Source organism: Athene noctua, chromosome 2 (assembly GCF_965140245.1).
Source record: "Athene noctua chromosome 2, bAthNoc1.hap1.1, whole genome shotgun sequence".
NCBI classification, from domain to species: Eukaryota; Metazoa; Chordata; class Aves; order Strigiformes; family Strigidae; genus Athene; species Athene noctua.
In genome coordinates, this window is record NC_134038.1 from 35,777,812 (window position 1) to 36,354,527 (window position 576,716).

At 39.1% G+C, this 576,716-nt stretch overlaps 6 protein-coding genes across 7 annotated transcripts; 3 read left to right on the top strand and 3 right to left on the bottom strand.

Moving 5' to 3' along the window:
* Positions 1 to 363: 363 nt before the first annotated feature.
* Positions 364 to 26,480, bottom strand: RDH10 (retinol dehydrogenase 10). 2 transcript variants are annotated; one of them, XM_074897674.1, is made up of 6 exons: positions 25,830 to 26,480; positions 25,062 to 25,297; positions 5,531 to 5,629; positions 4,013 to 4,158; positions 3,562 to 3,693; positions 364 to 1,753 (listed from the first exon to the last, which is right to left on the bottom strand). In XM_074897674.1, the coding sequence occupies exons 1-6, from the start codon at positions 26,119 to 26,121 to the stop codon at positions 1,630 to 1,632; spliced, it is 1,029 nt and encodes a 342-aa protein (XP_074753775.1). In that variant the 5' UTR covers positions 26,122 to 26,480; the 3' UTR covers positions 364 to 1,629. The 2 variants fall into 2 exon arrangements, with proteins under 2 accessions (XP_074753775.1, XP_074753774.1); XM_074897673.1 differs by having other exon boundaries at positions 25,062 to 25,300.
* Positions 26,481 to 28,734: 2,254 nt separating this feature from the next.
* RPL7 (ribosomal protein L7) lies at positions 28,735 to 36,051 on the top strand. Its single transcript, XM_074898840.1, has 7 exons — positions 28,735 to 28,845; positions 29,777 to 29,879; positions 30,361 to 30,527; positions 31,167 to 31,304; positions 31,668 to 31,777; positions 32,899 to 33,109; positions 35,989 to 36,051. The coding sequence occupies exons 1-6, from the start codon at positions 28,832 to 28,834 to the stop codon at positions 33,105 to 33,107; spliced, it is 741 nt and encodes a 246-aa protein (XP_074754941.1). The 5' UTR covers positions 28,735 to 28,831; the 3' UTR covers positions 33,108 to 33,109; positions 35,989 to 36,051.
* Positions 36,052 to 113,120: 77,069 nt separating this feature from the next.
* Positions 113,121 to 124,736, top strand: SBSPON (somatomedin B and thrombospondin type 1 domain containing). The gene is made up of 5 exons (XM_074898843.1): positions 113,121 to 113,452; positions 122,085 to 122,279; positions 122,839 to 122,929; positions 123,757 to 123,933; positions 124,619 to 124,736. Exons 1-5 carry the CDS (start codon positions 113,236 to 113,238, stop codon positions 124,734 to 124,736), a joined length of 798 nt encoding a protein of 265 aa, XP_074754944.1. The 5' UTR covers positions 113,121 to 113,235.
* A 2,453-nt stretch (positions 124,737 to 127,189) lies between these two features.
* TERF1 (telomeric repeat binding factor 1) lies at positions 127,190 to 147,586 on the bottom strand. Its single transcript, XM_074898841.1, has 9 exons — positions 147,358 to 147,586; positions 143,804 to 143,899; positions 141,586 to 141,716; positions 140,838 to 140,924; positions 139,357 to 139,506; positions 135,971 to 136,071; positions 134,729 to 134,772; positions 133,588 to 133,652; positions 127,190 to 127,342 (listed from the first exon to the last, which is right to left on the bottom strand). Exons 1-9 carry the CDS (start codon positions 147,542 to 147,544, stop codon positions 127,190 to 127,192), a joined length of 1,014 nt encoding a protein of 337 aa, XP_074754942.1. The 5' UTR covers positions 147,545 to 147,586.
* Positions 147,587 to 159,140: 11,554 nt separating this feature from the next.
* Positions 159,141 to 361,117, bottom strand: KCNB2 (potassium voltage-gated channel subfamily B member 2). Its single transcript, XM_074898844.1, has 3 exons — positions 360,797 to 361,117; positions 345,023 to 345,707; positions 159,141 to 169,878 (listed from the first exon to the last, which is right to left on the bottom strand). Exons 2-3 carry the CDS (start codon positions 345,599 to 345,601, stop codon positions 167,719 to 167,721), a joined length of 2,739 nt encoding a protein of 912 aa, XP_074754945.1. The 5' UTR covers positions 345,602 to 345,707; positions 360,797 to 361,117; the 3' UTR covers positions 159,141 to 167,718.
* Positions 361,118 to 461,102: 99,985 nt separating this feature from the next.
* On the top strand, positions 461,103 to 498,422 carry TRPA1 (transient receptor potential cation channel subfamily A member 1). Its single transcript, XM_074897675.1, has 27 exons — positions 461,103 to 461,249; positions 463,869 to 464,031; positions 465,297 to 465,472; positions 467,196 to 467,303; positions 467,742 to 467,850; positions 468,185 to 468,330; positions 469,818 to 469,954; positions 472,175 to 472,223; positions 476,076 to 476,175; positions 477,087 to 477,187; positions 478,501 to 478,670; positions 478,759 to 478,923; positions 480,260 to 480,374; positions 481,633 to 481,799; positions 482,585 to 482,678; positions 483,324 to 483,383; positions 484,752 to 484,850; positions 485,675 to 485,745; positions 486,227 to 486,374; positions 489,108 to 489,197; positions 489,407 to 489,576; positions 491,235 to 491,364; positions 491,493 to 491,675; positions 492,617 to 492,685; positions 494,683 to 494,793; positions 495,314 to 495,411; positions 497,335 to 498,422. Exons 1-27 carry the CDS (start codon positions 461,130 to 461,132, stop codon positions 497,564 to 497,566), a joined length of 3,381 nt encoding a protein of 1,126 aa, XP_074753776.1. The 5' UTR covers positions 461,103 to 461,129; the 3' UTR covers positions 497,567 to 498,422.
* The last annotated feature ends 78,294 nt before the right edge of the window (positions 498,423 to 576,716 follow it).

The following is a 576,716-nucleotide window of genomic DNA, read 5'->3' on the forward strand; positions in this document are numbered from 1 at the left end:
CTACAGCTGTACTGAAACTACACTTACTTTTTAATTCACTAAAACTGCATCCATACCAGGCTGGTTTTATGTAGATCTAAATAAAGCTCCATAGAAAACCAAAATTAGTGTTCTTCAAAAGATCTTTGACCTGTTACTTCATCGATTAGTTTAGAAACCAGAGAAAACTGTCAGCTCCTAAAGCCTAATTTCACAGTACTTGCTGATAGATTTAAGAGATTACACTGTAAACCATGTAGCTGACAAAGTGGATACATGATTCGAGCAATAAATATTTGAACTGTGTTGATACTAAAGAGCTATGGAACAGGCACAAAAGTAGTGTGCATTAATTTAGTCTTTAAAGAAGCATTCCAATCACCATTTTAAGGAAAAGGTGGCTCACTTTAATAACCACAGGCATTGGTCACTATTTAACAAGACATTCTAAAAAAGTAATCACAATTTGTCCAATAGTAGTTTACAAGTGGATGGTATACATTAAGATACAGAGGTAGAAGTTCACTTTTACAATGCTTCACTAATACAGATTACCAAATTCAAGGCACAAAATTGTTCGCTTTACAAAAAATACTGTAAAAGTGTCATTTGCTGTTCTACAATGTGAGTACAACTCAAAAAATCTTTACACCCTTCCATATTCTGTATGTAGAGTTGCATCAGGCATTATTCTGTTTTTCCTTCGCTAATAATTGGCATATGACCAGCACTTACATAAACAGTTTGTATCTCAGCTGAGTTGCTTTGTCTTTTAGGCACAAGTCCAGTTACAGAAATTTAATACAACAGCTTCCTTGGGGGGTGGGAGAACTCTTTCAGAAGTAAGAATGAGGAGGAAGAAAAGAAACATATAGTCCATAACAGCAGATTGGACTCTGACATATAGAGGGAAACAGAACAGAGCATATTTCAAATCAAGTAACTTGAAAAAAGTCAGTTTAAATCATTGACCACATTCCTAGAAAACCAGATGCCCAGTACAAGTTTGCTCTGAGAGTATTTGAGACATTCACTTGCCTTTGAATCGGCAGAGATTTACATATTTTTAATCTTTGTTTAAATAGAACACACACAGTTGCTACAAAAGAGAATTACACCACAATTTGGCCATGTGTCCTTTAGAGAGCTTGGGTGAACAAGTGAAGAGATGCATTCAGAAACTGTCCTTGAATTTGCTAAAAGGTCATGAGCAGTAGCTTAAATCTCAAGACTTCCATTCCTCTCCCTTCTGAAATAACATAGGGAAAGACAATTTCTGAAACATTGCATCTTCTAGTTGGAGACAGCTCTTACAAGCCTTGGCAGGCTGAGAAAGAGATATCACACAGTGCATCCCTACAAGTAGTATGACTAGTTTACTGTACATACAGTGATATTCTAAAGGACAATGGTGGCAGCTACATTGTAAATTCACTTTGCTTACCTATCACATTTTCCAAGTACTCTAGTCAGTTTTATTTACAGTATATAAAAAACCATTGATTTTTAGAGTTCAATACACAGGTTTAGGACCCAAGAGAATGCCACAGTAAGATGTTGACATTTGCATCTGTTAGATGCAAGTGCACTTTGCAATTCAGTCATATAACATCATATTCACCTATAAATGTTAGTCCATCCAAAACAGTGTTAAATTCCATTTTTTGCTTCATTGTTGTTTGTAGCCTGTTTCCTTTGAGCAATGAAAGGGTACATGCACTTGTCTGCTCCCAAAAATCGGTACATGCACACAACTGCTTCAAAGGGCAGAATACTGTGAAAAAGAGGTTATAAAATTGTTAGAAAACAGCATAAAATAAAACCTCTGCTTACAGTATGCACATGATCTCCTTGAAAGCAACATAAGAGCTATTGGAGAGGCTTCTTAAGAGACTTAAAGGATTTTTTTTCCACAGAGATACTTAGAAAATTGAAATTCTACAGTCCCAACCACACAGGCAAGCTGAAAGCAGGAAGAAGCTACTTATTCACATGCCTCCTACTTAAACCAGATTTTCTGCTGCTTCTTCACAAGCAGAATGATAGCTTGTTTTAAAGAGGTGAGAGGGGGCAAGGACATCACAGAAGGCCTACTAAGAGCAAAGCATCTGCTCAAAGCCACATCAGCAGAGGTCATCAGACATTTAAGATATTCTTTAACTAACACTAATCCCACATTAATGCCATTCTTTGATCACCAGATGTCTAACAACCTTAATTTATATTCTAAACTCAAACATTCATCCTCAAAAAGAGAGGTCCAAAGTAAAGAGAGCAATTTCCTTTTTCTCTTCTTCTGAAAAAATTCCAAGAGGTGACTATGTGATGGATACCTGGCTACAGACCCTCTCCTCCTTCCCACATCCACAAAATATTACTTTTCAAGAGCAGTCCTCAGGGGCTCCAGTGAAAGACCAAGATGGGATTTCCTCAGCCTCTTGGAGAGTGGCATCATTCAGTGGAAAGCAGTGCACAGAATCTAGCCATTAGGCGTAATGACCACTGACAAACTGAGTAGATACCACTGGTACAGGTGTTCTCACTGCCTAAGTAGTACTACTTGTGCCATAGCAACTAGAGGGCCTATATAAGGCTGTGACTGTAGCTGCATAAGGCACTGCCTGTGCAGAGAGCACTGAAGCACCCTCTGAGCTTCTGGTTGAAGAAGACAGTTCTTAAAGATGCTGACAGAGTCCTTGATTTGTTGGCAGAAGAGACACATACATACTCTCTTCCAGGAAAGAGGTGAGCAGTGAAGGCTCCTCTAGTCTTTTGTGAGCCTGTCTGCCATGAAAGACCTGAAGCAGAGGAGAATCACTGCCTTGCAAACGGAATAAAAATCAACAAGGGTCTCAGTTTCAACCATCCCTTGAAGAAGGAAAATAAGTCAATGCTGTATTTTAAAGGTTCCTCCTACACACTACAGATTTAAAACAAAAACACAGACAGCTGTGAAGCTGTTCTCTATAAACTAGAATGTAAGTGATGTTGCATCGGTGGAATTGAGCCAACTTCTGTACTACCCTGCATCATTGAAATGTCAGCCTGGTTACTGATTAAATGGAGTTCAGATCCAAAAACTATAGTGTGTTAGAACAAAGGAGGTAATTTCTTCAAAATAGCCCCTCCTCCAAACTTTGACTCTGAAAATTGGTATACATGTGTAGATTTTCATTTTATCTACCATTTCTGTGCAAGTTCTAGAGAATCTGCAGGTAGGGCCTCCTAACACATTGGTTCTAGAGACAAACAGCTAGAGCTTCCTTTGATAGAAGCTGCCTCATGCCCCATTCCTGAGGAACTCAAACAACGGAAATAAAAGTCTGTTGAAAAGAAAACAGGTATCTAAGGAGGATGAAAGATACTAAAATGGTAAAACGAGATCTCAGTTTTACAGAGCTTCCCAGGCAAGCAACCTACATTCACACAAGCCAAGAAAGAATGCACTCATACGTTCTAACAGAACAGCACCTAGGGCCTGTGTGAGTGGGAAGGTGTTTATATCCAGAAAGTGGTCGTGCTCATGCATTTTACTACTATTCTGTAGATTGTATGGCAACAAACTGGCTCTTCAGCTCTTACCTTTTCATGAAGGTGACCATATACATGAGGCGAGGTGTGCAGATCATTGGCTGGTCTGTAAGGATAGCTCTCATAGCCTGCTTCACACAGTATTCTGGTTTCAAGGGTGGAAGGAAAGGCTCAATTTCTTTTCTGAAATATTTTAAGACAGATTAATAATATACATAAAGACCTCAGTGAACAGTTCATTAACTCTCTTTGGAAGGCCTCAGCAGGGACAAAGACTTCAATTTTTTTATATTCATGGCTCAGTTACAAAGACTATAGTTCAAAACTTGTGCTGCCTAAGTACAAAAGGACAGAAGACACTCAATGGATTCAGAAAGTCTGAGTAACACTAACATACATCAAAGCAGATAGAATACTTACTTTAGTATTTTTATAGTAGCAGTTTAGTTACCTTCTCGTACTTTTATGACACTACACAGAGCAGAAGGAAAATTTTACTCACCTGATCCTACACCCTCTAAACATTCCTGTATCTACAAGATAAGGGCAGACTAAAGTTGTTTTGATTCCATCCTTTTCAGCAGCCTTCAATTCATGGCTCAAAGACTCGTGGAAACCTACAGCTCCAAATTTGCTGGCGCAATAATCCTGTGTTGGCAATGAAGCAAAAAAAAGGCAACTTAAAAAGGACAGATATGAATCATGTTCAAAGCCAAAGCATATCTGAAGCAATTCTGCACAGATTTTCAAAGCAACAACAAAAGACACCCACTGAATAGAGCATCACATCAACTCATTTATCATTTTACTTTTGAAGCAATTAGCACAGAATCATGAAAGCACGAAAGCTGAATGTAGGAGGATATTACCTTGGATTCAAGTCTTTGAATCAGGCAGGCTCACATGGCAAGTTACTCCAGTTACCAGCTAGCTTAATATTAAGTATTACAACAAAGGACCGAGATACCTAATACTACCTTGGGTCAGATTTGAAAAAACTTGGAAAGTTGGCAGGGCATAGGTGTAAAAATTTTAAATACTTTATTTTTAAGGTTAGTTTCAACAGAAGATATAATGGAGATCTAAGTGTATTTAGTTTTCAGAAGAGGATATAGCTCATCTCAAAAACCTAAGTTCAGCGACATAAAAAAATGTGCATAGACAGCAGTAGCATTTGAGTTTTCTGCTGGAAGTGTCCACTTTTGCTGGTGGTCACACCCACAGTCCAGGAAATTCTTTGTAGTTTTCTCAAGACAGTAAATACTATACAAAGCTTTAAGTTACACCAGCTTCATGCATTTCTGTTATGAAGCACTGCAGTTTAAGGTCCTGAATTGAGGCTTTCCTATATGCAAAGAAGCCTGTGTTCATGAGGATAATATGACCATTACTCTGTTAGACACATTAATTCATTTGCACTAACTAAAGGCTTTTTGTTCACACTTCTGTTTGTGCTAACGACCCAAAAAGCAAGATAATAGGCTCTAATCCTAACCTGGTTTTATGTACCAAACAAGTCTCTCAAACTGGTGTTTTCAAACAGCTGCTAGCAACTAAACAACCTAATCCTTATGAAGTGGGAGCCTAGTAAAGCAGGTGAGCCATATATTCTGGAAGAAAGGCTGACAGCCATTTCCTCACAGAATCAGGAAACTAAACATTACTTGTGAAAACCCTTGCCTTTGCCTTCAAGCTTAGCCCTGAAGATCTTGACCAGAGTAGGTAGGTGGGCACCTTTCAGGTTCCTAAATTTATTGGGTAATTAGCATTTATCATTTAGCATTCCGAGATCATTAGCCATCCTAGGCTTTCACTCTAGTGGCAAATCCACCTGCAAAGTAGAATATGGTGGCTGCCTGAGTCCTGTGGATCCCATTAGCTATGTGTTGATAAGGTACTCGGCACCATAGCTTTCAAGTATCTTTGAAGATTTGACTTCATTTTCTCTAGCTGATAATACAAAAAAAGCTTATCCTAAGCAAGAAGTGCAAAATTTATTGTTAATTATAAGCTAACAAACCTCCACTCCAGCAGTACTGAACAAGCCCAAGGAACTTGCAACTGTGACAATGTGTCCATGATTCATTTCCAGCATCTTGGGAAGGAATGCTTTAGTGGTCTACAAAGTAAAACAAAACAACAAAAAACAAAATAAAAAACCATACCACAAACATACTACATTAGTGGTAAGTGTTCAAAGCCTCTATTTCAGTTTATTATCAAGAATTTAGAAGTACGATCACTGTACAGGTTTTGAGCTTCTGAGTTTGTCAAAAATGCCAACAGAAAAATCTACAGCTTGTTTGTGAATTCAGATAGCGAGGCCGCAAGGATTATATCTCCAGAAATCCTAAGGTTAAAAGATCAATTGAGCTCAGACATGTTTATTTTTCTGCAAGAGACTAGTTATCAGAAAGAGATAATTTGACCCTAAAATGGAAGTCACATTTTTAAGACAGAAAAAGGAATGCAAAGTGTTTAATTACACCATCTAGTGCATCTGTGTTGAGACCAATGCCAATTATCAGTTATCATTATTGACAGTGCATTTTGTAAGTTAGATATGTCTAGTTTTACCCAATTAACTTACCATTTCGGGCATTTTACAATAAAGGAAATACTACAGGCAGAACTGTTGCTGATGTTACTTTTTACATAATACACTAAACATCTGCTAGTTCAAGTTACTTTCCACCTTTATTAGTATCCATAAGCATTGCTTATACATAAGCATTGACGATATACATTTCTATTATCAGTTACTTATTTTAAGTTTCAAAATAAAACAAGTCTCAAGATGAAAGCGATTAACCTCCGATTTGTATGCTCTGATTATAAAAACGTTTGTTTCTGTTTAAAAACCCAAGTCAGAGTTAACACCTCTAAAAAATTAAATTTTAAGCAATAAATTGAAGGCATTTGCTAGATCATCCCTGCTAGAATACTTACCTTTGTCATTGTCATGGTTTAACCCTAGCCAGAAGACTCATCTGTTTTCTGAAGCTGACTCAACACTTTCCTTTTTAAATAATTATTAAGTAGAGCATCATATATGCTAAAAAGGATCAATGAAGTAGTACAATACGTGTAATTATGACTGACTTCAGCTTCTAGGTTGTCAATATACAACATCACTTGTAAAATGCCGAAGAAATTCAGACAGTGCTTTTTAATCACAAACATGCCTAGTTAATACATAAGTCTATTAATGACAGAGCTATTATTCTATTCTTATTCACTCAGTACCACAACTGATTAATCCTCCCAGAAACCTGGTCTTCCCATGTAATTTGGATCCAGATTCAGAGCATGCAAATGCCCCTTAAATATTTGCTACTTGCTTAATTGTTGGTCTCAGTTGTGTCAGCTGCATTCTTAAAAAGACATGCAAGCTACAGCTGAATCCATCTAATTCCATTCTTATGCTGTCTGCATTTTCCAATCACAGACGTCAGGACAGTTTTGCTCTAATGATTTTCACATGTTCTTGTACAACATTTTTTGCCTGCAGGTGTTAAATGACTAATCCAGACCTCCTAACACCACACAAAAGAGTGTTTTCACTGGACAGCTGGCAGATGATAGAAGATTAACAGACCTCCTGACTCCTTGCCTTTTCTACTGTTGATTCATACAACTAGATTCTGTCATAACTGCATAACAGAGCTAATTATAAAAAATAATCTGAGAGCAAGCTGCCTTACATTTGTTTCTTTCCTCATGGCAGGGATCTCTAAACCTCTTATATAGAGCCTCAGACAAGTATTTAGTTTGCTGCTGAACTAATCTGTGCCAGGCACACAGTTTCAGCCCCTTTTACCATGTTGCATGGCAACAAAGCCCAGTCATCACAGGGCAGCAGAGTCTGGAAAGGTAGGAGGCTTCGCTTGGACAGCACTGAAGTTTTACAATGTGTCATTTATCTGCAGCCTGCCTCACACCCCAACACGGATGGTGTGTATGCTATCCATGTAACAGATCCATGCTCCCAACTCAGTCCTGCTAACAATTTGCTCCCCTTCCGAGCATGAGCCAACTCCATCAGCAGTTTCCATTTACACCTCAGTTATTTGTCCACACCACATTGGAACGACTGATTGCCACCTTACATTGCCAGAAAGTTTAATAATACAAACTGAAGCTCCGGCTGCAAACCACCACAACTACAGAAATGAAGGGGCACTCACCTTGGAGTTTGTCTTGGGGGAGAGAAAGAAGGGAAAGTTTTTTTCTACTGCTTTAAATGCACAAACCAATGCTTTCTTCCAAGAGGCAAGTGCACCAAGCTTTGCTGAACTGCGTTTTCTATTATCTTTAGTATGGCACAGATTTTTTTAAATATGAACTAAAACTAGGTGTTCACAAATGTCTGTATCTGTGGCTGGAGAAGAGAATTTTCACAGGCATATATATAGATATGGGAAATAACCAGAAAAAACTGCAGAGCAGTAAATTTCAGAAAGCCCGCTCAACTGTGCTAAACTCCTTCAAAGCATAAAGAATACAAAGACTGAGTTTTCAAAGACTCTGGCTAATGTAACCTATTTTCAACCAAGAGAAAATTGGCACATGATGCATAAACACTCTTGAGGACACTTTTGGGTGATGTCTTCAGCAATTCAAGTGCAGACGGAACAACTCCCAGCAGCAGAACTACAGTCACTTCATGTAAGTCATCTCTTAAAAGGGCATTTATGGCCACATAGGAAAAAACACTGCTCCTCTCCTCTGAAGACAACTAGCATTTCATGGAAATCTTTGCGTGAGACCTCAGTGTTCTGAAACAGCCTTTTCAGAGCAGGCCCCTGTACTTTGCCATGGGACATTATCCCACAAATCCATTTAAAACCTGAAGCTAAGGCAGTCTATGAAGATCACACAACTATCATACATAGAAAACTTAGCAGTCAACTATCAACATCTCAGCTAAATGGATGTCAGAGAGTCATCTCAGTTGCTGCCATCCTCCAGCCATCTGCAACAGCTGGGAGTCAGTACTTGAAAACAAGCACTGTCAGAGGCAGACACACCCTATGGGGGGACACATTTCCAGTCTCAGAGTAAAGGCTTGCCCACTGCTCCTCCCAGCCTCCTCTTGCTGGGAAAAACAATCCCAAAGTGAAGTTATTCTCTTTCTTGGTATAAGCAATCCCCAAATAAATCAGTGCTCTTACTGAGCTTCTGGCACAGCCCACTTCCTTGATCAAAGCAGCTTCCTCCATACTCTGGTCCCCAGTTTTTCCTGCCTGTTACATAAACCAGATCAACCTAGTTTCTTGTTTCTAGTTTCTTTCAGCTTCAGCTACATCTGTCTACCAGACCTGAAGTCTTCTGTGTACTTGTACTGCTGAGAAACTAGTTAAGAGCTTCACTGGTTCAGGGCAAGATGCCTCCTGGGTGGCCTTCCCATCTGGAGTTTGTCTGAACAGGTAGCACGGCCCACATTAGTCTTCTGAGGTGATGCATGGACATGCTAATCCTCCATAAAAAAGTATTAGAAGATACCAAGAAAGAAGTGTGTTTTGTCCATGGCATTAGAGGTCATGAACCAGGCCCCCAAAATAATTCAAATCAACTCAAGTGGTTTAATCAAACTATTTGCTTTCTGGTTTGATCCTTTAGATTTCAGTTTTACCTGTCACAGCTGCAGAGGAAGACATATAACCAAAACATTTAAGTACTTAAAGTCAGAGCTGGGTCTTTTATTAATGACAAACACACCACACTTTTCAACACCGAGGAGTAACCAGTAAGTGGAATATAGTGGATAACAGGAATTGTTTTGTGATACATCAGGGAAGTTAGGCAGTGTTCAACCTTAAGAAACTGAAGTTAAGCATCCTCTTCAGTCAGAATTAGCTTTTTATTTCTTTTTACTTTTTAGGAAAAATGAAAAACCCCCAAAGCATAGTGCATTTTCTAACTTGCAGTATAGTTCAGATACAGCAACTAGGTAGGATAGATAGAACAGATGATGCTATTCTAAACAGAGTAGAGCTAGGTTTTTTGAGCTAGTTTAACCTTTAAGTTTTTTGGAGCCTAGAGATCAGTTCCTAATCTTCTAAGCATTTTCCTCTATGCTTCTGAATATACCAGTAAGAACAAACTATTCTCAGTAGCTGTAACCAAACATCTATTTCATGTGCACACAGCTTTAATGACTTATTTCTCACAAGTGTGAAACTGAACAAGCATTTACATGTCACTTCATAGCTTTCGTAATCTGTTCTCAACATTTTGGTTTACGGCAAATTAACTTCTAACAGTCTAGCACTTCTTCCCTCCCCTTCCCCAAATTCTTTAGTTCCATTCTTAATGAAACAAAACTCAAAAGATTGTGCAACACAAAGAACAGCACAGCTGCAATGTCAAGACAAATTAGTCTAAATACAGCAAATGAGAATATGAAGAAATACTGTGTTTGGGAAAGTGATTTTTTAAATTAAATTTTGGATTAATTATTCTTAAAGAAGAAAGCAAGCATCCACAGAAAACAATGTTAGCTGCATGCAGCTCAAGACGATGGATACTCACTGCAGAAAGCACACCAAAGTAGAAAAGTACATGCTACCTCATGTTTAGAGAGTTGTAAGAAAGAAATAAAGTAGGTACCACCACACAGGTCCTTTAAGTTTCTATTTTTCAATACAGTAAATTTTTTTCATACTTTCTGCCTTTTGTCAATGTTTAACAGCCCTTTTAAACTATTTTGATGGCATAAACAAGCTGCTTTACTGTAAGGCAGAAATTCCTTTATGCTAAAGGAATAGCTCATTTTCCATACAGCCCCTTCAGGTAAGGGGGATGAAGCACACATTTCTCTGGGTCTGATCAAAACAGGTGAGTTTTTACATCACTATAGTTATCTAAAACAGTGGTGTACTGGTATAACAGATAAGAGATTTTTTCCCAAACCACAGCTATTCCTGACTGTCAGGACAGCTGCATAACAGTGCAAACGAGTGCAACATTTGGGTAAATGTATTGTTTCATCTTCATGTTAAACACTATTAGGCCAGACCCAAGAAGTAAAATTAGTGTGATTAGTCAAGGACTCATCCAGACAACTCTGGGAACCAAGGCACCAGAGGTCATAACAGCCTGCTGCCATGTGTGTTAGCTAATATTGTTACTATCATGAAGCGACAGAGATGGTGACAAGAAAATGTTGTTCCACATTTTTGTCTAAAATACATGCTATATCCTCTCTCCCCCTCAGCATGGACATTCAGACTTCTTTTCTTCCCATTCTTCACAGACCACAGCAGGACACACTGCAGGTTCTCCTACTCCCATACAGAACAGCATGGGGCCACTCACTCCACCATGGAATGAAATACAGAGATTTCCACACATACCCCAATTTCTCTTTCCATTCCAGTAACTGAGAAGGAATGCATGAAGGTCTGACAAAAGAGCACCTCTAACTCTTCAGCAGACAGGCTGTGGCAGCCTTGCCTCAAAGTAGGTTTGTCCAAAGTGGGCAGTATAGTACTAATGCACTACTCTACATTAAAAGGGAAAGAGAGGTGCCTGGAAGGAAGAAAAACCCCATGACAAGCTTATCAGTAAATATACTTAAGTTATTTCCAGGTACAATCATACAGCCCAGCTTATTTCAGAAGATAACCACTTTAGATTCATTTTATAAACACAAGGTAAAACTTCACTGACAGGATTACAGTGAAAGCCACTGCCAAATAGTTTGAGAAGAGGCCTTGAAAGTACACCCTAGAACTGTGTAACTCTCAAAGGAAAATTTATTCAAGTTAGAGGCTATAGCCAAAATGCCTTCTCACACACCAAACCATGCAGTTACAAGCCTGGATTTAACAATTTCTTTTCCTTCTAGCATTTTTAGTTGGCTCCATTGAGAACTGAGAATAATTACTTAACATTTGCACTATCATCTCAATTACTTTTCCCATAGTATCTCCACATCCTTCTTAAATTTCATAATGCAAGCATCTCTGAAATATTAGGTTAAGGTGAGACTAATAACTATGCTAAGACTACATGAAAAAAACAAGTATGAGTTGAAGATTAGCAAGACCACACAGCACAAAGGACATGGCTCTGCCAGTAACAGGCTGAATACAGAAGGTAGACAGAAGTCTACAACTACTGTTGACCTTGCTAACATAAGGGACCAAAGCTGTACTTTAAAGGACCTCAGAAGTCTCTGCTGACTGTTTTCAAGAAGTGCTGGGCCCCTCCTGGATAATTAGCCACTGTCTAAGTAAATATTTGAATAGCTGTGGAAATTAGCACTAAGTTTGATCTTAAGTTTCTATTCCCAAGAAACAATAATGAAGAATAGGCCAGAATTACCCAGCCTTTCTTTAATTCATTACTTCAGAAAGTCACACATTTCCCTGGATTTTTGATAGGTCTACCCAGATCCTTTTGGAGCAAAAAAGATCAGGAGATAAACATGACATCCTCAAGCCAAGATTCCATAGACAGCTGTATTAAAAGCATGAAAGGAAACTATTCAAGGATTGCCCTCAAGTGTGCCTTGAACAGGCCTTGCGTTCAAAACAAAAAAGTTAGACCTTCCAATATTTCCTCTCAAAAGGAGTCCCCTAGTTATTTAGCTCCTGGCAGGCAACACAACCTTCAATTTCTCACTAAAGCTTTATTTGTCCTTCACATAAAAACCCACTGTTTTGGGGCCATGGGGATTCCTTTAATATTGAACTGCAACAGCAGTTAATGCTTAACATACATGCACAGTAATAATGTTACAGTTGCCTTGCAACCAGAAGCTCATGAAAGAATGAGATAGACTTAAAACAGAAGTCTACAATGATGACTAGTAACAAGGAAGCAAAGCCACACACACACCCCCCAATACTTTGGATATCCTGCATTTGCAGACTGAAACTACAGATAAGATCTACCCAGGTTAAGAGGTGAAGGTAACAAAATAAATGAATAATTAAGTCAGTGAAAAGCAACATCAGTTAATTTAAAACTGTATTTGATTTAGAGAAATAAGCATCTTTTTTCCTCTCTCCAACTCTGCATAAAATACTGCTTTGAAGTACATGAAGTCTTAGCTTAGTAAAAACATAAGCTATTACTTGAATCATTTTTTTTAATTCATTGTTAATTCATGTTAGTAATTAACATTCCTGTTTTCTCCGCTCTCATGACCAATCCATACACAAAATCCCCTGCTTCTCTATAAACACATTTAATCAGCTGAGAAGTACCAGAGTTGTACAAAACTAGATTAAATCTTATTTACTGAAGTTTGTAAGTGGGTTTGTTAGTAACAAACATCTGTCATACCAGTTGCTAAAGAACAAGTATGCTACAGTCCATATTTCCATTACTACCTCATTTAGCATTTGTAGTATTTAGGGTCCAGTTCCAAAATTTCTTCAATTTTCAAAACCAATAGTTACCACTGTTTCCTGTGAATGGTTGAGTTATTGTATTGGTTCCTCTTACACAGAGTCAACTCATGTTGAGTATATCAGAAGAAAGCTGAAACTGAATGAAGTAGTTTCCTTAATCAGAACTTAGTGCCACAAAGCTGTTTACAATGGGTAGACAGTAAAGATAAGTAATGCTATTCAAAAAAACCCACACAGGAAACTAATACCACTAGTTATCTCTCAAACATTAATCATTGATTTCCACTCTTTACTACTAGAACTAATTATGCCATGCCTAGGGCAACTGAACATTGACTGGCTAATTGCCTTTTGTATAGTTTGTTAGCAAGGCTTAGTTGAAAAAGGGTTGTGTCTACAGAGTGGGGTACGAAAGTGCTTAGAGGACATTGCAACAGAAACTTTTGTTACTGTTACCTTATCAGGTCACTATACCAACTACACTGTCTCCCCCCCCCCCCCCCCCCCCCCTTTCAAGGCTTCATTTCCTGTGATCTTACCTCAAACTGGTTAACTAAGACCAGAATAGAAAATAGCTTTGTTCCCTCCTGTCTGATCTGAAGTGTAGGTTAAGTACTCAAGACCACTACCTAAATACAATTCTCGCTTCAGAACTTTCTTCTTGAGAGTCAAGGTGGAAAAGGTATCATCACCTAAAGTGGTCTGCTACTATTCAAACTCCCAGCTCCCTTATATAAAGCTTTCCTGCACCCCTCACCATTGCATCACTCTAGATTGAGTGCACCTTTACCTAGCATAGGGGTTTAGATACACATAGCAGAGTCAAAGGTTGCCCTGAATTCTCCATAAGAACATTTCACTTCCTTTCAGAGAGGCCACTACTTTATAAGCTTTCTGGGCATGTAGAAGGTCAGGTATTCAAACTGAACTACCCTTGTTATTTCTATACCAGCAAGCAGAAATTAGAGCCTTTATATTACTGGTATGCAGTGTCCCCATATTTCTGCTCCTGAGAACTTTTATATTCTTTCTTCCTAAGAGGAAACAGATTTTAGCTTTATATGCTTTTTATATCATTTCCACCCTCAGATGCCAAGCCTGTAAAGTGTCTAATCTTTCTAGTGACTAGATGCCACCAGTCATTTTTGTGGAAGTCTAGCTGACTTTAATAGACATGCTTTTATAAACATACTACCATAAAGGCACATGAACTTGTCTACTTTCATCTGTGCCTGCAGATATCTCTTTGTTGATGTACAACTACTTCATGTACATGCAGGAGTATACATTATTGTTTAAATCACTGATATTTAGACCTCTTCCCTCCAGAGTTTGCAGATCTTTGATGTGAGAACCACATTCTCACATGTTGCCCAGAGAGGCTGTGGAGATATCCATCCTTGGAAGATGCTCAAAAGCAATCAGGTGGCCCCAATTACCTCCAGAGGTCCCTTCAAACCTCAACCATTCTGTGATTACTCACTTAAGTATACTAACTCCATTCTCAACAGCCCATTCCTCTTCATCTCACAGAGGAAGAGGTTCACAAGCCAGCAGAGACCTTGCACTCTTTGTCCTATGTTAACGGCAAGTTTATCAACACAGAATCTTAACTAACCAGAAAGGATGCTGATTTCTCTGCCATATCTCTCCTTACAGGAGCTCTTGCCTGTAATAAATTACCCTACTCTGTCAAACAGTGTCTGTTCTACTTTTCCTTTGGTCTCAAGTCCTTTCAGCTGGAGAGAGGGTCCAATGAAGCAGTACAGAGCACCTAGATAAATTTCTTGTGGACTTAAAATTTCAGTTGATTCCAGAACATTCACATACTGTACTGTTTTCAAAAACTAATGATATGCCTCCAGCTGTTAGGTGCCCTCCAGTAACTACACTCCCTTGCAATTTAAGGGTATTTTAAGCCCCCACAGACAATTCTGCCCACTTTAAATTTTAATGGCTTTTAAAGCTTGGACAGGTCAATCATACTGGATTCTTGACAGCTAGCAATGAACAGGGAGAAAGACAGTATCTCAAGCAGTGCAAAAGTGTAGAACGTAAGTTGCCAATTATGTTTGTTTTGGATTTCAAATGCCAAACTAACCTAAAAGCTGAGAAAGATCAGTAGTAAAGATGGCATGGTAAGAGGGCTGCTGGAGGCTCAGCTATGTGTTTAGTCTGCCTTACACTGCAAAACAAGCAAGGTACGAGTCTAGACTGAAGTGGAACTTGGAAACAAATATACATGCATAGACTTCTCCAGCCAGCACAAGTTTAAGGCATAACCAAGCACTAGAACTGAAGCTTACAAAGTAATCATGGTCAAAAGCTGACCTCTTCTGCCCAAAGGCATCTTATTAGACAAGTTGATATTTACTCTCCACAAATATGAATCTTGTTCTACTCTAAGACTATCATAGCTACCAAACTACAATTATTATTCAATTGAAAGCAACTATTACACAGTTGGCAGCAGCCACTGAAAAGTAATATGCAGTGTAGAGAAAGTGAATCCTTGTGCTCAGATCTACCATGTCAGCATTTGAGCTTTCCATATACACAAGACTAACACAGAGCTCCAACATGGTTGTGACAGCTCAGTTACATTTCTGTAAGTTTAGGAACTTAAGTTACAATCCCAATAGGTAGTAGTACCAACCTTGTATTCTTCCACAGGTGGATCTATCAGTAAAGACAAATTAACTTGCATTTACTCAAATGTAAAATTTGAAATTACTTTAGCTTGTTGGTCAAGTGATACAAGAAGTTAACACTTGGCTACTTCTTTTCACAAAAGCTGGTTTAAGCCCTGTTGAAGTCAAGCAACTAGAAAACCTACTTTGTTTATACACTGACAAATGGCTGTGTCAAAGGATTTGTAGCATTTCAGAGTTGTGTTGACATTAGTGTAACAAACACATTAGTCCCTCACCTTCATTAGCACAAGTTTGCAGCAAATGTCCAACCATTTGGAGAGCAGTTATTTATTGCCAGCTATTTGATAATCTTGACAAAAATGAAAACATGCCCCTATGAGTCAGTGAAAAATCCACATAAATTCATTTTAGAACAACTATTAGATAAGACCTCAGAATATTCTGTTCAGTGACCAAGAACACAATCCAACTTTTAAATACACATTTTTCTCCAGCTTGCCATAAGCTTAGTCATCCTCTGGAATATTTAGTAAGATTTGGTATTTTAGTGTGCACGTTTCCAAAGAGTTACTAGACAACAGTACTGTCAAACTACTTATGGAAAATATTAAGTCATCATGTTTTACCATTTACAACTTTTCAAGAAATGGCTAAACAGAGAAAGACTGTCTCTCAGTTTCTAGATACCTTAAGACCAGTACCTCCATAGCACTGCAACTGCTATAGTACTTGCATGCAGATGAAGGCTGAGTCACTTTACTCATCCTCCTAATCTCAGTCCCTAAGACATTGTTTTGAATCGATTACTTTATAAAAAGGAAAGTGATTATGCCGTAACTATCTCACAAGAGGAACAAGATTAGAAGGAAATCTTCCCTTTTCATGTAACAGTTCTACTTACTGGAAGCAGAAAAATAAAGATATAACAGTTGAATTGGAATTTGGCTTCAAAGTTTGTTTAGGAAACAGCAAGATCCTAGAAGGCTCCAACTTCTTATGAAGTAACTCACTGAATGAGAAGTAACATTTTAAAAATGCATGGGGCTTAGAGGTTTTTAAAAACAAAGGTGTTTCATACTTCTCCCCAACCTCCAAAAAATGATGTGCAGAAAAAACAGTCTTAGCAGGTAAACTTTAATTTCATAAGCCAACAAAGGCTAAAATGACAAAAAAAAAATCTCAAAACAGCAACTAGTACAGTTTTCAAAGATTCTACTTGCACAGGCATTATAACCTAACACCAGCAAACTGCTTACTTTTTAGGGGATGAGTTTTCAAAGACAGAGATATTTCCTTCCTCTGCCTGCCTGTGGAAACTATGCTTGTTTCCCACAGGCTGAAACACAGCTCTGGCCTGTTTTTTCCACATTCAAACAGCATTAGTACAACTAATTTCCAGAGAAGCCATGCAGTAGGCACAGAGATCATTGCTCTTGATGGTACACAACAGCAATCATAGTATCAGTGCAAGGCAAATAAGCTAAAGCTTATTAACACAACATTGTTTGATGTGTTCAGAAAACTAACTTACCTTTATCTTAGGGTTTTTAATAGTGTGTAATTAAAATACTGCAATCTCTTTAGAAGTTGAATTGTTATATTCAGGCTGTTATGCCAGTGGCAAATTTGCTATAGCTTGGAACCGTTTATGACTACATGACTACTTCGAGCCTGTAAAACCTATTCCAGAAAATCTCTCCAAGACTGAGGTTTCATTAGACAGCCACAGAGGTCCTGTTCACAGCTACATAGTTTTATTCTATTCCTTCCCCCCCAACCCCACCCCACCAGCTAGTCCAAGTCTGAAATGTTGATGAGGTGATTCTAGCTTCTAAATAAAAATAATCAATTTGGCCAAGAGAATTAACAGCTTTCCTCCCTGCCCTCCGGACAAGTTAGAGCTGAACTGGCTCATCCAAGGATCAGATGAATACTAAAACTAGCACAAGGTAAGATGCAGATTCAAGGGGTGGTCCCATGCAACAGCTTGCCACCACTAAGCTGCCTTGTAGTTTCATCCTAAGTGAACAAAAATTTTGGACAAGTTAGTTTTAAGCATATGCTGAAGTGCTTTTCCAAACCATTGCTGAAAGGGGAGTGCTCGAGAAGCTGTCACACAAGTTCAAACAGATGGCAGAAGTGACCAGCACCAGGGCACATTTAGGTGCAGAATTCAACAGCCAAACAAACTTGAATTTCAAAAGGCTCACACCAAGTCAGCCACCTCAGCTGCACAGCTGTTCCAGCATTCCTTGGCCTACCATGCCCTCCCATCCCAGTTGTGATAACTCACTCATGTCAAGTGTTAATTTGACTGGCATATAAATCATTACACTAATATAATTATTTACAAGAATAGAGTGTTCATTCAGAAGTGTAAGCACAGATGTAAATCTCTCCCCTGTTTGTGACATATCTTCTTTCAAACTAAACCCTGAGAAAACCAATCTCAAATTCTATGCCTACTCACCTACATTGTAACTGCATTTTGAAAGACTTTTTTTTTTAAACAGACTAAGAAGCCTAAAACCACAGGTAAAATAATGTAGCATCACACATAAATCAGCTTCAGTTTGCCTTTGCAGAAAGGCCTCTACTATTTTTCACAGAAGACAGACAGGTATCAGTAACTGAGCTTTACCATTGGTGTGAATAGCCAGAAAACCTCAAAGGTCAAGGGAGCAAGGTTTATCAAGAGAGTGATGCTCTGGCTTTTACACACAGAGGACTGTGGAAAGGTTTAGTACTAGAGATACATAACAAAAACCTTCCCTCCCCCAGAAAAAAAAACAGAAGTGAAATCAAAGCATGAGAAGCATTGGGAAAGAATAATACTTCACAGCTGATAAAGATAAAAGTAGAAAAGATTTTAAAAGTGCAGTGCTAAAATAGCAGGGATGGTGCTAGAAAACATAACATTCATCTTTCCTCAACCTGTCTAGTCAGAGTAATTGATGACACTAAAAGCTACAGAAAAGGATTGCTCACCCACACAGATCAGTTAAGACAGGTCTTAGACGGTGATGCAAACACTAGGTTAGCAGGACACTTAGCCACATCGTAATTAGGACTGCTTTTCTCCACAGTTGAATACATGAATACGCCTGTCTTCTAGAAGTCTGCTATAGTCATTTGGTTATTACAGAAAGTTAATAACATAATAAGATCTCATTAACTTAGCTTCTTTTCATAAATTAAAGCAGATGTTACTTGTAGATAGAAGAAACTTCAAACTTCATTGCTCTCCTAACCTCCACAGGACAAGGAAGGCATACACATCATACTTTAGACAGAGTATTTCACTGAAACTGGGAAGAGCAACTCTCTCCACTTCTATTGAGGTTAGGCACCATGCTGGCAAAGACTATCATTCCATTCAAGGTTCTCCTGTCTCCCCAGATCCATCCAGCATAAAAGTCAGACCAAAGTCAGTGCAGAAGTTTCTGCTTATTCAGCCAACCTACCTCATTCCATAAGCAGCAGGAATTTAATCATTGCGCTGATCGTTCATCCAGGACCATTTATTCAGAGTAGGTTAGCAATCCTGAGAGCATTCATAGGGTTTGCTGACAAGCCTCCGACCCTCAGGAAAAGTCACAGGAGACTGAAGAATGAGACTATGCCACATGCCTTACCTCTGCAAGCTATACTGCAACTCCAGCTTTATTTTAGCTAGCCATAGAATTGCAAGCAGCTAATAACTGATTAATACTTCAAATATATTTCAAATAGCTTGAGAAGTCTTGGCATAGTCTCTTCAGAACAACTTTCCCTTTTCTTAATGGAACTTTCACATTGCTTTTCTGGGAGATATATTACTGTTTCCACCTAAACTCTACAAGTTTAGTTTAGTGCATGAAAGTAACTGGCTGATAACACCATATGCTACCATCTTGGACACCAATCTACAGGCAACGAACAATCCACAGGTCACAACCTGAGAATCTCTATTTTCTCTTGTTTGAGAGTCTAAGTAAGATCCACACACCTTTCAAATGGCACAGCAAATTAATTGCCAAAGTAAGCCTGAGAGAAGCTGTTGCAGGTGTAACTGAAGCAGTTTAAGGAAAACATTCTGAACAGTCATTTCAGATTTGTTAACTGACTGGAATGAAAATCAAATACTTCACATCATTAAAGAGAAGAAAAGGAAATGCATGAATTCAGTTGCTGTTTGAAGAAAGGAGGTCCACATTCTCCACCACGCAAAGGCGGCTGGTGTTGTAAATAACATGTTCAAAGAATCTTTGATACAATTTTCCCACTGCTCTGATGGAAGTGTTGCTAATTAAACAAATAAAGAATGCTATAAGCTGTTTTGTTCAGACTCCTTGATATGTGACTACTCATTTATCATCAAGATAGAGCAGACAATGGAGAGTCATGACTGAACAGCTTCAACAGACCTCAGGGACTAGAGCTGAGCAACTTGTGGAACAACTACAGTTTGGTGGGCAGCACTCCAAAGTCCCCATTATAGGTGTTTGTATGATTCCTACATAAGGCAAATGAAGGGGCATTTTTCATAAGACCCACCTACCACCCCATTGCAATGTGCTTAATTATGCTTGCTGACTCTTCAGATGAGTGAGTACATTATCTGACAAGTCATTTTTAACCTTATTCTCATCTACTCTGAAACTGGTAAGATCACTTCTACAGTCACAGCTTAGACATCTGGCTACCTAACTAAATGGTCTGGGCTGGTGGTCCCCCCAAAAAGGAACAGAAAACTGAAAAACTTTCAATGTTTTTTGTGAAAATGATTGCTACCACTAAAATGTGACTACAAGGCTAGGCTGCAGATACATACAGACTGCAAGATACAGGTTACAAAATTAACAATTGCGTGTTGATGACAACTGTCCTTGACAGTGCTAGACAAACTCCTGGTAGACCATAAAACAAATCTGAGGAAAGCTCTGAACCAGTAGTCTTATGCCTACTCAAGCTCCAGAAAAACATATCCACCCATTTATATTATAAAACCTGTGTTAAGTACTTTCCTTTAGAAAATGGAAAAGTGCAGTTTTCTAGAGCATGCATCTGGAAGATACTATTTTTCTCAGTTGACAGATTCTCTCTATTTTGAGAAATGAACCCAAGAACATATGAACTGCAAAACCATACCAAAGCACTTAGAAGTTTTAAGTACAACTAGTATGACTATTTTCATAGCTAAGAGTATAACTGATTTTTCCTTCATATTCACTACTCAGCATGCTACCACAGTATATGAAACACATGTGCTGTCCAGGGTAATTTACTGGTGGCATGTAGTTGGAATCATTTTGCAAGGGAAGAGTTAGTTTTGATGACACTTTTTGGATCACATGCACATGTTTTGCTTGAACATGATCCAACTCATTTTTCAAAGAAAAAAGTCAAGAACTTGTAGATTAAACTTTGTAAGTAAAATTATGCATCTTGGGATAAGTTATTATGAAATTAAAATAATTTAAAGCTGCTAATTCCACTCATCCAAAATGCTAAATAGAGCTAGCTGGTCTATCAGTGGAATATTGTGTCTATATTTGATTATAGATACTAAGAGTCCCAGCAATAAAGACAAAAATCAAACTGCTATGCTAACAGGCCACAAGACTCAGCATGGTGTAGTTTCAAGTAACATAGTTTAAGCTGTTTTCTCTTCTGTAGAATATTCATATGTACACTAAGTGCAATACTCCCATATTTACACTAAAACTATAGGCAGAAGTAAGTTTATTTAACACCAGGGAGCCTGAAGAGACTAGAATAACAGTAAGTATTGATACATTACAGACAATTATAAGCCACTGAATTTTCCAAGGCTTTAGCAATCCTGCCAGCCTAATTCAACTGACAACTACAGCGGCTGCATAAAGAGGTATTTGATTTAGTAACTGCATTACATTTAAGGTTTAGACTATTTATGAATGTCCTAATTACTTGAGTAGTATTTCCCTCTTTACTCAGTATTTATCTCTTCCTGTATCAATGTCAGGCCACCTAGAAGATTTGTTCAACTCCTACAAAGATAAGTATACCTGCATAACTCCAAAAATCAAGTCATTCATAAGTGAATGAAGACAACTACTCTGGTTAAGACAGCAGTACACAAGTCTTCAAATTCTGGGCCCTAGTCTCTCACTATGTGGATTTTTTTTTTACAATTATGACAGAGCTGGAGCTGAATGCTTTTGCTTCCCCCTTTTGGTAAGTTGAAGAGAACTCCTCTAGGAGGAGAGCTTTAAGCTGAAAGTTTGGGGGATCCACACGACAGGGATATGCAGATCACTGCTCTCCGAGCTAAATACTGAAGATCTGCTCTACAGAAGGACCTTAGTGTCACAGAACTTCAGACTCTGATCATCACCTTGCCCCTGCCCCTCCACAAGTCTCACTCAGCGATCAGGGTACTATGCTGATGTTACTTATCCAGCAACAGCATTATTCTTTCAGAAAAAGAGTGTCACAGTGGGTATAAGAATCTCAAATTGTCCCAAAATAAGGGTCTGTACAGTAGTTTTATTAAATACAGTTCCAAGATCTAAACCAGATTTTGATACTTAACCTTTATTCTAAAACCACAAGAAAGAAGACCAGTTATTCCTATATTTGCTTAAAACTGATTAAGCAACAGCTTTATCTTATACTGTGATTTAACATTTTCCAAATTTGAATCCTGACATATCACAGAAAGAAAATTTCCTAGTCTGCACAAGTTCAGCTCCAGTAATTGACAAGTGCAACCAAGTCAGTCATTCCTGCAACAGGAAAGATAGTGTTACACTTCTGCTACAGTTTTATGCATCTGCAAATTATAGTAAGCCAGAGCTGGCTTGTTTCAAACCAGGAATGGATTTTGTCCCTGTGTTTTCAATATCAGAAGCATTCAAGTTATCACAGCATGAAATAACAGGTTTTTAATACTGCAGTGGATTTTACGCTGTGGAAATTGCTACATGATGCAGTGGTGACATGTTTATATAGAACACTCACAGGAAGGATTATACAAATCATGAATGTCAGCAAAATGAAAAGCATCTGTTTAGGCTATGGCACACTGCTAAGGCTCTCTTGACTGCCAGGTTGTGATATGGTACACAGCCCAGTTGGAGTCACAACAGCAAACCAGTGACAGACTTTCATGTCACTGCCTACTGCAGAAGTTGAATACTTCAGATTGTGGATGCTATTGTAAAGCAAGCTCAGATCACCTGCATACCACACAAAGAGCAGGCAGTCAATCTTATTTCTGATGTTTCAAGGGGACAGTACTAGAATCTCATTTCAGATTTTTATATAGAAGTACAATGAGGCTTGATTAAGTCAAGGGATGAGGAATAATTTCCCACCACATATTAAAAACCCAGGAAGTACAGACACTTAACTACTGAAGCAATGTTACATGTAAGATCCGTGTCTTTAAAATCCATTTACAGTTTTTTGGACAAAACACCCTCCAAGAATAGTTAAAAGTCTACATAATGCTCCAGAGTATTAGCTTTGCTTTTGGACCACCAGTTTAGCTGACATGGAAAAGACTAGCTGTATAAGACTTCACACATCTAGACACATTGTTCTATTTAAGTCAGCACTGACTTGCATCAAAAAAGTTGGCTTCAAATCAGCTGATTCAGATGATATCTTATGAATTAAGTACTATTACTTTTAACAGAAGTCCACCCACTGTTGGTCAAGCCAACCTTTCCTGGGATCATGAAGGGGAAGACAAGGAAAAAAAGCTTTGCCAACAGCAAAAGCTAAAAGGAAAAGCAAAGCAGGACACTATCTGCAGGATGTGTACATATGAACAGATCCTCAATTAAATATAAAGGGTGTTGACTGCTGCTTAGAAGCTTAAGCCAAGATCTCGAGTTCCACGGTTCAGATCTAACTATACCTTCCTGGAGTAATTAGGTTTTTTTAAAGTCACTTCACACTAACATTTAGAGATGAGCGAAACTGTTATGGAAACCCTATCATAGCAGTACTAGACTAAGTTTAGTTTTCTATTACTGTAAGAGACTCAGAACACACAGAGGGTGCTTTAAAAAGGTCTCTGAAACAATGTTATAAATAAGTGTGTGACTTAGGCCTGAAGGAAGAACAGCTGGAGAATTTAGGATCCTCCCATATTTTAATTCATGGTGATGTCATAATTTAGAGTTCTTGGAAACTTTGTCAATTCGGCATTTAAACCACATCAATAACAGTCATTAAATCTAGTGCACATCTCTGTTTGCTTAAGCATCAATTTAACTTTTATGAAGGGGAACACGCAGAGCTCTTAGTCGTAAGAAGTCATATGAGCTTTCCCAGAACTTTTCAAATTGTCTTAAAATATACTTTCAGAGTTTAAAAGAGTTTCTAAATACATTATCCCGTGTGCACTGAAGTTTAAGCACTCTCTCTGCAAGCTTTACAATACACTGGAAAAAGACTGCTCTGCCATTAAGTGTTTCACAGCACAGACTTTAAGGGGCTCCTTTAGGGTTATGAAACAGCATTTCACTTCCATGTTTAAAAAGTTATATCTGGGAGGGCCTTCTAAGTTTTGAAGATGAGGCATTTCACAAAATTTTATTATGAAAAGGTAAGAGCAGCCAAAGAAGGCTTAAGTTGAAGTATATTTCAGATTGCTTAATCCTTTGATTGTTATGCAAGTGTATTTCATAACCTTATTTGAAGGACCAAAGAGCAGTTTTAGTACTAACAATGGGCTCAGTCTGACAGCTAATGCTAACCCGAGTGTGCATCATGCTCTCCTTCAACACTCCAATTTATGTAACTCCACACTATTGTGGGTTTAAAAATAAACCACACGGGAAAACAAGGTTTAGACAGACAAAAAAAGTAGTATCACATAGCTTGTTCTCCTTGATTAGCATCTGCTAGTTATGGCGACGTTATCACCCCAGAAACCATATTAAAGACTTTCTTACTTCTACTGGCAGCTCCCAGAGAAAGCTATGAGGACAAATATGCAGGATTCCTGAAAAAGTGTTCTTGGCTTGATTTCTTGAGAAATCCTTTTTGCCTTTCCTCCCAGCCTTCAAAAGGAACAATTTGCCTCCAAGGCAATTCAAACAACGTTTCCAGCAGGGGTTTTAAGTATTTTTTCCAGAAATGTGCAAGTTTGCTATTGTAACCATCATTAAAACAGCATCTTAAAACTGCTAACATTCTGGCAGAAGACTATTGGAGGAAGGCTGAGAAGCCATGCATTAACTGTAGCAACCTTTAAGCAGACTCAGAGGTTATGCTTGCAAAAGATTTCATATTCTAGACTATAGAGAAGGGCACAAGGCTTAGAACTCTGGATTCCAAGAGAACATAGTTGACTTAAAACTATTTGTTAATAATTTTAATACTCACCCTTCCTGTTAAACAGAACAGTAAGTTAAGAAAAAGAACCCCCAACATGGTGATCTTACTAATGAAAGGAAGCAAGTGCAAAACTCCAGGCAAGAGGCATTAAGCAACAGCAGTTAATTTCCCCAAAATTAACTGACAAGAAAGGCAGGAGAAAGAAGTTTGTAGTTACCCAGAAGTGTGCGTGACAGTTGACCATCATGGTCCTCTCAATGAGCTCATCAGGACACTCCAGAAGATGGTGTCCAGAGACCACACCAGCATTGTTAACCAGGACAGACACCTCGCCAACCTCCTTGCGGACCCTCTCAGCTGTTGAGTAGACATTTTCTCTTTTGCCCACATCACAGGTGTACGTGTAAACCTGCAAGTTGCAATGGGGCAGCGCATCTTTTTCTCCATCTCCAGCTACTAAGGAATAGAGACAAGAAAACAGAGGGGGAGGGGGGAATAAAATTCTTGTATTTTGACATTCAAACAAGTAGTCGAGTGGAAACAGCGAACGCATTTCCCTTGCGGTAAAAGTTCTATTTACTTTGGTGTCACCACGGCACACAAGGACTCGTCTATTTACTACTGCTGCCAAAGCGTTTTAAGCAAAGCGGGAGGTTTTGACGCCGCTGTCGGAGCAGGGCTCGGCTCCCCGCTCCCCACCGCGGCGCCCGGGCCCGAGGCCGGCCCCGGCTGGCCCAGGCACCGACGGGGCGTTTGACGCCCCCGCGCCCGGCGGGCTCCAGCCCGAAGCCGCGCTCACCTGAGGCGGGTCGCAGGTGAGCGCGGCTCCGGGCTGGAGCCCGCCGGGCGCGCAGCCTCGTCTAACCCTCCCCCGGGCTGGGGCAGGGCCGGCGGCCGGGCAGGTGAGAGGCGAGGGGCAGCGCCCAGGCCCGGGCCGGGCAGCGGGGCCAGCCCGGGGAGCCAGCTCCGGCAGGCCGCCGCTTACCTCTGGGGGCGGCGGCGGCGGCCGCCTCGGCCATCTCCCGGTAGATGTGGCGCACCATGCCCGCCGTCTCCTCGTTGCTCTGCGTATTGATGTCCCACAGCACCAGCAGCGCCCGGCGCCGGGCAAACTCCAGGGCGAAGAGGCGGCCCAGGCCGCTGCCCGCCCCGGTGATCAGGCACACCTGCCCCGCCACGCTCTTCTCCTTGGGCCGCACCAGCCACTTGGCTGCGGCCAGCACGAAAGCCCAGAGCACTCTGAAAGTCACCACGAAGAGCTCCAGCAGGATGTTCATGCTGTCGGGACCCGCGCGTCCCGGCACGGCCGCCCGCGGAGCCGGAGGGGACGGACGCCGGCGGCGCGGAGCCTCTCGGCGGCAGAGGCAGCGGCTCCTCCTCGCCGCCCGGATCCCCCTCACCTGGGGCCGCCCCCGCCCGGGACCTCCCGCTGCGGGCAAGCGGGGAGGGAGGGAGACCGCGCTCCCGCTGCTGAGGGTCCCGCCGCGCCGCCCGGGGCCGGGCTCCTCCTCTCCGCGCCGCTCGCACTCGGAGCCGGGCGCCGCCGCAGCCCCGCGCCCTGCCTCAGCCACACACGTCGGGAAAAGAGCCCGGACACGGCGCGACCCACCCGCCCGCCGCCTCCCCGGCCCCGCACGCCCGCGGCCCCGCTACTGGCAGTGAGCATCTTGCTCGCTCGGCCCCCTATATAGGGCGGGTCGGGCGGCCGGGCCCCTCCCCCGGGCTCCCCAGCCCTCCCCCGGGCCGGCCCAGCCCGCCCCGCACTCCCGGGACCCCCCGCCCCCGCCGCGGCCCCTCCTCGCCCCGCCCCGCCCCGCCGCCGGGGGAGGGTCCCGGCGGCCGGGGCCCGGCCGAAACCCGCCTCCCGGCGCGGGGGGCGCGGACTACATGTCCCGGGGTGCGCAGCGCCTGCCCCCGCAGCGCCACCTCGAGGCAGCGGCGGCCGTAGCGGGGGGCGGGCGGCTCGCCGGGGCCGGTGCCCGCCGGCTGTGGTGGCCGGAGACGAGCGGCCCGCCCGGGCAGGCCTGCAGCGGCCCGCCCGGGGCCGGAGCGTGGCTTACAAGAGCACGGACGAGCGCGAAAGGCTCGTGCTCACAGGTAGAGACGCACGGAAGCGGCCGGCGCGCAGGAGCCGCCGGGGTCTCCCCAGGTTCCCCGAGGCCTGCCGGCCTCGCGGATCTCTGCTGAGCTGCGAGGAACTGCTGAACGAAACCCGACGTGTGGGGATTTTTCTTTTGGTCTGTCAGACATATATAGAGGCTATTAATATCTAACCAGCCACCGGTTGAAACGGGAAGTACCAGCACACGGGAAGTATTTTCTTCCGTGAGTTAACAGCTGGGCACCCTGCGGCCACCGCCACCGGTGCAGCCCGCTCCCGGGCATCTGCCGGCTCCAGCGGACGAGGAGCAGAGCGTGCCCCTGCGATTTCCCACACGCCGGTGGGCAGGGCTCATCCTGCTGCCCGTCCACAGCCACAGGCCAAAGGGCAGCCACCTGTTTTCAGAAAAGTTGTTGGAACTTTGTGAACGCTGCCTCACGGACTCAAGCAGAAATTTGAGTTCAAAAGTTTTGGGAGGAAGCATAGACAACCTCTTCCTTTGGCAGATATTGTAGGTGATATATGGCACGTTTGCGTGCTGATTCTAATTGCCTCCATCTGTAATAGTTTTAATGAGATCAAGGGATACAAGCTTCTATATTAGCATAAAGTAATGCTCTTTTACAAAAATTAACGTTGATATAGCTGCAACTCAAGACCAAAGCATTCTCAGTAATGCTCTTCAGTGCCACCAAGCACCTCTGCATGCTGTCAACAGGCAACAAATAAAACCAGCAAACGCAGAGCTCAGCATTTGTTATCCCCGGCACAGCCACCTACACTTCTTTTACACCGGGTAACTCCTGTTCCAAGTTCTACTAATTTCCCTTCTTCCTGTGCATATGTAACGATGTGTCAGGGCTGGTGCCTCCTTGGGTGATTTTAAGAGAACAGGTAGGGGTTCACAGGATCAGGCCACAGAGCCGCTGTCAGCAGCCTTGAGCAGCCTTCCCGATCAAAAGCCACTGTCCTGGGATAGGTGGCTCTGCTGCCAGCACAGCTTCCCGAACCCTTCGTTCCTTCTCTAGCTATGCAATTGTTCTTTGTGTATGGTGAGCTGAAATGAAAGCCAACCCAATACAAACAGAGCCCACCGTTCCCATTTCCCCACACATCCTGGAGAAGGATCCCATAGGTGCAACTGATGGGGCGACCCAGGCCTGGGCGCGGGTGAGCAGAGCAGCAGCGCTCGAAGTCAGACGAGCGCCGTGCTTCTCCAGCGGGGCTCCATCCCGCTGCTGAGATGGAAACGCTCCCGGGAGCCCGGGCCTCTCCAGATGGCAGCGGTTCGGTCCCCGGGGACGCACCGGAGGAGCACGGTTGGGAACCACTAACGAGGCTCGGCCTTTGCCTCGGTCTTCCTCCGGCTGCCCTCACCCTCCAGGCTGCCAGGTTGTCAGTGTGAAAGTAGCTGAGGAGGGCGGCGGCAGGAGCGGCGATTCCCCGCTCTCAGCCTCCATCCCCGCCTCGGTGCTGAAAGCGCCGGGCGGGGGGTGGCGTCCCGCAGGCTTTCTGTACAGATTTTAAGGAAAAAATAAATGGAATTGGGGAAATCCCGCGTTACGGGAGATGCCTGGCAGCCCCACGGCCGCAGGGCACTTTTTCAGCCTCCTGCGAGGAAGGCCGGGTTTAACGGAGGAGCGGCTCCCGCCCAGACCGGGATACAGCCGGTCCCGGTCCCGCCAGGCGGAGGGCGGCTCCCGGGTGCTCTTACCTCGCTCTTACCTCAGGCACTCGCCGGCCACCCCGGCGCCCCCCCTACAGTCAGGCACCGCCGCGGAAGCCCAAAGCCGGGGTCCTGCTGGCGCCCAGGGCCCTGCCTGCGCAGGCAAATGGGTTAAGTCTGTCCTGCGCATGCGCCTGCCCTTTCTCTTCCGGCGCTGATCATGGCGGAGAAGGAGTAAGTGGTTGTTGCACCTCGGGATAATCCGCTGCCATCGGTGGCTGTGGTGGTGTTTCCTCCATATCCCCGCTGCCGCCGTGCTCCCTTCTGCCCCTCCCCAGTCACCAGGTCTCCACCGGTGACGCGGGAGAGGTGACAGGCGGCCTAGGGCTGGGAGCGGCGGGAGGGTAGGGCCCAGCGCGGCGGGGATGCGGCTACCGCCGGTCCTGTCGCTTCCGCAGGTGGCGGTTGCTGTTCCGCCGGCTCTCGGTGAGGAAGGGGCGGGGGGGGGGGGGGGAGAGCTGGCCCCCAAGCGCCGCTTTTGTGGGTGAGGGACCTGGGGCGGCAGAGTTCCTGCTGGCCTGGCGGGCGGGCCGTCAGTACCGCGCGGGAGTGCGCGGAGCCGTGCACGGCTTGAGGAGGGAGTCGTAGCCAGGTACGCGTAAGGTAGGAGTTCGCCTGGATAATTATGGGTCTGTAAACACTCGTCTTGCAAGTTTTGTCACCTCGAAGAGTTTAAAATCTGAGTGAGTTTAAAGTCATGTGAAATAAACTTCAGAATACTGCTAAACTAGTCATTCTCTTAAAGTACCTGTTGAAAGATATATTAATCGGAAAGTCATGTGCTTGAAACAGACTTTGTTTTACTATAAATTGGACTGTAGCAAAGTGGGGCAAAACCCTCTTGCTATTCAAGTGGTCTTAGTCTTTGTGGTTGTGTGCAGCTCAGCAGCTGTTCTGTTGGATTTTCTTGTCAAGTATATTTGTTCGAGCTTCGTTGAGGCCTGTTAAGAGGGGGAATGTGAAGGATGCCTTAATGAACTGGTTTGAGGCAGCGAGGCCTCACATATGCATTAAGAGTTTGCATTGATGTTTGTCATGTGTCACTTTTAAAGCCCAATTTTTTCATATCGGCTAAAAGAGTTTTTTTTTTTCTGTTTTCATTTAGAGCAAAGAAGGTGCCATCTGTACCGGAAAGCCTGCTGAAAAAGCGGCAGGCTTATGCAGCTATCAAAGCCAAACGTCAGAAGAAGATGTTGGCTATAAAAAAGGTGACTATTTTATCACTCCTTAAGTTGAACTGGTTATCTGTTGCAGTATGAGCCACTACTGCTGATGTAGCGCAGTACAGAAGTTTACAGGATTTAGGTCTAGCATGTCAATACTTTTTAAAATGTTTTTGACTGAAATATGCTTTTTTGGTCAGTAACCAGTTCTAGGCACAGTAAGGGCAAAGTATATAGTTGTCTATAAGATTAAAGTTAGACTTCTACAAGGTAAGAGGTTATATTCTTTGTGTGCGTAAGCTTGATGCATGAGAACGTTGTTCAAAGCTAAGCAGCACAGCTGTGTAAGAGTCTTCCAGATTCTCTAGAATATCAGAGAGAATGATTTTGAATTTCGTGACATGAGCAGATGGTCCTTTAATCCGTTTTATTTGTGAGAAGTTCTAGATATGCTACGTTATCTGTAGGTGATTTTCATGTGTTAAAAGGCATAATGTAATCTTAAGGAATTTTCAACTGATTTCAGTACCGTAAGGCACAAAGAAAACTCATCTATGCAAGAGCCCAAGCTTACCACAAGGAGTACAGGCACATGTATAGGCAGGAGATTCGTATGGCCAGGATGGCTCGAAAAGCTGGCAATTACTACGTCCCAGCGGAACCGAAACTGGCATTTGTGATCAGGATAAGAGGGTAAGATAGAATACAGATGTAAACAATTTTGTGTTCAAATGTTACTTGTCTGTTTCGAGGGCTTAAATATGCAGATCAAGCCTTCCACTGATGGATTGGAAAGCTGTTGGCACTGTGTTGTACATGTGCCAGAGGCTTATTTAATCAAGTGCAAAATCATTATGCTGGCTATGTCTACTGTATTTAGGAAGCCCTGATTTCTAAGAAGAAGGCAAGACAAAAAATATGTGCAGACAGTTGTTCTGTTTCACCATAATCTTGATAAAATTACATGCCATTATTCCCTAACATTCTGTTAAGCTTTGTTTGAAGGGTTTTTTTAACTCTCCCTTGGTAAAGTGTTACAGAAAACTACAAAAAAGCATGACTGGAAATTACGTTCAGGAGAGCACAAAGTTAGTTCTAAACTGTTTTCAGTAATAAGCGTTAGCTTAATTATTTTAATGGAAATAGATCTGTTTTAATTTACTACCTCAATATATTTCAGTATTAAATAATTGACTAAGCTTGCTTTGTGTAATTGGTAAAATAGTGATATGTCTCATCTTGGAACAATACTGTTGTGTTGGGTTTTTTTTTAACTTACTTAAGAGTTTTCTGGGATGTAGTTAACGGAGGCTTTTTTCCTGTGTTCTCTAGTACCAATGGTGTCAGTCCTAAGGTCCGCAAGGTGTTGCAGCTTCTTCGCTTGCGGCAGATTTTTAATGGCACATTTGTAAAACTCAACAAAGCTTCCATCAACATGTTGCGGATTGTTGAACCCTATATTGCATGGGGGTGAGTGAAATGGCCGATTTTGTCAAATTGGGGTGCAAATGTAGTGCACCCTTTGCGTTTTGCTACACTAGACTTGCATGTTTCCCTTATGTTCAAAATGGTTTTTTATTTTGTGTGCCTTTCCTGCTTTGAATTGAAAACATGATTAAGGTAGTGCTTTAAAAGGTGATGCTAGAGATGATTACGCTCTCATTTTAGTGTTCTTGGGAACTTGTGTAAATTTTGCTTCTCTATTGCTCTTGTATTTACATTTGGGACGTGCTGAAAAGATCTTAAGCTGTTAGAGAAATTTCTTTTGGGGGTGTTAACTGGAATGTGGTTTGGAAAGACTTAAAATTATTTTTCTTTACATGACTGTTTCAGTTATCCCAATCTGAAGTCTGTGCATGAATTGATCTACAAGCGTGGTTATGGCAAGATCAACAAGCAGCGCATTGCTCTTACTGATAATTCCCTGATCCAGAAGCGCCTTGGTAAATACCACCTCATTTAACAAAGAATAAACTAGCTTATTGCATTTGGATGACTAATGCGAAGCTGGATAACCATCCTTATTTGTCTCTGGTGGATAGAATAGTAGTGCTTGGTTAATAATCTCTACTTCTGTCTGAATAGCTTAATACAGAGCAGGCTGGAAATAACTTTGCTATAAAGTATTGAAAACCAGTGTAAAGAATCAAATTGTAGCATTTTAAATTCATAGCTTTAAATGTAAACTCCTTGACCTTTAATAGGTCAGATCTTTCAGTAATGAAAAGGTGCTGCAGATCTACTGAACAGCAAAGAAGGTTATCATGCATAGATTTGAAGTTTCAAACTTAATATTAGACATTGTATGTGTCTTAGACCTTCGTGATCTGGTAAACAGACTTTGTAAACTATCTGTCAGAAGAACTAGCTAGTAAAAGTGATATTTAGGAAAAACAAAGTGTAGGGATCAGTTGTCTGGAAATAGACTGCTCTGGGAGGCTTCTTTTCCAGCCGTGCCATGAATGAAAGCAAACGCTGATGTCTCACTTCTGGTGCTTGATTGGTGTATCACTTCAGATTAGACTGTTTCATGTTTGTTCCTTTTACAGTGTGATAGATAATGAGATTCTGAAGGTACAAGTATTATGCTGTAATCGCTCTCCTTTTTAGCGTTGTATTTTACAAGCAGTTATAACGTCACTGAAGACTCTGAAAAGGCATTAAGGAAACATGCTATTGCATTATTCAACAGCATAAGTATTTCAGTGAATTTCCTTGACCTCACATAACTACTGTTTAAGTGTATGTAATCTAGCTTTTCTTCAAAGAACACAACCTGTTTTCCTAAGATTTACTAAGTGGGATTTGTTTTTCTGTTGTTCTTCATTGCTGGCTGCAAATATTCAACAGTTGAAGCTGCTGCCTCTTGTAACAAACAATGTTGAATTGGCTGCAGCTAATCCATTTTAATTGGAAAAGTCAGTCATTGGGTGTTGTGACAGAGTGGGTGCTTTCTGACTTCCTGAAGCTTATCAAAATAAGTAGGTATGACAATAATAACTCAATAATTCTCAGCTACCAGTGGCTCGGTAGCCTTTCTAAAAACAGTGTTTCTGAATTTTAGGAAAGCTTGGCATCATCTGCATGGAAGATGTGATCCATGAAATTTACACTGTTGGCAAGAACTTCAAAGTTGTGAACAACTTCCTTTGGCCCTTCAAGTTATCCTCTCCTCGGGGTGGAATGAAGAAGAAAACTATCCACTTCGTAGAAGGTGGAGATGCTGGTAACAGAGAAGATCAGATCAACAGACTCATAAGGAGAATGAACTAATGGTGAGATATTACCAAGGTTTAATACTATCCACTGTTCCATCTCTGCTGTGTAGGCTGCTGTCATTTTTGGTTGAATGTTAGGTTTAATACATATTCACTCATATTTCGGTGGTACCTACAGTATAAAGCTACTTGGACAATAATACAGTATTTTGATTTTATTTTTTAAGTCTTACTAAAGCTTAAACATTGGTGAAGAAACTGAATCTTCAGTAATGGCTGATACGTTTAGGAAGTATAAACATTACCAATAACGTCTTAAAAATCTTGTTTAGCTTTTATATTGGGAAGCTAAAATTTTCTTGGCTAAAATTTTCAGCCCTTGTTAATGAATTCTTAGTATGATCCAAGTATTGTGATTGCAAGTACAGTGTGTTTTCAGTTTGTCTAATTTCTGCTATAAAAGCCTGTTTAGAACTGGGGGAAATACCAATTTAGACCATTTTAATGGTCTGAATTTTCAGCTTGATCAAGCTTCAAAGGATTCAATTCAAGTTTTCATATTTAACATGGCCAAGATGCTAATTTTGAAAGACTAATTTGCTTATTTGAATACTCTATCCTTCAGAAATGGGAAGGTTTATTAACACTGAAAGCAGTTTGACAATGACAGCTGTATCCTGGAGTTACTATCTAGTTCAAACAATTAGTCTTTATCTATTGTTTTCACTGTGCTCTTCTTGCTTTTATGAGAAATCTGCTATTCAAAGCTAAAACTGCTTTTTCAGAGTTCTTGTATTTCCCATTGCCTTTTCCACCTTTCTTTATACACTAAATTAGCTCTGGTGTTGCCCATATTTTATTTTCAGTTAAGGATAAATGCCTTTTTGTTGTGACAGCTGGAATTTAAGAAAACTTCATTGTGTTAGGATGCGTGGAAATAATAACAGACAGAGACCTATTTAATCCCCAAACCAATTTCTCCAAAGCAAGAATGTTGGTTGGTTGGTTGGGGTTTGGGTGGATTTTTGTTTGTTTAGTTGTTCTTAGAAATCAGATGTGCAGTTTTCTTAAGAATTCTAACTTCCAGACAGTTGGTTAATAAATAGTGTGTAATGTGACTTTACAATTTAAAACAGGTGCAGTTGCTGTTTGGATGAGTTCTCAGAAAGTATTCTGAAGAGAGGGAATTCTCTTTTTTTTAAGCCTTTAAAAAATGTTTTTACAGCCAACAAGGTGTAGCAAGTTGAGCTCATTGAGATCTGCTGTCTGTCCAGGGAGCTAAAGGAGACCTATGAAATACATTGCTATTTGACCCACAGCTTTTCTTCTTGAAGCTTTTTTTGTAGGCTGTTCTCCCTCAGTTTCCAGTCCCCCAGGCTCCTCAAATGTTGCTTTGTTGTCTCCATCTGCGAAGCAGCAGAGTTTTAAAGCACTGGTTACATGGCACATGGAAATTTGCACTTTAGGAAAACAGTTGGTTACTGGGGGACTGGTCCTTGTAGAGCTTTTTAGCTCAACTGTGGGAGAAGTGGGTAACTTGAGGAGAGAACTGCTGTAATGTAATGTTTGGAGCCTGGGGTGGTGCTGTGTTACTCATACTAGCATTCTTGTAGAATTTTTGCTGTTGGTGGCACAAACTGTTACAAGTTCAGTACTGGCAGATGTTTCTCTTAAGTTAGTGGCATGAGGCTTCATAACCAAGACTGAGCAAAACTGTTTTCACTTTATGCTCCTATCTGGTTTCTTTTTCATCATAAGATGAAAATTGCTATTTTTAATTGAAACCCTGCAGCTTTTCTGTCAGCGTAGATCCTTTTTCCTCCACCTTTACTGACACATGAAGTATACTGATGTTTTGAAGAGTTTTCAGGAGCGTTTCTACAGGAGGGAAACTTCTAGTTCACTATTACCTGTGAGGAGTAGTATATTGGCAGAGAAACTAGGGATATTCAGCTGGTTGCTTGTGTTTTTCATTGGATTTCTAGCTCAGCATCCCATGTAAGTAGCAGATGTCAGGGCTTATACTCCAGCTTTCAATTCAGAAAGTGACCTTCCAGTTTCTTATTTTATGCTTATAAGTAGTTAGTTGTTCTGCTTGGATTGCAAACAAACATACCTCTGGTGGAAAGCTAAGATAACTGATTGGTTGCTTCTATTCCTGCTATTTTCTTACTGTTCTGAATAGAGTGCATATTTGAAATACAAATAACCTACATGTGGAAAACAGAAGAATGTTGCCGTTTCTGAGGTAATGGGCAACTAGAGCACTAGGTTCAGAGGAGGTATTGTCGGTACTCATAAGTACTGCCGTTCTAAATGGCCATTTTTTCTGAAGATGAATACTTATTTCTCTTCCCTTATTTGTAGATGGTTTTCTGCTCTTTGGCTTATTTCTTTGAGTGCCTGTACTGATTCCTTCATACAGATTAGAAAAAAAGAGCATAGTACTTTGATACCAAATTTTGACAATTCAGTTTTGGCAAGATACTGAATTTCCTTAGCTTGCAAACAAACTTTACAACTGATCTCAAGTCTGCTTTTTGCTTTTGTTTTTGTATGTAAAGAGTCCTTGAAATGTGCTGAAAATAGTTACTGCAGCAAAAGTTAAGAGTTTGCCTAGTGCCTCAGTATGTCTTTAAATACCAAGTTTCCCCCCAGCTATCCTTTTAGACAAATAGGAAAATAGGTACCACTAGTTCAAGGTAGAAATGTTTATCCTGTTAGTTCTGGCACTTGAAATCTGTGTTTCAAGTGAAGAGATGTCAATATAGAGGTTAGTGTGTGCAACACTATTGAACTCATAAATCCAGTGGAATAAAATTAGTATTTTCAACCCAAATTATATACTGTAGAAATGTGTTATTTTTTTGGGTGGCCAAAGTAGTTTCAGACCTACACATGTCTAATGATAGTTTTTTCTTTTTCCTCCCTTTTAGATTCGGATGCCCAGCTGCAATCTTTCAAAATCTGGTCTGTTAATAAAACCATTGTGCACAAAACAGTGTGTTGTCTTGAGCGGTCTCTTTTTGTGATCCTTTTCTCTAGTGGTGATAATTGCCAAGTTAATTTTGGAGTCACCTGTTTCAGAGAACTGTGTATAGTTTCAATTAGCAGTATATAGATAATACTGTTTCACCTTCATTTGAAGGAGAAAAATTTGAAAGGATTCATACAGGCAACAGATTAGTTTTTGAGTGGCAACAACTGTCATTTACTGTACTTTTAATCACAACAAAAATAAAGTGACCTGTATGGTGTTGAGTGGACAGGATTCCTACTTAGTTGTAGTGCACCAGAAATCTGTGTGGGGAAGGTTTTTCTACATGAAGAAGATGCAAGGGTAGATAGGTTCTTAATGTGTTACGGTCCTGATTTTAAGATCTTCATAATTACTTTCAGCTCTGAACATCTTCAGGTATTTTTTACTAAAGGAAACATGAAATACTTTACAAAATGGCACATTATTTTCCACATTCTAGATAATTGCTTGGCTTTACATAATTTTTATTTCAGATACTCTAGAAGTGGGGACTGCAGGATTCACGAGGGTATGAACAGTTGTTGCTAATGTGTAGGTCCAGCAGAGTACGGATTAGAAACCCAGGGATTTGTAAAATGCGTAACTGCTTGCATTCAAACATTCTCATCTTGTGAGCACTTCACTGAAGGAGCCTTAGCCTGCGGAGGTGTTTGGTACAACAGATCAGTAAGTTGCGTCTGCTATGACGGAAATGCTTTTTTTGGTTACAGGCAATACAGCTTGTATTTACGTACTTCATGACTGAAGGATGTCCATTTAAAATCACTGGCATTGATTCTTTTTTCCAGTTTGTGCAGAAATGTCTTTCTGCACTTTAACTAAAACGTCTTAACAGCAATGCTAGTCTATTGAAGCTTGTCAAAAGCTGGTTTTGTTTTTAAGTAACTTGGGAAATTATGATAGTGGCTTAACCTTAACACGGTCTCCTATTCCTCTATTGTGAGTTGAGCTCCAAAGTCTAGTAACGCAGCTGCTTGCATCTTAAATGTGAAAATACCAACACCTTTGTCCATTTAAGGTAATAACTTAGAGCTATTAAGTGCAAGTAATTAAGACTACCGATAACATGCTTGAAAAGGTTTTAATAAGTGAATGAGATGGAAACCATACAAGTACCTCATTTGTTAGGCATCTTGATAAAGTGGTAAGCAGTATGATTTACAAGGAGAAAAAAAATCAATAAATTGCTGAATGAAGGGGAAAAATTTTGCCGTGAAAATTTATTATAATCACTTTGCACTGTTAATGGGAAACCTCAGTTCTCATCTTGATTTTCTAAGAGTATAGTATGAGTCCTTTCAGCTTAAAACTGCACTAGTGGTTCTTCCATTACTTTGCTATAGGGTATGAGAGACTGAAATGTTTGACCTGTACACACGTTCTAGTATATTCTTAACAGAAAAGAATTACATGGATATAATAAAGCCAGACAAATGGATAGCAGAATTTGTATAATAGCTATGGAGAATGAAAGACTTAACTCTTGAAGTTCATCAGTGCTGGTAGGACCTTTGTCTGGTAAGAATGCCTTGTAGGTTCCAAATTTTGTTCAAAGAAATACATACGCTAAAGTGTTGGTGAGGAGAAAGTTAATTTGGTTTTCATGGTACTTGAGCAACTCATTTTTTCTTACCTGCCTCTGAAATGCACTGTCAGGTAACAGCTGCAAAATGTTAATACGTAGTGTGGGAACTAATATTAAAGTGTAGCTGTGTTTAAGCCAGTAATCCTTCATAGTTGGTCACCTTTCATACTAGCACAGCTTTCAGGGTTTAGTACTGCTCTTTGGGCATGTCCCATAGTAGGCAATTAGAGAAACTGCTCATGATCTAATGGTAAGGTCAGAATTTACACTGGAAATTCATGAATAGTAAATTTTGGAGCATTTATGAGGTAATTTGAGTTAAAAATGTAGCTGATGAAGACAATCACTTGGTCCCTAAGCGGTAAGTACTGCAGATCTGCTGTCAACATTATGATAAAGTTCAGGTTCTTGCAAACTTATTTTCTGACTGTCCGTAGTTGCCAGCAGCTGACACATTCTGGAATAAATTTTTTATGATCTCTTATCCTCTTTCAGAATGACTGACATCTTCCTCTTTTTCCTCAGAACTGAAGCCAGAAGCTTTACCTAATAGCCATTGGAGAAGCAACAGGAGACTGTTTGAAAGGCTAACAACTCACAAATTTTTCAGGCATGCTAACGTTTATAGGCTTTACAGCTAATTAGTATTCCTTTCTTTGCTGGTGTCCAGCTCATACAGCCTCTTTCACTATCACCAAGTGTAAAGTCATACATCTGGAAACAGAATGGGAGCCCATCCCAAGAATCAGTGTTTTGAGCGAAAGTTAGGAGGCGTGATGGATAGTCAGCTGAACATAAGCTCCCACTTGGCCAAATGCAATTCTTGGATGCATTAAAAAGGGAATATCAAATGGTATGGGGGAGGTAATACTACTTTTGTTCCAGTAGTGCTTACACTAGTGCCAAATGCAGTATCCAGTTCTTGTGCCAGAAATCAAGCACATGCCTTATAATACTCTGAGAGCTTACTTTAAAGGCAGACATGGTTACAAAATCAGTATCTACCTATAATTACCTCCATGGAGAAAAGTAGTTTGATAATAGAGAATTCTTTGATCTAACAAAGCTATAATAGGATGAAATGTCTGTTGAAGCCAGATTATTTTTGGCTTTAAGCGAACAGTTTTAATGGAACATAATTAGACACTGGAACACTTAACCAGTGCTGTGCCAGATTCTTTGTCAGTGGTCATTTCTAAATTGAGGTTTGGGGTTTCTTTAAAGCATATGCTATGCTTCTAAGAGATTTGAGGGCAGTCCTGGTTCCACAGCAGAAGTTACTAAATGCAGGCCATTCAGGTACTCAAGGGACACAAGTTAGAGCCTTGTCTTAAGATGTCTGGCTACCCAGAGTCAAATTCAGAATGGGGATGGTGGGTATTACGTGCTTCACAAGGGCAGCTGGACTAACGCAGTGCACACAGTGGCAAGTCATCTAAACCTCAGCGTAACCAGTGCTCAGGAGAGGGATGGTACACATACCGTTGGCAGGCTTTGCTGCTCCACTCATTTGGAATCCAGATCTCGGCTTTCTCCTGAGGACTGGGACCCCTGTGTTTCTGAAGAGAATTAATCAGGTCTTACTGTCAATTTTGAGTACCCAGCAAGCAAAGTGGTGTCCCTGATTCATACAACTGGTTTGCTCACACTTAGGAAACCAGCTGCATGGGTTTTGTTCAAACCTTTACTTCCAGTTTCCAGAAGATACTCCACCCAGCCGTAGGTGAGAAAATCTCTGCACGTTGCCCCTTACTGAAGCTGTGTCAAAGTCTAAGGTGGGGGGAAGACCTGAAGATTAGGAAACTGCAGAGCAGACATACAAATCTGAAAACAGTTAAGTTTAGAAGGAACAAAATTTTAGCCTTTCCAAATCTCAGGCAAAACAATCTGTTCAACTAGTTTCATTAGGTGTAAATTGTAGTGGGAATTTCTTTGTCTTCAGAGATCTTTAATGTGATTGTGCCAGTTCTTTTTTGTGAAGTTCCCATTCCTAGCATACTTGCTTTTTCTGAAAGCTTTTGTACCATACCAAAGTACTCCAGGCATCTAAGATCCCAAAAGTATCTTTGCCCTGCCTAAATACAGGTTTAGTTGTAAGTAGGCCCTTACATGGTGCAGTTTTTCATGTCCAGAAAGTCTGAAAAATCAAGTACTGAGCTCATGAATTGCAAGTGCTAAGAACAAGGACGTTCAGAAACAATTTTCTACACAAAGTTTCCATAATTTTTCAGTCTGTCTGTAGGTGATCACATCAGCTATTTCTAGCCTGATCTGTTAACAAGAAGTACTTGTGACCTTGGTCATACTGTAAATTAAGAGCGAGTTTTCAAAGTTCAGAGCTGTAAGCAATTTTCCCTAAATTATTTTCTAAAGATAAAGAACTTCAGAAAAGCAGGTTATTTCTTCGAATAAACTAATCGTACCAAGTGTCTTTCATTATGAAATAAGCAGGTACTTGGTTGGAGGAAAACAATGGGAAATAAGGGAGCGTGCGGTTACAGGGCCATGGAGTGTATATGGGGAAGAAGCCACACGCAAAGTAAAATCTAGGGTAGAGGAAGAAAAGGGAGCAGAGGGACATATAAGCAGCAGTATTATTCTTCGCTTGCTTAGTGCTGTTTTGGCATTGCAGAGAGACTGTAAATCCAGTTTAACCAGCCAGCATGCCACATGCTTTACATGCTTCCCATTCTGAGTTGCTCTGGCAGTCAGAGGTGTTATGTACAACTTAACTAGTCTTTGGAGTCTGGCTGGAGCACTGGCCATCTGGTGTGAGTGTGTGCTGCCCAGGCTCTGCGGCTGTGTCCTCAAGCTCTACCCATGGCACGTTTCCACTCCTGCTGCACTTTGTTAGGAGCTATGCAAGTATTACCGTACTCTGCCATATCTGATGGCATCTGTTATCCACAACGCTATGCTCTTTTTTTTTTACTGCACAATAAAATTCAGCTGAAGGTTTCAAGTCCTGATCACTCTGAGTATCTCGTGTATAGAATACCACAGTAGTACCTAATAATTTCAGCACAATGCGTGTTTAAATTTTTGATACTAATACTATATGTCACACATCATTATAACAAGGCCTCCAAGATAGAAAGAAATAAGATATAGTGAGCCAAGACAAGTAGGAAAATGAGATTCATGGAAGGCTCTAAGCATCTCTAGTTTTAGTTTGAAAAACAGATACATGCCGCCTTTTTTTTTTTTCCTCTTTAACTTCTTTTGCCGGTATTTAACACAACTGAACTGTAAGAGAACAAGTTTAACTAGTAGGTTGTAATACTGGCACTTTTTTGTGCTAATCCTAATTTTATAATTTTGACTGTAACCTGATTTTTTTTTTTTTTTTTCTTTCACTATTCCCTCCTACTGAACTATATTTTTGTAAGAGAATGAAGAAAAATTGGATGAGGCTTCTCTTTATACAAATGGTCTGCTAATATACACATACACCCCCTTTGTGGGAGAAGCCATCAGTATTTAAAGCAGTATAAATAGTGGGTGACAGTTCAGTTGGTTTTAATTAGCCATAGGAAGTGTTAATTATGTTAGGAAGAAATTAAACTGGTTATATAGAAATGTCTGGCTCTATAGAGCCAGAATGTAAATGTTACATTTATTTATAACCCAAAGTGTTGAGGGTGAAGGGGGTTTACCTCTGATTTGAGTTCAGTGTTAACTGGAGATGATGTTACTTTTATTATTATTATTATAATTATGGTTTAATTTTAATGACTGCTTTGTCAGTTTAGAGCATGCTGGTTCTTTGAAGCTTCTGCATGATCTTTGCTGGTTTTACTTTTCATGACTACCTCTGAAACTATTGCTCTCAAGTAAGTGTTTTGAGGACGTAAAACTTGGTAGATAGAAGTCTTAGGACAAAACCCCATGACACTCCTTTAATTCTTTTATTCACTTTTTTTTACTGTATGCAACTAAAAATTATCTGGCCCAATGTAGAATGAAGTGAATGAGTCCAGAGAATATGTATTTTGAACAGTACTTCCAGGTTAGCTTGTTTCCATACTTTCTGAAGAACTGAGTTAACTGCCTTCTAGCCTCTCTGTCCTAGCATCTGGCTGTCTGCCATCATGGTGTTCATTTCTAATCCATCAGATTGCACTCCCTGGTTTTCTCAATGAAGGGTAAACATTTCTAACTGCTGTTCTACAGTTTCCATTTCTAAAACCTTTGTGTAGCAGTGTTCTTAGAAGTCTTTGAAGTACTTTGAACCACTGACATCAGTACTATGCTGTTCTTTCTGCTGGGAGAAGAGACCTACACAGACATGACTTGCCAAGGTTTACCTGGCAGGTTTACCTAGCCGAGCCAAGACTCAGCCCACAGGAACAGGAGGGGAATCTACAGCCTAGAAGGAAGCCTCTGAGCGGTGCTGGGGAGCCAGCGGCTGTGGCTGGGAATGGGATTTGTGCCAGTCGGTGTACTGTGACCAGGGAGGGCTCTGAAGCCAGGCTGCTACAATCACAAGTGGGGGGAGATGTACCTGAGAAACCACCATTGTAAAACTGTGATTGCTCTCTCCCTCTCCAAAAGTCCCCAGCTGAGCTATCTTTGAAGGCAGGGTTGGGACTCACTGTCCAAAATCCTGTCCTCAATTTAGTCTCCTCAAACATGAATTCCTGACTCGGGTTTTCAGAGGTACCTGGAAAGGTGGTAATAGTCTGTGCTCTTTTTAGCAGAGTAGTCTAGCACGCTTACCTGGAAAGAGATTGTCTGTGTGCACTTAATAATTTTCTGTGACTGAGATGGGTTCAAATTCACGTGTATAAGTGCAGCAAAAATGACCTACACTTCTTTGAAATTGAGTTTTTCTGAGTAATGGCTATGCTTTCTTTTGAACTCAGTGCTACATATGGCCTGAATTATCCTACTGGCTCGAGTATCTTCTGGTCTATAGCTATCTATTGTGGATGTTAAATAAATTTAGACTTGATATAAATACAGAGATTCTTTGCCCTGCCAAAATGTTAATTACTCTGCACAGTAGGAGAATTTTAGGAGACAATTTTGTCTCCTGTAGTCCTGCAGGACTAAGTTTGTAGGTACGCTTTAAATACCAGTTTGGGTACTTGTCTGAGAAGAGAACTGGGTCCAGAGCCAGGTCTGAGCCAGCACAGCTTTCAGCTGGACCAGCAGAGGGGCAATATCCTTGGACTACTCCTTAGGTCTGCTCTTTTTCATATATTCAAACAAGCAAGGCCCTCTTTTGAAAGTCAGTCACTACTTGCTTCTTTTTATTTAAATTTGATTATTTCCTTACAGTTTTTACCCCCCGGTTCTGTGAAAAAAACGGGGAATGCAATAACACTTTTAATTTCTATCCCTTCACTTAACATGCTTCTTTTCACCAAGCCTATTGATTCTCCGCTATACAAGTAATCTATATTAGTAATCAGTTCTGTTGGAGTAGCAAGCCAAGAGCAGAGATGATAGATAAATTTGCAGAGTTTTTGTTCTGGATGCTATACTAGGACTTTCTGGAAGACTATTGTTGTACTGAGGAACTATAAACTTAAATGAATGGAGCTTGTAAATCAAGTGATGGCACATACATGTGACCTTTAAACTATAATATTAGTGAATTATGTTACATTAAAAACATTGATACATAGTTAGATTTAACTGCACTTTTTGTTAAATGCCTAGATTATTATTGGTTTTGTTTGTTCCCTTGTTGCTTTCTTTTCTTCTTTCACAAAATGTGTGTGCTGGAGGAAAAGGGGCTATTTCTGCCTGAATTATGCTTTTCAGAATGCAAATCTTGGTTCTGGTATTTAGTTTCTTACTGTGTTTTCAGTCTCAGTGTTCCTGAACCAAGATTTTTCAATGGGAATAAACTTCTAACTTTTGCTCAGAAGCTGAGCTTTTGAAGTGAATATAATTTTTTTTATTCAGTGATAAGCTGTCACTTCTGAAAAAACAGTAAAGATATTCAATTTTTCTTCTGATTTTTTATGACGTGTTTTAACAGTATAGATAAATATGTGTGGCTAACAGTTGTTCTACATGGGAAATGGAAGGAAATCTGTAGTTTCCTGTGTATCCCTGAAGAAAAGCAGGACTTCTCCAGCTGGGAATCAGGATGATGAAGTTCTCCCTCCACAGATTATTTTTCCCAAGGATTTCTGTTACTTAACCATTTGCAATGCCTCTTCTTGAAGTGCTGAACCTGTGTATTTGTAGTGCAGAATTAGTATGAGTAGCTTCTGGGTCTTTAAGACCTTCAGGATCCTACTGAGACACTAGTTAGTGGTGCTGACAGCTCTGTCAGACAGAAAGGCTCCTTCTGCAGTAACATGCTGTGGAAGTATTCCTCTTGGTAACTCCCCTGTACAAAACTACACATAGCTGAAGGCTACAAAGAGGCTCTAGTGTGTTGAAAAAATTTTATTTCAAGCAATTGTGCTTAGACCAGGATCAAACAATACTACTATTAGTTACACTTAATTCATTAAAATTGTGTCCAGAGCAGGCATTGGTTGGGAAGATAAAATAGCCCCCAGTCCAAAAGCTGACCACTATCCAGCTGGAGCCTTCACAAGTGAAATACGGTTCTGGAATCAATTTATGGTTTTGGATGCTGCTGTATACCTATGAAGTAGAATGTATCAGAGCACATGTCAAGCTATAACCTCTGCAGAAAGTATTGGTCACTCTCTGAAAGTTCACTTAGACTAAAAGAGGCCCTTTTAAGCATGCATGTTTTGTCGGGTCCACATTCTAGGAAGGGCTAGGAAAGTTGGGGCATGTGATTTAGAACCAGTAGTAATATAAGCATTAAAAATAGTTGTAGGTATTCAACTCCATGTACCTTTTGGTACACACACAGGGACGTGGCAGGTGTCTATACCAAAGTCAATTTGTAAATGAATCTGTAGATGGAGCCAAACCAGATCTAATGTGTGAGTTTTGCAGACAAAGAAATGACTTAAGATTTTCTGCTGGAGGCCTACAGCTATGAGAAAACATCTGAATCCATAACAAATCTTTAAATCCACCTGAAAATTACTGAGGTTCCTTACTGATTTTTGGGGGGTCTGAAGCCTAAAGAATTGCAGTGCTCATAATCTAAACAATTTCGTGTCAGGACATTTTACTACCCATTAATGGCTAGTGTAATGCCAGAATTCCTAATTTCGCAGTACATCTGCACCTGTGCATCCATTACATATACAAAATCAGTATGACAATCTCATGACTCGTCATCCAATATCTGCCTGCACATTAATGATTTTCTGATTTGTCAGCACTGGTAAGTGCCAGTCACACATGTTCCTTCTTGGTGCTGTATTTATGGTGTGATGTCTGGTTTGCCAGTCATTTACTTGCCCACTTGTTTTAGAAAAGTGTTTACCAGGTATGTTATATGTACAGGCTTAAGAATCATAACACTGTTGTTGCCTGAAGTGCCTATTGGTGCTTTAGGATAGACCAGTGCTTAAAACCCTTCTTTTCCTTGAGAAAATAAATTGCAGAGTGCAAATATAATACCGAGTAAAAATCAACCTGAATCAGTTTTATATGCTATTCTTAATTATTTCCATAATGTAGACCATATAATAATAAAGATACTGTTTGAAGTTGCTTTTGCTTTCATTTTTCCTTCATACAACTTTGTAGAAATGTGTGATTTCACACACTCACAATGGTAACTGCTGTATCTGGAAAAGTAAAAAAAAATGTATTAAAATGGACCAAATGAAAACCAACTTTATGAGCTATCAAGGTTCTTTTTGGCACAGAGCCTCCTCTATCCTGCTGTCTCACTGGAGCTGAAGATAGCTGCACTATGGGAAAGCACCTTTCCAGCCGATCCCATAACAAAATGTAGTGGGTTTGTGTCATATTGTTTTAAGACTAAGAGAAAATGACAGCTCTGAAAAGTACAGCTTTCTGCACTGAAGAACTGCTTAGACTGCATCATCTCAGGTTGATGTCCCCAGCCTCACAATTGCTTTCTACCTTGGCAAAAAGATCCCAGCAGTGACTGTGCTCACAGATACTACAGAATAACCAGTGGAGCGAGTTGAAAACCATGAACATTGTCTTGCATGGACCCAGCTGGCACTAATTCATGGTAACTGCCCCTGTGATGTTGCAACTGATGCTCAGCAAAGGCTCTTGCAGAGACTACAAGTAACCCTTATTTGCTCAGTCAAAAGTCCCACATCACCTCATTTTATTTCTGACTTCATTGCATGAGATAATTCCTCTTTTCAGACAGCAATACTCACCTGCTGAGTGACCCAAAACCTTTTTGGCCCTATTAGATCCTTACTCATAATGTGACTGACGGAAGTGTGTCCATCTCTCTGCGGACTCAGTTGCAGGGCAGTGACTGTCTTTCCTCAGCCTGTTGCTGATGAAAGGTGTCCGTTAGACGAAAAATGTGAAAACAATTATGGGAACTTTGTCAAGGTAATAAAACCATGCTCGTTTCAGTGATTTATTCCTATCGTAGTGAACTGCAAAGAGAGAATGAGGTAGATCTGGTTAAAATATGCAGAGAATGTCTTTGCCATTATCTGCAGTTGAATGTGGATAACTGCACTAGGTGATATGCCAGCTCTGGTTCTACCAGGGCATTCCTCTATCATCCCTGGAAAAGCACCAAGAGCCAGATAAACATTCATAGTGAAACATCAAATAGTAGAACTTTATCTCTAGCCTCAGAGCAACAATGAAATGTGATTTATGTGAACAGAAAAGTGTGCTCTGTAGTGACGAGGAGCTAACTTTAAAGCAAATGAGAACTTGGATAACTAATAGAGATGAATCATGAAGAAAAACTGATTGGAAGGAAGCTCTTGAAGTCAATTACCTCCTCAAAGTACAGTAAATTCAAACTTAGCTCAGGTTGCTCAGAGCCTTATCCCTTGAGTTTTGAAATTCTCCAGGGATGGAAATGCTACAGTCTTTCTCCATGATACCAAATTACTCTCATGTAACTAATTTTCCCTCTTGCGGTTTATGGCAGTTGCCTCTTGTTCCTTTTGCTGTGTGCCCCCATGATGATGGAGTTTGTTTCCATTCTATCTAACCTCCATTTAGGTACCTCAAGATTGCAATTAGAGTCCCCTCTCTCCTCTCCTTTAGCCTTCTTTTCTCAAGACTCTTCTTCAGTCTCTCATCATGTATATGCCATCTCCCTTAATACCTTAGTAGTCCTCTAGATTTTCTGTTTTGTTGACAAATCTCTTGGGAGACCCAAAACTGGATGCAGTACTCCATATGTAGCTTCCCCAGTGCTAGGTAGAGGGAGATAATCCCTTTCAACAGTCTACTTGCTATGCTCTAGCTAGCACAGGTCAGTATACAGTTAGCATTCACAATTGCAAGGATACATTGGTGGGCTCATGTCCACCAGGACCCTCACATCTTTTTCTGAAGAAATGCTTCTAAAATCTTGTTTAAAGCCCTCCTCACTAGGTTAGCAGGTCTATTGGCAAATATGCCCTTGCCCTACTTTTTCAGATGGATTCTGTCTTTCTTTGGCATTTCTCATTCCTCAGACTCCCATGGTCATAAAGGCCAAAACCCTTCTCATTGACCAAACAGACAGATGCTGAGCTGCATTTCCACTCATACCTGAACTGTTACCCTTGATCGGCAGGGTTGAGAGGAATGCCGTCTGGAGCTCCATACCCTTCACCCTTGTCCCCAGAGGACTGCAGTAGTCTCCTCAAGGTCTGCAATAGTATAGTACCATAGAGCCCATGTGGAAGAACAGCAAAGCATAATATTCCAAAATCCAGATTACAGCAATTTATCTGCAGTGTCCCAAGTCCAGGCCCTTGGCAAGCAGCAACCGTCTTGAGATAACATCTCCATGAAAAAGACAGGTGCTTTTGTCTCCCACAGAAGGCAACCTGTAAACACTATCATCCATTGCTTCCCTTTTTAGCCCTGGTTCCCTTCTGTCAGTCAGGCATGGCTGGCCCAGATGCCTCTTCTAACAGAGATTGCTCATCCTCTTGTCAGGGCCCTGTCATTGCTCTCCAACTGAACAGCTGCAGTTGGAAAAAGAGCTCTGTCTTGCTGTGGAAGTCAGCAGTATCCATCCCATCTTCTGCCAGAAGCATAGCTTGTCACAGAATCATAGAAATGTTTAGGCCGGAAAAGACCTTTAAGATCATAAAATCCAGCCATTAACCTAACACTGCCAAGTCAAGTCCACCAATAAACCGTGTCCCTAAGCACCACATCCACACGTCTTTTAAATACCTCCAGGCATAGTGATTCAATCACTTCCGTTGCCAGCTTCCAATGCTTGATAACCCTTTCAGTGAAAATTTTTTTCCTAATATCCAATCTAAACCTCCCCTGGCACAACTTGAGGCCCTTTCCTCTTGTCCTATCGCTTGTTACTTGGGAAGACACCAACATCCACCTCGCTACAGCCTCCTTTCGCGTAATTGTAGACAGAGATAAGCCTCCTTTTCTCCAGACTAAACAATCCTGGTTCTCTCAGTGGCTTCTCACAGGACTTGTGCTCTAGATCCTTCACCAGCTTCATTGCTTTTCTCTGGACACACTCCAGCACCTCAATGTCTTTCTTCTAGTAAGGGCCCCAAAACTGAACACAGTGTTTATTTAAGGTGCAGCCTCACCAGGGCTGAGTACAGGGGTAAGATCCCTTCCCTGTCCCTGCTGGCCATGCTATTTCTGACACAAGCCAGGATGCCATTGGCCTTCTTGGCCACCTGGGCACACTGCTGGCTCCTGTTCAGCTGGCTGTCAATCAAAACCCACAAGTCCTTTTCCACTGGGCAGCTTCCCAGACACTCTTCCCCAAGACTGTAGCATTGCATGGGACTGTTGTGACCCAAGTGCAGCACCTGGCACTCAGCCATGTTGACCCAGTGATCCAGCCTGTCCAGATCCCTCTGTAGAGTCTCCCTACCCTCAAGCAGATCAATACTCCCACCCAACTTGGTGTCATCTGCAGACTTGCTGGGGGTGCACTTGATCCTCTCATCCAGATCACTGATGAATATGTTAAAAAGAACTGGCCCGAGTACTGAGTCCTGGGGAACACCATTTGTGACTGGCCACCAGCTGGATTTAATGCCATTCACCACAACTCTTTGGACTTGGCCATCCAGCCAGTTTTTACCCAGTGAAGTGTGTGCCCATCCAAGCCACAAGCAGCCAGTTTCACCAGGAGAATCCTGTGGGAAATGGTGTCAAAGTCCTTGCTAAAATCAAGGTAAATAACATCCACAGCCTTTCCCTCATCCAATAAGTGGTTCACCTTGTCATAGAAGGAGATCAGGTTAGTCAAGCAGGACCTGCCTTTCATCAATCTATGCTGCCTGATCACTGGTTCACCTGCTTGTCCTGTACGTGCTGTATGATGGCACTCAAGGTGTTTTGCTCTATAGCCTTCCCTGGCACCAAGGTCAGACTGACAGGCCTGTAGTTGCCTGGATCCTCCTTCCAGCTCTTCTTGTAGATGAGTGTCACATTTGCTAACCTCCAGTCAACAGGGACCTCCCTGGTTAGTCAGGACTGCTGATAAATGATGGAAAGTGTCTTGGTAAGCACTTCCATCAACACCCTTGGGTGGATCCCATCTGGTCCCATAGACTTTTGTGTCTAAGTGGTGTAGCAGGGTGCTGACCATTTCCTCTTTATTTTAAGGGGGCTTCATTCTGCTCCTCATCCCTATCTTCCAGCTATGGGAAGCTGGGTACCCAGAGAACAACCAGTCTTGCTAGTCCTCCTTCTGCACAGTGTGAGGCTTGGGCTCTTGTCTCTCCTTGCAGAGGTCCTATCTTCTGTTCCTTCTCTCTGATGCTACTATATGCTCAGCTCCTCTGTTGTTCCTTCAACTGGTTGCTCACCTGGTGATTTGACCAGGGCCCACTTCCAGCAGGTGACACTACTGTAACCCCAGCTTTTTCTCAGGGAGGAGCACCCAGCACTCTTTGTAGCCAAGGACCTGTATGGCTGCATTTTCTTTCCAAGATCTGTTTGGAGGTGGGCCTCTCAGAAATGCATCTTGTAGCTTCAACTTCCCATACTAGGGAGATAGATCACATTTTATGCACATGGCTGTAGAGAGTGACCTCACAAATATAGCTTGATTGCAACCCCTTTTGAATTGTGTTGGTCTTCATTACATGACCACATGCAGTGGCTTGCCATCATGTGTCAAAGGGATCTCAAATTTCTGCTCTTTGGCTGCCTGCCTCTTTTCTGTGTGTCTCCTCATGCCTCTAGTTCATTCATAGCCCTTGCCTCTAGGAATGAACTGAGTTTATGTAGGCAAGAACACTTTTGTTTTCAGAATCATTATGTGTTTTACTACTGAAGTTTAATGACAGTGAGTAAGGTACAGTGATGCTGGGAGAGTTCATACTACCATGAAGAAATGAATTCCACTGCATTTAAATGGTTGCAACTGTATGTCTCCTACTTTTCTATGTACCTGGCCAGAGATCTCAGGATATTACTTGCAAGAGCCTTGAGAACTCAAAATAAGAGCAATGGGATCTGCATTTTTGCCTATGAAGGGCTATTCATTGCAAGTACTTTGAACAAACCAGATCCAGAGTGTCTCAGATCAGGCAACCAAAATCAGCATGTATTTTGAAATGTATTCTCCATGTGGAGCAGCTCCTCATCTACAACAACAGTAAAATAATTTGCTTTCTGAGACACATGCGTGCACTGTAGTGAGGAAAACTCCTAAACTCCTAAGAGGATTCATAGCTCTGTCTTCAGAACAATATGTAATAAATCAGTTTGAGGGCCACACACTGAGTAACAAAGGAAAAAGGGTACTGAATTGTTGTTCATTAAGTGAGCATCATTCATCTGATGCACCAAGGGAGGCAGGCAGGAGTGCTGCTGAATAAAAAGTCTGTGACTGTATAATGATGCTACAACTTATTCTAAGGGTCAGTGAAGGAAGAACATGATTCCCTGATATTAACTCTAGTATTAATACATTAGGGAGACCTTTAGCAAGACATAAACTTCCCACCACAGTTATCATCAGGAAAGTTTTTGCCTTTTTGCTGAATGCAGACCAACCCCAGAATGTCTTATACCACTTCCTCAATATACAGCACAGCAACACTCTGCACTGTTGCTTTTTAGGCTGTCATTTCACAGTTACATTATTAATAGTTTAACAGCCTTCCCTGCTCACCACCATTTCGCCGTTCAGTTTTCCATCCTTCATGCTTTAATGACCTTAATTAATCTGAGGAAGATAATGACAGTGATGAAAGCATAACTATTCAAAAGGAGGCAGCAAGATCATGAGGCTTGTCAGCTGGAGGAGATGCTGGCTTTTTGGGGGCTAGCATTTGTGGCTTTGTGTCTGTTGAACTTTGTGACTTTTATGAGGCCGAAAACCTGACCTTAATCTTTTCTGCCTTCTTGCTGCCTATTTCTGAATGGTTACATTTTCATCATTGTCATCATCTTTCTTTAACTTGAGTGAATTTCAGTTATCTATCAAGGATGAAGGATGAAGAAAGGAGGTGACAGATCATACTGAAACATCTCAGCTGCCAAAAAGCCAGCATCTCCTCCAGTTGATGATCTGGCTTCTGACTCTTCACCTTCCACACCATATACACTGTCCTCATGTCTTTAAATTGTACTTAAGTCTCTGTATGCATCTCCCTTCCATTACATTCATTCTTATGGGAAAAATTGCTTTGTTGTCTGCTGACTTGCTAACCACTGCACTTTTTAGGAGCACAGCCTTCATGGATGGAGGGGTAAGGTTGTATCAAAGTACCCAGAAAGATAATTGTTTTGTGACATTGCAGCAGATGAAAATAGTGTTACACTAGTATTTGTCACCAACCTCCTAAGTCTACTGATACAAGGAAATAAGCAATTCTTTATCATTTCAGGCAAAGTGGACTGGTTCAGTTTAATCCATCAGTGAAGGTGGTTTCAGCTAACCTACCTGGCTTTGCCAGGGGAGTAGGGAGCACTCTTACACAAACCTTTGCAGGAGTCTGTAAAGGTAGTAACCTCCAGATGGAGGGCAGTGATAACCAACTAAGGGCAGTACCACTAGAGCTGGAAAACTTCCTAAGGATTTATAGCAATGATCCTTTGAAGTCAGCCTTTTCTACTGGTAGGAAGCAGAATAAACTATGGAGGGAATAGAAACCCAGATTGTGTGCTTTTTCTTAAAGGATCTGTAATGGTCCAAGAAGAGGAAATGAATGCATTTACCTGCTAAAGTCAAGTATCCAGCTACTGTAATGAGTCTTACAAACACTCATGAATCCAGGTTTCCTTTAGCACTTGAGATCACAGTGCTGTGGGGTCTCCGCTGGCTCCCTGTCCTATGGGATAAAAGAATAATAGACATTGTAAATGTCTCTTTCCAAAACAGAGGAATACTTTATTTTGGGACACACAAGTACAAGTAGGAGAAGCCACTTCCCATCATCTTCACACCACATGTTCCTGGAGAACTCAGTATTTATAAACATTTTTTTTCACATCCATATTTATACAGGAGAACTGTAATTAGAGGTTAGGATAAAGAAGGCTTTAAGCAAGCAAAACAATCCAGCAAAGCATTAGAGCTAGCTTTAGTAATTCTTGCTGTATTTTTTGTTCCAAGTAATAAACAACTGATTCTTTACTGATGTTGCACCACAGGAAGGGTGCAAGAGCAACAACAGAGATCTTGGTCTGATGTAAGTGTTTTCCATGACAATAGTTTGCTTGAGGTAGTCTTTCTAGAAGTCAGGTTTTATTGCAAGATTTAATCTATTACTGGTGAGAAAGAAAAGAGAACACCCACAGACAATCTCTTCTGGGAAGTGGGCAAAATGATGGTCTGGTTTTCTTCCAGCAAATAAACTAACAACAGCTAGATTTCAGTCTGCTGTAGAGATTTCTCATAGGCAGATTCTCCCTCAGTGGAATCAGGTTAACTCCTTTTGCTTGTTCACTGCTTTCTTTTAAAAACTTCATTACTTTACATAGTAAATGTTCTGTATTTATAAAATGCTCCTAAAAATTGACAAATTTGGCATTTCTGTACTGAGACATACAATGACTTTCTGAGTACCATCATACAACACCTGCAGGACAACCATATGCTCAGGCCCAGTCAGCATGGGTTTATGAAAGGCAGGTCCTGTTTGACAAACCTGATCTACGACAAGGTGAACCACTTATTGGATGAGGGAAAGGCTGTGAATGTTGTCTACCTTGACTTTAGTAAGGCCTTTGACATCGTTTCCCACAGCATTCTTCTGGCAAAACTGGCTACTCATGGCTTGGATGGGCACACGCTTTGCTGGGTAAAAAACTGTCTGGATGGCCGGGCCCAAAGAGTTGTGGTGAACGGAGTTAAATCCAGTTGGCGGCCGGTCACGAGTGGTGTCTCCCAGGGCTCGGTTTTGGGTCCACTCCTGTTTAACATCTTTATTGATGGTCTAGACGAGGGGATCGAGTGCACCCTCAGTCAGTTTGCAGATGACACCAAGTTGGGTGGGAGTGTTGATCTGCTCGAGGGTAGGGAGGCTCTGCAGAGAGATCTGGACAGGCTGGAGCCATGGGCTGAGGCCAACTGGAGGAGTTTAACTAAAGGCAAATGCCGGGGGCTGCCCTTGGGCCACAACAACCCCCAGCAGCGCTACAGGCTTGGGGAGGAGTGGCTGGAGAGCTGCCAGTCAGAGAGGGACCTGGGGGTGTTGATTGGCAGCTGGCTGAACAGGAGCCAGCAGTGTGCCCAGGTGGCCAAGAAGGCCAATGGCATCCTGGCTTGTGTCAGCAATAGCGTGGCCAGCAGGGACAGGGAAGGGATCTTACCCCTGTACTTGGCACTGGTGAGGCTGCAGCTTGATTCCTGTGTTCAGTTTTGGGCCCCTCACTACAAAAAGGACATTGAATGACTCGAGCGTGTCCAGAGAAGGGCAACGAAGCTGGTGCAGGGTCTGGAGCACAGGTCGTACGGGGAGCGGCTGAGGGAACTGGGGGTGTTTAGTCTGGAGAAGAGGAGGCTGAGGGGAGACCTCATCGCCCTCTACAACTACCTGAAAGGAGGTTGCAGAGACCTGGGGATGAGTCTCTTTAACCAAGTAGTAAGTGATAGGACAAGAGAAAATGGCTTCAAGTTGTGTCAGGGAAGGTTTAGACTGGATATTAGGAAGGATTTCTTTACAGAACAGGTTGTTAGGCGTTGGAATGGACTCCCCAGGGAGGTGGTGGAGTCCCCATCCCTGGAGGTGTTTAAGAGTTGGGTCGACATAGCGCTGAGGGATAGGGTGTAGTTGGGAACTGTCAGTGTTAGGTTAGTGGTTGGACTGGATGATCTTCAAGGTCTTTTCCAACCTAGACCATTCTGTGATTCTGTCATTCTGTGACTTCTGAGTATCTAGACTAATAAGAGCCCCATCACTTCAAATTATGAACAGAAAAACTTTGAAAACACGATCTCCAAGAGAGAGGTTATGAATAGCGTGACGCAGATACCTCTGAGTAGCTCTGCATGGAGGGGGTTCAAGCTGAGCTGATCTTCTTAGTATTAACTCTGGCTTAACACTGTTACATGGAAGATGTTGTGCAGAAGCCCTGCTGGCTCTTCCTTGTGATCCCCAGTACTCCAGGAAAGATTTGTTAGCTTATGCAGAATACCAGACTATGGATGGCTCAGAAATTCATACAGCAAAGGTCACAAGTAATAAGTCTTCTGATAACCTAAAGACCAAGAGAGATGAGCACAGTGGTATCTCGCAGAATGAGTCTCACTTGAAAGTCCAGAAGGGTTGATGCTGAGACTGACTTGTTAGAGCCCAATGCAACCAAAATGGACTAATGCAGAACCCTTCTGCACTGATAAATCCTACCTCTGCAGTATCCTCCTCCAGCTGTGTACGGAACCAGCTCAAGGGACAGCTAGGCTAAATCTGTAATCACAATGGTGCTGAAAGCCAAACAACTGTGTTAGCTCATGTGAGTGCTGCACCACTAAGCATAGCCAGAAAGGAGTTGGCTCTTAATGACACCAGCTCTTCATCTGGGACATGGTTAACCTCAGCAACTGAAGGCTGAATTCAGTGAGAATTGCATATTTTTATGATGAATTTTAAAATGTTACTGATGCTTCACTGAAGGTCATGCATGTAAAAGCTACAAAGCCAAAAGAACTCAAGACTCGCATGTTCTATGAGAGACAATCAAGTGTCATGTGCAAAAGCAAGATACAGTGAGGTCAGCTTTATACAGATATGGCAGGAAAGAATGAATACATATGTCAAGTCACCTCTTCCTTATCTTTGAGTAGTCTCTCTGGTTTGTAGACTAACTATACCATAGACAAGTATCAGACTGGTTGGATTTATTAACTAAGGACAGAACTGTACTAGGATGGCTACACTGCTGCTAGGGCAGGCTTTCAACAGGTTAATCCTTGGAGCTCCAAAGACCCACAAACAATATCCTGCCTTTGCCTCATACTGTTCTTTGCAAGAAGGTTCTTTTAACAAGAGCTTATAAAGACAGACTTTACCTAGCTACTGTATATGAACAATACATATCAGTAGATGGAGAGGAAAAAAATTACCCTGAAAGAAAACAGTTCTGATGGAAAAAAAGAGAAACACAGGCAACAAGGGATAATCAAGTAGAGGTGTGTTGTTTTGCTTTTTTTTTCTTTTTTTTTTTTTTTTAAAAAAAAGGGTAGGAGGGCAGAAACTAGAAGCAATGAGAAGGAAACTTCAAATAATTTTCAAGGCTTTTCCCCTATAGGATTAAAAAATATTTCAGGTAATGTTTGATTCAAATGGAAGACAAACAGTTCTTTAAAAAAAAAAAAGTAAAAATTAAAGCTTTTTTTTCCAATTAAATTATTTTTGTTTAAAGCAAACTGAACTTCTCTAATCTTTAACAGAAAACCCTTATTAGAGACACACAAGCTGATGTCCTTCCCCACACACATGAAGACCAAACTAAAACATTTCAGGATGGTTTGTCATGAGATCATCATCTAAATACACTTCCCCCAAAGATCCTCCGTCTCGGGTATTCCCTCCCTCACATTCTAAACTTGGGAGTGAAAAATTCCAAGTTTCTTTTTTTGGCACCTTTTCCTACCTTTACTCCTTTCACACATGCTGCTCTCTCTTATGTGAGATAAAACACAAGTCTTAAACAGAGCTTTGGAGAGTGTAGTATTGGTGTCTTTCTAAAGCACTTTCACGGTTTTGTTTATCCAACTAAATCTAAATGCTGTTGCCAGTTATTTATTTGGGAATAACTCAAAACAGAATGATTCTGCTCATGCAGCTTGCATAGATTCAGGAGATAGGCTGAACATGATCAGATTTTTATTAGACAAAATGTATTAAGCTTTTTAAAACATTAAAAAAAAAAAAGTGCCTAATATAGGTCAATGCAAAAGCCCATGTAATGACAAGGAAAAGTTATTTTTGGATATTAATGTATTGTCTATCATTTCTAGATTGTCCTTGTTTAGCAAAAAACAGAAGAGACATGCCACAGCACTTATGCATGAAGCTAGAGCTAGTGGTCTTTAAACAAAAGAATCAGCATGAGAGCTCTGAGCATATTCTAAAACTAAAATCATTAAAAATGCTGTTGGAGTCTTAAATATTTATTTTAAGTCTGAATCTAATTCTAGCTTTCAGAGACTCAAGACTGTTTACCAAATAAGGCATCAGAGTGCTTACTTTCTTTGAGATAAGTAATTTATTTCAATATTATTTAACAGTAGTTCAATCAACCAAAACTTGACATATTCATAACCAGCTGTTCAGAATTATACCCCACAATTTTCCAGATTCCAGCAAGAAAGGTAGGAATAGAATTATCTTTTTTTCCCCTTATTGTCTATGATTACAGAATAGTATTTGAGTACAAGTATTTAAATAAAAAAGCAAGTATTTAAATAAAAATGCCAACAGATTTTAATCATGTCAAACCACTCAATCAGCAGCATTAAAATCACCATTTTATGGATCAAATTCAATTTTCTATAAATTGAAACCAAACTCTGCTAAGACTAATCCAAATAATTACAGAAAAGACTTTTATGTTAAAACTTAATTAGTTCATCTGAAATGACCAAGAAAAGTTCTAGGTGTTCAGACCTTGGTGAAAGCTTTGGAGCTTTTAGCTATGGGACCAACAAGAAGAGCTTTCCAGCTTATCTCAGCTAATGAAACAAAGAGTTCCTGGGTATTCAGGATTTTAAAGATAGTTTGGCGATAGTTATATAATAGTACCTGGATAGTTGTATCCTAGAAATCCTAGGAAGGATTCCTAGAAGAAAGTTCTTCTCTGTCACAGGGAAATTCCATGAAGTGCAGCCAGCTGCATTCCCTGGTTCAGGGAGCTCTGCCACAGACGTCAGAACTGCTGGACTGATATTGTCAAACAACGTGAAGATATGCAAATCCAGAAAACAGTCTAATGGGCTGAAGAGAGTGCAGAAGAGGGGAAGCATTGACATCCTGGCTGATTGTCTTAATTCATATTTAGACTTATGCACTGGGGATCAGGAGTAGCCTTACGGATAAATGATTTCTGCTTCTCCATTTGATAAAGCTGGCCATGTCAAATGGCCAGAAAGTTTTTCAGGAAGGAGGCTGTTCTCAGTATCCATAAGATGAGCCGATCATGGTTCAAATTCCTGAGAAGACTGTAGGATGTTGGAGTTGAACATCATGATAAGGGTGAGGATGATGGATAAATACCTGAAATTTGGAAAAGCCAGAGTGAAATGATAAATAATTCAACTACAGGAAGGAAGAGTTCTACCTCTTTGAATGAAATATATGAGGAGCATCCTTTTATTGCTGCAACAAAATGATATCATGGGCCATATGTTCAAAGATTGGTTACATATTCAAGAGTTTTCTGAACCTGTGAAGGTTCGTTCTGTGAAGCTCTGTGAAGTCATACATTCAAATCCCAAAGAAACATTAGTGGAAAACATTAAACAATATATTTGTCTTGTACTGGACCATAGCCTAATGCAACTGTCTCTCTTTCAGCTGGTGTTTTGGATTATAGCTGACAGAGAGAGTTAGTTAAACTCAGTTAAATGCAAGAAAGAGTTCCCTATAAAAACAAGAAAGAGAGAAGAATATGTCTTTCAATGTTAAGATCCTTTGAGCACCAGTTCAGCAACTCTGTTCAAGTCCTTGTGTTCAGACAGATATTTTCATCAATTACAATTGTACAAGCTAACAAAACTTTTGGTAAAGCCTCTGAAAACAGAGCCCTGATGAGATAAAGTTACGATGAACTGTCACAAAACAAGTGATTTTCTCATTTTAACTTAACCAGACAGAACAATTAGTTATTGAGGAAATACTCTGTGAAAACATAATAGAGTTCATTATGTGTACAACACATTGGCAAGACATCAAAATTAAAATGTCATGAAAACTTATAGCCATCTAAACAAGTAGAAAAAAAAATCTTGTCAAAGACTGATACAGGTAAAATTCAACATGTTAGAGAATGACCATATCCACTTGGAAGATTCACCCTCTGAAACAAAACTAGCTGAAAGTACATGAAAACCTTGAGATACATGAGACAGTTGATAAAAAAATAAACCAAAACAATACAGGTTTTTCAAATTATAAAACTCAGGCCTGGTTAGCCACTCAATTCCCCTTACTGGCAAAGCTTTCGTAAGGCTAATTTTGAAAATAATCCGTAAGTATTCCATTTAGCTACATTGCAAGAGGAAAGGAAAATCCATAAAAAGAAAAAACCCCATAACTTTGACAGCTGAGTCATGAAGATACTCTCTCAGAGAAGGATAGAAGGTTCATAGCCTGATTCCTGAGTATGTTTAATTGTAATAATGAGATACAAAGAACAGATTGTATGGACATTTATATAACAGTTGGCAAGGTATCACAGCATCATTTATGTATGATCAGCTTAATTTACATAGTTTTACCTGTTCCATTCACTTCCATGATCCACAGATGATGACTCGAAATGGAATAAACATTTATGTTCTGACTTTACAATAGAACAACTATTTAGCAAGCAAAATGTAACTTCCGTGCTGGGCAAGACCTAATGATTTATTCACTGCAATTTCTTCTTTTCATAGTAGCTGACATATAGGACTTCAGGGATAAACAGAACTTCATCTCCCCAACATTAAATTACGTAGCTACAGACCTTTTTAGTCAACACATTATCCAATCACTTTAAAAATTCAGCCTGTGCCTAAATTTGGGAAATTCTTCAGATCTCCAATCCACAAATTAAGCATTTCATTTTACACTAGTGTGTTAAAAAAAATCTAGATATTTTTGGAAGCAATCCCTTCTTCTAACCTTTTGTCACTGTGATATTATATTGAAAATTAGACTAATTTACTATGCTTTTCATATTTTTTATGTATCACATTAATATTCCTTCCCGGGTTCTATGATACAATAATTGTTTACTGTCCTCAGAAATACCACCACATTTCTAACTCATTCATTCAATAACAACACTTAGCAAACATTTTTATTATCCACTGATTTGTTACATAGACTTGTCTAAATTTTAAAAATGCCAAGCACCTGCAGCTCTTACCGACTTCTTCAGAAATCAGAAGCAAGCTTCACTTTTTTTTCTTCAAAGGCTTACATACACAGAGTAAAATTTGGCATATTTGTTTCCCCACAATTTGGCACTGCATGTTAAAGGAGATGAAAGCATTATGTTCTTAAACCTAAACTTTAGGGTGAAATCTTTGACAGTTCTTGAAAGGTCTGAATGGTTTTCAAGGCAGCTATCACATTTTGTCAGGTTTCAGAGTTGGTTTTCATATTGCGGCATTTTTCTGAAAATCCTGCAGCATCTTCTGCTTAATTGTAGGAGATAATTAAGAAGTTAATCACTAAATAGAATGTTTCTTATGAAGTTTTAAGATAACAGATGCAACCCAATTATTTGGCAGTAAAATGGTTATTTGACATCATCAGTGTACAACACTTAATTTACTTTCCAAGCAGCTATCCACAGATACTGAACATTTGACAAAGGTATTAGTTCATTGTTTTTCTACCCATCTCATCTAAAACACCATCTTGAGCCATAAACAGCTACAGTCTAAAGGGTGTATCAGTTGGGAAGTATGTATCAAATTAAAACTCAGTTACACCTGATTTTCAGGCTGAATGGTGCTATACATAATAAAAACTCACAAGAGGTTTTGTTTGTTTGATTGTTTTTTTACATTGTATGAATATTTACATCTCTTTGTTTGGAGAACTAGACTGTTGCCCTTACTATAGATTTGGCTAAACCACGGGAAACACAGCAGAGGAAGAAGGGGAGTGAGGACAGAGCATGCCATTACTAACCTGAAAATATGGAGAAATAAAGTATCATTAATAGTTAGAAATGAGATGATGGATGCCACTCAAAAACTAAATGCCAGGAATTGCCTTCTTGTGTGTTAGTGTTTGACAAGTGAGACATCTAAAGACCTGGAAACAAAGCAGGAAATAGCAGATCCCTAGTTGTGCACAATGTCAAGAATCACTTCAGTAGTTTTCACTGATGAATTCAGAGGAACATCTGACACTCAAGTAACTTTTAGACAATTGTTGGCTTTTGAAGAGAGGTAGAACAGTACATGTCCCATGACAGACAGCATGCTACACTGGCAGATGTTAACAGGGGACTTAAAAATTTCAGTTCCTTCTCACCAACATTTTGGTGCCTGAGCAGGTACTTTCTATCAAAAAGATTGCCTAGTTACTTTGTAGAAAGTTAAGCATATAATTAGGATCAGTTCTTAATACTCAGGTTAAGAATATTCACAAAAGCTAGATTTAGGCACAGACAGTCGCTGGCTCTAATTAATGAAGAGACAGATATATTTGCAGAATTTAGTTTCAAGTCCTACATACAATTCAAGGCAAAAACCCTTGCTACCCCCTTATTTTATTTTTTTGTGAATGTTCTTTTTTTGTGATGATTAAAGTCTTTACTTCTTATTTGAGATTCTAAGAATTCTTCCAGCATGGTTGAAAGGCTTTTTTATTGCATTCTGCAACAGCTGTGATCTGTGATTCTATTAGAAAGAGCGTCAAATGTCTATTGTCTGGTTCTTGTACAGTACATTTCTTACATTTTTTCCCCCAAGATTTCTTTGTTTCCATTTTCACTAATACTGTCATCTCCAGAGAAAGCTTCATAAATACAATCTGTCTTACACAGATAAAGTTATGTTGAATTGTGCTGGTTTCCTCAGATATCTGGGATATAAAAAGAAAAAACATAAGAAACCTACCTAGCAATTATTCTTCTCAGCACAGTCTTGAAAAACTCAAGGCACAGACAATCTGCAGACTGCCATAAATAGAAGGAACATACTACAGAGGGAGCCTTCTCTTACCATTTCTGCCATCAGTTCGATAACCACAGTTGTGCAAGAGGTAGGGAAGCTCAAAGCTCCAAGTTTACTGTAGAATCACATGTACTGGAATTTATATGGGAGAAACTATGCCACCCAGTGGAAGTTTAAGAATAAAGAAGAAAAAGTGCTGGGGAAGAAGAGGGGGAAGATGATTTCACTGATAGTTCAAATTCAGAAATGAAACTCATGAAAAAAATATTTAGCTAAACAATTACCATAAAAAAATTTAAAAAAAATATATGAGGAAACTGCTATGATACTCAACTGATTTTCATTGACACCAGACAAAAAAAATCTTCATGTTAATTAACACTTCCTAAAGACATCTAACTGGAACTTTGACTAAAATTCAATCTGCCATGAGCAGACCTGCTGGAATATGGTGCAGCACCTATTGGCCTCGGGTTTCCCTTCCAAGGAAATTACTGGGGGGTAGAAAGAGGACTAAGTGAGCCCGGTTCATTACACAACACAGAATCAAGGTACAGGTTTAGGGCAAGTCCAGCACAGTGGGACACAGGCACATCTAGAGCCACCAGATATATTCAATATGATTTGCTAAAAAGAACAGTCTCTGTAAATATAAAACTTTGCTATAAAATATAAAATATTGCCATAAAATATATTTTACAACAATATAAATATTGATATAAAAATGCACAGTCTAAATATAAACATATTTAATACCAAATTATGGTATTTCTGAGTTACACTGGTAGAGTTTAAAGGAAAAAATCATTGAGTATCATACTGCATAGGAAGGTAATTTGTGGATTTTAATGACAAGAAACTCTTAGTTCCTGAAGTAACATTCTGAAGAACTTGTTTCTTTCCTGTCAGCTTACCCACATTTCTCTCTTCTTTTTTTTTTTTTTTTTTTTTTTTTTTTGGTAATTGTTTTTCTTTTTTCCTCAGACACAGTTCCACATTCTAATGAAGCCATTTCATACAGCCTTCACAGGTATTCAGGCAGGGCTTCAGTTAAAGGATCTGTGTAATGGTATTTATCTGAAAGGGAAAGCCTCAAACCAGCCACTATCTATTACATCATACAAAATCAAGTACTTTGCAAAATAGTTATTTCTTATTAGTATGACCTGGAACTTTCTTTTGTTCATTTAATGGATGACTAATCTAATGCTGAAGTTTGGTATTATGGTTTCAGATTAAACCTTAACATTGAAAAATGAAGTTATAGAAAAGCTGTCAGAGATAATTGTTTTTCATGAGCAAGGCAGTCTACTGAAGTTATCATCCCAAAAGTAATTCTCTAGAACGTTGAGGTAAAATGAGAGGACAAGCAAATGCTTTGAAATAAAATGTGTTTCTCTGAAAATGTGATTAAAATATTTTCTGCAGGCAAAATAGAGTTGTTTGAAGCGTCTGTATTTCATTTTCTCCTATCTCTATTGCTTTGCAGTCACCTATGATCACATTGAAAAAGCTTATTTTGCCAAAGCACTTAAAAACCCCAAAGTTTACATTTTATTGGGAGATAGTCTTCATTCACATGTCTCGCTGCATTGGTTCTGGCTGAGATGGAGTTAATTTTCCACATAGCAGCCCTTACAGCGCTGTGCTTTGTATTGGTAGCTAGAAAGGTGTTGATAACACACTGGTATTTTGGCAGCTGCTGAGCAGCGCTCCCACAGCATCAAGGCTGTCTCTCCAACATCCCCCTCACCAGTCGGCTTGGGGTGGGCAAGATCTTGGGAGGGGACATAGCCAAGACAGCTAACCCAAACTGACCAAAGGAATATTCCATAGCATATGATGTCTGCTTCATAATAAAAGCTAAGAGAAAGTAGGAGATGGGGGGGGAGGGGGCATTCATTGTGACATTTGTCTTCTGGAGGAACCACTATGCATACTAAAGCCCTACTTCCTGGGAAGTGGCTGGACATCACCTGCTGATGGGAAGTAGAGAATAAATCTTTTTGTTTTCCATTGCTTCTGCATGCGACCTTTGCTTTTACTTTATTAAACCGCCTTTATCTTCACCCACAAATGTTTTTCCATCTTATTTTCTCCCCTCTCCCTGTCCTGCTGAGGAGGGGAGCGATAGATTGGCTTGGTGGGCACCTGGTCTCCAGCCAAGGTCAAACCACCACAGTCACATTCACTACCAGCCTATAAGACACTACTGTCAGTGCCACATTTTACCCATACAGTTAGCAGAACTGCTATTTAGACATCATGCAACATCCAGAGAGTACCATTTCAGGCTCTTGCTAGCATTTATTTTCTTGTTATTATTCAGAAATACATGTATTCCTCTAATCCTGTCATACCACACATAGAGTAGTGGTGTACTTATAAAAACATCGCAGTGAATAACCAATAATGTTGCATTTTAATAGAAATGCCTATGTGCTCTCCCAAATGTTGCTTACCTCACATGCAAAATGTAGAAGATGAAGTGATGTACATAACTAGAAGGCGCACTGAGTGCTAAATATCCTACATTACAATGATCATATCTTGCATTTAGTTTCTCTCCATCATAATCACAAAACCCCATGATTTTTTTCTACATAATTTTTAATGCAATCATTTTGATTACTCATATACTCGATCTTATGAAAAGTTCAATGATAATATAAAAAAACTTTTAAGAAGCATTTGTGTCTTCTCTTTTACACATTAAATTACATTCAAAGTGAATTTCACAGTATTGACTCTCTAACTTTTTTACACTTACATAAAAAAAATGTTTGTTCACAGTATATTTAAAATATCATCCCTTAAATGAATACACATAATTATTAGAATCAGGGGAAGTATTGTAAGAAAAGAAGAAACAACGTCAAAAAGCTTATACCACAAACCAATGGTCATTGTGGTGGTTATAGAATTCTGTTTTAAATAGGGAGCTGATTAAAGTAAGAGAGGCTCTTGAAAACATAAATATTATACATACCTTTCTTATCAAGTTTGTGGCAGGATTCTTCTGGAAGTGAGTAGAGTCTAGAAGTTTGGTTGTTTTGGTTTTTTTTGTTTTTTTTCCTTGGACCTATAGTTGCATTAAAACAAGAAGTCTTAGAATTAACATACTGTGTAATATCATCGTACTTAAAATACAGAGATGCCTGCCTCTTTGGATGTAGCTGCACTGTTTCCTCCAGTGCCCATGGCAAAGTAAGAAGTTCCTGTTTTCCTTCCTGTTTAGTTAAGGGATTTTACTCCTGTACTCCTATGTCTCCCAGGTATGTGCTGAATCTGTAAGCCAGTCTTAAGACTGCTGCCAATTAAATTACCATATTTAAAAAACATCCCCAGCATTTCCAGACAATTGCTTCATTAATCTACATCTATGCCATATATGAGAAATAGTTGATTCAACATTCTCAGGATAAACTTCACTTCCTTTATTTTTCTGGTGGAGTTCTTGGAAGATGAAGGATTTTGCATGGTGGTCACTATGGCTTCTTACTTATATAAAATTGCAACCCATATCCTAGTCAAATTCCAAGCTGGAAAATTACACTTCAGCAAACTGTGGTGATTTCTGTATTGCTAAACAGAATGTTAAAGCCAAACCAGAGATGACAGAATTTTCTATGGTATGTTTTGTATTAACAAACAATGCACCACCACGGCAATAACAAAACTATTTTTGTAGAAAATCATCTTTCCTCACAACAGTTCTATTGTATTTTATACAGATTCTTTTCTCACCTTACCCTTTCCAAAGTTTTCCCGACTCTTAGAATACAGATATACAGCACAGTAAGAGGGAGATTGACTGGCACTCCTCTGACACCAGTGAACATGTCTAGAGAATTAAGCTATTTGGTATTTCTCTCTGGCAGCTGGTCCACACCTTCCTGCAGTGGCCTGATACCTATTATTCCCTTCCTATATAATAAAATGCTTATTCCCCCATATGTCATACTACAAATTACTTACCTGCAGTTTTCCATCTCTCCCCTCCACCATGCATGACTGCAGTCCTCCCAGTGCCCAACTTCAACTATTTATTCACCCCACCTGCAGATCTATCACAGACATGGTATGAGAGGACAAGATTTTAATTTTAATTGCTATTGTGAAGAAAACATGTGGTCATTCTCTTTTATACCATTATTCCCTTTCCACCAAAATCAGAATGGATGACTGTACAGGCACACACTTGTCAGTTATTCCACAGTTTATGTTCTTACAAAGAACAGCTCTGAAGTTTAAAATATTCTATTGTTTCAGTGGGTGGAAACTGAGACACAGAAGATGTCAACAAAAGTCAACATTAGATTATGTAATGTGTAAAACAAGCACATAAAAAGATGAGGTTTTATGAAGACCATAAGAAAGCCTAACATATGCACAGGACCTGAAACACACCTGGGGGAAGGAATGTATGAAGGAATAGCAAGCCACTGTGTCCTGTTTCAAAGGAATGGGTAACAGTGAACTTGACCTTGAAAGAAATCTAATGAATAGACAACTGAACTGTTGTTTGCCTGTAAATTATCTAAACCCTGAACACTCTTGGTAGGAGCAGTACAAAGGGTGAGAAGGGCTGAGATCAACTATTCGGATTTTGTTGGGTAAATGTTATAAACACAACAGTGGTTTCTTGTTATTTTGAGAATGCAAAGGAAGGAACTGAATCTCTTTGTATAGTGAAGTTGGTATAAATGGTACTGGGGAAGGTATTTCACATGAAACACATGAGGTTGCACAAATGTACCTGATCTGTTTTTAAAAATCTATGAATATTTCTGCCAAGTGGCAGAAAGGACCACAAATTAAAAAATAAACCCCCTCTTTTTAGTAGCATCCAAGCTAGGCAAAGGAACATTCTAAGAAATAGCAAAAATAAAGGAAACTCTAGTCTGCTGATAAGAACACTAGATTTCAAGCCAGAACTCAGTTTTGGATGGATATTAAGACTATGGGAAAGTTTTGTACAAGAAAGCAAGCTACTTACATACTTCACATGAACCTAACTGACATTTGAATGAACCGAGTGATGCTTGCATAAATAATTTAATGTATAGTAAGGTTAAAATAAGAAAGGAGCAAAACTGACTAAAAAATCTTCTGCTCTCCAACACTCACCCTTGCTGTTTGCCCCCTCTCCTCCACTCTGATTTGACAGAAGAGAGTACAGTGAATTGGGTCGGGGAACTGATCTGGAAGAAAAATGAGAAAACACTCTAAAATTGAAAGGCGAAAATGCATCAGAAAAGATAACTGTCCTGAGAACAGGTAGATCTACATGTTCACAGATACAGATGTTCTGTTCTCATCACAGCAGAAACTTTAATTTTTACACAAATCAGTCATTCAGCATAATGCAAACCCATTACTACTGTTCATAGTTATATACAACTTATTAAGAGAAGACCCTTGTTCCCTAAGGTTCTGAAGAAAGAAAGAACTGCCGAGTGTGCTCTGTCACTTATTCCAAGGCCAGGTCTATCTTTTACTCTTTTGTCAGGATGGCTCTACAAGGATATACTATGTAGGCTATGCTATTCCAAGAAAACACCTTCTTAGGTAAATGGCCTGTAATAATAATTTTAAAAATCCTGTTATACTAGCAAACCACACATACAGCAAGCAGTGCAGTTTTGGCACTATATCTGCAGCTCTACCAGTGGCTTCTGTTGATGTAACAGTGCTGTTCAGCAACATGAAGAGACAATCTCATGAAAAGACTGGACCATATGACGCTGAATATTAATTTACACTATAAACTGGTGCATCGAACATGCTGTAGAATTTGTTCTGATTTGGAAGGCAAAGGTAATATTTTTTGATCTCTTCACTAACTCAATAGAAACATATTTTCAGAATTATGTATACACTGTAAGTCTTATTCTTCTGTAAACATCACTCAAGTAATATGATAATATAACCTACACATTTAGCTTGCTCTCCTCTGTACATAAAACTGAGAATGCAGGATTAAACACCTATAAAGAGTTGTGACCAATATCAAACTAATAACATTCATGCTGCAGTTTATCTGTAAAAAACTGCTGTGTGTATATATATATATATATATATATAGTATATAGTATAGTATGTTGGAATACTAGTATACTAGTATACATAGTATAGTATGTTGGAAATGGTTGCAGAACACCAATTCTTTTTTTTCATCTGAAGTACAAGAGATGGGATGACTTGACAGCTTTGGAGTCTCTGAGTAAAATTAGGTATTGTGACATTCTCCTCGTTCTGTCTTGTGAAAGACTGACGTATATTCTGCTTAAAATGAATATTTGTGGACACATATAGAACATTAGTATCTGATCATAGCTAAGACTTGATATATTAAAGAGCATTAACCTCTTAAATTCCTTTTATAAATTTAAAATCAGAGGCATTATTCAGAGAAAAAAACACATTAATGTAATGGTCTTACAATGTTAACAGGGTTATGTGAAACCTTTAAAAATAGCAGGAAATGCAAGGTTTATTAGTAATTTAAAATAGCACTGCTCTGAATTCAGCTGCTGAAGAATGTGCAGGAGACTGCAGTACCTTTTGCCATTAATTTAATTCAAAGCACACTGCTCTTCTGACCAGAGTTCCTGTGTGATCACTTCCTACCTTATTTTCAACAAAAAATGAGCCAAGTTTATATAAAGTGGTAGGTTTCTGCTAAACTGGCTTGTTTTGATCACTCAGGGAGTGATCAGGGAGTGATCAAATGAGCAATGAGGTGGCAGAGTGTGGCAACCTTCAGCAAAGGAGACTGTGACACTGCAATTCGAGGTAGGTAATTAGCCAGCCAACACAGAGCCTAATTACTTTTTAAGGAGAAATAACTTAATGTGCAGAAATACACTCAGAAAAACACAAAACTTGGTTCTCATCACCAAATTCTCAGGAGGAATCACAGAATCATAGAATATGTCAAGTTGGAAGGGACCCATAAGGATCGTCAAGTCCAACTCCCTTCTCCTTGCAGGACTACCTAAAACTAAACCATATGACTAAGAGCACGGTCCAGACACTCCTTAAACTCTGACAGGCTTGGTGCCGTGGCCACTTGTCTGGGGAGCCTGTTACAGTGACTGACCACACTCTCAGTGAAGAACCTTTGCTTAATCTCCAATCTGAACTATCTCTGCAACAGCTTCATTCCATTTCCTCATGTCCTATTGCTGGTCACCAGAGAGAGGAGATCAGCACCTCCCCTTCTGCTGCCCCCCTTGAGGAAGTTGCAGACTGTGATGAGGTAAGTTTCTTTAAAAGTAAACCACACTCCAGTTCATAAAATGACAAGTTTAGCTATTTACCTTGTTTCATCCTTTGTGTCTTTAACAAAGCACTCCTCCAGCTACTCTCAAAGGAAAAGCACACAAATTATCCTCCTGATTCAGTCAGATATCCATGGCCAAAAATAGGACTTGATGGTGCTTTTTGTTCTTCAGATGCCGAAGGTGAAAATGATCTGTTTCAAATATGAAATAAAAAAACCCCAAAACCAACAACCAGAGTTGACATGCATAAATACTTAAATTTATTGACTTCTTTTTTTTTCAAAGGAACATATCATATTGCCCATATGTGCAGACATGTTGGGTTAGGGCTTCTCAAAATCCAGTTCTTCTCAGATTAATTTTAAGTGTGCTGAATTTTTATCCAAAATAATGTATGTCAGTAAAATCTAAAAGGAAGGAAAAGGTGTGGGAAGTATGCGAAGAATAAATTGTTCTTCCCCAAATCGACCCCCAGAAAATCTTTGTTTGCTTGCTTCCTAACCTCTTGAAATAAGAGTGGATATGTGTGTCTACTCCAAACATGATATATGATAGTACCAACAAATGCAGTAGACAGACAGAAACTGTTTCACAATATGCCATAGTAAGTATGTCAACTCGTAACAGGTACCCAAACAGGTTCTCCAAACTGTCCATGTTTGTTTGTTCTGCTAGCCATCCAGATAATTTTTTTTCCAATAGCTAATGTTAGACATTTTCTCAAGAAGTCAAATGATTTGTGGATCACAATTACACAAGACTGACATTGATGGGTAACTTGATTTTATATTTTTAAACATAAAAATTGATTTGATAATGTGTGTTGACTGCTCAAGGAGGGGTTATTTGACATGTTTTAAATGAGAAGAAAAACTGAATTTATCAATAAAGTTTTCCTCCTCCAACTCACTGCTTTTCTATACACCTCTGTACGCTCTGGATAAATCATTTATATGCCACAAATCCAAATGAAGCATGGTTGAGTATATGATTGCTATGAATACACTGTGAATATGAATGATGTGCATTGATCCAGAACCACGACAACCCGTCCCATGAAAACTTTCTGTAATGATGAAGTGTTGTCTCCTGTCAGTACAAATTGTCATTATAAACACTGAAGAAAAGATTCAGAATGGTGGGACACTGGTGTAATAATCAAGGATAAAATGAGAGTTTGCAAAGAACGGTCTTTGTGGTTTTAGCAGAGAATGATAAAAAACTTTCAAAGCTAGCTAAAATAATATATGAATGCAGTTTTTCTTCAAAAACAGCTTCTTATACTGTCACACATACTGAAATCTTCTGAGTATCAGTTTTGTATTCTTTATGAGTAAGAACTTCTCTGAGGCTGACTGTGCTTTATATTGTTTTTACTGTAATGACAACATACTGTTCCAGCAAGAACACAGGATGCTTAAAGACAGGGTTTCTCCAGTTACGTATTGAGGAAAGAAGAGACCAGTACAGAAAATGGTCATATAGCAGCCATTAAGGTGATTTTACATCACCCTCAGACATTAAACAAATAGTTAGAACACTGGCATGTTAATGGAAAATTGTTTAAGTTAATAAAAAGAAAAGCTATTAAAAAACTCATAATGTCAAGGAATTCTTTAAGCTCTTAGTGATGGGAAACAGAATCATCCAGTGGAATGCAAACAAATGTTTCTGTCAGCTATAAAGAGATCTGGTCTCTATTACCAAGGCTGTCATGACATCTTGTATTTGTGAGGTGGACTTTTGAAGAAGTCAGGTGTCTTTGTCAACAACATGTGCCTGCAGGTATCACCTGGATCAGCTCTATCCCTCTGCAGTGTCCATGCTACTTTCGATAGAAATGAGTCTTGTATTTTTAATCATATTGCCTGTATTACAGAAACTTTTGCCTCTGACCCATATACATAATAACACAGAGCCCTTGCAGCCAGAGATGAGTCAGATCAGTCAGGGCTGACCTCTCGTTCTAAATTCCATGTCTGCCTGGACTGATTGCAACACCAAAGCAAAGGAAAGCAACAAGAGTGCAGATTTCTGAGGTATACAAAAATCAGTGAGAGTTCTCAATTATTTTAATGAGACGTGTATTTCATCACAGTCTTTGAAAAGTTCTTTCTTTATTTTCTTGAGGCTTAAAAAATTATAGAGGATACCAGAGTGGTGACAGCAACACAGGCAGCATCTCCCTCAAGGTTTTCATATGCATCGTGCTCCCTACTTGTTTAATTTTGAAAAATGCCTCAACAGAACAAACATCATTTGTGATTTACGTTAACAAAACACTCAACCAGATGGTACTGTGTTTTATATCTAGCAAAAGTGCAGCCATGGATGAACTGATCCAAGAGAAACCCTTGCTTGGGAGAGAAGAAACAGTTAGTTTCCTGTGTCATGGGCCACATAAACAGACTGATCCTGAAAGTACATGGTCGCTACACTGTATGAAAATTAAATAGGGAGACCTGGCCGCTATGGCCAGAGCAAGAATCTGCAGATGGAGAGAAAATAGTGGGCCAGCTCCTTTTGGCAACAGCTCACTGTCACATTGTTTTGCTGTAACATGAAACCACAACCTCGGCCTGAAGGACATAGTGCAAAAAAATACAATGGTGCAATAAAAGCCTCTTTAAATCTCTAGAATTATATCACTGCTTTTTGAAAAGGAGATTGCAGGAAGAAGAGAGAACCTGGAAAGAGTAAGAAGGAAATAATCCACTTCGGTACTCTGCTGAACTAGAGACAACAGGCAGCATGAGACTTTGACAATCCTCCTGTCCACACATTAGGTGGGATGCTGCAGTAGCACTAAATCACAACATAAACCAAAAACAGTGCTGATCCTGCCCTCCCCTGATTTGCAATACAGAGTTGCCTCTCTCACTTATGGTGGTGTGTAGCAGAGCAAGTAGCCTGATGAACTCAGAAAACCGCAGTATCTGGCTGTAGCACACCAGAGCCTTCATGCTCGTATGCACTTAAACCAGCTCTACTACTAATATGGCCAGTCTGGCACGTGTAGAAATTAATTAAAAAGGAAGATGCTCTTTGGATTATTTAAAAATCCACTTATTTTGTGGGGAAGTACCATGCTGTTTACACTACACACCACAATAAAAGACTTACCTTTCAGGAAGGAATTAAGCACCCTGGGTGCTTAATTTGTTTGGCATATGATTATGAAATGCAAAAGGCAATGAAGACAAAATTTAGAAAACTGCCTTTAATATAAAACCAAAATGCTAGCCTTAATAATATTTAAAATAATTTAAATATTAGTTAATTTTAAATGTGAACTCACCGCCAGCTTTTCCTATGCTCAGTCACCAGGCTTTAGGGTTTGTTTTCCTGAAGATCCTTCTCCCAGTGACTGCGCACCAATTTAGAAGGGCCGGAGCACCTGCCTAATGAGACCAGGATGAGCCAGTTGGGATTGTTTAGCTTAGAGAAGAGAAGGCTCCAGGGAGACCTTATAGCTTCCTTTCTGTACTTAAAGAGGGCCTGCAGGAAAGATGGGGAGGGACTCTATCGGGGAGTGTAGTTGAAAGGTTGAGGGGTAACGTTTTTAAACTGAGAGAGGGCAGATTTGTCTTAGATATAAGGAAGAAATTCTTTACTGTGAGAGTGGTAAGGCATTGGAACAGGTTGCCCAGAGAGGTTAAGGATGCCCCCTTCCTGGAATTGTTCAAGGCCTGGTTGGATGGAGCTTTGAACAACCTAGTCTAGTGAAAGGTGTCCCTGCCCATGGCAGGGGGGTTTGGAACCAGATGATCTTTAAGTTGCCTTCCAACCCAAACCATTCTATGATTGTATGGTTCTTTGTCAAATCCCCATGGTTCCCGGTTGTGCAGATGATATTCCTGGCTTTACATGGCTTTCCAGGTTGTTGTGTGGTGTACTGTACACGGCAGCCGTGTCTCACACTCCTGCCGTGAGCTGTATTTCCATTTACTCTTATTTCACATTCACATTAAGATGTTCTGGGTTTTCATGTATTTAGCATGTATTGCATGTATTTAGCTGACACCTTCTATGCCAACCACTTTTTCGCCTACTCTTGGTATGCAAGAGGGGAATGAAGTGACACAACCAAGCTTTGAGCGGCTGCTTGGGCTGCCACTTGCCAAGGCAGGGCTCAGTGGCAGGTGGCCTGGAGTCATCCAAGCCTCCTCCTCAGCAGCCTCCTCCTGCTGATGCTGCTATCTTCCTGCCACTGCACGCCACCTTGCTCACCACTGCAGATGCTACACCTCATGGATGCTCACACCTGGGGGGTGGAGCAGCCTGGGTGAGGAGCAGGAGCTGTGAGGATGGCTGTGGTGATGGCCATGGGCACAAGATGTACATGCTGGTGTCAGCAGCATGTTACTAATAAATTCCCTCACATAACAAGCCACATCCTGAGAGACCCCTGTACGAGCTGAGCATATTAGGACATGACTGGTTTTGGTCTGTGTGGAAGAGTGTCTTACCTTTGCAGTCCCTTGTTTTCACAGGTCTGACTTCTGTAGTCCTCCTTGTTCTAGTTGAAAGATGCTGCCAGGGAACTCCAGTACCTCTCACATTAAGACCATCACTGAATTTCCTAAACCTTTTTTGGTTTGTTTGTTTGTTTGTTTTGTGCTATCTGCCTAGCCTTCAAGCTTAACCCAGCAGTCCTTTCTATATCTAGAATCGTCTCCCATGCCACCCCGAAGCTTAATCTTCTATTACCCATAACCCTACCCTGGTGATCCTCATGGATTCCCACTTTGGGCTTGAGTTTGTCTTGAGGACAGTCCATGAAGGGTTTGATCCTGGTGGTGCTTTCTTACTCTCCTTTACAGAAATTGCAAGCCAAGATCAAAAACTGTTGTGGGATGCTGGGATGAAACTGGGTCTGGAATAATGGTGTTTGAGTGAAGGGTACCTGGGGGTGATAAGAGCTGTGGCTCTGATAAATATTATTAGAAGACAGTTTGTACAATTTTAACAGCTCCTGTAATCTGCTTTTTTTCATTGTTTTCCCCATTTTCAGATATTTAAGAGATCTGTAACATCTTACATATAGACAAAATTATGTTCCCACTGTCACAAAATATTCCATAGTGCGATCTGAACATCCAAATGCTATCTCTTAATTCACAAGCTAGTGAAACACATTGCGATTTGAGTATGATTACCTGTTCTTGTCTTAGTTTCTAACTTGCTGTGCATGCTGTAGCAGTGGCATTGCTTGCAGTTGGGATATGGAGAAAAGATTAAGAGAAGGAATAGACAGCAGGTTCTCATTATAATATGTAATTACATCATTTCCTCAGATTATATTTCATCTAAATACTGTAAATTCCTTATTTTCACATAAAAATATTTGTATGATATCAGTGTTGTGCCTCTGACCCATAAAAATTATTTTTATGTTAAAAGGATATTAGTTTTCCTTGGCATCAGCAATTCCTATGGACCTTTGCAAGAGATACCAAGCTCTGCGTGTCCCTTTCTTGGGTCCTGTCCTCAGAAGTCATCTCTTGCAAGATCTTGTCCATGTAAAAAAACTCTTACATGACTCCATTAGCAGCTAGGATTGCAAGAAAACAATATATACCTATATAGTATATTACTGCATTTGGTTGCTTCTAGCAACACCACGGAAAAAGTAATTGCTTAAAAATTATTTTTAACAGTATTGTACGCTCATCTTGTTTCTTCAAAACTGAGTCAGTAAAAAAACCTTGGCACTCTGGTATGCTTTTGTGCTACCCTTGGCAGACACACTTTGTTGACTTAAGGTGGACACTTGCTGAGACAATTTCTGCCACACAATTTTGCGTTTGCCTGGGAAGCTGTTAATTCTGTTGATAGCACACTGGCCAAGGATGAGTTATTCAAGCACTCAGTAACTTCCCTGGTAATCTCCTTGAAGACGAAAAAGCATTACAAAAGTATGAGTGTGAGAACAAGTGGAAGTTATACTGGTGCTCCTTATAACATTGAGCTGTAAGTATGTCTGATTTGTGGAAGCCACGGAGACTGCATGGGGAACATAAATTTGGTACCTACAGTTAAACAGGGTGAACACTTTTCCTCCATGTAAAGGTAACACTAACATAATGTGACTGTGATAAGGTCCCACATGCTGTATTGCTCTTTTTTTTCTTTAACTGGAGAGCTCAGGAAGCATCCTGCAGGAAGCACGGGTACCAGAAAGCACAGAGAGGGCAGAAAGGCCCCGCTGCAATAGGAGGACTTATTCTTGCAACAGTTTTTCTCTGCACCCCCAGTACATTGCCTTGCACACCCACTCTCTCTTGACATTTTCAGGCTCAAGGGGGTCTGATGACGTGAGAGTGCATCTTGGGGGCAGTGCAGAAGGATGGATGTAGCTGTGAGGTTAGGCTGAGTAAAACGTGGTCATGGTATAGAATAGATAACACAGGAGAGTTTCTGGGGGTACTGGGCAAGATGGGAAATGAGATCAAGAAGCAGGAAAATGGAAGGCAAAGATTGTATATGTAAGAGAAGAGATAAAATCATTAAATCTGTAGTAAGTTTTAGGCTCTCCCCTCCTCCCCCGTTTAGTTATCAGATACAGTTGCAAACCAAAATTAACCATCCGAGTTAAAGTGCCACATGACCAGGAAATCCTACTGAAGTGGTACCATTCCTTAGCACATTTTTACAGAAACATAATCTTGTAATTCTCTGCTTTATTCATTTGATACCACAGGCCGATGCTGCACCTCCTGAAACCTGAAACCAGTAAACACTATAAATCTTGCTAGAAATTTCTGTAACTATGATGCTTGGAAAAACATCCAAACTCAAGCAAGCAAAACTCTTGAAAAGTTTATAAATGGAGTTCTGGAGTACTGAACAACTGCAGAGTTGAAATTACAGCCTGTAAAGCACAGTCCCTATGTGTTGCCTCATTGTGGCAAGCAGGTAACGCTTTATTTGGAAATTATTAGGAAGGCATGCCTTCCCAGTAAACGATCCTTACAAGTTCCTTTTGAACAATAATATGTTTAGCGTAAGAATTTAGACTCTGGAGTTACTGAACTTTATGAGGTTGGCTTGGTTTCACTATGGAACTCTTAGCTTAGAGCATTTCAGAGTTCTGGCTTTGTAAACACATATGTGAACAAACTTGCCAAAAATAGAAGCGAGATGCCACTCCATTTTTTTTTTTTTTTTTTAAATTATTTTCTATCATTAAGTGTTTCAAGAATCTTTCTGCCATAGCAACAAAAGAAAAAGACTTGCTTATTAGATTTTATATGTCACAGTGGGGATATAAACCCAAACAAATATTATGCTGCACATCAAACCATGCACATAACCCACACATTAAATAGGGAAAAAAAAATCTAATAAAGCTGGATTCTCTCTCATGAAACAGAGAAGAAAAATTGTTGGAGATACTGCCCAGATATTCAGATTCAGCCATGCAAAGCTATCCCTGGGAGGCCTATGCATTCAAACTGGACAGCTATCCAGAGTACTAGTGTAGAAGATAAATTCCTAATACATGGACAAAATGGGCATTATATAAAATTCTGAAATAAAGGTGTTTTTATTCTCATTAATATAAGTATCCAAAGATTTTTTCTCTGTAAATAAGAAGTCTATTCAGCTACCTTTATGCCATTATTCTCACCAATTACAGTCTCACTGTACAAACAGTACTACATAAGCAGTATCAGTTACATTATACACTTAAACAAATGTGAATGGATCCCCCATGGTTTCATCAGTCAGGCTTTTCATCAAGGCTGGAAAAAGCACTAGGCACAAAAATTTATCTCTTTCCAAAGATACTCTAAAAATTGCTTAGAAAATGTATTTAAAGGCAAGAAAATAACAGGTTTAGAGTATTTTAATGTCAGTTTACAGTTTTCATTGTGCCTTAAACCTGCAAGCTTCTTAGATTTAGTTCTCCCACTGTAATTGTTGAGATTAATTTTCACTAATTACTAGCTTCTCTAGCCAGTTCCAGTAGTTTTCCCACCAACATCACTGTAATCTTCTCCCTACTGCGTCTTCATCTAGCAACTAATTTCAGTTAGAAAGAACTAGTTCCAGTTTTAAGAGGAACCTTATATAGTCATCAGTAGGAAGAATGAGATTTCATGGAAAGATTTATAAGAGGAAGGAGGAACCTTTTCCCATTTGCCCACAGGTCACAAGCTTTCTTTTATTAAAACTGGGGATAATAATACCTATCATCTACATTTCAGGTGAAGAGCTAATAACTAGTAGCTGACTGCTGAAATAAAGAATGTCTTCAAAAGCTGTATGTTATTAGTATTGAGCTGAAGGAAAAAAGAGTCTTCAGTGCAAGACGTTAAAGGGTATAGAAACCTCATGGAAAGAAAACACAGGTCTGTGTTACCAAGTGAGTGAAGTAGGGGACTAATGAGTGAGGACCTGATGTACTGAGAACTCAGAGTTCCCCATGCAGTCATCATGAGCCTTAGTTGCTTAATACATTTTAAAATAAGTTTAATAGTTTGTATTTATAAGAAACAGAGGCAACAGCATATGGGAGGTGAAGAACAACATCTCCATTAGTAAAGAAAGATGTTTTTGTTACCAAACCTGTAACAAACAAGAGTTAAAGCTTTATTCATCTGAAATATAACACACTGACAACTTGCTATCTCTCTTTAAGGGAAACTTTAAGGGAGGAGGTAGTATGCCTTTCTTCAACTTTTAAAAATGTGTTGAACAGCTTTCCACAAAAGACAAATGTTCAGTACTTGACAGAATAAGGCACATTTCTAGATGCTTGAAAAGTCTGAAATTTCTAGCAAATGTTGAAGAGTTCTGTGCCACCAGGGTTCTAAGACTAATGCCACACTAAGAATATGATTCGTGTATTATGTCCTGTGCTTGTCCATCATCCATTTAAATGCTAATATATCATCTGTGCCTGAGTTCACAACTTGTGCATGTTAATCTGTCAACACACAGCAGCTAAAATTAAGGTTTCAGTACCTCCTTTTTACTGAGATCAACAGGGAAACACAGGGCACACATGGTAAAAATGGGGATAGTTACATCCATAAGAAAGTTAAACACTAAGTTCTAGAAATAACAATAATTTTTCAGGTTGAAGAGTGCTGAAAAGGTAACCATGTGGCTACTTTGGTGTTTCTGTTCCAGTGTGTATTTTATTCTCAGTTTTTTCCAAAGGCATATATCACATGCAAGGCTCAATCTAGTCACAGCCAATGCCAGAGTTTTCTTACAGTGCTATCGTTTCCACAATAGCATTGAGAGCTGGGCAGGTTGTGGGGAATCCGTTATGGGCGAAAGACATTCACACCCACGGACTATGCAAGGTAAAACCAAATTCAAAGAAATTTGTAAGAATAGGGTGCAAACAGAGCAAATGCCATAGGCCAACCTCTCTTCTCGTTGCAAGTCTGGTAAGAGGGAGAGCAATCACAGTGTCTCTCTTCCTGTGGCTCACACATTCTTTTTCAGTTTTCTTTTAGCTTTCATTAGTTCAGTTAATGCAAATTGTCAAGTGAAGGGCCAGACATATGAAGTGAAGCAAGCTGACTGTGGAAGAAATTCAACCTCTTATGGTAACTAAGGATGTAGCCAACATTATTCAGTGTCAGGATATGTAAATTGTAACACATTAGGTCAGATTTCTGGCACAATTTTTGTGCACGGGTGGCTTGAGACATCAAAGGGAGTTGCAGTAGATTTATTTCCACAGAAAACAGGGCAGTTTACCCTGCCATTTACAAGCTTCCTACTCCAAACCTAAGGAAAAAAGTTGCAGATTCTTCCTAAAAACCTGCAGGATGCCAAAAAAAAAAAAAAAAAAAAAAAAAAAGAGACAAGTTTTTGAAGTAGCAGCTATATAATGGATCTAGTCTATCCTGAATAAATGACAGCAAGATTTGACTCAAGATTTGGTAGAGTACACAAAGTATTGAAGACTTGCAGACTCATTTTCAGGTTTGTCAGCAGTTACACACCTTTCATTATCTACACTGAAAATGCTTTGATAAGTAGCAGCCTGCCAGTGGGAGTAAAAGGTTTGAAATCTTATGCACTTTAATTATTAATTACAAATTGAGACTTAGCTTGCAATCTATGGCTGTCTGTCATGATGATATACTCCCATTCCCTTAATATGTTTAGATCTACATAGTTTTCGATAAACAGTAGGTAGATGCTGTTATGTGGAAAGATAAGATGTTCATGAATGCCAAGCACTTAATGTACTTCAGGTGTTTTACAAACAATGTCTACAAATCACAGTTCAGGAATCAGAAGGAGCATAAAACCAGATGTATTTGAACTTCTCCTTGGAAGACTACAGTGGAATTATCCACATGAACATTTAACTGAGAACCAAATAAGTGTAGCAGTCATGCTTCAGAGAGCATAAAGCATCAGTAATAACCCCACCAGTTTCAACATGCCAGTCTGTCAGTCTAATGATAGTTTTTAAACTCTAGTATATCTTTCAAGGGAAGGGCAAACCTCAAAGGAAGATAAAATATTTCACTTTGGTCTGACACACAGAATAACTTGGTCTTAATTTTAGTTTTTGTTTACTAAGATACACAAGAACATTTTTCAAGTTACTTAGTGATGTCTGATGAACATGGAAAAAAATATTACAGATCTCAGTCCAAGACCTACTTGACTTAATGATTTCTGTAACCACACTGAACACAGAAAAGATGAGAGTTTTGTTGCTTAGTATTTACATTTGGTTCAGATCAGCCCTCTAGAATTCTTAGGAAAATTTTTCAGTCTGATAATGTGCCCATCTTTCAACATGCTGGCAGAAAACAATGAAAAAACTCGTGATTATTCTGCTCCTTTCTTGGGGAAAAAAAGCAAAGCAAAAATAAAAGTTACTCATTCCCTCCTAACCAACTTTTTCCTAGGGCCAAGTGAGAAAATAGAACCATATGAAGATGCCAAATTTCCAAGGACTGAGCAGTTTAAATGTGCAGAAAATAAGCACACAGGTTGGTCATTGGCTTACCCATGACTATCTGTGAACTGCTGAACTCAATGCCCCTCTGTTACTGCCATTAAGTGGTGGTGACTATTGGTTTTGTACAGGCCTGAAATTTCTACATGTACCCTCTTCATTGCAGTTCCTGCAGGAATTATCTCTGAATCCTATTTATACTGTGAGACTTTCTCACACTGGATGTGCATAGCCCATACATCCATGCTGTGAGGTTCATTTAAGTTTACTCACTGCACAGATGATACTGTTGCAGCTCCCTCACATTTTTGACACTCCTCTGGACTGATGCAGTGAATTCAGCTGCATTTTAAGGGTAAAATTGCACTTCATCAATACCTATTTTTATGTTTGCTCATTTTGTATACCACATGCAAAACCAACGTGGTCCAACTGCCAGCACACAAGTCAGATCTGGGTAATTGGAATCTTCTCTCTGGTCCACTGCCTTTTCTGAAGAGCAAGCAGAGAAGACCTTTTTGGTTGTCCCTCTCAAGCTGCCTCATATTGGGCTTGTGAGTGGCATGTATATGCTGAGCCACTTGTGCTGCATGAATGAAGAAGGGCATGGGCTTTAAAATATGTTTCCTGCTGCGTATGAATGCAGGTCTGGTTTCAGAGCCAGGAGCTATTAATGCTACACCAGAATGACTCACAAAGATGTCCTCACACCCAGGAGGGTGTACAGTACTTGGTGAGAGGAACCATTCAGAATTCAGATCTCTCAATTTAGAAATGCTCTGCCAGCTCAGGCACTGACTCAGGAAGTTGTGTTTTCTTTTTCTGAAACAGAAATGCTCCCCAGTCACTGATATAGAGACAGGTAATCCTCTAAAATTTGACAAATCTCAGTTGATAGTTGCTGGTGTGATGGCAGCTCTCTGGCAAAAAAGCATTTAACAAACTTGAGTCTCCATTTCAATCAATCAATCAATCAATCAATCAATCAGTTATTTTCTATCAAATGTACTATTAACAGTTATATATTGTACTGATCTCACAACCGGGATGGCTTGAGCTTTTACAGATCAGGTCATGAGTTCTGCCTAATCCCTAAAGAGTGAGATATTTTAACCCTTAATTTATCAAAAGAAGCCTTTTATTCAGTCCTATATTCTAAAGTTTTCTGGTTCCGTGTTTTTTTAAAATTTAATTTTCACTAGGCCTATTTCACAGATTTGGAAGTTGGTAGGTTCTTAATTTTCCAGTTAGATTCTTCATGCATTTATTTTGCTTGTATTTCCTAAAGCAAACACATATGATTTTGTGAATGTGATTTTAGGTAAGGTAAGCTTCTTAACTTTTCCCCTATGGGCAATTTTCTCTTTAGTTTCTTTCAGTAATTGCCTTTTCTTTCCCCCTTCATGACTTCCTTCCACGAGGTCCTTTCTGATAGTTTTTTAATTAAATGCTGTCTTTTGAAGTCCAGGTTCCACAGTGGATTTCAGTGTCCGGGGCCATTTCCAGCAATTTACCTCAAACTTTTAATTTCTTCTTCTTATCCCAAATCTGCTCACCATCTAATATCTTTCACTTTACAAATGTGGTTTGTCTCTGCTAGTGACCTACTCTATTGCCTGCCCCAGAAGCATGCAGCTAAATGCACTTTCTTTCCTGGGTGGAAGTAGATCCAGTGCAACTTACCCATTCAGGTGTTTTACAAACAATGTCTACAAATCACAGTTCAGGAATGGGTAACATGTACCGTTACAGGAGCTGACCTCCACTCTTGCCCTCCCTGTCTGTTCTAAGACAGAAGAATTAGAAGTCTCTCCTTCTCCTTGCTTACAACCCTTCATTATCACTGCAGTTTTTCTTTTTCCCCCTTCATCTTCACAAAAGACAATCAGTGGAGTCTGCTTCTTCCTTCTCCTTTAACTTCAGCATAAGGAAAATTCAGAGAGTCAGTATGTACAGTTTGTCCATACGATAGGTATCTGACTACCTTTTGTCACCCTTTTCTTCCTGATCCTGCTTTATCCTTCTGTACCAGCCCTGTGTCTGGTGCTGGTCTTTGTCAGAGACAGCATGGCAGACTAGATTAATCACAGCTGATCCCTAGCTGAGGCAATTCTGTGTTTCTTTTGAATATATATTTTTTTATTTGGGACCCTACATTTTTTTCTGGTGGAGGTGCTCCTGTATAGTGAATTTGGATTTACTGATAGCAGTTTTGTTATTCATAGCTATAGTTGGCTTAGAAACAGCTCCAGAATGAAAGAAGTTTGCAGAAAAGTTGAAAACCAAAGGCACAAAAAATATTTGTGTTTGGGCCCAATCCTAGATAAAACTCCCATTAAGCTCACCTGCACAAGGAATGGAAGATTACCCCCAATCAAGTTTTATAGGAAGTCTAACCCCACCCAGAAAAAGAAAGTGTTTCCAGTCTTTGTTTCATATAATTATTTCTATCTGTCCTCCAGAACATGTGTGTTTCTTATGACTACAGAATATTCAGTCTTAGTTTAAACAGTGATAAGTATATTTATAGATCTGTGTAAAACAAAATATTACTAGCATGTCAGCATTTGGTTGATCTTCACATTCTTGGCTTCAGAACGGTTTAAAATAAAACATACACACAAAGCAGGGTTGTTTTTTTGGCTCTGGTTTCCTCATTTTTGCCCACAACAGACCTGGCAGATGTGGGATAGCTGGAATGTGCATATCTAACAATTCTCTTCTGTGCCATCATTTGAAGCTGTAGGAGTGCAGCTATTTGGCTGTAGCACGGAACAGAGTGATGAATGTGATGAAATACAGATTTCGTTTATGACCAGGGGATAAATGCTGTTCAGGTCACGAAAACAGATTAGTGCATGGGGACAAAAAGTTCATGAAGAATTCCTTTTTGGAGGTGGAGGGAAGGGTACTAAAGAACTGCAGTGATTAAACTGAAATTACTAGGTAGTTACTGAGAGTATATAAAAATAAATACAAAACAGGAACCACAAAAGGATGCGGGTTTCTTAATTGCTCTGGCCTTAGGATGGCCTTGCTGGAGAATCACAATCTGATTAATCATGATAAGAGAGAAACGGGATTGCTTCACAGAAGATTTTATATTCATAGTTTTGTGGAGAAGTTTAATATTGTTTTAGGGGCCTCATACCCAAGATAAACCCCAAACAAATGAAAACAAATCAGATAGCTGTAAAAATGAATTATGAACCAAGACTTTCTCAGATGACTGCTAAGCCTTGATCAATTTATAACAGATCAAAGAAAGTCCTTCCCAGAATAGGCAGGACTGTTACAGCAGAAACTGTACTCTTATCAGAGCCAAACCCTTATCCTGAATTCAGATGTAGATGTAAACTTGATAAATTAATCTTTTTAAAGTTGATTGTTCACAAATATAAATATAAGCAAAGGTGTTTTAAAGAAGGATTCATGGCATATAATGCTTGTATCTGTGTGCTGGATCAGCTTAAAAATTAAGGCTAAAAAGATACAGGTCTATATAAGGTTCAAAAAACCAGAAAAACTCCCTCCTATTTTAGGAATAGTGGGGTATTCTGCATTTTTCACAAAAGTGAGTTCATGGGAGTTTTTCTTAAGTAAGAATATCAGTACTGAATAGAGATCTATCTGATAGATCAGAAAAAAACACCCATTACCACTGAGGTCTTTATTTAAAAACAAACCTGTTTTCCAGTCCATGTCTTGAGTTTGGGTGTTTTTTTGTTTTTTTTTTTTTTTTTTTTTTTTTTTCTGTAACAGCTCAATTATTTTTTCCAGCAGGCTATATCCATACAGCATTTTCCATAGAATGCATCTTACTGGCTGGCAAGTCAACAGAATTATAACTATCCAAGTCAGAAGCAGGAAAAGAGGAAATACTTTCCGAAAAACCTTTACTGTATCCCATGTAGTTCAAAAAGGGTGTGTCTGACCAGAAAATATTTTATATGAGAGAGCAACCTGATTGTGTGAGGTCCTTCTCACAGATATCCAGGTGGGGAATAGGCTTGGCAGTTAATACCCGAATGGTATGACCCAGCAAAACTGGAGGATAGAGCTTTTACTTCCACACTGGAAAGTTTAAATATTGTTTTGCCTCTAGTCAAAAATGTAGTTGATCTGGGAGGGAAAGAGAGCAAGCCTCCACTTACTTCAGACATGTAGATGTGGGTATGGAGGAGAGAGCAGAAGACAATGAGAAGTGGAGGACTTTCAGCGTGTTCTGAACTTTTTTGCAGCTTTGGGCTGTCTGGGGTGTATTCTTTATTCCCACCATAGTCGGAGTAGTCTAACAGATTCACTAGTCTCACTGGTCCCTTTCCCTGAGGCAGATCTTGTATTAGGGACCCTAGCCATAGGCCACCATTCTGAGAGCTGTGGCCTTTGCACAGGGAATATTCTCCAAGGACAGGTCCCACTGGTATTATGGCCCATTTTCACATCTCCAGAGACCACTGAGTGTGCAGAAATGCCTCGAGTCATACAAAGAAAGTTTTCCAAAGCATTCAGACATGGTATCTTGCTATTTCAGTATAACATAAAGTATAAGAAGGACACAGCTCTGGGCTGAAGAAACTCTGTTAGCTCCTAACTTGTCCAATGGCTTTGGTGGAGTGAGCTCAGGCTTTAACTAAGCAGCATTCAGCATCTGGCGGGGTTTGCAGAACTTGCCTAATCAGATCCACTCGGATTTGCTGTTTTCAGCACTTGAGACCTTAAACCATTTCACCGCAATCACCAGCTCCGGGATTCATAAGCAGGGAGTGAAGACATCACTCATTCTATAATGTCACGCATTCCCATGGGGAAATATATGTCTTCCTGTTTTTTTCCTCAGTTCCTTAAGCTATACTATGACCTGCACTCTATATTCGAATAGTTCGACATGCGTTTGTTGCAGCACTTCTGAGCCTAGGATTTTTTAATCATCTAATGATGATGGCTGTCCTCCTCCAGAAACACTTAAATACAATCTGATCTAATTGGTCAGCTTTATTGGAGTGCTGAGCCAGCACGTTGTTTGCGTGCCAAGAGTCAATGAAGCCAAAAATCGGGGTCAAAAGTTGTTATTAGTTGGCACATACCTCTGGCAGGCTTTATAGAATACCCTGATTAAAGCACTTGTTAAGCCTTGACTGAATTCTTTTTCATCTTATAAATACAGTTTTGTCAGATTTCATTTTTTACTCCCCACATGCTTTTGTGAAAAGGCCTGTGATCAGGATGATGGAGTAGCAACCTGAAGCAAAAAGCAGGATTTCTGCCATACCAGAGGGATTTGTGTCATTCTAGATTATTAGCTACCCTGGTGACAGGTGCTATCTTCTGCATTATCCCAAGATCATTTGCAAGGTAGGCTGTGAGCTGCTGCCACCATCGCTGCAACACTGAGTGAAGCAGTTTGGGGAACTGCTGTTGCACTTAGGCTAAATAACCACCAGATGGTGCAAAGAAATAAATCTCCAGCAGACGGGGACTTTTCAGCTGACCCCTTCCAGCCTGGGGCAGGCCTCAGGCACCGCTCAGTGAAGCTTCGCCTCAATTTCGATGGAGTTAGAAGTGAGTTCCGACTGAAAGAAACCAGATGAAATTTTGTGTGCTTTTATATCGGCCCAGGAAGATTGGTAGCTGTTTAGTTTTGTTTTCAGGGTTTTAGATGCAAAATTCAGATACAGGCACAAAGAAGCTCAAAGTTTTGGCTCAAAGTTTTGCAGATTGAAATAGAGTTCACTGCATGTTTAAATGTGGAAAGCAGGGAAACAAATGCACAATCCAGCTGCGTTTGGTTATCTCTCAAAGTTCAAATCCATGGTGAATCCAGGATTAGTTGATGGATGAACTTTCTGCACCCACATGGTGAAAATCCTGCTGGTTACTCACATCTTGCACAGTTTCTACTTCCGCGGGCTGGATCTGGAAAAAAAATCTGGCAAATTCATTTTTTCGAGTTTGTGCTTGGCCCAGACTCAAAAGTTCGAAGTTTCAGTCCTTAGGTGTGAATATAACCTCTCATCTAGGCATTTGGCATTTGGCTTTTAGGTGTTATTTGGACCCATAGTTGATCCAAATATGATACAGTGCAGCTGAGCATGTGCTGTTCTGTCACAAGAGAAGGGAATCCAATGGTATGTGCCTTCAGAGCCTTCCCAGTGAACCAGAACACCATTTAAAGTATCATTGATAATGTCTGTCTCTTCGCAATGAATCTTAAATTCCTTATTATTTTGCCTCATGTGTTTTACATTTGGATTTTTCACCTGTGTGACGAACTAGGGCTGAGGTTCATTATACATACACCCTTGGCTTGGGAATGTTTTCCTTGCACACAGAGACTCTGAAGTACAGTATTATGAATGCTTATTATCACAGGAGAGGGAAATAACTGGAATCAACTCATTGTCTATGATCAAATTCAAGCTTTATAAACTTGTTGAACATAATTTTAATTCTCACACTATTTGGAATTTGTAACATCCTACCACAGTGCACAACCCTTATGTATATATAAAGAAGACCAATCCCTGTACAGATTATGGTCATTACCTTACACAATTTATGTAATATTTGGCATGTTGTGGATGCTCCTTTAGAGTGGATTTCAGTATAGTTATAGTTATTGAAATGGGAGCAGCATTAGTAGTAATAATATTATGTTTCTGTCACGGGATGCAGAAAATAGAGGTGTATCCTGACAAATCTGCCCAGGATCACGCTTGTCCACCCCACCAAAACTGATATCCCTGGAATGGAACAGGAAAACGAAGTGTGGTGAGGATTAAGCTATGGAAATCTTGTGTTACCGTAATACAGACTTTTATAGGCCAAGGTCCACTTCAGAAAAATCCCCATCACTCTGGAATGAACGAGGAGCCTAGGGAGCATACACCTATTGATATTTAGGCAGGTAATTTCATTACATTCTTTCTTTACCCAATGGAGAAAGACAGGACCTGCAGGGATTTGGACTGTTTAAGCCAGACCCTTGTGCAGGACAGATCCCCACAGGGTCTGTACCTCTTCCTGACTCTACTGGAACTCAAAGATTCACCTCTTAATTTAGGTACTCTGGTAAGGTCCCCTGGCTGGCTAGCATGAACACCTCCTATGATGCACATTTCTTCCAATGGTTTGAACTGTTCCGTATTCAGTGTGATGTAGTAAAAGGGAATACAAGCTGCTTTCTTTTGTGAAGAGTCTTCCTTAGTAACTGCTTTAGAAAGAAGAAATGTTAAAATACATTTGATTAGGACTTTTTCCCCCTATGAATTTGGAGGGCAAATGTTCATGCAGTAGCCAACTAACAAGTATGGCTCCCTCTTTTAGGAGAGTTCTCCCTGGATAAGAACAATTTTTGTTTCCCATCTTTCTTCTGATGGTTTGTTCAGATACAGATTTGCCTGCCGTCTCTGGAAGAACTGCAGTGTAATTAGAGGTCATTACAGCACTGCCTGACCTCTTCCTGTACCGGTAGCATTTTACTGGTTTATAGTCCCCCAGAAATTAAACCCACTTTCCTTGACTGCAGTAGTCTTAAAAACTCACAAATTGAGAAGGCTGAGCAGTACCTGGGCATTTATCTGACTAGTGATATCTAAAGGGCACATTCAAATATCAACATTTCTATAGCAAATGACAGATATAAAAGCGCCTGTGTAATTAAAAGAATAAGAAAACAAGCCAGCTGCCCATGCAAATTCCACATTTCAAAAGAAGAGATGAAATTTGTGGAATAAGTTATTCCCCTCTAAATAATCTCTTTAGCCCTAGTCTTTAGAAAGTTTCTGTTCGCTTAGATCTTTGAATAGGCTAAACCCTGGGTAGAAACTCCAGAAATCCTGGATGTAAAACTTCTCTTTGCATTATTTTTTTGAAAGAATTAATTCAGAACTGCATTCTAAATGCCAAGAAGAAATTAGAAAATATTTACTGATCAACATTTCAGTTCTCTCTAAATACATTTATTAAATTAGTTTTATTGTAGCAGGGAAAAGAGTAAGTAAACACTTCGAATCAAGTACATCTTTGAATGTTATTGAACCTGATTCTAAAAACTGGAACAGTACTAATGCTTACAAATGAGAATATGAAACATGTCTGATGACAGGTGATGTCACTTTTGGCATAACTGCATAATACAAAATACAAATAGGTAATGTTTTCTGAAATGTGACCCAAACAAAGGACAGGAGAGGAAGAGCAGATAACCAAATTGCATATGATGTTACCGTGGAGCAGTTAGTCTCATAAATAATGAGACTGTGGTTCTGTCATGGATGTGAAGAAAGTTAATTCCTCAGCAGAAGACAATTACAAGTTGACATTGAATTCAACTAGTACTTAGACCTCAGCCTGCAAATTACTTGTGCATGAAAGCAGTATCAGGTAATGAAACTATTTCAGGAGTCTATTATTTGTCAAAGGAAAATGAAGAAAGGAAAATACGTGATGGAGTCACTCAAGTTTTGTTACTACGTTACAGAAAAATTTTCCCAAGGGCTCTTCATTCTCCATGGACCAGCCAGTTAAAGACTTGAAGAGACCTAGTGTCTGGCCTATGTTCCACCTGACAAAAATCTCAGAAAGGAAGACTTAGTTTTTGCACCAGAACTATATTCAAAAGGGTGAAATGAAAGGCCCTTGAAAAATTATTTTTAACTGCAATATTTACTGGAGACTTTAAGGAGAACCAGAAAGACAGAATCATAGGCTGTGATCCAAAGGTCCTTACTAAATTAACAACAAACAGGTGTTTTATCATGAACACCCTTGTTTTCTTCTCTGGAAGACAAGTTTCCAGGGAGTGTCTTGGATCAAGATTAATTTCATAAAAAAATGAAGTTTCTGCAGCCATATAGCCATGCTGGATTTAAGAACTGGCTCAAGCTAAGTAAATTCTCAAACCTTAAGGTGCTGGGGGTTGGGGGTAGTATTTTATACTGTCTGTCCCTGAATCTGTACAGAGGCAGAAGAACTGAGTCACACAAGGAGTTCCTTTTCTCTACTTTCCAGTGAGGTCCTGCCTAAGTTTCTCAGCCTTACTTGCCAGGTGACTTCAAAGTATGATGGGTGAGTATATCCATCTGGTGCCTGCCACAAAACTCTAGATGTCAGAAGTATCACATTTTTTTCTAAACACAGACTGTATATCTGAACAGAAGGAGCACTCTGATGGATTGGAATATATATTAGGCTCTTGAATGCTTTCTTGAATGGATATTAGTTTCACTGTATGAAATGCTGAGTCCAAACAAAGGATTAACCACTCTAAACTGCCAATGACATTATTTATTTTTCACATCAAAGTGCAAATGCTCCCCCTGTAAAAGAAAGGCTGAGAGACCTCCATTACCATAAGGTAATCACTTGCTCAGGGACGAGAGCCCTTCAGCTGGAATTCATGCCTCCCAGTGCTCAAGGGCTGTGATGATCTCATAGATTCTGTACTTTCATGTTTACTGCTTCTTCTGCATTGTTTAGTAAGTGGCAGAGATGCATTCTAAGACTTTTTATATACCACATGAACAGCACTTAAATACTACAAGCAGGTTCTCAGCTGGTATATTACCCTACTTCTGCGGTACCCTGTTGATTCATATTTCCTGAGAATCCAGTTTGCTTACTGGAAATACTTTGCAGAAGGAAGGCTTGTTTCCCTAAGCTTTTCAGTTTAAATTACTCAACCAGAAGAATTCTTTGACTGTAGTGTATTATCTTATAAAAAGGTATACTCTTATAAAAAATGTTATGTAATCTTATTAAAAGTCATCCTCTGTAGCTTCACACAACTGGGATATACATCCTCAGAGGTACTGAGGAGCCACTGTCAGTATCCAACCAAAACCAGAAACGATGTAACTAAACAAAAAGAACGAGTGCAAAACATGCAAAGAATTGACTTCAACTGGCCAGGGAGAAGTATTCAAAACTACAGATGACTTAGGTCTTAGGGCCCAGGTCACATCCTACTGGTGAATTCAGCAGAACTCCTACAAAGAATCCTATCAGGATTCTGTTCATGTATTTTTGGCTTTTAAAGAAGCTATTCCCTCTTCTCAGTGTATATAACATACTTCCAGATACTTCATATGGTATAACATGATTTATTGAAGTTGTGACTACTTGTGGTTATAAAGGAAAAATTCTCAACAGATTCTCAGAGAAATATTATGTTGCAACTACAGTATAATGTCACACAGATGCAATATTGTGGCTCCCTGTAAATTGTTTGGGATGTTAGAACCACCATAAAGTTAATAAGAATGTATGTGCATTGTGCTTGCAGAATGCAGGGAGAATGTGTGTTGTATTAAAGACCTACAATCTGTGGGATCTGGCTGAAGAACAATGGCCTTGTGAAGGTCCAGCTGGTCCAACCCTCAGCATAAGGTAAAAGGAAGAGCTGCAGGAGACAGCTGGTCTTACACAGTACTGATATTAATAGGGTTAATAAAAAGTGATGCCGTTGATAAGACCAGGAAAGAGCAATGCCACTAAAGATGGGTTGGGATTTGTAATTCCTCAAAGGCCAGAGACTGCAATCTGGAAGATAAAGGACACCTGTGGGTATTCTCCATGTGAAAATGGGAGCATTCAAGTGCTCAGGACAGCAATCTGGCTTCACTCCCCAGTGACTTGGTTAGCCACCAGACAGCATGGTGGGCAGCTGAGACTGGTGAATTGTAGGGACTAAGTGAGCATATGTTTGTTCCTGCATCACTTTAGTTAAAAAGATGCTCTTCCCCTTGTAATGATCTTGCTTATTTAGGATACAATGACTACTAATGTTAAGAACTGTTGGCACCCATTATATTCAAACTTAAGTGTGTAACTTAACACTGTGCATGCCTCTCTCCTCTTCATGGTCAAACTCCTTCTATTCCAGTTACTTTCATACCTTTTGTCAATGGAACTGCAAAAATTACAACCTGATCTGAGTGTTTTATTTTTGCTAAATGATAACTACAACCATTTCACAAACAGAAAATGTGCAACATTTGATGCATTTGCATTTTATGATCTGACTGGAAAATTATTAAACACATATTAGGTGATATTCATGGAAGTGTAGTCTGGAGAAAGGACGCCAAAAAGAGTTTGTGTCTCTTACTGTGACAATAGCTACCTACAGCTACCAGTTTCTACAAAGTATTTTGCAATTAAGTAAGAGCTCTTTCCCCATGTCTTGTCACTGGCCATAAATCTCATGCCTATGTTATTGTGGCATTGAACTCCAGCTAACGGACAGGGTATTTTAGTGTTGGTTTAGGAATGCATTTAGCATAGCCACATAATTCTTGGTCAGTAAGCAGTGTGAGCTCATGCCTGTCCTCAAATGATTGTGCAGACATTCTTTCTGTTACATTTCCGTAAGACCGAGAAAAAAGTTGAATGATGACCATCATTTACCACACAAAGCAAACTTTGAGATCTTAGGGGCTAATCTTAACCCTCCTGGTACCTCCAGTTCTGAAGGCAACATCTGTTTACAAAGCATGCTATTCTCATAGCTTGTTCAGTTTATGTGATTTTGTCAAATCACATGTTTCCTCTCCATCCTTTATCTGCATTCTTCATGTAATGTGAACCAAATGGCTGTACGTTTGGACAGCAAGGAACTCCTATTTAATTACAAATGAGATACAATGAAATGAAGGCACTCCAGTTCAGCAGCATTTATCCTCCTCTCAACACACCACTGTGGCCTTCTACTCCTTCCTGCAGCTCTGATCTTTCATTGCTCGCAGTGTTCCACACATGGAGATGTAAATCCGTTGGTGAACCAAACCAACTCTTGCTCTACACAGAGTCAATAGGAGTTTTGCTTAATTGTAAGCAATTTTGAATACAAGACATAAATATATGTTTGAATGCATTCAAAAAGGTTTATTTGAGTAATAACAACATAATTAAAAATCCAAACAGGTTTCATTACCTTCTGTATCTAATTGTTTTTGTCCTCTTCTCTCTCAATTCAGGCTGCTTTGCCTCAGCCATCTCTCAGTAATTCTCTTTTTGGCCTATCAGTTAGTTGCCTACTCTTCTTGAACATTAAATAAACTTTGATTTCAGGATAACTTCAAGCACCCTTTTAGTGGATAGCTAAACCTTTACCTTTGCGGACCCATACTCTACCTGAAGACAGCTGTGAGGTCCTTTTCAAATAAACATTTTGGCAGTTACTTTTGTATTGTAGTATTTTTATTAGCACTGAATGAATCCCTCAGAACACTTCAACAAGTAAATGAGAAAGAACCCATTAAAAATATCCATGCAATTAATTACGTTAATATACTGTGAACAAAAAATATTTTATGAGTAGCTGAACAAATGTAGTTTCCTATGGATTTGTGTGTTACAAGCCTTCATTTACTCAGTCCCCTCTCCTCACTGCAGTATAATCAGCTCCTTTGCTATCCATCTGCTTTCTGATTGACTGAAAAAGAAGTAGCAGGGTGCATTGGTCAAAAGGATGCTGCACCATGAACCAGAAACAGAGCTATGTTAAAATTGTCTTCCCTCGCTAGGGGAACTACTTTGGTCTTTCTATATGCCTTCTGATTTTCCTAAAGTTTACAGGGGCTCAATGTATTGAAGGTTTCTCTCTCTCTGTCAAGCATACTTAAGGTCTCTATTCTTTTTTTTCCAAATATATGTAAAATCTCCATCCCTTTGTCAAACCAATGAAAGAAAAAAAAAAAAAAAAAAGAGAGAGACAGAGAGGCAGAGTGTGAGGGTGTGTAAGTCTTGCTTCCTTGCAAAGCCTGGCAAAAAATACCTACTCTTACAGGAAACTGCATAAATATTTTTCCTAAGTTCTCATGACGCATATTTAAACTGTCTTACCAAAATACACCTTGAAGTTGTCTCAAATGTTCTCCTCAGTTGTTCGTGTTACTGTTAATGCTGGACAACTCATTTCAACATTTAACACCTCTGTCTGAAACATTTGGGAGGCTTTTGCCCAGTTTTTATTTCCAGATCAAAACTGGCAGAGATATATTCCTACTGTTCAATGTAAAAAGGGTAATTAAAATTAAATTCAGTGTCAATGCACGATCTTCAAGAATTTATGACAACATGTCTTGTGATTTTTTTGGCTTCAGCCTGGCCAAAATCCTGCAGGACTGCCCCATAAAAGTTAGTCCAGAACCGCAGCCGGAAAACCCTCAGTGATTCCTTGTCATTTTTAAACATTAAATTAAGGAGGTTGTTCTGCCATTTTTCTAGTAAACTTTCCAAACAGATTTTCCAGATATTAGGGGGAGCATTCGGCTGCTGGCAGAGCAATACAGAAGTGGACATATTTTGAGCGAAAGAAGACATAGGTCCCCTATGCTGCTCTGGGAAGGAGTAGGGCTATGGAAAACTGCCAGGAACCTGCTGAGCAGAGAGTGGGCTATTGTGAAGTCCACTCTTAGCTGGACTGAGCACTTCTTTCCAAAGGTCTGCTGCACCACTAGAATCAAACGCAGTGGGAATGTTTTGCCCATTTCTAATCCTTGCAGGAACTGTTCACTGTTGCTGGAAGGTACTTGCTTCTGGGCTAGGAGCATTCATGCATATGAACTAGGTCCAGGACACTTTGGCACAAAAAATATGCCAGAATAAGGTTGAAGAAAAGATGTTAATTGCTCTCCAGCAGAGAAAAAGCAACATTATTGGCACAGGAAAACATATTTCAAGAGGTGGTCTGGAATCTCATTTGCAGTCTATTTGAATGCCATTTCTTTCTTTGTAAGCAGGGATCATGCTGGATTTTGTCTTCATATGAAGGGCATATGTTAAATACAACATGAACTCTCAGCTCCAAATTCCTTTACACTAATGGAAGTCTAGAGTTAACTCCACAGCCTTCTGAATCTGGTTTATAGAGCTTAATCAAAAGAGCTGCATAGCTCTTCTCATGTATTTAAGAGGATTGCAATATAAATGAAGTGAAGGAAAAAGCGGGTCAGAACTTTGGCAACCCTTTTTCCTTCCCTCTATTTTTGGTCTCAGAGTTAAAGCCTTCAACATTTCCTTCTACGGACAAAACAATTAAGAAAAAAACAAACCTTACAGTGGAGGCAACCACACAACTAAAATGGCTTTACTTTACCAGTGAGGAAAATACATAAAAGTGGGCAATAGCCTGTAAAAGCCCCAATATCATACCACATATGGTGTGAACTGATAAAATTAGTGTAGGTGATCTGTAGATAATGTCTGGGAAATGTTAACAGTAAAACTGTATATGCTGAAGGCCTCTGAAGTTTAAATAAATATTCCAAGTAAATGTTATGAAAACCGCTACTCCTTTCATGAGAACCTGTTCCAAGAAGGCTAAATGAGATATATTTTATTTACATGAATGCCATTTTGATCTTCAATGAAACTAAAGTACATGTTGTATTAGACGGGATGGTATTACACACCCAGCAGGACAGGGCACAAATCCCATTCATCTCAGAGATATCCCCAGCCTGTGGAAACAGGAGCTATTGTCCTCCTAGAAAAGCATTTTGTCCCATGTACTCTCCAGTTTTGCAGTCTCCAGAGTGCTTAAAAAATGCAGCTTTGGTTGATCCTCCTGCAGGAGGGAATCCAATTCAGTTTATTCCCTTTAGGAAAGCTATAAAAATCCAAAGGGAGGGAGATGTTCTGAAATGCTATGTCCACAGACAAGGCCAAAAAAGGCTCACTGGTCAGTAGGGAGAGTTCCCCTGATCCTGGCCCAGCAGGACACTGCTCTCTCTTTTCAGTCCAAATTCTTGGTTTGGGTTTAGCACAGCCTGGCTTAGAAGCAAGAGCAGAGGAGGTTTAGTGAGATGAGGGAAAGGCGGAGCTGGGATGCTGAAGCAGGTCCATGATGTTTCTGGGGCTGGTGGACCTAACAAAGGTTTAGGTGTGTATGGGGAGAAGAAGAGGTTTCAGGTGCTGCAAATGGGAAAATATTTATTGAGAAACTACAGGAATAAAGTTGCTTTCTTCATGTCCCATCTTTCCAAGAAAGATCTTGGAATCTTTCACACAAAATACCCAGGCACTCTCCTGTACCTCCCCACTTGTGTGGCATGTGTGGCCAAAGGAAGAGGACAGAGGAAGGAAAATGGTAGGGTCGAGGGCCATTTTGCCTCATCAAGGGAGGGACAGAAATACAGCTGGGCTAGAGAGCCAGCAGAAGAGCCCCAGGGAGGTGTGCTCACTGCTCTCCCTGGGCTGGTGGACCTCTACAGAGGGCAAGACCAGCTTGGGGAGGGAGAGGCAGAGGAGGAGGCTTGTTGCCAGCTTGAAGTGTGCTGGCTGGGGGTTGGGGTGGCAGTGCCTCTGCAAGAAGGAGGTCATGGTCAGCCTCACTAGTCCCTCCAGGACTTCAGCTCAGGTCCAGAAGCCCAGTGGGATGAATGCAAAGGCTTGCCGAAGCCAGCTTTCCTATCCTTGCTCCCCTCCACCCCTACTGCTCTGGGCTTCATTTACGGTTGACTGGAAGTCCTACTGTGTTTTATTTACAAATGAACAAATTCCTTCCTTGTTGGTTCTGGACCAAAGTTGCTTTCAATGGGAAATAATCCTTTCAGTATGGTGGATCACCAGTGCACATTGTGGATTGTTATCGATGGGCTTGAGCAGTGAGATCAGGCCTTGATACTGTAATTTCAAGACATTTTGAGATGGCATAGAAGTGGGGACAATGCAGAAAAGGAAAGCACATGCTGGGGCCATAGAAAAAGCAGAACTGCCTCCCTAAGGGATGGCTTATGTCATTTTCTCTCTGAGAGAACTAGACCATTTTATTCACCTGAAAAATTGCTTTTTTACAGGTTCAAACCATGGCATGGCAAAGCAGGTACGATCAAACTTGAATGACCCACATTTTCAATTCTTGATTTTTAATGGCTAAAAATCTGAAATCCTAACACAATCATGTTTGTCAGGTTTTATTTTAATGTCTTTTTTTTCATAAACCAGTTTGCTTTTCGACTGATGGTACAGTTCATATTTATGACTGAATTACAGACCTTGAATTAAATGAAGAATACAGAACCATGAATGTGTTCTACTTTTGTAGCAATTTTTACTTTGTAGAAATATAACGATAAATATTTGCATTTGATTAATAAATTTTATCTTGGTTGCACAACTGTATCATTCACTTTTCTTTGTGTTCATTTAGTATAAATTAAATGTCAGAGGAAAAGTATGTCTCATGATAGCCATGTAAAATACTCCAAAACCAGCTTCTCCGTCTACTGGATAAGCAAATTACTCCTTGGATTTTTGTGCTGCATAATTTACGGGGAATACTTAAAGAAAGCTAATAAGTAAACTTTTATTTGTTGCTAGGTTTTGGGTCAAACTGATGGGGGAAAGACAGTGGAGAATGTTTGAAATACCAGTACTTCACTTCTGGCTTGCGCTCATGCCTGTTCTGTGCATGATCCAGTTTTTAAAAACTGAATACTAAAGAAAGTGTGAACTACACTCTGTCTCTTCTAATGTCATAGTATGGTAAAATAATTTCTGAGGATTTTTTTTTTTCCCATATTAACATTTCAATGACTATATTTTCCACAGGTACGGTAGGATTTTCTTTTATTTATCTACATCATTACACATCATATTCCCAGATGATTCACTGAATATGGAAATTTTGCTATCAGATGATGTATCTTTGACAGAACAAACCGCAACATTTAACTTTTGTAAAGCTGGTAGTTTCAAAAAGCCTCTTTGTAGTACTTCCAGATTAACAACCTCGATGACCGAGGGTTAAAAAACCCATTAAGCCGAAATAAACTAAAAATATCAACAACTTGGGTATTACTTAAACATCATGCTTCCCTTGACACAAAAACAATTTCATTCATCTGAACCATTTCCTTTCATTTTGCTTAGCTTTCCAAATCTTGGAGACAGCTCTGCAAATCCCAGTCCTACTTTTTTCAATTTGATAGGTAAAACTGAAAGCTGATAAAAGATGCTTATGGTTTTTTTCCTGCTACATTTGCAGTGCTGCCAACCACAGACTTAAAGAAAACAAGAATACAATCCCCATAGTATTGAAATGGTGTGAAAGTCATGAAGAAGAAAAAGAAAGGTGAGTTATTCATATCTGACTTAGGACTTTTCAGTTATGAAACTATAACTGTCTCACATTCTTTATGCTTCATGTGCAAATAAAAAAGACAGAAAATTTGTTTTTAATGCAAGGGGAAATTCTTATGGAATAGAAAAGTTTTAGCTTTCAGTCAGAATCTTGAGGCTTTAAGAAAAAACATAAGTAGTGAGTCTTGTGATGAAATTGTGAGAGCTGGCAACACCTCAATCAAGCTTGTTCCTCATTTCCACTGAAGTTGAAAGGAAAAATGCCAAAACCATACTTCTGGTTCAAAAACTGATAAACCAGCAGGAAACAGTCTTGCCCAGTCAGCTTTTCCCCTGAAATGAAAGACAAGCATCTTGTAAAAGGTCTGCTCACAGTTCCAATGAAGACAAATTGCAAAATTGGCTCTCAGTGACTCCAGTGTTAAAACAGTGTGCTCACTTAAGGGGTTTTTTAGGGGATGAGGAGGTACTCCAGTATCAGATTGGAATTTGGATATTCTTGGACTTGAAAAGTTTGTAGCTCTTTAAAAGACAGCTGACATAGCCAAATCATTTTCTTATTGCCTCCTTACCAAGACAAAGTTTTGCTACTGGCTTTGCTGTGAAATATTAAAGAGTTATACTGAATACAGTGTTTCTGTTTATGTGTAAGAGAAGCTGAATTTATCAAGCTAAATTAAATGTTTAATAAAACTTGAAGTTAGCAAGCTAAATTAAATCTTTGCAATTTATTCAAGAAAGTGAGTTTATTGGGTAAGGGGTACAGTCTTAATAGTATAAGAGAAGTTAAAATAGTGGAGGTTTAAAGGTAAATACGGCACCATGATGAATAGCATATAAAGCCAAATATTCATTATCTTTAAAACAAGATGGCAATGCTAGTGCCAATTCCTATTCAGCATCACAACGTGCTTTCTACAGGTGGTACCTTAATCCAATGCAAGGTCATGTTGCCATGTTGCCATCAAAAATGCCTGTGCAATCATCTGTGCTCCAGTTGTGTGTGCCCACCACATCTTTCTCATTAGAACTGGCAATTATATAATCTCAGAGCTGTTGGATCTGCTTGCACAGCTGCCTGAAAATCAGACCATTAACAAAAAAAAAAAAAAAAGGAAAAAAGTTAACATTTAGCTGAATCAGTAAAATGACCTGGCTTTCTGTTCATCCCAAATATCAGACGTGTGGTAGCAGAAATATGCGTGAAGTGGCAGTGGAAAGGCAGGACTACCCTTTCCACAGAAGCACAGTCTTAAAAAAACTTAAGCTATTCATTAAACTGTAGTTTGACAGTACAAGCTCTGGGGTAACAAGGTCTGTCTGGTTCTAACTGTGTTGCCTTTCCACCACCTGCACTTTAGGAAACCCTTCCAACCTGTACAAATTGGGCTTAAAAAACAGAGCAGATGAACTGACAGTTCTCCGTTGGCAGTACTGTCTAGCTGCTTCCTACAGGTGTAAATCACTCCACCAGGTGCTAAGAAGAAAGCCCAAGGGCTGAATTAATTTTTCTTCCTTAAGATTATTTTGTACTACTGTAGTAAATATTAAAGCAATCATAGTAAAAAAGTGTTTGCAAGTCATGGCAACAGCTAGCTCAACGTTAGCTTCTTGATGCTACCAGAGTGGAGAGCTTTAAATCTTCACAGAATCACAGAATCATCAAGGTTGGAAAAGACCTTGAAGATCATCTAGTCCAACCATCAACCTAGCACTGATCATTCTCAATTACACCATATTCTTCAGTGCTATGTAAACCCAACTCTTAAACACCTCCAGGGATGGGGACTCCACCACCTCCCTGGGCAGCCCATTCAAACACCTAACAACCTGTTCTGTAAAGAAATACTTCCTAATATCCAGTCTAAACCTTCCCTGCCAGAACTTGAGGCCATTCCCTCTTGTCCTATGGCTTGTTACGTGGTTAAAGAGACTCATCCCCAGCTCTCTGTAACCTCCTTTCAGGTAGCTGTAGAGGGTGATAATTTTCTTTTATCTCTACAGATATCTAAGGTGTTCATTTAGTCTTTGCTTTGTTTTATTTCCACTTGCAAATTAATTTCATATTAAAGACAAGGTTTTCAATAGGAATCAAGTTAACAGGCTGAAATAGCCACCAGCACAAGGTTTTGCTACTTAGTGTAGCAGAGTTGCATACACTTCACTGAAATCTTAAGCCATTGCTTTAAGAGTTTCTATGTCACACAGCAAATTTCCCACTGCCTTACCTGACAGTAAGCAAAAAATCATGGCTTGAAACATAAGGGGAGATGAAAATTAATATTTTCTACAATATAACATGAAACTCTGTGGAACAGAAAGGGCATTGATCTATTAGTGTGGACAAATGCCTAATGAGCAGTGCTGTGTGTTTTATTTGCCACTGTACAGGAACAAAGTGGGGGCAGTGAAGTCAAAATTAACTGTTTACTGTAAGTAAAGTCCAGATACACAACTAGCTGTTTGATGTGAGCAGATGAATACACGGTAGTTCAGAATTATTAGATTCACTGTTGTTGAGAAAATAGCTTTTTTTTCTCATCAGAGAGAAATCATATGCTTGATAACTAATTGAGCAATTAAAATCCCTTTGCTGAGCTAATATTTAGACCATATTTCCTTTCCATGTTCACTAGACATCTGCAGTTTCTGTCCTTTTTCACCTGTTTCTCTTCGTACAGTGTGCATTCCAAAGGAACAACGTGGATGAGGCACGAGTATCTCCATTTACCCTCTGTAAATACTCAGTGTGTAATGTGCAAGGCCAAGCAACATATAAACACTGTTACTTTGGCTGAGTTTTGGTGGCTCTGAAACAGAGGATACAGTCAATGTCACTAGACATTTCACAAGTTGTGAAAGGAATACTCCTCAATTCCTATCACTGCAGACATCAGGTTGCCTGAGATCTTGTTCAGTCCAGTCTTGAGTATCTCAAAAACTGTGGTGATACCACAGCATCTTTGGGCAACCACTCTCATGGTGAAGAATGTGTTTGTTCTCTCCTAGAGATTCAGTTCAGGAAAAGAGGGGATTACACCAATCATTAGAGCCAAAGAAGAGGGGCAGCACGTGTGCTAGGCAGACGCTGGAGGGGCAGGTGGCACCAGAGGCATGGAGAAGATGGCTCCCAATTCTGTGAGATCATTTAGGTCACATGTTGGTGTGGCAGGTGCACCTGACCAGTGAAAACAGGGGTTCTTGGCTGCCGAGGTGTAGCAGCTCAGGGCTGCCTTTGATCTCGGGCCTTCATGGCCACTGGGGCCTTTGGCCAGCGGGAGCCGCTATTGACTCCAGGTCAGATTGGGCCTGGGTACAAATGGAGTCCCCTGGGGGAGCCATTGGGAGCTCGTCCCCTGGAGCAGCACAGTGAGGTCGAGGACTCTCCCCTTGGGTCAGGACGCTGCCCAAGGAAACAACTCGAGGTGCCTTGGGTCGGGACGCTGCCCTGAGCAGGTCCTCAAGGTCGAGAGCCCTCACTTGTCAGGTGAGTGATAAAGCGGTTTGGGTTGCCGTTAAACCCTAGGTAGTTGTTCTGTTCTCCTCTCACAAACATTCAAACCTGTAATTCGTGGAGAGCTAGTTAATTGTGTTGACAATAAATTTTTAATTTTTCATTCGTTGTTCATTTGAGACCCTCCATAACAGTTGGGTGGTAGCAGTGAGAATGCTAGTGTTGTGCAGGGATGGAGGATGATGTCCGAATCCATGAGCAATAGAGAAATGCTGGTAGATTTTGCTTCTATTCTTCTGAAGGTGAAGATCTGTTTAAAGGTCACTTCATGTTGAGATCAAGATAGTACTCAAGCACTTCTGTAGCTCACATTGTGGGGAGAGTTGTGTAAAGAGCTTGCACAGCCAGTTGCACCCTTTATAAAAGTCCTTGTAAATTTGGGTTGACTGACAGAAAAAGGCTGTTTACAGTATCTTCCTTAGCCTGGGAGAGATCACTGGCAATTAGGGATCCTGCAGAGCAATCAGAAGTGTGATGCGTCTTGCCAAATTGCTGTAGGGAGCTGTATCACTTGCTTATGATCAGACCAGGCTCTCCAAGACAGCATCAGTTTTTGCTGAGATTCATTCCTGACACTGTGTTGCAGCAGCAGTGTTATAGTCCTGAGGCTTGCTGCTTGTTGGATGTTTGGTTTTTGCTGCCAATAATAATTCAGTCTTATTAACAAAGGCTATCTGTACTACATTGTTGCCTTAGGGCACAACCAGAAGTTAGTACTGCCTTGTGCTACGTTTTCTCTGTGTGCACCACAGAGCCATATGCTACTCATTGAGGGGATCAGTTTTAGTCCCACAGCTTTAACTGAGCTATGCAGGGCAGTACTGATCTTATACTTTTAAATCTGATGATATATAAAGTAATAGAACCCCATTTTTGTCTTTTTTTGGGGATCTAATTTCTATTGAGAGAGCCTGTTGATATCTGAGTGGAGTCATACAAGTGATTAATCTGGTTTTTGTGTACAGTAAGTCCTATTCTGTAGACAAGTGAAAACCCATTTAAGGGAATGGTACACCACTTGTTTTATCAAGACACTTCCAGAGAAGATGGGAGTTGGTTTGTAAGAAGGTCAAGAAATCAAGTAACATAACAAAGAAACATTTCTTTTTTCCCTTTAATGTTTTCAGAAAAGAGGATAGAGTCTCTTTTATGCATCCCAGGCTGAAAATCTCAATCTTAAGAAACGTTTTTTTTCTCTAGAAAAACTGTAGTAAAATCTGCTTGAATTTTTGTGTTTTGCAGCACAATCATCTGCCCCCTGTGACATCACTTCCAAACTGGTTTTCATTTCCCCATAAACAATCAATTTTTGTTACATCCTGTGCTAAGGTGCTGGTCTCATGCACACACTTAAATATTCACATACAGTAATATGCTGGGAGATTTTTTTTTCTCCAAGGCCAAGACAAGGAAATGGTGGAGAGCAAGTCTGAAGTCTCTCGCTGTCAGTGATGGAGATTCAAAGGTTACTGGATAAGCTCTGAGCCTCTGTGTGAACATCTTAGAGCAACTGAGAATATGTCAGGGTCTATAATGTTACCTAGAAACTTTAAAACCTCTTTGGATTAGGAAAACCATTCCCATGACTTACTTTGCCCTTTGGGCAAACATTGTCATCTCAAAATCGGATAACTTGTGGGACATTACAAGTCTAGAGGCTCTAGGCTATTTCCTTCTGACAGTGTAGTTTAGTTCTCACAGGGTATTAGATGATTATTTTGATTTCATTCCTAGCTTCACCTTCATCATCAGTCTTTGCAAAATAGGAAAATTAGATCAGTTTTGTTGTACTTATCAGTTGGTGCCCCCGTAATTTTAGAAGATAGAGTTAATTTTGGTAGAAGACATACTCTTTTCCAGCAATTGCACTCCAGTGATGAAACGTGGATTTCTGTTAAGCCTGAGCAGAAATAAGTAAAAGAGAAAAAAAGATGTAATCTGCTAACAGTTTTGATGTTTTTTTCCCAGTAGTTAGCATGAGAGAAATAGAAATGGAATTGGCAATCCTGATACAATAATAATGGCAAATATAGCTCAGCACTGAACTTCAGGTCAAGTAGGATTGCAGAAATGAAGGAAAAAACAAGTAGCCTAAGAAACATAGAGCAAAATATACCAACTAAAATTGTACCTAAATTGGAAAAAGCCTTTGTGTATGAGCTTGTTTGTAAAACTGATGCACCACCCATCTCAGGCAGACTGCTGATTATTTCTTTCCAGTTCCAAATTCTCTGATCACTTACCCTGGGAGACAATGTTTGTTGGAACTTGCTACCAGACTTTTAATTATCCTACTGGGATGCTATTTGCAGCCAGCATTTTAGGGAGAGTCTTGGAGGTGCAGTTCTCATTAACATTAATGATGTGTGCATGCTGTGAAGATAACTATAATCCCTTTTCAGATTAAACACTTGGTGCTGTCAAACCTTTTCCTAATGCTGTAAATCTGAAGGCATTCAAAATGGATGTAGGGTGCTTTTTTTTTTTTTTTTTTTTTTTTTTTCCATATTAGTGATTGCAGTATTCTTGATTGTTTGGATGAACAAAAAGATCTCTCCAAGACTGATGTCTACCAGAAAGCATGGTTATGAGTGGATGGCCTGGTTAGTGTAGGTGTTCAGGATCTTTGAAAGTCACACCCAAAATCTCTATAGTATATTGTTGTTGGAGCCAATGTAGTGTGTAAAAACTTTAAAAAAATAATTTAGTGTATAAAAACTTAAAAAATTTAGTTCTTAAGTTTAATTTAAATCCACTGTCAGATTGCTGGAGGCCCATTCTGCATTGATATGCATTTACTGCAGCAGGAGGACGGTTCTGTGAATTTCACGAGTTGTGGATAAAACCAGAATGTGATCCCATGAGGAAAGGAATTGCTCTCTTTTCTGAAATGTAAGCTTCTCCATGCACAAAGTACAGTATATATAGATATGTTATATCTCTAGCTGAACATAAAACTGATGTAAAGAATTTCAACATTAAACTTGTAGACATGCTGTGCCCGGTCTACAGTCAAATTAATGTGCAGATAATTGCATGAGGAATTGATAAACATACTTCAGACAAAGAGGCCTAGCTGTGGGTATTCTCTGCCCTGGAGACCTCTGCTTATAACTAAGCCAATATGGGAATCCAGAAAGAGACAGAAATACAGCTGAAGTACTCACATCTTCAAGCTAGATAGCAAAACAAGGCATTTAAGAGAAAGATATAAACAAATCAAGACACAATGTAGCCCTAAAATTCTTTCTGTAATATTTTGCTGTTACACATTTAAATGCAGAGATATTGACGTAAATTCAGGCCCATGGATAAGTGAGTTTCCTGAATGGGAAAAGACCTTGCCCTTGGTGGCTGATGAGTTTGCTGTTCTGCTTCATCTGCTACAGGTAAAGCTGGCTCCTGTTGAGTTGGGGGCTGTATCTGCCTTTGCCATCCCTCCACTCCAACAGAATGTAAAGGCTAGTCGCATTTATCACCTCTTTCTTCTTCCAACCATGCACTGGTAGTAAATTTTTAATTAATTCTTAAAGGTAATTTAAAGGTTTAGCTCATTAAAATGGCCCCTAAATATCTTGTAGCTAATCAGGGAGATTATCTGGCCTACCCAAAGCATCATGGAAACCTGGATGGGAATGGAAGGCAAATATACTGGGAGAGACTAGGAGTTTGTTACTACCACCTTAGAACTCATCTGAAGTACCCTTGAAAGAAATGAAGTGTCACTCATTTCCATCCAAATTACAATCTGCAGTTGTGTGATACTAAGAACAAAATTTTTAAAATGGCACAACAGTAAATTTGTGATGGGGAGAAATTGTCTCAGGCTGCACAAATGATTTGTGCTCTTTAGTGCTATTCAATACTTTATAAACCTTCTGTACACTCTGGATAATCTCCATTTTAGGCACATCTCCACACAAAGATGTGCCCACGATGCATGTACACCAGGCCAGGCTTGATACTGCTACTACTGAGGTAGCAATAAAAAGAGATGCACCCATCCTGTGTCCAGAGTTTGAACCGGAGGCAAACTCAACACCTCAGCAAAAAAGATTATTTCTCACTGCTTGTCCCCAGCTGTCATTCTCACTGCTTTACTGCTTGCAGCTGCTCTCTGGAAAGAGGGCTCCTCTAAACCTCTTCAGTAATATCTGAAAATGCCTTTTGAAAAAAAGAGGATTTGAAGGTATTACACATCAGGAAGAATACCAGGAAGAAACCCAGATTAACTCAGGGCCATTTCATGAATTGCAGAGCACTCTGAAATTTTCTGAGTACACGAACTAGGTGAAACATGGAAGGGCAGATCTCTGTGTAAAATAGCGTATTTCCACATAAGTCACATGGAGTGATGCCAGCTGAGACTGGGCATTGACCTTTTCTTTAAACTTTATATTATTTATCTTTAAAACAATACTCAGATGTTGTAAGTGGAACTGCAAAGCACTCAAGAATATTTACGTTGCAGCAGGAGGGCTTTGTGATTCTGTGATCACCACTCCTGCCTGCACTTCTGGTTAGTGTTTCTATAAATAAGGAAATATCCATTTCTGGTAGCCCAAAAAAGGAAGCTCATAATAGTCCTCCCAGCAGGGTAAGTGCTAAGAAAACATCAATGCGCTCCCAGGCCCTTCACGTGCACTCCTCTGCGAGTACCTTGGCAAGGAAAACCTTCAAAGCTGGAGATGCATGTAAACCAGGTGATAAGTCATTCAGGGTTTCTTGCAGAAAACTTCTCCCAATTCAGCTGGCTCACTCCACCCACACACCACAAACACGTCACATGCTGCACGTGCAGTGAGTGCAAAGGGCTCTTGGGTAGCACCTGGCCGTGCCGCAGGCAGAAGCAGCAACGTGGTGGTAGCAGGGAGAAGCAAATCATGTTTGGTGGGTGATGCATACCTGAGGACCCCTGAAGAGAATCTCCTGAGAGAAGCCTTGGAGGTCATGCTGGTAACAGAGGGATCTTCCTACACTCAACCCTCCACTTGATGTAAGCCTGCAAGGTTAATTGGTGTCTCGGCTTTATATGATGAGGCTCATTTTCTACCACATGCATTGTGGTTCTGTGGTAGGTTAGTCAAAGGATATTGCTATCAAGATGAATTTGAACACAAGAAGGAAGTGGTAACAACTGGACTAACTGTGTACTTCTGAGCTCCCCTCCGCTGCAGAGGTACCTACACACACCCTGAGGCCCTTCAGGTCCTGACCCTGGTACTTGTAGATAGAAGAATATACTCAAATCCTGTGGTGTTGAAAGACCAGAGTGGTCCGTGGTGGGCCTAAAGAAGACCCTCCAACCAAGCCAAGCACTGGGGCTCCCCCCTGCTTCTCTTTTCCATCCAGCCCTGTCCCACTCCAGCTGAAGGTCACTAATGGATTACAGCAGGTTTGGTAGTTATGCTGCAGGCAGGATCCAGGGGTGGAAGGCTGAAAACATGGCTAAATACATATGAAAACATGGCTATTTGGATTACTGTAGGATCCAGTGATGTCTCTGTTATTGCCAGTCTCTAAGCCAATGCCCAATTTATTTCTCAAAGTGATTCTCTGATTCAGTGGTTATCATCTTATGACCTGTGTGGCTCTTCTATGGGCTGCTTCTAAGATGATCACAGAATCATAGAATCATTCAGGTTGGAAAAGACCCTTGGGATCATTGAGTCCAACCATCAGCCCTACTCTACAAAGTTCTCACCTATACCATAAACCCCAACATCTCATCTAAATGGCCCTTAAAAGTAAATTTTTGTATGCTAGATATTGCAAGTTTTTTGCAGAGGTCTGTGCATCTATTGCAATATTTAGGGACCCATAACCTGAACAAGTTGAAAATGCCTGCTGCTTTAAAGTAGAGCTACTTTAACTGCAAGTCATCTATCTTTTGTTACAGATTCTCTCAAATAAACAACCAACCACAAAAAATAAAATAAATATTATTAACAGTTAACTAGCTCTCCATAAATTACAGGTTAGAATGTCTGTGAGAGGAGAACAGAACAGCTTTCTAGTGTTTAATGGCAACCCAGAACGCATAACAAAGCCCCACTCCCTGGGTTTTAACCACCACTCCCTGGGGTTTAATGGCAACCCAAAACGCTTTACAAAGCCCTGCTACCTAGGGTTTAAGGACAACCCAAACCGCTTTATCACTCACCTGACAAGTGAGGGCTCTCGACCTTGAGGACCTGCTCAGGTCCCGATCCAAGGCACCTCGAGTTGTTTCCTTGGGCAGCGTCCTGACCCAAGGGGAGAGTCCTCGACCTCACTGTGCTGCTCCAGGGCACGAGCTCCCAGTGACTCCCCCAGGGGACTCCATTTGTACCCAGGCCCAATCTGACCTGGAGTCAATAGCGGCTCCCGCTGGCCAAAGGCCCCGACTACCACGAGGCCCCGAGAGCAAAGGCAGCCCCGAGCTGCTGCACCTCGGCAGCCAAGAAGCTCTGCTCTCGTTGGGCGGATGCACCTGACACACCTTTGCATGGGAATTATCTGGTGAACTGTTAAAAGCCTGCATTGCACAGATGACAGATGACTGGAGATAATATTTTTTCCTCTCTTTCTGAAGTATTTGGTTTCTTTCTCTGAAAATAGTATCAGAACCCATGTCATATATGCAGCTAGGACTGATCCTCAACTTGACATGTCATGCTTTTCTGGTCACTATAGTATTGGATAAACTTCCACAGGTGTGTTTAACAACATGAGTAATATATATATATATATATATTTAAAACAGGAAAAGTGTGCACTTAGAGTGACTTACCCACATGGGTAGAACTCAGGGTAGTGTACAGTCTGCCTACAATACAGGGACTTGAAGATCTCTTGGAGTTGGTCAGATGAGTTACAAAGAGATGCCTTATCAAAAGCCACATTTGCCTAAGTTCATCATCTGACTGAAAAGCTTTGTTTGTTGTTCTGCTCTTAGACAGCAAGATATGCATGGAATTTGGATGGACAAAATAATTCAGAATATTCTAGATGCTGCAGATTCTAGCTGTGTGAGGTTCAGAATATTTCTTTGCAGCCTGAGAGCCAAAATCTGCCCTGTACACTGACACAATTACACTCAGTTACGTGAAGTGACATGGCTGTAACTAATTGGACTAAGCATGCAAAATTTCACTGCACATAGCCAAAGACAAACTCTGGCTCCAGATGTTTTTCCCTGAATACATTTTCATGGTACCTGGCCTCTTTTTAGCCTGAACAATACATTTTTGTCTACAGACACTAAAAATAGTTCATGTACTAATTAAAAAAACCCCAAGCTGTGACAGAAAACAATAAAGGCGAGGAAATGGGAAAGCATTTTTACATAGCCAGCAGCTTCCCTGGCACCATTTCTAGCTATGAAGAGGGTTATTAGCAAACCCAGAATTATATAAACAGTTTCCTCTGCCAGCTAGCATACACCAGAATCATCATTTATTTTCAAATCATTCAAGTCAGCAAAATCCACCTTTTCATCAGACCAGTAGAAAGATTGGCAGAGGTTTTTAAAAGTGGGATTATGATCAGAAAAATTACTGTCTTTCTCAACAGTTCAGTGCCCTAATTTCATAAACTCATTGTTATTCCTGCTTGCTTCATTGACAGAAAAAGTATGTTTATTCCTGCTAGCTGAGCACTCTCATCAGCTGCAGGAGGGGGAGCTGCATTCTCCTCTGCAAATGCACCATCATCAAAATCATCCGTTAACTCCAAGATGCTGTATCTTTGCTACTGGATGTGATAACTGAGAAAGAAATAAACAGATTGAGGTTTGGACTATGCTAATACTGATTATAGTTTAAAAGAGCAGGGCAAATCTGCTCTGGAGTTAATGTGAAATAAACAGTCTTAGCCACTTTTTTCATTAATTGAAAAGATTTGAGGATAAGCTATTCATCTCTTTAGCTTTATAACCTGATGAAAAAGGAGCTGACTGGGCCTAAATCAGGGCTAATGTTTGCTCTAGATCTGACAGAATAGTATGGATACTCTGAGAATGTGCAAGGAGAGGCTGGTGACTGCAGTGTGTAGCTGAGAGTGAGGGAGCTGCATCTCAGGGAGCCCTTGGGCACACCAGGAGGCCCTGGTTCAGTAAATCCTCCAAGGTTGCATAACCTGGAACACGTGAACAGGCCTACAGTGGGGTTATTATGTGCCTCGGGTTATGCAAGTGCTTAAGTGTTTTGCTGGATAGGGGCCCTAATCTCTCAGTACCATTTTCTCCTATCTTTAAAATGATGATAACAATACCTCCATCAGGAAGGTAGGTAATTGATTTAGTCATGATTACAGAAAAGAAGGGGTCTGTAACTAGGGAAAAAAAAAAAAAAACAAACAAAAAACAAGAGCAGGAGAAACAGGAAAACATGTGGAATAATACTCTGGGATGCTTATTTTACAAGAGGCAATAGTGGTTTGGAAAGTGCTTGTGTTTAACTGCCCCCTTCTCTTACTCTGGCTGACTGTCAGCATTTAAAAAGTAAAATTGCCTGGTAAACCCTGCTGGAGCATTGCTAACAAACAGGAGTCAAGTGGATTGTGTTCCTCACACATCATGAATAGATGCCTTCACATCTGAGCAAAGCTTTTGAAAGCACAAGTGTCCTATTTGGCCTGAGGAATGAGGACAGACTGACTTTCCAGGACCAGGAGTTAGAAAACTCAGCAAATTACGCATCAGTGGTTGGTTATGCTGCAAATGCTCTTCTTCAAACACAGCCAGGTATTCAGCATTCTCCCTTGTGAGTGATCCCTGGGCAATATTGTTCTCAACATCACTAAGACAAATGAAAATTTGAATGACATCATGATGACACTTCTGGATTATAGCAGCATTTAGAATTAAGATAAAATAAGAACTAACATGAGAAAATGTGCTTATGACTGCGATACTATTATTCCATTAGCCATAGGCTGTTTATTCAGACAGAAGATGTAGTTATAGCCTGACAGAGTAAGGGGAATGTTCTACCACATGCACTAGCTGAGCCAGGCTTATTATTAATTGCTGCTGGTGGAGGCAGACCTGCTGCTGCCCTGCCCTGGGCTACTTCCCCTGTCTCATGTGCTTCATCTCAGTTTAGCTCTCTGAACCTGTAAAAAGAGAAACTTGGGGAAAAAAACAGGAAAGGGATGATTTCCAGCCCGGATCCCCATAGGTTGGACATACAGATTTGCCTGACTTTTTCTGCATGGAAGCTTGACAGAAGCTCTATGCTCATCTCAGTACTTGAACATTTTTTCAGTAATGTCCAGGGTGGGTGAAAGCCTTGATAAATCATCTAAAAATATCTTGATAGATAGCTCTGCTATATTCCCACTAACTTCTAGAATTCAAGCAATTTCATGCATCATTACCAACCCCGGCCAAAATCAATGGTTATAATTGAGATTTTTGTAATTGAAACTGCAGCAAGCCAGTGTGTCTCCCACGGTGAGTTTGCACCTGACAGGACTGCCAGGCAACGCCGGGTAGAAGGGGAAGGCTGGTTGCACAGCTAATATAGCCAGGTATTCAGCATGCTCACTTACGAGCAATTTGATGTAGAACAGCTCAAGCTAGACATTGAAACAACACTATACTTTCTGTATAACAGCACGGGTTATGAAACTGTAGAAACCGTCTTTTATGTATCATCTACTGTGTTCTTATACAGGCTGATCGCTGGTGAAGACAAATTACTCATCATTTTTCTTACATACAAAATGTTGTTATTTCTTTAAGCTGTCAGCTATGCTAGCAAACATCATGATTTGGTTATTCACCTTAATAGGGACTATTTCTTGCCGGGAGAAAGTCAACTTCTTCAGAACAAGGGCCTCTTATGACAAACTCTAGTTGTAGCAGACTGTGGTGCTCCCCGGAAGCTTGATCCTGCATAGCAGGATGAAGACAGTCTGTACTCTTTGTAGTCACATCAGTCACTGTGTCTCAATATAAAATGTCTCCATAAAATGTAAGCAGGTTGCTTTCAGAAGGGTATTTTTGTAAAATAAATAGAGCTGTGTGCAAACATGTGTCTAAAAGAAAACAAAATACCCTGGAGGATCTTTGAAGTCTTCTCATTTTGTTGCCATCGGATTAACCTCCTAGCAGCAAAGAAAAACGAGCTCTATTTGTGCAAGTTAGGACCTTCCAGAGAGTTTGCTTGTGGGGAGGTGTGGGCATGTGGAATGCTGCGGGATGACAGATAATGTATTTGAAAAAGTCTTTGAAGTTGAACTGAATAGTCCTTATATCAGGTCCTCAAAGCCACTGCAGCTGTAAGTTAAACTTCAGATATAAAAGAGAGGTATTTTACTATCAAACATACATTTTGTTCCCAGACTGAAGGTTTTCCCAGTTGCAGGTGTTTTCAGTCTTCTGCCTAATATGATGTGTAGACGCGCACCATAGGAATGGACAGAGAGCAGGAGTTGGGCTCTGTTTTACAAGCTTTATAGAGAGAGAGCATAAATAACCATGGTAAATAATAGAGTTGGTAAACATGGTAAAGAATAGAGAAAAGTTCTCTTTCTAATATACTGTTGGAGCTCATTTGGCTCAGTTTTGGCTTTGTGGTATTATAAACCAAGGAAAACTCCGTGTAAGGCAATGGGGACACTTTGGTTCAAAATAAGAAAACAATGAAACAAGACTCATTGGAACTATTCACATGTTGGAGAAATTAGTTGAAAAACATGTTTCACAGTCTTGGTTTCTTTTTCCCTTTCACCATATGATACTGCAGTTATGTCTTAGTTTGGAAATTTGAATTTTGAGTACCCAAAGTTAAATTAGGGCAGAAATGGCAGAAAAGTACAAAAATATCTGGCAAGTTGAGCTAGACTATGGTTTTCGAAATGTCAGAGCCAACAGCAACACCTGCTTTTGAGACTACAATACAGTCCTGAGATTTCTCCTCAGGGATTAAGAAAAAGTATTTTAGCACCGAGGGCACATGTGGAACAGATGACTGATGACCTCTGTTCCATGCAGTGCTCTTCCATGGCTTACAAGGAAGACAGAGCAAGGCCTCTGTCCATTCCCTAAGCTTACTTACACACACCTTTCATACCAGCCTTGTCCGAAACTGATTTTCCTCATAAAATTATCTGCATGACAAAAGTATAACCAACGGCAGGGCATAAGCAACACATGCTTTCTATGGACTATCTCATGTCAAACTAGAAAAAAATCTCTGTCTATTTTGCTGGGATTGCCTGTAAGGGTTTGAATGCTGCTTCATTGCCTGAGAACATATTGCTGTGTTTCTTTGTCACTATTACTGACAAGTTACCTGGTGCTACTCCTAAAAGGTACTGAAGTAAAAGGGAAAAATCAAAGTATTTGCTGGAACAAACTGAGTGAACTTATTCTCTCCTTTAAGATTCTTTTTTCTCATTACTCTAAAGAATCTGCTTTACTGCATCTAGTAGAAATGTTAACATTTTTCATTTGTATTCTGTTTTATTTTATTAGACCATTGCAGACATAGTTTCTTGTTTTTCTGTAAACACGTGCACTGAGAGAAAGCCACTCTTTTAACCTGTTCCAAACTCATCCAAGTTTTACTGACATCCCTTTGTGTAAATCATCCACACATGATCTACCTACTTATAAAGGTAGTTTCTACATGGATTTGCTAATATTTTGCCTTTCAGGTGAGCCACAGGAATCCAATAAAGGAAAGGAGAACATAAAGAGGCATTTCTGCTGCTCTCACTCCACCTTTTACCAAGGCAGGCTGCATGTCTTGCTCTCCTCTCGCCCACTACAGGAACTCCCCCAACGTTTGCTCTTCAGCGGTTCAAGTTTTAGGCTGGCAATATGCCAGTGAGTTCATTAGTGGTACACTGGGTAACAGTGCAGACCCAATCCTCTGGGATTTAAACATTTTAACAACAACGTTGTGATGGCTAGAAGAAATTAAACTCTGGCTGCCCTGAGCTGTCTCAGGGGGTCCAAGTACCCACATGTATCAGATAATATAACAGGCTGTTACCTTGCATCTGTAAGCAGCTTTGGGAGACCAGATGTCTCTTGCCTTAGTAGCTAACTATCTGCAAATTGAAGTGTGCAAAGCTAACATATTTTTGCAATCACCTCACTACTTTTGGGATTTGATTTTTTTGCTGAAATGATCAGGTCCCATTAATCCTTAAAACCTCTTAAGACTGGAGATAACAAAACCAGAATCCAAATCTTGGTGTTTTAGGAAGTGAGTCAGGGATCCATTCTGCTTTCCTTGTGCACTTGCAAGTACGCTTTCTTTTGTTTGTTCTGAAAACAGAGCTTCAGAAAAACGAAAAAAGAAAAAAGAAAGAAAATGGAAAACATAACAGAAGCAAATGCTCTTGGCTTTGAAGGATGTGCCTTGAAATGAGAAAGCACCTGTACCAATAAACCTTGTCCGGTGGCCCCAGGCCATCCCCACCCACTGGGCTGTGTGGAGGTGGATGGGGACGCTCTGGGACAGCTCTGTGGGTCACTGTTGCGCAGGGCACTGCTGGGTGGGACATTGCCGTGCAGATTAGTCCTGTGAGGGCCACTGCTGTGCAGGATGTGGCTGTGTGACGCTGCTGTGCAGGACATGCTTGTGTGGGAGGGACATCACTGTGTGGGACATTGCTGTGAGGGTCATCACCACGTGGGAGGTTGCTGTGAGGGACATCACTGTGGGAAGCACTGCTGTGGGGGACATGGCAGGTCACCCCTGTGTGGGACACTGCTCTGGGGGACATGGCTGTGTGGGTCACTGCTGTGCGGGACATCATCGCATGGGGCATGGCTGTGTGGATCGTGGCAGTGCAGGACATCCCCGTACGGGACATCAATCACTGCGAGGGTCATCGCTGTGTGGGACATGGCTGTGTGGGACATCCATCCCCGTGTGGGATGCGGCTGTGTAGGTCACCGCTGTGCAGGACACCTTTATACAAAACATCACCGTGTGGGACGTCACTGGGTGGGTCCCTGGCCCGCGGATCCTGTGGGGGACGCCGCCTTGCAGGACTCCCCCGGGGACACGCACCCTCCCCACCTCCCGCTCCCGCCGCGCCCCGAGGCTTTGCGGCGGCAGCTTTGCCGCTGCCCGGGGCCGCTCGGGGCCGGGAGCGGGGGCGGCCGGGCCGGGCCGGGAGGGCGAACAGGCAGGGCCGGGCCGGGCCGGGAGGGCGAACAGGCAGGGCCGGGCCGGGCCGGGAGGGCCGGGCAGGCAGGGCCGGGCCGGGCAGGCAGGGCCGGGCAGGACCGCGCCGGCCGCCCCCCGCCCGCCCCGCCCGCCCCGCTCCCTGCCCGCCGCCGAGCCCGCCCCGCTCCGCCGGGTGCCGGTGGCGGCCGGAGCGCGTCGCGGTGGCGGGATCCTCCCGTCGGGGCGGCACGGTGATGGGCGGCGCGGCGCTGTCGGGAGCGCTGTGGCTGGGGCTGCTGTGGGCCGGGAGCGGGGCCGGCGGGAGCTGCTCGGGAAAGTGCTGCGAGGGCCGGGACGCCGCCTGTGTCGGCGAGGGATGGAGGGAGGGAGGGGGCTACGGGACCTGCTACTGCGACGGAGGATGCCGGCGAGCCGGGGACTGCTGCCACGACCACGGCCAGGCGTGCCCGGGTAGGTGCGTCCGGCGCCCCCCTCCCCGGGCCGGGGGGCCGGGCCGCAGCCCGGGGCGAGCCCACAGGGAGGGGCGTGTGTGTGGGGCAGGCTGAGCGGGGTCCCCCGGGCACCCCGACCCGTTCTCCAGGTGGAGTTGGCTGGTTGCCTGCCGGGGCTTTGCGGGCTGGAGAGTTTCCTGGGCTTTGGAGAAGGGGCGTGCGGTAAGGGCTCAGCTGGGGGGGGGGCTCTGCAAGGCCAAATGCCTCCCCGGTACCCGCAGCCTCGGGGCGAGGGCATGAGCAGGGACCAGGCAGGGCGGTGTGAGTGTAGCAGCAGGCACAGAAGTGGGAAGAGACACTGGATGTTTGCAGGATTTCTGGATCAGCTGTAGAACAGTGCCTGGGGTCTGCCAGCCTGAAGATATCTTCCCCCTCAATTGTTACGTTACTTACTTTTCACTCACGCTCGTCCCAAATGCACAGCGATTACAGTGGGGATGTCGGATTACAGAGACAACAGGGAGATTCATTTAGCACCATCTGTGTCTCTGAGCTGATTCCTCAGGTCTTGCCAAACAAATATCAATTAAATAACTGGGGAGATCCCCATGTTGAGGTTTTGCCCTCATTTGTATGGGCAGGAATCAGCAAGGATCCACCGTGATGGCAAGGACTTGGAAATGAGCATAGGGGAATGAGTGAGAGGGTCCTCTGCCAGGCTGTGGGGGAAGGCCTGCCTCCCAGGGCAGCAGTGGCAAGGAGGGGAAAGTGGCCCGGTTCTATCAAACTGGATCTAGCAGCCTTGTAGGTATTTACATGCCTGCTTTCCATGATATTTCTACCCTTCGCAGTCTTGACGATTTGTCCTCCCGCCCTCTGCCTGCGATAAGGGACAAAACCCCCCTTGCTGTGCAGGTGCAGCACTGGTGCTCAGACAGCCTACCGTCTCTTCCCGGCTGTCTGGACGCACGCCAGTCATGAGTCTCCGCTGCACAGTCCTGCTAATTAGGGTGCATTTAGCAGGCTCAGCGCCGTGCTGACATAGCCACATAGCTTTGGGACCCAAGTTAGCTTGCGCTTGCCTGGCTGGGGAAGGGCGAGTAAAACTGTCGGGTGCTGTAGACCTGTCCTAGGTGATGTAAAGCTGCACAGAAAGACTCAGCAGAGCAGAACCCTGACTCCAGGTATCCAGAGGAAACACAGTCAGTTCTCTGATCACTAAATAATCTGTCCAGAGTAACATAAGGAAAAAAAAAACCAAACATGCACCATGAGGTCTGACAGAAGGTGGCATTTTTAAAATTCACTTTTTTTTATATGTTGATCTTTTGTTCAGGAAAATGAGTAGGGGTAGAACTGACAAGATGCTTGCTTGTCATATAGTCACAGTGTATTGTGTTTTTTCAGTACATGAAATGATTTTTAATATTCAAGTATAACAGGAGAGAGCTGATAAAGGTGCGTAGTGTTAACATTAAAATGGAGCTGTAATCTGATAAAATTTCTATACTCTTCAAAGAGAAGCTGAAACTTGTGCTTGAAAAGTTCTAGCTTAGATACTTTTCTTACCATGACTTCTGGCACCTGATGATGCCTTCCTTATTGTTATTGGTATTTTTTGTCTCAAGTTCAGTGGTGGTTGCCTCAAAAGGCATGATATGTTTGTGCTGTCTCTGCTCTGTACCCTGCATGGACAGTGGGTGCTCTAGATCCAGGCAGGAAGATGGAGTCTCAGCAAAGGGTCTCTCTCTCCCCTGTACCAGAGCTGGAATTTGACAGTCTCTGGTGGCCCAGTTCAGGGAGCTAAACCCTATTTCAGTTTTCTGTATTGCCTGTTTCTGTCTGGTTTGACTCCCCACACTGCCTTGCTGACTGGATGTCTGAGCACCAATGCTAGTGCAAGCAAAGGGACCAAGACATTTTGCATGGGTGTAGCATGGGAGGACAGGATTTGGGCAGCCTGGTGAGGTGGCCCTAGAACTCATACATCCAAAAGCTACAAAACTGATCACAAGAAGTTATTCTTTTGGAGGCAAATGGTCATACCTACTTTCTGTTGCAAGGAGCCAGTAAGTTATGTTTTGCACAAGCAGAAATTCCAAGTAGTTCCAGTGGGAGTTTGTATCAACTTAGACAAGTATGGCCAGAAATTTTAAAGTAATTTTCGTTCCTGTTGGATGTTGAGGTCTCACCATTGAGTGTTTCTAAATTCTGTCCATGTGTTTCGTGACACTGAGGGTGTTTATTGTCATAGTTCACTCTGAAATACTGTTTTCTATGTAGAGTTCAAAAATTTAAATCAGAAATGAACAGAAGGGTGACCAATGGTTCTTGTGCTGCAGCTTGTTTGTCGGCCTGTTCACCACTCATGATTTCAGCACCTGCTGAAATGACATTTCATCCTTTTGCAAATATTTAACAGAGCAAAGTATTTGGGGGAAGTTTAAAGTGCCTCAAGTATATGTAATCAAGAAATGCGTTAGGAATAATACAAAAACAGTGCTCCAGAATAATAGAAACCACCAAAAGGAGGGGCATCCTAAAGCTGCCAACACCACGGTTAAATTCTGTCCTGCCTAAAAATCATAGTAGGTCTGGTACTTTATCAATAGATGGCTCAGCAGAAGTCCATGGGCTGCTGAACTTAGGTCTAAGGGTTTTAAAATAAACTTCCTTACAGGTCTTTCAAAATAAGTTTCCTTATACTTCTAACAATGAAGAAAGAGTGTTTTTGTACATGGAGAGCATTTTAAATAGAAACTACAGTACAATGAGAAAGCCTGAAAAAGGAATGACCTCGTCATTTGAATGGAAGTGGTTGCTCTGAGAAAATCTGCAGATCCTTATACATTATGACATATGTTGTGCAGTGATTCAGTGAAGATACTGTAATCCTTTTTTTTCCAGAGATGGGAAAAAATAGTGTGACTCAGGAAAAAATGTATGATTCACTGTGCTGTAAACGGGAAAAAAAAACAAGTCCTGACCACTCATGCTGTGTTTCATAGGATAAGCAATGTAATTTTTCTGTATATTTTTGAACTTCCAAGTGTCTCATTAGCTTCCACATTTAGTAGGCCCCTGAGCACAAATCCTGTTCTTCAGGCTCCTTCAACTTGCATCCTTCTCATTGTTTCAGTGAATCATCATCTACCATTGTTGTGTTAACTAATATGGACCAGTAGCAACAGAGAGAGAGCATACATATATAGCTATGGGTCCCTGATACTTCTTTTTGTATTTCAAGAGATGGCACCATTCCTTTTATGTCAGCTCTGGGACACATTCTCTGTCATGCTGGGGCATTTGACATCTTTCCAATGAGGCAAAAAACTGATGTATTGTCCCTTAATAGTTGCTGGGTACTGACTGCAAGAGCAACCTTATTATCCCACTGGCTAAATTCCATTCTAGCAACCCAATATTCTTATTATTCCACATGACTGAGGCAATTCATACTTCTTGTTCTAAATCTTGATGACCATAAAATTGCCATGTATTGATGCAGACAACCAATATTTAACTGTCAGATTGGTTTAATTCCAGTAAGAAGTGAAGTCATCGCTTGATTTGTTATGCAGCTACGTAGTCCCTTGGGGAGTTTTCTGTGTGGAAGATGTGGTGTTAGACTTGATGTTATCTTCATATCAGGGTGGTGACAGGGGATTTAAATTCTGTGGAAATTCATACTTCTGCAGGTCGTGCATACAGCCAGCTTGTAAGAGTCTCAACAGGTAAGGAAACTGTGCTAGATGACGCTTACTGTCCTTAGTGCTCCAGGTATCACTAAGATGTGTGACCAGGCATTGAAGTCTATGCTTGTATTATTTAATAAAGTGGGCCAAGGATTGCTTTCTGGCCCTGCAGCTGGGTAACAAAGACTGTGCTGTCCATACTATGTTTAGCACTTGTCCTGGCTATCCCATGGCGAGGTCTAAGACATTTTTACTATCACTGGTTTTCCTTTTTTCTAGTTCAAAATGCTTGAAACGAATGTCTAAGGGTTGTGCTGCAACATGTTAGAGTAGTGGCTTCACAGTCACAGAGACCGTTTCATGTGCCTTGGGGTACCTAGATGTGTCTGAGGGCAGTGCTTGGTGGTGCAGTGTCAGATATCTGCATGTGGCAAAGGGAGACATGCTTTTTCCATATTGTTTTCCAGTGCTGTTCTACAAATCATACCCAGGAGCTGTCTGGGAAGGTGTTTATCAGTGAGTAGAACAAACTGACAGAGTATGCTGATGGTTAAGCAGGATGGAAAAATGGTGGCCCAGTGCCCAGGGCTCCTCTGTGGTTCTGTTTCAGTGGAGTTCCTTAGGGTGTGGGATGCAGCATCCTCCACCACTGTACGCCTGGCGCTGTCGGGCCACTCAGAAGTGGACAAGTTTGGTCAGAACAGGTGCACAGTCAGAGGAAAGAAGGGGAATTTTAATAGTGCAGTAAGGACATCTGCTGGGTAGCCTCTGTCAGGGGTTTTATCTGCTTTATGATGTCTGTAGTGCTCCAAGAAATTAGAGATGTAGTGACAGAGCAAACCCAGCAATTTCTGTGTCTTATGAAAAGAGTCACAAACACCAAAGAGGTTATCATAGGTTACTACTCCTTTCCAATGTCTTCTACTGGCAGAATCCCAGAGGGCATAAAATGTTTTTCTGAAACACTAGTTTGGTCCCATCACTTTCCTGCAACCATGATACAAATACGTAACTAGTGGTTAAGCTGTAAAGCTTCTTGGGGATTTAAATTGTAATCAGGAAATATATAGATTAAAAAAAAAAGATCAAAACCATGCAATATGTTCCATTACAAGCTAATGGGAAACAGCGTACATGGGAAAGGAAAATGATTCATTTAACTAGATCATGAGAGGCATGACCCAAAACAATTCAGAACCAATTTAAGATAGCCCAGCCATTGATTACAATGTATGTTTTGTAGCATTCTCTAAGTATCATGTTGAAGACCTGCCTTTATAAATGAGTGGAAAAGCAAAGTAAAATGTGATTCACACTACATGGAAAATAATTTTAAGCCTATTTACAGTGTGCATTGAAAACAAGTCTTTGAAGAACTGGGGAATTTCCATATCAATAAGAAACTCTAATATTAACATAGGCACCTTCAGTTTTTTATAAGACATTATGTACTAGTATTTCAACTGCATGACATTAGTTATAACTTTATTGAAAAAGCAAGCTCATCAGAGGACAAAAAGCAGCTAATGATACTAGGGAAAGCAGCATGGACTAGTACACAGTACCGCAGTGTTTTGATTGCTTGTCTCATTTAATCGTTAAGGAAAGCTGCAGACATGTCCGTGCCCTGCTTTCCCAGCAGCACACCGTGCACACATGGGAAAGTTGGTGCTGCTGCTGGTGTCCAGGCAGAGGACATTCCCTCTGGACTCACTGATGAGAGAAGCAGCCCTGGGGAATGTGGCTGCCTGACCTGGAGCACCTACCAGGTGGCATCCAGGAAAAGAGGCTACTGGCAATGGACCACTGGTCAGATTAAATGTCCTCATAGGCCACGGGTTGAGGACTACTCGTGTAAGGAAATGACTGCTTATCCTCAGAGGATTCTTTCTGTTGATGGATGCCCATGTGTGAGACATTTTTCTTACTTGTTCTTTCACTGCTGTGCCTGCTGAGGCTGTGTAGACTTGAAGTTCCTTGTTGGAAGGAGCTTCCAACTTTGTTCCATCAGTAAGCACACAGAGATCATCCTCATCCAGCCCCTCAGGAGTCAGTGCTCAATACAGTTTTGAAAAGCTGATAGTATTCATTTTGACTGCTACAAATGAAATTGTAAGGTCACACAGTTTTCAAAACCTGAGATTTGTTGTTCCTGGAGATGAGGCTAAGCAAAATTCAGTTTCATGGAAACACGTGAAGTGGTTGCATGGTTTTTACTGATGTGTACTGTGTTAATGGACAAATGAAATGAAGACTTGTGTGTTACATAGCTTCTTACTCAGGAATAATGTGCCCATCACCTGTTTCTGTATTCTGAGAATCAGACTGCAAAACCTTTTCTTCAAGAGTAGATTATTTGTATCCACCTGGAAGATATCTGACATACTGTCCATGCTTACAGTAGCAAGATTGACACAGAGCTACTGTCTTGCCAGAATATGAGTGAGAAATGCAAGAGAAGGGAGAATTATAGATTGGAAAAATTCATATCATGCTTAATATTATATAAATGAGAACTACAAGGAGCATGCATGACATCATTATTAGATGCACTGCAGAGAATAAAATAAGGAAGGAAATAGCTAGTGGATAACAAATGACAGGTCTGAGCATTTCTGAGTTTCAAGACAGTACCGAAACTAATTTATGCTTAGTCTATCAATCATTTACATCTCTCCTGGAAAGGTTACAAAAAGTGACAAATACGAAATAAAGACTCATTCTTTACATAATATGATGATTTAGTTTTTTTCTAAGGAACCTGCATGTTATTTAAGCAAAAAGGTGTCAAAGGCCATAAACTGGGCTAAAGGTTTCAACAATTGCCAGAAAAGTACCACAGAATACAAAACAAAGCATTTTTCTTTATCGGAGTCCTTCACCTAATATATGTTTATATTTAGTATAGTTATACTAATATAATATGCTAATATAATTAGTATATATTTAACAGATGAAGAGAGAAGTTCTTTCTACCTCTGACTGTTAGGCTGGGTTAGGAGAGATGAAAGGTACAAGTGTCTGGTACCTGTACTATACTGATGCTCTGCCTGAGGAAAACGCAGTCTCTTATGATTCAAAGTTTACTTTCAATGTAATGACACTTTCCCCATAATGTTTTGGTCAAGTTCAGAGGAAGTTTGTGATTCGTGAGAACTAAAATTAAAATATCCAGTGGACTATTCTATAGTTGGGAATGAGCAAAAGAGGGCCTTAAAATCACATTTTTACATGTTTTATTTAGTACGTTTCAACATCCGCATTGTTGTACAGCTCTATCGATATCAGCAGCTATACATACACAGAAACAGAACTCCATACACATCCCTGCATTGTTCTGAAAATTACCAAAATTATACCGAAACCAAAATTATCACCAAAAATTGTCTTTGCAGAGAGGGCTGTGGAGCAGGACACCTTGTGTTAAAACAGAGCAACAAAGCTGTGGGAGCAAAACTTATTTCAGTGTCGAGGAAAAGGGATTAGAAATCAGAGAGGAAACGAGAGGTGTGCTGGGTTTGTGTGTGTGATGGGGGTTTTTGGCAGTGGGAGAGGGGCTACAGCGATGGCCTTCTGTGAGAAGCTTCTCGAAGCTCCCCCGTCTCCAAGTCAGACCCGCTCTGTGCCAAGGCTGAGCCAATTAGTGATGGTGGCTGTGCCTCTGCGATAGCATATTTCAGAAGGGGAACCTGAGAGAATGAGTTGGAATTGTGAGGAGGAGCTGTGAGAACTCCTATGCAAACACCGAGGTCAGTAGAAGAAAGGAGGAGGAAGCAGGGGAGGTGCACTGAAGCAGAGCCCCCACCCACCCTGCAGCCTGTGGTGAGAAAGCAGGGCTGCCCCCCTGCCAGCTGTGGAGGTCTACGGTGGAGCAGATGCTGACCGGCAGCCTGTGGAGGACTCCACACTGGAGCAGGTGACTGTGCCCGAAGAAGGCTGGGACACTGCGGGAAGAAGAAATCCCCACTGTTGTAGTTCAGCACTAGGAGGATTGCAACGTGTGGGGGTGACTGACGCCGGAGCAGCATGGGAAACACTGCAACCCACAGGAGGGACTCATGTCGGAAAGAGTTTCTGGAGGACTGTGTCCTGTGAGAGGGGAACCACACTGGTCCAGGGAAAGAATGCGAATTCCACCCCCCAAGGAGAAAGCAGCGGCAGGACTGACAGTAACCTCCATTCCCTGCGTCCTGCACTGCTGGGGGTAGCGGTATCAGGAGCAAAGCTGAGCCCAGAAAGAAAGGAGGGGTGGGAGTAAGGTGTTTTTAAGATGTGGTAATGCTTCTCATGGTCCTACTCTGTCTGTTAAGTGCTGTTGTTGTTAATGTCTGTATTAAATTTATGTTCTTTTTTCTTCCCCTAATGAGTCTGTATTTTGCCCATAACTGTAGCGGGCGAATCATCCCTCCCTGCCCTTATCTTGATTCCCAAACCTTTTGCTTTATTTTCTTCTTCCCAGCGCTGGGGTGGAAGGGGGGAGTGAATGGCTGCATGATGCTCAGTTGCCCTTTGAGCTCAAACCACAACAAGAGGGTTGACAGGCTTCCTGGATTCTGATACTTTATGTTCCAGCCTTTAAACAATATCTGGTGGTGTAGGAATTACCAAGGTAGGTCAGATCTCTCACTGGTCTAGATTATCCATGAGCTGGTCTCCTGTGGGACTAAAACTGTATGCTTCAGAAGAGGTGACAGAAGAACCCCACAGCTGTAGTGAAGGGTTTCCATGGGGAGCAGTTTCTTTCCGGTCAAGGGAGGGAATAGGAAGCCAAGCACTGCAGGCAGGTTTGAATGTTAAATTTGAAGATGCAAACCCCTAGAAGAGCATTTAAAACCTTATACATAAAAGTACATAAGAAAGAAAAAACCTAGACACTGTCTCATTACTCAAGCTTTTGAGAGCAATTAGGATAAAACAACTCTTGACTACTAGTAGTGTTTTAATACTGCTTTGCAGCTCTTCCATGCGTTGTGGGGGAGTGGAGCCATTGGAGTGGCTGTGCAGAACAATGTCAACCCGATCTGCGGATACGTAGGCGCTATGTACAACAGGAGCCTAAAAATGGTGGGGAAGCTTGCCCTGCTCTAGAGGAGAAGGCTGGCTGCCTGGAATACCTGACTTACCAGGGAGAGGACTGCGGCCACGAACATGGTATTCTCTCTTTGATTTGTCTGTACATTGTGCCCATCAGGGCCTTCATAAATTTTACTGATGTCAGTGAACAGAAAAAAAGCATCTATCTGCAGCTAGCTAGTTAAAAATACAATTTAAAACCTTACTTTCTACTATCATATTGCTCTTTATTCTGTTCTTATGGGATTTTTTTCCTACTCAGGCTTTTCTTAATTTCTGTTAAGTAACAAAGCTGCATGCATTTCTTCAGTTTCTTGATTTAAGCCCCTCAGTAATTATCAAATGATTTCTGGGCAAAGTTACAACACAAATTCAGTATGACCAGGAAACAGAACTCCTTGCAGGATTCCAGTACATCCTATTTCCTCACAGACTAGATGGCAGGCATTTCTGTATGTATTTCTTTTGAATAAGGAGAGAGCTTAGCTATAGGGTTGAGGTCTGATGTTGCCACTTTTCCAGTAGTCAGCCAGCATCACCATCCACAAGCTCCTGATTCATTCACCCACTGTTACAGTAATCGGAATACTAAACAATTGTGTCTTGCTGCCTTACTGCAACTGCTTTTTTTCCTCAGTCCCTGCTTTCATAACTACCTCTGAATACAGTAAAGAAAGAAAACGACGAGCAGCATCTTCTCTCCAGCCTTCAGACAAAGAGGCAGCTGGGTAATCTATTTATCCTATGTATGTGCGTCATCTTGTTCTATAGAAAACAGCTGGCTACAGAGAAAAACGTAATTAAACTTGCAATAATTAAACTATAAGCTATAGCTTGTACTGTTTTTCTCCTGCAGCTCATCTGCGTGTTCTAGATATTTTTTATTACTTGCTAATTGTCCTAAATTAGACATTAGGATTATGGCAAATATGAAGATAGCTGCTTTTGAAAGCAAACAGCAAATAATGTTAAACCAAAGCTGAATGTATCTGTAAGTCTGAGAAATCAGACAGAGATCTCTGAACAAGCAAAATCGGCTGAATGTGATCAGTCTCAAGAGACTTTAAAATTGACACAAGCAGTAAAAAAATTTTGTTTGGTTACCAGTAGAGATGGTTATGAAATTTAAATTAGGCTATTACTGGGTCTGTAATGCTCATAATGCTTTGTTCCATACTGCTCTCCCCAGAACAATAAATAAAGCCCATCAGTATCCTTAAAGCCTCTTTTCCATTTTCTCTTTTAGCAGCATAGATGAAAAAAATATGGGTTACTAAGATCTGTTTTTCAACGTAACTTAAGAATACAGAACACAACCAGAAAGTGAGATTATACATAAAGCACCAGACCGGGGCATGGAATGAAAAATAGTTTGCTTGATGTTTTTAAGAATCCATTAACTGGGTTAGGGTCAGAAACAGACTGCTTAGCAATGATGATGCCTAACTTGCACTTTACAAATAACTACCTGTATGATATGTAAGCACATCTGAAGTGTGTACCTAGCTTGTGCTTCATCTATCATAACTAATTCAGTACTTTTCCTTCTGAGCAGATACTGTGTGGAATTTAAAACAGAATCACTTTCACACCACTGTGCTTTGGAGAATCGGCCGTACGCTCGATGGATGCAGTACCTGCGAGAAGGACATACTGTCTGTGTAGCTTGCCAGCCTCCAGCTATGAATACTGACACACATCGGTGTTCTGGAGATGGTCATAATGCAGACGGGTAAAGAAAGCCATTTTTCTGCTGTCTCTTCTGTAGCAAAACCCAGTACGAAGTTATGACTTCTCAAAGTCTCATTAAAAGCTGCATTTATTATACCTAAAAAATGAAACAGCTCATATCACTTGTAGAGCTCAGATTTACCCTTTCAGGTCTCACAGAAATTGCTTTTAAAACCTAGATAAAATTGGAAGATAATTTTAATATGTCAGTGCTTTGAATACTTTACTTACTATTGTGAAGGCATGATGCAACTTCTACAGTCCAAGAGGTCTTTTTACAGCTATGGGCACTTTCACTTAAAAATGGTATTTCCTGCCATAAACCAAATCTGATTTCAGGTTTAACAGTCGTGGATCAGTACTCTTCTCTAACCTATACACCTGGTTTCTAGAATAGTAATTTTGAAAATAGACAATTAATACTCAGAACAGAATTTTATTTGATCTATTTACATAATTTATTAATACACATACTACTTAATTCTGGTACAACCAGCTACTCAGTCCACCATCATGTATACTCAGGAATATAGTGCCTGCTCCAGAAAGCATTTTAACAGCTAGATGAGCTAATTAACGTCTTGCATTACTAAGCAAATGTAGTCTTCTGACATGTTATACAACACAACCTCGTAACATGAAATAGTTTTCAGTGTTTTAATTCCTCATTTGCTGTCACATTTCAGAAGTAAAATCTTACACTGGGAAGCAGTTGGCAACTCTCAGTGCCAAGGAACCTGGAAGAAGATTCGGCAACTGGAGCACTGTTCATGTCCCCTAGTGCATAGCTTTATTTTTACATAAAAGTTTAAAAATATTAAGAAAAATAACACCAATGCCAAGAAAACTACATCTTTCTGCTGCATTTTCTGGAGCCTAAACAAACTTTAAAGGAGTCAGAACTTTGGAAGAATCATTTTGGGAAACTCTCTCTGCACTAAGACAGTATTAGAGCACTAGAAGCATGTTTCCATGTTTCTATTTTGTAATTAAAGAGCTAATGTTTCCAACTGTAGTAGCTGCTTTTCCTGAAATTCTTTACTGGCCACAGTCCTGTCTACAGGCACTGCTCCTACTCAGTAGTGAGCCAGCCAAACATTCTCAAGTCTGAGAATAGTTACTTACTGTCATCACTGAATTAGCAAGCATGAATAAAAATGAAAGTTTGAGAGCTAAAATCAGATTTGTTTAGATCCTTTGTTCTTTCCCAATATCATCTAGACAGTTGTTTATACTACAAGTGGATAAGCACTCTTCCTCTATATTGCAGCTTTCATGTTCAGCCACCCTCATAAAGACATGACAGGTCAGCACTGTTAAAGAAGCAGACTTGCTCAGAATTTCATGTCGCTAATACACAGTGTTAACTTTATGGAAGACAAACCTAAACAAGACTTCATGACTAAAGCGTTGCCTAACATAAGATTACTTATTAGTAGTTAAAACTGCTCATATACAATGATTAACATAGAAACCTGCAGTATTAGAGCACTGGCAAGACTGCTATGCAGGTAGCTCAAATCCTTGTTTTGTTACCTGTTACTTACCTTGAAATATTGTCACAGCATTAAAGAGGTTGCATACTGCATTTCCTCACTTGTCAGATAGCTGCTATGACTTTCTGAATTGTTAGCTTATAGCTGCTCTAGCATTCCTTGCTGAAGGACAAAGTCTGTATTTTATCAAGATCCTGAAATTCACAATGTTTGCTAAAAAAGAAATTATGCCTTAAGGTTGAGTAAATTTACTGTTAAGACATGCAGCATCTCTGTTTCTAGCAGCTGCAAGAAGAAACCATAGCGTCTGGTGGCAAGAATGAAGAGGGTGATCTGCCTGAGGTCCTGTCCACAATAAGAAACAAACCTTTGTAACTGTACTTTTACCATTTTACCTTAATGCAAGTAGGCCCCCAAAACAGAAAACAGAGAGATTATCTTAATACTTCCTGAACATTTCAGTCTTCAAGAATATATTTCTTCCTTTGTAGCCAGGAAAAACACGTCCAAGACATTTATTTTATTATAACCAGTTTGTACAGATACTTTTCCTTGTAAGGTTCTTGTAAAATAAAAACCTTAACCAAGGACAAAGGTACAGAAAACATCTGAAGAGATTTCACTTTTAAGTGCTGCGATACGTTAGTTCAAGTCACTAGCTTCACACCAGTATGAAAGTGGAAAGTATGGGTTTTCTGAGGTTGTGGAACTCTCCTCCACACGATCTGAATCAAGAGAGACAGCGTAGTACCACAATCCATCTGCTGCAGTCTCTGGTAAGCAGGACATTTACAGTGACCAACAGACACCTTGATAGTTACCCCCATCAGAGTGTATCTTTGCTCGCTGTCACTGCAGACAGAGGCAGCAGAGAGCCTAGATGAGACATGTCTCGTGAGCTGTGCTAACAGTGTTGGCACAGACTCGCTACAGAGACCACTCTGGCCATTCATTTTTGAGCTCTCCCTTTCCTGCTGGTTTAGAACAAGTCACTTTTCAAGACAAGGTAGGTGGCACAAGATAATCAAGAGATGTTAAGAGCTAGTATCATACTGTTACTTTCCATATGTTTTCCATCTCTTCTGCGAGTTCAGTTATGCTGATACACACAAGTTCAAAATAATCTTCCACCTAGAGCTTAAGCTTAATTCTTTAAAAAAAAACCCCACATCACCTTTACTACTTATAAATATAAAATTACAGAGACTATTACATTTTTAACTACCAAAAAAAGGAGTAATTTTGTAATACCAATACATACATATTTTTTGGTATAACTTACTGACAGAGATGACAAGTTTGACCAAAATTTCATAGTGAAGGAAATCAAATTTGCATGTATTACATGGCAAGAAGTAAAATTATAAAAAGTTCTATGTGACTAGAGATACAACCCTTTAAAAATACAAAGCACTTTACTCTGTATTAGCCTCTATCAAGCTAAACATGTTGCCAGGCATTTAATACCCCTATGTACATAATTGAACCTTTCTTAAATCACTGCAAGCATTTTCACATTTTAGAAATTAGGTCATCTATTGCATGAGGATAAAAGGTCAGGCTTTACATTTAAGTCATCATTACCCAAGCAAGTGAGCTTACATGAACATTTTATACCTATTGCTATTCTGTTTCATGTTTTAGGACAGCAACACTGCCGGACACTTTGAGACTAAAACAAATTATTATTCTGAAAAGCTAGACTAGGTCCTTATGTAGGGAAAGGTCAAGAAGAGTCAATTTCTGTAATCCAAATCAGTCTTATTTGATCCTGCACAGTGTCCTCCACCGGTCTTTTAACATGACACTAGTTCGGTTGTTGAAGTCGCCATGGACCAAAATTTTAGCCCAGTTACCCACTCCAAACTTCCTTATTCCTGATTTCAGTTCCAAGTCTTCTTTGTAAGTCCATCGCTAGGGGAAGAACAGAGAAAAATACTGGATATAGGAACAGAAAGATATTAAAAGAGCTAAGCTTATAGCAAATATAAAAGCAAGTTTTTATACGGGTGTCTAAAGCTCTCTTATATAGCTCTTTAGACAGAGTAAAGATATCTGAGGGTCAGTAGGTCATTTTCTTTTGAGCACCATAACTTGACACCAAATACAACAACAAAGGTTACCAAGTCAAGTGGTACAATACAGTAGCAGACATCACCTGGAACAAGAACCACATGCTTCAATGTTCACAAGTTACAGGAGAAAGAGAGAAGAAAAAAAACAGTGGGCGAAGTTTTGCTTCATTCAGAACAGGCTTTCCAAAATTGTACTTTATTAGTCAAGACAAAACTTAACTGGTCCTAGTATGCATCAGAAAAGAAAGCATTTTGTAACACATTAATCTAGGGACTAAGAATCAAGACACCACTTACCAAGAACAAAGGAATTTCAGTACGCTTAGAAAAAACACGCTAATATTTAAAACGCTGATAGAAACAAAATGATACATACCGCATTTGAAAGTGAAGCTACGCATTTGGTTTTGGCCATTTGTTGAGCTCACTACTTAAATCTCAGTCATGACCTATGAGCTTTTTAGTATTTAGGTGATGACATTTCTCTCATAAAGAGACAAAATACTTGCAGTTATATGTCTGTAAGCATTTACAGCTAATGGTCTTGCCAGTCAGAAGGATTTAATTGATAAAGGAGTGAGGATATACCATCTAGAGCTTGTCTGGTGAATTCCATTTGCTGCTGTTATGTACCATATGCTGCTTATCTAACACAGTTTTGGCAAAAACCAGCATGTAAAAGTTATAAGAACTCTGTAGCTGCCCCAGCAGAGGCCATCACTGTGCTGCTCCCTGTCCTCTCCTATAGCCACAGCAATAAACCATTCTGCTCTGACCTGATCTAAACTGCTATTCATATTATTTCCATGAAAGCATCTAGTGCTATGAATGCTTCACTTGAGCAGACCACAGGCTGCTCCCTGCTACTGCTTAGAAAGGTAAAGGATGTTTTGAAATCTTTCCTGGGTCTTCAGCCAAGGGCCATCTCTAGGCTCCTGCAGCATGCAGGGTCTGCTGAATCCCAGCTTTTAATACAGGTCAGTCCAACACCCCACTCCCAGCTGAAAGAGGTAAAAGTAATTTTGTAACTCTGGTCGGGTCAAGGTACTTCTGGTATTTGGTTGGGAAAGTCTGGGTTGGTTTCAGCTTATTAACATGGTATGAACATGGAACAAACAAGGCAAGTTCAGGACAGGGCTGAAGCCACATGCAGCTGCCCAGGCAGGGATTGGTCTTAACTTGGCTGGAAGGGCAAGGTGTGGAGGTTTGGTCCTGGACTGCCAGTTATACCCTCCCCTGGCTCCAGTTCCAGTATGAGCTTCCTTGGGACCTGATGTTAACAGTCCCAGAGAGCACAGTGGGCTCAGGATAGATGTTGTGACCAGGAGAAAGTGTTGTGCATCCTGTAGCTTTTCCTTTGAGTCTCTAGTTATCACCAGGCTGGATGGTCAGCCTGGCAGCAGTGACAGCGAGCTGACACCCAGGCAGCACAGGCCCCCTTTGCCTTTCCTTTGTGTCCTCAAATGAGTGAAAATTTCACCTTTGCTTTTTTTTTTTTTAAAAAAAAGAGACATCTTGCAAGTGTACACTGGAGTACAACCAGAACATGAAGTGCCCATGGAACAAGTGTGTCAGCACTAGTGTTTGGTGCATCCAGCTGCACCAGTTTGCAAGTAAAGGACTTGTGAAGCAGGTAGGAAGGCCAGGATACAGGCAGGGGTAGGGGGCAGGCAGAGGGGCTGTGCCCATACCGGGGCATCTGCAAGCATTTGCCTGCCTGTGAACCTAGAGAGGCATGTGTGTGCTTCCACCAGTGAACTTACACCTCTACCTGACAGAAGAGGAAGGGCTTGGCTGCCTGTGTTTATATCTTACATGGGTACTGAGTGGGGGTGCTGCTGGGGGCAGCACCTCATCCATGGCAGTCTGAGACTGGCTGTATCTGTGTTCTGAGATTTGCGCTCAGCTTTGCTACTCCTAATGTCCCTTAACATCTTTGTAGCCAGCAGAATTTGGTTAAGTATTCCTGAGGTTAAATGTATGTAATAGTTATGTACTAAGGGAACAACTCTTTGCTGATGTGTCTACAATGGTAAGTTTATAACCAAACCTGTGGAGCCTTATGCAGACTCCCAAAAGGGACCTGTGCTAATAAATCTTCAAGATAATTGGAACAACTGGATTACAGGGGGAAGGATGTTTTTATAGAACAGTAGAAAAACAATAGGAGATGTAAAGGGCTGAAGGCCTAGAATGTGTAGTTTGGTGGATGAGAAGTTTATTAGAGCATGTACAAGACCTCCTCCTATAAGTAACAGATCACTTCCAACTATCAAATGGGTAAATGGCATTGGCTATAAAGCAGGAGGGAACCTAGAAGAATCAGGCTACAGCTGACCTTTACAACTGGAAATTCCAAAATTGTGAAGAATTGGGTAGAAAAGGAAGTGCTTCAACTTACGGAAATTTAAACTTGATAAAGCCAACTAGTAGAACTGTGTAATACAGACAAAAATCTGTGAGTTACAGGGGAACAAACATCACTTAACTTTGCAAATAACATATCCAGTGGAAATGTAAACCACATGGCCACTACCATTAGACAAATGCATACCATCCTGCTCATGCACAAAGGGTGCCTGGGCAGGACAATCCAGGGCCTGCCATTATGATTGACAGTGGCACAGAAGGCCCATGTACCCAAGGATGAATCAGATTAAATACCTCATCCATGGAAATAAAAAATTTTTTTTTTTTTAAACTTTCTCTTAATGACCTGAAAACCTTTTTTGGGCTCCTTAAAAGCAACAACAATTTCACTAGGGATGGACCAGGTGATAATTTTGAGTGTCACTCTGCATGGCTCCCCCCTTCCCTTGAATTTAAGCTGCTAAAAGTGGCAGCAGCACTCAGAGGTGAAAGGTGGAGGAAGGAACTTAGATAACATTCAGCCAGATCAAAATCTTATTGTGGTTATTCTACAACCAACAAAAATTTGGCATCTACACAAAGTACAAGCTGAGGTACATGAAGACCAAACTTCACATCTGAAAGCTGGACTTATTCCAGCTTAATACAACTATCAGTGCCTCTTCAAGAAACTATGATCACTGATAAACCTCACTAAGCAGTGAAAGAATTGGAGTGGTAGTAGTTCAGCTGTGTTTCTAAACAGTTAGAAACCTAAAATTTCTCTAGTCTACCCTTTATCAAAAATACTTCCTTTCTCCAATACTTCTGTTCCACAGAGCTTTTGCTCTTTAGCAGTGAATGGTGGGGTTTTTTACTGTTATTAAAAGGCCAAAGATTCAATTGGAACCATCTAGTTTTTCCTCATTTTGGAGCATGCCTGAAAACCTTCCTAAACAAAATCTTTATTCAAGAAACACAGTTATGCTTGACCTACAGCACTAGATAATTCAAATACTTCCAGCAGAGACAAACACAACCCTTGTTACTTGTTCTAATGATTAATTACATTGCAGTTAAAAGGGTTGGGTTTTGCTTGGTTTGCTTTTAAATTGAGCTTTCTTTTCAAAAGATATTTCTTCAGTATAACATGTAAATGAGGAGCCTGCCTTACAGGTAAACCAGATACTAATTTTCTTTTCACTGAGGAACTGCATAGAGCAGTAACTTGAACCACCTCCTCACCCAAACTGCCTGTGCCTCCTGGGATGGCAGATACATAGATGCATTGTACTGTTAAGAGCTACCAAGACTGGTTGGGAGACTGGACGTAATGCAGCACTATGCTTGAGCTAACATAATTACAGCACCTAGTCCAGAGCAATGTGACATTTAGCGCTCTCAGAATGTTGGCAGAGCAAGCTTGAGTTTGCCAGAGAGACTGTGTAGACATAGCTTCACATATCTAAAGATCTTGTTATTCCTTACGTTACTAGAGCAGAACTGATTGTTTTGATTGTGCATTCTGGGACTCTGCTCTGATTTTTTTTCTCCAAGTTTAAATATATGGATTTTTTTAGTCACACTTTTATGGGGGAAAATTTTCAAAACCCAGATTTTCAGACACAAAGCAAACTGTCAGTCAGATTTCAGACAACTCACAGGACTTGCCATACACATACAGGATATAAAGTTGAGTACAAACAGTTCTCTAAATTCTGCGACACTTGTATCCCCTAATTTAGCAATGAGAAAATAAAGTACACTCTTTTAATAGCACTGCAGATTGTTGTATGCAGCTAACTGAAAACACAGTAATGAAAGGCTGAAAACAGGCACTGAACCATTGCAGTGAAGTGCCATTTACAAAACAAGAACAAACAATGCCAACATTGAAAGAGGGACTACATAGAAAAGGAAGTTCTAGAAGTCAACAGCTCTGACATTCACTGCATTCTTTCATGCATGCAGACAATTTTATAACCCAGATTATTAAGCAGAGGATCAGATTTATTGCTTAAAAGGCCAGTTATCACTGCTTTCTATACAATATTTATGAGAGGTCTCACTGGCAAGAGTATGGAATAAATACCACTGACAGCAAATGCCTACTTTGAATTTGAAGTGTTTAAAGAAACATAATTCTGAACCTTAACATCTTTCAAGTTTTCATAAAATTTTTAGTGAGTTCTTCACTGCTATCAGATGTAATTTTCTATAAATTTAGTCTTTATATTTCAATTAAGGTTGAACTATGGCAACAGAATTAACCACACGACATCTATTTTTTTTCTAGCAATTTGTGTGCAGAAGGCCTAGACCTGGATACAGTGCTTGTAGCTCACCCTGTAACAGACTACCTCAACATAAAAACAGGTGAATATAAAGCTGTCATTAGCTCTGTGTCAGCTGTGGTCCAATTAGTTTCAATCTTGGTGTTGAAAACAAGATTGGTGAAAGTGTGCATGCTTAACAGCAACTGACTGACAAGGCACCTATCCAAGTATAAGTATTTTGAAGGCAACAAGCAAATCCAGCAACTGCTGATTTTTTCTGGTTGTATTTGCAGCTTTTAAGGACACTCTCAGTGATTTAACTATTCCTGAGATTTGTGAGAAAGTGAAAACCTGTTTATGAGTAGCAGGGGGCTTAACCTCCAAGGATAGATGAGCTCCCATTAGAAGCTCAACCAATTCAAGGACAGCATATAACTAAAGATTTAACCAGTACTTCAGTAAAAATGCTTAAAGAACTAGTAGTACAACTCGCAAGGGCAGTCAAAAAAAAAAGCACATCTGTCCTTCCCTGTTATATGAAAAATGAAATGTCAAAATGAACACTGGAAAAATGAAACACCAAAATGGACACATGTTGGGAATGTGCACTGTTATCTAAACAGAAAGACTCCATATTACTTCCTAAGAGATATTCTTAAGAGGAATTCACAGTGGGAATAGATTTATTTAATATTAATTCCATTCAGAAGTGTTTATCATTTTATTATAAGTCAAGAAAATTGGCAATGTGCAAAAATCAGTTTGCACCAGTTCACCTCAGCATCAAATCAACTTTGAATTGCCTTCTGTTGAGGCACAAACTTCTGTACTTCCCACTAATAGGGAATTCTAGCATTAGTGAATATAGTAGAATTGTTTTAAAGTAGTTCAATGAAGTAGGCTTACCCATGAAGAGAATGCAAAGGACTATTTGAAGTGTAACATTATAAAAAGACTCTATTTGGTTTATAAAAACTAGAATGGTTGCTCAAGTAAATATATGTTTTCACCTCATATGAGCAAAGTATTGAATTATAAAACTGCTGAATTTTAACCTTCTAATGGGGAAAACAAAGTCTTTGATGTTTGCCTCAAACTCTCATGGGCAAATGACATGCCAATTTCTTTAATCTTTGGATTAAAGAATTTTTGCTTTTTTTTTTCCCCATTTAAAAAAAGACTCAGACTAAACTTTAGTAACAGTGTCTTTCAACAAATTAAAGGCTCATAAGCATTAGCAACAATATATGAGTCTGCATTAAAAAGTATTTTTTTTTTTTTTTAAGGACATGAATTAGAACTTAAACAGTTTCAAGAGCTATAGCACAACTTGAGTAAGGGAGAATCCTAAACCCAGGCATTTTGGAGAGTCAAATGAAGTTGGAAAAACACTTAACCTCCAACACTATGTAATACAGATTAATTTTATCTCCATTTAGACTAGAGAATGGGTACAAACCTGTCTTCTTCGTCCAGAAGCCAAAGCATCTCCATGTGCTTCCACATTTTGCAAGCTGTTCAGACCTAGAAGACAGTTAATATATATCCATTATATACATTAAGGCAGTTTTGCATTCTACCATTTACATGAGACAAGAACATACACTATTTTGATATGCTTTGACAGACTAGGCAAATTTCAGTGTCTGTTTATATACATATATAAAAGTATATGAATATACACAGGAATGTCACCTTAGTCCAAGGACTCAAAAATAGTCTGTTCAAAAAAGTCACTATATTTTTTACACAACAGAGTTAACACAAAATTATATTTACACAATTAGGTAAAATTTGGTACATAATAATGAAACATTGTTATTTCATTTTGGTAAAAACATTTTTACTATATACACTGCTCTCATTTCACACAGAGAGAATGCAAACTAACCACCAGAGCTGTGATACTTTGTAGGCAGGTTCCATCCTTTCTACAGAACATGTGTCAGGTTCTAACTACAGCAAGCATCCAAGGCATCTTAAGAGTTTGTCATTCCAAGTACAACATAGCCACATGCAGAAGCTATAGTGTCACCCCTCTGTCGTAAGACCGTGCTAACGGTCTTCAGAACCTACTTATAACATGGATTATATAATACTTGTAAGTTCTTAAAAAGTAATACCAGGAAGATGCACAAACCACCTAAATTTTTGTATTTTATACTACAATCTGTTTTTCCAATTGTCCAACCTCTTTACTTCTTTCACCCCAAAGTTATTTGGGTCAGAAGTCAGAAAGAGACAAGTTTGAGTATTCTTCTGGCAGCTTTCTTTTGCACTGGATACTGTAAATTGCAGTAAAGTAAACAAGAAAACAAAAACCCAAGCAAACCAGAAAATAGTGAATGATTTTGCAAAATGAGTTGCCAGAAAACCTTAAGCCATTTTGTAGCTTCCTGAACATTGTAACCACCAAATCTGCATTTGTGCAGAAACCACACACAACAATTGGGAAATTTTTTTCCACCACAACTGTTTTTATATTATCCGATCACATTAGACAGCAGTTATCAAGCCACCAACCCATTTAATGTGGGGATGTAATGAAGAAAGCATTTGACATGACTACTTTGAAAATGTAAAAATAAGCTAATACTCACTCTGAAGAACACTTCTCTCTCTGTGTTTCTGTCCTAAATGAGGCCTGCAGGGAATATAAAGCTGAAGTAACGATACACAAAACTTTATAAAATGTCTATGACTAAGAGCAAGAACAACAGTCATTTTTACCTTACTGTGGGGTTTTTTTATGGATCCAGGTTACCAATTTGTAATACTCTGTTGTTCTTTCATTGATATTTAAAAAAGCCAAAAATAAATTTCCTAGGCAGCAACTTGCCATTTATGTGATTCCACAATATTTAAATGAAAGAAAATCCTAAGATCTCTCTACAGAAACAATGACACACAAACACTAACTGCTTCAATCCATTAACCCTCTTAACCTTGCCTCCCTATAACTGGAGAAGAAATACACAAGCTATTACACATTTAATTTGAAGACAAGGCATTTTGCACATCTATTTTTTCATATCTTCTTCGCAATCTAGGAATTGTTTCCATAGGTTTTTTCATCAAGTCTTTCATCATACCTCTCAGATGTAATTGTGTCAAGAGATGCCATTCTAACAAAAAAAAAAAAAATCATCTTACAACTTGTCTTCCTGTATACTCTGTCTGTATCAGTCAAATTTCCTTAGTTATATGATGCCAAGTATTCAAAGTATAAAACAGCAGAAATACAAGCTCTATCCCAACTACAGGCTACAGTTTACTCCCAATGAAAAAGATGATGTGGTATTTTTCACAATAAAGTCAAAGGATGGGGGAAGGAACTGGGCTTCAAGCTCTCCCAGCATTTCTTAAAAAAAGCATGTAACTGTTTTGAGGGTTCACACTGCCAGAATCATGAAGCAATGTAACTATTTCCCATCACACTAGTACCAGTAAGAGAATCTTATGTTTAGCTGCAAGGAAAAAGTTAAAGACTGATTCCCTTTCTTATTCTCTTTATTCTCTAGAAGATGTATACCCTGAAATTAAGAGGGCAGGAGTAAAAGGAGCTCAGTCAGGCATAAAGAAAAAACAACATGAAGTATTTTTTATTGTCATATGAGACTGACAGCTGTTTAAACTGAAAAATGTGCATCTCTAACAACTTAATGCCAGAAGTAACAACCATAGCAAAGCCAAAATTTAAAAACGGAGAATGTGCTTGTAGTTATTTTTCTATTGGATGGCAGTTTGGAATTTAACATCCTTCCTTCTACCTACTCGTAGTTCTGCAAGCTTCAAGTTACTGTCTGACCACGACCCTCAGCAGTATAACACTTAATACAAACCTTTGTTTTGTTTCCAAATTACTTTTGTCTTCAACATTCACAGTTTTGTTTTGCAATGCTGTTGCTCCCAATCCGTTAGACTCTACCTGTTTTGTGGCTGCCTATGAGAAATGGAATTGATACTTTAATTTTAAAGCCAGTCAGCATACGTAGATAGTAGTTTATACTAAGATTAATATGTGTACTCTCTATTAGGACTAACAGACTCTTCAGAGGTATTACCATTAAAAACACACTACAGTTTTGAAACTACTTGTAAGTTGAAATTCATCTAGATCTTTTTCAGCTAACTCAGAGAAATTTTAGTGATAGCCATAAGTAAGTGAATACTTGCATAATAAATGAACATACAGATGGGTGAAATAGATTGTGGAAATTAACTAAGACTGCAAATACTATGAAAGCACTCCAAAGTCTGTTTTTATAACTAGATTAGAAACTGAAAACTGTCAGGCCTCATGGGTTCCTCTAGTTCTGTAGCACATGGCAGGATCAAACACTTTCAAGACACATGTCTGATCAGACTTTAGACCTGTACTAGCAAAAGAATTTTGTAACCTGCTGCCTAAACCTTTAGCCATAAACTAAGATTATTTCTCCTCAATTCCCAATAAGAGGAAGGAATAGTTCATTACTCTTCATAGAATGTCCAAAGGATTGTAAGATTTCTGCTTTTTCCTAGATTTCTCCCACTTACTTGCTGTAACAAACACCACCTTCAAAAAATTATATCAGTCTCCATTAGGTCATTCTCACCACTTTGCTTTCAACTTTCTTACATCTTCCAATCCAACACTGCCTGTACAAGCCAAGAAGTGACCCTTTTTGCAACACTCAAATATCAAAATGATCCGAAGTTGACAGATTCACTACAGGCGCAGTATTAATTCTTTTTCTACTTAGCCAGTTGCTCCCACTTTTTCTTCCTTCAGGGCTTGGTTTTGCCTCCTGTTAAATTTTCTGCCACCCATCCAGTCTTCTTGAAATCTTAACCCGTCCTTCACAGTAGCTTGTAGAATCTCTCAACATTTATGAGTCAGATAATATACAAACATACTATATTTCAATCATTTATTCATGAAAATCCTGGAGGGTTTTCTGGTCACAGATTCCTTCCAATCACAGAAAAAAAGTTTCACTCCTAAATTTCATAGCTACCCAAACTACCACATCTTTCAGCTGTAAGTTTTCAAAATACTGGCTCTTTTACCGTGGTTGATGGCAGCACAACACATGTGAAAGTGAGGACATGTTTCCATACAGATAAATGGGTAGAAAGGGTTTAGTTTAAAAAAGTTTAAATCCACTATATTGTATTTTAAAAGTTAACAGTAGCTTTCAAATTATAATTGTCCCTAAAAATAAGAGTTTTTGAAAGAAATTAAAGTTATAAACAAAAATTATGAAGAATTCAGATCAATGCCTTCTTGCTATAGATCATTTTTCCTTGTAATGCATTGTCTGCAGACTATTCAAGAAACTCCTACAGGTTAGCTGCTCTATGAAGTACAAAAGCTTCATGAACAGTAGGATCTGCAATCCTGTAGATTCCAAGCTTGACAATAACCTAGAAAAAACAGCCTACAAAACAGTATAGCAATGCAGACCACATTACGGTGGACAAAAAGCTGGACATGAGCCAGCAATGTGACTCACAACCCAGAAAGCCAACCTGGGCTGCATCAAGAGAAGTGTGGCCAGCAGGTCAAGGGAGGGGATCCTCCCCCTCTAGTCCACTCTTTTGAGACCCCATCCAGAGCTCTGAGAACCCCAACATAAAGACATGAAACTGCTCAAGCAGGTCCAGAAGAGGGCCACAGAGAAGATCATAGGGCTGAGGCACCTCCCTTATGAGGACAGGCTGAGAGAGTTGGGGTTGTTTAGTCTGGAGAAGGCTCTGGGGACACCTTATTGCAGCCTTCCAGTACCTAAGGGGGGCCCCATGAGAAAGATGGGGGACAAACATTTTAGCAGGGCCTGTTGCAATAGGACAAGTGGTAATGGTTTTAAACTAAAAGAGAATAGATTTAGACTAGATATAAAGAAGACATTTTTTAATATGAGGGTGGTGAGACACTGGAACAGTTTGTCCAGAGACGTGGTAGATGCTCCATCCCTGAAAACATTCAAGGTCAGGTTGGATGGGACTCTGAGCAACCTGAGTTGAAGATGTCCCTGGTCACTGCAGGGGGATTGGACTAGATGACTTTTAAAGGCCCCTTCCTACTCAAACTGTTCTATGATTCTATAGTTATACTTCTACATATGGCACCAGAAGAAAGAAGAGAGATTAACAGTTAAAGCTAGAGAGTTTTTCTGTAGACAACTCAGGCTACACTTCTGGGAAACAGTTGGGTATTGCATAGCAGAAGGGGGAACTCTTCACAAAAGTTGTCTCCCCATGTCCCAGAGTAACTCAGTCCAAAGTAAAGATTTCAGACGTAAGATTTGCAACCTTGGTGCAGATAGTAGGACAGATGTGCAGGCAGTGGAGGTGCAGCCACAGAGGACCTATAGTGTTCCAGACCTTCAAACCCCCATCTCCTCTTAGACTCAAAGAAATAGCCTTGAAAAATTAAGTTGAAAACTGACAGCTGAATAAAACCATTAAAAGATATTCCTTGCATTATACTTCAAATGCATTTAATAAGTTCTCTAGTTGCTCTTTCTGGTAAGAAAATGAAAACCCCAGAGGAACTTCAAGTTTGTTTATTTAAAATTTGCTTCTTATTACCTTTAGATGTTTGTGCTTTTGTAATCGAGTAATTCAATATTCTTTTGTAGGAAGTAAACATAAAAGAAATTCTTTACAATCCTCCTGAAGATGAACTGCAGGAGGAATGTTGCTCTTACCTATTTTAAATCACTTTGAGCAAGATGGTTTGCAAGGAACTTTTTTATTTACAGGAAAACCACAATAATAGTTTTCCATCTCCAAACTCCTCTGACATTCCTAAAGCTTTCAGCCAAATTAACATGTCAATTTTTTAGTTTTAGTATAAGAAGTCATATAGACTTAAACAAAATAAACATTAAATATAGTTACATTATCTTTTAAGGAATCTCAGATCAGAACTGCTTCTCTTAAAGATACACTAATGACAGAGCTCTTCAATTATGCTTTTTTCTAACTATTTTTATAATCAAAACAGTTGTGAATGTTTTTTCCACAGAAGTTATTTTAGACGAGTCTTACTCCTGCTTATTTTTCTCCTAAACATATATTAAACCTTTTTTTATTTAATAAGGCAAACCAAAGGAAAATAAAGCTTCCTCTTCATCTAATATAATAACAGAATATTGTCTTAACAACACCCTTGAAAGTATAAACTGTTTAATCTTATCAGGTACTTTTGAATTAAGTTTTGAAAATAGTTTTAACATACCTGTATTAAGTAGTTAGTTTCATTCTCTTTCATGAAAAGTTCAATGTAAGACTTGACTTTACTTATCAAAAGATCGTAACTGAAGCTTTGGAGAAGGGGAACATATGGATCCTTGCTTCTAATTACAGCTGCCAGCTTCATCCTTAAAGGCTAAGAAAAGCACAGCTTTATACAATACAAAACTGTATCTTGCAGTAACCTTGACATCTATGCTAAACAGGACATACACAAACATAACTAAACATGACGTTTAGTTTTCTGAATATGCCTATATAACTTCATGCTACAGTTTGAAGGGTTCTAAAGTTAACTAGGCATAATACCAGGAGGTTACTTTATGTGCTCAGTAAATAGTTAAGTGTAGCTTTCCAGAGATCCTCATTTTCATTCCCTTTATAAATAACACTGAAAGCAGGGTTGTCAGCAGAGCAAAAACACCCAGAAAAGGCCACTTATTACTGGGTTCTCTTTTCTCATTTGCTGCCTCAAAACCACTTCCATCAAAGGGGGTTTATAGTGTTAGTAGAGGAAAAGGACTATTTAGTACAGTAGCATTAAGGACACACTGATAATTGCAACTCCACATTTTGTCTACCAACCACTCAATCTCAGAGACCAACATAGCCAAGAATTAACCTCTGTGTACAGGTTGCATTTTTACTTATGAATTTGAATACTATTACCACAGCCTACACTTTCTGAACATCTGAATCCTCTGAATGAAGAGCATATCTAAAGAATGTTATGCATGTACTACTATTCACACAGAACATGTGTCCTAATATAGCAGAAGATAGAGGCAGCATTTTTGCCTTTTTTTCTTTTCGCCTGCAGTCCCACTTTTTTCTCCACTTCCAGCAAATTCAGGTGTGTGTACCACTAGCTATTATATTTAAAGAGATATGCACTCAAACTTGCATCTTTCTGAATGATGCAGTCCACAGCAAACCCAGAGGTGGCCTGACCCACATGTGTTATCTTTTCCAGCTAAAGGCATAATAACATCCACTCTACACTAGGGATGCTAATAAGCTTTCCTTCCCTGTAATGCTTCAGTGTGTAGAACAATAAACAGAGATGACAAATAGAGGGCACTGCACAGTAGGGAGCTACTATGTCTCTACCAGCATGTTTATACTGTCTTTACATTAAGAAAACAGATTCTGGGAGTTTTATATTGCTATAGTGATACCTCATTCCTCACATGAAATGGGAAAGGGGGATGAAGTTTACATTGATGCTGCCCACAGTGAAGAACAACAGCTGCTAGAAGCATTTTACTCCCCCAAATCACCTGTTATTTCTATCAATCCCCTAGACATAAGTTTCCTTTTGTATTTACAAGTGCCATGGGTGTGTAAAGTGCCTGCATAGGTAGTAATTAGGAGGAGCTATGCAGACAGCATTTGCTAGCTTTGGAAACCCCATTCTGCTCTTCTCAGAAAATGAGAGCATTTAATGCAAGTTAAACAAGTTACTACCTTATTGGAGTCCGAGTCTGTATATATCCTTTCAAGAACTTCAGCAGCCTCCTTGAAATATCCATTTTCCATATAGACTGCTACAATCTACAAATATAGTTACAAGATATGCTTGTAATACATTTCACCTGAGATCTAGAAAAAACAAGGTAAGTCACACTTTTACAGTTTTGTAAGACTTCCAAAATCCAGAGTTCAGATATCTAAGTTACCAACAATTATCTAGTTATAACAATTAGTTCTGAAGTAATATTACACCTTATACATAAAGGCCTAAAATCTCTCCACTAGGAATTTAAAAGGATCCTCACTGATGCAAAGTGTCCCATACTTACACTATCGCTTTCATCTTTCCACGAGACTTTCACAGTCCCGATAGTTGTCAACATGTTTTTACATGTTTCTCTTTGAAGTCAAAAATCTTCTAATACAGATAATTACTTTTAAGAAAAAAAAGCTATAATATATTTTAAAGCTCAAGATACTAGTATTTTGAAATTGTTATCAAATGATACTTAATTTTTTTCAGATTGGCAGCTTTTGAAACAATTTTGAACTGGGACAAACAGGAAGCAATCTAGATAGGAAAAGGTTCCCTATACAGATCTATTTATTCTGTGCTGGAAAATACAACATACTAAGAAAATTCAGTTCAGCCTGCTAATAGCTCAAGTTTTTGTAAAAGAAGACTTGTTTTAGCAGAACAAATAGGTAGCATGCTGAAGGATTTTGATTAAGTCACACAGACCTGAATTTGAATCAAGACACGAATATCTTCATGAAGCTTTTCCAGTTTATTTTCTTCCCTTTCAAGTAAAGTCCAGAAAAGCAGAGCAGATTCCAAAGGTGAAATTCTTTTATCATTTTCAAAATGGCATTCTTAGGGGGGGAAAAAAAAAAAGTGTTTAAAAACTTAAAGAAGAAAGCTAAATACATTACATTACTTATATACAATAATGTTATACATATAATCTCAGTTTCTTTCTCCTCAAATAATTTTTAGTCTCTCTTCAGGTGTGTTTAAGAGACCTGAAGTAAGTGCCTTCTTTACAGTGAGACTGGTTCTTCCTACCCTTGCTAATAGCATTACTGTTACATTTTTAAGGGAGATTGTGTGCCTGCTAATTATTGTTCACTTAAAATGCCACTTGCAATAGTGCTAAGTTTAGCATCATGTACTTGGGCTGGCATTAATACTCTTAAACAAAGCTTGGCATCAGATATCAAAACATTTGGTATTGATACTGCTAATTTTGCAATATAACCACAATCTTAAGGTGTCATGTGTGTGTGTCCCGTCCCCCCCCCAAGTCTATGTTTCTATGTCTTACATTTTAAGGGGTTAAACTAAGAGGGAAATTCAAACAGCTTAACACAGGAGTGTCACTGCAAAAGCAGACGCAACCTCCCATGTCATTGTACCCCTGTGCCAACACCAAGGTTTGTGCAAACTCCCAGCAAGCAGAATCAGTGACCAGTTCTGGAAGAAATCTAGCCCAGCAAAATAACCATCCCCTCACCACTCTAGAAAGTTTCCCAGCCTGGTCATTGCAGATCTGCCCAAATGAATGTGCCAACATCACAGATGCAGTAGGAGCTGGCAGGTGCCCAAGACTTTTTTCCCCCCATGGCACTGTCAGTTTAGCTCAAGATGTTCACACTGAATTACAGTCTCACTTATTCCTCCATTTTATGTGACATCATAGCAGAATCTCTCTCAATATCTTCTTATTCCTTACAGTAAGTATTTTTCAGACAGAACATAAACAATTTAACACTGAAATAATAAAACATATTTGATATCTGCTACAGTAAAAGACTAACACTGAATATTTAAATAGTACTATATAGATACACATTTTAAAAATAACACTTCTGTGTTTCTCTATTGTTTCAATCAAGTAATATGACACAATATTAAACTTAATATGAAGTACACCCAAAGTGTTTAGCTCAAAGAGCTGGCATCTGAAACAGCCTACTCTGTTAAAGCTCAGATTAAATATTTTAATAATTGGAAAAGGATTAGGAAAGCTACCATAAAATATATTAGCTTTCCATGTACACTGTGCAACTACATCTGATACAATACCTATGAAGCACATGCAATTTTCCTCACCACACAGGTCATTCTCTACACTGATAAAAACAGGCACTGAAGTAATTCCCAAGTGTTATATATAATAATATAGTTTTAAAGCATTATCAGAAAAATTTCATAATTTGTAATAATTATTGTAAATATGAGAATTTTATTCCCAAGTTGAACTAAATCAAGAAGAGTGTTACTACCTGACAAGCAACTTCAAGAAATTTCATTTTATAAAAACAAGATAGGCTAAAATACACTTTTTCCTTCTATGCTCATGCATATTCCTTCTATGCTCATGCTGATTTTGAAGCCCTTAAATTCCAATGAGTTTTACCAAACAGTGAAAACTTGTAGCAAAAAAGTTGTCTTCCAGAAACTTGAGCATGGAAGCAGAATTAGCTTGGCTAAACCACTAATTTGTAAATACAGCCAAATAAGAGGCATGGTAGTGAGCAAGAGTCCCAAGGACCTGCTGCCAGCTGAAAGTCTTACAGCCTTCTGTAAGAAACAAGGGCAGTCATCCTCTTCATCAATATTCTTATTCCTACTGACTGTCCTGCTTTAACCTCGAATTACATGTGCAGAAAGAAATGCACATTCTGTGCTTTAAACTTACAAATATTACTAAGAGCTAGTCAATCTTTTTCCGGTATATGTCTTTTGTTGATACTACTCTAACAAAAAGAACCCTATAATTTTAAGAAGCATATAGTTATTCAAACTCTGAGCACCTAAATCAGTCAGCGCAGAATAACAGTAGTCCTGCATACAGCTAAGTCACATGTAGAATACAGCCAGTCCAAAACCTAATACACCTCTGTGCAAGTTCACACAAATCTGTTTAAACAAGTGAGAAATAATCAAGAGTATTTACCAAGGTTTTTTCCCTTTGCAATTCTTATCAAAAGTTGACAAAGATACACCACTTTTTTCGTATGTGTAGGTATTATGGAGACACCGTTAATAAGAGCTGGAAAAGAAGAGAAAAGTTAAGTCAGTCTTGCTCCAGCACTGCCACAGTGTGGCTAGAAATATACTAGACACTGTGTTATCAGACTAATAATCAACTAAATTTCTAATCATTAGGAAACTGATGATGCACATTTAGTTAATATTCTTCCCTGTTAAAAGAACCTGAATCTTATTTAAGAATTTATTCAGAAAAACCTATCCCTCTTGCAGTTCATAACAGTAACCTAGAAGTAGTAAGATGCATCCACAGGCTTATATTCATCAAATTAGAAGACCACAGTATCTTACATAAAGTTTATTTTTGCTCAGTAGCTTACTATGAAAGACAACCGTCTGCTTCAGAGACCTTTTCTGTGGAATGCCCATAAAACACATGCCACATGCACACTGGTAACACTTGCATGTTCCTATAGCAACTTACAGACCAAAAGCAGCAAAAGCTGCAAGGAAAGCTTAAGTCAGAAATGTAAGTCTACAAAGGAAATCCTCCTTACAAGCTTGGGAGGTCACAAAGATTCTTATATATTTTAGAATGGGACCTATCATGAGATGATTTCCACCATGCTGGTTACTGTGAACTTCATATTTTAATGTGCTGAATATAGCGATTCATCTTCACAGCATAACACAGAAACATTCGAAATGAAAAGTGAAGAATGTGTCAAGTGACTTGTCTAAGCAGCAGACTGAACACCCTAGTTCAGAAAGCATTTATGTACACATTTCAGTGTCAGCCTAGCAAAAGCCAGGATTCTGGAGCAAGGGACCCCACATTTTGCAATGACACGACTAAAGCACGTAACACATTGTTTTAATTGGAAGTACTCGGCCTACTTGCTTATTAGTGTATGATCATCTCCTGTGAACAATGGGTAAGCATGAAATTACAGTCATTAAATAGCCCCAAATGATTACCTAAGCTAACATCAAGCAGGATATTCCCGTTTGGGCTCAGAAGAACACACTTATAACTGCTTCAGCGAGGACAGGTGATACAAGAGCTTTTAATTCCTATAGCTAAAACTGGAAGTAGAAAAAGACCACTGCTGAAGTGCCGCTTGTTATAATCACAAATTCATGCATCTTCCATAACAGACAATAGAGTTGAATTTCGGAGAGCTTGTATGAGTTGAACAATAGAGATATGCACCATCATCGTGCCCTGAATGTAGAGCCAGAGCTTGGAATTTTTGGAAGTAGGGCAGAATACTGCAACTGAATGATTTCACAGAATGAAAGGGGTCATCCTGGCAAGTAGCTTGAGATCCTTCAGCTTCCTCTGTTCTTTTAAGGTGCACCTACAATCGTGCTAAAGCAAACATCCTGTGCTTGGTTTGTATAATGGAGCAGTCTTGAGTGCACAAGTTTAATTTTTCAGATTTATTCCAGTGAACAAGAAACATTGCTTACTGCATAGACACCAGGTCCTTAGCAGCAATTACTCACAAGTAATGCAGACAAACAGAAAAAGACATAGCCTCAGTAATCTTTTCTAGACTGTTCTCCTTCCCTGCCCCCAGAGCAGTTTCTCCACTTCATTTGTTAACAGCACCCTCAATCATAAAATGCTTTCCTGCCCATGTCCACTGAAATGTATTTCTCACCTTAGCCTTTCGTTAGAAATTCTAAATATCCAGTTCCTTGCCATGTAGATACCTACAGAAGCTATTTCAGGTATACAGACCATAACATCCTGTCAAGGCAAGGCATGCAACCTTGTCATGCTCTCTTTAAATCCTTAATCCCAGGTAACCTCGCTATTCCTGCAGGTCAGTGTACTGAGCTATACAGAAATATTAAGTATCTTCTAACAAAATATCTTATTCCCTTAGCCTTCCTACCTTTCTGCACTTGCTTCAGTTTGAGTTGACCTTCTTGCTGACAATCATTATTTCAACAGGGTCTCACTCTGACACATGCAAGAGTAATAGTTTTGTATTTCTATGAAAAAAATCACACCTGCTTTTCTAATGCAGTCTTATTACTGGGCTTAGCCTTTTACATAACTTTTACACTTCTGACTTTGTAACCTTACAGTACCAATACATCCCAACTCTTTGTTGCTGAAGAGGAACAAATTCCAAATTTGCTATTAGTTCTCAGTTCCACGTAGTCTTGTATTCTGTATAACTTAATTGTTTCTACTAATACAGTCCTCCAAAGTCTTCCTGTTCTTCTTGGGATATTCCAGTCTGCTTCTGTGTTGACAGTATCTCTGCCTCCCACCTACACCTTCATGAAATTTCAGTACACTTCTCCCACTGAGTCACAGTCCCAAGGCTAAACACAGAAGCACCATTAATAATTTAATCTAGCTGCCCCCCATTCAACGTACTTTATTATGTTATCTTTAGATTTCCTATCTCTTACAATTTTTCATATCAATCTTTTTACTCATCATTCTGCCTGTCGTTGTATGCTGTTCTTTGCAAAAGTTTAAACAAGCCATGCTATCACATTTGTCAAGAACACACACACAATAAAAATAATCCCCAAAAAGCTCTAACCTGGTATCTTCAGGAAAATGATTTCTAACAGGAAAAGCATCACAAATCCATCAAATTTATCTGAGACCTATACATTTGCTTGCAGCTGTTAAGTACCCTCACTCTTAAGTATTTCTCATTTTAAACATGTATTTTTCCATTCTCCAGTTCATTCCACCTTTGTGTGCTATAGTTCCTTGAAATACTTCCAGTCTTCTACCATAACCCTGAATATAAACTCAGAGAACTCAGTGTATTTAAGTAATTATACTGTTTTTTACCACATTTGCATCTCTTCCCTAAACCCTCTTCAACTCTTCAGCAGCCTTGAACTCTCAGCATCTGAGGGCTCAGCTTCATAACTGCTGATGGTGCATGGGCAACCACATACCACATTCAAGCTTCAAAGAATCACAAGTAACAGATTAACACCAATGCTTGTCTTCACCTAATCATGTAAAAGCCCTCACCCCCAAACCTTCAGTAACCACTGTTTTCTTGGCACAGTTCAGTTTGCTTCTCTCCCTGGTCTCAATCAAAACATTAAAATTCCCCAGAACTACGATTACCTTAAAATACTCCAGCAGAGCTGCCATTGCATATTAAACTCAAATACCACTGGAACAATACCCCTGCAAACAAAAGTTCCGCCTGCGTTGTTTTACTTCCACCATGTGCAAGTGTTGCTGATACCGTCAAATCATCTCAGACTACCCTGAAAGTCTCAGAATCTTCTGAAGCCCTCAAAAGAGCTGAAAACTTCCTCAACGATAGCGACCGCAATAGTTAGAAGGCTTCGCGGATCTGCAAAACGTAGTTACAAGAACTAAAAATAAGTGCAGGAGCAGTGCTAGCGCTTTAGCACACTCCTCGGTGTGCTGCCCACAGCTGCCCCTCACACCCCGCGGGGTCACGCTGCCCACAGAGCGCCCGCACCCTCGGAGCCCCAACAACGGCCGCCGCCCCTCACCCTGCGCCACGCTCCCCCACCGCCGGAACTCCGCCGCGCAGCCCTCCCCGAAGTGCCGGCACAGGCAGTAGCAGGCGAACTCCAGCATCCAGCCCGCGGCCACAACTTCCACCTCAGCCGGCGGCGGTGAGCAGCGGCCGGGGCCGCCCCCCGCCCCTCCCGAGGAGGTCTCGGCCGCCTCGGCCATCTTTAATCCGCGCGCCAACGGCTGCGGGCCCCGCTCCGCCAACAGCCCGCCTCGGCGCTGCCCCGGCCCCGCCCCTGCCGCGCGGCAGCCAGTCAGCGCGGCCGCCTCCCTCCGGCCCCACTGACGTCACCTCCGCCTGTGGGCGGGGCCCACGCCCATCAGTCGGGGGGGCGGAGCCCGGGCAGGGTGCGGCGCTGGTGTCACGCACGGGAGGGCGGCGGGGGCTGATGACGGTCCCGGGGTAGCGTTTCCTGCGCCGCTATCGGGCGCTGCCTCGCCGGCCTCCAGGAGCCCCTCGGCAGGGCATCCCCTTTACTTCAACAGAATAAGCGACGTGACGCCGCCCACGACGCCCTGTCCCCTGACAGGAATGTTGGGGAAGGTCTGGGCTGTGCCCCCGCTGGCCACTGGCGATCTGAGAGCTTTCCTCTGCAGCTGCTGCCTCCTAGGAAACTTTGGTGTAGCCGTGTCTTTTGGTGTCAGAGGATGAAAAATTAAGGAGTGTCCTGCCTGGAGCAGTCGGCCGTGAGGTCTGCCAAGTCCGGCGGTTCGTGGCGACTGAAGGGCAAAACACAGGTGTCTTGTGCACGTGTTGATACAAAGGGCTTCACTGAAACGTGTCTTCACGTGGGCTCTGAGAGAAGGCTGCCGGAGGAAGGACACGTCAGTGTCACAGAGCCTGGAAACTGAAAAGTGGAAGCCTTGGCTTGGCAATAAAGCCCAGGATGGAATGGGAAGAGGGACTGAATTAGTTGGAGTGTGGAGTGCCTCTGTCTGAGAAGGCAATGCTTTGTGTGTGTTAAAATGTAAAACCTAACAAGGAAGAAGATAGTCTATGAAGAGGTGAATTTAAGGCAAATGCTGAAGGGCAGAACAGTTTTCCTGCCTGAGACTTGATGGAGGGTGGACTAGTCCTTTGGTAGATCAGGTGAAGGGCTTTAATTTGAGTTTTACTTTACTCCTGGGATTAACAGCGTGGTATCAGCAGAATGAATGAACTAGTAGGCCTTTGCTGCCTTTGACTTCTGTGATCATATGAAATGTACCTGCAGAAGTCTTGCTGTGGCATAAATAAATTGAGGTCAAACAGAGAAGAAAATACATAATTTAAAATTAAAAAGATCCTCTATTTGGACATCTTTGTTAATAGAATATAGAATTTAAATTTGCACTTTGAAAGAGACTTAACGTTTGGCAATAGTTGTAATCTTATGTTGTAGTAAGCTTACAGATGCATGTTTGCACATGTATCTACAATAACGTCTTCAAGGACATGAATTCTTTGGACTGGGCAAATTTGCTGTTATTTGCCATAGTGGTTGATAGTACTTCATGGTAACAGCAAGCCTGAAACTGTGACAAGCTTTATCAGGCTACTGACAAGAATTCTTAAAATGTTAGAGTTAGTATAGGTGATGACATGAATCAGTTAGACATAAAAAATGAGATCATTATGCATTAATCTTTAATTGAGCATGCATTTGGGGGGTTTTGTAATAGAAATTGGCAGAAAGATATATCAAAGCTCAAAATTACTGTGATCAAACAACAGCAGGAACAAACCTCCAAACATAATTTTTTTTTTTTGGCATTAATCCTGTTCTGGTCCTCTTTGCCTCCAAAGACTGTAGTGGCTCAAATGAAGAGAGACTTGATAGTTTCTTGAAAATGTACTTTGGGAAATCATAGTAGTCTTTGACGTGTTAAGCATCAGCAAATATCCCAAAACCAGTGCAGTGTCTGTACACTATGTTCTGTGACAGACACTTGAGTCTTGTCTGACTTTTCCTTTAGTTATCATCTTTCTTTATGGGTGAATATTTGTGATGATACAATGGAAAATTGTTCATCATTGTATTTAAATTACCTCCACCCCTAAGACCTGGAAGGTCTAAGATACCTGTGCACCTTACAACAGTACATTTCTGCCTGTGAGCAGCATCACAGGACAGTATTTTAAAACACGGTCTCTTCAAATTGAAAAAAATGTATGAAGGTGCTTCTAATGCAATTAAGTTTTCATTTCGGAAAGTACAAATTCAATGTAATTTTCAAACTCCTTGCAGCCTGTGCCCTTCTATTGCTTTAAGGTACTTTGTATTAAGTTATGTGTAATAGCTTCTCTGCACGCCCACAAAGGAACACTGATAGGCAGCGATGGGGCAGGGAGAACCCAAATATTGCCCTGCCTTGGATTCTTCCAGGCCCATCTCCACAAGCCCAGAGGAGCACAGGACACCATGACAGGCAGGAAACCAAACTGTAGACACCTGGGAATGAAGACCGTATCCAGGCCCCTCCCAGGGCTGCCCCAGGACAGCTCCAGCTCCCCCACTCTAAGTCCGGGTGTGAAACCCATCACCACCAGTCATCCTGAGCAGCTTTTTGGATCACCTTTCTGGTGCTGCTGTGGGGTGGGACACATGGTGGGATACAGGGGAAGAGCGTTTTGGGGTTGTACATGGCTTATTGTTGGAGGAACCAAAGGCGGGAAAAAGGGAGAGATTTAGATGATACTGAGGAAGGACAGGTGTGGAAAAATAAATGGTAAAGGGGATAAAAAGGCTGCATGAAAATAGTTGGCTGGTTGGTATCTCATCTGTGCTGGATCAGTGCAGTCTGTCCTAACTGCTTATTAAATTAGTTTCTAACACCTTTCTGGGTGAGGGGTCTCGTGTGTGTTTGTGTCTGAGCCCAGTGGACCTCTGTCCTGCTCAGCCAGAGAGGGGAGCAGGATGACACCATCTGTGTTGTCAGTTTGTGTTGAGTTTTCTGAGTTGTCTCTCTGTGGTCTGTGTGGCTGACCATGTGTATGTATATATGTGTCATATATATCTGCTCTGTGTGCATGTGCCTAATGGGAATACATCTTATGCATGGTTTAAACTGAGCATTAGCGTCTCATAAATGCATTTTCTACAATTACTGTCTGGATTTTATAAGGAAGCAAGTGTAGGGAAAGAAGGGATATGGATATAGGACATGGGTAGCATGAACTTGAACTTTATTTTAAACAGGCCTGACAGAATTCTCTGCTGGAATGCAGAGGTTCTTGAGCTGGTGAGATAGGTTGGTCAAAGTTTATAAAGTGCAACAGCGTTATATTAAGTACCTTTTATAAAAAAAAGAAATTATTGGAAAATATGCTGAGAACCAGTGGCATTTCATACTACTATTTGCCTCACTAATCGATGTTTTGCACTGTTGCCCCAAATGCAGTGTTTTGGAATACATTCTAACACTAAAGCAGTTTTAGAGTCTTCCCAGAACATTCTCCATTGTTTTTTCTGCAAATAATACCAAAGTGCAGTGGTTTCCTTGTACCAAAGGCCTTCCTTTTAAATCCCTGTGTGAATTGGTCTTACATATTGTCACCTATAGTCTCAACCAGAATCAAGAGTCCTATTACAAATACTTATCAGAGAAGCTAGTGATGTGGAAAAAAGAAGACGTGCATGGAAATTCCAAGGTCCCTTTCAGAAAATTCTAAGATCCCTTTCACTTATTTAAGTTTTTGTGGTGTTAGTCCAGTTTATCCCTTTAGCTGTCTTTTCCGCCTAAAAGGCACACCTGCAAAGCTGCTGAACTTTTTCAGGCCTGTTGTACTACAGTCTGTTGTTGCATGACAAAGCTGTTTCTTGGCTCGCAAACTGTAATTGCTTCTGAGTGTTATAGCATAGGTTCTATTTTTTTATCTTACCAGCAGTGCTGAGCCATGAGACCAATTGAAGCAGTAGACTTTAGAATGAGATATATTAAAATCCTCACAACCATGAAACATACAGTGAGTTATAATAGCAGTTATATAGTAGTATATGCAGTTACTTTGGAACAAAGGTGAAGGAGATGGTTTAATACTCTTGATACACATTTAATCAGCCAAACTGCTGCTCTACTATAATATACCTTATTAAATTAGTTTTATGGTAATAGCTAGGCAATATAGAATGATGGAAAAATCAAAATAACAGAGCCTTGAAAGTTCTGTTAAAAGAATTACTGAAGTTATTCATCATATAAATAAAGGATCAGACCAGACTTCTGATAGAATACTGTCAAAAATAACAGATCTTGGAAAATCACATCTGTCTAAATTTCTGGCAGTAACTTTCCATTTGGTGAAGGATTTTATTTCTGAGCATGCCAAGTTTATGCAAGCATAATTTCATAGAGACGTTTCACAGATTTATGGGTATTGTTTCTAGCCAATCATACAGAAGCAATTAGATACATTACATTTCTGAGAGGAGAAGAATACAATGGGTGAGGTTGGTCTGCAGTAGGACATAGTTACAGCTCTGCAACCATGTTTGTCTTTCCTTGATCCTCTGGGCATGCATCTGCTGTGGTTTCAAATGGTTTAGGCTTTGCAGGCAAAAGCAGCAAGGCTGAACCCTTGTCTACAGTCACAGGAGTGCTGGGGATTTCCCATTGTGAGGTCCAAACCCAACATTTCTATATGAGAGCCTGTTTGGAAGGTCTGCAGGTTGCTGCAAAACTACATGGCCCCTTTGTGGATGGGTATTTTACTTCCAAGGGGACAGATTCCTTCTGGAACTCTGATCAGTGGGAAAGGAAGAACTTTCTGATTAACTAGAGACAGTGTAAGAGAAAATGAGTGGCATTTCCTGGGACCGGATCAGGGTCTTACCCAACATATATGTTCCCATTTTGCCATTCCTGACTTAGATTACTTGATTCAGTATTACAGATTTCTCCAGTTTTCTTTGTAAATAAATGCATTTTGTGGAATAGAATGAAAGGGGAATTTAAAAATAAATAAAAGGCAAGATTTCTTCTGTTGTGAGTGCTGTTAGCACTTGCAACATATTTGGATGATTTCTGAAGCTTAAACTATAGATCTCCTCACTGTATGCTTTAAATGATAGACATTTTAATGGCTCATTAAGATACTATATGTGTGAAAGAATAAAGTTTGCATTATTCTCAGTTAATGTAATGCAATTTTAGAGACTGAGGTATTATAGTATTCAATATAATGAACTCAGTAAGGTCTCCTCCCCTTCGCTGAGGTTAATTCACACACAGAAAAGGAATTGATAGGTTTTTTATTCTGCCCCAGCTGAAGAGCTACATTAGAAACTCAAATAGAGTTAAAAACAATGTAGCTGACTAGATTATCACCAGCCATGGCCACTGGCACATTTGCATCACTGAGTGTCAAAGCAGTGTTTTACCACAGTGCATGAGACTTACCCTTAGCAAGAAAAATGACAACTTGGCATGCTGTATAGCACTGACCATCGTCCATCTTGCTACCAGAAGCAAATCCCTCTCACATTTTGACTTTACTGATGCAGTTCTATGGAATTCTCCTTGGCTAACATCAAGTCATTTAGATCAATTAAATCTACAGTCTTTACATGATGAGTAAATTAATGAATTTAATGAATTTAAATGATCTTTATGGATTACATTTTATGTAAATGAAGATTGCTTGATAAAAGATATGCAGAATGAGTCCCTGAGTTACTGGCCACATACTGATCTCTCTGATATACTGAGTACTGACTGACATTTTGTACCATTTTGTGTGAAATTATCCCTGAGATACACAGTTTCAGTTTAGGTAACTATATTTCTATGAAATGATTGTTAGAGACCTCTCAGAAACTTTTCTTGTTTAGAAGTCATAATTTATTTATGTGTTTATTTATTTTGCTTAATGTGCCAGGCACTAGGAACTAACAGCTTTGAAACTGTTCCCAGTGTCAAACTAAGGTCTTGGAAATATGATTCTCTGGATCTACTGATTAGCTGAACATTGTATGTGTTTAACAGATGGAGAGAAAGGACTTGTAACAACTTTAATATTGTGAAAGTACTAAAAAGAGGCATACTTACCTGTGTATCTGTAAAAGTGACAGAGAAGATGAGTTACAGTTAATACCAGAAAGCTGGAAAATTTGAGACTCGGTTGAGTGGGTGAAATTGAATTTGGTGCTATTATCAACTGAAGCTTCCAAATGAAAGGGGAATCATTTACTGTTTTTTAAAATTTTGAAGTGGGAGGTTGGTAGACTTTATGAGATTTCTAACACTCTGTTTTAAATAGCTATTGTGACAGGCAATGCCTCTGAACATAGGCACGTTAACAAAGTAGTTTGCCCTCATCAGACATATTGCAATGAATGTCAAATTAATTTGCAACATTAATACACTCCTGGAATTACAGTTTTATTCATTCAGAGCTCTGGATACACTGCTGAAAATCCCAGGGATTTAAGTCATGATTAGAAATTTCAAGGAGAACAAGACATGATAATTATCCCCAAATCACTTTCAGTGTTAACTGTGGGGAAATACGGAAGTCAAACTTCTCTCAGAAAGCAAAGGTAGCTGCATATTTATGCAGTGGTACCTCTTTAAATTTATTTTTTTCTCTGTTAATTTTCCTAGGCAAGAATGAGGGCTTAGACATGAAAAACAGTAACTACTCTTTTCAGTTAGTATTTAACACTACAAAATTGATTTTTTGGTATGTACTAAGATCTTTATTTTGTTTGATTACTGGGAATCTTATTTTGTCCTCCCCAAGAAATGGGGGTAACTTTCAACTTAGTTTTGAAATATTTCATAGAAAAATTAGAGCTTTTCTTCAGTCCTTACAAGGTAAACATATCTAGTTGTGGAACTTGCTTGAAGTGTTTTAACAGGGCTTACTTATACGGTCCTGACAAGAAGAGAGGTCAGGCAAGCAAGAGTGGGAAATAATTAAAGCAGTAGTTCTACTGTTGCTGCCATAAGAAACTTCATGTTTTGGATATGTAACATTTCATTCCAGAATGAAATTATTCTGTTCTACATATGCTTTAATTTACTACCGGGTATGTAAGCCTCATGACATGCAGGTGTTATCACCTCCATTTTTCTGTGTTAATGGAAAATGATGTCCTGGTATGCAACTTCCTTTGGCTCAGCTGTGAATTAGAGCTGAGAAAACTGTGAGATGCTCCTTTCTGCTGTGCTTTAGTGAACCGAAAAATTTATTTAGATTGCAGTTATATTGTAGCGCATTTGTGAGGTGTTGTAGGGTTTTGGTTTGCAGACTACTGTGCTAAAATAGTGCCAGATTCCATATATGTTCTCTGTGTGTATGGGTGTTTATATGTGTATATATACGGCTCAGCTGGTCATCAGGCTTGCTGTTGGAAGATGAGTTACAAATATAAGATGTTTCTGTCATGTAGCATCCTATTGAGGGACCGGAGAACTGAAGACACAGTTCCTTTCTGAGAATGGTACAATTATGCTTACTTCTTTATATATTTTAATGAAATCATTAAACCGACAACATTAAAAGATTAAAATTGGAAAGGTGGTAAATACAAGCAGTTCCTTGAGTGGCTGAGCTAATGAATTCTTTCTTTATGGATCTGTGTTTTGTGCTTGGATGCCTTAGTGTTTAGTAAAGTAGAAACATTTCCTGCAGTCGAGTCATTCATAATGGCTCTATTAACTGTGGATTATCCAAAGTCTAATCAGAATGAAGTTCACTTTGAACCCTTTTCCTTAATGAATGTACTAAATTGTAATAATCTCTTAAGAAGCTTTTTTGACTTTAATAGCATGGATATGGGTACTGTACTGATACTTCACAGTCGACAGCTCATCTCTTGCCATCTCATAGAAACAACTGACATGCGAAGACATTATGAAGAAAAACTTCAAATTGTCTGCCATTTGAAAACTGTAACATAAGAGAACAAATAATAAAAATAGATTTATTTTGTGAAGTAAAACAATAGTTTCATTAATAGTTTACATAACAGTGAGTGATAACATAACTCAATCTGATTTTTTTGCAGTACCTAAATGATAATACCTAACTGATAATTTAGGTGAGATTAGCAATAAATGTTGCTGTGCTGATTTCCAGTGTGGGAGGGATTATAATCTGTAGAAAACATGAGGATGAAGAGTGAGAAATAACAAAACAAATCATGCTTTTTTACTTAATTTAAAAATTTATTCCTTTTTGTGCTGTTCATGTTTGGCTTGTCTTTCTGCAAATGTGTTTCATAGTTATAGTAGTTCAACATGATTAAATGCTTTTTAAGATACAGATTAATGCATTTGAAGGCACATTGGTGATTAACAAATATTTTTGTCTCTCTGTGTGTTTAACTGTTTCTTAACTCACCTGTAGAAACTAATACCAGATAAAATCCTCATTAAGACAAAGTCAATTTGTAGTTTTAAGCCAAGTTAGCATCTTTGAGTAAACTCGTGCTCCTTCTGGGCCCTCTGATGTTGTTGGCTAACAAAACTGCAGACTGTTTTTCTCGTCATCTGATTAATAGTGTCTATTTTTCAATCTATCAAGCATCAGTAACTTTGTGTGTCTAAAAGTGAAAGTCCTCTGATAAATTAATTACCACGACACAATAATGCAATTATTTTATATTTTCAGGGAGAGCATGTAGTCTTGTTTGTGCAGCACTTTTTCCCAAAAAGCTGAAAAGAAAGAATTTTGTGAATGTAGAGTTCAATTTTGAATTATTTAGATAGTCAAAACTTCTATTAAAGCCAGTTCTCAATCTTCATTGGCTTGTAGTGCCTTGTTCAGTATTAGGATTTTATTAACACATAATGACAAAATAGAAAAAGTCCTGATGTGGGTAAGGTAGCTATAGTTTTAATCGATATTGAGTCACTATGACCGGATTTCAGGTCAATCAGAGCTTCTTGTATAATGTTGGTTATCTATAGATAATGGCTTTGGGAGGATGGAGTAGAATTCAGTCTGGTTTTAAAAGCAAGCATTGGAAAATGCCCAGATGCCAGGTCTGTGCTGGCGGTCAGGCTATGCTTCCCTCTGGTTGAGGTCCCACACTGCAGATTTCTAGTTACAGGACCCAAGTGAGGGCCATGTCCCCTGAGGTAGTCCATGAGGACAAAGGAATAGGCTCAGTCCTTTCCAACCCCAGCTAACAGCCAGGTTAGCTCCTCGAGGACGGGCATTAATCAAGGATAATCTTTGATGCCTGATCTATAGGCTTTCAGTGACAGTGTCAAAGTTCCCATTTTTTGTTCTAGTGCAGAACAAAAAAAATGAGTCAAAACCTCTGTATTGCTTGCAAGATGCAGTTACAGCTTTGATTAGCATTTTCATCATGAACTGATGAAGAAAAAATAACTGTTTTGCAGTCGTGGTATCATTTCAGTATATGACTGAGAAGAAAATAGTGGTGAAATAGTGAAAGGTGGCTGCTTACTTGAATGAAACTACCTTCATAAATAGGCATAAAAATTTCAAATGAATTTCAGTTGTGGATTCTGTGGTGCCCATAGATAAAAGTCTGCTGCTATTTGCTTGGATGAAAATCTGTAAGTACTAAAAGTGCTGTTTGAGAGGTAATTCGAGTTATTTTAACTGGGGGAAAGTTTATTGGCTCACAGTCTAAAAATGAATCAGCTCTATTAACAACTGCTCTTGAATTTATCCATTAAAAGTTGATATTTTGTTTGGAGAAAGCCCCAGTTTAGACGGTAAAGTATGCAAACTCTTTTAAGAAGGTGAGGACCTGGAAACTGGTTTGCTGTCATCACAGGTAAGTAATTTTTTTTGTAGACACTTTCACCATTTGCTTATGGGGGCAACTGAGACCTGTGGTCTGTGAGGTACTCTGAAACTTTTTAAAAACACCCAGCCTACTACATAATACAATATAGTTTAATTTTTCCCTCCCCATTTCTATCTTTCTTTAAGGTGGAAAAATGGACGTGAGTTTCTAGAAGCCAAAAAAAGGTTGGAACAAATTTTGCTCAACTTCTGATTTAGTTTTTTCAATGTAAATGTGCACTCAGAGTCAGCAGGAACATGGTTTAAGCCTGTACAGTAAATTAAAGTTTAACATAATGATATTCTGACTATTTAGGTTTTCTTTCCTAATATTTCTATTAGAATTGCATTAAGTTTGCTTACTGAATAGGTTAGAGAGGGGTACTCTTACACTAACCTACTGGCATCTCAGTATTTTATCTGTATGATGTGACCTGCTCTATTCCTGGTCTGCCAGGAATATTTATTTATTTATTTATAACTTAATTCCTTGCACATATCACACTTGCAGCTTTGCATAAAATAGTTTCCTGCTTTCTAGATGGATTTGTGTTCAGCTGCAGGTCAGACTGCACCAAAAAAGGTAGTGGAGGAGATTTTCTGTATTTTCTTGGTACCAACAATCTGTTCCTTTCTTAGGCTGACATGGAGTTGGGATGAAAAATTTTTGAAATGAGCTCCACAAGAAAGAATAGAGGGAGAGAAGGAGATGGAAGACAATTGAATAGCTAGACCAGAAAGATCTAATCTCATAACATGATCAAAGAAAAAATTTTAGGTGTGTCTGAACTGTGGTGGTGTATCCTGTCTCTTGATTGTCCAGACTCAGTGATTATAGAAAAATGCTCCCACTCTGTTTCTCCTGTGTCACTTAGTTTCCTTTCTGTGCAGTGAAAATCTGGAGGGTCAGAGGACTTAGACAAGCCTCAGGTCTTGCTGCATCACAGAATCATGGGGCAGCTGGAATGTGCACCTAGAACTGCAGTTTTGGAGATATTTTTGGTTACCACAGACAGATGTGTGGGCTGCAGACTGCTTGGTTATTGAATAATATATAAAACTTAATATCCTTTCTTTCAAATGGAATTATTCAAGTCAATGCCAAGAAGAAGAGACCGGGAGAAGCAATAACAAAGGTGTGGGGTTTGTTTTTAAGGAAAGATATTGGGAATATGTTTGACGGAGAACAGGAAGATGGAACAAATTTAGATTGATGTACAGTATTAGTGCATTCAGAGAAGGAATCCTTAGATTAAAAGCTTAAAGGGGAAAAGTTCTGCAGCGCAAAGAACTGTGTCTTGAGGTATGTGTAGCACAATGTGGCTGTGAGGTTAAAGTGTGCCTCTAAGCTCTCTCATAATAACTACAATTAGCATGCTCACCAAAGGGCACAATTTGGTCCTGTATTTTTATTTCATTGTAATGCAGTTCAGATGTAGAAATTAAAAAATAGCTTTCTATTTTTAAGATAAAGAAACCATACTGCTTATTTTCTGAATGCTAGAGATGCTCTATTATAATTGCATTTGCAGCAAAACTTTGCCTGTAAAAAACAAAATTAGTTATTTCCATGACTCATCTTGAAGGAAAAAAATAATTCTCAGTGCAACTTATATTTTCTTTCAGGTTTTGGGCTATTAAAAAATTGATCCACATTAGACAGAAAATTGCTGGGGTCCAAGCTAGATTGTTGCTTATAGTAAGCTGAACAAGAGATTGGTTTATCCACCACCTCTGAATATTAGGCTGAGGTACCTAGGCTTGACTATCCAAAAAAAGGCTGCTATATCTTTCCATCCTTCAGGCAATAATGTTTACTCACCCTTGTAAAGTCATCTGAGATCTTGTATCTATGACAGTGCGAATAGTAATGAGCAGCAATGCTGAACAGGGAGGGGAAAAAAAGGCTTAGAAGCGCTGTATTTAATTTTTTTAAAAGTAATGGATTCTGACTTTATTTGCATAGCTAAATGATTTATTTCCATACACACTGGCTGCCAGAGATCCCTATATAATATTGTCAAGTAATGAAATCTAAAGACACTATGGATTATTGTTTTGGTATATATGCAATGTTCAATGTAAAGTGGTTTCATGCAGAGAACTGAAATGAGACACAGATGATTCATTTACACATTTATTTACTATCCTGCTTACTCTATCAGACTGGAATGGAGAACAATGCATTTATTTTACAGACATTTGACATAAATTAAACAGGTATTTTGATGTTGAACAATTGTACAGACTACAACATGCATATTAATATGTAGATTGGTGCAGAAATATTTAGTTGATCAGCAAAATCTAGTATGACAAAAATAATAATCACATTTCCTTTTTTATGAAGTTAAAATGCAGCTGATATGGAGACATTGATACGGATAGCACTAAATGTGAGAAGTTATTAGTCTAATGGAATCAGATGGTTAGCTGAAAAGATAAAGCTATTGTCAAACAGTCTGATCTACAAAAAGAAATTAAATCAAAATGTTTCTAACATACAATAATAATAATAATAATGAAAAAAAGCATGTTGGATGCAATTACCATTGCAAAATGCCCTATTATTCCCCTTCCCCACCCCCAAATACAAACAATGCATGAAGCAAAAGCAGCATATTCTCCCACAAAATATCTGGGGCATTTTGTAAAGGCAGATGAATGAGATTAGACAAGACTTATCACATATGCTTTTACCTCCTAGTGACAGTTCTTTAAAGAAAGGTATGTTGTTAATATAGCATTGTATGATGAAATGTTGCTAATTTTGTAAAATTGAATAATAGTGAAGACACTGCTATCGCGCCAAGAGAACTTGAAAAAATACTGTTGTGCTTTTTTTGTTTGCAGCATTCAGAGCATTCACAGAGGAATACAAAGTAAAATTCATTAAACTCAATAAAACTCATAATAGTCATGCTACCATATCTAAGAAACTAACACAGTAATAACTTATAAACATGAATTAGTACATATTTTTAGTTGATATTTACAGTGATCTTAAAGCAATAGGCTATGTATTCAACTCTCAGGTTCTTTGTACACTAATCCCTCCATGTTTCAGCTTATCAGCATGGCTCCTTTGACTTTTGGAAGAGTTACATAGGTAAAACTCTGCATAACTCTTTGAAAATTTAGAGGTATAAATCCAGAACTCTGCATCCTAGCAGAAGAACCCATGATTGTCCCCAACAGTTTTTTTCTTTTTTTCATTTTGTAATATGTGTTAGAAACTGTTCCTTTTGCCTAAAGCTATAATATATTGCTCCATCCTTCAGTTTTATACAGGCAGAATTCCCATTGGCTTTCTGCTTAAGGACTTCAAGAACAGGCATAAATGTTTTGTATTCTGAACTTCCACTGAGAGATGCTATCTGAGCAGAACCTAGAGCAAAAATATCAGTATAAGACATGCGTCCTTCACCTTGAAATTGTTAAAAAATTAAGGTAAGTAATAGGCTTTTTGTTTCTTGCATTACCTTTTACAAGGTATGTCCTAGATGTCAGAGCAACTAAGCACATGATCAAAACCCTACTAGGCCTCCAATTTAAATAAATTTCAACTGATGATCCAAATGGAAAGATATCTAGACATGGTAGATTGGCACAAAATACTCAAGCTGGGTTTCTGATCCTCCATCACTGCTTAGCCATTTGCACAGCCATTTTTTTTTAATTCATACAGGTATAAACTAAGAGTTACTGTTAAGTGAAATAGGGCTACTTGCAGTCAGTTTAATCATTCCACTGATTTAACAGTTTTGGAGTAAGAGTCAATGTAGGGCTGTCTGTACTGTCTTAAATGTAACACCAAATTCAGGTAAATTGACTATAGAAATACACAGTATTTAAGGGGTGTGGTCCAAACTACAAACCACAACTCTTCCAAGGGTTATCAGGAATGTATTGTTTAGATGATTCCACCTGGGTTAAGTTACACTGGGGCCAATTTAATCTTTGGCTTTATATTGTTCTTTTTATGCAATACCACTGATGACAATGCCAAAACTTGCTTGAGTAAGGGATTTAGCCAAGACTACATGGACTGGAGGTAATAACCATGGTAGAGATAGTCTATGGCTACAATAGCAAGTAGTACAACACAACAGAAGCAGATTCGCTGAGGAAAACAATCTGTGCTGACAATTCACACTGTGTATGAGGGCTACTATTTTGGACTAGTCTGGCACCAAGGCCTGAGCACTTCGTAGTGGCTGCAGCACTGGAGGTGCCCTCATGGAACAAGTTTTCTGGTTCACCTTCATGTAAAAGTAATCCAGTTTGCATGGTCCAGCATGACTCTGTGATATGAATCAAGCAGAGTAGCGGGGATAGCTGAGAGATTCATGTCAAGAGAGCTCTCCTGATTTCCACTAAGATGTCAGTGTAAACACAGATGTAGACTTCCAGATTTAGAAATGTGCATTACTTCTGCTGAGATTAAATATATATTTAGACGCTTACTTGAGGTAAAAAATTAACCTAATTATATTAATTACACAGACTGCTCTTAGATCCAGGGTTTACATTAACCACAGGACTACCGTCAATGTCTAAAGTAATGACATGTCACAGTTCTGTTTGGTTCATAGGTATAGTTAGGATAATCTTTTTGAATGAAATGTTAGCTAATAGCATGTTCTTTATCTACTTTTAATTACAAAGAGCAGTAAGTATTTGTGTGCTACTTCCTTGTTCTACCTGAATCTGTGTCAGATGTCATAAAAGAAAATTAAATAGGTATCAATAATATAGTACTATAAGGTATCACTGCTGTTTTGGAAGAAATCCCCATTGCACTAAAAGGTAATACTTCTCAAATATCATAACACAACATTTTCAAAAAATATTTAAACCTGCAACAGAAAAAACACAGAAGTATGTTACTCCACCTTCAGATGTCACAGGCTGTATAATTACTGAACAAGAAACCGTCACAGACGATGCAAACAATTTTGCTCTTCATGCCAGTCACCTAACATTTCTTCATTAAGGAAACTGATAGAGTAGCTGCAAAGGATTTGGGTCCCAGAACACCTGATCTGTTTCAGAATATGAAAGTATTTCAGCTGGAGTTTAAACTGAGTACAACTATGTAATAAAAACGGAGAAGAGACAAACAGTAACACTTACACTGGTGGCTCTCTTAATAGCATTTAGCAGTCAACTGCTTTTACAAAGCTCTTTCAAAAGCATTGAACAAATGCACTGAAACATCTTGCACGTTGAGGGAGACACTGGAGGAGTTAGAGCATTTTAAAACTAGAAAACGTTAAGTTGTGAGATGGTATGGCGGCAACAGTAACAGAAAGAAACGACACTCAGTTCTTCTTGCTCCTTGGTTCAAATGCAATAGAGTCCATCTGGCCATTTGCACCAGACAACCAAAATGCTTTCCTGATAAACAAGACACACCTAGCATTTTGTTTGGTGGGTTGTCTTCTAAATGCTCCCAAGAAGAAAAGGTTGGTGTTTGGAGGGCAATGGGAAGAGATCTAAATATCAACAAAGATAAGAACACAGCATCTTATTTTTCAGGAAAGTCTCTGAAAAATGATTACAGATCAGATATTCATGTAGCAGGCAAGTGGGTAATAACATCACTGAAAGCCTCAGTAGAGACCTCTTGGTTCTAGGATAAAAATTAAGATTGGGTAGGACTGGAATTAAATCTTTTACTACTGGCATTTTTACCTCATTAAGTGTGAACAAGGACTATTTTATATGTTTTATTATATCTCTTGTTTATATAGTATATTAAAATATGCCTTGTTTACTTACAATTTTCTGCCTTTATTTCCTCTTTGCTGTATTTGCATCTCTTCCTTGATCTGTGCTGGTTATTTTGAAAAAACATATTTCTTGCATATTTTTTTTGCTTTTAAAATATGTTTTGCATGATCAAAATGTTACACTTTATCTTCTATCCAAATTATTCAAAAATGATATTAATTTAGAAAAACAGTCAGGTAGGCCCTGGACATTTTTACGAGGCTGACTGTATATGCAGTAGGGCTCAAAAAGGACAACTGGCTTTCGTACTGGACTGTGGTTTAGAGCTGAAGTTGAAGCAATTACTTAAATAATTTGAAGGTAAACCTTGTTTAAACAGATCTAAGGAAACAGAAGCTCAGTCTACATGTAGGCGAAGAGACATACTTTTAAAAGAACTAACTGTTTTTCAAAGAATAAAAATATGTTGCCCACTGTTACCTGTTAGAAAAAGACTCAAGAAGCCAATTGTCATTTTGATTTATGTACGTTACAGGCAAAAATACAATTTTTCTTTACAGACTTTTGGTTATGTAATATTGTGCTAAAAAGCTCTTCCAAGTCAGTTGCTCTAGTGGTAGATCAGATATCACCTCTCTAACATCACCAATGTTTGAATTTTGAGACCAATTTTGAAGTGAGGACACAGTGCATTAGATTGCTGCATTAGCACAGAGGCTGCTATGTTCTATACAATGAAGCATTAAAAGGCCTTTTGTGTTTTTACTTAAAAAAGTGTATTTTATATAAATTCTGTAGTGCAATAACTTCCTACACCATTTTACATTCTTTACGTTGTATGCTTCCCCTGTAAACAGCTTTCCTGTATGAACTTACTCTGCAGTTTGTGCGATATATTATTCCCCCCACCCTAGATTTGGATTAAGGTGACTATTTGCTCAAAAATTGTTCTGATTACTCTGTGAACATCTTTTAAATGTGTACATTTGGTTTCATCATTGAAAAGGAATGAAAACTTTGATTCAGGATTCTGCAGTTAGTATAAAATATAAAAAAATAGATTGATTGCAAAGCTATCTCCCTGAACAATCTTCATTTTCCAGTGATATGAAGAGTCAGACCCCTTTCAGGTGCACAGGGGAGTGACTTCATCCTAAGACTCCTTACGTTGTTTTGAAATTCCACAACTGTTGGAGACTGACTCCAGAACTCAAAAACAACCCTCCCCTTACTGTAGTGAATGGGTAAGACTGAAATGGCTTCAGAGTTTTAGAAAAACAGAAAAATATGCTCACGTAATTTTGCATAATTTGCTACATAGCAATTCATGATGAATGAAGTGATCCTGGACTGCACTTGCTACACCTGCTGTAGTGGAATGAAAGCTAGGTTCAGTCCTGCAGATGCTCAACTGAATGTTTTAATCAGGAATTATACATGAGCTAGGTATTCAGGATTGGATCCCATGTATGCAGTCAAGACTGGAAAAACCAAATGTCTAAACCTGTGCTTCTGGAAATAATGCTCAGCATAGTCAAAAGTATATAATTAAATTATACCAAAAGCACTACTAAAGCTTAATCCTTTTGCTTCCAAGATTTCAAAAAAATACATCTGTTAATAAAGAGAGTTGCATTTCTTTTGCTTGTACAATTTCAAAATAAATGTGCTTCTCTGAAAACCTCTAAAATATGGCAGTCAGTAATGGCCTGGTCTTCTCATCTGATTTATATAGCTAAAGATCCTGTTGGTTTTCATCGAGAGAGAGAGGCTCTTGCCATCCTCATTTATATTTCAGTCAGTCCCTTTTTCCGTCAGATTCCCATTGGTTTCAGGGGAAGTTCATCAACTGAGGCTTTGATTTTACTGCTATTGATTGTTTAAGTGATTTTAATAGGGCAGAATCAGGTTTGCATAAAGTTTAGCTCAGGAGAGCTTAAGGAATCAAATCTCTGCTCCTGCAATATGTTCCCTATGGCTGGACTCCTTCCTTTCCACCAAGTGGCACAGATCTAAGGGAACTTTTCCAAAGAGTAGGAGTCACCTGGGAGAAAAAGCACACAGAAGGAACATGACACAGACCTCAGTCTTGCCAGAACAACATCATTATCTTGAATGGGATTTTTCTGTGGAACCAGAGCATGGGATCAGGTCCCATTTGGACTTAATTTTGTCTTCATTAGTTCACTGGGATGTAAAGGCAGATCGAACAGGCCCATGTGATTTCATAAAACTGCACACAGAAAATACAGACCAATACTTTAGGCATATAAAAATTGACTGGCATTTAGTTTTAGTTACTGAAAATATCTAGGAACTAAAAAATAAAAATAAATGTAGAAGATTAATGACTATAAAATACTCAAGAGCTAATTTTTGGAAAGTGAGACACAAGGTGATTGAAAAATGTTAAGCAGAATGCCATATAAATAGGTAAAACTGAATGCAACAAGTTGCAATGAACTGCAACTAAGAAAAAAGAGGTTCATTTTTATTTTGAGAATTAATGACCAGACGTTGTTTTGGAAAAATATTTGAAATGACTGAAGAGACTCTTCAACGTTATCTTGTTATGGAAATCAGAAAACTTATGGCAATATATATGAAACTTTTTTTTTTTTTAACTCAAAGGATTGTGCTGTGCTCGTCGTTTAGCCCAGCCACCAGAATCCATGTTTTGGGGCTTTTTGAATGCTTCTTTTCCATGGGCCAGACTTGAGTGAGGTCTGTGGCATCAGCACAGCCATTTCAAGCAGGGGGCAACGTTGCAATAAAAATGCTTGCTCTTTTACATTAAATGCGTTAGGTGCCTGATTTTTACTCATTTAAGTGACAGAAAATGACACATAAGTAAAAATTAACCGAGGTCCACTATGGGAAGTAGAAGCCTGCTGTTACAAACCATGAGTTGGTTGGTCTAAAGTGCTTTTAGGGCTTCTATTCCTGTTGTCTCAGTGTCTTTGCAATGCTTGCTGTTACAGCACTGACCTGGAAGAAGCATTCCCTCCCTTCTGTGTGTGTGGAAGCGAGAAGCTCAGTTGCTGACAACAATCCCATGGAGCCATGGGGAACTGATGCTAGAATTTCTAAACCTCCTCAGACTTTTAACTGCTGGACCCTCTGGCTATTAGCTTTGAGGCTGGACTGCTGCCCTTATAAAACTGTTGTAAGGGATTATCCAATTTCAGCAGAAATCAGAGGATAGTGTAAAAATACCTGTATTCTGCTTTACTAAAAAAACCCCAACAATTTGTAGGCCATGCCTGTGTAGCTGCATACTTTTGCTTATGGTTAGGATCAATGAATTGAATAAACTTTTTATGATTTAGGGAATTAAAGTGATCTATAGGCCTTTTTAAATATTATATCATAGGAAGCTATTGGTGCTGGATAAAAAATAAAGCTTTTTTCAGACAGTGGTTAGATCGGTACTTTGTAATGAAGCTTTGGTTCAGCATCTTTCTTTTACAAAGCTGGAGAGTATCAGAGAAACCAAAGGTGCTTTGGCAGTTGTCAATGGAATGATTGATATTTCCCTTTATTTGAGTGCAAGGGAAAGCCTATACTCCATTTTGGAACAGCCATGCGAGGATGGCTTGAGGCAAAGTTGGTGAGTCAGCTGATACCTTTGGTCAGTCCAGATGATTGAACTGAAAAACACAGACAAGCTTTGGGCCATGGAAGACCTGGGGCAAGTTACATATACTTGAAACCCCTTTTTTTCCAGCTATATGATTTGTGATAATAGAAGGTACTACTTTCCCCTACAAAGTTTGTCTCTTATGTCCTTACACCATAACAGATTCAACAACATTGCCATTATTGAAGTATGGGAGAGAGCTCAAAGATCATGTAGGAGCAAACATTGTTAAATCAAAGGAAAACCAGAATGTGGGTAGTTGAGGTTTTTTTAATACCAAGCTAAAAGAAATATTCTAAGAGATTGAGAAATTTTGGATATGTCTATAGCCATTTGGCACTATTTATTGCCACAGAAATAACTATGTTTTTGTATTTTAAAATGGAATGGCTTTTTCTTAGTTATGAAATGTTGGCGGTTTTCTATAAAAATATCAAATGCTTCAAGTTCTGGTCATTAAATCTTTGCTTTTCCTCATAGGATCATTAATTAAACTGACAAATGCAATAAGTAAAGTTATGCAAATAAAAAAAAAATCAAGATTTACAGCACAGATAAACTAAAATACTGTAGTCCTTAATTAACAGATATATTAATGAGCTTTTTAACAGAAAGCAAGATACGTGAGATGCTTTAAGTAGAAGTTGCAATTTTGCAACATAAGTCTGTACAAAACCTCCAGTCAGCGCGCTGTGAAGGAAGTACCTGTGTCCCAGGAAATGCTTTTTCCGTAAATCCTTGTTAACAGTAGCTTTCCCCCCAACCCCAAACTATTTACAAATATATGCATTTTGCAAGCTCAAAGCACCTTGTTTCACATCTTTATGAATGCATGCATTGACATTTCATCCTTTCTTGTGCAAATTCTAAAATTCATTGTAACCAAGAAAAAAATGTTAAAAGAGTTCAAAATCTGTCTACAATCATAAGTGAAAGGATCAAAAATGTCAGATGTTGCAGAACACTGGCTCCTAACAGAGCTCTCTTTATTTTATTCACTGTTCTTGAGTCATTTTTTTTTCCCCATTTTTTTTTGTTTGTTACAAAAAGCAGTCTTTTTGTTTTTAAATTAAACAGTATTTAAACTAAACAACTCTTCATGCCATGCAAAAATAACATTTTATGCACTTTTTTGAGGCTTTTCATGTTTTAGTTCATAGGCATTACTAACTGTGTTTTAAGAAAAGGTATTTTTATTGCTTTTGTAACTAGTCACATGCTAGTTTCACGTGTGGGACAGTAACCAGTTTCTCCCGGACTTGAATGAATTTCTGGGGCAAATAAATGATTTTCCATTTTGTGACCTTCTTGGTTACTGTCTTGCTTTACCTCACCCACAGCATGGTAAATGTCTTGAGTACAGTTGTGGCTCATGCTTTTGGGTGAAGAGCTGACCTGTGGCTCCTCTGTTAAATGGTTGCCATCACTGTGTTTATCCCCACAGCAATTTGTCTTGATATCCTGCTGTTTCTCATGTTTTATACCACGTAACTCCATAAACTCTTCTTCTTCTCCAGTGTCTATTTCAGTGAAGCTCTTCCTCTCTTTTGAAGGGAAAATGAAAATCTTTTGTTTGGGAAAGAGAGGGGATGATTTTTTAGCAGGTCCCTGACAAAGTGGTGTGTCAGCACCAAGTAACGGTCGTTCACCTTGGGGTGAATTTTCTTCTAGGAGAATAGTGCTGATGTGCTGAGGGGTGGCCTGTGTGAAGTCTGTTCCTGCCGTTACTGGCAGTGGCCTTGCAGTGCTTGGTGGAGTTTGTGGAGCACCACCTCTGTTGTCTTTAAAATTAACCTTAAGGGATCTGGATTTTAATGGGTTGCTACCTTTCAGGGAACTTTTGGGGCTTTCCATGGCAGTGTCAAAATGCAAATGACCATGCAAAACAGTTTGGGACCCACTGCCATCACTGATAACAGCTCTGTCAATTGGATTATAGTCGAAGGTGACATCAGTTGGAGAAAATACTCTGTCTTTTGTGAATGGTATGAGCTGAGAACTCCTTACTCTTTGGTTGTCTTCCACATTAACAGCATCAGCTGGAAATCTCATCTGCAAGTGAGAGCCAGGAAACAGAGAAAGGGGTGACCTCTCTGTTTCTGTGAAGTCGGTTGCACAACTGGCAAAACTATCAATACTGGATGTGCTTCTCATGTCCGTTATGATGTCCGTAGGTCCAGCTGACAATGGATCTCTCTGTCCAGTAACTTCTTCCATTTCTATTTCTTCTTCATACACAGGTGGCTTTGCTGACTGGTCTTGGTAACCAGCATTAAGATTAGGCTGAGACTGAGTTTTAGTAATTTCATTATACAACATCTCCAGTTTTTGGGCACTGAGGTGCTGTGGGCTGGAGGATGCTGCAGCATTGTTTAATTGTTCATGGGAGTCTTGTTGACTGACTTCTTGGTATTTGTTCTCATAAGACTTGTTTGAGCTTGTTTCAGACATTGTCCTTCTGGCCCATTTCCACCGGCTTGGGGACAGGTGGTTGTCATCAGCTGTCTCCTTTGGATTGGCTGCTTCTCCAGGCTTACCTGAATCTACTGCTACATCTATCATTTCCATACTGCGAGCAAAGGCATCTTTCAGGTTCATAGAGACAATACTGCCATTTCTTTTAGCTCGCTCAAGTGCTTCTCTCCTCTTAATTGCCTTCTCCTGTCTTTTCTGCTCCTTATAAAACTCTGAAAAATTGTTCACAATAATTGGTATAGGCAGGGCTATGACCAGCACTCCAGCGATACAGCAAAGTCCTCCAACTATTTTACCTAATAACGTCTTAGGATAAATGTCACCATATCCTACAGTAGTCATAGTGATCGTTGCCCACCAGAATGATGCAGGTATACTGGTAAATTTTGTAGCATCCTCATCCTTTTCAGCAAAGAATACAAGACTTGAAAATATCATTATTCCCATGGCTAAAAATAATATCAACAAGCCCAATTCATTGTAACTGCGCCTGAGCGTAAAACCTAAAGACTGAAGGCCTGTTGAATGTCTGGCGAGCTTAAGAATCCTTAGGATCCTCATAATACGAAATATCTGAACCACACGTCTGACGTTTTGGAACTGCAGGACACTTTTATTGGACTCCGTGAGGAAAATGGTGACATAGTATGGCAAGATAGCCAATAAGTCAATGACGTTTAATGGGCCTTTGAAGAACTTCCATTTATTTGGTGAGGACAGAAAACGCAAAAGGTACTCCATGGTAAACCAAGCAATACACACAGCTTCAACGTGTGCTAGCTGAGGGTTGTCATTTGGCTGCCCAAATTCATCTATTTCTTGAAGCTCTGGCAGTGTGTTAAGAGACAAAGCAATAGTGGACAGTACGATGAACAGAATGGACACAATGGCCAAAATCTGTAAAACAAAATAAACAATGTTTTGGTTAGACTGATATAAGTGTATTAGTCAGGGCTTGCTTAAATCCTTTCAAGTGTGCATGTGTCAAATAAACTCAGAATGATGGAAGCTGCTTTGGCTGCTTCATTCATTATTTTGTTTTAATGTTTTGATTTTTGCACAGAGAGAAAACAATAGAATCATCTTAGACATTGTCAAAACCTGATGGTTTTACTGCCTGCAGTAAGCCAGTACATTTCAGAAATCAAGCCATGATTCGTCTTAACATTTTTTTAAATTAAAGTGGAAGGTGGTATTTATTCTTGCAAGTTACAAAGTGAAGGATATAAAGTTCCTGAAAATGTGCAGAACATTATTAATTTTCTGCATTAAATATAATTATGTAAAACTTTACACAGTGCAGAGAAGTGACTGGGAAATACCACGTGTAAAGCTGTCAGTTTAGTACTACATAGTGCACACCTTCTTAGCTGTGTGTAAATTTATGAGCCAGAAGTCAAAGTTAAGAAAAATAAACAAGAAACATTGTTCAAGAGACTAGTCCTGCCAAATTGTCATGTCTAGACAAATTTCAGGTGCTAAAAGAATTGAAGGTATTTACCCTGAATTAGGTTGAGAGCAAAATGTTAAAAAGTAAGCAGTAGTATGAAGGTGAACCCAGTTTCTCATCATGATTAAAATGTGTAAGTAGATGAATGCTTCCTAGAAATTATATTGCAATTTCTGTCTTGGGAGATAGGTTTTCTGAAATATTTTGTCATTCATTTTGATAAAATTCAAGCACCTCTGTACCTCACAGCCTTCCATTTTGCCTGGAATAGCTGGTCATTCTCATCTACAGAATCAATATTATGAGAAAAGAAATTAATCTATCAGAGAACCTAATGGTTTCACTACGAAATAAAGTTATTTATACTCAAAGGAATATGGGCAGCTTTGAGATAGTGTGCAAAGTGTTAAAGTGATGCAAAAATTATTATAACACTTTACTTGGAAAAATATATTGTTTTCATTAGAAGTCCTAAGTAAATACAGGTTTCTATTAGAAATACCGAAACAAATTGTTTTCTGATTTAAAGCTCAGTTTAAGCTCATTCACAAAAGCATTTGCTCTAGTTTCTCAGAAATGGTACTGTTAAATCCATTTGGTGATGTCTGGTGTACTTCCAAGGCCACACTAAGTCTGAAAAAATTGCTGTAATACCCAAGAAGAGTGAAATGCAGCTATGCAGAACGCAGGTGTGGTGAGTATATGGTGAGAGACTGGTCACAGTGGTGATAACGGCTCCAGAGATGGAAAGGGCACCTCACTCTAACTTGGAGAAAAATAGCAGTAAGCCTGTTTCAGCTATGGCTTACTAAGCACAAATTCAGCTCTCTAAGCACAAACTGAAATTGCTTATGGTGTGAGGGTGCATATTTGGCATCATCTTGTACTTTTGTGCTATCTGTAGCCTTTTTCAGCTAATAATAGTATAGAACAGGTAGCACCTTTCATTTTGAAGTATTCCAAACAGAATTGTATTTCTTCCTACCAATGCTGCTTCTGTCTTTTTTTTTTTTTTTTTTTTAGCCATATTTATTGGAGGAAAAAGATCCATTCATTTCTCCTGCTAAGTGAGTTGTGGGCCACCTGTCTTCATCCTTCATAGATCCCATTCAGAAAACATACTCTGGTTAATCTATCCCATTTAGGAGGGCTATATATCCCTTTAAAACTTCCGTTACCCACAATTGCAAAAGAAGCCAATTTAAGTAAAGAATGAAGGCCATAACACTGCATACCTAGGCAGAGTTAATGACATTTGTGATGTCCTGTAGCTAGGACAGAGGCAGACAAAAGGCAACACTACTGGAGTGCAGTAACTACCTTTCAAACTGTGTAAGTTGCCTTTATCAGATTTCACTGTGAAAAGGTTTGAAGATTAAATAAGGTATACTAGGTTCTCCACTTCACCGAAATCACTGTGAAATAACTTATGCATGCTTGAGTTCTGTAACATACTCAGTAACATAACTGTACTTTCAGAATTCAAAGAACAAATAAACACGGCACAGGTCTGAGTTGTTGAGCTTGCAGTTTCTGTCAAACTGATGGCTTCCTCATTGGGGCTGGAATCAGAATGTAAATAACAGCATAGGAAAAAGTTGTATAATACAAGGATCCAATTACTTGACATGTGTTGTTCCTAAGAAAGAAAATAATGAGAACATATCTGCCCAATTGCCATCAAACTGTTTTTAATTAGGAAACACTGCTATTTCAGTCTGTCATGGGGAATTTATTTTATGCCTAAATGGTCAGCAGCATACAAAATACCCTAGAAAAGAGGTGAGTCAATGTGTAGCACCCCTTCTTACACTGTGTGACAATACTAAAACTCCATGCATTTTATAGATCCTGAACACAAAACTTTGCTGTTCAGAGTTGCCACCCAGGGTGTTTTATTGACAACAGCCATCTATCTGTTCCAGCTATTCATTCATATGTTTGTAACACGCAAGCCTGAACTCTGCCAGCTATTTTAATAAAATATACAGAATAGCAGGACTGGAATTTTTAGTGTTTTATACGTATCATCTATAAGCATGAGTCTGTTCTTGGGGAAAAAAAAATACAGCAAAGGAAAGTATTTTGGCTTCTTCTAATATAAGAATCTCAAGCTTTTATTTGTCTGGGACTTCACCGTGTAATTAAAGTTGTGCATCATTCCACACACAGTATGTTTTAATTATTGCAATTGATTAGATTTTACAACTCATTAGGCAAAAAATGGCAAGGGATCACTAGGAAGAACAAGAGCAACTATGAGAAAAAGAATAAGAAAAAAAGGGACTCCCTGTTCTGAGTCTACATAATGAACATTTTGCAGATAGTATTACGCTGGTAAATCCTCATAGAACAGATGTAGTTTATAGTAACAGAAGAAGCAAGTTTATAGGAAAGTCCTGTAGCAATCTGCTACAGCTATGAGAAACAGAAGAGTAAAAAAACCCACCGCTGACTGAATCTTTCCCAGCTAAACCTCTTGTGTTCTGGACATGTTTTTGGAACTGTATTCTGGACTGAAATGCCTGGAAAAATTTGCATACTCCAGGTAATCAGTTTATGACCACAGTTTGGCTCTATAATTCTTGACATACTATTTTTAATCTACATTTTGGAATATAGACAATACTCTCTTTAAATGACAGATTCTGGCAGCTTATGCCATTTAGCTATGCTTCTACAAAAACACATAAAAATCTGACTCTTATTAAACTTTAAAAATAATTCCTTATAAATTGCAAAATGTTTCTAGAAGAATGGAAATATTTAAATTTATTTCTCATGGGCTGGATATGAGACATTTGAATCTGCTGATGATGCAATGAATAGTAAAACATTCCATGACTTAACGATGCAGTCTTAACAGACTGCTCCAGATATTGTTGCTTTTGATTTTTGGGAGGGCAAGGACTGGTAACAATCTCCTGAAAATGTAGTAGTTTCCCAGTATTAAACTGCCACTAAAACCTGTCTTTTTTTCCTGTGTACCTATCTCATCACTCATTATTGCCAGCACTGTGAGGACTTCTGCATAAAATGAGCATACAACTGAGGCAGAAAATAAAGGTGTAATGGAATAGGCTTCAAATTGCTCCTTGAAGTTCTGCAACAACTGATATTGTGATAAGGCTTCTGACATAACTGACATGCCAGTAGTATTGTTATATGAAGCAGATAAAAAGTATGCATTAGGTTCACACTAAGGTATAGCTGCTCAGCAAAAGTTCAGTTGAGCCATGTCTAACAGCCAGTGCAGTATATTTGTTTAATGTAGGTTTCAAACTGTAATCAGATAAAACTGGATTAGCAATGTTGCTTCCTTAATTTTTATTCCAGGGTAGGATCTAGACCATTTAAATAACAGACAGCGATATAGTCTCATTACTTTTCAAATCTCAAGCCTCTATAGGCACTGAAATTTATCAGACCATTACATATTCTCCTCTTTCTACATTTAAATGTATTTTATTATCTTCAAATAAAGTGCTCTGACAGTATCTTTACTTCTGGCTTTAGAAAAAAACGTAGAAAAAATAGTTATTGTTCAGCTTTTGAAAGACTTTCGATATACAGCTTCTGGAGAACTGTATCAAGTTTCTTGGGCACTTAGCTCTATATTCTCAGAAGCATCTGCTCTTGGGAAAGAGGTGTCTAGATCTAGATTTGCGCAGATAGATAGCTGCAGTTGGTCTAGGTCCTTCAGAGAAACCTAAGAGCTACCAAGCACTGTAGCCAGCAGGCCATGTTGTACCTTGAATAAAAGTGTCCTTAGCCTGTAGCACAGAGCTCCCAGATTGCACCCGGAGTTCACCGATTCACAGCCACCCTGGCAGAAGCGGAAGGGCAGATCATGGAGGTTTTAATTTCTCTGAGGGATTAAGTCCATGAAAGTGAAAGACATATTTGTAGGCTTGATGGGAAGTTTATGGAAATCAGATTAAATCAGCAGCATTCGTTACTGTCAACAGTATTCAGACTGTGATACCGAGTTTGCAACTGAATGGAACAAGATGTTTTGCTCAGCAGGAGCGCTGTCTTGTACATCTGCCTAAACCTGTGAGTGTCCTGTTCTGGACACCCAGGACTATCCAAATGAGACGCTCATTGGAGCAGCAAAGACAACACTACAAATTGAGCTGCCTTCCAGCTATAAACTGGATTATCACATGCTGTGAGAGATGAGAAACCAGGCCTGGGAGAAACTAAGAAAAACAGCCTGAGAAAGCAAAAGTTGAGGCTGATCGAAGAAATGCCTCAAACTCTCGCAAGACAAAACTATGAGTCACAAAGTGGATAGTGTGGAGGTTGAAGCTGATAAGGCTGCCCGAATAACACAAGATGCAGCTGGAGGAAGGAATCCTGTGGAGACAGGACGGTTCTGCTCTGGGGCATCTGGCCAAATTTCAAGGGCCATCTGTTTGGTAAATAATCTTTGCTTCATTATCCATGAAATGCGTATTAAAGATAACACCCCTCAATATGCTAATGAAGGCTAACATGATCATGCTAATTACATCATCTCATGAAACACCTTACCCCTCCCCGTACATGGGATACGTAAGTATGTGGGTTGACCTAGGGGATGGACCCAAGGAAAATGTGTATAAATCAAGGGGGAGGAAAGAAAGAGGGGGGCCTTGGAGAGTACAGTGAAGCAAAGTGAAGAAGACAGACACAAGCAAAAAAGACGGCTGCCTCCCGGAACCCTCACTGGCGGCATCAATGCAGAAACCCAGACTGGTGATCTGTATGTCCCCATTGCCTCTATCTCCCTCTTTTCCCTTTTCCATTAAGAAATGCAAGGCATATTGTATTGCTTGCCACAACTTGCTATATACTTAGCCAATTATCATCATGTGTTCAATTAGTACATTGTGGGTAGCTGATAAATGTTTGGACTTTGAGACTTGTTGTCCGCTCCGTTGGGGATTTGCGAATCCGAGTCACTTGTCTCCCTCATCTGAGCGGGATGTCGTGACACATGCTTATAGGAGGAATTTCAAGAACAGTCAGGACATCAGTCTGTAGATATTTAGGGGAAGGGGCCATTACACTTTCCTTCAGCAATGCAAAGGAGAAGCACATTTTTACATTGGTACAAACTGGATAAGTACAAGGATACTTTACCAGCTAATAATAGCACTTACCAGTACAGCACCATGGCACTGCCTTCAGCAGCTACCACCGCTGTTCCTTGCTAGACACTGCAAAACAAGGTCATGAGACAGCATCTCTGTCTCTGGTCTCTTCATCATCTCCCTTCACTGTGTCCCTGGGACTTCCCAGTTACAAGCATTATCTCTTGCTTCTGGCCCACAATTCTACATTGTGCTGCTCTGCAGAGAGGACTATATTCAGCTGACACCTGCCTGCTGGAAATTCTGCACTCAGAATGTGTACCTGTGTGTCACAGCTCACATCATGAACAGTCTGGCAGACTTAGAAGTCTGTTATATTGAATATGAGGTTTCAAAAGACCCCACTGGAAAAGTTCAACAGTAAGGAAAGACATTTTGCTACTGATAACAGGGTATGGCCCTTACTGGATGATGGTCCTCATTAACGTAAGGTATTTGGTCAGGAGACATGAAAAAGGAGACAGACAGGGACAAACCCTGCTTGGATTTTGTCCAAACTGAAACGCAGATGGAGATATGGCAAGCTTTAAGCATGCCAATTCTAGACAATCTTAAGTTTCATCAGCACTGAAAATTATGTAAGAATAGATGTATTGTATAAGTTTTCAAATACTCCTTGTCTTAAATCATGGAAAAATTCACTGCCAGTTACTAAAATTAGACCTAGGTACCAATTTAAAATTATCCTAAAACTATTACTGAGAAATAAATAAGACATCAGCCTCCAGTTGGGTCAGGTACTCTGACCTCAGCCTCCACTTTGTCATTATTAGAGCTGAATTCACACTTGCAAGAGTGAAGACAGAACTTCATGACAGAGTAAGAAAAAAGTTTGTATCATTTTGTCATAAAGTCTCAAAACAGACATCCTTTGTAGTTGTCTTACAGGACCTGCAAACCATCATTACAAGTGGAAAATTGCCACTGCTTATGTACATCCGCCCTTTCAGAGTACACTTCTCATGTCTTTTGAACTCTCTAGAATAACCTCTGATTGCAGATTCCTGGCACAGGTCTAACAGCCCCACATCGAATACAGTGTTTAATTTTTGAAAAATAAGATGGAGGAGAGGAGAATAATTTAACAGAATAACATAAATTTAGTTCAGCTCACAGCTCTATCACAGTTGCCCTTTCAGGAACACATCTGAAAATGGCTCTGACAGCATGTGTAATCACTGAACAGCTTCCCTCTGCTACTCTTGATCTCCTTTCTTGATGACATTATTTAGAATTCTGACCTTTTGTTTCCACTTTTTTTGTAGATCATTATTAATATTTTTAAGGACTCAATTTGAATGTTCTTCATTGATCTTTCAGGGATATTCATTAAGCCTGACATTAACCTCCATATATGAAGGTTAAGCTCTTAGTGTTGTACTTATCTGCTGCCTAAGTGATGCACAGTCTTTTCTTTTTGTCTCTTTGCACTGGGATGACTGTCACCTTAAAAACTTAGTCTAGAAATGCCCATTTAGGAGATTTTCACTAAAGATTTAATTACTAGCTCCACAGACATGCCCTATGATATCTTTAGATATGAGAAGTGGCTACTAGTTCATGAGTAGATGAGCAGCCATTACTCTTGTCTTCAATTCAGCTTGACAGATCCAAGTTCCCATTAAGATAGTGAATTCAAATACTTTAGATGTTTATTCATGGTTCCATGAAGTTCAGTGATGGCTCTGCCTGAGTAGTCATTTTGTAAGTGGCATATGTCCAGGGATGTGCTGTCCTACCAAGATCACCCAGACTGGGAGCCAATGTGTAGTAGTGAAGCTGAGGGCAGGTAGTCAAAGGGATGCCTTTGCTTCTGTAATGTGGTATCCTTCAGGTCTGTGTCTGAGGATGCTCAAGGGATGTAGTAGTTTTCTGCAAACCAATTCCATTATGTATGGGAGACTAATGATGGTAACAGCGATGATAACAGCAGCATGACCATAATGATGGTAAGTGTAAGATGAGGGGTAATAACAGGTAATTGAGATTTTACCACTAGATTACTCAAACTTCTTCAAGCACAGCTATATCTAAGCAAGGTATCTTGAAACTGGCTCCAGAAAGTTTACCTAACCTGAGAAATTACTACTGTCTTGGCACATCCTTCACTTCAGAAGTTCAGTCATGAAACCTTTCTGTACAGCTGATAATCCTTCCTGCTTGAGACCATTGTGTGAACTCCATTTTTTTCACAAAGCCTTTCCATATCTATCCCTGTTCCACTTTGTGCTGATCTTCCCATTCCATAGACTAGTATTTGACTTAGAAGACCTAGACTCTCTGAGGGGATAAATCTGCTTAGGAAAGGATCCTGTGTTCTTTGAGATCAGCCTGGTATACTTCTGGTTTAATTTAGATGTAATATAATACATTTCTCCTGAATTCTGTTATAGGTAGATTACTGGGTTTTGTATTTATGCTATTAGGATAACAGTAATATAATACATCCCTCCTGCACTCTGTGATGGAAAACCTGCATTTACTCAATGACTTGATTATTGCTTTACCTTGGGATGACCTTGGGGTTTGCACCACCTAGAATTTCAGCATCGGGATTTAGTAATATGTGGGTTTGGGCATTTGATTATGGCTGAATATGGAGGTGGCTTGGTATAAGGTGATCTTCCAATGGGTAATATGAGAAAATGAGAACCCTGAGAATGTGGACTGAATCTCTGTGAATCTGAACACAGGGGTCATTAAAGTCTATCAGAAGACTAGTGGCACATAGTAGAAAAATAAGTACAACCTCGCTAAAATTTGCAGGATGTATTTACTAAATAGTGGCCAAAAAGTGGTGAGAGAGATCTTGGAGACCAGAGAAACTGCACTAGGTACAAGTAATAGGCAATGGATTGCAAATGTGACTATTAGCTGGATCTTCAGCACAGCCCTGAAGAAACCTGCTGTAATTATGAACAAAAGTTGAAGATAATACTGGGGGTATCTGTTAGACTGGCAAAGACGGGAGATCTTAAGCAGTCACAGATGAAGGCAGTCTTCATAGTTTGGGAAGAGGCATATGTATTCAGTTCAGCATCAATGGAGACAACCCTGAATACTGTTTATTTAGCACAAAGCTAATGAGCATTGCTTTGGGCTTGTTAACAGATTAAAATCCATATCAAGTCAGTTCCAATTTTTTTTTTTTTTTTTTTTTTTTTTTGTGAAACAGCAAAAGGCTATCTCAGCTGGAGACATGAAGCCAATTATTTCATGATAAATAGGAACTGCCCACTAGGACTTAATATAGAAGAAATGACAGATTGAGAGTCAGTGTAAGTGAACTGATTTTTTTTTTTTCTCTAGAAATTGGATAAAGCCATGAATTCGTCCGTTATATTATTGACAGAAATGAAGCTAGTACCTGTTTGAAATGATACTGTAACTAGTTTAATCAATTAAATCATTTAATGTACTGTAGGTTACAGTGAAAAGAAAAGGTATATCTATCTGAAGCTTTCTTGGCTGTATAAGAACGGGAGAGATTTAACTCCCCATTACAGATAACCGCACAAAATTAATTTCAAGAATCATGTTAAAAGCTTTATTTATAAAATAGTTTTGTGTCCACATTTGACCTGCATAAATATTATCTTTAGATGAAATAATTTGCTCATGTGGGTAAGAAGAGTCAGCTAAATTTATCAAAAAATGAATGCAATGTCTTTAATAAAGTCCCTGCCTGTCCTCATTCAGAAGTTTTCTGAATCTTTTGATGATCACAGCTGGCATGTTTCTTATGTCTAAGTTGTGTTTTTTACTAACTGTCTAATTTTCGAGTAGAGAAAGCCGATTGTTATTACTTAGGTGAATGTACTAGAACCTTCAAAACTTCCACCTGAGTCATGACAAAGAGCTTTAAGTTTCCAACTCTTTTGCGTAGCAGACTGTATGCAAGACCTGTTTTGCACTCCTTGCTGGCTCAAAACATGGGCTTCATTGCCAGGAACTCCATTTTCAAAAAAAACCCCCAAAGCGGCCCCGCTGGGGGCTGGGGGCGGGGCGCGGCGGGAGCTGTCCCCGGGCCCGGTGCTGAACTGGGCCCGAGGCAGCGGTGCGCTGGCTTGGTGCACCCACGCTGACTGTAGAACCCCTTTATCCTATCACCTGAAATACATGAAGGTATGGAAAGTATACCGTTTATAAAGATGATACTGGCAAAATAAAGATAATGCTGACACAACAGTTGTTTCTCAGACAAAATACCACTGAAGTAGGCTGGAATCTCACCCAAGGTGAGGGATTTCTTTTTACTGCTTGCCATTTAAAAACACCAGAAAATCATGGTGGAGCTAACCAAGCAGGAGTAATGAAAAATCAAAACCCTTCTGTTTAGCTCTGAGAAGTTTTAGTATAGGTTATTGAATGGATATAATGGGGGAAATCAACACACCTGATACACAGATTTATTCTGATGCTACTAATTTTGATATTAACATTCAACTTAAAATAGGAATCTGAATGTAACTGATTTTGAAAAGAAGTGCTGGAAATTACATTTCTTGCTTCTCACTGTTTGCACTTGCCATTTAGTTTTAATGGCATTTATTTACAGCTGAGACTTCACATTATTAACCAGGACTGCACACTTGAGTCTAACTTGCTGACAACCGTATTAAGATCTTTGTTTAAACCATTAAACCATTCTCATTCTATCATCTTTTTACCACTGGCTGTCTTTCAGTGATATAATACAGTGAGTAAGGATGACCTCCCACCTGAAGACTGCTGTTATCTATCACAGAGATTTGCTACTCAGCCTTATTTGAAATTATGATAGGCACAAAATTCAGTCATAATCTTTACTCACACTTTTAAAATATTTTTTCTATCTTGGCTTCAAGTCGATTTCAATATATATTTCAGAACTGCAGCTCTATAAAAAGCATCTACATCAATCTAAAGGTTTATATAAAGCTTATGCCAATATTTCCCACAGTTGTGGAATCAGAGAAATTGTTAGGGAAATTAATGCAGTCTGTTGTTTTTTCTTTTACCTCTTTAACTACACAGTCATGTGTAGTTAAAGGCCTGCATATCTTAACTGTCTTAATTTTTAACTGTAATGTGACTTTCCTTTCTTTGTCCTTTTTCTCTCATAACCAATTTAGACTTCCACTGGAAATATACACAATGTGATACTTATTTCTCATTATTACATAGACTTGCAGTTATGATGGATAAAATATTAACTATAACTTAAACAGAAATATATTAACCTTTCATATCATATCATATCATATCATATCATGTGTTTTAGGATGCTTTCAAATTCTAGTAGACATTGATTTATTAGTTACACTCATTTCATGCTTCAAAGACCATGCCCATAACCATGGGGACTATGGACTTAATATAATTCAAGGGTGGGGGGAGAAAAAAAAAAGAAAAAAAGAATAGAGAGATCAAATTGAAGAAAATACATAGGTCTGTTTATCAGCCTTTAAGTTTTTGGCATTTATTGGAGGGAATTAATCCCATCCCATTGAGAGAAATTGCCATCTATACATTTTCCATTCGCAGAGTAAAGGACTTAATTCTCTGTGGGGTTTTCAGCTCTTTGAATTAACAAAATTTGTAATAAATATGTCTAAAAAAGAACACTGAAGGCCTGTTATATAATATTTTAATTTTATGCTTATCTTGTTATAAATAATTAAACAATATTCAGTGCCCCATAATTAATATTTTCTCTTTTCAGTACGTTTTGTTAAGAAGATATTTAATACGCTTTAATTTCTTTTACAGTAAGTTTAATTATTCTAAATATAAAAAAATCCTACAAAAACATACTGAGAGCACAGTCATCAAATAATACACTGATCACTTGATAATCCATTCATAACTTCCCTGTGAAGGAAGGAACTGCTTGATTGTTCAATCACCTGCTGCTATTTTAAAATAATTTTTCTGTCCATGGTTCACTGCATATTGCTTTTGATTAACTTTTAAATTTTAGAATCTCTTTTTTTAAATAAAACCCTAAAAGTTAAATACAGTGTTAGGAAAAGTTAGTTCTAGGAGATGAAAAAAATGTTCAGCAGTTTAAATAAAATTCTAGTCTTAACCCAATCAATAAAGAAAGATAATTGATTGGGTTAGATTTAGATGTGTTATAAAAATTTCCCACCAGTTTCAGCACCATGTAGAGATGTTACTAAGAAGCAAAACTGACAACTTGAGAAACTGGAGGAGAAGAAACGAAATACTTAGTAAAGCCAAAGTATTATGTAAAGGAAAAGGTACCATTCATAGGTCACTGCAGACTGGGGTGGAGTACAGCCCTGTTTAGACTAGTTCTAACTAAACCATTAAAGACAGAAAAAACAATGTAGTTGTTGCAGCAGGAAAATTGTGATTCTTATATAAATAAAATATTTAAGCAGCTTAAGTATAATCATCATCATCATAAATCAGATGGAGAATTCCAGTGAGGACTGTTTTGGAGTAACACTATAGCAGAAAACAGTCTGCTGAATAAACTCATGTAACTCAACCTCTGATTTTCTCTACCATGATCCAAAGCAGCTGAAGTGTTGATTAAATTAGTTTGGTGAGAGTTAACCTAACACAAATCATTTGGATGATGGATCTTTTATAACATTTTTGCCTTAATTTTGTTTCTTTTAGAAAGCATGTAGTTCAGGTAGAATGGGTTTTGCCACTGATAGCTAAAATGGCACTCCAGAGCATTAGACAGCTTGGTGGAAAACAGGATACTTTAAGATCCCTAAACTAGACACAGATTCAGAAAGCCTCTGAAAGTGCGATAAATATTCATCAAGCACATCCTGACCCTATCAGATAATGGAAGCAGGTAATATAATCAGAGCTTATCGCTATTACTCGTAGTGAACTAAGTGATTATTAATTTCTTTCAACTTCAGTAGCTCCTGGAATTCCAAACATTCACAAAAAGATGGAGTCAGATTCTTGAAAACTGATGCAGAGGATGGTGAACCTGTATCAGAGGGCTCCCGTTTTGGACTATTTTTAACCCATGGGAACACACTGCTGGTAGAGCTACCATGACAAGAGTAGTGGGATGGATCTGGGAACAGAGCTACATATTTTGAATAGAATATTATAAATAAATACCCTTCTTTTCAAGTTTGTCTCTCAGGTGGTAAGAATGTTTTCTCCAGTGACTCTGAAAGCTGCGCTGCTGGGAGTTTTACCTCCTGCTGTGGCTACATAGCCAAAATTTACAAAGGTAAGCATTAGATTAAGAACAGTTCTTTGGCCAGGTTGGATGCTGAGCAATAGAGTTCAGATCCAGAATTTGAGTTAGAAACTCTCCCTTATGTTAGATGTCCCTCCAGAATTACTTTTGAAATTTCATCTGTAATACTCTAGTTTCAAGCCTTTATTAAGGTGTGGTGTATTCTGTTACGCATCCACAGAGTACCAGTGCTCTTCAAACAAATATATAAATCACATCATATTTAGAAAGGTCAAATTGTAATTGAATAAAGATCTGATGCACAAAATATCTATTATTAAAATATTATTAAAAGGTACTGCTCGTGCTGCTGTGAGCTGAGATATACAGCATACTAGATAGGAAATTGCCTGTAAATTATGTGAACCTTCCAATTCAGGGCTGTAATGTAGACGCTGCTTTTAGCAAAAATAACTTGGGCAGGTGCTGAATAGGGTGTTCAAGTAGTGTCTGTTTTCTCCTAAATTGTGGATTGGCCAGAAGAAGGGCTGAATATCCACTGCTCTACAGAAAAGACTGCTTTTTTTCCCATCACATATAAATGTCTATTAGGCTTCACTCATGGTCTACATGCATCACAGGGCCTAGTTTTGTTCTCAGGAAATCAAAGAGAAATTTGCTGTTGCCTTTAACCAGACTGCACAAGTGGAATTTGAGTATTTTGGTAAGCTTTATTGGGAATTTGCTGATCACCAAGGGAAGAAGGATGTCTGTGTAAAGAAGCGCAGGTTTTGGACCTCAGCAGTGGAGTGAGGAAGCAAAAGAAAGAAGTCTGGCAAGCCTTAAATTAACATTCCACAAAAGATATTGTGATACGCTTCCTATTTCGTTTTCTAACCAGTAGATGTCTCTGTTTTACCATGCAGTGTTGACAAGGACACTATTCCTGTTGTCACAAGACATATTTAGTAAAAAACCATTTTTTTTTCCCCCATGGAATGAATATACACAAATGTAAAAAAGCCGACTTAATGCTCTTGGCATACCCTGCTGATTTCTGACCAACCTAAGCCCCTGGAAGCTTTAGTGAAAGCGCTGGCTACTAAGCAACTTTGAAAATCATCCTTATGGAAATGTTCTATAGGATTTTAAGAGGACAAAGAGGAATTGGTGAGATTCTATGGACATTCATCTAAAATTGTAATAAATTTAGTACATCTTTCTTTATCACATGGGCAGACTTTCGGAAACAGCTTACAGAACAGTATGGAGTATTTGATTTCTAAACAATGCCTTAGGAAATTCCAAGTTGTGATAGATGAATTATCTTCTCTTCTTCATGAATGTATAAGATAATATTATGTCTGTATCTATACCTATCAAGAGTAATAATGTAGATGATCTGAAACATTCACACCTGATTGAAAATATCAATGTGATGCAATTCTATTCTTTTTCCTCATCATTTGAGAAACGTATAGGATATATATAGTTATTCTAAAATCCTTATGGAAGAGATCAGTACTTTAAAGATTATATTCAATTTCTATTATTTTAAATATATATAAAATGAAGATATATAATTTCAGAAATTATAACTTCTTGATTTTAGTACTTCCTAAGAATGTTTCTAGGTTTCTATTAGTAGTTTTTTGGCTTTACCCTTGTTGCTCTATGGCAGTAGTCCATACATTCTGTTTTCCTGGGTATCATTATATTTGAGATCCTGGATTAGCTCATTAGAGGCAAAAAACTTCTAGACTGGTTCTGCACTGAGTCCTGAACTTCTTGTTTGTAGGTTGTTCCATCCTGGTCAGGTGCTCCCTTGGTAGAAATCCCTACAGAAATTGTCAGGATTTGTGGTTGTGCCTCATACTAGTTAAAATGCATAAGCATATTATGTTGGAAAATGTTGCCTAGTTTAGATGATAACTGTGCCCACACAAACCAAAGTGGTATGCTGGGGCTTTTTTTTGCATTGAGACGCAAATCTATGCTGGAAACTACTTCTCCAGCTGGAGGGAGTACTGCATCAAAGACAAAAATGTGTTAGAGAGTTTCCCTGTATGTTCACACTTCCACACACTGTGGCCGTTTCTCCTACTGTTAAGTGGAGTCATAGGTAAACTACTTTTCAGTCCACGTTTATGCTCCACATGCACTGTGATGAGTGGTGCGGATGGCCTGTCTCTAAGAGTCATCAGTCCCGTGTCACTGGTTCCATCTCTGCAGAGGGTGGCCATTTCTAGAAGCCAAGCAAAAGATGAAGTAGTGAAAGGAAATACCAGGCCTTTCCCTGAAATGACTCATTATTTGACACAGCCATTCCCCAAATGTATGGACAATGAGGAGTTGATTGTAGAAGGGGAAATCAGTGTTGAATAGTTGCAAAAGAAGGACGAAATTGTCTGTCAGATCTTTCTGATTGTCAAACTGATGGCCAGGCCACAGAAACCCCAGAGGTTTCCATGACTGCAGCTATGCAGCAGAGTTTCTACAGCTCAATCAAGCTTAAGACAAGAAATAAACCTGAAAATAAATTTGTCAGGTACGAACAGCTGTAACACAGCTATTTGCAGCAAGGTTATGGACAACAAAATTAATCTTCAAAGAACCCTTGAACACGGAGCAAATACATTATACTCTGGCTATGCCTCAGGAAGTATCTTTCATAGCTGACAATTTCATAATACATGTTTTATTATTTGCCAGCATCTGGCAATTTACAATAAAGACCTGGAATGGAGGCTTTGGGGTATTTAAAACTGCTTCTGTCTACACACTGATTATATCTACTTCTACATCCTGAAAGCCCACCACCACCAGAAAAGCAAAAATTTGCTCTAAGGGCAATGCGATTCTTTATTTTGCATGATCTTTATGATAAGGGATAGTGCTGCATAAGAAAGTAATGAAGACAAAAATTTGTGTTATTCAGTCAGAAGTGCAAATCAAAACAAAGTAAACCTTTTTGTAAAATCTTTTACTGTGGAATACATATGACAAAACCATGTGAATTCTAGTAGTTTCCAGAGAATCATGGCAATACCAAAGAGGACAGTGTAATTCAAACACCAGTCAGTTACACCTGGAATGAACTGGAACCTCTGTGTATAAGGAATATATATAACATTACTATATACTGTTATGTATGTTTTCTCTGAGATGTAAACATACACCTATGTTCTTTCAAAAGAAAACATCTCTTTCAAAAGAGAACATTTATTATTGATCTTACAGACTATAATTGTTTCTGCTTTATTGTGGGTTCTTCATGACGAATCATTTTTCTGTAAATAATATGAGAAACACATTTTTATGAGAAAATACCTGTTTTACTACACTTATGAGCTAACTGACACTGACGTATTTCACTGCTAATAATAGAAACACAGCAATGGCACCATGGCTGTGGTTTGTTTTTTGCAAAATGATACCATCCTAGTACTCATGGAAGAGCATGCCCTCATGATTATCCCATGCTTCTTTGAAGGATAAGGAGTGGGAGGGAAGAGATTTGTTGCCTTCAGTACAATACATTTGATATTGTGACAGAAAAGTTAATGTTTTTAACTGAAAGTAATTAAGTGACAATACTGCTTTTGCTGCCATACAAGACACAGAAATGTATGTGATGTGAAGATTAAAGAGTCAAAGCATAGGAATATTTGAGCTGCTGTGCAAAATTTGGGATCTTGAGTTGTGAACTGAATTTTTCAACATCTAAGAAAACACTTCTCATTTTTGAGCTCCTGTTTATATTTGCCTCTAACAGAATCCATAATATCTCATCTTCTGTCTTAATGGTAATATTTCAAAAGGAGTCTGGTTTGAAATGAAACTGGGATTACTTAGAAATACAGGACTATATTAGCTCACAGTGACTGAGGGAAATATACCATCCTCCATCAGCCCTAACATCATCGTTTGTGGATTTATGCTCAAACGATTATCTCCCTGCTTCATTTCCAAATCCTGGTTCACTTCCAGGCTCCAGCTAATCACCTCCCTCTGAAATGAGACCAATATTCTTGATAATATACTCCAGGAGAGCAATATGGACAAAATTTGAAGTCTAAAAGCAGGAACAAGGATGTTTAGTCCAGATTTGCCCGTGACCTTCATTTATGCACAGGGCCCTTTTGCTGTAGGTGCCCATGCTGACACTTCCAAAATGAGAGGGACTGCTGAGTGACCCGCCTATGTGCTTGGTCTGAGCCAGGACAGACATTTTCATCACTGTCACAAACATGTTTTCAAATGTACATATTATAGCTACAATCTGACACTGAATCTGATTTATGAGAGAAGACACTCATATAGCAACTGCGTGGTGTTACTGTGCATATTTGATGCATCTGTTGGGGGAAGCATGCTACATGTAACTCAAGAAGATAAAAAAGCAATTTCTATGGATTTTTATCAGCAGGAGGCTTGTTTCAGAGCAGCATGATTTGGGTAAGAAATTCCCCTAAAGGCATGTGAAACTGTAAAAGAGGAATACGGTTTCCAAATCTCTCTCAGTGGAAATCAGATATCCAAACAGCAAAATGGTGCCAGTAAAGAAAGTGAGTAACAGATTCACTTTCACTGTCTGATCCTTCCACTTACAGTTAGTCTTTCAATATGATGAACATCATTACTAACATGAAAACGTGCAAATAAAATCGCACTGAAAGTGTCAAACATCAGCAATGTTAGTAGGGTCACTAGCTGCACATCAAATCTGGAAGCTGGGATGAAAGAGATTAGTTTTTTTTTTCTTTGCATCAAAGGAAAACATGTCTTCTCTGAAATAGCCTGTTAAACAGAAATAGTTGCAGTCCCCTCTCCATTACAAAGCATTGTTCTTTTATGAAAATTCATTTAGTTTCTAACTCTGTAGCCGAAAAGAAAAGCAGTATTTATTTTGGAGTTCCCAATTGCTTTTGAATTTGACAAATGACTTAAATTATTTGCCTATCAGATTTAGTTTAGGAATGAATTGTATATATTTTCCAGAGGGTGTTACAAATACTAAAGAGTTTCATCAATTTTCCATTAATGTGTAAGTCAGTCTTAGTGATAATTACTAAAACAGAGGCATCATATTAACCTCTTGGTACCAGAAGTTGGGATTAGCATATTAGCACATAAGCAACGTAAGCCTTGGCCCATTGGTGACAAGAGATTAAACTGCAGCATGCTGTGCCTGCTGTGAATGAAGTCACTATACCTGGTCTAATGTATTTTCTGCAGTGCTCAAATCCTTATCCAGATCCACATAATTCAGTTGGAATATCCTCACTAACTTCATGGCCAAAGGGGCATTTAAAGCAGGTGTCAGGGATCAAAATCCTGCCTCAATTAGATGTATCTTAAACTCGCTCAAAAGCGTAAGCCTTTCTGCACTCTATACAGCAATTACTTTTTTTTGCAGGAGGTGGTAAATTCAAAATTATTTAGATGCACTGAAGCATAGAAGTTAAAGGTAGATAAGACCTATTAAGGCATGAGGAATACTGCTCGATAATGTCACATAAATTAATATGCCTTTTGCTGGCTGGCAATGCTGGAATTAACCAAGTAGCTAAAACAAGAATATATTTGTGTTGCTGTAACATGACCAGCATAATATATGCTTTTTTGATCAATAATTTATACATCAAGAGATCCTTCAAAATCTGATAACTTATACATCAAGATAGGCTTCAAAGTCTGTTCACCACGATAATCCTAGCTGTAAGAGCCCCACTGCTTTAAACTGAAGTCTTCAAAAAAACCCTTTAAAAACTGACTTGGTAGAATTATGGTAGCAGCAGTACAATTTGAAATGCAGTGACCGAACAAACTTTTTTTCAGTGAGATATCTAGTTAAACAGTTATCTTTCTTTTTTTTCTTTAAATAATATTTAGAGATGGCAAGTTAGAAAAGAAGCAACAAATATATAGGCATAGATACCTTACAGAAAATGTCAGCATTTTTTATTATTTATTAAACGTGTCAGAAGTTTCATGGAATTAAAGTTATGAAAGGAAATTTTTGTCTGCATTACTATTGCCTTGAGCTTTGATGACCTGTGAGTTATCAAAACAGAGAATTAGGTCCTGAAATTGAAAACTGGGTGGTATTTCGAGATATGAGCTGTTTAATTTTCAAGAGAATCAAATGCAAAGAGCTCCTGGGGAAGGCTGTGGAATATCATGTCTACGGCCTCACTTTTCTAGCTCTAAATTTCCTATTGTGTAAAAACTTCTACATAAAAACTAGTATATAGTAGCCGCCAACTTTACATTGGTCATATGAGGGTCAATTAATTATGTTTGGCATTCAATAAACTTTCAGAGATCAATTCCCACTTCAACCACAGCGTCCTGCTGGCTCTCTTTCTTAGGCAGGAACGAAAGACAGGGTTATTGTTACTGTTTATGTTTTGCCACACCGGCACTCAGGGTTGTGCTGCCCATAGTCTAAGGACCTGCACTGATATTCTATCTATTTTAAAGTGGTTCTGGAAATGATACCACACTGGACCAACTGTTAGCATTAACCACAACCATGCTACCTCTCCAAAGTGCTGTTTTGCATGATATGATTTTGTGGCATTAGATAGCTTGGGGGTTTTATAATTCATTATTTACTCCTATTTACATTGCACTGCTGGAAGAATGCAGTTCACTTTGAAGTGGGCTCTTTACAAATAATTGTCAGACTCTTGTCTGGATCTAGATTAAACTTGATACTGAATGAACACAATAAATAGCACAGGAAGATGGGGACACTCTTTACTGGTCGAAGCTTAGTACCGCATATTTTCTACTTTATATGGGTTTTATACAAGTGCCTTTAGAGGGAATGAGGGCCTTTATCAATTCTGTGCACTGTGTAGCAGTAAGTGCCCATTACATGGTTAAAAAACGCAATTTATTATTTTCAGTGATCATCAGTTTTACGTAAAATTTATATATGTAAGACCTTTTTGCAACAGTAAGAAAGGTAAAAATTGCCCTTAGAGGAAATGAGAATTGGGTTATCACATTAATAATACTTTTAATTTCCTCACAGTGAAATAAATACAGTCCTCAAAGATAAGGGCAAAGCTTGAGATGGGTAAACTGGTCTAGCGGTCCAGAGTTTGTGTAGTTCAATTGGTTGGAGTGGCTTATATTAATTCTGTTCACTTTCTCTCACATCTCTAATAAATATCAGATAATAGTTCCAACACATCATTGGCTTTTTCTTCTCTTCCCCCCTGAAAGGCACTTGTTTGCAGAAGTTCTGCCAAAACCATGAAACATGAATAATGTATTTATTTTATACATATTCCATGACAGAAAGAATCTGTATGTATCCCATTTGAAGAAAAGTCTAAAAACAAACTGGAAATGTAAAAAAAACAACATAATTTTCCTCTGCTCTCCACTAGCCTGCCAAACTGGAAGACTGACATTGTTAGTTATTCTCACTGGACCACCTTTTCACTACATTTTGTTAGTTCATTAAAATTCCTGTTTACCAATTTATAAGCTTCCCTTCAGAAATTTATATGAAGACATAATCTATATGTGCATGTATTTGTGTGTGGTTATCTATCTTAACTACAGCATCTGCAAAAGCAGAAACCTTAATGACCTTAATGCAATCAGGAAAGGAACTTCTGAAGCCTTTCAATACAAATGCCTTATTAATGGCTTTTACAGCTCATCTGCAGAATGCTGAGTTGAAACATATGAGAACAGCTGATATTATGCTGATAGACAAGAGGTCAAATCTCTACAGGGTCACGTATGTTAACGCTGAAAGCTTAAGCAATTGCTTGCACGCATGGTTATTTATAGTGTTGAAGAGTGAACCAAGAGTATTGGTATCTGATCCATATCGCAGATACATAAAGCAAACTGAATGCCAACTGAGGGAACAACAGATGCCCATGAAGCTCGTCTGGTTGACAGATGTCATTTGAATAAAGTTTATTAAATATTAATGGCCACTTAAGCGGATTTCCTCTGCTAGTTTCTCTCTGGAACCGTCACCAAATCCCAAATGATCTGGGCTGCATTATGTCCATGAAATATGCCTATTCTATTTCAAGGTCTAGGGAAGGTTGCATCTCAGACCCTTTGATGAAGAACCTTCTTTCTAAATCTCTACAAGTGTGGAAGTTAAATTTCGAAGCAGGAAGGGCTCCCAAGAAGCTGCGGAACAGGGATTGCTCGCTGTAAGAATCAAAACTTCATGGGAAGAATAAAACAAGCTCCAGACCATCAGAGTTTAGAAGTCAAGTTCATGCGTTACTTGTACCATCTTCCCTTTACAACATCTTAAGGTTTGATTATCCTACTCTAAAACTGGTTCTTGGATGCAAACATATGCTGCCTGGTTATGAATAAAAACCAATAAAAATATTATGCTTAGTTTATGAATAGAAGTAAAATTACTTTCTTGGGCCAGAGGTTCCTAAACTGTATAACACTTAACTGCCATGAAAGATGCATAAATAATGCCTAGGAAGCCAAGAGCTTCCTTCTAAGCAGAAATTTGACTGGGAACTGCTGCTGTTGTTCCCAGCATTACCATAGTGATAGTACATGAGAAGAATAAATTTGGGGACTTCTGTAAGCCTTTGTATTTTGTAACAGATAAAACTATGCAGTTCAAACAATGGGCAGCGTCTCTCCAGGACACATGCAGGAGGCTATGCAGTACAGAAGCAGGAACTTTATATATAATGAGCCACTTCCCATAGCAGATTTTGTGGTAGCCTCTTGTAACAGAGTAAAATAATTCCCCCAGTGTGAGCTTAATTTTAAAAGACATCTGCTTACAACTGTAAGTGATAACATTTTGCGGTGATAGGGAACATTTGAATCACAAGCAAGAGACTGGAGTATTGGCTGTGACTACCTGCAATTACCATTTCAACTCTCTCTTACAAAGATTTCATTCCAGATCTCCACAGCTGTTCACATATTCATGTACTGTACAGATGAGAAGGACAAAGATATCCGCTCAGACTACTCACCTCTCACAGTCTTTTAAATACTTAATCTAAAATGTGCAAAATGTACATCTGAAACAGCAGAACATTGTCTTAAGATTACAGACCCTGCAAAAGTCACCAAATCTCAGAGCTACTCTTACACAAAACTGCCGTTTACAAATCCCTAGATTTCATTTGAGCAGCAGATGGTGAAAATACACTTCTAACTCATTTATGTTCTAGGCAGTGGGATGAATTCTTTTTGCTTTACTCATAAGTATCCTTCCAATACGATTCTAACATTATTTCCAAAAGCTGAAATTGGTTATGAAGTTGGTTTTTTTAATCCATTTCATTTTGTATTGTTTTTGAAGTGAAGAACAAGTAAAGCTTATCATCACTTACATTTCAAATGCAGCACCTGTCAGCAATCATATATATAATCTTCATATACACACATACGCACATATATACACATACACACACACACATATATATGTATGTATATATACTTATACTGAGAGAGATCTCTGTTGAACATCTTCAAATCTGAAAGACAAAAGCTTAATTTAGGAGCATTTAGAGTTGTCGGCTACACTGCTGGCATGGTGCTAAATGCAATTTACTAAGCCCTTTATGCAATGTTTTATTATACAAAAAATTGCAGATGTGCCAAAAGTAACAAAGCGGATTGGTTGGGAAGATTTAATGAATTTATGTCAGCTCTGAGAGCCTGAGTCAAACATCATATTCCTGGAACTCAATTTGGATTGCTAGTGCTTTTTAAAGTAATTAAGAGCATACAGTTAGGAGACATTTGAAGTGGGCTGGAAATACTCTACTGGAAAATACAGTTTTGTTATGTATCTTTTCTGCATTGTGTCATGTTGGGTTCCTTTCTTTTTTTTTACTGCATACTGCTTTGCCCAAGATTTGCACTTCCTGTTATGTCAGTATTCTTAGTCCCCACTGATTTCTGCAAGAATCCCACCTATGGGAGAACGTCAAGAAAGAAAAACTCAAAAAACCCAATGAAAATGTGTATGTTCCAAGTTAAAAGGGCTCTGAGGATTTTGGGTAAATACTTGTATCATAAATGCATACTAGGTTATTCTTTGTTCATTCAATATGGCGAAATACCTGGATACCCCATCCCCTCCCTGCCTGCCTAGGGTTCTACTGTGTTTTTCCAAAAAAATCAATTCACTGTATTTCCTGATTTGCTTCACCAACATGATCTCATTTCAACAATTCTCTTTGTGAGGAAGATGGAATAGAGATCTTCTAACACAGTCAGTTCAGCTCCGAATTCAGTTATGCAGAAATGTTTTTAATGTAATATTGTACCGTGATTTATACCCCTTTAGCAAGGCCAAGCATTAATAGAACCAAGAGAAAGAGGAAAAGAATAGAATTATTACTAGACCTTACACTAGACCTTTTTTTTTTCAGAAAAAGCAAAATAAAAGGGTCTTGAGACTGGCTTGTATATTAGAACAGTTACCCACGTAACATTGATATGTCAAAATTAGGAGTATGAAGAATATTAGATGAAGCCTGGAGGTCCTTCACCAGTGCTTTAATGTTCATTATATATCAAAAATATTGATCACTAGAACAGATGGGTAAGCATTTACTGAGGAAAATTCTGAGTGAAATGAAAATCAAATAAATATTTTCTGCATGCCTTTTCCTCTGTTTTAATGGTAAAAACTAATTATTTTTGAAACCAAATCTTTTCTAAACAAATTTCAAACAGTAATTTCTGACTCTCTCCATTGGAAACTAAGAATTGAGCCTTAAGTACCTGTACAAAACACTAGTATACTTGTGGGGCTACTGCATCACTCTGTTGACTTGTGTGATCTGAGTCACCTATTGGAATGGTCAAGTTCTATAATACCTTCCCAGTTTAACTACCACTTTGCCTCAGGTGGATGAATCTCAGCACAAATGTTTAACAAATCCATCACAATGGTAATGTGTTTCAATGAACAGCAACGTAATACCCAAATGCTTGAAAACAAGGCCAGATCAGTAGGTCCAGCACATCACCTTCTGGGGCGCTTGCACATGCTCAGGCTTGGAGATACCACTGCAGGCACAAAAGGAAGAGTGTCCATCTTCCCTCTACACTGAATTTAGGCTGATGCCATCATGACAGCACTTTTAAATAAGTTAATCAAAATTAACGTTGTAAAGTTTAGGTGGAATGAATCTGAATTCTGATGTTCATGACATTTCCTGATACTTCATATAATCACTAATTTTCATATGATCTATAAAAAATTAAGATTAAATAATAAGCACAACATATTAGCTGTATATATCTCTCTTAGGTTTTATATAATCTGTATGGGACGAGTACAATTAATTTTTCTAATTGCAAGGGAATTTCATATTATCCAGTGGGGCATCCTCAGGCTGGATATGTGCAATGGGTTCTACTATTGCATCCTTCCCAAAGTAAAGTTGAAACTAAAATTCACCAAACTATGCCAGAATCAGGTTTTTACAGAATCAGAGAATCGCTAAGGTTGGAAAGGACCTCTGGATATCTTCTAGTCCACCACCACTCACCATCCCCGCCTCAAAGCAGGTCATGGTTAACTAGGGCAGGCTGCTCAAGGTTATGTCCAGTCAGGTTTTGACTGTCACCAAGGATACAGACTCCACAATCTCCCTGGGCAACCTGTTTTAGTGTTTGACCACTCTCAACAGAAAAGTTTTTTCTTATATTTAAAGGGAATGTCCTGTTTTTTAACTAGGGCTAATTGCCTCTTGTCTTGTCACTGGCCACCACTGAGAAGAGTCTTTATCCACTCCCGCAATCAGGTATTTGTACACATTGCTAAGATTCCCCCTGAACCTTCTCTTATCCAAGCTGAAAAGCCCCAGTTCTCAGTCTCTCCTTTCATTACAAATGCTCGAATCCCTCAGTCATCTTTGTGGCCCTTTGAAGGGCTCACTCTGATCTATCTGTGTTTCTCTTGCACTGGGGCATAAAGAATTGGGTACATGACTCCAGGTGTGGCCTCACCAGTGCTGAGTAGAAGGGAAGAATCACCTCCCTTGATCTGCTGGCAACACTCATCCTAATGCAGTCCAGATGCTGTTGGCCTTCTTTGCTGCAAGGGTACATTGCTCTCTCATGTTCAACTTCGCGTCCACCAGGACCCCAAGTTCCTTTTTGGCAAAGCTGCTTTCCAGAGAGTCAGCCTCCAGCATGTACTGGTGCCTGGGGTTGTTCCTGCCTGGGTGAAGGTATTTGTATTTTTCTCTTGTCAAACTTCATAAAAATTCTGTTGGTTCATTTCTCCAGCCTGTCAAGGTGTCTCTGAATGGCAGCACAACCCTCTGGTGTATAAACCTCTCCTCCAAATTTTTTATTATCCACAAACCTGCTGAGGGTGTGCTCCTTCCCATCATCCAGGTCATTAATGAAGATGTCAAACATTACTGGTCCCAGTATTGACCCCTAGGATACACCACTTGTGACTGTCCTCCAGCTGGATTTTGTGCTGCTGTTTACAACCCCTTGAGCCTGGTAGTTCAGCCAGTTTTCAGTCTGCTTCACTGCCCACTTATCTAGCTTGTATTTTATCAGTTTGTCAGCAAGGATGTGATGGCAGACAGTGTCAAAAGCCTTATTAACATCCACTAATCTCCTCACATCCACCAAGATAGTCATGTCATTGTAGAAAGCCATCAGGTTAGTTAATCATGATTTCCCCTTTGTAAATCCATCTGTCAGTCACCTGCATGTCCTTAATATAGTTGGAAACAGCCTCCAGGATGATTTGCTCCATGACCTTCCTAGGGATTGAGGTGAGGCTGAGCAGTCTGTATTTTCTCCTTTTCACCCTTCTCAAAGATATGAGTGACATTTGCTCTCTTCCAGCCCACAGGAACCTTTCCTGATCACCACAACTTTACAAAGACAATTGAGAGTGGCCTCATGGTGACATCATCTGGGTCCCTCAGCACTTGTGGGTTCAGCCCATCAGGTCCCATCAACTTGTGCATGTCCAGTTTGTTCAAATGTTCCTTAATCTGACTGTCCTCCAGTAAGGGTAAGTATTTCTTGTTCCAGACTTTCCCAGGGTTCTCAGAGATCTCGGGTTGTTGATGGTTGATCTTATCAGTGAAGACCCTCTGTGATGGCTCAGGCTGCAGCTTCAATCCTGTTAATGTGAATTGCACAATCTTTCCCTAGTAGTGGATAGGTCAGAAATAATTTTTCTTGACATTTAAGTTCTAGGGTCATTTTTTATAGCCATTAGTTAGAAAAGCCTTATTTTTCCCTGCCAGCAGTAATTTGCATGTAGAACTCTAAAGCACTGTGATGAAGACGTGGGGCTAGCAATCTCAGGATAAACAGTAACTTTGAAGGATGAGTTCTTTGGTAAACCTAATCCCATGCTACCACATCTTCAATGCTATTAGTTCTGAACTAACTCGATTAAACCCAACAATTTCTAAACATGTGACAGTGACTTCTGTAACTTTTCAGAATTCCTCCAATAAACAGATAAAAGGAGGAGAGTGTTTCATAAATAAATAATGATATAAGACATGGAAAGCAGTTACCATAATTTTGATTTTATTTTACTATTGAAAAATTTCCACTCTGAAGACCAGTTTTATGTTCCATGTAGAAGAACATCTTGTTACCACAAAGTACTGAAAGTCACACCTTCTGACTTGCTAGATATGGCAGAAATTGATTTTAGCACAGAAAGTAAAAAGCCGTAGCAAAATTATCATAACTATAAATTGTATCTGAAGACCACCATTTATTTTTTTGTGTGTCAATTGGTAATACAGATAATAAATTCAAACACACTTCGGAATGAAACAGTTTAGCGGATAAGATGAATAACTATTGAAAGGATTTCCTGGAACTGAGAATGGCCAGAGTGAAAATAAGAATTAAAAATATAATAAAAAAGACTACTCAGGAAATATCTACTGTTTGACATTTCCTGAGACTTTTTATAGCTTTTTCCATGCTGTACTAGGCTGATTGTAACAAAATGTTTCTTCTTCTTAGAGACACTTTTCTCTCACTGTTGTTACCTGAAAACTGATAAGGAAAATATATCAGCCAACGAAAAGTCTTTTTACCAAAAAAATATTTCCCAAACATTTGTTTTGAGCTTTTCTAAGTTTAAACAAGAGAATTAAGTTCTACCATAACAAAATAAAATTTTGTATGCTCATTTTTCCTAAGTTTTATTGATATGATGGAAACAAACCACTGATAGGCAAGCCTCAAAGAGACTGAGAGGCCATATCCGAAAGGATATTTTGAAAGTCACAAGGAAATCAACTGAATGCAGATTTCCCAGTATGCAGACCTGTGCCAGGGATCTGGGGGAAATGTGCTCACAGTGCTTGCACAGCGGGGTTGTCTGAATGGGTAGGCACGAGAGGAAGGAATTGGGTGCTAGGCTTCTGTATAGACACAGAAAGCTTTTTCCTTTCAGCCCTGCTGTCCAGCAACAGGGGTTAATGCCAGCAGATAGCAGCTATTAATGCAGCCAGGGATGAGCAGAGGGATTGACTGTGTTTGCTGAAGGGCAGAGACAAGTATGAGCTGGCAACAGATGAGGCTCAAATGACAAAAAATAGGAAGAGATATGCTGGTGCAGAGAGATGGGGTCTTTTAGAACAATATGCTGGTTTTTTTACAGACAGAGAGGACTTGTTAGAAGAATTGGGGTCTTGATTAAAGTACCCTGTGTTTGAATCAGGGCTAATAGCTACTTGCTTACTACTGTATTCACTGAACAACTCCTTTTAACAACTTCTGGTTGGAAAAATAAATAACTGACATTTCTCACCTGTCATTGGTGCAGTATGATATTTTCCCATGGCATATGGACTTAGAAATGAGTCTTGTTTGCCATTGGCTGGCGCATATAATTAATTTTCTGAGCCTTTGAATGTATTTACATTGTTGGACTGCCACTCTACAGAACACACCTAAAGCCCCAAGGTCATTAATCATGAGATATGAAAGATATAAAGTTACTGGAATAGAACATTGTCACCAGACAAATTGCAGCATATATCTGACCTTGTGTCTTAAATATTTATCATTGCTGTAAGTAGATTTGTGGGGCTCCTCTTTGAGAATAGGAAGAAAGATGCAATGAAGGGAAGCTTGTTCTATGAATAAATACAGCACTTCAAGATCAATCAATTTGATACCTTCCTAAAGTGATAAATTCAGCTTCAAAAGGACAAACCCTTCCACCTCCAGGTGCAGATTTAATTTGTCAGCATTGTACACATATGCTTGGTTTGATGGTTTAAAAGCATATTCTTAGTGACACAATTTGGCAGTCGAAAACATTAAAAAATTATCTTTACAAAATAATATGCTATGCTTCGCTTTGAAATCTACATCATTATGCTCACATCTATTTCCACACTTTATTAGGGCATGTGGTAGAGAAACCCCATCAAATCGATCAGAACTTTAGAAGATAGGTTTGTCACAGTTGTCATTCCTTCTGCCTGGTTCTGACTCTGTTTCATATACCCCAGAGAAAAAGCACCTTCACCCTTCTCCTCCTAGTTGCTTCTTTCAAGAACAGGAGGTATCTCATACTTTTATGCCCCACAGTACATCTCAGATATGAAAGACAACTATGTCACGAGACAATACACTGCAGAGACCAGTCGCCATGGGAAGGGAGTGGTAAAATAGAAAAGATGCAGGGGTTTTTGCAAGGGATTGTCTGCAAGAAAGCCAAGTGTAAGTTGAGGAAAGGGTCACATGAAACCTATGAGATTTTGTCCTCTCTCTGAATGGAATGACAAAATCTCTAATTAAACAGAAAGCCTCCTCATAGGCTTGATAGCTATTTGAACTGCTATCTGAAGCACATAATTAACATTTACCAAAAGACACATGCTTAGAAAACTTTCTTGCTAACATTAAAAGTTTGAATATGGCTGGGTAAGACTGTTACAGGTTCTGCTCTCAGTCATGCTGGAGACTGAGCACAGAGACTGTGGATGTTGACAGAAGCAAAACTTGGTCCCTCAAAATAATTTGTAGTTTTAGTTAGAGAGCTCACATGGCTCAACACCTCTGAAAAATACAGGTCCATAGTATGTCACATTAAGGCATTATAAAAGAAAGCAGATATAAAAAGAGGGAGGGAAGGGGGAGAAAGGGATGTTGGGCAACCAGTGAACAGGGTGCAAGGGACAATCTGTGTGTGCGTGCGTGCGTGTGTGTGTGTGTGTGTGTGAGAGAGAGAGAGAGAGAGAGAGAGAGAGAGAGAGAGACTTGGTGAGACTGCTGATGACATCAGGAGCAAGAGCAGACCATAAAGATTTGAATATTTTTATTTTTATTTTTTTAAATTCTACTGTCAGTTGTGATTACAAGCCAAGATGAGCAGTCCTGAATGGGAACATATGGCTTTGCCTGATGATCAGGCCTCTCTATGTATTTCAGTGCACATACACAGCTTGCACTCCTGCAACAGCAGCTACCTGTTCTGCAAGAAGACCTATGCAGAGTGGCAGGTGGTGTTTAATGCAACCCCATGGTCCTGTGAAGGTCTGGAACTAAAGCTGGACTGTCTATAAACAGGACAAGATGGGAGAGAGAAATTGGAATGGGGAATTGCTACTCACCAGAGGCATTTTGTGTGATTTACATCTAACTGATAGAAGGATATTCTATTTTGACAGCCCATGCAAATCAAACAGGTCTCCCTATGTCACACAGTTTGCTATTCAAAAGCACAAATAAATAATGTAATATTAACAATCCTGCAATAGTGTCATGGAAAGGATAGATATGCACAGTCAATGTAAGACACAGCTTCACAGAGTCTCTTTGCCATTCAATAGCATGTACATTTGCTGGGATCAAACTTTGTTTCCCCCAGGCTTGTACTAAGCACACCTGCAGTAAGCAGTTTGTTGCCAAACTGATAAGCTATGTTTTTAATGCCTTACAGGATCAGAAACATAATTCTCTATAATATAATACAATGATAAATTCCCACCCCTCATGTCTTTGGAGCACTCCCTTTGATGGTTCCCTCCAATGCTGAGTAGTATTCACAAGCACATTAGCCGACACATTTTTCCATGTCTTTGTGTAAAAAAGTAGTCAGTAAGTGATATGTAGTGTGCGCTGACAGCAGTGGAGCTCTTGTCCTCCTGTGCTCTGTTGTCCTGTGCTTTAGCATGGCTTTAAGGTGCTATGCCTCATTACAATTTTAGCCTCTTCAGATCAGCAGTTGACCTTTTCCTTTGTCATGGAAAACTCCATGCATATTCCTGGAGCTATACAAATGATAAATAAAATCACCTAGTCCCTAGCTGGTGCACAGCAGGAACTCTCCATGCTAAATTTTCGAAAATCATAATCTGTCTCTAGGTATTCATTACTCTTAACAGCCAATGATCAGGCTATAACCTGGATAAGCATTGTGGAAGGATATATTTTAAGCAGTTGAGAATAAATACTAAATAACTTAATTTCCAGGTTTGGGTAACAGAAAAAACAATCTGCACAGAAATTCTGATTTACCTCTCTACCTCTACCTCTACCTCTAATCTTTTAAGATCTGTTACTTGAACTTTTAAAATTCCGCCTCATATCCAAGATCTGTGTTTGTTTTAATGGCATAGTATCTAATGTATGACATTTAATAAACTAATAATCTAATAAAGCTTAAAAATGGTTCTGTTCTAAAATGCTGTTGAAGAAACATCAGACGGTTTGTCATCCTGTACCAGGAAAGAATGAGTAAGTGCTAGAAGTGGCTTCACATCCTTACTATATATAGAAATCCTATTACAATTACCCTTAACTGTCCTTTGTCTTCCTGTAGTAGTTTCCTCTGCGTCCGCTGTACCTCTACAGGTAAATACAGTAAGATGCCAGGGTTTGTCTGTGTATGTAGAAAGCAGATGCAATCCCAATACACTTTTATAGTTCATTTCCAAGCAAATGTGTAGTATCCTTATCCTTGTCTCCACCTCTGTTTCAGAGTGCCTGTGTAGTAACAGTTCTTTATGTCGTACCTATTTTTACATTTTGTCAACTGAACTGTTGCTTAGAGTATCCTTCACTGACACATCTTGTATTTGGAGTACAAAGTATTCTGAAAAGAGTCAGGCATCATTAATACCTTCAGAAAGCAAATCTCTGCAGAATTCATGGCCTGCATAACAAATGATGGTGGATTTTGGTGAAGGAATGTTAGCACATGCCACAGATGGATAATGGTTATAATAATCATCAGTGCATCTAATCACATTTTTAGCTGTTCTTTAAAAGCCTTCTTTGTTGCCAAAATTTTTTCTTCTCCTTGCTGTAAGTGCAGAGCCTGTCCCTTTCCTTCTGAAGATTAATGGTCAGTTAACTGCTTATGGCTGAGCAAGCCTCATTAAAGCAATATTCTCTAATCATCCACAGCGTTGCCAGGCTCTCCTTATTCTAAGCATATAATTTTGTGGAAACAGGATCAGAGATTAATTGAGTCAATTAGCAGATAGATTTGCAGACAGTTTGGGAGACCCGAGATTTCCCACTTACTGTATTGATTTGTGTGCAAAATGGCATCTAATTTTCCACACTTCTAGGACTGGCAGGCATCCAGTCTGTTCTTTTTCCATCCTAATGGCTAAGAAAATGCCATGTGATCTTTGTCAATAAATCGCATTTTTAAAATCTTCCTTCTGAATCCAGTCATTCTATTTAAGTACTTGGAGGTTTATTTAATCTATTTTTCAAAAATCAAGCTCCGTTGTTAAAATACATGCCTGGCCAACTTTACATTAGCTGTAAATCAGCAAATTACATTGGTTTTCCAACTGAAAATGGGCCAACATTTGTACTATTTGATAACCTGTACATTTCTGGTGAATCATTGCTTTTTCCAGAAGAGGATTAACTAACATAAAATTCCTCAGTATGTACATATATATTTTAAAAGTTTTGGCTTGGACAAGATAGGCTGGGTTTTTTCCAAGCTTCCCTCTGCTCTCTCTCCCCAGATTTGGTCCCTGTTATTCTTTATCTCAAGGCAGAGCTACCACAACTGATGGATAGCTTTCGGCCATTGACAGAGATCAGGATCCGGGACCTGGTTTCGAGCATCCAGAAAAGCACTGCTATCATCTTCCTGGTGTGCTTAGATGTATGTAAGAACAATTTCATGAAGCTAAACACTGCTGCTTTACGGGTGAAAACTGCAGCAGAGAAAGTCGTTTCTATTTAATCTTTTGTCTTCCGTCCTAATAGTGCTTAAGTACTTCCCAACCATTAATGGTAAAAAGCTCTTATTATGTCTTTACAGGATGCATCAGAAATCAACCATTTAATCTGCAGGCCTGTTTGTGAAAATAAATGATGGGGAGCTTTCACATGGCACAGTAAGTAGTTCTGTGGCTAGCTCTGAAAGCAGTAAGATTGCAGGTTCTTCTCTTACAGGGTTGATCTTCCTGGGCTGTGTGGGGCCTTCATCTACCTGTACCTCTTCCTCCTGCTGGCCAGTGCCAAGTGAGGCAGTTGCTGCAGTAGAAGGTCCACAAGCACAGCTTATCCTTGGTTCAAAGTAGAAACCAGTCCCTGAAAGTACTAGTGAGCTGGCACAGCACCCTGTTAAACTGCTCCTGCTGAACTATGCAGCTTCCCATAATGCTTCTTCCCTTCTTCAGCCATACATCTAGGATGCTCTGCCTTGCACTGCCCATCATGTCAGGCAAGTCCTTCTATTTGCTTTCATTCTCTACTGGGAATTAGTTGCTCTTTTTCTCCTCCTCTGTGGTTCTGTTGTCTTTTCCTGACAGAATTCAGGGGCTCCCCTCAGCTCTACTTCTACCTCCACCTGACATATAAGGGAGAGTTGCTACTTCCCTCCTTCTTGCCTTTGCTCTCCACACTTTCCCCTTTGCTCCACTCTCCCATGCACTTTATGAATTCTCACTTTGCTGTGTCACATAACCAGCCACTGCAGGATTGCTGAAGGATCCTTTCCCAGCTCTCCATAATCCAGCCCCATGCTATCTCAGGGACCCTGTTAATGATGTTGTGCATAACCTAACAGGCAAGGTGAGACCTCCTCACTGCTAAGGAAGACCATCCCAGCCAAACCATATCCTCCTCTTGCACAGGCACAAGATGTACACTTACTGCTGACTCTCTGCATTTCTGTAGACTTGTCTTACCTGAAGTCTCGGAAAAAATAGTTTTGGACACTAATTTTCCTGTAGGCAGCATAATATTGTGAAGACCAGCTTGTTGTGTTAATGGGTAAAGCAGTAGACATTCATGCGTTTCTATGAAGGACTGTCACACTACTCCATTTATTTCTGTCTTAAAATAGAAGCTAGTGAAACAGAAACTAAGGAAGGAGGAGAACAAACTTCAGAGTCTGACCCAGATAGCACTGAAGTAATTGAGAAGTGACTGACTGATTTGAATGGGCTTTCACAGGGATGAAGGAACCTCAACTACAGAACTGAAACACCTCCAAAGTCATCGAGCATGATCACCTGCTACACCTACAAACGGGACTCTGACTCATGAGGCGATCAGGCTCCACCTACACCAGGTCATATTCTTTGTTCCCACTGTTCCTGCTGGGAGAGTATTTCTGAGCATTACAGCACTGATAGAAATGCTTTTCTAGTTTTCAGTTTAAATTCATTGTTAACAAGTATATAGCAATTCATTCTTCTGCCAATATGGTTAAAGTAGCTGTCTTCCTCCCTGATATTTACTTCTGTTGTTTGCTTGTCTTCAATTTGGAAAGCTAAGCAAGCCTTTTTGAAGCTAGGCAAGCTCTTTAGCCTCTTGAATAGAATAGGCTCTCTATTGCTCGGATTATAATAGTAACCCTTCCTTGCCCTTACTCCTTAGTAAGGATCCTTACAGATCCTTAGTGTCCAACATTTTCATCTAGAAGATTTTTGCTGTTCACGTACCTAAAAAGAAATTGAGAGGTTTAATCTGCTTGTTTAGTAAGGTTCCTTAACAGCCTTATTATCCACCTCCTCAGTTTTCCATTGGCAGGTACTACTATTTAGCGGAGTGGAGCTAATTGCTTGAAAGACAAAAATACAAATAATGCAAGATTGCATGAGTTGTTCATTAGTGAGTTTCTTCTGCCCTTCCAAAGTGCAGTTCAAAGCTCTGGGCCTGTTATACACATAAGTTTTTGATTCCTGGGGATTATTTAGTGAAGGTGGTGGGAAATATGCTATTGTAAGAAAGCATAGCTTTCATTTACTTAGTGGGTATAACAGATTCTCAGCTGCTTTGTATAATCAGATTTGCTTCTTTAGCTAAATCATGGTATCACGTTAGCTTTAAAAAATATTTGAAACCTTGTTTCTAACCCCAGCAGTTATCCGCCTTTTCCTCATCTGTTAGAAAAGATTACATGCTTGCCATTTTCCTTTCAGGTCTGCAATAGGAAAGCATCTTCTGTGCTGGTTTCTTTGAAAGAAGTGTTCGTAACTGACTTTTCCTTTGTGTCCTCTTACTGGCCCCTGTTATCAACTGCCTTGTTGCTTCATGGTAGGCAGGTATTCTTCAAGGTGAGAAAGCACTGTAAGAGAAGCGCTAGGGAAATGGGAAACTTCTGGTAGAATGACTGAACCTGAGTCAGGTGCAGCAGAAGTTCTGGTGAAAGCTGACCCCACAGTTGCCATAGGACAGACAGCTGAATAGCCACTTCTTAAAACCAGCATGATTAGCCTCTGTCTTTCTCAAAAGAGAATCATCAATTGTATGAAGAAGGTCTCAGAAGTCTTGACACTACTGAAGAACAGCAAAAAAGAAACTTTGAAAAATTATGCACCTTGTAATGGAAATAAGTTTCTACTCATTGTAACCTCCCATGTCCATGTTGTATTTTTCAGTACACAACAAAGTTAAAATTTTTCTGTTCAGTGAAGCTGACGATTTTACACAAGACTAAGGGTTCTAAGGATCAGGAATACTAAATTCAATTTTGTATAATATTAGTATCACAGTAGACATTCAATATTACAAATAGAGAAGATTATTTAGGTAAGAAGACCCTAGTGTATTAATAAAGGTTCCAAGTAAAGTGAAAATTCACCTTTAGCCTCTTTAAGCTACTCACACCCTCCAAAGTTGTAGCAAAAACCATAAGTCTCAGCTTTGCAGCTATCTCTTGTGCTATTTGTCTTTTATTTCTATGATAATCTTTGCTATTGTGCTTCACCGCTAATGAGGTACCAATTCAGTAATACACTTGAGCCCATCAGTGGGATGTAAGGATTTTTCTGAAGTGAAATGAGTTCATGAGTTCTACCCAGTTGTACTCTGTGTACAAGAGTGGATATTAGTGGTGAATTATTCTTTATTCTAACAAGAGGCACCTCCTCTGCTATACAAACCCTATAAAGTAGCAAATGTACGTCCCTTGTTGTGATCTCTCTGTTTAAGGGCCTCCTGTTTAGAAGCTTATGAAATGGTTTGGGGTTGCTTGTTATAGCTCTGATTTTCTAAACTGAATTGACCTCAGCAACACAAGAAATTAAAAATTCAGTTACACTTATTTGTCCATCTTAAGAAGTATGATGCTAAACACACTGTAATGTAAATGAGAGGATAAATTAGCATAGCTGACCACAGTCATTCTCCAAATACTGGAGTGTTTAGACACAAATGATTACTCAGTAATGAAATAGCAGCAGTAGTGATGAACCTATTTCCTCAGTTCTAATTGCACAGGCTCCAAAAAGGTGCAAGCTATGTTCCCTGAAAAGCTAATTATTCTAGCAAGAGCACTTTCTGCATTACAAATAACTTAATCCCTACAGCAATAACTGAGCTGAAGCAAATGTGACCATGTTTTTCCCATAGGGAAAGGCATTCGCTCCAGAATTTTTAACCATTCAAATAGTGAAAAAGCTCATCTTGCCCCCTTGAAAATAAATACATTTTGATGAACAGTTCAAATTTTGCAAGGTTCTTGACCTCCCTCTGTTTAGTTACTCATTACAACGACCATTTTAATGTCTTTCAGATTTTTCAGAAGACATCACTTCTGATTTCCTATCTAAAGATAGTTACTCATTACCTTTGAAGTACCTTAATAAATGCTTTAATATGACTTATAAAAGGATTTTTTTAAAAAGTCCTAAAACTGCAACGGATACTGGACTGAACAGTTCTTCATATAACCTTAATGTAGTAATAAAAATTAATAAAGTAAAAATGATCCTAAGTACATTGCTGTGTTATAGCCTATTGCCTAGAAGTAAAGGAAATGCTTACTGAGGGCTCAAAGGCTCCACAAAGTCATGAGGTACAAAGGGGAATCTGGCACTTGTGTTCTCAGCCCTCTGTTTAGAGATACTGCACAAGACTGGACAAAGTTTTAAGACTGCTGCTTTCCAAATGCTGCTAAAAGGCAGGATGCTGAAGCCAGGAGACATGTCTGGGTTTATATGGAAGACATTGACAAACCAAAGCCTACAGAAACCGAAGAAGGTTTTTTGTCCAGCTTGCTTCACTCTTGAACGCTAAAATAAGATGTAATTGATTTTATTTATAATGATATCCTCTCTCTTTCAGCTCATATGCTCTAGTCCAGACACTCAAGTGACTGCACAAAGTGCCATTACGTGAAGAGCCCGAGTTCCCTTGTGGTGCACACTGTGAAACAGCCTGGCAGCCTCTTCCAAACGGCAAGATCGGTTATATATAACCCATCACCACATCCAAATTCTTAGAAGACATGTCCGCCAGCCTAATGAGTGAAGCTAACAGTTACCACTGAGGGGAAGAGAAGTATTTTCTATGAGAGCTCAGCATAATAAACTATGCTCATCTCATACAGTAGCTGCCACCAACCAAAGTCTCTATTATTCTGTTCCTCCATGGCATTAGCTCTCTGGTTTCAGCAAGCCACCTAAACTCTGTTTCCCACTTTACAGAGCACAGACAGACACTCTTTTATCTATATTGCAGAGATGCTGAAACGACTAATTAATAATACTATTTACCAATCAAATTTTTGAAGGTGAGGAGCACAAGAGGCCCTTATTCACCCTCTCAGCTATACATGTTCTTAAGTTGTCTGATTAGTTTATATTGTAAATAATGACTAGACACCATTTTAAAATGAGAAAACTAGCTTGTCTGCAGCTTTTCTTCCTGGGGTACTTACTATGTACCTTTTCTCCTCCTCATGTCTTCCAGAGATTAGCAGCAACACAGGTGGAAATGAAGGGAATGGGCAAAGTCCTTGAGGCTTGCAGTACCTCAAATTTTCACCTCATGTCCTACTGTTAGGAAGATAAATGTACTTTGTCCCCATGTGTCTAAATGGAGAGGCCAACACATCCTAGCAGGGTCAAAGAGAGTCATCACACTCAGTTCTAGTAACATCTTGATAGCCCTTCCCCTTTCTAATTCCTGTTTCTTTTGTTTCTCAGCTTTGTGTATGGAAGCAACCCACCAACTCTGGATTTAAGTATGACAGTCACAGATACTATCTTCTTGTATCTAAAGGGCTAGCTTATCTTAAGATAAACTTAAGAAATTTATTGAGATAAATACTCACTGACCCACCATGCAGATAAGAGGGAGTGAGCAAGATGCTGTTTTGGCTTGTTAAAGAATACATTCCCATGGAAAAGTAGAGTTATTTAGAGTAACACTGTACTGCACTAGTTACCCACTAAAAAGTTGCGATAATATATTTTAACTGGGTGATTTATAATATGATCAGAGTGGTAACGGGATTCAAATATTTAAATTTCAACTGGCAGATTGAGGAAGAGGGCTTATATTCACTGAATGTGAAGGTTTTGTAGCACATAGTTTTCATATTTAGTGTTATAAAGAGGATTGACAGAACTAATCCAAACTCTTCACATGCAATTAAACAACATGAAAATGAGAGGACATATGATTTACAAATTATGCAGTTATGAATAAGGTTAGAGCTTTATGCCTAGAAATACTTAATTTCAAACAAAAGAGCCCAAAGAGACCAAAGATAAGGAAAATAGCTGGGGAAAGAGTTTGGTTCCTCTCACATATAGCTCTTATGGATCTGTATGGGTTATTTGCTGTAACTGCCCATGATAAAGAAAAGAAACAGCAGTTTGTTGAGAGGTTATAGCTTTTTCATAACCTTGACATGCTGCATTTTGGTTTTAGTATGGCAATTAGACCAATCTAAAACTTGAACTGAGATGAATGAGACTTTCGTTTAGTTTTCTCTTTTACAATCTAGTCCCTGTTTCTTAACTGAAAAACAGTAAAAATAAAGAAAAACAGTACAATGTAATTGTTTTGCAATCCATTAGATGAAGAAATATGTATGTCCTTGGCTAGGCAATAGCTTTCTGGGAACTAATGCATACTCAAGATTCAGTCTGGTGGTCATGCAGCATAGGAATACGGCAAGGAAAGAAAATACTAAATGCAATGTGGAAATCAAAGACTTGAGGTGAAAGCAGAGGGAATTTTAAAAACAATGAATATGTTAGTGGGATGGCAGATGCAGCCTCCTGTAAAAACAAACTTTCACTGGTTAAATTTAAGAGTGTATTTTAAAATCACTTTACTTAAAACTGAAAACTTGTGAGGAAAAACATACTTTCATGTGCTTCAGGCTTAATCCAACAAGCTGCTTACTCAAATCAGTACAAGTTTTTGAGCAGACCTAAGTGCCATGCCTATGATTTAAAGTCCACCTTCAGCTTTCAAGCCTTCGTTCCCCACAGGCCCTGACTACTGAAATGCCTCATATCTTCATAGCAAGTTATAGCACTGAAGGATGCCAGCTAAATCAGGGTGCAGAGGCATGTTTTCCTCACCATCACAGCCACTGCAAACATGTCAAGCCTGACCACTATGCTTGACACTGTTCCCTGTACAACACAGAACCAAGTGAAGGTCACAGTCTTAATTTTCAAGGCATCTCCTCACTGAAACTGAGCACTCAAAAGGAGGAGGCCACAGCTGACAACTCTTCTCCTCAGGTGCAAAGGAATAATATGGCCAAAGATCATCTCTACAGAGCATAGGGTTGGCACATTCAGACTTTTAAATAAAAGTATCAGACAGCTCCCACCTGAAATAGAAAGCACATTTCTTTTACCTTATCTTCTTACATGGGTACTAACGATGTCTCTTAGTTAATGTACATGAGTTTTCAAAACAAAACTCTCAAGTAGTCACTTCTATCTCTGGGGAAAGGGTAGGAGAACAAACACTGCCTGTCAGGTATTGGATACAGTGCTTAATGCAAGATGATAAGGTATTTCAATACAATGATAAACATAGTCTGAACACCTGTAGAGAGGCAACACAGAAGAGGTTAAGATGTAAAACTCTTGGAAGAAACTAACATGCAAAGTTATTGGGATGGAGGAGGAGGAGAGCAGGGATGGAAGTAAAAGAGTGAAGGCAGGGATTGAGACAATCATTTTTAAATAGCTTCCCTATTTATGGGAAAATGTATTTCTCCAATTTTCTGCTTTGTCCATTCATCAGTCTTTCTTTTAATTGACGCAAAAAACATTTGGCTGTGCAGAACATGGAATGGGAGCAATGAAGAGAAGTACCCATGGAATGGGAGCAATGAAGAGAAGTACCCTTGAACTATACTCAGCTGCAGAAATCACCTGTCTGCTGTTTTTCAGTATCGGTTACCAGGAAAAAGTAAGTAGTTTTCTCCCATCTCTGGTTAGACAGTTCTATTAAAAATGGCTTGTTCTTTTCATAATGCATAGTCCATGTTCTATAAGAAGGGGCTGGATGGCTCTGGACAGTGAGCAATTCCATTTTAACCTTGAATGTGTTATGTTACTAGGGCAAGGCAGATTGCTAGTCTAGCATTACAGGCAAACAAAAATATTGACAGAAGAAGTTACCTCTTTTCCATGGTACTTAAAAAGGGGACCAGACTTGATAATTAAGGAGACAGCAACTATATCCCCCCCGAGCTACTGATAGAATTCCTCCTAAACACCAGCTTCTGCATGGCCATCCAACAGTGTGCCCAGGAGCTGGAATCTGCTCATCTGTGAGACTGAGGTTTTAGCAGAAGATCATAACCTTGTGCTCTGGCCTCTTTGGTATGAGGGCATGTGAGGTGATCTTTGGCTTTAGCCAGTGTAGACTTAGAAACTGATTCTATTATTACCTATAGAGAAGTGACAGTGAATGCATGTAAGATTTATTGAAGATCATTAATTCACTTATATATGACTGTGTAGAAAGGTACTCAACATTTTTTAGGAAAAGACTAGTATCTCACCATTTGGGAAGATCTATGGCATTGCACTGCATCTCTGAAGACTGGACAGATGAAATCTAAAGTGATGAATATTTCCCAACAAGAATTTATCACCTCAGAGCAATAGTTAGTGAATAATGAATGAGGTAAGAGAGAAAATTATGCTGATCCATGAAACAAGTGCTTTGGAGGATCTTGTAATTCTTCAGAGGTTAAATCAGTCAAATGACAGGCATCCTGTAAAACCTTTATTTCAAGTGCTTGCTGCCATCAAACTGTGATGAAAATCTGACAGTTAAAAGTTTACAGGGTGGCTTTAGTGGAAGAACAGCTTCTCTTCTGATGATTTCACATTTTAAATTCAAGTTCAGCAGTATATAAGACAGAAAGTAGTTTTTCCTTGGATTTCAATATGCTTACTTTCAGGATGCACAAGATCAGAGTCTAGTTGTGACAGGTAAGACTGTGGCTGTTTTAAATCAATTCAGGCTAACTTTAACCAGGCCTACAAAACTTTTAAGTTCAAAGCTTTCCAAAATGTAGCAGCAGAACTGAGGGTAAATTAAAGCAGTAGAAATACTTCATGAGCATCAGTTTTGAGCATTTTGGTTTCTTGCCTAAGATGCTGGAAGAACATGGAAACCAGTTGTGTGAGGCTAAAGAATAAACTATGGAGTTGGTATTACTTCTGATGATAAAATATCTTATATTGCCCCCCCTGCAATTTTAGCACATATGTACTTCCTACTGTAGTATCCACTTATTTTCTTTCATTAATGTCAGCAAAACTGAGCTGAGAAGAACTTTGCCTCAGATAACTGGACTTAGCATTTCAGAGTGGCATTCATCTGGGCGTGTTCTGCTCTTTAGCTTTTTTTGCAGCGGGCCAGTAGGGCCAATGAGCCTCAGAAACACAAGGGAGCAGCTGCAGACGTGCTGCCTGGGCACGTTTCTGCCCAGCTCAGCCTGCTCTGGGAGCTCTGCTGGCTCCATCTCTGCTCATTCTTGGTCCCCTCACCCACCACTGGAGTCTCCCCAAGAAATTCCTCAAGCATCCCCACTAGCAGCAGCTGCTGGCAAACCAAACATATTCAGGCAATCTGTTCTATTACCAGAGATGATGATTCATTTAAAAGCACAGGGGTGAAAGACAATTAGTATTAGTGGTGATATTAAAGTGAAATTCTTCTGGTGAGGGAACACTAGGAGAGAGAGACACAGATTTTTGCCTGATGTTTTTCATCTACCAAGACTATTTCTAGATAAAAATAAAAAATAAGTGATTCATCCTAAGCACTTTTTGTCACATTATTTAAGGGAAATTATTGTGGCTTGGCATTAGTTCTGAGGTGTAATTCACAATGTTTAACATAATAATAAATATGTATGATCCTCTTGGAAAACCATAGAAAGGGCAGGCAGATGGAGATCCACATGCTGTTTTGTTATATGTCCAGTGTTACTTACATTTGGTAACTACTGAAACCCTTAAGCTTTAAATCATCTGCTCTTTCTCTTATAAAATACTGTGAGATTAGGAGTGCTGCATCTGCACTAATCAAGTATCAACATTAAAAACCAACACCCATTGTGAAGCAGCCCAATAAGGGTCAAGTGAAGGATGAAGGAATTGCTCCAAATTCTCAAAGATAGACCTTAAGTATATTTTTCTCTGGTTAATATGATTTCTAAAATATCAAGATAAAGCAGTTTCTCTGTACCTCAACATCTGCTCCACAAGAGAATAATGCATTAGTTAACGTGAACAAAAAGACCTTGTCATAGTCTGCGGGAGTCATACTCAGGTTATCTCTAATACATTGTGAAAACAAATATTTGTTTTATTTTTTTAAACCTTCTTCATCTCACCGTTGGGGTAGATTATGTGACTTTAGTGTAGATGTACAAAGAAGGAGAAAACAGCAGATGAATCTCTGATTTTCAAATGTATCTATCTATTAACAGTACAATTGTGAGTTGGAGATATAACTTGTTCACACACTTTTTAAACATCACAAAGCATTTATCTACACCCTTCTGTGCCTAAATACATTTGCCAATTTTTTTATTTGCCAAGAAATACAGCAACAGGGCTCTTGAAATATTCAGAGTTACACTGGTTTTGTAAAAAATTAAGTTTTCATTTCCTGAAAAACTTTCTGTCTGACATTTTCTAAGGAAATGTTTTAATTTGGTATTTGGAAGTTACAGTTTAAAATAAAAAATATACAACGAGATGCATCTTTTTAAGCTAAACAAAACATCTCCTTTATTCAAGATGACTTTTTTCACTTTAATATTTTCAAACATGAAATTAAAAAATCTACAGCTACTAAATTTATATATATATATATATTCACAATGCCCCAATGGCTATATTGATATTTATGTTTCTAAGTTGCTTGGCTTAATAGAAAATTGATATCCTATTTCTAAGTTCTCCAGAGATAAAAGTGAATTATTGCTTAGAGAGTGCTAATGTTAGTTAATTAGAGTCTTGTGACTGAGGGCCTTAAGCTGAATACGTGGTACATTTTACCCTTAAAAAGATTACCCCCATATCAATAGAATTTCCTAAACATCTTTTAAGGAATATTACTTCTATCACTATTATCTTACCTCTTTATCGAAGGCAAAGCCCAAGAGTGTTTAAAATGAGGCCAATTTTGCTACATTAAGAATAATGATTATCAGCTATATTGAGGATAAGATTATGCCACCTTATATTAGCTACTTGAGAAGGAATAACAGAATTAACAAGGCTTCCTCTTCTCTGGGCCTATTTATGTCAATATAATATAACTTGATTTAAAATTACCGTTTTTTAAAATTTATGAGCCAGAGGCTGGCTGGGTGTCTGGAATTTGGAAGAAATTTTAGTGGGATATATATGTGCTGAATGGGATGCACTGAAGCCAACAGAAGCTCTGTAACAGACTCAAGAGAAGTATGCTCCAACTGTGACTGAATTTCAACATTGTTTACCGGCCTCTTGGCTAGTAAACATGAGCTGGATTCTGCCATGTAGCAGGGCATAATATTCAGAATATTGCAGAAAACATCAAGGAAAAGAAGTACAGCACAGAACTGGTCACTGACTAAACATTCATTTCAGTTTTGGTTTAAGCATGAGCACAATTAAGATGTAATTATCAGAACAAACCACTAGAAATGGAAAATCTTGAACTGCCCTCACCATTATCCTGTGCTCCCCTCACTACGAAGTGTTCTGGGACTGGAAGTCAAGCAAAAGTTACAAAGCAAGCACTGTTTGGGGGGTTTTTTTCCCACATGAATGATCATCAAGACTTAATTGAGAAATGCCCAGAATATCTCCACCCCCGGCATGCTGAATTCAACAGAATGACAGAGGGCTAGTGGAAGATGGAGATCAATGAGTCTGTAAACCCACTGAGGATTTTCTTGTGTCTTTTACAAAGATTGAAACAATTTAATGGAAACTGCAAATGCCAAGAGTCATCTGAAAGGATGACATTCTGAAGGCAGGAGTATCCATAGAGTATAGTATTATAGAACTTGCAAGTATAAAAGCATATTATCAGTCCTTCATAAAAACAACTAATTTTCAGAGGTACAAGCACTTTCATCTTGCCCTTGCAGATAAAAGACCTTGGCAGTTTTGAAATTCAGAAGAAGGGATTTTGTCTTGGGCATGAAATATACAAAAAATGAACATTTAAAATACAGACTCAGAAAAAGATCTCAGCAGGGCTTGATTTGAAACCCATTTACAATAATTCCCAGTTCAGAAACACATCTGTAAGACTGTTCTCTCATTAAAAACCAAGGATTTAGAAGCAAGGGTGTGATGGATATACCACAGGAATAGTTACAGAAAGCTTTCCAGAGAGGTCAGGCTTTGGGCCTAGGAGTCTTGAAACTGTTGCTTTGAGCTGCAGGGATTATCAAACATCTAAAGATATTCAGTGTAAAGATGCAGCTTTTGATGCCAGTCAAATCACTGGCTTTTAACCGTCACAATTATAGTGAAGAGTTTGGAAATGTGACAGTCAGAGCATGATTCAGTGACCTAAACCAAAAGCATCTAGTGTCATTTTGGATGCCCTACAGGACCCTGACTGGCCTCCAGCTACAGCTCTAGAAGGGCACAGGTCTCCTGTTGCTCCAATGTCACATCTGCGAGATTCATGCAGATGCCTTGGATATCCCCCCAGGGCATCTCAAATGATACAAGGTATCTATATTTAGGCAGCTGAATGGAGTTCTCTGTGTGAAAAGAATGCAAGCAGAAGAATGCAAACCAGATTCCTCAGATCCATAATTATTTTTAAATTGTCATAATTATGGGAAACTCACCAGTGATTTCAGAATGCTTCATCTAGCAACACTGGAGTATGCAAAGTGATTTTTCAGATGTCTGCAATTAATTAGGCACTGGAAGTATTCAGCAAAGTCTTCCCTCTGATGAGCATTTACAAAGAGGATAGCATTTTGATGCAATTCTTCCACTAACAGGCTGCTTGGGAAACTGCAGTGTTTTGTGAAAATTTTGGACTGACTGCATCAAAACCTTGACAATATGTTTAGTCTGCATAAATGAGGGAAAACATATTTTGTTTTGTTCAGCATGCTTTGAACTTTCACAGTTACATAATTATCCGCTCAGATGGTCCCACAGTCTTATTTTGACTGAAAGGGAAATTGGAAATGTTGATAAAATAAACCCAGGCTGGAAGCTTGGCAGCTCTGCCATTTGTTAGAGAGAAAACGACCCAGGTTCAGGACTTCCTTTAGCGTGGGATATTTTTCACTGCAAACCGTTCTCTGACACAGTGACAGTTAGCTGGTATAAGGATATAAGAAATGGCTGGATTATGCTTTTCTGGTCTTCTCTTGAAGAGAGATATTATGAGAGGGTTGAGTTGCATCCTATGGGGCATGCTGAGATGCTGGCATTCCATACTGCCCAGAATCTGAATCAAAGTGCTTGTTCTGACTTTTGAATGAAACATCCCCAGGGTTTTGTTTCTAAAATTTAAACTCTCAGAAAGTTTAATTTTCTCTTTCCCAGTACCGTGTATATAAAACTATGGTGACAGAGCACTTAGGTGATACTAATGTTTAAAAAAGAATTTTAAAAATGTTTAAAAGAGAGGTATGATGAGTCAAAAGGGACAGGTATGATTTGAGTCAAAACAAAACAATAAAAATAAAATTGACTGAAAAATTTCAGATGCTTTCCTGTCAAATATTTTGATAAACCCAGTCCATGATCATAAAACCTAAATATTTTGATAAACTGAGTCCATGATCATTTCAGAGTTGCCCTGTGGGAAGCCTTTTGCTAGGAATTCTCTGAAAATTACTGTCATTCATTTGTTCTGCACAAGCCGATACATTAAGGTGTAGTTGTATAGGAAATGAAAGCTTTTCCTCTCTGTCTCTTTGCCTCAAGACTGGATTACAGCAGAGGTGTCTAGTTTAATATCAGACAAAACAAATATGGTCTGAAAGTATAACTGCCCTGCATCTGTACCCTAGCAAAGACTAAAATCTGCTTCTGAAACTTCAGTTGCAAAAGCATTATCTTACACCCCTTATCCCTAGGTGTGAATGCCATCTTGGCACCCAAGCAGCTGAAGATTGCATCATTAATTTTCTATGTGTGCACAAACAAGTCTAATCTTGCTGCTTACAATTTTATCAATGGACTCTTGACAGACAATTTATTCACAGAAAAATCCAAACCGTCTCCTACTGAGGCAGCAATACAGAGATAGGCTTTAGGCAAATCTAGAAGGGAATGCAAACACTGTATTTTCCCTTGCACACATACAGCATTGTGACTGCTCAGTATTCATGGGTGTGGAAAGGTGCGATGTGATACAGACTTCATTTCTAGGACTGCTAAAGAAATGCATTGCTTTTGGCTCTGTGCGTCTTAAGTTTCATAGTGAAACTTCTCTGCTTACTTCAGATTCTGACGGTTTCATACTTTCTTCATTATTGGAGAGGCTGAATAAAACTGTCAAAGCCATGAGGCACCACCAGCTGCCTGCCCCTGCTCAGCCTCCCCAAGACCCCCACCCTTCCCAGGACCCAGGATCCCACGTCAGCCTGCTGGTGCCACAGCCCCTGCCCCAGTGACACCGCAGCACGGATGGTCTCCAGCTCCCCGCAACCCTGCCATGGGCTCCACTGAGCTAGGCCCACCCATGGGCCCATGGCCCAGCATGGCCTTGGCCTGTCACCATCCCCAGGGAGGTGCCCGATGTCTGGGGCTGCCCTTGTGCCTCCTCAGCTGCCCTGCTCCTGGCTGGGGTGTGGTTGGACGAGCTGCCAGGCCCTGCCCTGCCACCTTTGAGGTGCCCTGACAAGAACCTGTAAACTATTATTAATGACTGAAACCATGACAGAGTGAATCAATACCTTTGTATGTCATTTATTTGGGAACTCCTCATTCTGGAAATGGTTTAACATGTAATGTTCCCAGTGGATAATGACTTCAGTCATGTTACTGGAATAACAAGCTTTTGTACCATTACTCCATGCCATTTAAGTGAGGCCAGGAAAAATGTTCACTTTCTCATAAAATCCCCTGTGCATTCATGGTCTCAGGAGAACACTAAAACTTTGGTTAAAACTACATAATGTTCCTGTATAGAGAAAATTAAAATTGAAGGAAAAGTAGAAGAGTGGAGTCGGGGGCCCTCTCGATGTGAATTGAACATGAATTTTCAGAGGCTGGCAGGTACATATGGTGTATCTCTCAGTGGCTTTCTCTGGTGTATTGATTCTTCATCATTCTTAGATTAAGCTTGGGCCAAGAGGCTGTACCCACTGTGCTGCATGGGGTCAGCCTGTGATAGGCAGACCCCCTGCATCTGCTTGTTGGAGACCCTGCCCTTCAGGACACAGCTAGGCACAGGCTGTCTTAGACTGTGCTGACCACCCAATGGAACCTGCCAGTTAGCTTTCCACCCTTCCACAGCCCTTCTGTGTGGCCTTCTTATATTTTTATAGACCCATGTGTTTAACATTAATAGAAAGCTTTAAGAACTTGAAGATCTTGAAAGCTTTTCAGAAATCAAAGTTTGAATATTTTCCAAGGCATATATCTCAAACTGTACCGTGTCCTTTCTGATGATCAAAAGAGTTAACCTTGAAGACTAGAACGGAGGAAGGTTTTTTATTAACGAAGACCTCTGTGCTGAGAGCACTGACAGCTTCATGCTGCTCAGGACCTGTACTGCTCTTCCTGTATCCCAGACAGAAGAAGGCAGCTGGGCTATACTTTCTCACAGATAAGCAGTGCTAAAAGGATCATAATTTTGGTGGACTAGGGAACCCTAAGAAACGTTTCTCTGTCCCAGTGCAGCCTGCAAACTGACCTCAGTGGCTGTTTAATGCCAGATATCCTGAAGATCCAGAGGTAGTGTTTCTGGATTAAAGACACTTTTTTTCTTACATGGGCTTAGATTTAAGGAATAAAAGCTTTAAACTTCCTTGACTAGAAGTTTTTCTGTTAGTGGGACACAAACATCAGGGCTGCAGGAACACATCAGGACACGCTTTCACAGGACACTGCTCTCTCCTCAGAGCAGTATAAAGTTAACTTTAAAAATACAATCTGTTTTCATATTGCATAATGCTTGTGATTAAACATGAATTGCTCATAGCTGTTAGAGCCTGCGGCAGTCACCAAGCCTCAGCTGATAAATGCTGCTTAAATGAAAAGACATTTTTTTGTTATGCTTCTGGCAATTAAATAATGATGTGGACAAATCTCTGGCAGAGTTACTGCCAGACCCTACAGACTTTCAAACAGCATTTTTTTTAATGGCAAGAAAACAATAGGTCAAATCACAATTTTTTGGCCCAGAATCATATCCCACAAGGATAAAGCTCATTTCCTTATAACTCTTACATGACAGTGAAAAAATTTGATTTTGAAAGCATACCAGGAACACACAGAGCTGAAATAAGAAACAGATATATAGACCCTGATATATGGCATGACTGATGAGCCATTTTGTTTTGTGAAAATGCCTCAGGGCATCTGATGAGACCGGGTCCTGTGGTGCTAGCTGCTATGAGCATGTAGCAATATAATTGCATCTGCTCGAAGATTTTGCAGTCGGAAAAGGAGTTTGCAATACAAAGTGCAGTATAATCCCTGTTCTACATCCTGATGAGTTAGGCCTAAAATGTGCCTGGGGTAAGAGTGAGAGGGAAATAACTTACTTTGCTTTTGTGGAGGCTCTAGTATTATAATTATGTTATAAATGCCATGTCATGACACAGGATGTTATGTAGGCAAGTTTGCTCATATATCCAGTTGCTGGAGCTGGGAAAACTCTTCTTGATGAGTAAGTTAAATTCTTTAGCAGTTTTAACTTTTAGTATTAATCATAATGTTAATGATAATAAAGTACATGCTAAGAGCAGCATTCTATAATTTAGGGATCTAAATATAGGAATTTCCTGAGGCTCTGACAGTGTGAGGTATTAGTCTTTCCTGACTGGTGTACTGAATGGGACTTTCTGCTGGGAGCAGTATGAATCATGGATTTAATATATGTAAATTCTTTAGTGTAAAATCTATCCATGGTTTACAACCTGGCTGCTTAGACTCACAATCCACATTTGATGCAGCTATAATAAGGAGTTATGCAATTTTTTTTATGGTGGCATACATAAAGGGAAAGGATTGTTACATGTTACAAGGGAAAGGTAGAAGTTACGTGTTCCTCTTTGTAATACGATATTAATGAAAATGAAAACCAAATGCAATCCCTACAGCGCTATCATTTAAATTTCTGAGTCATTAGCTTTCTAGTACAATAAGCAATAAACTTCATTTAATAGTCAAAGCATAACAAAGGCATCCTGCCGATACATGTTTAAGTTATTAAACAAGAGTGATCAGCAGGTTTCAAAATGAGAAATCATTTAAAATAATAATTTAAACAGAATTGCTTCACTTATTAGCTTAAGATTTCCATTGCCAAGAAATTGTGTCTCACTTTCCAAAAAAGATATATTTAGAGAAGACCTACATGTTGTTTCTGCTACAGTGAAAACTGAGAAGATGCCCAAACCTCTGCCTTATATAAAGGCTACTGCCTAGCCAAAAAAAAGATCACACTGCTTTTGTTACAGCTGTAATGTGCTGTTCCCAAAGAGGTGACAGGAACATGTTTGCAGAACACACAGCATACCTGTAGAAAACAATAATCCCCTTTACTTCTTAATCCTAGAGAGAAAGTCTAGAGCTAAGATGGTAGACCTAAATTTAACCAGACTCGAGAATTTAATAAATTTTGGGGAAGTTTAGATCTCCCTCCATGTAATCTGGTGGCAGAGTGATGAGACAACAGTCTTATAAAAGGACATGGACTACTGAAGTAATGAGTTGGTGACCACAACCTGACCTCATGTTGCTTCTGCATAAGCAACATTCTCTCCTGGATGCTGTTTTCTATAACAGAGAAATTAATCCAACAAATCTCACCTTCAACCTGCTGTTCACTGTTCCTAATCAAGGGTAGCACAGGGCTTCTCACCCTTCGGTCCCAGGGAGGGATGCAGGCACCATCAGGGCATGTACCCCTCACTGCTACCCAGAAGCCTCCCAGAAGCACCTCAGAGCTCCTCCGTGTGGAGTGAACATTGAATGGTTCCAGGGTCCTGCTAAAAACAAACTTATGGACATCAGCTCTGGAACTGTATAGCCTCTTTCTCCTTTCTTACATGCAAAGGACAATTTCTTAATTCCACTCTATACTCTTTTCAAGGATCTGATCCATCTTCACAAAGTATTTATGGTAGTAATAACAGCAGGCATTAGAAGCTTTGCCTGGATGCTCTCTGGATAACAGACAATGTCTGGGAATGCTGCTGGCAGGCTTTTACTCCTTAATCAAGCAGAGTTTGTTCACAGTAGTCTAGAGAGAGCAAAGGCATGATTCCCCAGCAAGTAGCATGAATGCTAGCTGAGATACCTGCAAAGCTGAGATACCTTACAGGTTGGTCAATTAGTTGTATTTTGTTACTCCCTCCATGAAGCATTAGGACAGAGAAGTACAGGGAAAGCAAATGTTACTCTGGTGAACATATGGATGAAATCTAGAAAACAGTCTCTTATTTGCTGGGGAAGGAATATGTTTATTACAGGATGTGTATACAAGAGTGCATCCTGCTATGCTGGCTGCTTTCCAAGACTCCCAAGGTCTGTGGGTGATTACAGTACACACAGACGTGTGGACCTAACTCCAGGTCCCATAAATTATCCCGTTGCATGGTTTGACTAATATTTTCTTTATGTTTTATATATGTATATACTACATGTAAAATTATAGAAAATATATTTATTTTATACCAGCGTTTTACTAGTAGAAAGAGCAGAAAAAAAAAAATGAAAAAATCAAGAACATTTTTTTTTTTATGATTACTTTTCCAATATTTACCTCCTGCCCTATTTAAACTTTAAACTATTATCTTTCCTAGATAAGTCTGTACCCTGCACAGATGTACCTGTTTGTTTCTTTAGTCCTCTGTAAGATAAACTAAACAATGAAGTTCAAAAGCATTTTTACTTCTGAATATGGGTGGGTCAAGTGAAAAGATGAATCATTATCTTAGAGTGATCAAGAACCAAATGTGGAAAAGGACTTTTGAAAATTATAATTCAAGAAATATGTACTATCCAAAATTCTGGTCTAGAACTGAATTTTGAGTTATGAGCCAATTAATAGAAATTTCTACTTCTCATCACCATAAGTAAATTACAAATTCCTCTTTCTTTTAAAAAGGTCTTTTTTTGAGAGAGGGAAAGTAGAAAAAGTGACACAAAGTGCTTTTTTTTCTCCTTTTCTAAAAATTCACCAGAAGTTACAGAGAACAGTTTAGGTGGAACTACATTAGCATGCAAAAGCTTTTTTTATCACCATCATTATCCTCCCCATAAAACACAGTGGTTTGTATCCTTCTGATTAATATTATGTGAAGTTTGCAGGACATAACAGTGCTACATCAGTCATAATCTCAACACAAATGTAGGAACTCAGTTTGGTCTAAATTGTCTACCCTGATAACAAAGCCAGTGGCATTTTGCCCAAGCTACGCTAGGAATTTTGTTCTTTATTATTCAATGACAAACTGTTTTTTTCTCTGCTTTTGTCAGTGATGGTATAAAGTGCTTGATAAATAGAATAGAAAGCAGTCTCTGAAGTACTTCTGTGATGGGGCTTGACAGATATAGCTGTGAAAGGAAGTCAAGATCTAGTGAAGAGTCTATAAATCCAGTAGATTTCCAACTTCATGTTAAAACCTGTCTGTTCACAAATGAGGGCTAGCACACCTTTAGGAACAGGGAAGCTTTGTCTGTAGGCAGAAAATGTGTGGGAAGCAAGTGCCTGAGAGAATGTGTTCTGGAGAAATAAGGCAAGGTGGAGAAAGTAGGAGGTTTGGGACAATGAAACAGCTGACTACCTAATTCAGGAATGAAGCTCAAAGTACAAACATTCAGCTTGAAGTCAGAGTCCAGCTACCACTTTGTGAATGGTTTGAGCTTTACCATATCCATTGCTCTGTTTTATGTGAATCCCTCTCAAAATCTTCTCAGCAGCTGTAGGGATCTAAAGTGATCAAAAGGAGCCCAACCACATGAAAAAAACCCTCTCTGTTCCACAAAGAATACATGCTTTTGCCCTGTGATCTAACGCATTGTTGAACACGTCATCCTTCACTTTTCTAAGGATGGTTTTAAGTTTTAATTTAAATATAATTAATTTTTTAATGTAATTTACTTTGAATATTCTTAGTAGCAATAGCAGCAAAATGATGTATAGAAATAATGATAGCAACATGCATTTTGAACTGATAATGACAGGGTCCTGTTATATCAGTCTATGCAACAACAAGAGAATAGTAAACAATCCTTACTAGACTTTGGATCTGTGCCATCTCTATCACGTTAATCACTTGTCTTAAGCCAATAAAAAGGTTGGTTTTACTTCTTCCACTGTAAAAAATAACAATTCTTACAGTGTGTTTTATTCTTGTAACTAATTTTTTAGTATGTCTTTATACCACAGCCATCTGAACTGCTCTGTGGGTGCCATTAGCCAATGCTGGTAAGAAACAATAATCAGTCTCCTCTATTTCAAGTCATATGGATGATTAAGAATGGGTCCTCATGATCTTAGGCCCAGTAAAGGATCAAAATTACAGGTAGTTTCCTTTAGTTTGTCTCATAGAGACCTGTGGCAGGACAAGAGTAAGTTCAGTCCACAGGGTTGCTATGAAAGTTATGCTTCCACACACTATACAATTGAAAATACAGCAAAACCTACACATCCTGGTGGTAGGAATTTGTTCTAGCATTATTCTCTGAAAAAATTTTGTGGGAACAGATTCAGCATCAAAGGGATTTTGCTTCTTCTAAACTATGACAAGCATTTTGGTGATGCCGTTCAAACATTTGTTAATACACCTGCTCAAAAGCCAGGTATTCTTCATTTTCTAGAACTTTTTAGAAAGCACTCTGGTACCAATGCAGCACACCTGTGTGGATGGAAATGCATAGGAAACCTGGCTGAATGAGTTTTAGCTGGATCAGCGTATCTCTGTGATATCTTCAGAGAAGACATCTTATACCTACACAGCCTCAAGTGCCCTCACTCCAACAAATGAGCTGACAAATCAATGCACTACATACAAAGCAAAAGGCAAGCCTGGAAACCAGGCTGTCTTTGGGCAGGGTAGCAGTGTACGCTATGAGTGTCCCTGCACTCGTAGATGTTACAAGGGTTTTTTTAGGCTTTAATTACAAAATTAACATCTGCTTCCTCCAAAGATGACATGGGCTTTGCACAATTTCATCCAAAGCCAACCTCCCCCCAGTCCAGCTTCCCCTTTGGTTCCAGCAACAGTAACTTTCTCACATTTTCTTTTAGGCAGACAAAATGGCAGCATCAGACAATCAGCTTTGGAGGGAAGCAGTACTGTTGCCAAAAAGAAAAAAAACAGGGTGTAGTGGTGCCTTCATCTATTGAGCCCAGATAGTCTCCAACCCAGCAAATGCTCTACATTCCTAGCAAAAAAGGACCACCACCACCCCCAATTCCATACCATTAAATCACTTTTTGTCTTGGGACAGTTTATTCAGGCATGAAATCATTAACACATTACATGACAAAGCAGTGGTGCTACTGCAGCTGTGACAGATACATGGCACAGGGTTTGCAGGGAGAGGTGGTATCTTCTACTACATCAACCAACACAGTTTGAAAAAAAGGATAAGCTACTGAGTGAAAACAATGCTTTTTCTGATTACTTGACATAACCTTCTTTTCAGCCTCTAAGAACTGCTATAACTGAAAAGTATTTGCCTAAAGATGATCACCATTTCTTGATATTTGATTATCCTGTGGCCTTACAATAGTTACTTCTACAGATCATTTAGTAATACGTTATGTTTTAATGACAAGGATAAGAACAAACATGTAATGAAACGTTAAAAATCAAAGGGGGTGTTGACATTTATCCTGGTATTGCCAAGATCTGATCCAGTTTTCCATTGTTCTTACTAGTTCCAAAGGATTTGTTCAATGCTTCATTATTTTCTTATCTCAGACTGTGGTTCATGACCACAGGATCATGAAAAGAGTAAAAGAACAAAAGGGGAAAGGTAATCTTTTTTGAAACAGGGGTCAATTATTCATTTGGGTCAGCTGTTGTAATGAATGATGTCATGTATATCTCTCCTAGCAACATAATACAAATAGCAAATATTGTTCCACTGAGTGCAAAATACTGTAAATTGGGTAGATAATGAGTTTTTAATGACTAAGTTCACTTGGTGCAGAGTCTTAGAAATGTTCCAGTAAATGTTGTTTACATCATGAAAAGTGCATATTAAGTACAGTACAGTTTACCACTCTGTACTCACTCCCTGCACTTACAGGAATACCATTAGAGAAGAGATTTGAAGAGACTGGATACTGTTGTAATTACCTCACATGAAAGAGAAGATTCATATCAACATGCAGTGAGAAGGGGTATTTTAGTAACAATGTAAAGTTAAAGTGCTACAAATGAGCCTAGAGTTTCTTAAGCATTTTGCCCTGTGCTTGAACATCATAGGCTACAATTTAATTCCAGTTAAAACTGGAATTGCAGCTACATAAACCCAGAAATGTTTCATTTTGCTTGACCTTCGATTTTCTATTATACAACTAATCATGAACATCTAGTGCATTTTTTTTTTTCAGAAGGGAAAAAAAGAACATATATATGGAAATATGCATTTTGCTAAGAGTGAGACAGAAACATGGAGAATAAAAATCAAATTTTGAGTTGCCTCACTATGACAGTAACTTTTAACTAGTTCAGTCAATTTTACACACATTGTGACACCCTGGATATGATGGTACGGTATCCACATCTGCTTCCTTTGGAAATCAGGAGTGGTTTATTGTGATTTCAAGCCGATTCCTACATCTTCCATTCTGAAAATGCTCTGTGCATTCTGAATACAAAGTGCTTCGTATAACTTAAATTCCTTGTTTCCAGAGAGTATTTGCTGATGAAGTAAATTGTAAAAATCTACCAATTTCAACAACAGCAGGGTCAAAGTATTAATTATACCGCTGACCACTGTATAGTGACTTTATAATTGCATGCTGATCAATACAGCAGTATCATGTGAAATGTTTTATTTCACATTATAATGTTTTACTTCTTTATAATTTTAACTTTTAACTTTCTCGACTTCTTAACTTTATAATTTATTGTGTAAAGTTTAAAAAACATAATAAGTAGTTTTTGAAACTGAAAATTTTTCCATTTTACAAAGGTTAAAAAATTAATTTGGGTTCTTTTTTTTTTTTTTTTTTTGTGTGTGTGTTTTGTGTGGGTTTTTTGTTTGTTTGTTTGTTTTTGGTTAAATCTGCATTTTTTAATGGAAAAATGTTACAACTGAAATTTCCTAATTAGCTCCAGTGGTAGATACAGCGCATAAAAATTGCATGGTAATTAGTACTCTCTTTCTACGGAAATTTTGCATGGCATGCCTATTTTATATTTCCTACTGAAGAAAATCAGAGAAAACATTTAATCCTAGTTATACTCCTCCCAGTAAATTATCTTAAAGTTTAAAAATGTCTTGGTTCATTATCACAACCTCCATCCTGTATTAAATGGTTAAAATTCTTCCCAGTGTCTTGGCTTTCCTGATCTGGGTTTCCAAAAGTTGCTGTTAGTCTATTTTCACATAGCCTTGTTATCCAGTGATCACAAGTTGCTTTTGCTGTGGTTTTCCTCCACTTCCCGCCAAGCATGTTTATCCTTAGACAACACCTCACCAGTGTTCATTGCCACTTTGTCAGTAATTTGCAAATGCCCATTCAAGCACTAAAAAGAAATCCAGAAAGTCTAAAATTTTGAATGAAATCTCAAGTAGCTTAAAATGAGCGGTAGGGTGCCTACACTGGCTAAATAAAAGAAATTGAGAATTAACTCTTTATTGATTGTCAACACATTGATTAAATGTTTGCTAGCTGTCCTTTCACCTCCACTTCATCCCTCTGGCCATGGCTGATTGCTTACTCATCAACCTTTTGAACCCAGTCAGCCACCATGGTAATTATCAGCAGTCCTCATAAACCCCACTAACTTTAAAACAATACACTAGGGCCATTATTATGGACCTTGCAGTGATGAGCAATACGCACAGCAGTTTTACCCCACATTTGAAATGTTTCTTTTTGAATGCAGACAATCTGAGCCACAAAAGCTATTTTGCATGCAAAATGCCAGTATCACCTAACTTGTGTGGAGAGCCAGGGCTGCAGCGAGGATGTCATCTCTGTTCTTCTGGGTGACTTGGAAATCACCACATTCCTGCAACAGCAAACTCAAATGTTGATCTATTTTATACTGGATGCTGTGAAGTCCAGTCGGTTGAGAAATTACAACTTTGTATTGATTTTTTTAATTCCTTTTAAAAGGCTCTACCAGGAATATTAGTGTTATACCATCTTTAAATTAATGACGTACTAGTTTTTATAGCATGTTTCTATCCCCAACACACACACAAAAAAAAAGCCCACAGGAAGAGAAAGCTAGCTTGTTCTACACTGCAGAAAAGACTTTAGTCAATATTTTGACTGGGCCTCTGGAGAATAACACAAATAAGATTATACAAAAGCAAAGATGCCACTTGACAAGAAGGTGGTTTTGTAAAACAATACACAATGGGTCAAATCCGTTAGGAAGAAAAGGAAGTCACAAGAATTGGCTGGGGTAAAGGCTTAACAGCATTCTTAAATTAGCTGATGCTTAAAAATGTTATTCATTATGCTCTATTTACCAGCTTGCAAAGGCTCTCATTTTAATTTATAATAATGCTCCTCTTCAGTCATCAACTTTCTGCCTCCTTCCATTAGATTAGAAAATTCAGTTTTGTATACCCTCTTCTCCCACAGAGAAGTAGAAATTTATTTTCCTCCTCACCTTTTGACTACAATATGTATTCTTGTCTAGGTCCTCCTGACTCCTAGTAGTGTAATAATTTACTGGAGAACTCCCCACCATCTCAAGGATGTGCCCACAAACAGCTTACTGCATCTTGATTTTTCTTCATGACAGTAGAATATTGAAATCAATTTCAAAGATAAAAATGCCATCCAGTTTGATTCATCAAGTGGAATAAAGCTCTCTTGCTAAGAAAGCCCTTTGAATGCGGGTTAACTGTGACCTGTGCTCCTCCACAGTCCTTGGAACATCTGGCCATATGGGCTGTAAGCAGATTAATCCAGTGCTTTGCACTCTCCTCCTTTAAACAGCTTAAAGGTTGCTGTTTAAATAGCACAGCATGCAATTTTTTAAAAAAAGATCAGCAAATATCTAAAATAACTGGGACCAGATGAATAACCCCAATCCACAGGAAATTTTCAGAGGACCTGAAGAAGCAAAATATTTGAAAATTACTTGTTTTTGTTGTGGTTTTGTGTTTTAACTTGATATATCTAAATTTAATCTTTCCCAAAGTTGTCAAATCCTATCTAGTTTACATGATTGATCCAGACATACAACTTCCACTATTCTTGTTTCTGACAATTGTAATAGGCACATTTAAAGCCTGGTTAACCAGGGAGCTGTGGGTAAGAGGGACCTGCAGCATCACCAGCTTGTCTGGATGAAGCCTTTATGCCTGGATGAAGCATCCCTCCCACAGTGCTGGTAGCAATGTATGTGAAACTTCAGCTGTAGCTCCAAAGCAGCTCCAAACCCTCACAGCACTGACCACCCAGCTGGTGCCTGTTGGTGCCCAGAGCTATGTAAGCATCTCACTTGACATGTGTTCTGTGGAACAAGCAGGGAGACTAGGCTCTGGCTACCTTCCTCACACTTGCTGATGCTTTTGGCTGCAGGAGCATTTGCAGCCGGATTGTACTGATGTGCTAGAGGTCATGTGTAGGACACTGATGCAGAGATTTTTTTACTACTTTTTTTCACAGCGTAATAAATACTGTGGTTGCTCAAATAACTTGCATTTTAATTCAACTTTCTTAAAATTTGTCTTTTCTTCTTTTTCCACTGAAGATGGCAAGCACCCCACAGGTGGAATTCTGATTGTTTTGAAAACAGGAAAAGAAAATCCATTTTATTTCTTTTAAAATCTAAGGTTTTTCTACAGAAGTAATTATTTTAAAAACAAGTCAGGTTGAGGGCATGTTCCAAAAAATGTGAAGTCAATACCAGACACCTTTTGTCCCCATCTCTGTGTCTAGGATTTTATTTGGTAAAAGCAGAAGACAAACCTCCCCAGCACTAAACCTTTGATTTCTTTGACACTGTACTATCAGGTTTTGCATAGCATCTGAATTCATGTTTGTCGGTTGATTTGCAAGCATTTAATCTCTCAGCTGTTGTACTTCATAGTTACTGCACTAGTGATTTAGCCTCAGATGACTATGCTTTGTGTGTAGCAGGATGAGTCCTGGCCAGAATAGCTGTTTCTTTATGTGAGTTTGAAGAAGTTGTCCTCTTCACAGGTGCTGGTGATCACTGCTGCTCAGCAGACAAGCTGAAGTCTTATTATCTTCATTCTGCATAGATATTAATTTTAATGTTCTCCATCAAGATTAGTTCTGGGACTAAATCCTGTCAGTTACCAACCATGGTGAGTTCAAGAGTGTCTCTCTCAACCTTTAAGTGAGGAACATACTTGTATAATGGTAGCTACTGTGAGGAAACTCTGCTGATACACTTTGAAACAGTACTAGAAAACAGCTTGTAAAGTTGGAAATTGTATTAACATGCAGAGCAGCACATTGCCTATTACTCTGCATTCCTAGTTAATGGGGAAATTATTAGCAGACAGCACTAAATTAAGAAAAGAAATGATATTTTGATTTAGTTCTTGAACTGGCTCTATTAAAGAAGACTCCATCACTGAGGTGACAATCCCTGCTCCTCATTCTGTTGTGCATCTTCTAGGAGGGGACCTGAATGAGAGCTGAGTGCCAAAGCATCCACCTGAAGCAGACTACAGGAGCATTACCAAAGCTAAGGCAGTGTTTTAAGGACTAGATCTCACCTCTTGCTTAAGTTGTCTGCATTGTGTACACCAAAAGGCCTTGAAACAGAAAAGTGGCAGCAATTCACAAACTTTTGGCTTGATCCTGCCACTGGTGATACTCCACCAGCCAGTTCAGGTCAGATGAGTATGTGATGCATGATCTTTGTTGATAATTAACAGCTGACTTTGTGAAACACTGAAACAGCGAGCAATTCTTTCAAATAAAACATAAGCAGCAATGACATATGAGTTCTCTCTTTCCTTACAATTTGATTACGATTATTCTCAGAGCATTGTGGAAAATAATCTTCCAGTCCTTTAAAACTTTCTGATTTTACATTTTTCCTATTCCATCTAGGTTGAAACTAAGACCTTTCCAGTGAAAGTCCAAATCTCAGGATATCATAAGAGGTTAGTATTCTCTTCTAAAATGGGAGGTAACCCACCTGAACTTCCTTCACCTGCCAGTATCTGCCAGATATTTCTGTTACCAGTTCAGTTGGGATTCTTGACTACTAGATTACAGACTTGGCATCTCTTGCCATGCCCTAGTAACTACTCAATTATTTAAACATGGAATAGGTCCAACAGATACTATTGCAAGAAAAACACTCTATAATGGCACAGTCAGGTCATTCATCTGGGATACTGGAAACCAAGGGTCAAGTCCTTGTACCACAGAGTTTTAAAATCTTGATACAAAGAATTAAATTTATGCTAGGCAAACACTATCACTGGGTCAGGGGACTGTAAGTTCAAATGCCTGTTCTGGTCTATATTCTATTCTATCCTCGAATTAACTCCATCTCTGGTTTAATAATTTATCTGTTGAATTTTGGCAGAAATGAGCTCTTACATCTTGTATGGTGGTATCCTCAAAAGCAACAGAGATATTCTCAACTCAGTGATGCAAAAGTCTTACTGATAGTGTAACAGACACTCTGATAACTATGGGGTATGAAAAACAGCAATTTTTGTGGAAGTACAGAAGTGCTATTGAAATGATAAGGTATTAAAGCGAAGTTCAGAGTTGTTGGTGCTGGTTCACTTTCTCGGCTACTCAGAGAGAGGGTTTGCAGTGCAAGCTACAGAGAAAGCTGCCTTGGAGCTGGGTATTAATGTTCCTGTTGGGGAAGGGGCTCCTTAACGTATGTAAGTCCAGCAGCAGTTTGTGTAGGTCGGTGGAGCTCTGGGGCTTGACACCTGTTAGAACCCAGCATATAATCCCCTGGCAACCAAAAATCAACACCCTAGAAATTTAGCTATAGTCAAAGCATCTTTGATTGGTGTGCCACTGGGGGAAAGGCATTCACTTTCAGCACATGATGTGATTGCCACCATATTTCCCAGGCTGCTAGGAGGTTTTGTGGTTTATCTCCCCTCACTTTGGTAGACTTTCACCACGCTGATGTAAATCTTCAGGCCATAGGCTTTGTATGGCTCTCAGGGTTGTAGCACTGGACGTAGCTGTGGCAGCATTCAGGAGCTGCTGACCATCAGTGCAGCCACTGCCTGCCCTGGCACAATGGGGCTGCACCCATCCGGCCACACCTGGGACTCCTGAAATCTCTATGAGTTTAGCAGAGCAGGGGGATGAGAAGCACAAGATTATCCCATATGAAAAGCACTGATTCACAACAATTGGTTGTGATTTCTTCTTTCTGAAACTCAGTGAGTTTGTGGTATGAATAATTCTCTGACTACTGCTAAGATAATGTCTTTGTTCAAAGTGATATCCTGCAATAATTTATATAAGCACTGTAAATTACATATTTGCACTGTGTATCAATTTTATGTCTGTGCCCACTGATTTCTCTCATAAAACAGAGAAATAAAAACACACTTTTCAGATACATCACCAGCTGCCTGCCTGATTTCTTAGAAGTGAACAAAAACAGTGTAGGTGACAGTCAAGACAAGCAAACTCAGGGACTCCCATCACTGCCTTTTATTTTCTGATTCATCTATAATGAATATCTTCCTCTCTTCATTAGATTCAGTTACTGTTTCTTTGTCTATAGTAACATAATCTTCATGGTTTGAAAACACAGTTCATCTCCATATCTCTACTCCTTTCCCTTTACCATTAGTATAATTGGGATGAAACTTTGCCCGTGAGACCTACAGATAGAGTTCCCCAGTAATAAGGTGTCAGTGGAAGTTAAAAGTGAGAGACCTTTAAGGCAGAAAGAAACATACCACATCAGCTGTTCAGCAAACAAGCCTGGGTTTTGTGAGGCTCTGAGTGCCTGCTGCTGCCGTGTTACACACGAATAACTAAATGTGATGCCCAAAGGCAGAGTAAGTGCATTTGATAAGATAGGATGCTTTTGCCCCCCCGCCTCTTGCTGGGTGCTTCCAGACAGAGCAGGAGCACTGGAACAACAGCTCCTGAAGGCCACGGTGCAGCAGCTTCTCAGCCATAGCTGTGCTGCCACTGGTTTTAGGGAGAGGACGACAGCACTCAGCAAGCTCCTCATGGTTCTCAGACAAATCGCTGAAAGATATCTGGGTGCAGCAAGAAAGACCGAAAAAGATTTGTGCAAGAGGCAAATTGTACGACTTCTGCACTCTTTAAATCTTGCACCCTGTGCAGTGAATTATCTTTTCTGGGATTATTTTTGCAGCCATGGATGTCCATCACTTCTTCCCTAAGTGAATATCCGAAGTAAGAAATCCTAAAACATAAAGAAATCAAGCAAATCAAGATTCATATAAGCTAGTGTCTTGTGGTTAACCTGTGATATATGGAGAGCAACTTAATCCTCAAATTTTGGAGTGCATCCAGTCTATAAACATGTGTGGACTGGGAGGAGCAGACTGGGAGACAGGCTGAGCTGCAACAGACATTAGGAGCTGCCACTGCTCAGCAGTGCCCTCAAAGAGCAAAAACCCTGCAGATCTGCGGAGTGCACCCCCCTTGGGTGCTGCCTTTGTCCGGTTTGGCTTGTAACAGAGAAAGCCTTACAACAAAAAGAGCAACTCTGTGTGCTGTGAGATTAGGAACTGCCACAGCCTATTGAACTGGTTTAATGGTAAAGTGCAACATTTAGATCTCATCTCCGATGCTGAGGGTTAGAGATGTCAGAATAGCACTACAGCATGTGTTCTGGTATTTGTTTCTATCAGAAGTTTTCTATTTTGTATTTGGGGGAAAAAAAGAGCAAGTTATTAAATAGAGTTTATTTCGGTTCCCTTGCCTTTCTGTAACAGAATCCAATAGTAACAAGGAGCATAATTTGAAAACTATTTAATAGTAACATATCACAGTAAAGTAATTAAGTGATCCCTTCTCAGTATAATACTGCCTGATGTTTGTCAGTATTTTACAAAGTAGTAGCTGCCCCCCCTCTGCTGCAATGTATGTGCCTGTATCCTATCCTGCTTGTTGTGGACAGAGGGGACAACACTGCATCAATCTGTTTTGACCACTGACTCTGCCAGAATGAACCAAAATGCTGCTGTGAGCATCAGAGAAGATGCCTGAGATTAGCCAAAGAAATCCTTTGTAAAATGGCAGTACAGAAGTCCTCTGAATCCATCTTCAGCAGCACTGGGTGGGTCGGCCATGTGAGCTGATTGCACTGGCACCATAAGGGAGATTTGCTCTTTAAGCTGCACAGCTTGTCAGAGGGTTTCTTCCAGCCCATGGGCCATCAGGCACAGAAACCAGAGCCAGGTGCAAACGCAACATGAGCCAGAGCTGGCAGTCGAAGACTCTGAGGGATGCACTGGTTCAGAGTCCAGAAAGGCAGGAGGAGGCAAGGAGGCTGTCCTGTCCCCAGGAGGAGCCAGGGCAAGGATCAAGGAGCAGAAATGGATGGCGTGGGGGAAGGATGAGGAACAAGGGCTCAGTAGCAAGAGGGGTACACAGCTACTGCCAAGAGACACTGCAAGCAAACAAGGCCAGTCAAGGTGATTGTGTCCTCTACCAAATGAGCAGGGCACACATTTAGGTAGTTGGATTTAGCAGTCATTTTAGCTGAAGAACTGGGCTGCTGGACTACTAGCTTGGACAAAGCCTGTTACCTGACCCAGAGCCCATGCTGCATTAGCAGAGAGCTGATGATGTAGTGAGGGAGGAGGAATACAGCTTGAACAACTCAGTTCTCGGCTAAACCTACCTTTGCTTACTGAGAGCCAGAACTTGCAGTTTTCTGGCAGAAAATTACTAGGAATTTTTTTTTTTTTTTTTTTTAATGCTAAAACATGTTTCCACAACGAGGGATCACCACAGGATTTTAGGAACATGATCAGGAAGCTGGACTGTGGCCGTGGGTGAGGAAGCCAGTCTGCATCACCACCACATCCAGCTCCTGCCCACCTCGCTCCGCAGCACAGCGACCATGACCCATCATAAATGAGGCAGTGGTACAACGGGGTGTGGACCAGTAGCATAAAAACATTAGGACCAGTCTTTCAAAAAACTCTCACTTGAACTCACCTACATTTGTTGCCTCTTGATACCTAACAAAACTCTCAGACTCCTTTAAACCTTCATTCCTGGCCTCATAAGTAATAATCTCTCACAGGAGGAGCACAGGAAGGAAAACGTTCCTTCATTACAGAAATCCTGCATAAAGCACTACACTTTAAATAGTTTTTAGGTAAGATATTAATGTAGCTGAAAATGGCTGAATTATATAAGCTGTAGTATAAGATTTTTCATGGAAATACAAGTACAAAACAGCACATTTGTTATTCATGACATGAATCTCCATAAAACCCCAGTCTTGTAAAATGTAATGTCAGGAAAAATCTGATTAAATGGCGCTGTCCTCCCTCAGGGAAAACCTACTTCAATTAGAAGAAATTGTGTTAAAGTCTGCATTTCCTGCTCCATTTCATCTTATTTATCATTTCAATAACTTTCTTTATGCTAGGCTAAAAAAATGCAAAAATCAGTGACTGGCAGGTGAACATTAAAAAATATATGCATTTATTATACTTACCCATTTAGACTTAATGCTATTCGGTTGTCTAGTTTCAAAGCTAAAGTACTTTTGGCTTAGTTTTGTCAGCCTGACATTTTTAATAATCTGAATATTTAGCTACCTCACTCAGCCTCTGGCATAACTGGAGCTAACAGCTTTAACTGGGAGCAATAGTTTTGGTCAAGAATAGCCCTTGAACTGGATAGCCAAAGGTATTTTGAAATTACATTTTTCTCAGGTATTAAGTAAGGGATCTGGCTCTTGATTAATAAAAATCTTCGGTGACTCTTCACATTAATTCCATCAGTATTCATTCAACTTTGATTTAGGAAGACAGTTGTATTGTGAGTGATTAGATGATTACTAAGAAGATATCTGAAGATTATCAACTATAACAGATACTTTGTCTATTCAGGCCTCTGATGTGTGTCAATTATGCAGCTGTGAATTCTAGTGACTATGTTCTTATTATTCAAGTGAATATAGTTGTTACTCTGTCAACATACACCCAGCTTTAAAAACACTAGCTAAATTCATACCTTAGACCACTGACACATATGGAAGAGTATTGTGAAATGAAGTATGATGCTTGGCCCCTTAAAATACTGATGTTCACTGCATATTTTCTATTGCATATGCTAGACTGCAAGGGAATATGTTGCTCCATATGAAGTGCATGACATCTGTTATGGCTAACAGATATTAATGAGCTTGCACATCTGTTCTTTGATTCACTGGGCTCACAGCAAAACTGTGAAGGCTGATGCAAAGGCAGATTTCATTGACTACTTCATTTCCTACATACTGGAGGCAACTCAGGACGGATACTAGAGCCGCTCAGGGAAAACTTGGGTGAATTGTCTTCTGACAGGGTAGGGGACACTGTGCAGCCAGATGTCAGTCATATCAGTGTAGCAGTCCCACTCAGTCTCACCTTCCCAATTACACAGTCCCCTCTAGTTCAAACTTTGTTCATGTTTTATTGATGATGTTTTTAGTTGCCTTCTATAGTGACAAACTAGCTGTAGAGAGTGACAAGGCCAAGCAATACTCCTGTCGACACAAGTAAGACCTATTTTGCAGCTTTAAGTGATAGCAAGAATACACACTTCAAGGCAGTAATTTCTGTTAGATTTTCAGGTTTTTTTCTACATTTTTGAACAGCAGATAAGGACCATCTGAAAAAGGACATTTTTGTAAAAGGCTGAGATGTGGTTTACTCAATTCTCTTTCCAAATGATTTTTTAACAACAAAAACCTACAAAAAGAAAAATGACACATCCACTTTTTCTGTGCACTGATTTGTAAGTATAGGAATTCAATAGAAAAGCAAGAAAAAGTATCATTCCTTGCTTCTGACATCAGAAATTAGCTTGTATCATGTACAAAGAACATAGTGTTTAGCAGAATATCACGATGCAATGTGCAAAGTATTAATCCTTATACTTTCAATTAAATTGTTTGATGATGCACTAGATTGTATGTAATAAGAACTAGATGTTGAGCACTGGGGACTGGACTTAACCTAAAGGAAACCTTAAGGTCTAGAAAAACACAATTTTGGCTGAAAGCACACCCAAATTCAGTGTCAAAATGAAGGTAACATTTGAAATAGAACTTTCAAAAATAATAAACCTGGCAGAAAGGAAAAAACCGATCAGTATACAACAAATAACAGGAGGCTGAATGAAGAGGTTATAATATATGGAAAAAATCTACAGAATACTGAAGAAAAATAAAGAAGAGGAATAGAAGAAATTTAGGACTGGCAGATCCATTTCTACATAGATAGTGTATAATACTGTGGCACAGACAGAAGTGTTTAACACATTTTGTTCTGTGGTCACAAGAATGAAGTATTGTAAGAGCATGATGAAGTACTTCCTATAACTTTCAGGATGGATATCAAACAGCATGTACAGGGGATAAATATTTTTCAGGCCGCAGCCCTGAAAAACTTGCACCTATTAATAGAAGACCTTGTAGAGTTGCCTGAGATATGTAAGCCTAACTGTTTCAATTTTAGAGACAAAGACTGGAAAAGAGTTAATGTTGTGCTAATATTCATTCTAAAATGGCAGTGGATGACATGAGCAACTATACAGATAAACTCTGGAAAAATTAATATGGGCATCAACCGATAGGGAATTAAATGACAAGGGCATCATTACAGTTAGTCATTGTGGCTGTATATCAGACAAATCCAGCACAGCACTGGATGAGCACTGTGGAAGTATGGTTACACTTAACGAACAGCAGAGAAAATGGTGGAGGAAAAAAAATCTTTTTCAGTGGAGGAAGAGTTAATTCACTTCAAACATAGGAGATGGGAAAGACATTGTTCAGCTGTGGGAAAACAGCACAATCAGAAGGATAATAAGGAACACCTATGAAACTTTGTAATAGGCATCACTGAACACTGCAACCAAGTCATGAAACATTTTTCTTAGGACAAGTTTGTGATAAAAGATCCTACTTCTTCTGGAATTCAGACAAGCTTTTGAACAGGAAGGAGTTCATCTGCCTTTGATCAAAACTTTTTATTCAGCTAGTACTTAGTGACCTAACAGTTTGCTTAAAAAGCAGATTTATATCTAGTCAATGCCTCAACTCCAAATAAACACAGTGTTTGTATCTCATTAGCAAATAATTTGGCATGACAGGAGCAGATCAGTAGATCAAAAGACTTGGTGCTGAGGTTCTTACGTCCTTGTCAGATGTAGTTGAAGGAATATACTTTGAAGCAAAGTTTGTCTGGTTCCTGAGACTGAAAGTCTCCACCATGCTGGGGCTCAAAGCTGTTCAAGGCCAGTGTTTTGGCCTCTCCCCTCAGAGCTGGCATGTATTGACGGCACTTGAAGGGGATTTTTCAATTTAGCTTTCTCTGAAAGAAATTTCAAATCCAAAATTGTTTTCCTAACTAAATCAGAACATACTAAATGGAGCTGATACAAGGATTTGCTTCAAACCAGCCAAAACTCCACTACAAATGTAAAGCATTCATCTAAAGTAACAGAGAGTTTCTTACTGTGCCACCATCCATGTCTCATATCCACTGATTCTGCCTAAACACTCCCCTGTATTTAAGATGGATAATTCATAACACAACCAAAGTGTTGCAAGAAAAAATAAAACCAAGTTACACCATTGTATGTCTCCCCTGAAGTTCTCCAGAGGATTAACTCTCATTTTGGCAGTGTTAGTTCCACTTAGCACCCTGTCAGTTGGTAGGTTGAATAAGCAGTTGTGAAGGTATGCGGCATGTCTTCTTCTGCAGCTAGTCTAGCTGAAGGGAAGAGTAAAGTCTATGAATCATTTTGTAAGGCTATAGTAACAGAGTTATGGCCACTGTTGGAAAGCTTTACTGCCTGAGAAAAAAGCGGCATGGCATGAAAGAATGCAAAGTAGGAACTTCAGGGCTAAAATGGTATCTCGTATTTAGGAGGCTCTTGGCATCAAGTATCCTTAGTTACCCATGGAAACTAGGCCTGTGTTAGTCAAAAATGCACATCTGAACAAAATTAAACACAACTGAAAATTTTCATTTGAGTTGATGCAATCATTTTTCAGTATGTTTTGTTTGGTAAATTGAGAAGAATATTTGAGAATTGTAATAATACTGGGGAACTTGTGATAAAAGTAAAGAAAATAAAGAAATTATTGACTACTTTCATAGCAAGATTCAATTGCCTTTCACATATCAAGGAAGATGAAGATATGAAAACTCAGCATGGTATCACTGTACTCTGTAACTCAAGCTCTCCAACAATGAGCAGGTCATTTCCCAGGCAGATGGGAGCCTCCAGCTCAAATCTTGTCTGACTGACTCAGTGCAGTAATTGGAATTTATATCTCTCTCATCTGAAGACAGGACTCTAACCATCAGACTGTATGTGTAGTATAGGCAATGAGGAGTCTTCCTCAGTCTTTCCTCTTGAAGCTGCCTAATTTTGGCTAAATTATCGCAAGTCAAGATAAACTGAGTGTCAGTTATCATGGAGAGAGAGAATGATAAGGAGCTTGTAGCTCATGTGCTATTAAAGAGCGGCCACCACATTTCCAGTTAAATCTAAAAGGTTTTAATTAATTTTCTTATCAGCTTTTAAGGAAAACAAGTTTCCAGTGATGAGAAAGTAAGACTTTTTTTTCTAGAAAATATTCATCCTTTCTTCCACATCTTCCAACTAGTCCATAGGGGACATGGATGTCAACTTCCACACTTACATCTGCATAACAAAATCAGGATCAAGGCCCGTCTGTGAATGGTTATTAGATAGATGCATGCAAAATGGAATACGTAAATTACAAATAGAACACCTCTAAGGTAATCATCTGGTGAAGATCAGTAAGCCTCCTCAGGAAAATACAAGAGTTTTGGTTTGGGTATTCTGAGCTGCAGTAATTTATACAGAAACGGGGTCTTGGGTGTCCATGTATTTGTGTACATATAAATAGACACACACATCACAATCCCAGTTCTAGCAAGGTGAATATGCAGATGTTGTCTCATTACTCAGTGTTATGTTAATAAAAGCAAGAAAAAAAAAAAAAAAGTCACATTCCATTTTCTACCTTGCCTATATTTAATCACATCCTAGCATGGAGTATCTTTGAATCCTGGTTTGGAAGGAATACCCACCTTTCTAAACTCAAGGTTTACCTTTTTCAGGGGAATATCTCTCAATTCCCCTTCACGTAAGGACTACAGTCTAAGAAACAATGGGCAAAAAGCTCTTATACAAAGAAATCTTCCACAGGTCTGTTCTGTAGTATGAAGGCAACTCTTTGGATTAGCACTGCAGACTTCTTCTGCATGCAACATTAATGGCTTGACTTGCTAACACCTTCCATTTTAGAGACTGTGAATCATGATATATTCACTGTTGGTAAGAAGTAAGTATTAGGGTGTTTTTAGACACTTCACCCTGTGTATACCATATGTAAAGAAAACAACCTTAGCCTTCATATTTCACATTTAGTCCCATATTCTTTCAGTATAGGATTGTCTGGCATATTATTCTTCAACTATATGAAATTTCATGTTGTGACTTGCCAAGTTATTTTAAAGAGATTTATAAAGACAGCTCATAGCATCTTCAGAGGCTAAAAACCCGTTATGTCTGTAGGAGGGAAGGAAAGAGAATCTGAAACCCATTTCCTGGAAGGGGCTAATGGCTGAGAGCATGAGGAGAACCTGAGAACAATTTCAACGATATTTACAAGAATGCATTTTTCATTTAGCTCTTGGAAGAGGCTCTCACATGGGTCAAATGTGTCTTGGCAATTTGTCAGTAAAATGCAATTTGAGTTTGAAGCACTCTGAATTAAGGTTTCCAGAGCCTCAGTTTTGGTCTGATGAGGAAGGTTTCATTTCAGTAACTATAGACCTGATTTCTACTCCCTTTCTTAAACCGCTAATATCACTGACTCACTGACTACACTCCCAAAGTGATATAAAAATCAGTTCCTGAACATCAATACTAGGGCAGCAGTCGCCAGGACAACAGGCTGCAGAATAATGCGGGAAAACAGTGGCTGGACTTCTGTCATGTCTGCATATGGTTAAGGACAGAGGAGCAAAGCACAGATGAGACAGACCATCACACCTTAGACACAGACTTTTACTGTGTGAACCCCCACTGTGGCCTAGGGCATTTTTCTCAGTTCCAGATTAGTCTCCAAAGGCAGTTGAAGTCTGTGGCTGAATAATCTATGCCAGCTGGTCAGAAGAGTTCCCCACTGAACAGGCTGTACTAAATAATGACCAGAAACAACAACTAATGAAGCTGGTAGGTACATTGGGTTGGAGGAAATCCAGATGCATTTAAATGCTGACAGAAAGGAAAACCTTAAAAAAAATCCTGCTCACAAAGACGATAAATCTCTTTACAAAGTGCATGACAGTTGGTGGTACATCCACTACTCGTTTACACACTCTCTTGTGAAACAGAAGCTTTACAGTCATAGAGAGGATGTTGTCCATAACACACTGCACTTCACTTTTTGAGGAGTCCATATGGCAATTTTCATGTCTGAGCCCCATTTCTGGTCAAATATAACTTCTGTTGAGTTCTAATGCTCAGATCCTAAGAAAGGACATTGCTCCCTGTTCATAGCAATTTTTGGGAACTCTTCTGAAAAACACAGCCTGTTTATGTACATTGATGACAGTAGAAGTTTTCTGCATAAACTCATGGCTGTGTTTTACGTATGTCCATGAAAAATAAAGTGCCATTGCTTTTTTTCCTAAGTAGAAAAAAAATAAAATTAAACCTGGTTCAACGAAAGAGCACCTAATAAATTATAGTTTCTACTCAGAGAGAATGACATTTAAATTACATTCCTTTTTGGTTCCAACAACAAGAAGGAACAATGACAAAGACTCTATGAAAGGCATGGTATGCTTTAATTTCCATATAACAATCCTTATAAAACTGGAAATTATTTTGCACTATCATGGAAAATGTTAGCAGGCTGCCTGAACTTCAGGCACTTAAGAAAAAAAAACAACTATGCAGTGGGAAGGACATAGAGGTAAAAATGCTATATTGGATAACATGTTTAAAATGCTGTTGTTTAGCATAAAGACAGTCTTTGTTAAAAAAAAAAAGAAGAAAAACTGCCTCTGAATGTTACTATGTTACTATATAGATGTTTGGTGAAGAAAAGTACTATTACTCTAACCTCAGTCAAGCACTGCTAGTAAATACTTCATTACATGGAATATTGCAATTACACAGAACAGTGGCTTCCACAAAACTCATTTTATACTGGTCAATTCTAAAAATTTATGCTTACCATCACCATAAGCAAATGAGATGAAGAACTCATTTTGTGATTGCTAGCTGAAAGAAGATACAAGAATATAGGAAGTAATTGCCTGGATCAATATTTTATTTATTTTTTTCTTCATTTATAAAATGGGTCTGGTAGCATCTGTAAAAACATAAAAATGGAATAACACAGTGCACTACCCAATGTTGGCAAATGCTACGTTATGAAAGAACTCTATAAATGTTTACATATCTCAAACTGGTTAACTGATAAAATGCTAAGAATAAGTAGTTGATTTTCTGGGTTTTATAAAATCAATAAAACTCCTGATTGCATACTGCAAATGGGTTCTTCTTTGCAGTCCTGGACCTGGAACTGTTCTCATGTTCTGTATAGAAATGAATGGTTTGTCCAAGCTCACCCACAGATCACACCTAGTAAAGGAAGGCCTTCTATGGGATCTGGAAAGGTCAACAGCTCAATTTCTAATCAATGCATTGCTTAAAGTCAGGAAGTTTTTAAAGCTTGTTGAGCTAGTGAGATGAAAGGAGTTACAGAAATAGCAAAGAATTAATGTGTAATTAAGATTGCTCATAGAATAAAGGAGGATAAAGGCAAGAAAATTTTACTTGATAGGACTCCCATACAAGTATTACTTTCCCTGGGACTGAAATCTTTCCAGGACTAATGTAGACAAGCATACCTATTTTGAACAACATGACCAACACTGCAGAGCTGGTTAAAGAAGAAGGAAAGAAAAATATTACATCTTTCAGATAAAACTCCAGAGGGAATTTCATAGATGGGATGAGGAAAAGTCAGTTGATTAGTATCAGATAACCTTTTTCACTAATTCTACAATACTTTGAAAACTTCTTGCCATTATATGCCCAGTTTAGAGACCTAGATGAATCACTCACAAATATATTTCTGAATATGTTCTTCAGTGTTTCATGACATTTTAAGTAAAATTTATAATGAAAACATTTGTCCAGTTCTCAGATAATTCACATAATTAAACAAAATTGGGATTTGGCCAGGATATGGGGACTAACAAAATTACTTTTAAAAAAATGTCATGGGATTTTTTTAATGACCCAAAAATTATAATACAGCTTTCACTCTGCTTTCTGGACTCATGGGGGAAGCTTAATTGGGTGCAGGCAGAGAGAACATGGTCTAGTGAATGAGCAGAAGTTCTGTCTGTGGTTAATTACTGGTAACCTCCATTCAAGCTGCAATACAACTACCTTAAAGTAGGAGTGCTGGTGGGATCTCAGTGTGACATATCAGCAAGGAATATGGGGCAGGACAGACAATATGAAATGTGGGAAGTAGGCATGCCTGCATGCTCTTGCTCCCTGATTCACTGAAAAAAATACATAAATTTAAAGATATCAAATACTGAGAGCTTAGGAAATACTCAAATTAGTGGTTTCTATTCAACATTTGTCCTTATTTACCCTTCCCCCTTGAACATTAGAATAGTTTTTAATGACTTGAGCACATATGATTTTTTCCATATGCCTCCTATCTCATTCAGTGCCTGCATTAAATAGCAGTTGATGTTATGTCTTCTCCTTGTTCATTATATTGTGTACACTTCAGCAGAGAAACTCTCTCCTGAATATAACAGATACACTCCTGGGTTGTTCTGTGGTACACATGGAACCATCAGGTGATTTACAAATTTTATTTATATATTGACTTGCCATGTAAGGTGAGGGGATAAGTATCAGCACCATTTTACAGGTATGGTACTAAGGCAAACAGAGATTAAAGTTAAGAGTACTTACTAGTTTTAAGCTCTTATTTTGAGATGCCCTAGAACTGACTCTTCAGCACAGGCAAAGTTTGTACAGTGGTAAATGTATTCTGAGAACAGTTCTCCTAAGTTCAGTTGTGCCTGGCATTGCCCATACTTCTCCAAACTAGAACCGTGCTGCTCTCAGACTAAGCACTAATGTACTGAGAAGCCCACAGTTAAAGACTGTGCAAAGTATAGTTTGAGTGACTTGCTCACTAAAGCACAGGAAGCAGTAAGAACTAAGGAAAGAATCCTATTTCCTTGGACCACAGTCATCTTAACTATAAGAGCATCCAATCTCCTCTAGCAGTCCCCTGCCCCATGCACTGCACATCTCAGCTTTCGCAGTGACGGAAGTAGCGGTATACGAACAGCAGCCTTCTTAATGATACTTAATACTCCATTTGAGTAAATAGCAACACAAAATAACACTCTTTTGTGACATTCCAAGAGGATCCCCTTCCAGAGATCATGAATTTAGCAGGACTAGTTTGACAAAAGCTGCAATTAATTAATTGCTCAGTTAATTTTCTTTAAAAATAAATACAGAAAGAGTTTGGACAAAGTATTCTAAATCTTGTAATAAATACAATTTATATAGGACCTGATTATCTTACATAGTTTATGATGTGTAGAGGAGGGGAACAAAGTGGCAGCCATCTGCACTAAACAACGGATGTGTGGTTCATACATCTATTTTGACATGTATCTTTAGCTTCCAAGTATGATTTCCAGTATATGTGGAAGCAAGTATTACCTAGGTGGATTCATTAGTCAGAGCATCTGAACTGGCATATTCAACCCCAAATTTATGATGATGTCAAGCAGTTGCAGTTTACCACTCACTTCCAGAAATTTCACTATTTAAAAAGCAAAATATATATTTTTTTAACTTTCTGATATAAACTCAGTATAACATAAAAGTTATCCTTTTCTATTTCAAATAACTTTGAGCAGCTGAAGACTGCTGCCAGCCTGGGTCCCTGTGTCTCACAAAGCATTAATAGAACTATTTCCTGAGCCTCACACTTCCCTAGTCTTAACAGCATAAATCAAATTACAAGCTCACGAATCACAATCACAGCCTTGGTACTGCAGTCTAGCTAATCTTCTGAGAACATTGTGTTTCTCCTAAATACACTGGTAGCTTATTAGACTTATCGGGTAAATGAGCTTCTTTTTACCCTATGAGATGAATATTATTCTGGAAGTAAATCAATACCAAGCCTTGTATAGTCAACAGCAAAGATACCAGAGTATTGCTCTTTTTCTGCTGCAGCATTTTATTCTGAAATCAGCTCAACAACTTTCACAGCTAATGAACTGTGATGGTGAGCACTGCTCTGCCACTGTAAAGATCTGTGCATAAGGCACTGCAAATAGGGCTGATGAGAGCAGGTGAGGTTTGTCAAAAGCAACTCTTGTTTCAATTGACATTGTATTCTGGTGCTGACAGCTGAAGGCTAAAGTTCTGATTAAATCACTTTCCTTTCACTATAAACATTTTATTTTTTCCCTGAAGGTCCATTCAATCTAGAAAACTGATGGCCCTTGGCAGCACTGGTTACTCCTGTGTGCTCACTAAATACGCAAGAGGGCTTTGGTAACTTCTCCCTGAATTTTCAGATCTGTCTGGACTCTGCTCAATGAGTAAGCAAAACCACACAGTTTCAGCAAGCCAGTAACCAACATATTTATGGCGATGGACAATTCTGTTCTCTGATCTGTTTTCTGGTCCCTGCAGAGGCAAACAAATAACTTAGGTAGGAGTTTTGCCTGTGTAATGAATTTAGGAAGCCTTCCAAAATAGGAATAGGATGTGTGGGTAGCAACAGCGCAATAAATAGTCAACTTATTTTTCCCCCCAACTATCGGCAGAGAAAGAACAGAGATGGGACTGAGCAACAGAATCTGGATACAGATTCAAGTTTCAAATGACCAGTAGAATGAAGATTTTCTAACATTGTTACTTCTGACCTTTCAATCCTAAAAAGCCAGATACAGACATTACACAGAGAGACTGAGAGAAACGACCACTATTTCCTCTGAGTCCTAGAAGCATTTAAAAAACTATTTCATATGAATTTTAATTATTCACAGAAGGACATATGAAGATAGATCCCTTTTCTGCAAATGACAGGCATGTATAAAATTTGTAAAGAAAAATTCCAGATGTGCAGATAAACCTTTTCTGAGTTGCAATCATATTTTGTCAGTATCCACCATTTCCCTGGTTGCTTTTTGCTGGGTTTTGTTCTTTTTGTTTTGCCACTGAAAAAAATACTACAGAGTGAAACTTTGTTAATCCTGAAAACGTGTTCTTGAGGAGAATAAATTAAGGAAAATGCTGCTTACTAGATGGACAATCAGAAGTGACATAAATTGGGTTTGAGGGACAGTATAGGACAGAACTGTAGTCTCCTTCATCCTAAGCAAGGACGATAATTATGGGCTCTTGGGTAAAATCAGTACTTTTTTCTCTAGGACTTTCGTTGCTCCACCTTGTTTCCCCATAGGCTTTTATGGCAAGCACAAGAAAGCACATGCTCCATTTTTGGTTGAAATATGTGTTTCCTTCAGCTGGAAATGAAAGGAACCAAGAACTCTGTCTGGGTGAAAAGATCGGAAATGTCTATCTGTCATATTGATTTGCCTGATGTTTGGTTTTGATCTGGACACTGAACAAGAAAAAAAAAATCCATTGTTATGTTGCCTTAGTGAACAAGAATTAGATCTAACTGAGGGATTTTTTTCTTTGTTTAATGCCACAGTATCCACGGTGGTGCCAGTGATTTAAGGTAAGGATCTCGTCTACCCTAACCATGTCAAGCCAGTACTTCCATGCTAATGAATTATGTTAAGAGGCAGAAGTAAAGAGCTCTGTTAATGTAGGTATCTGATCCTGGCCCCAGGTGAAGCTGTCAGTGCTGTGTCACACAGAGAAGCCCCCCAGGCTGGCTTTGGACACTCATATGCACATCCTCTTCAGCTAGTACCTTCCTTTTCTCATGATAAACTTCATAAGGTATTCCACAGTACATGAAAAGCATGTGCACAATAGCCATTAATGGGATGGCTGCTTAAAGCAAGAACTTGGTTGTTTGGAACTAAAGCTTTTGTCCCAAACTGCACGACTCTGTCCATTTACATCATGAAATGCTCTTCAATCTAAGAACACATTATCTTACCCATCAAGCAGTCTTCTGCTGAGTATACTATGAACTAGTCAGTAATATATTTGAAATAACGATGCTGTTAATAGAGTAGGCCTTATTTTTACACAGTCCAGAGGGACATCTGAAATCTCTCTTTGGTCAGTATTCTGAACAAATACTGATTTCAGTGTGACTTACGGAAATATAACCTTATATGAGCTCTGTTTAACAGACAGATTGGAATATTTGGGACTTGCACGCTTGGGGTTTATCTGCCAAAATACAAATGACAGTGGAGAGTGTGGCGAGTGCTAACAAAGGGTTTAGGAAGCAGGGATCCTTTCATCTTTCCCAGTTACATATTCTTGGGCCAGCTGGGCAAAGCACTAACATGCTGTCTAGACATTTATATAGAAGCTGATTTGGTTTGTATGATGGTGAGTTATATAAACGACTAATTACCCTGTATATTACATGAGCCATCTTTGACTGCCATATATTTTATTGAGATGGGCATATTGAGGCATAAACTCTATATGATAAATCCTGAAAAGTCCTATGTAACTTATTTTTCATAGATAAGAGATTTCTTCCAGTGTACCATGACTTTCTTCAGGAAGTAAATCCATTAGAAAAAGAAAGCTTTCTAATGTAATGACAGGGAGCATAGACTAGTCATCTGCATATGGGACTGGAACTCACCAATTATTGATCCAGCTGCCACCGGGCAGCTCTCTTTATCAGATCTATTTTACTCATCTTTTATCAAGCCATGTGAGAGGCATCTTAATCATGAAGGGAGGGATTTCTACCTAATGTCAGCTGTCTGAAGTTAGGCAGAGGTACTATCCTCAAGGTGATGCTACAGTCAGAGGAGAGGGCCACCTCTTTTGAGGTACTTGTTATGGGGCTGGGTCCATGATGCTCTGAAGCCTCCCATCTTTCGCTGCTGACTAACAAGAGACCACAGACATCTGGCTTAGATCTTAGTTTTAACTTTCTGAAGAGGGATGGTCTGCATCCCATATTTCTTTCACAGAATACTAATGACAGAGGTGAACCGAGGGTTTAAAATTTGGATCATGGAGTTTTTCCCCATGGCTATGTGATGCCTTTGATTTTGTTCAATCCATTACAGAGAGAGAATCTCACAGGTGTTTAGACTGGTACTAAGTTCAGCCAGGACAAAATGAAGAAAATGTCCCTGTGAGATATAAAACACCCAGCCGACATGACTGACTGATCCTGAAGACAGCTGAAAACGTGGGACACCAACACAAGGTGTGTGACTTTGCTGTTGTAATAGCTGGTAAGCACAAAAGCTGACATGAAAACAATGCTAGCAATCTGCAAGCAACAGATTTTCCTTATTGTCAGCAGGACATTATTCAAGACTGGATACTTCATATTTATCTGACGTTTCGTAACACAATTTTGAGTCCAAATAGACTGAAATAATAATAATATGAAGGCCTTCAGATAGTTGCCTAGATCATGCTGGATAGCTCTGAGTCAGGAGAGTTAATGAGGAAATGATTGGGTTACAACATGAAAAAAAGTTTAAACATGAGATATGATTTTCAACAAGAAGTTGTTGAAATCACATTCTCATCTGGCCTTCCTTAAACAGCCTCCTACTTGAATTTTGTTGTGTCTTTGAAACCAAACAGGTTGAAAGCTTCTTTAAAACGCAAAGAATCAATAGCACTCAGAGATGCTGCGGCTAAGATGGAAAGCAGTGCAGGGTAGATAATGTTACATCACCAGCCTGAATTGTTAAATCCTCATTAATACATATATAAAAAACATAAGGTTACATTCTCTATTATTGGTTATGCTAAATATATTGAGATTGGGTTTTATTATTCCCAAATAGAAAGCTCTGTGTATTAAAAGAAAAGTAGATGCGTGCATTTTACTAATATATATTTGGGAGTATACTGTCCAGCTCCAGCTTTAGCAATATTACAGGGATTAACCTTGATCTGAGTCAAGTCATCGCCACAAAATGTTCTTTTCTTAAATTTTCCATTTTCCTTTCCTGTAAATCAAGTTAATCCAAATACAAATAGTGTAAATTATAATGAATAACTGTTGTGCGGTCAGAAGAGGGTCAAAGATGGATAAATAACTAATCTGAAGAACAAAGGCCATTGTATTTCAGACACACAAGTTTAAAGGTGGAGAAACTCTATAAATTGTAAACAAAATCCGGCAGGCTGAGGTTGGTGTGACAGACATCCTTTTCTGGCATTCAGTTTGCTGCTACGTGTGTCCACCTGTGTGAGAAACACTACTGAAGTGAAAACACAACATTCTATATGAGAATTGATTTATTGTCATCATCCACAAGAAATGCATTAACTCACCCAATTTAATTAATTAGTTTGATTCAGGTTCATTGATTTTCCTTAGTTTTCTAGGCTAGGTAGTAGCCTCACTTTATTATAATATGCCAGAAAAATACATCCAAATATCACACGCCTATGTAAGGATTGGTGTTATTGAATATTCTCTAGTTCCAAGTATTTGGGACACCTATTTTAATACAGTGACAAGACATACAATTGCTTTTACAGATACCATTATCAGGAATACCTAATATGATTCATGTACAAGGGGTAGTTCTAAATAGCTGCTGATGAAATATTGAAAACTTAGAAATTTGATTAAACCTCATCAGTGGCCACAGTCCTTCTTTTTTACAAAGTTATCAGAGCCTAGTATTGGCTGCCTTGCTAAATGTGATAGATCTTCCTCTCAGTTTGTTGTCTGAATTTTCTTCCCACTTAGATATTTGGTCTTAGGACAGTAATAGCAAATACAGTGAATGTACAATAGTGCTGGAACACTGCTTACAGGATCTGTGCAGGGGACAAGCTGCAGCATGGTATTTTACTCTAAGCCAATTGCTGCAGATTGACCCTAAGAAAGAACATAAAGGGAGAACTGGTAAAGGGCTAAAAATCCAATCTGATGCTCCAGTCCATGTCCAAATATCTGTACTTTAATGACTTCAATTATGGAGGAAATGAGTGCATTAGAGATAATGCTGCCCTGGCTAATACAGCCTCTTCTTCCTCAAAAAGGCATTCAATTGACTTTCAGGACTCAGATTTTTTTACAGGAGTTGATGTCCTGTGCTTTACCTCACAAATCATTGTAGTGGGTGAGATCTACATCCTCTAATAAGCAGATACTTTAAGTTTTGTGACTATCACAAGAAAATTTCACGAACATCTACTTTTCAACCTTCCTTTGCTGTGTAGCAGGCTGAAATGCAGTCACATTTAAGGCCATATCCGGAGAAAGCTATTTCTTTCGCTTGATTTTAAACCCCCTGGGTTTAGAGGCTTAGCCATCTGTCTACATTTATTGGTAATGGATGATGATAATTGGCCCTGAAAATGAAGCCCCAGATGAATGGACTTCAGCACACAAGTACTGGAACTTCATGTGACAGAAGGACTACTTCAGAGCTTTGGCCTGATGTTATTCCTTGTCTGGGGCAGTGCTGTCAGGCATCTCCACAATCATCCATCCATCAAGAACACTCTTCCTTTTTGCAGCTGAGGTGATCCTGTCCATTTGGAAGGTCCTTCAAGCACTGAAAGAGAGTAGCCATGGGTAAAGCACAGGGTGACACTGATTGTCCAGAAGATGAAGACCTGGTGTTTTAGTGGCAGAATATGTCCAACAGGGAAGGTGCCTGACAGACCCTTCCCAGGAACGTTTATTAGCTTTTTAGTAAAGTACTATCAGGCACAACACAGCTGTAAACTGGCTTCAGTTCTACTGACAGCTTCTTTCTAGCAAGTGTGGAGGATGGAGGATGAGCAAGAATATTCTGGTTCACCCACTCCAATGTGAACAGCCAGACCAGTCTCTGAGGGACTGAGATTCCTCCGTCCCAGCTGTGAGAAGGAACCAGGATTTTGTCAGCAATTTGATACGCTTCAGATTACTGGACTGGGTCCTCAGCTGGTAAAAATCAACATTAACCAAGCTGGTATTTTTTGGTCAATGTATACCACTTGAGTATATGATTCATTCTATTTTCCAGTGTTGAAATGTCTAAAGTAAAAGGATTAACATATTTGTCATCTTGGTATCTCAGTTCAATTTGTTGCAGAGTTCTGAAAAAGTTCTAGAGAAACTTCTCTTTGATCATTAAGTGATAGACATAAGAGCAAGTCTCATTTTGAAAGTGAAGATGAAAATATAAAATATACAAACAGTTCTGAGAATTTATATGGTGCCACAGAACATTTATCCTGAATTCCTATTTAGGAATTAGGGTTTGCTACGGTGAGTGAGCCCAGGTGCACTGGCTGACATCCATTTGAGTAATTACATTCAGCTCAGTATGAAGTTCTCTTTTCAGAGGAGCAATGTATTCTCTCTTCATCGTGACACATTGTACAGTGATGGTGCCTATTATTTCAAAGCCGCACCCAGCCTCAGAGACAGCTGCACTTTACTGATAGCTGAAACAATCCTTGTACCCATAGTTCATATTCTCTTTCAGACTCTGCTCTGCCTCACAGAACAGACTTGCATATTGCATGTCTTCTGTAGAAGTGCTTACCCTCTCTTGCAAACAGCTTTGAGAGGCACAGAGGAGCAAGTGTGTCAGCTCACTGATAGCTAGTCCTTCCACAGCTATAAGGAATAAGAAAGCATAAAGGGGGAGAAACAGAGCTCAGGATAAGAACAGCCAGCTCCTGTGTCCAGAGACACCACTATAACATCCCTTTGTAAGCTTGCCTGAAAAAGTAGAAATAGCTCACATCTGTGCCAGCCATCAGTCAGTGAGATGGGCATAGAACTTTAAAATACATTATTGTTCCTGAAGAAAATAAATTTCCCTCAGCCTTTTTTCATGTCTAATATCCCACCTGGAGTAGGTACAATGCAGCATCTTTATTACACAGCCTACCCTTGCATTAGGCAAAGTATGTTGCCACTAAGTACTGGCTAGTACCCCTAACCAACATGTGAGTACATGCAGGGACTGGACCTGAGGAAAGTCAAAGTGTAAGACAAGAATATGGTACAAGTATGATCTTACCATTCATCACAATTCTCTTTTTTTTTAAGTCCTCCACTTTGAATTGTCGTCCTCTTTCCTTTTTTTCTTCAACAGCTAGAGCTTTCTATCTCAATGCTACAATTTATTAACTTGGTTTCATTACCAAGAGAGACTTGCTTCTAAATCCATTGTCTTAAGATGTTCAGAGAATCACAGAATCATTCAGGTTGGAAAAGACCCTTGGGATCATCAAGTCCAACCATCAGCCTTACTCTACAAAGTTCTCCCCTACACCATATCCCCCAGCATCTCATCTAAACGACCCTTAAACACATCCAGGGACGGTGACTCCACCACCTCCCTGGGCAGCCTATTCCACTGTCTGACCACTCTTTCTGTGAAAATTTTTTTCTTAATGTCCAGTTTGAACCTCCCCTGTTGAAGTTTAAAGCCGTTCCCTTTTGTTCTATCACTAAATACCTGTGAGCAGAGACCAGCTCCAACCTCTCTACAATGTCTTTTCAGGCAGCTGTAGAGAGTGATGAGGTCTGCCCTCAGCCTTCTCTTCCTCAAACAACAGTCTCATCTCCTTCAATCACTCCTCATAGGATTTAATCTCCAGGCCCTTCACCAACTTCTTTGCCTTCCTCTGCACTCTCTCCAGCACCTCGATATCTCTCTCGTATTGAGGTGCCCAAAACTGGACACAACACTCCAGGTGTGGCCTCACCAGTGCAGAGTACAGGGGGACTGTCACCTCCCTGCTTCTGCTGGTCACACTATTTCTAATACAAGCCAGGATGCCATTGGCTTTCTTGGCCACCTGGGCACACTGCTGGCTCCTGTTCAGCCACAAGGTTTTGCCACGGAAGTAGTAGCACTGTGCACCAGTGTCTGATGCCATGCCATTTAAAACAATGGACATGCCCCCATCCTCTTCTTTAAATCAGTGCCTTTCACTTTTTAGTGTTTTTTCTTTTTTCTTTTATCTTAATTCATGTCTGAATCTGATTCAACATCTTTAAAGTGATATCAAGAAAGAGCCAAATTCTATTCTGGTACATGACTGGCTGCTAGTAAATTGTGACATACTTAATTTTTATTTCATTAGACGTTTACTAGACAAGCTGTTATTACCCACAATGCCATCATGGGGCAACAAAAGCTTTTTATGAGAATAGCATACAGGAAAAGTTGTTCCTACACAAAAAATACAAACAGATATATTTGTTTTATTACCACTCAACATATGGGAGGGGAAAAAAAACCCAACGGTGTTTTTGCCAAATGGAAATGGACCAAGTTGGTTAAAGAGGAAAAATTATTTTCAAACTTCTCACAAGATTTTACAATCCACAAACAATTGTGAAATTAAATTAAATAAAACATGAAGATACATAGTTGTGCTCTTTTTACCATCATTGTTTATTCCTCCTAATAGTCCTGTTTACTCCTTTTCTGCCTCTTTTGATCTGACTTGATTGAGTTGCCATCCCATTCTCTGGTTTTCGTTGTAATCTCACACTTGGCCAAAGAACAGAGGAACTGAACAAAGCTGTTGATATGTAAATAACAGCTTTGAAGATAGAAGTACCAGATTGTTCCTAAAAAGAAAAAATGCAATTGCCTTTTTTTTTTTTTTTTTTTTACCAGTTAAAAAAACCCCAAACAATCCTGATGTATGATTCAAATGGTGCCTGAAATCAAAGATTCCATTATCTCTGAAAAATAATCATTTAGGTCAAAACAGGTATTTCCAGAGAGCTGTGGAAATTGTATTAAGAGTGCAAAATGTTGCATTCTAAATGTTGTTGACAAAATTGCTTATTGCAACTCTATTTCAGTTTCCATGTATTTCATTACAAGTACCTTTTGACAGGACATTCTAAGAGATGGGATGATTTTCCCCTACATAAAAACAACTGCAGGTCAGATTCTAATGCCTCAGCTCCTGCTTAGTGGTATCTGAATCACAGAGTTGCAAGAGCTGGAAGGGACCTCTGGAGGTCGTTGGGTTCAAACCCCTGCTCAAGCAGGGTCACCTACAGCTGGTTGCCCAGGACTGTGTCCAGACAACTTTTGAATATCTCCAGGGATGGAGACTCCATTACCACCCTGAGCAACCTGCGCCAGTGCTTGGTCACCCTCATAGTAAAAAAGTGTTTCCTGATGTACAGACAGAACCTTCCATGTTTCAGTCTGTGCCCACACAGGGTCCCCTGATCTGAAAGAGAATCTCCCCTGGATCACAGATTTTATGATAGGTAGGCTCCAAAACTCACTGAAGTCAATAACCAGTAACTTCTACACTTCTGGGCTTTGAATAGGACCCTGTATAACTAAAGGGATTAAATTATGTCCATTCTCCTGCAACTGCTAGTCTAGTGTGAAGGATTAAGGCCATCTCTCTGTATGAAATCTGTCCATGGAATGACTTAGAGGGATGTCTGCTTTTGCTTTTCAGTGAGATACCCTAATGCTTTAGTTCAAACATGCAGTTTGTGCTGTGCAGAAAATACACAGATTATGAGTTGCACTTGCACAAATGTCATAGAATGAGCCTTAATAATGAAAGAGGCTTAATACAAAGCAGCCTCAAAAGGGAGTAAGTTTTGCTGATGCATGCTGGCTCCAGATCTTGCCCCAGAACACCCAGTTTGCCCATGAAAGCTATCACCTCTGATGGAGGAATACATTTACAGGGAAGAAGGGACCATCTGCAATTATCTCATCCACACTGAACAAAGAGCATGTTCATGTCATTTCAGCATGATACTGTGAGTTGGGGAGTATTCATGATGCCTAGCCACAGGGATATAAATATGGTCCAAAGCCACAGCTGCCAATCCTTCCACTCCAAAGGGGAGGGCACCGCTTCTGGTAATATTTACAGTTTTCTAGATATTAAGGCAGGCCAGATTGCTGAACATGACAGGCAACTAGCTGATGCAGATGTATGGATCAACTGAGGTAAGACTAGAGAGTCTTGGATGTATCAAAGTTGGTTTCAACACACAGTACACAGCAGTTACCACTTGTAGACCAGTTTGTGTTGATCAGTCTTCTTGCATAGACAAGGGATAATGGCAGGCGTCTCAAGAAGGCCACAGAGAGCAGGACTGTTCCTCTTCCATTGATGAACAGTGAGCCTTGGATATCAAACCTAGCTGGGAACCTACTTGTGTTAGATTCCTTTTCTTCTGAGACTGTGAATATTCCCATGCTCCTGTGTCTGTTGCTCCAAGGATAACAATGGGCTTCCGCTTGTTTTTCTTAACTTGTCAGGTTCAACCTGGCAGTGAGATACTCCCACACTACCCTGTGCCCCTATTTTACCATAACCATTTTTTTTTCTTTCTTGCCATCTCTCATTCAGTCTTTCTTGCTTATGAGTCTTTCACCACATCTTTTTGTGAAAAACTGCACTCCTTTCTGACCCTGTATCTTCTTCATCTACTTGTACTGGAAGACAAAAAAGATACCTTACTTTCCTATTAAAAAAAGCACTGTGAAAAAATGTTGCTTACTGTACAATGCTAGTCTCATGTTGCTGATAGTCACTAAGAATAAGAAAAATCAGACTTTAAGCAATGTAGAACTTGTCTTTTCTACATCTTTATCTTAGAAACAAATCTAGTTAAGCAGTCTATGTGCCAGATAAGAGAAGGTAGTCTTATGTCCCTATTAATTTTGAATTGGTGCCAACTTCATCAGGCAATATGAGCTACTTATTTTTATTTACCTTTTTTATCTATCAGGCACTTTGACTGTTTACTACCAAAAATGCTCACACATTGTTTATCATGATGCAGAACTGAACTCTTTGGAAAGTAGAAGTCTGCATCTCTTCACCAGTTCTCAGAATATGGACAGAATCAGTAATAGATCAAACTATCTCCACCTAAGTGTCTTGAAGAAGAGGCTAACAGGGCTGTTTAGCAGAGGCCAGTACATAATTTGTGAACTATCTGAACTTTGCATGAGATCCTTCTGAGCTTCCCCACAGTTTTCTCTAAAAGATGAAAATGTAACTGTTTCTGAACACTGGGAAGGAGTCTCTGACATGCACTTTCACACACTAAGACAACTTATGTAGCTCAGACAACAGGTGGCTGCAATAGTTACTCCCTTCCATTCATTCAGTACCGGGTAACAAGATTTAAAAACAGGACACTTAATTCAGTTTGGGAAGTTCAAATAAATAATTTCTGAATCATGTACATTTTTATTATCAGGAGAATCAATAGTGCTCTCCCAGAAGCCACCAAGTTTTTTCTTCCTTCTTCTACAGGGACTCACGTTTTTTCCTTCTGGCATATCTACAGCAGGTCTTGTACTAGCACTGGCGCCCAGGACAGCTGTGCTTCTTCCAGGAAGTGTGGAGGTTTGTATTTCACTGTGGACTTCTTTGGCCCTCTGTGTTCATCCACTGAAGCAGCTCAGAAGGACACTCCATCCCAATGCAGGGGACAATTGCAAGGTGGAAACTACCATATGCATATTCTGTAGGAGACTGTTTAGACCAGAGCATCAGATTACACTTTTGTCTGAAGCTGCTGCAAACCTACGTGCTCAAGCGCCAGGCTGAATCAGTGCCTGAAATGAATTCTCCATCTGAAGCAATTCAGCAACTCTCCAGTGAGGTGCTGGGTATTCTCATCTTGTCCTTGTGCTATAAAAATGCCCTTGGCTACCACTAAGCAGTTTAGAAAGAGGCAAACCACTTCTCACAGTGTTCATTTGACTGAAACCAAAATGAAACACTATTCTCATCTCATCTCCCACCCCATTGTGTGCAAGTCCAGGATAAGAATAAAAAGTCTGAAGCCTATGGTCTTCAGGGTAGATCATAGTTAAAAAATTGGAGGTTTGAGAAATTCCAACTTGCACACTTCCTTCCAGCGTCAGTTGAGTTAAAAAAGGCTTAAATCTCTGGACTTTAAACTCATCCACTCCTAGAATATATACATATATTTAATGGTGTATAATAGCAATAATCTTGTTTACTTCTGAGTAGACTGGAAGATTAAAGCTTCTGCCAATCTACTAAGCAAACAGTCAGGCTGCAGCATCATACATGCCCTCTGTATATTCCAAGGCAAAGAGAGCTTGCTTTTAATTAAAGCACAACTTGGACAAATAACTTATGGAGCCAGTTATTAGTCACACATTCGGTTGCCCCCAGAAACTACACAAATTAACCTGAAAAAACAGTGGGTTAATTAAACAGAAACTATACAACCTTAGGCACAGACTGTATTTTTTCTGTCTGTGGATGCATAACACAAAAGAATCTCAGTCCTGATGTGGCCCTTCATGCTACCGTGAATATAATTTTCTACTTATTTATTTTGATTCATGCCAAATCTACCTCTGCTATGGAGGCTGGGGTCTGGATGACCAACTGTTAGCACCATTACGATGTTATCATGCAGAGTATACAGTAATTTGCATTGAAGGATCTCAAAATACTTTTAATGTATTCATCAGAAACCTTTAAATGTTTTTAACTGTTTATCTGCAACTGCACATCTGTGAGATTTTTATCCTTGATTAGATGGATTTTCTAGCATATCTATCAATCTTTAATTGAGAGAAAAATGTGAGTGATTCTAAATGTCATACTTGTTCTTTGAACTTAATCTTTCACAAGAAATCCTTGCAAGGATTAAAAATGTGACTTATTTATTTAATCTGATTCTAATAAGTGCAAAAAAAAATGGGTGCAAGCCCACTAGTGCCACTTAACATCTGAAGAGGGTCTTTTGTGAACCTTGCTATTAAAATGGCCATGGTAGTAGGAAGCAACTATAATTTGGCTATGAATCATAGAGCTATTCACAGGAAGGTTCTTAGCAAAGACAAAGGCCCTGCTGTCCATTATAAACTCATGAATTGCCTTCAGATAAATGCAGCTTGTCCTTCGACGTAAAGCTACTCATTGCAATCCACCCAGCAGCCTCCATTGTTCACCCTAATGAAAATGCACTCTGTAATGGAGAAGCTGTCTAATTTATTACAGCAGAGACTATTTTTTCAAGCAACTGCTTTGTTCTGAAAACCGTAAAAATCCTCAAAGCAAGCAGAAACGGATTTTTTTCTACAGAAAATTTAACTTTGAGCTGCAAATAGCAAAAACTCCTTTTTCCTTAAAAATAAGTAAACAACAATCGTGTTTATTTTGTGTGTATTTATCAGAAAGGTAAATCTCAAAGGGTCTCCTCTATACTATCTTTAAAAAGAATCTTTTCTTTCTGGGTTTTATGTATCTACAGAGGCTTTGAACAAGAGGAGGCAATTTCTTTGGCTGCATTTATCTTCCTCCTGGCTCCTTTCAGTTAATATTTATGTAATATTTGTTAATTGCTACTAACGATGCTGTATCAGGTAATGCATTTAATTTACCTACTGAGCCTGAAACCACAGGATGGAAAGTATATCTATGGATATGCCACTGTTGAGTAGCAACAGTAGCTTTGGGCTACAGCTGCTAAAAATAACTTGCTCTGTGCTGCAACTCAGGTATGAGACATTCAGACCATTCATAAGAACTGCAATTAAAAGCATCAGATGGGATGGAAATACCCTGCTCCATCACTCTGGCAATTTGTTTTTGATGACTACGTGCAGTGGTGGAGTTTTTCTCTTGTTTTGCTTGTTCTGTTTTTCATGAAAGACACAATATCTCTTTTGATTTCTTTGCTGAGAACTAGTATTTTTAAACAGAAGTGGGCATCATTTTCATTCCAGACAGACAGCAAGGAAGAAAAAAAGACAATTTTTCAAGGCCAAACAATGTTTGACCACTGGCATTATTTTAACAAGGCAATCAAAACAGTAGCCCTCATAGTAAATAAAATTACTTTAGCATTTATACAAAATGTGGCCTCCTGCATATATTTAATTAGCATATTTTCCTTTGCAAAGTCTCTAGGGGCAAGGTTGATCTACTCTTACTCTTACTAAAGCATACATGCTTGATAAGTAGTTCCGCTGAAGCTGAAAGGATTGATCATGCAAGTAAACCTCTCATCAATTTGGCCTCATAATAAATGCTGCAAAGTGACAGGCAAATGAAGAGCCGAAAGGCTGCCTGGTGATCTTTCCATAAAAGTGGCCTTTAGGAAATCAAGAGAAGTCAAACCCAGTAACTGTGTTGTATCACACACATGTACGGTCCTGGAGCTGGGGACAGCGTCTCGGACAAGCTGAATGGTTGTACTTCGGCAGCCAAGGGTGTTCCTCATCTTCCCTCCTTCTGAAAGCGCCATCCCGAAAGGCACACAGTTAACATGGCTGGAGCAGCCGCTGACTTGCAGCAGCTTTGGCTACTGACTTCCCAAGGAGAGCTCAACAGAGCCTGGTGGTTTCCCTGCATTCCAACAAGCACAGGCACCCACGTGTGAGAGCAGGTTGTTCCCGTCACAAACGGGCAGGAGCACACCAGGGAAGCTGCCAGCCGGGGACTGTGCTGGGGCTGGCAGGGAGCTGGGCCCAGGCCAGCCGGCCGCCAACCTCTTGCAGCCCAGGCTATGGTCTGCTGCGCCGCGCTGGAAGGAGGCAGCTTAGATCAGCTCCAGCCTTGCACAAGTTATTTGCCCCAGTGCTCAGTCTCCTCTTTACCTCTCTTACTTGTGCTTTGGCCTTTCCCTGCCTCTCATGAGAAGTGACAGAGCACCTGGATGGTGGTGGCGGCTGTCGCTTTGTTTTCTTTTTCAGGGTATTCACTCTGTAAAGGGGGAAGGGATCTTCTCTGCGCCGTGTTAAGCAGCAGCAGCACAGACACGGGCTCAGCTGTCCCATTAATACCAATGAACTACGTAAGGACTGAAAGTGACAATAAAAAAACAATTGTTTTTTCTTTCTTCTAATTAGAACAACATCTTCCCCCACTCCCCCACCCCCATTTTGTTCTGCCAAAGTAAAACAATTTCCTTATCAAACTGTTTTTGCATCAGAACATCTCTTTAATCTGAAACAAAATGTTTCATCTTGTAGCAGACATACAAGAAACACAAGGGAATGAAGGACCACTGCTTCCTTCTTCCAGAATTGCCAGTGATGGGGACACTTCTGGGACCTGAACTTCAGGCTCCAGTCTCAGCTCTGCCTGAAGCGGTTTCAGTTTGCATCTCCTGTGAAATGAGCCAGTCATTGTGCCATGTTAGTCTCTCACTCTTGACAGCTGATGTTTTAGTATTTATAAAAATGTGGTTTAGAGCTGTAAATATCGAGGAAACACATATTGGGATTTTCTTTACCCTGATGGTTACGGCACTCTGTTGAGGTGAGAGAATTATAGTTCAAACCAATGCAGGCAGCACTGAACATATCTCTCCCATGTTTTGCTTGACAATATTAATCACTGGACACTGAAAAAGCAGAAGGGACATTATCTGTCCCTCTGTCAAGATCTGTCTCCTCTTCAACAGCCTAAACATGTTTCCAGTCGAAAGTCTTGGCAAATTTGATCCAATCCATGGAGATTTTGAGCTGTATGAAACTGTGCTTTGGCAAATTTTCTATTTGTACTACTTGTAAATTTAAATCGTGTTTTGCTATACTGTTGTGCAAGAACAATATTTTACAAGGAGTCATTCAAAAATAAGCAGTATATTTATTCATATTTTTGTCAAAACTGAACACATTTTACATGTGAAATATTTCCTATGTTAAATTCTTTCTCAAAGTGCTGTTTTCTATCTAAGTTTCTTCATACTAATCAGTACCCAGTGTATTCATCATATTAAGACTGATATATCCAGGATGATAGTGGTTTAGTACAACTACTGAATTATTCATGTGAAAACATATGTTGCACTAACACTGCCAAAGTGTTTATAAGCAATATGTCTGTAAAAATAAAATAAGAGAGGAGAGAGAAGAATGATCCACAAATTAAAAACATGATATTTTGCAAAATTATCATTAATAAATTTGGCACAAGATGTAGTAGTGTGCTAATGAAAACTGCTCATTACACCAAAATAGGAGGCAATGTCCATTAGATAAGAATCAAAATATCATGTTGGAAGAAAGAACTGAGTGCTGTTAAAAAAACAGGGACTGGCAAAAGGGAATATAGCAAAGCTGAAGGTTTTGTTCAGAGGTTGTTTATCTGGCCAAATAAAACAAGGGGCAGTTAGAAGAGCCTGTGATATATACAGGCAAGAAAAAGACAGCTGGCAGAAGCAGTGATGCTAAGCAGTGAAATGACACATCCAAGCTTGCACCCGAAGCCAGGGGAAGCACCAAGAACACAGCCTTATGCAGCATCAAGCCAGTGATGTAGGATCTCAACACTGCGCCTTTTCTTGTGATCACACTGCTGTTACAGGACAAACAGACTCGCTTGTAGATGGCACCATGCAGTCACGAGTTTCCTGCTCAGGAACTGTTCTTAACAGGCATATCTTACATTAATTTCAGGAGCAAAAACACTGCCAGGGTCACCTGTTCTTCACAGCTATCATACAGTCAGGGATCACTGCTAAGCATATTTTGTGTCATTTCTAAACTCTTCTCGGATCCATCTTTTTCAAGAACTTTTTAAAGTCAGCAGAGCAACACGTGCAGCACACAGATTTATTGGGCAGATTAGTTTAATGACCTCAGAAAGGGAACAAAGTGTGCTGCTCTTTCAATCAGCATCTTTTTAAATCTCTGTTAACCAACATTGAAATATTTGCTTTGACATGAGAGTTTGCTGCAAGAGTTTCCATGGTAATTCTTGGCCTCTCGACTCTGGGGACAATTTCAGCTAGCTCCAGCGGGCAGGATGGGTTTAAGGATATCTTCCCAGATAGCCTCCAGACTATTTGCTGCACAGACCCTGGGAAGAGCTGTGGTACAGAGGTAGATGGGAAAGAGGGTGCTCAGCACCCTCGGCAGGCTGTGAGCCACAAGGTGCCCTGTGCTGCAAAGGGCAAGGGGTGCAAATGTTCCTTCTCACTGGAAAATATACCCCCAGATTGGATGCTGCTGAGATTAAAGATGGGAAATGCAGGACGGTGTTTCTCCCAGACTGTCACAAGTGCTGTCTGTAGCTGGAGTGCAGCTCTCACTCTATGCAGCAGCTGGCTGTGGGCTTAAAGCCCGTTCTCCACAGGCCTCCCAGGACCTGGCACAACCACTGCTCTGGGACAGCCTTCTGCTACAGACAGCAGGAAGGTATCAGGCCATGTGAGCAAAATTCTTTTTTCCAATCACTGACTGCCAGTTGCTCCTACAATGAATACTCTTGTCCACCTTCCTAATCAGATGACTGCATTTACTAGCATTGTTCCTTGAAATACCTCTACAGTACAGCTATATACAAATAATATGTGGTCACTGGTTTGTGCAACCGATGTGATTATATTTGATACACATTTTTAACATTGAAGGCTTTTGCTTTCCTGCATTGGGAAGAATTAGAAATACATAAACAACATGTGTATAAATATTATGCACATAATATTACCACAGTGTAAACATCGCATCTATATTGCAAAGTATATATATACACACATCTATACATGTATACATCTATATACACGTATAAACATGTACAAACCTGTGTATAAGAAGATTATGGAACGGGCTATGAATGCAAAACTTTTTGTTTGCTTTAATACCAAAGTAAGCAAACATTCCCCTTAATAACATCCATGATGCAGAGTGGCACAGGAATAAGGTTCCTCCTTAATAAGTCTGTAAATGTTAATGATATGAGTCGTCTCTGCTGCACCATTGAGTGGTTTTATAGCAGCATGTCATCATGACATACACCACCTCCAGATTTCTATCAGCGTATTTCATACTGAACTTGCTTATATGTCCATTGGTTTCTGGCGTGTAGTACTTGCTCTTTCTTTTTCATTCTATTGTTTTGAATAGAGTGAAAGAAACTCAGAACAAAAGGCCAGGGTCAAGCTCATGAAAATATTGAGTGTGTGCTGCAGAGAGCATTTCCATTTTGCTGTCATCAAGGCTGCTGTCAGTTAACACAAAAGCACACTGCAGGATACTTATAACACCCAGCTGAAGCAGGCTTTACTCATGCGACCTTACAGTTCTGACAGGTTCAAACTGCAATTCTGTGTGAGGGGATGTTCCTCTTTGTGGGATTATTCACACCCTCCACCTTTGGGCAGAATACTGAGAAGTGCCACGCAGTAGGGGAAGAGGCAGGAATTCACACCAGACCTCCCCCGAAGCACAATCTGTCCTGACGCATTTACCAACCTGAGCAGAACCACAGTGTCATCAGACAGGAGATGGTAATTGCTATGAGGCTAATGAACCATGCCATGTGGCTACAACTGCAAGAAGAACGAGCTATCCCTGCTTGGCTCCTCCGTTATCCCATGGGACTACCCGATGCTGGTCCCCAGGGGCATGTGCCGCTCACCCTGCCAGTCCCTGGGGAAAACACCTGGGATCCCCGGGGCTGTGTGCAGGGGAGCACCCATGGACTGCAGAGATGTTTGGGGCTCTTGGGGAAAGGCAATGTAGGGCAGGACAAAACTTCCCCTCACATACCTGTGACTGATGAAACCAAAGGGGGTGGTTTCCAAAATCTTACCTTTCTCTGAGATTCTTCTTTCTGATCTCTTTAATTCTACTGGGAGTGGATGAGTTGTGATTTGCTTGTGACTTTCATAGAGCGTCTTGAATATTGTATTTATCTGAGATATAATCAAATATGACAGCCAACAGAATTCCCTGACTCTCTCACAACTTGCTTTTTTTTTTTTTTTTTTTTTTTTTCATTTGTTAGATAAATAGTTTATTTGGGTTCTTTTCTTGAAACAAATACACTTTTTTCTGATATTCATCTTCAGACATGAGCTACCACATATTAAATAAATATTGAATCTTAAACTCTTCTCTGAGACAAATCTGTTTTAGTCTTCAGTGTGAGTTTTGTATAACTCCTGCAGAATGATTAATGTACTTGGAGACTGAGTTTCATCTGTTTCTAGCCTTCCTATTTAATTTAACTACTTACATAAAATTAAAATGAAACTTGCAATGATCTTCAACTGAAAGTTTGAAACCTTACCATCATGCCAATATAGCTATCATACAAAGCTGAAGGAAGAGGAGGAAACAGGAAAATAAACAAGTCCAACACACACTTGAAAGATTATTATACCTAGAGAAAGGGATATGAGGAAAAGCAGCATCATTTTTCAGGAAGTTATGCACTAATAAGAGCTATTACAGACAAAATGAGTTGCTCCTGTTGGTTTTTTTATTCTTGGTTGGAAAGAAATAAGAATACTTCTAGTTTTGACATGTACCATAATTTCCTACACAGACTGTTTTTACTAATATCTTAGAAATACAAATAATTCTTGTTTCTTGTTTGCAATTTATTTTAGTTTTGCTTTGCTCTCCTTTGTGGTTTCAAGAAAATAAAGAAATGGGACGATGAATTTAGTTAATTATCATGTATGATGCTCTCCATTAATAAAAGACAGACACCAGCAATAACCACACCAAATTCCAATCATATTTCTTTTAATCCTTTTATCTTAACATTTATTTATTGTCCTCTTAGATTTTGCAGTTTACAGCAGAAATACAGTTTTCCTTCTACCTGCTAATTTCAGGCTGACAGGCTCACTAACAACAGTTGTGTTAATTAGAACATGCTTGTCAGCTGGGAAAGATGGGAGAAAAATTATTGGGTGAAGTTTTCATATAACATCTCCCTGGTGGAGGCAAGTGCTAAAAACAATGAGAACCTCAATTCCCTGCTCTAATCCCCTCTTCCTGTGGTTGTTACCACTGAGAAGAAACTCAAAAAAACAACACAACCGGTTGTCTGGGAAAACACCAGGAGAACGTCGATTTGAGGATGTGCCAAAGGAAGAAGAGGGTCTGGACTCTTTTCTACCTACTCCTCTGGGAGGAGTAGCTATGTTACAGTGTCAGCTGGGATGCAGAGAACTGTGTATTCCTGAAGATGCTGTGTCTTTTGTGGTTACAAATCAAAACCTGGCCCACATCTCTCTATACTACATTCAATTACATTAACCTTTTTTTGCTGCATTGTATTACATTCCAAAACTATATATTGTTACTGTTACCAGATCACATCTGGCATTGTATTGGAAAATCATTGAACTTGTCCTACTCACAGCTTTATGAAGATTGAAATTGATTTAGCATACACACATGTGTAGCTGTGTGTATATAGGCAGGTTTATATATAAAAGTAATCTTGAACCATTCTGTTTAAAGAGATAAAAAAGTATATATGTGACTATGTATGTCCTTTAAGGTATTTATGTGTTGGTATATAACAGTATATAATGTCTTCACAAATACAAATGAAATATAACTATTTCAAAAAATCAGTACTTGCACCATATTTTGCCTTTCACTGATGATTTCTATTTTTTTTTGTAACTGAGGAGTGAAGAATGGTCACAGCACTGGGTGAAAAAATCACATCTACTTTCAAGTTATTTTAATCAGAGGAAGTATCTACTACTGCTTTGGAGAGATGGGAAGACTGAGGGGAGGACCAATATGAATAGTATGGTTAGAATATCAATAACAAAGAAGACCAAAAGAAGACCGAAGGGAGGATAATATGAACAGAAAAACCCCTCTCCCTTCTCAGGAGCTCTAGTATCACTCTGTAAGATGCATGGTTCACTGAATCCATGGGACAGACAGAGCCAGAAATAACTCCCTGAAAATGGAGAGAAAAGACAATATGATGAAAAAAACTTTGACCAAAAAAAAAAAAAAAAAGTCCCGCAAAATATCACAAGCCTAAACAGTTCCATGTGTAAATATCACATGTGTACTATTTGTGCAAGATTATTTGAGTCTTCATGAGGATTTCATCCTCAGGCTTTTCTGTTCAGATCCCTGAAAGCTCAGTCAATATGTGTTATTAGACAGAACTTGGTTTAGATTCAGGAATGTCTTCCTGGTGATATAAACACCTTATGTAAACTTTTCAAGTAAGGGAGAAAAAGGCACCCTTACTTAAGATGAAAGCATGCCTTATTTAGTTGTGGATGTATTTCTAATATAAAATAGCATGAGATTTAATGAATGAACACAGGATACATTTTTTCCCAAACCTGTAATTTTGGGGCTCTGTTTTGTCTTTGAACACAACACATGATTAATCTCAGTGTAGGATTTACAAAATCCGCTTTTAGCCATAGGTTATACTCAAAAAAAGAGGAAGTAAAATGTGGCTTGTGCTAAACTTAGCAGTTTTGACAATTAATCAACTTTATTCGTTGATTTAGTCAAGTGAAATAGTTTGCTAGATAAGTACAGGAAATGTAACTGCAGTTTTGAATACTAATACGTATCCAGACAAATGGGCTTTAGAATAAAGAGGCCAGTGTGATTTATTTGTAATCCCTTTAGTTGCTTTTTTATTTGTTCTTTCAGATTGCAGAGACTAAAGAATATGATACTTACCCAAACCCTTGGATTATTTCAATGCAGAAGATTTGACCTTAATGCTCTGTCTACGTGTGTAATAAAATCAGATGGGTTTGAATGATCCTGGTACAGTGACGCATTCTTGATACCATCTACTTATTTGAAGCATGCAAGTGTGGTAATTTATGCCCACTCTTTCTCTGCCTGCACATGATCAGGCTCATGTTAGCCTTTAATAAAGGACAACATTATCGTAAAGTCATGTTTATCCTGGGAGCATGATCAGCAAGGGAGCGAGTTGGTCAAGCTCCCTTTTACTGCTCTCAGAGTATTTTAGCTACGCTTTTATTTCAGTATCTGCCTCCAGATGTATTTCAATTAAAATTAAATTAGGAAGGGACCTTAGAATCCCACATCACATATTCTTCACCAAGGAGGAACCCAAATTTCAATATCCCACTGGGAACCGTCTCCAGCCCAATGCAATCCCTAAATGAGCCTTTGTCTGCTCAGATCCCAACCTCACTGGCCTCTCCTTTCTCATGCCATCATTTTGACATTTAAGAGCCCTGAGCCATAAAGCTCAGAAGAAGACCTCTGATGAGACCACACTAAGGAAATATGCACTCCCAATTGCTACTGACATTCCTCTCATCTATTTGGTGTGTGTAAGGACCAGTTGAGTACCAAGGGCTCTAAAATGAATTTGATGCAGAACAGAATCCAAGCTTTTAAAGGAGGAGAGGGAACAGAAAGTAGATGGTTGGAAATAATGTTGAAGGAAAGCCACTTTTTGTGTAATGTTAAGGATGAGCATGTGAATGAAAATATTTTATGAATGTGAATGGGAGACCTAATATGATACTTGACTTTAAAACCTGGTGTTAGCAGAAGCAAGCAAAGACCCTCAAGTCTGAAGCAATTTGAATCCTAGGAAAGACAGGTATAATCTCCCCATGTCTTCTCCAGCATCATATACTGAAAATGCTATTATACGTTTTAGAGTACATTTTTCATCAGTGGCTTTTAAAGTATTTTACAAAGCATGTCAGCATCATTGCTCATGTTTCACTGAGAATATGTAGGACCACAAAGCTGTTTGCTTAAAGTCACTTCAGATGGGCAGTGGTCCAGATTTTATGCAAGTGTTTCACCATGTCTCCCCTGTTTGTGAGATTCTGATAATATTGACTATCTTTATCTCCTGCTACATTCTGCTGATCTTGTCATCGTAAAACTTAATGTGCAAAGATATACTGAAAAATAAATTAAATGCTTAGGATCACGTGGCCACAGCAAGTACTTCTGCATAAGAACGAAATGAATGGCTGTCGTGCAGTACCCACAGACTGATTTAGCAGATTAACAGTTACTCAAACTTCTGACATCAAAATACTCAGAACAAGTTCAGATGCAAGACCTCGTCAAGGGCATCACTAATATCAGCTGCAAGATGAAGACTGTCAGCACATTTTTAAACACTGGAATAAAAATATCTGTCAGGAAAATTAGAAATAATAGCTAACTTTGGGTCAGGTCTTACAGTCACAATGTACCTGAGCAACTCCACCCTGATCTTTGCAGAAACATATGAACCTGAGGTCTTTTGTTTAAACTTGAATCCCTAATCCTTTTGTTTTCTCCTTCCAAATTAAAAGGAGCTTTCAAGAGTAGCAATTTGGTAGAACCAAGAAACACTGCACTTCGAACTCCACTGTTAAACATTCTAAGTCAGCTCTGAACATTTTTATTCTCACTCTTTTCACTTCCTTACATTGAGGCCCATGATTTTCTAAATTATGTAATTATATGTAGCAGTCCTTCACATAGCATGATTCTCTTCTTCCCATCTCTTAGGCTAACATTTCTATATGCTTGTAAATTGTTACTAATTAGGCACATGGATCCTGACTATGCATACTAAGGCCATAAGGTTTCTTTTTCATTTCTATGCCTCAGATTCGTATTCTTTTTATACTATATAAAACAAACTCTTTCCAAGGTTATCCACTAAAAAGGAAAAAAAAAATATTGTGAAAAACCGAAATTAGTAAGCTATTACAAGCAGGAAGTACAGCATCAGCCAGAAAAATATCATTGTTTATTATGAGACAAAAACATTCAATGACCTGTAAGCCACACTTGTTTAGGTAGACAGGATGAAAGTCAAATTTCCTAAGAACACAGAAATCGGCAAAATTAAGCAGTTTATTCAATACTTTTGCCACTCTGAAAGCTACTGTTCTTCCATGTGATTAAAGACTGAACAGCTGCAGTCTAGGTCACTATAAACAAAATTGGCAGAGGTCATTTAAAATAATCTGTATAACTATTATGAGGAATTGCTATTTCAGCAGTACATGGTACTTGCCATTGCTTTAAAGGAATACCCTGTTATATTATATTGGGCTTAATGTGTTTCTAGTCAAGCTCCAGGCATCTCCTACAGTTGCTCATTTCTCACGAAGCTCACTAGAAAATGCACCATTTTAAATAATTCAGAAGTGATCATTTCACTTCCTCCATTGCAGTGGTTTGGTTGTTGTGTTTTTTTAAAAAAATATTACCTAATGTTATTGGACAAGGCCACAGGGATCAAAAATAGCCTTAGTAATTTCCCTCAGAAATTGTCCTGTGTGTCCAAAAGAACTACAAGACAAATAGATGCAGCTCCCTTCTGTACAAGTAGATAACCCTGAGGAGATGTTGCCTTACTCTTTTCTGACTGAGAGCAACATATACCGATCTGTTTAAGTGCTGCATGGAGGCAGAATAACGTTTGGGGAGGGTATCTTGCTCAGGCTCTTTCTGGGGTTGTCTGAAGATATGATATACGCTGTTGGAAGGTGATGGCCATGCGAGTCCTCTAACCATCTTTCATCGTGACGTTCTGGGTGCCTGTAGGTTGGGCAGCAAGGGCCAGCGGGGCTACCAGGCGGGACACACCGCGCATGCGGCTGCTGGCCATTGAGGTCAGCCAGCACAGCCATCCCCACCTGCCTGCCCTCTCACTCCTGGGGCTCAGCCCTTTGTGGCCACAAGGAGACCAGAAACCAGCTTCCAGCTTTGCCACAGCGTATTTAAGTCTCCTCTGGCCAGTGCTTGTGATAGTCTGCTCTAGGAGCTGGTGTTTCCCTAAACAAATCTAAGCTAGATAACTGATCAAAGTATTTAGCTCATATAATTAAACAAGTTACTAAATACTACCCAAGCCCCAGGCCGAGCAAAAGGAGGCAGCTACTTCTGAATTGAGCGGAGAAAATATTTTGCTATCTGAAGAGAGATCAGAGAGTCTCATGAAAGCAAAAAATAAGATGGTTCCTGGATATTGTGAAACAACTTATCAAAACAAATCAGAGCACTGTTAGGAGCTTTAGAAATCCACCCAAAACATGAATAATAAATAAATACATTTATTAAAACTTTAAATCCGTGTTGCATTTAACATATGTGATTAGTGAAAATGACAGAGACTTATAAAATCTCTTTTACTTCAGGCTACTTTCAGGATCCATAGATACTGCCATCTGGAGAAATGCAGTTATCTAGTATATACTGCTAATGTTATTTATAACATTATTTTTCCAAAGAAACAAGGTAATCACAGATATTCCAGCATGTTAGTATACAAACATCCTAAATCAATTTAACCTGTTCTAGAACTTCTCTGACTTCTCAGGATTGCATCAGAGAATAAAATGGTCCACTGTAGCATGTGAAATCTGCTATAATTCAAGGATAACCATCCTTCTTAAAAACTCTCCTAAAACATCTACATCAAATTCAAGAGGTGAAATTGTCCTAGAACAGAACTTCAGGCTGTAAAAATAAATCTACAACATAATTATTTTGGGGAACAACTGGCAATTAGGAAATATTAAATTCAAGGACACAGTCAGGCACTTTATGACTTTGCTAAAAGTCAGAGATATGATTTACTTTTTCTGTTTGATTAGGTCATCGGATAGATAGCATAATTAGGAATAATAATAAAAACCTTGAAGTTCAGTAGAAACACCAGCCAATTTTCTCTCACAAAGAGGAAACATATGTGCCTTTGAGCAATCCATAACATTAAATATGTTTCAGTTGCCATATGCTATCTTTCCTCTTTGGATTCCATAGAACACATAACCCCTAAAACCATTTTTTTTCACCAGTTGCTTCTTTGCATCAGTCATATTCACATTTTTAAGTTGTAAATTTGCATTTTGGACATCATTATTTTTGTCAGACATGACAGGGTCATAAAATCAATTCCAATGAGCTGTGCAAAATTAACAGATAAAATGGTGTGTTAGGTTTGTTTTCACCACGATGATCATTAAGTACAAGGCTGGCTCATTACAAGGAGACAATGTTTAATTATCCTCCAAATTTTGCAGATGGATTTACGTCTGTGCATATCGTCTTCTGTGATGCTCAATAGCCAGGCACAGTCTGTTCCAACTGTCTGTAAACAGGACCCAGTTCAGCAGGCTACTCTGATTTAGCAAAGCATTTCAACATGTGTTTGTGTCTCGTTGGTTTCAGAGGAGTTTAAGCTCACACTTAAAGCTAATAAACCCACACTAAGGCCACATGGTAATGGAGACTGGCCTTGTGCATGCGCACTGATGCTTTTGTGAGCCGGAGTTCACCATGAGCTATGAGGGCTATACTGAGATGCAGCAATCCTGGCAACTGCATCTTAATTAGATAGGGCTGCTACTGCAAATGAAAGGGTGGGAAGAACAAAAAATGGAAGGATCCCCAGAATATCAAAAAGCAGGAACAAACAGTGAATAGCCATTTTCTTCACAAGTTTAGAAGACATTCTAAGAAGAATTAAAAATATATATAAGCCTATGCTTACCATTTCCTTGTCACATTCCTGGTAACAATCTGGGGTTAGGTTATGCTTAAGGGAATCTTACTTTGGTCTAATTTCTCATCTTAATTATTTCCCTCCCAAAGGGATGACACATGGGGGAGGCACTGCAGCACTCTGAGGTTCCTTTCCTCAAATGAGACAAACAAGCAATGACATCCAGGATTTTGCCAGTGGAACTCCATTCCAGCCTTGCCATTAAATTTCTTGGATGAAGAAATCATGAAAAGTAGAACCTGGTTTATCACAAAGGGAAGGCTCAGTGATGCTAAGTGTAATACTGAAGATAGTTTTCTAAATTTTCACTTACTGCTAGCAGATATAATGGTGACTTTAGGAAAACATACACAACTTAGTGGAAAAATTTGTTGGCTAGTATAATTCTACTATTGCTATTTGAGGTATACAGAGCATGGGGTTAGTTTTCTTTATGTGACTATATGATTTATTTAAAATAATTTTTTTTCTTTAAATAATCCAGAAAGAGTATGAAGATTAAGAAGCCTATTCTCTCTCTATCGTTGTGTGCTTGACATTGATCAGATCTATTGCATGGCTATGAAGAGCACAGCAGCTGCTTAATGTCATGGCAAAAAGAGAACATCTGGTATATGGTTACCACTGGCTAGAAAGAAGCAACCAGAAAACCCAAGCTGTCCGAGAATAGGAAGCAAACCACAACAACGAGGCAAGAGATTCAGGTTCCGTTTCAGTCCTCAATGGGCCTGTTGCTTTTCAGATCAGTGAGGTTTAGGCAGTTCTCATATGACATTTGGGCCACGCACCATACAACTGATTACTCAAATACTTTATATTGGCAAAGCTATTTACTGAATATTAATTATTTCTTAAAAAAACCCCAAACATATTAATATAAGATACTCTGTAGGTTCAGAAAGAAGAGAGGATAAAAGGTGATATAATAACAGTGCATGATGACAAGGAAAAAAAATAATCAAACAGGGAAATGAAGTGACTAAAGGTAGATGTCCTCTTTCTGAGAGCTCACACACACCTGATCCAGGACTCGGCGTCAAGAACAGTGACTCAGATGAAGTACTGCAAGACGCTTTTACTGGGTATTAACCAAGAAACAAAGACGGATCCATTTTTTACCCTAAAACAACGGTTGTTTCAGAAACCAGGGTACAGTGTTGTTGGAGCTCACGGGAAACCAGGGACGGAGAACACACTGCCACTGGTGGCAGTAAATGAAGCAAATATGGGCAGGTATAGATCAAAGATTAAAATTTTTTTCTAAATGAAAAATGTAGGAAAACCATTCAACACAGGAGAGCAGATAAATGAGATGCTATTATTTGTATCCCCTGAGTATGGCAGATATGGAACATCCCAATGTAAACACAGAAATCCTAGACAAATGACAGTAAGGTGATCCAGGCGACCCCGAAACTGTTACTGTTAATGAAACTTCTTGCTCTCTAACCTTGCATAAACTTAGTGACAGAGATATGAGGCAAAGCACCTTTTGCCTCAAATTAGTATTATAAAGAAAACAAATTGTTAAGTCTTCATTTTCTCAGACTTTTTAAATATAATCTAGTGTGTATTAAAAAAAGGAAACTTCAACAGGATTATTTTTTAACACTCCCAAGTAACATGTTTTGGGGGCTTTTTCTACAAGGATAAAATTAAAAGAAATTATTCAGACTTTCTCCAGTTGAGCAATCTTCTAACAGCTTGCTGTCTCATCTCTTTCCCTGTATTCTTTAGGAAGGGACTAGATACATTTAATTCAGGTTATAAAACTTAGCAGGGCCTGCACCTTTTCTTATTCTCCATTTAAGAGACTTGCAGATTCATAGTCATGCTCTAAATACAAATCAGCCAATACATAAATAATGATGCATTATTATTTTATTATCATTAATAAATAATAGCTACAAGAAATTTTGCCTGAGTCAGAACTCTACAGTTTGACTCCAAGACTGGAGTTTATTCTCTGATGGAAAGAGAAGTAGTAATGATGGAATGGCATGGACCAGAGTATGAGAGGCACCCATTTCATATTGATAAGACCATTTATCCCAGGAGAGTGTTGCAGTACAAGAAGTGATTTGATGCAGGAAAGCCATAGGCTTATGTAAGTACACCTGTGCTGTAGGTTCACTCTTGTGGATATGAAGAAACAGCATGACTGCAAGTTATATGGAAATAAAGACACTCTTCTACTCCCCCTCCCTCTCTTCCCAGAGAAAAGATTGGTCTTTTAAATAGACTTGAAAGCAGGGCTTTTTGATGCCGAGGACAAATTCACAACAGTCAGAGACTAGTTAACAACGTGGGCATCTGAGAGAAAGACCTTGTTATTCAGGTACAAATAACAGTAGGGGATGGGTGACTTCGTTTGGCTGTGAGTAAATAACAAGAAAGATTACTGGCCACAACACAGGACAGGAGCTGAAAAGAGGATTAATGTGATGTTTTCCAGCAAGACGGCTTTTTTCCCCAAGCTCTGGAAAAGCTACATTAAGGGTAATCTAAGCTTTTATTTCTGACAATGCCAGGAGAAGGTTTCACAGCCAAGAGTCCATTTCTCCCATCGCAGAGTGTGCCGAAGGAACCCACATCGCTTCCCCACACAGCACTGTCTACTGCTTTACAAAGTAAGTACTAGGTTTTCAGATAGAGACAATAACCAGAGTTATTTCTGAACAACCACCATATCTAATCATGGGATTCAGAGATGTACCTACTGCTGTATCAGGGCAGGAGAGTGCTGCCAACTCTATGACTACTCCAGCTGTCAGAGGCACTGTTCAGGGGCTGCGCAGGTAGAACTTACTGTACTTCATGCACTGAGGTGCTGCCAAGTTTTCCATACAAACCCAAAGTGTCAGGTGCTGCTTAGGACTTAGAGGGTGATGGTCAGAGGTCAGATACAGCTGCATGAGTGTGTGCCAAGACCAAGCACCAGGTGTTTCAAGACAAAAGCCTCTCAGTCAACTGCCACGCAATTTTGCTTTGTAAAAAGCTATCCTTGCAGGCTTTGTCTGTGGAGCTCAGATTTCACATAGAGTGCTTCTTTATCACTAATGTTAACAGCAAAATGGCACGTATGGGATAGTCAGTGAGACCACCAGTGAAAGTCAGGCTTACAACTCAGACGTCCCTCATCATTGAACGGTTCACCTGGAGAGCATCCAATGTGAAATAACCATTCAGAAAAAGAATCTGGTTTCCACTGGACAGATGTCTCCTCCCCCAAATCCACTCAGGTTTGGTCCAATTCATAGATACAGTGAACTCTTAAGACCACTGTTTCTTACCCCAAAAATCCACTGCATGATGCTGAGGCTGTTGATAGGGCCACTAGCCCTGATGAAGAAGTGCCACGTACACAGGACTTCATGTCAGAAGACTGTGAATCAGGCATGTTTCCAGGCATGTGCATAGTGAAGAGCTTAAAAATGAACAAAAAGGACTTAAAATAACATGATCGGGTAAGTCTGAGCTCTGAGAGTTTTGAACCAAATCCCAAATTCTCTGAGTCGGGATACGTTGGTGCAGGACCATAGTTTGCAGACAAGTACAGACAATGTATTTGCACAGAATGAATTTGTTTCCTGCATTTGGGGAACTATTTTTAACAAAGAAAGAAAACTGAACACACTGGGGAGCTTAGGGGAAGCTTAGAGGAGTTTCAGACATCATGGGTGCACTATCATCTTTGCATGAGTTCATAGGAAAACATGAAAATGGGTACAACCCATCAGAGTAATAGAGAAAAAGTATATATGAAGGAAAAGGGGAGGCAAAGGGATTCCTATAAAGTTATGTTGATTCTAAAACTGTACACTAATTTTGGAGATTATCCCCATAATAAGCGCAGGTTGAATACAATGACCTCTGCTGCAGAAATCTCGTGCTGTCCACAAAGACCAGCATGAAAGGCATGGATCCAAGAGAATGATCATATCACTAGGGACAAAAAGCATAAGTAATAACTTTGTCTATTTTAGAGGACATGATTTAGCAACACTATGCATGAAAGCCAAATGCCAAACAGTCCTAAAATGTTGAAAACTCATGTAGAATCTCTTAATCAGATGTTTTATCAGGTTACCGTGAACTGTCAAGACAAAAGCAACTGCCCTGCCTGATTGTAACAGAAACCAGGTGATCACTACTGCACTGCTGTCCAATTTATACAAGCAAATGCCACACTCAAGTCTCAGAGAGGCTTATTTCACAGTGACAACTCTCTTCAGACAGCTTGTTCAATGCCTCCTTGGAGAAAATGGCAGGTCAAGTTTGAAGCTGTTCTAAATTTAACAGTGCAGAAAAAAGAAATAAAAACATGCATTAGAATGGTCTGCTTTCTATTACTTTTTTCTTTTTTTTTTTTTTTTTTTTTTCCAGGGCTATTACCAGTGTTAGATCTCCAATGGCATCCAATGATATATCTCAGAAGAAACCCTTCTGCACTTTGTGGCTCCAGTACTGTCATGACAACCTGTCACCAAAATGCTGAGGGATGTGTAAAGGAAGGTTTTCTTTCAACCAGCCTTCATGGTACAACCTTCCTACGCTGTTCTGTATTGTCACCAGAGATGCTGGGATCTGAATCCCTGCACTCATCCAATTTGAAACAGGCACTGATAATTAATTTTCACCAAAGGTTACAAATCCTTTCATACCTATATTTAGCCTCTTCATTATGATGTTTTGATAGACTATATGATCTTTAGGCAGCTGAAATAGCCATGATTCTTCCAACTCGTCTGAAGAACACTCATTTGCCCCGATGAGCAATGCGGCAGGGCAGCTTCCTCCGCGTGCCTTTTGCTGCCTCATGTGTGACTGATGCTGTCAGGCAGAGGAATGTTCCTCATGTACTTCAAGTAAAATTAAGGGGCTTTTACAGAGGATTTCAGCTAACCTCCCACACTAAGCTGCAAATTCTGAAATAAGCTCAACTTCTACAAATGAAGAGGAATCCATATGGGGAACTCGTTAAATAAGCACAGTCTGAATCTGAGGTGGGTTTATGGTTTGGGGGCGCTTTTTTTTTTGTAAACAATTTCTATCACCTATTGCAAATCAACTGTCACAGTAACAGATCGGGTTCTTCTGCAAGGAGATAGCTAGACGTTTTAGGAGTACACTGATTATTTGTGCATACTGCATTTTGAAATTCTTTATGTTTATGAGTTATTAGCCTAGTACTCTGAGAGATTTGTCATCCTCTCTTAGAAAAACATTAGAAGATGTTACATGTAATAACACATTATGCTAAAAATCCCAGGCTGACTACTTTTTGAGAACAATTTTCTTCTCCAAAACATGAACTGAATTTTATAAATGTGGCCATTTTCTTCTTTAAAATGCAAAGATCCTGCTGTTTTCCAAGAATACATACTCTCTTTCAAAGCTTAATGCCAGAATTATTCCACCAGGGTCCTGTAATGACTTAACATTATTTAATCATTTCCTGTCAGTTCTGACTTGACTTCAGTGCAGTAAAAAAATTGCTTCTGTTCAGGAAGTCTCCTTCATTTGTTTTGATGTGATTGATTTAAAAATTATTAAAAAGGGAGGATTAAAAGTGCAGGAATAAGATACTCAGGGCCACAGAAATGGGTTCATGGACATGAAAGTAATAACTAATGTGGGCAAAGCAGATGTTAGAGCAGGACTCCAGTGTTCATCAGAAATCCTGGGAGAGCATCCAGCACTCCCTGTCTCCACTGGAGCTTCTTCAAATCACGCCTTCCAATTTATCTATGAGGTAGTTTTGGCCTACTGAGTCTGAAGGTCTATAAATGTAAATAATAAAGAAATCTAATTTAACACATCTGAAATGCTTATTTGTAAAAGAGTTCCAACTACTGAGTCTTCAACTGATGATGTGTATTCTTCCTTCTCCATTTGAGCCCTAATAGTGTCTAACAGGACTTCAAACTTTCTGAGACCTTCATACCTAGAAATCTCTCTGTCTCAAGGTCTGTGTGAAATGTCTTACTCTAGATCCTTTGGCTCAGACACTACTGCTTTTTGCTCTCATGACCTGGAGCTTGTGTTAGGTCCAACACAGGTCCGACAGAATGTTGTTCAGTGGATGTCAATACAGGCAAAACATTAATAAGTAGTCAGGAAACAGGCTCTTTTAAATACAGAATATAGCTCAAGAACTGGCTTGCATCCAGTCTACCTCTTACTTCTTCCAAACTGATCTTCCCAGTCCTAGTATGAAGCCTTTCTGTTCAGAGCTCCCAAGGGTTTTGATGACACGACCCTTTCCTGTAAAATCAGAAATGCAATTCTGAGTCCAACAGGCAGACTTGCTCACCCTGTTTAGACTCCCCTCATACATAATATATACACATATATATGGGTATGGGTGCACCATCTTCTTAGAGAAGCAGGAGATCATTTTGAGGCTTCTTTTAAAAGAGGACTGCCAACACTCTCCCATGTTTACTGAAATCTTTGGAGGCTTTCCAGTGTGGGTGGCAGCACAATTGTGCTAACTAGCAAGTCTTTTAGAGAACTTGGCACCACTGCTACTAACATGCAGTGGTATGGAAGAAACATCAGTTAAATGTAATTCAGAAGCACTGTAAATACTGTACCACGTTGTTTGTAAACAAGCCTCAGCAGGTAGAAAGTTTGGACTGGAGAAGTCTTTTGGGGAAATTGGTCAGCAGTTAGAAGACCTGGGGAGAAATAATGTGAGATTCTGAGGGTCTCTTCTCTGTGAATGGGCCCTTTTACAGCCTGCAACTCCTCTCCAGTTAACCAGAACTAAACAGTTTTCCTTCAGCTGTCTTTGTGCTCTTTTCGCTTTCCCTGGCTGCTTTTATTCTCTGCCTTCCTCCAGTTCCACCTTTTTTGTTCCCATTTCCCACCACAAGGCCCTCTGGCCACCTTACCACCATCTTCTCCCTCTGTTCTTGTTCCCTTGCCATGCCTCTTGTGGGAGTCCAAGCTGGACTTTGTCTAACCTGGCCTCTGCTTAAAGATACGGGTCTGACCCTAACTAGTCATCTATGCATCATTAACAAGCAATGGTAAGACAGGCATTCCTGGAGCATGGGACTATCCATCCCGAGAGATGGATCTATCCAAACTCTCATATTAAAGGCAAATCCCATCTGCAGCAGTTATGGTTCTACCACCTCCCACTCCACCACCTTCTAGCCTGCTGCTACAAAACAACAAAAACTGGCATTGAGGGATACTCCCCTGGGGCCAGTCTCTTGGGCCTCCGTATCTAGCCACTGATTTTCATAAATTCCCAGGGACTCTTCTTTCCTTGGCAAATTTGTTCAGAATTTCTTTGCAGTGATAGTGAAGATAATGGGACTGATGGAGAGAAGAATGCAGAAAAAGACAAGCAATGTGACTGCCTTTAGGCAACCCAGACAAGAAGTATTTGATTAAATTTGCCTAAGGTACTCCTTACTTTACTGCTACATTCATTGATACTTCATCCACAAATATAAACCTATACTTTATGTCTTCATCATATCTCAGTATTGCATGTATTTTTTTTTGCCTTTTTGACCTCGCAAGTCTCTCCTTCACAAGCTCTACTGCAAAAAAAATGGTTTTCTTAACACTTCGAGTATGATTAATCTGCTCTTAACAGCCATTCTCTCACTCCCCCTTCTCCAACACATGAAACATAACCTGCTTGAAGTCTCATAGCCCTTCCCAATCCACTACTAATCCTTTCACATATATGCTTCAAATGCTGATGCATGTAGAGCCAATGACACCTAACACATTTAGTCTGCTTTTAAACGGGCAGTTTCATCCTGCATCTTTGCACTAAACTCTTCAAAACCTTTCCATTACACCCAGTTCTGTGGAGGTTGTAATTTTCCATGCCCTCGCTCAATGCTCTTACTGTGTCCAGTTTTGGGTGCCAGGAGGGAGCAAAGCAAATGATTAGATGTCTAAAAAACATGACCTATGAGGAAATATGTATTAGTTGCTTAGTCTGAGAGAAGGTTCAGGGAGGACAGGATGCAATTTACATCAGATTAGTGAAAAGGGACTGCTGCAATCAGCTCTCCACATCTACTGTGGAGATGACAAGATGTAACAGTCTTCAATTTCAGCAAGGAGCACGTAGGAAAATCAGAACAGATTGCCTGGGAGGGCTGTGAAGACACCATCACTGAAGGTGCCTAAGGAAAGATCAGAAGTTTGTCAGAAGCAAAGCAGGTGTATTTGATTCTGTGCCCAGAAGATTCGCTAAGCGCTCTCTTCATGTCTCTTCCACTTTATTACTCCATAACTCAAAGATAAACACCTGTTAAGTAACTTCATTGTGCTTCTTCAAAGTTCTCTACACAGACCTCATTCATCATAATCCAGGAGAAAAAAGGACCAGTGCTAATCATAAACTGTTCTCTCTTCTTCTACCTATTCAGGCATTTTAACACACACTGCTTGGATCACCTTTCTCTTAGCTCACTGACTGTAGTGACCACATTAATAAAAATAAAATCCCCAGCCCTACACTGTACAGTACAAATGCATTCAAGAAAGAGAGCCATGAGTTGGCTGGTAGTTCACCTTGAAGATAGTCACATACTCTTCCCAAAACAAGACACAGAGTATGTGGAAGCAGCAAGTCAGATTCCAAACCACTCTCCAAATGCACTCAGAAGTGCTTGTTGCCCTGCAGGTAAGCCTGGTTTATGACAGCAAAGGTGTTCTTTATATTTTTCTTTTTCATAGCCTCTTAACTATTCATTAGAGAAAAGAAAATGTAACTGCCTAACATGATGCCTGAGTTCATATTTTGTTGCTGGGCTATTTGATCTATGAGACATTTGGGGGAAATTTAGGGAAAAATAATTACTTTTTTTTCCTAATTTTAGCGTTTTCCTTGAAAAAGCAGTAGTAATAGCATTGCCATAGCAGTGCCATAGCAGTGAAGGACTTCTGTGCCCTCAAGCATGTCCATTTTTTCCAGCTACTATCATCTGGTCCAATGCAAGATATTACATCTCCCTAGAACTTCTGCCTGTTCTTATTTTTCAAGCATATGACCAAAATGCTGCATCAAAAATGGAGCTGAGAAGAAAAACACTGTAATTCACTGAAAGCTTTTTGCCATGGAGAATAGGACACAGGCTTTTTGGGACATCTTTCATATTTAGACAAAACAAACTGAACCACTCACAAATAATGATCTTAATGGACATGTCTTACAACACTAAAAGCTCCAGGACTTCTACCTTGGGTTTTGGGAACAACTGCATCTCTTTTGCTTGGCAAAGGTCTGCTGGAGGCTGTCTAGTAGGATACAGTAAATTAAAACATCCCTCAATTGCCTTGTATGTCAGAAGATGCCACTCACCTTTAGCACTTCAGTGGACTCCTATAGATAGCAAGCTGCTTGCCGGTGGTGGGGAGGTGGTCAGGAGTCTCCAGCACTGCTTCTCTATCCAGCAGCAGCTCTCTGATCAGAGCCTCAGTATGGGTTTTATCCTGATCTTCCTTCGTGGCTGAGCTTGGTCCACTTGTTTAATCTACTCTGCTTCATCTACAGATAATATCCATCCTTCTGGTGTTACTACTGCTTCTTCTACCCCATCCCTCCTTTTGTAATAATGAGATGATCTGGAAGAAGGGTGTCTTAGTCTGTCAACCAGCAATGCTTACTGGGATGAAATATGATTTATCTCCTCACCATAATAGTCCACATATATTTACCAGAGAGCACTTTCCCTCAGATGTCTTCGTTTTCTTTTCATGTCTGTCCATCACCTGACACAGCACCTTGGATGAAGACTGGTAAAGTGTAAATGGTAAAGTGACATTTTTACAGGACAGATAAAATCATCAGTTCAGATTCATCTTTGTGAAATCTAGATAGAACAGGAAGATAGTTGTTCTGGCACTAAGGCACCTGACACTATTGGGCTACATGAAACGAAGTTTGTGCAAACACTGGTAATACCATCCCTAGTGGCCCTTAGAAGTGGATTACCTTCTATACTTCTTTTGTTATGGTTTATGACACATTACATATATTTATGCTTAAGCGAAGGGTTTTGGTCACATTTTGCTTCTTAAATGCTTATGTTTAAGTATGTCATTAATGTGGGCTACTTTGACATTAAAAAAAGGGAGATGGTCACCTGAAGGAAAGCTGCAATAGAGTAATTTTGGTCCTGAACTGCAGCATCCTGGGCAGTTACACACTTGGTCACATATGGGTACCGCCTCTCTGCCTGAGACCCCAGCTAGCCAGGGGGACCCAGCCAGAACTGGCTGCACAGTACCAATCTGCTCCATGGAAATTATCCTCCCCCACAGCAACAGACCCACAGGAGTCATCATGGAAGATTAAGACTTTCTGCTAAAGCACCAACATCAGAAGACTGAGCTGCATGGAATAACCTCTCATTTGCCTTATCTGTTAACTACTTCATTAAAATGTTCAATGTTCAGCTCTGAGATGGGGATACAAATTGGAAGAAAATGGCTTTAAGCTTGCTGTGATTATGCCCAGTCTAGGAAATAAATGGACTGGATTAATGTTATCCATAGAAAAACTGTCAAAGGACTTTCTGAGAAAATGCCAAGAAAGCAAAGATGAAAAGGCAGAAATCTCAATAGGAATGAAAAGAGTGGAGGACATTGATAAGACATTGATAGTGCTGCTTTGGATGCATAACCACGGGGAACGAATGAGTTGATAAGCAAATCAAGACGTATGAAAACAGCAGATGCAGCATATAAAAAGATTAATAATTTGAAACAGCCGAACACCAAACCTCAGCATGAAGGGAAGGCTGAGGAAAGTTATTGTTTATTTTTGCCAGCCAAAGACAGGTGTGAGAGACTGAAAGCTTTTGTGGTTTCTACATATTTTTTCACAAAAAAAAATGTTTGTGCAGTGACAGATTCAGTTAAGTTCAACTGGAATTTGAATTCCAGGTTTGATTTTGTACCATTCAATTTTCCACACGGTTTACTTTATACAGTCAATGCCAGCAAGAGCAGCATGAAATAAACAAAAATGAGACTACGGTGACATTCCCAGAGACCATACTACCAGATATCAGTGTTAACAGACACTTACTGGAAAATAAATATGTCCTAGTTTTCTCACAAAATAAGGGAAATACATTCTTGTGTGTATTAAGAAGTGATACTTAAGACAGCAAGGACTGAATACGCTGTGTGAACAAGACGAATCTAGGTCTTGACTAATCCCAACCTGAATCTCATTTAAAGCCTCCTCAGTTTTTTCTTACCATGTTCTTACGAGTTAAAAAAACGCTACTATATTGCACAGGGGGTTCTCTATGAAGATTAGAGCCTTTTATGTTTGCCTTAGGAATGTTTCCTAAATTTCAGTTGAAAAGGTATTTTGTTTCTTAGAACCACTGAGGTTGATAGGGACCTCCTGAGATCATCTTATCCAACACCATCCTGCTCAAAGCACGGTCAGCTGAAGAAGTCTGTGCTTGCTATGACCAGCTGGGGTTTGAGTATCTTCAGTACATACTATCTATTTTACTATTCTTTTTAGCTCCCCTTACCTATCATTCTCTAGATTTACGGTTTTTAAATTTGCATTATACTTTTTTTAAAAATTACATCCAGCAACAGACATGTATCAGCTACCCAAGTGACAGATTTTGTTAGGGAACACAGTCCATAACACAACCAGTAACACAAGTCAGTATAGGACTGCTCCACTTCAAGAGAGTCCTGTGAATACTGAGTGGCTGGAAGTCCAACCAGTCTCTGACCAGTTGTTTCAGTGAGAGAGCTAGTGGCATGTCAAGTGTAAATATTCACCTGTCTCTAAACTATGGGTTTGGTAGTCTGAATTGTTATATAAGAGCTTTTTTTTTTTCTTTTACACCTAACTTGCAGAGCTCTATCATCCATCCCACAACCTACCCTAAGGAAATGTGTCCTTCTTAAACTCCTCTTATTTAATGACAGTCTTGAGTATATCATCATATACTTTACCGCTTAGACACAACTTTTCTACATTAAAGATAAGATTTCAAATTAATAATATATTGGAAGCACCCTTCTCAGTGGATCAAAATAGCAAAGGGCCAAGGGCCAACTTAACGTTTATTGCTTCTGTTCAGGTGCCAGATAACCTTACTTATCTCTTATTTGGGAAGAAATACTTCAGCTGCGTATGGGATGCCCACAAACAGCTTCATTTTATATAAAAAAAAAAAAAAAAGAGGAATTGCATCTAGTCTGCACTGACATTAAAACATGTATATTGATCTGACCAGAAGGCCCCAGAAGTCCTCAGACATCTGTTATTTGGATTCTGTTGATTTGGGAACCAGACCTCAATGAACAAAGAGGGGGTTTTGTCATTTGTTATACTGGTTTCCATCTCTGAACATGCGTTCTCTGCACCAATTCGTTACTCCAGCTAAATTAGAGAATAGATTCCAGTTAAATTAGAGACTGTATCTAACAACAACTGTAAGGCAAAGGCAGGCATATAGTGTCCCTTTAAGGCCTTGACATAATTATTGTGGATTTCAATTACGAAACAATTAAAAAACCTGTAGATATTGTTTTATAAAGGCAAATTTAAGAGTAAATAGGGCTAGCTTGGTCAAATATAGACTAAGTTATTTGTCTTTCAACCCCTTTCACAGGAGAAAAATATTTAATGAGTCTGCTCTCAGGACTAAAATGAAGTGTGTGGTCATGTGCTTGCAGGCTTGGATCTCAGGATTTAATCCTGCAATTTTTTATACAAATATTCTCAATAGAATCTGCAAAATATCTCCTGCTACGTGAGTCCTCAGAAATGTATTACCTAGGAAAAAAAAAATGGTAGCAGCAAACAAATACTGATGGCTTTGGGAATAACTACATGGAAGATGATTTTTAAGAGCTCATTGCTAACAATTGTAAATAATATTTGATGCACAACAGAACAAACAAGTAAACATTTAAGTGGGGATGAAGTTCCATTAAAATGGGGGGAGCTGTGCAATCATTCCCCTGACATCATTCTAAATTATATGGCATTTCAATTCTACCAACAGTTGTCAGATTTTCTTCTGCTGTTGGTGCATTTAGAAGAAATGTAACAACCCAGTGTTAAGTCAATAAGTAAGACTGGAGTTTAATGGCAATGTAAAAATAAAAATGATGATGTTTTATAAATTACATGAAGTACAAACCAGCACAAATTTATGAAAATGAATGAGAATTATTAACAATTTCTTTTAGTTTGTGTAATCTGAGGTTTAATAGTGAAGAACTGCTTAAAATATCTATGGCATCTGATTGATGCTATGTGAATGTCTGTGTTCAGAGACCGACATACCAGAATTCTATCATGGACAATCCCTTTGCAAAGAAAAGGTAGGTTTCAGGTCATAAGCTTTTACTTACTCTTCTACTAATGTCTACTTAATAATAAATGGTAACACTTTTGCCTAAACTGGAAAAACAGAAAGAACAAAAGCTAAGTTCTGTTCAAGACTGATCAATGTATATGGAAGTTTTGAAGCCTACATAATGCCTTTTGTTTGACCTCTATTTTTGACTGCAGAAAATTAACGAGCACAATGGGGACAGAATATACCGACTGAGCAGGCTAAACTAAAGGTTTCTAATGCATGTACAGAAATAGCCCGTATATATGTAAATAGCACCTACATACATACATAAAGCTTTATTCAGGTTTCCTGCATCACTGTTGACTTCATTAAGTCCTAAAAATAGCCTTGCAAAAGCTTTCTCCTTACAGGAACATAAACAGTACTATGACTGTTCTATTATGGGTAGTGGTAGGCTGGTGTGCTTGTATAGCCTAAAAGAAACTGATGTGGCCTTTGAAATTTTTGACTCTAAAGAACCTAAAACCAATAATTAATTTATGAAATATAGAAAATAGGAAAATAAAAACTAATAAATAGTTATTTAACCCTTAGAATACCAGTCCTCTCCAGACTGTCGGCAAAATCAGTGTTTTGGAAAATACATGTTGACATCTACATTACATACTTACTCTCCAAAGGGTTACTTTAAGTATTATTAAGCGAAACTGTCAGCTTGAATAATTGTAGCATTAACAAACAGGTTCTCCTTGGCAGGCGGGAATCCTTATATTTCATGCCAAGATGACATCTGCCATTTATAATTGCTTGAAAAAGACAAAGAATCTCCACTACAGTGCTGTAAACTCATGTCTTTTATCTTTTACTCTGATATCTTACACTTTGAGCTTCAAGAGCTGTTTACTTTTAATATATACAGAAAGAATCAAGTCTAGAAATGACAAAGATAGACCTTGGCAAGGTGACAGTGACATTTGGTGCTTGCTCTTTTGCTACCATTTGCTACATTTTTAGGCACAAAAAACTCTCAGGATGGAAACTCTCAGTAGGAAATTATGTCTTCCAGCCAAAAAAATGGCACAATAAGCAATGCCTTAGTATACTGGCAACACAGCCATGATCTAACAAGCTTTGACAACACATGAAATAATGTCTTGTTTTACATTTGATGTCTGTTGATCAGAAATAACTCACAAAAATAAATAATTTGGCCTCAAGCCATTCTAGCAAATTAAAGAGAGACAGATACCTGGACATATACATTAAAAATAAGTGCTGTGTCTACAGGAAGTTGGAGAAAAAGAAACCTCTCTTTGAAAATTACTTACATATTGATGTCTGTTTTCACACCAGCTTTTGAAGCCTGTGCAGTGCAGATGAGAGCTCACTCACATACAAATTAGAGAAGCCTCAGTTGTTTTCTTTCACACTCACATCTGCCATTAGATATGAGCATAGCTAACACATATAGCCCCCTGCATATTGCCTTTATGTCCCCTCCCTGTTCACAGTGTGAAGCTGCCTTGAGTGGAGAAGGACCCAAAAGAATGGTTCTGCTACTTTTTTTGCCATTTGCAGACCTTCTTCCTGCTGGTCTCTTGCCTAGAGGCAGCACATTTATTCTGAGGGACCACAGTGGAGCACTTATCCTGGTTCTCTGTACGCTACAGATGTATATGATTGATAAACTCATGCTACTTGTCCTACAAAGTGTTAGGACCAGACTAGAACAAATAAGTAACTGATAGAAATTAATACATAACATTACTGTGTAGTTTTGCTGAATAGCTGTATGTTAAATGTATCAGTTCATCCTGGAATACTCTCCAGGCTGAAGTTCTCTCCACATCTTTCTTAGCTCTGTTGTGCAAGGTTTCTCTGCAATTAAAAACTCTTCCATGGTGTACTCAGGAGCAAAGTGGTCACATGCAGTGTGACGATGTATGAAGGTCTCCATTACACAACAGGTATGGCGGTTAGTTCATGCCATGACTTCCTCAAGGATAAAGCCTTGCCTGTTGGACTCTTAACACTTTGAGGGACTGTTACAGAAGTGGTCTTCACAACTGTTTTGCTGTCTTCTTCAGTAGGGATTTTTCTGCTCCAAGAAAACTGGAAGCATGAATGAATGAGCTCAGTATGACTGTCACTATGTGTTATTATGTACCTGCCTGTCTGAAACAGATGGGCTGAAGGAAGAACTGGTGATCAAGTCAAATTATGAGTGCTCTCTGATTAAGGGATTGGTCCCAACAGAGGTTTAGGTTTGGGTCTGTGTCTGGTTGAGAGGTAAAAAGCCACCACAGAGGTGGCTGCAACTGTTTCATTTTTGTTCAGTTCAGTGGTCGCTTTTAACAGAAAAATTGCGAAAAGCAGGGGTAACACTGCTTCCCATGACTGCAATTTTGTTTTGGAATTACCATAAAAAGCAGCCCCAGACCGATGACTTCTCCAGGGTTTCTAATTTAATTGTAAGATCTGAGACCTGCTGAACTTTCCTGTAGCTTCCACACAGATGATAATTCATTTCTATTCTCACTCGCTCTCCCAACAGCACTAGATGTGTGCGTGTAAGGGGGAGATCTACAGTTGCTGGAAGCTTGTATACAGCCCGAATTCTCATAAAATAATAACAACAAATGAAAAATGCAATAAAAGACATGACATGGCTTTTACTAGCTAAATCTAATTTATAATCCAAAAGCTTCCTTTAATATAAAATGCCATCACAGTAAAGACATGGTTATAAAGCTAATAGCAAATGCAATGAAAGGGAAGAGAATCCACAGACATTGTTTAGATCTTGCCAGTCATTTATTCTCCCCACAGAACTATAGTGCAGAATAAAACTAATATTTGCCTTAGCTTTGCTTATGTCATGGAAAATGAAAATAAAGGAAAATTTAAAAGGTGGATTTTCAGCCCTTTTTTTTGGTGGAAGTTCACAGTGGTGATAGCAAGAGGAGAGATTTAGCTTGGCACCAGCTACGCAGGATGTGCCTGCATAGCAGCCATAGCCACTCAAAGTCAGGAGCCAGGTCTGGAGAAGAACGCCAGTGCCTTAAAACAGGATTTAGACAGATTTCAGTTATCAAAATCCAAAACGGTAGCGCAAAAATTTCTATTTCATGGGCTTTGCAGGAAACTGTACTTGTTAGGCACCCTCCCTTCTTGCAGTTACCCAGTGCTACCTCTTTTCTGAGCAATCCCTGCAGCAGTGCAGACATGAGGTAACGTACAGAAACAATACAGACCAGCGTCCCTCAGCTCCTCTGAAGGTATCACCCAGCACTGACAATATTTTATCGTGTGAAAAGTGCACAGATCCATCTCCCATCCCACAGATCTACCTGTCTGCAGGCTGGAGGTGCCTGACATGAAGGGCTGACATGGGTGTGGTGCTCTTTGCTCTTTCTGAAGAGGATACAAGACCTAAGTCTCAGACTCCGTGACTATTGACTATGGGCTACAATTTGAGGACTCATCTTCTAAGATTGTTTTTTTTTAAAAACAGGAAACAAACACTTTTCTTTTTTTTTTTTTTTTTTTTTTTTTTTACAAAAAGGATACACAGACCCCTCTCCTTAGGTGAGAGGCTTGGACTCTGACTCCTTCACAGAGAGGCAGCCCTGATTCAGACACAGAAGGTCCAAAGAAAACCATGACTGATGCCAGTGTCTAGGTTTTCCTACTGGTGAGCTCCAAATAATCCCCCGTTCTAAATGGGGACATTTTGGATTGCTTTTCCAGATGTCTCACTCCCTCCACCAACTCCATGTGGACATCAGAGACACAATTCTTTTGGAGCTCAGGAGCTTCAGGATGAGACAAAGTTTTGCAGTCTGCTCAGTGGTCTAATCTGGGTATGCAGTCTCCTTAAAATGGACAGCCACAGCACCTGCTATTGAGGGAATCTCCCTGGAGGATTTGAGAGGCTTTGGAGCTCACAGGTCATCATTAGAAGTTCTACAATCATTTTGTGCCTCAGTTTCTCATCTGTGGAAAGAGGTCAGGTGTATTTGTCTTCTACCATTTGTTCTCTGCTTTGTCTATTCTGTGTCATACTGTGAGACTTTTATTCAGAAGACTGAATTGTGGTACTTTAAATACCACTGCCTTTACAGAAAACTCCTCACCAACCTAAGACAGGGTTACTTACAGTTAATCAGCTCTCTGAGGTGATAGACAGTCTGTTCTTACGGGTTTCAACAGTATTTAACAAAATATAAAGACCTGATTTTCATAGGTTCGTTTCCTTTGGTCAAAACACTTACAAACCCTTTGCAGGTTTTTGCCCCAGGCACTCTTTTTCTGCCCAGTTTATTCATGTGGCTAGTGCCTGAATACCACATTCTATGGGATCATTTTAACAATTTAGAGCATCAGATTAAATTAACAGATAAATTCTGTAGAGACGCAGATACCCAGTTGAGTGGATACACTCTAACACAGATATGTCAAACTGGAGATGAGAGCATCCCGTCAAATTTATACGTCAGCAACATTTGTGCCTTCTGCCAAATCACTGTACAGTTGCAGTTTTTATACCGCTGCCAAATCACCACATGGTTGCTGGTTTTATACCTCTGGCTTGTGTATCTCAGAGCTGTCTTCACTGACTTCAGCAGGCACAAAAGTGCTAGGGATTGCAATGTTATGGAATTTTTAACAGTGGGGGAATAATGCAAAATGTTAGTACTAGATAGTAAATACCTCAATCCGCAATTCCCCTTCACATTCACAGCTTCAGTATTCTGACTTCCCTGGAAGTGAAATGTAAATTTTGGAAAACTTCCCAAAAGCAACATATTTTCCCATTCTTTCACTAAGTTGCTCCTAAGCAGATTTGTTTGCTATGTATTAAGTTATGATTCTCTCAGTCGGAGGCTGAATGAGAATTAAACAAAAGCCCTAGCCCTAAACTATTACAGATGTGAACTCCAGGAGAATGATAAGAAACATTTCAAAGCAGAGGGGAGTATCTTGACTCAGAGGTAAACATCAGTCTATCATTTTTGCTTTGGATTTCAGAACAACCACCGTGAACCATGAGATCCTGCTTCCCAACTGCTTCTGCTAGTCTCATGTCATAAATAGAAGATGATGGAAGCAGATGTTAATTTTTACACAGAGGTCATATATAGTTGCCCATACAGTGCTTGTTTGCAAGTCAAAATAATCTTATTTGTTATATAAACAAAATTGCATTTTATTGCTGTGTTTTCCTGTCACGTAACTTGAGCTCAAGTACATACAAAGTTGAAAGTTATCTGTCCAAGACATATTTGGGAATAAGATCAGGCTATAAATATGACACTGTGACAGATGCTGTGACATCAACCAACCTTTTAGAAGCCCCCACAGAATGGGGAAGTAGCAATGAGTTTCAGAAAACAGCATTACAAAGTGGGATTTGAGAAAGATAACATAAACAAGAGAAAACACTGTATTTTAAAGGCATTGACTGTCCTTTTTCCTGGTAAGTTAGCTGCAATAATCTCCAGCAAAAAGTGCCCTGAATAATAAATATGAAGAATTGGATGGTACATGGAGGATATGTAATAGGGAGGGGGTGGAGATGCAATTACTGATAACTACTCTGAGACTGTACAGAATGCAGAGCGTAGGCTATTTGGGCATTTTGCCATGATTCTGAGTTAGCACTAAAGTTTTGCTAGTAAACCATGACAACCACTGTTTTTATTAGGTTCAGCAATGGAAATGTATCAGCTTGCCACATGGCATTAGGATGCAGAGCCCTTGAAAATCTGGGATGCTGCTGCAGCCTGAGGGTGGGATGAAATGGCTGGAACAAAGAATTTGTGCTACAGGAAAAGAGGCTGTAACACCCTCAGAGGATTTTTAACACACCGGTCAAGTTGCATGAGTTAGCAACACTCATTTGGTCCCACTCTGAACTTGCAACATCTGCAACTCCTACCCTGGCAGCACATCATCAGCAGCTCCCTTCTCCTGGGGACATATTCACGCGAGCAGAACTGAGTGGTCCAACCCAGCAACTGCAGCTGGCCCACAGGGACCAGGCTGGGGGCAATGGGGTCTACATTCCTGACAGGATGCCTGCCCATTTTATGGAGCCTCCAAGTTCCAAGGCACCAGAGTTGATGGTGCTCTTTTAACTCATTCCCCAGTGCATGATCCCATGAAACAGGGATGCTGTCTAGTAAACCAACACATGGGCACCTCCTACTCAAGCTCTCTGCATCTCCTCTTCACCCAGCCCCCCTAGGGGAACTCACACAGGTTTATCCAGCCACGCTGCTAGATAAGTGAAAGCACTTGCAGAGTTTCCAGCCTGCCTGGAATAGGCAACCTGAACCATTTCACTTTTACCTGTTGATCGTGTACAGGTTCTTGCTTCCTATGGAGAAAGCCAGATTCTCTGAAGAAAAACTATTGACAGCAGGTTGCAGAGTGAACTATTTCTCACTGAATTAGAAAGTACAGTAACCAGTCTCATATGAAATACTCAGTAAACCATATCATGATGGGAGTTTAATTAGCATATATCCAGCCGACTACTGTACAGGAACAGACCCTTTTCAGTTGCATGTGTCAATTAAGACAAAATTCACCAATTAAATAACGGCTCTAACTAGAACCTGAATGAAGTTAGCCACGACAAGCAAACTAATTACCAGGAAACATGCCATTTCGTGGGAGAGTAACCAAAGATGACCCAGCGATTTTTGTAAGCAATACTGGATTCTCAAAAGTTTCTGCAAAGTCAAACTGCTCAGCTGGGACAAGAGATGAAATTTTGCTCCCACGCACTCTCTTCCAAAACAACTGGCAATTCTTTCAAAATATTAAAGTCAACACATCCTTGCGGCAGGGGATAGCTAAATACTCTCCAGCTCCATTTCTGAATATGACAGCGCTTCCCAAGGGAAGGAGATAGACACTGTCAGTGGATTTCTGCAGTTTCCCTGGCAGACACATGCCAGATAAACTGATCTAACAGCTTACTATCAGAAAAGCAGAGTCCCAGTGTACTCTTTTCCTACCTCTTCTGCTCCTGATTGCAAGCTTCTGCTTTTTCTCTTTACAAGCCTTGGTCCTCACTTGACCTCACTGTAAAGCGATTTCATTCATTATTTTTAGAGGAAACTAGAATAATGGGGCACAAGAAAATAGTTTTATTCCAGACTGGGTAGTTGAATTGGCTCTCTGTAAGGTCTGATGAGGGCTACAACAGAAAAAGTGGGATTGTATGGCTGGGAGCAGGAACAGGAAGAGGAGGGGAAGAGGGTCAGAGAAATGGGACTGCCCATTTCAGCAGCAACCAGCCATTAGGCCAGATGCCATCGGGCCTCTAGCTACACATTCAGTGTCTCTTTAGCCAGTATGTCTCTTCCTGCAGCAGGACTGAAAACCTGCAGCAATTACTGGCTTCAAGTATTCCCACTGGCCAGGGAACCACTAACTACCTTTAATTGCTGGCAGAAGTTCAAGTGTCAGTAATTCCAGCACAGAGGACCAAGAACAGATATCTGAAATAGTAGCTGCAGATGGCTTCACTCCCCCATCCTGGTCAAGGGTGAACCTCTGCCAGCTCAGGTGGTCATGCATGTGTGTGCCAAAAGAGGTTTGTGTTTAAGTTTGGGAAACGTGCTGTGTATCATGCTCTCAGGCACACATGGCTCTAAGGCACAGAGGAAAAGTCAGCTCTGGCATTCAGCACTCAGAGTACAGCCACTTTTTATTTCATGATTTGCTTGAAATAAGCAATTTGCAGCCAAGCTGTGCACACAGTGATAAAGCCTTGTAAAAATGACTTGAAGCACAGCATTCAGTTGTTTTATGGGCCCAGGGAAGCTGTATGAGCTGAGTCTGAGGTCTATGCCACGGAAGTGCTCAAGGACAGAGCTTCAGAAAAGCCTTCCATGGAGAAGAGTAAGTCATCTACCTGCCTGCAGGTAGCAAAGCAAATGGCATTGACTCCAGTTATTTCTAAGGACCCTTGCACTTTTTATCAGGATGACAGTTACATGCATCCATTTGTGAGCACCTGTAAGCTGTGATGTGTGCTTTATTCTTGCCAAATAAAATCTGCACTGAGATAACTGAGTGCACTGCGTACATATGCCTGTTTCAGGTGTTTCCTTAGATTACAAAGGGATCCATTTCAGATTAAGATCTTCTTAATCATCTCAGATTAAGAAAAGAACAGATACCCCAACCTGAAAAGATAACTGCACATTTTTCATTTCATAGTTTTATTTGGAAGGTGCAATTAAGAAGTTATTGCTTTGCTACATACCACACTGTTAAACATAAATACTGACACTAATTCTGGACTGGAAAGATCTAATATAGGTACTTTAGAGCTTCCATTGAACAGCGTAATTCCTACTGACTAGTCATTAACAATGAGGAAATTAAACCCTGCAACCAGTTACAATCAACTAACAATATTTAGATCATAATTAATTGGTTTAGGGTGTGGGTAAAATTTTAAAATATCATTAAGAATATGGTTTCCATCCAGAAGGACACTTCCACTTGCTCATCTCGGGGTCAAACTCAAAATGATGCAAACTACATGTGTTTTACAGAATCACGAAATCACAGAATTGTCTAGGTTGGAAAAGACCTTGAAAAGATCATCCAGTCCAAACATCAACCCAACACTGACAGTTCCCAACTACACCATATCCCTCAGTGCTAAATTGACCTGACTCTTAAACACCTCCAGGGATGGGAATTCCACCACCTCCCTGGGCAGCCCATTCCAACGCGTAACAACCCGTTCTGTAAGGAAATGCTTCCTAATATCCAGCCTAAACCTTCCCTGGTACAACTTGAGGCCATTCCCTCTTGTCCTATCACTTGTTACTTGGTTAAAGAGGCTCATCCCCAGCTCTCTGCACCCTCCTTTCAGGTAGCTGTAGAGGGCGATGAGGTCTCCCCTCAGCCTCCTCTTCTCCAGACTAAACACCCCCAGTTCCCTCAGCTGCTCCTCGTAGGGCCTGTGCTCCAGACCCTGCACCAGCTCTGTTGCCCTTCTCTGGACACGCTCGAGTCATTTAATGTCCTTTTTGTAGTGAGGGGCCCAAAAGCGAACACAGGAATCGAGGGGCGGCTTCACCAGTGCCGAGTACAGGGGTAAGATCCCTTCCCTGTCCCTGCTGGCCACGCTATTGCTGACACAAGCCAGGATGCCATTGGCCTTCTTGGCCCCCTGGGCACACTGCTGGCTCCTGTTCAGCCGGCTGTCAATCAACACCTCCAGGTCCCTCTCTGACTGGCAGCTCTCCAGTCACTCCTCCCCAAGCCTGTAGCGCTGCTGGGGGTTGTTGTGGCCCAAGGGCAGCCCCCGGCATTTGGCCTTATTGAAACTCCTCCAGTTGGCCTCAGCCCATGGCTCCAGCCTGTCCAGGTCTCTCTGCAGAGCCTCCCTACCCTCGAGCAGATCAACACTCCCACCCAACTGGGTGTCATCTGCAAACTGACTGAGGGTGCACTCGATCCCCTCGTCTAGATCATCAGTAAAGATGTTAAACAGGAGTGGCCCCAACACCGAGCCCTGGGGGACACCACTTGTGACCGGCCGCCAACTGGATTTAACCACTCTGTTGTGAACCACAACTCTGTGACCACCACAACTCTTTGGGCCCAGCCATCCAGCAGTTTAACATTTTAGGGAATTATCTTTTTTAGGGAAAGATAATTCCAGCAAACAGCTTCACATAATGAAGACACAAAATAAGGGTTGCCATGCAGAAGAGTTTCACAAGAGAATGCCTTGCATTTAACATAAGTAAGGTCAGACACATTCGGAAATGTGAGGTCCTTTCCTCCCAGGACAGACAAATAACTGTAATAGCACATACTTCTCTTAATCAGGATGTGCGTAATCAGGATGGCACCTTATTAGGATATGTCCCAGAGAACCTGTTTAGCTTAATGATAGTGAATGGTAATGACAACTGCTTAACTGGGATAGTATTAGCAAAAATTTCATTTAATGGGATACATGCAGATTGTGTCAGAGGGTTAAGTAGTATTTAACTAAGTGTGAAATTCTAAGCCCATGTCCCTTAATAAATAAATTGTTGAATGATAATTAAAAGAAGAAACTAAAATGAACCATAATGAATAAAATTTCTAGCCTTTGTTTATAGACAGCACTAGAGTGCTATGTACACAAAAAAAATGTACTTCAGAAAATTAACTTATTTTTTTCCTTCCTGAACAAATTGCTATTCTTCAACTATTTTCATTATTTGAAGTCACTGATAGACAGTTTTGAAAAATAACTCTTTAGCCGAGGCTAATCTGAAGCAGTTCGTTGCAAGGGTTAACTCTTCTACATGTGAATGACTTTACCTGGATAAAGAGACCCCATGATAGGCCGCTGGACTTTGGCTGGATGGACACAATGCAGAATTGCAGTCACAATGAAAAGCCGATATAGAATTTAATTATCTGATGATGGTCTCCAATATTGGCTTATGACTTAAAGTTCAGTGAATGTTCATCAGTAAATCCATTTGCCAAGAATGCTCATGATGAGAAATAAGCAAAGCTGCACTGGCAGGCAAGAGACATTGTATTTTACACTTCAGTGGTCTTTCACAGAAAATTGTTTCTAATATTAACTCAGGGGTCGTTGCTACCTCATCACTGAGGCTCCACACTAGGGAGAGAGGATCAAGTGCGTGTCTTCCTCCTGCCCTCATCCTCTGCAGGCAGGTACCCACAGGAGGAGAACCTATAGCTGCTTCCAGTTGCACCACACGTGGGTGCAAGGTATCATCACCCTCAGTATAAAAGCAGTCCTGAGCATGCCCCCTAAGCCAGGCCACCCACTGAACAGGGTGTGAGTCAAAACCAAACTGACTGCTGCATTTGAGGTAGTGATCCAACACTCTGCCTCATGAACAGGACTCACGGGGAAGCCACACTTGAGCCCTTTGTCCTAGCTAACATGGTATTTATATGACTTGGCATCCTTCACTCTTCTTTTACGGCTGCTGCAAATCAGGACAGCTTAATGAGGGACAACAAATGGCTGATAGACGCCCTCGTTAATTAAAATTTAGTATATTATTTCTACTGTGATATGTCTTCCTTTGGTATTTTGGAAAAAGTTGGCATTTAAGATTGACTGCTGAGTTGAAGACTCTAAAGATTCCCTAGCAAACTGCCCTAATTATTACTGGGCTGTGTGACGGATAGCTTGTAAAACACATGGTCCAAATATTTCTTAGCTGAAGTTAGCTGTTCAGCTTGTATGATTGCTCTTGTCTACTTTAGAAGTACTTCCATGTCATACAATTACTTGCATAGTATAATATAGAATCAATTTATGCAGGTGAAAGCATACTTTTGGAGACTAAATTCCGTATCTGCTAGGGTTTTTACTAATATAGCTGCAATGTTCATGGACAAACACCCCTGAACATCACAGGCACTCATAGCAGGGGCTAAGCTGTAGTCATGCATCTGTCATGAGACACTGCTTCTCCTCTTTAACTGAATGGCTAAACATATCTATGCAAGATCAAGGTTTGGACGAATTATCTTTTAAACACCAACATAAATATATGTACCCTGTGTTTTCTTTTATTTTTCTTTTTAATTCCATAAACATCCTTTGATAGTAAAAAGCAAATAAAGAGATTGTTAAGGCTACTGAAGATAACAAGAAGTTTGCGCTTTTTTTTAGGGGTATTCTGTATGAATCTTGAAAGTGAGTTTTCTAGTATTTTATATGCCCTAGTTACCATCATTAGCAAAGTAGATTGCAACATTATTTATTGATAGGGAATACAAGGACTTTACTTGGATCAGTCCAAAAATACAGTCTTTATTATAAAATTCATTTTCACTCATGAAATTGCAGGTTTATATCAATGCAAATATAATGATGGCTGTTGTGCATCATTCCTATTTTTTTATCCTTAAATGGATAAAAATACGTGGATGAGGTAAAGCTGTTTCATTTCAAAGCCATCCAAGCCCAATTATTTTATGCAGACCTTCTGATTTTATCAAAAGGTAATCAAATTCTGTATAATGATAAAAGATACATGAATTATAAAATATATCAAAGTATGGCAATGTATAATTGAATATATTTAGATAATTATACATGACCAGCAGTACACTGTTTTGAGATAAAAAAGCAATGCAATGTCACTGCTTTCATTCATTTGCTTGTTCTTACTTTTTGTTCAGAAAGGAATTGTTTTCTTTATGCATTCCGTTCTGGTTCAGAACTTGAGAAATTACACTTGATTTGCCTGATTGTCTCTTCAAACTGTACGTCAGCAGAGTTATTTCTGATTTACCAAGCAGAAAACCAAGAGATGTGATGAAAAGGTCAAGCTGTGGAACTGCTCCTCATGCAGCAGAAGATCTGGATGTGGCCCATTCATCACTGGGCATTATTTGTCCCTCTGTGCTCTGGCACAAGGTGGATTTGAACTAGTGATAGCCCCTGATATGAAAACATTGAGCCTTTGACACAAAGCCTGTCTCTCTAGTGGGCAGCTGCTAAGTAGGACTAATAGCTCCGGAGTCTCCAGCTGTCAGCGTTAGCTAGGACAGCAGACATCACAAAAGTGGGAGCTCATCCAGAAATTAAATGCATTTACTACGCAAAAAATATAAATTATGTATGTGAAAAGTAATGTGGATAATAGAACATTATTGCATAAAATAGTAATTTACTGCAAACAAACTTGTGAATCCATGTGAATCCAACTGTTCCTTCTCCTGTACTTACTGCATTTTATTAGCCTGACCAAGATAAGAGCACAGCCAATTTTCTTAAGAGTTATTGTATGCAGAGCATCTTAAAATGCATATGGATACTTTCACACTGCTACAGTCATATGTGTTCACCAAACTGAATAACATGTTACACCAACAATCAGCTATGGCACAACTGTACATTGCCATGTTATTTTTCTAAGTGCAAAATTGCAGTGACTCAGTCTGTCTGATTTTTAATTGCATTTTTCAAGAACAAGACTTTTTAAGCGTCTGGTAGGATAAACACAGTAGGTCACAGTCAGACTACGGATAACTCTGTGGATTATTCAAGTATCCAGTCTATTTTCCCATGACATTTCCTATTGTAATGAGCTTCCCCAATGAAGTAAATGAGACATGTCTCTTTCTGTCTCTTTCTGCTTAGACATTTCTGAGGAGTATCGTGAACTGCTTCTGAATTGCATGGGAAAAAAGACCTCAAAACCAAAGAGGAGACAGAAATAATGGAAAGGCACGCACATCACAGCTGTGCAAACTCCAAAGCCTCGTAATCTACAAACGTTCTCCTCCACGCTGGTAATCTTTGTTATGTGTTGGCTGAGTTGCTCAATCCTTGGATAAGCCAGCCCTAAGACTGCGCCTGTGGAAGCAGGCTCTGCTGGGGCGGCAGGGGAGGGATTGGTTCAGCAGCCGACTCATAAAGTCTGATTAAGTGATCTGCCGCTGGTGAAGTCCTTCAGTGACCTGCCTGCTATTTCTGTGTCTAAGTCATTTGTGAAGCAGCCCCAGCATGTGATGCCCTTGCTGACGCATGCACACACCAACTGGGCAAGGTGGCTACTGGCTTTTATCTTACAGCTAGGAAAAAAAGCCTACGCACACCTATTTCCTCTCATTTGTTTCTAATCAAAAGGACTGAAAATGTCATGTTAGATTGGAATGGGAGCTTCATTAAAAAAAAAAAAAAAAAAAAAAAGAAAAGGAAAAAGAAGAAAAGGAAAATTGATGAGATTTCAAACTAGTTTTAGATTCTTTGATTAATTTGAAATTATTTCCTTCCCACAGCAAAACTGTCAGCCCATTTAAGAGAATCCAAGTAGCTTCAAACATTGCACTAGATCTCTCTGATTTTTCACTGCTTTCTTGTGTACATTTAATAGAAATAGACTGCCAAAAAATAACCTACAGAATAGCTAAGATGTCTGTACTTCCACGAGGAAGATGTTCTAGGAAGGAGAGGTGAAAAATTTCAGTTAATGACAACTTTTGTCAGTGCGACACCAAAAACCTCTTCTTTCATTGTCAGAAATGTGATCTCTTGCACTCCAGATGATTCAGTAGCCTGCACAGTTTCATCCTCTCTTTGTGAAGTATTTATCTATTTCAGAGCTGAAGTTCTGTTAGACATAATTAAACTAGGTCTTGCACATGTAGAGTAATTCTTTAATAAAGATTCTCACACTTGAAAGTACTGATACAAATTTTCCTTTGGAGAAAGGGAAAATGAATGCATTTCTTGAGAGTTTTTAATTATGTAATCAGATTAACATGATTCATTAAAAAAACCCTTTTGTTTATCTGAGTAAGTCACCATCAGAAAACCTTCCCAGCAAAGATGAGCAGGCTGATTTTCATTATTCAGTACGTTCTTGTGCCTGGTACCTATCTCTGTGCCTTACACAATTCAGCAATAATTACTCTTCCCATTGCTAGATAAGTTGGAGGCATCCTTATGACAACGATGCCAGGAGCACGTCGACTACACCGCGCTGATGTTATTCACGTTTCAACCTGCCTGGCTGTGATCAGCAGTGTTAACAGCAGTAGCAATGGCTGTAAGCCTGTGCATCCACTATTATATATTGAAAATCCTTCTTCACAGGATAATCTGGTGGGAAAAATAAATACCCTATGAAACAGCACACTTGAGAAAAATGTGATCCTTCATGCTGTCTTGCTTTGGCATACTGTATCTGTGGGGTTTTTTGTACTTTAATACAGATATTGCTTGTTGCTGGATTTTGTGAAGCCTCTTGTAACCTTTGGAAAGGGTGAGGGGAATCCTTTTCTGTGAATAATCTATTCTGCATTGTCTACGTTGTGGTAGTATTAGATTTGGTGAATTTCTAGGAATTGCTAAAATGGAAAAACCCTTCAGTTCTTTGTCAGTGCCATTCCAAGGTACGTCTCACACTGAATCCCTTTTGATGGATTTCCAAGCACTGTAAGGTAGCTGGGGACACATATCCAATATTTTTAGGTGCAAAATCAGAGGTGGTGGAATATTTGATTCTGACAATTTAACTTTAAGCACAAAACCATAAAAAAACTACGTGTTGCTACTATTTTGGGACAATACAAGGCTGATCTTTGTTACTACTCTGCCCCTCATGTAACTACAGTCAGTAGAAACCATGTCTCTTTCTCAGAGTACCAGGAAGACTGCTTGGAACAATCACTTGGTCAACTTGAAATAAAGGAAATAATACACTATCAATATTAAGCTTATATCAGGATGAAAGCATCAATTCAGATCTGACAGAGCCTCTCTCAGAACTACTCATTCCAGCAGTTTAAAGCTGACACAGGCAATGCTCATGCAGCCAGGGTTACCAGGAACACACTTTTATAAAGAGGACTTGAGCTGCCTCTTGACCTCCTGAGATCTGGCCTCAGTCAGACTAATAAGGGAATAGACATCTGAGTACAAAATCAGCACTAGCCATTTGGGAAAGCAAGACTATCATGGAGCACATTTTCATGACCAGCAACCTGGAAATGGGTATCGGGAGATGCTCTCTAGGACACTTTTTCAGCTGGGACCCAGTTCAGCCTTCACAGAGGTCAACTAAAAGGCACCCATGGACATAAGTGGCTAGAGACAAAATCCCCTCTGAACTGAAGAGAGTGGTCATTACTATCAGGAGGGCAGTAAGATATCCTGTAGGACACCAAGCCAGAGTAGATGGAAACTGCATCTTATCCTAAACAGGGGTAATGACACTTGTCATGAAACTTTTTTTTATCACACATCTATCAATAGTTTCATACTTCAGAAACCTATAGGTACTTTGGAAAGTGAAATAAGAGCAGGGAGACAAGTTCAATAACAAAACTAACCTCTTCAGCCTGTGCTTCTCTGTTTGCATTTACAGAGTAGGTTCAGCAGCTTATTTCAAGCACTGAGTGTAAAAATAAAACAAGCTACAACATCAGCTACAGTACAACGGATTGCTTCTTTCTGTCCCCCCAGAGAAACACACTGTCCTCACTCCTGGAGGGTATTATGGAGAAAGCAGATGCCTGGAGACAGACTTCTTGATTCTGGGTGCTCTTTTATATAGCAGCTATGGCTATAAAACGCCTCCTTCCAAGTAAGCCCCTCTGCAAAGTTAATTACTGCTCCTGCAAATTTCTGTACAGTCTGCCATTCTGATGATGGCAGACTGATTATGTTAAAAATACTGCATTACCCAGTGTCACTCAAACACCTGACCAACATGGCAATCCATGACACAAATCAATTTTCCATAGAGTGCACCCTGAAGAATTAATTAGATACACAAATTCCATTAGCAATAACTTAAATTACTTGCATTCCTAATTTTCTGCACAGCAATAGGAAATATATTCAAGACAGCAGATGAATATTATGTCTTCTGGTATCTACCTTAGTGCTAGTAATCATGCTTGGTCTGATTTTCATGTAACTATGTAATCATATAGGCTCCTACAGTATTTTAGCATCAACTAATACCCACTTCATGCCAAGTACTCCTTGACTACTGTGGGTACACCTGAGGGCAGACCACTCAGAAGGATCAGTCAAAAGTGAGGGAAGGGTTAGGTGCCAGGCTGTAAAAGGCTGAAATTAGTATTTCCAGCAATCACTTCTGAAAAAACATGACTGTTTTCATGGTCTGTCTCCTACCTAATGCTGCAACTTTGTGTTCACCACCTGAAAAAGAAAATATCCATTAACCTGTATTTCAAATCTAGTTTGCAGTGCACTGTTTGTGGACTTTACCATCTCAGAATACTTTTACCCACCCTGTGAATAGTAGCACTGCCAAATCAGTCTATCTTATCTAGAAACAAACCCTATGTCTTGAGTTTGCCTTTTTTTTCCTTGCTATTTTTTCCTTGCTAATGGTTTCCAGGTCTATGAGGCCACAAGCAGCTGAAGAAGACAGAGCTGGGGAAAAATTATGTTAATCCATTTCACATGATATTAGTCCTCTAAAGAGCAGGTGCCTAGTTATATAGGCTTCTCTATAGTTAGTGATGATACTTCCAAAGGGCATTTCATCTCTATTTTAGAAAAAATTACCCTTTGCAGTGGACCATAGAACATGAGTCAACAAATTCTTTTACTTACTCCTTCATCCAGAAGGAGACAGATACCAGAGACCCGAGATTTCTGCTTCATTCTGACTTTTTCTTTCCTAAATTAAATGGATTCCATTTCCAGGCTGGTTAAGAAACACAAACAAGTTAATATTGATGTTTTGCATGAATGCAAAAACCTTCTTCAGGAAAACTAAATTAAAACCCACCTTATCCAGATTTTCAGTTTAACTGTGCTAACATAGAAAGAGCATTTGCAGCTTTTCCTTACTGAAGATCAGGGACTGGTGGATACTCAACAGAACAGAAGGCTGACCCTGAGACAATTTCACAGGCGTCCTCTCAGCATTTCATTCACCCTAATGGTGAGAAGCATCTAAGAGTCCATAAAAAATCTAATGCTAAAGGCATTCTGGTTCAGCAGGGGTGTCAATTCAATACACTCCTTCCCATCTTACACACAGAAATCACCTGCATCTGAGGCAGACTCCTTTAAGGCACAGAGACTGTCAGATGAGATTATACTGGATTACAATGGTTGAAGCACGTGTTACCTGAGAAATGACCCCTTATGCTACTGAAGATTAGATCAACTGGTTGTACACTACTAAAAGTAATTTTACAAGGAAGAAAAAGTCTATTTAGAGGATGATGGAACCTTAAGAAAGATGCAGTATGAGATTATGAAGAAAAAGTCTTGTGCAGACTTTATTACTTTGTCAGGTAGATTAATAAAAGTAATGAATGAAGCGAGCATGCCAGATGCTATTTGAATGTTAGTGATGCATTTTGGAGTCTCTCAAAATAAGTCTTACTTTCCTAATTAATACAAATTACTCTGGATATAAACATTATCAGGAGGATAGAAAACTGGCTGAAAACATAAACAAAAGATGATGATGTATGACAACGTATCAAGTTGTGAGACTGCACCTACTGAGGATCACAGGAATCAGAGCAAGGCATGGTTATTGCTAAGTATCTCCATTAGAGGAAGGAAATACTTATAGTAATGAAATTTGCACATAATGCAAAACAGAGAGGAGTTGAGTATCCAAGTGTTGATAATGAAGTAACACAAAGGGGTCTTTAAAAGATTAGAAACATGAACAGACTGACGGTGAATTGTGATTTACTCTGGGAAAATACAGAGCTCTGCATGGATAGGAATATACTTTAAGGCTTGTCTACATGTGAAAAGTTGCCTATACAGCTGTACTGAATAATTACATTGGTAAATCTGCCAGGACATGTCCCTTGTGCAGCCATTACACTTTGGAATAGAAATGATTTCTTTACTCTCAAGTCAAGTTACTTTCATTCCGGAAAATCATTTCCCAAGGAAAGTGATGCTGAAGTAACTGGATGCAGCTGTGGTGTGCGCTGGACTGGGTGAGAGGGTGATGCAGCTGCTCTGCCCCAGCGTGGGCTGTACACCAGCAGCATGCTGCAGCCCCCCGTGAACCTCCATACACTGGACTCTGCATTCTCCTTAGCTACACTGGCAGGTCCTCCCTGTTTAGAAAGCCCCTAAAAGCCACCAGGAGAGAAAGCCAGAAGGCAGGAATGCTAAGGGGCCTGCAAACACCACAGGTGGTAGCTCAGATGTGATTTTGCAATGCAAAATTGCAGCAAAACTGTGTGGGGGGATGCAGAGGAATCACAGTAGGAGAAAGGGAGATGACCTAGTGCTCCCTGTGGTGTTCCCTTTATGTAACCCCCTAACATGGATGACCCAGCAAGGTGGCACCAAGCTTTGCTCACTGTCAGAAATACTCAGTGCAACAGAGGGACATTTGCAGAGAAGTGGTGGAAAGCACTGACTCACAAGGAGAGACCAGAGGAGTTAAACATGTAGCTGGCTAAAAGCAGGCTGAGTGAGGAACCCTGTAGTACTTTATAAATATATGACTCTCGAGATGAATTTACTTGGAGTGACACTAGAAATCATAGCATGCAGCTAAGAAAGGAAACGTTTAGAGTAAGAGCCAGATAAAACTTCCTGACAAGGAACACAGCCTTGGCAACCCCAAAGGGAAGAGGAAGAGATGAAAACTCACGTAATATGTGGGAGATCATGTAGTCTGATTTTCCTGACTTGAAGAAAAGGAATTCACAGCAGGAACCACACTGAGTGGAAAGTAGATAAGCTAATATTTGACTCTTACCACAAAGAGGTCAAAGCTAAGGTGCTAGTCCTTCGTCTTTAGTCTCAGGGGGCCGTGTAGACTCTGAGAGTTTCAGGAGCCCCTTCCCCAGAGGGCCATACTGTACCTGGACCTCTCCTGCAGCACAAGGAGCCTGAGGACACAGTCCTGCAGCAAAGTCTCATGAAGAGGAGTTTTATTGCCTCTGCTTTGTACTATTTAATGTCAGATACCTAGTATGGATACAGTTTCATGATGCTCAAATAAATTGAAAAGGATCAAAGTTTAGATACTAGCTGCTATTTCTTAACTGAAAAGTTCAGTTGACCCTTGAGACAGCATTACTGCTGCCATGAGATACACCATGAACACAAAATCCTTCTGCTACTCCTCAGCCTTAACGTATGGCAGACACACAGAGGGGGACAGCCCTCTGCTATGGCAGATGCAAAACTAAGGGATTACACCTACCTGGATGATAAAGTGGCACACTGCTCAACTGGTCTTGCTAATATTCCATGCTGCAGCATGGAAACAATTCTCAAAATAGGTTTCTAATTTCTCTACAGATTAAATGCAACCAAGCTACTTTACGTGCTGATAATTTATCTAATACCTCTTAGCTGTGCCGTCACATTCGCTACAGTGAGTTAGACAAGATGTCAGGTGTCTTGTAGAAATTTAGAGAATTACTAATAAAGGAGCAGTCTCCTTGGATTAGACATATGTTAGTACTACTCTTCCAGGTTGGTACCTCCAAATCCTTATTCTCTTTCTGTTGCAGCTACATCCTGCCCTGCCTGTCAGCATCCATCACATGCGTGGTAAATTCCTGTGACACATAGTATCTTAGCTTAGACCCCTTGAGCAAAAGGACCAAAATATGTTGTGAAGGGTGACATGAAGGGAAAGTCTAGTCCAGCCTTCTCAAGGAACTAGCTGAAATGTTACTTAAAGTTAAGCAACAGGGACCACCAGCAAAATTTCCATCAGAAAGAACAGAGAAGCAATGTTTTGTATGACTCATTCAGTAGATCCATGTTTTGTATGTCTGAAGTCCTTTCTTTTTGGGCAGCAGCGAACCATTTAGGCTCACAGATCAGAACAGCGTATGCTTTGAAATTCTCCCAGGATTTCCTAACAGGGATTTCTACAAGGAATAATGATCTTGCCTTTAGGATTAAACCATGCAAACCAGAAATATTTCTTTACTACTTTGTAATCTCAAGTATATCTGTGTAAATGAGAAATAGGCATATTTTTACTTCAAGGCCATTACTCTGAGTTTGCACAACTGCAACTGGGCTCAGAAACAAGTTGCAAAGAATTCAGGAAATGAAAGGTGTATAGACAGAAAGAGACTCAGTAAGTGTTATTTTCTATTTTGGAAAATAAGGAGAATCTCGGAAAGGGAAGTAAGTACCTATCTCAGTATCTCAGGTATGTGCTTCATGACCCTGACGCTGAGAAATATAAACTAGAAAAGAAAATCCAAACAAGCAGATACTTCTGGTTTGCTTTGCAAAATGAATGCATCTTGTATGCTTTTAAACGGCCCATTGGCTAATTACAGAAATCAAGGATCACTACAGAAAAATGCATGAATAACCAAGAATTCAATGTCCAGAAATTACTTACAAAGGTCCTTCCCTGAAATGAAATAATTCAGCTACTAATGCTTGTTTTCCAAAGTGCTGGAAGGAGTTGGAGAGACCAGTTAATGACACTTGGTCAAGCCTTCCTGCTCCAGTTCCTGCTGGTGGGGAATCTCCACAGCTGGCACAGAGGAGAGAAACAGCCAGTAAAACTGAAAGCTCAGGACAGACTTCTGCAAGTCCTTAAGTGGAGGTGACAACTGATCAGGAAATCATGCTTATTTCCTTTTTTGTTAAAAGTACTACATGAGTACTGTTACTTAGTTTTCCTCTGAATACTCCTTGCTCCCTTACTTCATCTATGATGGAAATTTTCTGCTCAATCAGCATGTTATTTTCTGCAAGAAGTGACTGAAGTTAACTTGGTTTAGTGTGGCAGAAGTAGCTAGAGATGCTTCTAAGTCACCTTGTGTAGGGCAGGACAGATAAAGGCAGAGAGGAGATATGAGGTCTGCAGACTGTGAGTACTCCATGTGGCTCATAATTATCTATCACTTATGAACAGCTGACCATAACGTCTTTTAATTCTATTTTTATCTGTTTTATCCTATTTATTATGGTGGTCTTTCATATTCTAGGCATTTCACAAAATGAGCAAAGACATTCTCCCAGTAAACATTCCTTCTTGCCAATTAGTAAACAGTGATTATTTCAAGTAAAGACGGCGCTATGAGTGATTTAAAGAAATGTGAATATTGCTGCCCAAACCCTGCCTCTAGAGTAATTTCCAGAAGATACGATGGTCTGGTGATAAATACTGCTTGCTGTAGGCCTGCCTGTTTAAGAAAGAATAAAAGAAATATTAGAGGGGTCAGACATGTGACTGGAAGCTAACACATGCTATGAACAAATGCTTGCTAGTAAAGACTGGTAGTTCATTCATTTTGAATTAAACTGTAAATCAAGGAACTATGGAAGTGTGGGAGGAGTGGATTAAAAATTTAACAAAAAAGCTTTTGGTTTCTTAATTCCATGATCTGTCACATCCCTCCATCTGTGCAAAATGCGTGGGTGTTGTAGAAAAAACCTGAAAGGGTAGGATGTTAAAATGGTTTACACTGAGGTTCCTGTGCAGCGTGGCTGACTTCTACGCTTCCCAAACGGCACCATTTCAGAACACCTCTGCTTTTCTACAGAATCAAGCCAGACAAATTTATCACCAGTCAGACAAAAAGCGATTTAAATAGCTGGACTGGAAAGGGAAATAAAGGCCTTATCATGCTTGAAAAATGCCATTTACTTTCAAGTGAGGTCTTCTACTTTGTGAGCACTAATTTAAGTAATAACAGAAAACGACACTTGATATAAGATTCTGCTGGTATGCATTCAGAGAATCTTTGGCAAAACAAAATCTACCCTTTGAGAACCAACAAGAAAGACAGATTACATGAGATGTTTCTGAAAGAAAAATCACAGATGATTCTGAGTAAAACTATTTTTAGTTTTACTCCAAGGATGGAACTTGCTTTTTCTAAGCTCCAAGTATCGATTGCTACACATTTCAAAAAATGATGAAGAGAGGCTGGTCCTGTGAAATGCTCTCTGACAATGAAGCACAGTGACTGGAACCTGATGAAATTAACTGAAAAGTGAGTATTTTTAGCAGTCAGAGGAATAGATTTAAGTGCAAACTCCTGAAATAATATAATTCATATATCTTCCTAAGTTGCTGGATCTGTTACTTATTTTAACTGTCTGCATACTCAAGCACAGAGACACACATCAGAAAATGTGAAGTCGTTCATCCCTAACTATAGTGATAGCATCTGTGCAGGGAAAGACCACAGGAAAACTCCTCTTAGCTTTGAACACAGCATGTTTTGATGCAAAGCAACTGGCAGCAGCACAGCTGGCTAGAGCAACAAAAAGGCTTCGTACTGCAACAGGTTCCAACATGAAGCTCTACTTCTGTCATGCATGATCATCTCCATGTCCTGAACAACAGCTCATCTGGATGAAAAGATGGGACTAAAAAATCATTGGTGCATTGCAACAGTGCAGAGCCAAACCAAATTGACCCATAAATTCTTCCTACAACATAGGGATCAAAGTAGGAAAGATGAGTTGAAGTGTCTCCTCTTGCTTCAGAGCACATTTATCTCCCTATTAATAATGAAAGTTATTATTAATCACGATCTCCCACTATCTCCTAGTTCAGATAATTCAAAATTCCCATATGACTGGTGTTTGGGGAGTTTCCTTATAGGCCTTTCATATTTCTGGTGTCTCATTATCTCTGGAATTTTTTACACTATTGGCAGCCATTCCAGCTTGTCTCTGACTGTGAGACTACTCACATCATCAAGGAGGGAGAAAAATAAAATAAAAACCCACTCAGCAAAACCAAATTATGATAACTGGAAGATGCCTACACTGAAAATGAGAAAAGGAAGAGTCATTTGAGATGTGGGCTGTGTGTGGGAAAGCTTGGTCCCTGGGGATCTAGCTGGCTGGCTGGAAGGTGGGGAACTGCAAGATACCTACAAGATAAATACAGGAAGAATCAAATGAGAGAGATATTTCATGAAAAAGGAAAAACAATGGAAAATGTAGATGATAATTCCATCCCTTCTCACCCTCTCCACTTTCTCCACCCTCACTGTTGAATATTTGAAATATATTTGCCTTTCCTGCTCTGTGAGCTGGATTCAAAGCCTCCAGGAGCCAGTGATTTCAATGGGTTTTACTAAATTCAGTGGGGGTCTTGAGGATCTGATGACTCTGTTTTGTGGAAAAATCCTTTCCAATCTCATGAGCTATCAGAAAAGAAGGAAGGGAGCCAAAGAGCCCACCATCCTCTTTCCTTCTGCTACATAACAGAGTGAGCAAACACAGCTCCCTTTAGTCCTGACTGTGCAGACCAAGATCTAAGAAGATCCATGGAGATACATGGAAATACCTATTATGGATACTCTGTAGTCCCTGTTAACTAGTGGGGACAAACCTGAATTGGCTTCCGCAGAGCAGCTAAAGCAGCACAAAAATCATCCCAGGATGCAAAGCACAAAAACACAGAATCACAGAACGGTTGCTCTGGAGGTCATCCGGTCCAACCCTCCTGCTCAAGCAGGGGGACCTAGAAACAGTTACCCAGGACCATGTCCTGATGGTTTTCGACTATCTCAAAGGAGGGAGATCCTGAACCTCTCTGGGCAAGCTGTGCCAATGCTCGGTCACTGTGAGGGTTTCAAGATGTTCAGAGGGAATCTCCTGTGTTTCAGTGTGCCCATTGCCTCTGGTACAGGCAAAACCCATTGAAGAAGCTGAATTAAACACAAGTACTAAGAATCTGAGCACTGGCTTGCTGCTTCTCCATTCCTTGAGAGTTCTTGAACTGGTTAATTTAAAGTTAGCTTGGGTTTGCATTTAACCTGTTTTAGTCCGATGCAAATCTAAGGTCCATAAGGTAATCTACCTTTTTTGGTTCCCTTAAGCAGTAAGTCAGATCAAAAATATACTTTCTCTGATCATTACAATACTTCAGTGCAGTACTGTAGATAACAGTGTCCCCCAAAGTTACCTTCCAGTTGCAATATGACAGGCATAGACAAAAAGTATGATACAATAACTACAAAAAGACTCCAATATATTCATATTGCATATCTGTGAGACGGTGGCTCTTTCAACAATACATGTGACCAAAACAGTAATAGTTTTAAAAGAAAAATGTTTGCATTTATACTTAATTCACGAATTTGTTTTCCATTATGTTAGCAGTTTTATGCTTTCTGTATCTTGTATCCAAAATATTCTTAACAGGAGCAGTCAGGGAATATTTACATTTTAATTAATAAATATTCAAGTAAACTGGAGCTTATTATTGGCAAAAAAACAGGGAAGGAAGAGTGGGTTACTGCTATTTAATCTAATGGCACCAATCAGCTCTTTTCACTGTGGTTTTTCTACAATTTACTGTGTAAAAGTATTTTTTTGTCATGCAAATCATTCTGAACTAATATTATACAAATTTATTCATGAAAGACTGCAAGTGCTTTTCAGAACAATAATAAGCTTTAAGTGGTTTATACCAGAAATGGTTTTTCCAAGCTTGGAAACCACTGAAAGGAGAAACAACACTCAGAAAAAGTTCAGTTCGACAAGATCACAATCCGAACAAAATGGGTCTAATTCTCATCTCTTTTCCCTACTGTGGCAGCATTAAGAATTCCTGTCGCTAGGTTTCCAGCCTGTGAGGCTGCCTTATCACATGGATGCCGGGCAAAACAGCCCCTATGTAAATGCAAATCTCTTTCTCCTTGTTTGTAAATTCCTAGTAAGATTGATTTAGTGAAAAGGAAAGATGAAAAGCGATAACCCAGTATGGTGCTTCTGAATGCTTCTGTTCCAAAGAATAAAACACAGGTAAAATCAGTAGAGGTAGCACATGTCAGGCTTGAATGATGGGAGGAGGAAAATGCTTCTCAAGAAAAGTCAGCTTGCAGTATCGATTGGTAAAAATATCTCACGAGAGCTAATATTTGATGCCTACTCCTAATATAGGATATACAGATGCAAAATGTATAAGCCAAGCCAACTGTCTGAAACCATCTATCATAGGACAAAAAGTAGAGCTGAGAAACTCAGAAGGCTGTGAGAGGTCTGAGGGCCCCCTGAATGCCCAAGAGGTCCCCCCTTGGCCCAACAGCTGTAAGAGGCAGTAACTCTCCAGTCCAGAGGAGTTCACAGCTCAGCAGGAGCCAAGAGCAGGAACACTTGCCTTTCTCCAAGGACCAAGTTTCTCAAGCTTGTCAGTCTTGTGCATCACGAATCATGAGCCAGTATGCTGCCACTGCAACATGGGCTGAAAGGTTTGCAACAACCAAGTGAGCTAAGGACCTTCAGGCTAATCCTGTATTGTCATCACACTGACATGGGAAACAAGAAGCTAAGCAATTATCTCAGCCCACCAAAGGCAGCTTCAACATGAAGAAAGGGAAACATGGGGTTAATATGAGAGAGGAAACCAAGTTCCAGACAAACCTCTCAAACTTCTAAAATGATTAACCAGAGGAGAATGACTCAAAGAAATGAAGCAGATCTTAACTCACATTTGTTTAATTTCTTTCTGTGTACACTTCCCATTATTCCCACAAAAATCTTTAACTGATATCCCTCAGGTCCTGTTTGGGAAGCTCTTCTCCCCAGAGACTTCCCATTTGCTGAGGGTTACTCAGAAGAAGCCTGGAAACTGCTGGGATAAGAACTATACGGACACTAGTGGTTATAATTCCAGAGTCAAGCCAATTTTAGTAGAAAAGGAAACCTACCTAAAGAAGCAGACAAGCCCCACTCAGAATATGGGATGTAAGACACATACCAGAACTTAAACATGTCTGGTATCATCAGTATCATATTTTCCTGCTCAGATCTGGGTTTAGAACAGACACGCTTTTTTTCCAGTTAATTAAATCAACTTGCAAGCCAACCTCAAACCCTCCCAGAAAATGTAAGATGGGTTTAAAAAGATAATAACACAGTTTAAAGAAAATGGATTACCCTTCTGACCTCTGTACATTTGGGCCATGCATTTGAGTTTCTTCTCATAAACATGAAAGCTAGAAAATCCCTTAAAAATTGCAACAGAGATTCTACCACACATTTCTGAGCTTTTCACATTGAGTATCATAGCATCTGCAACCCACTGTGAAGACATGGCAACTCTGTATGGAGCCCAGCTTCTGGATTTCCCTGAACTCCCCTCACAAGTCTACAGATTCCTGAGTTCATTCCTTGAAGGTGCAATAGGCAAGAGCTCCCCAGATCTGCATGTGGGTTACAGCTAGTGGGCTGTAGTAATCTCCAAAACACTCTTCTTGTGGTGACCAAAGCAAATCGATGCTTCCTTAACTGCAAACTAGTCGAGAGAGAACAATCCACCACTCCATCTTGGTTATATGCCATACAATGTGTATTTTTCACAAACATCACCTCAGCAGATAATGCCAATCATCTGAAGGTAAAATTAAATGTTTCGAAGTAAAAAGCTTAGTGAAAAGTGTTTCACATAGAAAAATATTAGCTGAGAGCATGTGTAGGAATAAAAGCTCAGCTATGAGAAACCTATATGTAATTTTATATAATTGCTGCAATTTCATATACAGTAATAATAGCTGAATTATCAAATGGCCAATTATACATCTAACTGGTCATGTGCAGCAATTATGACTACAATGTAATCATAGTAACTAGCCTTGCTATTGTCTCCCTGTTTAGCTGAAAAGCTAGGTCTACAGCTTTGTATTTGAAAACAATCTATGTGGAAATCAGGACATTATTTATCCATCTATCATAAATTCTGTCCATGTCTTTCTCTTACAGCACCTGATAATGTTGGTTACAGTAAGACAAGGTGAAGCAACTGATTTGAAATATTTTTGCTTCTCACGATGTATTGCAAGAAAAACCTGGAAAGTTTTTAGAAGAAAATGAAGCTCTTCATACACACTTGGAGGACTGCCATTCATGTATATTTGGGGAAATACAGTAGTCACCTGAATAGAGCTTCATTGCAGATTCAATCATATTACTTCTTGGTTATTAAAGACAATAAAGCACAATGTCAGCATAAGCTCACAGGAGACCATAGGTTTGACTCAAATTCCATGAGTCAAGGGGAATGTTGCTGCAGGGCTTGAGGAAGCTTTGGGTCAGATTTTGCAGCATGCACACACGGTTTCTCAATGTGCAGGTCTGACTGGGAGATGGAGAATGGTGCTCAGCAACTCCAGCCTCTGCTTCAGCATTGCAGCAAGGTCAACACGTACGTGGCTATGGGGGCGTACGTTGCACTCTTCTTTCCCTTGTGTTGGGAAATCCAGAGTACTGGAGCTGTCTGGGAAGGAATCCACCTATCTGTGTGATGTCAGCTATACCACACTGCCTCCAGGCACTAGTAAACACGTGGTGTACATGACACAGCTGGCTCATATGTGCCGTATGTAAGTCTAACTGAAAATACGGACTCATGTCTCACCTCTCATATGGTGCCAGTACACCCTGCAACTCCTCCTGCAAGGTTGGCCTTGCGTTCAGAGAAGACTCTCGGGCAAGCCTGGTATCAAATGCAGAATCAAACACCCACCAATGTTTGCATTATAGATGTGATGTGCTGCTTTGCTGGTCAAGGTGGCTGCAAGCAGACTTCCTTCAACTTTTCAAATATGATAGGATCCTGACTTTAAAAAGAAGAGCATGAGATATGTTAACTGGGAAGAAAAGGACACTATTTATCTTTCTTTTTTTTTTACCTTCTCCTTTACACACTTCCATACTACTTGTTTTTTCTTTTTTTTCCCTCACAACTCTCATCTCCTGGGTCCATAGTAAGAGTTTATTTAAAAAAAACAGAATTTAAAAGGTCATAAATATTGAATTTTCTTTCCAGTTAAAAATACAGAACAGCTGAACTTGACATTAAAGGGTCATCCAAAACCAGCCATTGATTTTTAGATAGTAGATGGGAGTTCTGCACTCAGAAAAATGGCAGTGAGACCATAGAAATATAAATGTGATATTGGAAGGATTTTGTTATTTTCCCTAGAATATTAAGCAGCTTTGGAAACTGACATTGCTTTTTTTAAAAAAACTGCATGAGACAGGTTAGTCTATTTTTCTGTTTCATTATCTTCTGCCATACTATGCAATTTTCAAACTTTTGGCAGCTTTTGCAGAATTTTGTGGCACTTCGATATTTTTTTCTTTTTTTAGGGAATTTACAGAATTTCTCATTTCCATTGAATCCAAGAGCTGTATTTAAAAGATGAACAGCCATTTAAAATACATTTTTACTGACGAATTATTAAAAACAAAGTCTGAAAGAGCTCTGATATTTTGCATTTCTCCTTTTTTCTTTCAAACGTTTCATCTCGCTCTGACGATACCATAGCACTTAAGTCACTGTAAAGTTTCATTAATGAATGCTTTAATATGGCTAGATGTAAAGAATTATGGTGAGTGCAAATAATTGTAATATAGTTTTATCAATTATTTTCTTCCCCCTATGCTTTTCCCCCTTCTGTTAATTTAATCTTTGGGTCCTTTGAGACAATCCTATTGCATATGTTGCATATAGCTCTTGTGGTAGGAGACTATCCAAAACTATGACTCAGCACTTTTTCAAATATCTGTTGAGGTGACATCAGAAGATGCTACACTTCATGAGATGCCTCCCGTGGAGACTGGGTCAGGTCCATATTTTTTAGCCTGGAGAATAGAGTGTTTCAATCTTTTTAATACTAAGGCTTTGATGAGATGCTGAGATGGCTCGAGGAAGGTCAAAATATTCAGCCTCCCTGAGCTGCTAAATACCCTGTGGATGTGGGGTGATCCCACACAGCTCACTTGGGCCATGAAGAGGAAAAAAATACTTTTGTAGTGGCTCAGCTCCGCGGGACACAGCTAGCAGCACTTTGTACCTCACTGCTCTTGCCTCCCCACCTGGTGAGGAAGAAATGCCCTTCACTCCCCTGATCTGCGCTGGCTGGAATTAGTCCCAATGCAACTGCCTGCTCCCCATCTGGTTAAAATACTGGCTAGTAATAGCTCACTTCTTTTGCAACACTAATTGTTTCCATGCCTGTCTTAAAATACATCTAAATAGAGTCCAAAGAAATCTAATGTCCTAATGACCCAGTGCCTCTGAACTCTGATATCATGAAACTCGAATAATGACAAAATGATGAATAGCTGCATGTTGCAATTCAAACTTTTATTACAAATAAATTTTGAAACAATACCCCAGTACAGTCAATTTTTTAATATTGCCTGTTTTAATCCATCTGTTAAGTGGTTCTCATGAATCTGCAAAAAGGCCAGTTTTACAGTTATCCTAAAGGGGTCATATATACTTTGAGCAGAAGTTGGGAAATGAATTGTAAGTACATGTATATATTTGGTTTAATTAGGTTTAAAAAATACACTCGGGTTGCAGACCTTTTAAAATGTATATTTAATTATTATTCTCTAATTGAAAATATCCTTCCAAATTGGATTGCAGTCATCTGTGGCATATAAAGAGAAAATGAGCACATTTGCAAGGCAGGTTTGAAGAAGGCTAAGGGAGACAGAAAAGATTTCTGAAGAGTTGACAAAGCTTTAGTTTAGCAAGAGAAATGAGTTGATAGTTACTGAAGATACATTTTAGTTATGACTTAGAAATGCTGAAAATTGCAAATTTTTTATGGGCATTATGCAATTACTGTCTTAAAACACATTTTTCACTTTTACTGCATTATTTACTAGGCTGGCTGTAAACTTTTTGTGCAGATTATATTTAAAATTTACAAACTTCACTTGGCTCTAACATCAGTGTCACTTTGCTAATGGTGAAGATGGAGCTTCACCCTCATCTAGGAAGTCTCTGAAGTCCACATGAACAGAAAACCTGCTGTCAGAAAGGGGTTGGATTGCCTCAGCTTGCACTGAAGTGCCTTCAGCTGGCTACTGTAATTCCTGAAGTCCATCTTTCTTGCCCCAATAGGGTGACTGACAGTGCTGGGGTTTGGGGTCCAGGCCACCCCCGTCACTGTGAGTTGGCATATCCCTAAAGGCAGGCAGAGGAGAAAGTATGCACAGCCAGCCGATGACATGCGGGTTCATCTGGGCAGGTGATGCAGTCAGTGGGCATTTAATTATATCATTAGGTTTATAACATAATGCAAGTCATCTTATCAAGGAAACTGCCTAACTAAGCAAAACTCCCAGAGGTAGCACCGTTGCAGCATCCCTGCCCAGGCTGAGTGCCCCAGGGAGGAACCCAGAGACTCCCCAAGCCGAATGGGGGAGCTGCTGGTAAGTTTATGGGCTTCCTGGGCCAGGTGCTTGCTGAAACGTCAGCATTCTGGGCATACTAGGCAGCAAACTTCCAGTTTTGCCCCTAAAATACGTGCTCTTAGTTTTCTTCATCAATCTGAAAGCAGAAATGATGGATGTTTCTACCTGCGTGTGTGTTGGATGTGTTGTTTTCTCAACAAAGACATAAATGTATTTCTATATTAAAATTTATATATTTTAAATTTGTGAATATTTAAAAATTTAGAATATATGGAATTATACATTAAAGACATATGTCTATATACACACATTTTTATGCATATAATTTTTTTTCCATACTGCCTCCATGTCAAGAGAAAAGGTATTTAATTTTTTGCCAGGATTTTTCTCTAATGAAGTATGTATACCTGACAGGTTGTGTCTCTCACTGTATTACAAGCTTTGAAGACTCTGCAGCGCTTTAGGCATCACAAATACAAGGACTGTGAGGTTGGGCAACAGCTGGCAACATGCAAGGAATGATGCTTAAAAAGGCATCTTATTTTATTCTTATTTTGGCTAAGATTTTTCCTCAGCAAGTATTTTTTTCCCTGAAGCTTCTAATTTACAATATTTTCAAGTCTAATTACTTCAGATTGTGACCTGTCATATCAAGAATGTATTTACATATGAAGCAGACAGTAATGCATCTGCTTAAGAGCAAAAACCCATCACAGTTTCTTCAAAGCAAAAGGCAACTTAAATTTGTTCCTGAAAATTTGCACAAAGGTCACAGCTCAAAGGCTGTCAGGCTCAGAGCGTTTTTACATATTTTTGATTATGAGACTTAAACAGATTAGAGTATTTTGAAACAAGGCAAGTCCCCTTTTGCAAATCACTGAGACAGCTGGGTACCCTATGATGAAACCAAAGTTGAAATCTGACAGGCTTCACCAACAGAAACAAATCAAACCCCTTTGGGAACACGGTGCACCCGGAAAACAGGGGCAGAGGAGGCAATTAACAGCCCAGGGAAAAGCTCATCGGCCTCCGTGCAGGAAATCTTCATGACTCTTTTCATCCTGGAGGTGTTTGGGAAGACCTGGAAAGCACTAAGTGTCAGCTTGCTCACTGCTGACATTGGTAAGCACGTACTCATATAAATAGCACAGTGACTTTAGTAACATCACTTGTTTGAGCAAGAGCTGGTGTGTGGGAACAGGGCTACACCATCCAGCCCTGCATAAGACATGACAGCATCCTCCACCTTTTCCAGCATCTTTTATCTCAGGTTCTCAAACCCAGGTACTTGCAACGCTCCTGATATCATTAGCCACTTGGCACCTGGAACTAAAATCATAGCTGATACCTCTCCCCTTCATTATTGTGAGCAGCCTGTTACTAAGTTGCAAGAGTGTGAGCTTGGAAGAAAATCTCAGACACCGTCAGGTAGGTAAGTGGGAAATTCACAGCAAATGCCTTTTAATAGGGAAAATGAGTTATGGGAGAGAGAGCAATTTCCTACAGCCAAATAGTAAGTCAAAGAAAGCGTCAGGAAAAGTTTGCAGAATCGTGAGTATATATGCCTTGAAATAGAAATGGGTGATACTCTTTTGTGATGCTGATGGCCACTATTACAGATGCTGAAGTCAGTATGTCAGTTTGCATGCTTGAATTGAAATTCATGTCTTTTATCATTATGACCAGAATCCCAAAGATGTGACTTCATCACCATTCACTGACTTCACAGGCAGTCAGACATGCATGTTGTTTAGCAAAGCCAAGCCTTAGCATCTTCTTGCTTCATTTTTGCAAAGCAGGACTCTTCTGGGCTTGTTTTTGGAACATGCTAGGTGGAGGAACTACACAGCTGCTAGGTGAGCTGTTATTAGCTGGCAAGGTGGAAGTTATAGATGAGCTGGATGTGTTGACCCTTCCTCACCATCAGCAAGGTTTGAAACATCTTGCTCTGAAAATATGGCAGATTTCAATGAGAACTTTTACTTGGTGAGGCAAGGGACAGAGAGGGAGTAGGGAAATTCTGTGGCAGGGGGATGTGTATGCCTGCTGCTCCTTCAGAGGGAAGTCACAGTCATCAGAAGTGCTTTTAGGCTGTCATGGCAGGGTGTCTAATGTGTGCCACAACTGGGTTGGAGTTGTCATTACTCTTTTACACGGCATCCTCCTTCCTGCCCACACGCTGGCATCCGCTTGTTTGGGTGTGCTGCAGCAGCCATTCGCTCACTCACAGGGGACCCTCCAGCTTGGGGCAGGGGCAGCCAGAGTGGCAAGGCTGAACCCCCTGCTCAGGGCACAGCCTCTACCCAGGGAACGCAATGATGAGATGCAACACAGTGACCACTTGCTGTACACTCCCCCCACTACAGCAGTCTGATTGTAAAGGCAAACTTGGGCCACATTTGGGAAAGGCATGAAGCAGCTCAGCAAGCCTGCAGCTTTGCAGTGGGGCTTTGCACTGAGTAACTGAATAGCACATACTAACAAAGGAGGGCAGCTACATCTAAAAATGAGCTTGGGATGCTATTTGAATCTCTAACCTACCTAATAAAAATCCGATATTTGTATCTAATACTAGTCTAATATTGTGCATTTATAAAGCTTCTGACTTTCTCGGTCTGAAAAGTCTTTTCTGAAGACAATTAAACATCACAAGAAATGCACAGCCCTCCCTTCCTTGGTCAAGCTACAGTTGGGGGAGTTTCAACTTTCATGTCACTTTGATGTTTTTATGGTTCCTTCAAACTCACATGATGTCATAAGGCCAGCATGCTCACGGGGCCCAGAACCACATGCAGATCTTACACAGGTCCTTGTGAGGAGGTGATACAGACTTCCTCACAGTGTTACTGTTCCCCATTTTAAATGCACATCTCTACCACATGCTCTTTTTAAGCAAGTATGCCTCAAAATCCTGCTGGAGAATAGATCTGAAGTGCTGCAAACTGAATAAAAATGTCATGTAGTTGTTTTAAAATTGCACGATGTTGCCGAACGAATGGCTGCATGATAAGACAGTAACTTCCTTCATGTAAAAGTAAAAACTGTCAAGAATTCCTTGTGCTGAGTACAAGGTACTCCTTGAAATTCGTGAGATTGTCTCCCACATATAAAGAGCCAGCAAGGTTTGACTGTTCATGTACCTTCATAACAGGGATGGTCATGTATGGATCCTTCTGAGGACTCCTGTCACCCTCAAACAGCCAACCCAATCTTTCCCCTGCACCAGGGCAAAGTCTAGAAATCAGAAGACTGGATAATCTCTGGCTGTATCTACTGATGTGAAGAGATGCTGTAGAGACAGGAGGAAAAGAAGTTAAAGATAGGGTACAAGATATATAAATGACAAAGTTCTGGAAAGAATAAATGCAACTGAGCATAGGGTTGGGAGGAAAAATCAAAAGAGCATGGAAAAAGACAAAGAGAGGAGGACTTGCAGTGCTGGAGAGAAGACAAGAAAGTGGGCTGGTGGAGGACAATGCAACCTGAAGAAAGAGGGGAAAAAATGAAGCATCAGGAGAAAGGATTAAAAGGAAAATAGGAAAAAAGGAAAACCAGGGAAAAACTATACTGACAAATCGCTGCTACTCAGAGTATGCTTCCATGACTCTTCAGTGAATGTGACTGCTTTCTGAGTGCGTGCTAGACTTAATTTGCCATGAATGATAGATTTCAGAAGAACTTTAGATTTCAATATGTACTGTGAAATGTTCCCTGCTCAACCATTCCTGTAGAGTGGGGAAAATGGCAGGAAATCATTGTGAACAACAGCGAGTGTTATTTTGAGGGAGACATAATGGCTTGTTTGGTTTGACATCGAAAACAGATATAACTGTGACAAAAGCATTTAAATGCTAATCTGTCATTTACAGCGGGTAAACAAAAACTAATGCGCATAAAATCTGTGGTGCTTGTGAGCAAGTGCTCTAGAAGCCTGAAATACTGCTTAATTTAGAGAAGACAGGCATCTCTTTGCAGGCAGAATTTATACTGAAATATATGAATGTTGAGAGCAAAATTTAGGTACTCAAACCTCTGTTTCCTGGTGGTGGATTTGGATCATACAGTTAGGGTCACACAAGGGAGTGATTTTTCATTTGCAGTGTATTTCTCAGAGATGGAAATACACAGGCAAATATTTTCCTGGAGGAGTTAACACCTGCACAGTCCTATCAAAACGTACACCACATGACCAGATTCAACAGATTACACAGAGATCCTAGTTTCATCACACTTTTCTGCCTTTTGTGTATCCTCATGCCCACAAAGCAATGGTAACTCTGACCAAGAGCCAAGGAAGTAGAAGGTGGCTCTGGATGAGTCTGGAAGAAATGTGTTTCCTTGATCCCAGGCCAGTCTGTTTCCTAAAACCGTTCCCTGAGCAACTGGGAAAAGCTTGGAGAACATTTCTAAAATCACAGTGCCTGTCATCAGCCTCCAAAGTGTCATACACAACTAGAGGTCACCAGAATTATGTTACTGTCAAATGGCTCACTCCACTGCAGTGATGGAAAGAAAGGGTAGGTTTCTTTCCACTCTGGGATGAGTCTCCTTAGGTCAGCAACTCCAGTGTCAGTCTCCAGCCATACCACAGAGCACCAGGTCTAGGTACAGGTCCTCAGACATCCTCTTTCTATGAATAAAAGGAATGGACCTGAGATTTATGTTAGTATCACAGGTTTTGTCTCTGTTGCAAGGCGGTGTCTATGAATTTATAGATTCATTAAAGCTTGCAAAAAGAAGAGAACAGAGAGGCAGGAGTAATTTACTGCAGTGTATCAAAAAATACCCTGAAGTCCTTACTCAGAGAAGATTGCTATTAACTTTTATCATGGCTGCCATGGTGTATGGATGAGGGAAAGAGGGGAAAACCTCAGACTGCGTAGTGCACAATTGGAGCTTGGGAGGGAAATACACAATTTAAGATTCACCTAGTAGTTTAAAACGTGCTTGAAAACTGTATTAGTCTCACTACCCTTCCTGCCTTCCTCCTATAAATTTTCTTAATTGTTCTGTTCTAAGTTTGTAATTAGCTTCACAGGACCTATGTTTGCTTCGTTTTTATATATACTTTTCTTTGTATTATCCATGCTTGTATGTGGAAGTCTTCAATACACACATAGACAAATAATTAAACAAGTCTCTACAATGGACAAAATGTGGTCATACAACCAATCTCAAGCTAGCAGACAAAATGACAGGAATAGAAAGAAACTTAGTCGCCTTCTTCTTGTAATGGTGTGGTTTATCTGCTTATTATCCACTCATGTGGCTTTTGTCATACAAGTCCCTGAGCTCCTGATAACTGATTAGTAGAGTAACTTGTACAGAAAACACACTTTTAGAGAAATAGAAAAATATTTTCATTTCCAGTTGATGAGAGGCTGCCAAAATACACAAAAATGAAGCCTAGTGCAGTTAATAAGACAATCTGTAATGATCTATCTGGATCTGACCTTGACATGGTCAGATTATCTGTGGCAGAACTAGTATTAATCCTGGGCCTTCACTTCTTAACTTTCTTTGTCTTTTCCCTATATACACTCTTCTCTAATACAGAAAAAAAAGCTGTGTGTCCTCTTGGTATGAAGAACTGCACTTGTGATCACTTTCTAGTGATCGTAACACTTATAAATATGTAACATATAGCCCTGAAGTATAAATGTGGAACTTCTGTTGAGCTGGCAACTTTCCCAAGCCCCTCAAATGGATGGTCATTTGCTTTATGCCACAGGGACGTGCTGGTTCATGGGAGGTCTCCTTCTGAACATCACTTGTCCATGCTTGCTGTTCTGTGACTGAAAACAGTGAAGTGAAGGCTATGCCTTTACTACACAGAGCCTGCGTCAAAATGCACGTTAAAGACATCTTCCTAGAAATCTTAGATCATGGTTGACAAATTCAGAACCAAATCATCCTCCACTTATCTGGAGACAATTATCCATGGAAGAAAATGTAATCATTCATTTGACAATCAGCACCAAAATGTGATGTTCTGTTTGTGTTTATGTTACGCATTGGAAAGCATTGTTGGGATAAAAATCTGCAGAAACTTTCTACTCCACGAAAGTTTCCAGCTCAATTTTAAGTATAAAACTTTAAGGTATTCTGGAACTGTTTTAGGACTATTCTGTAGGATAAAGAAGCCAACACAGTATTCAATATTAAATTTTGAGAGTACGTGAAGTTACTATATTGCTTCAAAATGTTTTAATTATGCTTGTGTGGGCTTTGACATTGCTCTTTCAACTGACAAACATAATCTCATAGCATGTCTAAGCCTCTCCACATTGATTTTACAGGCTTTACTCTGTTGTCAATACCCTGCCTTGGGTTTCATGACCTACGTTCAGTGAATACTTCAGGACATCCAGCACATGGCATCAGACATCTTGATGACACCAAACCTTGCACATTGCTGTTTAATGACCTCTTGCATTATTTTTGTCTGTTGACTTTCTAAACCCATCAAAGCAGATTAAAGCCACTTACAGTGTTCATGTCTTCTGAGTCCTCTGCTCAGCTTAATTCAGCAAGGAAATCACCTTATCTGTCAGATATTCACTGTACCCCAAAATCTCTCTAAAATACGTCATAATCCTTTCAGTTGGACTAAGAAAGGATCCCTTTTCAAAGGTAATTACACAATCTGTTTTAAACAACCTTTTTGTTCTGATATGCACAAAGGACCAGATTTTACTTCTTTCTCATTCTATTCTGTGATCAGTTCACTGATGTCAATGGTGTAAGGTATGAATGCAGATGGCAGGCTATCACTTTTACTTATATAGTTCTTGTTTACAGTCCCACATTTATAAAATTACTCCGAAGCAATACAACATAATAATGTACAGAAACTGAGCCCAGGTAATACAGGTACACATATTTTTCAGTCATAATTCTTGATAGTTTTGCATACTTATACCTGGGATAAATTTGCTCTGATGAATACAAATATGTTTGTCTTGCCTTAGACAGCCACTTCTTTTTTAATTGGAAAGGTGATTACAGCAGGATTTGCTGAGAGTTGTTGTTATGCCCCCATCTTCTGTTGTGGCCCCTTCTCAGGTGAAGAAAGGTTAATAGGAATAAATATATAAATTAAGGCAGTAGCAAAGTCAATGCTCTACTATTGCCAAGCATTATTTCAGAATATGTGATCGGGATTGAAAGGGACAGGGGGGAATACAATAAATAATTTTTTTCAGCCCTTCTGCTTGGACATATCTTTGCTCTGGATGTATAATCTGTAACCACCAATTCATAATTTTGAAGAGAAACTGAACCTAAAGAAAATGAAAGCTTCTTTAAGTAGCAGTTGATGTTCTGCATTAGCAAAGAGGTAAATGTGAGCAGTATATTTAGTTGTTTTGTTTTCTCCTCAAAGGAAGACGACATGCTGCATTTATGCAGGAAAATCTACTGCCACCTGACTAAAATTAGATAGTCCACATTTATGCTTTGAGTTTATGTCATTATCCCAAGAACGGTGTGGGAGTTTAAACCTATAATCTCTGCATACACAGGGAAAGGATGAGGACTATTCTGAATAAATGTGGCAGCCTCAGAAATTCAGGTCTTAGCATTTGACTCATTTTTTAATGAACTTTTCCAGCATAGGTGCTGGAAAGCAAAAGTGGAAGGGAGAGGAAGGACAAGTAACCAAGTGTGCCATATGTGTATTTAATGTATCTTCCAGCCTGCTGTTTAACCACCCTGGAGTCTTGTATTAGTATTAGCTGACACAGACGTGTGACCATGCTTATCAGACGTCACTGATGGGCTGAGACATGCTGTGGTGGTAAGCCTCAGCACTCCAGTTTACATTTCATGCTGCAGATCTAAGTGGGAGCTGATTAACTCCTGCTAGTCATACATTCAGATGGTCAGCTACCTAATAGATAACAAAACACTGCCAGGTGTAACAATTCTTGATGAATTTTCTGACTTTCCTGAACTTCTGCTGAAAACTTCTGCTTCGCTGTGTTGACAATTTGTTTTAAAGCAAGCTCAGAGCCCAGAGCCTTTGCAGTCTGCCATCAGCAAGCTGTACGGGGAGCTGGGGGAGGCAACAGCAGCTCTCAGTAAATGACACCAGTTCTCAGTAAATTAGGTGTGTGGATTTGTCAGACAATGACAATTTTCAATTCTCAGACCTGTCTTTCCACGGCAGCTTTGCATACTGCAGCATATTGTGTACTATCTCTGCTTCCTACAATAGGCTGTAAATTCAGACAGTCAGGAAGTAAATACCTAATCCAACCCAGGGTCGGTGTTATCTTGTTTGGATCCTACCTCACTGCACTCAGCTGCACCATGTCTTTCCAGAATCGAGCTCTTACAGTGAGCTCATGTTATAAAAATGTGTGCAAGGCAATATTAAAATGTAATGGAAAATATTGCCATTTCCTTCAGATGCCTATTTCCCATCAACCTGAAGAATTAGAGTACTTTCTCACTTACCTGACATATCTGTTTATCTGTAAACCTGATATCCTATATTTCAGGTCTATAAGCATGCTGGTTTGGATTGTTACAGAAATCCATGATGATGAAGACAACCCATGAACAGCCTTAGGAGTAACTCATAAGCCTATTGAAAACTACCTGCTACTTTCATTTGCTCAAACTTCTGTGCTAAATTCTTGAGAGAGGGTCTAATGGATGTAAGAAAGTTGTCAGAAATTCCTGAAAGGCCGGATCACATCTTACAGAAGGAAAACCAACTATTATCCCAGAGAGCATATAAACAGATACCATTCATGTAAAAGCCAAAATAGAAAGATTCCGTTATGAGGCCAATTTTGGATTAGTAAAGCCGTAGCTTCTCCTTATTCTATGTTATTTCTCCATTATCTTTCAGTCAATATAAAGCCAGAGTAGACCAGATACAGTAGTTCCTTTGTTTTGTGCATCATTTCTGTACACATCTAGAGTCATGTGTGTTAATGTTTGTGCATGGGTAAATACGTGTTATACATGCTAATGACAATGGCTTTTCAGTAAAATTAACAAGGCAAGCCTGCAGGGCTAATTAGTTTTTATTGCACAGAAACTTGGCTAAAAGTTCTCATTTTCTCCCATTTAACAGTTTGGACTTGAATTGGCTCCATTTCTATCCAAGTCAAAATCTAGTTTAACTGTTTTCAGCCACAATGGGAATGTTGAGCCACAATGAAAAGTATTTCTCTGATTCAGTGATGCAGTGCCTTGGACACGACTTTTACTGTGGAGCTGGTGCAAGGTCAGAACAACACATTTGAGTTCAGTGGTCAGTCCTAATCTACTCAGAACAGCCATGAATAAAACAACTTGCAAAATATAGTAATTTGTAAATTTTGTCCAGATTAGAAAAAGATACAATTTCTGGGATTCTTCTGCTGTCAAACCAATTGCCATTCTTTCCTTCTGTCAGATGTTCTTTGATGTTTGTCCACTGTTCTGCTGTTTCCCTTAGCACAGTATTTTTTCTCTCAGGTTAGATGTCAACATGAGAAGCAGAGCAAGGTTTTCTAGTTGGAGCAGAACTTTTTCTTTCATATGCCTTATACTGGCAGTTCAATATACAGCAAGTGTTAAGTCCCAAGAATTCATCTGATCTGAACTATCTCGTGGCTAATAAAATAAAGTTATAGCAATGTGATTCACTTGAGAAAAATATAGAACACTGTCTGTCCCTATGTTGCTCAACAGAAACAGTAATAGAAAAGTTTATGCAGACTAGCAAATTATTCTCACAGCAGAAGACATATTTAGAGACTCTGAATTAAAAATGAGCACATATGCTTTTATTCCTGGAAGCGTGACATCCACAGTATTGGCAGTTTGGGACCCAGTGTAACAGATTCTTAAGCAGTTTCCACCCTTCTGGAGTACCAGATTAATTCTCCACAGATGAATATGATGTAAATATGAAACACTTGGCTCCAGCTCGAAGCAGTCAAAAGTGATTTGCTGACTATCCCACCAGCACTTCAGCAGACTTCTGAGTTTATTATTCCTGTCAGCAAACTCAGATGGCCAATGCCAAAAGCTTCTGCTCCCTTCCCAACAATGCAGCAACTGCTAGTGAGACGCTCAGACAAAACCAAACAGATCAAAAAATATCAATTAAATAAAGCAGTTTAATTTCAGATTCTGCGTCACTGAATCAAAGTCAACCACCCGAGGGGACAGAGGACCTGGCTGTACTCTCAAAAAATTTAAAGTGCTGCATCAACTGTGACAAGGAGCTTTGAGGACAGCCGTAATCAACAACAATATTGTGCAGGTATGTTGCTTACGTGGTGCATGTGAGATGTAATTTTTGAGTAGTAACTGATGACAAGAAACTAGTATTTTCTTAATTTCCATTGCCAAACCATACTTTGATATATAAAATGACCCTGCTAGCTACTTCTGGGTAGGGCAGATTTATTTTCTAAGTTGATCACATGGCATAAAGTTTAGACATTACACTTCTGATACAAATGAAACATTGCAAAAATGACCAGACTATAATGTCACCAGTCTTACCAGAGACCACTCATATATATGAAGATGCATTTTGGCATTTTTTTCCCTTAGGCATAACATGTACATTATCACATTGTCAAAATGTCTTTGAATCTGTTCTAACTTTCCCAATAGTATGATAGAACTTTTTGACTTATTTTCTGTTTCTGTACCTGTAATGCAGACCATTTAACAGCACTAATCTGTTTAGAATTCAGCATGTTTTGACTTAGTTGTTTGAAATCTGAAGCATTTTTATCTTAAAGGCAGATGAACTACAAGATCAATCATATGTATATGAAACTATCAATGGAACTGAGTCTGATCTGAGTGACATTTCAAGGATTTAGAAAAAAGGTAGTTTGCTTATTTTACAGAAGGTAGATCACAAGACAAAAAAGTGCAGGATCTCATCTCTTTCACCAGACCAATCACTCTACTCAAACACTACATTTTAAGAGATGACTTGTAGTTAGGTACATGCTTAAGTTCAAACCAAATAATTTGTACAAAATATAATCCACAAGTAACATACTGTGATGATAAGAATAAGGTATTCCCTATTTTTTCTGTAGACAATGTGATCATGAATTTTAATATTAACTGTCATGGTTTCAAGGAGACTGACTACACCGGTTTCTAAGAAGTGGTATATTGTACGAATGTCACCCAATGTATTGCTTTCTTTGTATAATGCAATGGAGCAGCTCTCAGGAAGGAGCACACCTTTGTGTGACTAGCTGCAAACTTTTGTTTCAGAAGCTAAGGACAGTTTAAAATTTAAAAAAACTCCAAGGCATAAATATTTCTTTTGCTGTCTTCCAATACCTGGCTAAGTTTCTGTGAAACACACTTTGCTGCTGTGCACTTGAGACACTGTAGCCCATTAGACGATGGATATCCACTGAGACAAATGTAACTCTCATTTATTTCAGCACAAACTGAAGATGATATTTGCAAAGAATCCTCAAAGCTTTGTGCCAAGCCCAGCTCTTTCTCATCAGCATTTTGGAAATGCTGCAGCTTCTATCCAAACAGAAGAGGATGGGAGAAGCTATGCAGACAACTGACCTTGCTGCCTCCATGATGAGAAAATTGAGAGGTCAATTGAACTAATATGGTGAATGTGGAGCAGGACATAAAAACCTGGTTTGTCTTCCATTTCTCCTACCTCTGGTGACGTCGGGCATGAAGCTGTTAACCTTCTGAGCGCTGCATTCGGTGATGCAGAACTGCAAGACAACTTGGCAAGTCCTTACCTGTGCCATGCCAGTGATCTACCTGAGGTTCATACTGCTGAACCAAGGTGCCTACCTGAGCCTTGAGCTCCTTCTGCTCAAGTGGAGAAGGACATGCTACCTAAGGCTGTGCTCAGCTTGGGAACTATGGGATGGAGCCAGAGACAACCAGACTTGTGACTCAGGCACCTTGGTTTGGGTACTGGAGGCAGAAGGGATGAATCCTTAAGCTCTCCTGCAGCAGGACGGGGTCTGGAGAGTCAGTTCAGCTCCAAATAACAGGACTCCTACCAACATAAAGGAGGGCTGAATTCAATCTTAGGCTGCTGCAGATTTTGTATTTAGCAATGTTGCAGAGTAATCTAACAAAGCCAACATTTTCTAAAATACATGGAATGCCTCAAAATTAAAGCTCAGTACCTAAATGATTTAGACACCTAAGTAAAATTCAAATAATGTAAAACAGTTCAGGGTGAATAGATGGTTCAACTCTTCCATTCTTTGCACTTTGTTACCAGTGAAAAAACAAACCTAGGAAGAAACACTCCTTCCACAGACTGCTATTTCAGCAACTGAAAAAGATGGAAAACAAGGAGTTCAACTACCAAGCATTTAAGGAAAAATATTACAGAGTGGGACACCTTGGGATTTATATCAAAACCATTTCTAAGAGAACTGCTTATGTTTTCTCTTTGTCTCCATAAGATAAGTGCTGGAAATTGCTGACAAGGATTATATCTGAATATCTATATGCACAGAAGTACAAACATATATATACATATGTATAAAAAGACAGAACTCATGGTTTGAAAGCTGGACCTGACAGGAACATGCAGCTCATGTCAGGGCAGGCTGTGGCTGCTCTCCACAGCTGTGGTTCTGGGGGCCACCGGTGGTATGCGGCTCAGGGTGCTGGTCAGGTCACCCACCCCGGCAGCATTGCTGCAGAACTGAGACTGGTTCTGGGCTCACTGGAGGAAACCTCTCATGCCTTCTATACCTCTTTTGTCTCCTGAAATTATATATAAGATCTCACTGAGGGGTTTTCTGGCTTTATACAATGTCTCTAGGCACTGTGAGATTGTAAAATATTCGTGAATGGGATTACTCCCCATCACATGATCTGCTGACACTTTAAATGTTCTTTTGATTCCCCTTTTATTTGCACAAGCTGTTAGACTAAAGAGCCAGACACCATATCATTTTCCCTCACACCAATCAACTTATTTCCTATTGTTAGAGAAACCAAACTACCACATCCCGTGTCAAGTGACATTTCTTAAATACTCTAAAATATAGAAAAATCCCTGTTCTTCTATGTCTTAGATTGATACATTTACTTCTGTTTCATTTCACTGCACTAAAATACTTAAGTTTACTGGATAATAAATGTTCCCTTACTAACCCTTCTGAAAATCTCTACACAGGGACTAAAATTTGCTCTGGAGACATTCGATTCTAAAGGACAAACAACTCAGATAGATATTATTTTTCTTTAGCAGATTTCCTAATCACATAACTGCCTTTGCTTCACTAGCTGAGTATATAATGAAGTCCTCTAACAACTGCCATATTTCAGTATCACTAGACTCCTGGAATGGAATTTTTATGAAATCAGTGGCAAGAAAGAAAATTTGAAATGCAAGATGCCAGATACAAAAAATACGATCTCCACTTATGGTATTTCAAGTGTTGCCATATTTCTACTTACAGGATTGATTCTATTGTAAATCCAGTAAAAAATTACAAATTTTACTGATTCAATTATTTTGAACAATGCGGGGTGTACCTTCTTGTACAGGGAGTGAGGGGTGAAATTACTGGACTGTAATATTGTCTCTAGTCTTGAACTTGTTCTCTATGGTTGTCAACCTTTATCCATCTGTCTGAGAAACTGCAGGAATGGAAGCAAAGGGGTAACTGCCTTCCAAATGTATCTTGGTTTTTAGCTAACCCCTGATGAAATAAGCATCTGTAGGACAGGGCCAGCACTAATGCACAGATGACAAGGAAGGCTTCCACATCAGCCTTGTCTGAAAGCAGACCTGACATAAGACACTCCCTAACATGTGCCTAATCATGATCTGCTTTCCACAAAGACCGTTATGATTAGTGAGGTCTCATTTCTTTGCTATTTGCCAATGATTCACACTCAATAGAAAAAAAAAACATTCTCCTTTATCCCTCAGTGCAAACTTTTTATGACAATGAGAAAGCCTAGTAGCTAAATGCTTTCAAGCCACCAAAAAAAAAAAAAAAAAAAGAGCAACTCAAAATGCAACAAACTCAAAAGATCAAAATCCTGGTTTTACCAAAGAAAAACAACAGTGTTTTGTGTAGATCCAATGATGCAGCAGAGATGATAGCCAGCTGTCAGGGAGCAGAGCAGCACTGTCTTCTGTGTTGTTGGAAACGGGCCCCAGCTGTGCTTTGTCACTGGCCTCGTAACAAGAGGAGCTTCTGTGATTTGGGGGGGGAGGGGGGACAGGGAACGGTTCATTTTTCTTGACATTTCCCTTGGGTTTCTTTTTATAACTACGTTTCTGCTAATTAACTTCACCTCCAAGCTGCGCAGGATAACTGCTTCCCCTTCAGGTCACAAAGTGACAAAAAGTCCCTACAGTTGCACCTTGTTTGATCAACTGTTTGGGTATGAACAGCACAAGGACACAGATTGACTAAATAAACTCAAGCAACCAAAATAGCACTGTTAACCAGAAACAAGCAAACAAACATGAGACTCAGCTCAGGGGCCATTTGACCTTGAAATGTCCAAAACGCACTCAGCAATGCCCTCTCACTCAGAAAACTCCTAGCACACTGTGGCAGCAGTATGTGGAAAAGGAGGATGAGCTTTTTCATAAGAACATAAGCGAAACACCATACCAGGGCAGAATAACGGCTCACCTAGCTCTTTATCACACATCTGAAAGTGCCTGGTGCCAGGGAAGGAGTATAGAAGGGAAGAAGCTCAGGGAGAGATTTTCCTTGGTATGTATTACCAACCTCAGAAATCCGTGGCTGGGGTATTCCAGAGCTGGAGGTTAAACCATTCTTCTGCCTACAGTAGCATTCAAGGGATCTTTGCTTCTGCTTATTCTGTTTTCCTTGTTTGGACATGAGTTCCACTTTCTTAAGTCTTATTTCTTTGAATAAAGCTCTTTACTTAGCTGTTTTACCATGCCAGCTTTTAGGATTATTTTTTTCAGTAAGTGCTAATATAAATGCACTAGGGTTTGTTTTTTTGTTCCCCTAAAAATTTCTATAATGTCTTCAGTTCACTTGTTTGTGATATAAATGACTAAATGTAATATTAGGTGAAGACTTTATCCAAGTTTACCTACTGCATCAATCCTGTTTTCCAGAACGTCCAGCTCAGCCTTTTTCTGAGCCGTGCAAGAGTGAGAAATTGGAACAAGGTAAAGAGAAAACTAAGGAAAGTTAACTCCATTCTCAGAAGATATATACATACTGCTTAAGAAAATGTCAGGCACTACTGAACCTCCAGAAACCCAGCTGACATGCTCTAACAGCACTGACTATTGTAACCACATCCCTGCTCAATTCCATTTGCTGCACCCATGTGTTTTTCCTCCCTCCTGCTCATCACCTACTCAGCTTATGAACTCTCTGGGATCAGTGTGGTGCACACAGTGATTCCCTACTGGCTGCTGCAGCACTACTGTAATGAAGACTAATTGTCACCACAAGTCACAGTGGAAAGGAAACAAAAGTCCCATCCAGACAGCAGTTGCAGGATGTGTCTGACATTATTTACTGTTCTGAATGTTAAAATTATTTTCTGGACTCAATATGCAATCGCTTTAGCCCTTCCTTTTTTCAACTGCTGTAAACTTTGTTTCTTCCCTTTTACATTGTTAAACACAAAACTTGGAAGACACAGATCTGGTATGATGGAACTCTGTGTTGAAATCACTGGGTGTCACTGAGCATGCAGGTCTGTCCACAATGCACAGCAACACTGAGGCTGTCAGCATGGCCCTGCATGAATTGATATGAGGGTAGCACCAAAGGGTGATGCTGCAACTGGGCTGTCAATCCTGGGGTAGACCAGCTGAAATTAGTTCAGGATTTTTTTGCCCTGGAACCCACTTCAGCATCCGGAGTAAGCTGACTGCACCAATTAATAAATTCATCTTCTCCAAAGTATACTGAAAGAGTAGGCAGGTTGCAACATCTCAGAAGAGATACTTCACATCTGCTTACTGAACAAAAAGAATTTTCAAGACAAAAGACCAGGATGGAACTAAGAATCAATGACTATGGATAAATATCTAAAGAAAAATCTGGATACATCTGAAGACTTGCTTACCTTTTATCTCTGCTCTTAGCATTTATTTTTGTTTTCCCACGCACAAAGTCTTTTTTATTGACTTTAAATTAAATATTAATTCACTTTTCAAGCTACACCGTAGAAATCTTATCAAAGGCAAATTGTTACTATGATAAGAGGCAGCTAAATTCCGTAAATATAGTGTAATCTATAATTTTTCTTTTAAAAAAATAGCACTGAACTAAACATGTCAAAAGACTCTGGGATCAACTGACATGTACACCACTAGACAGATACACCCACAATATATTGGCTAAAATAGCTTATTTCCCATTAAAAGGAATAAAAATAAGACATCTGAGTCCCTTAGGCTTCTAAGCTTGAAAAATCTCTGCCAGCATTATTAAATGAGAACATTATTTAATTAGTAACGGTAAGGGAGGATAAACTCTGCCTGCCTTAAGTCTAAAATATGTAAGACTAGATTTCCACAGAAAGAAAAGATGGTCCAGATGTAGGAGGCTGTGTAGGACATGAAAGATTTGGATCCAGCTTCCTGCTTTGTCATGGACTTTCTGTGACCTTAAAGTAGCTGCAGTGTACCTGAGGTCCACATAAGTACAACACAGCTTCTGTTCTGTCAAATGACTGCAAATCTCAAATCACTCAATATTACAAGGCACTCAATACTAAAACAATGGCATTAGGGACAGGTGAGAACATCTACTTGTCTGCTTTTAATCTGTAAGCAAGGTTCATTAACTTTACTCTCCAAATACTATAAAATGTTCATGCTTTCTTTAACAGATGTGTTTTCACCCAGAGGTGATCTTGTGACACTAAATCTTTACTAGGAGTGATTTACACAACAAAGCAGCTGACAGTACCATGTTAATTTTTTTTCTCAAGCACAACATACACCCCTCCCTAAGGTACCTTGCTTTTGGGCTGGTGTGGTAATATGCTTATGTGACTTAGGACAACTGCAAAGCACTTCACTTTGCGCCGTAACTTTTATATGCACATACCAAACACATAATCTACAAGCTGTCAGTAAACAACAGGGAACAGCTGTCCCCTGCTTAGTTTAAAATTCTGTTCGATATAGTCGGAGGAAACATTGCTTTGCTTTCATAGAAGGAATAACCCTCACTCACAAGTAGGCTAGTCCTCAGACCTCCTCTTTCACTAGATGGCTCTCACTTGTGCTGAAGTTCCGCACTGTGAATTAAGACATGGCAAACGGGAGAACCTTTGAATGAAATCATATGGACCCTACCTTCTCTTTTGGACCAACAGGTCTGACAATAGAAACAAAAAGTTACATAAGATCTTGAGCTAAATGTTTTTAAGAAGAATTAAGTACTATTGCCATGGCTTTTCAGTGCTAAAATCTAAAACCCTAATATGCAGTAGGACTTCAGCACATTTAGATACTTGGTGACTATTTTTCTCTTGCTCCTTACCTTGCCCTTGGCAGTCTTTTCTGCTGATGTCTTCTAGCCTTAGGAAAGTTATGTGGTGACTTAAACTGTCTATTCCATTTTTCTTTAACCCTTACCATATGAAATAATATCACCTCCACAGCTCAAATATTAGGTTACTTACACAGGACGCAAACAGAGTTATCTAAACTGCATGTGTTATTCCAACCAGCAAGCATCTTGCTGCGGACAGAGGTTTCCTTCCTCTGACAGATGACAAGCCAGCCAGAGCACCCACCCTGCTCTGTCCCCAGGGCAGCTTGCCTCCCAAACAGGCTGCGGCTCAGCTGCCCCAGAAGCAAGCCCTCCTGCCCAGCCCTCAACTTGCCCAGTGCATTTCTGTGGTGAGGCTCCATGCAACACCAGCTGTAATGCAGAGGCTGAGCTCTAAACATCACCAAGCCTGTTAGTCTGGAGGGTTTCCTGTGTCAAAGGACTATACTGGAGATACATACTATTGTGCAAAAGAAATGGTATTCACTGGCACAACTGTGACTACAGATTTTGCACGGAAGAGGAAGAAAAGACTGCTTTTACTGTTTAGACGCAACCTGGCTTCATGTTTTATGTCTTCATTTTGGTCTATTATCTCACTCCCATCTTTTTAGAGTACTGTAAATCTCCTTTAACAGCAACTGTGTTTCAAAATAGCACCCATAAGCCTAGGAAATCTACCTTCTTTGTGACAACTCACCCAACAATGAATGCCAAAGTACTTGACATCATTGTATAAATTTATCAGAGTTTTTCATCCACTGCAAAATGTATCTTCTTTTTTCTTGCACGCTAGATCGATGTTACAGCAGTGCACACCAGAGTCAATGGGCGTTTGCCTTTCTGCCAAAAACAACTCAGGAGACTTAGGTGAACATCCCTCTGGAGGGGGAATTTTCACTTTAGAGAAGTTTTAAAACAACAGATACGGTAGTACTAAAAAATAAACATTTTAGCAAAAATAGTAAAAATAATGTGATATTCTTCTGTACAGCCCTTAAGAAAACAGAAAGACAGCACTGTGGGGTTTTCCTTGACTCCTTTCTAATTGACTCCTTCATGCATGTATAATAGGGGAAATAAAACTGCATTTGTACAGGCATGGGAAATGAAAAGGGGAAATCCAGTTAAAAACCTCCATTCTTCTTTTGAGTTTTACTCATGTATCTCTGTGAAGGTTCAGTGTCATTTCTGTGCCCATAAGTGCTATTTGCCTATGACAGAGCAGTGGAGGAAGCGTGGGAAAGAACGGCTTCCTCCATTCATTGCTGCTCAGTTCGAACCAGGAACAATTACCATGTACGCTCCTGCAGGCAAACTGGTCTGTCACAGGGATCCCCCGGTCAGCATAAGCCTTTGAAGCACTGCTCCTCCTGACAGGACCACTCCTGAGTTCAGCCTTGTTCCCGAGGGGTAACGCTCCTTTTCACAGAACCGGAATACAGGCAAAAGTTCAGAGCTTCTGAAGGTTTTCTTCCCATCTTTCCTTTTTTAAGAGGGAGGGGGCAAAGGCATCAAACTGATTTGCAATTGAGCCTCCTGTTCACAGTGACTGACACGGGCTCTCCTGCAGCTTGCACGTGGACTTTCAGCTTGAGTTCACAAGCAGAAGACATCTGTGCCTGCAGTGCCCTTTGCAGCTGCACCGCGCCTTTCCAGAGAAGCCCCAGGGGAGGATGCCTCCATGAAAGATTGGCAGCAATAAAACCTTGCTAGCAACTGCACTCTGTTAACCACTTCTCTGTTACACACAGCCTCCTTCCTAGGAACTCAGGCTTAGGTAAGGGCTGGTTTTTGTTTTTAAATCAAATTAGGGAGGAAACAGATGATGCTGGAGTTACAAATGCTGAAGTCACATTAATGTGAGTGACGTATTGCTGAAATGTATCAGACACATTATCAGGGATTCAGTGCAATAATGGATATTTCCAAGATTAAGCTTAGGCTTTCAATTTCATAACCCCCTAAAGTAAAAAATTTATTTTCAAATAATGACAGAAATCAGTCTGAGAGGGAAGGACACCTGTGAACCTGACACACCAGATCTCTTCAAAGGAAATTCATTTGCTTTCAGGAAAGAAAAGCGAAGTATTTCACAAGAGCTTATTCTCCATACAGGCATTACTAACATCAGTGACACTATATTGTAATAAGACTTGTCCCACCATTCCATCACTGCTGGTGTTAACAAGTACTAAGAATGCTTCCTAAAGAGCACATCTATCCCTCATCTATTCTCCCTATAATACACTCATCAAGCAGATCATTCTTCAGTTCAAGACTTCTCATCTCCATTAGCTAGTTAAAAATCCCTCTCTTCATCATACTTATGTCATCCAAAGCTACATATAAAACTATGTAACAAACTGCATTGATTCTTCCTGAATTCAACAGCTGAAGAAGCTACTGAAAAGCTACGAGGAATCATTCACCATTTCACTGTTATTGCAGTAGCTGCAGGATTTTGGGTTAATTTTCCATATGCAGTTTGGAATGAAACCCATGCATAGTAACTTTCCCTCCCTCCCTCCCTCCCTCCCTCCCTCCCTCCCTCCCTTCCTTCCTTCCTTCCTTCCTTCCTTCCTTCCTTCCTTCCTTCCTTCCCTTCTTCATCTAGTGGTTTGTCAGAACTTCACATCTTCACTTTCCTCTCTGGGTGAGATTCCTCAGCTCATTTTTCGTGCTGCACCCACCTCCTCTTAAGAAAATACAGTCATGAGGAGAAGCAGGAAATTCAGTGCATAAGGCTAAAATGGGACCAGGGCACATAACCACTAGCAGAGTTGATGGAGTGAAAATATTTCTGGTGAAAATGTTTAATTTCTGAGTGCTCACTAGAATGTCCTAATATTTAGCTAAGGGGGCAGGGGGACTTTTTCAACAGTATCTGCATCTAATCCATACCCTAACCACTATGCCTATTAAGGGACACATGAAGAGAAAGGGCAAGCATTTACACCACGCTCTGCAATTTCTTAACAGGTCACTCCTTGCCTTATAAAACAACTTACAAAGTTTTTTTCCCTTTGTTTTACTATTTTGAAAAATCCACTTTTATGTCAACTTAAACAACATTTTAAAGACCCAGAGAAACTCAATTACTTAGCATTCAGTTCTTAGGACTTAGCTCATATACCTTCTAAAATAACTGGTCAGTTCTGTTCAGCTTTGTTTCCCGTATCACTTATTGACCTTTGATATATAATTATGTGAATAAACAGTAGAAGTGTAGGGATTTCTTATTCTATTTCTTTTCAAAAATAACTGGGACTTTTCTCAGTCTTTTATAATGAACTTCACTCTAGCATGAAACCACACCATACTTCTGTGTTCAACTTCAAGCCCTCCATGTATCATTTATCAAAGTAACAGAACACCAGTCCAGATTTCTGATCTTGTCTGGAGAAGCATTCTCTTTCCTGCCAACACACAAGTTGCTCATCAGAGTGATCCACAGGACCTCCAACCTCATGGTTTACCTTCTGAGGAACCAGCTCTCTCATGGACGTGGTGCCCCTTTCCTGACCTCAGCTAAACACTGTCAAACACAGCAAATTGCACTGCACAGACCTGCGGTTAGATAATAGAGTGTAAAATGGCATAGAAAATTTTCAATCATAAGATGAAAAAAAAATGCTTACCATATGCAGGTCATGGGCCAAAGGAAAGGCATGAAAAACCACCTGTGCTCAGTGTGAAGGGTTATGAAGTGTTTTGCCAGGACACAGGGTAAAACAGTAGAAGCATCTCAAAATTACTCCAAGCTTTTGGTCCTCATTTTGGATTCATGAGCATGGCCTACTTATCCTCTGAGCTTTAAGTGTTTTTCGAGCCATATGAGTTGGAGATGTAGAAGTGGCTAGTTATAATTCCTGCCACGATATTGAAATGGCTCGCCGTTCCTCCAATTACCTTATGTATCACCAATAAAAAGACCAAACTGTACCATACTGCCCTGAAGGGCTGTTAAGTACAGAACAGATTTTTGATCAGAGACATCTCAAACTTACAGCCTCAGCTCTAAATTATGTCTAAGTCATTTTTTCCTCCTGCTTCAATTGTAAAAAAGGCTGTAGGGTTCAGTAGAACAGGACTGGCTCATACCCATGTACTCTTTTCATATTAGATGTTTTGCCTTTTTGTGCTAGCAATGGTCTAAAGCACTTTGAAGTCAATGTCAGTGTTTCGACAGAATTCAGGGGCACTAGCCCAGTTTTTCTGTGCTATAATCTCAGCAAATGTATTTGTGTGCATGCATTTATAGGCCAAGATACTTTTGGAACAGTTTTTCCAAATGGCATGGAACACCACAAAAGAATTTATATCAAAGTTTTTAAAATATATGAAAATATAAAGTCTTTGTGAAAATAATAGAAATGGAAATTAGTTCCAAGATCTTTTCAGAACAAGCCTGTAACACTTTTAGAAGATCTCCTGTAGTCTGCAAAAGAACTACCCTAACTACTTTAATTTAGCAATATCCACTGATCTCTAGAAAATCCTCTCCCAAAGCCAAACACAATGGTAGATGCTGCAATAAAGCAGAACAGACACATCACCCGAGGAGCCTTCAGTAAGCAATCCAAAAGGACATTACAGTGCTTGGGAAAGAAACTGTGTGAGCATAGCTTGTAAACAAAACTTGATGCCATTGTTTGTCACAGAAACCCGATTGACTGAACAAGTACAAAAAATAGGACCATCTCAGAACAATACATTAAATAAAGGCAAGCTGGACTGTCTCAAAGCATGTCAGCAGCCACCCCTTCCAATGGGGCATTCTGCAAGTGGCCAGTGACACCCAAAACTGTCACTGCAACTTGGCTGTCCTTGGAATAACTCCAGTGTGTGCCATATCTGAACTATTTAAAGCACTGTCTAACCCTTGTGCTTGCATCAGGAGGGACCCAATGAAAGATGAGTGAAGACACTGAACTCTGGGTAACAAATGTGCCCTGGAGTTCTGCAGTAAAGTTTGTTACTGCCTTGGAGAAAAAAGATCTCCCTTTAAGAGCTGTTTTGTGAAGAACTTTGCTCCTGTTGGACTTTCATTTAGCTTGCCTTTTAGAAGCTAGAACAGAAAAGCTTAGATAATCCTGGAAAGTTTTTTCATTAGTCCAGTGAAGTGCCAGTTTTTAGGCAGAAGCTTAGGGGAACATAATACCATTTCCCACAAGCATCAGACATAAAAAGGGTCTCAGTGAGGAACAGACCTGAGCCTCAGAGACCAGGTAAGACTCGCCCAACATCAGGAGTTCACCTTGTCATTCAGATAAAAATTTCCTCAGACTTCAGGTTTGCATCCCGTGTTCTGGCTCCTGCTTTTCCCTACATTTAGAAGAAATCCTGTATGAATATTCATAACAAGATGACTTGAAAATTCAGCAAATACGATTCAGGCAGTTTGTAGGCACTTAAGTACTGAGAGAAAGCCACTGCTCTGATTACTTCCACCATCTCACACATCTTCTCATTGTGCTGTATTGTGAGCTAAAAAAAAAAAGGCTCAGCTGTCAATATTCTATATACCTACACATAGGATATGCATGACTAAAAGCTCCAACAACCCCAAACACAGATTTTGGAAATAAGGGCTAGTTTGTTAATATGTAGGCTTAATGTTTACAGTGCCTAAGTGTTCTTTTCAAAGACAACTTGCCCCTTTCCATTGTTGCTCAAAACCACTAGAAGACCTATCTCAGGTATGTTATGTGTAGTACTCACTCATAATGCCATAACATTCATGTGGAAAGAATACTGTACACTTAACCAAAAAACTTCAAATGTAGGGCTGTTGTCTGGGTCCCAACCGGTGCAAATCAAATACACTTAAATGGAAATACACTCACTTATCCCACCTGAAAACCTGGCCTTATGGCCTGCCTCCCCAAAGAGAGAGTTACCAAGGCATGTAAAGAGCAGGCTGCAGTGGCTTCATAAAAAGACTCTACTGGGATACCTTTTTGATCTCAAAGTCACTTTGAAACAGCTGTGCCAGTGTCACATGCTTGTTTTCAATATTCCCTCAAAGGACCTGGGGTTCAGTGCTATGCGTCAAATATTCACATATCTTCATCAAATAGGAAACTCATGAGTCTGCCATATGTCATGATGAATACCATGGTTTTTTTCTGAAATAAGTAACATGCAGAAATATCTTTGGCTTCCTGGTCACTTGGGAGTAGTTTTTTTCTCTTTGACATCTTGCAGCAAAATCAGACACTCAAACAGAGAGGCCAGTTTGCAGGTTATCGTATAGATTTGGTTTGCTCCCAGCTTTACAAAAGCAAGACAGACAGTATATTGTATATCCAGACAGTAAGTGCAGCTCTTTGCTTCCAACAGACCTGGATAATCCTTCAAATAATATCACCTTTACATCATTAAATTTATTAGCATATCTCCCTGACATCTAATTGTTTCCAAATATCTTGCGTGACAGAAGACAATGCACTGGCAGCTGCTTATGAAAACACAGAACGGAAATGCAACATTTTTAGGACATATGATCTGCCTCTGGGTGAAGGGAAAGGCACAACACCCTACTCTGTCCACTCAGGCATGACACAGCTTAAGTGACATGCCACAGCTGAAAATCCAGCTCATGAGATGCCTCTGACGTTACTGTGGGGCATGCTGTAATGCACAAAACATTACCATACTAACCAGAAATACTGCAGTACATATTTTAAAAGGTATACGCAGTTGATGCTGGTCTATACTCAATTTATAATAACAGGTAAAAAAAAAAATGGATCTGAGCAGTGGCAAACAAAGAAGGCATCGGAGAGGGCTGGGGTAAATTGGAATAATGCTCTCTATCCATTACAGCAAAGGATAGCTGTCCTCATGCAGATTGTACCTGCTGGTAATTCACTGTAATCTCATATATTCTAAATCCTAGCATGTTTCTCTGTGGAAGAGCTACTGTGTGATTCTGTTAATTGTGTCACAAGTGCGGGCACTCTAGTCAATAGTTTAAGACTTTGTTTTGCAAAATGTTATCGAGCAGATCTTATTTCCAAACATGGGGAATGGATTTCTCCAATTTTTAAAATAATTATTCTTGCCATTTTTTCCTCCTTTAACCACACTAATCATGAATCCTCTTTAATTTTCCTTAATGTATCAATAAAACCAGAGTTAGTGAAGCCCCTTATCACAGATCCAGGAAGGAAAGATCCTGTTCAGACAATGAACAGTGGTATTCCCTGGTGCCAGTGCTTGAAGCCAGCGATAGACTGTCTGAATATGAGTCACTGCATCTTTGCCCCTGGCACTGCTTCCAAAATTTCAGCATCTGATTTACTGAGAATTAAGTGTCAATAATAAACAGGTCAGTTTAAAGGGTGTTTTATTTATTCCAATAGTAACTTTTAGTAAGTTCTTTTAATAAGTTTACAGCAAGACCTTTCAGCACACCACAGATAAGATCTCAGGGCTCAGGGAACACATATGTAACTGAGGTATTCAACACCTCTGGAGCAAGACAGATCAGACGGTAGCTCTACTCCCATGATACTTAGGTGGACTAAAAATGCTGAATCATGGGTTACATGATACTTCATATAAAAAGTATAAGGAAGGTAAATAATCTTTTAATGACCAACTCAATAGTGAGCATACACAAGTTCTTAAAACAAAATCAATTAACTACTGCCAGTCTACTGTGTTCCTTGACATAATATCTATTGAAAAACAATATATTCACTTATCTTTCAAGACATTAAAACCCTTTAGTTATTAAATATGAATGACTAGGATCAAATATAATCTCTTTGTCTTACAGTCACATTGACTGACTTTATTGTTTAGTAAAAAAAAATAACTTCACCTTAAAAGCAAAGAGTGGTAATAAGTGTTCTGACCAGAAACGATGGTGAGAGGAAGATATATATTTATTAGCAGTGACCATCCTCTGTGCTTTACCACAACTTAGTTTCAGCAGACAAATGTCTTTAAATTATCGGGAGTGGCAATGCAAACTATAACATTCCTGGTAGCACATTCAGATAAAGGCTGGATTCTCCCCCCAAAATAAGTTGAAACGAGATCAAACAGAAGTTCAACCCACACATCAGCTAGAAAACACCACTTATCTTCAATGAATGTTATCATGCTCTGAAGTATACTATATACAATACAAAAACTTGTGGGAATTGAAACTGTACAAAAAACATTCCTCACACTCTAAAAAAGAGAAAGTCTTAATTCTCTATCGTCTTCATCTTTGGTCTACAGGTAGATGGGAGAGCACATAGAACGTAAGTTTTTGTAGGGAGAAATGTTAACAAACCATGTAAACTTAAACTGAGAAGAGGACATAAGCAAGAAAAGTGGTTTGTTCATATAACATAACAAAGGATGTAAACATAACAAAAAGTGTTTCTTTCCCTTGAATGCTTTAATATTCTTGGTGCAAACATTCAGCTGTTGACACTTTCCTTATGTGTGATAGCTCTTTGCAGTACAACCAGCCAGATTAACGTTTTCCTAAAGACCTCTGAGCATGTATGATGTGACCTTCAACCCAAAAAGAACCAGTAACTTACCATTAATTAGGGTTTGCCACTCAATGAACACTGTGTGACAATCTAAGAGATCATTTACAAGGACTTGCAAAGGAATACTGAAATGTCTTACATGACACTCTGCTCTGTTCTGAAGTTAGGCATAATGATTGCTAATTTGCACTTACCTGAAGGCATTAGAGTCAGTGTGAATTATATAACAAATACATTTACAGAAAATAAGAATCAGGCCCCTAACATATAATAGGTTAGGTGTGTCCTCTCTTGGCAAGTTATTGTAGCAAGCCTAGCCATAATGCACCTGGTATCTAACTAAATATTAGTGGCCTGAATATCCTCTTTCATGCTTCGTTTTTTTTGGGGGGTTTAATTTTTTTTCCCCAAAGAAATTGTTTCACCTAGGGGATTAGTTACTTAATGTAGCACACAAACTCCTCACTATTTCCAGTCAGGCTTGGGATAATTATACCTTCTGTAATCCACAGTCCACTAGTTACCTGATAAATTAGTGTGCTTTTCACAAAGGAGGAATACTCATGTTACAGTCAGTAATGCAAAGGAAAAAACAAAAACCACAAAACACAACAAACCCCAAGAAAAAAATAAATAAGGACAAATGACCCACGCAGTGAAACAAACAGAATTAACAAGCACACTTTCAACCCCATCAGCTTTCACATAACTTTAAAGAAGGTAAACCCCATGCTGCAGAGCCACAAAGGCCAGTATTTTATCCATGTACGTACATCAACATACATGGTTACGCAAAAAATCAAGGGCAGAGTGTGACTATTAATTTTTTTAATGACTTATTTTTACTACCTTTTATATTTGCTCAGATAATGGTCACACTGAGCTTAAAGCAAATATTCATGTGGAAACAAATGACTTGCACAAGCCCTGTAGAATCAATCCCAAGCAATTACTCTCTCGTTGTATCCAACGGGCCAACCTGTGATATAAAATACCAATGAAAAATCTGAGAGATATTTACTGATAATGCTACCGTAAGGCACTTAAAGTGCTCTTGCAGATTAAAAGTGATTGAGTCAGTATCAGACATAGGCTCTCCATTTCTCCTAGATACTCCACTTACTTCTGACCTCATTCACTCTATATTTATAGTAGATCATCTGCACTAGAAACATTCCATATTTATCGAGGATTTAGTCCAAATGAGATTCATCAATATAAAACAAGTGTGCGAAAGGAACCAGATCCCTGTATTCTATAAATAAGAATGGAAGGAAGACCTCATGCATTAATACTTTGAAAGAAACATTAAATTTATGGGTTCATTTCTTTCACGGTTGTACCAAAGTAAGGTTCCTCTGATTTTAAGGGCACTGCACAGAACAATATAATACAGACGTAGTTAAAAAGGCATCAGCTCAGCTAAATTCATTCTTAGTATCCCAGTTCAACAAGGTGCTGAATTGTAAGCACTTATGCAATCCAGCTGCAGTCAATTCACATCCATTGAAATCAGTGCTCATTGTGGTATCTGGTGAGAACTTTCATACTACTGATAGCTTGGTCAGAGCTGCTGCTGCTCTAAGGAGGCTGTTATAGGTCCAGCAACTGCAATTAGAAGACCAGATGATGACTGGTTTTTACTTCCTGGGCAAAAACTCCAAGGTGAAAGGCAAGACTCTTCTGGAGAAAAATGGATGTATGACAACCCCACTCTGGAGAAGGTCTATTCTGCTTCAGAACTCTTTGCCATAAAGTTTCAAAATACATTTTGGTTTTGGTTTTGCTTCACTGTACATTAGTAAAATAAGTTTTTCCAAATGGAGTTTTCACAAAACACTGGTCACACAATAAGTATAAATAAATTCCTGGTCTAAAAACTCAGATGTTACTCTGAATTGAACAATGCCAGACCCTCATGAAACTCCGTGGCTTGGGGACCAACTTCTCTGGGATGCAAAATACACAAATTTCCCATTCTTCCTAAATCCCAGCATGACTTTTCATTTTATATCACTGGAAAGGTCTGAAATGGTAGAACTTCTGGACATCTTTGTCATAATCCTACTCAAAAAGCTTATGAATGACACCGAAAATGGAGGCAAATCTGTATTCCTTAGTTAAAACCACTACTGAATTCACAGAAACCTTTGCTGGGGTGAGGACTAAGCAAGAATTGCTGTGCCTAGAATATATTCATTGGTGACTGAGATGAGGTGCATGTCTGAATTTACTAAAATTAAAAAACCCTCACATAGTAAAGTGTGTCTGTATTATCCTTTCTTACTAGCTAGCCATAGTTTTTATTTCATGCCACACATCCTTCTTGCTCTCTCCTATTTATTGTCATAGATCATGTAAAAAACCTGCTGCTTATACACTGTCACTTTGCCATGTCTCACCTTGCTGTAAGTGAAGTCAATGGCAAACCTTTGGTGACCTCAAAAGGAGCAGGATTTGTGTTCAGATGCCTAATCCAAAGTGGGACTCCCCCTTAATTCAGTAAGCTTTGGATAAGACCTAGAAGAGATCTTAGCAGAATCAAGAAGTGGCAAGACACAGCCACATAACAAAACCACACCTGAGTGTTTCTCTTACATTCCTAATATTTTATGTGAAAGGGATTAAAAAGCAAGCTGTTCCTGTCAACTGCTTGGGTGCTACACAGGATCTGAATTATTGAACAGGTATCTGTAGGATAGCTATGCACGCTGACATGGTCTCATCCCTTTCTATAGAAGTTTGAAAGGAGGCAAATACTGGAATTTGAGGCTTCATAGCAATACTTCCTCATTTGGTTCCCAACTTTCCACTCTTGAAATTCCACCATCCTTTCTAGTCCTGCTAAGAAAGAAGATGGTTCTGCCTCTTGTTTCAGGACAAACTAGCAACTTATCACATAACAGAACAAAAGACGAGAAATCTGAAAGTGATGTCTTTCAAGCACTTCAGATGAAACCTTGCCACAGAGCCTAACAGAGTCTGTGATGGCTTCGAACTGTTTGGAAGTACATCCAACTGATTTGTGCATATCTTGTTTTACATGCAGCTCTGCTTGTTTGCTTATGTTCCCCAATTCTGAATGAGCTGTGACAGTTTCTGCTCTCCTTTATGTCATTCATCCAAGTTTCTACAGCCATCTTTGAGATGCCATGGGTGTATCTGACTACAATTTTGACTGAAGGTCGCTAGAAAGAGAAACCAGTGCATTTAAACAGAAGGCAATTGAAATAATGAAACCATTGCAACAGGTATACATGTGCAGTGTGAAACTTTATCAAGAAAACATAGAACTACAACATTCAAACCAGGAGATGAGGGAAAAGGGAAATGGAAGGGTAAAAAATAAATATTTAGACATCTTGGGAAATGAAAGAAATGGCCACTTTCATTTGCAAAATCTGAGGAGAAATCTGGCCTGAGTGGCCAAAAAGGGATTTCTTTAAAAGGTCAGAGTTGGCCTAACTCCCTTCCATGATGAGGCACTGTTAAGCCACTAGAAGAGTTTGACCAGTGGCGAGCACTCATGCAAGCTTAACTATCCTATATTTCCGCATTTATCCACCAAGTGAAAGAATGAATGCAATGCACAGGCAAAGAACCTAAGAATCTGTATTTTAATTTCACTCTATTCATCTGTTCCATCTTACTGAGTCAACACTGTTGACTCCTGCCTAGTCACAGTAAAACATTAATTACGCATATGTCTCAAGTCCTATAGGTAATTGCCTTATTTTCTATGCTAAAAAAAAAAAAAAAAAAAAAAAAAAAAAAAAGAGCAAAGATTCCACAAACACTTGGGTTTTCTCTCCCCTCAAGTCTGCCTGCCAGGTATGGTGTGGGATGTAACTGAGGCAGCACCTGTGGCCGGGCGATCTACCAGCTTGCGTGCAGCGTGTCCCAGCCACGTGGCTCCATGAGGAGAGGTCTGCTACAGACCACATCGGTGATGTTTCAAGCCGTGCAGGATGGAGAAGCTGGTCCCTGACTCCTGCAGGCTGTGTAGCAGCTGTGTCACAAAGTGCCAGGGGAGCTGATGGATGCTAGCTTGTACCAGGGGATCGCGGTGTGTAACACGGCCTCCCTGAACCCTTTTTGGCACAACTTATACCCATCTGCTTCCCCTCTGCTCCTTCTCCTGGAGAGGAACATATGGCCCAGAATATGTATCTGAGAAGCAGAAAATGTATTCACATTGTTTTCTAAAATATTCTGAATGCCTTCTTTTTTCTCCTATAAGCTTTTATTCCAGTTATGAACCTTATATTCTGGCACAATAAATAACTTTTTTACAAAAGTAAGTCCTTGCTTAGACAGTTAGGCAGCCCACAACGAAAAGCTGACATTAAAAAAAAAATGTGTATTGCACCTCAATAGTAAGAAGTGGCTATTGCCAGAAAAAACTTTGCCAGGATTCTGTTTTTTGTCCATTCCACCATCGTATTTTAATACTTACCTTAGTCCAATAGTGTTGCATCCAATAACAAATCAACAACAGAAGAAAATAAAGCCACAGTTAAGCTTAACACCAAACATCTTTGCCCTGAGTGGTTCAAACTGGAAACAAGCTTCCATGATTTACCACACATTAAATAGTACCTCACATCACAAACAGAACAGTGAAGTTCTTCAAGAAGCAAGGAAATCTTTCTTTTAAACAGAAGTACCAGCATCTGTGTGTGCAGTCCTGCTTCCCTAACAAGGGTAAACTTTCCCACTGTATCAGTGAGACTCTACCCAGCTTAGCTCTTTGAAGACAGCAGTACTGGAACAAGACCATCTGAGTGTTTCCTCATTTCTGCCTGAATATATACAAATTTTACATATATGTATGTATGTGTGTGCATATATACGTATATATATCTACTTTTTATACACATATGCATGCAAACATATAAATATACATATGTGTATATATATATGCTTTGATATTTTAATACTTTTATACAGAACACTCTAATTCTTGGTCGCAAAAATGTAGTTTAAGAGAAAACATACTGAAATCCTTGCCCAATGTGAAACCATGCCAGATAGCAGCTGTTGACACTATTCTTTGATAACCTATCCAGCACGCCTTATGCGACACTGATAGCACACCCAGGCAATGCCTGTAATAGGACAAGCAGCGAGACTGAAACGTCTGCTTCTCATAACCAAGTGCTCTTCTAAAAAAAAAAAAAGTAGGTAGTGTTCTCTGGCTGTATTTTCATTGAAGCATTTAATATAGAGTCCATTAACAATCACGCAGATGTTTCTGATTATATACAACAAAAGTAAAGTGTAGCAGTTCCCTAAAATCAGCTGAAGTCAACAAGATTCCTTCTGCTGATTTCAGAGGGGTTTAGGACATATTTGGGTGTGTTCACTTCATGATACGTAGATTTTTCGATTTTTCTTTTTTCTAAGTATTTTAGTGAAAGTTTTTGATTCTTGCATGTAAGATACATGTCTCATGAAACTACTTTCTACTGTCTTTGTGTTAATCCTACTGTTTATCCTACCTTTGCTGCCACAGATGAGTTGGGTTTCTCCAGCAAGTCCCAGAGCTTCTTCCTTTTCTCTGGGCAGCAGGTATTATCAAACTCTTCCCCTTCTCTCTCCCGCAATGTCTCTGCCTCTCTCCTCAGCTCCTCATTCATCTGCTCTTTCTTTTGATGGTATCTTGCCTGGCAGCAAGATTCTAAATATATTTCATCAATCCCCCAGTAATCAAGCTCCTGGCCAAAGGAAAGAGCACACATTTCTTCCATCATATGTAGTTTCCCTGTCCTGTAGAAATTCAAAATGGAAGTGAAAGCCCCTGGGTGTCGATCAAAAAAATACTCGTTTTCATTTAGATTATAGTCATCACATACTTCTAGTAGAGATTCATGAGTATTGCAGTCTCTGAGCTTTCCTAATCGTGTCCTTGGAAGTCTGTCCAAAGTCCTCCACAGCACTTCATGGTTGAGCCCACCAACATTTATTTTAACTCTCCGCGAGCAGGCTTTGCTCCTAATGATCTCCACTGGTTCTGGAGGCAGAGAAAGGGTAGACCTTGAAGACTTTTTGCTGATCCCTGGTGGAGCCTTCTCAGCCATTCTGAAAAATATGCAGTTGTAACACCAGAGTCTTTAGGGGAGTGAGCTTGGAGACTAGAAATATTTGGGCAGAGTCCTCTTCAGATAGACAGCTCCATTCCTGAAGCTAAAAAAAGACAGAAAATTAGAATATCGCAATGTACAATATATTCCCCAATCTCTCTCCGTCTCTCTCCTTCCATGCTTTCATATGCAGATGAAAATTTAATGATGGCAATTTGCTCTTTCTACAGTGAAATTCTTTTGTGGTAGTATACAGAACCACTGGAACAACTGGAACAGACAAGAGCACTGTGTTTAAGCAAAGGAAAAATTCACTGGAATTTCTGCATTCATGAAAACCAACTGTGACAGTTTGTACAGAGGACTTGGGGTTTTTCTGTTTTGTTTTTTTAAAAAGCAGTTTCTGATGCAGACATGTTAGCTTAATCTGACTACTTACCAATTAATTTGTGAGGTGTGCTAATGGAAAGATTGTAGGATATTCATAATAAAAAAGTGAGACAGATGCTAGCTTCCCTTGTATTGAAAAATTCGAATTTGGGAGATACTGAAACTGAATAAAATTATTACAGCATATCAAAATCTCCTGTGAAACCAAATTGCTTCCCTTCCTCTCCCAATTGAAATATTGATTTGCTGTATTATTTCATGGCCGAATCTCACTCACCAAACAATTCAACTGCCATCCCAACAGGTCAAATTTCTAGCACCAGACAGTGCTGATTTCTTTACAAACAGGTCAAAAGAATACTAATACTTCTGCAGCCAACTGACCAGCAATACGTGCAAGTGTAGGCAAGTACAGGCAAGGACTGTGCATACCATTCCCTGGCTCCTGAGAAAGGCTTTTCTCTGCCCCATTTGTTCACCTGTTAAGTTGCTGCAGGGATATGACTGTGTGACATCAAGCAGAAATCTCGATTTTAATAATCCACAAGTGCATCCTCACTCACTGTGCGTAGTGATTCAGTGCACTCTGAAGTGCAGCTGTTCATCACAAAATTTGGAATATCAGTATCAAACAGGAAGGACACCCACCCACCACCTCTACTATGGTCAGTTATCTGACACAGTACTTAAATAATAACTTAACAATGGCATCATGGCCCAAAGAGGAGAATATTAAGAATGCTTAGACAAGCTTCTCTTCCAAAGTAGGAAAGTCCTTCTCAGTAATTTTCCTGAGTTGACATCTTCTCTTCCCATTCTCTGCAAATCAACAATTCAAAAGCCTGGTCTTCTTTGTGGAAGTGAAGTAACTCCAGCTTTAAAACATTATTTGATGTGAACAAGAATTTGATCCTCTTCGAAGAGTAAGCATGAAGGTTCTAATGGGAGGGGTTGTTACCTATAAATATGTCAAGGGTAAACACCAGGGAGGGAGAAGAACCATTTGTACTGAAGGACCATGATGGCACAAGAACCAATGTGTACAAACTCACCATGAAAAAAGGTGGAAATTTGAAAGGGAATTAGAAGGTCACTGAGACCAGATCCTCACCTGATCAGTGGGGATCCAGAATAATCCCTATCAGGGAAAATAAATAATTATTTCAGGGTGTCATCTGACATGCTTATGACAGTGTTGACTGTGTTGCTAGTATAAAATTAAAATTACTAGACCTCATTATAGCTAAACTTGAAAAGTTTCTCCACCAACAGATAAAGTAATAATACGGCTCAGCCATTTATGATACAGGTATTAACAGTCTTCATGTCTGAAAACATCAGGGGAAAGGAAAATTACTCATCAGAGTAATATTTACATTTACAGATTTTTTTTTCTGTTGAGTGCGTAACTCACTGTCTTGTTAAGCCCTATGATGGCAACATCCCAAAACACCACCATGTTAGCAATTTCACTGTCAAACTGAACCTACTTCAAAAACACAAGGGCCAAAATATTATGCCTCTTCCCATCTTGTCTCGAGCGTTGCACTGTAAAGCTCTCTCCTGATGCCCCAGTACAACCCAGAGCACCTCTGTGCCTATTTACGTAAGGGTTTAAGCCTGTAACATTTACCTTCATTCATGAAAAAGATAATCTGATAACTTCACTTGCAAAGATAAATATCGTATCAAAATCAAATCCCTGACATCAGTAGTTTTACATAATAAATATCCCTTTCTGTTGTGTTATGTGTTTTGCTTTTTTTCTTCTTCACCTTAGCCTGATTTTTTCTCTCCTCCTCATTGCCTTAGATGCAAGGGGATGATGGAGGGACTTCTTAGAAGGGAGGCGGCACTCAAGTCTTTGCAAGGTCTTCTCACTTAAGCATCTCCTAGTGGTCTGAGATGCAATTATCAGACATAGAGGGAATCACATAACACTAAGTAGTTATGAGAGGATGTTTTTCCACAGAGGAAATATTTACAACCTTTTTCAAAAAAATCCTTTTAGACTTTAATGCACAATGATGTTTCTCCTTTAAAGGCTGCCTTACATAACAAAATACAAGACTTTAAGAAATTCAGAGAGAGGTTCTGTCATTCTCCATGAAATCAGTCAAGTCTTCAGGCAATTTTTACAGACATTCACTAGTTTATTTGCTATTGAAACTCCGGGATTTCTTCTTTTTTTAATTAATGTGTACCCTAATATTAGCAATACCAAGTAAAACACAGTAGAAATCAAGCAGTTGATTTCATTGATCCTAGGTTAACCACATCGTCATTTGCTCTTCTGATTACAAAAACTAAAGATAAGCAAGACTATGCATTGTTTCAACTTCTATGCAATGCAGTTAGTTACCACACAGACTGGTCTAAAGCTGATAAAACATTTTCTGATTTGTCAGTATAATTATTGGCTGCATCTTCCTACCTGAGAAAACATGGCTTTTCTAAAAAGTTTTTAAAATCCTGGTGAACTGTGGTCATACTGAAGTCAGCAGTAAAACACCATTAAGATTAGTGTGGAGAAGACTGGATTCAAGGTGCTATGTAGTACGTATGTACCAAGGGATGAACCAGCATTCACAACATGTAGCACTCTGAAAAGATCAAAAATAAAAAAGCATTTTTCCAAATGAAGAATCTTGAAACATGAGGGATATTTTTTTCTTTTTTTCCAAGCTCCTTTCATGGAAATATATACAAGCAGTGGACTACATAACTTAAAAAAAAATAAAAAAAAAATTAGTTCACTTCCTAAGTGCCTTTCTTCACGCCTTCTTTTGTTTTCGGCTGATAGTTTTTTAAACTGCTTCCTGCACAGCTTTTCCCCAAGCCTGGACTATAGAGCCTGTATTTAACCGTACCTTTAACAAAAACTTAATCAATAGGCTCTATTTTAGCTACGTAGCATTTTAAACTTTATAAGCCACGTAATAAATTTCACACAAAATCACCAGATCTTTCATTATAACAAAATTATGCGAGAGGTTACCTTTCCAGATTTTAGCTACTGCAACTAACTCTTCAGACACAGCAATTTTTGTCCTGAGAAGGCTTAAAATATTTTTCAGTTTAGTTTATTGCCTTAACCTTTTGGCTGTGTGCAACTCCACCATGTACTTCATCCACAATGGGCTAGTCAGAAACGCAACGACCCCTCAGCAGGCAGGCAAAGCCAGCCTGCTGCTCAGCAGCACTGCTCAGCAATCAGTAGAGAAAGACACAGATTCTAACCATGGATATATACGAGCAACTGCAGATAAACCCCATATTCTTTCCTTGCAATAATAAAATGATTTTGTAGGAAAATACCTGTAATATTGTATAAAACTTCAAAATCCAATTCTTTGCCTTAAATAAAAGTTAAAACTGAAAAGACTACTACTCAAAAAGCTAGGGAAAGCCAGAACGAAGGTTAAGTGTCTTCCCCCGCACCATATGTTTACAGCTTTTAATGGTGTGATTCCCCACATACCAATCACTTCTGCTTTAAGTGAACGGGTAATTATTCACCATTTCTTTTAATCTTTCTCATTCACTCTTTGGCCTCTGATGTTATTTAGCATGTCCTACTGCAAACTCAACACTACATGCAAAGTGATGAATTTCCCTCAGGGAGCTCTCATTATGCTACCTGAGCACTTCTAGGGTATCCCAGATTCTCCCTTCTCAACATCATTAGGAGGGCATTATTGCCATTGCTTTATAAGGGAGAAATGAAGGTCACATATGTCTGAAATATCCAATAATTTTGGCTGCTCAGATTAAGATAGCTGCTTTTTACAGAGTCCTGAGCATTTTTATCACATCTGATAGGCATGTCTACGTGAGCAGATTAAACCCTTAGACAGAGGAACTCAGTTGCTTGTGCCATCACATTGCCAGAGCATCACCTGGCACAGCGCAGTTAGGACTCTCCCAAATAATTTGCAGGGATGACTGGAAAGTCAGCATGCTTCAACGTCTGCTCCTAATAAGTGATTTGTTCACAGCCATCTGCTTTGGAGCCTAGGTGAGTTTAACCCCATGCACAGAGGTCACCATGACAGTTGGCCCGAGCAGCATCAGCCCCTTCTATGGACTCCATGTGCAAGACCTCATTCCAGATTCACATCCAAGATACTTTTGCATGCCTTAGTCATAAACTTCCCTCCCAGTCTTTGCCACACAAATTGTGCCAAAGAAGGTGGAGATGCTACACTACAGATGCAGGCTTCACTGCTGGAGGATGTCCTCCCTATGCATTTAAAGCACTGTGAGGAAAAAAGTACATGGTACGTAAGAAAATGCTGTATCATAAGGCCCCCAGAAAAAGGGAGCAAATTTGCTTTGTTCTGACTTTTAGGAGACAAACAGAAGATGTCCTTCTGTCAAAATCTGTCAAATTGTTTGCAAAAAAATATTAATTAATTTCCATGCCTTGGAAACAAATGGAAGAAGTTCCCAGAATTTGTTGAAAGTCTGTCTTCAACATTTTTTAAACAAAATCTAGATTTCTCGTTCTAAATGTACTGATGTTTAATTAATTTTCTGAAAGGTTAAGAAAGCTCTGCATCAAAATGAGATATTTTGAAATCACTAGCCAAAATAATTTTGGTGATCTCAATATATTTTTTTTCAAGTTTGGAAAATCTAATTTTTCTAAATTTTTTCTTTTTCCCAGGCAAAAGCACTCACTGAAATCGAGAAAAATCTGGACAGATAATTGCTGCATTGACAAGTTTGATTATTAAAAAAGACTTATTAAAGTGTGACAAAAATCAGATCTGCAGGCTGTATGTAATGCAGATATGTAAGCCTTTCTGGAAAAACTAGTGTTAGCTTTTGTAAGCGTAACAACAGGGGAAGTTCATTAGGGAAAGGTTCTTCACTGAGAGTGTGGTTGGTCCCTGGAACAGGCTCCCCAGGGAAGTGGTCATGACAGCAAGTCTGTCAGAGTTCAAAGTGTCTGGACAATGTCCTTGGTCACAGTTTATAGTTTTAGGTAGTCCTGCAAGGAGCAGGGAGATGGAAGTTGGACTCAATGATCCTTGTGGGTCCCATCCAACTGGAGATATTCTGTGATTCTAAAAAGCCTTAGAAAGCCTGTGACCACCTCAGCGTCTGACTCTTAGAGCCTATAACCTAAGATACAGGAAGTTAGTCAAGAAAAGATAGAGCAAGTTAGTTGCGACAAACTAATACATTTCTACTGAGTAAACAAATTTGTAGAGCTTTATATGCCTGTTTATTTGATAGCACAATTCTGCTTTTTTCATCTTCCCCTTTACTGTAATCTCTGCTACAACATCTCAGCTATCAAGTGTGTCTTTGTTTCAAAATATGAAGACCTGCAGTTTCTTAATGGTGAGCTGTGCTATCTCTATTAACAGCATTTTCCTTTAATTTCAGTTTTTTAAAAAATGGCTGAGACGATAGCTAAAACTCTGAATAAAAACATCCCGCTCAAATGAGGCGTACGTTATTTCCATTTCCCACCTTTACAGAAGTCACATCTCATACAGTTAAGGATTGGCAAGTTGAAGGCAAGAAGTGTCAGGAAACATGTCAAAGTATTCCTGAGCATCGCGTGTATGTCTCAGATTCATATCCATATGCAGGAACACATGCATGCATGCACAGGGGAGAAGTAGCTGAGCTTTGGTTGTCCAAACTACTGGTGATAGCATTTGGGCTCAAGTCCTCAGAGCGAAGTGGCTGAAATCACCTGAAGCTATGTGGGCCTGAGCCTGTCTCCTCTGTGATAGAGCTTCCCTGTGAGCAATGGCTGACTCATGCCAGACCACAACCATGGTCAGAGCCATCACTGATGGGTGGCAGGCACTGTAAGAGAGCTGCATCCTTCCATAAGCTAAGACCAAATCGCACCTGTGGCCTTGAAAGTTTTGCTTACAGCTATGGATGGGCTGGTCTGTGGAAAGTAAGATCTTGTTTTGAGAATAAATGCTGCAAAACCAGCTCTTGGGGTGTTACTATGGCTAACTGGTCTAAAATGATTATTTCTATTTCATAACAGACCTCACAAATTTCTGGTATGTGAAACACTAAACGTTGGCTGCACAAAGTCTCAGAGATCTGCAGAAAACAGTTGAAAAAGATGGGGCCTTTTATAGACGAACTTTTCAAATCAACTAAATCAGTCTGTCTGCTAACTCTCTGTTCTCACCATCTTGAGCACAGAAGTGTCTTTTAGATGGATGAGCTGAACTTCACTGAAGAGCAGCAGACTCAGAGGCTTTATATATTCCCTAAGAGTCTTGGATAAGAAAAGCCAGACAAAAATAAGGTAAGGAGACAGAAGACAGAAAGAGGGACAGTGTAACTGATAAAATGTTTGTAAAATCTTGCACTCACACAAGCTTGGCAGTTTTGGCCTGAGTTTTCTAACTACAGCAACAGCACTTGCAATTACTGGAGCTCTTACTCAAGGTGAAGTCATGTGGGTAGGCCCTAGGCTACGTCACAGGTGATGTGGACAATTTTACACCAAAAAGCTGAATGCTTCTGACACCGTTCAGTGTAATTTTACCTCAAGACCCATATGGAATTTAGGACTCGAGTGGCCTTTTTGAGTAGAACCTCACCACAACTCTGGAGATGAGAGCTGGGTTTGGAGCACCCTCTCAGGCTTCACTCGTGTCTCAAGGGAGCGATGAATGTGGCTTTGCAGTCCGTCCCAGCACTGAATCAAGATCACCACCAGCCTTTATTCCAGAACAGCTCTGGTTTCCTTTTCTTCTGCTGTTAGTTCTTGTGACAAGTGCAGCTATACGATCCTTACAAAACAATCCTGATGCATTCCTGCTCAGTTTACAGTAAGAGTTGCGTTTCCATTGCAGCCCAGGTTGAAGCATCTCTTGTTTAGGATGTAATTGTCTGTCTGTCTACACTTTACTATTTATGTTTACAGTTGGTTGCTATGGGCTGATTTGTTGCTTCTCCAAAGATACTGTCTTTCACAGTATATTTAACCTTCCCTGGAAATTTCAGAGGGAATGAGCTGTCACAGAGAAGTACAAGGCCAAATGGCAGATCATTTTCTTTAATTTCAAACAACCAGATATTACAGAAATGTGATTATGTAAGATCCTCATTTCAGGGCTAAATCAGACTAAGCATTTATATCCCGGCTAGCATTCTGCATTCATAGTTTTGATTGGTGCTTCCGTACAATTCTTTGAGAATGTACAGATATAAATGTACAGGATACAATAATAGTAGTAAATACATTAATATTAATAAATTAGGGCTTTGAATTGTAATTTATTCATCCACTACTGGACTCTTTTTTTTCTAATTGCATTGCAGTGCATTAAGATGATGAAGGAGACTGTCATTGTTCTTTGAGGAGGCATTATTGTAACTAGTTGTCCTAAAACAATTCGTTTCAGGCCTATTCTAAGCATGTTATCTTCTATAACCCTTCAATCTTCCACTGTTCCTTATCAATAACAGTGCTGCCAACAATCTGAAAGCACTGAAGAACTTCACAGATGTCTTTTTGTTCTCCTGAAGAAAAGCTTGCACAGTGTAGTACTGAATGATGATTCTAGGTTTTTAGGCAGGGAAATATTACATAATATATAATATTATCCTATATACATAAAGAATGATGCCTGAAGCAATGAGACACATTGAGAAGGGTCAGATTTTACCCTTATTTGAATGAAACTGCACTCAAAACTCAGTCCATGACACTTTGTCCGGAATCCCAGTACAATGTTTGAATTTTCTAATAAAGGATAAACATGCAATGCCATCATTCCAGATCTACAATTAAGGAAAGCATGGTTGTATTCTTAAGTGACTTATTTGGAAATGAAAATATTGGCATTCAATGCTGCCTCTGTCACAAATTTCATTTTGAAACATTTTTAACTGGACCGTTCCCTGATTCAGTCAAGGAAAATGGTAGTCCTAGACCTACCTAGACAACAGATAGGAAGTGACATGGACAAAGATTTCAGTTTGAAATGGGCAGATTTACTCAAGAGATGTTTGTCTTAATGCAGTGGCTCTACCCAGCAGGAGTACAGCCTACATTCCTATCTCTGGTACTTCACAGAAGCACCGAAGCTGGAAGGAATTAATCAAGGCCTGGATTTTTGGGTGACTCAATTCTTACGAGCACCTTTGTACATAGGTGGAAATGTCCCCAAGGTCATAGCATCAGCAAGTCTTCACAAAAAGCTTTTATCATTAAAAATGAAGACAAATTTCAGCCTAGGCTTGATTTTGGTGAACCCATCCTTTCAACATTTTGATGTCTTAAACTATGGAATGCTTTGAAAAAACACCCCAAACTACTACTAAAAATTGTCATGTGGGGCCTATGACAACCTGTCATCTTATTTTGCCCATCTGAGAGAAGCAGTTGCCCAGAAAGCAGGAAACTTTGATTTCCAAATTTATCTAAAGTGTTTTGGTTCCACATACTGCACAAAGGTACCGTCAGTCTGGGGACTGGGTAAGGGAGACCTGTTCTGAGGAACTCCAGTTTAACACTGTAGAGAAGAAGCTACACTTCAGTTTCATACTGACTTTCAGTCCTACTACAAGTGGAGACAGCGTAAGTTTTGGAAAGAAGAATATCAAGCCTAAAGGCAGCTGATATCAGGAGTATAAATATTTTCGATGCTCAAATTGACCTGACAATAGAAAAAAGTGAGGACTCACTATCATGCACAACTCCATGCTACTGTTGCTGTAATTCTGAAATCAAGACAAGCTAAAAGAATTTTTTTATAAAACTGCCACTGTAAATTAATTTATTTACCTCTATCAAGCCAAACTGTATTTTTAAAAGCCACATCATCCTCTTAAAAAATGTGCTTCATCAGAGCCATTAGTTCAGGGTTTCTAACATTAAACATGCAAGACCCCAAGTTCAAAGAAGGGTGTGGGAGCCTCTAAGGCAGGATCAACACGATACTTCATGGTCAGAAAGAAGATACGCTGAACTCCCTTCCAGGCCTAGGACATAAGCAGGATCAGAAGGGACACGGCTCACCCACATGATATTCTAAGCCTGGAAACCTCTTATGAGAGGCACGGTCCTTCAAAAGAACTGAACAAGGCCCACTCCTTCCAAAATATACCTTGAGGTGGTGGTAGCAATCTACTGATGTAATTGTCTCATTATTAAGCATTCACACAGGGACCACGTTCATCCCTGGTGACACAAACCTATGGTTTATATATTGTAGGCTACTACGGCTACCAGAAATCCCCAGTATGACTGCAGGGATGTAGACCACCCTCCCTTTTTCTACCAAAGGCAACAGGTGTGAGTCTGTAGCTGAGTGGTATGAGCAGTCCTTTGGCTGGGGGAAAGCTTGGATTACAAAAGGTGAAATATTTTTTTGCATCATGGTAATCTAAGTCCTAAACGCTTGATTTTTTCTTGGTGAGTACCCTAATCACAAGGCTACTGAACAAAAGCCAGACATTTTTGCTTCTACTAGGTGATCTATAAACAAGTTGAAGTAGCCAAACATTCTCATCCCTTCTGTCATTCAAGGGTAGCAGAAGATACCCAGCACTGCTACTGCTACTTTAAAGACATGCCTAAATAGGGACTAAAGTGACTATCGCTAGCCAGGCTAGTCCTGAATATAAATTCAAGCACAAGGCCTACACAGTTAAGAAGTTTTCTTTATGTCAGCAATAAGAATGAAGAAATCAGAGATGGAAATATTCTAGAAGGCAAGACCTTCTAGATGGCACTACTGTCAAGGTAGATCAACTCTGTGGGCTATTAATCTCAGCAACCACTGGATGAGCACGTCCAATAGCATCATTCATAGCTTTGTGATTTCAAGGCTAATTAGGCCAGTTCACTGGTTTGAGTCTGCTAAAATAAGTTATTGGGATTCTTCTGTCTGCTGCAGCCTGCCAGCACTTTCTGCTCAAACTGTCTCAGGATCTCTCTAATATATGCAAATTTACACTGAACGCATGGCCATAAATTATAGCAGGATTATTCTGTCATCTGAGAGTACACCCAGCTGAGATGGGGTTATTAACCTTGTAGGTAAACCAGAACCTCACACTTTAAGAGGGCAAAAGACACAACTGAAGACTGTAGAAAGCAGCACTATGGCCTCATTTTGAGTTGTTGAGTTTGGTCGTTTTTATCTCTGTATATTTAACATACAGCTAATTTTCTCGAAGTCAACTATTGATGAGGTACTGTGAAAAACTATTTTATGAACTGCCTTGAGATGTCTTATTAATGCTCTGAGGCAAATTTATTCTGTATTTGGACTCTACTGCCATAATTGATTTCTATTTCTTAACTTGTTAGGCAATCAAGGGGAGAAGCTCATCTCCAGTGTCATCAAAGAAGATTACGTTTGAGAGCTTTGTTCAGTTAATTATCAGCACAGCTTTGTATTTATTTTCTTGTTACATGGTTTTATCTAAAGGGCTGATGTTTATTTCCAAACAAGCTAATACTTGAATATGATGGCAGCATGAAGAATACACTGCAATAGCAAGCACGACTTCCCAGGGAGAAGTGCTGACCAGAGTAGAGGCTTCTCCTGTATCACGTGCCAGTGCTGTGATAAGAGAGCTGCTCAGCCCCTCTGTCTAGGCTCAGGCTGTACCTGCCCTCACACTATTTCACAGTGTACCGTGGTTCCCCTGTCATGGTATTGTGAGAGGTAAATTGGTAGATTGCCATTGTTCCTTGTAAAGACTACAATTGCTGCTTATCACTGCCTACTCCTCAACACTGAGAGCTGCATTATGCCAGCATGACATATATTATTTATTAGCTAATAGATTGTTGGTTCTCACTCTCTTGCTGCTGCCAGCAGTGATGCTACTGACTAGTCTTTATAGTCATCCGGAGGAGAAACAGGGTCGTACAGAAGCCAGACACCTAGGTCACAGCTGATCTACCATTATGGCTAAACATAGATTTCCTGCATTAGAAACAAATGAATTTAAAACCCAACCAATTTTAGTGGCCTAAAACTTTTCCATTACTGTTTCCATATTGCTCATGCCATCGCCACAATCCATGAACAAGTAAGTTCAAAATAATATTCATTATTTACCGATTATGCAGTTAACATCATCATACCTTCACACTGGTGAAAAAAGTAGCTCCTCAGTTTAAAACTCCTCAGTTTACTCCAGCCCTCCAGCCTTGGAAGAAAGTCATGCAATGCATAGTAAACAAGTGAAACTTCAGGAAGATGCTAATGTGCGACTTGCACTGCAGTTTCTGCATGTGCTGTAATGAACACCAGGAAGAACAAAAAGCAGAATAGCCTTTGCAGTCCTTCCAGCTTAAATGAAGAATACAGGCATTTTTAAGCTTAACAGATTTTAAATACCTCAACTGATGCATATTATATCTAATGCTTTCATAGTATTCAATGATCTGGGAAGCTATACTGGGACTCTCTTTATACCTATAGCTAACCAAGATAAGTAACTTCCAAGTTCTATTCAATAAAAAAATTAGTTGCTCAGCTTCTCTGTTCACTTTTTATAATCATATAATTTAATATATATGCCTTTTATTTAGATTGAATTTGAGCAACACTAAGCAATCTGTTTATTATAGCATGCAATGCGACATCTAAAATTGCATAATACTCAAGAAAAAATTCAAAATAGCGTATTTCTTTCCAAATCCTTTCCACATAGGCAGAGAATTACAGATAAATAAACATAAACTATGGGATTGCACAAAAATCTACATTTACAATAGGAAAAAAATCTAGTCTATAATGTCCCAAGCAATTTATTTTCATAGTATGCCATAAAACACTGTTGTACATCTTAGGGGGTCTCTGCAATTAAAAATTGGAAGGTTTGATTTACAGTTAAAATTTTGATCAGAAAGTAGACACTCATTTCTACCTGCTAAAATGTGAGTTAAAACACCATGTCCCAAGTGATAGGATTTATTATAAAAGCCAAGAAACTGAATACCCAGTGCCACTAGCTCAGCAATAACTGTAAGAGAAAGGTGTCAGTTACTTATGAGAAATCAAAAATACTGTCTCTTAAGATGCCCATATCCTGTTAAGAGTAGAAACAGCACATGTCAACGAAGTAAACAACAGCCTGTTTTTATTGTGCATCCAAGTTTATAATATTCAGACAACTATTAGGTAAAAAATCCCCTTATTTCTAAAAATGAAAAAAATTCCTATAGCAATACCATAGAAAGGGGGAAAGTCCTTTCAGAAGAAATCATTATTTAACTCCAAGAGCGTGAGCATACTGTTGCTGGGTCAGAATATGGTTATGCAATAAGATGATGATGAGTTAATAGAAATGACCCCTGAAAACATAAAAAAAAAATCATTTTTTGTATATGAATGTGTATATGTCTACTCTGATGAATCTGAAGGGAAGTGGCTTGCAACTTTAAGCACTTCCCTTTCTGGCTCCCAGCTTTCCTTCCTGGGCTCTGCCTGTTGGGAGCAGCAGGTCTGTACTCTGGAAGAGCAGACACCTTCAGAGGGGTCTGCAGAGGGATCCCACAGCACTGCTGCGCTCCCAGCCACTGCCCTCGTCACCAGATACCTCATCTCACATTCATTAGACTCCTTGCCTCTACACCATGCAGAGTTGAGACCAGACAGCCCCTCCCCAACACGTTGTTTATATAAGAACAACATACAGAGTAAAACACTGAAATGTCCTCCAGCAGGTAGCTTTAAATATAGTAGTGCCATCAAAAAATATTTTACCTGCGCATATAGTGACATGAAGCTCATGGAAGTCACATAAGATCAAGATTTTCTTCTAAAAGTCACAGTAGCAAGCTGTTTGGCAAAATCTCAAACGTTGGCAAGAAAGCTATTGCGAATCTCAACTCCCTGCCTTGCCTTGAATGGCAAGCCAGAATTTGCCAATTAACTCGCACTTAGAAAAAAAGGCTGAGCATGAATAAATAAATACATATGACATGGCATCGTTACGGCAACGGGACATTTCAAAATGCTGAAGCCAATGAATATGCTCAGACTGAAGCATGCTGATCCAAACAACACTTCTGTCCTCATCTCGAGCTGAAGATGTTTTCTTTTTTCCTGTCTGCATGTGTCTGAATGAGGCCAACCTGCTGAGCCCGTGACAGAGTCCAGCTGAGAAAGGAGGAGGCGAGAGCAATTTGAACGTTGTTGTGAGAGTTGCCTGTGGAAGCATTTTTTTTTTAAAAAAAAAAAGCAGCACAACAAGACAACAAGGCAGCTGCAAGTTTCAGTAAGGCTGAGTAGAGAGGTTCATCAGTTGTTGTTTGAATGGGAAGGAAAGTGGTCTTAAAAACCAGCAACAAACATCTTTTGTGTACTGCACCTCATCTCTCTGGGAAAGACTTCCAGAGCTTTGCTAGTACATCTCAGGTGATCACAGACCAGACAAATCTCACAAGTGGCATGTACTGACTGACTCTGCTCCCCTGAAAGTTTCTAGCAAAACTCCCCAGGAGGAGGATCACGTCCCAGGTTTGGTAGGACATTTAGTTTCTCAGACCTTGCATAGTCTCTAAGGTTCTGTGCTACCTCTGAAGTAACTTGGATATGACTCAGCAACTGAGCAAACTTGAGCTCTAAGTTTTTTTTAAAGTAAAGCCTCACCAGTCAGACTTTTCCCATTCCCAAGCCAGTCCAGACTCTGCTGTTCTTCCTCTTCTAAACCAATCCTGGAGCTCAACAGAGCTACAGGATGGGGTCACTGAAATCCTTCACTTAGGTGTCCTTTTAATAGCAAGGTCTTGATGACTGTGTATTTGCTAAGCAATGTTGCCTCCACCTGATGCTACCCTTACACTTCCCTTTCTACACAAACATTTTAAAAGTGAGAATTCTGGCAGTGATGCTAGAGATGGTCTCATCTGCAATGAATTAAAATGTCCAAGAAACTGCAAATATACTGCCTATTTATATCTTAATCATTATGTAACTTGAGTTGAATGAAGTCCAAGACCTACTATAAATACGGACTGTACATACATAGGGTATAAACAAAGGTCTACCTTCACCCGCGCGGTGAAATGCTGATAGGAGAAACACACTGAATGGTTTGTAGAAGCCATGCAGTGAACATGCCTGTTTTTAAAGACACTTAGGTTTTTAAATCTAGGGGGCTGACAGCATGCTACGTGTCTGCAGAATGCATACATGCCAGCGTATTTTAGACTAGCACAATGCTACGGTTTCTTCTGTGATAGAGCGGATTTTTCAGTCCCCGGGTACATGAGGTAATTCAAATGACAGCCATCCACCGAGAACACTGAGGGTTTGTATCATCAGGTTCCCACAAGCGCAATTAGAGCATCGGAAACAAATGACGAGCCTTTATCTTTAAAGCTCACCCACGGCAGGAGGTAGAATACTACGAAATGTCATTTCCCCCCGTCCCTTTAGCAGCTCTGTAGCCACAAAAATACAAACCGCCGATTCCGAAGCGCTCCAGAGTGAGGGCTGCATTATTCTCCCTCAAACTGATCCAGGCAGACGGGGAGAAATGCCTGTGTCCGTCCAGCACCGCCGAGGGTGTCCCCGCTCCCCAGGGGCGCTCCCCGCGCCGGGGCCGCCGCTGCGCAGCCGAGCGCGCCCGGGGCACCCCGGGGCTCCCCGCGGGAGAGTCCCGCTCCCCCCCGGCCCGGGCGCCCCGGAGCCCAGGCGGCAGTTTTCGCCTGCCTTGCAACTCCCATCAGTGAGAGAGGCGTGAATGCCTCGGTCTCAAAAGAAAAAAACAAGCCCAAAACCACCAAATAAACCCAATGGGCAGCCCTCGGCGGAGGAGAGATGCCCGCCCGCTTACCTTGCTGCGCGGACGCCCGCGGCACCGCCGGGGGCTGGAGGAGGGATTCCCCGGCGCTGGCAGGGGCTGCTCGGGCTTCCCCGGGCACTGCGCGGCCGCCAAAGCCACGGCGAGAGGTTTGTTTTGGTCGCTCCTTCCCGGGGAGGGTTTTGCTCTACATTCCCGGCTCCACATCACCGCCCCCCCCGGCACGGAGAGGACTGGGGGTGGAAAAACCACGGCAAAAGCATCTCCCTCCCACCCCCGGAGATGAAAAGCCGCCGAACGAGCAGCGCGGCGAGCGGCTGTGGGGTGGCGGGTGGAGGGGGGGGGCCGGGGGGGGGATGGGGGATAAAAGCCGACCCCGCGCTGCCCTCGCCCCGCTGTAATCCCCGGCTGCATGCGAGCTGCCGGCTGCCGGCGCGGCCGCCCGTGTCTGCGGCTGTGCGCGGCGGCGGCGGCGGCGGCGGGGCGGGGGGGCACGGCCGCTCCCGGCCGGGGCACGCGGGGCGCCCCCCGCCGCCCCCCGCCGCCCCCCGCCCGGCTGCGCGCACACCCGCGCACCGCGCCCGCACACGCTCCTCGCTCCGCGCGGGGATGGGGGGGGAGGGCGCGCACACGCACGCACCCCGCGCTACCCCCGGGCACGGGGTGCACACGCACACACCCCCCGCATTAACCGCAGGCGGGGGGTTGTACGCACACAGCCCGCACCCCTGCCCAGGCAGAGGGTGCACACACGCGCGCAGGCACAGAACTGTGTCAGCGCCGGGGGCAGGGATGCGCTCAGCCACGCTCATGCACACACACAACCGCCCCCCCCCCCCGACAGGGGATCCCCCTCTCAGACAAGGGTGCACCCACATTAACACTCCCATACAGGGAATGAGCACACCCCTCAGACCTCCCCACACCCCTCCCGCACAGGCAGGGAATGGACACACACGCGCGCACACAGATACACGCATCCAGACACAGACACCCCCCCGCACCGTCTCCCGGTCAGTGGTACACCCACAGCACCATCCCTCCCCCTGGGCAGGGCACAGGCACACAGCACACGACGCAGGGTGTCCCCCTGCCCGGCTGACATCTGGACACGCCGGGGGGCAGCGGGGCCGCTGAGGGCCAAACCTCACGGCAGAGGTGCGGTGCCCGGGGGGTCAGGACCCTTGGCGGGGCGGGGGCTCGCACGCTTTTGTCATCAAGCCTTGATGGAGCAGCAGGCTGAGATCAAGACTTCTGCCAGTCCTGCTGCTGCTTCCTCCCTCCCATAGGGTTTAATAGTTCTTTACAGCTTTTTAATGGGAAGTTCTTTATCATTCCTGATAATGGGAGGAAGTCTCTCTCCCTCATTTAGTGCTGCCCCTCTGTATTTTGGGTATTGGATTTGAAACCTGTTCTCCTTTTCAAGCTCTCCTCTCTTTCTCAGGTTTCATAACAGCTCCCCTGTAGCTTTGCCCTCTGCATTGTGTTGCTGTGGCTTTATCTCATCCTATAGCTCTGAGAATCTGCCTTCAATGTTGCTCATTTCATTGCTGGGATGAAGGCTTTCCAACACAACGTTTATCAGCTTCTCTCTATTTTTTTTTTTTTTTTTGTAATTCAAAGACCTCCTAATTCTTTCGAAAGCCATCCAAGAAACAGATCGGGCAGTATTGCCACCATGATTTCAATTCAGCCAACTAAAAATCAGGTTAAAATTTGAATGCTCATTTACTGTGTTCATTTCCCCATGTTTATATACTTCCTTGCTCACCAGCTTGAGAACGTATAGATGTGTGATTTTTAAAAAAGATCGACCATCTTCTCCTCCTACCTTCGAAAGTTTTCTGCGTGGATACCACAGTAGTGGAAGTCCTAAGGGGTGCTGATTTCAACTTTAGTTTTCTATGGCAAACACCAGAAGAATACACTTTGTCTGAAATCTAGACATCTGTGACATAAACATCTGTTCTGTGCTACGCAGCCTAGTCTACCCTTACGGTCAACCAGCGAAATTCTCTTCCATATCTCGTATATGATGAATGAAGCTCCATAGCAACGCATTCCTCTCCCCAACTACTCCCCAGTGGAAATGTAGGTATCTATATATTTCGTACATTCCACCCCTTGTATGTGTATGTGTGTCTACGTGTCTCATTACTAATTTTTGAACCCCCTGATCAGTTTCACCTGAATGTGAGAGGTGGGTAAACCTCTCAAAGCCAATCAAATTCCTACAAGTTTGAGAACAGGAAGACAGTTGGGTAAAGAGGCTCACTATGTATCCCTTTGTGCCCAGAGCATGGCAAAGGTGGCATTAGGAGTTCATGTGTTGTTACATACCTCAAAATCTGCATGTATATATCACATCAGCAAGAAAAGTTCAACTGGAGCTTGTGTCTCCTTAGCCATTGCAGTCGATAGAGCCCATGAGAGAGAGCTGTAGGAAACATGTAGTCAGCAGGGGTTTATGAAAGGCAGGTCTTGCTTGACAAAACTGATCTCTTTCTATGACAGGGCAGCCTGATTATTGGATGAGGGAAAGGCTGTGGATGTTATTTACCTTGACTTTAGCAAGGCCTTTGACACCGTTTCTCACAGCATTCTTCTGGCGAAACAGGCTGCTCGTGGCTTGGATGGGCACACGCTTTGCTGGGTAAAAAACTGTCTAGATGGCCGGGCCCAAAGAGTTGTGGTGAACGGAGTTAAATCCAGCTGGTTGCCAGTCACAAGTGGTGTCCCCCAGGGCTCGGTTTTGGGGCCACTCCTGTTTAACATCTTTACTGATGATGTAGACGAGGGGATCGAGTGCACCCTCAGTCAGTTTGCAGATGACACCCAGTTGGGTGGGAGTGTTGATCTGCTCGAGGGCAGGGAGGCTCTGCAGAGAGACCTGGACAGGCTGGAGCCATGGGCTGAGGCCAACTGGAGGAGTTTCAATAAGGGCAAATGCCGGGGGCTGCCCTTGGGCCACAACAATCCCCAGCAGCACTACAGGCTTGGGGAGGAGTGACTGGAGAGCTGCCAGTCAGAGAGGGACCTGGGGGTGCTGATTGACAGCCGGCTGAACAGGAGCCAGCAGTGTGCCCAGGGGGCCAAGAAGGCCAATGGCATCCTGGCTTGTGTCAGCAATAGCGTGGCCAGCAGGGACAGGGAAGGGATCTTACCCCTGTACTCGGCACTGGTGAGGCCGCCCCTCGATTCCTGTGTTCAGTTTGGGCCCCTCACTACAAAAAGGACATTGAATGACTCGAGCGTGTCCAGAGAAGCTGGTGCAGGGTCTGGAGCACAGGTTGTGTGAGGAGCAGCTGAGGGAACTGGGGGTGTTTAGTCTGGAGGAGTCTGAGGGGAGACCTCATCGTCCTCTACAGCTCCCTGAAAGGAGGGTGCAGAGAGCTGGGGATGAGTCTTTTTAACTGAATAACAAACGATAGGACAAGAGGTAATGTCCTCAAGTTGCACCAGGGAAGATTTAGACTGGATATTAGGAAGCATTTCTTTACAGAGTGGGTTGTTAGGCGTTGGAATGAGTTGCTCAGGGAGGTGGTGGAGTCCCCATCCCTGGAGGTGTTTAAGAGTTGGGTCGACATAGCACTGAGGGATATGGTGTAGTCGGGAACTGTCAGTGTTAAGTTAATGGTTGGACTGGATGACATTCAAGGCCTTTTCCAACCTAGACGATTCTGTGATTCTGTGAAACAGAGTTCATTCATTTGGATGCTTATGAAATAATATGTTCTCGGGAGCTTCAGTGCTCCTTTACTGCTTTTCATGATTCGGTGAGTGATTTTGAAGGTTGTGTTTTATAGAAGCATTCTATGGTTTTTGTGAGATTTTAATATTTGACTTTTCAGTATTTTTGATAAAGGGACACTCTTATTTCTCTCTCATACACACGCACCCAGACACTAATAGGACTTGCTTACTGGGAAAACTAACAGAAAGAGCAGTTGATAGGCGAGTTCCCTCAGTTCTCAGGCTATGCCGGTGTGCATGCTGTGTAGACACTGCTGCAAAATAAGCAATTGATCTGCTTTCAAAAAGGAGGAATTACTCTGGAATAAAAATTACTTTATTGAGCTTGTGAGTCCACAGTAAAAATAACTTTATTCTGGGAAAGAATTTTTGTACATAGAGGTATATTATCATACCTAGATACATGTTTATGTCACTGGATCTACATCATTCAATTTTCCTTTTCAAACAAATGCTAACTGTTCTTGGCTCACTCCTTTTCTAGTCTTGGGGCTTTTCTGTTCATGAATACTCATCTTCTGTTCTTACACCAGTGTGCTGTGAAATTGAAGGGAAGCCTTTGTGGCTCCTCTGTTTACCAGGAAAGAAGTGCAAAATGTATGACCATGCTGATGACTAGTGTCTTGCAGACCATGCGGGAAAGATTTCCTTCAGAGGAGTTTTGTTTCTGTTGGTCAGAGAAGGGGAAGAAAGAAACAGCTTGAATGAAAGAGAAATCTCTTTCCTACCAAGCTTTCTGTTGCAGGATTTTTCTCCCTCACTACAATGATGTTCTTCAGAGCACCCTTCATCAAGACCAGTCTTGTAAACATGCTGGACCTCTTCCTTCTCACTTCATGCCTGCTTTGGATAGATGAGCCCACTTGGTCTCTCTGAGGCAGTGCTTCCCAAACGCCTCCCTGGAGTGAGAGGAAAGGGTGGACAGAGGAAAGTGCAGATGGAGGGAGATTCAGAAAGGTATAGTTAAATCTTGATATATAGCAGGAGGATCATTCAAAATTGCTATCTAAATGTTGCAAGAAATAATTGTCTTCACTGCTGACAATCTTCACCACACCAGCGAACTCATGTAACCCACACATTTGCTTCTTTTTGAAGAAAGAAGAATGGATTTGTGTTTGTCAGGGCCCTGAAGGCACTACCAGGGCTGCTGACCCTGCTTTGCCTCCCCTGGGGGGTCCCCAACACCTGCCCATGGCCTAGGACCCCATTTCAGCCCAACCCAGGGCTTTCAGTCCCTACCCGAGCAACACCAGAGACACTGCCCTGTGGAGAAGGGAATTGTCCTCATACAGGCTGTCTTAATGGCCATTCCTCACTTGTAGGAGCAGATATTACAACAAGCATCAGCAACGGGAGGGCTGCTGTCAGCAGCATCAAAGTTGGCCTGTTTGTCTAAATAAATAGTTGATTGTTTTCTTGAGTGTAATCATCTTAGTTGCTGCAATGCCAAAATGTAGTGTCAGGTGATCTGGAAATGTGTTCTGATTTCCCAGCGATGAGTCCAACAAATGGCAAAAAGAAGGTTCTGTTCTAGGAGAAGAGCAAACCCCATTCCAGTGGCCTTTCTATCACCCAAGAACTCAATAAAAATAAGTAAAACAAAGGCAGCTTCCTGCCCAAGTCTAATATACTCTTAAAATAAATCACACTGGAAATAGCATCTTAAAATAGCATAGACCACCACAGTTCAGATGAAGTCTGGTCTGGATTAGAGACTTCCTGAATCATGGAATAGCTTTCTGTGCTTCCTAATGAGTGATTTGATTATTTCGTTGGTTTTTTTTTTCCCCCTCTTTTTCAGGTTTTTAGTTCCTTTTATCATATTTCTCCAGCTAAGAATAGTATGTTTTCTATTCCTTTTACCTTGGATTGGACTCCAACACACTTTCTTCAAGTTTTGGGTTCTAGAGGTGCTCCTGGAAGGGTCTTCAGCTCCTCCACAGGATGCAGTGAGACAGCAATCTCACTAGTGTTTAAAGGCTATCTTGTAGACATGTCTAGGAATGATACACCACTGCACACAGGGGCAACAGTGGCAGCTTTTTGTTCTTTAGAGCAGAATGGAAACTTACAGAGCTGCATATCACAAAACCAGCAATGGAGCTGATCAAGAGCATAGCCAGGAAGGACAGACCGATCATGGGCAAGATGCCATTGTAAAATTAGCCACAACTTGACTGTTTGTGAAAATTGATTCATTGTTCCTTTTTTCTCTGGGTGGAATTTTTTTTTTTTTTTTTTTTATTCTGAACAAATCTGTATAAGAAAATAGTAATTGCTGTCGGGGCTAAAATCAATTATAGATGCAACATAAAAACAGAAACCAAACTTGAACTAAACAAAGGCATATCAATATGATTAAACTTGAGTCAGAATTGTACAAAGTGATTTATTTAAAATTTGGGCATCTCCTGATATGTAGAAGTCAAATAAGTAAGATTTACTGGTTGGCTTTTATGTCAAGCAGACAGAATGACTGCTGACCTGGACCTCCAGCCTGCAACATGTGGGTATAGGGCTCTCCTTTGTGTAACAGAAGATGGTGATGATTTCCACAAACTCAGAAGTATATTTTAACCTCCTCTAATGGCTTACTCTAGCTTACTTTTTGATTTAAAAAAAAATAAATCATATTTTGTAATCTTCATAGTTTGGGTGTTTTTTTAAAAATGAGCTGAATGTTAATCGTCACTATCAATTAAAATGTTATCCAGTGTTATTCACAGATCTTTAAACCAAGATCCCTTATTTTGGCCCCATGACAGGTCACAACCTGAGAAATGATTCAGCTTTGCTTATGAGTCCCAGGTAGGGTAGTGCATATCCCAGGTTTAAGCTTGCTCTGTTATTGCTTTCCAGAAGTTGCAGTAGCGTGGTCCAAGTTTATGACAAAAGGTCAGCCGAATAAAACCCAATCCTGTCACTCTAAAGACCTGGCATTTCCTGATTACATTATATAGGGTGAGTCAGGGGATGGTTATAGGCAAAAGTATACTTATCATGAGGGTTGTCTAGGTGATCAGATACTGCCTTCTAGCTTTGAACTCTACAAGCTCTGCAGTGCAAAAATGTGTTTCCCTAAATACTATCTGAGGAGATGGCTTTTGTGTCTTTGGAAACATCCACTGCCTCTTTACAGTCACTAGCTGCTGCAGTGCATCATGCTGAGCAGGCAGGAGGGGCTGAGAGCACTGGTTTCTTCCCTGTCCCCGTGGAGGCAGAGCCACACAAACAGGGCTCTCCGTTCCCAGGAGGGGTCTTACAGAAGACGTCCTTTCTGAGCTCCTTTGAAGGCTTGCAGTACCTGCCCGGGGTTTATGTATAGGCGGCAATTTGTCTGCCTTTCCCCAGTCTGGTGAAATGGGAGTCAGAATTTTTAGGCTTTTCGCTCTGGATTATTTCTGCTCTATGTCAAATATGATTTAATGATAGATTAATAAAAAGTAATCTGTCACAATAGTTTAGGCATAAGCAGAAGGCATTTTCTGCGCAGGTTGAAGCTGAAGGAAAACAGCAAGGGCTGGAAGGAGGGATGTTCAGCAGCCACTCAGAATTACCACCAAATATGTCTCTTTATTAGCAAAGGAGAATGAAACATCCAGGCGCAGAGAATTTTGCAATGGGAAGAAGCCAGTTGCAGAGAGAGGAGGATCAGGCTGTGATTAGTTGTGAGAGGTATGAAGCTTCTAATTATAAGGGCAATCCCCATGCTCCTCCCCTGCAGCCGAGTAGAAGAGGATAGAGACTGCGAGCAGAGAGAAAGGGCCCAGCATTTGGGAGTAGAACTTCCTCCATATCTTGTACTCTAACAGGCTCTTGAGGGAACTGCAGGAAGATTAATTTTCCTGCAACACAGTTTGAGGCTTCCTGTGAGCAGGGCAGTTCTGCAGGTACCTGGGCACTGAGCTGTGCACAGGCAGCACAGTCCTGCTATGACATTGTGACAGGAACTGAGGAGTGAGCTTCCCAGAGATTAGACTGAAGCTGTTGTTGGCACATCTGAAAAACTGGTGCTGCTGATAAATATGATAAAATAAACGTGGATAATTTATTTAAACTCTCATTCCCATCATTATTTTTCATTTTCAACTAGTTCCCCACTGATTGAATCTCAGGACTGAGATGCAGAAAACCTGTGGACATTAACTTTTTTTAATGAAATGTCTTGATATCATCAGCAAATCCTGACCCAATATTAAGCCCATGTTTCTCCAGCTGTGAATAACACATTGCATAGAATATAGTTCTGCTCCCAGTTTGTAGCACAAAACAACCAGCAACTTAAACACTCCACAAATTACTTTCAGCTATTTTTCAGGATTTATGCTTTTTTTTTTTCCCCCTATGGGATTGTATACAAATCTAATAGAGTAATAAATTAACCTAATTGCTTTCTTCTTTAGCCTTCACCCCCAAGAGTCTCCTACAGCCTTTTATCCTTCGTAAAGTCTGGAAGAGAGTACTACCTCAATGTGTAAATGGGGTACCTAGCTCAAGTGGAACATCTTTGAAGACAAACAATAATGAAGTTGTTACCAGGTAGTGGTTTCAATTTGTAAAGTCTTTTTGGGAAAAAAAAAAAAAAACAAACCCAAAAACAAAAACCAACAGATTTTTTTCTTAAAGCTGTCTGAAAAGCAGTTTCCTGTTCATGAGAACTCTTGCTTTTTCCAACCATGGTGGTAGTATGTCAAATTACAAAGATGCCAACTTCCCTGACAAGCTGCAGACAAATCTGGTGGTGGAAGGTGAGCCCTTCCCAGACACTCAGCACAGTGAGCCCATGTATGGTTTTTCAGGCTCTAAGTCCAAGATGTATGAGTTTGAAAGCTTGGGGAGTGAGGGGTCTCACTGGATTCCACATTGCTTCTGCAAAACTGGAAGAAAGCCCTGATTAGGTGAAAGGTTCCCAGGTTTCCCGGGTTCTGCCTAAGATACATCTGAACGTGGACCAGTATATGAGGATTAGCCCTTACCAAGCAGATTGCTTGAGACATGGCAAGCCAGGCTCCTGAGCAGGGTAGATGATCTTTGGATGAGCTGGTCCTTGAAGAGCAACAGACTTCCTAGTTCCAAGGCAGCCTGCCAGGAAGTAGAGGTGGTTCGGAGCTAGGTTCTGAGATGTTAAAAGTTCACCAAACCAAAGTAAATTTAAATGAGTGTTTTCATACTAATACATTGGCTTTGCTGGAACATTTCAAGCAGCTCTATGTTCATAGCTAGCTTCAGAAATAACAACCAGTAAGAGATGGACCTTTTGAAATAATTTCCTGAGTGATGCACGGTTTTAGTGATTCTTATTGTGAAAGTATGTATTGCTGCTCTGCTTTAGATTCTGCATACCTAAAGATGCTGGCTCTGTGGGGTTTGATTAATACCATGGGGCACTATTTAAGTCAAGGAAACCTAACTTTTTTAAAATTACATGTCAAGTCCTCAGGCTTCCCTGCAGTATATCAGATCTCAGTTGGCAGGTAACATGCCATAATCTCTTCTGAAATACTTCATTAGACATTTTTATACTTACTGTAGCTGGTTTTTAAATTCCTGTAGTATAGGATAAATGGCATTATCTTTCAGAAACTCCATCTTGGAAATGTAAATTTACATATTCACATTTTCCTAAATTGGCTAGAACACATTTCTCATTGTTCCCATTAAAAAAAAAAAAAAAACAAAACGCAACAACCAAGAGACAAAACCAACAACAACAACCAACAAAAACTAATTGCTTATGTCAGTCCTTTGCAAGTCAGTGGAAGAATGCGAAAAATACTGCATAAATACCACAATGAAACACACTGTTTTGAGGAGTAGGAACTAAAATGGTGACTTAAATGTGGAAGCTGATTAGGACTGGAAGCAGAGTCATGGAATGTCGTATACTTACTGTAGAATAAACAGGTTGTTTTAGGGGTCGCTCTTGTTTTATGTTTTAGTGACCTTTATCTCTAACTACCTTCAGTTGTACTTTAAATTTATTCCCACATGCTCCACCACTTCACACTAATGAAATACTTCTTACCTTGCACAGGTACACTCAGTATCCTCCATCCATCGTGTCCCATTCCTGAGCTGCTAGTGTCTTGTGTGCTGAAAGGCCAGTATTTCCACTAAATTAAGTAAATAATAGTAAAGGTGCATTGCAGCCTCAGCAGACACTAATGTGGGTTCCTCTCCTCTCCTGTCACTATACTTTGTGAAAGTTCATAAGGTGTTTTGAAATGGGCTAATGGATTTAGAAGTGATGGGGAAAAGATTGTGGAGAGAAAATAGATCTGAAAGGCAAAGGCATACATTTTTCCTTAGGAAGCCAGGCTGAGCTGTCATATGAAAAATTGAGCAGGCAGAAGTGTTCAGTAGACCCTCATGCTCACTGCCATCTGAATACTTGCTTGTATCACTGCAAAGTGACTTTGAAGAAGGTGGGAATCCTATAAAATCTGTTTTGAAATAATATTCCTTTCATTTTGCATGGATGGAGATGACTACTGAAGATGCAGGAAATCAGGCCCCATGCTTTGCTAGTGACTTAAGCACAAATAGACTTGTGTGATTATTATTAATTTGCTTATTAATGGAGTTTACTTCCAAATGACTTTCAGACAAATATCCCAGTTTATTAATTGTTTGCCTGGTGCACAGTTCTTGCTTTAAATGTTCATTATTCATAGTTACTATTTGCATAGCGTTCTGGGACCATGGCAATGCATTGTGGATCTCATGATATAATTTCACTCCCTCACTAGGCAGTTCTCAAACCTGCCAAAGACTCAGGATGGCAACATGATCCCTGCACTGTAACACCCTGCTTACTGTCATTTTTCCGTCCATCATTTCAATGTTCTGTTGTTGCTCATTCAGTAGACTGTTCTGCTAACTGTTGTCATTACCCTGGTTTTCCATCCTTCAATTCTCCACCACCCACTTTCTAGCAAAAACTCCCTGTCATATTGAAGTGTGCCCAGTCACCCGTAGTTAACATCATGGAATTGCTTTAATTCGTGGATGACACATGAATATCTTTATGTTTATGGCCTTTTCCATATATTTTGGCAAATGAGTGTTTTCTTCTGGTATAATATTTATATAAAACTAACTGCTGCAAATGCAAATACAGTAGTCTGCAGTGCCATATTTTTGACCTCTCAATAATAAATCACAGTGCTTAGGTGTCACACATGCTAGTAGAAATGCAGGGGGCATACTGCATGTAGCTATGAAGCAGCAAATTTCTTGCCTTTGCTCTGCATTCACACCATTGGGAACTCACCTCCACTATCGCTATGATTTAAATTGAGAAAGCATCTGTGCAAATAAGTCATATCATGAGTTCAAAGCATTCCTTTAATAATTCTAACAAATCTGTTGCTAAGAGGCCACATAATTTAACTTTAAAACTTAAATTAGATGTGCTGTGTTGTGTTGGTAGTGATCACGCAGTTCATGTTGGACATAACTAGCTTTGCCTCCAACTGTTGTGTGCGTTGGTTATAAGAGGGAGGACCGGGTTCATAAGAGTACCAAACATGTCATGCCATTGCTGCCAAAGAAAATTTTGAGGCAAAGAAACACTGTTGTAGAGAAAATGGTACATTTGCATTTGGTCTGGACTGAAGACCTGTATAAGAAGATCATGCTAGTAATTCAGCTCATCATGACAGAGAAGGCTAAAAGCCTGTGTGTCCATTTGAGGCAGAAGGACACTGTGACTGTGGAGAAGGAGGAGACTTATGACAAGTAAGTGCTATCTTGATCTGCCCACAGAACGTGTTGTGGAGTGACAGAAGCAAGCCATGGGGGCATATAGCTCTTTTTTCTGCTTTCCCATCATCATTCTTTCCTGGATTTTATAGTGAATATAGTCTCTCTTTTATTCTCAAAGACAGATGTTAATATCAGGTGTGTAACATGAAGTGTGGCTAATCTATTAGAGGAGACTCAGACTTGAATCTTTAGTTTTGCTGGCAAACATGAGAGTCTGACAATAAATGGATTTTGCTATGGGTACTGCCAACTGGATATACATGATCTTCAGACTGGTGAATGACTATGACCCTCTAAGCAAGAAGCCATCAGGTCATGAACTTGTGCAATCAAGTTAGGGTATTTGGGGTGAGGCCCCAGCATAAATTCTCAGATGGACACTTTTATCTCTCAAAGAACCACTTTAGAGAATTGGACCATTATTCAAAGGAATCATTTGGAGATGTAAGCATCCATTCTATACACTGAAGATGAATTGACAATTTTCATCAATTCTGAGGTAGGGAAGTACTTTCATCTCTTTCTTCTTCCACATAAGAAACTGACTTTCTCTGAAATAAAGAATAAACCCAAGCAGACCAAGAAGCAGAGCTATAAGATCTGCTTCTAATTCTGTAAACCAGAGGTAATTTTAAAGTCCACACTTGTTGAAAACAGAGGTAGATTATTTGAAGCCAAAATCTACAATACTGGACTTACTGGATGCCTCAATAGTCTCAAGGACTCTACAGTCCTTTTCTCATTTCCTGGTTATTTAGTATGATTAGGAGCAACATTTGAACCTCTTTATAAGGAGAATACTTTCCAGAAAATACCTTATCTCTTTCAGTTATGACTACTGAAAATGCCTAATGGTTCTCACCATCTGAATATTTTAAGCAGGTTCACTCAGAGTAATGTGGATCTGCATTATTATATTTAGCACCTTTTAGCAGAATAAACCTTTAGTGAGTGGAAACCCCTAAGGCAGCAGCTGGTTCCAGTTTTACAAGAAAATCTTGTGGTTTTCATCAGGTAGTAGAAAAAAAATCCTGTAACTATGGAAAAATCTGCAATGTGAGCTATTAGACACAGGAGCGTTCAACCCAGAGAAGCCCTTACAAATATCCAAGTTACAAAAAAAGACTTCTCATGAACATTACAGTTCAGATTCAGTACTAATGATCAGCCAGACACAGATCTTTAGGAAATTGGGCTTCATTGGTTCTGGTGTTTGAAGAACTGCTGTTTTCTCCATTATCTCTAAGCCAAAAACGTGCTGAATGCCACTCATGCTTTTCTTTCTGACACAAAGAAATGCCTCCAGTTGTCTCTAGAAGAGCAGTTACATATCTAATTTGTCTAGTGTCAGGGATTTGACACGGAGAGCTACAAGACATCTTGGGACTGAGCTGTGGTAAGGACTGGGTCCAGCATGAGGAAACCTTCGCATATCTCCACCCCTCACAGCACCTGCCTTCACCTGAGATGGGGCTGAACTCATTTTCTTTCTCTTACTGAACAGACCATCTCATTTCCACTAGGAGTATATCTACACAGTGCAGCAAAAGCTCTTGGATCACTGTAGCCACTGTGCTGAGGTGCATTAGCACAGCTGGACAACTTTCAGTACAGGGCATAACTCTGGTATTTTATATACCACACAGCTATAATCTATAACGTGGTTCAGGATAAGTATGAGACTCAAAGGTAGAATCTTACCAAATCATAGTTTAAGTGATGGTATTTAAATTGTTTCTCAGTGCTTATGTACCACAGCTACTGTCACACTGTAATTGAGCCTGCCACCAGTCCTAGTTAGGTTGGAACTATCAAACCGTTTATTAGACCATGACTGAACTCCTAAATAAGAAGCATTCTTGTCTGCCTTCCTTTTAACACAAGTTTTGCAATTAAATGTTTTAAACACAATGAGAAGTTGTCACTTTATTGAATGGTTTCTTGGCTAAACTGTTTTAGTTTTTAGAAGGAAAGGTGCCTGTAAGTAAGAACTATATGAGCAGGACATATTAACTGGAACAAAGGAATACCTTAATTAAATGTACTTAAAGTTCACCGTCATGATTAATAGTTCTCTAAGCTTTCAAGAGTGCCTCAATAATGATGTATTAAATCAAGAAGATTTTTTGATTATGCTGTATTGGCAGATGTACATTAGAGGTATCCAGTTATTAAGCATGTATGTATTTTCTCAAGTTCTTTAAAGATTAATGGTTGCACATAAGCATCTGCCTTCCTACAGAAAAAGCCTCCTTGTACTGCAGTAGTAAATATGGGTTTGGTATGCTCAGTTTTGCAGGCTTCTTGAGTTGGCCCAGTCCATTACTGGACTTCAACCTACAGAAAAGGGTTATGCTTTTCTATATTTAGATAAGCAATTCTGAACAATCTGGCTCTCATACTAGATTAAATACATTATGACTCTTTTGAGCTTCCTTATTACATTATCAGTCTAAGGAACTGTACCAGTACATTGGTTCAATGTGACATTAAATCAGTGCAAAAATTTGTTAGTTGGGTCCTGAGCCATTGGCTGGGCTCTGTCTGAGTTTCATCATGCTGTGCTATCAGCTCAAAGCCACTGTGTGAGTGACAGAGGTAGACACAGCACAGGGACAGCTTCCAGCAAGGAAGAGCTGTCATGCTGGCTCTCAGGGCACTGTGACAGGCATTAGACACACCACCGAAGGACATGTGTGTAGCATGATGAGTCATAGGTGTCTTGAAGATTTTGATGAGCTGCATAAACGTACGTATGCCTTAGAAGCTCTAACTTAGTAGAGACTGGAAGCATGGAGGTTTTAGCTGCTAAAAATCATGCTGGCATGCTCATGCATGCTTTTACTAGAGACATAACTGGGAAGCGAGCTCAGTATGTTTAGCTGGGCATTTACACAAACATTAAAATTTGGTGAATAGTAGATTAGAAGAAAGTCCCCACTTGAAACCCTTTTTCTGGATTTTTTTGTATGATATATGAAACAGTTGAGATATATGAATATGATTTTATGATGTATGATATGGTTTATGATACACAAAATGTTTGGGTATCACAGGGAGGAACTGAGTTAAGCCTGTGATCCTTCTAAGTATCTATTATGGTTTAAAATTCCTTTTGTGTTCAGATAAGAGATATGTTAGCACCACTTATGACTTCTGGTACTCTTTTAAGACCTGCATCTTAGTCCCTACTGCTGCACTCAGCTGAAGAGTTGATGGATAATATCATGACATGGAAAAATTACTTAATTACAGGGAGATTAATTTGTGGAATTAATTGTTTCTGGCCTGAAAACAGAATAATTTGATTAATTCCACTATCAATACTGTGCCCTTACATGTGTAATCTACATGCAAATATAGGTGTAGTCTGTGAAATGGCAGGTACTGATAAAGATGTCAACTTCATTAGTCAAACAATCTAAGAGTTCAAGGTTCATAATGAAGCATTTCCACCATCATTCTTCATATCCACTTCAAGTAGGAAATCAGCCTTTCGTTGAAACAAAGAAGTGGTCACAAAAATAATCCTCCAAGCATCACCAAAATTCCCTTTTTCCCCACTGATGCTCAGAAGAAGCATCTCCTCATGGCATTCACGTATATTAACAGGAGTCAGGCATTTATGTATTGATGAGGAGTGACTTTTGTTGCCTTTTTGGCTTGATTTGGTGTGGGGGAATGTATCACTGCTATACTTAAGGTAAAACCTGCTGTACATATGCCCTTCATGGTTCTTTTCTTGTTACATTTGTGTCTTGTCCTAATGCCTTGGCAATTGTTCCAGACCTAAAGGTTAGACTTTGCTGTGTGGTTTTAACCATTTTACTGCAGTTTTGTGGGAATAGTTATACACATTTTCTCTCTCATTTTAAAGTGCTGAGATCTGATTGCAGGCAGTCAGCTGAGTTTGCAGAGGCTGGTGTGGTGTACATCTATGCTCATGGCTCATTTTCTCGTAAGTGTGGGAGAAGTCCCTTTTGGGTTCACTTTATAGCACTCACAATGCTGTCTCAGTCTAAGACATAAAAAGATCAAAATGCAAGATGTGCTTATTGTGTTACTCCCATCACATCGTGAATTGGTTGGAATTTTTGGTACCTCCAAATCATGTTCTTTTTGTCAAAAAAAATCCCAGCATGGTATATTGTGTAATTCCTATGAGGGAGACTGCAAAAAAGGAGATATTGTATCCATGGTACCTGTCCCCTTTTTCCTTTGAAAACAGGAAGATGAACTTCAAATGTCTCATAAGTTATACTTTTTCCTAGTTGCAGTGAATATTTGCTCCTTTCCAAAGGAAAGAGATAATGGCCAGGGAAACAGTATTTTCAGATTCTAAGAAACAAATTATAGGACTGTTGGCCCTGTAATAAAATTCAGTACATCAAGTGAATGACTCGTTGTTTAGTGAAACATGGCACAACATCGATTGAAGCTGCCCATTAAGTCAAGACATCAAACATACCCTTGTGACACTGTACTAGGAATTACTGTTGAAATTGCGAAGCTTGCTAGTAATAGCAACTGAGCTCAAGATAAACACTGTCCTTAACTCATGCCATGGTGACATTAATGGTTCATGATATCACGCTGTGATCAAAGCCTTCTGGGAAGACATAGATGCAAAGGGACAATTTTCTTGGGGATTTGTATCCATTTTTTATCATAGAAAGTACACCATATTTGAAATTGGGTGGATGTTTACTTTGATATATCTAGAGAAATTCTGATCTGTGGGCTCCTTTATTCTCTTTTAAAGCTTTGCAGAAACCTAACCACTGATGGCTCTAAGCATGAGAACCATCAGAGTGTTTTGACAATTAACTATTATATCAAGAAAACCAAATAAATACATTACTATTCAGTACCTCTCAAGCTGTAAGAGTTTTTCTGAACCTACATTTATAAAAATGAATCCATAAATTCAGACTGTGATCAGGGACCAGATCTTGCAAGCCTCATTTAAATACTCCTTTACACAAAGTTTCTTCCTGTAGTAAATCTCCTTGACCGAGTCAATAAGAAGCCAAACATTCAGGGTCTGATTCCCTTCATGAGGATGCCAGCAAAATGCCAGCTGTCCTGCTCTGTCCCTTGGGGGATTTATCTGCTGGCTGATGGGCTGTACTATCACCTCCTTTCGTCCCCTGTTGTCCTTGTCAAGAAAAGTCAGATTTAAATTCAGCTTGGGATTTGAGGACTTTGGATAGACAGCCTGCCTTTCTCCCCATCTGGCCATCATCATCCATCTACTGGCTGCACTTTATGTCTTGGGAACATTTTGGCAAGCTGGCAACCCACAACAGGTATCCCCTCCATAGCAGCCCTCTAATAATGTTTGCAGAGTCTTCCAAACTTCCCAGAAGGGACTTCTCCCCATCCCAGATTTTACAGCTGGTACAAATGTAACTTTGCCATGACTTCTGCGGTAATCATATTGGACCTTTCTGCGTTACTTAATGTGTTTATAATACATACTTTGGACTGAAAGCAGAGACTGTAGAAATGCCACACAGTAACACCTGAATACTGAATTTAGTCACAATGCTTTTTATATGTCTGGTTTTGCAAGTCAGGTGTGCAAATTTGGTACACCTAAAACGATGTTACTTACATACCTTCTGATAACTGTTCATTCATTTAATAAATATGTACTGTTTTGAGGCTTTACTCATAGCCTTCAGAAGCAATTTACTTCCCTCAGGAGAGAGAACTATCGTTAAATGCACGTCTGCTTCTTTATGGAATTTCACAGAATCACAGAATAACAGAATTGTCTAGATTGGAAAAGGCCTTGAAGATCATCCAGTCCAACCATTAACCTAAAACTGACAGCTCCCAACTACACCATATCCCTCAGTGCTGTGTCAACTCAACTCTTAAACACCTCCAGGGATGGGGACTCCACCACCTCCCTGGGCAGCCCATTCCAATGCCTAACAACCCGTTCTGTAAAGAAATGCTTCCTAATATCCAGCCTAAACCTTCCCTGGTACAACTTGAGGACATTCCCTCTTGTCCTATCACTTGTTACTTGGTTAAAGAGACTCATCCCCAGCTCTCTGCACCCTCCTTTCAGGGAGCTGTAGAGGGCGATGAGGTCTCCCCTCAGCCTCCTCTTCTCCAGACTAAACACCCCCAGTTCCCTCAGCCGCTCCCCGTACGACCTGTGCTCCAGACCCTGCACCAGCTTCGTTGCCCTTCTCTGGACACGCTCGAGTCATTCAATGTCCTTTTTGTAGTGAGGGGCCCAAAACTGAACACAGGAATCGAGGTGCGGCCTCCCCAGTGCCGAGTACAGGGGTAAGATCCCTTCCCTGTCCCTGCTGGCCACGCTATTGCTGACACAAGCCAGGATGCCATTGGCCTTCTTGGCCACCTGGGCACACTGCTGGCTCCTGTTCAGCCGGCTGTCAATCAACACCCCCAGGTCCCTCTCTGACTGGCAGCTCTCCAGCCACTCCTCCCCAAGCCTGTAGCGCTGCTGGGGGTTGTTGTGGCCCAAGGGCAGCCCCCGGCATTTGGCCTTATTGAAACTCCTCCAGTTGGCCTCAGCCCATGGCTCCAGCCTGTCCAGGTCTCTCTGCAGAGCCTCCCTACCCTCGAGCAGATCAACACTCCCACCCAACTGGGTGTCAGCTGCAAACTGGCTGAGGGTGCACTCGATCCCCTCGTCTAGATCATCAGTAAAGATGTTAAACAGGAGTGGCCCCAACACCGAGCCCTGGGGGACACCACTCGTGACCGGCCGCCAACTGGATTTAACTCCCTTCATCACAACTCTTTGGGCCCGGCCATCCAGCCAGTTTTTTACTCAGCAAAGCGTGTGCCCATCCAAGCCACGAGCAGGCAGTTTCACCAGGAGAATGCTGTGGGAAACAGTGTCAAAGGCCTTGCTAAAGTCAAGGTAAATAACATCCACAGCCTTTCCCTCATCCAATAAGCAATCCTTTGGGAAAAAACATTACAAACCAAAGGAAATAAGTCTTCTTTGTACATGAAAAACACTAAATTATCTCTTTACAGCCACTGAATTTAAAGTTGTTCTAAGTAGGAACTTTCTTTTTCGTTTGCCAATATTTCATGGAGGCTCCAAATGTTCAATTAATTGAAATCTATGATAGATAAAATAATCCTTAAATTCAGTGGGAGAAATAAGCTACACACAGGACTCTCTTGTTCATATATATATCTGATGATCTGTTTAGAAGGCAAAACTGTCCCTTATACACTCATAGAAGTGTCAACACCAAACTTGTCAGATGGTATTATACTTTGGCAATACTGGTAATTTCTAGGCATACTCCATATCTAGAAAAGTGGTCAAGTAACGTCATATTTTTGCTTGCAGTCTTGTCACTCTTTATAATTGACTCATTTAAATAGCTCACCAGCAATAAATATTGCTATTTATTAGTATGACCTGAAGAGCAGTTTGCTAAGGAAGATCTTAGAGGTCTTCAAAATACTTGGTTTCCTCTTGAAAACTGTAAATGCAAATGTTTGCACTGAAATATGTGTCTGGACACAAATGCAGTTTCCTAGCAGCTACCTTTGATACATCATCTCTGGTGCATGGTAATAGCGAAGTACAAGAAGTACCATGGGAGATACTACAATCTAAATGAACCAATAACAAGAGGAATCTGTAGGGAAGCAGCACAGTAATTAAGGCCCAGCGAATTCTAACATTCCCTTGAGCAGCTTGTGAACTGGAATAACTACTCCGTTTTCCACATGCAGCTGAAGAGAAGCCAGCAATGAAACCACAGAATGAAAATGTCATCACTCCACCCATTCAGAATCATTTCCCAGTACCACACCCTGTAGGTTGCAGACAAGCAATGGAAGGTTATTCCCAGCTTTGGAGGAATTAATCTTGAGATGAATACCTGTCTTCATTTTAATTATTTTCTTTCGTGTTTCCCCACCTCCTTGCCATGAACACATAGTAACAAATAGCTCTATCTTATTGTTGCTCAAGCAGGCCATGAGTTTAAAGAATAATTTATTTACACCTGTTTCTTCTTCTCATGATTGTCACTTCCATAAATAGTTTTCTTATTTTAACACGCACATGCTTTAATGCACTGAAGCATTTTGAAGGCAGAGCCAGGGACCAAATATGAAAATGAACTCTCACCGAGTAATTTCATCACCACCAGATACCAGGGTGGTAGAAAAACATCATCAACCACTCATTGCAGTTCATATTTTTCTGGACTTTATCTGGTTTGTGCTGAAGTCATTGCAAATATATCTATTAACACCAAGTGAGTAAACTGACACTCCAAATTATCATCTGAGAGATACAAATATTACTTTGGAAGGAAAAGGCTCACATCTTGGTTATATAAAAATGCCTCCAGTTGGCACTGGAAGAAGAAATGATAGAGGTGCTACTGCTTAACATATCTGGAAGATGGCTGATTCTTTATGATATACAATAAAATCCCAGAAGAAAAATAAAAAGATATTGAGAACTAGCATATTGGAATAGCAAACTGAAGATATAATCTACAACATGTATGTAAGACACAGAAGTGGTTAATGAAGTGTTATGCTTCTGAGTATATTTAATGTCAGATCTCAAAAGTTAAGGCTAAAACACTAGAGGTTTTAGGAGGTGCGATTCTGCAATGACTGATAATTCATATAATAATTCCCAGTCTCTTGACCCATTCTCTGCCATTACCAAGAATCAGATCATCTGTGGCGCTCCTAAAGTTTAGCAAAAACCTCCATTTCTTGTTGTCTCCCTTCAAAATCAGTAAGATTTTTGTACCGAAATTGGTACATACATTAAAACACATGGTAAATTTTCTGCATGATAACCTTCAAAAACTATGAACTGAAAAAATATCTAAGAACATTTATTTGGAGGCAATGTAATTTTTAAAAAATCATTTCAAAGTCCTCTGTTATGGATACAAAATGCCTAATTTTTGAAGATGTTACTACAAAACCATATGGAAGTTTTGGTTCAAATACACCACTCATACCTGTTGTCTCAGTCCTAACAAAAAGTCTCACTTGATGGACTCCACTTCCCATAAAGTGTCTTCAATCTCCCATCTTGCTGAACGACTCAAGAGAATTATCTTTCCTGGTGCATCAGGCATATGAGATTTCATAAATATGTTTTTTTATTGGTTTATTTTCTGGTTTTGTCTGAAAGTCATAATTTTCCACAAAAAAAATGTGAAAAATGACACTCTGAAAAGAAGATTTTCCCTAAAATTGTCAGTGAAAATTTCCAGTTGACTCTAGCATTCACGTCATCATGGATCACATTTCAGGAGAGGACTTGATGTGTGCTACTTCCTCTGTAGGAAGCGATTAATATCGTTTGCTAATGGACATAATGCATCCGTAAAATACAAAAAGTCCATTCCAACAACCTCAGATTTTCACTTGCTGAAACCAGATTTGAATTTGGCCCATTATTCTTTTCAAGTGAAGAGGAGAATAATGCCTTATGTTGTCATATGGCACTATATCAAATTGTTTCTAGCTATCAACACCAAATTCAGCTGCATCCACAGGGATTTGGCCCGATGCTTATTGAACAGTAATAGTTTTGTCAACAGATGGATTTTATACTGCTGATATCCTGACAAGTCCCTAGAATGAATCTGAAGATTCCCAGCCATAACACAATCCTATTTTAACCTTGGTTATTTTTAAAAACCCAGTGTAAAAAACATGACAAGCATCGATGCTTAATGCAAATGCCTAGCAATGCGTGTTACCTGGTAACCAAATGGATGGTATGTTGTAGAGGGAAGTGACAACAGCAAGTGAACATATGCCAGATCAGATCCTAGCAGATATAGAGATGGTCACCATGGATTTTGCCACATCAAAAGAAAAGATCATAACGACCTAGTACCTTTTCATGGAAGAATAAAATAGAATTCTCCTTTTTACATTCTCCTATGAAGGCAGAGGACTTCATAGTCTCTTGTATCAGAAGCTGTTGGAAGTGTCACTTTTGTCTATCCATGAGGGAGAAATTTTCTGACAAATAGGGAAGAAAATCCACATTTGTCCAATGAAACAAGATTGGAAAAGTGAACTGCAGCATCACAGAAGAATCTGGTCACAGTACAAGGTTCCTGCGTGACTGGCAACACCCTGCTTCATTGGCCAAAACAGAGAACTATTTCTTGGAGAGATCAGGATTTATTTTCTTTCAGTGGGCTCAAAGATTTGTCCCTTTGCCCTGGCCTTTCCTCAAAAATAACAGGCAAATATGGCTTGCTGGACATTCATCATCTCAAAAACACAAGGCATTTATTTTGGTTGAGAGAAGCAGTCTGAGAGCTTTGTCACACAGGGATTCACCAAGGCTCACATTCTAAAGCTAAAGTAAAAACTTGAGGTATGATCAGAGAATCCAAATAGATTGTTTTCCATGAAAATAATTTTTCTAAAGAAAAGTTTTGCTTTAAAATGTTTTAAAAAGGATTGTCAAAATATCCTACAAAATAAGTAAAAACCCAAAATGATGCAGATAGGAAATAAAATATTGGAGCATCATAAAAATATTTCTATTTAGGGAGGCATTGGTGTATGTTTTTTATTTCTCAGTGATATACAGGACAACCACAGTTTATGCTGCCTTTGAAGTGTTTGGGTTTGCAAAGCAATCTTAAAATAGCTTCCAAAAATGGCTGTTTTTCTGAAGCTATTCTTGGCTGATGCCTTATGTTGCATCATTTTAGACTAACGCTGTGAGTAGAAGTGTCAAAGGCCTGGGTGAAGGAAAGAAAAATGACGAGTGCCAGACCGTCTGCCACACCTTTACAGAAGTGACATGCAGTTCTGGACTCTCATAGTTCATTTCTTAAGTCTGTACCAAGTGGCATAGTCTGGACTTTTGTAGGAGCTGCAGAATCCAGCCCATCCTAGTATCTATGGCAGATTTCAAATGATCTTTGTTACTGGGGAACATGTTGCAAATAGCCAGCTTGGCAAAACTCTGATTTCATCTATGAAACTTCAGGCTTCAGAAGGAACAATGAAGTTCCAGCTGTTAGCAGAGAAGGCACTAAATCAGATCACTAGCACAATTAGCAATAATTAGAAAAAGGCCAAAGCCTGGAAGAAAAAACAGTGCCCATTCCCCAAGGAAATGCTTCTTCACAATGGATGCTTTCTGCTTCTCTTGAAAGGCCATGGGAGCACAGTTTGTGCTTGTTCAAACCACAGTTGGAGCAGTTTATTTCGTTAAGATCCATATCTATCTGTTCTTCAGTTATTTTCCAGATTTGTCACTCGCCCATTTATTAAATATATTCCAAATAACTAATCAAAAAACTTTTAAGAATGTTTATTTGCAAAGATGAGGAATAAATTATTCAGTATCTGAAACCTAATCATACATAAATGCCTGGAAAGTACTTAACTATGTGCTTACATCCTTCCTCAGGAAAGCAGTAGGCATTCACCAAAGAGACACAGGGCTTGTGCCATCTGGCTCTGCTGTACTGACTGAGCTATGGCCCTAACCGGGGAATGGGTTTCATACTGCTTAACTGCTAATATCCAGATAGACTTGTGTCAGGGAACAACATTGCAGAGCACCAATTTGCAAGAACAAACTCCCCAGACGGCTTCTGCAGTGCTGCCATCCCCCCCTGCTTCCTTTCCAGCCTTGCCAGGCTCTAGGAGCACTTGTGTCCCCACCACCCTGCAAATGGTGTTTAAGGGTCCTCTCTTGCATGTGAGTTACCAGTTCCATCACCAGATTTTCTTGTATTAGGCCTGGCTGGCACCTCAGGCATATAAGTGACCGACTAAATGCCTTTCTACGTACATGCTTGATAATACATAAGCACTTGAAATCAAGACTGTGTGTACGTTAGGCCATGCATGAAATGCCCTCTCTTCTGCGGTTTTAGGAGAGACATCTGAATTATGGACTTACCAAAAGAGGGAGTCTACTATTAGAATAGTATATAAAAATGAAAAGGTGTATATATATATATATATAAAAGGTATATTAGAATAGTATATAAAAATGAAAAGGTAGGTGTTGCTTTTTCCCCAACATTTGGAAGATCAGCACCATTTCTTTATACTAGATATGTTTGGCTAATACTGTGATGACAGTCCTACAAATGGTTGCAGTAATAGGCAGAGAATATTTGTGAAACCTTTTTTGTCTGGAATCTGTAGGCAGAGATATTGACCTGGTAACTGCACAGGGAAGATTTATGTGCATGCAGCACAGTAATTTCTAAACATGTTCCCAACATTATTTAAGGAAACTGTGTTACAGCTCCATCATGGTTTGTTTAATCCCTCTATAGATCCGCTCTGATCTTAGCACAGGGGGGTGTTTTTGTCATTGCATGTTAAATGAATGGAGTTGCTTAATATTCTTGTTAATGAGGACACCAAACACGGAACTTCCACTGGAGCCTTTGGCCATACAGATTTGTTTCTAGCAATGTGTCATCTCCACTTCAGTTCTCAGTTACATTGATGGCATTACTCAGGTGACAAAAATAGCAAGATTATTGCTCATGTATGTATGCATTGGAGTTATTTGCATGAGATTGACAGGGAATGCCTGCCTGTCCTTGTAAACAAGCCAAAAAAGGAAAATACCGTATGATGTTGCAAAATGGCACGTGAATTACCTCACTCTCTCATCTCAGTCTGTCTCTCACTACAACTCATGTTATAGACACAGTGGAATACTCGAAAGCTTGAAATGGATCTACCACTTACAGCCAGGGGACTCTTTTAAGCTTGCTAATCCGTTGGAAAAATATCTCATTCCTTTAGCCAGTGGACACTATCAATCGAAAACTGTCTTAACAGTGAGATTCTATAAGTGAAAATATAGATACATAGACAGAATTATACACATTCATATATATGTATGTTAAAATGCTTTATATTTATACATATACGTAAATGCATTTGTGTCTATATATTTTGTGAATGTGTATGTATCTTATGTATAGACATATACTTACATAGAGAAACAAAAACATACTCCTACAAAGGAATGTGGCTATGAAGAAAAATCACTTTTCTGCAATAGTTGCAACCAAGCATTATGGAGCTGCCAGCAAGAAAGTTAAAATAAATGCAGAGTTAAAATAATTTACTTAATTTTAATGATCTAAAGTGAGGGAAAAGCAAGGAAGTAAAAAAGCAACAGAAACCAGCATATAAAATTTTATTTTTAAAATGCCTACCAGTTCAATAAAGCTGGGCTTGCCATTATTATCATATACATACAGTTCTGTATTCTGAAAGGTTGAGTATCTTCTGAGAGAAGATCACCAGATATAATTTTTAATGTCTAACTATAAAGGGAAAAGAATCTAACAAATTTCAAGCATTAGCAAAGTTGGGTGCATGCCTACATGCATGTGCATGGGTGCATGTGCATATGCATATACATGAGGATGAAAGATAGGAATCAAATAATCTGAATGATCTGTCCAAAAGAACGAGCTACTTGCCTAATTTTTGTTTAATGGCAGGTTGCTCTCATCAAAATTTACTGACAGTCTTTTGAAGTCATAAACTAAAGGAGTCACTTTATTACAGACCGCAGCGGGAGCTGAAGGCTGGCTGCTTTCTCTGTAAGCTGTATTTCAGTTGAGGTCATGAGAAATCCTAGCCAGTAGTGAGCATTAATGAGAGGCTTGCTGGATGTTTATGGCATCGAGCTCACAGCAGTTGAGAAGGCAGAAGATATTAGCACAGGAATTTTTTACCAACTTCTCAGGCAGTTTCTGTTGTGGTTCATTTCTGAGTATCACTCTGATTCTTTTCATTTCAGTTGTGATCTCAGTGTGCTATAGAAAAAATCATGAACATCTGACTGCCAAAAAACCCTTTCTTGTCATTCTATTGCTTTGTGGATAAGTAAGACACGCAGGAGAAATTATTGCCCTGGGTCAGTGCTTCTGTCCCACTCCAATCATAGTTTCTAGAAGGCTGTTAAGAGCACAGAAAATCAAATGTAAGGTTTTCTTTGGGTTATCTCTGTAATTGTAGCTTCTCAGACATAGAGATTTTAAAGGCTTGACATCTTAGATTCAAGACAAGAGCATGCTAACACACACAATCATTTATGGAAATTTATTAGTTGAGTATTTCCTTTCATGCACTCTGGCACGAGACAGGCACATACATCAGTTTATTTTATCCTTTCTACAGCCCACATTTCTAAATAACAGTACTGAAGGCAAAGACTTGGCAAGCTTAAAAAATGTAGTAAATGGTTACACAGGCAACTAGAATAGCCAGCTGTAAAAGCAAATACTAAGAAAAATAAAGTGGCTTAGACGCATAAACCCCTCAGGTTGTATAGCTCAGTTGTAACACTATTTATCAAATGATCTGATAGATTGTTTTAGAATAAATTCTGACTGGCATGCCCATGAGCAGATTACAGCATCCTCCACTGCCTCCTTATCTGCCTATCCCTTACTCCTAATGATATATTTACTCCTCTTAATGGCTTGGCTACTGAGATGATTTGAAGTATAGGTTTTGATGGGGGAAGGGAGTGACACATAATATTAAAACAACTGAGATATAAACATGAAAAAATGGTACTGGCAAGGACAGACAGAGCCTACTACGTGTATTTTTCCAAAGTAAATCTGAATTTCTCTTCACTTGCTTTGGTAACTTAGCCAGAAATGGTTCAGTAATGTGTCAGGATGAGATCTGTAATCTAAAACAGATCAATGGTACCAGAACTTTGTTACTCTCAATTTGACTCTGACCAGGATAACCCAGTCCAAATGACTGTGGAATAGCATACCGATAGCATGAGTATTTTCCTGGTCTGTTGTTAGCATACAGAGTTTTGATCCTTCACCTGGGACCACCTAAAGCAATTATGCCCATTTTTATTTATACTCATACCTAATTTTACTGTTTCAGACTCATTTTCAGTTTGTGACAAGGTGCCCCTCTGGTCACCAAACCTGAGCCTTTGAGTTAACCCAACCTGTTACGGAAACTCAGAGCTTTATGGACTGGGTCAGGGGAGCACAGCTTTGCATATTGACAAACCACTGCATATTCTTACCCTCTTAAACTCCATTTCCTTTCAATTTTCATGGCTGTCTACACTGTATATGTTCTTACACAAGGGTCATGACTGATTTTAAAGGACTTTAACACATGTTGTTAGAGAGTTGTTCCTGAGTGTGGGTTAATGATTTTGCTGACTCAAATGTATTTATCTCCCTAGACTGTCACATTTGGAAATAATGATCAGGGAAAACTATGAGAGAGTTAATTATGTCCCGTCTGTCATTCATGGCATATTAAATACTTCCGCTGGACACTACGATTTTTAGATTAGATCCAACATCACCTGTTGTGGCAATTACCTTTAATTTTACCTTGTTAGAATTACTGCTGGGATTGGAGAGATTAAATTTTACATATCATTATATATTTAGGTATATTATGGTGAGGGGGGTTTAAAGTAACAAACACATTTTACTAATTTGTCATTAAGGAGCTTTTAAAATGATTTTTTTTAAAACAATTCTGTGGGTTTTTTACTGACTGAATTGATAGATCGATATTGTTCATCCAAATTCATGAAGTTTTAGCACTAACATTTATGAAGAGCGTTGTCATATATTCAAGTGTTATTTCATTATGAATATCTGATTTATTAATAAACTGGTCAGTTTATTTCCATGTGATCTGACAGAAATAATTTTCATCAAATACTGTTCCTAAAAGAATCATTCATTATATTTCTATCACTCTCAGAAATGTCAGAAAAATGTCCAGTAGCTGAAATTCTTCCAGAAGTCTCACTATTGAACATTATTTTTATGACACTGTCATGTGTTTATCTGACTCATATGTAGTTCAGTTAACAGTCTACAAACATAAGGAAGATTAGATTTTATTTTAAATTTAAATGCAACTGTCCAATGTATGTATAAAAACATGTATTATGAAGAATTGCTGAAACCAGGTTAAGCTCAAAAGCCATATAGTTAACTCACCATTTCCGGCAACAGTTTTGTTATTGTTAGTGCTGCTGTTGTATTTTGCATATGTTGTATGATAGCTAGTCTGAAAAAAAATATGTCTTAGAAGTTTCCTATCATCAGAATCCTGAATAAATCCTTGTACTAAAGCCGTTGCCTTATGTTCAAATTCAAAATATTCAATGCTGTAGATGACAGATATGATAAACTCTATAAATTTAGTGCTATGAAATGATAGAAGCAATCTCACAGCCACTCACTGAGGAACCATTTTGCCTTAGCAGCGCTGAAAAGTTAGAACTAGTCATTTGAACCCTAAGCCTATTCTGGTTTTGCTGCAAAGCTGCTTTTTGGACTGGGCTAGCATTCATTACGTATGGCTAAATTAGACCAAAATTTTCCCTACAGTAAAAATCAAAACATTGTTTTCAACAATTTGTTTTTCACTATTCGAAAAGCAAAGCCTACAAATAGGAGACAGCTGGTAAGCAGCACCAGATCGGTGCTTAGGATAGCTACTGGGGTGCCAGAGCTCCCATGTGTGTCTGTGGCCCTCAGCAGCCAGGAGGGAGGTGGGGTCTTCAGGCAGTGGTGAGGAGGTCTCAGGCTGCTTAAGGGTTTCATGTTTCAAAACTGTCAGGAGAGGTTCAGAATTTACATTAGGAAGCATTTCTTTATGAAGAGGGGGATCACACCCTGGAGCAGGCTGCCTAGAAAGGCGGTCAGTTCTCAAGCCTGTCAGTGCTTAAATGGTGTTTGAACAATGAATGCCCTTGATGAGATGATCTAACCTTTGGTCAGCCCTGAAGTGGTCAGACAGTTGGACAAGATGATCATTGCAAGGTGTCTTTCAACTGACACTATTCTATTCTGTTCTATTCTATTCTATTCTATTCTATTCTATTCTATTCTATTCCATTCCATTCTATTCATTGAAGAGCTTTAGGGAATGCTGATATTCAGGATAAATTTCATTGCTGTGGTTTTAATGGTGAGACATGTGAGAATCCAAACTAGCCAGTTCACAGAGGTTTGGGCCTTGGTTTTGGCGAGTATCTCATAACCACCTTGTAGTTTTTAATTTCCACTTGATTTCACCAGATCAGATTCTAGTCACACTACAGAAAACTTAGCATTTAGAAACACAGCAACGGTGTCAGATACTCGGATTCTAGTTCTCTAGGGTATGATCTGCAGCTTCACTGAAATTCATGAGAACAGGATTTAAACCAGGCTATGATCCCTACAGATGCCATCTTGGGTTACTTTTCAACTTGTATAAAATAAGCCAGCCTCTTTTAACATTCAGAAACTGCATATTTTACATTAATATCTATTTTAAGCATGATAGTAGAAAGACAAGTCTAGAAAATATTGAACAAAACCAGACCTTTATGTATGCCATGAAAGAAAATGGGAGCCGTCTCCTAAGGCTCAAAGTAAGTATTAAATATGACATATGAAAAAAATCTTCATTAAAATGAAATTGTGCAGTGGCCTGCATTATTAACACTGAAATTAAATGTGAACAAATAAGTCGAGGAACTGAACAAATAAATAATCCCTTTAAAAAGGTCATTTTAATAGTTCAGAACAGCTCTATAGGATAATTTGAGAAGGAGAAAATATTTTGTTTTCAAGCTGTATTGAAATCAAAACATATTTATAGCTATATGAATGATAACTTCATGTGAAGGTATAATGCTGGAATGTAAGTTACAGTGTTAACAGATTTCAGTACCCTAAAACAATAGATTCAAGTGCTGTCAAAGTGAACACAGACCTTTTATCTTCCAAGGACAGGCCAGTTAAATTTCATACAATTTTCCAGATGAGACTTCAGAGACCAGTTCTGGAATTCTGGACATTATTTTGATACTCCCCAATCCCTGACTCCATGTGCATATTTGATTTATTTTTTTTTTTGAGTAAGAAGAATAACTTTATATACACAATAAAGATCACCCTTGCAAACTACAGATAACTGAAATTTGTCTGCTGTATGTTTAACATGTAAGGCAGAGCTGAGTATATTTCTGTGATTCAGCAAGTGTTATAATGTCAAACCTTTCTGAATAAATATATGTGTGTGTGTGTATGTGCTTGTGCTTGTGCACTAATACTATGACAACACAAAACTAAAAACATTTTTTGATACAGTGTTATATCAGCTCTACCCGGTTTCCCTTTTGCTACCATCTTCGGGTTATAGCACCTTACCAAGGAATGGCTGGTTGGGTTCCCTTTGGTGAAGGTAAGCTGATTCACACCCCATGATTCTGGGGACATGAATTCCTTCACCTTACCAAACTGAACCCATGCTTCTAGATGCTTTTGTACTGCAGTGGGCAGTGCCCTGCTGGGCATCTGGAAATCCCCAGCAAGAGGCTGCAGTGCTCATGCAGAGCAACTCTGAGGTGCACGCACAGAGATGCTGTCGTTTTCATATATCCAGGATATAAGGGACTAGCTGTTCAGACAAACAATATGTGAAAGCTAACATTTTTGGACTATATGATGCCAGTAGGTCTGCATCAGCATGAAAATATAACTGAGCTTCATTTAGAGTTTACTCTTTCAGGAAGAGTTATGTTTTTCTTTAGGTTTGATGTGGCCATGATCACATTGTTAAATAAATTTGATGTCCCAGTATTAGATAAAAACTCATGTTAATTTCTAAAGAAAATATTCTTCCCTATGTTCCAGGATGCCTTCAGAGTACCCTCCAAATTAGGATCACCTCATAGAGAATTTACAAATATCTTAGTCTTTTTTTCTTGTGTGGATTGGTTCCCTAGGTATGCCATGATAGGTACAATCTCCTGTTTATTGCTGTCCTGTCATAAACTCTGTATACAGTTCAATTGTCAAAGGCCCAAAGCTGCTACCACTCTGCAAAATAATATTTCTAATTATTTTACTGACATTTCTGCCAACTTCAGTCCTAGAGGACTGGATAACTGAGTCCAACTTGGTCTGAAATATGAAAAGTTCTTCAGTTTGGATGTGGAACAGGAGTCAGGACCTGACCTCTTATAAATTGTTCTATAGATCTAAAAAGAACATTTCTGGGTCTTTTTAATGGAGTCTCAAGCTTCTGAACATTCAGAGATTCTCCTATAATTGATCTCAACTGGATGCACAACAATGAATTGTAACATTACATTGGAAAATTCTTAAAACACTCCAGATGGCTGTAAATCAGGAAAGCTGGTGTTGACTGCTGGCACTGAAAGTGAATATCTGACTTTAGGACAAGATTTTAACCTTTTAAATCCATGTATTAAATAAGAGTAAACTCACCCCAACCACTGGGATTTTGGTAGGCTCAGAAACTCATTATCGTTTACAAAGTAACTTTCAGATTTTGGCAAGAAAATACTATAGAACTCTATTGTGTAACATTATTATAATGATATTTTGAACACTTTCAGGTTCTTGAATACCTAAAGTAGTTGATGAAGATGAATGAGCTGATTAAACAAAGGAAAGCTTAATATAGCTCTGTGGTGAACATCACCAGTAATGGAAGAGGAAATGCACAAAAGTATATGACATTTTAATTGAATGTTAGAAAAATATATGTTCATTAAAAGGTTATTGTGCCTGAACATGCCAATGTTCTTTGCACTGTTATAGCTTTTGAATAGTCCTCGAACAAAAGACTGTTATTGCAAAATGCTGTAAGAAGAGACAACAGACTTTACTGATTTATTTGTGGCCCCCACTGAAGATTACCCATCATTCTAGACAAACAGGAGGGGAGGTAACAGACTGCAGAAAATACCAAGCTAAAGAACAGGATATTCTATACTTTTAAGTCCCAGTGATACTGGGCTTTATTCTGGGCAGGTTAAAGAAACCAATGAAGTATCACTGGGCATCTATTTTCAGGTTACACCTTAATCTTTCATTCCAGACTGACTTGAAAGAGCTATTTGAAAAGATAATATTTTTTAAAACTAAAATTAAAAAAAAAAAAAAGTGCAGCACTTTTCTGAGTTGTTGTCCCAGATATTACAGCTGATTTTGAATTTTGGCTAAGGCCAGCAAGAGATAAAAAACAGAAGAGAATATGGGGGGCTGTGACAACTTGCTGCAACAAGAGCTGCTCCTAGATGGGAGTGCAGACGCTGCATCTGATGGAGCGCAAGGAGGAAGAGCTTCCGGAACAGAACATCTGGTTGTGCCACACACAGCTGGCAGTCCCAGGAGGGTAGGCTACAATCCTCAAGTTATAAAGAGCTTTTTGAGGTTTTATTGATAGTGGAGTGAAAGCAGAGGTGCAGAGGAGAAGTCTGGTCTGCAACAGCAAGCAAGAAACATAGTCAATAACCTCTGAGATACTATTTCCCTTAATTGCTATATACCATGAAGAGAGCAATGCATTGCATATTGTGCTTCTTATTTTTAAAACTGACATGATAACCTTATCAGGGATAAAAGTAGTAAGAAAAGTAGCAGGTTTTATCAAATTACACTTTTTAAAATGTATCATGCCCATATTCACAGTATCATTTCATTTTGATATCAAAGTACTCCCAGTTGATACAAAGCTACTTGAATACTTAGTCCCTGTTTTCCACTGAAATATTGAATGAAAAGGAAACAAACAACCTAATAAATAATGATCAAAATGTCATCTCTGCAACATTTTTTTTAAATTATTTTCTTCTTCTATCTTTCAGCTCTGTTTTTCTGAGTTTTCAAATATTTTCCCAACATGAATTCCACCTTGCTAAACTGTGAAAACTTTTCTCCATGTGTGGAGAGTATATGGCTCTACTAAATATTGCAGATTTTCTATTTTTTTATTAAGGCTTGAATGTTTTGTTACCATGAGATTATATTGTCATAATGTTGTCCTCTAATAAAATATGTAATTAAAAATCTTAAAACTGTGGAGGGGTACACTCTGCTTTTCTTTTACACCTTTAATAGTTTATGGGTTTTTGCAGTCACTGGGATTGTTTCACATTTCACTGGTGAAAACAAACACAGAATTTGACCTAATGGGCCATATCTATTCCTATGATAATTCCATTTAGTTTAGTGACTTAGTTTAAGGTTGAATTTATCCTTAAATATAGTAAGGTCTGCTTTTTATGTAGAGCTGAATTCTGAAAAGATATTCCCAGTAACAGTGTTTCTTCTCACTACAGCAGACAGTAGCTGAGATTTCCCTAACAATACCAGAAATAACAACAATTTTGCTTATTCTTGCTTCAATGCATTTCAACTTTTAAACACTGTTATTCTTCTCAGAAGAAGGGTTTCTTATAATCTGATATATAGTGATTCCAGGCAATTGGCTGAAAGCAAATGGGGGAGGGGGAAAGGAAACAGTCTAAAAAGCAAAATCAGCAAGGATTCACCTCTATTTATGAACAGAAACATCATAATATGATGCCTTCATTGGCAGTTGTCTCCATGCTGAAATGACATTATGACCCGTTACAAGGTTTGAAATGAATTTTGAAACATTCACAGGAAATTAGCCTTTACTGGTCCATTCAAGTTGATCAATTGGTACAGCATTTTATTTCTGTGGGGTGATCTATACAATAGCTTGTTAGTGTAGGACCAGCGTTAATGACATTGCCTATAATTTTTAACAAGCATGTGCCAAGATAAACTCCTGCTGTATGTTACAAAATGAATAGGAATACTAATAAAAAACACTTGCTTGGCATCCTTCACCTTTTATGTGCTGTACAAAGAAAAACTTCCGAATTCTTACAATGCCTTTGTGAAGAAGGGAAATACCAATTACACTATTCCAGGAAAAGACTGTAACTGCAACTATGTGTATTTTTAAGGTGTGACATTGTTAACACCTAGTGGATCCTTAAAACACACCCCCAACCCCCATTATCTATGTTGTTATCCAGACAATAATTCAAAAGCACAGGAAAACATTTAAGAATACAGAAATAGAAAAGGCTTCAGAAGCTTCATATGTGGCTGTCACAAAATCTCTAAAGCAACCTTCCAAAACCTAGCTAGAAAATGTCAGAGTATTCTTTTCTTAGAAACAAAATGATAGTGTATATAATACAGGTTGTCTAAGCTGAAAATATAATTAGTACATTCATAAATGTACGCACTGATAATTTTGTTGTTATTGCTACAATTAATATTCTGGTTTTAAGCGTTTCCAAACTGAAGGTAGAGCAGGGAAGATTTTCAAAGCAGCTTTTTACTTGCAGAATACATTGTCTTGGTATTGTCTAGTTTCTCCCTTCTGAAAGGGCAGACAGTAGTAAAAGGCAAAAAAGTAAATCTTCCACAAGCTTGGGGTGATATATTCAAATAATATAGGTGCGTATGTGTGGTTAGTATTGTTTTTTGCGATGTAACAGCAGATCAATTCAGACTACCATATCTTCCCCTCTTTCTTCATAGCAAGGGCACAAAGAAAATTAAAAGCACTTGAATGCAGAGCCTGCCCTAATAACAACAAAGAGATTTCATGTGCAGGAATCAGAAGTCCAGACGGGAAGGGGAAACGCTGTTAGATGTGGAAACAAACATTTGCATTTTCTCCCAGGTTTTTACCTGAGATTTGTAAAGTATTAATATCTTTCTCCCTCTATGAACTGGTTCTAGGTATGCTCCATCATAAGAGTATTAACAAGAGAAAAAAATCACCAATATATTAAATATTTCTATGGCTCATGAAGTCCAGCAGCCCTTTTGACAGTGGAGCAAAGTGGGTCGCTGGAGAAAACAGGACAGTATATGTTTCTCCAAGTACTCACAGACTCCAGCTCTCGGCAGCATAAAGACTTCCATTAGGAAAATATGGAGCTTGTATATTCAGAGCCTTGAACTTGGAATTTCTCTGTATCCCGTTAGAATACAAAAATATGCAAAGCTTTTTTGCCCTCTTCATGCCTAGCATTGCAAACACATTAAGCATTTGTCTTCTTTATAGGATGCAGCATAATTTTCTAGTTGCAGCATAAATGCAGCATCTCCTTGTTAGTCGGGCTGCAAGTCATACATTCAGGAAAGAAACACAGCAACCTTTTGGGATGAATTAATGCTTCTGGTGCTAGAGTGCTAGAAATGTAGTCAGCAGAAGAACCCTAAACAAGTCTGTACAGGTCACAGAAATTTTTCTCTAACTCCTTACAGTTGAAAAGCCTAATTCTAAGACTGATAGCAATCTAGTGGGAAAAGAAAAAGTGTTTCACTTGTGCATTTAACATTAAGTCATCCTGCTGGAAGTGTCCACCCAGTACACAGTTCACAGATTATGGGGGTAAAGTGGGCGTCTGCCCAGGGGATGAAAAAGTCATGAATATGTTTCCAAATAAAAGGGGAAAGCCAACTCTTGGTGCAAAAGCCCACAGTCTCACAGAGGTTGTGGAACTTCCCCCTTTTTCCTTTAAGTAGAGGCTACTTCTACCTTCCACAAGTCTTCTCTGGATACTTTATCTTCTGAGCCAATATGCCTTCTCTTCCACTATATCTGTAGGTAAAAAATAATTGATAAAAAAATAGTAAGAAAACTAAAGATCTGTCTGAATGGAACAGAAGCAAAACAAGAATGTCATGAGCAGGTTTAGCTTAAACAATTACTATACTGAAGCCAGGAAAGCTACAGCTGTGACAGCACAAAGCAAAGAAGGGAGTAATTTGAAAGTAATCAGTAACTATGAAGCAAGGAGCTTTAAAGGGAGTATGAGGATATTTCCTATTAGGAGCTGTAGCTATAGGTATGCTGCAGACAGTGACCATCTATCAACAACTTGCTAATAAGGTAGAGAAACAAGATTTTATTTTAATGCACAACCTGTTCCAGACAAAAGGCACTTTGGGTTTCTCATTACAAAATGTGACTTATGTGGTAGTAGAAATAATTTGCACGTGGTCAGGAAGTGTCTAAGAACTAGAGCTTTATGTCCCACTCCCCATAAAAGATGAATCTCTGCTAGGAGACACATCTGAACCACCACCAGTAGCTGATCTGGGAAGGGGGCATGCCCCTGGGGATCACTTCTACATTGGCTTTAAACAGGCCCCTCAAATTCTGGGTAGTAAACTTCTCTCTCAGCTGGGCATCTCTTCAGGGTAAGAGCGAGCTCAGCTGAAGCCATCAAGTAAATCAAACCAGGTTTATTAGCCTGTAATGAATGGTATATGTGAACTGAATCAGGTGAGAAGAAAAGAATTACACTGAGCAAAATGGGCATCTACTGTACTATGAGCAGCTGTATAGCTAGAGAGCTTATATAAATTATAGCATATTGGATTTCAGAGAAGGCCACCAGATTTACCCAGCACATCACTGATGAATTCAGATATTACTGTGGTACAAAAAGCAATGCAATCCAACCTGTACAGACCTTCCCCTCTCATAGAGCTGATTGTGTTACTCATTTAGTCAGGGAATTTCAAAGCAGTAAGCCAGGTGCCACACTCTCATTGAAATTACCTCCCTTAGAGTCCTTTCACAATGCAAACCCTAACAGTTAATGCAGCTTTATTTAACGAAAACCTTTTTATCGTGGGTTTTGGCGGTTTTTTTGGTTGGTTTGGTTTGGTTTGTTTTTTTTCCCTGCTGAGTTCTGGCTACGTAATCCTGATCTGATTCTGCTTTCAAACCTGTTTTCATAGTTGATGGAAGAATAAGCACCAATATTATACAAATGGAAACTGCAGATAGAATTCTTCCATTGCCAGTTTTTAATTGGTTTGTGTTTGACCTGAATGAGTATAATAAATACCTTACAAGAAGGAATGTGCTGGATAGCACTTTCTTGTGTAATTCACAAGGCTTGATCTGGAGTTAGGGGAGATATAGAGACTCTGGTCAGTCATTCTCTTTTTAATATTAAAAAGGACTGTACTAAGTTTCACATCCTGAAGAATTTAATAACTTAAATAAGGTTGATGATGTAACTAAAATTAAGAGAACTGTGAAAATTGCCCAAAATCTAAAGAGGTAGCAAGAAAGCAATGGAGAAATGTTATATCTCAATATGTTTCTGTCTTTCTTCTGATGGACAGTTCAGACCTCTGACAACCTAGACAAATGAAGTACATTAAACAAAGAGGCACTAGAATTAAACCCACTGTAGGGTTTATGTGTTCCCAAACTACTCATGCATGTTGCTTTAGACATGATCATACCATCAACATTGACACACAAAAGACATTGGTACTTACTCTTGTTTATAGAAGACCTGTGTGCAAGATGGGAATTTTTCAGATTTTCTGTGAAATAGATATTGTTATGATATGTCTTATCTTTATCCATTCCTTGGGTGCCAAAAGGGAGTATTTAGATACCACAAGTCTCTACCAGCAGGAAAGCAGCCTTGCACACCTGTGTTGCATGGTCAAAAGTCCATGAACAGGAGGTACACATTCCTCTGAATACCAAAGGTAGCTCTCCCATTCATCTCAGCCTGTGAAACACCCTAGCCAGAGAGACAGCTGCTCACAAATACAAAGGCAAAAAGTAGTTACGATCCTTGATCCACTAGAAAGCAACAGAAGGTTGCAGGGCCTGTCAGGCTTCTTTGGTGAGCCAACAAACTGTGGAGCTCGACAGCCCTGCTCGCTGCATAAGTTTGAGAGCAAATCCCAAGGTGCCACACAGCCTGCCCGGCTCTGCTCTTGAATGGCATATTCTGCGACGCCAGTGGGCACTCGGCACCGGTCTGCCCTAGGAAATGCTCTGCACCTTGCCAGAACGCAAGTCATCAAGTCTCACATAAATAATTGATTTAGATATTACTTTTATAGAAAAAATCTGGTTTGATCAAACTGAATTTTTGCTTTAGGATGTATTAACTCACAGAGGGATTCTGTTTTTCTCAAAATTTTTACTCTTCATGTTCTTCAAAGGTCACCTTATAGAAATATTTTGGTATTCTGTTATAAATGACCTAACCCGCTTTTTCTGGGTTACTTTAATGAAGCTTAATGAGAAAATTTTTCACCTATACTGGACCACACAAAGCTGCCTGTCTGGATTTATTGTTCAACTTATTTTGGCATGCAGAATTTACACAGGAAGAGGTTCTTGCCTTTTTATCAGCTCTCCTAAATCACAAAACCACTATTAAACTGCAAAAGGTTAATGAAGTCCAGACTTGTCTGTCAGATTCCAAAGTGGAAAAAAATGTCAATTGCTGTTACTTAAAAATGTCATTAGCACATCTGTTTAATTATGTATGAGGGACATGGTTATCAGAGAGCCTCCTGGCTGCCATAATATGAGCAAAGGAAAATTTTTTAAAGTGATGCTGGAAGTCCCTGACTAACCCCCTGTCCCCTCTTGCTGCCTCACTTCTGTGCCTACATATGCCCATCATGATCTTTATTGGTGAGTCTGAGTTGGAAAGATATACATAAAGGGGGAAAAAAGGATTATTCATAATGAAATAGAAGAGGAACAGACTGAAGAGTGCACAGACAAGAAAAAAGGGATAGAAACCTAAGGAGGACCAATTCTTGAGAGAAAATGTGAGGAGTAGAGATTGGCTCTCCTCTTCTATAACGTCTGAACTTCACCTGCCTAAAACTGGGACTGGCAGATGCCAGACCCTTACCCTGAGCATGACGAACATGTCTCTTTCTGACCTCCTTGAGAGCTGCCTGGGTCAGCTCCTTCCATTGCCAGCCCCTGGGGACCCTAGTGCTTAGGAGGGACACAAGAGAATCATACAAAAATGACACTGGACAATGCAGGGATTTATAAACATGCTTTATGGTTGGTCATTTATGAAAAATGTCAAATATGCTTGGAAAAGGGCTGTTCAAATCTTGTGGCTGGAAATTACACTTCCTTGCGGTTTTGCATCTGCTCTCAGAACAGAAATCCACTGGAACTAAAGCAGAAAAATACCTACCTGCTTGATCCAGATAATGTTCCTTCAGATTTATCCACCTCAATACACATGGGCAGTCAGTACTGTTTCCTTGCAAGACTGCTCACTGCACATAGCAGCATTAGGCTTGCAGCTACTGATGGCTGTTTCTGTAGAGGTTTGAATGCCTTACATTTGCCCAAAGCAGGAGGGCTATATTTCTGACTGACATGACATTTTGCCAGAAGACAGGTATTGTTTTTAAAAGTTTAGTTTCCTTACCGCAGGAAAACCAACTACTTCAGCTAACAAGACCAGATCACAAAAATGGATATTTATTACCCTTGCTTTGGAAAGAAATCTAATTATTCAACATTTTCAGGCTTAAGAAGGCTTCAGTGGTTTCTAAAGATCTTCCTCTGATATTTTTCAGCTTCTCACTACCATGCTGCTCCCCTCACCGTACCAAGGGGAACAGTAGTAATTCCTTGCTTTGCCGGAACCTGTATTAGTTACCTTCCTGGATACACTGGAAAGATTGGTTTATCTCCTGGATCTAAACAAGGCCTGCAGACTTTGAAATCTAAGTTGAAATGTAAGGAACTGCCTGTAGAAGTATTTCTTGTCAAACACCAGATTCAAATCTTGACCCTGACTTTCATCCTAGATCCACATGACATTTTCCAGCAATCTGCTTTCGATTGCTTTTAGTTTTACTGAAATTGAAAGACACGCAATAAATAAGGCTGAAAATGTAAAACACCTAGCTCACATAATGATGGTTTGACGGGATTTTTTTGGGTTGTGATGTCTGTGTAGAACTGTGGCTACTGCCTGGGGCAGTAGCTCTTGTCAGCTCCATGACTCACCATGATGCTGCTGTCAGTACAGGGGAGTTCTCTCACTTGTAGCCTGCTTTTGCACTATAGTTTACACCCACTCCTCATGTATTTTCTGGAATGGACAACTGGTGCAGATCTGCTGCAAGGGTAGCCCATTTGTAGCTCTTGCACTGGTGCAGCTTGCAAATGGTTCAAGTGCAACTCCATGCCACGGCTATGCCTCTTGGCTGTGCTCCCCCAGAGATGATTTTGCTGCTCTGAGCCCTGCCTGCAGGGCACAGCACACCAGCCTGGCTGTGGAAGGGGATTTCATCCCTCATCGGCATCCTCCTCAGGACATCCTCTGCCCCTGGGCTATCTCCAGTCCAGACTTAGTCTACATTAGGGTGCCACATGCCCTCTAGGGTTAGAAAAGTTGGCTACAGATATGGGGTAGAGGAAGTAATGTTCCCAGAAGGTTAAAATTTTCACTGAAGCTACTAGAATCACCTGTAGTCATTTTTTTGCAGACTCAGTATTGAAATAGCTCAAAAGGTAGTCTCCTTTATGGAGGAGAGGAGGAGAGGGTTTTCTTCCAAAGGTTCTTATTTCCTTTTACCTCACGGAAGAGTGATCACAGAAATCTACTATTTCTCTTTTTAACGTCTCGGTTTTAGAAAACCTGGGTGACATTAGGGTCAGACTATTCTTCAGCGACAGCTGGCTCACAGGATCATCATGTGATACTACCTGGCCCATTTTCTGTGAGTGACTGGAAACCCTGGAAAGGATAATAGGAGCTGGCCATCATAACAGTTTCATTGTAACTAGAGAGCGCCATTATAGATTTGCTATTGAATATACTTGTCTCATCTCACTGGGTACACTATGAAAATACGTATTGGTCTGTTCTATGTATTTTGTTCTGTTCCAGGTACTAACTTTTCCTGTTTTTTGGATGTTTTTTGAGAAATTTTATGGTATAGGGATAGCACAGTGTAGTGTAGTATAATATTGTTTGAAAGGCCTCTGTTTCCCAGCTCTTCCCACCCAGCATCTCTTTACCTTTTAATGGTGGAAAATACTTATTTTACACTCATGTAAAATTAGTATTTTATCTCTGGAAGCAAATTTGATGGTGTGTCTATAAGTGGATATTGTCCTGGAGCAGCATGTTGGAATCTTTGAAACCCTAGATTTCCATGAGATTAATACTTGAATCTTCCTTAAAATGGGTTTGCAGTCTGAAAGATCAATGTAGGGTACAGATAAATATCTTAGGCAAAGGTGGAAAAGAACATCAAGTGCTTGAATACCAGGTTTCAGCAAAGAGAATATGGGTAATAAACACCAGATATGCATTCCTCCCTTTCACTAATATAGTATTATGCACTACTCAATAGCAAATCTCATAGATTGAACAACAAACAGCATAGATGCTGATGTGGTGACAACATTTAAAATTAATTATGTGCCATTAGTTAAAAACACTAGTTCAGTCTTTCAGTGTTTCAATGTTTCATTCCTCATCTTCTCTAGAAAAGTTCAATTGTTAATGTGATTGCCCATTGAGGAGAGAAATTACGACTCGTGCTATTCTCATAATTCTGTTTGTTCTCACCTCTTGTATTTTCTGAGAAATTTACATCACACAATAACCACAGCCATTTCTTTTCAATAAGAAACAGTCCTTTTGAGTTTCCATAGTCAAAGCATACAAAGGAGCAGTGCGCTAAGAGTTCTCCTTCCATCTTCAGTTGCTATATTTGTCTTCTCAAGTCTTTTGGATATCAGTGTAGTAGAAGTAAAAAATTATAGAAACAGGCTTTTCACTTTATCAACTCAGCCAGTGTATGATAACACGCATAGGTTGGGTGTGAGTCCTTTTCTTTCTTTCAGTGCTCCCATTTGGGGAAGAAACTGTTCCTGCTTTGGGTAATAACTATTTTGAGCTCTGGCACAGAACTCAGATTCTTAAGAGATCATTTATATTACAAAGGCTCACTCTGTACTTCCTCAGTGCTTGGAGGCACATTTCAGCTTCCAAACCAAAATCTTTTTATGTTTTTTGAAAACAAATTAGGGATTTTACTTGGACTTTTCAAAAAGAAAAAAAAAAAATACCATTCTGTCTGAAGCAGAGAGAAAGTTGGTCCATCCTTCTTTATTTTTCAAACTGTTCTCTGAAATAAATTTGACCCTCACACAGTGTCTGTGTAAAAAGGATTGTATTTCTTAAAGCCAAACGGGAAAATGATTCATAACATCCTATTCAAGATGACAACTGGGCTGATGGTCTAGCTAACTACATATCTATTTCCAAATGTACTAAATTTAAATGGATGTAATGATAGTATTTAGTATATATGTGATGTTGCATGATGGCTAGACAGATTAGATACATTCTTGCCATAGAAGAGTCTAGCGTATGACACTGGGTTTATTTGCACAGTTTAACTGCCCATTGTTCAGCCTTTTAGCACAGATGCTCGGTCCACTTGTAGACCAGGGACTATTCTCAATGAGGCCAATGAAAAATTCACTCTAAAAATCAAGGGTGCAACACAGTGTATATGCTTTTTCATATTATGAAAGTACTTTCTATTCTATTGTCTGAAAGCAGAATTTTGATCTTCAGTATTGATTTGGTAAATTTTCAAGTATTCTATTTGACCTTCCATAAAAGATGATGTATTGCTTTGTTTGAGCTGAAATGTTATCAAGGTGGAAATCTGTTTGTCCTTCTTAAATAACCAAAGGAAATAATGAACCTCCTGTATTACAGATAAATATAGTTCAGTGGGACAAAAATAGGAGGAAGGAAATCAGTTTGGAAGTATTTTAAGACATCCTTTCTTTTCCGTTGTTAGCGTTTGATTCCCATTATTTTAATTGACTTAAATAATTGATGTTTATCCAGTTTGATGCTTTGAATTATGTTTTAAAAGTTCTGTCTTCATGCTCGTATATGCTTTCAGTTTTTGAGAAAGGCACTTGACTCTACTAGTGAGCACACTGTTCCCAATGAACTATGTGAGCTATGCTTGCCATGGGAGACTGCCCCTCACGGAGCAGCAAGCCCTGCTGCTCTGCAAGATACAACTGAAGATACAAGAAGGGAAAAACAAGAGCAATACAAGAAAAGAAGAAAACACCCATCAGCTGTTATATGTTTTGCTGGGGAAAGATGGTTAGAAAGGGAGCTGAGATGCTTACAGAAGCCCTTTCAGAAGAAGTGAATCAATGGGAGTGATGGATAACTTGTCTCCAATCTATATTTAGGGAAAGAGAAAGTGTACAGATGAACTCAGCAAAAAATTGGATCAAGTTTAGCCCCTCTAATTAAACTGAATGATCACTTCATAGACTTGATTTTGCCCCCCCCTTTATTGTCTCAATACTTCCTTACTTTGAATATCCCATGAGGCTCAGTGTGACTGGATCTGTCTGTGAACCCTGATGGCCTGAGCAGCTCTATCTAGCAGGTGGCAAATGAAATGCCATATATAATTTTGTATTCTTGCATGCAAAAAATCTGAATCATTTTGCCAACCAGGAGACAGCTAAAAGTAAAAATATTTAGATGTTATACAACAAATTCAAAATAAAGAATATCTGTTCTCTGTTTCTAACAACATACACCTGTGGCCATTTCTCCAGAGTGTTTTTGGTAATACAAAAATTTTGTGTTCTTCTCAGAAAGTCTTTCCTACTGTTTTCATTTTCTATACCTATTGTCTCCATAGCTCCTACCCATTGTTCTCATGCATCTAGAGGGCTACACATGTGCAAGCCAGGTAACCGCTGGGGCAAACCAGCACATTAGACATCTGCAGATCCCACTAGAACAGACTCTATACTTGCAGACAAACCAGACTTAAAGGGGTGTGAATTATGCTTCTAATATTATTACTTTATTGACTTCCACTTGGGAACTGTCTGTCAGAGCCATACCTCCTGAATGACAGCATGGGCTTTATGCTCCTGGCTGATCTGAGAACCTTTGCAAAGTGTCTGCCCAAGAAGATGGGAAACTGAAACAGTATCAGTTAAAGAAATGTACTGCCAGTATACACAAGGCACTATAAAACCTGTGCCTTAGAAATTAATTAGTGATTCAAAGTCATGGCAGGAGGGAAGTGATAGTAGTTGTTCAGGCTATAACACTGAACATAAATTGGTCCAGAAGTACTAGTCTGTTTTTCTCTCTCTGTTTCTGTCTTGGGCATCCATGTAGGATACATTCCCACTCGTATAGTCCTTGCTGCTGGTGGTGGCTAGGTAGGAAACACAAGTGAAGTGAAGACACCTTTGTGTGAGAGATGGATGCAGCTGTAAATGTGTCAATGCTGAACCGTCCGCACATGACTCATAACTTCTTAACTTGGGGGAATTTGGAAAGAAAACTCTTGGTACAATTAATAAATAAAAGGCTTTTCTTTTTACGTTACTACTCTCTTATTGCTTGGGTGTGTCACCACCTAGACTGGAAGACCAGAGAATCATAAAGTTCTGTGATCCCCTCTGGTTAAATTAAAAAGGAACACCACCAAACAACCAATTAAAATGTTTTACTTGTGGTAGAGAAACATTTAAACTTGGAAAAGGATAATAAGCAATGTGGTCTCTTATAAATCAAAGGGAAGGGGAAGGGGAAGGGGAAGGGGAAGGGGAAGGGGAAGGGGAAGGGGAAAGGAAGGACAGTAAGAGAAATCCAGATCACCATCCCTGGATCCAGCGTTGTCTCAGGTCTTGTCATCTTGGGTGGTGGGTGCCCACACAGCAAAGTTTCTGTCACCTTTCAAGTCCATTTTATTAGCTGATTAGCATACTAGATGAGGTATCACAGAATCATCTAGGTTGGAAGGGACCTTGAAGATCATCTAGTCCAACCATTAACCTAGCACTGACAGTTCCCAACTACACCATATCCCTAAGCACTATGTTGATCCGACTCTTAAACACCTCCAGGGATGGGGACTCCACCACCTCCCTGGGCAGCCCATTCCAATGCCTAACAACCCGTTCTGTAAAGAAATGCTTTCTAATATCTAGTCTAAACCTTCCCTGGTGCAACTTGAGGACATTACCTCTTGTCCTATTGCTTATTACTTGGTTAAAGAGGCTCATCCCCAGCTCTCTGCAACCCCCTTTCAGGTAGCTGTAGAGGGCGATGAGGTCTCCCCTCAGCCTCCTCTTCTCCAGACTAAACACTCTCAGTTCCCTCAGCTGCTCCTCGTAGGGCCTGTGCTCCAGACCCTGCACCAGCTGCGTCGCCCTTCTCTGGACACGCTTGAGTCATTCAGTGTCCTTTTTGTAGTGAGGGGCCCAAAACTGAACACAGGAATCAAGGTGCGGCCTCCCCAGTGCCGAGGACAGGGGTAAGATCCCTTCCCTGTCCCTGCTGGCCACGCTATTGATGACACAAGCCAGGATGCCATTGGCCTTCTTGGCCACCTGGGCACACTGCTGGGTCAGGTATTCCACAAATTTGTTTCCATGAGAGACAAGGGAAAAGATAGAGCATGGGTTCCAGTCCGGTGGTGGTAGCTGCCCAGCTTTGTTTTTCCTGTTCCCAAAGATCTTATCAGTCATCCCAGATATGATCCCCTCTTATCAGTTCTTGTTACCGCTTCATTGGAGAAGGTGTGAAGTCATTAGCAAGGCAAGCATAGTGTCTGGCTTGCATAACAGAGTCATAAAGTATAGGGCTTAGCGATACTTGTTCTTAAGGGGAAACACCTGGTTTCACTCAGTCCGTCTTCCCCTCGAGGCTTATATGAGTTTGTCAATACAGCTGCAAGGGAGTGGGGGTGTTTTCTTTCTATGTTACTCTCTCAATACTTGGGTGCCTCACAGTTCTGCTTATTCTACGGTTCAGGGGCAAAAGTTATGCTGAGGGGGGTTTTCTTTCTGAAGACAGAAATTTTTGTGTGAAGTAATCTGAATGAGAAAGTCCCACTGTTGTTAGGATTTTGATATATGTGGGGTTTGTCTTCCAGTGTTAATTTTCAGGTATGCTGAATTGTTTCTATCTCAATTTTGGAGTATTTTTACAATTAATTAAATGTTAAAGGTCACCTGCATCATGAAGCCATCATCTAGCATTTTAGATGTGCAAACTCTAAAAATATTTTTGAAACATGTTTGGTAGCTTAGTTTTGTTGGGGTTTTTTTGGTTGGTTGGTTGGTTAATTGCTTGGTTTGTTTTTTTTTTTTCTTGGTTTATGTTTGGTTTTGTTTGGGTTTTTGGTTGTGTTGTTTTTAATTATTATTATTATTTTTATTTTTATTTCAGCATAGGTTTAGTGCAGCTAACTGCTTTGCAAATGTCTCTATGGTATTTGGCAAGGTACCTAAACATTTGCCAGTGTAAACCCATTTTTCAAGATTACTGGGTCATTAGAGCACAGGATGCTATTTAGCTCACAGTGTATGGCTGTTAACTGTGGGCACATATTTATGTGAGAATAGGAAAAGACTACAGGGAAAAAAATTTTCTTGTAGCAGGTGTGCTCCAAAACCAGTGGGTGGGACTATAAAACACCTGGATCTCATCTGAGTGTAGAGATCAGGCCAAGATGACTACATAGGACTGTGACAGAGCAACATGACACTTCACATTGTTTCTCAAGTCTGAAAGACAGATCTCTGATCTATTTTCTTTAAGTCCCACCAATGTCCACTTTGTCCTGCTGGTAGAATCGTCCATCTGTGATACTAGCTTATGCTATCTAGGTAACAGAGAAAATGTATCTGCACACCTGTGCATCAGGTGAATGTAAACTCTTCTGCATAATTACACAAGACATATCCCATCTCAAGTTAGATACGTCCTTGAAACATTAAGGTCAGTAGCAATATGGCTTTGTGTTTCATGTATGATCAGTGGAGAGGAACAGTCATCTGCAGGAGACCTCTCTGGTCTTCACGTCTGAATGCCCTGCAGAAATACTTGCCTCTCTACCTTGCCAGGCTCTTCATTGCCAGTAATTTAGCTACTCCTTTTAAGAGACGCTTCTTCAAGAATTTGAAGGCCAACTGGATCACAAAACTTGAGGAGCTGTTGTGAGTGGGAATGCCAGGAAAAGCTCTCTGCAGTGGTTTCTGAAATATTCAGCATATTCTCAGTGGTTGGTGTCTGAGAATTGCAAGTGTTGATTTCTAAATGGCTGAAAAAGACTCGAATAACTACCCCTGTATTTCAGATAAGGCATGGTTTTCTTCCCTTAAAAAGTCCTTTTACACTGTTCTTTTTCCGGCTTCACTGGAAACGATCATCTAAAGTATAATACTTCAGTAGAGAAATGAGAAGAATGGGTGCTAACTATAACACATTTAAATGAAGCTATGCTAGTGATTCACGACTCAGAGTTATACAGCAGGTATATTTACTCCAGCGCTGCAGTGCAAGGGGATTTCTCCACAAAGCTTGCACACCAACAGCACATTTTACTAGAAATTTATAGACTGTGGATATACATATTCATTGGATTACCGAATACAAATATCCATATGCGTAAGTAAGGCTGGGTTAGTTCAAAAGGCTGGTGTCAGCAGGTTATGTTATCTTTGCACCTGCTCGTTGCCTCCTGGTCGTTGTCTTTGGGGGTCTTTTGGAGGAAGGCTCACAGTCCTCCTCACTTTGTACTTTTCCTCGGAGCATGCACAGATTCTCTTAGCTTATTTCTTGAATAACAAGAGTTGTTGCAGCTGGTTTGCCATCTCTATCTTATCTAAAAGCACCAGTATATTGGTTTCTAACATCCATATATGGCTATCTATTTACTACAAAGACTAAACTAGTTAGAACCCATCTGCTTTCCAATGACATGTCTCTTCTTTTGCCGAACGTAATAATTCTTGGTAAGTTTCCACAGAACAGCCAAGGCAAGCAGGATTATTAAGCAACATTCATAAATCATTATAAGTTGCTATAAGTAAATAAGTTGCAAAGCAGGTGATCATTTCCTTGTATCACTAGATATCTGCTTCCCTCAACTGTGGGAAGTGATTCAATTGTAGCTGTAAGAGAACACCCAGGAGACATTAGTTTCTCTGTACATCACTTTTATACTACAGTATGTTACTGCATGTGATAGGTCATTTGAATAATGGGATTTTGTCTAAAGACCTGTTCTTGAATGATTAATAGGAAAGTATTAGCAGTTTCTTTGGCACATGACAACGCTTCCTGTGTGCTTCTCATGTTGCATGTGTTAGGGAGTTGCTGAATCAGGCAAGCTGGCAGAGGTGAAGCTGCCACAACTCCATGCCCATGTCCAACCAGTAACACATATACCCAGTAGGCACACACAGAGCACATGTATACACCATGTATATGCATATATGCACAGTCAACAACACAGAGAACACAGACAGAAACACTGAGCACTCACAGAGAGACAAACAGCACCAGTGGCCTCACCCTGCTTCAGTCTCTGGCTGAACAGGATAGAGGTCCACTAGTGAGAATATAGACATATATATGTGCAGGCTGGGTCCTCCAGCAGCTGGGCTCAGTCTGCCTGGCAAATGTCCCTGTATCCCAGTCATCCCAGCTGCTGACAATTGGACAAACGAACTTCTGAGGCTGCAGCCCCACTTCAGTTGCTGGTACAGACCATCTCTGGTACAAACTATCTCTTCTCTCTCTCTCTCTCTCTCTCCCTCTCTCATTTTCCTACTCATTCCTTCCTAAATCACCTTCATCTCTCCCTTTCCCCACCTTTGGTTCCAACTTTAACCATCCTATAAGCCTTGTGCAATTCCAAAATGCTCTTCCCAGCATTTCATAATGTGTCCCACACTCCCTAGGCATCTCATAACCACCCCGCAGTCTTAGGGTGCTCTGGAGAGCCTTTTGGTTGATGGCTGGTGCTGGGTGTTCCCCTGGCCTGTGGGACTGAGGGTCCCCGGGACAGCCATGGCAGGGATCAGGTGAGGGTCCTCTCTCTGACCTAGATTTTGAGGCTTCTCCACCTGCCCAAGTGCCTCTGGGCTCCTCTGTGTGTGTATGAAGGTGGGCCTTTAATCAAATAACCTAATGGCATGCAAACAAAAAAATCACTATGGTAAGTGTAAAGCACATAGTGGCAATATTCTTGTGGAATACATCCCATCATTGACATGAATTAGGGAAACTAGATCTCACCTGTTCTGGATACCCCCATTTCCAAAGGAGAACATGCACCCGTGTACAGCAACCATGTGCAGTCCTGCAGGTGTCACAATCTGGGAATGGTCATGGCCATTTTCAAGAGTTTCAAGAACCAGGGCATGAGATGGGACAGGTCTTCAAGCTTGACGGTGCACCTTCGCCTATGTTGTCATCCACACTCATTAAGTAATCAGCTACTGACCTCCTTTTAGCTCCCATTTATTCAGTAATCACTCTGGCAGATATTTCAATATATGAGGATTTACATAGACCATGCTAAGCAGAACTGATCAAATAATGAAAAAATAGCTTGGGAGACTGTTCACTGAACAAGAATCTGATTATCCTGTATCTGCCCTCTTATTATTCATTGCTTATATACGCTTCAACAACTGAAAATGTGTTGCATATAAATATTTTAAGAAAGCAAATTTCAGGCTTTTACTTGTGACTACTAACATCAAGGAATTATTCTGTCATTCATCTTTTGTTGAAGCAGAAGGGTTTTTTAACAGTTTTTTGTAACAATATCTACTGCTGCAGGTACTGAAGCTCTGCCCATGTCAGAAGCGTTATCTTTTCTTTCAATTCGGGTGCATGAGATCCATGCAGAAAAATAAAGCCATTTTCCAGCATTGCCAGATGAAATACCTGCAGTCATACCTCCAGTGATAAAGCAACATCAAGTGACTTTTTAAGTGAGTAATCACAAAGCAGAAGTGCTTTGACTAAATGCAGCTTTGATTAAGCACTTGAATAGTCACTGTGATCAATTTATGAATAATCCAGAGATGAAAAAGAGTCATGAATATGATTGGTCAAACCCTTCGAAGTAATGAATATATCAGTATAAAGCAGGATCAGGGACAATTTGTGAACAGAGAAGAGTGTTAAATCTGTCACTTAACTGGTCATAGTGAGTAACGTGAGCAGCTCCAATAATGGAGGCAAAGAGGCAGAACTCTTTCAAAATAGAAAACTCTTTTTCTGCAAGATCTGAGAGACATCTAAAAGAGTTGCATTAAAAAGCATAGTTGAAACAACCCTGTGAAGAATGTGTCAGTACTTCTAGCAACACTGGCTGCTGATGGGAATTACTGAGCAGAGGTCAGGAATATATAGCTGTGCTCCAGCAAGAGCGTCAGGGCAGAGGTGCCAGGAGAGCCTTCCTGACCAGTCCCATGGTGGCTCTGGCAGGTCGTGGGGCTGCTCCTGAGCCCAGGGGAGCATAACACAAGGCTTTTGGAGCTTCACTTGGGTTCACCTGGACTTCAGTCACCCTTACTCAGTGTGGTCTTTCTGTCCCGTGCTCTTCCTTCAGTCTTAGCTGGATTTCAGGGGTAATGATTAGTAACAAAACTAACATGTTAAGGACTGAATTTCCTTCTACAATCACCTCAGATATTTCCATTGAAGGCATTGTCCTGCCATGCACAGGACACCCAGTGCAGTACACAGATGGAAAAATCATGGACAGAGCAGCATGTGTGGGACAGAGGCAGAAGCGATGAATTTCTGAGTTGATTTTCAAATGGGTCAGTGTATCTGGACTATCTACAAACCACACTGTCAAAACTTTATTTAAAAAAAAACCCAAAAAAACCCCTTCTCACTCCGTGAAAATGCAACACCACCACCAATCAGGATCATCCCAAAGAAACAACAAAAATCCTGTCTCAAACCCTCTCCAAAGCAAGTTTTACCCCAGAAGGGGAGGAGAGTCAGAGACACCACGAAGGCCATCAGTGCATAGTTTCTGGCATATGCAAGCATGCAATAACAGCTCATGAGGTTTGAAATTGTCAGCAGGTATCTCTGGATGATATCAGACACCACTGAATGCATAATACTTCCGGATGAAAGCATATAACTACAGAAGAAATATGTTCCAAGATAGATCCCTGGCAGGACTTTGAAATTACTTACCACTGGAAACGCTGTAAGTATTTAGTCACTGAAACAAAAGCCTCAGGTCAGATGTCTAAGATGCCTTTGGGAGGTGCAACTGGATGAGGTTAGGAAGCAAAAGTAAATCACTGGTCAGCAGATATAAACAGATAGCTTTGGACCACACCAGGACAGTTTTAATGCTCTATTACAAACCTGGATGAGCTCTTGTTTTTATTGTAGGTTTTGTCTTTTCAAGCTTTTCAAGTTGAACTTTTCAAGTTCAAACTTTGCAATCATAGTTTGACAGAGCTGAAAAGCCTTCTGGAAAAAATATAAGCAAAGTTCCTGTTTCCAGAGATTGTGAGAATCAGTTCCTATTTTATTTCTGTACAGTTTTTTTGAGTCTCTGAACAGTTAGTTAATCACACCTTCCAGCCAAGACTAATTGTACCCTGACAAAGTTTTTCATTAAGGGAAGGATAAATGACTCCTTAGCCTCCTGTTTGTCTCCACAGATGCAGCCAAACTGCTTTTCACTAGGCTCTTTACAGACTTCCACTGGGGTCCTTTTGGCTGCTGTTGTACGTCTTCTCCTAATGATTCCTGCCCTGTGCTTGGGCCACGTATTTACAAACAGTCTCACTTTGCTTAGTGGCAGTCCTTTGCCCTCAATTAAAATGTGTGATACTGCCAAGCATAAAGCACTGCTGGATTTAGGCTACTTTTTAGCAATCCTTTTTAAAAGGAGAATGCAAGAGTTGGGAGAATTGGTATATTATTTCCTTCAAACCTTAAAAAAAAATTAGCATTACTTTGACTCACTGATATGTTGAAAACTATGAGAAAAGGAGTGTGAGACAGTATGGTTAGGAGCCTGCCAGTGGTTCCTGATGTAAGTAACCAACAAGCCCCCATGGGATGGGGAACTGCTGGAGAAGCAGCACAGTGCAAGGAGCTCAGCTACTTCTGAGAGCATCTGCAGGAAAAGTTCCTGGAAGGAGGTCTGAGAGTATGGAAAAAACAAGGAGCGATTGTTCAAGAATTGTCCTGTAATTACACTTCTACACCAATAATTCCACTAACATTGTGGGGGTTCTGTGGTTCCTCTCCTGCCCCTCTTGTTCACATTGTCCGGGCAGGTGCAGTCTTGCCTGTAAGCATAACCTGGCCTTTGCAAGATAGGAAATAAATGATACTGTGATATGGTGCCTCCTGGGATTGTACTGCATGTTGGCTTTACTTTAATAAAAGCATCATAGCCTTAACTCACATCGTTCAAAACCTGAGAGTAGTTACAACCTGCTTTTCTAGTCAGAAATCTAGAATGCAAAAGGAAACAGAAAATCTCCCCAGACTTCAGTAGCGAGTATATGATTTTCTTTTTTTCCCAGATAGAAACAGATATGACTGGCTTTGATATACTGGGACCTCAAAAGTTCCACACATAAAAAAAAAAAGAAAAAGATTGTTCTGTATGTGAGATTTCATCCAACTTGCTTTTCTTGCTTTAGAACCTTCTGTACCCTCCAACTTTAAAACTGTGCCTTTTCTCTCCCTCCCCAATCCCCCTGCATGAACACTGAGAGGAGCCTGAGGAACATGGGAACACAGCTATTTTTGTGTTCATAAAGACGTAGGTAAGGTAAAATTAAAATATGCTGACATATGCATGTCACAGTAACTACCTTCTCTGTGTCATCCCAACTCTGTTAGCAATTTTTGTTTGACCTTCAAAGATTTAGGCGTTTTTATCAGATTATCCCCATCCAATGAAGGATTTATACTAGGAAAGGTTTATTGGAGTACAGACATACTTTCTGTGAGTTTGCCATATGTTATGATACATTGCTTATCCGGTGTGTCAGGCCAGCTCTAACCAGTTATCCATGTTTACCATTATGTGACTTTCACCTTCTATCTCTGTTTGAAGACAGAGATCTTGAAAATACATCTGGGTTTTTTTTTTTCAATTAAAAAATAAACTGGCGTGACAAAACTTTAAAAACATGCCTTAAAACTACATTCAGATATACTAACTTCTAATAGGACTCACAATGACTCTCAGGAGCTGGGAATAGAATGCCCTGAGAGACATTTCAGCCTCTGTGCCTCTTGCTCTTACAGGTCTCTGGTGACTCTGTACCACCACCATTTTCCAGTTTACTTTGACAGATTATTTCTGTGGTTTCAAATCCAAATCAAACAATAAAGTGAAATTGCCTTTTTCAAAGCACAACTCAAGCAAATCATGATCCACTAACAGGATTTCTTCCTTTTTAAAATTTGCAGCAAGTTTCACTTTGTTTTTGCCTGTTCACCTCTGCTGGTAACCAGAATGATAATGTAATTGCAGATTGTTTTTGAAATCTGCTGATCAAGCCAGACTTTGCCTCTCTGCCTCTGTTTTGCATGTCTTTGCAACACTTTGGTCAGTATAACCGACTGACTAATTGGTGAAAACAGAGTGAGGTCGTTGGAGGAAAAGCACAGAGCCACACAAACTTTGGCCTAGCAGTATTCACGGCAATAAGCCTTATTACCAAATATAAATGAGTGTCATGAGAGTAAATTACATTATCTTTTTGCTGAGGTTTTTTTGGAGACATTTCCTTACTGATCCTATTTTACCTACAGTCTGAGAATGCTGACGTCTGAAACTAGATAAATATCCTACCCAATGCATTTTTCTTTGTAATTAATCTGTATAAATACACTAGAGTCAAAGCAGTCTCTGGTTGCTACTAACAGCACAATCCTGCCACATTTGTATTAGCTTCAGTTCTAACGTCCGCTGTTTTACAGCCATGTGAGAAGAAATAGATGAATTTCTGAGACAGGGACATTGGGAATTAGGGATTTAAAATTTTAATTAATCCAGTTTGAATATAGAGTGGAGCTGCAGAAAGAGCAAAACACATTCTTATTTCTACGACACAAAAGATGGACAGAAACGTTAATTTAGGTAGGACATTACATTTGGAAAGAAAATGGAAACTATTGATCTGCTAATAATATTTTTGCCTTAGGAATGCTTTGAGCATAGAGTGCAATTACATACCTAGTATTTCAGTTCAGTACCATCTTCTTCACTAATATGAGTGCATCTAAATGAAATGAAAGAATGGTAACAAATATAAGATTTGTTCACTATGTCTGAGTGCTATATTTACTATCAACACAGCAACTCTGAGAAAGTCGAACCATGACTTAGTGGGTGGCATCTTAGATGAAAGATAGTAACAGCTAAAATAAAGACATCCAAAACCCAGTGTGCAGTGCATACCCATAGCAGAATGACTGCTGTGCTATATACCTAGAATGCTCTTTTTACTTCACTGAAATGTCATGAAGTTCCTTGCTAATTTGGGAGCTAACAACATGTAAAACATTTTTTTTTTTATATAAATTTTTTTGGTGATAAAATATAAGACAAATTATGTGAGCTGTTTTTAAATTAAACTTTAAAAAATATTTTTAAATTATTTTAAAAATAATTAAAAAAAAGAAGTCACCATGAAAAAATCCTAATTGTTTAACAATTTACTCGAAAGATGGAGAGATCTGTAAAATGCAGTCTTCTGTGGTCAGAGAGTTTGAAAATTTGCATAGTTAGAATGATATCAGCACGAAGAAAAGTGGAGGTAGATTTAAATATGTCTAAACTGGCCTAATTTATTTAAGAGGAAGTTATTTGATTTCTTATTATCTTGCACATTTTCCTCATCTATTTTTCTACCCTTCATATTAGCCAGCCATTGAAATTCTCAGCATTTTCAGTGGACTGAGCCTCACACCATCCAATGAAACACTTCATGTCAGAAAAATAACATTGCCTTTATGTAGGACAATCCTCCAGGTGACTCCTGCAGTCTTTCTAAATACTCATGTCCCTCTTAGATAGGTTAGTGTATACCAAAGTCACAGGATAACTATCAACTATGAAAATGCTGTCACTCAAAAGGTTAGCCACACTCGTATGCACTGATACCTACCTGACAGGAAAGTACTAACAGCTGCTGCTCTCTAAAACATGGCACATTGGTTAACAAGGAGCTGAAATGGCCCTTGCATAGGCAATGGGACTGGTTGATTCCAGTTGCCTACAGGAGCATCAGAGGCAACCCAGGAGTTACACCAGTGTAGGCATTCCAGCTCTGCTACCATCTGATCCCAGCAGATTACTAGTCTGTTGAAAGTGGTGGTGAATGGCAGCCTCAGTGGCTCAATTACTGAAGTGAAACAGATTATCTTTTTTTTTTTTTTACTTGCTTATGCATGAAAACTTTGCTGTTCTTCAGTCGTGTGTTTACAGTACTTGGATAATTTCTAATTCTGTGCCTATAATTTGCAGATATCTCATTACATCAGCAATAATTACTCCTGAATCTCTATTCTTTTTAGCTTGTTTTGGCTGGTGATGATTGAATCAGTGACTTTAGATTACTTAATGAAATACTAAAGCTAATCTATATAATAAAAAGAGTTATCTAAAGAGACTTTTACAGGAATATTAAAGTTGCAGAGGCTCTGGCTTCAAGGTTGATTTCCACAATGGGGGGAAAGGGCTGCAAAGGACAGCAGCCACACCAAGGATGGTCAGTGGGGTTGGTAAAAGGCAGTGAACCTGGGTTTCAGAGTGAATCATTCTGGCTGTGAAATAGCCAGTAATCACTGGGACAGAAACCATGGGCTTTATTTGCCAAAGCATATAGATAAAGGTGCTATCTAGGTTTCAGCCCAAGGACAAATTTAAGCTGATACCAGCTGCAGAGGAGGAGGTGAGGGACTGGTAGACTTCCTGCCTTTCTGGGTGAAGGGGACATCTGCAGGCTGACAAAGCCCTTCATATAATATAGGGCAGCTATAATATTTAAGAGGTCACTGTGTGGATGAAGACAGTGTAGGCTGTACAGGACCTATACCTTCAGCACCTCCTCAGATTTTTAATATGCACCAAAAGCCACCTGATCTACTGAATGAATGTTTCACCCCAATGAGATTTCCAGTGTATTCACGTTAGGATGTTCTTGAGTCCTTCTGTATCAGAGGCACAATTTATAAAACACATACAGTAGATTAAAAAATGGGATAAAAACTACCATGCTGTTTCTAAACATATTGGAAATGTGGTGAGCACTGCTGCCCCATGGAGAAAAGGTACACAAGTATGTCTGCATAGCAGAAGATATATTTACCAGGGGGTTATTGAGTATATGAAGCCTGCATCCCCACAGAGTAACATAACAGACTGCCGTTTAAAAGGAGAAATACTTTTTGTGAAAATGTATTTCAAATTGGGCAAGCCACCTGTCTTCCACTTGAATTGTCTTATTTTTAGCTGACCTTGGTTGTCATTAGTCACATAATAAATTTGTCTATAAACACAGCTAAATCTGCATTTGGTATGGATTGTAACTATATAAGGCTCAAGAAGAGATATATTTTCTTCCCTCATGATGTATGTGTCACTTCACCAATTTAGAGATTGTTCTAATGCAGTTTGGATATAGATTTGAAATGGGAGACAAGTGAAAGGTGGGTTTTTTTCAGGGAATACTGCACTTTTCTATTTGGTTTCTCATGCCCAGAGAGGTAATAAATCAGATGGATAGACTCTCTCATCTGTAGTTTCCTCTCCATTTCTCCAGGCTAAGTGCTGTTATCAGACCCCTGTGCCACAGTCTCTTCCCTTGGCAGTCCTAGCTAATCTGGGAAACAGTGGCTGATTTAGTACCTGGACTGTGATGTGCAGAGGGGACCAAAGGTGGATGTGTTAATCTGTGATTCTCCTTGCGGTGCCCTGCCAGCTACTGAACAATTCCAGTCCTCCTCCTGTTGTGGTTGCTGTTGCCGGAAAATAGAGAGAACTGAGCTTCTAGTGCATTTCTCCCATTAAAATAGAAACTTCACTGCTTGGGAGGTGTATCAATTTGCATGTCTAACACAGCCTTGTAGGAGGTGGCTTTGAAGTAGCGTTTTTGTTAATTATCCTTTTGTCTCAGTTGAAATAATAGTCAAAGAAATCCAGTGACAAAACTACGAGTCAAAGCCTGTGATTCAGATTTTTTAAAGCATTTGTATGTTAGCTTAGATTTTTTTAATTCTTTGAACAGGTAGAGCTTGAGATTCATAAAACAGCGTTTAAAACTCCCTTAGTATCTGAATTGCTTTGTTGCCATCAAGTGGTTTAAGAAGGCATTTCACTGCATCATGGTTTGATAAACCAGACAGACTGAAGTTACCCTATCAATGAAAATTAAGAAAGGTGGATTTAAAATGCAAACAAAACTTGTGCAGTAGCTTTTCTTTGGAATGATACTGAGCGGTTTGAGGAAAGTGAAATTTTTGCACTCCAGCTACAATGATTATAAATGACTGCTGTTTTTAGAGAAAATGCCATTTATTTACTCTAGCTTTCATTTTCTTGGCCAAGCACAATGTATTTGCAAGTGAATTTTAGATATAAATGTTGTTATCCAACACTGTAACTAAGTCAATGATTTTTCAGAAATATCACAGTGTTTTGTTTAGCATCTGAATTCTGTTGAGGCAATGCTGATGCCGTTTTTAAGGAGTTTTTGGTTTTCTACTGATACCTGTTCCTTAAAGTTAATCTTACCCTTATTTCCAATCTCCTGTCATTGTGTTGACAAGCCATGCTTCTTAAAGCACCATATCCTCATCATTCGTTTATATTGTCTTACATAATCATAAATACAGAAGAGCTTTACTCACTACAGGGGTGAAGAGATTCATATTCTCAGATTGTAAAAGCCCGTTTGAAAAACAACAGAAAGGCCTGTTTGCCTGGTAGTATTGTTGATTGTTTTGCAGCTTACCAGTGAATTTTATGATGGATTATATTATTGCCATTCAGTGGTAAGGCATCTCTTATTATTTCCACATTTTTCCCCAAATACAGCACAATGATGACTGCTGTAATTTTGCTACAGATGCAGCTGGGTACAGTTAAGAGATGAGACTTAAATGAAAAAAAAAAAAATTACTTACTATAATCCAGCTTTAGACTTTATGTAAGAACCACACAGACCCAACTTAAAATTTCCTATTTATATGTAGCCTGACAAAGAATGACATAAAGAAAACCAAAGGAAAATTATGGACCTCTAATTCTAATGAAGCTGTTTTCTAATTATACAATAAAAGAGCTGTGGATTATTTTAAAGGCTGAATACTTGCACTGGCTGAAGGCTGGATAACTAATTAATACAGTAATATTTAATTTAATATTTAGCCCTTTTGCGTTCATAAATTGAGAACTAATAGATTCAATGCAAAAATAAAAATCCTTTAGCAATTAACTGCATTGATCTGTAGAGTGCTTGAAAACAGCTATCTGTGAGTATTTGATATCTGATGTGTATTGTTTAGTTTGAATAGAAAGCGCATTTAGTTGCAGTTTCTGATATCTGGCAGATTGACTAGATCTGATTCTTAGAATCAGATTTCCAACATGAGGAAGACAATTTACAAGGCCTAATGAATTTCCAAGAAGGAAGGGACTAATAATTGCCTAAAATGTTTTTTTCTCTGCAGACCTCTCCCAAAGTCATCCTGCTCTGTGTGCTAGCAGATGAAATGAAGTGGTCCAGATGGAGGGGTCACTAGTTTTATTTTGTATCTAAGCAAATGTTAGTAAAAACTATTTTGTTTCTGTAAACTCAGGTTTAGTCTGCAGTTAGCATGAGAATTACCTCAAGCAGTCCTGTTTGGACTGGCTGGACTTGTATATCAGTGACTCAGCAGTGTCATGTCATGAGACAGTACGATTGCTGCCTTCAGAGAACTGATTCAAGAAAAAAGGCAAAATACAAGAGAATACTCTGTTTCCGATGAGCCTATTATTTTCTCAGCGGTACAGCAGGTGATTTAAATAATGAAACAGTGAGGTGCAGGCTTAAAACGTTGAATCTAGGAACAGGCAAATTTGTTCCAGGACTCAGATTTTTTACAGAACTTTTATTCCAGCAACTAATGCACATATGTAACCTGAAATACCAGGAGCATTAAGACTATCCTTTACTTCTCAAGGGTCATAATTTGGTACACTTTTATAGTATAGTTCAAATTCATCAGGACTAAGTAATCTTTTTATCTATGTATGCACCTGTCCATATATGGGTGTATACATATACACACACTATACATAAAATGACACATTCTCTGAAGAAGAACCAAGACTAAATTAAAGCAAGTTGGAACTCTATGGGCATTCCTAGTCATGTCAACTTACCATGGAACCCATGGCATCCCAGGCCTATGTCCATCTTTAAGATTCAGAGGCTGTTAACGTGAAATGCCTTTTGAATACACTGTATAGGTGGGCTATAGTCTCAGACAAGCACTGGCAGACCTGCATTAGTAAGAGATATGTATTTGCACATGAGAAAACTAGCCATTTTCTATGAGTACAGACTGTGTTTCTGATCTCACATGACTTTAAAAGGTGGGAAAACCTCTAACTTACTCCTCTAACACATGTTCTTATATATAGGGGCTTACACAGTTACATTCATCTTTCCTTCCTAATTTGTGTTATAAAATATAACTTGTAATACAAAACATTTTGACGGGAGATGTAGAGGTTAAATATATTTTTAGAGGATAGACTGGTATAAAAAGTAAATAAGGGGATGATACTTATATATTGAAAAGACATGTATACTGAAAAGGCAATGTTGTGGAGAGGGCTGACTAGCCAATTCTGATTAATCTTTTCCTATTCAAGAAAACCAGGAGAATTTTCCAAGTCAAAGGTATGTTTGTATTTTAGAAGACCAATAGGCACAGTTTTGAATGCTACATTAGTAATCACTAATTTCTGTTTAATTTTAATTTATAAAGCAATAAAAGTGTACAACTGGAGACACTGAAAGTTGCAACTAGTGAAAAAGATAAATTAGGCAGCTCAACTGATAAATAAGCAGACTATTTTAATAAGAAAATAATTATCTTTAAAGAATGGCAAGATTTTTTTGCACAGTTAACAAAACCTACTGAGTCAAAAGAACTGCCTCCTCCTGCCTGTCATCCTGGAGCATCAGTGCAGAGAATGAGACCTTCACTGAACAAGGTGTGTTTTGTTGCACGGCTAAGTGCAGACTTTCACCATTCTCAGTAAAACCTGGAATATGCCTGAAAGTACGTAGGTACTACCTGTGTACCTAGTACCTACCTAGCAGATACACCAAAAAACAAGTCTCCAGTCAGGAGTGGTGTGATCAGATCCATAGGTCCAGGTAGCACTTTGTGTTTGATTGATTACTGAGAAATAGTGTAGGCTTTCTGGAGTGCCACTGAACATGGACTGTTCAGCAGAGGTTGAATGGGCTGGGAATAAGGAGTTTAAATGAGAAGACTGAAATTAGAATCTTAATTTCAGAAACAGTTAGAAGAAAGAAGCAGCTTGAGTGCGGTGCGCATGGGATTGGTGAAAAACATGTGCCAGGCTGTCATCCAGAATGGGCGTGCTGGGGACAGAAATGAAGAGAGGTAGAGGGATTGTGTAATGCTTGGGAAAAAAAAAAAGGAAGTGTTTTGCCTGCCACCTAGTTGTACTGATTAATCAGACCAAGCTGCAGTGCTGGACAAAAGGCTAAAACAGGAATGCATACTCCTCCTCCTCCTCCAATTAAGTAGTCCTTTATGCTTGAAGATGTGATACATGGCCTCAGAAATTAAACATGCAAGAGGAAATTCCAAATAAGTCAGAATCTTTCACCCAAGGTTTTCAGTCTAGCACTCCATAAAAGATTACACAAAACACTAAAAAGTGTTGTGAGGCTTGTAAATTACAGCTGGATGCACAGAATCAAGGTAGCATGGCTGGTTATGTTTTTCCAATCAATCTATATTGTTCTCTGCTCTGTGATAGTCAAATATGATACACAGACATTGCACACATGTGAAAGAGAATCAAAATGACACAATCCAGCTTGATTTTATTTATGTAGTCATTTAAAACTGTAATTGGCATTTGTATTGCATATAATTAGAAATATACATTATACAATTCCCTACTATAAGCATAACAAAAAACTTGATAGAAGCAGTAATTGTAGTAGACTAGTGCAATATGGGAGCAGTTTCTTTGGAATTTTTTTAAACTTTATTTTACGACATCAACATTTCTAATGCCTGTCTATAAAAGGCTCTGGAAAAGGAAAAAAGGTTTGAATCGCAGAATGTCTGAGATTGGAAGGAACCTCCGGAGATCATCTGGTCCAGTCTCTCCGCTCAAGCAGGGTTACTTAGAGCCAGTTGCCCAGGACCATGTCAGCTTCTGAATATCACCATGGAGACTCCACAACCTCTTTGGGCAACCTGTGCCAGCACTCAGTCACCCTCATAGTGAAAAAGTGTTTCTTGATGTTCAGAGTCTGCCCCTGGTCTTGTCACAGCAACAGTGAAAAGAGCCTGGCTTCTTCCTCTGCACCCTCCCTTCAGATATTTCTACAGATTGACAAGATCCCTCTGAGCTTTCTCTTGTCCAGGCTGAACAGTCCCAGCTTTCTCAGCCTTTCCTTATAGGAGAGATCTCCAGATGCACCTTAGTGGCCCTTTGCTGGACTCTGCAGTATGTCCATGCCTCTTACTGGGAAGCCCAAATCTGGATCCAGCACTTGAGGTGTGGCCTCACCAGTGCTGAGTAGAAGGGAAGGATGACCTCCCTTGACCTGCTGACATTACTTTGATGCAGCCTAGAATACCAGTAGCCTTCTTAGCTGCAAGGGCACATTGCTGGCTCATGTTCACCTTGGTGTCCACCAGGACCTGCAGGTTTTTTTCTGTCAAGCTGATTTCCAGCTGGGTGTTCCTCAACATGTACTGGTACACAGGGTTGTTCCTCCCCAAGTGCAGAACTTTGCACTTCTCTTTGTTGAACATCATGAAATTTCTGCCATCCCATTTCTCCAGCCTGTCAAGGTGCCTCCAGATGCATCATGACCCCCCGTCATAAAAACACTCGTCCCAGTTCTCTGTCATCATCACACTTTCTGAGGGTGTAGTCAGACCATTAATGAAGATGTTAAATGGGACTGGATCCAGTATAGACCCTCTGGAATATACCACTAATTACCAGCCTCCAACTAACCCTTTTCCACTGATCACCACCCTCTGGGCCCAGCTGTTCAGACAGCTTTTAGTCCACTTCTCTGTCTGCTTATCCAACTTGTACATTAGCATCTTCTCTATGAGGATCTTATGAGAGACACTGTCAAAGGCCTTCCTGAAGTCTAGGTAGACAGTATCCACTGCTGTCACCTCATCTACCAGGCCAGTCATTTCATTGTAGAAGTTTATCAGATTGGTGAAGCATGACTTCTCCTTTTTATCAAAGATGAAAAACATACCATGCAACCAGGTAGATCACTGGAAACTTGTTGGTGTGGGACTGTTATATTTCCAAAGTATTCAAAAAAATAAAGAGATAACAGAGTATTATGCAAACACAGGTTAATTTTTCACTGTCCAGGAGTGTTCATACTCATTTATGCTAGGAAAAAATAACTACCTTACATCTTTCATGACATTAATGAACATGTAGACCAATGGAGATCCAAGGCTAGAGCTCAGCATTAGAATCACTCTGTAATAACTTGACATGAATTCTCCTGACAGCTAGCCTGTTTGATAGTTTTGCATGTTTTCATGTGTATACCAAAAAAAATCCCACCAAAACTCACCTGAAATATAGAGCATAACTGCAAATGTCAGTTAAAGAACTATTGTAAAGAAAAGAGTTGCCATAAAAAAGCCACAATTTATACTGAATCATCCAAAACAAGTCTGTAAGACTAAATCAGGATTGCTATAATTTAAATGTGTTTTACAACAAAATATTCTCTGGCAATTATTTATACCTATAGTTAATTTATATTTTAAACATAAATATTATTACTCCGTGTAGTAACAACTGGGTCATCACTGAAGTCCTGAGACTGGCAAAATGCTCCATGAAAGCCTTCAGATGTTCTTCTGACTGACTTCTTGAAACAGGCAGCTTCTATGGCTGTAGTTGTTGGAGGGAGATCAGGGCCTTATTTTTAATTTCTCCCATTTCTCAATTTTAGAATGTTTCTCTGGATTAAAAACGTAATATATAGGGAAAACTGACAGATTGCAATGGGTGATCTCCATCAGGAAAACAATTGTCTTTTTTTTTTTCTGGAAGGCAGGTTTTATCATATTGCAAATATTCTTCCAGGCAGATGCAGACTTTCTTGAGAGATAATCTGATGATCCCCACTCTGGCTTTCCTCTTTTAAATACAGCTCAGCTGAAGAGTCAGCTGTTGCACAGTCTCTTTTGCCATCTGTTTTGATTTAGAAATTAGCTTAAATTACAGATATGATTTTGGTCCATTTTTCCTTTTTCCTGCTGTTTTTAAAGGAATGTATCTCTAGTAGGAAAGCAAGAAAGAGAGAGGACCATTCGATTAGCAAATGTCAGTAAAAGATGTAATTATTTACTACTGTCAGAACAACTTGTCTTCTTCAGTTTCCTTAGTTGGCCTTATATGTGTATTTGGCTACTTTTGATTTCATAGAGAGTAATTTTTGGGGTTGTTTTTTTGGCTCAGTTGGACATATAATAAATATAATAAATGAGAGAATACTGAATAAATTCTCAATTTCTACAAAGCCAGACATTCAGAGAAACCATCTAACTGACAGGCATTTGTGCCAGTATATACTTGTAGCTAATAAACATGTCTTTATAGTTAAGGAAAAGCAACTTTTCTCACAGTATCTAACAAAAACAGCATGATGAAATTCATGATGAGGATTAGCTGTCACTACACCACTGACTGTGAACAACCTACCACCAGAAGAGCTCCATGAGGCCTCATGGTCATGTTTCAGGCACTGAAAGCAGCACTCAGCCATCACACATCAATGGCACAAAGCTTTTGTGTTGGCACTCTTGCGTGTGGAAGCAGCAGACAGCACACAACAGGTCTGCACTGTCAGTGTTGCTCCTTCTGTGAAGCTGTTCCAGTCACCAGGTTCAAGTGGACCTCCACATTTTTCCCTCTGCAACATGCACTAGAAAAAGGTATAAAACTAAGTCATGCTTGTACTCACAGTCTCAGGCTTTTTATTACATATTTGGTAGGAACTACAGACTCCGCATGGAGAAACTCCATACTCAGCAAGGAGCTCATTTCCATTTCAATTTTGAAAAAGGGGCACACACAGATGTGAAAATATGAAGCCAAACAGTGGAAAACTTGTTTGTTCTGATCTTCTCACAAGTCTTATTTGTATGTCCAACTGTGTCTAAGGCTCACACCCATGGTGCAAGTTTCATACACAATTTTCATCATTTATCTGACAGGTATTTATGCTAGAATGCCACTGTAGTTAAAGAAAATCAGTAACATGAGTAAGGATAAGAATCAGAATCTCAATAAACTGATCAGTGATGCTATTGTACACCTCTCCACAATACTCCTGATATATTTAAAAACTGAAAAGACCTCTGCATGTATTTCTGTTTCTATTCCCACTCATTTATTTGCTGATGATTTCTATTAAAATTATTTGTAATAAGCACATCTGTTTTGTTGAATACTTGAAAACTGGCAAATCTCAGAAGTTTATATTCTTCTGAACAAGTACATATAACCATAATTAAGTTTTTATGTTTTGAAATAACTTAGAACTGTAAATTCAGGAACAAGACAAGATGATGTTGCAACACTAATTTTCATGGCCATATATCTTGTAGAAGTTCCATAAGCTTCTTAGTAGTAATCTTTATTTTGGAAATAGATGAAAGAAAAACCAGCAGTATCAACTAAAGATCACTCAAGAGATAAAGAACATATCCACAATGTGCAAGTGAAAAAAATACTGACTGATAGTTAACAAATTCTTATATACATCACATCATTATTTATGGATGATAAACTGTCCTATCAGTTGCTAAGCATTTAGTTGGCAGCAGATGAAAAAGAACTCTGCTGTTGAGTCTGGCACAGAAACCTATCGTTACTCAGCAACATAGTTATGAGCATTGTAAGTACTGCATGTGGAAAAACACAAGCAGCTCTTTGGGTGTGCAAGTGATTAAAATTCCATGTAGTTCATTGTGTAAGGCCAGCTGTAAATGCTCATAAAACTTGAGTCTATGTCATATATCTCAGCTGCTTAGCCCTTGCTTCTTTTCTTGGAGTATCTCCCCTTATTCATCTGAGTGAGAATCTTTAAAAAAGTCCTCTGATTGTGCCCTGGTAGAGATCAAATGCAGATCTCCAAATTGTCATGCCCTTATGGCTCACTTTTACTTGCTTAGATGGCAGTGGTCCTGTCTAGGACACAAAATGGAGTGAATTCTCAGCTGAACAACAGTCATGGTAGCAAAGGTCATTTGTATCTCTGTCACATAAATGTCTGTGTACAGTATGTATTTCTTTGAGCATCTTTTTAAGACAGAATGTGTAGAAATGGCAATGAATGTATAAAAGTTACCTTAACATTGGGGTTTTTTATTTGGAAAATGAAAAGAAAGAAGTGGATGGTGAAAAATAAGATTATTCCTTACTTTTTAAAAAATATCTACCCCCTTAAGGGAAAAACTGCAGTCAGTTTTGGCAGGGCTAGGATTTCTATCTCTTCCAGATGCCCAAGCACCCTGGTCCAGCACTGTCACCAGCAGCCTCAGAGCACAGGGACACCCATTTGAGGTGCTGCATGTGCTCTGCTGTGCTATCACTGCCGCTAGCCCCACTGCCCACATACAGCAGCCCCTGGCCCCACCTGCTGTTGATGGGGTTTTCTCCAAGCTCATGCGTTATAAAAGAAGCAAAGAGGAAGAGGAGTAGCCAGGCAATGGCTGGGAAGTACCTGTAACCAAGGCTTCTGCTTGCCACATCTTTTATTTTCTTGGTTCCTCCACAACTCTTCCCTGCCTTTTTAAGACAAGTAAATAACAATTAGTGTCCTCATTTAAGTATTTAAGTTGTAACTTTGGTAATTTTCATTGTAATTAAGTGATGGTTTAAATTAATCTTAAGTACTTGCAACTCACTGTTTTTATTTGTGGAAGTTTTAGTGTGAGTATTAAGGTTGGGTCCAGGATTTATGGATGATTATTAGATTGAGAAACATACCTAAAAACTGTAGTCAAGTCAGGGAATAAGGGTACTGAATTAATTTTAAGTCTGCAGTCACAGTACATGAAAAATGCAGGTTTAGCTCTGATGTAACTGGTGGGGAATGGACTGCTATACAGAGGTGGATCCATGAACCCATTAAACAAGGGAGAGACATCGATAGCAGGTGGATGGGAAAAGTCAGTTGAGCTGCTCTAGCCTGTAGGAGAGCCATAGCTCGGGCATAGGGACAGGGGAAATGCTCTGCCACTCTTTATTAGTCAAATATTTTGCCTCTATCTACAGCTAATACTATGTGCTCCAGGGAAAGGAAATTCGTAGTAGGGGATCACTATGCTGAAAAGGACAATCATGTCCTGTAGAAAATTATGAGTTGTCATCATGCAATAGTAAAACTGTATTATGCAAGTACACATATTCATTTCATACTCTGGATTACTATATTATTCAATTAAAATTTGTAAATTAGTAATGGAGTAGCACAACAGGAGACAATAATCACCACATACAGCCGGATTTAGTTTTGAACTTCATGCACAGGGCCCATTGCCTCACACACATGAGAATATCCAGGTGTTCCCAGCTCGTGTAAATGGTGCTGATCTCAAAAAGAGGAACATACCTAGTGTTATCACAGCAGCTGAATGGGCCACACATTTTATGGTTCCATTAGCTTTAGCTGAATTTGCCTTGATATTAAGTGAGCATGTAGCCTGGTTACTAATGAGGCTTCAGACCTTCATATCCTCCTTTCCCCTCTCTTCCCCAATATCCACAAAAGCTGTTAAAAGAAATGTGTATTCATTTCCCTTCTCAACGTGTGGCTAATAGCCATTTCCAACTTTCTAGTGAGTTACTCTGGCATTTACCAGAGGGGCAGATTTGGTAAGGGCTGGAGGACAGGAGAGTCACTGCCCATCCTCCCAGGAGATGCTTACCCAGAAGCGAGCAGAGTTCAAGGCTCACTGCACTTTGCAACCAAGGCACCCATCTGGTGGTATCAGTGAGAGGGAGCTGTGTCCCTGTCCCTCTTCTGAGAGCTGCTCTGCCTCCTGCAGTGGTTGATGAAGGGCAGGACCTGCCCTCTCCTGATTCTCCACAGCTGCGTCGGCTCCAGGGAGGTGCCCTGGGCTGAGCCCATGGGGAGATGGGGTGGAGGAGTGCCTGCTTTCCAGATCTTGCTTGGATTCAGATGTCAGCCCAGCCTAAGCTTCTTCATCCCATCAAGAGAGGGATTCACCCACAGGGCGGTAATTTTTATTAATGACTTTGCTTTTCATAACAGCAGATGTCAGGGGCAGTGGGAGGGACCTGTCCCACCAGGGGAGGTGATCTGGGGGCTGTGGGTGATGGTCAGGCTGGCAGGGCACCAGAGGGGCACCGTCCCCCTGTGCCCAATCAGGAGAGCAGGGCAGGGCTGGTGAAGGGGCTGGGGATCCCAGTCGGGTCCCTAGTGATGGGCCTGGTTGAGGCAGAGGCACAATCATTGTGGAGCACAGGTCCATGACACCTGGGGTAAAAGCCAGGGTATGAGCCTTCTCCTTAAATGCAGGTCCTGAGCAAGGTGGGGAGGGAGGGACTAGCTGAGACTCTTCGTCCCATGGCTGATCCGTGGTTCCATGTACCAGGTCCCTGGACACAGCCAGCAGAGGAAAGAGGCTATTCCTCTTGGCAGAGGAAAGAGGCTATTTCAAGTACCTCAGTGCTCTGTTTTTGCATCTGGCTCGTTGCCTTTGGTGCTTCAGGGCAGGACTCCCCATGCCACAAACAGCTTTTCTCCTTCTGCACTTGTTGAGCTTTTCTAGGGCAGGGTGATGGCAGGACAGTCCACTGTCACCTTCCCTTTTCCTGTGTATTTGTGTCCAGCCAGGCATTACTTGCTCTGAAATATTTGTTTCACAAAGTGACATCAATGAGGTGACACTGGCTAAAAGACATTGCAGTAAGAACTTCAGAGTAACTCAGGGAATATTACTAAGATCTTAAGTCAAGCTCTTTTTGTCAAGTAAAGTAGTACAAGGAAAGGAAGGGATAATACACGAATAATTGAAGATTAGAGAAAAAGAAAGACAAAGCCCCTGAGCTTTTCTTAAAATGTAATTAACCAGGAAATACTTTTTTCAATAATATTCTGCATAACTAAATTGTGATAATACTGCCATCATCTGGATGACTAAAAATATAATCCTGATCTTGCTACTGTTTGGTAAAAATATTTGAGGAAGTAATAGAGCAGATTTCTGCCTAAATAAAAATTGTGCTGGATCACAGCAATGAATAAACAACTATTTTCAGGAATAGAGGACTGTGGCTGTACCTCTGGTAGTCTCTGGATATAATGAGGCCAGGCTTATAGACCAACTTGTGTAGCTGTGTGTTGAAGGGATGTTTGAGGAGGAGGGGGGCAGATAGCCTTCAAGGAGTTGAAAAAGTGCTTGTATACCCTAAAAATCTCTTACAGATCTTGTCTATTTTTGAGATAAATTCTTAAGAAGGGGCATGAAGCTTCACAGTTTTCTTCTGAATATAAACTTTCATTAGAATCATGTGGTTTTTTGAACTTGGAATCTAATTTTTAGATGCCATTTCCTTCATGCTCCTTTTCTTCCTGTATTTCTTACTTCTAATGATAGCCAAATTTGTAGGTGTATATGCATTAAAAGATTACCAGTATGAAATTTTGTCACAGACTTAAATCTCATATCAACTTTGGGGCATAAGACTTGTAAAAAATAGTTTTTCAAATATTTTTATATATTGTGCAAAACTTGGTTCTGTTTCTTATTTCTATATTCAGTAAGGGGCACTGGTTTTATCCAATTTTAAAATATGAATGATCCTTTCATGCATACATTTCATGTACTTGAACAAGTTTGTTAAAAGAACTGAACATTCATTGACTTTTTAAATTAACAAGGACATAAATTGCTTGGAGAAGGGAAATCCACTTTATTTTTTTGTCCATTAGAGAAAAGCACAGACTTCCCACATTAAAAAATAAACAGTCTTATTAATTCCTTAACATTTGAAGTCAATCCAAATGGCATAGTGAAAAGACAGATAAAACCAGGAAACTCCATATTTTATATTCATTCCTACTAATCTAGAAAATATATAGCTCTCCAAGGAGAGCTGTGAAAACATCTTGGGAATACTAAACGGACAAACTGCATAGTTTCAGAACAAATCTTTCCACAGAGGGACTCAATTGCCGTGGCATCTTGAGACTGTCAGCAAGCTGCAAAAGACCAAATTTCTAAGGTCCTTCTGAAACTTGGTGTTGCTAACGGAATTTCACTTGCCATATCTGTACTTCAGTATACAGTATATTTCTTATATAGAGTATACTATATATCTAGAAATTATTAGAATAGAGAAAAGAGCAACTTGAATTTTAAAAGTCCATGTTTTTTGGATGAAACCTGTGAAAGTGATTACAATCATTGACCCTCATATGTGCATATCACCATTTTTTATTGTATACTCTTTTAACTGGAATCTCCTTACACATCTATATAAATTAAGCAGTCTGAAATACCTAACCCTTCTGCATATGTAGAACAGTTAGGAAATAACCAGTAGCTAAAACAAATCAATATATTTTTCTAAAAGGCGATTATTCCAGTTCAATACAACATTATGGAGGTGTTGAACGCAATATATCATTCGAGTGAGGACGAAGATGGTACGGATAATATTTATATAAACTTGTGTGAGCCCAGATAAGATAACCACTATAAATTATATGAACTTTCTTGTCTCAGAGCCAGTTGATCAAACACCACCAAAATCTGCAAAGCTCAGAAAGCAAATACTGAGAACTGCACTTAGCTGTGTTCAGAGATGTAGTATTAACAAAAATCAGAAATAGAAGCAGAGAATAAACTTTGAAAGTAAATTTTGGAAATCAGAATGCAAAGCATAAGCTTGGCTTCAGAAAAAGATGTGAACTTGATACCATCTTTCTCAAGGACAACGTTATGACAGGTCATGTGTAATATTCTTCTAGGTAAGTTGGAAAAATATGGTTCTGGGCTGTTGCACAGCAGCTGCGTATGTGGGAGTAGCCATGACACGATAGAGGAGCAATGAAGGCAGGGACTGGTGGTGGTTTGGAATAGAACAAACATCCCCTTTCTTTCTCTTAAAAGCTGTAAACAAAGATTTTGTGTTCATATATCCATAGAGGATTATTTTTTATTGCAATATTATTTTTTTTTTGCAATAAATGTTTTAATTTTTAATTATAAATAGCTGTTTTGTGCTTCAAGAACCAATTTTGTCATTGTTTGGGATACTTAAAAATTCTTTCCTGCCTCTGCTTTTTTCTTGCTTGGCCATTGCTGCCAGTAGGAAGTAGGAAGTAGGAAGAAGAAGAGAGAGAGTCAAGCCAGACCTGGCTATTCTGCCAGGCACCCCAGCAGGACTGGCTGCCTTCACCAGAAAAAGAGAAGCTGCACAGTCATAAGTGGTGAGGAGTTTCCAGGGTTCCTCCAACGCCCACCAAGTGTGGAAGGGCAATGCTGCCCCATCCATGCAGTGAACTCAGGGCACAAAGTATTTCTGTATTATCAGAGAAAAAAATGGCCTTCAGCAGGGATCCATGAAAGTGAATTGTGTAAATGTTTTATGTAACAGTGTAGGTTTTTAAGAGGATTGCTGATACAAAACATTATCTCTAGCAGTTTGAGGTGTCCATCATTTCAATTATTAGTCTTTTAGAATAAAAATGTCTAAGTTATCTGAATATTAATCCAAAACTTTTTATCATTCAAATCTGACATGGGATGAATTTCTCCTCTTCCTCCATTGTGATAGTTTAGGCCCTGCCAGGACCGGAGACCACATTGCCTCCCCCACCCTTGGACTGAGCAGGGCACAAACCCCGGGTTAAAATAAGGAGAAATTTAATGCAACAGTATAATAAACAATCTGAACAACAACAGTAACAATGATAACAACAACAAACAGTAATAACAGTAAACAAGACAAAAGATATACAGAGAAATACCGCAGTGAACACATCCAGCCCGCGCACATGCTCCCCATGACCAAAGCCACAAAGAAAAGCTTCCTGCGCTGCTGCGCCAGACCTGACATCAGCATGGTATGAATAATCTGGCTGGAGATCCCTTCCCCCTGCTTGGGAGAAACTTAACCCTATCCTAGCTGAACCAGCACATCCATTGACGGTGTTTAGGATTACTAAACTTCCAATAAATATATTTCAATTAAAAGCTTAAAGTCTAATGGAATGAATTCAAGCCTCTACGTATTTGATGTAGACCACCCAGTAGTGGGGGTTTTTTTGTAGTACAAAATATTTTACACTAAAATAAAGTAACCAGCTTTTATTTCCACCATTTTATATTTCATTAAGGTTACGCCAAACATAGGGCAAATATGACTGATTACAGGAAAATAATCCTTGATTTCAGTTATTGATTCTTCATGGAACCTCTGTGACAATGAGACCCACAATTCAACTGAACTCACTTCAATGGAACCTAAACAGAGGTTTTCTGAGTTGTGTCTGTAGGTAGTATTTAAACTACATGGAGTCTGAGCTATGCTCCTACATCTGTCATCTAAAGCCAGAACTGTTTTCTTGGATAGAATTCTGAGTCTCTTGCTAACCTGTCAATACAGTTCAATCCAGTACTAAAAACCGTAGATGCTTTTGCATTTTAGGAAGATAAATGTTCATTGAGGCATCCTGGTGACAAAACTGGAGATTTTTCCAAATGTCTAAGAGATCTGCATAAGGGACAGAAGGCTGTATTTTCCCTGTGGCTCATTCATTTCCCCATGATGTGGTAGCTAAGAAGCTGAACATCCAACACCCACAGATCTACTATAAGCAAATTCTGTCAGTTTGGAAAGAAAATTAGCAAAATATTTCCAGCGAAATGAGATTTGTCAGGAAATATCAATTCATTGACAGGGAAATATTTCAAGAAAATGTAGTTTTGTGACAGCTTTCTTGGAAGGTGTTTAACTGCTGGGTCTGGGAAGCCTTGCCATGAAAATAATATTGGTGGTGGGGACTCTGCCCCATGGACTGCCCCACAGGCTCAGGGCCTCCCTCCAATGTGTGTGATGCCCTTGGTACCCTGAGATTGTGAGGACCCTTAAAATCCATTAGGTGGGTCTTCTAAACTCGATTTTAGTATTTAAATATTGTAAAGTAATGATTTAAAACAATTCCTTTCTGCAGAATATGTCAGCATTTCTATCTTGTCACAGCTCCCTCTTTCCCTTTCAGACCCAAGATATTCCTGGGGTTGGCACAGAAAGCATTCAGTGACCCCTATGTGGGTCACGATGTCCCTCCCACAGTGTCCCTCCAGCCTTCTTAGCTCCCATCCCTCACTCCCTGCCAGCACTGGTGACTGCATCCACGCTCCCAGCTCTTCTCCCATTCATCGGGATTGGCCAGGCTCCTCTGTAGCAGCGCTCAGGTTGCTAGAGAGGGCAAGAGGTGCCTGATATCAAACTAGATGGTACAAAACTATGGAGACATCTGAGAAAACTCCCACTGCTTTGACAGAAGGAAAAGTAACCCACAAAACTTCCTCAAGTCAGAATCTGCTACTTCACTACTAAGGAGAAGAGAGGTACAAGAACATTTCTGTATTACTATCTTTTTTGCAATATTTTCTTTTTTTTTTTTTTTTTTTTATGATGATCAGCTAGGGTTGGAGGCGAGTAAATAGTATAACATAACCATTACAAGAATGATACATGTGCAGTGATCTACTCACACTGCCAAAGAGCTCTATAAAACTTTCCTGATCTTTTACTAATTCTGGCTTTTTACTAAAGCCTGTATGCCCCAAATTAAAGTTATAGTGGTTTTGTTTAAAGGGAGAGGAAGGATTGTTTCTTGGTGATTTTCCGCTGCTTACTGAAACAGGATATTTCATGTAAACTGTGGTTGACAGTTTTGAGCAACTGGTAATTCCAGGAATCAAACTGTGATCACAAGGAAACCATTCATAAAATATTATCTCCTTTGGATTTGTTGCAATATTGTGCATTCACAAGAAAATTGTAAAATTACTGTTCCACAGACAGAAATGAAATTGTCCTGTGTGATTTTTCATTGCTGTTATAATCAAGTCTTAAAGTAGTCTTTAGGAAGTGTGAGCTCTGCCAAAGTCAGGGGATAAAATTATTCAGAGTAGTGATGCAGGAAAGGATGGCTTGTAACAGGAGCACCTGAAGTTGCAAAAGAAGGAAAAATAAAAGGAGATAGGGAAAGAACAGGGAGGCTTAAGGCATTCATGAGGAAGGAGCATTCTTACATTCTTATGTCTCCAGTTCATTAGTATCCAGCTGTGATTTTTTGTTATTCCAAGAAAGTGTAGCAAAAGAAACATGTTTCTGACAGCCTTCCTAAATATTGTCCTGTCTCAACCCATTTCTCCAGGCCTTATGAAGGAATAAGCTCAATGCATATTTCTACTTAGTTAAAGCGTGTCTTCGATGCAGAGGAGTGGTTTGGCTGTTCAACTTACTAAGTCCTGAAAACTGATAGGCAAAATTCATCTAAATACAGTGAAAGCATATTTTATTGGAGTTAATTATTCCACTTGGGAAGGCAAATGGATCATACGTCCCTTCTTCCTAGTTTACTTAAAATATTCCATCAAAGAAAAATCTGTCTTTATTTCCTGAGTCTGTATGGTTTTATCTTTGTCTTGCTAGGCCCACACAGCATGTCTAAATCTCACTCTCTCAGCTCAGTCACAAGAGACAAATGAATCAAATTCATTTGGAAGTTAAAGCAGTGCTTTGAACTAAAGGAGTCTTGAAAGTAATTAAACCTGTATAGATTGGTATTTGGAAAGTTTAATTTATTTCTAATCTTATGTAGAGTATGTGAGTACATTGATGAGTTTGCGTCCTTGAAAATGCTGATTTTAAAAACTAATCAAAACTAATGCCTTTGAGTATTGTCCTATAAATTTGTCGAAACTTTATTGTTGTTTTTGTTTCTCACCACCACCATTCAGCATAATAGAGAAGAGCAGAGTAACAGGAAAGGACTATGAAACATCCAAAGAAATTCAGTATTTCTATATATAGTGGTTTCTTGCTTTGGCAAATACATCACATTTCTTAGTGTAGTAATCCCACTGATATATAACTGAGAATGATTTCAACATGAGCATGATATGATAGAGAGGCATGTCATGTATATCCAACATGTGCATAATTTCTAGATTTAGGCTGTATAATAGTTTTACTAAATCAGTAAAAAATGCTAAATAATAATATTAGAAATGTATGTTGTGCTTTATTTTTACAATTCTCTGAATTTATTAAACATCAGTGATATCAACTTTATTTCTAAATCTCATTCCTCATTTTCTGGGTTAAGAGGAAGAGGGTAAATGTGTGAAAAGGCTTTTTTTTTTTCTGTTAGAATGATGGAAAATGTCAGGAGTTCATGGTGCTTAACATTTCCAATGTCAGAACTGAGTTATGTCTGAGCTGACCATACTTTTGGAAACCCAGCTGAAAACAGAATCTGACTCTAAATCCTATAGTTGGATAGTGATGCCCCTTGAATGGCACATGAATTTTACTGCAGAAAGAAGATGAATTCATTATACATTTAGGTACCTGTTCTGAGGACTAGGAATTAATAAAAAGCAAAATTCCATTATATAAAATACTGGTTAGATTAGTAAAGTTGTGCTGGTTCATACCGGTAGTTAACTTGTCTATGTCTTAGAATTAGATAACTAGCCAGATAACTATTTAGTCTATCTTTTCAATAATATACTAATTCTTGTAATAGAAAAGTAATAGGAAAGTGTACACCTCCTCTCTGGCAGTCAGGTCTCTCATTATTTTGTTTTTAAAACCTTAAAGCTCTTTAGTGAAAAGACAGGATACTCCTCACTGCCAAAAGGAATTTCATCCAAGTCCAGGCTAGATCAATAATGAATGTAAGTCACATTTTCCTGAACATTTGTTAGAAATATATATGAAATAAACTGCTGGTTGTTTCCTCTTTCTGCTGGACAGATGTGTTTACAAACTACTAGGAAAAGGAATTGAGTTGGCAGCAAATTTAACACGAAGTCAACATAGTGAATGTGTGTGGAGATAATCTTAGAGCACTTTGAAGGCACTGTGGGAGCGAATGGAGAAAGTTGCATTTTTGAGTTTCATTAGCTTTTGAACAGATAAATATCAAAATTGAATTATTTGTGAGTTTATTTTCTACGTATATTTTCTATTAATATTTTAAAATGGTATCTTACTATCTAGATAGTGTGTATGCAGACTGACTCAAAGAGATGGGTAGAAAACAGATTTGAATAAGGATGATATCAGTTCTTCTAAACATTTTATTAGCATTTTACATTTTCTCCTCATTATGAGATAAAGTTATATTAGGAGAAATAAAATATTAAGAGAAGAAAGAAGGAAAACAAGCAAATATAAAAAAAATCTTTCAGAACAATGAATGAAGTGGAGCTAGGTGCATTACATACGTAATGCAAAAGACAGACAAAAATATGACATTGGCTCATGGACAGCAGACTGAGTACACTGGTAGGATATTTAAAGCTACAAAGCTAGCATGAATGAAAGAATCATTAGGCAGATACTTTGTTCAACATGCCCCACACTAACACTGCAGACTCACCCCATGAGAAGTGAGAGGAAACCAACAACATAAAAATCCCAATATACTAAAAGGCAATGTCTCTTCAGATTTCTGTATCAAAAATGGATCTTTTTATATCACATCTTCATTACAATGATAGTTGCCATAAAACACTGTTTAGTAATTAAGTGAAATAGAAAATTAAATACAGGACCTCCCTACCATGTCTTTCCATCTTAAAGAAACTTTTAAAGTCATAAATATATAGTAGTGTCATCTTTCATTGAGGCCAGATAAAACATAAATGAATTATATATACGATGTTGAAAATCAGCTCTTGCCATGATCCTAATTATTTGGAGAGTAATAAAGTTTTGCCACTGAGCAAAGCAAAAGATGATACTTACTAAATCTCTAATTTTTTCTGTTTGGAATGCAAAGGTTCAGACAGCACTTACTTCTTATATGGTGGAGGAAAAAAACCCATTCAACTCATAACTCTCTCTTAAATTCACATTTTTTGCCATAAGGATGTTTTAGTTGCTTGTGGTAAGAATTACATTTCTAAGTGGTCAATAATATTTCTTTTTGTTGAGTAGTAGGCTAGACATTTTCAATATATTTAATTTTAAAGCATTTTAAAATTGCAGCAAAGTTCTGTAGTACAGCAAGTATTCTGCTTTTAAGGAGTTCACTGGCAATAAAAGCTTTAAGAAAGACATTTCAAACTTGCACACTAAAAGCAACTAATCCCAGTATTGCCTTAGAGAACTGAGGTTTTGTTTAATAGCTTAGGTTGACGGTTTTGGCCACAATTAGAAGTGTCTTCCTGACTTTCATGACAATTGTAAACTACTTCAGGAAATGATTCCTTTTTGAGTGGGCGAGGAAAAATGTTTAGAAAGAAATGTACTGCAGAGTACAAAATATTGTCTACTGGCAAAATAAAAGACAGTCAGTAAACCAAAGAGTTTAGGCACTTAAGAGTGTCCCATGTCTGTGAGAAAAATCCTCAAAAGGACTATCTCACAGCTAGGTGCCTGGCAGAACTTCTGCGCATACACACGCCCAAAACAGCTGTCCCGCTGTCATGCTCTGAGGTGCTCAGCCTTGTATCTAACACAATCTTTCTTAGAAGATTTGGTTTAAACATGTCTGTCTATCTGATGTGGTTGACCCAGTTCAGGAGGTGAGCTTGCACTGTTCTCAGTGCTTGTTACCTTGGGTTCCTTACAAAATGTTGCTGTCACAAAACATTTCATTTGAAGCAGTATCTCTGTATCTTGTACTGTATGTATTATAGTACTTTTTAATTAGTAGCTTTTTTGATTAGCTCACCCATGCTCAAAGTGAGAAGCTTGCATTTAGTTCTCTCCTAGTGTAGATGACATCCACAGCCTTCGTGAGTGTGTCAACCTGCTAAACCAGAAGCCAGTTAGGATTCAAATTATTCTCTGGACCCTTTGTTGAAGCCCTTCCAGCGGAGAATACAAATTATCTGGCCATGTAGCTGAAGAGCTTTAAAGGCCTTTTAACAGGGACAGAAGCATAATATATATATTTTATGTTTCATCCATATACCATTTCACTCTGAAGTTTTAAGTCCAAAGTGTTTCAAAGGACTAAATGCTAAAATGTTAATCTCAGCTCTTCAGCCCAAAATTTATATCCTAAAAACCTGCTGTCTAACTCTTAAAGAGCCTAGGGCCTGTAGTCAAAAATTACAGTAGAAGAAAAAGAGACCGGATGTCGCAGAAGACTCTTTAAGCTAAGCTTTATCCACCTAGCTTTTGCTATGTAGGCTCAATCTGGTATGTGTTCTTAGAGCATGCACAAAATGTTGGCAGCTGCAGTGGCTGTGTCCCTTTTCTCTGTGACTCAGTTTTTAGGGCTTTTACATAGAGTACAAGAGTCCTAAACCTGAAGTATTCTTCGTGAGTGGATCTGAATCACCTCCTTCCGATTCTATAATATAGAAGGATCTCAATTTGTAGGCTACAGGATATGCTAGAAATAATTTCAAATGGTACTTAAACCATTAGCAAATTTTCACAACAGCTTTGCCTCCTCTCTGTCAGGAGAGATGTTAGTAACTGGGCTTAATTCCCACATATATTGTATGGAAAATCTGCTTTGTAACTCTAGTGAAAGGTACCAGGAATGTAGATACTGTCTTTTTGACTTTTTGCCCTGTAGACCAATTTTCCTCTCATTCAGTATAGATTAGAAGTATTAATAGGGATGTATGAATCAACAAGAAGCTGATCTCTTCAGAAAGTCTAAGATAGTTTTAGTGAACTTCTGTAAAGGTTCTACTGCATGCTAATCAAGTGACAGGAGGTAATTTATCCTGGAAAGTCTGACACTCTTGAGACCAAAAGAACTCAAATTTTAAGGCACTTTCTAAATTAAAAAAAAAAAAAAAAAAAAAAAAGCTTGAAAGAATGAGGTTGTAGTGCAGTCACTGAGGTCAAAAGAAATTGGAAGTTGGTAGTAAGTAACTGTTCTTCCCAGTCCCTAAGAAAACACAGGGAAGTCTTTCTACTAGAAAATGTGTCTGCACTGGGGAGCTTTACTTCGTCTACAGGTCTTCAGTTTTGGCATCTCCTTACCTTTGTGCATTTGGTACATTGTAAATCTTGCTGTGATCAAATCCTACTGTGGGTAATCCATCAACAACAAGTTACAGAAAGTCATTCTGCTTAAGCAGCTTGAAAGTCAGGCATGTTTAAAAAGATAGACATTATAAAAGCTAAAACATTAGAGTTGCTGAAGTGCTTTAGGTTGGAGGTAATATCTGTTTTCATCTAGATAAAACTATAGACTAAATTTGTGGTTCAAAATATATTTTCTCACTCATCACATTTCATAAAATTGGACTGTCAGTCAATAAAACTGTACTGTAGTTTTGTGGAGCCTACGGAAGCAAGAGAAGGTATGAACACGAATAAGGGGCCTGAAGTTTAATCTGCATTTCTAAGAGAGATTCTTCAGGAGGAAAGAAGAAAGCAGTAATTGCATTAGGGCTTGTTTGCACAGTGAGGGCCAGCTACTGAGTCACACACCCAGATTCCCAGTAGCATACTGGTCTTCTGGTGGGCTTTCTTGCCTGGGCCAGGACATCTCACTCACAAAGGTTTACAGGGAGCTGACTTGCCTCTGGCTACGGCCATGTGGGTGGAGCAGAGAGACATCTTATTAATCACACTCCACATAGCCTGTGAATCAGTGAAACAAATTTTATATCTTGCCTCTTAACTTTTCTCCTTAGTAATATTTTATGATGCCTTTCTTGCCATTCTGTTTTCCACCCCACCTATCTTCAGTTTGAAAGTGCTCAGTCTTCATCTCTATGAGAAGGAGGCAGGGGAAAAGGAAAGTATGTATACTATGAACTCAGATTTACTGTGCCATAGCAGCTCCATTCCTTGGATATTATAATAAATGAACCTTGGGAGATGTATTTCTGCTTTTCTGTTTTCACTGACAACACTATAAATTGTGTCTAAAGGTTTGACAGATCTTGTATGGGTGCTTCAATTTGGATGTAAATGTTGTTCCATACTTGCACTTTACTACCTGTGCTCTTAATACAGATACACCTTTTGCTGCGCTGGAATGCATACATAGGTTTGCAAGAAGATAGTGTTCAGAGGGTAAGCCTATGGAGATGAAAACATGGAAGGAGATTTAACAACTTAATAGAAAGCTAGATTACAGGGTGGCATCTTTTCACTGTATTCCTTCCTCTACTAATGTATGCTCTGCCTCACCTCCACTCAAACATGTACGAAGCTGTCTCCTGCAAATGGACAATGTCAAAACATATAGTAAAAGGAACAAAGGAATATTTAGTGCCTTTCTTATTCCACCATAACCCACTAGTGCATCACACCTGGCACTAAGGTAAATATTAGTCTTGCTGTATTTAAACAGATATTTTGAAGTACAAATATGAGAAGTGAGAAAATATGCAACCATATGTGTAGAGCAGTGACTTATTTTTCTCATTTAGAGGCTGACTCTTAAACAACAGGTGTTTTCTCTTGTTTGTTTTTTATGGATATTAAAAAAAAAAAAAGTAAATTAAGTTGATAAAAGAATTGCTCAGTTTTCTCAGCACTGGACTGACAGCTAATACTGAGGTGAAATACTCTTTTTCCTTCTATGGCCTTATGCAGGTTGTTTGACCTCTCTGCCTCTTTTTTTAATTACTTGATGTTTGTAGATCACATTGAATTAGAGATCACTCCAGCATGAATAAAACTCATCAGGGGCAGAGGATAGTAGCCTTCCACTGCTGTCATTTCAGGGGTGAACCTGTGTCCTGCTTCAACTCATGCTTATAACAGTCATAATTTTCTCTTTAATTTGATCACTCCTGATCTCTTTGGTTTGGAAACAGTGACTTTTCCTTAGTTCTTTTGCATCTCATCTACAATGGAATTATGGACTCAACTACTTCAGACATGTTTTTCCAGATTTTTTTTCCAATTTCAAATGGGGAAAACCAATAATAACTATTTTTGTGAACAATAATAATTATTTTTTAATCTTACAATAGAAAGCATTTTTTTCAATTTTGCCTCTACTTTTTTTTTTTTTTTAATAATAAGAAATTCAGAAAACTTCATTTATAATCACAAAATCTGATTTTTTTTGGAAGATCAAACCAGGATATTTTCCATTTGGAAGTGGGAGTGATCTCTTCACTCTGATTATTTCCCAGGTTTCAACACTGACATGATGGAGACTCAAGAAACTAAGTATCTGAGGTACATTTTAATTGCTGAATGAAAATGGCAGGACCAAAGTGTTCTACCTTATTACTACTGTGTTTGGGTTTCCCAATACAAATTTTCTATGTGAGTACTGATTTTGAAAACATCAGTTCTTATGATCACAAAACAAGCAGTTGTGCCAGACTGGGGCTTATCTTTGGAGGGCAGCTGTTAGGAAACCAGTGACTATAAGTCATCTGCAGGCTGCTGAAGTGCCCATAACAAGGTGCCTTTCTCACAGTGGGCCAGGGTGCGATGGCTTAGAGCTACTCATACCTATGGAACTGACAGCCAGTTGGTTATCTGCCTGACAGGGCTTTTGCACTATTAAAAAAAATCTTTCAGAGAGAGCAAAATACAGGAAACAATCTGGTCTGTGTTAGGCACTGTGAAGAGTATCAAAGACAGAAAGCTTACCTGTTAGCTGGGTACATCACACCTTGTAATGGTAAGGGTTGGCATGTCAGCATCAACAGAGGTTCTGGACAAAAAGAAGGATCCATGCACAATAGTAACAGAACAAACTGTCTGGAAAATTACAACAGCACTGAAAATGCCTGTACCAGTGGCAGACAGTTTTCATGTTATAAATGTACTCGTATATTGCTAGTGCCAGGTACTAAACGCTTACATACTTTTAGCCCAATTCATGTTTTTAGTTAATCTCAAATGTTGGGGATTTTTTTTACCCCAGTTCTTCAAATTTCTTAACTCTGTGTTTAATTCTGTACTTTGCTGAAACTGGGTCATAATGTTAAACAGGAAACCATTATCGGATATATTTTCTACTTTTTGCTTTACATTAGAAAGACAAACCAAGGGGGAAAAAAAACCAAAACCAAAACCAAACAACAAACCCACCTTTCAGAACATATGGAGAAAAAAAGCAGCACTTACATAACTTACATGATATTTCTCATATGACACCATGAGAAATGCATGAAAGTATTTTCTACCCAAATCATAATAGACAAGACAGTTTTGTGATGGTGGGTAAGTGGACAGTTGGTGATAGTGAGGAGCTTCATGATTTCATAGTCACTGCAGCTAAAACATTTTCAGTTGCATCGATAATCCATTGTTCACAACCATTATCTAAACACAACAGCAGCTTGCCCAAATACCTATTCATCCTAGTTACATATCATGTGTGTTATTTTTCCATCCAAAGTCTGCATAAGCTCCATCTTGGTGATGCCAGGCTTGATAGCCCTGGAAGAGGACATTCTCTTCCAAATCATAGAACATGAGCAAAAGATGATAAGCCGTGGTGTCCTAGGCTGTATTCAAATTTTCAAGAAAATAAGATTTAATGGCTAAAGCTACTTTCAAGTTACTGCAGAAAGTATAATGAATGTTACATTTGCTTGCATCAGTACCTCAGAATCAGCATCTAAATTGCTAAAATTACTTAGAATACCTAGTGGGATCAACATTGTAACATAAAAATAAATTCTCAACTACTTGAAATGCAGAATGAAAAACCTGGAAGAAAAGGAAGAATGTGTTTTGAATCTACTAATGATGAATGCTCAAATGTTTTTCCAGACAATACATAAAAGTGATTTAAAAAGTTAATAGCTCAAGTTCTGTGGTTTATTCTTTATTATGTGGACTGAATAATGTATGAGACAAAGACCTGGCTCTACCCAATATTAGGAAACTAAATTCATTCCTAACTCCTGTGACCTCACTTTGAAGCCAGTGTGATGTTAGGTGCAAAGTGTCTTCGATTTGGGCTTCGAACTTTCTGCCATTTGTGAGTCATGAGCTGAATTTGTCAAGGGACGCAAAGAATAATAAAGGCTTCTACAAGTACATCAGCCAGAAAAGGAAGATTAAAGAAACTGATAAATAGGACAGAACTGGTAGCAACCAATATGGAGAAGGCCAAGGAACTCAACAATTTTTTTGCCTCAGTTTTCAATGGTAATCTCTCTTCCTACATCTTTCAAGTCCCCAAAACTCAAGGCAGGGACATGGGCAATGAAGTCCCTCTCATTGTAGGAAAAGATCAGGTTTGAGACCACCTGATGAACCTGAACATACATAGGTCCATGGGACCTGACAAGATTCATCCCAGAGTCCTGAGAGAATCAGCTGATGTAGTTGCCAAGATATTCTCAATCATATTTGAAAAGTCATGGCAGTTAGGCAAAGATCCCAGTGACTGGGAAAAAGAAAATATCATGCCCATTTTTTAAATGGTAAAAATTAAGATCCTGGGAACAACCCACTAGTCAGCCCTACCTCAGTGCCTGGTAAGATCATGGAACAGATCCTCTAGGAAGAGCTGTCGAAACATGAAGAAGACAGGGAGGTGATTAGAGACAGCCAACACAGCTTCACCAAAGGCAAATCATGCCTGACTACTCTAGTGGCCTTCTACAGCGGAGTGACTGCATCAGTGGACAAGTGGAGATCTACAGATGTCATCTACCTAGACATCTGTAAGGTCTTCGATACAGTCTTATAAGGGAGCGTATAAGAAAGACAGAGAGAGACTTTTTACAAAGTTCTGTAGTAACAGGCCAAGGGGCAATAGTTTTAAACCAAAAGAAGGTAGATTTAGATTGGATATAAGGAGGAAATTTTTTACAGTGAAGGTGGTGAAACACTGAAACAGGTTATCCAGAGAAGCTGTGGATGCCCCATCATTTAAAGTGTTCAAGGTCACGTTGGACAGGGCTTTAAATAACCTGATGTAGTGAAAGATGTCCCTGCCCATGGCAGAATAGGGTGGACTAGGTGATCTTTAAAGGTCCCTTCCAATGAAAATCTTTCTATGATTCTACCAATATGTAAAAGGGCACAAAGGGCATAAAGGCCTCTGGAGAAGATTAAAAATTTTATTACAATACCACAGGCAGAAACTCTGATCCCATTTCAGCCAATCTATATCCATTTTCATCACCTGAGGATCTCCTTGTCATATCTATATTATACCCTTCATTTGCATGACTAGGTAATTCTGATACCCACTCTCATGGGCAGAGTGGCCTCAATATAGAGCTGGTATTATTCTATTTTCATGCAGCGTGTGATGTCTTTAAGTGTCCTTTCTGGCCTCAAATTCAGTTATACCAAGGTTTCCTCACTTTTTTTTTGTTGGGCATCACTGCCTGTGGTAGCAGCAACAAACACTACCAGTGGTGGTAGCAGCCACCGTTCTGGGCTCCATGATGTGCTGCGTGCTATTTTCAAGTGGCTGGAGTGCTGCTAGTTCTACACATAACCATGGTTTGTATTACATTATCTGACAACAGTACATCTCTTGGGCTACAACATGCACAGATTGTTGTCGTATGCTTAAGTTAGGAGATGGTAAAATACAGCAGCTGAATAAGTCTCTCAGGAGATGCCATGGATTTTAATGTATCCCTAATAGTGTCTCATGCAGGCAATTGTAGCTGACACTTAGGCCAGTGCAGCACAGATAAAGAGTGGGGAATGAAATAAGTATTTATAGAATCAACTGAAAACAGCTATTTTTGGCAAAACTAGCTCTCCGTCTATTTGATGGACATCACACATGTTTGTACCTTGGATCCTAAGAGCTGCCAACCAAAATCATTCTGTATCCAGGACTCACAACATACACACTGAAGAAGAACACAGAAAGATCAGCAAGCTGGGAACATCAGTCACGGGTGAGAGATGTATAAAACTCCCCTGGGGTTAACTATTTCAGGTCTAGGTGTCTTGGGGATCTTGTGATATGGCAATGTTTTGCACTAGGATTAGCCAGAGAAATCAGTGAGAATCTTAAAAGCCTTCATAGCTTGAAGATGCTGAATGACTTGTGTTCATTACCCTAGGGAGTCTCTGGAAGAGCAGACCGAACTCAGATCCTGTCAATGACAGGCATGTGCCCAAATCAACAGCTCAGTTTTACTATCTTAAGTAGGTGTTTAATGTTGTGATGTTTAGAGGAGTTCAGGCTTTAATGTGCTGTCCAGGACATAGTGACATGTGAGCCCGTGGAAAAGCTGTAAACCTGCACAGGACTTTCAGTTTCATAAACCTAAACCAGCCATCGGTATGTAATGCACTGTAGAGAAAATGTATTATGCTTTTAGCTTCAAAACAAAAATAAAACAATTTTAGATAGACAAAACCCCAACAGTTTTAGACAGAAGAAACCATTTTAGATAGAATAAGCTGGTAAAACCTTGCCTATTTCCCCCTGCTATGCCACACACAATGGGTAAAACATTGCATGTTGATGCTGAGATCCTTAGTCACTTAACTTTTTCTATATAAAAATACATAATTGTAATTTTTTTAATGTATTTCTAAATAGAAACTGAGAATATTGCTATGGCAGAGGACAGTAAAAATCACTAACTTTAAAATGGATTTGGCATGACACACAAAGACTCAGGCTGTCTGTATTCTCCCTTTGCTCCTACTACCTGTTAGATCCTACTGCGACCCGTATTGTAAGGCAGGTGAAGCAAGATCTGTAGGTCTGTTTTGTGCATAGGGCCAGGGAGTCGTGTCTGTAACATCTGGATGCTACCTCTGAACAAAGAGCAACTGCTTGTTGAATCTGGTTACACTAGAATGGAATATTGCCTACACTAAAACACATATTGTACTTGCATTTTTTGGTGTCAAGTCTCCCTGGACTCAAGAATCTACTCATCAGTAGCCTGACCCAGTCAGTTCACAACTCATCTTACAATTACCTCATTTTATCTTGATTTTTTTCTGACATAGTGTGCTACCATCTTCGCTAGCATGCAGCAACACAATTGGTGGTGAAATTTCTCAACTGGTCTTTTTGTAGCCCAAGCTTTGGTCAGCTGTGGGGTACCAAATCATAGCAGTGTTTCAGTTACAGTTTTCTGCTGTTTTCTTCTTACAAAATTAAAACCCATTCCACCTGGATTGTATATTTCCCTCCTTTTCTTGAGGTTTTCTTCTTCTGCCTTTCTGGACAACTTTAAGAATAGCTTTTTTATTTTCTTAGAAGATACTATAATGCAGTTTGAAGCTGAGTACTGTCAGGTACACACAGCTGTATAACATACTATACATCTCAGCCCCATTTTTTAAAGCAAAACTATGTAGCTCAGCATAAACTTCTAAATGCATATGTATAATTCTTTTGCTTTGGATGCTAAATCTTGAGTAATTTTAATCTCTGATCAACACAAATATGTAAATACATTTTTTGTTCACCAACTATAGTGAATATAGTTCTCATCATATGGTGAGAATTTCAGCCACCAATTCTGACAGAACCAGCTTTGTTCTCGTCTGAACAAGTAACAGCCACAGAATGCATGTATTGACATCATATTGCAGAAACTCAAAAGATTTTAAATGGTTTTAAAATTGAAAGACTGAGTCCATTTGCTAGGGCAAATGGTACTGAGAGAGAATTTATTAGATTCATTTGGTAGATTGGGCTGCCTGGACCTGTTTTTAAGGCATTCTGTGAGGAGACTGTCACATTATATTGTTCTTTCTAAGTGGTTATTTCACAACAACTAAGGTTTCATTCTTGAAACTGGACTGCATAATTGAGGTTATTTTCTTCTGTTACTCCTCCTATAACTTTCTAATTACCTCCCTTTATTTCCCCTTTTTCCTCCAGTTTGTCAAATCCATAAGCATCATCTATAATGACTATGCTGTTTTTACTAACTAATAAAACATTCCACCGAGCTCAGGTTAATCAGTTTTATTGCCCCAAATTTGATAATTGGTTTAGATCAGTTCAATGTAAGTGGCATAAGCAAAGTGATGGCTTTGTGCAATTGCATGTCAGCTTTTCTCTCCTGTCATTAAAGTGAAGAAACAAACTCTGAACACTTTATCAGATGTGATCTGCTTCTTATGCTGTTTCCAACAATATCTTTTTTAATTTAGACTGAATAGAGAAGTAAACAAAGTCACAGTTTACTATGTTTGCAAGAACGCTATTAATATCCAAGCTAATATTTACAATCCTAACACAATCCATGTAATAAAGTTTCTACCAACGTTATAAACACAAAAAAGGGACGAAATGTAAATATTTAAACCACAGAGATCCTTATTCAGCCTAGGCTAGGGTATATGGGGGTGGGAGCTGCAGACAGTATTTTAAGTCTTTTAGCCAGCTTCTGACACAGGGAAGGCATGACCTATGGAGAAGTCATACAGCCCATTTTTCCATCATCTGATGTCTCAGTTACCATGAGCCAGCTGAAAGGCTCACAACATATTCAGAATTTCAGCTTGTATATCCAAGACTCTTTTAGACACAGACATCTTACAAATCTTTCTAACACATTCCTATTTTTCAGTAGCTCTCAGTTGTGTTTTCATTTTCCATGGCAAGATATTTTTGGCTGGAGTGACTGATTATCTTGGTGTAGTTTTAACAATACTTTTAGGAAAACAATTATTTTTCAAATGGCTTATGACTCTCAGTAAACAGAATGAGTCATATTAACGGATGTGGTATTGCCTGTTACCAGATGTAAGCATACTGGCTATCTTGTGACTTCCTATGCAACCTGATTGATTGGCATATGGCTGTCATCCTATTTGTTGCTCTATTTAAGTAATGCAGTCACTACGGTGACTCCAAACACACATTTGGTAGTCTAATGCAGTGGGCAAAGCTGACAAATGTAAAAGGGTAAATCATTTCAGAGGGTCTGTAAGAGTTATGAACCACATTTTAATAATTTACTGCTATGGGGATCTTTGAGATGGCCTTGTAGGAAATAAAGTAAATTGGCTACTGTCATAGATGCAAAAAATACCACAAAAGGTCAATACGGTTGGACTATTTATAAAAAATGGTATGTACATACAAATCAGTTTGTTTAATGCCAAAGAGGAAGAGACAGTATAGAAGCAGAATTGTTCTTTCCTTCCCCCTTGCCTGCAACCCCCTCCTTCCTGTCTTCTGCCTGCCTCCCTCTCCCTTGGTCTCCCAGCCCTTCTTACCCGCCCTTCCCTCCCTTTCTTCCCTGACATAATGTTTGGCTATTTTTAATTCTCATTGTAGAAATATCTGGGATTATACATATAAACTCAGGTTCTCTACGGAATTGTGAAAGACAGAAATTTAACTCCCTACTAGTTTCGTGTCATTGACATGTGATTCCATGGAGTTTCTGATAAAATGAAGAAGATTAATGATAGTTATTTCAGTAAACTATTTTATCTAAAAATCCAGTGTCATTTCAGTGACCGACTACTAGAATGCACTGTAACAGGACCTACTAATTTTTCCAGCAACTAAACAGTGATTCTTAGCAAAATCTGAGGAGTTTTAATAAATATTTATTAATAATTACTTAATGTTAATACATGCTTTTTTCATTATAAGCATTCCCATAAAATCTGCAGGTTTTGATAATAGTAAATGTAATAGCTAATAACATTGGAAATGGCACCTCCTTCTTTGTCTTAAGATAAAGTATAACTGAAGCTTTTCTGATGTGTTTTCACATCATACTTCACCCAGGTTAATGCATACATATATTTTGACATATTTCTGTATGTTCTTACATCAAACTGAACACATTTGTAAAGAAGACCAGATAAAATATGTTGATTGATATTTTTAATTCCTGAGTATACAAAATCTGTCTGAGACTCAGTATAATATACTCAGGGAAAGCATATGAGCTTGTTAGACTTAAAAGGAAAATAAATTTGTAATAGCTTATACTGTTTAGAGCTGAATGTAGGATATTAGGAAAAAACAACTGTTTGTCAAGTATTAAGACATTTACAAAATTGACCAATGAGTCCTAGTTGCTTTAATCTCCTTAGTTTTGAAATCAAAGGGACACATTTTCCATTGAAGGAATCCCATTATGCCTTTCTGAGTTGGTGAAACTGCAAAAAAACAGCTGACATAGCTTTTATGTACCCAGTATTTGAGAATCTGGTGCTAGGAAATACTGGCTTGATGCCATCCCTCTTTCCCAGGGCAGTTGCAAAGCATGCTAATGTTCTTGCTGCTGAACCAGTAAGTCAAAGACTGGTACAGCCTCTGTATTACTGGAACAATTTGATGTTCTTCTAATATATGCCGGAAATCACAGTCAAAAAGAAATGAAGGATTTTTAATTTGTTTGAAAGATATCTTCTGGTTTGGCAAGACTAGATGAGGTGATTCGCAATGATTTGTATTGAAGTAGTTCTGCCAAAGTGTTAAAATTCTTAAAATTACATACTAATGTCTTAAATATACTGTATAATATACTTCACATTGTCATCCCATTGAAGACATTCCTATCCATATTTACAAGAACTTTCACTAAGTAAAAGTATATCCGTCTAAGAAGCAAGGGTGTAATGCATTGTTTGCAATGTGACATTAACTTTTTAATTTTAATTAAATGAAGTGATAATGAAACATACATGAAAAAAAAAATCTGTCTTTTCATGAAAGCCACACGTTCATGGAGAATATAGAATAGTGCAAACACTAAGCTTGAACTTAATACAGGTTTTCTCTTTAGATATATATTCTATTCTACATTATTTTAGCAACATCAATCTTGCTTCTTGCTTTGAAATCTAGTGCAGTATGTCTGTTCCAGAGAGCAGAAATTGAGTCTTTAGGTAGAGAAAATGTTGAAGTAAAATCAACAAGTTATCCAGGGTATATTCAACCAGATGTATTTGGACAATATTTCTAATTTAAATCTTCTAATTGTGAGCTTGGCAAATGGTTTCACCTTTTAAAGTGCTGAGTACCTGGTGTGTTTTGACATTATGCATTATCTATGCATATGCTTTCTCATCTTCAGTTTATAATTAATTTCATTAAAGCACAACTTGCCTTCAAGAAAACACTTGAATAGTATTTCATTAGTATCTCAACTATTCTCCGCTCTCCCCTCCTCACAGTACCACCATATGGAGATACACTCTAAAAGACCCTTCTCCTACCTCTCCATTTATTCCTTTTTTCCTTTTTTTTTCTTTTAATTACTCTTAGCTCTGGACTCACTAGATGCTATATCTAATATCTTTGACTTCACCACTGCTAGACCTTCAAACTTTCTCCATTCTATGGAAGAATTTTTCCCTAAAATATCATTGTATTTATCTTTTCCTTTTATTTTTTTAACTTTCACTCCCTTTGCTTTCTCTGCTGCTTTCGATTCTGTAATACCATCTGACTTTTTTCTCCTATGGTGTACTTTGCTGTTTTTTTCTGCTTTTCTCTATATATATTATTACCAGTTGCCACATGACATTACACTGCCAGTTTCTTCCTCAAACTCTCTCTGACTTGTATCACTCCTGCAATGGAATAATAAACTTTTCACAGGTAGTCTTCCTAACCCTTTAGTGTCAGTCTTAAAAAATTAATTATTAAAATTAATAAATTATTTAGGTTTGGATCCTTGTGGTATTCAAGCATCTAATTCCCATGCATTTGATATGGGCTTATTTTAAATTTGGTACTCAATGACTTTTAGATATAAAAGAATGCTTTCAATACTTACATGACATACATGATCTATAAAAGATGCTGCAACATTTATTTCCACACTGTATGCAGCCTAGACCCTCCTCTGGCTGACATAGTTGCATCCTTGAGGTCTTTCTTCATCACGTTATACTGTGTCTTCCTTGCTTTTTCATTAAGGGGGGTATCTAAGAGTTAGGGACCTAAATATCCTTGAAGAACAGGTCTTAGAGGTTCACAGGCTTGTCATGGTTTAACCCAGATGGCAACTAAGCCCCACACAGCCGCTTGCTCACTCCTCCGTGGTAGGATAGGGGAGAGAATCGGAAAAGTGAGAAAACTTGTGGGTTGAGATAAAGACAGTTGAAAAGGTAAAGCAAAAGCTGTGCATGCAAGCAAAGAAAAACAAGGAATTCATTCACTACTTCCCCTCGGCAAGCAGGTATTCAGCCATCTCCAGTAAAGCAGGGCTCCATCATGCCTAACAGTTACTTGGGAAGACAAACACCATGATTATGAATATCCTCCCCTTCATCCTTCTTCCCCCAGCTTTATCGCTGAGCATGACATTGTAAGTATGGGATATCCCTTTGGTCAGTTTGGGTCAGCTGTCCTGGCTGTGTCCCTTCCCAGTTTCTTGTGAACCCCCAGCCAACTGGTTGGTGGGGTTGTGTGAGAAGCAGAAAAGGCCTTGTCTCTGTAAGCACTGGTCAGCAGCAACTAAAGCATCTCTGTATTATCAACATTGTTTTCAGCACAAGTCAAAAAATTAGCCTCATACTAGTAGCTTCTATGAAGAAAATTAACTCTATCCCAGCCCTCTGGCACAGCCTTCATGCTTTATTTGTAAATCCCTACCCCCAGAGTGGTACAAGAAAAAAAATGCAATTAAACCATCAGGAAAAGAGAGAAGGAGACATCTTTGGAACACTGCTAGTCTATGTTTGAGTAGTCAAAAGCATGACTTAACTCTCAGGGCAACAGAAAGGATTACAATGAGTTCATTAGTCCCATTAAATGTTCTGAAATGAAGTCCTAATGTACACCTGGAATTCTTGAAAGTGCTGTTACTTGTGTAGCTGCCAGTTTTAATATTTACAGAAGAAAAACCCTACAAATTGCTGTTTCAAAGCCGTAAGAACAAACAGGAACTGGTCCCAAGGGGCTTTATTGGGATTTTTGGAAAGAAGATGAAAGAATAGCTTGGTTTGCTGAGTCTAGCAAAATTAAGGCTACAAAGGGCTACCATTGTCCTCTTCAAAGTAAATCAGAAGGATCGATACCATCGTGAGGAAGATATTGCTTAAAGCAGAAGACAGCGTTAACCAAGAGAAAATGGTCATCCCTACATCATGAATAAATTTAGTTTGGAAATTACAGAAACATTCCTAATTATAAAGGCAGTAAGGTATTGGAGAAGCCTTTTAGCAGGAAAAATAGGGGCAAGAAATGTAACTGGCTTTAAGGTAGACTTTGTCATGAATAACATGGTGTGACAACTCAGGTTATCAGATGACTGAATATAGTGACAGCAGAAATCCCTTTTTAAAAATTATTCATTTTGAAGTTTCCCTGCAGAAAATGTCATGGTGTTTTGAACTTTTGATTTTGAGGTATTCTGACTGAGAACCACTGTTCAATATCCACAAAATTCCAACCATGTTCATATTCATGAATCAGTGCACTGTATCATCTAGTTACCCTCTGTAAAAAAAGCCTGTGAACACAACACATTTCATGGTTTAGGCACTGTTATGGTGGCCCTGCAAAATAACTCTAAGTACACCAGTAAGCCCACAAAGATCACTTTTTCTCAGGTTCCATATATTAAAAAGATAATCATGTTGTGCTGTAATGTTTCAACTATCATTTAGACTATTTTTGTGTGTCCACCTACTTTGTATTTACTGAAACAGAGACTCCATATCCTGTGTGTGCCCGTATTTCTATTTACTGAGATAGAGACTCCATATCCAAAGAGACACTTAAATAGAATTATGTAGTGATGGTAGACAACTTTTACAGGGAGAAATATCTAAGTTGCTTGATTGTTGAGAGGTTAGAAAGCTCTTCTTCATCTGTCTTCTTGAGTCACCAAGCTATCCTGGTTGTGAACAGAGCTACCATGGCTGAGTTACAATGCTTGGTGGGTTTCAGCAGGCTGGGGAAAGATGAACTGCAGAATCAGAAGCTCCATCCTTATCAAATCTCAATTTAGAAGATTTTATCTAAATTTCTTTACCTAAAAATAGATTTAGATAAAACTTTACCTAAATTAGAATAAGTATTTTATCTAAATATCTTGATGTTGTCCAGCTTTTATGTGATCAAAAGGATAGAAAGGCTATGTGCCTCTCTGAACCACAAATCGAATCCCTTGTTTGAAAATAAGTGAGGCTCATAGATTCTAAAGCAAGAAGATTAAATCACACAGAACTTAAATCTGTGATACTGCTTTGGGTATGAGAGCTCCTTTCCCCAGATTGCACAATTATGTATTTTAGGATATGTGGTAAGACAATTTTTTTGATATGTGCTAGCACAGGGAAACATTGTTCTATATCAAAATGATGGCCACAGCAACTGTTCCAGCATCAGAGGACTGTGGAGTCTGGCTTTCAGTCTAATGCAGGTGGGGGCAAAATCATTTGAGAATTAGAGCAAATGAATCGAGCAATTTTGTGGCACTTTTTGAAAATAAAGTTCAGAAAACAAAGTGTGATTTATACTTCAAAAAGAAAGCACATGCAACTCTTACGCTGCTCCATATTGCATTAGGTATTGATCACAGTCCACAACTTTTTATATGGCAATTCTAATTTTTGAAACATTTATTAGTATAGTGAATCTTCATAAGTAGACAGTATTCTTCTTCACTGATGTTTAGATTTTCCATTAAAAGCAATTAGTTCACAGCAAATAGGTAAACAAGTACCCTCCAGTGACTACCTGACAAAACTGAAACTACTCTAAGATATTGCATTAGAACAGTACATTTGCAGCCAGAAATGAAAATGGATGGGGTTGGATCAGACATATTAAAAAAAGAAAGCTTTGAGGATCAGTTGATGAGTATGGATGCTCCTCCCACACTAAGCAATGCATACCTACTGCTTTTAAATAAGTGTCTGTGTACACAGAGTGAGCCACCAGATGACACGACTGGTGGCTTCACACGTCACAAGAACTTACTGATATAAGCATCAGATAAGGATTCAAATAGTCATATCTTTGTGTTCTTTATATGTGTGTTGCTTTGGAGAGAAATCACCTGCAAACTTCTTGAATGGTAAGCGTAATATAGTTTTCCTGTAGCTCAGATTCTGTCGCTCAAATTTTTGTTGGGCCTGCTTTTCTTTTGCTTTCAGGGAGCTTTCTGTGTTAAAAATAAAAGGTAGAATATTTAGAATTCATACTTAAATGTAAATATGGCATAATTTCAGCTAATTGAAGAACTGTATGATATATATCTTAGTGAATTTTAATCTACTTTTTCCAAGTAGGAAAATGCAGGTAACATACAAATAATAATGTCATCCTTTCATGTTCAGTATGACTTTACATTTCTTTGTATTGACAAAATTTTTTCACAATCTAGTTTTTCTTTTGGCCACCAGATATTGTTTATTTTCCCCAGTAGATCCATATGAAAATTTCACCTACCTTACTGGTAAATATTAATGCTATTTCTAAGTAATGTTTGTAAAAATTAAATATTTAATTATATTTGTTTAGACTAAAACAGAATATTATTACTGAGGGTCTGGTCATAGTTTCATATCTATTAAATATGAGATAGAAAATATATTTCAAACAAATACCCATATCTATTCCATCTAATAAGCATACAGAACTTAATATGAGTCAGTGAAACACAATGTCTGAATGACTGATATGACTACCATCCTTCAGTGAGGACAGGAATGTCCAGGACTTGGGGAAATCGGGTCAAGAGTCAACAAGTCTTAAAGACTAGCTAAAATATGCAATACTGTACTTAAACTAATTTAATTAAGATATTTTGTCTTTTTCTTCTTTCCTGAACTATATTTTTTTAAACTAACTAATTTAAAAAGAAATTATATATTTCCATATTTTACAAATTCAGGTATGTAAGCATCATTTTCACTCCATTATATATGTAACCATTTTCAAGATAATGGGTTCTTTCATTTCAAAAGAAAAAGTATATATAGTTTAGTTGCACTATATAACATATTTTTAAATAATTCTAGTTTTTAACAAGTCTTTCTTTTCCTAACCTGGTAGAAGTTTAGTTTAGTATACCAAAAGTTCTGTTGCATGATTTCAGTGCAATGGCATGAGGCAATTCTTTGAGAATAAATAAAAGTGATATGGACATCTTTCAAAATAAATGACTGATATTTGAAAGAAGTGAAAACCTGAGGTGTAATATGACATAGATAACAGAAACTGTATTCTACTTTGAAAAATTAATATTATTTTGCAGTTATGCCAGTCTGTGATGATCCATAGAAAGCATATATTGAAGATTTCCGTTGCTGGCTGCTTCTGTATTAGAGATTCAATTCTTTATTCCCAGTTACTTATACAAGAGGTTCAGGTTAACCACTGGAAAGGTAGGATCCATGTCTCTCATATATTAGAAATCATGGAAGTGCTTTCAGAAAATGTTTGTATGTAAGAGAGAGTTAAGTGAATCATTAGTTCAAAAATTGAAAGTACAGTCAGCAGAAGCCAAGGGGAAGACAGACTTTGGTGTATAATATGTACAGAAATAACATAATGTCAAGGAAAGAGAAGAAAGGATTAAGCAGCCTTGAAATATAAATAGAGGAGCCAAGGGGGAAGAACAGGCAAGAGAGGAGATAGTAGGAGACAAAGAGATATGGTCATAAAAATAAGTTTGAAATGCCAACATGAAGACAATTGGAAACAATGTGCACTATTGTTTTACTAATGCTTCTTGTCCATGCTTGAGGTTGCCACCCTTTATTTTCTATGTTTCAAACTGGTGACAAGGGAAACATCCATGAGATTTTCCATCATCAGTGGTTCCCCAGAATGACTATGAGCATGAAAAAGTTTGAGAACTCTGATTTAGCAGGGAGATACACACCACACTCTTTCAGGACAATAGTATCAGTATGTCTCCCATGAAAATGCTGACATGCATTTTTCCACAATTTTACCTGGTTTTATGATTCTAAAGTCTAGTTCATTTCTCTGTTTATTTGGGTTCCCTGTCCTTCTCCCCCTCCAAGTTGAGACTTTTCTATTTCATTCTGATTTCAAGCTCTTTCTGGTTCAAATCATCTGTGATATACTAGTTATTTTCTACAAACAGGAATAAGTATGGGTAGATTCACACTCAGTAATTTGTAACATATTTCCATCACTATTCTAATCCCTTAATGATGAAATTTCTTTTGGAAAGCATCTTACTTTATATCTAAAGAAGTATATCAGATATCCTACACAATAGGGAAACTCCAAGACAGTGAGCTTAAAATTTACATGTATTTTCAACAGGAAATAATGAATGCATGGAAACATTCAACAGAATGATAAATAAAGCAGTTTATAGTTGTAATAAGGAATTATTTCTACTCATTTTGCCTTTCTGTTACTGTTTATGGTAAGATCAATTATATTCATAAAAAGTGTTATGAATTGCTAGGACACACTCTGACGGGTTTTCCTTCAGAAAGTAATTTTTAAGATCTTCCATTCTTTACAGGTCAATATCAATAACCACCAGCGAGACTAGACTGTATCTCTGAAAGAACAAAAGTCATTGAAGGCTCTTTTTGGCTTTTCAAAGAAGAGAGAGTAGGAGCTGTGTGATTAACACATCTTTACAGAGGACCAATTTTTCTGGATAGGATGTCCAGAAGAGAAAAGGGTTTCTAAGTATGCAGACTAATGAAGGAAAAGCACCATTGTGATGAGAGTGCTGTTCCCTGACAAGCACAGCAGCATATGTACTGTGTAGGAGAAATCCGTGGATGCATGTTAAGACAGCAATGGCAATATAAAATACACAGCTGATGAGGAAAGACCAAGTAGCACAAAGAAAAAATGTTTTATGAATGTATTATTGGTCAGCAAGAAAGTGCCTAAGTTAGATTGTGGGTATGATTTAGGCTTCTGAAATCAGGGAGTGTATTGCCCAAAAAAAAACCCCTTGCCTAAAACTTACATGTATAAATATCCTGAGGCACCTGTACCTTCAACCTGATCTGTCCTTGCTCATTGCAGGGGGGTTGGACTGGATGACTTTTAAAGGTCCCTTCCAGCTCAAACTATTCTATGATTCCATGTATTTTATTACTAAAGATTCTCCAGTCTTTTAGAGTAGATATAACTAGAGGTGTATCTTCACAATATCCAGAACTGAAATAGACTTGTCCATAATAAGCAGCATAATGCATATATACCATGCCTCAGTCTGATTAGACTTTATGGAGCAGAAAGCTTCTGAAGCCTGATAATTCAGTTTTTCCTAAATTCCATAGTTAGGGGAAGCCCAGGATCAAGGTCCCTGCTTCACAGACGGTTGCTAGGTCAGAGCAGTGGTAGTTGAATGTAAAACCACAAAACCAGTCCTGGAGGTAGGAACAAGAAAGTTTTTTTTCCAGTGTGGTAGGGAACCAGACTGCAGCACTTTGACCCTGACAGTCTCTGGTTGTGCATTACTACAGCTTCAACACCAGGAGGAGAGAGCATTAGTACCAGAAAGCAAGCTGTCATTTGCTGGCCATGATTGCTTTTATTATAAGTAGACAGAGTATGTTTTATCTCATTAGTTTGAGGGAGGTGTATGATGCCTGGTGTGTAAGAGGTCCTCCACTTGTTTAAAAGATAGTTTGCAAGAGGTGGCTTAGCTCCCAGCTTCACAGGAGGATTACTGTCTGAAATGGGTACCTAAGTCACCCCTCACCTGTACACACTCCACTCTGAAGCATCCAGTTCTGACAGGGACAGGGGTTGCATTCACTTTTGCTAGCATACACCTAAACCTTTTCTAGATCCAGTTTATGTATTTGAAAGTTTTTGTCTAGGAGTTAACTTGAAGCCAATAATTGCTGCAATTAATTGCTAGGCTGTAGCAGACACCTTGGGAAGTATCCTTACCAAGAATGTTCTCATGGAGTGTCACCTCCCTTACTTATTACAGTTGATATTAACCATAAGATCAATAACACTTCCACAACATAGACGGTATTTTATGGGCATCTATTTAAATTTCTTCTTGTCCAAAGCATTAAGAGTAGGACTCAAAATTTGTAAGATATTATTCAGATCTGATTATCATTAAAAAAAAAAAAAAAAGAATCTGTAGCATAGCGGAATGAATTCTTGTTTTCTGAATCCTGTTTTTTTTTTTTTTGAATGAAGCATGTAATAGACCTGTCAATAATTTAAATCCTTCTGCTGAGCATAGTAGCATGTTCCTTATTACAGCAAAATCTCAAGAAGAAAAGCAGTGAAAAATCCATTAAACACAAGTGTAAACACAAATGAAATTCAGCTTGCTGGTTTAAAAAGACAGTAGAATTTTTCTCCATAGTAAGTACAAGCATGTTTCTGAAAGCTTGTAGGAGACAATGCATTCTTGCCTGTTTAGGCAGTAGCTCAGATTAATTTGTGAATAATTATAATCAATATCTGAAGTTAGCATCATGAATTAATTTGGCTTACTGCATTAAGCTGACAACACAAAATCCTAAAAATCATTTTACACATCATAATTTGTATAACACTGCTGTCAAATAAATAATTTCCAAAGCACAAAACCATACAGTACATCCTTTTCATTACTAATATTTGCTTGAATTTACAGTTCCTAGGCCTGCAAAATTAACAGAATTGCAGTTTATTATGAAGGCTACAGGACTGGAACAGCACATATTTACTGTATATGCAATTTAATTATTAAACAATCATATTTTTAATGAAATGCTTCACTGTGATTACCTTCAGTGAATTTTGCTTGTACTAATGGATCCAGTATTCTACCATTAGCAAGATCATTTTTGAAATAAAATGGTATAAATGTATTTTAATCCACTCTTGGGAAAAACAGCTGTAAGAAATGTTACTCTTTGACTACTTATGTGAATTATTTCCTTATGTCAAATCATTATGCAGAAATAAAAGCTGTGGTCAGCCCACTTAAAATTCCATTTGATTCCTCCTGGGAATGGAAAACCTTTGTATTATTTTGCATGCTATGAACATTCTTCTGAACATTTACTAGAAGACTGAAAACTAACAGTAATTTTAAAAGAAGGGGACAGAATTATCAGATTCAAGAAAATAAGTAAAACTACGGTTGTTTGAGTTATTCTGTTGTTTCACAGCTGACTGCCATTTAGGGGATTTTAAGAAAAAATGGATGATAGATTTACTAATGCTTACTGATGTTTCAGTGATACCTCTACTTCCAGGTAATGATTCTTGCAAAAAATAGCATTTATTTTCTTTATATGATACCTAGACTGTTATTTGTCAAGCTTAATTTCTCATAAAGAGGACTATAGGCAACAGAAACGTCAAGGCCAGACAGGGAATTCAAAGAGGCCTCACCATGGGAAGGTGAACAATCTCACCAAGTGGGGTTATTCCTAATAGAAGTACCAGGAAAAGGGTTTAGAAATACAGAGAGCTCCTCTGGTGACTTAATCCCAAATCACATAATTAGAATTTCTGCAGGCACTAATGGGTAGCTCTGTTGAGTATATAGCTTTTTCGCTATAGCATAAATAACCCTGTTTCTTTTGGTCACAATTAATGATAAGATAACAAAAAAAATGTAACAATGCACTGCTATTGAACGTATGAAATACCTGTGGCAGAATGTGGGCTGATGAAAATTTTTTTGTGCCATGTTTTAATGTTGCCCAGTAATTAATAGGATAAAAGCTCTACACCACAAGCACTTAAAAACCACCCAGTTAGTGTTTGGACTATTTAGTCTTATGATTTTAAGACTACTTAGTTAAGGTTGTGTAACTTAAGCAACTTACTATAAACAATTCTGGAGTTACAGGCTCTGGGATCAAAAAACACAGTGTTCACAGAGAGAAGTCTGACATTACACACACCAGTGAAACTCTCTGAAGGAATCGGCAAGCATAGAGGTACAAATGATGCCAAGTGATAAGTGGGTTTGGGAAAGTTCTTCAACAAGGTCCCTCCTCATTGTCTCTTAACAAAACTAAACTGTCATAGGACAGGCAGGCAGGCTTTCCTGAATCTGGTTAATGGTTTAAAAATATGGACTAGGAATATATCTTCAAAAAGCAAGGAAGTTCCTTAGGAGCCCTTAAATTCAGTGTTGGGATCAATGGTGCAAAGATATTATGGTGATCTGGAAGGCAATAATGAATTTCTCAGAATGACCAAAAAAATGCAGGTGATTGTGGGAGATCCCACATGATTCAGTGATACAGTAACGGAATGTCAAGCAAAATTCAATGTTTATAAATGCTACTTGGTTACACAGAGGAAACATAACCCTAACTACCCTGATATGAGTGAGTATAGTATGAGTGCTATTTATTTTTACTATTGTCACTCAGAAAAAGGACTGTGGTGGAGCATCAAAAATTCTCAGGAAACGTAGCCTAGTGGCACTCAAAAAAAGCAAATACCTTTGTGAGCATTTAGGACAAGAATGAAGAAAAAAAAATCCACAAATAATTTGTACTATTGCTTGAATATACCTTGAGTTCAGCATGTAGGTCTTGCCATTCCATTTCAAAACGAACATGGAGAAGATGCAGAGTAGTAGGATGAGGGTGTTCAGAGATACAAATAGCATCCCTAAGAAGGAAAACCATGTGAACAGAACCCCATCAGTAAAAAGATGGAAGAGCTTTGTGAAATCATGAGAACTAACAGGGATTAAAAAAAAAAATAAAAAAAAAATGGAGAACAACTCTCAATTTCTCAAAAGAAAAACACTAGGGAGCACCACTAAGTGAAGTTGGTGGTAAAAGATAGCATTTTTCACAAACACATGATGGAATTATGGCACTTAGTGCCACAGGATGTTGTGGCACAGACAGTATAAAAAGTGCTCAGAAAGGGCATGAGTGAAGCAATGGAGACTTGCCAGTTGATGGCAATTAAACAGGCTGGACCGGGTGTGACACCTCGTCCTTAAACTGCTGATTGTCATAAACCATGAACACAGAGGTGAGGTCATCCTGTATGCCTCCTACTGCTTTTCCTAAGCGTCTGCGCCGGCCACCACCTGACCTTTGGCAGGACTGTTCTTATCACATCGAGTAAACTGTTAGTTCGAGCTACAAATGTTTCTGTTAAAGACTCAGCAAGAATGACTCAAACTCGCTTTAGTTTCTTTGAAACACTTTGTGTTGCTTCTTTCTATATACTCTTTCTATATACTCTTTCCTACGCTGCTCCAGATTTGCCTGTAAAACAAATTCTACAAGAGAATTTTATGACTGCAAAGTAAACGCTGATAAGTTAATCGTAGAAAACCCAACTTTTTTAAAGTTGTGAGGCAGGTGTAGGCCAGAGCCCTGCCCCTCGGCCCCTCGCCTGGGCAGGACAACTTCTCTCCTCACAGTTTGCACCACAGGTGCCACAAAGAGTCTGACTTCGTTGCTGTTGTTTTCGTTGCATTGATTTATTTTAATTTTTGCACACCGCGCTCTCCGCGCTGCAGTGCTTGCACGTACAGATGTGCACATCTCCAGGGACCTCTGTCACTGTCAGGTACGCACTCGGGGAACGAAGAAACAACCCCTCCCAAGACCCAGCGGGGATCGTTCATCCCTCTCCCGCCGTTAAGGCTGTCAGCGGCGCCTCTGGCCGCCGCGGCTGCCCAGCCGGCTGGGGGACAGCCGCCGACCCGCCAAGCGCCCGCCCAGCACCAGTGTAGGCGGCGGGCTCCGAGGGGACCGGGGTTTCCCGCCTCCGGGGACCGCCCGGGACCTGCCCTTCGGCGGGGGGAGCCGCTCACCCTCCCGCGGGCAGTGGCGGGAGCGCCCCCGCCCGCTTTCCCCGCCTCCCGCCGCCGCTCGGGCGGGGTGGCCGGGCGCGGCCTCGGCACCGGCCGTCACTCGGTCTCTCGCCTCGCAGGTCTCCGGAGCGGGCGGGGCGGGCGCTGCTCGGAGCCGGGCGGGCGGGCGCCATGAAGCGCTCTCTGCTGCGGCTCTGCCAGTCGCGGGAGAAGGCGGCCGTCTCCAGCTCCTACCAGGGCGTCGTCTGCGAGGCGGATGCCGCCTCCGTCGCCTCGCAGGATGTCTTCAAGGTGCGTGCGGGGGGTGGCGGTCCGAGGGCTGGGCGGTGGGTGTGAGTGTGAGGGGACAGCCTCGGGGCAGCCGAGCTGCCTCGGGCACCGAGGTCGGCGTGGGACAAGATGGTGGCCAAGACTGGGGCTCATGCCAGGGTGCTGGGATAAGGAGGGATGAAGATGGAGGGTGAGGTGGGGTCTGGAGGCAGCTGTGTGGGCTTGGCGTTGGTTACGTCCCAGAGACCTTTTCTTCCAGGAGGCCCTTTCCTCTCGCTTATCAGGGGAGCCGTGAGGGAAGAGCAGTGAGGGTGGGATGAGGGCTGGGAGCCCCCCTGGCCATGGGGCATGATGGCAGGGAAGGCTGTGTGACGGTGTGTGGCCCAGTCTGGACTGGGGCGAGCGGGAACGCGGGAGGGAATCAGGCAGAGGAGGATGCAGGGCTAGCAAGAGCTCACACCCGCTTGGGGCATGGCTCCCCAGAAGGACTCCCTCTCTTAGAGGGAGGTCCAGAGGTCGTGATGGGAATGAGTAGACCACTAGCAAAAATGTCCCAAAAGGAAAGTTTAGAAGCACTTGATACTGTTATGTTACTACCTACAAATGCGGAATTTCTTCCAGGAAGGATATAACCCCTTCCCTTTTCCACAGAGAGTAGGACAAGAAGTGATGTATTTATATTGCAGCTAGGGAGACCTGGACCAAACATTAGGGAAGCCTTTTTTTAAGGGTAGGAATAATTAATCAAAGGAAGAGGTTACTTACAGGACAGATGACTTGGGTAACTTCTTTTTAATAGCAGGTTTTTGTAGTAGGTTTTTAATAGCAAACTAGACAAATCTGAAAAAGGATGTGGATAGGTTTAAAGACCTCTTGAGATAATTTCCAGACTTGTTTTCTGTGTGCTAGCTGTAGTCCTGAGCAACACCCCTTCAGTGGAACACGGCTCGTCACTCTGGTGGGTGATCTGCCACTACAGAGCTGTTCGGACAAAGTGCAAAGGAGCTGCTGCTATTTAAAGTAGTTTGCTGTTTTGAATGAACTGAAATACTGAGAATACCTAACTAATATCTGCCTTTCGTATTTTGTCATGAAACACTGCAGTATTGGCTGAAAAATCTTATTTTTGTTGACAGAAATTATCATCATGCCACATTTTGTCTTACATACACAAAAAATTCCAGTGTAAAGAGTGGCAAAATGTGGTCTAAATCAATAGAAAGATTTGAAATTCATTACAGTTAAAATTGTGTTAGAATATTAGAAGGAATAGATGATACTGGGCTCTAACAATTTTTTCTTAAATAGCTATTTGATGTGTATAAAATGTATAGATATTTGTGTATGTAATTGACCTCTTATTTTTATGACAGTTGAGTCATCTGAAATACCCTTTCCACAGTGATATTATCTGCTTTCTATTAGCTTTTTCTAATTGTGCTTTTGAAGCAGATGCTACCCCTGTAGTTGGCACCAGTCTTCTAAATCTTTAAACACATTTATGACATTATTCACATGAGTAACTTCGCTGAGGTCAATGGGACTGTTAAACTGAAGGAAGTTAAACATGTGCTTAAGCATGTATATTTGCTTAATGACAGCAAAAATTCTTGACTCTTTGTAGCTGAGGGGATCCTGGAGAGCAAAGTTTTCATTTTCTTTTGCAGATGAGAGGGAACAGTGATTTTAGGGGATATCCTTTTTACCATTTTCTTGCTTATACATCTTTGGGAAAGTTTGCATTACTTTTGATACCCATTTTTCTCCTCTTTTTTTTTTTTTTTTCACCCAATTTTATTGGAGAGTTTTCTTTTTTTATTCCCTCTCAGGTTTTTTAATAACTTGGTTTTAAATTCCTGCCCATTCTACTGCAATATATTTTTTTTTCTACTGCTTTCTTCATATACAAGTATGGGTTTTGAAACATTCTAACAAAATTATTTGAAGAACATCATGCAGTAAGAATCAGCAGGGTATTCCTGATGGGATTTGGTTGCAAAGCACAATATCAGGGGGGTGTTAAGATGTCAGTGGGCAGAGCTGTCAGAGGGGATTTTATTGTGTTATGCTTTGAAGATGCTGGGTTGTTTCTGACTGAGATAGTAGCCCATGGGATGCTCCTAGGAAACTGCTGAAATTGAAGAATTTATTGGTTGCTCTGACAATACATCACAGAAACTAAACAGCTGAAGTTGAAAGCTCAGGACATAATACCAGTATCTGTAGAAAGATCTAGAAGAGGAGTTTATCAAGTTTATTAGTTTTTCTTCTCTGTTGAATTCATTTGACGTGGCCACAGCTGGAGAGAGTATGAAACAGTAAGTGATGAATTTGCTTGTTTGAGGTTTTCCATGGTGGAGGGAGGATCTTGAGCTCACTACAGAATACAAAATATTGTATTCAAGATAATTTCACTATTTGTTAATTTTGCACTGTTTTACACCAAGGTCTGATTTCTGAATCAATTAAATCAGTCTGTGTTCCATTGTTGACTCGATCTGACCAGGATTTGTGTACTGCTGTATGAAACTAAACAGTTGGGAGAGAATTGAGTGGTAACGTGCAGAGTAACATTGTAGCATTCTTAACATTTTGCCTATTCAGAGAATGAGAAAATGAGAATATTTGTGTCCAAAATAGGTGATTTCAGATGGAAGTGCCTGTAGGCTACGGAGCTTCATTAAGAAGAATCGTTCTGGGCTTACCAAAGTGGATGAATTAAATGCCACCCCACTGCACCATGCTGCAGAAGGAGGTCAAATAGAATTAATGCAGTTGATCATAGACGATTCTTCCTGTGAAGGTAACACACATTTTATGAACTATTCTATTTAACAGAATGAAAAAGTTCAATAATCAAAGTGTTTGTTACCCAGCTGAAGCAGAAGTGGTATGTGTTATCTACCTTTATAGATTTTAATATAGTTCAAACTGCCACAGTTTGCAGTGTCTCCGATGTGGTTTAGGTCACCCTTGTTATGTTAGGACTCTTTTCTCTCTAATGCAGCGAGTCAATATATGTTATTTTGTTTGGGACTCAGATTTACAGTCTTAAGATATGAAAAAGAAAACTACAGTGAAGTACAGTAGGTGTGACTTTTTGTCTTCCTTATTTATGTGTCTTCTGTTACATTTATAATACTGGAAATGTAAAAGAGAATTAATTTGGTTTCTTGTCATTCAAGCTGTCATCACAACATGTTTACTTAATAATGAGGAAGAATAAACATTTGATGAGATAGGTCATCTAAAGAAATTTGGAGAAGGAGTAGTAAGTAGGAGAACATGAGGCCTCGAATGATGGAAAAACACTCTGTGTAAAAGGTGTTGTTTAGTAGTTATTAATAACTGTTGTGAGCTACATGGGACTCCACTGATAGACTGTGGGCTATTGAGCAAACATAGTGGCCCTGAAAAGCTTGTTTTTTCACCTAATGATCAATCTAATTTTAGATTTTTTTTGCCTGAAATACATTCTTTTTATTTTCAGTGTATAGTTTTTGTCATAATTTTTTAGAATATTTGTTGAAGTTTATTTGTGATTTTAAAGCTCAAAATATATGTGCACAACAGCCCAGTTTTCTAACTGGCATGAATTTATTTCCTTATGTGTTTTTAACTGAAACAGAATCAGTCTTTAATCTTCTTACAGTTTGCAAGCACTTATTTATTAACTCTTATTTTAGTTATTCGCACTCACTTGTTCCGTGCAGGTTCTAAAGCAATAGCTGCAAAGTCAAATAAGATAGGAAAAAGAAGAGACAAGGAGAGAGGGAAATCAAGTAACTCTTGGGGGGAGAAAAGGAGTATGTAATAATGGGCAAGAAATACACAGGTGTTTCACCCCTTCCATCTCTAACCAATACAGTGTATTCAGCAAAATATTTAATCAGTTAAACACAATGCACTGTGACATGCGATCTTTCCCTTTTTCTCTTCAAAGAAATGCAGTAGCACAGATCTAAATCTCCACTGTAGACTTTTTTTTTTTTTTTCTTTTCAAATGCAGAACATTTCATAGTTTTTCTTTGGTTTTGGTTTTGTTTTGTTTTCTCTCCTTTGACCTAGTATTGAATGTGATGGATTCTTCTGGAAATACCCCACTGCACTGGGCCACAAAGAAAAACCAGGTTGAAAGTGTTAGTTTGCTTCTCAGCAGGGGAGCCAATCCAAACATTCTCAACTCCAATATGATGGCACCTTTGCACATGGCTGTGCAGTCTCTGCATAATGAAATAGTTAAGGTAAGTCTAAAGTCCACATAAATATATAGACTTGGTAAGTAACTCAACAGCAGCTGCATGCAGAACACCCAAGACCTTGTTTATATCTGCTGTATCTCCTCATACACTTTGTTTAGCCAGCAGGATGTATAACATAGGATGCTTATAGAAGTGTTTGTGTCTTCTTAGCACAGCAAGTAAAAAGTAACTTAATGATTTATATAAATACTTATATTTGTGCTATGGTAGTAGTTGTTCTGTTTCATGGGGAATTCATGTAAATTTTCCAAACACAAGGGATTTTCTTTAAAAAGGTTCTTTTTCACACTAAAGTTTCATGTAGGCATGTGTTATTTTAAATATTTATATTCTAATTTATTTTTTTTTTACAATTGCATAGAGAGTCATAGAAGTATCAACGTTTCTTGAAACCAGTGTATTTTTTTTTATGAAAACCAAATTACAATCAGACAGCAAACAGTTCTTAAAACCAACATTTAAGTAATCATTTGAATAATAGCGGAACTAAAGCTGCAATTAAAAATCACAAAAATTTATTATGAAGAAATTACTAAGGAGTCCGTTTTGAACCTTGGAAAACAGCAACAGCATTGATATTTTAAGCAGCATAATTTTTCATCATTTATCCAAGTGCAATGAGAATGTTTTCACTCCATATGTGACATTTGGATAGAATTTTAGAATTTGTACATTTCTTGAATTTACTTGGTGAATATGACCTTAACACCACATTTTCCCTTTAAAGTTGTCTCTTTTTCTAGTTCATTCGAAGAGAAAGAGAAACATATTCCTGTATTCAAGACTTAAAATCCTTTAGAGAATTTCAGTGCTAAAATATTTGACTGTCCTCACATCTTTTACAAAATACATATTTATTATTAAGAAGAATAAAATCTGAAATACAGCGATATTTTTAAAATGAGCTTTGTATCAAGTTCTGGGTTTGGATTATTTTGCAACTCTGCTCTTGACTAAATGTGTGCTCTCATTTTTTCCCAACTCTGTTGTTTACTCAAGTTAATTCTCCTTTGGTTTCTATTGTCAAATTGCCTGAGAGTGTTTAAAATGTGCCAGTTCCTCCAGTACAGAAACATTCATTGGAATTGCTGAAAGACAATTGAATAAATATGTAGTGCAGTCTGGTCATTATAATTTCCAGATCCTTTGCTTCTTAAAAAATGCTGGAAGCAGTCATAGAGGTAATTGGTGATAATGATAGCTCAGTGTTAGCTGTTAGCATAGAGACTGAAGCAGGAATTCAAGACTGGAAGGGTCCTTGTTTTCATCAAGTCCTGTCTCCCTTGATCTTACGTAACTGTCCAATAGATGCCTAAGTGAGCAGGATCTGCAACATTGCCATTTTCTAGGGAATACAGAAGATTACAAGACATTATACCAAACTTCAGATGAAAATCCCTATTTGCAGTTTGCTAAAGACTTTCTATTGGGGAAATTATTATACACAATTTTAAGATTCTGTGCAGCTATGTGCAGTGTTTATCCTAGTAACCCATCAATTTTACTTTCCTTTGTCTGTTTTCACCTGCATATTTTGACATTCTCATGCATTTTGTCCCTCCTCTGCCTATGCGTTGTGGGCTGCTGACATGCAAAAAGAACATGTCACAGGAGTGCTGTGGGTGGTAAACAACAAAAGTAATGGAATAGGCCTTTCTTGTTGTATTTGTCTTATAGTTAACTGAATGTTTTCTTAAACATTTAGATTTTAGTCCAGCACAGCAGTACAGATGTTAATTTGGAAGGTGAAGCAGGGAACACACCTATAATTGTAGCATGTTACAAGGATAATCCTGAAGCACTGACACTCCTGGTAGGTATAAGTACCTGTCATCTTTGGATGTGATTTTTTTTACCTTGATGCACTGTTATTCTGTTCCTGTGTTCTGTCTTTATTCAGTGGAGGAATGTTAATCATGGACCTCATATTCAAGTTCCTTTGCATAGGTTACTAAGAAACTTTAATCTTTTAAGAGCATATATAAATATATCTGAGTGGCAAACAGAAAAAACTTAAATTAATTTTGAAGGTCATCAGAACACAAAATGAAACATGTTTATGTACAGATATATGGATATAACATTCAGAAGATGTTTGTATATAACATCATTGTATGCATTCACAATGCATATACAACATTAAAAAAGGAGAGAGCTACTCAGGAGACGATCTGTAATACTATGTAATACTATGTTCATTAGTCAGAATTTTCTGTATGTCATTAAGCTATATCCAGACATTGTTTTTCAGATTGAAAATGGAGGCAAAATATGTAAACCAAACAAAACGGGATGTATGCCTATCCATGCAGCTGCCTTTTCAGGTGCAAAAACATGTATGGAAATTCTTTTAAAAAAAGGTAAATACATTGTTCCCAAGCAGCTATTTATAATAGTTTACCGATTTACTATTTTAATTCTCAAAGAACAGTGCAAACAAGAATTTACAACCGTGATCGAACTTACAAGAAGTTAATGCAATTATTCATTTGGGCAACTCAGGCTAGTAACTTTTTCTGGACTGCAGCAGCAGCTTAGCTCCTTTCCTAAGTGTGTGCCCATCCATTATGTAATGATAGATGTGAGAGGTTTGTATTTTGAGGGGAGGAATATTGTTCCACAGTTAATATACTTGTTCTGAAAGCCTTTATATCTTCTGTTATTTAAAAAATCCCATTTATTTTCATCTCTCAGGTGAAGAATTAGGTCACTCTGCTAAAACCCACATCAATTTTACCAATAATGGAAAGTGCAGTCCACTTCATTTGGCAGTTCAAAGTGGAGACCTTGAAATGATTAAAATGTGCATTGAATTTGGAGCCCAAATTGATCTAAAACAGGTAAAACTTGGAGTGGAGTGAAATACAATTTTGGTAAAACCTAGGTATCTCTAAATCTCTAGTGGTATGGAATAAACGATGAGTAGATATCATTGGTCATTGTCTCTTCCAATGCAAAACCTAGACAACAGCAAATGAAAACATCTTTAGTTGAAATTTAGGCAAAATGTCAGGTTTCTTTACACAAGTTGCATGGGATGTTATGACTATGAAAAATTTGCATGGATTCAAAATTCATTTGGGCATATCCATAGAAGAAAAATCAGTCTCCAATTACTGAATACACTAACATCTCCTCTGGCTCAGGACATCCTTGAGTTGTAAACAGGTGGAGTCTGGGAAAGCACTCTGGAAAAGTACCACTGTGGTACAGCTACCTTCTCAAAGTCTTTCGTATGCAACTGCTATCATCCCTTCCCAGAAATGGGATCTTCAATCTGATCCTTTCTCATCATTATTGTTTATCTGCAGCCTTGCCCTGACCTTTACAGTATCTTCTTCGTAAGCAGGCACAAATTCATGATACTACTGCTGCTACCGTGATACTGTTGGTGTAAGGGCCTGTGTCCAGCTTCATGATGAATAAACATTTCTGAAAATACCTATCATTAATCAGATTGTTTTCAAGGCTGAAATCAACTCATGAGAGCAAAGATAAACATGGTTTAGCCTTCTTTTATTGATTTGCCACTTTGAATACACAGTTTTTGAATGAGATGATTTATGCTGATAATTTTGTGATGGGTAAGACTGTTTTGAGATTGCTTATGGCATTGTGGAAAAGCTCATTCCAATGCATTCACTGAAATGTCCCTGTTCTAAAAAGGAGAAAGTCATAACACTCAGGCATGTATCAAAGCTAGTTTGTCCCATCTAGCTAAATGAAATAATTTTTTGGAAATTATTGTTCTAATCACTTATTTATTGCTTAATGATTTTATGACTGTCTAGCTTATAATAGTTTAGTAACATATTAGACCAAGTTATTTTTAGCCTGCTGAAAAAAACTTTATTTAAGAATGACTTTGAAGGAAGATTCCATTTAAGGAAGTCAAAAACATTTTAAAATAATGCATTTTCCATATTATATGGCACATTTGTTTGATTATTCATTTGTACTGGTCTACTTATGGTTTTCTGTAGTTTTCCTTTGCTTCATCTCTTGTACTGAAGAGTGCTCTGCTCTGTGTGTCTGTTTATTAATTCAACTACAATAGGTTGTTAAGAATGTAATTATCTTAGGGACTTGGCATAGAATAATAAGCTTTGTAGTGGTCCTTTAAAAGTGTCTCTTTGTATTCTGGTCTTTAAGATCTCTTTAGAGTTCCACTACTTTAGTTAAAGACTAAAGTTTCATTACTTGCATAGAAATTGAGGCAGTTAGGAATTGCGAATCCTGGGCTAGATTGCTAGTATGTTTAATAGGTTGGAGGTTAGGTTGTTGGGGTTGAAATATTAAAATGTTCTTTTTATTTTTCCATTTCCAGAATGAAAAATGCACAGCACTTCATTTTGCTGCCACTCAAGGAGCAACTGAGATTGTAAAGTTAATGATGTCATCCTATGCTGGTGAGGAATCCATTATTGATGCCGTAGATGGGAATAAGGAAACATTGCTTCACAGGTAGGAGGCTGCTCAGCCGAGTTCACTATACCTTGTGAGCCATGACTTCTTAGTTATTAACATCCAATTATACTTTATATAGTACACTTTGAAACACCCTGTCACATGGGTTGGAACTTCTGCATGGGATGGGGGATGGTTTCAGTACAATATGAAAGAGTCAGTAATTTGGCCAGAATGTTAAAGATTTTGGTGCTGATATCAAAATCAAACCAGTTCCAGCTACCTTGAAGCCATGTCAAGGAATGGTCACTAACACTTTGTAAAGTAGTAGGTGAACAAGTTTATGGAATTTTTAACAGCTTATGAGGTTGTGGAACAAATTCCCTCATCTAATGAGGTTATGTTTTCCAGAAAAATGAAAGAAAAATAATATAAACAGTTTTTTAAAATGGGGGTTTTCCACCCCAAAATTGTCTTGTACCTGATGAGCTACAAGTAGATGTTGGTACATGTCCCTGTGACTATGTTGCAGATGGTGTGTGTGTATGTAATAATTCACTAGACTTCTAGTCTTTCACAGTCTGTTTGAAACCAGAGCACTAGACTGTGGAGAAGTTTCCTCAGTCTTCTGTAGCAGAAAGTTGCTTAGATAAATGTGCTAGATTTAACTCTGTGGAAGATAGTACATTTCCCCATCTATACATTTTTGCAAGAAAGATACATCTCACTGCATTTAAATGGAATAATTTCACAGTTTATTCTGCAAGGAGTTTTACAGTATGTAATAATTGGTAGAAGGTCAGAGGCAATGGAGGTGATAGTTCTTTGGACATGGTATAAAGTGGATTGATTCAAAGATAATTGAAGAAATTAAAAAGGGAGTGTATTGTAAAGTTAAGATAAAGTTTGGGTATGCTTGGAAATGCTACTGCGATAGAACATGATTGAAGACAAAGTGATGACAATGCTAAAGGAAACTGTACAGGCACAACATACGACTTAATAGATAACTGTCTGTCATATCCATGAAAATGATTGTCCTTGGAAGAAGAATGACACCTTTTCACCCCCCCATGTCCGTGAAACAGGAAAAAAATACTCTCAAGAATCATCACAAAGGTAGAAAGTCACCCAGATCTCTTAGAATATAAAAAAACCTGAATAGAAACGTTAACCTGTTGAGAAGTGAGGGAACAGAGAAGCACAGGCAGAACTTGATCCTTTCACGTTCCTACTGTCACGTTTCCATCTAAATATTTTATAAAACTACTTTACTTTCTCTTCAGTCACCTTGGAATTTATTTTGAGTGTGTGTGAAGCATTCAGTATTTATGCCTGGCTGGAGGGGTCTACTATAGATAATCGAGGCATCTCTACTTACTTGGAACAATAATTTTTAAAACACATCTTCTGAGCAATCAGTTTGAACTATAGTACATCCAGTTTTATAACCTCTTATAATGCTAAGGGAACTGTTAACTTTGAGATACAGTACAACCTTGGAACTGTCCTTCTGTGTTGCTCATTGAGTCAAAATATTTAACAGAAGTCTGACTTCTGAAAACATTTAGACTTTGTGTATTAACTGTGCTATACTTCCTGCTTTGACCATTTTTTCCTATAATATATAATTCAATGTCTTATTGTAGAATAAAACCTGAGAATTTTTCATGTGTATAGACAGCTTTAAAATATTTTTAGTAAATTAATAAATGTCACCACTATTTTTATCTGTATATTCTTTCATATTTTATAAAGTAGAGTTGCCTGCCACAGTCAGAATACGTGCTTAGCCATTGCTATTTTAACCCTGCTCTAGCATTATTGCACAAAATATATAGCAAGTTATTTTTGAAGATCGGATCAATGAAATGGATTTCAGGCTCTAGGTCTGCCTGGAACAAACTGACTCTCAAGTTTATGGAATTCTATATTGACCTTGCATGGTACAGTGGAAGATCGGACATATGAAATGACTGGTTCTGTTAAAAATCAGTGGTAAAATGCCTGTTGACCTACCAGTGAGGTCTTTGTTTCCCACAGTGAGTTTTCAGGGTATTAATTGAACTTAGTTTAAAAACAGAACTCCATGACAAAAATTGAAACATTTTATTAAAATTAATTATGTAATAAAGGTATCTCTCTGTCTCTTCATTTTAAAATGTATTTATTTGTAAATATTAGAAAAATGCAGCAAATTGAGAAAAATGCTACCCTTTGGCTTGAAACTTCGTTGTCCTTTCTAATGTTGCTGTATTTTTGCATTTTTTCCCACAGGACAGCATTGTTTGATCATTATGAACTGGCAGAGTATTTGATTTCAATGGTAAATATTTAATCAAGCAACATGTTTATAGAGATTATTGCTGTCTATTACTACAGGTCTGAATAGAGATATTCATAAAGGAGAATGCGTTCTCAGATATAGGTTATTTAGAGAGAGAGAGATATTTCATAATGCATACTTGACAGTTACAGTACAATGGTAGGTATGGCTCCATAGTAGCATCTCACAGTTACAGAGGATGAGAATTTGCAGGTTTATTTCCATTTTATTTACTCAGAAAGGTTTCATAAACACCTTTTACCAAATATGACAAACGGGTTTAGTCATCCTCATTTTTAGGATGTGAAATATGTAATAAATGCTAAACGTGCATTGAATTTAATCTGATTTTTCCAGAAAGAAATTCTTTCTTTAAAATATGTACATATGATTGTTCTGGGATCACATAGCCATATACTGAAGTTTTTGCATGATCTAGAAATATTTTTTACTCTGTGTAGTTTGGTTATATTTCTTCATTGAATACTTATGAGAGAGAAAGACAAGAAATGGAACTGGGGATGCTACTGGCTGTGGTCCAAGTGTCCATTTATACCAATTAAACTAAGGTTTATATAATCATTATGTGCCCCACTCTGCTGAGGAAATTTTCAGAAGTCATCAGACTTTTTCATTTTATATATGTTTAGGATTTTTACTTAATTTCATAAAAATTATATTAAGAAAAACTCTTCTACATACATTTTTGCTTTTCTCAGAAGTTCTGTTATAGGGATTGGATTTAGTCAGAACTAGATGTTGTGCTTATTTTATTTCAAATGTGAAATATTGAGGTTTGACCGCTAAAACTTCTCTGAAAAAACAACCTATACAGAAGTTACTACCTGAGAAATACAGGCACAAGATTTTGCATGTGGAGACTTGTGTGCACAAACTATTAGAGGGAATATCTTTAACAGTGCATTTGCTAAGAACAAACTTTTATTCCTTGAGTGCCATTTTTATTATTTTGGCCTCTTCCATAGAATCTATGCTGGGGGCTTGTTTGGCTCTGATACAAACTATGTCAGTTTTGAAGCTTTAGGACTCTTTTCATTTGCCCCGTCTGGGAATGGATCAAAATATGCCAGTGGGGTCAGTGAAATGCAGCACATGCATCCCACTACAACCACATGTACAACCCGTGCTGCCTGCACTGCTGGACTCCCAGCAAGATCACTAGGTATCGCCTATGCTGCGGTATATTCAAGGGTGAAAAAGAAAAGGTGGAGCAATGTTACTGCTCAGAAAGAATAGCAAATTCCAGTTCAGAATGGATTTCTGGTTTTAATAAAGAAAACATTTTGTTTTATATATTAAATATCTACATTTCATGCACATTAACTTGCAGTGACTGCTTCCTTTATCTTATTTTTGGTACCTTTTGTGTCTGAAAATAAAATCCATTGTAAACAGATACAGTGTTACATCTAGCTCTCCTAGATACAAAAGGTAAGGTTACCCATACCCATGCTAAGAATTGTCCAGGCACACTATGTATGCTATTTGCATTTAAATTACACCTTTTTTTTTTTTTTTTTGTAAGTTGCAGGTCAGGGTGCTACACAAAAAACAGAGAATCAAACTCTACAGGTATTTCTTGCAGGGCTTTTCATTATTTTGCATTTGGTCTCAACAGAACACGGCAATGAGTACAAGCTCTTGTTTTGGTGAGATGTACAGCTATGGTTTGCTGTAACTGAAGGCGAACCAAAGCCTTTAAAAAAGAGAAAAGACAGAAACCTAGATAAATATTCCCGACTTCCAAACGTTACAAAACTGTTTAGCTTTAAAGAAATACTACTTACCAACTGGTTTGCAAATTAAGTATTTTAAGCACGGTGACTTTAACAATAATGTCAAAGTGTCCATTGTCACGTTTGACAATTAGGTGCACAGTATCTGGTTTGTGACTGCAAATGGCTTGATTGTATTTGCAAGTTATGTACAGAACTATGAAGAAGAATAAAGACATGAAAATCAGGGAGATATCATGATATAGCTAGAATCTCCGCAATTTCCCTACATCTTTTTAGGGCTGTTGTTTTGTTTTGTTTTTCTGTATACTGGACAATTTGACACTGAGGTGTCTGGTGCTTCCTGAGATTACTTCATTAATTTTATTGAAATGTTCTTATTTAAAGTAAATAAGCAGTAATTTTACACATTTTCTGGCTTCTTTTTTTTTTTTTTTTTTGTAACTTCTTTTTTCCTCTTTTGCTTCTTTTATCTTCACTAAAAGAAAAATGAAAGATTAAATCGATATAGATGCTAATTGATACCTCCAAAATTTGCATAATATTTATATTAATAACTGCTTAATTCATATTCATTAGTATATAAATGCAAAAGTAAAAGGAGTTCAGAAACTAAATTTACAAACTTTTAATTAAGCTGTATTGTAAATGTGGCAAATATACGTGGCAATATATGTTACTCCTTACTGTGATAAATAATGATGAATTCTTTTTGCTGAAGGCTGAACAGTGATGTTAGCTGGAGGGAAGATGCTTAAAGGTTTTGTTACTAACTGGAAATTGCTGCCCTGTATTAAATGAAATGAATGAGCCACTTGGTTAAAAAAGGTCTCTGTTTCTTTGCTGAATAAGAACATTTTTAAGAGGTTGCCTGACCTTGTAAAAAGGTAACTGGGGAAAGGGTCCTGCATGTGTTACTCTCAAACATTTCATCAACATACATTGGAAGCTTCCTGTTCTCTGTGGTAAAGTAATCATTGTACATTTATTAAATGTTTCTTATTACTACATTACAGGTTTTACCATCCTAGAAAGTAAATATTGCTCATGATTATGATTAATTCTCTCTCAAATTAAGACTGAACTCAAAGATGATTCAAGTTAATGGAAAAACTCTCATTGATTTTTTTTTTTTCCAATGATCTTTGGATATTATCTGAAATAAAATAGATTTTTTTGTGTACTTTTAACTCATTTGGTTTGACTTGCAACTCAATATCTAGAAAAATTTTATCTAAACCATCATAAAATATACATACATCTCATTGGTTCATTTACTTGTATCTTCATACTCCCTTGTTGATGGGTCTTTTTAGATAGATATGTTTATGCTTATAATATTTTGCTAATCATAGTGATACTGTGACCATAGTGACCATACTGTCCTGACCATATATATCTTGTGCAAAAACAAACAAAACAGCAAAACTGTCTGGCTTTGGCAGAATATCTCATTCCAGTCCTTGTGCTTCCCTTAAGGAGAAAGTTTGTATCAAAAACCTTGAGTTTGGAGAATAAAAATGTATCTGCTGTTGATACAGCTACTTTGGAGTCAAAATTAACTTGACCCATATAGCTCGTGATGAATAGAAAATGAAGATAGATCAAGCTATACAGATCGAACTATACCTATCTCTGGATTTATTACTACTTTAACAGTATTCATATAAAACAGAGGTTCAGAAGGGTCTTGTTCTGCTAATTAGTTGATAGGTAAGATCACATCATTCGAAAGGACTTCAACTTTTGTATTTTTTCCAGAGCTTCAATCCCAGTATTTTAAAGTTAAAATTATATAATTTAAGTATTTAAATGCATAAAAAGATACCTTAGCGAAAGATCATGAGGTGTGAGTTCAGTATACCAGGTAGGCCACTATTATTTAGGTGTCTAGATTTACATATATAGATGACTGGGCTATGGCTTATAGTTTGAAAACATAGTAGTATTATATAGAGATGTAACGTGTTTATTGAATTTACTTATCTGAAGTTACTAAGAATGCCTGTAATTCTTCTATGCTTATAAAGAGCAGCACCATTTAAAAATTTAATTTATTCATTATTCATGATAAACTTGAAATTCTTTATTGCAGGGGGCTAATATTGATAGTGTTGACATTGAAGGTCGATCCCCGCTTCTGTTGGCCACTTCCTGTGCATCATGGAAAATTGTGAATTTACTGCTCTCAAAAGGTAAAAAGGAATAGGCACATATCATATACTTCCTCTGAGCAGGGTTCATACATGTTAAAACTCTGCATCTACCTTTCCTCTCAGTTTCAATTCAGTACTTCACCATACAGTCCAGGAGCAGCTATGCTAAACAGCTGCACAGTGCTAGTATCCTCTGAGAGAAAGAAAGAATGAGGGTGATGATTTCACCCTTTTTAATAGAGGGTGAACAGGCTGTGGAAATGTGTATGCAATGTGTCATGCTTCTCAAGGTAGAGGTGGCACTGTCACTCCCATCCCTGCATTCATTAGCAGTTCACAAAGTAAGCAGAACTGTGGAACAAATACACCACTTATACAGAGTCATACTTTGTACCAGCAATCAATCTTTAAATGTTAAAGCCCATATTTCAAGCATTACCTGTGATTTTATACAATCACAGTCACCTTGAAAATGTTTGAGCTGTGTCTTTCAATTGCTTTACTTTTGGTGCAAGCTGATTATTGTTACTATATTTCCTTTTATTAATAGTAATGTATCAGATTTTGTTAATAAGCCCTGTAATAAGTTTTGAAGCTGTAACAAGATTACAGGTTTAAAAGATTAAAAGAAGTGATCACCTGCATCTTTAAATTACCTCTTGATTTGTGGGTGCTTGGTATCTCTGAATATAAGGGCCCCACATAAATCTCAGTGCTGCAATGAAATAGAAAATGCATTCACATGTGAGATAACAATGAAATCTGAGTGTCAGTAGGGGTTATTTTGTGAGTAAAATGATACGTTAAACTTGACTTGAAATAATATTTGTTATTTTATAGATTTATAAACACATTTGTTCAACATTTGTTCCTTTGTCTTAAACACCATCAATTAGTGCCAGGGGCCAGCAGTTTTGAAGTTGCTGGTATTTATTTCCATATTTATCTAGGAGCAAATGTATCATTAAAAGATCATCTTGGTCGGAATTTCTTGCATTTGACGGTATTGCAGCCTGGAGGATTACAGCATCTGAATGAGCAATTTCTGCAGGTACAGTAAGCATCAATTTATGTCTTTCTGTTGCCCTTACTAGAAAATGTAAAGAAAAAAAGCAACTACTGTTTTATTTTGAATATTTGTAAAAGTTTGTGGTACTTTTTAAGTTGCCCAGTGTCACGGAAAATAGTTTGAAGAGGTACATATCTCTCATGAAAATATTTCAAAGCCAATAATACAGTTTTCTTATTGCCAGGCAAAGGAATAACATAATCCCATAAATTATTTTGCTGTTGGGGGATTGAATAGCTGAAGAGGTAGGCAATAAAATATAGAACTTTTCACTTCTATTTTCCCAGCTTGCATGCAGTAAAGCTAGGGAACATGCTCATATTCAGTCAAGCTCTAGGACTTAAATAGCTTACAGCATATTCTGTAGGAGCTTTCTGTGGACTGAACTGTAATGGAGTCTTAGATTTAATTTTAAAAAGGATTTCAAACATTTTCAAACATGGATTTCTATTGCGCTATGCTGAGGCAAAGCACTCGTATTGCTAGAGCCCAAGCTTTCTTGAAAGAGTTAAATTTGCTAGACTCCAGAGGTCCAAAAACAACCTTTTAAATGTGAATCAAATATAACTGATCTTACAACATCTGATGAAATATGTAAGCAACTTTGATTAGTAATGCAGAATGGATTTAACCTTCTTTTTCAGCAGATGTAGAGAATCAGTTTTCAACCAGAGTGATAACTCTCAGTTGTCTGAATTGACTTTCTAATTATTGATCATACTAGTAATTTGGCCAAAGGAGTGGGGGCTGACTCTGGGAGGAGATTTTTAGTTGCTTTAAGAAAGGCTATACATAGGCTAGTACTAGACAAGGTATGGAGGAAAAACAGGGAAATGCAGATGAGAAAGAGAAATGGGGGAAATAAAATTATGCTGTAAACCAGTGAACTGATGGATTTTGAGAGCCAGAAGTTTTGCTACTGAACGCAGACTATATATAGACTATCCTTACGTTCTGTTCAAGCCTTCTGCTGACAGCAATGAGTCTTATGGCTGAATGGCAGCAAAGAAGAATCTCCTGTGTTATACTTGTACTGTGGATGGATTGCAGTAAGGGTGCAGAGTGGCAAACTGCCGTGTTCTTCGAAGAGTAGTTTGAAAAAATGGTGACCCACAGATCAGCAGACATTAGATGCTCATTGTTGCTAAATTTATTTTCCTAAAGTTTTTTTGTTTCTTATTTTTAGATACTGCTTTAAAGTATTAATGCTATTGTTGCAAGCTGTTAGAAGCTGTGGAGCATTAGTGATATAAATGTAATTCTGTGCTCTTGGGGTTTTTTTGGGGGGGTAACAGATGGAACATATTAAAAATCTTGTAGTGGATGAAGATAACGAAGGATGCACTCCATTGCATTATGCATGCAGACAAGGTGTGGCCCTCTCTGTAAATAATTTACTCAGCCTCAACGTTTCTATCTACTCTAAGAGCAGGGACAAGAAGTCACCATTACACTTTGCTGCCAGGTTAGTAGTGCAGTCTAGGCAATGGCATCAATGCCCTTTTATCCACCTGTATCTTTTTGACATTAATTTCTATGTTTATCTTTCAAAGCTATGGGCGCATCAATACATGTCAGCGACTTATAAGAGATATGAAAGACACAAGACTTTTGAATGAAGGTGATAAGAAAGGAATGACTCCCCTTCATTTGGCTGCCCAGAATGGTCATGAGAAGGTAGTTCAGTTTCTTCTGAAGAGAGGGGCCCTTTTCCTCTGGTGAGTATACAGATTTCCATTCATTAAGACAAAAAAGAACTATCACCCTACATTTTATGTCCATCTGCTGGGAAGTTAATACAATATGAATATAAATACAATATATTAAAATATTTAATATATTAATATATAAAAATATACAGTATAAGAGCATATTTATAAGATATTTGTATAACTAAGCTCATTGTGCCTTCCTTCAGCCTGATACATAGAATCATGGCTAGCTGTAATGCAAGGCTTCTGATGCTGGGGAAACTGAGGTTTCTCTAAATCCAACTGAGAGAAGAATATTGAACCTTTTGATGGAAAAAATATTGGTTTGGAAATGTAATCACATCAGCTTCACTTACAGGCTTGAGTAGGGGTTCTTGGGGCTAGTGGTTCACAGGCAACTTGCCTTGTACACTAAGTTCTGGTTTCAGGTGAAAGATCCTCAGATCATTGGCAGCTCCACAAAAGCTTCCAGGACCCAAAGCAACCAAAAGTTTAGAGTCCTGTTTCCAAGGTACAGCCTAGAGCTTTAACTTTCAGGTCCCATGCTTCCAAGTCCACTGCAGCTACACCTTGGAGCTAGGGGACCAAGCATTCTGAGGAGATCCTTTAGCAAACAGGCATGTCATATGTTCATTATTTGTGACTGTGGAGAACTCACTAAATGGACTGCTGTCAAACCCTTTATTTCCAGTGTCCTTAGCTGGACTACTACACCTAGCAAGGATAAATATGATACTATACATATATATATATATATATATATATAAGTAAATATATGTATGTATGTATATCTGTGTACACATGTATGTGTGTATGTATTTAGGCTTAATTTAGAGTTAAATCTGGCATTTTTTTAAAGAAATGTCCTGGTGGGTTCTATGTGATAAAAGACTTAATGAGTTTTGTTATACTAAGATGAAGTAATAAGCATAGATTTGTGTGCTTATTATGTTTCATATATTCACTATCTTTAAATCAAAATTCTGTAATATGGCTATGAGCTATACCACATCTGTTGCCAAGAATTAGTAACAGAATATTGCAAGCTTTTGTGTCATTTTCAAGGGACATAAAAGAAAATGGGTGCAATCCAGATATGTACAGAAATAGAGGGAGAGAAGAAAAGAGAGAGGGAGACCCAAGTACTATTACTGAGTTGAACCTCTTACTTCCAAATGATACATTGATAATCACATAATAATTGACAGAAGGCATGGACATGTCTGCAGTAGTCATGCTAAAGAAAAGAAATTTGAGTCAAAGGTGGAAGCTTTTATATTTGCTTTAAATTTATAAAAAGTTTTCTATTCATAATTTCTAATTTTATACTGCTACATGTAAGTGATTATAAAGGCTGGACAGCCCTGCACCATGCTGCCTTTGGAGGATACACTCGCACAATGCAGATCATTTTGGATACTAATGTGAAGTGTACTGACAGAGTGGATGAAGAAGGGGTATGTGTTCACACAGCATTATTTGTTTCTTGTCTGCTATTACTTCTAGACCAAACATCAATGTGTGCTATTATTAGTTTGCCACTGTGTATTACATGTGTAATATTTAATTTCCTGTGGCAGATTAAATTCTTTATATACCACTACTGGTAAAGTTTATTGCTTAGATTAGTATATGATTGCTGAAATTGTTATCCAATTCTTATAAGTGGGAGACAAAAAAATGCAGATAGCCTAATAAAAAACATAAAATACTGAGCAAGTTTGACATGTCTCTCTTGCCCCCTTTACAGCACAAGAGTATTTTAACAATGTAGTACAAACATTGGTAATTTAAATTTAAGGAGTTTATACAGATTTTTAAAAATCTAATATCAACTATAGCTCATTAACATATTGTTTGGAATCCATCTGCTCTGCACATTGATGTCCAACAGATACAGCTCCTACTTGCTCTGAATTTTGGACAGATGCAGTATCTGTTGGGTCAAGACAATCCATTTCCTGGATTTGAGACCTCTTATATGAACCTGCCTAACAGTTCACAATCAGAAAACAGAGGGTGGTCATTTTAAAGAACTGTTCAGTTTCCAACACAGAAGGTGTTGCTAATTTCTCTGAGAACATTTCTCTTTGAAAACATTTAGAATTTATTAGATTAGGAACAGATCTTGCCTAGAAATTAATGAGAAGCCAATGCTTATTTCTTAATTTCCCTCAGAAAAATCTGGGTGAATTGGGAAGTCTTTCAAAAGTCAGTTTCAGTATGACTTGATTCCTAAACCACTCATTGCCTTACTTTTATGAAAATATCAAAGAAAATAATGTTCCTCTTATAAAACTATGCCTGCAGATTTTCTTACAAATTTGTTTGAGCACATCTGGATAATTGATGCTTCTCTTCCTGATTATCAAATGCAGGTGTTCTGTATCTGTAACTACCATCATTTTTACCTATTTGTGACTTGCAGTATGTTAGTTACAAAATTAAAAGATAGTAATGACTTGGCTTTTTTTGCCTATAGCTGAGTTCCCTCTTCAGATTTAGCACTATGGTAGCTGTAGACATAGAATAAAGCACTTGTCTGTAATCTCTATCAGAATCTCTGTGACAATATTGTACTTTTTAATGTTGCTAGTAAAAATATTCAGGACTTGCAGCTGAGAATAAGATGTGGCTGCTCAGTGTGGGAAAGAAATGAAATATGTATCTTTTTTTTTTAAATGATTCTCATGGATGCATTTCTTTTCTGTGCAGAACACAGCTTTGCACCTGGCTGCCAGGGAAGGACATGCAAAAGCAGTAAGATTACTTCTTGACTATGGTGCGAAAATTCTGTTCAACAAAGCAGTAGCTTCTTTTTTCCATGAAGCAATACATAATAGGAGAAAAGATGTAGTGTCTGCTGTTATTTTGCACAAAAGGTAATGAACACAGAAAATTCTTTTTAAATTTCTTTTTCCGTTGTGTTTTCGGTTGGTTTTTAACTGAGATTAATTTCTGAAGTAAATAAAATTGAGTACATATTTTAAAATTCTAGAGATTATATTGTGTTCGTGTGTGAGCAAATAAAAAATGGCATAATTGTGATGGGCATCAGATATGTGGCATGTTTTTCATATTAGATTGAGTATTCAGATTCTGTTTAAAAAACCCAATGTAGAAGCCATTACAAAGAAATAAATGTGAGTACAATTGGTACCATTCAAGAGATTTAATTAAAAAATTTTATTTTAAATGTTGAGAGTATTTAAAAAAGTGGCATCTCAACTGAAGTTTAGAATATTTTATTTTACAATATAGTGAAGTCCCACCTCAGGAATAGAAGTGTTTTACCGTTACCTAACGATCACATCTCTTGCTAAGAGTTGCAGGAACACTGCCAGTATTTTACTTATTTATTATTACTTACCTAATCTTGTAACCCAAGATTCCGGCTTTAGTTCAAGTTTCATATTTTGTAGGTCTTAGCATAGTTGAAACATTTCTGTTTAATTGATGAAAGAATTAAATATGAATCATTCTTAGGGAAGCATCTAGAATGTTAATCAGTTACTCCCCAAACAGCTGATTTTCCAGTTAATGGTATATAAACTTGTTACATACTGTGATTTGCAAGATAATATGTTAAATAACACTCAAGTATTCTAATAGTAGTTAACTTAGAAGCAACTAATTCATTCTCTATTATCTTAACTCATTTTTGCAGATGGGAAGAAGCTGTTATGACATTCTCTCACTATTCTAGTGCCAATAAGTGTCCTTTGCTGGAAATGGTTGAGTATCTTCCTGATTCATTTAAAGTAAGTTTTGTACACATATTAAAGAAACGAACACACAAAACCAACTTAGTTGTGTTACATTATTTGCCATTGTTTTTCTAATGCTGTCCTCACTAATACGTATTATTATAAAATAGAAATAATATAATTCACAAATTTATTTGATTTTATTTTAGTGATAGTTTCAGTTTGACAAGTTTATTTTCTTTAGTATTACAAAAAGTTCTTAGCTTCCTGAGGCCAACAGTTACAAGAGTATAAAAATATAAAAAAGGAGTATAAAAGTAGTAAAAGTCAGAAGAGAATTGGGTTCAAAACCATTTGAGATATTTTCAGTTTCTGAGCTAACTGTTAAATGAAGCTACAGAAATGCTTTTTATTAAAATAGCAAGTGTCTAGGTATATATATATATATTCATAAACACTTCACATTTTATAATTGTAAACTAGCATGTAGCCTTGTAAAACATGTGGTTTCATTATTTAACTCCTACATGTAAACTGGAGTTTTATGTTTTCAAAACATACACCATAAAATCTGACTGAATCATCACTTCTGTTAGATGACTGCTGTATTAGAAGGTCATTTTCTTCAGGTATAAACATATTCTTTGTGATGAACGTTATCTATATCACCTTAATTCACTTTTCTGTTCATCTGCAAAGCTGGTTTTGGACAACTGCATAATTGAGTCTTCAGAAGAAAAGACAAGTCGAGACTTCTATGTAAGTGCATTAAAAAAAAGTATGAAGACAGTACACTTTACGGTCTTAGGATGGAATATGTCACAATACACCAGACTATATGTTAGCAGTGGTATATTATTTCTGTAATAATTAACTTAGAAAACAATCAGTTTGGCTTTCATCAACTAATACTGGACTAAATTCTAATACTCTTCAATATTTTCTATAGTTGCAATTATAGTTCTATAGTTAGTAAATTGAAATCAGCCAGTATTTGAACTTGATTTATGATTAATTCAGTGGTTATTCACCAATAACTGTATTTGAGTCTATACTTTTATATTTGGCAAAAAACTTCTCAGTATTAAGATGACTTTTAAAAATCACTTCATCAGATAATTCAACTGTTAGTCTCTTTTTATTATCTCAGCAAAGCCACTGATTTATATCTCTTTATTGCCTCTGTGATACTGCAATGAACACATTTTTGGCTTGAAAATTTGGAAACTACAGAATATGTATACTTTAATGTGTATGTCAAGTTCATATGGATAAGATACACTTGTAGACAAATACCAGATCTTAACAAAAAACACAGGTGACTGATCATATTTTATTCTTTGAGCTGTAAACGTCTTTGAAGTTGAGTTTCTGTAATCTTCATGCTTATGCATTTTAACAAGTATAACATTAAACTTGAGCAATCTGTAGGCTTTATCTTTGCTGTGTTAATTCTTGCAATCAAGCTGGGTATCAGAGGTCATGGATATTTCAAAATAATAGTGATAGAAGAGATAATACCTATTTATGCACATCAAAGGCATGCCTATCATAAGTAGTACAATCAAGAATTCAGCATCCCACGTGTTTCTTTTTTTGTAAATTCTTGTCCAAAATCTTAAACAGTAGATTGCTTTCACAATGCTAAGGTGGCATGAACGTTCTACAGCTTTACAACCTTTGAAACCATATTGAAAATGATCTTACGATTTATTGCATTGGATTCTGTTAATGATGTGTACATAAAACTTGCAAGTTTTCTTTATATAGTGCTAGCAAAGTCATATAACTTTTAAATACAAGCTTTTCTTCAAAGTCAACATTAAACCAAATTACAGTTATGAGAATGACCTTTCAAAACTGTAATATTTTAAGATTAAATGTGTACTTTCTAGTTTACAATTCAAAATGACTGTTTAATCATTTTACAGTCACAGATGTATATCTTGATGGCATGTTTTCACTGGCAGAGTAACTAACAATCAGTATATGTCAGTGTTCTAACTGCTTTGACACAAAAGCCTTTTTTTTCTCTGAAAGATAACCTTTTTTAAATTAAGTGTGTTATCGCAGTCTTAGATTATCAGTTTCATCACATTTAAATGCTGGTGTATGTTTATTATTCAGATTGAATATAACTTCAGATATCTTCAGTGTCCCCTGACACTTAACAAGAAACTAAAGGATGGTGAAGACATTTTCTATGAACCACTTACCACTTTAAATGTAAGTTCTTTATATTTGACATCATTCCATGCTGTCTTGCTTTAGATAAAATCAAAAGAATTTTTCAGAATAATATTTCTTCTCCAAAGCCCATAACTCTGTATATTTAAAGTATATTGGAATGAAGTGTGGGCCAAAGTTCTTCTAGTCTAAGTAATAAATAACATTTCTTCTAGGTTTAGATAAAAATTCTTTGTTTGTTTAAACAACTGAATGTTTCAAGAGAACATGCTGTACCTGCAGGTAATACATTAAAGAAAACCATACTCCAGTCATTGTAGTGACCATGCATGGGATTGTAAGGCATTGAAAAAACACCTGATTTTTTCATATGCTAATTGCAAAACACTTTCTGTGCCTAAAACAAATTTTGCTCTTCTTTCACATTACCAGTCTGTTCTCTGATTCTTTGTCATAAAATGTTTACAGAACAAATATTCTGGCTTAATTCGGTTACTTTTTGGGCTTCCTGTTGGCAGATAGACTTGGTATACTAATAATAAATATTTTCTTGTTAAATGAAACTAGACCTTGGTCATCTCACAGATATAGTTGGTAATAATTAGTTTGTACATTTTTTTAAAAGTTTGAGATAGACTAAGAGAGCAGCAGGAGAGAAGCTGGATGCCTCAGTAGGCAGAGAAGGCAAGATAGTAATAGCTTTGAACAAGAGTGCATAAACAAAAGAACTCTGCAATATCTCACAGACATTTTACTTTTCATTAGACTAATATTTAAGTAAAGAAGGTGGCCTAGCTAGTTTTGCAAGCACTTTACTAGATGAGATAAGTTTGATCCTTCTACCTTTTTTTTTTTTTTTGTAGGCCATGGTACGCCACAATCGCATGGAGCTACTCAGTCATCCTGTGTGTAAAGAATATTTGCTTATGAAATGGTAGGTGTATTTTTGTATTTTAACGTACATAAAATATAATATTGTATGTCAGGATGAAGGCTATTGTGTCTGAGAGCTCTTTACTAAGATGTACATATTTATAGTGTTGACTGAAGCAAATGTCTTTTCCATATAACTTTTCATAAGCATACTTAGATTATGCTGATGATGATCATATGAAATGTAGCTTAACATTTAGTAATGATCCTTTGATATTTACAGCAAAGACAACCACTGTCTTTGTTTTTGCTTTATTGCAAAAATATCTAACAGGATTGCCAAGTTAAAAAGAAAAAGAACAGTATTTCAGAATGGCCAATAAACTTTTGTCCACATAAAGCTCAATGAACATATTCATCGTGAAAAGACATTTTAAGAAATGTTTATTTCCTCATCTTGAAAACATTAGTGGCTGTTAAATTTGAATGCATACTCTTCTAAATTTTTCAAGTGTTGTAACTTTAACATTCTCACTTTCAAGGATGGCCTATGGGTTTCGAGCACATCTAATGAATTTAGGCATATATTCTCTCGGTCTCATCCCACTGACTCTTCTGGTCACTCACATACAGCCAGGAAGACCTTTGAATGGAACAGAGATCTATGAAGCAAGACCATTAGAATATGAGGTACTGAGTTTTCTTACCAGTTACAATATGCTTAGGATTTTTATAGCAGAAAGGTATGATATTTTTTAATAATTTCTAGAATTATTTATGATTTAGCAACTCTGAGAAATAGAATTGAAGGGTATATTTTTAAGCATTCATCAACAACCTCTGCATATATTTTTCAGTTCTCATTTTTTATTTTTAACTTTTTTCTGAAAATTTTACGTCTGGTACATGGTTACTTCAGTTTCTTCCCTGAAGCGAATATTTCTTTAACGCTGAAAAAAAGGATTAACATGTATTTACTTATGAAAACAGTGGATTCTTTAACTTTTTATGCTCTTAATTTTCAACCAAAGTAACTGGATATTTCATATTAAAGATTTGACACAGAAAGAGTAGTCAATAATAAAGTGCTTTTTGGTATTCAAATACATCTTTACTTGCCCATATTATGTATAACTTTCCCTTGCAGACCCACTGTTTCTTCACTAGGCTCATAAACTATGAAACTAAGAACAATTTCCAGTCTGCGTATAGGTACTTCATGTACAACAGTAGTGAAAAATATAACAGCAGAATTCAGTCATATACATGGATGGCAAACTCTGTGAAAGGTTTTTAAGTGTATTGGTTGATTTCTATAATCCCTGTTTATAAACTTAAATGAAAAAATAGAAAAGATTGTGTTGTGCCAAAATGTGTATGATATACCCCCATTTTGGAATTACGATGTCTCAAAATGAAAAACTTGATTAGGTAGCAAAGTACATTGTCGCGACTTTTGAATATTTGTCTCTCAGTCACAACTGTGATAGGTGCGGGGTTACTCTAGCAATTTGTGAATATTGATCTCATTCATGATGTGCGTTGGATGGAAATGATGCTTTAGTTGGGGCCATAAAGAAAGCAAGCAGGGATGAACCGTCTCAGGATAAACCTGTCCTCCATAAATACTTCGGGGTTGTTAAGAGACAGAGCTCAAACTTTTTTTCAGAAGCTAGAACTGGAATAATTAGGACACCATAGTGAACCAAAGAAGTTAGACTTGCCAAGCCCACCACTACAGGAGAATGAGGCTTTAGAAAAGAAAGACAGTGGTGTGAGCGGTTGATGTCCTTTTTGTAAGTGTTTCCTTCCTGCCGTTAAAACTAAGCAGTATTCTGTCTTTTAAGAAGGCTGTATTTCCCTAAGATGAACATCGTACTAGACTTCCAATGAAGTTCCGCTGTTCATTGAACCTGTGAGTACAACTCATACATAGTGTTAAACTCCTGTGTCCATGTGAAGGGCAGGAGAGCCACAGAGCACAATCTCCACGACATGAAGTCATATATTCTGAGAAGAGATGCCTGTGTTGTTAGCCCTGAAATAGTAACGTACTGGTGTTAATGGAGCCAAGAATTTGTTGTGGCAAACTTTTTAAATGATCCGTTTCAAATAAGTGATTTTATCACTAAGCCCAGGGATTTTTGCAATAAGAAAAGAAGCAAGAAAATATTTTACAGCTCTTTTGGGAGAAAAAAGACATAAAACTAAATAGGAACTCAAACAGGATATACTAGTAGAAATACGATATAAAATAAACTCAAGGGATATAAAAGGTTCATGAGCATATCCTGATGTATGAAAAAATTTGGAGAAACACATGCCCAGCTCAGCCCAGCACGTGCGAGATTCTCAAAGATTCAGAAGCCAGAAGAACTGGCAGAACTGGAAGAGTTCATGCTCCACTAACTCACTCATCTTTCTGATGAAAGACGAGAATGACAGGAGCTGCATATGGCAGACAGGGAAATAACTCAGACTGACCCAGGTCCTTGAATCATCAGAGACTGGGTGGAAGAAGCATAGGTGGAAGAGGGAGTCCTGTCCTTCAGTGAGGAAGGATACCAGCTGGTGGAGAAGCAGAGCACTGAACAGGAGCCATGAAGGTGCTGCCTGAGAGACTAGAGCAACAGCAGTGTGTGTGAAATGTCATGCACTGGACAAGACAGAGTCCTAATGGCCCAGGACTGGAATGGAGTGGGTAATGCCAGCTCTGTAGGGAGCACAGGGTTACAGAGCGTGGTGCTGTGCTCTTCACCCAGGTTAAAGAGGGACACCGCAACAGGGCAGATGCTGATGAAAAGTGAGTGCCATGAATTTGTGGTCTGCTATGAGTTAACGAACCCCTCAGGTGGGGTATTAGATCTAAAAGTTATTTATTAAAGATGAATTTCACTGTTCTTTTCTATGCCAGTAGAAGGCTTTTTACCACAAAGTTGTCTTTGCCTATACTTGTTGTAAAGGGAGACATCAGAGGGAGCAGCCATATGAGGGTGCCAGGACTTCCAGTTTGTCAAAAGACTTCTATTGCCATTCTGGATACTGCAATATGATAGTGAAGTTATGGACAACAGAATTTGTCTTTTATGTTCATCCAGTGGCAAAACATACTGAAAATATGGCATAGATGCTACAATTTGAGTTCCCAAACTCAAATAGTAGTAATAAGGACATTGCACAGCAACTGTTTATTATGGGAATGCTCAAAGTTTCATACTTGATTTGAATTACTTAAACAAAATATACATGACATGGATTTCATAATAAATATTAGTAAACCAGAATTTAGATAGTAATGTGTATATGAAGCAAGCTAACATAGTTTCTTAACTCCGCAATATAATGTAGATGTAGTAGGTAGAGCTGAAATAAACGTTCATTTAATAATTCTTAATTTGTTTTGTGCTCTGTTTTTTGTTTCAGAACTCATACTTCACAAGGGTGTGTATGTGTTTAGTTTTAATTATGAGTTTACTGGGAATCTGCAAAGAAATATTTCAGCTGATTCAGCAGGTAAATACATAGAGGAATAACATTAATCAGACAGTGTGCTTGCATAGCAGTTTGTGTGATATTGAAATAAATCTGATTTTTCCCTAATTAAAGGGAAATACCAATTTATACAAGATTGAAAGTAAGAAGAGGATTTAAATAGTGTTTTGAGTTCAGTCCTTTAATGATGCATGACTTGTAAATATGTATCTGTCTCTCTTAAATCCTAGAAATTGAAATATTTGTTGGATTACTCCAATCTACTGGACTGGACAATTTATACTACAAGCATAATTTTTGTGTCTTCTTTATTTATTAATACACCAGCTCATTTGCAGTGGGAATGTGGAGCAATTGCTGTATACTTGTCTTGGATGAACTTCTTGCTTTACCTTCAACGGTAAAAGTTATTTTCATGCTTTGCAATAAAACAATTCCAGTATTTTCACATATTTCACGTATTCTAAACCATGACTGATCAAGTGTGATAGCCCTATTTTTTTTTTTTAAAGCTATACAAGTTTCAACATTAGGACCATAGGAGTTTTTTAACCTAACGAACTGTAAAATAGTTTTCGGTGTTTTTTATGAATCACAGCATGTGTTATGGCAATGAAAGAAATAACAAGATTTATTTTAATGTTAAGTAACCAAAGCAACTGCATATGTCTTTTTAAAAGTGTGTTTCATTAAACTGTATAGACTTTCACTTAAAATAAAGCTATGAATTACAAGAAGCAAAAGGAAGTCCTTTTTTGTAAGTAATACCTGGGAGAAGGTAAATTCTTTTATCATTTTACAGATTAAATGACACACACCACTTTTCTACACCATAGTGTCCTGTAAAAGAATTATAATGGAGGAAATTATTATTTCTTAATGCTGTCACTGGTACAATAGTATCCAAGAGTCATGGACCGCAGGAGAGATGCGTGGAGGGAAAAGTAGTGTGGGTATAGTGCTTAAGACTAATAAATTAAACATGTTTGTGCCTGAGCAGGACTGCCTTGCACAAAGATGAGTTGTGGATGATCAGCAAAAAAGGGATAATTTGGAGCTGTTCAGAAAATAAGGGTGACAGCATGTGCTAACACTGCATATATTCTCTTCTAATTCTTATTGCATACATGCACTAATCTCCCCCCGGGGTCTGATAGACAGACAAACAGGGCATTTGCTGATTAATTTCAGGATCATCTTACTGTAGTTGGGATGTTCAAGGACAAGGTTTGTAAACAGAGTTAATGTCATAGAGACGGTGTCTTTATGGTACTGCCTTTGCTGGCAGACCTTGTCCTACATGTGTCTAACCTCAGATGACTCTCCTCCACTGTGTGCTGTGGGCAAAATGGGGGTTGTCATCTTGTCTTTGAATCTTGCAGAGGACATAATTTCCCGAGTTCAGGTTTGGGGGAAAAAATAACAATCTGCTTTATGACAGCTCATGTTCAGAGATCTAGTTTTTGTGTAAGTCAAGAATGGGAGAGACTTGCGAGATGACAGACTGTTATTGGGAGCACAGGTGTCTTAAAATTATGCTACTCCCCTTCTCTTCCTAAGCAGTGTGTTCCTTTTGTTTGCTTGTTTTTCATACTTTGTAGTGCAATAAAAAGGAAAATCTTTTTAAATCAGGTATGTGGCTTCTAGATGGATCATGGTGCCGGTTGTCCTTTGTTCTGGTTGCAAACTTGCTTCGAAAAGCAGCACAAAATTGGACAATTTCCTGATATTTCAAGTGCAACAGTTGTACAATATTGTACTGTCTGTGGCTATGGAGAGAGTGTGAAAGTTGTTCCAGAAAAAAAATATCTTGAAGAAATACTGCTCTGATGCATTAAAATATAAGATTATGTACTTTAGGCTTGCTGTAAATAAGACCAGTGGCATTCTTTTGGATGTGAAAGTATAACACATTCATACCATCTCAGAATATCTCAGAGAGGCAAAATGTCTCTTTTCACATATGAAAATCAAGATTACTTACTGCTTTACATAAATAGCTGTAAGGGACTCTAACCAGTATTAATTTAGCATATCTTTTGTTTATTTACTGCCTAGATTTGAAAACTATGGCATCTATGTTGTGATGTTCTGGGAAATTTTGAGGACTTTGATTCGGATTGCTGTCGTTTTCTTCTTCCTGATATTGGCCTTTGGACTTAGTTTCTTTGTCCTTTTGGGTTCACAGGTTAGTTGAATGTCATAGTTAATTTTTTTCACTATAAATATTATTTTTAGTAAAGAATCTCAAGAGGTTATTTATAAATTTCATCATTTCGGGTTTTTTTTTGATTTGGGGATTTCGTTTTTTTGCAGCAAACGTATAGCACACCTCTGCTTTCTGTAATGAAGACATTTGCAATGATGCTGGGAGACATTAATTACCACGATGCGTTCCTTGATCCATTACTAAGCAGTGAATTGCCATATCCATTCCTGAGTTACACAGTTCTCATTATATTTACCTTGCTTATTCCAATCCTTCTTATGAACTTGCTAGTAAGTAAACTTCTTATTAATATACAAAAATGATTAACCACAGATTTATACACAATTTTAACATAAAGAATTGTAGAATTCACGGCATTCATTCATGATTTAAGAAATTGTTATTTTCAGTAATATCTTAAAAAGTTGCCTTTCCCTGGACTAATTTACCCTTCAGTTTACTGTTCTGAGTATTTTCCCAGAGTTAACTCTTGCAGGGTTATCTTGTTTATCTTTAGGTCGTAATTATGATGGAATTTTAATTGGAGCTGCAATGTATTATTATGAGGTCTTGATAAAGGAAATTGGGGAACAATGATTTTAACAAGTACTCTGATAAATGTGTGCCAGCTAGACTAGACATAGTCTTCGCTGTTCAACCCCTTGCTGTATCATAACCTAGTGCTAACAACATATTTTTTTTAAAAAGCAAAAATCCAGATCTACACTGCACACAAAACAGCAGTCGGCAGCAGTGTTAAAACTAACTAATGAGCCTGACCTGGACAAAAAGAGTCAGAAAACCTGGTAATGCTGAGAAAGGGGGAAGATATGTAGTACATCTTCAGCCACATCAGGGATTTTTTTAGGAAATCAAGTTTTTATATGAGCTGAGCAATAAAAGTAATTCAGATTTTTAAAGTTATTTATTGCTGCCATGATCCTATTTAATTAAGAGGTCAACAAATGTTTTAACATAACAGCAGTAATGAAGAATGAAAAAGAAGGGATGTTATTCTTGACAAATCTTTGAAATAGCTCTTTAGTGCCTTACTGGTAGACTAATAGTTGGCGTTAAAAAGCTTAATACATTTCTTGATACGGATTTTCCAAATATGCACAAAAGGGCCATGTTTCCAAATTCAGGTGAAGTAAAATAAACTTAATTTTAGAGTAATTTTGAAATCACAGACTATGAAAAAATAGAATGAAATCTTTCTTGGTAATTTTAGATTGGTTTGGCTGTTGGGGACATAGCTGAAGTACAAAAATATGCTGCACTCAAAAGGATTGCAATGCAGGTAAGTAGAATACAATAGAAGCACCAACTATAGTAGATATCATTGTTAGAATACCACTTAGATAATAAGCTGATTTGTCATCAACATCCCTAACTAACATCATAGCATCTGTGTAAAGAGGCTTGGTAAACATGGGCATCCTATTCTGAATCTCATTTGCAGTCATGTTACTTATTGTCAAGGAATTGTATAAGCAAATGTATTTTTAAGGAACTTTTGAACAGTCGGTTTAATGAATTCTGAGTTATTCCAACAACAGAATCTCAGAATGAGTAAATGGAATGTTTGAAATAGGAGAGTTGCCTTTTAAGGAGAATTGATGCAGAGGAAAGAAGGTTAAGGTACACAGAAATCAAAAGGACACCGAATTCATTACAGTATACTGAAGGCTCATGCTGGTTTGTGTACTGAGGAGATACTATGCAATACCAGGTATGACTAAGGAGCTTAACATCACATTTATAAATGGGTTTATTTACCTTAAGATGTATAAGGACATCTAACAGAATTTCTGTTGAAATCAGAAGAGTTTAGTAAGCTATATGCTTTTGAAAACTATGTGCATCTTAGATAAAAGACCACATTTGAAAAAGCTACTTTGAAAATAGCTTTTTCAAAATAGCTTTCACAAATGTAGCCCTTACAGCTTACACATTGGGACTGGGGCAATAGCACAACTTCCTAAAATTTTCATTTTAAGAAATGATAAGTTTGGCATACAGTTTTCAAAAGCTTTTTTTTTCCCCTATGAACAGTGTATCAAGCTTGACTCTCACAAGTGAAAATACACGAAGTATACACCTGTCAAATAAAGAATAAAGATTACTTCTCACTAGCATGTGCTTAGAAACTCTCTGTCCACATGATTCCTTGAAGTTCTGCTCAAAGTCTGTATTGTGAGAGGAACTGACCATTCATAAAATTGATGCAGGGAGTGGCTTTGCCTGTGTTCCCTGCTGGCTTTGCTTTTTCTCAGAAGTGTCAGAGCCTACCTAGTGGCTGAGCATGAAGAAGTTAGTTGTGCACAGACATGATACCCAAGAACAGCTCAGAAATAATTACTGATAGTCGTGTAACTTCAAATTGTGTGCTGTACTTGCTTAATTCAAGCATATTTGAAGAATTCTCTTTTAGAGTAACATTTCCTCCCAAGAGATCTTTCCTTTGCTAGAGATACAAATGACTAAAACAGAAGTATCAGGGCAGTTCTTGTAGCAGTTAATGCTTTTCACCTGTTTAGATATTTCTTTGCCAACAGAACGCTCAGGAAGGATGTTGTCTTGCAGCTTCAGACAGTACTATGAAATCTTTATTAAGCGTGTAACCTTCTGTATGTTTGGCAGGATTATGGTTGTCTTCAATAAGCTTATTGTGTATATCCTGTTCTTTTAGATACTTATGCTCAGTATTTCTGTAGCAATTTGAGAATGACCAGAAAGGTAGCATCAGCTCAAAAGGCACTTGTATATAACATACTTGCTTCTACCCAAGGGAAGATTTTTCTCACAGGCGTTCCACTGGCATCCTAATCTATACTGACTCTGTCACAACCTAGTAAAAGGATATAGCATAATTAAAGAGAGAAAGATCACTCTCTCTTCCATTATTATTTGGTCTTAAAACCCATGGCTATGATAGGTATTCTGTCTTGAACACTTCTGCCCTGCAATTCTATACTGCAACCCACAGTGCACGCAGTTCTTCAAGCCATTACACAAGAGCTAACTCAGTTTTGGAGCCATTTTAGTTGTAAGAGTACACATCTATGAGGAATAATTAATTTTGCTAAGATACTCAGTACTGCTATGACTAAATGGTTTTAGTGTCTGGACTGGACTGTTCAAATATTATACCACTGTTTGCAGCATAGATATCCTCTCAGACTTGACATCTAGTAATAGTGATTTCAATATAATGACATGATGGTTATTTTCATATGATAATGTGTCTTTATCTTAAGAGAATATATGTTATTCTAAATGCAAAACTACATTTAGGTTAATCTTCACACCAACTTAGAGAAGAAGCTACCATTTTGGTTCTTAAGTCGGGTGGACCAGGAATCAATCACTGTATATCCCAACAGGCCAAGATACTGTGGATTTATGGTAAGATGGTGAATCTTAGACTAAAGAACTCTTACTAAAATGTGATATGATCGACTTACTTTGTACACAGATTGCTAGGAACATTCCATTAATCAGACTCAATCATTGACTGACATGAGTGGAACTGTGATTAGATCTTGACTGGTTTCAGTGAAATGATAAATCAGTTTGAGTGCAGCCTAACTTATTCAGATATAATTAGGGTTTGAATTCTCAGTGATCTGTGACTTTATTAAGCAAGACAAGCTATAAAAGTTATTCAGACAGAAAATAGAATTACTCCCCTTTGGCATTTCTTCTATTTGTTTACTTTTCATTTCAGCTGTTGTTGGTAGACTGACTTTTCTGATTAAACAAATTTTGCAAACCAGATGTTTAATGTACAAAAAATAACTTCATAACAGAAACACTTTTCAATTTTAACACTGTGTAGAGACTGTTACCATTCACTTATTTGGTTTTTTTAAGCTATTGTCAGACTATAATACCTGATTTCAGTTTGGTTCCATGTTTTGTTTAGAGCGTCTTCCAGTATTGCTTTGGGTGTGAGGACTCTACCACAGATGCACAGAGCACTGATACAACATTAGAACTGGAAGTTCTGAAGCAGAAATACAGGTAGTTGTTGTGTTATTTTACTGCTGTAAAAATAAGTAGAACCAACATTATAAATGTACTCCTATTTTAAAGTGTTCTAAAGCTCCTCAATGCATCTGTTGTCCTTAAGTAATCTTCCTCACTGTAGTAACTTAGTATTTTATATTCTGTAATGTATTTACCTTCAAAATACTTGTGTGGTAGAGAAATATTTTTATCCCATGGCAGAGAAAGAAGGCAGGCTTGTTTGCTTATTAAAGTAAACTGAAGTAATGGGGAAAATGCATTTTCAGTTCAGAATTAGAGGTTTGTGTATGGAGGTTTTCAGGGGTTATTTTAAATTCACAATTGATGTAATTCCAGTTGGTCTGCAAATATACACAGTCCATAACTGACTTTCCACTGGTCAGATGGTAAATCTGCTTCAGATTGTTTCCCCAAAAATGGACTGGTGTCTTGGTTCTCATTTGAACAAATCATCTGTTTTCCAAAGCCTTGGAAGGAATTCTCTGTAGATACTTTTCTTATTCATCTTACTAATATATCCATAAGAATGATTTCAGAAAAGCCTTTTGTAAGTGTATAACTAGGAAAATCTATCCCTTCTCACTGTCTCATTCCCCCCTGCTCTTTTTCCTTTTTTTAATTTCTCCTTTTTTTTTTTTTTTTTTAACCTACTAAATCTTTGTCTCCCTGCATAGATTCTGATTAAGTATTTTTTTGCTTGAAGGACTCAGCAAGAGTTGAAGGGGTGAGAATAATACCCTACAGATGTAGCCAAACCATGGAATTTAACAAATGTTTCTTCAGATCCATACTACATCAATATATTAGGAACCAGCATAGAACATATTCTTTGGTTTCTTTTCCCCTACAGAGAGGGAAGAAAACTGTCATGTTATTAAATTATAAAATTATCTGGAATAGAATACTTGTGGCCATTTCACTACAGAAAGTTATATTTGCTGCTCTGAAAATACTGGCTGAAAACTTTGTTCTACTATGTTGCCAGTATGTTTTTATTGTCGGAGTTCAAAACAAAGTTCAGTTTCTACTGAAGCTAGTGGCAATCATTGCTGAGTGTATATGTTTTTCTTCTTTGATTTGGATCGGGATTTTTTTTGCTTTGTATTAACTTTAGGTAATTGCCGCACTATTTTAATTCTTGTGGTTTTCACATATTTTGACATGTATTTACTTTTTTATTAAAAAAAAAGGGGGGGGGGGGGGGAGGGAACTAAGGGAAATACATCTAAAGAAGCCCCAAACTGTTCTTCACAGAGAACCTTTTCAGTTACAATGTATATTTCACACTGTAATTTTGTGATTAGACATTCTGAAAAGTTGATTTTCAAAAAGTCTGTTTGGTAGTTTTATGAAGATAGTTTCCAGGCACATTTCCCATTTCTTTCATTGTTTCTTAAAAGATAACAGACATTGTGTTCTGTACATGTGATGCTACCTGATGTTAACTGTTTGTATCAACTGCACTTTGGATAGCACTTTAAAAGAGACCAGTAAGTGCCTCATCAGGATCTGCCATATGCTGTTAAAATAGTTGTGAAGTTCTCTAAAAGTTTGTGGATGCTTAAATGCCATTGCAAATCTGACCCTTTTTTCTTGCCAGACTACTTCAGTCAATAGGAAAAACTTTTGATAGGACTGTTCAGAATCTTATTTTGAGAGTGAAGTTGCTCTTACCTTAAGCATAAAGTTACTTTTCTCAAGAACCAGGAATTTGATCTTTAATCCTATTTCCTGAAACCTGGAAAAGTACCATAGCTTGAAAATTTAAATGTACTCCAGATAATATTCTTTGTTAGCAGAAGGGTGAAGTTGAGGACTGTCAGGTCTTTTGCATCTGTAATTTCAATGACTAAAATGTCCTTTGAAACCAAATGACAAAGCCTGCTCTATGCATATTTTTTTGTTTGTTTTTTTTAGGCTCAAAGATATATCAACACTGTTGGAAAAGCAACATGACCTCATTAAATTGATTATCCAAAAAATGGAGATAGTGTCAGAGGCTGAGGATGAAGACAGCAATGATTTATTTCAGCACAAGTTTAGGAAAAGGCAGTTAGAGCACAAGAATAGTAAATGGGATACAGTGTTAAAAGCTGTTAAAACAAATGTGCCTAACCCAAGCACAGAAAAGAACAATAGCTTCTTCTAGACATGGCTATGATATCATGTTGTATTATCATTTTTTTTTACTTTAGGGTCACTTCTCGTAGTGTCTGTGCATAATGTTAATGTGATACATCATGTATTCAAGTATAAAAAAAGGCCAGATCTGAAAAAAGGATGCAGGTGCTCAAAACAGTATTTAAGGAGACTGAAGCTGTCTATATCCAAAACTGTGATCCTAAAAGTGGCTGGCTAATCAGGAAAGTGCCTAACTCACCAGATGCCAGCCGTGCTGTCCTGACAGTTTCCAAGACTTTTGCCTAGATCTGTTCCTGGATTTGGCCCTAATATTCTTAGGTCTGTACTTAATTACACTATTTTCTGTTACAAATATTTTTAGAATTTTCGAATTTTTAGAAATTCAAACTCTAATCATTTAGTATTAAGGTGTTTTGAGAGAGCCAATGGGCTTTATGTAGCTTAAAGAAAGAGTAAGAAACTAACCTGACAGATTGTCTTGGAGGTTTTGCTGAGTAAGGACTGCAGGATCAGGCCTGAAAGGTAAGAAATAAAAAGATGACAAAAATGTAATGTAAGGGAAGGACTGTTTTCTTTTGTAGATAACAAGTTGCAGTTCTCTGAGGGATAATTTGTACTAGCATGCATATAGCAACAATACAATGACATGTTAAATATTAGTCATTTACAACTTGCAATCCTTATACTGCTAATGTGATTTTGGCCTTCCTGATAACCTAAAACTGACCTTGTTACTTTAATCTGCGCTTTGGTTTTATTATTTATTTACTGGGTATTCAGTGCATTATGTAATATACAGTAATATATCAAATGTGGAAATAAATATGAAATAAACTGTGTTTAAGTACCTGAGTATATTTGTTTCAAAACAGTGCTAATAAACTAGTTATGAATATATGTGGTTGTAATGCTTTGTGGTCTGCTTTTGAATTCACACATTTTCTTTAAGAACTTAATGTATGTTAATTCTTTATGTAAAGAGCAGTAATGATTCCTGTTTATTTAAAAAGTAGCCGCCAGAAGGTAATTCACAAGGTACAGAACTTGTCCAGTCTTCAGAAAACACAGGCAGATGCACTGTAAATTCATGAGGCTTGTGCCTTAAAATTGCCATGGACGACATGCTGTTCAGTAGGGAAAATCTTTCTCACCCAACTTTTTTATCCCAGCTTTGAGACTTTAAATCGTTGCCTGGTAAAAAAGACAAAGGAGGAGGTTATTGCTGGTTTTGCCTTTTTCACTACACTTACTAAGGTGAACAGTTGCTTAATATCTAATGGCAGATGGCGCCTGTAGAGATTCAGGAAGCCTTTGGAATCCATTTCTCTTCACTGCCAAGATCTATTGATACCTTTGAATCCTGTGGTGTAAATCCACGCCAGCTGTAACTGAAGATGTTTGCTGTTGAAACTGGAGTTCTCTTCTGGGTTTGCCTCCCACAATCTACGCAGGCATTTTGCATTTAATTGTGACTGTAACAGTTTAGATAAGTAATAGTTTGAGGCAGAAAATAAGCACATGGCTACTGCATCCCAACAGCAAGCTGGGGGCATGGCCATAGGCACCGCTGTGTGACTGTGTCCACAGATGTGCTCCCGGGTGGCCCAGGGGCCCCATCCTTAAGTCTGCCTCTGGATCACATTCCAGCTGTGCTGCTGAGATCTGGTGTGTACCATCACCCTCACACACCCAGGTGGAAAGACATGCATTGTGTAGGTAGGGGAGTGTAACAGTGCCTCCATTTTTCTCTTGACAGCGAGAAGGTGAGGAAGGTGTGCTGCAACGCAGCTGCCTCTGCCCCGCAGGCTGCAGGAGGAGCAGCCGGGGGCTCTGCTTCAGGACCGACTCTGGTGCGACACAGTGAAACAGGGACAGAGCCAGTAAGCACAGTCAGAATCCAGAAAGTAAAATTGAAGGTAACTGTAGTCATTGGAATTGCCCTGTGGCCTCTAAGCTCGGATCTATTCCCGTGAATAAACTGTTCTGAGTGGTTGTGCATCTGCAGCTCCCTCTGTCAGTGGAAATAGGGATGTCCAGGTTCTCAGGATAACACCAAATTTGAAAAAAAAATGTAGATTTTTTTTTTTTTTAAATTCTTAAAGACAGAAAAGTAGTTTTAAATTCCTGACAATCTGTACCATTAACACTAGATGGCAGTGAGTGATAACATTTTTTAATAAATAAATAAATTAGTCCTTAATGCATTTTAAGTGAAGAGGAACAGCAGTACAGTTACAGCAGAAGCAAAGTAGTCAGCATTCATAGTTTTAAAATTTGAAAGCAATAACAGTGGATAGAAAAACAGTTAAACCACCTGTATGTTAATTAATATGCAAAGAAAACCCAATTCTGGTCCACAATTTTTATATGGAAAGACAGATAAAAGGTATTTTATAATTAACTAATACTACAACATTGAATTAGTTATTTCACTTTCTATGGAAATCACCAGACTAAGGTTACTTAATTGCCATGTGATCGAAATATCTAGTAGAATCTAAGTACAAGAGGTGTGGAGCTTAAGGAACTTAACACAAGTAAAATCAATTGGAATACAAAGCACGGTTAAGTTTGAAAAGAATTGTGTAGACTGAGGGGAAGATGCTGGGCCATTTCAGAACTCTCTAGAAAGAGTCCTGTTAGCTATGTCCACATATGTTAACTGGAAGTGTCATCATGTGAATTTTTAAATTCACACATAGGAATTAACATGGATAAATTCACCAAATTGATTCTTTGGCTGTGAATATAGTATCTGCAATCTGTGATGGGTGTGTATCTGTATCCAGTCTTCATCACCCCCTTCCGTTTAAACTGTATGAAAATACCACCTGCTCTTTATTCAGGGTGTGGACAGTTCTGCAGGCGTACGTGGTCATGATTTCTCTCTCTCGGGACTGTATATCAAATATTTCTGATAACAAAGGTAAATAAACTAGCTCATTTCCTGCTGTTCAGCAGCTCTGGCAACATTTTCTCCTCAAAGCGAACAGCAGCATGGGTCAGGCAATGGCACCATCTCCTTCCACCAAAACCAGAGTGTCCCCAAGATTCTTGTTGGGAGGGCTGAATTGTACCTCACCTGTGTCACATACAGGAAGGTCACAATTTCAAACAAGAATTGCTTGCCATTGCTGTATGATTTGGCAGTCTGAAACAAGTTGGCAAGCCTCTGCCGAAACCAAATGTCCAGAGACCTGGCTTTCTAGTGAATGCATCAGACTCTTGCTGAGAAGGACTGACTAGCAAAAGACTTCACCCAAGTGAATTAAAATCAGCTAGAGCAATAAAATGCATCCTTATGAGAAAACCTGAAGCACCTGAATTTGAAGTGGACTAGAGTGAGACGATATTGGGGCTGGAAAACCTGCTAGATAGGAAATAACTTACTTCAAGCTGTCTGGTGTGCATATTTGTCCTTTATATGATCTTACGCTGATGGAACAAAGACAGAGCCACTCTATAAGTAAGCCACCTTTTTTTTTTTTACTCATATTTTGTCTCCAAAGAAATAGCCTCGCATTCTCCTTACTCTGCCGTATACCATTTTCTTATCTGTAACATACTGAAGATGTGGCTTTGTAAAGCGTTTTACACCAAAATGTCATCCCTCCACAGCTATTGACTGTACCTGCTATGTGAAAAATCAGATTATAGAGGATTGGTAGAGGAGAACCCCCCCACTGAAATCAGCCAGGAAGGATTTGAAACCCTTGGGGGGCACATATATTGAGGAAGAAGACAAATCTGTATGAACAAAGTGGTGATCCTCCTAACTGCTTAGATTTTTGTTTTGTCAAATGCCCATAAGCAGAGTGTGTAGTGAGAGAGAGAAAAGGAGGTGAGAAAACATCCTTAGTCCTTATTGGAGGACTCAGGAGAAGAAACCAGAGCCAGATTTTCCTTTAGGTTAATGTCCTTCTACCCCACCCTGTCAGTGTGAGGAATCACTTAAGCTGCAACATAGTATGCATCAGGTGTAAGATAACTTTATGTTGTCCCATAGAAGGGGTCTCACTGTGGGCAGAAATTAGGCCCGTGTCATCAGTAATGAATGGACAGAGTATAGGAGTGTAGCAAACCTCGTCCTGGAGTTAACGGACAGCAGGAGAGTTCTTTGAACTTTCTTTTTGAAATGACTGAGAACCTGTAAAGGGTGGTGCAGGATATTAGGAAATCTCTGATACCAAAAGTACGAGTAATGCTTAAAGGCAGCATTTTCTGATAAGTAAAAAGATGCTGGGTGGTACCAAGGTATAAATCAGCACTGACACGTGAACTGCAAGAGAGGTCCGTGTGAGCCTCTGCATGGGTTGGTCTGTGTACAGGACACTCAGGCATATCTGAACCTGTTAGGGAAAGATGTTTTATAGAACTTCAGCAAGAAACATCACAGTAACCACAAGAGAGGTGCTTCAGACAGTTGAACAAGTAGCCCAGACAGGGAGAAATCTTAGCAATGGTAAAACGTGGTTTAGAAGTCAAGATAGGAAGTAATGCAAGTGATGACAAGCAATGCATTTTATGTCATTTTGGGATTGAGAAACACAGCTTAGAAAGCAGAAAAACTTTAAAGCTATTCATTTCAGAAGTGAGTAATAGTATTGTTAATATTTATTTATCCATCCAGAAAGGTGACTGCAGTCTAAAATCAATCAGCAGCAGGAAACTGGGGATTGAGAAAAACAGACAGTTCAAAGAGGCCAGTAACTTGGAGAAAAATGAGGGGAGATAAACTGGAAGTAACACTGACGTTAGTGTTAAACTAAACTAAAAGTTAAACTAAAAAGGACCAAAAGCCCCAAGATGCCACTGGCCCAGTCAGAATACGGCAGTGGTGCTCACAGGAATGTCAGATTCCATGAGAGATGGAAGACAGAGTTAAGATAATTTAAACTTTTAAAAACAAGAAAGCGTGCTTCTCAGCTTGGTCCTAATGATAATCCCTGGAGCTGGAAGTGTCCATGGGAATGATTCAGCAAGGCAGCATGGAACTGATGCAGTGATGGATAGCCATAATGGACTTCAGAGTCATTTCTCATCACTTGAGCTGACTCACTTCCTGCAGATTCGAATTTTAACATTTATTGGCATATTTTCCTAGTCTGTGGGATAATTACAGTTGCATTAAATGGCTGAAGGTAATCAGCGTTAAAAGTTAACACTGGCATTGTTATTGTGTTGTAAGGAAAAGAATGTGTGTATTTCAAAGGATTTGGACTGCCTCATTTCAGTTTGAAGGTTGTGTTCCACATCTTGTATGAATGAAGAACCGAATATGGTGGCTTCACTCTAAGACACATGGGATGTGTATCACTTAGAGAAGAAAAAGGTATGTGAGAATGCTGTTCTTTCATCCTGCTATTGCCCCAAAGCTATTTTGGTCACCGTCATGGTCAGCCTCTACCAAAAGCAGAGCAGTAATAAACTGCACCCATTACTCTCCAGCACAGGAACTTGTAATACTAATTGTTGATATGAAATTTAACTTTTAATGTAGAAAGAGAAATGTACTGAGGTTTGCCTGTGGCCTTGACAGTCTGCAAAAGCATATTATGTACCCTAAGGCCTCACTTTTTAATTGTCAAGTTAAGGACTATGCTAGCAGTTTTGTCTGTTGTCTGGCCAGGAGGTGGCTTCACCTGGCCTTGCCCACAGGATATCAGCATTTCTAAAATGCTCTTGGACAAAATGGATACCTCAAAGCAAATTTGTCCTCAGAGTGATACTGCTCTAGTATCAGCAGAGACAACACCTTGGCTTGATGGAGTTGTTTAAGGGTTGGATCCTTGCTTTAACACTGCGCAAGCGTACAGCTTTTAAGAAGTTGTCTTCTATTTCATGCAGATGGAAAGCAAACTTGCTCGCTCTCTGGAGGAAACAGAGGCAACTTTTTTGAGCTAAACAAAAATGTAGGTTACTATATCCATGCATTTTTATCTGACCATCTGACTGTAATAATACACCACACACTTCTTACAATGAAGTAGTCATTTTTTTTTGGTCACATATATACATGTTAAATATAAAATATATTTTATTTAGTGTATGTGTCATATATACAATATATGGTTACAAACATTATATATTTTATATATATATATATATATATATTTAAAAAAATAGATGGCAGGTATTTCATACTTGTGAGAGTAGCAACCAGTACAGGATCATGGCGTGCCCCCTCATTCCCAGGTAGAGGTGGGCAGTGGGCAGAAGGGCATCTCTCCCCTGAGCTGTGTGGGACAGGTTGAAGTCTGACACTCCAAGGGCCCACCTGGGAGATGCCTCCTCTTGTTGGATTTTAGCCAGGTTGTTGTCAATGTGCAGCAAAAGAAAAGGCAACATCTTGAATCTCAGATGGCCCTAGTAAGTCTGATGCTCTGGGCATGCTTAACTCATTTTGTTTTGGGAGGACCTAGGATCAGAGTTTCAAATCCATATCTGATCTAAGTTTGGGCACTGACTCCATTAAGAAAGCTAGCTGATAGTCCTATAAAATGTGTACTGCTTTATGAACAAGTTTCACACACAAAGGAAAACCTAAGGAGTTCTGCATTACTTCAGCCTTTAACTTCAACCCAACAAACTTTGATAATTAATAGATCTGGACCGAATTCATTTCAATATAATGTGTTCTCTTGCTACTTACAGTAAGACTTGCTTTCTACTTACAGTAAGACTTGCTTTCTGAGCATATAAAAAAAAACCTCTCTTATTTCATATTTCTTCATTAATATATAGAACTAGCCAAAGGATTTTAGTACTCTTCATTCCTTCATCTGACTCAAATGGTATTTTGCTTTGAAAATGTCTCTGTTATTCTGTAACATAAGAAAATAGGTACTGAGGAGTGTAAAAATACATGCTACAATTACAACAGATGAAATAGTGACAGATGACCACAATTAGAAGCCTGCACCTTCAGCCTCCTGCCCACCAGACAGGCGGGGTCTCGTGGAAGGACTGAGGGTGATCCAAAAGTCAGGCTGCTACAACCAAGGAAAACCAGCTGGAGAAAGAAAGTGTTTTCGACAGAAACTTGTTACAGAAAGGTCAGGCAGAAATATGTGTTGCTAAACTCTATAAAAGGATCTTAGAAAGTGGAGATGACTGCTGGCACACACCTCTGCTGCCTCCAAGCCACAGCATCAGCTGTGGCCTGAAGTTGGGAAGTCTCCCATGACCTGGTGGTTCCCAGTGTCTATTCCTCCCTTATACCAAACCCAATTGTCACTTTCCCATATGCCTTCACAGCAGCTGGGGTGGATCTATGATGTCTTCTTTGCCTGAGATCAGTTGTATGAATGATGGATGTCACAGGGAGAGGTCAGGCACAGGGTGGCACCCTCTGTGCCACCCCTCAGCACCTTTTCCTCGCCAGGGCACAGCTGAGGCTTCCCCTGGGGGGCACAAGGTGAGTTTCTCCAGAAAGCACAAACAAGAGAACATGCACTGTTAAAATAACTTTTCTTAACTGTATAATCTACAGACATGGACAAAGACGCTAAGAAAGATCAGGGTGTAGTAGTGAGTGCAAGATGAGGAGGAGGAGGTATACATATAAAGCGTATCTGACCCAACCTCAGGGCTGTAGGCAATTATGGCCAAAATTACTTAGAAGGGGAGACAAAGTGAAAGGTGCTATAGAGAAACTAGCTTAGAGGGCACTTGTGATCTCTGGGTTTGGGGCAGCAAAGTTATCAATACTATAAAGCTTCTTAAGTTTGACTGGTGAAAGAAAAGGCAAGAGGTGCTGGGGGAATTAAGGATGGGCCAACAGTCCGCAACAAGGACTGTGAGTCACCAGGGAGCTTTGTTTGTTTTCCAGCAGAGTCATAAAAGCATTGTCCACTTATCTAAATAATTACAGCAATGCACAAATTATTCCTGAGGAACTCATAAAACATGTATTAATGACTCTAGAGATAAACAATAGAATCCTAGCTCTAGCATGCCTATTTTCTGATGTAAAAGCCTGCTTTTTAATGCCTACAATCCTATTTTACAAAATAGCTCTTAGATAAAGACCAAACGATTGGTAAAGAGCCTACTCTTAAATTATGAAATCAAGTAATAATACATTTCTAGGCCTGTGGGTTTCTTTTATCTTAGTCCTTAGAAATAGTTAAAACATCTACAGAGAGAGAAATAAGAGAGGCTGAAGAAAATGAAAATAAACATCACTTTAAGCTTGGATATTTGGTTATTTTATAGTGTATCTAAATAGTTAGGGCCATGAAAGGTGAAATGTTTCAGTGAGACTAAAGCAAAAATAAAGCAGGTTTGGTCATTCTTAGATTAGGCACCCACAATCTTTTTGTGTCATCCCACCTCTCGGTCTGCCCTAATGCACACATTTAAGCAGGGCCACATTAGACAACAATAGATGAAAAGGGAGGGGAATGAATACTCCTGGTTACTCTGGCCCCAACGATAAATCCACTTATTGATTTCCATGAGATCTCAGTTTCCCTCAGGTGATCCTTCCTTCAGGAATCTCACATGTGGGTAGTAATTCTTGTTCAGTCACACTGAATGTCACACCACTGTGATGGGACTCGAGCCCTCACTCAGCCCAGGCAACCTGCTCTGAGCACTGTCCCACACTCCTCAGGTCCAGCTGTTCACCTGCACCCCCACAGAGTGGGATATATTGCTGCGCTGTTGTTTTACTCAAATGATGTAACCTTAGGGTAGTTTACTTCAGATACTCAATTTTTTAGTTATTAGGGGTGTATTCTTCCCTATTTTCCTGCCACATATACCCTTAAAATTTCCTAGGAGCTTAGAAAATGCTTGAAGTGCCTACTGACTGCAGGTGACAATCCTGGTCTCTGCCTGGGGACACACAGGGGTGGTTGCAGCTTAGTTCAGGTACAACATTCCCAGCCTGATAAAACTTTAGAAATGCCTGAGAGGTTTGTGCAAACCTTCCAGAAAATTGTGTCAGATTTCGCATATGTGGGATGTCTGAACACATTCAGAGAAAAGCTGCCAGCAACGTTTTTCCCACTGCTACACAATTCCCCACCAAGCACATTCCTAGATGAAGGAGCAGCAAACCTGTACTTCTTTCAAAACACGAGTGGAGTATATGGTCCCTTGCTGTTTGAAATACAGCAAGTTTCTGTTTACTGCCAGGACCTCCATGCTAGCACAGCACTTGTTTCTTGGTTTCTATCAGCAAGATCATTTTCCGAGGAAAGCAAGATACGAGACATCCCAGTTGTGGCAGTATTAGTGTTTAGTAGCATCCATCTTACATTAACACCCTGCTATCCATAATTTCAGTTGGTTGGGCTCCTGGGAGAGGCTGGGAAATTTGGTCAGTTTTGAAACACTGAAAGTTTCAGTGGTGAAAATTTCACAAGCTATTCCCAGGGCACCTGTGGTGGGACGTGGTCATTGCCAGTCTCCCACAGCACCTCCCTGGTGCGCAGCAGCAGCAGCGAGCAGGTCGTCCAGCATGAGCAGAAGACACCAGGCTGTGAAGCACAACTGGTGCTGCAGAGGGAACCCTCCCAACTTCCCCAGCTCCATTGTCAGGGCGCGCTTATCAGAGCAGCAGTCAGGAAAAGCAAACAACAGGTGCTACAGCATGAGTTATGTATTTGAGGACAAAACCTCCAAAAGCAGTGTTGGCCCAAGTGGCTGCCCTAATCTGTGGGGAAACCTAACCTGCTGCAGAAACAGAACTTCTACCAACTGTTTGGCTTTCGCTGGTTCAGTGGCCTATGCTCTTCCTGCAATACTCCCTTAGAATGTTTATACAGAGAAGAATATGTATTACTGTGGTATTGTTATCAAAATAAGATTTTTCAAGATCACTTCTACACCAGAAACCAGTAAGGCAAAGCAGTGACTGGCAAGAAACGTGTGGCAGGTGGCACAAGTTCTGTAATGTGTGTGGTCTTTTACAAATCAAAGCCATATGGTGTTTCCTGACAAGCTTTCAGAGTTGCAGGGCCTTATGGATGCCCTTTCTGTAATGTCATGCGTTGACACTTGGCAGCATTTGTAGCACAACTCGCAGCTATGGGAGTGGAGGGATGGTGTAGCTGCCCTCAAACCTACCAGTGATTCTTCAGCCCCTCCCCCTGCTCATATTTTGCTGTTAAGCTAATTAATAACTGCATAGAAGTGACAGAATTATAGCAACCATGACAGCAAGTCCCACAGATCATTGAAAGCAAAGGAAAGATCCTTTTTTCCTTCAGAGAGCTTGAAGTCAGCTTCCAGGTGCAGCTCAATGGAGGCAGCAACTTGAAGACAATTCAGGCATAGTCAATATGGTGGGTAGTCCAAAGGAAAGCAAGTGCTGATCAAGGACAGAAGAACAGAAAACAGTAGCTTGTTCTTCAGAAATCCTAAATAAACTCAGTTGTCAGTGCAGGCTAAGACTTGCTTTCATTTCTTTGTCTGCTATTCTGACACCGGCCAAGGCTCCAGGCTGCCAAAAGGAGGAATCTTCGATCTGCATGGGGCAGTGACACCCAACACAGAGCCTCACTGTGCTCACAGGGAGCTTCAGACATCAGTGTTCTCCTGCAGAAGGTTAAAGCAGACTCCGGGGAAGTCGGCGGGCACAGCAGGGCAGGGTAAGCAGAATGCTGATCGTGGTCGCTGAGTTAGTGGCTGGTCTGTCAGCCCTCCTCCCACCCCTGCTGCATCAGCCCCTAACATGGACCCCTGGAGGGTCTTTTCTAGCTGTAGAAACACACCCTGAATAAATTGCCCTCGCTTTTGTAAATTTATCCTAACCACAGATTGGCTGCTGAGGTGGTGCCTGACCAGGCAAAACCTAAAGTGTCCATGTGCCACTCCCCCACCCACACTGTTTTCATGTGACAATCTCCAGGGGCAAGTAAAACCAACTTGAATATTTCCCTATCACCACGGTTCACAACCATGGCTACTTTTTTAGTTCCTAACAGTGACAGTCTTTTTGTTTACTATTTTGCTTGGTTTCCCATTTAAAAAAAAAAAAAAAAAAGTTTTCTCTCTTTATATAAGGATTTCACCAATCACAGTAAAAAAAAACCCTACTACACCCATGTAAAACAATACCAATGACTCTGGGATGCTCTTCTCCACATATCAAATTTAGTAGAAACGTAAAATACGTGTCTGATAGATAAGACAGTAGGCATAGACTCTTACTTCCTAGGGCAAAAAATAAAAATCTGAGTTTAAATTAATCAGGATACATGTATTGTGTGCTTAATTATAACGAATGACAATTTAGCAGTCTGAAAGGCATTTTTAGATAGTAATCACCATTCTTATGGGTTTTTTCTTTTAAAAAATCATGTTTGAAAAAATACAGCTTTACATTCCTTTAGCACCCACTAAGCTGAGAGAGCTTTTTTGACACTACTTAATTTCATCTTCAGGAGGCCACTGTTTTTAATTGCTTGACAGAAGCAAGGAAATGTCAGCACATGCTTATTGGATTATTTATTATTTTTTTTTACAGAAAGAGTTTTTTCACCAAAAAACACTGATTCATCAAAATATAAATCACTCATAAGAAAATCAGCACTTAAAAAAAAGATTGATAAATTGTGAAAACATCCTATTTCTTTATTTGTTTGAAGTCAGAAGGTGAAAACTCTTAGGTTTAATTAACTTTCATTTTGAAATTGGTGGTTTTTGTAAAAAGAGAAGATAAGATAAATACTGAAAATATATCATAATGATTGAAATTAGGTATTAGAATTAAATATCACACAATTTTAACTAGGTTTTAACTATCAGCTTCATGGGGTTTTTTGGGGATTGAGATTTTTAATTTATTATCTTGATCTGTCCTGTGAAATATATTTGTAAAACCTGCAATATGTCACAGAGAGGTATATCATGTCCACCCAGCTCTAGCTGCAGACCTATCTGGGTGCTCCCAAGTTGTCCATGGGCGTGGGTGACTGAGTCTCAGACTCTGGGAGCTGACTATACCAACATCACCATTGAGGCGCATGGGACAGAGTTGTGCTTGCCTCTCTGGACAACCTGGGAAAGGTGGAGTTGCTCAGTTTATACTCTCTTACTCAAAAAATGAGTGAAGATCCAAAGATAGGACACAAGTTCAGCTCTCTGCAGAGCTGTTTTAAGCCTTTGCTCCTCCAGCCAATGTTTTAGCATGATTGTATCAGGGAAACCAGATAGAGAAAACTCTGTTTTGTTCTTTCTGCCAGCTCTCAGTTAACCTCTGAGCCCTTTGGATTAGCAATCTAGTGAAGATGTGTGTCTTGTACATTGTTTGCTGACTTCCAAGTTGCTCTGTAATGCTTTTTTCTGGGAAAGTGAGCAGTGAGGACTGACTTTAGGGGAATCACAGTTTGATGGATGTGGGAGTTTTTAATGTTTAGAAAGAAGTGTTCCAATTTTCTTCTGATTACTTTTTTGTACACATGCCCAGAGATGTGTCTATGACTTAGAGCTAATTAATAAATACATTTGAGGCTTTGGGTGTTTTAAAGGCAAATTTAACCCCTTCAATTATCCATTAGAGAGGCTGAAGCACCAAGAGGCTCATTAGTCACACACCTTTTTGTAGGAAAGGCAACACAGAGGAGATACGAGCTTTCCTTTTTCGTTACCAGCTCCAAGCCCTGTCCCTAACATTAATGTCAGATTCAGAGGAGAGTGCTAGCATTAGCAAATCTGCTGTCAGGAGCCCGTCTTGCATGTCTTCCTTGCTTCCCTCCAGGGTTTCTACAGCTGCCCCCAAGCGATGCTCACTCACCGCTGGACGTTGGCCCTGCTCTCCCCTCTCCCCCCGCCCTGCACACAGTCCAGAGGTATGACACCCTGCCCTCTTCTGCCTTCATCAGAGACCCCAGGGAGCTATTAAAACACTGCTATAAATCATAGTTATTAGCCAAGTGACTCATCTTACAGCACTGAGAAGGAATCTCTGATCTCCTGAGTGCTTGGTGTCTCGCACAGAGCGCGCTGGGGTGTTGATGAGCCTTTACGGTATCCTTATCTTGCATTTCCAACAGCAAAACCCGACCTGTGTTTTACTTGTGCTGTTTATATATCTAATCAAAGTGGGTCAGGAAACGTGGAAGACAGCACCAGGGCTGCCTGAGAAACATAATATTTGTCAGAGAGCATTAACTCAGCCTCTCTCTTTCAGAGAATGATAGATGAAGTGTGCCTGAAACTCTGTTTAGATTATGTGAAGTAATGCACTGGTGGTTACATTCATCCTAAGCAAATCATTTTCACTCACTTGAGCTGCCTTACAAAATTTTCCAATAACACTTTAGGCAGACTGAAACAAAATGAAGTCTTCACGGGTTGCTCACGTGGGAGTTCCTCTCGGAGCCTGCTTGCACACAGATGAACAGGTTCAGAGGGCTCTGTACCTAAAATAGAGGTGGACCCCAGGCCAGAGACTGGATCGGCATCAGAACCAAAGTTTGGGAGGTGCCAGGGCTGGTGTCCATGTCCTCTGTGCAGTATTTAAACTGGCTCAAGCAACTGAGAGCCTGACACCAAAGAAAACACAGCAGCCCTGTATGAAATGGTAGAGTGAACTTCATGGAGGCTCTGAAAAGCTTCTGTGCCACTGTGGTCACCCAAGCAAGGGCAGCTGCCCATTCTCCACTGGCAGCATCAGAGAAAGGCACCTCTGCTCCCACTGGGAGCTACTCAGTTACTCAGCTAGCATCGTCCCCAGGCAATGGTCAGTGTGGGGGCATCTCCTGGGCCACTCAATTCAACGACCATGAGGACTGTGGCCCTGCCAGTCCCCCAGCTCTGCTAACGCTTGGGCATGAGCAGCAAGCCAACATGCTGAACCTTTTCTTCCCCAGGTGAGTTCAGCTCAGTAGTAGCACAAGGACCCCATGCCAGGCCATGTGCCAGCAAATGGGCTGTGGACCAACCCAAGCCAGCCTTGAGACCTGTTCCTGCTGCTCCACAAAGTGTAAATGAAAGGATTGCTTTAACAGAGAAGACCTCAACTTCAGCATATCTCTACTGAAGCCCAGGGAACCTTGCTAGATATGATTATAGCTTGCTCAATTTAATAATTGCACAGGGATATATTTCATCTCTACTCAGTGCCAATTCTAAGCTGAAGTGAACATATTTGTTTAAGTTTAATATTTTTTAGGGAGGAGTGCTATAATTTTCAGGGGAGGAATGCAATTAGATGAAGCTTAACAATGTTTCTGCTAGCCAGCATATTTTTAAAGAGTTTTGCCTTTATCTTTTCTTAAAAGGAGCCTTTGTTGACATCAGTTCCTGATTTCACACATGGTGCGGCCCCAGCAATTAGGAGTTCTGTGGATTAAGTAAAAAGTCCTGTTTAAAACTTCTCAGAAAATACTTTGAACAAGAGAGGGAAACCACTTAAGTCAGCTGCTTCTGTGCACGTCTTTTTGTGCTATGAAATATGACTTCAAAGAAACCCCTTCTGTTTCCATTTCAAGGTCTTTTTGTAAGGCAAGGAAGATAGGCAACCGGCACTGGAATGCTGCCTCTGGGAGATTTATTGGAAGTCTTGAAGGGCTCAGTAGACTGGGAAGGTAATTTTTGTATCCTACTGCACTCAAGACTGATTTAATTTTGTGTCAGTTCTGGAACTGCAATCAGAATATGAGCTGTGAGTTTATAAATTGCTCCTTTGAGTGCCTGACCTTGCAGGGGAGGAGAATCTAGAAGGAGTTAGAAGATAAAGAGATCCTGCACAGCCGATCAGATGCACTTCACTGGGTTAGTGGACCTCTCTTTTGTTCCTCGTTTCACCTTCAACCCCTCTGACTTTGATAGGATGCCAGTCTCCTTGCCAGTCTCCATGCCACAAGGGTGCCACTGTCCATCAGGGTATGTCTGAAATTTGGATTGGATTTTTCTGAACAAAGGACACAGCTACTGCAATAACGTATATATATATAACAATTATTATTAGGAATATCTTTTTATTTTTTTACTATAATGTATATAAATCTTGAACAGAAGTGGAATTTCAAAAATATTTAAGGGGAGCAAATTTCATTCAAATAGCAGGAAAAATATGTTAATTGGTTGATTAGATTTGGGAATATTCTCTGAAGGAGAATGCCAGAAGTTCTATCATATGAGTCACTTAAAAATATATTAGGCAAAGCTCTTGGGAATGCATTTCAAAAAGCAGTTTCATTTTGGCAAAAATTAAAGAGAAAATGAGCTAACAGCACTGTAGGATTTTTCATTGTTTAGTTCCAGCTCAAAAATCTGTGATTCAAGTCCTGAAATGTGTAGAAACTGGAAAGTCCCATTAGAATCTAAGTTTCACTTCCAAAGAAAATTTGATTAGAATAAATTGCACTTTCTTGACATTAAATCATTGTTATACATAAGATATGAAGTATAGAGTGACTGTATTTAAAAATAATTTCAATTACCTGAGATTAACATTACACTGTAGTTGCAATAAGTTTCTATTTTTCTACTGTCGGTCTTCTCTGGAACAAGTGCAGAGCAATTTAAATAACACATATCAAAATAACAGAGTCTAATTGTAGAGGTGATTACCATCACCACACAGTGGATTCTCCGCGTGGTGGATGTATAATATAGATTGGGACCACCAGATGCCAGCCCCTGAGCCGTGGAGGGCTAATTGGTCACATGCTGCTGAATCCTATCCTGGTTTCCATCTGATATTTTTGCAAAAAGAAAGTTAAATTATACTACAAACATTGCCCAAGTATCACCTTACCATGTAAGCACTCATTGCTGCACCAGGACTGCTGTGCAATCAGTAATGGAAAGCCAAGTGATCCATGAACTTCACCGGTGAGATCAAAAACACAAAATCCCTGTGTTACATATCAAATCAACAAAGCCTTGCAGTGTTCTATACAGTTCATTAATAGATGTCATGTGTGATTAGCATTGGTGAAGCTGTTATGGGAAATATATTTTGTGCCTTTATATTTGCTGCATTGTCCATTTCAGCAGTCACTTCACAGTTTTATCTTTTGAAGGAGTTATCTTAAGACCAGATGGGAGAGAGACCATGTATTATCTCCTGATTGCCCCTTATCTTGTTCATTTACCACTGTGAGCAAAGACATGGAAGGACTGGCACAGAGTTTTCCAGGGAGAAATGTCTCCAGTATTTAGGTATTTCACTGAAATGGGAAATTACCCTAGAGAATCAACAGAAAACCAATAAACTCCATGTATCACACATCTTTGGGGTTTTTGGGTATGGGGAGGGAAGGGTTATTCTTTGTAACTGATCTATTACAGCACTATTGCAACAGCCTGTTGTTGTCCAGAGCACTGTGAATTGTTCTTGGTGTGCAAATCCCATGTGAGATAGCCTATCAGATATCATCTTGGAATCCTTTTAATTCATTTACTTTATTCCCACTGGCAATGGGGAGTCCATATATTATGACACGTGCTGTAACAAATCTTTGAAACACTGGTTGGTTGACTTCAACTGTAACTATCAGTGGAAATCTCAAATGGAAATTACACATTATTTTGCCTAAAATGGGGCTGGGTGCTGTGCTCGCTCACATTAGTGCTACGATCCTACTCTCTGCGCACAACTGTGGTGACATTTTCTATTTCATATTCAGTAGACTACAGAAGACAGTAGAAATCAAGAGACCAGAATTTATTCCTCTTTAAATGGATGACTAATCTTTCAAGTCCTCAGCAGGACAAATTGAACCCCTAATTGAAAAAGAGCAAATAATGCTAGCAAGAAACCATAAGGAAAGTTTTTGTTATGTGCATGTCTGTGCTCACTAAACATACCTGTCCTTACTAGGAACTACAAAGACAGAGTACCGAAAACTCTCGAAGGACTAGTCCAAAGGAGATGACACAAAGCCTAAAACCATATTGTTCATTGAATTATCAACACCATTTAGCTTGGCTGGAGACAAGTTTCCTTCCTAACACATAGGCTAAACAGAGCTGGTCATCTCTCCATAGAGGACTAAGACCCAGTCCCATTTGGGATCCAGGCTTCTGTTTTCATAACAAGTATTTAATTCCAGGTTCTGACTTTTCAGGTGTCTTCTCATCTGCAAGCTCTAAACCAAGAAAATACAATTCCCGAAGGAATATCCGTGAAAGAAACAAGCCATCACCTGATGCACATTTAGCATTTCCCCCCATACTCCATCCCATTTTGCACAATCCAAAAGGGATCAAGAGATGGAAAGCAGCTCTAGAAATCCATGTCTGTGCAGGCAGGGGATACCTCCATTAGGGCACTTCAGATGACAGTTGTAAGTCACCTTCAGAGAACACCATGGGACCAGGCTGGGAGCACACACTATTCTGGTGGGATGGAGTTACATCTCCAGGACTTCAGGTGTTGACAGTGCTCACTGAGAAACCCTTCAAAACCACTGCCCTGTGCCTTTGCAAGAAAGCTGAGGGTCAGAGAAGGGAAATAAATACTGTCAAGCTCACCCTACCACTCAATGGGGTTTACCAAGACATGAGAAAATTGCCAACTGGATTTTGAAATTCTTTCATTGCAACAGCTGCTTTAAGGACCTTTTTGTTGATGATGGGTGTTGGGATACTCCCTTTTATCCAGATTATTAGTGACATGCCCTAAATTAAAGCATCAGGCATAACTTTAGCTTGGAAAAATGTTGTCTTTGATAGATATGCAGAACCCTGAAGTATTGCAGAAAATTCTCTGCAGTCTGCAGCCAAATAAAATCTCCAGGTTGTCTCTGCAGAGGATGTCAAAGCATGACACTAATGGCTCCTTTCTGCCTGCCCATACACACACTTATTCCACAAAGATATACTTCCATGCTTACCTACAGTGTCTGCAGCTGACACATTATCAAAGTAGTAGCTGCTGCATACCCAGATCTGAAAATAGGTGTCCCTAGTGAAAAAGTCTATTGCACCTGCAATATTATCAGGACTATCCATGTGAAAGCTGAAAATACAACAGCTTTGGACATGTCCATTTGAACCAGCATTGTGTGACTGCATTACAGTATTGTGATTCTTCGTTTTGATACTCTAGAGTTACTTCCATGCTTGGAGGCACAGCAGCTGAGGTGTCATTTCTAGTAATTTTACTGTTGTGTCTTAAAGTCTGAATTAATAATTCCATTAATATTTAAACCTGCCATGCTCTAGAGAACATGCTGAGCTAACATATTTTTGTATGTAGCAAGATTAAAAATCATGGTGCTTAAACTGAGATATAGCTTGATATTAACGAAACATCACATCGTATCATATTTTTTGGGTGAATGAAAGCTCAGCAAACAGAAGATCTTTAGTAGAAGTGGCTCTAACAGGTATCATTAGGCATTGGCTGGCACTGATTTTACTCACCTTGCATATGTGCTCCTTATTTTCAGATATGTTTGCAGGAGATCTATGCCTCTTTGGGTGTTGTGTGTTTGTAATCAGCTACATTGAGGATTGAGGTATGCACTGAAAGCTTACTGGGGTTTATGCAGAGCTAAACACATTAAAACAAAAACACTTTCAGGCCACAGATTGGAAGATCTTTTTGATTTTTATTCTTTACTTTTTCTAGTGTGATGCCTGTTTTGTGTCTCCTGAATGAGCAGTTTGCAACGTGGAGTTCTGCACACAAAGAAAAAGAAATCTGTCTTACAACATTTTATGGCAGAATCACCCAACTTGTCCTGTTGTTATTACAGGTTTCCCAATTCAGCATGTATTCAGTGTTTCCCTTCTGCCCCCAAGTTTAATTTCTCAGGTGTAACCTGGGGTGTTTGACAATAAAAGTTTGTTCTGACAAAAAACGCCTCTATGCTATTAAGTCCTTGAAAAAATCTTTCATTTGGCTCTGTGGTATTAGTATTCCAGTACTCACATATACATTTTTCTTCCCAAATTGATCTAAAATGCTACGTGACGTTCTGGTTGTTTTTCCCTCTTGGCAGTGCTGCTTGTTACAAGGAACTTTCCCAAGTGGTTCTGATAAGTATTAAGTATTTTCATTAAAATGAATCATGTCAGCTACCTAAAGTACAAAAAAAGCAAACTTAAATAAATATTTTGGGTGAAGGACAGGAAACATTCTGAAAATCCTCTGCGTATTTTCCTGGGATCTGATCTTTTGTGATTTGTCTGTGAGCAAGTTGAAAGACTTTTAGCTGTTCCTAACTGGATCCTATTTTGCTTTACCACTGTTCCTTGCTGTTTATTCAAAACTGTAAGGGATCCCTAGATATTTTGCTATACTATTATTCAGTCAGAGGATAAAAAGTCTGAGGAATGCCAAGGGATTATTATAATGGTATAATTAGCTTGCAGACAGCTCTCTTCTCAACAGCTTTCAAAACCTCTTCTATCCATCTCAGTTACCCAAGTAATTAATTAAACACAGCTGCAGACTAGAACAACTGTTACCAAAAAAATGCGTTTGCCGTTTGCTTTTCCTGCTCACTTCTAGGCAGTAGAAGAGGAAGTCACGTAGGAGAAGTAACTACAGCTAAGGACCGTCTACTTCATCCCATGGCCTGAAATCCTTTTAACTAGCAGAGAGTGGCAAAAGCAGCCGTGAAGCACAGAACTTGCTGTAGCCAATTCATGCCCACAGCAGGGGTGAATCTTTTAAAATCATTGCTAGTCTCACGTGACTATGTCCTGGAAATGACCTAAGGAGGAAAAGCCCAGAGGATCCTTGCCAAAACTCCTGTGTCATGTCTTTTTATACAGTGTTAGAAATAAAGTACATAAGTGGGAAAAATGGAATAACTGAAGCAGTCTGAGTTTGGAAGGGAACTGGCAGAAAACTGGAGCAGGTGACTTTAATACTTTCAAATGTTCCTGGAAGCAAACAGTGCTAGAAAAAGTAATACTGGAAATGGTGCCATCTTCTCAACTGCTGCACGTGGCAGGCTCAAAGGTGCAGGGGACTTACAATAAATTCCTTTGGGAGAATTAAAGGGAAAGCAAACTGTGCAGTTAAATCACTCACAATATTCAAGGATATCATGATCCATCTATCAGACCAGAAGATTGAGCATTATATGGCAGAGTTATACAATGAAGGTATCATTGACTGTGAACAGTTAATGCACAGACAAGTTAAGCAATACTGGGCAGCCATGTTATTCTTTCCTTTTAATGGCTTTTACCAGCCAAATATAGCAAAGACCACAAAGAAAAAGTAACCGTACTGCTAACCATAGCCAAGTATTACCTGGGACCTTAGGAGCACAAAGTAGCTATGGAAGTAAAGACTTGAAGAGTAAACCATATTGCATCATTGTTGTCTTTTCACATATCAGCCACTTTCCCAGCAGAAAATGTAGAGAAGCACAAGAAGCAAGGGTTAGCCTTTTCAAAGAGTGTCTAGGGATGCACGTGTGCTGTCACAGCCTTCCCTGTTTCACAGATACAAATGGCCTGCTACAGCACAAAATATTTTATGACCTGTGTGATTGCTTTTCTACAAAATGCCAACACTGTCAAGGAGTAAGGAGCCCTGTAACCAGAGTTTGGTTTTGTTGGTTTTGGTTGTTTTTTTTTTTTCAATGTATTCAATGGCAGCAATTCTGTTTTAAAATGAAAAAGGGATTTGTCCTGGAAGGGGAAGCCATTTATCCTTGCAAGGCACCGGTTGTGCAATGTGTGGAATGTCATCGCCCATGTCCCATCCAGCTTTCTTCACCCTCTATGTGATGATGGAGGTCCTGCCTGCTTGCCCTAAATGAGTCAGGGACTGTAATGAGGTTTCCAGAGGCACGGCTGGAGCCTATAGCTCTTTCCAGACACTTTCAAAGATATTTTAAGGGCCATCTAGACACATATACTTGTCATGAGTTCCTTGCAGACTTAAGGCTGAAAGTTACAATTTTAAAGGTCAGTATTTGAAAGTAGATGTATAGACTGTAAATAAGTACATTAAAGGCCTTTGCAAATATTTTTTGTGTACATGAGGTGATACACATTGAAGACTTGCCTGTTGTCTCCTAACTGGCAAACAAAACCTTGAGAAAGCACAGTGTTGTTCACTGGTGAACTAAAGATACTGTAAATAAGATGTTTCGGTGGTAATATTTGAAACAAAATATAGGACTCTGCCCGTATATTGCACATATTATCTATTACTAATGGTACTGAGATGCATTGTCTTACAGGAGAGGCTCAGAAAACACATAATTAACTAATAAAGAGGAGGATAAAAAGGCAAAAACAGGCAAAAAAAAAAAAAAAAGCGACAGCCCTAGCAAGATTCTTCAGGGGAGGAGACATACTTCAAATAACATAATCTCACTAGGTGGCTGGTATTCAAATTATGGAGTTCAAATTATGGGCAGCAGGAGGGAGGAGTATCAACTGCAGCAAACCATCACACCTTTCCTGAGGTCCTGCAGTGGATGCAATGCTCTGCTCTTTCCAGCCCTTGAGATGCTATGAGAAAATGGGAAATACAGCAAAAATGGGAATAAAGCAGTTTCCATATTCTTCAGAGCACATATCATGCATTTTTTTTCAGGCCTTTCTTTAGTCATTATTGATGGTTTATGCTATTCCTCCTTGTTTGAAGTTAAAAAGCAGACTATCTGATCTTTGTCAATTTCTAGTTACAATGTCATTTATGGGCTCTCTATAGATTTTAATGTGCATTTTGATTTCCTTATAGGATGTAGTAATAGAGTCCTAGCTATCTTCTTACAGTGATTCTCTTCAGGCTATCTAATAAAGTCGTATCCTGGAATCTTAGGATAGTAGCTCCACTTCTCTTTGTTCAGCATCCCTGACATTCCTCCTTCATTTGTATTTAACTGCATCATGTTTTAAATTAAAGACTCTATTAATTCTGTTTCTTTTCTCAAAGTCTATAAATTTGATCAGTAGCCAGTTTCCACAATTTATTTTCCAGCATCTCATACATGCTGCTTGGTTGACAGTGCCTCTGACAGATACTCTTATTGCACCTTCACAATGCACCAGTGGCTTGCTGACCGTAACCTTCATTATGATTCTCACTCCATGGCAGAAACAGCTTAATTCCCACTGCAATCTGATCTGCCTTTGTCTCCTGCCCTCATGTTTTTTCCTGGGTCAGGCTGAGTAGGATGACAAACAATTATCAGTAATCACAACACATAGCTGTGGCACACCTCTTCAGGAAAAACTGCTCCTGGGTCTGCCACGAAGGAAGATCAGAGTAAGCACACACTGCCTGTCATCTCTTCCTGCTTAAGTCTCTCTGCTGCCGAGCAGAGAACAAATAGAAGGTAAATAGTCTGTGTGCCACGCATTTACAGCTACCATGGGTGATAAGTGTGTCACTGCCAGTGTTTTTCCAGTTCCAGACGTAGAAATCAGATAATTACATTGCTTTATGAGTTCAGAGATATTTTCCACATATAATTTTAAAGGATGCTTTCTTCTCTTTGTCCTATCTAAGCTTCCCTACTTTTTTTTTTTCCCTTTTTTTTCTCCCTAAGTCTCTTGCTCTGTGGTCAGGAGATGGACTCTTTTGTGCCCGATTCAATAACTCAGACTCACTAAGATATTGTTCTTGACTGTCCCTGACTCAAGCGTTGTGGGAGTCTGGGTGGGGTTTGAGTTTCTCTATACAGTTCAATACTCCAGCTGATCTGAGATATTCCAGTTTATATTCCACCAGGTCTCTCTGCTGATCTGGAGTTTCATTAAAAGGCTTCTCTGAACAACGGTAAATTATTTAGCTATAAATGTAATAAAATCCTTTTTAGACTCCAAATACTGTAGTTTTAAGCAAACTTGATTGACATTTATGGTTTTATATTACATTATGACTATAAGAAGATCTGCTATGGCAAAAATTGTAATTCTTACAGAAATGCTTCTCTGAAGGGCTTTAAAGAGAGAAACCCCAAAGACTGAAATCCAAATATTTACTTGGCAAATGGATACGCCAACATCAGTGCAAGGTCCTGTTGGTGCTGATTTAACTATTTCCCATGGTAGACCTTTAGAGATCTCACTGATACTGCAGCATACTGACAGTGGGTGCATTCTGGATTTGAGCTGCCTGCTGAGGCTGGCAGCTAGAACAGAGCTTACAGCACGTTTTCTGAGGTGAAGGGTGTCTCAGGTCATCTGCGTTCTGTATGTAGGCTACAAAATGCTAACAGCTCTCAATTTGGACTAACCCGAAAACCAGAGAAAGGAAAGGGTTTAAGCCTGGTACCAGTACTACAGGATGACTGCTTTCACTTCAAGCACATTCAGAAAAGAGAATTTAGTGAATTCTAAATATTATCCATTAATTAGCTTCAGGGGATTCAGCTCAAACACACCTCTTAACAATTCCACTTAGTTCAAATAACTTAAAAAAAAAAAAGAAAAAAAGAAGAACCAAGTATAAATGAATCACAATTGCTAGCTTGGTATTTACCGTTTGTGCCACTTTCTGCTTGCAATCAAGGTGAAGAGAGAAAATCTTGGTATGGATCCTCATTGTCTTTAGTCTTCCCATTCTGAATGAAGCTCTATAAGGATTGTCCCTTTTCCACTATGCACCTGCTTAGTTGCAAGAATTCCTTAGATTTTGACTTTTGGTCTCTACCAGACTGTGGAGAGGCATATTAAAAATAGGGAGAGCATGATCCTGCTAGAAAGTTTTAATCCAAATTTGTCAGCCCAGGCTCTTAAACATCCCCCCTAAAAGTTTTTTTCCTGTATCAGTATATTTAAGATTTTATTTGCTCTTCAGGAGGATCTTGAGGTCTCAACAGGTTGCATTAACTATGATATGAAAACCTGTTGACAGACAGACTACGGCACAAAACTTTTTAAATTAACAAGGTAAGATAGAAAAAAAGTAGGTAAGAAAGGAAAAAAGATGTACTATTTAAAAATAGAAAATGTGGAATAAAAGCACAGGGAGATAAAGACACCTGTCCAAAATCACCCAGGAAGTGTGGCAGAATCAGAAATTAAATCCAGGTCTTCCCCATTCAGATCCAGAAACATGTGAGTGGCTGACTGCCCTAGCATATACCACAGAACATAAGATTTTATTGGGATGACCTCTGCCAACACTGAATGTTGCGTTATGTCCTCTTCCTAGGAGGTGTGCTCACTTGACAGTGAAATTTTGCATCCTTTCTCCATGTATTCTAAAAGAAAGCAATTAAGCAGGCTGTATTTCAATCTTGAGCTTGCTGCTGCTGTTCACAAAACAGCTTAGGCTGTCCTCTCGTAGTTTATGATGTCAACAGCCCCCTTGATTGAAATACAGCCTCAAAATCCACCTCCTTCTTCCAGACTCCAGTATATATTATTCTTGTAGTTTTTAAAGACAGCTGTGTGAATTAATGAACTGATCTGAGAATCGAGGTTGGCCAAGAGCGCCATTTAAAAGTCATGTAGATGACCTCATAAAAACTGCAAAGAATGCTTACAGCTTGCTTGTAAAACAAATCTATTCCTTAATAACTCAAAATGCCCACATAATTCAATGCACATTTTAACCCAAGTGATTGGTTCATAAGAGAAGATGAAAATTTCCCATGAAAAAGACATTTAACCGGTACAGGCAACTATAAACTTTAATTGATATTTCACAGTATGTACAAGTTTGCTCTCCAGGGAGTGTAGAATATCATTTTTGCACCTGCACTCTAACTGCAGTCTTATAGTATTTCAGCCATTAAACATTTTTCATTAAAGCACTTCATATAGAATTAGTATAATCTGATTTTAACAAAAGCATTCTATATATAGGTTTTTCACACCGTATTAATGCAGAACTGTTAGAACTGGAGAAGCAGTATTGTGCAGGCAAACCCCAGGTTTCAATCCATGGGCAGTAATAAGGGTGGTCTATACTCAGAGAACCATATTTGTAAAACATATTTATGGTAATGTACTTGACTGTATCTGAGAAGAAAGGTATTTCTAATAAATTAGTTTTTTTCCACATAAATTGCTTTTTTGCGCTAGATTTCCCCAAAGAAATTGGGGAATCTAGTGAAATAGCAGTTTATGGTATAGCACAATGGTATCACATTCTTTACAACTTCCATCCTCGGCAGTCATAAAACCTAACAGTAGAAAGGGTGTTTGCATATTGGGCAGCAGAGGGAATATTTTTGGATGGCTATAACTTAGCAAATCTGCAGAAATATTTGTCTTATGGTTTGTATTTTATAGCTGTTATCTAGCTGGCAATCAGAGGTGAACAGCTGTGCAGTTTTAAGATGTATGATTTTAAAACAATGAACTGGAGGCCTTGCTAAATGGTTCAAATTAGATGTGGGTAGTAGCAAACATCACAGGACTTTTCACCTTGTGTTTGAGACAGAGATTGAAGTTGAAAGTGCTCTACAAACTCAGTGAAGGCAGCACCTCCTCAGTCATTTGTAAGAGACCCTCGAGAATATCTGCTGGTTTCCTTGAAAAAATTTTCAGGGATCATGTGAATCTTTTATGTGCAGTATTTCCGTCAGATATTTCTCACAGGCCCCCACCCCAAAAACACTTTACCCTGCAGAAGAGACAAACTTCATGGGCATTGCTCTCCATACATTTGACAATGATTTTACTGTTTGAGCAAAAGAGTTAGTTGAAAATTGGAGAAAGTAAGATACATAGAAACTTGAAGGGATATACATCTTGGTTTCACAAAAGCCAGTAAATGACAAAGTTTCCAGCATACACAATCTATACTTTGAAGAGAGCTGCAGGGAATGGCAGTTTGCCTGTGCCTGTGATGAAAATATGAGACGTGGTTTGTGTTTACTAGAGGTACAGAGAGATATGGTTGTTTTGTATAAAAATAACTCTCTCCATACCCACAGACTTACAGAAGCGTATGAAGGTGTGACTGATTGACTTAGTGATAACCAGCTTCAGACCACACACAGGAATGGCTTTAGGCATTTTTTGCCCATAAGACAAACATAAAATATAATTTAACATTCAGAACAGTCCAGCAAACAGTATGCAAACAGGAGATGAGCACAGTTTCCCACCTGAACATTTCTGCCACCACTTTCTTCAAAGAACACCACCTTGCTCATGATGGGGAACTGGTCAGATCTGTGCTTACAGCACTAACGATCGACATATAATTAAGGTATTTTTCCTTCTATTGTCCTGAAGAAAACTTTCACAAGCAGAGAGACAATGAGTGAGCTCTTATTTTGCTCTGGCTTTAGCACCAGATACACTGCTTAAATTTTACAACTTTCAGGTGATCTCCCAAAACGCTTTGAGCCAAAGATCTCTACTGCAAGAAAAATGTGCAGAAAGAGTCCATGGGGTTGCACAACTGAGCGTTAGTTGTGCTTTTGTTGTCAGTATTTTGTCCCTGGGCTTGTCCTACTCATGTGAATACTGAGCAGTCTCCTCCTTCCCTGTGAGTCCCCTCCTTGTGCATGAGGCAAGGTCTTAGGGTAGTTTTACATATTCTGACTAGTTATTTGTCCTTCAGGAACACTTATAGCAGGTCACCTATCACATTAGCTTTTTAGTAATGACTGTCTTTTTAGCTGAGTTTTTAGCTGGTATGTTAAAAACAGTGACCTTGCTAGGTACATTAATCGTCTATTCAACATGATGAATAGGTAATGTTTAGGAGACTAATCTGACCTAATTTAGCAACCACAGGGCTAGGCTATGCTTCAAAGAAATATCAGAACTTTTAATTGAACACCACCAGTATGATCCCAGGCTGATCACTTCACTGTCCAGGGGTTGCTGGGTTGCTCTGCATCTGTTTGGCAGACTAACAGAAACGCTATCATACTTGTGAGGTTTTTTTTCTTATGTTGGCCCATTTTTCCCTCTGCAGGACAAGGTGACATTAGATTTCTAAATCTATTCTGAGGCTCATCCAAACAAGATCTCTAGGTTTGAAAAGTGATGCACATGCAGCTAATGGTTGATGGGGAAGGAGAATGCAATCTTGGTTAAATAAGATTTTATGGAGCCTGTCAGGGGCCCAAGTCGATACAGCTTTCAGGCTGCAGCCAGCGCAAGGTGTGAGATGCAGCAGTTCACCCCCCTGAGATGCACGTCACAAACCGGCTAAACAGCTGAAGTGGTGGTGTGATGGGTTACAGTTCAGAAGAGAGGGGATTGATAGGTGATTGAGTAAAGCTGGTTGTTGAGTGATGCTTATCCCATAATATATTTGAAGATAATGGGAAATAGTTCCTCTTTCCTGGCTAATTTCCCCAGGTATGCCTCAGAGAACAGCAATGGGAAAAGATGGGAACAGAACTGAGCTGGGGCAAAAAACACTTCTGGTGTTGGTTCAGGGAAAGGGTCCCTAATTATTTTTAACTTTTATTTAAATGCAATATAGCTTACAGTTAAAAAGCAGTTGAATTTATTGTCTGGTGGAGGGCCCAATGCAGTAGTTAGAGAGGCTGGATAGAACTTGGGAAGCAGCATAACACAAGACCCCCTACTCTCCTCAGTTCGGTGGTGAGAGTCCCCCCCTTCAGATGTGTGGTCAGAGACACTGACTGTGGAGTTTGCATATGAGGTCGTAAGAGGGTTCTAGTACTTGGGAGCCCAGGCAAACAGCCCTTTTATAAATATCACTTATAAAGTGAGGAAATTACATTCACTGCTCAGAGAATTTTCAAACAAAAAGTATAAATCTTGTCTAGGAGGCAAAGCAAGCTATGGGAATTTAACTAGCAGTGCAGCCTGTGGGAACCTTTGGGAGGTATTAAATTTGGGGTGTTTTGTTTTGTTTTCTCTTTCCATCCTGCAGCTGCAGATGAAACTGGTCCCCTAGAACATCACAGAGAAAATAAAATGAACAAGAAAAATTCTAAAGCTCACCACTATTTATTAGCTCTTTGTCAGATAAAACCTACATCTTCTGCGTATATCTTAAAGATAGTTTTGTGGGCAAACTCAAATGCAGGGCAAAACAATATAATAGCCATGGAAACAGAATGGGATAGAGGATACTTGGCTGTATTGCATGAACTTCAACAAATCACTCTCCTGTCTCTGTTACTGCTCTGACTTCAGTCTGCTTTGCCCAGGTAGATGACAATAGATTGAGATGATAGATCTCCAACGCTAGGATGGTGTCTCACTATGGGTTTGCATAGAAGGTAGAGCACAGAGAGATTCTGATTTCTGCTTGCACATCTTGATGCTACTGCCATGTAAATGCCCATCAGTAAGTAAAGCCTTACATAGAGGCTGCTGTGGAAAATCTTAATTAACAGAAGTTGAAGGTTGATGACTAAATTCCCTTGAATTCAACAGTCAAGTATTTTAACTTAAATTTTAATTTTAATTTGGGAAAAATGTTTTAAAATAAACTTTCCTTCTTTTTAAAATGGGTTAAATCTTAGGTCATGCTCCAAACCAGACATTACTGTATGCAAGTCTGACCGGCTCTTGTTGCTGGCACTTATGCCATAGACAACTATATTATTCTCTGGATGGTATTGGGAAGACAGAGACTACATACTGTTCTCTTACTGTGCTCACATACTGTCTTGAACTTAATTTTCCAGGTCTGATATGTAGTGGAGCAGCAGCAATATATCTCTAATGCAGGATGATCTGTCTGATAGTAGAAGGAAAGCAGAAAGCTAAGAATAAAATAATGTGTTAACAAACCATTTTCCTTTTTACTTGGGACACACTTTTAATTGAACTTCTTATGCATCCAGAACAACTTCATTATTATGCTTGAAACTGAATTGATTCTGTACTTATTCCCATATTTCAAATGTTAATTTTTCTTGATTATGTGTGAAATTAGTTTATCTATGGAGTAATCAATCAGTTCTGTCTGTTTGTACAGTTCACATCTGTGATGGTAGCCACTTTTATAAATAAGACACAGTAAATTCCATAATCTGTGAAATAATTTTAGCCCAAATGAGCATTTTGTGCCCTTCTTTCATGGAGATTGTTTAAAACAAGGCACACATGTTTCAATAGTAACTGTACCCTGACTGAGAGAGGGAAGTTTTGCATACTCTCTTAAATCAATCATTCTTGCATATTTGAATAGGGCTGGGTACATCAAGCCGAGCATCTAATTTAAGTCCAGCTCTTTCTTTTCTCAGGATCAGGAACTTACATTTTCCCCTTTACCTGACTGGCTTTTTTTTTTTTCTTTTTGGCTTTGGCCACAAGTTCCTGTAACATTCCTTACAGAAATGCAGCTGCTATCTATTGAAATACAAGTCATTGTTCATGGATCACATTTATAATCCACCCTACCGGTGAGATGCATAATTGTATTTGCCATATGTGAAAGCAATTACAATACTTTGTACAGAAGAAATGCCTTTAAGTGTCTGCATGGCTAACTAAGCCTAGTCTGAGTTGTGTATTTAGGAGTAAAGCTGAATTTTCTTAAAAGTAAATGTTGATTCCTACTAATGGGCCAATACTGAAAATTTTAAATATCCATACAAACAACCAGGCTTTTTGCCATCCTCGTTTTCTTGCTACAACCATTTTTGTCTATACCAAGTTGTTGGCTTTCAGCTAGCATAGTTCTACTGATTCCAGGGAAGATATATGAATTTATATCAGCTACAATCTGGACTCTAATACTCAGGTTATATTTTCTCCTAAAGATTGAGATTTTTTTTCCATCCTTGCCTCAAGTCTTATATATATATATATATATATATATATATATATATATAATTCTTAAAACATGGTCTTCCCATTCCTAATATGTTTTTGATGAAATCTACTTGTCAAGCTCTGAGCTCATTTTCTCATAGATTTTCTTAGTCTGTAGATTTATTCACAGATTTTCCTATAAGTAGCTACATAATTTTAAAATGTCAGCAAAAAACCCTCAGAAAGATCTCTTCCTCCATTAACAGAAATTCTTTGCTCAAGCCCTGTTTCAAATTCACAAGGACTGTTCATGTAACACTTGTCATATTCAGTGTAAGTAAGAGCAAGAGGTTTGGTCCTCTATCCTTTCCTGATTTTTTGAAAACAAATATTCCATAATAGCATTTCTAGGGATCTTTTGCTCAATGCTGTGTAAATCACCACAATCTTTTTAATAGGATTTTGATCACATAACTTAATACCAGAGAACAGCTCTCCTATGTTAAATGTGAGTAGGTCAAGGCTTTACATTTTAATGTGTCTTTTATGCTTATTCTGCTCTTCTGCTGTAATGATTCAGGGCATTAATATATCATGTTGCCACCTAACCAAGTATATGAGAACAGCTTTGTGGGGTTGGTGTATTGTATTATTCCATGAATCAACCTAAAAGAGCTTGCCACAGACACTGCCAAACTCCCCTAGGGTGACTTGGATTTAGATTCTCTTGGACTTTAACCTGCAGAGTGTTGAGGAGCTTAGAAATTCAGTGGGAGCCCACTCTCTACCAGAAGTTAGCAAACTTAGACTTTTAGTTTACTCCTGTGGCAGAGCTGTGTGTTAGATACAGTACTGAGGGGTTTCAGATTTCCATCTAGTATTTCTTCAGTTTTATATTAATATTAAACATTAATGATGTAAAACACTTCCCTACCGCTGACAGACTATTGTAAGAAGGAAATACTACTTACTTACAACATTAATATATATTAGTTATGTCCTTGTATATGAATAAGGATCAAAGGTATATCAGAAATTTATTGTGTATATTTTTAATAAATTGAGGTATTCTTTTTTCCTAGCAATTCTTAAGGCAAGCGTGCATACTACTATAGAGAAGCTGCGTGTCAGGGTACATATGTCCTACTCCGAGCTAAATAAACCTACATTTTCTAAACCTGAGAGGCAAGAAATTCTCTGTGGTTCTCTTCAAAAAAAGTGTATTCTGTAAAGCAAGCAAACTGCATAACTCTAAATGCATCTCACTGGGTTACCCAAGGAGGATGAGAATGAGAAGAATCAGAGACGTGTTTTCCATATTGAAAAAGATTTTTTGTTAACTAAAATAACATTGAATCATCATTCATTAGAAACGTTCTCACCTTTGTATAGTTTTCATGACAAATAATTACATGTGCACCTGCAAAGGCAGTTTTCAAAACTGTCTTCTCAAGTTAGTGATACAGCTTTTTATTTTTTTCCCAAAGACTAACATCTGCCAGAGATCACCAAAGGCATCAGTGTATTACAGATCTCACTGTTCTGAGGCACAGCACTTAATTTTCCCTTGGGTAAACAAAGCAAATAATGGATAAATACTGTAAGATCAAATGTCTCCAAACTATCAGAGTTGTGACTGCAGACTTTAATCCACATCAGAAGTGAAAAAGAAAAGAGTTAAAAATTGTGGTAAAAGATTTTTAATTGTTGGGGAGTTGGCAATGACAGATTAATGCCACTGTGGGTATAGAATCTTAGAAGGGCTTTTTGAGAAGAAACATTGAAACTGAAGAGCTTGGTTTGAAACATTCAAAGTCAGCGCTATTTAATGAGCATTTGTGTCATTTTATAACTGCATTAGAAGTACTTTTTTATCGGCACTTTCACTGTGAGCATAGTACTGCCTTACCCTGACTGTAACAATATGCTGGGCATACGTGCAACATCTTGCTGCTGTGTTGTAGTTCTAGACCAAGTCTGGTGTACAAATGAACTTGTGACACCATTGCCATTTTAATGTGCAGTTGCTGCCATATCGGTGGAGCGGATTCCTTAGAGAAACAAGCAGCCTTAGTTTATCCTTAAATTTAGGGTCCAGGATTCTCTAGGGATAAGTATTCTAAATAAGGCTGAGGAAACCACATGACTGTTTGCATAACAGTAAATAAATTTTAAACAGGCAGTACTTTCAAGCCTAGCCAGCCAACTTCTATATAAAAAGGAGACTTTAAAAAATCAAGATGTTCAAAAATCTATTTTAAATAACAATATACATCCTTTGCAAAGTAATGTTTGCTGGGTTTAAATGTTAATACAGTGAGGGTGGAAAAAATTATGGGGAGCATGGACCTATGGAAAGGTTCATTCAATAGGTCTGGAGTCTCCTGTGACTCCATCTTCCAAAAGACAGAAAAAAAAGAAAAAAAACCCCTACACTAATTAAACATTTATTGTATATTCTCCGTTGGAAAATGCATCTTTTTCAGTTTTAAAAGTGTCTCACTCCTTTTTTAAGGAAAAAAAAAAATGTTATTTTAAAGAGAATGCCTTTCTTCAAAATGTTTTTTGTACTGGAATGACTTCCAGTGGTTCGAAAGTTAAAAGTTTGTTCTTGCCCATAGATAGCTCTGAGTAAGGAATATGTGTGCTGTCTCCTTGAGAAAATAGTGACAGAAAATTAAAAGGGGATAGACAGTCTCATATTAAGAGTCACCCCGGGTGTGTGAAATGTGGGACAGGTAGATCCAGTTTCTTTCCTAATCTCACTCATTTGTTCCACAGGTAGGCACTGTCTGATCCAGCATGTCAGAAAGAGAATGGTGACTCTTGCCAAGAGCCTGGTCGGGATGCCCTCCCTCTTCTCGTCATGCAGTGAGGACCTGTGCAATGTGAAGCTTGTACTCTCACTTGCAACCTCACATCTGCATAGTCCTAGACAAAACCTAGCCCAAAGCTGTGAACGACAAATAGGTTGTTATTTATTCTTTGTGAAGAGTCAGTAGACCAAGCATCAGTGCATAACAGCTCTTCTGGATGTTCTGGATGTCAGCCCACCTTGATCAGTAGGACACAGGTAATTCCATAAAACCTTTCTTCTTGCACAGTGTGCAAATTTTCTGAATCATCACTTTGCTTAGTTCTGGATGATGTGAACGCATGGTATTAGGCAGTTTTGCTGTTTCTCCTGAATAGTGTCAAGCTGCTTCACACTGATCCACCAAAGGCCATGGAAGCTGTAAGCAGAAAGTTATTTGCTACATACAGAGGATTAATCGGGCTCAGTAAAGTCATTTGGGTGCAAGAAGATCTTCCTGAGTGGCTATAAAACATCTCTTTAATGGACTAAATGAGATAAACTGCTAAGTGTTCTCTGCATTAACTTGAGGATATATCAAGAATGGGTGCTGCATCAGGACAGCTGTATAAATGTCTTTGGATTAGGCCATTGACAAAGCACAAAGGAAATAAAGTTGAACTCTTTTGTATGTTGCTCTTCCTTACCTTGAAGTTTTGATGACAAGATGATAATAGTTTCCTAAGTGTTTTTAATTGTGTTTTGAGACCATTTTAGCTAAATCTCTGAATTCTTGGAGGGTCTTGACTGCATTCTACAGGCAGTTTAAAGTAAAACCAACAGTTAATCCAGAAGAGTTTTTTTAAATCTTGGATGTTATCTTTAATCAATATTGTTGACTATCTTGTAAGCGTGCTTCCTTACAGGCTAATATTAATGGGCCCTAATGGAGAAATTGAGAACAGTCTGCTTGAGCTCCTGCCCAGTGCTCTGCCCAGCACAGCCATTCCCCTAAGTTTAAGCAAGTCTTTGCTGGTGTTTTGCTTTATGCTCATGCAGAAAACAAGGGTGAATTCATATCTGCAAAGAAAGTCTACTTCTTTTGCAAGAAATAATATGAGGTGAGTGGAAAAGTGAGCCATTGTTCCCATTATAATGGCATGCGGGATGCTGATACTAAAATGCAGACTATAGCTTGCCTTTGAAAATTCCCACAGAGAGTCTCTTCTTGAAAAACACTTGTAATGGCAACAGCACAATTAAAATGGGACTTTCAGATCTTTCCTGCTCTGGTATATCTTCTGCTTTTTTGAACTAAAAGGAAATTTCACCACTGACTTCAGTGAGGGCCTGGATACTTTTAAAAATGCTCCTTTTTCATGGCCTAATTTGCTCCATCTAAAACTGTAAAAGAGCTCAGCTGTATGGAGTTCTTTGCACTAAGCAGTCTTTTCCTCTATGCCTATTAAAAGCATAAAGATGTTTTCTTTGGCCAAGAAATTCTTGGTTTTACTTCTGTGCTTTCATATACTTTCAAGGTCAGTTGGTGCTGGCTTGTCTGAGCTCACAAGAAGTTTTTGATTAATTAGCAGAACCTCATTTCAAGCTGTTGTTAATAATTGGTAAGGATGGATTGGATCTTTTTAAAGGAAAAATTGCTACTCCGCTAAAACCAGAAACATTTACCTTACTTTACTGAAAGATAAATCTACACATATAAACAAAGCAAAGAGAGGAACAGTGCTCATTTATGTTAGCTTAGAAAACTAAAAGATCAAAGAGCTTACAAATAATTACAAAAATCTCTGCAGCAATTTGGTTTTATCTGATGGTTCTGTTATTCAAGTATTTTAGCCTCTGTGAAATATTGCAGTAACTATAATTATAATGTAAATTAGATTTTGAATGGATTCTGATAAGAAGTGGGTAAACTTCTAAACTTCCTGTGTTGTGGAGGAATTTTGGTTTGATTGTCCTGGTCTGTTTCCCACACCATCTTAAATCTTTATGCCAATGCAGCTATAACTTCTCAAGATCAGCTCTTCACAGTCGGTTCAATTTAAATGGATCTTAAAATTTGTTTGTGAAGTTCAAAAATACCTAAACCATTTAGAAGGAAAAAAAATAATGGAAATTGACTGAGAGACCTTTTGTCCCAACTCTCTCCAGACCTTTTGAAATACCATCTTTTTAAGAGATTTATATTCTGAGACTTTATAAAATATAGCAACAGTTTTATAAACTTGATGGATTTGGTATGTATAAACCAAATAATGATCACATTGAAAATGTTGACATTTCCCATCTGAGGGAAGCCTGCTTTACCATTTCTTCCTCTGCTTAATACATCAATGACAGGAACTCTGTGTTAAATATGAATATGCATGATTGTTGATAGAGTTAAATTGGAAATTACAAAAAAATCTACAGACTATTTCTTAACACTGTGATGTGGAGGCAGCTTGAAAACAAAATAACCGTGAATCCTTGGGTCTAATGAGCTAGTGTACTCTAACAGCATTCTTGAAAATACTGCCATCCAGACAGGGTGCTTCTGACACTTGCATGCAGGCCAGGAAGATGATGATTGGAAGGAATGAGGCCCCAGAAACATCTGCCCTTTCAGCAGTAGGAAACTGATCTTGTGGGATATACATTTGTGATCCTACATGACAGACACTGCAACTGTGTGAGTCTCAGACTCTCTCTCCTTGATGCTTGGAGAGGGTGAGCAGACTTCCCAACCTTATTTTCTGCCACCGTGCCATGCTCCTACTGGCCCCAACCAAGCTGTCAATGCTTACCCACACTGAGCAGCAAATTACTTTGTGTGGTCCATTCTACCACCATGAGCAAAGGTTTTAGGATCCTAGTATCCATCCTGTGAGAATTAGTACCCTGTAGCATCAATGAATCATCACTTCCAGTTCTACAGCTTATTTCCAGACACTTTTCTGGGAATGAGGATGAAAACAGAGATATGCAAGATAAGCAGTTTATGGGAAAACAGAAATTTTATTAATAACTCAAAATATTCCTTACATGAATGCAAATGAGATTTCAGAAAGCTAGTTTAGTCTACACACAGAGCTTACATACAATACTTCATTTAAATCAGATTTGTCCTTCCTGCACATGTGCTTTTAAAAACAGAAATCTGCATTCTCCTAAAGTCTTAGTCCCACTTCACAGAAATTTATGCACAAATTTACTCCAGCAGAAAGTCATTCCCCCACCCTGATACTTTCCCCCCCTTACAGGATGTGATTCATTTTATAGTTGCAGGATTAATTTAGCTGAGATGAACAGAATGATTTGCGCAACAGTTCATATCCTATAACACATATATTTTGTTTATATCTATAGTGTATGAGGGATTTCTCTTTTATATGAAGTCCCAATAGCACTCTAGAAGTGGGCTGTCCTCCAGTTTCTACCATCAAAGACCAGAGAGAATACACAACACATTGAGAATACTAAAGAGGTAAGAATATTGCTCTTTTACTTTCTCTCATATTATTTGTTCACTCCTTTGGGTATCATGAATTCCTGGACAAATATTCAAAAAATCTTCCAGAAAGCACCTTATCAATCTTGCCAGCACTGCACTTTCCTTGCAGCTGTCAAGCCCAGCTTAGTTTCTACTCTGATTAGTAACCCCTTTCTTACAGCATTCTTAGACTCTAAGGCATGCCTATGCAGCGAGTGAGTAAAACAGGTACAGGTTTTGCAGAGCTTCCCCAGAACATATCCACCTCAGTGATGAAATTCTGGCAAGAACACAGCATTTCCTCTGCCCTTTAGTGAAGTTTTATCATAACTGTCAGCTATCATTTCAGTTACTATGGTATAAGCATGTTCAGGGTTATTCCACTTTTCACATTATTATCTGCTTCTGTTATCCTGAGACAGCTTCTTCTTTAACTTGGACTGGTGTAAATATTTTATAGTAGTGTAACTGAGTAAAGATTGGCATTTCTCGTGCTTACTTGACTAATTCACCAGGCTAATTTCATCTTGGTCCTGCTGATGTTGAGGAATCTTTTGGGCTCATATTGGGTCATCCATGGCCATCACTATGGGTTGTATGAACATGCTTGCAACTGGCTACCACTGTAAACCTTATCTATCGCTACAGTGGGCAGCGTCTGGCCTTTACAGGAGGGACTGCAGTCTCACTTCTCTGCTTGATGCTGTCTTCATGATGCCAGACGAGGAACAGCTGAGATGGCCTCCAGGTTGGGAAAACTCAAGGGATATAGCCCAGCATCCTATTCCTGCACAGCACTGTATATGCAACAAAGGAGCCCTTCTACCTTTCCTACCTTACAAGCTATATTCCTTATTCAGGACCAGTTACACCTGCAATTTCAACAGTACCTTGAGCAGAGAGGCTGCTGTGCGTTGTCACTCCAGATCAAGGCAACCAAGCTTACCTTCTTCGTGTCCTTCAGACCTTCTCTGGAAAAATGGATTGCTCTAAAGACACAACAACGAGTTAGCATCTTTCCATAGACCCCAGGGGCCTCTAATCTCCCTCTCTTTGACTTTTTGTTGTGTGCAGGTACGGGCATCCATCCTGGCGATCACTTCACTCAGTCAATTAGTCCCACTGTTAGAATAGGACTAGTGCTAGTTCTGCTCAGCACAGGAGAAGTTTCTGGCCTTGCACAGCCATGTAATTTCAGTCTTCCTCAGTACTTTCCCTACATATTAAACTTTAATAACCTCAGTGTGGCAGGAATTCAAGTCTCCTAGCTTTTGGTATGTTTCTGAATGTTAATGTCCATTTTCAGCTCTGCTGCACAGTAAAATGTATCGTTAAAAATGATAATGATTTGCAGTTGTGATTTCTAATGCATCAAATTCTATCAGCTTTTCTCAACAGCTTTTTTGTTTGTTCATTCTTGCATGTTTCATTAAGACAATTTTCAATACAAATTTTGTTGTGGTTTTTATGAGAGTCACCTGAGATGAAATTTTGCAAATTTACAAACATGAACTCCAAAATGTACCCAGGGGTCTAATTTGCTTGCACATAAATACTACAAATACTTTGTAAAAGCACGGAAATTATTGGAGTTGCACATGTGTCATTTATTGAGAGGCAACAAGTAGGCAAGCTAAGAGAAGGCCACATACAGGCATGAAATCTGTCCCTGCTGTGATTTTCCCCTTAAATAAAATACATGCTGAGTTCCATAAATCACTTGCAGGATCTTTGTATAACAAGTGGTATATGTTACAACTGAGGCCTGCTAGGCAAGGTGAAGACAAAATGAGCAATGCCATGATGAAACTAACAATTAAATCTAGAGCAACCCTTTTAAAAGTGTTTCTTATGCACTTGCTTAGTCCTAGTCAGATTAGCAGGTGAAGAAACACATTAATACATTTGCTTTGATGAAAGAATGGGAAGTACGTGATTTAATTTGAAGCTAAGGAAATCAAGACTTAAATCAGATGAGGAGCTTTGGCTGTAAAGATGGAATCTAGATCTGGAGCTGAACTACCCCAAATTGAAAGGATTTTGGCACTCAGGTGATTTTGATTTGATACATGTCCTGAAGTGAAATTTTCTGCCCCATTTAGATACACAGCTGGATTTAAACCCACACTCAGGCATGCAACCCATGCATGGTTATTTTTACTGTTAAACCTAATATACTGTGATGACTTCTCATTTATAAATTGTTATCAGTGCCCGTTATGGCCTGTTGCCTCTACCAGATTAATTTTTTCAGCTGGATAATGGCAATATACGAATATAGATATATACATATAAAATCTTCTATTGACATCCAAAATCCAACACAAAACTAAATAGAGATACCGCAAGCAGTTTTTCTTCCTTTTCTGAGGATTCACATAATAATTTGAATTGCATATTCCAACCATTATGGTAATTTGTGTATCCTTGAAGTATCTCTTAACAGGTAGATCTAATAAAGAAGGCATGGCAGTGTAGAGGGCTGCCAAGCACATTTACCAAGCCAAAAATGTGAACATTCTACTGATGATAGTATGTAGTAGGAAAAAAAAGAATGCTGAAAAAAAAAGTTAGGTCTTTTCTAAAGGGGCACAAACTGAAGAGTGTGTTTTAACCAACCTACCATAAGACTGATTCTGACTTCTTAAATAAGGAAGCTCTGTTGTGAATTTTTGACTACAAGAATATAAATGTAAGTCATTGTCCACAGAATATTTTAGTTCAGGAAATAATATGTAAATTAATCTTTTCCTAATAACAGCAATGACCCTTTACTCATTAAAATTTATTCAAAGCATCCTACTGTTCCAAAGCATCTGCATGTAGAGATTTTAAACAGAGCTTTGGGTTGGACAAGGAAAGCAGCAGGACCAATGAGAAGGTAAGATATAAGATCAGCTTGTATTAGTGTTTGCCAGGGTTCTCTGTCTTCACCTAATTTCCTGACCATTTTAGCTCTTAAAGTAGATGATATGGCTCATATACTCAGTAGGCTGACCAACTATTTGTGTGTCTGTCTGTGAAGCTTCCAATAACAAATTTCAATCTGACAAAAGCTTTTTTCTCTTAAGCTCTAAATCTGGTGCATCTTCATGCACTGGTGAGGAGGGAAACTTGAAGGAGCACTTAGCATTAAACTTGTAGCTGCAATGCTGATGTACACCACATTTTTAACAGTATCATTTTAAGATACAATACACTCTAGTGGAAACTCCAAAAAACGTCATCTACTGAAGCTCACAGTCTGTAAATGCTCTGTGAGTCCCTTCTCAGATAAGCATCACCTTCTTTCAGAGGTCCCTCAGAATATTTCCAGTGTGCGGGAAGGCAGAACCAGAAAGAATCATAAACTTCCTTTCTTATTTGACTGACATTCAGAAAAAGAAGTTTATCTCTAAACTGAAAGGTGATGGACTGTAAACCAATCAAACTTTTTAAAAAAAATTGATTCTGTGCTCTTTATTTGAAATTATACGCATAAAGGAATGAATCAAGCAATTTTTTCAGACTCAGGTTGTCATCACATTCATGTTTGTGGGCTAAAGGATAGGAATTGGTCCACTTTTAATTTCTGAATCATGTAAATAATGGTGGATATTAAAATAAAAGCAGTCCACCACTGAAAAAGAAATCATTATTCATTTTTCTAATAATGCCTTTTTGAAATCCATAACCTGTTGATGTTACCAGTTCCCATGAAAAAAAAAACAAAACAAAAAAAACAAACCACCAAGCCATAAACCCCCTCAAAATGTAACTGAGTCACCTAAGCATTGCTGACTTGCTACTTGTTAATTATTCCATTTGCTAATGTGGAATTGGAGGGTGCTCTAATTTAAGGGGGCAGAGCCAAAGGTTACGTTAGTCTGGTGTGAGCAGACATGGAGTTCTCAGATAATGTTGCTGGGAGCAGACAGCACTGAAAGGAGCACCTGGCCTGGACTCCCAGAAGTGCATTAGTTAGAAACAGGAGAGAGAAACAATTGCAGCACTAATGAGCCCCAGGTGAAAAGACTGTTTAGCTAGAAAAGGGTCTTTCCTTTTTTTTTTTTTTTTTTTAATGTGAATGTTTTGATTGATGAGCCAAATTGTTTGGAATTCCTAACTGTTCACTGCAATAAAAAAAAGCTTTTCTGTTCCTTCCCTTTAAAACATGGGTTGCTTACTACTAAAAACATATATAATTATTGAGGGAAAAAAAATTCAGGCCACATACTGGAAGCCACTTGGTGAGATAAAGCCCTGTATCATACCTTGTGTTTGCTGAGTGTTTATGAGTCACAGCAGTGCAATGGGATTCCCTGTGAGCTAAAAAGGGCTTATTAAGCATTTACAGTACAAATTTTCATATAATTGCTTCTTTTGAGAATTTGGATTCCTCTTTTCCTTTCAAGCAAGGTTTTTTTTAGTGTGTCATTAAAAAGTGAGTTTGATAGCCACAAATCTATGCATTATATTACTTATGTGTTGATGTGAAGAGGTTTACTCTGTCAAACTGTCAGTCTGATACATGTATACTTACAGAGTTTGCACCAAGGTATGTTAAGAAATATCTCTTTGACAGACAATGAAAAGATTAGAAATGATAAAAGATTTCACATTAACTCTGCTCTAAGACAACTTGTACATGTTTTTTCTAACTCATGCAATAACTTCACTGCATGTATTTCAGTAAAAAGAAAAAACAAAAGGATGCTTATTTGACAGTGCGTGATTAGCAGCATGGCTATGAAGTGGAAGTTATTCAGTATGGGGCTCCAGTTAGTATGTTCTCATTACATAGTTGCTTAGTGCCATAGGGGTAGGGAGATTTATAGGGGCTACTTCAAAGCTGGTATATGTCAACCTGAGTTCTTGACCAATGTCTTTTCAAAGCAATTGTGAGTGGCAGTGAAATAATAATGGCAGAATTCACACATGGACAGTGACAACACAGTGTCTGCTAGCACGAGGCATCCCAGTGATAAAATAATCAGTGAAGCCCATGTCTGCGGTGTAAATGAGGAAATGGAAACTAAACCCATTAAAATCAGAAATTAAACCTGCGTGGGACTGAGCAGACAGAAATTAAATATTAGAGAATGTCTGCAGTGAGAACTCTTCAGTGTGAGATTAGAGTCTTTTAATTTAACACCAGATCTAATAAATGTGAGTAAGCTCAGGGAAATTCACTTTGTATTCAGCGAGGATAATCCATCATGATTCTTATAATACACTGTATTCATTATGAGTGCTATGAAAACAGACCATTTCTAGATAGAAATATTAGGAAATGCACCTGCTGATAAGCCCATCAATTTTAATGCACTAGGGAGCTTAAACGGGCAAAATCAGAGTTATGAACCATCTCTATAACCCACAACAACTTTCTGGTCTTCCGCACAGGAGAACAGTGACCATACCAAGTTTTAGTAGCTTATCTTGACTATGCTCTGCCTAAACCAAAAATTCAGCTGCTAGACAGCTGTGAAAGATCAAGCTCAATTTTTTTTCTTGACGTTGAATTTGAAGGGTGAATCCAAAAGCCTAACAGATCCATTCCATTGCCAAGGGGTTTTTTGCCAGTTGATATAAGTACACATTGGATCTTCAGAAATTTCTCATTACCGTGATGTCAGTCAGCCAAAATATAATCTGCTCAGCAGCAGAACTGTCACACACTTGCTCCATTTCTGCACCAGATGGATGGGTTCACAATAAATTCTCATCTTGGTCCCTGGACTGGAAATCCCACATAAGAATTGACTTTTTAAAGGTTTTTGTTTTATGAGGTACTTCATCCCAGTGAATTTCTAGTTATCTCCCAGCCGGAACAGAATTGCTTGAATTCACACCGTGTTCTTCCTCTCCCTATCCATGTAAAACACCAGCTTGTTTTCCACTACAAGCACTAAGCCATAAGCCTGCATTTTGTTGGCTCCTTACATTTTGTCTGGCCATTTCGGAAACAATTTGCTTTTCCCAAGAAGGCTTGTCTTTACTTACATCTAGGCTTGTTCCCAACTTTTATTGTTTAAATCTTCAGCTTTGACTACATTTCAGATGATGATTTTGTCTTTCTAATAACAATTTTGGATGAAACTTCCAAAAATGAGTCATCTGAACCAGATTTGCCCTTGCTAATTTACTGGCTGCAATACAGAGCTGTTTGAAATCTGCCTCATTCAGATGTTAATTAGAGGCAAAGTACAATGTTAAAGAATAGTGGAAGCAGGGATTTTATTTTACATTGAAGAATCTTCACAAAGATAACTAAAATCTTAGTTAAGATAAATCAGTTGTTCTTATACCACCAACTAAAAATTTATATTGATGTGTATCCTGTTAAAAGGGCAGTGCTCACATTTACTTCAAAATGATACTCCAGGGAACCAGCAGCAAACTACATGTATACCACTGTGGCAAGGAATGCAGCACTTAAACAATGAGATAGGACATAATATAAAACTAATATAATTTAATATAAAAATGATCCTATTAGAACCATGATGAGATCTTAGCACCCCTGGAAATTAGGATAGGTATGTTTACATAGAGCAATGATATGGTCCTCACTGCTATGTTATACATCTTAATTAGATTATCTATTGCAAGAATAATATAGTTGATATTGAAAATGTCCCACTGAAGGATGACAAAGTGGCTAGTAGCAGGGTAAATGAGTTCAGGCACTGATTTACATCAGAGGTGGGTTTGGAGTTTTTTCATGTTTAACTGCTTTCATGAAAGTGTGTTGAGTATTTGTAAAATCATTTCAGCATTTACATTTTTACAAATTTGAATTAGAATTCAGAGTAAACTTTATTACAACAGCTGCTTTTACTTTGATTTCATTTGTTTATTTATGTATTTTGCACTGGTGTTGACAGGATATTTAACTTGAAATACATGAAAGTGCTCTAAGCTAAGTTAAGGCCCAAATCATGTTGTGCAAGTATTGTATGACAAAGGCTGTATCTAATGTAAATGTGGTTTTTTAGTGCAATAATGTTTTTGTCATAATAAAAGAAAGTTGATTTCAGTTTCAGCAATGGTAAATCTTATTTTAACTTTAAATAAATTAATGGAATTCTCACTTAAATATAGATATGCATATGTATGTATATAAATAGATGCATATATGTTTGTGTGAGTATATATGTGTGTGTGTGTGTGTGTATCCAGGACAAATTTTTCAAATATAGTAAACCAAGTGAGTGCTAATTAGGGGTATGAGAGCAATGTAGCTGTTTTTATCAATGCATCTTTCTCCAGCTAATACACTGTATTTGTCACTGGGCTAATGAGCACTGGTGATGGGTATCCCTAACACTGCCCTCTTCCACATCAAGCACCTCAGTGTTGCACTGTGCAGACATATCTCACACAACTAAAGGATACTGATTTCCTTAAAAATCCTGAAGGAAAAGTAGGCCTAGACAAAACATGTGAGCTTTTTATAACTGTGGAATTTCTATACAGGGGAAGAGAGCTTTGGCTGTGCATGCAGTTTAAGTCCATTTATATCTGAATGTGTGTTTTTCTAATAATGAGGTTAATTAGGCCTCAAGCTTTTATTTGTGCCTCCATGAACATTTCAAATATAAACATTTTCAACCAAAATCTTTTATTTCAAATCTAAAATTTAGCTGATACTGAAGAAAACAGTTGGATGAACTTACACAAGCATAAAGATCTTAAAACCAGAAAGAAAGCGGGATATTATAATTTTAAAATGTAATTCCTCACATTTAAAAAACTTGATCTTACTCATACTTATTTTAACTGAGCAGTTAAAAATACTGTGATACAGCCTTATTCATAAAGGAAAACCAAACAATCATAGGGACTTCACAGACAGGTATTTGACAGTTATTATTTTGGAGATAGGTGCACAGAAAGCCTTCAGCATGGGCCATGCACACAAGTGTCATTATTTTTCTCCCTAACAAGAGTTCACCTAATCAGGAGCAAGCTGAACATTCTTTTTTTTTCAAGTTGCTCTAAATAGAGGGGTCAGGGAGAGGGACATAAACTCCCCGAAGCATTTCTCTCTCCCCTTAACCTTGCCCCAGGCTGTTGGGAGGTTTACAGGAGCTCTGGTTCTCCTCACACTCGACACAAGGAGTCGGATGCTCCCAGTGCACAACCTATTATTACTCAGACTCAATTGTGCTGCAGCCGCACAGTTAAAACCAGGGAGATAAGATGGGAAATAATTGAGACTACAACAGCTGCAGCCTCTGCTAGGGTTCTCAAATTTCTGGTAACTAAGTCCTGGGGAAGATATTTTTCAGTCACTTGAAGATAACTGCTACAAATGTGATCCTCCCATTTCATCCACTTGGAAGTCAATTTTTAACATACTGGGGTTTTTTTAAAAAAAAGCGCTCTTTAAAATTTGTGTGTAGTGTTGCTGTATATATTCATGCTATAGACCTGCTGAAGGGAACAGGAAAGGTGAACCTGAACCTGTCCGTGGGAAAAGAGGATGTCAGCGGTTGGAATTAGCTGAAGGGCATCTCTCCCAAGAGAGGGTTTTAGGTGCAGTCCCAGCACAAACTAAGAAACCATCATCTTTCTTTCCAAAACTGATTAAGTGCAATTATTATACCTAAAGGAGGGTGTTGGGGTTTTGGTTTGTTTTTTTGTTTGTTTTTTTTTTTTTGTCATTAATTGGATTACGCTGACTCTTGTTAATCTAGCTGAAACAGATCTTGTTTGAGGGACTTTCAACTGAAGTAGAAGATACCTGCCTTTGCTGTGGGAAAGTGAGAGTAACTGGCAAAGGATGTAGGAGGGAGGGGATCTTGTATTTTCAAGCCTTAACTTTGATTTAGCAGTGCAGGAAGAACTCTGCACCTTCAAGTTTGGCCCTCATGAAGAGAGTCACAATAAACTCCTACATTACTTCTTATTCCTTTAGCACTCATAAGAGAATAGTTCTAAACTCCAAAGTGAATGTCTGGCTACTGTAAACACTCTTTTTAAAGGACATGATATTAGTCACGCTGTGTTCCACTCCAGTGATTTCACAGTAAATATCCTTGCAGGCAAGTCTAAGAAACATTTGCTCATCATATAAGTCAGGAATTTGAGCCCTTTACCAACATGTCTTTTGCTTCCACACGGTTACTCTGTGGTAAGAAAAATTATAGAGATGTATTAGGGTAGAGGAACTATTCTGCTAGTCAGATCAAAATGTAAATTCTCCTCTTTTTGAAAAGGTTTTTATACAGACGTTCTAGTCTAGAAACTTGTTCTACTCAAATAATTCCCATCCCAATACATATAGTAGAGCATATCCTGAAGGACTGAACTTTTACAAATATAGACACAAAAATTTAAACCAATGTGGAAATTCCAGTCTCCAGTTATTTATTTTAACCAGATCGATATAAGAAATTCAAACAATGCTGTGGTAGAGAAGATAATCTTATATTGTTGATGAATGGAGGTACAATCCTTGGGAATTTTGTATGAAAAAAAAAAACCATGTTATATTTAGAATCTGTTTAGACTTTATTTCCAACAGGTATGCACTAATCTTATGAAAATATACTGACCCTGCTTATATCTTATATCTCAGAAAGAAGACTACTAACTTATTTGTACTCCTTTACCCTGCTGGTCATCACTCAAAGTGATAATTTAATTCTGGATTTTTTGGTTAATTTTGTTATTACTTTTAGAAAAAAAGAAAAGTTAACTTGGTTTGGCTCAAGAAATTATGCTGAAATTTTAGCTGGTTCTGGTTTCAATAATTAAATGTTGTAAAGTAAATATATTTTTATCACTATATTTGGCAGTCTGAAGAATTCCCGGTTAAAGTTGGAAGAAATCAGAGTAAAGAATGTAGCAGCTTAGTCTTAAGAGTATTTATGTGGACTGGATGTTTAAAATCATGTTTTATGTGTAGTCAGTTATATCTGCAAGACAGTGAAAACCTTTTTCATAGCTGAGAGTAGTCTATGAATAGAGTGAATCAACAAACAAATTCAAATGGTTTTGTTCTTATTGGTCTTTTGATACAAGCATGAAAAGTGCTGAGCCCTTTTGTTTCCAACAAATGCAGTGGGACTCTACCAGATCTGTAATGACCTGGGTCTTGCTGGAATGTTTTTAAAATAAACGCATACTGCTAAAAGTCAAATGCCCAATAAAACAAAAGCTTCTCAGCCATGTAAAGGCTGGCCATTCTTAAAGTGAAGTGCCAAGACAAAGCTCATCATTTCTTGGCCTTAGTTTTTCAATCCCATGCCAACTACCTATTCAGCAGCTGTTTTAGGTCTCTGGGATATATGTAGGATACTTGTATGGAACAGCTGGACAGTTCACAAATTTTAGCTCTTTTTTTCTCAGTTTTTCACTTTAAGGTTTATTGATCAACGCACTAGGAATATAAAGCATAAAAAGCAACAGTTTACCTTGACGGTCAGCCACAGACTGCATAATCTTCTGGAGGACACCAAGGCAGTGCTAAAGGTCAGCCTGACTTGGCAGCAAATCAATGCATGTTTGCAAAATGACTAAAGACATCTGTTCAGCACTTCTTTTCCTTCCTCCACTCTGACATAACATCACTTCTTTCTTTACACCTAACAGACAATGCTGATTTACTTATTCAGGTGATTTAAAAAGATCAGTGAAAAAAAAAAAATCCTACTACCAAGAATGACCACAAAACAAATCTAAGCTATGTAATACACAAGAAGTTGTAAGGGACGTGTGTGACCTGTGGACATCTTTTTTCAGAAGACCTGCGACGTTCATTGAGCTTTTGTCTGACTGGTCCAGGGTCTGCTTGAGTGGAATCAGTTGCAGCAGTGAGGCTTCACCAGTGGTGTTCAAACATCAGCTGTTAGCACAGAAGTTCTGTATCTGACACTGGCTTTTTATCAGCTTTGACATTCACACAGTCTTGTTCTGCTGGTACCAGCCTTTCCATGGCATGAGTTTACAACGAAATGCACTAGGGAAAATAGCTGAGAACAAAACTTCTCAATTTACCTTAATACAAATTTTGTCATTCATAAATGATCAGTACCCTTCTGAACATGTCACTCACCAAAACCAAGAACCACAGGTGTGCAGACAACTGTCCTCCGGGAAAAGGAGGAGAAGACAAGGAAAGAATTTGCAGAAGAAAAAAAAAGATTGTTTTGCCTACGGTCCTTCCACAAAATGTTTAGACTAAAAGACTGATCTCCAGGTGTGTGAAATGCTACCTTCTGGGATATTGATTCCCTGATCATTCAGAGTGGGGATTTGCTGGAGTGCACCATAGGTCCTACAGAGCTTGCAGACCACCTCACCTTGGGAGTACACCAGAGTCTCTCGTTCCAGTGCACAAGGCAGTCCATGGCTTGTATGAAACCAGACCCATCTGAGACTAGAAGTGCTCTAAGATTCTCCACTCCAGGGCTACGTATTTGAATGTCTGCATGTCCATTGGTCTCCCAGTTATCTGTAGACAAAGGAATTGGAACATGACAGAGTATAGAAAAGAATGACACCTTCAAACCTGTGGTCTATATAAGCTTGGAGCTGCAAGAGCAGAATCTGTTTTCACCTATGGCAAATCACAGTGCATTTGCAAGTGTCTGTGTTTATGGATTTATTAAGTCTCATTAGTGCATACCTTGTGGAGAAGGAAGTACAACAGCTCCTCAGAAATTTCTAAACACAAACCAAAAGCAGTGTTTCCCAGCATCCTGTCCAGGAACCATTAGTCACTGATGCAGTATTAGATACATTTCAGGCAAGATGATTATAACCATGTTCTTTTACAGACAACACACTCACATATGGAAGCTAGCAAGCAAGCAAAGGAAATGGAGAGAAATAAATGTAATAAATGGTCTTATGTATTCTGGTTTTTAGCAGCTTTTGTAAAGGGCTAAACATCTGTTCACTGGTTTAATTCAAGATAGCTAGACACTGACTTAATTAAAGAAATGATGAGCAGTTTTGGTCCAGAAAGTCTGGACTAGAAGGAGATTCAAAACCTGATTCTATCCAAGGTCTGAACAAGTGAATTTGGTCCGCATCAACACCATCTACAGTAGAGGCCTAATTTAGCTATATCTTCATATGTAGATGATCTGAATAGAATTCTTAAGTATTTATACAGTGTCAAACTATAAAAAGCGCAGACTTTTCATGTTTGTATGTTTTAATATTTAAATCTATGTGCATTTGATGTTGCAGATTGAGGAGCAAGACATGGATAAACTCCCTCCCGCCAGAAACAGAAGGCAATGTACATGGTTTCATAAAAAGAGAACTAGGAAGTATGATGGCTGGATAACAGCCTTAAAAACTGATGAAATCTTAAAAAGATGAAATGTTAGCTGAGTCATGTTCTTTGATTCATTCATCTCAAATGGTACACTTAGTGTTGTGCAAGGCTGAGAAGAAGACATGATCTTCGTTCTAAGGACCTCACCATGTAACCAGATGGACCAATGGAAGTATAAAGGCAAATCTATCAGAAAAGAAAAATAATCCTAGCAGGTTTTAAAATCCTTTGACTTCTTTCTTTATTTTCTCAGAACAGGGGTCTGGTGCTTTGGGGCTAGAAACATCTTTCTGAAAAGGAGATTAAAGGAACATAGTTGATAGAGTCCCTTCTTGACTGGTGCTATCATGTCAAGAAAAAGAAAAGAGAAGAGAAACGCTTCTATTACATTGGGCAGTAGCCCAGGAATATGTGGAGGAGGACTTTCATACCAGAATACACTTCAGGCACAGCCCCTAAATCTCAGTAAATTGTATCTGGGTTCTTATTTTTCCCAGTTGTAAAATAGACTTAATTTTAGAGCATGACAAAAGGTCATTCATCATCTGCCAAAAAGCACTTAGACATTGCATGGCAATAAGAGGGTATGTTCAGAGTTATTGGGATGGTTGATTTTATTAGTGTGCATTTTTGGCATTTTGTACAGACATGAACCTTCAGCAGAAGCTGGAGCAAGCACTTTTTGCCAGTCTAATGAAGAGAATGCCTATGGTTCATTTCCAGGGGCCTGAGGATCACACATAATATTGTAAAGGATACTACCATTCTCCAGACTCTTTTCAATTCAGTTCAACTTCTCTTCAACACCTACTGCAACAGCACTCTTCTTAGAGATAAGCCCTGAGGGACAACATGCAGATGAGATGATGCTTTCATATATATATATATATATATGTATACGTAGGAGCATTTCTGATTCAGATATTGCTTTCTATTTACACTTATTAAGGAGAATTAAATCCTTTGAATTGCTGCCTTTATTTCAACAAATTTCATTACAATGGACATCTTTTTAGATCACCTCTGTGTGGTGGTGCATAGGGCTTCACAACAAGGTGATCACAACAATCCCTTCCAACCTCAAGACTGATGAATCTCAGCTAGCTGTCCTAAAACCCATCAGCTGTTGTAAGATGATTTTATCACTTAGCTCTTGGAAATGCACAGGACTTTTTGTTCACTCCCTGAATATATCTACATATATTGGTTTGTCAGAAATAAAACCTTATGTGACAGCATAAACCAAACACCTTTACTTTAGGGTGGAATTTTGATTTGATACTCCCTTTTTCTGATAGCTTGGCCTTCTCTTTACTCTGTGAAAGGCTGTGAAAAAATATATATACAAATATTTCAAAAAATTACCACCTAATAATATCTCAGATCAAAAATTTTACCATAGTACATTCTGGGAATTATGCCAGCTAATGAAGCCTTTACTTAATACATCATCTTACTACTCTGCCACTTAAGTGCCACTTAAGACTTTTAAATACTTGTTGAAAACAGTAAGTTTATTGTACATATGCATATCCATTACTCTTAGCTATCTGATAGCAGGAGTTTGACTCTGTCAGATAAGATGAGCCTGACTGTTGCGGGTGTTGCCACTGAGTCAGCCCAAGTCTCCATCTGGCTTCCTCTGTGATCATCAGGTAAAAGGAGGAAATTAATTCTGATCCCTATTGTTTCAGCTACTTCAGGCCTATTCTTTTGCAGTCTCGCCCACCACAAGTGATTTTTTCTTGCCCACCTGAGTAATCTTGTCCATATGCACGGGAGTCCCACAGATTTACTTGAACTAATTTTTCAAAGCAGCAGTCAGATAAGACATACGAGCAGTGCCCATTTTCACTTACAAATGGAAATGTGATCCAGTCCAAGGGCTTTCACTTTGAACACTGGGCTGTGGATGCCCTCTTTAGGAGTCCAACCTTACTACAGCTCTTTACTGAGATGGACTGTGAGGGCAGGATTCTTCTCTCCCAATGGAAGTGTCTACAGGGCAGATGACTTCATCTGAACTGGTGTCCTAGACTCTTGTTATAATCAACATCAAGAGACCAGTCAAAAGAAATTATCATCAGCATTGGTGCAGCCTCACCTCAAGTACTGTCTGCAGTTTTGGGCTTCACAATATAAGCATGATATAAAAATATTATAATGTGTCCGAAGGAGGGCAACAAAGGTGAAAGAACTAGACAGCATGACTAATGAGGAGCAGCTGAGGTTACTGGGTTTGTTCAGTTTAGAGAAGAGGAAACTAAGGGGTGACCTCACTACTTTCTGCAACTTTCTTCTGAGGGGAAGAAGAGAGGAAGGTGCTGATCTACAGTCTTCGGTGTCCCGTGATGGGATGCAAGGGAATGGCTTAAAGCTGCTCCAGGGAAGTTCAGATTGGATATTAGGAAGAGGTTTTTCACTGAGAGGGTGGTCAAGCACTGGAGCAGGTTCCCAGGGTCACGGCCCCAAGCTTGTCAGTGTTTGGACAACACCCTTAGATAAATGTTTTATCTTTTAGGTTGCCCTGTGTGAAGTCAGGAGTTGGACTTGTGAGTCTCTTCCAACTCAGCATATTTCATGAGTCTATAATTCTGTGGCTGGCACTTGCAAGGAATGGTTAACTTCAGTCTAAAGTAGATGGTTAAAACAGGTCAGCTGCCGGAGCTTGCTATGCCCAAGTGCCTGTTTCTCTACGGCATATAGCAAAAGGGAGGTGGAGTATATGTCTGCACTGCAGAGTCTTAAATTATGATTAGAAAGATCTTCATAGAGAGTTATGGCTAGTGCAAGACATTTGACTTCTTCTTTCAGTTCTCAGACATTTTTATTCTTTCTTCTGGAAGTCCTCTTTTACCTTCTCCTCATCTTGACAATGGTTAGACAATATAGCGTGTATGTGCACTGCTGTTTGACAGGATTTTCCATTTTTGTAAAATATGCTTCAGCAGAATTCCAAGAAGAGGGATTAGATTTGTGTTCAACTCAAAACTGGTTCAAATAAGGGATTTACAGGTTAATCTGGATGATTACATATGTTACAGTTAATTTATGGTTTTGTGTTTGAGTTATCAAGAATAAAATTTGTCTAGTTCAAAGGAGAGAAATCAAGACCCTGAGATTTAGAGAAACGTATTTTGGACAAGAGAATATAACCAGGATCACCTGAAACATATTTAGAGTTATATCTAAAATGAAATTCTAACTTCTTTTTCACCTCTACTGTTGTTCATGTCTGAACTGTTACCTGAAAGACTGGATATAAGAGATTCTTAGACCAAAAGACATAATTTCAGAAGGCCCCAGTGTTATTATCCAGGTTGATTTTTTGTTTGTCTCATTCCTTTAAATTCATAGGCTGTAGCCTTAATTGTTGTATGAACAAGATCATCTTTTAGAAAAAAGCATGCTTCCCATATACTTTGAATCATTCTCAGTCTCTTTAAGTATTTTGTATTTTTTGACAAATAATTTTATTAAATATATGAATGGAATCCCATTCCACACACAATTTTGACATTTCCCCATTTTAAGTTATAGCTTAAGACCTATCTGATAGACTATGTTCAATGTTTAGGCATCTTTAATGATTTTCCACCAATTTTTTTATTCAACCTTTTTAATTTTAAGTATTTGATTGAAACTCTTTCATCGCTTGTAGTGACGTAAGAAGATGATCTCTTGCAGGCTTAACAGATCTTCCTCACAGAGTTTGAGACTTAATTACTCCAAAGACCATTTTGAAAATGAGGATTGTTAAGGAGCAAATATGAAACCCTGAGGGGACTTGTTGAAAATGTTGTTGCTCTTGCAGTCTCCCAAGTGTAGTGCACTTCTATCAAAAGGGATTAGGGTTATGTCTCTGCATCACTCCTGCATTCTGCAGTCACAGCACAGATTATACACCACTGCACTTTAAACAGGGAGATACAATTTCCTTCTTATAACATATACCTCTTTCATTGTTTGATTGTAGTGAAACTAAGTTCCCACCTTCAAACCATATAATTCATCCTTAAAAGATTATTTGGGTTGAAATTTGATATACAACATTCTGCTCAGGAAACAGACATGCTTTGCTTTGTATGAGATGCAGGTCTGCGTAAAAGCAAGCTAGGCATTTTTGTGCTCATACTTTCTGTTTATCTCTACCAAAAAAACCCAACCCTCTGTCTTTTCTTTCAGCAACATAGTGCATGAATGAAGAGGAAATATTTGTTTAAATGCTGAGGGGGTTATGCTAGGGACATAAATTAAAAAAAAAAAAAAAAATCAATGTTACATAAAAACTTGTTCCCATTAGATCTCATATAAAGAACTGAATTTGTGTGTGTGTATATATATAGTCTTAATTACAATCCTTTAGCAACTGACTGACATAGTGGCTGTGCAATGACTATATTACTGCTTATGGAGATTTAAAATGGAATGAACACAGCAAGAGTTTATGCACTGTTGGATCTTCTCCCTCTTACACTTTAATGACTGGTTCAGTATTCAATTGAGAAAATACTGTTATTTTTAAGGCTGTTGCATGATAAAGGAAAATTTGAGAAGGAGCCAGTCAAATGAAATGTTCAGATATCAGCCTATCCCAGCTTCAGAGATGGTTGATCATGTCCACTGCTTCATGGAAGAAGCTTCTCTTACATGATTTCAGTTACTTTTTCTACAAAGCCCTCAAGCATTTGCTTATTCTTCTGCTGAATCTGAGCCCTGGTCTGGCCTTATCCTTCTGTATTCCTAGGCTTGGAAGAATCTAATTCATACATTAAATTCAACTTTTTTCTGCATGCAAAACCAGACCTTTGTAGGTACTTTTGTATCTCTGTGAATTATTTTTGAAACAGGAAAATTAATTCCAGGAGATTTTTCCTTGAGAAAATTTTCTCTAATAGCTAGTGGGCCTGAAGAATACCTAAGTCAGTGACATCATCCACCCTGTTCCTTTACAATTTCTTTCTGTTATCTGATACCTCTAGCTCTTGATGAAGGAATCTTTCCTCTGGGTTTCTCTCTCACTGACTCTTCCTCTCTTTGTCTGTCATTCCCTGCTCCATAACTTCTTCTTACCTGGGTCTTGGCCAGCTTGCTTCCCTATGATTTTCTACTTTCGCTTTCATCCTCATCCCAGACTGACTCTGACTCTGTGGCTGCAAATCCACTGACACCTATTAAATGTACAGCAATGCAAATCAAATCCCATGAGGAAAGCCCAGCTAATTATGTGCTGACTCCCTTGCTGGTACCAAGACTCAGTTTCTCTCATCAATCATCCCCAGAACTTTACTGACTATCAGAGCCTGTTGTGTGTTAGTGACTCTCCTCCATGCCCTCTTTGCACTCTATTCAGTCTCTTTCTTTAACCTCTTAGTAATTTGCTGAAATCTTCCTTTTGAACATTGGAAGATTCATGGATCCACTATTATCTTGAGCCAAGATGCAGAAGTTCAGCTTGATTTACCTTCAACCTTCCTTGGCCTGTTTTAAATCTACTGATGCACTTTCCATTCTCTGTAGTTTTTCATTTCACTGTTAAACCCCTCCGATCATTTGGAGCCTTTCACTTGTCTTCAAATGCTGAGAGCTTTCTTTTGCACTACAGGGCATCTTGTTGTTGTTTTGCCTCATTTTTGCTGGTTTTGGCTAAAATGCTGTCTCACTGTGATTCTTTTCTTGTTTCTCACCATCAGACCAGGCTTCACAGGACAGAAGATGATTAATTGTTTCTCCTGCGCAACAAGTGGTTGGACCCACCAAGTTTTGTCTGTTCTCCTTGTAGTGGCAGAAATAAAATGGACAGTTTAAGCAATAACATAGCCTGGAGTGAAATACCATGTTCACTGATTTAAGAACAACACAGCCTCAAATATTCTAGTTTGATGGGAAGTTTTTTGTTTCCATTGTAAGCAAAATATTATTATTCAATTCTTGTACACAACAGAAAAATCCCTTTTTTAGTGACTTTTAATTGTCATGTTGGGTGTCATCTGTTACATATCTACTGTACATATTAGTGTAGAGTTACTACGTTTTAATTTCCAACAGTTACTGAAGAACCTTTTTTTAAAAATCTTTTCCACAATCTTTTGCTATGTTCATACAATGATTCAGGTAGATATTGTGACATCGATGGGCATTTATGGATGGCTGATGAATTTGGCTTGATATTATTATATAAATTTGTCAATGCTAATATTAGTATACATGCAGAGCCATAGAATGGGTTGGAAGGGACCTTAAATATCATGTAATTCCAACCCTCTGCCACAGGCAGGGACAACTTTCACTCGATCAGGTTGCTCAAAGCCTCATCCAACCTGGCCTTGAACACTGCCAGGGAGGCTAATCTTCTGGCTAATCTTTTGTCAGGACTAAGGTTATGAATTTGGTCATTAAATCTTGAAAGATCACAATAAAAGCAAACAAAAATCTGGAAGAAAATATTCCTCCTGCTGAATTTTCTCTCAGCGGTCTAGAGATGGCAGGAGTTGGTGTAAATGTTGTTGCTATCTCTAAGGTTCCTACTGTCAAAGACAACTTTAAAGAAGATCAGATCTGGGCTAGAAATGGTTTGGGGGTAATTCACACAGCAAAGGGCAAGCACTTTCTTGGCAAGGTCTTGAGTTTAGCTGCACTGAAGTTTAGCAGATTGAAAACAAACTACAAGCTGTACTATTTATCTGTGTGTACACTAATCCTAGACCATCCTAGAAGACTTCCCCTTCGTCTTTTTAATGTTACAGAAAAATGAGGGAATTGAGACACAGAAATTATGTTCAGAATCTATTATTCTTGCTTAAATCTGTATAAACTGAATGTCTCTGCAGCTGCCAAGTTTGGATCACACTGTATTAGCAGGACATATTCAAACAGTAGAATAAGTATATTAAAGCCCTGCACAGAACAGGATACAAGAACGACCAAAACTGTATTAGGTAAAAAGACTCACCTTTCTTTTAACATGACTTCTTCTTATTTTCTGCTTTAGGATGAAAATAAGAACCATTCACTGCTGAAAAAATCTTGGCAGTTAATACAAATGTGCATTTTCTTAATACATATGTGCATTTTCTGGGATTAAAACATTTTATTTCCCAGTCACAGAATTTTACCTCTGTATTGTATGAGGTCAAGCTACATGATGAGCTGAGTTACACTAACCTTAATCAGTAAAGCACAAATAAAACTATTTCTTATGATTTGGTGCTTACATCACTAAAGTAAACAAAATGCACAAAGAAAAAGAAAACATTAGTGCAATAAACCAAAGGAAAAAGAAGACAAATATGTAACACACAAGGATTATTCAAGAGCAGAACTAAGAGGAAAATTAAATGGCCCATGAATTCTCACTCTCTCTTCCCATCCCCTCATCTCCTTTTGAAATCTAGGAAGACAACAATATGTCTCTTTCCCCATACCTGGTAGAAAATCAAGCCTCTTTATTCTTTTATCTTGTGAAAATATTGAAGACCTAAGGAGAGAGATAAAGAAGGAAATCGACATGACTCAAAACATTTACAACTTTTCTCATAAGAACAGACGAAAGCAACGGCATAATTGTGTGTATCTAAAATATGCATTAAACTTTTTACATTTATCACACTTCCAGAGCTCTGCAGAAAATTCTTGGGGCCTGATTCTGTGTTTCTTGGGGGACTGAAAACCCAGAGCCATTTTGGTTCATAAAAGCCTACAAACTCCAGCCTTACATAGCTTTGTGTTCTTTTTGAACATTCCCTGCTGGGACCTCTTCTTTCTCATTACACATGTATACATTACAAAAAATAGAAAAAGGGACTATCGTTAGTTTTGGCATCACTGGAAAGAGTTTTATTACGGCTGCATGGCTTCAAAAAAACTGCCAAAAGCCACAGGGAAACTTACTAAAGAAAATAACTCATTTTAGATAATTAGCATGGGCCCATGGAAGCCTATGGAGAGTCTGCTACTGACTGCACTTACAAAAACCTTTGGATCAGAGTGGAAATGAATTAATCTGTGTTTTGTTTGGTCCATTTCTCATGCCCAGGCATAGCTTCTCATTGTTTTATAAGTCAGTTCTGGAAACTTCATCTCCCACTGTTATTTTGGAAAGTTTTTGATTTGTTATCGGGTATTTAACAGCTTTGTGTTCTTGGCAAAGTGTTCTTGACAAAGTCCTTGACAAATGACAAATTACAGAGTTGTGCCTCTTCAAAAGTCACTTGTACACAAAGTGAATCAGAATCTTATACATAGTCACACAGCTGATCTCCATGAGCATGTCGCATTGCAATGCATGAGATGACTACTCTGAATGTGACCTAGGCTTTTTTTAAGAAAAGCTTAAAAATCTGAGACCAAAATATCTACCAAACAGTTTCTACAATTCCTATATTTATCAGTTGTGATGTGGAATTATTTTTCATTATAACATGAACACATGACATGTCTCTTTAAATAGGAAAAAAAAAAAAAAAAAAAGCCCTACATCAAGGTTGTCAAAGCATTCTTTTCCAAGTACTTCCACCTAGGAAGTCAATGGCCTTTTTGGCTTGAAACCATGCTCTTCCTAATATCTTACAATCAACCTAGGAGGAAAAATTTATCTATGGAAATTCTTCTAGAATTTAGATAATAAAAGAAAATCTTCATATGAATAAAAGCATTAAGCTTATATGTCATAGTAAAGACAAACTGGGAATATACATTTCTGTCAGTAATTATTGAAGCGTCCAATATTCCCAAAATGAAATCCACTACACTGTTACAGAGACTAAATAACATTTCAAAGTATTTTTAATTAGATTTTGTATTTAACTTCTTCTGTGACCAGTTCTTTGTAAACTCCTTTTATTTCCTGCTACCATGCTGTGATACTGCTTTCTTATGAATGAGAGACTAAGTAAACCAGCTGTGCTGAATATATGAGTGGTTAGGGAATAGTTTACTATAAATTCCGGTTTTGTTAAAGCAAAGTGGTCTATACCTGTTCCAGTGTTTGAAGCAAGTATTCAAAACCTTCCTTTTTACGAGGTTCTCCAACTTCACTAACCTTCAGCCTATAAAAAATATGTTGCTGACACTAGAGTGGAGTATTTTCAAAAATGTCCACTTACATAATCTTTGTTCCTGGATTAGTGCTAGGCTTCTTAAACAAAGTTTTCATGCTTATGTCTGAATTTTGGCCTGTATTTGTTTAGTCAAGAAATTTCTAAATATTTCTGCAGCAATACAGGCACTAATACAGACACAGAGCAGTGTATTAGAGTGTTTTGCTTAGATTCTTACTCAGTGTCCTGGTGCTATTTTCATGTGAAATCTAGATGCATAACATTTCCTATTTTCTTCACTACTCTAATTTCCATTCAGAGCAAGCCCAGCATTCACCCCCCACAACCCACAGCCCTCCCTGTGCTGTGACAGTATAGCCAATCAGAGAAGTACAATCCTGTATACCCCTAGGTAGAGTACAGTCAGTAAAGTATGCATGTTACATCTACTGAAAAATTTTCAGCTATGCCAATCACTCATGTTAACTCCCCTAATTTGCTTGTTCTTGACAAACCTCTTGATTCCATGAAGTATGAGTAACTTTGTTTCTTATTTATTTATTTATTTATTAGAAGAACCATTTGAATTTAGTTATTCTCATTGGATGCTAGCTCAAAACTCTAACTTTGAAATTGGATGTTAGCTCGGCATTTTTTTAAAAAAATGCTTTGGTCCATGCTCCCCTCATCTGCTTTCATAAGTGATGGGAAAAATGGGATTCACAATGCACCCAAAGGCTAGCAGTGAAGAATTATCAAATGGAATATGCCTCACAGCAAGCACTCCATCAGCAGCTGCCTCTTAAAGACATCAGTTTCATAAGCCTGCATCACCAGTAGAGGGGCACTTCACTTTCAAGTGAAGGGACTTGGGATTTCTGAATTAAAATCAGAGTTCCATCAGATGCTTTAGAGAAGCCAAAGCTATCAATAACAGCCAGAGTCTAATACAGTCACAACACCTCCATTTACCAAACAGGCTACAATATTCCAAACTATTCTTGAGTACAATGCTGTATTTAGAGTGGCTAACAGCCATCTAAACCTGGAGAGAAAGCTGTGTGGAGAATTGTGGTAGAGAGACCTCCAGTCACTTTGGAGAAGAAGCTTGCCAGTGTCAGATGGAGGTGTGATGTGGTTGCAGTTCATACCTGGGCTTTCTGCAGTACCCCAGACTACAGGAGTGACTTCATTCTGGAGTAATGATGGCTCACCTTTCTCTCTCGCTAATGTCATCTCTACACTGTTTAGATTTTAGTTCTCATTCAGTTTAGCTGACTCTTGCCTAAATTCACCCAGGATGGAGTAATTTGTTCTACTACTGTAGCCCTAGTCAGTCAAGCATGATGGAGATACAGAAGCAAATGATATCAGTAAAATGAATCCACCGCAAAGCAAGTCTTTACTAACTCTCTGTCAGGACCATAATAAAACTAGACAAGGTAAGGGAAAAAACAGGCCATTACACAAAAAGCGCTGTGGACTACATAGCTTGGAATATCTGAAATTATCTTTATTATGTTCAACATATCAAAACAAAACACCAACATTTCCTTCTGTCATTACTGACATTAGAAAATAAGGAAATAACTGAAATCTGCTTTTGAAAGTATGTTCACAGATACATTTCTATTATGACTGAAATGAGTGTAAAGCCACAATTATTGAACAAGTATCCTCAATCAACCCAAAGCTATTTTCTTATGACATAGTGTTGGCTGATCCATTCTGTTCCATCCACCTTGGTTGGAACGAGCCCTTAGGCTAAGTTTATTTTAGTAAATTAAACATTCTGATAAATTAATAGCTTCAGAAAATCTTACAGGGGACTCCAACTCAACAGATGATATGGTTAAAGCATTAGAAGGGTTTCAGAAATAGCTCTGGTCTGGACCAAAGAGTGTTCCCTCAGACAACACCCTGGCATCTCTTGGAGCAATGTGTAGGCCACAGACGTGTCCTGGTAGGCAGCTGCATAAAACTGGGTTTATTTGGATCATGAGAGAGTTTAATAGCATGGACACGGGCTACTCTGCGCTAGATGGCCTCACAGCCAGAGCATTTTTCTGGGCAGGATTAATTCTGTACAATAAACAAAGTCTTAGAATCTACTATTCTTGCTAATATATGAGTTACTCATATACTGATGATCTGACAGGTGTCTCCAGTGGGTCCATGTCAAGTGACAGCCCACATTTTTTCCTCTCATGTTCTCTCCACCTGTGATGGCCAGAGTGTCAAGTGCAGTCATGTGCACTTCTTCACAGACAATCCAAGCCATTCCCAGCCTCTTAATTTCATGCCCAGAAGCAGATTCCAAATTCTGACTGTTCAGAAACCTGTTTTCCCCTTCACAAGTCCATAACTGAAAAGCCTGATGAGCTTTTCCCATGCCTGTCTTAATCAAAAGTTGTTTGCCACTAGTGCCTGGTGAAGGTTTCGAGGTGGCTGGCTGCCTGCGCTGTCCTCTCTACCTGCAGCGGGAAGGTCCCCCGAAGTCCTTCCTTCCCGCAGTCTCTCAGCTGTTCCTGGCTTAGCTCCTGTAGGCCCCGTTTCAAGTCACTCTTTTCCCAGCTACTGTTTCCCGGGCTCCCTGTGGCTGCAGCAGCTGTGCATTTCTCTTGGTCTCCCTTTTTTGAGAGAGGTTTGTCCTTCTCACCAGCTGCCCTCTCCCACCCCCCCCCCTCCCCAGCTATTCAAGTCCCAGTGCTGCTCCCTCTTTCCGATTCCTCCCGCAGTCACTTACCAAGCCCTGATGCCTTCTCTCCACACCTTGCTAGGAGGTTGCTGACTGCTGTTGCAGCTCACTCACCACCCTTTGAACACCTCTGTCTCCCTTCCCGTGTTGAGAAGGAGCCCAGTCATAGTCCTACATGGTCTTCTCCAACATTACACATTTGCCCAGAGCATTTTGCTTCAACAGAAAGTCCAACTGTGAGAAAGAGCAGCTATGCAACTGCTCTGGACTAAAAAGTAGCTGTGTTGGAAAACAATCAGGGATGTATCGTAATTTATCTCTTTTGCATCTAAATGTAAGCTTAAAATTCAGATTTGTTTGTCTAAAACCTCTTGGGTAAAATGTAAAACTCTTCTCTAATAAGCAATCTACCCTTTTTGGCTAGCAATATTCCACACACCATCATACAGCTGAAGTCTGAGGTTATGTTATTTTTTTGGTGTTTAATAATTATACTATAATTAGTGCAGATTCTGTGAATCTTATGTTGCAATTAGGTATGTCCAGTGAACTCAGTCAAAAATTCAGTGAACTTAGTTTTTGAGTGCTGATACAGAAGCAAAGACATGAAGGATGTCTCAGAAAGATGGTTCAGAAAAATATGTTATGTAAGAGGCACTTTATTTTATGCAGTTGTTTTAGGAAATAGTTAATGTTTTATCTAAAACAGAAGTTTTTAACATGGCATGCTTAGTTTTATGTTACTTTAAGTGATTTCTTTGATTTGAAATGTTTGGTCCTTTCAATCTTTGCCCCATTTTAAACCAATTTTTGCTATAATTAAATGTAACTTTAATGATCAATGAATATTTCTACAAAGGCAATGTGTCAGGTTTCATAATACTGTCTTCCAACATGAGGAAAACAAACTTTACATACAGCTCTGAAGTAAATGTTAATTTGTAAAATCATGCTTGCTAAACTCTGGATGGAAAAAAAATGTCTTTTAGTCTTAACAGAATGTTGGCAATAAGTAACATTTAAATTCCCTTCATAGGTAAATTTTTAAAAGACATACAACTTCCTGTTAAGGGTCACTTATAATTGAAGGATTCCTGAAATTAAACAGTTAGATGCAATAACATTTGTTCAAAGTTGAGAACGAAATGGCAACCTGCCACATTCTTAAGATCATGTAATTGAGTGAAATCTGGAATTTAATACCTCAGCAGATGACAAGTTCAAGGATGACCCTGTTTTACAAAAGCCCAGTTGGAACGCATAAAGCCATCTGATTTTGAGTTTTCATGTGAAACATTTTAGAGCAGCAGGATTAATGAATGTATGAGAATGTGTCCTTGGATTAGAATGCATTCCTTTAGAATGAGAATAAGAAATATGAGAAATATTAAAAAGAAAACAAATGCAGCATTGTTAATTTCTTGCTATGTGACTGAATTACTTGTAACTATGTGTCTATAATATGACTTCAGTAGTGTCTCATTTTCTCACAATGCACCTGCATGTCTTGGAAACAGTTGTAAACAGTACATGATTCTGCTAAGAGACAGAGCCCATAAACTACCATTAAACTCTGCTTAGTCCTCTGTAAGTGCTGGTAGATTCCTCTTCTGGAACTAATAAGATAATAAATATAAGTCTTCTCACATTTCTGGTTTAGACCACAGCGTTTTCTATCTAAGAACAGACCTTTGTAAGGAGACAAAAAATATCATTTAAAGGCATGTGGGATAGCCACAAAAACCCATACTTGATGAATAAAATAAACTGGAACTCTAGTTTGAATGAACATTAGCATCACAGCTGCTACACAGATCTTTATCTCCACCTTACGTTTCTTAGTTTAGTTAATAAAAGAATATCTGATGAGCACAAGGATTAGTGAAAAATATTTTAGAACTCTATTTATTAAAAAAGAAGAAAAAGAAAAAGCTAAGGCAAGGCACAGTTGTCTGAATTGTGAACTTAAATTAAGTTCACAGTTCAGTTCAAAGTGTCCCAGCTGTTCTATTAGATAATTCCTTGGCTAAAGATCACTCTCTTAATAAGAATGAAAATGTTCACACTCTCTAATGACAAACCATAACTACTGAAGAAACAGAATTATTGCAAACATTCAAGATGCCCACGAAGTTAACTTTTTCCCATTACTCTATCTGCATCCTGAGCCAGAAAACAAACCATAACATGCTGTTGGGCTCAATATTTTAGCAATTGATGTAAAAAAGAGGTCAGTGTCCACAGTAGCAGCAAGAAACTTCTGCTGATTCTAGAAAACAGTTGCTTTTTAAAGAGTTGAGGGCTGGATACTATATTTCTCTAAAACTCGCAGGATGTATTTGCTACCTCTTAATTGCTATAGATCTGACCACTCCGGAGTTTTTCTATTAAAACAAAGTTAGTAAAATACTGTATCAAATGGGAAATATCGCAGGTCTCAAAATCCAGTCCTTTGGAAAGACACTAAAAACACCTACATAGTGTAAAGAACAGGAGGAGTTATGGCATCATTGGCGGTCCATGACAAAAACACAGGTGGGTGTGTTGATAAACATGTTGAAGCTGCAGCTGCTGCTGGTTCTGATGGGAAAAATGCTGTTCTAGGGATTAGGAATATACTGTAATCATGCCAGCCAAAACATGCATGACAGTTGAAAAGGAAAATAGAGCAGCTATATAAACGGCCATGGTAACCTAAATGATATCTTTTAAATTTGCAAAAGAAACACCTTCTTTAAGCTTTTCTCTGTTTTTCCTAATGCCAGTCTCTTCATAAGAACATGAAGGAAAATTTTGATGCAATTTATTTTTTTAGTAACTTGCTGGGAAATTATTTTAGCCCTGCTGGGATTTAATTCATAGAGTAACCTGAACTCCTGCAAAGTAGGAAACATGTACCCCTTTTTCCATTAAACTACTCAGGGAGTAAGGTGTATTCATCCTGAGAAAGGGCATCAGAGTCTAGTCTGGGGCTTTTAGAAATGAAACATGTACTCCCTATTCTTTTACCACTAAAGACATTTCATACCACATATGATATGCATGGCTGACATAGAGTAATACTATATCTACATTTTTCAAGCAGAGTAGTTGATGTGTCCTTTTCCAGGGCAGATGTTTTCCAGATATGCTATTGTCAGTCATTAAGATAGTAAGTAAGACTCGTATGAGTTATGATATGGTAAATACTATATATGCCAGCTCATCCATAAAATACTATGGATTTCTCAGATAATTCTCCCTCTGGCTTGCTTTAATCATTTCAATATGACTAGTTTCCCTACAAACTCAGGACAACTTTTATACATACCAGTGGCATTATAAGCCACTATATGAGAAAAAAACTGACAGTAATTTTTGTGGATTTTTTGCATAAAATGTGTTTATTCTGTATCTGATCATAACCCTTCACTTATGTCAGAGGAAATTGAGTTAGCTGCAATACTTTCAGAACCTTAATTGCATTAGCAGCGGGGCTGAAATGGTACAATTACATCAAATTGCTTTGTACAGTCTAACATAGCGTGCTTTCCTATTTGCTGTCTTTGCCACAATAATGACTGCAGAACAACCTTACTGGCTTCATTTTTAAAGTTTTATTTTGGAAGTGTTAACTTTGCTTCTGGAGAGATTCTCCCATCTGCTAGGCTGGTGCAAATATTTTATTTTTTATATTTTTACTCCATATAAATGTTAAATTGCTGTTCATTATGGTGTCTCTGTTGTTCCAATTGAGGTAAAACTCAAATTACCAACCCACATTGTTGTATTTACAACCTCTGTGCTGCAACTAGAGCTCAAAGAGAGGAAAGTACTTAGCACTCCTGGGCCTAAGGGAGTCCTGGGCAGCTGGAACACACAGTGTCTTCGACATAATTTTGTAGCCTAAACTCTGAGACTGCACAGCAGGATGACGTGCAAATGTGCCTGGAATGAATTTAAACCCTTTTTTTTCTTTCCTTTTTTTTTTTTTTTTTTTTTCTAGAGGGAATCTAAAGGACTCAGTCTGTATCAGGGCTGGAGCTAGCACAGAATATTAAAGCTGCAAGTGCATAACAACTTCTCACAGATGAAGAAACATGCAGTTACATCCTGCATCTCAGGTTGAATGTATTTGCTTTCATCAGACCTGGGGAGTTGGCACTTGGACCAATTTCAAGGAGTGACTCAAGCCATTCTGCTCCAAATCCCACCCCTTCTGCAGGAGAGCAGCATGGCTATATGACTCAGAAGCTGAATTGCTAGCATTCCCCTGGAAAGCTGGGAGGGGCAGCTACAGAACATTGACTTCCCTCCGTCTCTCTCCCTTTCTTCCTGTAGGAGAGAACCAGTGGCTCAGGGCACTGCCTGACTTGGCTCTGCTGTCTTTATGTTTTCGTCTTGCCAGAGCTACTGAATCTTTTTCTGAAATGGCTGTTGTCCTGTTGCAGCTACAGAACATTGACTTCCCTCCGTCTCTCTCCCTTTCTTCCTGTAGGAGAGAACCAGTGGCTCAGGGCACTGCCTGACTTGGCTCTGCTGTCTTTATGTTTTCGTCTTGCCAGAGCTACTGAATCTTTTTCTGAAATGGCTGTTGTCCTGTTGAAGGGAAGGCTTATCCTTTGACTGGCAGGTTTTTGCAGCTCTTTCTAGATCAGACTGAGCATAGTGCGCAAAACATGGGGTGCTATCGGTCTCTCCTGAAAGATGTCTCTAGTGTAGCCACCTCTACAGTCACCCACCAAGCCACTATCAGCTCTTTGTAGAGTCGATGAAGAGAAGTAAAGCCTGTTAAAGTGTCAGTCAGCTTGTCTTTCAGTAATTTTAAGATGAAATAAGTAATCTAAATGGTTTATTATGCCCCAGAAAGAGCTGAAAACAGCATAATCTATCTTCTTTCTGAGTCACCATTCCTTAAATTACTTCTGTTCTTCTAAAGTCTTCAATTTGTTCCTTCTTCCAGTGGTTTTTGCTCTTCCTCTTCTACTTCCTGAGCTTCGGCCTGCACCTGGAACAACCAGCCCTCCTAAAAAATTTCTCTGAGCCCTCCTACTTTACAGCAATCACTCCCAAGCATTCACCTATTCACTATTTCTCTCGCCTTCTTTCCCCATGTCCCAGAGCTCTCTTTCTTCAAACTGCATTTGAACACAGTTTCAGATGTGTTTGGTAACTCTGTAGGGCCTCCTGTCGTGTCAAAGGTTAAAAAAACCCAACTCCTCATCATCGTATGTGAGATTGGACTCTTTATAATGATATGAAGTACCCTGGAGACTTCAAATAGTTTCTGGAATTCCTCCTCTGTTGAAGACTGGGTTGCTTGACAGAGCTCTGAGGCATACTTCATTGCCCTTTTTCAAGATAAAATGAACATTCTAGACATGATCATGGGCTGTTTGTACATTAGCTAAAACACCTCTGCTAATCCAGTTTAAAACACACCCTGTTTGCCCAGTTCTGTCTTGACCTTGCTGGATACCTTTTCTTAGACAAACAGAAAGGGAAAAAAATGTCAAAATTGGCTAGTCAAGAACCATTTATTAAGCATTACTAATAAATATATTTGTGTTCACTTGCTAGCCATGTCTTTAAGCTAACTAGGCAATTTAGAGAGGACACAGACCTCTTCATTTCTTTAGTGTATGGCTCACTCCAAGAGAGGCAACAGTGTCCTGCCCCACAGTTTCTAGGCAGCAGAGCACTCTCCCTAAATTCTGACAGGAATTAAAGCCTATGTTATTGCCTTTTTCCTGGTTTGGTGGGGGTTTTTTTATTTCACTCAGACTGCAAGTCAGAAGAAATTATCAGCTCTTGTTCTCTTCTCCTCAGTCAAAGATTTTGGGCAGTGTTTCCCTGCAGTGCATTAGGCAGTTGAAAAACACAAAATTTTCTACATGACCATTTTCTCTAGAAATTTCTCTAGTATTCTCTAGAAATACACTTTCATACACTGTCACAGAAAAAATACTGAGCTAGAGCAACTTAATCCAGTTACTGGGTCTGACCCAGGAGAGCACTTGTACAGTCTGGCAATATACAAGCATTCAAACACCATCAGAGGAAAAAGATTGAAAAACAGCTGGTTGGTGGTGTTGCTATAACATTTGTGTCCTCCTGGACAACCAGAGAACATGCTTTTTGCAACATTCAATGTTTTTCGAGGGGACCACTAGATCTACTTGTGAGAAGGAGCTTAGCTTGTTTGGCAAACCATACCAGCTCTTTGTGAGAAATTACATTTGTGATTTACAGACACTCACATACCTCCTCTTGGTCATGGACGGATGAATCCTTAGACAAAATATGTGGTACAGGTAAGGTTTCAAAATCCACAGCACCAATTTTCTTGAAGTTTCTATTTAGAAAATCCCTTTCCAATGCAACAGCTCAGAGTGAGGTGCCCACGACAGCTGGGGTCCATTTGGTAGGACATTTTTTAATGTGGTCATCTTGTATTGCATTGTGGGTGCGTTTTGTTATGAGGCCTCTCCCACTCATGAGATCTCACTCTATAAATAAAATTCTGGAATTTCTTCTCAGAGAAATTCCGGAATTCCTTTCTTCTTTACTGCACAGGAGTTGCAATAATAAAGTTTTATTTACAACATCAAATATTCAAATTGATTGCAGCTCTTCTATGTTTAAATTTGTATCTCATTTGTTAGGGATGCTGCGCATAACAGACTGAAATAAGTTTGTTTGCATGTGTATGTATTTACATGCACATTAACCAAGGAGCAAAAGTAAAGAGAAACTTGATAAAGAGAAATTGGTCTTATGAAGAATCAAATCCATGCACAAATTGTAATTCATATTTTCAAGTCTGAAAATAAAACATAAAGCTTGTCACAGTAGTCTTCCCTCCTCACCCTTGTTGCCATAATACACATCTGGCAGACAGGTGTATGTTCTCAATATCTGCGTTTTCCCAACATGTCTCAGATCAGTCTCTCAGGATGTTTAATCACTGTCAGTATAATCAGACTCCATATCATCTACAAAGAAAAATGTTAAGGCTATTATCTGGTATTTATTTTTCACATCAACTTTGAAGAGTGTTCGATATATTGAAGTTAGGTAACGTCTCTGCTTCCCACAGCATCAATAACATATCCTCAGAGTAAACACTAGATGGTGGAAAAGTCAAGTGCAGAATAAGAAGTGTTACAGACGCCCAAGCACATTACTATTTTCTCTTTACAGTATTTATTTTTTATTTATTCATTTGGTAAATTAAATCATGATGATAAATGATTTTGACTGCAAAATGGCTGTTTGACTCTTCTTGTCTCTCCCACAAACTCTCACTGACACTCTCATGCACTTAGCAGTGTTACGTGTCATACAGAGTGAAGCTTTATTGCTCATTTTCATAATCTGAACATAACTTCTAGACTGTATGCAGTGCTGGCAGACACAAGTGGCTTTATGAGGAATAGCTGGTTGCACAGAAAAAAAAAACACATTCTGCCAAATTTTCTTCTGGCACCATTTAAATTACTGGAGTTTCCATAGGACAAATTCAAAGCAGGGTGACAAATCAGGTTCATCATTATAAATCTAGAAAACAGCTGTACTGCAAAATAAAATTAGATGTAGGGCTTACTACTCACCTTGTTATAATATCCTAGCTATTTCTATGAGGCTACTCAAAATACATGAGTGTGCTTATGTACACAAACATTGGATTTCCTCTTTTGTATGACTTCTGTGACAAGATATCAAAAAGTGTGTGTATATTCATTTGCCTGCAAGAGGAGATATCAGTGCACAAAACATTTTAATTAATAGGGTTTGTGTGGAAATCCAGCACATATGGAGGCTCAGTGAAAATCGTGCATGGTTTGAAGTTTAATTGAGCTCATTAATACTCTTTAGTAATGTTCAATGCTTCCAGCTGTTTACAGTACAAGAGCTCAGATGTACCGAAGAGCTAAACATCAACTAAACAATTCATGTTTTACCAGAGAATGAAGTGTTATTGGAGTGAAAACATCTTTTACTAGTGAATTTGGAAGCTAATGGTACTAAAGTGACAGGTCACATACAGTCAGGCTTTGTACCACACATCACCAGTGATAAAACTTACATCGTACACAATTATATTATGCATATAGCAAAGTTTTCATTAATATACAAGACTTTCCCATATAAGAGTTAACAAACAGCATCAACCTTGAAAGACCTTTTTATGTTTGGTCAATCTTTTAACATTATTTTTGTCAAGTTTCACAAGTGTGAACTACATTAGGAACAGTCTGAGATAAAGTTGCCTAAAACTTTTCTCCATTAAGAAAGATGTATTTTATTCCACTACAGCAGAAGAACCTACTCTTTTCTTTTGCCAAATTATAATTCCCTGAGCTACTAGTAGTATTTTTTCATCAATAGGTCCAGTTCTTTGGATTGTAACTCAGCAGATTCCTCTGACTGACAGATCCTGGATCTAACTATCTTAAAACTTCTGCTTTTCATTGTCCCATAAATTACCATGGTATTACAGGCCATTCCTACTGTGTATGTACACCTACTATGTCATATGTTTTCCAGCATTTATGGGCTCTTTCTTTTTTTAATGTTTTTCTTAATTTAAGTCTCGTGAGATACAATCAATAAATTTTCCTTAATGGTTACACAAACAGAAAAGCTCTTGGCCATCTTCCAGGCTTTTCCCTGTTGTGCTAAGGTAATATCTACTTTTATGTCCTTTCCCATTTCTCCATAAAGGCAGCCTTGTTTTCTAGCTTCATTAGAATTCATTACACAGAGAAGAGATCAGGCCCTTTGAGATGGCCTTTCCTGTCATTCAAGTTTCAAATATATTGGATATATAGTCCAAACTGGTGTTTTAATAAGTCCCATGAGTACTCTGATGTACCTCATTCTGAGATGTTACCATTGCAGAGTAATTGGCCGGCAGCTGGATGTTCTTTTTTCTCTTAGTGTTGAATTTGATAAATTCAGCTATATGCTGAATTTGATAAATTTACAAAAAAGTCTTGAGTGTTTTTCATGGATGTGAGCAAGGAGGGAAAGGACCTACCAGTTCTATGTAACAAATTTCACTACAGGAGCACAGGAGCTAAAATAAAGTCTTTTTTTTTTTTTTTTTTCCTTCCCCCTAAATTTTAAGGGATTACAGAAAATTAGGAGTGAAGAAAACATACTTAAAATCCATTGTGTTTCAGTGCTGATCTGTGTTTAGCCAGGGTCACCATGATAGTATAGCAGGGACTCAGACATAAAAAAGAAACATACAAGAAGTGGAAGAAAAGACAAAAGACCCAGGGATGAATGTAGAGACACAGTCTGAGCATGCAGGGATGGAGCTAAGAAAGCCCACATGGAGTTGAATCTGGAGAGGGACATGCAAAGCAACAAGAAAGCTTTCTGTGGGTACATCAGAAGCCAAAGGAAGAAAAGTGGACCTTCTCCTGAATGAGGAAGGAGACCTGATGATAACGATATGGAAAAGGTCAATGTACTCAATGCCTTTACCTCGGTCTTTACTGGTAAGATTGGGCTTCAGAAATCCCAAGCCCCTGAGATCAGTGTGAGAGTCTGAAGCAGGGAAGACTTATCCTCTGTAGAGAACATTCAGATTAAGGTTCAGATTTAAACTAACTGAACATCCACATGTCCATGTGACCTAATGAGATGCACCCATGCATGTTGAGGGACCCAGGTGATGTCACCACAAGGCCACTCTAAATTATCTTTGAAAAGTCACGGTGATCAGGAGAGCTTCTTGTGTAGTGGAAGAAAGTAAATGTCACTCATCTTCAAGAAAGGCATGAAGTAGGATCTGGGGAACTACAAGTCGACCAGCCTCACCTTGATCCCTGGAGGTGTGGTGGAGCAAACAATCCTGAAAACCATTTCCAAACATATTAAGGACAAAAAGTTTATTTGGACTAGTCAGCATGGATTTTTGAAGGGCCAGTCATGCCTGACCAACCCAATATCCTTTGACAATGAGATAACTGTCTTAATGGATGAGGGGAAAGCAATGACTGTGGTTTATCTTGACTTTAGCAATACTTCTGGTCCTGCCATCCACAGAGACAAATAGATGAACTGCAAACTATATAAAGGAATAGTGAGGTGGACTGAAAACTGGCTGAATTGGCACAAAAGACTGTGATTGGTGACACCTACTCCAGCTGAGGCCGGTCACTAGTGGTGTCCCCCAAGGTTTGATACTAAGACCAGTCCTGCCTTAACATCTTCATTAATGATCTGGAGGCTGGGATGGAGAACACCCTCTAAAGAACTGGGAGGATGAGTCTATACAGAGAGTCGTGCTGCCATTCAGAGAAACCTGAGCAGGCTGGAGACATGGGCTAATGGGAACCACATGAAGTTCAGCAAAAGGAGTGCTCCTGGGGATTGTGTTGGCCGTGAGCAGCAGAGTCTGGGCAGGAGGAAGCTGTGGGGGTGATGAATGCAGAAAGAGGCCATGAACTGCCCTGTGCTGGCCACAGATGGTTCCCAATGGCTCCGGCATCAGTGTCAGCACCCTGATGTGCACCAGAACTTCAGGCAGTGGGAGGAGCCCACAAGGCCTATCAGAAGATAATTTAGGAAACAGGCAGCTATGAGGGTGGAGTCAGACTGAGGGGCACATGCATACACCCCCGAGGGATTATGGACACAGGCCACCCATGCAGGGCAGGGACAGACCTGACGGACTGTTGTCACAGGCCACCCACGCTGAGACAGGGACACTAAGAAACAAGGAAGGGGAAAAACAAAACAGCAGAAAGCAAAGTGCAGCTTGAACAATAAGCACAGTGTCAAGCAGAAACCATGCAGCAAATGACACCAGCCTGCAGTGAACACAGGGGACATTGAAGATATGAGGTGGAAGGACAGGTGTTTACTTATGTTTGTTTCATTTTTATGTCTTCTTTTGCTCAATATAAAATCAGTTATTAGAAGCTTGTGTTAATTAGTAATAAATTAAATTAAGAAAATATTCTCTGCAGTAAGACTGTTTTGTCTGAGATAGGGATAATAGCCCCATGCACCAGTACAGGATGGGGACCATGTGGCTGGAAAACAGCTTGGCACGAAAGGACCAGGGGGTTCTGGTGCACACCCAGGTGCCCTTAAACCAGCAATGCACTTCTGCAGCAAAGGCGGCCAATGGCAACTAGGCTGCATTAGGAAAAGCCTTGTCAGTATGTGGAGGGGGTAATCTGTCCCCTCTACTTAGCACTGGTGAAGCCACACCTGGAGTGCTGGGACTCGTTCTGGCCTCCCTGGTACATGACCTAATGGAGTGGGTCCAGCAATGGTCAGGAAGATGGTTAAGGAATTGGAGGGTTTGTCATACAAGGAGAGGCTGAGAGAGCTGAGACTCTTCAGCCAGAAGAGACAGCTCAGGAGGATCTTACCAATACATATAAATATCAGATCAGGGGAATGGGTAAAGAAGACAGAGCCAATCTCTTCTCAGTGGCAGGACAAAAGTCAATGAGCACAAATTGAAATTCAGGAAATACATTTAAATATAAGAACATCGTTTTTACTGTGAGGGTAGTCAATAGGAACATGTTGTCCAGAGGGACTGTGGAGTCTCCATCCTTGGAGATAAACACCTGATTAGATACATATCTGAGCAACTGGCTCTTGGTGACCCTGCTCTGAGCAGAGGGGTTAGACGATTTGCAGAGGTCCCTTCCAACCTCAGGGATTCTGTGACACTGTTATTCATTCGCACCCATCAGAGTCTACAAATCTGCCAGATATACATCAGCTGCCACAATGGAAGATATGCCCAGCTGGGCAAATTGTTAGCACTATTTAAAAGGTCTTTTCATGCCACTATGGACAATTTTCTATTAACAGCTCAAAGAATCACCAGTCCTCACCAGACTGTGTGCCTGCTACAATGGCCAGATTTTATCACTGTAAGAAATAAAGAAGGAAAAAACTCTGTTTGATGTTTGCCTACAGTAGCACTTCTGGTCTGTATCAACCTCGGTTCCGCACTCCCAGCCACTGTCACAGAAGCTTCTCCGCTCTTTTCTCACTGACTCAATTTTAAGAAAAGGAATCTAAAAATGTACATTTAAAGCACCAATTTCACGTTATAATAGGGAAGACTAAAGCATTAGCAGACAAAAATGAACCAAATGCATCAAAACAGCCTGCACTGTATCTAAGCTGCACTCCCTAGGACACTATTGAGCAAATGATAAGTCAAAACTGACATCTAAAGCATAAGCAGATATATGAGAGTCATCTCTTCGCTGAGAAAACAATTGTAACTGAGTAAGAAACAGTTACTGCACAGATGGAAAAAGCTAGCAGTTGTCACAGAGGTTAGAGGAATCATTGCAAATCATTTTGAAACTTATTAAAGACCAAGCCAGGAGAACAATGGTTAAGTGCCATGTGCAGTTGATCACATATCACAAAAGCTGTCAAGCACCAAATAGGCAAGACAAATCATGAGCTAAGAATAAAAAAAAAGAGCTGTTACCCTGGTGTGCAGCTAACTTGGCAAAAATGTTCCCTCAAGAAGGGAAAAACTATGTTTCTTGATTACACCTGCACTAATCAGATAAAATACTTTGTGCTGACAACAAAGCTCTGGCTCCTGTAATTGATTAATAGATATTCAACTATACGTAATTTTATCTCTAAGATAAAGTCTCTCCTGAAACCAGTAAAAGATACTTCCAAGCCAAAGAATTTCAGGACTATATTTTATTATATTAATGTTATGAATCATATGATCATTGCACTTTAAACTGCCTATTAACCTTTGCTGCTGCCTTTTGTCCCAGAGGAAACTATATATTCCTTCAGGAAAAGTCATGTAATGGTTACATGCTGAATATCACTAACACATTGTATATGAGTCTGAGAACGGCAGTGTCACAGTAGATGTATGTATAGTCCTGACAGCAACATAAGACACCATGAAAAACCAAAAGCTTCTTGCCAAACATATACTGAAATAAAAGGTCAGCTACACAACCATTGTTAAAAAATCAGTGAATTTATATAGAAATCCTCAAGAAACAGAGACAATGGCAGAGACAATAAGATGTCCTATCAGGGAGAATGGTTTTGCCCATACTGTTCAATGAAACTTTACCACAACTGACTACTGCATCAGCTGTCAGTCAGCTCACTCATTGAACCTAAGTGAATCTCTTTCATCTCCATGATAAAGAGTTTATTAGAATTTGGAACATGGTGCTGTCATACCAATCATGACTCCTATCAGAGTTCCAGTGGTGCTTAGTAATGCTGGATCATGAACATTCCTTTAGGTTACTTGTGAAAAACATAGAACCTTACGTAGGTCCTGAGGATGAAATGCGGAACAACTTCACAGTTATCTGTAAAAGATCAATACAATAACGCTGTAGATGGTACATTTATACACTACTATTAAAGACCTCAATATACATGTCTCATGAAAATAACAGTACATGCAAAGAAGTTTGATACTGTATTGAGTAACTGCCAATATTATTTAATCCACTGTTATGGGTGATGTAAATCAATGAATGTGACCAGTCTATGTACGTGTCAGGTAGAATGAGAGCAATCACAAGTAGAAGGCACTCAACAGACCGAAAACACAAGGCTGACAAAATTTACATAGATTTCTTGTCACCTTCTTGTTAATGTACTACCTAAAAAGGCAGTGATATCTACATAATTGGGAATTTGCCACTAGACTTTTTTTTAGTGCAGGAATGGAAATGAATGGTGTTCCCAAGTATCCACCTGTTGGCATAGAGTCCATCTGGTTAGCCTGGAGAGATCTAAATTATCTCCAGATGAGAACCAGGGAGAGTAAAAGATAATATGCAGAAATGGGACCACTGTAAAAGTATAGACACATATGAACACCAGTAAACACAACCCCAGGGACACCTATTTGACTCTTGAAAGATTAGGTAGCATTGAGGGTATGACCAAGATGCAGAAAAGTTGTTTAACTATTTGTCCTAATTTGGAAAAAAAAAAACAACTTCTAGTAATAGAGAAGAAAATATAAGAATTAAAAAGCAATGATACCAGGCTGAGAAACTATGCACCACTCTGAAGGAGGAATCACAAAAGAAAAAGGGAGGTGGACGTGGTCCCATATCTGTTCCATGTTTATATGGCTGCCAGCTGGATAGCCTGCAAATTGCCTATGCAGACAATGAGGAAGGTCATACAAGCAGTCAAGCCTGGATAGACAAGGTACTTAAGATGCTTTTAGATCATGGTACTTAAGATGATTTGAGATCACAGTTCTGGATTTGTTGTCCAAATGGACAATGGGGTCTTTAGAGAAGTTTCAGGATGCTCCCCAATATGCAGCAATTTCATTGAACTAAGTTGAGCTGGCTGAGTATAGTTCAGATAGATATTTTAGAATTTATATGAATGGATTATGAAAAACAACTTCTTACCAGAACTGCTTCGGAAATGTAATGCATGTCCAACAATACATATATCCTCAGTGATGATTGGCCACAAAGACATTATGGATGGTATTTCTGTGACCACAAACCTTGTTCTATTTGAATTTGGATGTGAGACACCACTCAAGAAAACAGCCTAGATTATTCAAGTTTCTTGTTCGTCCAGCAGTTGGGACAATGTAATCCTGGATAGCTTGTTGAAGCCAGGAAAGAGCTAAGGGTTTATTTAACTGAGAAAAGAGAAACAAGACATTTTTTAAACTTTGGCTTGACATTTTAATTCAGTACTCTGTGCTATTTAGTTTTAATTGACTAAGAGATGATGCTGTGTGTTGAAAAGGGCTCTATGTGTCATCACAAACCTTTGCTGATGACAAAACGTTCTGAAGAATAAGTCTACTTAATCTAAGTAGACTTAGAAGAAGAAGTCTACTGTTGGGGTGCAAACCAGCTCATGAAACCACACTGATGAACAGAGGTGCATATGTCAAAGATTCAGTTTAGGAACAGTGGTTTCAGAAAGCTTTCGTCTCAGTCAAGTTCAGTGCAATAGTATATTACAAAAAAGGAAATCCATCTCCACAAGAAAAGCTGCATCAAGCTCATCAACATTACTCATCCTGAGGATCCATCGGTGTCCTGTATAAATGCCACAGCTACTGCTTGGATTTCCTCAAAAGCTGTTTTTGGTGTCTGTATTGGCTGGACCCGATGGAGGAAATTGATTTCTGGCAAGCCATTTGTTTTATCCACCACTATATGGCTAAGCCAAGCCAAATGTAAATTTTTCCAATCCAACAAATCATTTTTTAATTTTGAAATAACAGGAGGAAAATTCATCTTGTGAAACTGATGGAGGTGAGAATACTGACTCCTGAGTCCCTCATTTGTTTAGACCACACAAACGCAAACGTATTTTACAGCTGCTTAATCATGGATTTCTGTATTTCGTATTTCAGATTTAACATAATCAGTTTCATAAAATTATATCTGATTGAATTTAATATTTTACTTCAGAACATAAATTGTAGATTTTAATGAATAGATAACTACTAGGAGCACATCAACTATATATAGGGCAGACCTATATAAATCACACTGATTTTGTGCCTTCAATAAAGACATTGACCATAAAAATAAAATGGGGAAAGTGGGTGGAGATGGAGGACAACACTGTTCAGGTCCTTTTCATAGCTGACATTCTTAGGAGAGTGTTCCATTAATGTGCTTATGCAAGTCACCCCATAAGTCTGGTCCCTCTTTCAAGCAGACTGCATGATTTAATATTGGTGCTTTTACTGATTAATGATAGTAATACATCTTTATTTTCTTCCCCATCCCTTGTATACATAAATTATGAACTACATGCCTATAAATATATGCCTATACTTGTCTAATGTTACCATTCGATCCTTCAGTTGATTCATTAGATTGGGTGGGAATTTTATGGACTCTAGGATGCACAAGCATATTTGTGAGAGTAGGCTCTTCATAAGAATAGCACACACAGCAGTGCTACAGAAATTAACTGCAGAAGGCAGTATTAGATACTCTTCTGTCCATCAGAATCTTCCTCCCCCTCCCCAACAATACATATTTTAATTTCTAGTAGTACCTCAGTACCAGAGATTCTTTGCTTTTTGTTTCATTTACACTGTTAATTGTCTCTTGTAAATGATTCTTGCAAAAAAAAAAAAAGTCCTGAACAAATAAAAATGGGTGAAATTAACAGCTACGTCACTGAGTAGTACTGTATAGTGGTGATTTCTCAAATCTGGTCTCAGTCTGAATGAGATGCGTGGACTACTTTTCAGGACTCCATAAAAGATGACTATAAAAAGGAAGTTCAGCCATATGATGTCTCCAATGATGGCACGGAAGGGCTCTTCTACACTTTTCATTCTTCATTCACTCCTTCTCTCCTGAATTGTAATGGAAGTCTCTTTACTCATTTTAAGAAAGCTTTTGTAAGGACTGTAGAGGTCTGCAAATTTACTGCTGCCATCCAGAAGGCTTTTGCTCAGGAATTAATTGATATTTCTGAAACTACTTAAAATTTTCCCTTGGATCAACAGAAACTTTCCAGTAAACCTCTTTGATGGAGATCTGACTGCAGTAAAGCAAGTTGAAAGAAGAGCATCTACTTTCTGGGGGTTTTTTTGTTTCTTTGTTCCATGTGGTCATCTCCAAATTTGGGTGTCAGTGGTTTTACACTAGGTCACAGAGTTACCTCTGCTTCCAAGTCCAGAACATCCCATAAAAGAGAGCAATGCAAAATCAGTGAGCTTCATCTTGAAAAGTTGTGATCAGGAACTTTGCTGCATCTTGCAACACAAAGCCTTAGCTACTGAATATTAGAAAACAGCTGGTCTTTGCTTCTTCTTAAAAACAAAGTATTTTGACATCACAGGCAGGTGAGAATTATCTGCAACACAGAAAACAAGCCACACAAATGATTTTCCATGCACACTAAAGCATTTGGATCTCAGTGTGTGATCCCCTGAATTGCAAAGCTCAGACAGTGACAGAAAACCTCCTCCTACCCGCAGGGACAGACATGTTGATGGCAACACTGAGTGAAAAGGCAGCCAAGAAGCCTGGGCCTCTCAGACAGTGCTGGCGCTTGCCAAACTCAGAGAGTGGCTGAAGGTGTTCAGAATGAACTTAGGGCCAGAATGAAGAATAGTAACTACTTGCCTTGTTTCTAGATGAGTCTCCAGAAGTGTGCTCATTGCCAGCTTAGTTGCATATGAGAAATACAGGTTTGAAAGAGGGTAGCTGGAAGATTTTTTTGTTCTGGCATCCCTTGATAGACTATGTAAAAGAGCGATACTTGTGGTTGATAGTTTCATACAAGAAAATTGTATTAACTGGATGAATGAATACAGAAGATCAGCAACAGGTAGCTCTGATGTCCCCATTGTATAGAAAAGTATGTGATTCAAAAACTGACTTTTCTTCCTGACCTCCTCTATAAATCCATAAGCTACCTAGACAGCGAAGTAAAAGTGTTTACTTTTTTCTTGATTTAATAACCCCTTTTTAATAACAAGAAAGCACCCCAAATATTTCAGTGTTTGATTGATGACGCTAAAGTCTCTGTGAAGAAACTTCAATTGTAAGTGTCTTCAGAAGGAGAAAGCTGGTACACTGAATCCTTGAAATCTGTTGTCTAGAAATGAGTGGTCAGTCAATGGCAACAAATAGAGTAACATTAAGGACTGCTTGTTAAAATAAATTAATTCACTGAAGACTGCAGTCCAGTTTTCAAGAGTAAAAAGGAAGATGAGTAAACAGTTCAGTGACAGAGGGTGAAATCTTCAACTTATACAGAAACTTCTTGGCTGAGTTAAAATCGCAAAAGGAATTATGCAAATGAAAGCATATGGTCTTTCGATATGTTTTCAGAGCCAAGATATAAACTGTGTTTAGGGAAAATAGATTTTTTAAAACAGCTTATGGAGTAATTTCCTATGATAAAGCCACTACATGAAAATTATCCAAACGGTGATCCTGAAACTCTGTTCTGGGTCACTGTCTTTGATTTTAGTGTGACTTTCTGGAATTTGCTTGCAGAGCATTGTGTCCTCCTTGAAAAGGTGGGGAAATCCAGAGGGGGAGGCAATTAGAATGCCAAGCTAGGCACATAGTGCTGTTGTCTCTTGCTTTTCAGATGCCAAAGTGTTTGTGCAAAAGTGTTTGTGCAAAATTTGATTTTAATGCTAAGGGATTATAACCCACAGGACAACCTGGTGATCAGGCCCAGTCAGCATGGGTTTATGAAAGACAGGTCCTGCTTGACAAACCTGATCTTATCTGACAAGGGGACCCACTTAGTGGATGAGGGAAAGGCTGTGGATTTTGTCTGCCTAGAATTTAGTAAAGACTTTGACACCATTTCCCACATCATTTTTCTGGCAAAACTGGCTGCTCATGGCTTGGACAGGTGTACACTTTGCTGGGTAAAAAAAAAAAAAAAAGGCTGGATGGCTGGAGTTATGGTGAATGGAGGAGCTGGTGGCCAGTAACAAGTGGTGTTCCCCAGGGCTCAGTACTGGAGCCAATTCTGTTTAATATCTTTATCAGTGATCTGGACGAGGGGTTTGAGTGCACCCTCAGTAAATTTGCAGACAACATCAAGTTGGGCAGGAGTGTTGATCTGCTTGAGGGTAGGGAGGCTCTACAGAGGGATGTGAACAGGCTGGATTGATGGGCCAATGCCAACTGTATGAGATTTAACAAAGCTAATTTCCAGGTCCTGCACTTGGGTCACAACAACCCCATGCAACTCTACAGGCCTGGGGAAGAGTGTCTAGAAAGCTGCCCAGCAGAAAAAGACCTTGGGGGTGCTGGTCAACAGCCAGCCAAATATGAGCCAGCAGTGTGCCCAGGTGGCCAAGAAGGACAATAGCATCCTGGCTTGTATCATAAATACTGTGGCCAGAAGAACTAGGGAAGTGATTGTCCCCCTGTACCAAATACTGGTGAGGCTGCTCCTCAAATACTGTGTTCAGTTTTGGGCCACTCACCACAAGAAAGACATTGAGGTGCTGGAGCAATGGAGCTGGTGAAGGGTCTAGAGCACAAGTCCTGTGAGGAATGGCTGAGGGAACTGGAATTGTTTAGTCAGGAGAAAAGGAGGCTCAGGGGAGACCTTATCGCTCTCTACAACTACCTGAAAGGAGGTTGTGGTGAGGTGGGTGTTGGTCTCTTTTCCCAAGTAATAAGTGATAGGATGAGAGGAAACAGTCTCAAGTTGCACCAGGTGAGGTTTAGGTTGGATATTAGGAAATACTTCTTTACTGAAAGGATTGTCAAGCACTGGAACAGGGTGCCCAGGGAAGTGGTTGAGTCACCATCCCTGGGGGTATTTAAAAGATGTAGATGTGACTCTTA

What these genes read in the sequence shown, in the direction of transcription:
- RDH10 (XM_074897673.1), bottom strand. Translation starts at nt 26,121, where the DNA reads ATGAACATCCTGCTGGAGCTCTTCGTGGTGACTTTCAGAGTGCTCTGG. An exon ending in TTTAGAGGGTGTAGGATCAG is followed by an intron (nt 3,694 to 4,012) that starts GTGAGTAAAATT and finishes AAAATATTTCAG; the next exon opens with AAAAGAAATTGAGCCTTTCC. An exon ending in ATGGTCACCTTCATGAAAAG is followed by an intron (nt 1,754 to 3,561) that starts GTAAGAGCTGAA and finishes TCTTTTTCACAG; the next exon opens with TATTCTGCCCTTTGAAGCAG.
- TERF1 (XM_074898841.1), bottom strand. Translation starts at nt 147,544, where the DNA reads ATGGCCGAGGCGGCCGAGACCTCCTCGGGAGGGGCGGGGGGCGGCCCC. An exon ending in GTGGGGGAGCGTGGCGCAGG is followed by an intron (nt 143,900 to 147,357) that starts GTGAGGGGCGGC and finishes CTTCTTTTCCAG; the next exon opens with CTCTTATTAACGGTGTCTCC. An exon ending in CAGACTCGGACTCCAATAAG is followed by an intron (nt 139,507 to 140,837) that starts GTAGTAACTTGT and finishes TGCTTTTCTTAG; the next exon opens with CCTTTAAGGATGAAGCTGGC.
- TRPA1 (XM_074897675.1), top strand. Translation starts at nt 461,130, where the DNA reads ATGAAGCGCTCTCTGCTGCGGCTCTGCCAGTCGCGGGAGAAGGCGGCC. An exon ending in GCTGTTATTTTGCACAAAAG is followed by an intron (nt 481,800 to 482,584) that starts GTAATGAACACA and finishes TCATTTTTGCAG; the next exon opens with ATGGGAAGAAGCTGTTATGA. An exon ending in ATCTTCCTGATTCATTTAAA is followed by an intron (nt 482,679 to 483,323) that starts GTAAGTTTTGTA and finishes TCATCTGCAAAG; the next exon opens with CTGGTTTTGGACAACTGCAT.
- KCNB2 (XM_074898844.1), bottom strand. Translation starts at nt 345,601, where the DNA reads ATGGCTGAGAAGGCTCCACCAGGGATCAGCAAAAAGTCTTCAAGGTCT. An exon ending in ACTCATCTGTGGCAGCAAAG is followed by an intron (nt 169,879 to 345,022) that starts GTAGGATAAACA and finishes TTTGTTTTACAG; the next exon opens with ATTTTGGCCATTGTGTCCAT.
- RPL7 (XM_074898840.1), top strand. An exon ending in AGATGTTGGCTATAAAAAAG is followed by an intron (nt 29,880 to 30,360) that starts GTGACTATTTTA and finishes AACTGATTTCAG; the next exon opens with TACCGTAAGGCACAAAGAAA. An exon ending in CCTGATCCAGAAGCGCCTTG is followed by an intron (nt 31,778 to 32,898) that starts GTAAATACCACC and finishes TCTGAATTTTAG; the next exon opens with GAAAGCTTGGCATCATCTGC.
- SBSPON (XM_074898843.1), top strand. Translation starts at nt 113,236, where the DNA reads ATGGGCGGCGCGGCGCTGTCGGGAGCGCTGTGGCTGGGGCTGCTGTGG. An exon ending in GGACTGCGGCCACGAACATG is followed by an intron (nt 122,280 to 122,838) that starts GTATTCTCTCTT and finishes TTTTTTCCTCAG; the next exon opens with TCCCTGCTTTCATAACTACC. An exon ending in GATGGTCATAATGCAGACGG is followed by an intron (nt 123,934 to 124,618) that starts GTAAAGAAAGCC and finishes GTCACATTTCAG; the next exon opens with AAGTAAAATCTTACACTGGG.